At 38.6% G+C, this 576,716-nt stretch overlaps 10 protein-coding genes, 1 long non-coding RNA gene, 2 other non-coding genes and 1 pseudogene across 18 annotated transcripts; 6 read left to right on the top strand and 8 right to left on the bottom strand.

Annotated features, from left to right (window-relative positions):
* Positions 1-1,587: 1,587 nt before the first annotated feature.
* On the bottom strand, positions 1,588-96,037 carry ZMYM2 (zinc finger MYM-type containing 2). Of its 5 annotated transcripts, none has more exons than XM_033104767.1 (25): positions 95,260-95,425; positions 94,141-94,210; positions 70,864-71,702; positions 66,423-66,708; positions 64,983-65,148; positions 63,023-63,235; positions 49,914-49,985; positions 44,017-44,167; positions 43,455-43,570; positions 40,558-40,674; positions 38,168-38,318; positions 33,916-34,088; positions 27,323-27,488; positions 26,639-26,673; positions 20,435-20,564; positions 19,617-19,732; positions 18,878-19,046; positions 17,447-17,572; positions 16,527-16,621; positions 14,560-14,728; positions 14,136-14,287; positions 5,500-5,614; positions 4,365-4,616; positions 3,921-4,041; positions 1,588-2,455 (listed from the first exon to the last, which is right to left on the bottom strand). In XM_033104767.1, exons 3-25 carry the CDS (start codon positions 71,690-71,692, stop codon positions 2,263-2,265), a joined length of 4,113 nt encoding a protein of 1,370 aa, XP_032960658.1. In that variant the 5' UTR covers positions 71,693-71,702; positions 94,141-94,210; positions 95,260-95,425; the 3' UTR covers positions 1,588-2,262. The 5 variants fall into 5 exon arrangements, 4 of the variants coding, with proteins under 4 accessions (XP_032960658.1, XP_032960657.1, XP_032960659.1 ...); XM_033104766.1 differs by lacking the exon at positions 94,141-94,210 and having other exon boundaries at positions 1,589-2,455; positions 70,864-70,957; positions 71,198-71,702; positions 95,260-95,577; XM_033104768.1 differs by having other exon boundaries at positions 1,589-2,455; positions 95,143-95,267.
* TRNAS-GCU (transfer RNA serine (anticodon GCU)) lies at positions 28,075-28,148 on the bottom strand. Its single transcript has one exon. It is a non-coding gene; the product is annotated as a tRNA-Ser (tRNA).
* On the bottom strand, positions 64,580-64,704 carry LOC117021870 (U6atac minor spliceosomal RNA). The gene has a single exon (XR_004422955.1). It is a non-coding gene; the product is annotated as a U6atac minor spliceosomal RNA (small nuclear RNA).
* A 30,083-nt stretch (positions 96,038-126,120) lies between the features above and the next one.
* ZMYM5 (zinc finger MYM-type containing 5) lies at positions 126,121-157,497 on the top strand. The gene is made up of 10 exons (XM_033104176.1): positions 126,121-126,284; positions 127,221-127,289; positions 127,568-127,626; positions 130,850-130,922; positions 136,560-137,052; positions 137,292-137,385; positions 146,877-147,162; positions 148,156-148,321; positions 149,260-149,472; positions 156,122-157,497. Exons 5-10 carry the CDS (start codon positions 136,570-136,572, stop codon positions 156,857-156,859), a joined length of 1,980 nt encoding a protein of 659 aa, XP_032960067.1. The 5' UTR covers positions 126,121-126,284; positions 127,221-127,289; positions 127,568-127,626; positions 130,850-130,922; positions 136,560-136,569; the 3' UTR covers positions 156,860-157,497.
* Positions 157,498-171,813: 14,316 nt separating this feature from the next.
* Positions 171,814-229,964, top strand: PSPC1 (paraspeckle component 1). Its single transcript, XM_033104536.1, has 9 exons — positions 171,814-172,422; positions 178,991-179,292; positions 188,700-188,795; positions 192,524-192,720; positions 199,087-199,171; positions 206,004-206,109; positions 223,291-223,348; positions 226,949-227,118; positions 229,108-229,964. Exons 1-9 carry the CDS (start codon positions 172,051-172,053, stop codon positions 229,291-229,293), a joined length of 1,572 nt encoding a protein of 523 aa, XP_032960427.1. The 5' UTR covers positions 171,814-172,050; the 3' UTR covers positions 229,294-229,964.
* Positions 229,965-258,551: 28,587 nt separating this feature from the next.
* Positions 258,552-265,130, top strand: LOC117021418 (uncharacterized). Its single transcript, XR_004422858.1, has 3 exons — positions 258,552-258,630; positions 258,753-258,871; positions 264,009-265,130. It is a non-coding gene; the product is annotated as an uncharacterized LOC117021418 (long non-coding RNA).
* MPHOSPH8 (M-phase phosphoprotein 8) lies at positions 258,868-299,108 on the bottom strand. The gene is made up of 14 exons (XM_033104537.1): positions 298,771-299,108; positions 288,753-288,908; positions 277,908-278,765; positions 276,727-276,826; positions 274,946-275,203; positions 270,470-270,595; positions 270,119-270,207; positions 267,267-267,407; positions 266,536-266,622; positions 265,137-265,291; positions 263,073-263,227; positions 261,535-261,662; positions 260,613-260,696; positions 258,868-260,150 (listed from the first exon to the last, which is right to left on the bottom strand). The coding sequence occupies exons 1-14, from the start codon at positions 299,008-299,010 to the stop codon at positions 260,109-260,111; spliced, it is 2,619 nt and encodes an 872-aa protein (XP_032960428.1). The 5' UTR covers positions 299,011-299,108; the 3' UTR covers positions 258,868-260,108.
* Positions 299,109-302,393: 3,285 nt separating this feature from the next.
* On the bottom strand, positions 302,394-377,481 carry PARP4 (poly(ADP-ribose) polymerase family member 4). Its single transcript, XM_033104268.1, is given in 35 exon segments — positions 302,394-302,775; positions 307,636-307,768; positions 313,789-313,888; positions 315,439-316,554; positions 323,294-323,416; positions 323,990-324,085; positions 325,105-325,185; positions 326,500-326,580; positions 326,854-327,024; positions 328,387-328,486; positions 331,050-331,176; positions 331,179-331,239; positions 331,800-331,867; positions 332,827-333,022; positions 335,550-335,687; positions 338,801-338,879; positions 339,028-339,074; positions 339,726-339,890; positions 343,642-343,728; positions 345,023-345,154; positions 347,979-348,103; positions 349,337-349,493; positions 349,812-349,995; positions 352,860-352,955; positions 355,011-355,148; positions 358,400-358,560; positions 361,172-361,345; positions 362,281-362,418; positions 362,969-363,115; positions 365,579-365,692; positions 366,825-366,900; positions 367,855-367,921; positions 369,257-369,455; positions 371,119-371,251; positions 377,120-377,481. Coding segments are annotated over 34 exon segments (5,223 nt in total). The 5' UTR covers position 371,251; positions 377,120-377,481; the 3' UTR covers positions 302,394-302,561.
* On the bottom strand, positions 304,321-305,097 carry LOC117021312 (Y-box-binding protein 1-like). Its single transcript, XM_033104267.1, has one exon. It carries the CDS (start codon positions 305,009-305,011, stop codon positions 304,670-304,672), a length of 342 nt encoding a protein of 113 aa, XP_032960158.1. The 5' UTR covers positions 305,012-305,097; the 3' UTR covers positions 304,321-304,669.
* On the top strand, positions 340,530-343,635 carry LOC117021579 (sorting nexin-5-like; annotated as a pseudogene).
* Positions 377,482-385,029: 7,548 nt separating the features above from the next.
* On the top strand, positions 385,030-427,354 carry CENPJ (centromere protein J). Its single transcript, XM_033103802.1, is given in 18 exon segments — positions 385,030-385,126; positions 391,026-391,535; positions 392,069-392,192; positions 395,998-396,282; positions 397,894-398,005; positions 398,821-398,923; positions 399,048-400,677; positions 402,958-403,090; positions 406,413-406,578; positions 410,083-410,334; positions 413,785-413,869; positions 422,962-423,026; positions 423,275-423,340; positions 423,343-423,390; positions 424,840-424,980; positions 425,057-425,141; positions 425,225-425,345; positions 427,045-427,354. Coding segments are annotated over 17 exon segments (4,053 nt in total). The 5' UTR covers positions 385,030-385,126; positions 391,026-391,091; the 3' UTR covers positions 427,238-427,354.
* A 1,698-nt stretch (positions 427,355-429,052) lies between these two features.
* Positions 429,053-529,231, bottom strand: RNF17 (ring finger protein 17). Its single transcript, XM_033104050.1, has 36 exons — positions 529,108-529,231; positions 526,976-527,070; positions 522,066-522,157; positions 519,672-519,783; positions 518,648-518,728; positions 517,339-517,439; positions 509,224-509,395; positions 507,922-507,998; positions 507,574-507,648; positions 504,533-504,840; positions 501,705-501,863; positions 492,379-492,565; positions 491,407-491,575; positions 489,927-490,117; positions 488,886-489,027; positions 478,210-478,363; positions 475,380-475,495; positions 470,432-470,552; positions 465,744-465,864; positions 464,236-464,463; positions 463,389-463,539; positions 463,116-463,234; positions 454,241-454,331; positions 453,168-453,283; positions 451,238-451,524; positions 449,731-449,894; positions 447,735-447,854; positions 446,747-446,827; positions 444,294-444,419; positions 443,099-443,155; positions 436,590-436,706; positions 435,289-435,457; positions 432,866-433,001; positions 430,879-431,068; positions 429,466-429,565; positions 429,053-429,156 (listed from the first exon to the last, which is right to left on the bottom strand). The coding sequence occupies exons 1-35, from the start codon at positions 529,229-529,231 to the stop codon at positions 429,467-429,469; spliced, it is 4,848 nt and encodes a 1,615-aa protein (XP_032959941.1). The 3' UTR covers positions 429,053-429,156; position 429,466.
* Positions 465,959-466,927, top strand: LOC117021455 (protein Mdm4-like). The gene has a single exon (XM_033104597.1). The coding sequence runs from the start codon at positions 466,028-466,030 to the stop codon at positions 466,460-466,462; it is 435 nt and encodes a 144-aa protein (XP_032960488.1). The 5' UTR covers positions 465,959-466,027; the 3' UTR covers positions 466,463-466,927.
* A 15,978-nt stretch (positions 529,232-545,209) lies between the features above and the next one.
* On the bottom strand, positions 545,210-572,475 carry ATP12A (ATPase H+/K+ transporting non-gastric alpha2 subunit). Of its 2 annotated transcripts, XM_033105107.1 has the most exons (23): positions 572,345-572,475; positions 571,606-571,764; positions 568,822-568,881; positions 566,249-566,452; positions 565,396-565,509; positions 564,370-564,504; positions 563,947-564,064; positions 563,416-563,684; positions 562,221-562,419; positions 561,975-562,084; positions 560,341-560,475; positions 557,325-557,517; positions 555,278-555,453; positions 554,446-554,582; positions 552,273-552,423; positions 551,240-551,408; positions 550,993-551,147; positions 549,133-549,256; positions 548,869-549,014; positions 548,341-548,474; positions 548,079-548,180; positions 547,575-547,666; positions 545,210-547,491 (listed from the first exon to the last, which is right to left on the bottom strand). In XM_033105107.1, the coding sequence occupies exons 1-23, from the start codon at positions 572,351-572,353 to the stop codon at positions 547,463-547,465; spliced, it is 3,120 nt and encodes a 1,039-aa protein (XP_032960998.1). In that variant the 5' UTR covers positions 572,354-572,475; the 3' UTR covers positions 545,210-547,462. The 2 variants fall into 2 exon arrangements, with proteins under 2 accessions (XP_032960998.1, XP_032960999.1); XM_033105108.1 differs by lacking the exons at positions 545,210-547,491; positions 547,575-547,666; positions 548,079-548,180; ... (1 more) ...; positions 548,869-549,014; positions 549,133-549,256 and adding an exon at positions 549,931-550,106.
* Positions 572,476-576,716: the final 4,241 nt, after the last annotated feature.

Raw genomic sequence — 576,716 nt, 5'->3', positions numbered from 1 at the left:
GGATGTTTTTTCTTTTCCCCTGAGAGTCAAGTAAATCAATCCTTGGATTGCAATCAAGACAAAGACAAGAGCTCTAAATCCTTAATTCATGTCAAGATCAAAATTCTGAAGACATTTCTGTTTAGAAAAGCTAAAACGTACAATAAAGGGAATGTAAATAGCAAGACAAGGTGCTTAATATTAAGTAGTACCACGGCAGAAGTGTATGGTATTTGGTAAAATATCCATTAACATTTGGGAAAAGTTTATTGCTCTTGATGGAATAGCACCACTTTCAAGAATAAAAGACAGTTAGGATTAACCACCTTTTTATCAACAACATGCGCCTATAGTAAAAGTGCTTAAAGTAGTAGTTCTGGGAAAAGGTAAGTATGAGGACATTTTTGCACTATATATTTTAAATATGTTACCCATTTTTCTTCATTAAATAGACAATGAGCAATCTATTTTTAGTAAAGTATTATCAGATTTGCTATTGTCAGTCTGATTACCAAATCAACAATATAAAATTAAGGGACAGAAACGTTATTCAAACTTATAAAACAAGTTAGAACATTATAATTTTTATGCCAAAAATATTTCTGCTAATTATTGCTTAAATATACAGTGATTACACTTGTGAAATTTTCCAAATCATGATTGAGAAAATTTCTTCTGAATGCTAACAACAGTTATCCTAAGGAAGAGAGCAGTATCTAAGGGATGGGTAGACATAGCCTAAGCACTGTGGAAAGAGACCAATTCCCCCCACCCCAACAATTTTAGAAAACTAATGTCACCATGGTGATTGAGAAAGTGGAAACAGGCAAACATGATTACACACATGCCATATGAAGTCAGCCAAAGGATTTCTTTATGATAATCTGCAGCGAGCACTTTGCTCAGTCTCTAGAAGGTAGGATCATAAGTAAACGTCCTTGTTCTAAAAGAAAAGATCTGAACAGATAAATTGCTATGCAGAAGCACAAAGTCTTTTAATGCAATCTTCTATAAGAAGTAATTAAAATTTAAAAGCCAAACAATCTAACAGCAAATGTGACTTCCTTTGAGATGTACTCTATCCATCAGTTTCTTCCTTTGTTCTTCAATCGTCTGATACATCAGAATTACTAGACTGGTCATCTTCATAGTAACATGTGATACCATCTTATTTCAACTAAGCGTGACTTTCTATAACAACTATTTCAGGAGTGGCATTTCTAAAAATAATTTTATCCAATGTATGCATCAGTCATATTTGAGGTCAGGCACAAGAATTCTAATAAAATTGGTGAAGTTTTAGAGTACTACGTAGGTATTCCAACAAGATCTGTATCCTTAAGGAGGAAAAAAGAAAAATCAAACTTCTATAAATGAAAGGAATTTTGGATACTTATGGGTAGCATATAAAACAATTATATACTTTCATCGGACATTTTTACAAAGAAAATGTCTCGATCATGTTTTCAACGTCATTCTTCATATATATATATATATATATATATATATACACACATACATATACACACACATATATATATATATATATACATATATATGTATTTTTTAAAAGTATTGATTGGGGTGATGCAGAAAGCCACAAGTGAGAAAAAGACACTAAGGTTTTAATAAGGGGAACAAAAGGCTGTTTTCACCAGCATAGATTCACATTACAGTACACCAATATTGACAGCATTCTTTTGTCTATTTTTGGTACAGAAGATGGTATCCCTCTACATAACCTCGTAAGGCTTCAGTAACTAAAAACGTAAAACAAACAAACAAAACCCCCCAAAACAAAACAAAAAACCCAGCCTATTAGTTTACAGTTTATTTTAAAAATTCTGAAAGACACTGCAAGTCCTAAACTTTTCGTAGTGCTGCCCATCCACAACCGTCTGGTCAAGAACCCAGTAACAGAGCCCCCTTTCAAGGAAGCTTTGCAACAGTAGAATTGTGCAATATGGATGTTTCTTACTACAAGAAAAAAATTATACATGGCACATTCTCATTCATATTTTGTAATGTAAAAAGTTACAAACATACCTAATCAAATAAATAATAATAAAAAAGAATTTGAATGTATTTGTTAAGTATCCTAAAACCACTACATAGAATAATGGCCACTTTCACTCACAGATTATTTACATGGTACCCAGTGTGGGTACACTGCTACAAAACTCAAAACAGAAGGAGTAAACTTGAAATGTTTTCCATAATAAAGATCTAGCAGCATGACTATCTAATGCTGTTTTATCCCGACTGCTTCTGAAACATTCCTTTTCAGTCTGTGTCTTCATCCAGTTCATAATAGTCTTTATCATAAATATCTTTTACTAAAAGAACCCGTACGAGCATATTTTCCAAGGTGTTTCGGTCCAGTGAAGTAGATGTGTACCAGACAGGGCTATCTGTAGAGCTAGAGCACTCTGGTTGCAAATAAAAAACATCCATTCTCTGATTAAGATTCTGTGGACTTTGGGAGAAAGGAGAAAGTCAATTTTACTATATATATATATATATATATATATATATATATATATATATACACAAAATTACCCACAATTTTCTTTTTTTCTTCCAAGAATAATTCCATTACCAGTACTCACATTCCATGGTCAGACCATAAGTTTCATTACCTACATTAAGTATTCTGTCATTCAGATATTTTGAAATTAATTTGAACTTAATTTCTGTGATAAAAGATTATTTTCCCGTAATTTAAATCCTGTATTTCACTGAATTCATTAATAGAAACATTATTCTAATCATTATTTTAATAATGCCACTAAACAAGTAAAACACTGCCAATTATATGATACATTAATTATAACATGCATCCCAGCTTCAGAGATTGTAAAATATGAAAAATATATCTTAGAATTGATGAAATATGGTAGCACATAAAATAAAAATACTCAACAGCATCACCCAATAGAGACTTAATTTGTAAAATACCAACAAAATACTGAGATAGGGATTTCCAACTAACAAATAGTTGCTACCACTGGAAGATCCCACTTCTGTTGAGGCCAAATAGGGCCACCCCAAAAGTATCAGCAGAAACATCACTATCATCCTGGAGGCGACATTACTGTTTTTATGAGTTCTTGAGAACTAACTTGGGGACCTAACTAAAATTTATAAAACTGTTTATCTAAGAAAATATATTCTGAGTTCATGTTAACCTTTTAAAAATTGGAGAGTGCATACTTAAAATAATGGACAAGCATACAATAATTTGTGGTTTCTAAACACTTTCACTGGTTTAAAATTTTCTTAAATGTCTGTTGGTATCAGATTGGGGGAATAAGCAGTGGTATAAGCGGAAAAGTATAGTACTTTCAGAACACTTAATATCTTTCAGACCTTCTTAAAGGGCTATCTACTCTTAAAGGTAAGTACTTCATTTTCATCTCCACCTATCTATCCTACCTTTGAAAATACTTTTTCACCAGGAGGTGGCAAATTATATAGTTCATCACTTGGTTGTGTAAAGTTTTATTACAACACAGTCATGATTATTATTTATATACAGTATATGGCTGCTTCCTGGCTAAAAAGTAGAATTTAGAAGCTGCAATAGAGACTCTATAGCCCAAAAAGCCTAACATATTTACTATCTGACTCTTCACAAAAAATATTTGTGGCCCCTGCTTTACAGTCACTAGAGCTGTTATAATTTAAAAGATGACAACAGTAGTAATTTCACCAGTAGAGAGCGATTTCTTAACATGTGCTTGAATCCTAAAGTATGACGTACAAGCTGGGTATTTTATATTAATGGGACTAATGTTATAATTGAATAGACATAGATAAAAGTGAGAAGAGAGAGAAATCTAAAAAAGGATCAGTGAAAAACTGCCACCTCTTGGTAATGTTAAATTCAAGGCAACTAACTTGTATCACTTTTGTAAAAATTAAGTATCATTCATACTTACCTTTTAGACAAGTAGCATTCAAACATTTTCACAGGACATCTAGAAGGATTGGCTGTATTTTCAATTTGTTCAAATACTGGCTCATCATCTTCATGTTTTCTTTTTCCAGTAGTAATTTTATCTTAAAAAATAAAAATTACAGAAACTTCCTAAGCCCAATCCTGAAGAAAGAGAGTACTATCCACTCTATTCAGTCCTAGGATCTATCTATCTGTTATACCAAAGAATGGGACTAAGTATCCTTCGGAGTGCTAAGTTGTAGCTTCTGGATCATAGTTTTTCAAGACAAAATGGACTGAGATGTTTTGAGAAGACATAGGCTATCTCATTTTATGAAAATGACAGTCCTCAGGTTCTTGTTAAGTGACCTAGGTGGTCTTTAGTAAGGCGAGGTTTAGCTAGCCCTGCCACAGATAATCCCCAAATAAAAATCTGTCATGCTACCTTCGTTGTCTGTCCCACATAAGGAAGACACTTGGTATCGGAGGCATGCTCTGTTTTCCATTGTTAAAGGATTTTTCTTCCAATGCCTAAACACAGTGCCAAAGGAAAGCCTTAAGTGTTGTTCCACTGTCTTCAGGCCAAAATATTTAGTGTTGAAGTAGAAGAGGGTATTCAGAAGGGCTACTGGGGAGTGTGAGCCGAGCTGTTTTATCCTCCACAGATAATCTTCTTCAACTCGAGAAAAGATTGACCCTGAAATAGATAGAAAGATTTTAAAAGAATGATAATAAAGAAAACAGTTCTCTCTGTGTGTGTGTGTGTGTGTGTGTGTGTGTGTGTGTGTGTGTCTAGTTACAAGAAGCGGAGTACAGCATTAGGAATAGAGACAGCGGAAATGTAATGGCTGTGTGCGCTGTCAGAGGGATAGTGGATGGGCGGAGGGGGGTTGACACAGTGTGAGGGATATAAATGATAAATGTCTAACTATTACATTGTTTTGTACACCTGAAACTAATAAAATAAAAAAAAGAAAAAAGAAAAAGAAAACAGTTCTCATTTACCATCTGGAAATAAAGTGAATTCAAGAACAAGCCTATTGCCATCTTCCATTCACCAGGTCAACTGGAATGACTGTCAGTCAGAATAATCTATGTAGCTCGTTAACAATTTGGAGGCTAGGGGACACTCCAGACTATGGAACTAGCATTTCTGGAGTAAGGGACTAGATGTTTACTTCTGTTCCATAGGATAAGCAGACAATCAGAATTCCTGAAAAAAATAGGTGATTTCCATTCACAAACATGTTTACATCACACATCTGAAACAGAGGTTTCTTAGATATATTTCAGATATATCTAAGATATATATCAGAATCTCTGCTGGAGGCTTCAGAAATAAACATCCAGTTCCTTACTCCAGAGAAAGGAGGTCACATTTATTACCAAGTTCTTCAGAAGCACTAATTATCAACTACATTCACTTCTAATTCAACAAAAGATGAACAGATGAGTTCATAAATAAGGACTCTAAAAAACATGCTAATTTAAATTATTTCTTAATTATTTTAAATATACTTTCTGTAAAAATAAAAATCCCAGTAGCAAGTCAGAAACAGTTTTACTTAAAAGAGCATTACCATCTGGAAGTATGCTTGGTTGCCAAGTTCGGAGTATTTTATTCAATTCTTGCTCAAATGTCTGGTATCCTGGATCAATAAATATGTTGTCTTTCCGATTACTACCACACAAGTACTACAAAAAAAGAAAAATCTCTTGAAGCAAAACCAGCTAATTATAAATAGTTAACATATTACTTATATTCTGTATTACTTAAGAAAAAATAAACAAAGCTTATGTCTAAGAAAAATAAGCATACTAATAAAATATGAGAGATTATTGGCATTATCTATATATCTAGAAATCATAAAGAATCATAAGTTACCAATTACTCTGTTGCTTAAACTCAAAGCTGAAATACACACCCAAGAATCCAGAATGTAAGAACTGGATGACAATCTTCAGTCTGTCAGATAAAAAACAGAATATCTGGCTCCAGTGTTCATTATACAGTACATGGAGAAAACAAAATTAAATCTTAAGTAAGAGAAATTAAATTATTAACAAATAAAGAAAATTCTCAATGGTAAGGGTGGGATGAAATGTTATTCTGCAGCTGTGTTAGGCTGATGCTTGCTTGTTTTACTGCCTCCCTATACTTAACTCTTCTGTGAGTCAGTACAAATTTATGAATCTTATAACTTACTGTGACAAACCTGAACAGTGAGGGTTGTTAAAGGATGAGTTAAACACTGAAGTTTGCCAAGTCTATCTCCAATGGGATTTAAAAATGAATAATGTAAAAGTAAAATGGGAGGCACAAAGAATGGGAGGCAGGAATTAGGAATACGTTGTTGTCAGGTTCGTACATTACACATGAAATGGGCCAATATTTGAAGGTAGATTAATAATTAATTGGAGATGCATATTGTAAATCCTAGAACAACCACTAAAAACAAATTTAGGTGGCATAAATAATAAAACAATAGTGAAGATAAAGTAGAATTACAAAAAAATAAATAATTCAAAAGAAAAAGACAAAAAACAGATATAACAAATACAAAACAATCTGCAGGACAATAGTTTTAATCTAATGACAGAGGTAATTACATTAAATGTAAAAGGTCTAAACTAGGGTCAGCAAACTAGTTCTTGCGCCAAATCCCACCCATTGTCTATCTTTGTAAACAAAGTTTCCTTGAAACACAGACCAACTATCGCAGGCTGCTTTCACGCTTCAGTGGCAGAGCTGAATGGTTGCACAACACCACTGGCCTGCAAAGCCTGAAACAATCACTATCTGGTCCTTTATTTACAAAAAGTTTGTTGGTCTAAACACACCAAGACAAATACTACCAGATTGGATTTAAAAAAAATAAAAGCAAGGTCCAACAATATGTTGCCTACGAGACACCTACTTTAAATATGGAGACTCAGATAAGCAAAAAGTAAAAGGATGAAAAAATATATACCATGTATACACTAATCAAAAATTAGATTACAGTATCATCATCTGAGTTGACTGCTATTCCTACTAGTCAGAAGGAAGATTAACCAGCGTAATTTTAAAAAGGTAGAACAAAAATTCCTAACTAATACCTCTCAAAAAGGATGTCGGTTAGACCAATTAATTGCCTGGCAACCAAAGAAGTGACAATATCAGGTCACTCTCCTGCTTTGGGTTAGTCCGAGAGCAGTTCTAAAAATGCCATTTCCTAAACTATGTGGAAAGCCTCAATGTTATAATTATAGCAGTGATTGGTTAAAATACAATATCATGATCCAATCTACTCAATGGGACTACAAATAATTTTTTTAAAGTAGGGTTCCTAGATTTTTAAAAATGTAAACTTAGTGTACATTATATAAAATAATTACAAAAGTGAAGCCCACATACTTAGAACAGCAATTTATACTTTTGTTCTTACCATAAAGCAACATACATAATAAAAAATGAGGGAAATGACCCTGAAATAATTTTCAGCTATGAATCTAGCAACAAGGAGAAAATTTCTATGTACAGTCGGAATCTTAACAGTAACAAGCCAATAGCCAAAACTACTAAGCTCCCAACTCCACTCTGCAAAGGCTTCTTCTGGCAGTCTGCGGTAAGTTCAAAGGTCTGCTGCCCTTACTGTCAGTGATGACAACATGCTTTATCAGTCATCATTGTGGTTGGGGGAGCAATACTGTCTCATTATTGTGGTTGTCATTCTCCATTAAAAGCAGTCCCACTTACAAGCACCTCATCTGCCCCATCACTGAAGCCCAGCAAGCAATGGGAACCTGGTGAAGAAAAGTGAAGCTGTGGTTCCAGAAGCAAAGCAAGGAAGCAGCTGCCAAGCCAGGACCTTTCAGGCAGGAGCCCAGAGGAAACGCCCTGACAGCACAGGCCTGTCTGAACAAGAGTGACCTGGATTCCAGTTATCTTCCCTGGAAGTCTTCAATCACAGAATTATCTGAATTAATCAGTATTCTCTTTCAAAATACAATTCCTTTATAAAGGTTCTGGTCTCTCATTTTACTTATATTGTTTTGGAAAAATACTTGACAGAATTAGAAATCTATAGGTAATTTCAGAATCACTGTACAAAGCAGCGTTAAAAAATATAGTATAATCCACACATGTAATTTTAAATTTTCTAGTAGTCATGTTAAAAAAAAAGGTATAGTTAAATATTTTATTTAACCCAATATATCTAAATCATGTAATTTCAACATATAATAATATAAAAATTGAGATAGTTCACATTTTAAAAGTATAAATTTTTAGAAATCTTGTATTTTATACTCCGAGCACTTCTTATTTCAGACTAGGTAAGTTTCAAGAGCCCTGTTTTCTTATGGATTAAAAACGCAAAGTACAAATTCTGGTACTGGTACTCGAGAAATAGAATGAAAGTCCCATACAACAAAGTTTATAGGCAGTTGAAAATCATGCATTTTAGAGAATATGTTCAGATAATTAACATGTTTGTTTAGACATGTATTGTCAGTAAAATGGGAACTGTGTACTGTCAAAGGATGTTTTAGAAAGCTAAGCAAGAAATCTATTATGTGTAAGAATATGTATAATAATTTATGAAATAGAAGTTGAGATTATAAGACACTCATAATTTGAGGGCCACCAGATACATTTAAGAGATTCTACTTAAAAGTCTGTAATTGGTTGTCTTATTAAATGCTATTTGCGTAAAGCTTCACTAAGAAGAATGTAAACTAACCCACCATTAATTTAGCTACACATCAATAGTTCCTCACAATAATCTGTGTTTCAATGATAATGTTCCAGCTGCAGCTGCCTACTTCCAAGAAAACAGATACCAAGGGTGATATCTTAAAACTGCTTAAAACCTTTTTATGTTTCATCCTGGATAAAAGATGAAGTCTACACATTTTATCAAGGAATACAAGTCCTTTGTGACATGACTTACCCACTTCATACATCACCCACCCTACATTCCAGCCATGCCAAGCCGTTCCTGGAAAACTGTGCCCTTGTACCTATTTCTCTCTTCTTGGAATACCATTGTCCTTCCCTCATCCTGCCTACCTACTGAATTTCTACACATACGTCAAAACACAGTTTAAAAGGTCTTCTCCACTGTTTTATCTTCTCCAATTATATCCTTTGGTAGAATCAAGTAGTCCCAGTTCTATGCCACCAACATACCAACCCATAAGCTTGTCTGTATATTTCAAATCCTTGGGGAGCACATTAATAGTGACTTCTAAGTCGGAATGTTTAACAGATTCAAAACTTATGAGCTGTGTATCCTCGGGAATCTGTTTAACTCTACTTCCTCTTCCAAAAATGGTGGCAATAATAGTAAGGTTGTTGAGAGAATTAAATGACATGCCAAGCACTTAGCAAATACATGGGACGCAGTAAATAATCCAAAAAAGTATCCTCCCAAGTCTGCCCCAATGTGCAGTGTTTAGCAGAAAATAAGCACATAATTAATGTTTCCTAAATGAACCAACAAATGTAGGATTAGCAAAACTGAATCCACCATATCATTGCAGTGAAAAATAAGGCAAATTCTTAGGCGTTCTGAGTCAAAGAAAGATTAAATAAGTTAAAAGATGTTATATGCATTTTAATAGAATTTAACTATTAGAAAGCCATCTATTTACATAGAATTCAAATTAACAGGCCATGTGAGTTTTTACTATATTTTTTAAATTTAGTAAATGGAGTTCACTCTTCTTAAAAAAAAAAACAAGAAAATTCCTCCAGATAAAAGACTTAGCATGTAAAAAATAAAAAATATTGAAAAAATTTGGGGAAAATGACAAATGAAAATTCTACTATCTAGAATAAACAAGGAACTCTCACAAACTGAAAGGGATAAACAACCTAACAGACAAAGAAACAATTCACAGAAAAGTAAATCCAAACAGCCAATAAACATAAAAAGATCCTCAATCCTTTAGTAAAGTGATCTGGTGATATCTTTTAAAATAAAAAGTATCCTTTTCTTATGATCCAATAATATCCTTTCAGAAATCTTATAGAAATAAAAGCACCAATTCTTTAGGATAATTACCGTGTTTCCCTGAAAATAAGCCCCAGTTAAGATCTCAGCCAGACGGACGCATTTAGTATGTTATGACGATGTTCCAGAAGAAGATGACAAGACTGTATTTGAATAAATGTAGACTGCTGTACATGAAAAAATAAGACATCCCCTGAAAATAAGCCCTAATGGAACAAAAATTAATATAAGACCCAGTCTTATTTTTGGGGAAACACAGTATGTGAGATTTGAGAGAGAAGCGGAAGGAGGTGTACACTGTTTATCTATAACAACAAAATTTTATGAAACTAAGGGAATGCTCATCATTGTTGAAATGACGAAACTGTGTTATGAATTATTATACATACAGTTAAAAGTCTGTTCCAGCTGACAGAGAGACTGCCACAATGCAATGGGAAATGGAGGGAGGAAAGTAAGATGCAAAAGTGTATACCATGGTTCCAAGTACTTAGGTGACAAAACTTCTGTATCTTTCGCCATGTTCATAGAAAACAGAGCAATGTACACATGTAGCTAAACATGATGGTTTGAGGACACTATGATAAGGGCAATAAGCCAGTCACAAAGAGAAATACTGTATGATCTCACTTACATGAGGCACCCAGAGCAGTCAAACTTACAGAGACTGAAAGTAGAATGGTGGTTACCAGGCAGAAGGGGGAGAATTAGGAGTTACTGTCTAATGGATATAGTTTCAGTTTTATATGATGAAAAGAGTTACAGGGATGGATACAGATGGTGGTGATGTTTGCACAAGATTATGAATGTACTTAAAACCACTGAACTGTACACTTAAAATAGTTAAAATGGTAAATTTTATGTTATGTGTATTTTACAATAAAAAAATGGGGAAAAAAACCTACTTAAAGACATACTTTATAATCATTCATTATTCAATTCAGTTAGCTCTCAAACCTCTAATAATATTTGGAGATCTAATACTTAAATAATCCATTAAATAAAAAGCAATCCAGAAAGAGACTCAACTTTCCATAATAAGATTATGAGACCAGCCAATTCCCTTTTCTTAAGGACAATGAAAATACAACATAAAAATCTGTGGAATGCAGGTAAACCAGTTCATACAAGAAAATTTATCACTTTAAATGCTTTACTAGGAAAAAGAAAAGGTCTAAAACAAACATCAATGATGTTAAGTAGATATACAAAAGAACAAATTAAGAAAGGAAGTAAGAGATCAGAGACTCAATAAGAAAAAAGGAAACAGGAAAACAGAAAAATCAATGAAACCAATAGCTGGTTCTCGAGTCCTAGCCTCTTCCTGTTCTCCTCTCATTCAACCATAGGATTCTGGTACTTTTTTGCTGGACTTCTGGACTCCACACTTCCACAAAGGAGACAACAATGAATTTAACCAGTATAAGTAACTTCTTGATGTGAAAATGCATGCTTCAAGTCAATATAATTTACATTGGAGTATTATTTGACTGAGTGTACTAGTGGAAAGACACATATTATAAAAATATATGAAGTGAAGGTGACGTCAAAAGCATGGTGAAATGAGGAGTCCCCTTGGTATCTCCCTTTGAAGTTACAGTAAGTTGAACAGCTATAATTCAACAAAGGATTCCCTGTAACACACAAACACATCTGGGAGATCCGCACATCAAAACATTTGAAGATGGGAGAATCGGGATGACCGGGGAGTAGGGAAAGGAGAAGGGCAGAGATGGGGGCCAGTGACGTGCAGCCCAGAAGCAGCCTGCATCCGGGAGGGGGATGGACTGAGACTACAGGTGCATTCTCTGTGGCCCCAGCATCACTGCCTGAGTGATCAGCATATAATAGCTCAGTGATGGGGACAAAGACAGTTGTGGTCTAGCAGCCCTAACTGTCTCCCCACACCCTCCCAGAGCTAGCAGGAGGCCCCAGAAGAAAGTGCAGCAGTGACGATCTGGTTACAAAGCACAGTATCTGCAGCCCTGAGAACCAGAGAGACGGTTACTGAGAAGTAGATGCATACTGTAGCTAATCCCAGTGACAAGATGGACATACAGAGGCGAGGCAGCTGAGGTCTGGCAGTAGCCATTACTGAGAGGAGAACAAAGCCAGACACACACCTGGTGGCATCCCCCAGCTCACCCAGCCTCCACACTGGGGGCACCTGAGACATCTCAAGCAGCACAGCCCTGAATCTCACTTCTGGGGCAGCACTGGGATTTCAGGGGCTCAGAACCCCATCACCCACCACACTCTCCCAGACAGGTGGTGCCCTGAGACTGAGGGAACCTGAGCCCACCTCCCCAGCAAATACAAGGTATCTTCCACTGCCTAGCAGAGAGATCCGAGAAGCCAGCCAGAGCAGTGCGCAAGAAAAATAAAATGCTCCAGCGCCACCCGCTGGAAAACAAAAGAAAGACCTCTTCTTATAGACCTGCTGCAGAATTCACTCCCATAAAGTGAATTATTGGGAGACAGTTTTTATAGAAATTTTCTTTGCAGTAATTCAGTTTTACAAAACTACCATGTTTCCCCAAAAATAAGACCTAACCGGAAAATAAGCCCCAGCATGATTTTTCAGGATGACATCCCCTGAACATAAGCCCTAATGCGTCTTTTGGAGCAAAAATTAATAGAAGACCCGGTCTTATTTTCGGAGAAACATGATAAGTTAATCTTCTAGCACTTAATTATATATCATCATATTGTATTCAGAATTCAAGCAACATAAATGTATTAGTTCCCTTAGGGCTGCCATAGCAAAGTACCATAAATTGGGTGGATAAAAGAACAGAAATTTATTCACTGAGTTCTGGAAGCTAGAAGTTTTAAATAAAGATGTCAGCAGAGCTACACTCCCTCGAAGTCTCGAGGGACGAATACTCCTTGCCTCTTCCAGTTTCTGGCGGTTGCTGACAATCCTTGGTATTCCCTGGCTCATGGGCAGCAGGGTTCAAATCTTTTCTTCTGTCACCACATAGCCATCTCCCCTCAGGGATGTCTGTGTCCACATTTCTGTCTTCTTATGGAGGTGCCACTCATTGGATCAGGGGTACTGTACTCCAGGGTGACCACATGTTAACTTATCACATCTGCAGAGACCCCACCCACTTCCACATAAGGTCATGTTCACAACCACTCCCACAAGTGAACATGAATTTTGGAGAGGACACTGTTCCACCCAATACAGTAACCTATAGTAATTCATTCATGCAAGGGCCAAAATATGTGATGGCCCTTGAACACGGTAAATTACATCCACGTGCTACTTCCCCATTACCACTTTCATAATATTAGGCAAATTTCTATCCTGAAGAGAATGGAAATAAAATATAAAGTAAGAAAATGCTAGTTTCCTTCAGTAATTTAAAGCAGCATAATATTAAATTTTAGGCCCATAAACAAAAATTTAAAAACACATAGGATGTGAAGCTAGAATCCTTTCTGATCTCTGGGCTCAAACCTACAAAATTTTTTCAAAGCCAGAAGTCATTACCTAAAGTTAATCTTCGTGTTTATTATGGAAAACAGACTCATTAAAGATTCACAGACATGTGGTTGAAGTTTACGTAAAAAACCCTAAAGAACGAATGATCTCCTTTTATAAGATGAACGAATGATCTCCTTTTATAAGATAACTCCAAATAACTAATGAGAGTTACTTTGTTTCACAGGTAAGTAGTTTATAATGAAACAGACCTGCTATGTGAGAAGGAAGACATTTCCTGTTCATATGTGCATTGGCATGGACCAACACACGCACATACACATCAAACCTCAGGATGTTGACTCATTTACTTGCATTTGTAAGGAGGGAATAATGTCATCCTGATTGTCATACATAGGGTAACAAACATATAACTTTGTTAGGCCTGTAAGATATATGAGTTCTGAGTGGCCTGTCCCTAACTATTTCTCACATAAATTCTTTCTGGTTTGGGTACACAATTTTGGAGAACTTAAGAACTCTCAGGAACACATCTTATTATAGCAGAAACATCTATATACAAAGCAGCTAAGAAAATCCTTTATAATATCCTAGTATTTTTGAATGGATTAAATTCTTTTTTGTCTTTCTTGGTAAGGCAATAAATCATCATGTTCCATAAGGCTATCCTTAGTATTCTTGAAGCCTAAAATTTTGCGTTCCAAGAACTAACACAACAACCTTTCTTATTAACATTATATTTAAAAGTAGCGATCAAATTACTAACCTCCTGTATTCCAAGGCAAAGATAGTAGATGCTGTCAGGTGCATAATTCTCTCCATTCGGCCTGCGAATTTCATTGACAAAATGGGCTAACCCATAGTTAAGCTCAGCCGTTGTATGAGAGAGTAGATCCTCTTTTAACTTTACTGATTTAGCTAAAAAGAAATAAAACAAAAAATTAGTAATTGTATGAGAAAGTAGATCCTCTTTTAACATTACTGATTTAGCTAAAAAGAAATGAAACAAAAAATTAGTAATTGTTATTATTTACTGTTTTAAGATTAAGAAACTCCCTGCAATTAATTTATTCTATATAAGAAGTTAAATGTAAAATAAAAGCTACATTTATGTTTTTTAAAATTAAAGGTATTTAACAAAAATCTTGATTTTAAATAGCATGTAGGGGAAACAAAATCAGAACACTTACAAGACTTTAGTTCATCTAATACCAGAAGATCTTCATCAAGTTGCCTAGTTTTGACCCAGTGTTTCCATGCGTTTACACCATACGTGTATTTGAAAGGAAAGCTGCATTCTGAGTTGTCAGAACTATCATCATGAGACTGGTATCCTGATACAGCTTTTCTCTTGGCTCCCTATTATTAGTAAAACACCATTGTAAAATCTTTTTTTAAAGCCTATATTATTTCATGACTTTATGTAAGCCATAACTCAAATAATGCAAATTAAAAAGAAATACATTTATACGCTTAGAACTGACTGGTATTCCTGAATTTGAGAATAGTTACCTATAACATTACTTGAAACATATCTCCAAGAGTGCCATATTTGTACACAAACCACTTTGCACAATAAAATCATATTAACTTCTGCTGTGAGTCACTGATGAGAAAATAAATCCCATTATTTTGCCATGTGCCATGTGCTCCCATGTATAATGCGCACCCACATTTTGGGCCCAAACTTTCAGGGGAAAAAAATCTTTTGTTTTAATTTTGTATTTGTTTACATTTAGTTACTTGTTTTTTTATTATAAAGGAATTTTAGCATTTATTTTTTAACATATTGTGGTATAAGAAATTTTATGTAACAAATAATTACAAAACACAAGAACAGATACAAGGTACAAGAAATTTTATGTACCGGAAACAAATTTATGCTATTTACACATCATAGAAGGCCAAGAACTCTTGTCGTTGCAAGTTCATCGTAAGTTCAATAAAACCAATTATCGTATTCCAGGGCATTATTTTGCATACAGATATCATTATTTCTAGAGTTACACTTTTAACTCATAGGTATAAATAAAAGAATTAAAAACATTTATACAGACACAGAATTAGTACTACCCATGTATAATGCACATCCTTATTTTTCGCTCACAAATTTGGACAAAAAGTGTGCATTCATACATGGCAAAATGTGGTATATGAATAATAAACTAGTAATCTGAAATAAAAGGATTCTAAATATTAATGTAAGAGAGAAACTGGAGAACTTTTCAACAATTCTACCTTATAGGGAATGACCACTCAACTATTCTTCACCTTCCTCACGGCACTGTTTGCTGTACAAAAGTTTTAAATTTTGATGTAGTCCAATTCATCTATTTTTTCCTTTCGTTCCTTGTGCTTTTGGTGTCATATCTAAGAAACTATGGGTAACCCAAGGTAATGAAGGTTGAAGCCTATGTTTTCTTCTAAGTGTTCTATAGTTTTAGTTCTTCCATTTAGTCTACAACCCCTTTTGAGTTAGTTTTTGTAATGATGGGTAAGAGCCCAACTTTATCCTACTGCAGGGTGCTCACTCCTTTTTCATTCAGTTTCTTTCTTTTGGGGAAAATTTGTGAGTCACTTTTTTTTTTTTCCTTTTGATCTTTATGTTGGAAATCAGAAATACAGAAAGTTGTTGATGAAATATTTAAAACAATTAAATCTGTTAATACATTTAAATTTGGTTTACCTTAACAACTATTAAAGTGCCCGGCATGTCTTCCTATGTGTCGGCATGCTTAAAAGCGACCAGATATACTATGTACCTCAACCTCACTGATTACTCTCATCAAAAATAATGGTGGAAAAAACTGCTCTCTAGAAAACAGTCTCAATTATTCTTGTCAAATAATTGAATTTACTTTTTAAGCAACTATGTCAACCTTTTATCAAGATAAAATTGAAAAGAAGTACTAAGTGGCAGTAATATTCACTCTTCTCCTTCATTATGAAGTTGCAATTAAATCTGAGACATTTTTATTACTGAGAAATGAAGTAATAAAAACTTTACCTCTTAAAGTCTTTTTAAATCTAAAACACAAAATATCTTCCCATATTCACAGACACAACTAAAGACCACTGTATCTTTACTCTATACCTATATAGAGATATTACTATACAGAGATATTAAGCAAATGCAAGAATACTATTAATTTTATACCTTTTTTTTAGATCGAGGTCTAGGCTGTTCCTCATATTCTTCTCCAAAAACAGGTGGTAATAAAAATTCATTTTCCATGTCAAGCTCCTCAGCAGCTGAAATTAAATTAGAAGAATTTTTATTTCAAATTTAATACTACAGGCTTATGTTACATAAACACAGCCAACAAAGAAATAACCACATCATATAAACAGGCACCCATGGGGACAACCTATGCTGGGTGGAGAGTGAATTATCTCCTGTACCTAACGTGGCCTGTGAGTTCTGATAAACCCTGTTCAGACTATTAAAGACATGTATAATGAATATCAACACCGACTTTTCATGGAAATGATATCAGAAAAATTATTACAACCTGAAATTCAATTATAAGATCTAAACGTTCTTAGTACAAATCTGTTTCAATTTATTAGATCTTTTCCAAAACAAAATGCTTTAGCTTCTACTCAGTGTGCTTATTTGCCATTGACAGATTAAGAAAATAATGAAAAATAATTCCTTTTACAACAAAATACCAGAATATAATTGTTTCTCTTTGAAGATCAACTTAATTTTCAAAAAGGTCTTAAGAAAAATACTACCTATGTTTTAAATTTTTTAAAAAGACGAACACTTCATTATTCTGTTCCCTATCTTCAAAATTTTCTATCATGAATTGCTTTGAGAAAGTTTCTTTTTAAGGCTCTAAGAAATTCTTTTTAAGTCCCTACAAGTTTCTTTTTAAGGCTCTAAGAAATTCTTTTTAAGTCCCTACAATTCAATCCTATGCCTCATTTCAGAAGTTAAACGTTGAGTTCTATTTGGGTACAAAAGAAAAGACAAATATGAACAGTAAATGGCTAATGTTCATAACCATTTATGACTTCATCACTGAATTCCATAACCATAGTTCACACTGAAAGAATAAAATAGCATTGTACCTCTGGGAAAATCTATTTCGATATCCAAATCTGGTTCATATGGTACATCAGGCATGGTGGACTGGGCCTCTGGGTCAGAGTTCTTCAAGAGATCTGAACCAATTATGTCTGTTTCAATAATTACACCTGTAATCAATCCATACTATCACTAGAAATCAAAATAGAAAACCTCAGCAGTACCTCTATCTGACAAAAGGAAGTCACTTAATTGTAAATGCAAAACAAGAATACTTATACTAATATGTCACAAATGGAAAAGCTATATAGATATCCTGAAAGGTAAACTACTATAAACTTTATAATCATCAGATAATCATGAATACATGAAAATTTTAATCCTGTAAGTTTTTGACCGCCTCTCTTCAAAAGTTGATAGCTGTGCTTTGATTAAAAAAAAATGATTCTGATATTAGAGTATTTCTAAAAGCCATGTCTTGTCAAAAATAAAGTGATACGGGGGGATAACCGCAATTTTCAACATTCTTTTTGACTTGTGATCCCAGTTTTCCACATTATTCAATAAATGCTTATTTACAACTGCCTTCTAATGTTTTGATCAGCTGCTTTCAAAGCACAGCTATTGCTAAGAAATGCATTTTCTCCAGTTCAGGGTGGTGGGAGACACACAAGCATAGATGCGAGCTTATGTACAACACACACACACACACACACACACACACACACACAGAGGGAACAAAGGTTTCACAAAACAGTACTCTTTCTATAAGGGATGCATGGTGACATTTTTTTTTCCTGTTCCACTTCATTTAAAAAAAACAAAAACACCAGTTTCAACCCACTGAATTAATCCTACAACTCCCCAACAAAGGCTTCAGCAACACTATCACATTATGAAATACAGAGAATTTGTTGTGTTTCTATTGTACTACAGGGTAAACAGAATTAGGGAGCTCATGGTTGAAACAGAACTCTGAGTGTCACCAGAGGACTAAGGGTTGGAATAAACATCCTGAGACAGAATCATCCACACCACACTCAAAATGTTACAACATTTGGCAAACACTGCCCTGACAGAAGTTAGGATAAACCTTGGTTTAGATCATCCAAATGAATTATTAGTATAATTAATAAAACAAAATTGGGGAGAACCATTACAAAATAAGAGATTGGATTATTATTCAAGCCTACTACAAGTTTGTTTTGTATCTGAGCTAGTCCATTAAAACAAGAACAATTTTGAGTTGATTTCACAAGTCAAATCCTATTACAATGAAAACAGCGACTGTACAAATTCCTGTGGTATAAGGGAGCACCTGGCTAGATAACGGCGCGGGCCACTTAATGTGAAATAACTTGTTTTTTTGATTCAATGCTTCCTCCACTGCTATATCAAGCTCAAACACAATGACATGCTCTGGAACATGCTATGACGACACACTTATTCACAAAGTGCACTGCATTGCAGCTTACTGTTGATGTTGGCAGCTTCTGCTTTGCCCTCATCCTCAGTCATCATGTCTGTCATTGTAAGCAACTCGGTATCAAGAGGGTCTGAAGCAACTTTGCTTTTTAGCTCCTCAGCTGCTGGGCTCTTCTCGCTGCTGTCCAATGGGGCCGGCAGAAAAACAGGGACTGGTACCTAATTAACCAAAGCATTTACTGTTAGGTTTCTTCAACGTTAAAAGGTTATGTTTCCAAAGTAATAATTACTCTGATACATAAACTCCTTTATAATTTCATATTGGATAAAAACTTTGGAAAGAACACACATAAAAACTAAGATGTCAACTGTGACAAAGAAAAGTCCAGGATAGAAGCAGCTACTTTTGAAATAAAACAAAAATAACTGGAGGTATTTCTGGGACAACAATAGACAAACCCTGACAGAGTCCAAAGTACTATAAATAAAATTTTGTACAAAACTTTATTCCATGTTTCAGTTCTAAACCTTACAGCTTTACAAATCTTTCTTTCCAAAATGAATTCAAATATAAGACAATGTGTGTCAAGCAGACACAGATATCTGCTGAACTTCAGTGTCAAGGATGAACACATCCCTGATTAAACACAAAGCCATCACTGACAGAGGCCACCAAGCCTAAGCTGACAGCTGAGGAAAGGCACACAACCCGGCTCTCTGGCTCCCCGGGGCTGTCCCACCCACGCCCGGCAAACCTCACAATGGAGGACAACATGGAGTCTGACTCACAGGAACAGGAACTGTGGCAGGGACAGGAACATTCTGGCTGTACATGTGCATAGGCACCGGCACGTACACAGGCACAGGGATAGGCACTGGGACATACTCTGTCTTCCAACTGTCATCTGCAGACAGAACGTGGGTAAGGAGCTCGGCAACTAGCACTCATGTACAACAAGCGCTCAGTGTTGAAATCATGTGTTAACAAAGAAAAAGTTTAGTGCCTTGGTACCCATTTATAAATTTCCGGTTTTCACAAATTAGGTAACTTCAGAACAACAAAACTCAGTGAAGGAGCTGTTCCAACTTACAGAGCACACGTAGAATTTAGGCCTTTTTATAATAGAAAGAAAACATCCTTTAACAATGTTATATAGCTCCTGACATCCTACCAGATTCCCTTCACACCCCCCACAAAAAGGTTTATCAAATAATTAGAATACAGCTAAAATTGAAATTTGATGAAAATACATATTTGAATTATGTCATCTCATTCTGACAAGGAAACAGAATTGCTAATATTACAGAGCACAGTTACGGGTGATTTGCCAGAGGGAACACTGGAACTTCAGGGGGTCTTAACCCCAAGAAACTGCTACAGCGTTATTTCATTTGGGGCATCAATTTGTATTCTAGGTCTTCGTCAGAGATTGATTTTCTTTAGTGATTTTAAATGCTGTATTCTCAAGGTAATGTCTAAAATTAGACAAGCAAAGTCAACAAAAAATGATAAAGTGACCTGTAGCCTAATAATTGAAAGAACATGACATTTCATTAAGTGAAGTATAAGAATAGAGAAATATACAAGTCAAATTCCCCAAAGTTACCTGTCTGACAAGATTTGGTCTGCATGTGAGGTTTACAGTAAGTAGCTTTTGTCATTGTTAAAGGTTTGCAAAGAACTGCTTTGTTCTTCATCTCTTTGTTAGGTGTTGGAGAAGGGGGTGGCGCTGAACCCTATAGAGAGGCAAAGAGAAATATTTTATTTTTACCTCTAATTTTTATTATTTCTTGGTGGTAATGAATATCTGGTTTCTAGGGCCTGTGGAGGGAACACACAAAAGTAAGAGTATAACCAAACTATGCTGTTATTATGTTTACCATAGTCTTAATCTGGAAGGATCAGAATCAGGATAGAACGAATCTATCCTATTGGCAAAGCAATAGTAATCGGTCATTCTACAGATCTCTGTTACCTTCAAAGGACACCATCAGCTTATCTTTTAAAATATATATGTCAATTCTCACTGTTAAGTACAAAAGCAAGGTTGTAAACCTGAATTTTTAAAATAATTAGGTTCTTTTAAATTTATTTGAGAAAGAAAAAAGTTCTTGCAGTTATTATGGCTATCCAATACTCTAGCTCCCTCTATTGGATAAACAGCTTATATATGTTACTAAATTTGAAAAGACAAATGATGAAAAAAATTACCAACAATATTACCAAACTTTAAGTTGGGTATTTCCTGTGCCCCAGCAATTGAAATTTTAGAAACTTATCTTAGAGATACAGTCTCTTAGATGTTTTCACCATGTTCACTGTAGCATTATTTGCGATTGGAAACACACACATACACACATACACACATACGCGCGCACACACACACGGCTGAAGATCTGTCCCTAAAGGACTAGAGACAAGGTGCTCTCCACACCACCTACTGATACGGGCAAAAGGTACAGAATACTAACACACTCGATTCTTATTAGTTGGGTAGTTAAGTTCTAGACAGACGCCATGAACACGGAACCATTGCTCTAGAAGGAAATACAGGGATAGGTTCCTGTCAGCCTCTGCTCACATTTTCATCAACAGATCAATACATAACCTTGTTGCTGTTGAAACACACTTTATTTAATACGTGTATTTCCTACAAATAATTATACGCAGTATTTCCTTTTAATACAACAGTACGATCACAGCATTTATGTGTTACGCACTCTTCCACTCAAACGTGTACACACACGCACACACATACTTGGTACTGGGAACACATACTGCATACTGCATAGTAATGCAAATCAAGTCCTGAAAACACACAGATCAAGCAGTTAAAGTTTTATAAGAACACTAACGTCTTACTGTTGGTGGAGCTGCAGGATGTACGACGGGGCAGTGCACGTGTGGTTACACCTCTCAACCTTGGCACGCCCCACGAAAACCAAGGGAGAGGCTGATGGAGCTTATTCTGCAGAAGAGGAAGACATCGATGAGGGTGGCATGGTGACATCTGGCAGTTCTACCTCAGGAGTTTGGCTCTTGCAACTTGCTGACACTGTCAGCAATTTTCCCTCCCAAACTGGCTTCAAAAATTAATCAGCCTTGTCTGCTTGGCTTTTCACCTCAAATCTTTTTCACATCAAATCTTGATGTAAGGTGCAAACACAGCGGTGCTTCAGTGTGAGGCTCTGCTCAGACTCAGGGCCACATTCTTCCACGTCACTGACAACTCTTCCTAAGGCAGAATTCCATCGCGTTATTTGGGCTGCTGTTAGAGGGACAGCACTTGGGAGTCTTCAGCTGACTTTCATCACTGAATCTGATGCCTTGTTTGGTCATCTGTCCAGGTCTCCATCAGGGGTCTCGACTGCCTTCTCTGCCACAGCTTCCTCCACATCTTCCTTCACGTCCCCAGAGCCTTCTCCACTTATTTGTGTATGGTAGGTGTTATGTTTTTATCACCATTCTTTTTTTTTCTGTAACACCGTCATAGACTTTGAAATTTTTCATGCAGTCTGGTCAAACATTTCCCAACAGTTTTTCACAGGAGCCTGCTGGATGCTGCCCTGGACTGCGCCAACATAAACAATTGTGTCACGTATACTGACTGACTTCCAGGAATCCATCATGGTGTTTCCTTCATGTGGAGAGTCTCGCAAGCTCTCATGAAGTGAGCCTTGAAAGCTTTCATTTTGCCCTGATCAAATGGTTGGATGAGAGACAGTGTTTGGGGGCATAAAAAGAACTACATTCAGATGGGCACATTTGAGTTCTTCACAGCAATAGATATTCAGGTTTTCATTCTGGAGATGGTGTTCAACTTCTAGGATAAAGCAGTTGTGGAACCAATCCCAGACACCCAGACAATATTTCAAACACCATTCATGCTTTTTTGGTCCAACCTTCAATAAATGGCATATGGTTCAGTTTTCTCCCTTTAAATGCTCATGAACTGCGGACTCTGTACACTCTGAGGGGTTTGGACTTAAAATTACCCTTGGCACTGGCACACAATAGCATGGCTGCACGGTCTCTGAACGGTTTCAAGTCAGAGGTTTGTAGACCACTTGAATTATATAGGTTCATTTGTCAATGACCTTGTAAGAACAAGCCAGTCTCATCAGCGTAGAAAACCTGCTTGTCCATATTAACACCGCTTTTCCTCCATAACACAGAGTAGGTATTGTCCCATAGAATCCACCTTGCCCATAAGTTTAACATTTCCACACCACAGAGCCCTAGAATGTGTGAGCCAGACAGCACCGAGCAGTCCAGATGTAACATCTTCCTGCCCTAGGGTAATACGTTCTGAGCTAAAGTCTCACAGCGATGCTATTCACTATGCTTTTTAAATCAGGCATAAGCTCATGAACCCACAAACTCAGTCACTGTTCCATCTCTTCCAGAGCTTCACCACACACTATAGATTTGACTTTAACACTTGGAAGTGTTTCCTTTTTTATAGATCGGTGAATTTCTTATTCCTTTTGTGCCATGTTGTTGATTCTTGAACACTGAACTCATAGCCAAATGAATGGTGCTCACTAACAGGCATTTCCTCCATAAGGCACATCACAGCCTTCTTGTGCTTAGGACAAATAGACAGCACTTAAGTGCTACACTTGGGGGTCATTGTAAACAGCAAAATCACAAAATATATGTGCAAAACCATGAAAAACATGACACTAATTAGACTGTGAAAAGGGACACTGGCTTACAGTAGCATGAGTGTGACAAGAGGTAAAGCCACGCCACAGGCAGGTGTGCCTCCGGCGACTCCCAGGTTCACCAGTCTGCAGAGGTCTACAAGTGACCTTGAAAGTGCCATGGGCATGGTGTTGGGTTTACAAATACACTTTAGACAGCAGTCAAATTCGCAGACTGAATAATGAGGATCAACTGTACTTAAATAAAGCGCTTACTGTTTAATACTTTTTTTGTCCATATGTAAAGGTCTGGAAAGGTATAAATTAAAAAAAGGCTATCTCACAAGTTACAAATAATACGTATGCCTCATTCTAGATTCATCAGGATATCAAACCACTTAATCAGCTATGAGACAGAGTAGTGAACAAGGGCCTAGGGAACATGATCTAACACTACTGCTGTATAACGAAGCCATGTCACTCAATCTTTTGTGCCTCAACTTCCTCAACTATAAAATGGGAATAATAATCTAGCAATCAGTTATTGACTACTACATACCAAGCACTGGGTAAGTTGGGTCTAGAATCCCCACTTAAGAACAAGGGGTCTAAAATCATAGATGTCCTAGATTAATCAATGTTTTGCTTCCTGTCATTCTACAAATATTACATCATTTCAAGTAAACTATGCCACCTGGTGAAAGCCTACACTTAATGCTTCTTACTCTGCTGATAGTCAACAGGCAGATCTGTACCTATTTATAATGAATACTGAAGAAGGACCAATAATGAAAATTATAATAACAAAAGCCACCATCTGTTGAATATTTGCTATATGCCAGGGACTATGTGCTCTAGACAATGTTTGTATCCCCTAAAATTCATGTTAAAAGCTAATCCTTAATATGATAGTATTTGAAAGTGTGGCCTTTAGGTGGTGATTAGGTCATGAGAGCAGAACCCTCATGAATGGGATTAATGCCCTTATGAAAAAGACCCCAAAGAAATCCCTCACCCCTCCCACTGTGAGGGGAAAGCGGAAAGATGGCCATCCATGAACCAGGAAGCAGGCCCTCTCCAGATGGCGCCTGGATTTCAGACTTCCCAGCCTCCAGAACTGTGAGAATTAATGTCTGCTGTTTGTGAGCGACCTTGTCTATGGCATTCTGTTACAGAAGCTCAAATGGACAAAACACCATGTAAATCACCAAAGTTACATAATTCCTAAAATGCGTAATCCTCCAAACACCTCAAGAGCTTGGTCTCTTTTTTTAGCACTCCCATCTTACAGATGAGAAAACTGGGGCTCCAAAGTTACACATCCTGGTAAGGTGACAGAGCTAAAAGTTCTGAAGTCAGGATTCAAGTAGATTCATCTGAGGCCAAAGCCCATGTTCTTAACTATACTGGACAGGCTGCCTCTGCAACATCTGGAGCGATTACAGCCAGCATGCGCTTGGTGCTTACTATGTGATAACCCCGAGGCTGGTACTCTCTTCATGCCCGTTTTATAAATAAGGAAATTTACACAAAGAACAGTGAAGTGATCTGCCCAAAACCACACAACTAAGCTTTCATACTTTGAAGTTTATGGGTGGGAAATTAAAATATTCCAAAAGCTTACAAGGCAAAGATGGGAGAGGACTTTACAAGACAAAAAGTGGCCCACTGACTTGACCCTCCCCCCCTCCCCCCCCCCGCTAGTAATGCTCCTCGTCTGTCACATACTGGAGCTCAAGTGCTGGGAAAGAAAAGCATGTAATACTATGCTAGTAGGAGGGGTTCCTAAAGCCTTGGTCAAAAGCTTATATACTGAAATAGGTTGGGGAGAGGCCTGCTGGCCGCACAAAGAACAAAACAGGGAGTGATCATCTTTACGTTCCTTGGCGTAAGTCAAAGTGCCCGGTATTAAAATCAGATGATTCAGCTGAACACTTTTATGTACTTCTGAATTGTCTGGCTTAAAAGTGTATTTCCACAGGGAGAAAAGCAAAGGAAAAGGCACTCTTACTTTGCTAGAATTCTGTAAACTATGAAAATAAAAAACAAAAATTGAATGGAATAATATAAAAACAATGTTTTTATATTAGTATCAGTGATCAGTACCAATAATCCTGAACTGTGGTTACATATTAAAATCACCTGAAAATGTTTTCAAAAACACAGAATCTCTGAGTTGGAGTGCAGGCATTGGAAGGTTTTCTAGCCAGTGATTTAGTCTTTCTTACCAGGACAACAACTAGCCCAGCTACTTATCACGATACCAAATATGACTCCTGCAGAGCTGCCCTTGAAAAGGATGCCAGAAATACCCTTATTTCAGCACTGGTGACCGCTGTTTGACTCAGCACACAGAGGGCAGACCCGCTGCTCTTCAGTGTGGCAAAGCACTGCTTCTTCCCTTCACTCATTACACATAAATAGCCACTGTCAACCTACAAAAGTCTTAGAATTTTAGAACACAAAAAGCAGAATTGATTTACACCAAAAGACTGAAGGAGAAAAAAAAAGAAGCAGAAGAAAAGAAACCCCAAGGGACACATTATGGAAGTATTTCTCAAATTTAAAAATTCACAGGTCCGAGCCCCAACCCTGATCCTCAGACCCCTATTTCAGAAATAAATGCACAAAGTCTTCAACAGTCTGGCCCAGACCACTCGTTCACCCTCATTTCCCATGATCCCACCACAGGTGCCCTTTAAGCTTGGCTCAAATAGTTTTGCCAAATATGCATGCCCTATGCACATTATTATTCCTCCGACTTTTCATCCCTCTCTTCCTGGCAACCTTCTACTCAATTGTACAGAAGCTTTTTCACAACTGCCAGGAACAGATACAGTCAATCATTTGAAACATTCTATGGCTACTGTCTTAAAAACTATCTATTACAAGTGGTACTGATCACTACAACTCAAATACCATTTATATGTCTATCTCCCCCAGTGTGGGTAGAGGCCATAATTAATTCACCTTTATATTCCTTAGTTAGCATGCATAAAATGACCTGCTTTTATATCAGGTAATTCAGCTGACTACTTCAACTGTCTCAACAGAGGAAAGTAAAAAATCTTTTATCATTATGATCAAATTAAATTAGACTGATTATTTTTTTAACCCCACATTATAAAAATCAGTATTTAGCTCTCCACTTAAGCAATACTTACTGTCATTTTGGTTCGGGACGTCTGACAACCCTGATCTAAAAACATAAACAAATTTAAATAATATGAGACAAATATCACACTCCTCAGAATTTTCTAAATCTGTATTTCTCATTAAATTTTATTGATATTTTAAAATAATTACTAAAGAAAATATTTTAAGCTGTTTTAAGTCAAGGATATCAAATTTAAAAGCTGAAATACAGAGCTAAAGAAGTGGAATTAACTCTTCCCATTTTGTTCCCTCAGAAAGCACACATTGCTTTGGGGGTAATTCTATGTTCTTAGATTTTACTCTTCAATAAGTCACAACTTCTAAAAGGTTTTTGTTTTCCTCCCAACCTATCCCAGGTACGTATCATTTGCTAAAAATGTATTATATTTAAAATTGTCGATGACATGATAGGTAAGTGAATTTTTTAGAATTTTTATTGTAATTCTGTTTGGCTCCTCTCCACCCCCAACTAGACGCTATTTCTTCAACTAGTATTAACTTTTTTAAACAAAATAAAGAGCAACAGACTTATAGAAACTTCATACAGGGCACTTCCACCCAGAGAAACTATGAAAGTTGCTGTTAAACTATCTCCAAAATCAACTGTTCATTATCATTACTTGGAATTGTGATCTAAGAAACTAAAGACTGCTGCACAGGTTTTGCAAGTTGCTACCTACTTTGTGACATACCATAATGCAAGTTTTCAGGTCCTTTCTGAGTCGTCATGTTGGGCTCATTCTGCTGGCAATAGAAGCGCAATAAGCAGTGCTGGTCACAGAAATGTTTCATTTCCCCGCGCCACTGCACACGCTCTTTAAGAGTTCCTTGAGATTTACAACAGTCACACCTTGCAGCCTTAATAAAAAAAAAGGAAGGTACCAGACATTTCAAATGACAAGGTTTAAGGAGTCAGATATATATTTATAAAGATTTCTAAAATTTTGTCAGTGATTATTGCTAAATGTGATAAAACAATGTCAGATCAAGAAAAAATAAAATTACAATATAAATCATAAACACACAGTAAAACCCACTGTAAAAGTGGGGGGAAAAATGTAGCCATTTCCTAATTGTCAAAATCCCTTTCTATACTTACCAGAAGTTAAAGACCAGTATTACAAAGATATGATAAGCAAAAAGAGTGAACATTGATAAACCAAATTGGTACAATATATTTTAGTATTTTAAAATAATTTTGAGGGCTTTAATCATATACTGGTAGAAGTCTCCTATAATCATATTACATTGAAATCTCTGATTAATGAACAGATTTCCCAGGTTCAAGTGACAGCTCATAATAAATCAATTTATAGAAGTTGTAGCAGACCAGAATGATTTTGAAGCAAGCTCTTATGAGAAAATCATGAAGTATAGAAGTATTTTTCTTTCTCAACAGTTTAATATAATAATTTTTCCCCCCTAAGGAGGGCGCAGCTCACACTAGCCCATGCGGGGATTGAACTGGCAACCTTGGTGTTAGCAGCACCACACTCTAACCAACTGAGCTAACCGGCCACCCCCTAATATAATAAATTGAAGAGCTTTAATAAATACACTGATTTAATTTTAACAAGAACATCATGTTTTAAAGCACTCAATATTTAATTAATTTAGAAACAATTATATTTTAAGACAACAAATTTGACCTACAAATAAGAATACAGCCCTAACTGGTCTATAATTTTATACGCAAAATAAAACCAATTAAAATTCATATATAAAAAGTTATACTTTTATGATGGTGAATCAATAAAGTATGGGACAGATTTTTATTTTTCAGAGATCCCATTTTCCCTAGATTGTTCTCATTTTCACTTTTTCTTAACATCTTGATCAATGAGTGGACCAAAAGATAAAAATGATTAATTTCAAATAGCTCTTTTCATAATTAAGAACTTAATTTCTGATCTAGTTAGAGTAGAAATAAATTACTATAATTTTTTAGATTACCCTTTGATTTAATTTACTTAGAAGTTTGATAAGCAATAAAAATTAAGTATTTTATAGTTTACAATAATGGCTGTAGCTTTTCCTCACTATAAATTATCTAAAGTTTTACACTGTGCATTTTCAATTTCTCACTTTATGTCTCAACAGGAGTTCTATGAATAAATACTATGTCAAAATTCCTAGTCAGGAATATAACAAATGATTGTGTTGGTAAACAGGTTTTATATAACAAACATACCCCAAGGTTAGAACACAGGCTCTTTTTTGTCTCCAGGTCTGGTATTTCTCCTGCTGAATAAATGTTAAATGAATGAAGACTTGTAGTATAAATTATGACTATTAAGTGATGACTATCATATTGCTTGTCCAAAAATTTGTCAGCTCCAATTTCATGTTGCTGGTAATATTATGTGGTAATTTCAAGATCAACAGTACTTTTTATCGACCAGGTCAGATTTTACTCAATAGTGAAAAAAAGTCCCTATGTAAAATTCTCACCAGCCAAAGACTGTTCTTTAAAACCACCATTAAAGTGTTCCAGGTTTCATTCCCCACCCCTTTTTATATTTTATACTCAAAGAAAAGACAAAGGAAGGAACTGAAAGCCTAACATTCTATTCGTTGAATCTAAACACTGCAAGAAAGTGGCAAGGGTGAAGTTGGAGCCAACTAGCTCAATTCATTGAGAACCTGAGAAGTAAAAGTCCAGCATGTTATAGCTACTCTCTATAATCTTTACAATAGTACTGGAAACTAAGGTCCGGCTAGGTGAAGTGACTAGCCTAAGGCCAAATATCAAAAATGCAGGACTCAGAGTAGACAATCCAAGTCAAAATCTGGGCATTATTTAGCACACCAAGTAATAAAGACAAGGGAAAGACAAAACGAGTTAATATGAATAACCAGAGAATCAAGATCCTAATAGATGTTAAAATGCTCCAAGAAGGTTCTCAATGTAATATCCAAAACCCAAATCACTTGGTATAAAACTTACTCAAATCATTCCATGTACTATGCTGACCTAGTATACAGTAATATTGCCATTTAGAAGGCCCGGGGCATAAAACCAAGTACATGCCACCCAAAGAATCTGAACAATAAAATCACTTCATTATTTTGTTGATTATATTGTATTTTGTAGAAACAATACTTGAAGCTCCTTTCTTCCAGAAGGTTCAAAACAAATTTAGGTGCTATCTCTCTATCTGAAGAAAAAGGAGCAAGATTAATGTCAATTTGCAAATGCAAACAAAATATGTATATATTTTTCAGGATGAGAATAATAACAGAACTCAGTACTTCAAAGTTTAATGCCATAATCAAAAATTTTAAGATTGTGAACCTCTTTTTGTTTGTCTGTTTTACAGCCACTCACACCACTTCCTGGTGAAGTGGTTGGAATTAAACTACAGACAGGATGGCTAATCTGCAAACATCATTAATGGCCATCATTCCTTACTGACACGGACACCACCATTCCCTGCCAACCACAAGGGAGCTCTTAGGAAAGCCTGACACTGCTATAGCTCAAAAACTGAAGTGTGGCTCAAGTCACTGGTTTAAAAACACTACACCATCATCTACTTAGTGGTTTTCCTGTCACTGTGGAAAATCAAGGATTATTTATTATGGGGGGGAAAAACAGGCACGGATTTAAACAATCTAAGTAACAGACAGGTACTAAATTCTTAATTCAAAATCCTTAATCCAATCTCTGAACAAATACAGGAATCTCTTCTTCAATAACTGACGAACCATCACCCAGCCTATACTGATGAAATACCTTACATTTATTGCACAGCTTCAATGTATCTATTGGGTGATATATATACATCCTTGTAACTTTCCCATCTACTTGCTCCCCATTACACCAATTGAACCTAATTTTGCAGAGGGGCGAGGGAGGGCAGACTATGAACATAAATGAAGTAGGGAACTTCTACAGTCATTTTAAAAAGGAATTCTTTATGACTCCCCAATATATCTTTCTGAGTACAACAGAGTGATTCACTTTTTAAAACTGTACTGATAAAAGAATAGGTGATTGGATACTATGCAAAGCATTAAGTGACAGGAATTATTCAGTTACCCAAAAAGCACAACATTAAAGCAAGAATATTAGATTATTCCCTTTCTAAAATTAATTTCAAAAACAAAGAATAATTTTTGTGGGGGAAAAAATCAATATTTTTAGCAGTTTAGATAAAAAAAGGAAAAAATTTAAAAGCCCAATATTTTTCATTCACTTGGATAACTAAAACATTAAGTATTAACTTGATTAAAGCCCGTAAAGTCATACTGTTAAAGACTATTACAGGACCTTTGCATTAAAGAATTTAATATTGCCACTATTCACGACTAGTTTGTAAAACAAAGCAAAACCTGTGTTAAAAAATTGTAATTTGAAGTAATAAAGTTTAAGAAAAGCTTATTAGCTCTCTTAAGAAGTATTGTGTAGTATTCTTGGAAAACAGTGGGCCTTCTGACACCTGGCTATTATTCAATTACAATATTAAATCCTTTTTCTCCAAAACTTAAGAGATCAAAAAACTATCCTCCCACCTGGTTTCATATAATGCCTGGAAACACTTACTTTGAGGAAAAGTAAAATCTACTTCCTTCTAAAGAGTAATCTGGGAGAAGACACATTAATTTTATTCTCAGCATTTTTTGATTACATGATTCAACAGATTTTGTATTCCAATTTAGAAAAGACAGTATTTAATAAACCACTATTTTAATCCCAAAGAAAATCATTATAAACACCAGAAAACAAAGACCATTCAAAATGTCTTGTTAGTAAAAGACACACAAGCAGAAGTTTTAAAAGCATAATATTAAATATTTAAATTAAAATAAATGAAAATGTAGTTATCTATACTCTAGGTAGTCTGTCAGACTGAAGCACAAAGGTAAGAGGTGAAAATACAATGTGTGTGTTCCTCTGTTTAGGCAGCAAATGCTCAGAACTAAAGGTGAGCTCACCCCTGGAGTGGTTCCCTGCTAATTTCAAAGATTCCTTAATGAGGCACTTTTTTGGGAGATTATTTTTCTAATAAAAGTTGGACTGACTAGTAAGGGTCACGTTTTTAATGGACTAAGATCTAAATTTTTGAGTTCCTAAATTTAAAAAGTAGAAGGGGAAAGAAGGTCAAAAAAAAAAAAAATCACAATTTGTTTGGGACTCAGTTCCATTTTCAAGATAATAGGATGGCAGCGGTGAACAGAAGGGGCTCAGGAGAGGTGTAAGGAAACAGTGTGATTCTAGAAGCACGTGGTTACTGCACTGGCCTCCCAAAAGGCCAACCAGGAGACAGGAGGGACAACTCACTTCCTCATTTCCAACATGGTGATCCTACTGATTGTATACAAAAATCATCATTTTTACTTGCTTTACAAATTGCTGCCATCGGTTAAAATGCTCTTACCTTTATTCCTCAGATTAGTACAGCATGCAGTAATGCTATTGTGTATATTATACAAAAACGTGTTGGGTTTATAATAAGATAAGGAATAATCATAAAAGTGTTTTTAATGTATAGAATACTGACATTAAACACAAACAGATAATTATAACTGGTTATTTAAGTAACATTCTCATATATTCTGAAATGCACTGCCTCACTGAAATTTCATCATTGAACATTACATAAGAAGTAAAAACATTAGATACAATTATCCTTTAAAATAAATGGCAAAAAGGAACAAATGCCAACAAATAGTGTCGTCTTTTGCCAAAGAATACTTTTCTTCCCAAAAGAGAAGGAAAAAAAAAGATTTCTCTATGTGAATTGTAAGTAATAAAGAAAACAGGAAGAATTCATTCAAAGAAGCCAAACAGAGAAACACATTCAGTGTGCTGTGAACAAAAAGCAAAAGCCTCCAAGAAAGATTATTTTAAAAAATTAAAGTTTTGGATTCAGAATTACATAATTAAGCAGAAATTTGTATATTAAAATAATGACAGAGAAATCATCATTATCACATGGCAATAACTGTCTCAAACAATAACACAAATGATGAAAAGGTTAACAGTAAGAATAAAAGGGTATTTCCACATTGTAACCTACTAAATACCTTTACTGTTTGAGATTATCCAAAACAAATTTTCAAAAATAAAACCTTCTGAACGGTGGAGAAAAGGTGTATTTGTGTGTGCTAAACTAAAATTGAGCATTTAAAGCCATTAAAATAACATTTTTTGAGTGTTTTCTCAAAATTGCTACTGTCTATAATAGAACAAGACAACTAAAAGGAATACACGTAAGAGGGTGTTAGTATGTTTGTCCTATGTTGCTGAAATTTGAACCTTAATTCTAAGGCTCAAATTAGTCACAAGCAACAGTAAAATAATGAAGTAACTTAAAAAGTGCACCAAAACTCTTAGCCTCGACAACCTCTGACAACCTCTAGTTACTTGGAAAGTATCTTCCTTTTTATTTAAAAAATATTAGTTCATATTTTGAGCTGTAGATATTCAAGAAGTTCACAAAAAATTCCTGCAAGTCTCCTAAGTAATGCCATTTAACACTAGTCACTTTCATTAAGTGAACTAAATAATTATCTATGTATTTCAACCATTCTACTGCTTGTTTCTTTAGCAGTATTTCACAATTCTGAACTTAGGATGACGTCTGTCTTCTCATGCTTTAAAGGCACTGCATCATCCATAGTGAAGCTTTTGCATGGAGATGGTTTTCCATGTTACAAAGAACTAATAACTTTTTCTTCAGTAATATCTAACCAAAGCCCAAATTTACACTCATTTTCTTATCTAGAAAGAAACCAATGCAATGGACAAAAAGGACTTCACTTTTTTACATATAGATTTTAATCACACACACACACACACACACAGTTTCAAATTAAATGTTTTTGGTCTCTATTGTTCTCTAGTGTCTTTTCAATTTGAAACTCTCCAAAGACCCACAATTAAAAAGGCAAAAAAGAACAAGGTGGCTTTAAAGCACACCCTAAGTATCCAAAACAATTACCTGTGAATGTCCAACACTGATTAAGTAATCATCAAAAATATTTCTATTTAGTGAAATAAAGACACACAAATTTTATAGAAATAATCCACTCTGTTAAGCTATATTGCTGAAAATACAGGTATATCCTAGTTTGGGGTTAATACTTAAGCTATAAAACAAGTAAAAATGCTACTGTAAGTTATAAAGAACAAACTGAAATGACAAAAATTTTAATGAATTGTATAATCTGGGCTAGGCCTCATGCGTGTACATTTTTTAAATAAATAAGCTACCATATTTGTTAATGGCTTTTTAAAGATTGGTTAAAATAGTCACTGTGATAAACCTGAGTTACTTGCCTTGTAGTACCAGTCCTGGAACTTTTTACAGCAGTCTTCACTGCAGAAGTCCCTCACAACGCCATCCAGTTCTTTAGTTGCTCCCTTCTTACATAGTTGAGAGCAATAGTTGCAAGTAACACACCGCAAGCCTAAACGTCTTGCAAAATCCTGTTTGTACAATAGTTTGCAGCCTGAAAAATTTAAAGTTTTAATATTAAAACAAAAAAACATGTCAAAAGCTCATTTTTGAGATGAAAGAGAACTTAAGACTAATAAACAGATCATTAGCTTCAGAAAGTGTCTATAAATTCACATATAAAGTTCGCTTCCTCTCCTGATCAAAACTGTGATTAACACTAACCTACAAAAATTCAAACAGGACATAGAATATTATGTTAGATATCATGTCAGTTCAAATAATTAATGTTCTAAGACATTCAAATCTAGTAATGTCTCAGAACTATTTTATTTGCTTTATTTAAATATAACCTTGCTTAGGTATCATAAACACACCACAAAAAAAATAGGCATTTTAGTAAATGGATTAGTGTAGACCAGGGGTGTCAAAACTGTGGCCCACGGGCCAACTGCAGTCCGCAATCCATTGTTAATTGGCCCGCAGCAAATTCCAAAAATATACTAAGTTTACTTAAATAAACCAGGTGAAGCAATACGTACTTTACCTCGAGTGAGTGGCCCGGCTGTTTGTGTATTTTACTTCATATGGCCCTTGGTGAAAAACGTTGAAAAAAGTTTGGACACCCTTGGTGTAGACCATTGAGAGGCACAAAGTAAATATAGAGATCTATTCAGCTAAGTGGGAATTTCAGCTGAATTTTCTAGTCTTTTGGTCTCTGTCACCCTACATGGACCTTCAGGGAAGTAAAACTGGTCTACTGACTTGTGCAGAGAAAATGTTTTGTTACTCTATTCGTTTAGTAAAATATTTCTTTTACCTACTATGTAATTGCATTATTTTAAATGTTTTTACATATCAATCTTATCTATTCCCTATAATTATCTCTATGAGGATTAAATAATCGTGCATCCTTTCACTCACTCCTATCCACTGAAACCCTACCTACCCTTTCACAAGGAGCTCAAGTTACACCTCCCCCACGGACTGCCCTCATCAACCTAGTCTGCAATGGCCTTTCCCATGTGTGAACTCGAACTACAACTGTTTTATATATAATTTCTCTGGCAAATAATTATTTTTATATAATTTATTTGGCATTTAATCTATGACTTGATACCTGGAACCATATTTAAAAATACTTTTAGTATTTTTACCTTGATTAGTTTTATTTTTCTAACTAGATTTTGATGGTAGTACCAGGTATTATGTTTTATTTCTGACAGGTTACGGGCAGAGAACTAGGTGCAGTTAGAGAAAGCACAAAATACATTATTAAACAAAAAAAAAGACACATCTTTTTGAACCTTTGATTGCCCATCTAAAGTTATCAGTGCCCCCCTTCTGTCGTGGGCACAGCTGAGCAAGCGTCGTTACAGTCTCCCCTTCTGCCGTCGTCAGGTCTAAGTCAGAGTCTCCCAAAGAGCCCAACTGCTGCGGACACTCTTCATCAAAGGACTGTGCTTCGAAACAACCGATGAGTCTGAGGAGCCATTCTGAGCAATGGGGAACCCTCCCAGACTGTGTGTTGACAAGCGACCCAAACCCACGCGCTCCAGAAGCTTTGGGTTTGTCACCTATGTCACTGTGGAGGGGGCTGGGTACAGCCATGCAGGCAACGCCACACAAGGTGGATGAAGAGCTGTGGGACCAAAGAGGGCTGTCTCAAGAGAAGATTCTCAAAGACTTGGTGCCCACTTCACTGTGAAAATGATTTTTGTTGGTGGTATTGAAGACGACGTTGAAGATCATCACCTAAGAAATGATTTTGAACAGTATGGGGACATTGAAGTAACTGAAATCATGACTGACTGAGGCAGTGGCGAGAAGAGGCTTTGCTTTTGTGACCTTTGATGACCATAACTCTGTAGACAAGACTGCCATTCAGAAATACCATACTGTGAATGGCCACAACTGTGACGTAAGGAAAGCCTTATCTAAGCAAGAGATGGCTAGTGCTTCGTCCAGCCAAAGGGATCGAGTGGTTCTGGAAACTTCAGTGGTGGTCGAGGAGGTGGTTTTGGTGGAAATGACAACTTTGGTCATGGAGGAAGCTTCAGTGGTCGAGGTGGCTTTGGTGGCAGTCATGGTGGTGAGAATATGGTGAGTGTGGGGATGGCTATAATGGATTTGGTAATGATGGTGATTATGGAGGAGGTGGCCTGGGTATCCTGGAGGAAGCAGAGATTCTGGAAATGGTGGACAGAGTGATGGAAACCAGGGCAGTGGGTATGGCAGGAGTGGCAGCTATGACAGCAGTTAACAACAGAGGAGGCGGTGGCAGCTTTGGCAGTGGTAGTGGAAGCAATTTTGGCGGTGGCGGAAGCTATAATGATTGTGGCAATTACAACAATCAGTCTTCAAATTTTGGACTCATGAAAGGAGGAAACTTTGGAAACAGAAGCTCTGGCCCCTACTGAGGTAGAGGTCCGTTCTTTCATGAAACCAAGGTGACTATGGTGGTTCCAGCAGCAGCAGTAGCTATGGCAGTGGCAGATGGTTTTAATTACTGCCAGGAAACAAAGCTTAGCAGAAGAGTCAGAGAAGTGACAGGGAAGCTATAGGTTACAGCAGATTTGTGAACTTGGCCAAGCACAGTGGTGGCAGGGCCTAGCTGCTACAAAGAAGACATGTTTTAGACAATATTCATTTGTATGGGCAAAAAACTCGAGGACTGTATTTGTGACTAATTGTATAATATAACTGGTTATTTTAGTTTCTATTCTGTAGAAAGTATAAAACATTCCAACAAAGGGTTTTAATGTAGACTTTTTTTTTGCACCCATGCTGTTGATTGCTAAATATAATAGTCTGATCATGGCACTGAATAAATGTCTTGTGAATGAATGAATGAATGAATAAGGTTAAAAGTCCCTCTGACTGAAACTATACTCTTAAACATCAGTTATCTATTTGCTGCTACTTGTCTATTCATTTTAGTAAAATCCACATAATCCAAATGGTAACAAGGTCACTGATATATATGTTAGCTGTCAACCAATAGATTCAGACTTATTAATCAGTAAGAATGTCACTGCACAAAAATTCAGGTGTCAAAAGAGTTAAATTAACTCAGAATCAATCTTTTCAATGAAACACTATGTCACTTTTCATTAGAGCTGTGATCACAAGAGTAAACATGGTTACCTTTCATTCCAGGTAAAACATACCAATTAAACTATAAAACTGGAATGCCCTGTTTTATAAGCAGCCCCCTCTTAAATATATAACTTTTATGTAAAATGTATAATGCATAAACAAAAGCGCTAGCTGAATGGACTGGTAATCTTTTGGTATTGCTATCATTCCTACTGCTGGCATTTAGGATTTTTCAATCTTTTTCTTGCCCATAACCAGCAGTAGAAATCCATAGAAAAAGTGGATACAGGGGGGGAAAAAACTAACTGAAAAGTAATAGATAAGGATAGCAGACAGGAAAGCTGGGAGTTTAGTGCCTGGGGCCAAAGAAAGAATAGAAAGTGAAAGCCAGCTTAGAGCAATAATGTGACATTTGGGGAAAAGTAGTAACAAGAGCCCAAAACCCACAGCTACAATCCTGGTTCCTACCTCTGGAGAATTAGAATGAGGACTGGAGTTCATTTCTATAATCTGCTGCCTGGCACCAAAGCAGCAAAAGTGTAAACGAGAGGTAAGATAATTCTTGAATGTACTACAACAAAAGGCATGTTTTTCTGGCATCCTAAAATGAACACCTAAAAGTATTTTCCCATTATAGTAATGCCACGTGTAATTTTCTTTCTGGTATACTGGAAACCTCTAGGTTAGGCAGTACACTGGGCAGCGAAGTAGATCCAATGGAAAAGAATTCTAGTCCACTTGGAAAATCATGTTTAGAAATGGTATGGTGTAATAATACTTTTATTTTATTCTCAAAACTTCCTTGTAATGAAAAACAGGTTACCAAACTTTTAGAGATAAAACACCTTGAGGCTCAGAAGTCTACAAATATATACAAGAAAACAAGTCAGTAGAAAAGCAAACTCCATTTTCTTGTTCAGCTACAGTAACATTGTACAGCTCCTCCGGACACATGGAGTTATATAGTTGGAAAATATATTGGCAAAATAGCATTAAGTATTAGTAAGTTATGAACACCATTGTATATACACTTGCCTTCACTACAGAAGGGTCTCTTAACACCAGAGAAATTCACTGTTTCATGAAGAGTCTTCTCCTCTTGGCAGTACTCACAGTACGTAACTATGCAGTGCAGCTTCTTATAGTCGTCTGAACAGGTCCTGCTGCAGAACTGGTGCACTTTGTTCTAGATGCACAGTAGGAACCTCGGTGAGTATAGGACAAAGACCTCGAAAACAAGTGTAAGAAATAAAAAGCCACGTTTACAGAAACTAAGTTAACTCATTCCCCTACTTAATGTTATAATACTTAGGGCTACATCTCCGATACAAGACACCTAGTTTAACTAATTTGCTGCTATATTTCAAATAGCTCCACAAAATTCAGTACCATTAACTATCTGAAAATCACAGTGAAAGAGTACAAGTATCACTAAAATAAGATGGCAGTCTGGTGTTGCTAACAGAACTGGTGAAATGGGAAGAAAACAATAAAAGCTACAACATGGGTAAACTACAGAATATGAGAATTATGACATTAATAACATTTTCACTTAAAAAAAAGTATTCTTTATTGAGTGTGTAGTCAGGTAGGCTCAATCCCATTCCTGTCACACAGAAGAGTGACAGACCTATTGTGGGGAAGGAATTCAGTCTGCAGCCATCACACAGTGCGCTGCTGAGCTCGAGACTGAGTTGGTTCCCTTGAACAGAGCACGGTTAGTAATTACTTAGTTATTCCTGGCCCCAAACAAGAGTCAGAGATACTTTTCAAATATGCAGCCAAATAAGAGCAAGTTAAAACGTTCAGGGCAGCAGCATTTCCTGTTATTGTGGAGGACACAGACTAGGTCTTAAACCACCTACCTAACAGTAGCAAAGATACCTGAAGACCAAGATGAGGAAGGTAAGAGAGTCCAGGAAGCAACTCAAGCAGTAAGGTGATCAACAGTGGAAAGGTGCCCTACCATGAGCATACAATATACAAGACGCAATGGGCCCCTGAATTCTGTCACTTGAGGTACGGGTTCAGCTCTCACTCAGTTTGATGGTGTTTCTTAACTCCTTCCAACACTTTTGCGCCATGTAAATAAAAGCCACACACCAAAAAGACTGCAAAAGGAGGGCAGTGCTAACATGGAGATGGTGGAAAGGACCTCATTTTCATCTGCTATTTCCAGAATTCAGTTTGTGCAGGGTCTTCATTTCCTAGAAGATACCACTCTATGTACTTGTTTGTGGGTTTCTTTCCTACTGGGCCTTCAACATTATTCCTGCTATGACTTAAGGAAGGTTTTAATCACTAAAAATCATCCCTGGGGGCCAACATCAGTCTCAAAGAATGATTGGTTTAGATGTTCTTGAGACTCTACCAAACAAAACAACAAACTAAACAATTTTCTAGGGACTAAAGTGTTAAAATAATGAAGTTTCAGATTTCCAAAGCACTTTAGGTAGCACGCAGTCTGGTTCCGGGGATCATTTTTGCCTAAGACTGCCAATAGTCACTAATAAGTTGTGGCTCACGAGCAATCTGTTGTTGGTTCTACACCTTGTACACCGTTTTTACCTCCTCCAGGCCCTCAAAAAAGGTGGAAGGAAGAAAGGCCAAAGATGAACACTGCTCAAGGAAGCAATGTTCAGACAGGGCCACCTTATGCATGCATCTATCTACCTATTACTTCCCCCTTTATTGACATAAAAATTAATGATCAGAGTTTTTGTTAATGGGAAAAAGATATGGCAAAGTAAATTAATTAACTGGTGAAGGCAAAGTGATGAGGAAAAATAAAATCAATTTATATTAGGTTTATTAAGTACAACATAGGAAATATATTCAATAATATGGTAATAACTATGTATAGTGCCAGGTGGGTGATAGACTAATTGGAGGATCACTTCGTAAATTATATAAATGTCTAACCACTATGCTGTTCACCCGAAAATAATAAAAAATATTAAATGTCCACTGTAATTGAAAAAAATTGTATTAGGATTCTTTTATTAAAACACAATTATAAAAGATTAAATGACAACACAGTAAATGACTACCAAATTCTGTTTTACAGGTAGCAGGCCATACAAGATACTAAGAGTTCACAGAAAATATTTATAAGGACAGGAGGAAATGAGGAAAATGCTGTACAAACAGATGCTTCAGGTATGTAGCTAACCAAAGTGACACTCCATACACTATTATGAGCATAATATATAGTAAATGTACTTTCAATAATTTTTTTTTACCTAAAAAGAAACAGATCCTTTGTTGATGCCACTCCCACATAAGTAAATAATCCAGTCATCACAAAATCTGAAAAACTAATCCTTCTTCACTCAGAAAACAGATTCTCGGATGGAAATGCCATAGTTATCTTACTAGACTTTCATTTGAGTGCTAGACAATATACATAACAAAATATGACTTGCCTCCCATTCCAAGATTTCTGGCTTTGAACAAAAGGAATTTTTGCAATAGTTGCATTTCAATTGAATATCACTTGGGGCTACAAACTGGCCATTTGGAGATGACTGCATACTTAGAGCCTAAAACAAACAAACAAAAAGAAAACATACTGACTCTGACATGGATTTTAGAATGTTTATTTGTGACAACTGTCAAGTATCGACTATATCCAGAAAACAGGATGTGTTTTGCTTAAATATTTCTTCAACACATAAAAGTCCATCCTGAATTTTGTTTTTAAAAAGTATACTAGTACATTCAGTAAATTTTATGAAATTGAAATTCATTTTTACCACAGGATTACTACTACTAATTTTAAAAATACATGCAAGCGGGGGAATCATACCAATCACGATTCTTTTCTCTTTAAGAAAATGTAAGCCAATAATAGTGAGGTTGTTTAACCAAGTTCTGAAGCAGTAAATAAACATTTTAAAAATCTAGCTCCCAGCTCCTTTAATAGCTAACTCACAGTGGGGACTTGTCCCCTCCTTGCATTGTCGCATCATTTCCATTCCAAGTCCATCAGTGAAAACAGCCTACATGACTTTTTAAATTGATCATTTCTTACACAAGGTTGGGGAAAAAAAAAATTTATAGACTGGTACCGACACCAGGAATTTATTGCAATTTTATTACATTTTTAAAAGTTAAAACAATTTACAGAATAAAAAAGGCTATAAGCATACGTGGGCTTTAAAAAGTTTTGTTCTAATCTGAGCAAGTCCAGTGATATTTAATTTTCATTCTTTAATCTATATTATATATAACATATAATCTTCTGAATGTATGAAATAGTTAATAAAACTTTTTCCAATGTAGCAGTGGAGGGAGGAAAAAAACCTTTATCATTTTTAAAACTTCTACATATTGTTCAACACAATTAAAATTTTTGAAAAAATAAAACATGCAGATTTAAAACAGTAACCATCCTATCAGGTTAATAAATTTTTAAAATAAAAACCACCAACACTAACCACCTTTAGTGTTTCCAAAAAAATTGAAGTCCATTAAAGTTGATTATTTTTTCAAAACAAATGAAAAACTATCCTATTATCTTACTTTGAAATGGAAAACATCTAATGAACACAAAGTATAAAATCTATGGTTTGCTTTAAGATAAAGAGAAAGGAAAAATGCTGCTTTTCTATTTGTCAACCTTGTATTACTTTTATACAGAATCACAAAGTGATGAGGCTGCCTATAGGTTTATCTGAACACAGTCCTCAGAAGCAAGAGTCTAAATTAAGTGTTTCTTTAAAATATACAATATACACATACAATTGTCTCATCAAATCATGGGCAATACGAGTTTCGATTAAAAGAAAAAGGCAGTTAAAATATTTTCAATTAATATTTCAGTTTACCCACCATCAAAAAGGAACAGTTATAGCCTGACAAGCAGCACGCCAAAGACACTTCACTCATCTACTTACTCCTTATTCCTTGATTTCTGGTAATAAAAAGCCAACAAGTCAGAAGCTGCATTTATCACTCTAACGATGTATCAGTGGCCATGATCCTAACTCCCAAAATAAAAGTTTAGTCTTGAATGTATCACCTAAGCTCAGTCGAGGATAAAACTATGAACACTGAGCTGGCTGAATTCAAAACCACCTCAGCTGAAATGCTAATAACTGTTGCAACTACTGCAGCCTAATTAAGAGACTGTGTTTTCATTTAAATAAATTCACATAGAGCGCAGTGCCTGCAACACAGAATTGTTGGTCGAATTAACTCATGAAACATGGCTTTGTGCACTAGTTTGAACCTTTGCCTAATAGACTGAAATGTTCACACACAGCAGCTAAACCTACTCTTACCACTTAACTAATGCCAAATCCCCTCTAAAATTTTCTTCCTAGTGGTCAACGAGCTTAATGTTTGAACACCTCCTGTAATGCTATCTTCTCAAACTATCCATATGCCACCTCTGAGGAATGAAAAATGTCTACTTGAAACTGATCTTGTATTAAATTAGGTGCTACTTACCATAGCAAGTCCAATCCTCTTTTTACCCAGTGTATTTCTAACATCTGAAGAAAACATTTATACTTATCACTTCCAGGCTAAATATACCTACACCCTTCATAAAACAGAATTCTCCTTAAGAATCACATGATGTTATTCAAACCACCTAAGAAAATACACATCAGGCACTGAGCTCAATTTAATTTCCTTCCTATATCATAAGTATAATTAAAAAGTCAATTAGGGACCGGGCCTGGTGGCTCAGGCAGTTAGAGCTCCATGTTCCTAACTCCGAAGGCTGCCGGTTTGATTCCCACATGGGCCAGTGGGCTCTCAACCAGAAGGTTGCCAGTTCAATTCCTCGAGTCCCGCAAGGGATGGTGGTCTCCACCCCTTGCAACTAAGATTGAACATGGCACCTGAGCTGAGCTGCCACTGAGCTCCCAGATGGCTCAGTTGGTTGGAGCGCATACGCTCAACCAAAAGGTTGCCGGTTCAACTCCCACAAGGGATGGTGGGCTGCGCCCCTGCAACTAGCAACGGCAACTGGACCTGGAGCTGACCTGCGCCCTCCACAACTAAGACTGAAAGGACAACAACTTGACTTGGAAAAAAAGTCCTGGAAGTACACAGTGTTTTCCTTCCCCAATAAAATCTTTAAAAAAAAAAAAAAAAAGTCAATTAGATTACCTGGGATAAGTAGATAGCTGACGCAGCTATGTCTACTGTGACTCTAAAATCTCCACCTACCAATCTGACCCTCAACAAGCTGTAAAAATTAGCACCTTAAGTAAAAACAAAACATACAACACTGTTTATTTTCTATGTATGTATATTTTATGTATGTATATTTTACTGAAGGGAGGGATATGCAAAATAAGTAACACACCTGAAATTTAGCCACACAATTGGAATTGCAGAAGTTATACAGTTTTCCATCAGGCATTGTGGCTTGATATTGAGGTAAAGAGTTTCGCTTACAAAAATGGCAAATAATTCCCAAACCTAGGAGAGAAAAGGTACATATTTGATTTGTTTATAAAATAACAAAAGTTTTTTAAAAAACATCTTAATTGACCTCAGAATAGTTTATTAATGGAACTTTCTGTAAATTATCCTTTTATTAATTTCCAAGATTATTTACACCTTAACAAATACTGTCACAAAAGAGTCTGATATTATGGTCTCTAAAACACACAAAGATACACAAAACAATCTCAGAGTTAGATTATGTTTGGAATGAAAAAAACAGTTTTAGCTAATAACATAGATATGGAAAGAACTTCATCAATAATTTAAAAATTAAAAGAAATATGGAATGACCAAAACCATTAAAAAAGTAAGTTCATGCAGTTAAAACAAGCATAAAAATGAAGTTAAAAGAGAGAGAATACTTAGGAAATTAGTCATGTTATTAAAGTTTTTTAACTTCCCAAATCCCTGAAACTTACTTTGTGATTTTGCATATTTTGTCTTGTGACTGTTCATGCAAGCAGTTGAACAGTATGGCTCCATATATCCATTAGGACCTATACACTGGGTCATATCAAAAAACCTGCACTGTGTTCGGCAACCAGTACAAGTGGTCAGTTTTCCGTATTTCTAAAATTTGAAACATAAAAAGATATTAAGAAAACCATAATTTAACTAGAAAAAAATTATCACATTTTTCATTACACCTCTTCTCTCTGCAAAACAATTCTGTTAATCTTGAATCAGATTTAGTGAGTGAGAAGTCTGCGTCTGGATGCAGAACTGTTAAGTGCAATGCAGCTGAATCAGGTTCAAACAAAAAGTAATGATCTCAGCTAACTCTCAAAAAGTGTACGTTCTCTATTTAGTTTAACGGAATCCCTTACATATAGGTAAGTAAAAACTGAATATTAAAGAAAGGCAGTGTTTTCTGTTTACAATAATGATACTTCTTTGACATTTGACAGAAGAAATTAAATGTACCTAAAATGTAAGTCTTAATAATCAAGTGAATACAGTCCTTCAGAGAAATAATTTGAAGCTGTCAAATACTTATCACATTGAGCTGCTGTTGCTTCAAGCACTTCTGGAACATCTCTTAAAACTAATTTATCATCTATTTACTACATATAGAACCTTATTCAACCACAAAATACAAAAAATAATTAGTATTTTTAATTTCAAAAAACCTCATTCAAAATGATTTTTTGGCTATTAACTAAAGTTAATAATTAGTCAATAGATAATAATGAAGTCAATTCTTCTACCAAGGGTAAAATTTGCAAACACTGACATAATTCAAAGAAATGAGATAAAATATATGAAGGTAAGACAAAGAGGTACACTTTGAAAATTACTAGACAAAAGCAATATCACTGAACACATAGTCTTACAAAAATACAGTTCAAATGAACTGGTATGTTTGTATTAAAAAATTTACTTGATAGTCACAAGTAGAAATCAAACAAGGAAAGGCAAGCTTTATAGAGCAACTTTTATTTGATCGCTCTTCTGAGCAATTACAAAACTGTCATCACCAGTTAAATCAAATATCACGTATATTGTTGCAAAATAACTGTATCCATCTTTCCACCTGATGCTGAGATCATTTTATTTAGTCACCTGCATCTAATATAATATGATGATATAAGAAGGCCTCAAAATGTTCCATGGATGGATGAATAACAGATGTCAGGAAGATGACAATCAGGCCAAAAATAACAAAATGGGTAAACTGTGTGGATAAATTTCACGAACACCAAAGGATTTTAGACAATAAAGGTAATAAATTGAAGGTAAAAACAATAACCATAAACAAATAAGTAACATCATAAAATAAAAAAATCAACTTTCTAAGCATACAACAAATAGAACAGGTATGAGAAAACCCAGCTATTTATGTGCCAGAAAGGAATGCTATATTCATCTGGTAGCACAGAAAATAACCCATGCTGTCTATTTCTCATTTACTCAAATAACATTTAATGGAAGCCGTAGTGTTTTATTTTCAAAGTGGAAATCAACTGATCTTCAATTTCTAGTAGCTTCCAGAAAGAAATACCTATCAATAGCCAAAGAATGGTAACAAAGAAGAAGAATAGGCCTGTTAAGTTGAATTTGAGTCTTCCAGTGTTACCAGGACTGTAGAGGCGAATGCTCTGGTTTTAGTTTAGAATGACAATACGTTTTCCTAAGGCCTATGTTATAATTTAAATTTTTATATTGGGAAAAGATCAAAGAAAACACATCAATAAAACAATGGAAGATAAAAAGAATGTTTAAAATCTGACACCACCATACAAATTAGGAATACTAAAAATATCAGGACACCTGCCATTGTATATATAACAGGATTACAGAGAGAAAAACAAAGCCGCTCCCAGTAGATGTATGCATAAAATTTCCACTAGCAGCACCTATAAAGCTTTTTTTTTCTAAAGATTTTATTGGGGAAGGGGAACAGGACTTTATTGGGAACAGTACTTCCAGGATTTTTTTCCAAGTCAAGCTGTTGTCCTTTCAATCGTAGTTGTGGAAGGTGCCGTTCAGCTCCAGGTCCAGTTGCCATTGTTAGCTGCAGGGGGTGCAGCCCACCATCCCTTATAGGAGTCGAAATGGCAACCTTGTGGTTGAGAGGATGCGCTCCAACCAACTGAGCCATCCAGGAGCTCAGTGGCAGCTCAGTTCAAGGTGCCGTGTTCACTCTTAGGTGCAGGGGGCCAAGCCCACCATCCCTTGTGGGAGTTGAACCGGCAACCTTGTGGTTGAGAGCCCACTGGCCCATGTGGGAATCGAACTGGCAGCCTTTGGCGTTAGGTGCACGGAGCTCCAACCGCCTGAACCACCGCGCCAGCCACCTATAAAGAATTCTTTTACCAGTAATTCATAAATGAAGTCCAACCATCTAATCTAATCTTGGACTAGATTTTTTAAATTTATTACAAACATCCTTCAAGATGACAATGATTTTATTGGCAGAATGGTTAAGTAATTAGTAAATTTTAAGATGTACTAATAAAAAGTAGACCAGTTGAACTGAGTCAAGTAAAACAAGGAGCTAAATTAGCAACTGGTCCACACTGACAAATACTTTTATCTGAAGAGAATGAGAAAGTACTACCAGAAAGATAGAATCATTAATATTGAAAATATTTGAACACAGCTACTTTCATAGCTGCTACCACCACTTCAAAAACAAAAGGACCCATTTAATGGAAGAACATTAGCAAAAAGAGAAATAAATGTTAGTGCCATGTTTTCTCTGCTTCATAAGTAAACAATCAGAATAATATTTAAATTTCATGCATCCTATAAATATGCATTGTGTGATTTAAAGGAATGTAACTAACTGTGTAAATTCACAATTAATATATTCCTCATTCAGGCATGGGGGAAAACAAACCTACTTTCAAATTCGGTGCAAAAAAATGAGGTAGAACTGATCGAAACAAGATACTGGTAAGGTAAAAGGTAAATATAATGTGAGTTTAGGGCAAATTCAGTCTACTCATTGAAAAGAGGTGCCTTACATTTTAGTCAATTCCACATGGATATCAAAATTGACCGTAGGTCTGGAAGGTGCCGTTCAGCACCTTAAATCATATGATTTAAAAACTTTCCTCTAATTTTTCCTTTTACATGTGAGTAATACATGTCATTTAGTACATTTTGACCAAGTGAGTGGACAACATGAGTAGGGGCTCCAGAGATAAAAGTTTCATGTCCTTGCTGCTGCAAATATAATCTAGGAAATGGGCACCAAGCTCTAGCCAGCATGGATCCTACTTCCCAGCTGCAAATACAACATAAACTAACTTGGGTCCATGGCATTGCGTGGAAAAAATATTTCCTTTATATTCATCAACATCTAACTGAAATGTGGCATTTTCTTTGCTTCAGATTGAAGGCAACAAACCACACTAGTTTTAGCAGAATCTGTGACTTTGTCAAAAATAAAAATCCCCAGCTTTTTATATCAGACTGGCAGATAGCTCAATATATCATTATGTTCAACATTACTTCAGAAAAGATTGTAGTTATTAACCATACTATCTTATTACTTAGTGAATTCATAAAGTAGATACATTACATTTGAAAAAAATTTTTAAAGTTTTACCATTTTGATTGATTCTAGTTGTAATCATAGGTATTTTATTTTCTGCATTAAACAACATTCTGAGAACTGATCTACCCATGTTACCAAGGGAGTCAAAAGCACAAAAACAGTAAAGAATCCTGATTAGGGGAAGTGGTCATAAAACTTCAACAATGACATGATATTGTACTAATTTTACACTAAGTGAAGATTAAAAGATAAATTCAAGTAAAACTTCATTTATTCAATAAAACCCTAACAGTGTCTCTTTATGTTACAAGATGTTTATGCAGAGAAAAAGTCTGAAAAATTTACACACTATTGTTTTACTTTTCTTCATTATTGTATAGTTTATAATTTTTCTTTTAACATACATCTACTACCTCTAATTTTTAAAAATTTTCTGACAATGGATGCTAAAAATAGTGGGTAAAAAGTCTGCAAAGCAACAGGATATTTACATAGCATAATATATCCCCCCCAAAAAAAATCTTAATAAATACAGAGGGAAAAAGACAATCTGACAGACACCTCCTTAACCATGTGAGCCAGCTTATCAAACAGTTATGAGACAAAAAGACATCATGTGCCTCCTGGTGGGTGCACGAAACAGAAACAATATCACTCATGAGGTACTCATGCCAACAAATGCACTCCCTCAGTCTCATCCTGAGAAAACATCAGACAAGCCCAAGCTGAGGACACTCTACCAAATGTCCTGTAGTATTCAAAACGTCAAGGTCATGAAAGATAAAGAAATGGGGAACTGTTTCACATTAAAGCAGACAGGACTTCCACCCCCAGCCATGATGGAGTAACAGAGACTAGATAGATTTAATCTCCCACCTTTCACAACCAAAACACTAAACAAAAGACATGAAACAATGGCTTTTAAACATTGCACAAAACACAATACAACACGTTATATAGAAATAAAAACCCAAGCTGCAGAAAAAGATCTAGAAATGATGGATATGAAAGTAGTAAACAAAGATGTTAAAAGACCTATGATAAATATGCTGATATATTCAAGAAATCCATAAAGGAAAACATGAATATAATGAGGCAAGGAATAGAAGATATAAAAAAGACCCAGATGGAACTTCGAGAGATGACAAATACAAGACCTGCAATAAAAGAAAAATATACCCCATTTTATTTGATGAGGTTTATTTGATAAGAAAAGATTAGTAAAATTAAAGATTCAACAATAGAAATTCTCCAACAGGAAGCAAAAAGGAAAACAAGACAAAAAACAAACACCAATAAATAATAGACGCACAGTGATTATAGGACAAGAGCAGGAAGTCTAACATATCTGCAATTGGAGTCTCAAAAGAAGGGGGTAAGGAGAAGACCAAAAAAATTTTAATGAAATAATGACCTATGATCCTGGATTACATGGGTCCCAGATAAGTTGTAAATTTTTTTCCATTTGCTGTAAGGGATATTAATGGACAAAATGTGAATAAGGTCTGTAGATTAATCAGATAACATTATTATTATATCAAAATAAAATTCCTTATATTGATCATTGTACTGTATTTACAATTATTCCTAACTGTATTCATGTATTATTCATCTATATTAATGGGAATATAGATTTGGAAATGATTTTGAAACAAAGGATTTTTTTTATCTTTCAAGTAGGCACAGAAGAGAGGCACTTTTATATCCTATAATTAAGTGCCCACTGTGGACAAAGTACTGTGCATTAAAAAATTGTATCTGAAAATAATTGTTTAACAACATAAAAACCTAAAAGCAAATGAGCTTATCACAAGAAAATACATGTAAAGTTTAGTGAAATAAGAAAGATTGTGTATGTTATAGAAGTAAGAAAATAATTATTTGACATTTTTTAAGTTCACAAATTTTAATATACAGGCATATCTCATTTTATTGCGATGCGCAGATACTGAGTTCTTTACCAATTGAAGACCCTCCACCAGTGAAAAGATCACTGAAAGCTCAGATGATGGTTAGCATTTTTTTAGCAATAAATATTTAATTAAGGTATGTACTTTTTTTAGATATAGCGCTGTTGCACACTTAATAGACTACAGTACATTGTAAACATAACCTTTACATGCCCTGGGAAGCCAAAAAATTCTGTGACATAGTTTATTGCGATATTCGCTTTACTGCAGTGGTCTGGAACCTAACCCGCAGTGTCTCCAAGGCGTGCCTGTACTTCAAAATGCACATGACTTTTCAGATACATAATAAAAACAGTAGCAGTGCATGAAATTACTTAACCCCAGCTACATTCCTGCTTACCTCAGGCTGCATTAAGAAAGAGTCCTGCATGTGATCTCGAACCTCCTTCAGGAAGCTTGGATGGCTACCTACCTAAAAAGAGATTTTCAAATACTTTATAAACACATATTAAGAAAGGCTGCTAGACTGAAAGGCAAATAAGCAATCTGTAAAAGTTGATTCTTAATTACCTGTTTGTGAATTACAAACTCATTCCAACTTTAAAAAATGCCTATCTGTCCTATCCCCAGGGCCCAACTTACAGAAGAATTATTAAATATCCTATAGAAAACATCATTTAATGATAAAACAATAATGGGGCAAGGAATTAAAAATACACCCTTAGATATGACTCATTTATAAGTAGGCCTTGCAAAACCATTTATTTCTCTTAGATGACAATGTACTCTAAGATCTCATTAAAGTCTATTAATACTTATAATGATAACTCAAAGCATTCTAACTTAAGTGATTTGGACGTTATGCAGTTACAATTTTCATCTGCAAATGGGTTGTTTTGGAAACTCATTTTAAAGAATTCATGATAGCTTCCAGTACATATGAATTTACATCCTTACTCCTTGTAGAAAGCATCCTGCTTTCCATGAAAGTCAACACTATGCAAGAAAATAAAAAATAATTGAAAGGATTAGTCTCCACTGCCAGGAACTCGACTATTAATGACCTGTATCAGTATACTCCAGAAACTAATTGAGCAATGGCAGAGACAAAGGTCAAAAGGGGAGGGGAAAGGCAGGGAAGAAAAGATTACCATATGATTTAGTTCCCAGGCTACAGGAAAAAAAGACATTCAGTAGAGCGTCTTGTGTAGTGGTCTCCAAACATGTCCCTTTATCAGTAACAATATATGCATGGATTCCCATTTATTTACTTATAAATTATGAAAATATAGTATATAAATTATGAAACATGAAAATATTTTTAAATGAAAAGATGAAACTATTTTAAAATAATTTTTATTCATAAAAGAACAAAGAAAACTTTTGATATCCACTAGAGTGGAATCATTTGGTGTCAGCGGAGGCTATGTGGGGAACAGTAAGAAGGTACCTTACTCCTCCTGCTCAGAGTGGAATCAGCCACAGCTCAGAGAGGAACCAGAACTCCTATCCCCACCCACCCAGCAGTAACAAGGAGCGACTCCTCCTTCCACGGGTGTCAACAGAGGCCATGTAGAGAGCCTGAACTTCTATCTCTAATGGGCAAAAGAGAGGTGGCGCCTGCCTTTCCCTGCCAGAGCAATGTCAAATAAAACCAGCTATAGCAGAAGGTTTAAATAACATTCGGAATATTATAACAAAATACCGAAAATGTCCAGGCTGCAATAAAAAAAAGAAATCACTTATCCTATGAAAAACAAGGAAAACAACAATTTAAACAGAAAGAGACAATCAACAGATGCTAACACTGAAAGTACAGAGATGTTAGAATTAACTGACAAAGATTTTTAAAGCAGCTATAATAAAAACACTTCAACAAAAAACAAAATCCACTTAATAAGGAAAAAATAGAGTTTCTAATCAAAGAAACAGAAGATATAAGAAGAACCAAATGGAAATTCTACAACTGAAAAAAATCTGTAACAGAAAAAAAGAAAAATCAATGGAAGAGGTATGTCAAACGAACACAGGAGCCAAGTCAAAGTGCTCCCAATGACCAAAGGTAAAAAATTGCGAGCAAAAAAATTAAATAAAGCACAACTGAATTATAAGCCAAAGTATAAAATAAATATCCATGAGTCCCTACTGATATTAATTAATGACTGAATAAATTAATTAATGTAGAAGAGACAAATTGCCTATGCAGAAAATCCCAGGTATCTACATATAATTTCCTCACTAAACAAGAATGACGTCATTCCCAAGAGTATAATATGTGAATGGGGAGAGGAAAGGGAGACTTCATAATGGAAAATACTGAAAAATACTACTTCAGCAAGGTGATCAACATTAACAGTCATAAATCATGCTGACAGAAAATGGCAAAAGTGTAAAAGGTAAACACCTCTGTGATCTTCCTTCTAAGAACCCACAGCCTCAGTATGTCTAATGACGAGAAAAACATCAGACATTCTAATAGTGGGGCATCTTACAATATACCTGATTCCTAACAACTGTCAAGGTCAAAGAAAAAAAAAGGGGAGGAGTGAGGAATGGGTAAAAAAAAAAAAAGAGTCACAACCAAGAGCCTAAGGTAACATCAATACTAAATATAACGTGACAATCTGGATGGAATCCTAAAACAGAAAAGGGACCTTATGTAAAAAGTAAGGAAATCTGAATGAACTATTATTATTATTTACATAATAATAATTATATATCAGTAGCACTTCATTAACAGTAACAAATGTATCATACTAATTTAAGGTGTCACCCAAAGGGAGAACTGAGGGGAGGGGGCTATAACATGAAAACTCTATGCTACCTGCTCAATTTTTTTGTAACACTGAAACTATTCTTAAAAAAAAAAAAAAAATCAAGCATTAATAAAAATTAACAACAACAAAAACCCCAATGGGTGGTACTAATAGCACAATGGAGAAGGCAAAGGGAAGAATCAGTGAAGGGAAAAACAGAAATTATCCAATCTGAACAACAGAAACAAAATAAAGTTGGAGGGAAAAACTTTTTAAAAATAGAGCCTCAGGGATCTGTAGGACTGTAACAAAAGATGTAACTCTCATGTCACTAGAGTCCCAGAGGCAGAGGAAAGAGGACAGCGATGAAAAATCACTCAAAGAAACGTGTGAAAACATTACAAATTAGTCAAAAGACAGAAACCTACAAATAGAAGAAGCTGAGCAAATCCTACAAAGGATAAACTGAAAGAATCACCATAACGCATCACAGTCAAATTTCTGAAAAAATTTTAATAATTTGAATAAAAATAAAGACAAAAACATCTTGAAACCAGCAAAGTTAATGGAGAAATAGAATTGGAATAATAGCCTAAGAAGACAAAAAACTTTTAGACAATAGCCCCTCCACACCATCCAAACACCACAGAAAAAAATCTGGCACTAATCCTACCCACACCAGCAAAGGCCAAGTGGAGAGCTTAGACTTGCACCTTGGACTGGTTTCCAGGCGATGCCGGGCCCCAGCAACCCAGTCAGGGTGTTGTTAGAAAACGCCAAGTAGAAAGCCTAAACTAGAGCTACCCCATCACCCCCTAGGTGATACCCCCTCGAGATGAGAACTAGTTGAAAGAGTCAGGACTTTCACCAACAACCAGCAATAACAAAATTACAATTACAGAGTCTGAGGAGCAAAAAGAAAAAAAAGAATGAAGAAAAGTGAACAAAGCCTAAGAGACCTGTGAAACCAATCAAGGGGGCCAACATGTGTATTGAGAGTCCCAGAAGAAACACTGAGAACAGGCAGAAAGATTATTTGAAAAAATAGTGGCTGAAAACTTCACAGATTTGATAATGGACACAAATGTAAAAAAATAAGAAACATAACAAGTTACAAGCAGGATAAACTCAAAGAGACACACAACAGGACACATTAAGGTCAAACTATTTAAAGACAGAGAATCTTGAGCAGCAAGTACAAGGAATCCTCAGTAAGATTTTCCACCAATGTCTCATCAGAAAGCATGGAGACCAAAAGGCAGTGAGATGACATTATGTAAAAATGCTAAAGAAAAAACCTTTCAAACAAGACAGCAAAACTATTATCCAAACATGAAGAAGAAATAAAGACATACCCAAATAAAAGCTGAGGGAATTCACTACCACTAAACCTACCCTATTAAAAATGCCGAAGAGTCAAAGATATATGCTGAAATGAATAGGAACTAGACAGTAACTTCAGCAGAATGAAGGAATAAAGATCTTTACTGTAAGTAACTTAACTATATGGACAAACATAAAATGCAGTATTATTATATTTTTAGTTTGTAAGTCCATTTTTAATTTCCTACATGATTTTAAAACAAATTCACAAAAAATAACTGTAAATCTCTGTTATTAGGCACACAATGTTTAGATGTAATTTATTACAATATAAGGAGAATGGGGCTATATAAGAACAGAGTTTTAAAATGCCAATTAAAATAAGTTATCAAGTCACATTAGACAGATATAAACTTAGGATGTTAAATGTTAAATGTAATCCCCATGGTAACCACAAAGACAACATCTAAAATTTATACACAAGAGGAAATGAGAAAAGAATCAAACAAGTCACTACAAAAAATCTACTGAATACAAAAGAAGGCATTAATGGAGGGAATGAGTTACAGAAAAGGTATTAGACATACAGAAAAACAAAACAAAAAGTCAGAAAAAAGATCCTTTCTTATCAGGAATAACAAACTATAAGTAGATTAAATTTTCCAATCAAAAGGCAGACATTGATAGACTGGAAATAATCCAACTATATGTGGTCTACAAGTGAATTGCTTTACATACAAGTTCACAAATAGATCAAAAGTGAAATAATGGAAAAAGATATTCCATGCAAGTAACTAAAAGAAAGTGGAAGCAGGAGTTGCTATACTGATACCAAACAAAATAAACTTTTAAAAACTTTATCAAAAACTGATATGAGACAAAGAAAAACAATATATACTGGGGTAAGAAGATAAATTCATCAAGAAGATATAACAATTATAAACATATATGTACCAAATATCAGAGTCCCAAAATATATTAAGCAAACATTGACAAACCTGAAGGGACAAATAGACAATTCTACAATAACAGTTGGAGAATTCAATAAATACACCACTTTTAATAATGCATAGACCATCCAGACAGAATTTCAATAATTACAGGATTTGAAAAACACTGTAAAACTGGAACTAACAGACATATAGAGTACTCCACCCAACAATAGCAGAATAAATATTCTTCTCAAGTGCACATGGAACACTCACCAGGACAGACCATACATTAGGCCATGAAAAAGTCTCAATAAATTTATAAAGACTGAAATCACACAGAGTATCTTTTTCAGTCTTAACAGAATGAAACTACAAATGAACAAGAAGAAGGAAAATTGGAACATTCACAAATAGAGAGATTAAACTACACACTCTTAACCAGTGGGTCAAAGAACTCACAAGGGAAATTTAAAAATACTTAACAGATGACTGAAAGCCAAACCTCAAAATACCAAAAGTAATGGGATGCAGAATAATCAGTGATCAGAGCAAAATTTATAATTGTACATATGTGTTTTTTAAAAGTTCTCAAATTAGTAACGTAATTTAAACCTTAAAGAAGTAGAAAAAAAGAGAAAACTAAAACCAAAGCCAGCAAAAGGAAATAATAAAGATTAAAGTGGAAATAGAGAATAGAAAAAGAGTCAACAAAACCAGAAGTTAATCATTTGAAGAAAGCTGACAAACCTTAGACTAAGACAAACAAAAGATGCAAAGAACAAACCAGAGAAACAAAAGAAGGGATGATACTGTGGACGTTCCCATCTCCCTCAGAAACAACTGATTAAATACCATGAACAATTACACACCAACAACTTGGATAACATAAACAACATAGACAAATTCCTTCAAACACACAAACCACCAAAACCAACTCAAGGAGAAATAGAAAATATCAACAGACCTGTAAGAAGTAGAGATTAAATCAGTCATTACAAACCTTCCAATAATGAAAAGCCCAGGACCAAATGACTTCACTGGTGAATTCTATCAAACATTTAAAGAACTAACACAAAATCTTCTCAAACTATTCCAAAAATCAAAGTAGAATGGAACATTTCCCATCCCTATTCTATTAGACCATTCTATTAGACCCTGATTCCAAAGACTGATAAAGATATCACAACAAAGAATATCACAGACCAGTATCCCTTGTGAATATACATATAACAATCCAGAATAAAATATTATTAAACCAAATTCAGCAACATATTAAAAGTATTAAACACCATAACCAAGTGGGATTTATCTCAGTAATGCAAAAGTGGTTTAGTGTAAGAATAATTAATGTAATATGGCACATGAATAGAATGAAGGTAAAAACCACATGATAATCTCAAATGATGGGAAGAAAAAGTTTGACATAATCCAACATCCTTTCATTATGTTAAAAAAAAAAAAAAACCACTCAACAGGCAAAGACTAGAAAAATCTACCTCAACGTATTAAATGCCATATATGAACAACCCACAGCTAGCATCATATTCAATAGTGAAAGACAAAGCTTTTCCTCTAACACAAGGGTGCCTACTTTGGCCACTTCTATTCAACATAATGGTCAAAATTCTAGCCAGAATAATTTGGAAAAAAATAATAAAAGGCATCCAAATAGGAAAGGAACTATAATTATGGCCATTTGAAGATGACATGAGTCTCCATAGAAAAAAATCCCGAGGGATCCACAACAAAGCTACTAAAGCTAACAAATGATTAACACAGTTGCAGGATACAAGATCAACCATCAAATATCAGTTACATTTCTAAACAATAACAATATACAATCTGAAAATAAAATTAATGAAGCAAATTTATTAACAACAGTACCTAAAAAAAATAAAATACCTAGAAATAAATATAACTGATGATTGAAGACTTATACACTGAAAACTACAAAAGATCGCTGAAAGAAACTAAGGAAGCCCTAAATAAATGACAAGGCATTCCCAAGTTCATAGATAGGAAGATTTAACAAAGTCAACACTACCCAAAACAATCAATGCAATCATTATCAAAATTCTAATAGCCTTTTCTGCAGAAATGGAAAAGCCAATCCTCAAATTCATATAAAATTGGAATGGGTCTAAAATATCCAAACAATCTTGAAAAAGAAAAACAAATGTGGAGGACTCATTTCCTGATTGCAGCATTGAGAGTCCCGAAATAAACCCACTCATCTATGGCCAATTAGTATTTGTCAAGTATGGCAAGTCCATTCCATTGGGAAATCAGTCTCTTTAACATATGGTGCTGGGACAACTGGATCTCCACAGACAAAAGAATGAAGTCATAAACAAAGATTAATTCAAAATGGACTAAAGACCTAATATAAAAGTTAAAACCATAAAAGTGTTAAAAGAAAATATAGGGATAAAGCATCTAGACCTTTGATTTGGCAACAAACTCTTAGATATGGCACCAAAAACATGATCAACAAAAGAAAAATAGAGGTAAACTGGCCTTCATTAAAATTAAAAACTTTTCTGCATGAAATGACTATCAAGAAAATAAAAAGACAGTCTACATATGGTAGACAGTAATTATCAGGTATCAGAAAAGGGATTATCATTCACAATATATAAAGAATTCCTACAACTCAAGAAAAGGAAAAACAACACAATTCAAACATGGGCAAAGGACTTCCATAGATACTTCTCCAAAGAAGATACACAAATGGTCAACAAGCACATGAATACCTGCTCAACATCGGTAGTCATTAGGGAAATGCAAAACACAACCACAAAGCAATAGCACTTCACACCTACTAAGAAGAACTATAATAAAAAAACAAATTTTTAAAATGGAAAATAAGTACAGTAAAAGGCAAAGATGTACACACAGTAAATGGAATCCTCATATATTGCTGGTAGAAATGTAAAATGATATAGTTGTTGTGGAAAACAGTTTGACAGTTTCTCAAAAATCTAAATGTAGAATTACCCTATAACTCAGGAATTCCACTCCTAAGTATATACCCGTAAGAACTGAAAACAGGGACTCAAACTGATACTCATATGCCAATGCTTGTTGCACCATGATTCACAAAGGCCAAAAGGAGGAAGGAACCCAAATATCCATCAACAGATGAATGGATAAACAAAATGTGATATATAAATACAGTGAATATTACTCAGCCATAAAAAGTAATGCTATGACATGGATGAAACTGAAAACATTATGCTAAGTGAAATAAAGCAGACACAAAAGGATACTGTATGGCTCCACTTATATGAAATATCCAGAATGGGCAAATTCACAGAGACAGAAAGTAGGCTAGGGATTACCAGGAACTAGGGGTAGAAGAAAATGAAGAGTTATTGGCTTAATTGTCACTGTTGGGGTCATGAAATAGTTCTGAAAATAGAGATGATGGTTGCGGTTGCACAACATTATGAATATAATGCCCCTCAACTGTATACTTAAAAATGTTTAAAATTGGAAATTTTATGTTATACATTACCTATTTAGCACAGTGAAAATTATATTATATACATACACACACTCATATATATGTATACATATAATTTTCACTGTGCTAAATAAGTATATATAACATAAAATTTCATGTATATGTGTGTGTGTGTATATGCATGTATATGAATACACACACACACATATATATATATGTTATTTTCCTACCTTTTTATGCTCTGGAATGGTTGAAATAGCATTGAGATTACCTACCTGGTTTAGATTGGGTGGAATTTGAGCCCAATTTCTTTTTGTGAGGTAGTTCTTTAATAATCTCTGTTTCTTCTATGGAAATTTCTCTGCTTTATTGTATCTGCTCTGGAGTCAATTTAAGAAAATTATATTTTCATAGAAACTTACTCATTTAATCTACCTAGGTTTTCACAATTTTTACATAGGTTTATACAACGTAGTCTCTTATGATTGATTTTAGCTTTCTGTTTTGATGTGTTAAGTCTAACTTGTCATTTCTTATTTTGTGAATTTGTGCATTTTAAAGCCTCTTCTCTTGATTAGATAAACTATTGGTATTTTTTTCCTTCTAGTTTTTAAAAGACCTGATTTTTCATAGAAGCAGACTTTTGAATTCTTTTAGTACTGTTTTTATTTCCTAACACAGTAAATTCTACCTTTATATATTTCTTTTCTTCCTTTTGTTTTAGTTTATTTTGGTTTCTATTTCTTTTTGAGTTGAATATTTAATTCATTTATTTTCACTTTTACTGTTTTAATTAAGCATATAAGAATGTTAATTTTCCTAAGCATTTTTATAATACAACGATATCACTGACATCTTAAAGATTGTGCCAAAAAGGAACTAAAGACCAATATCACTTATGAGTACCAATGGAAAAGTACTAATAAAATATTAATAAATAGAAGTAGACATTTAAAATACAATAATAACCTAGGATAGTTTATTCTAGTAATACAGAATGGTCAAGTGGATTAGAAAATCCATTAAAATCTATTAATAGATTTAAAGGGAGAAATCATATAATCACCTCCACAGACACTGAAAATATCTTCAAAACTTGACACTCATTTCTGGTAAAAACACTTCTGGATAACTCTTTAATATGATAAAATATATTTACCTCAACCCTAAAGCCAGCATCTAATTTAATGAGGAAATACCAAAGGCATTCTCACGGGAAAAAGAAAAAGATATTTACTAATTCCACTATTTAAAACTGTATTGGAGTTATTAGGAAACACTGTCAAGCAGGACAAAATACTGGAAATGAGAATTGGAAAGGCAGATCTTAAATCTTCCCTATTTGCAGATAAGACGATGGTTGAGTTACCAAAAATAAATCCCAGAATCAATTAATAATGATGACTTAGTTAGGTAACAGGTATTTAAAAATTAATTAAAACTGCATATACGGGCCTGGCTCCATATACCGGCCCAGATCTGTGGCTCAGGTGGTTGGAGCGCCGTGCTCCTAACACCGAGGTCGCCGGTTGGATTCCCACATGGGCCAGTGAGCAGCGCCCTCTACAGCTAAGATTGTGAACTACGGCTCTCCCTGGAGCAGGGCTGCATCTGTAGGTTGGCGTGCGCTGCCCTGGGCTGCTGTGTGCTTCCATTAGTGGCCAGTGGCCAGCGTGAGTGGCTGGGGATAGCTGCTGTGAGCTGCTGTGAACAGCTGACTGATGACGGGAGACCAACTGATGCCTTAGCCAGGGGGAGTGCAAAGCTCATAATACCAGCTTGGGCCAGGGAGCTGGGTCCTACACAACCAGACTGAGAAAAAACGACTTGAACCGGAATGGGGGGGAAGGGCAGAAAAAAGGGGGAAGAAAAAAAAAAAGGTATTTCAAAAACAATGCATATACACGTATGTATACATACACACACCAAATAATGGAAGAGAGAAACCTCATTTAAAGTAACAAAAAGAAAATATTTATGAATAAAATTAACACGAACACTGATGTAACAAGCAGAGTGAAATCCTTTGGTCTATGATAGGACACTATGACATCATAAAGATGACGATTCTCAAGGTCAGTCATTTGGAAGCAGATAATATTTGGCCCATAACTCAACTGTGTACCAGAATAAATTCCAAATGGGTTAAAGATCTAAAATTTATATGAAGCCTTACAAACATTAGAAGAAAACATTAAAAAGTATTCCTTTGCAGCCTAGGAGTGAGGAAAGTATATGAAACAAAATCCAGAAGCAATAAAACTGTAAATTTGACAATATTAAAAACTTTACATGACAAAAACTTAAATAAGCATCCAATCAGTTTTATGTAACATGGATGAACCTCAATACATACTAATGCCATTTACATAAAGTTTATAAGCAAGTCAAACCCTGATGTCAGAAGTCAAAATTAGTAGTTACCTTTGAGGAAGCGGAAGAAGATAGCAATTAGGAGAGAGCACAAAGGGGTTGGTGGAGAACTGGTAGTGTTCAGTTTCTTGCACTAAGATCTTAAAAATCAAGGTAAAAGACTTAGATTTGATTTTTTTTAAGAATACTATGAGACAGGGATTACTATCCCACAACTTCACAAATGATGAAACAAGGGACAAGGGATGTTAGGTAGTTTGCGTGGGAAAGAGGTGCTAAGTGGTGGGGCCAGAATTTTAACCCAGGCCAACTAAAGCCAGCACTCTTACAGACCTTCTAGGTTATCAGAAGACAACAAAGATAGCAACGTCATCAACATCAAACACTATACTGCGTCCTGGAGATTATAATTAGTCTGAACCTTTCCATCACCAGGTAGCCCTCCTTATATTAACGGATTTGAAGTACACCACCCCAATGCAAATCCTATGAAAGCAGGAACTCAGTCTACTGTACTTTCCATGGTACTATTCCCAGCAACTAGCACAGTACCTGCACATAGTAGGTGGTAAATAATTGTTTTATGAACAAATTACCGACACATTTTGCTCATTAAATGTTCAATTTAATGTGAAAAAATTTTGATATGATCACAGCTCAAACAAAAAACCTGAGTAAAAGATGTAAACAAATAGCTCACAGAAAAGACAATTAGGTCTGAAATAGGAAAAACTGTTCATCATCATTCCTAATAAAAGGCATACAAATTACGTAAAACTATACTTATACATATAACATGCCATTTTTACCAACTGGAATGATGTGTTAATATTCTCTGTTGGAGAGGCTATTGTGAAATAGGCACTTCCAAAATATTACTAAAAGGAATGCAAACTGGTACAACTCTAACACACAGGGGAACTAAATAATATCTAACAAACTAACACGTGTTTACCTTTGGCCAAACAATCCTGCTTCTAAGAATCTATCCTGAAACCATACCTCTGCAAATACAATTAAGCATCTATGTACCAGAGTATTTGTAATAGCAAAAGACTGGAAATAATCCAAATACCATCACCAGCAGTAATCAAACTACCATACAGACAAGTGTTATCTTGTACGTGGTTAACCACTAGCTCTTGGGAGGTAGGGGGATCCACCACAATTTGTAGCATCTGCCATGAAAATATTCCCACTATAGATAATTTCAGGCTAACAACAGAAAACTGAATATGAAATTGGGAAAAGATGCACAGAAGTACACCATTATGGATAATATCTCCATCATACAAATACAGTAGATGGAAATAATCTTAAGAGCACACATAATACAATAAATGTAATAAAATATTTAGGAAGTGATAAGTTTTGAATATTTTCTTTGTTTTCAATATTATTATGGTCTGAATTGTGTTCCCCCCAAAATTCATATCTTGAAGCCCAACCCCGAATGAGACTATATTTAGAATAGAGCCTTTTGGGACACAGTTAAGGTTAAATGAAGTCCTAAGGGTGGGACCCTAATCAGACAGCACTAATGTCTTCTTATAGAAGAGGAAGATACCAGAGATCAATATATCTATCTTTCTCCCTCTCTGTCTCCTTTTGTGCAGCAGACAGACCCTGTGAGGACACAGCAAGAAGGAAGCTATCTGCAAGCCTGAAAGAGCAGCCTCACCAGAAACAAATCCGAAAAACACCTTGACCTAGGACTTCTAGCTTCCAGAACTGTGAGAAAATAGCTTTCTATTGTTTGAGCCTTTGGTCTTTATTGTTTGAGCCTTTGGTCTTTATTGTTTGAGCCTTTATTGTGTGAGCCTTTGGTCTTTGGTATTTTATTATGGCAGGCCTAGCAGATTAATACAAATATAATTTACCTATAAGTTTCTATCATTTAATTTTTAATAATGGGTGTTTTTAACAACCAGCTCACAAAAATCATGAAAATGTATTTTTTGCAGCCAGACCATAAAAAGGAGGAAGGTCTATAGATAGTGATAGAGAATAATTTCCAAGATACACTGTGAGGTGAAAATTGGAAGGTGCAGTATGGTATATACAATATGCTATCTTTTGCACAGAAAAACAAGGAACTAAAATTAATTATGTATTTCCTTAATTTTTCAGAAAGAACAGAAAACATAAAATAGTAAGAACTGAATAGTGACACTATAAAAGATGAATAGGATCCAAAAGAAGACAGAAATGGGAGCGGGACTTCTCTGAGTATATCTTTTTATGTACATTTTACTTTTGAACCATATGTATAAATTCAAAAATAAACTAAATCAAAAAGACCTTGAAAATGAAATTAATCTTAAAATCGAAAAATAAATGAGATAATCAGTCCTAACCTAAGCTTTAACAATTTAAAAAATCGTATTTGCAACCCCTCCATCATCCAAAAAGGAAAATTCAAAAGAGGAATCATTTTGGTAGCATTTACCCTTGTGTGTAAAAGCAAAAGTTTATTTCTAATAATCTACATATATTTCAGTATTCACTTGAAATAGGTCATTTCCAAGATGTAAAGACAACGATGAAATTAAATGAGATTCCAAGATAAATCTAGTTAACAAATGCTGTTAGAGTAAAACTACTGCAGCAATTCGAAATATTCAAACGAAAGGGAGGTTTTGATTAGATCATGAATTACCTGTTTGTATTCGCTGACACAACTCTGGCAGCAGAATCGCTTCTGCTGACCATCAACCACCAGGACACTGTTCCCGGCACCTTTGCTGGGCAGGTACTCTCCACACTGTTCACAGCAATTCATTATCAGACCATTGGCCATTCTGTATCTATTAAAGCAGTGGTCACTGCACAGCTTATGAGTCATATTTTTAAAGCTAACTTCATGGCGAATCTAAAAAACAAAATTTTTTAAAAAACAAACGAGTATGTCAAGTAGACAAATAATGAGGTATTCCAATTAAAAGAAAATGCCCCAATCTTTCTATAGAAGGCTTATTTCAGGGAAGAGGAAAGACAAAGTTCATTTCATTATTCTTTGAACCGTATTTATATACACAAGGAATACATGTGTGGTGGGGGGACCCATTGATATCACTACAAATTTCTCTGGAGGCATCTAAAAATGAAACAATCCAGTTTGGATAGTGTTAGTATAAAACTTCTGGAAATCTGTAGACAAATTCAAAAGGAACTATAAATAGGTGCACTACTTTAGAAAATGGAGAAGAGAGAACCAATCTTATAAATAATTCAAATGAGGTATGTATACACAGGTTTCTTTTTTTTTCATCAAATGCAAACACTTTTAATACCATATTAATAATGTGAAGTTGCCAAAAAATATTCCCTCCACTTGTTCTACTTCGTGTGTGCGCGCTTTATTTTTTACCTTTGTTTTGTTTTGTTTTGTTTTTTTAAGGGGAACAGGACTTTTATTGGGGAACAGTGTGTACTTCCAGGCCTTTTTTCCAAGTCAAGTTGTTGTCCTTTCAATCTTAGTTGTGGAGGGTGCCGTTCAGCTTCAAGTTGTTGTCCTTTCAGTCTTAGCTGTGGAGGGCGCAGCTCAGCTGCAGGTCCAGTTGCCATTGCTAATTGCAGGGGGCGCAGCCCACCATCCCTTGCGGGAGTCGAACTGGCAACCTTGTGGTTGAGAGGACAGGCTCCAACCAACTGAGCCATCTGGGAGCTCAGCAGCAGCTCAGCTCAAGGTGCCGTGTTCAATCTTAGTTGCAGGGGGTGCTGCCCACCATCCCTTGCGGGACTCAAGGAATCAAACTGGCAACCTTGTGGTTGAGAGCTCACTGGCCCATGTGGGAATCGAACCGGCAGCCTTCGGAGTTAAGAGCATGGAGCTCCAACCGCCTGCGCCACCAGGCCGGCCCCTATTTTTCACTTTTTATATTAGTTTCAGATATACAAAACAACACAATGATTTACACCCCTCACAAAGTGATAAGCCCCCCAAGTTTACTACCCCTGACATCATTACAATATCATTAACTATATTCCCTATGCTGCTATACTTTACATCCCATGACTATATATATATATATTTAACTATAGTTGACATCAGCTCCAGGTGTATAGAGCAGTGGTCAGACATCTACACAGTCTACGAAGTGATCCACCTGGTAAGTCCAGTACCCATCTGGCGCCCTACATAATCTATACAACATTACTGCTTATATTCCCCATACTGTATTTCACATTCCCGTGACTATTTTGTGACTACCAATAAAAACGATGGTTAGATGCCACAAAACAGGTGGTAATACCTTAACCATATGCACGTTGTTAGGCCAGAGGGTCTCTTCCATCCTTGTCAATGGGAATGCTAACCTTCCCTCTTTTCATACACACTGTTCTACTTCTTAAGAAAGACTGTCTTCCTTATGTAGTCAGCCTATTTGTTTAAACACTGGTTTTGTCTGTGAGTACACCTAACCTCAGGAAAAAATAGTCAATTCATATCATTTTTCAATTTTTCCTAAATCATTCTCCCTAAAGAAGAATGAGATTACATAATGGGATACTTATCAGATCGAGTTTATATATCCTCACTGATAACAGTATGTTAATAAAGTTGAAAATATTTCCAATAGTTGGAACTAAGTGATAAAAAGCACAAAAGTACAAACCTCTGTTAGTTTACCACAAATTGTACATCTTGACTTATTGAGCGCTCCTTTAGTAGGATTCTGTTTGTCTTCATAGAGAGACAAACAAGACGTGCTACAGAATTCCTGGAACGACTCGCTTGAATCCACTTGGGCAACAATAGTTCCTTTCATTGTAGTTATATCTCTGAAAATAAGAGGAAAAACTTAAAGTAAAATTCTATTAAAAAAAAGCAAACATAAGAATAATAACTGATATTTTTAATTTCCATCGAAGCAAAACTATTTTATACTATTAAATCCACTATCTAATATGCCCTCAAATTCCTTAACAAGGCTTTCAAATATTGGAAACACATTAAAAACAAAAAAGCTGTTAATATTTATATTATTTATATAGAGTTTAATGCCAAGGTCCAATTTACTGAAGTATAAATTTACAATACCTATTCAATTTCCCTCTCTTGGGTTAGTAGAAAGCATGAGATATCTAGATCACAGGAACATGATGTACATTCTAAAGAGGAAAACTGAACTTGAAGACACTCCCACAGACCAAAATAACCCCAATACCATTCTACACAGCTCTCTAATTGTAATTAGAAATGTTAGGAAATGACAATACTGATAACCTTTGAAGCATTTCCTTTAATTCTGAATTTTGAGATCCTATATTGCAGTATGCAAGTCTACTACTGTAAAGCAATCTAAAAAATGTACAATTGTTCTAATATTTGAATGTACTAAACTTGTACAGAGCACTAAGCCATTTCCAAAGTTGTAAGATCAAAAACATCTTCACAAACTTGGGCTGTTCCAAGAGATATACACACAAATCCTCCTGGTTTGACCTTACACATAATATACCAGATTCCTCTTATTTTTAACTAGTGAAGCCAGACCTAAAAATTTGCAAAAGAGAGCATCCCGTCTCTCCAAGGTTTTCAAAAAACTGGTATCTGTCTTGAATCAGTGAGTATTCTAACGACTTAGAATACTCAAAACACACATAAAACCATGTAAAATGCAAAGACTTGTCATTTAAATAATCTTAATATGAAGGCAGTGTAAAAGTCAATCTATTTTAATGCAGAACTAGTCATATAAATTGCTTAACAATTTTATCTGGTTAGAACTAAATTCTTATAATTAATAAGTATTTGTGTTTTTACAAATTCAAGGCGTCTAATGGAGATTACAGATAAACTTAATTGCAAGGGCCTAGTATTTCAGTCAACCAAAAGCCTATCCAAATAGGAAACCTTTCAGTCCTAAGCCACCTGGGCTTGATAGAGAAACCTACAAAGTCATTACAAGTTTGAGTTTGTCTTTAAGATTCAACCAACTAGCTTACCAATTTTTAAAACACAGTGATTCACTTCTAAGACTCTAATAATTTTCCTAAAATTTTATGCCACCAATATTCAACTATATGCAATTATGTTAAAAAGTAAACCTTACTTTTTACACATAACACAGAGTTTCTTTGGAGCAGGTTTGTGAGAGAAGGAGGAAAGGCAGCTGGTAGAACAAAAGAGGTGAGCCGATCCTTTTCGTTGATAAGCTGTCTGTCCCTTCTGTAAAGGCTTTTTGCAGTTTGCACAAGTGACTTTAACTGGTTTAGTGGGTTGCTGTTGGGCTGAAGGCTGGCAAATCTGTTTAGGAAGCGAGGCCACTGGTGATAAAGAATCCACCCCTGGCTGTTTCTGATTACGGGGAAATGATGCTGACTGGGAGATCCAAGAATCTTAAAAACAAAATGCACAAGAAAAAGTAATGAAACAGATTTTTACACACACTAAAATTACATCAGAGAAACAGTTTTAACTTCCCATTCTGTACACGTTGAAAATATTAATAAGCAGCAGCACAGCAGAGAGGTAAAGGACACAAGTTTTGGAGTAAGAATGGCTGGTTGGCATTCAGGCTCCATCACTTACTAGACCTGGAAGTTACTTAAACTCTGTGCCTAACTCTTCTCTAAACTGGAAATGGTACCAACATCACATGAATGATAACATTAAATGAAATAATACATGTAATAAACCATAGTGACTAGTGCACAGGAAGCATTAAAAAATATTAGCCATTAGTTATTAAAGGAATTAATTTGCAGAATATCACTTTAAGTGAGGAACACATACATCAACATAAAAATATAAAACCTTAACAAAGCAGAAACTTTGACAGATATAATACAGGTCTGTTAAAAGTTGTATACAATTATATTCAAAACACCTTTTTAAGAACAGCTTTTCTTAAATACATATAGTTCCGTAGCTTCTAAATATGCCACGTAACACCAGGAATTTGGAATGTCCCACAGAAATGACGGTAAGCCGGCATGTAGTAACCAATCCCACGCACTGCTGTAGCCGCACCGCCAGTGCCAGCGTCGCACCGCATCGAAGGCACCAAGTAGCATGGACGCAGTCCTCAGCTTTTCTCTAACAATGAGCTTCTTTGGTTCTCAGCTGCAGTCCCCAACTTATCGCGTCGTCACTGTCCCACAGACCTCACTACACCACCAATACCATAAGCTTTTTTCATTTTGCAACTTTTCAGGCCACTGCTTCTAATTTCTACCATTTTGATCTCTTGTAATTTTTTTCCATTTGAGTTTTTTCTCAATTTTGAACTTGCATATATAAGAACTGCCCTTCCACATTATGAATGCTTTTTATTCCTTCCACAGTAAGTACAAAGAGATTCAGAGCTCAGGGAAACTTCTTTACTACAAAAACCTGAAGAGGGCACCTTCCTAGTTCTGACCCAGACCACAACCTAAAGGTCTCAACAGGCTATATCCACTGCTATTCAGATTTTACCTTACTCCACAACCGCCTCCCCAAATATATATAGAGAGAGTAAACAGAGTGCATTCTGGAATCCTCTTTCCTGCTATCATCAGGGTAACTGAACAGTTTTAATAAATCGGTAACGATACTAATGAAGAGGAAGAAAGAAAATCACTGAAAGAACAAGCAATCCATTTTCTGAAGGGCCTGCAATCAAAAATTATATTTGAACATATGCTAGATGTAATAGCTTTTTGCAACACAAATACTGGCTCCTTAGGACTTTCAATTTTGTAGGCTTATCATTTACATACATACTTAAAGGAACCTATTTAAACTTAAGAGCATCAATTAACCTGATTTAGAAAAAAATGACATTTTTCAATTTAGTTTTAGGCTCTGTAGAAATAATGTAATCACTCCCTTTATACATATCTCAGGCCTTACATTTCTCCTACTTTCAAATTTTCACCTCCTCCAACACCAAAATAATTTTAGAAATAGAATTTTATCTAAACCCTCTATTTTACATAAGGGACATCAAAGTGCAGCAGCTTAATCAATCCAAGAGCCAGTACAAATAGCCAAGATTTTATAACTATTACAAATAAAGACAGCACATAAACACAGGAGCTAATTCACAAAACACAAGAGCAGCAGGTATGTCTGTTTAATTTTTCTCATGAGTACTTCACATTCCCTCGTATAAGAGTTTGAGTAAACAAGAACACAATTCTTATGATCATATGTTCCTTTGACCCAACGACATTCTTACAGAAATAAGCATCCCAAGACACATTCGTAAGCATATTCTTAAGAGTTATTTGAATAGTAAAACCTGGAACCGAGCTAAATAGAGACTTAACAAAATCAAACATATATCCTTGATACAGTCAAAAATTTAATATCGACCACTAGGTATTTAAAGGGGTAGTTGGAGGGAAGAGTTTGCAAAACTACACCTATCCTATGATCTCAGGTTAGAATTAAATGCACCGTTCTCAATGATGAGACTGAATGTTATTTTCTGTTTCATACTCTTATTTTTTTTTAACTTTTTTAAAAATTCATTTTAAGTGTGTTTTTCCAGGACCCATCAGCTCCAAGTCAAGTAGTTGTTTCAGTCTAGTTGTGGAGGGTGCAGCTCACAGTGGCCCATGCGGGGATCGAACCGGCAACCTTGTTGTTAAGAGCACTGCACTCTAACCAACTGAGCTAACCAGCCGCCCCATACTTTTATATTTTTAATACATTTATAATTACAAGAAAGACAAAATAGCCATTTTAAAACTGATTTGAGGATTATCATATCTCAAACATTAATGTGAGCTAGAAGGTTACAATGAAAGACTAATACACAGCTGGTAGTAATATAAATTGGCAAAAACTTTCTGGAAGGCATATGACAATATTATTTCCACAACCTAAAAACACTCATACATAAAATCTCTCTCTCTCTCTCTCTCTCTCTCTCTCTCTCTCTCTCTCTCTCTCTCTCACACACACACACACACACACACACACACACACACACACGGAAAAGGTCCCGGGAGGCATGAAAAATTTTCAAAACTGAGTAAAATAAGGAACACTTTTCTTTCAGAATCACTATAAACTAAATTTAGTTTTTATAACAAAAATCTTTAGGGGGATGGGGTAGTGATATCCTTTAGCCCAGTAACGTCACTTCTAGGACTATATCTAAAGAAATAATCAGGGCAGCCAAATGCTCAGTTGGTTGGAGCGTGATCTCTGAACAACAGGGTTGCCGGTTCAATTCCCGCATGGGATGGTGGGCTGTGACCCCTGAAACTAAAGACTGAAAACGGAGACTGGACTTGGAGCTGAGCTGCACCCTCCATAACTAGACTGAAGGACAATGACTTGGAGTTGATGGGCCCTGGAGAAACACACTGTTCCCCAATATTCCCCAGTAAAATTTAAATAAATAAATAATCAGAAATTTGAACAAAGATGTTTATCATAGACCTACAATAGCAAAATATAGGAAAAGCCAATTATGGGAGTGGTATATTCACACTCATTGTACAGCCATTAAGACTTTTGTGTATAAATAATGTTAATGGTATTAATACAATGTAATAATAAATGGGGGGGAAATGGGAAGCAAAATTATAAAGAGCTGCATTTCCACCAAGTTAAAAAACAAAAAGGAAAAAGACTGAAAGACAACCACTCAAAGCATTAATCTTTAGCTAATAATAGGGGACTTTTTCCCTCATTTTTTAATTATGGATTTTCCAAACTTTCTTTAATATTAGACATAACTCTCATAACCAAAAAGAGAATAAGAAAAAAAGAAAAATGACTATCATTTCACAGGGCAGTCTACACTGCCTAGGTTTTAGTCATTTCTTATTATTCTCCACAATTCCCAGGCTGATAAAGTTGCTAATGAGCCTGAAATGATGAAAGAATGAGACAGACACAGAGAGTGGTATATGAGGCACAGGCAGACACAAATACTTGGGAGCAGGTGAAGGAGAAAGGGACATATACAGACATGGTGATGAGAAAGCCAGGGTTCTTATGTGCCCACAGAGCAAAGCTGCCTACAGAAAAAATTTTCAAACAGTCAAAAAATTTACCAAGCTTCAAATGTAAAAAATATAATAAAATGCTAATAAGTAAAAATTAAAATCAGATAGAAGTCAAAATTAAACAGATAGTAAAAACAAATCAAATGCAATTATTATACATTATATTGCTCCTTAAGAGTGTTCTTTATCTTTTTCTTCTCTATTTACACATTAAAACAATACAACTAAAAATATATTAGCAAAAAGTGAGTACATGACACATAAGGTGCTAAATTGTTAGATTTTAGTGGTGGTAAATATAAGGAGTATTTTTTTTTAATCCTTTAGACATAAATTTCTGTGACTAATTTTCTAGTAATTGTGGAAAAATACTATACATGGTTTTACATCTCTTATTAGCTAAGATTTCAAACTCAGAAGTCAACAGAATTAACACATCTTACATAAATAAACTAACGAAAGTGGCACCAATTACTACAATGAAAAACAAACCAGCCAAAGTTTAATTCATTTACTTGGGGTAGAAGACCACTCACAGCTTACCAGGATTATGATGAGTTGCAGATTCTCCATTCTGAAATACATCTCCTGCCACATTCATTCTACCAGGATTAAAAGGTCCTACTCCAGTCTTGGTCTGTGAAGTTAAAGATGGGGTGTATGTTTGTATATTAACACCAAAATTACTTGACTGCAGTCCGTTAGAGACATCTCCCAAGCTGGTATTCTGCAGTGATGTTACATGAGTAATCATTAAGTTCATATCTCGCCCATCATTCACAGAGCTCACACCTGTCTCTAAGGTGGTAACATTAGCAATCTGAATTTCAGAGTCTGGTTCTGTGGTGATACCACTATTACCCATTCCTGCATTTACCTTACTTCTTGAAAGACTGGAAGTGGAGAAATCCACATCATTGGTTCTGTTTTTAGTCTCAGGAGGTCTCCGAGATTCAATAAAATTGGAGGAATTTTTCTCCTGCCCTTGATTTGTTTCTATGTCCTCTTCATCATCAATAACAATTGTCTCACTTACACTCCCCTTCTGAGAAGCCAACTCTTTTGAGGAAGAAAGAACTGTGGAATCATTTCCTTGGAGTTCCTCGTGTTTTGAAGATGTGAGTGTTATGGTTCTGTGATCAGCTACCACCGGAGCAGAAGGTGGGGGAGGCTGTACAGGTTCAATAAAAACAACATCATCATCGTCTTCCACCGATGAGTTCTGAAATTTATTAGATCTGGAAACTAAAGGCGTAGGTGGACCACTGAATGAATTCCCGACATTTGTGAGACTAGCTGCCATCGCCGTGCTCCCTAACACAACAGGAGTCTGATCAGTCAGTTCCAATCCTCCCACTGCACCTGTGTCCATGCCCAGCAACCTACGAAGGAGACAGAAAAAAGGAAAAACACCAGTGTCAGCACATGACTTTTTACGTTACTCTAATTCAAAGAATCTTTAAGTACTCTTTCTTTCTTTTTTATTCTAAATGTGAATGATTCTTATCCGATATCCAGGAAAATTTTGGTATCCATTCTGTGATCTTCTCTCATTCATTAACCGTTTCTTATAGTTTACATGGGAACTTCTTGCAATATAAAAAGCTAATTATTCAATTTTCAGTAGTAACATGCAGTATATTTCCACCTCCACCACCCTACTTACACTATAAACACTGAAAACAGATAAATCTTCCTACACACATTTCAACAGGAAAAATAACCAAAATCTGACAACAAAAATCCCTTGTCTGCATCTTTATCCCATATAATAAAATGATATGGTCTAATCCTTAATTTCCCTTACCTTTCCTTTTAAATCCCTTCTTCTCATCCTCCTTGGCTCCCATGTAACTGTAGCTTAAATTCGTCTAAAAATCTGAATCTTTCCTGACCCACCCAGAACCCTTAAATCCTTATTTGCCAGGCACTACACAGTGCACCTTCTATCGATGTATCAGTCTAATAATGACCCCAAAGACATCAAATCCTGGAGCCTGTAACCATTACCTTACATGGAAAAGGGGTCTTTGCAGATATGATTAAGGTTAAGGATTTAAACAGGAGGTGACCTGGGTGGGCCCTAAATGCAATCATAAGAGCCTTTATCAAAGGGAGGGGGGAGGAGATTATAAGCCTAAAACGTGTGACAGAGTGGAGGAGAGCGAGGCAGCCAAGGAATGCCGCAGTCACCAGAAGGGAAGAGGCGAGAACAGATTCTCCCCAGAGCCTCCAGAGTGAGCATGGCCCTGCTGACACCCTGATTTGAGCTCAGCGTCACTGACTTCCAACTTCTGACCTCCAGAACTGAGAGAATAAATCTGTTGCTTTAAGAAAACTTGTTTACCACCAAGTTTGTGGTAATTTGCTGCAATACCACAGGAAATAAATACAATCAACTTTTCAGTTACATCTTCAAAACAGCCCTTAATATAGCTACAATATTTGCCCCAATTTAATGATTAAGAAATTGTGGCTTAAAGATACCAACTAACACGCCCAAGTCACACAGCTAGAATGCACACCCAGGTCTTTATAACTCAATAATTCAAACGCTTCATCGCTCTGCTATATTCACCTAGTATTTTCTGAGTACCTACTATGCACGCAGGGCTGTGCTGAAGCCGAAGGCAGCAGAGAGCTAGCAGTGAAGAGTCAAAAAGAAATCAAGTTCCTGAGCAGATGGAGAGGACAAGGTCACCGCATGGACGGTAGTAGAACTAGTCCTGAACATGAATCACTTTAGTCTCAGAGTCTAAATATGAGAAAAACTAGAAGAGAAAAAAAAAAAAGGAAGGGTGAGTCTAGATTGTAGGTAATCTGTAGATGGGATGGGTGGGAATCTGAAGTGGTTTATACATGGTAGCCTCATTTTCAGAGCAGGTAACCTGAGAATGTGAGGAAAGAGTGGTTGTATAGGTCTTAAAGGTTTAAGGGCCCCAGTGCCAATTCTTACACCCTTTGTAATCCTCTTTCTCTAATAAAGCTACTTAGCCGTTTTTTGTTTTTTTTTAAAGAGTAGTTTAAGAACACTTACTACTTCATATATGTTGTCATTTGCTTGTACTGCTATGAAGAGCCTCTGGAAGGTGAATATACTAACGTAAGTATCACTTTGGTGGGTGATAGGGAAGAATTTCTCACTTATTTTTAAATTTTAAAGCTAAATTAAATTTTTTTAAAAATAGAGTGATAACAGTGATAAAGAGATAACTACTTTGGTGACTAGAGAAGACCTCTTTGAGGGCAGGTGACAATTACAGTGAAATCTGAAAGATCCAGCTGTGGGAAAACTGGATGAAGGACATTCCAGTTCCTCCAAAAAGAAGCCTAAAGAGACTGAGGTTGGTGTATTCAAGCAACAGAATAAAGCCAATGTGGCTGGAACAAGTAGGCGAGGAATAATAGCATGAGATATAAAAACAGGCACAGAACAACTCACCAAAGCCAACAAGTTCACTCATTAATTGCATTCAACAGATTTACAGAGCACCTAGCATGCACAAGACACTTGGGTAAAATCAACAAACAAAACAAGTAAACAGCCTTGCTATCAAAAATCATGAATTACAAAATAGGTGAGAGTTTGGATTTTATCGTAACAGGAAAGACTGCAGCATTTTCACCAAAAAGTTAACAACATAATCTCACCTATGTTTGGAATAGACCACTCTGGTTGTGTGGGAAATGGATTATAAGAGGAAGACTGGAAGCAAAGAAACCAACTAGAGGGTGAGACATGATACCCGAAATAAGGGCGGTGACAGATGAAAAAAAAGAAACAGATTAGGGTTAGGTTTTTTTAAACATGAAAGGATCTACAGATATACAGTTAACTGAAAAATAGTTACAGAACACAGAGCATTACCACTATATTATGTGTTCCCGAAACCCCACCTAACCACACACACACAAATATTTTTCCCAAAGTACATTTTTACGTAAATTCATGAAAACTTCTGGAAGGATCACACCGTACTGACAGAGTAATTTGCTGGAAGAATCAGGGAGGTTTCAACAAGTTGCACTTTAGATTCCACATTGATTTACAAAGAATTTTAGGCAGCTAAGCAGCTGAATAAATAATGGGCAAAACAGAAGATCATAGGAAGTTGACAAAGCACTCTCCGGATGCAAGAGGGATACAGGATAAGCACTTTTCACAGGTATTAAATGGGGGGATACCAACTTTATATGAAACACTGTGGGTAGACCATAAGTAACTTGCCTTCTCATCGACTGTTTAGCGCCTAAAACAGTGCCTGGGCAGAGAAGACACTCAATTGTCCCAAATACTGATGGAAAAGCCAAAAAGCAAAACTCAGTATGTTCACTTTAACTACCAGAATCATTTTAAAGTAACATCGTTATTTAATTATCAAGGTTTGTAATCTAGTTCCTTATTTTATGTATACTGTGTCATTCTCTGAACATTAAACACCCTGGTTAAACCAAGTTCTAGTGGCCAGAGGGTACCATATCCCCTTCATTTCAAAATGAAATGTATTCAAATAACTTATACAGTATTTTATAGGAAACTTTTATTTTCACTTAACTGTGACAGTGACCCCTTTGAGTTAAATACAATAGATATTAACTTTTTTCTATAATAAAACAGTAGCTCAGACACGTTAATTAAAACTACCCAAGGTTCAGGATCCAAACACTATGTACAAAGCTTGATTCCAAAACGAATCTTCATTCCTCTTAGAACAGAAGCTGTGCTGGTGTTGGGATGGAAGACATGCTAATATTGGAAAATGGGAAAAGATAACATCTGTATCTGCTTTAAAGAAAATGGATAATTCTATTTAAAAATTTAAAGGGTGACGTGACTATTTGCTTTAGCAAAGATCCAGCTACCAATTACTATTCCATATGTTAAGACACTTTAAGTATATTTACAAAAATTAAAATATGTACACATTACCCTAAAATAGCTCCTCAATAAGGAAGATTTCTTTATGGTAAAACAATAGCATATGCTAGGAGAAATCTTCATATAAGGTCTTCACTTAATTTTAAGAAAACATGAAAAACATTTTAACAGCACAGCTACAGAAGGTTTTAAAAGCGGAAATATGCTGCATAACATTTGATTCAAAATTTTTACAACTAACTCAATTTTTTAAAAAAAATACAAGTACATTCTTCCAGTCATAGTGAGCATTTGTTTAATGCTTATTATGAGCCAAATATTCATGTCAGCTAAACATTAAAGCAACACCATGATGTAAAAGCATTATCTCCCTTAAAACCAATCCTCAAAAGCAAGCGGCCCAAGACCAGAGCCAGGAAGTGCTGTGTGGGTAACATGCCAGTCAGCTTCAGCTCCGGGCTCTGCTATAGGGATGGGGGATGTCCAGTGTCCTTTCCTCAGCCCTGCTCAGCTCCTGTGGACTTGTGCCCATGGCTTCTTTTATGGAGTCAATCCATCTCTGATTTGGTCTTCCTCTTTTCCTGGTGCTTTCTATTTTCCCAGCATTCTTGTCTTTTCCAAAGATCCCTGCCTTCTCATGATGTGCGCAAAGTAGAACAGCTTCAGTTTTGTCATTTTTGCCTCCAGGGTCATTTCAGGCTTAATTTGCTCTAGGACACACTGGTTCCTCTTTCTGGTGCCCAGGGTATCCGTAGAGCTCTCCTCTAATACCATATTTCAAATGAATCAAGTGATTTCAAATGAATGATGTTGTAGAGGTCAGGATTTGCACATTCATGACTACTATGTAATATGTAATTTAAGTATTGAACAATAAAATATAGCAAAGCTCTTAATTAAAAACAGACCACAGTCATTCAATAAAATAACCAAATCAATATTCAAAATACACATGTACCAAAAGGAAGAAATATCAAGCCCAAAGTGCCAAATTAAAGGGGGATTTAAAAAACAAAATGAAGTTGAACTTGTAGTTAATATTTACGTGCCACACAAGGTAAGAAGTATCCTCATCAATTTAATTTTCAGAGGAATGAGATATAAATCTACCAATGTTATGAAACGCATAGGCTTTTAATGCTTAGTTCTCTGAATCCTTTCTATGTTTTAGCTTAACTAAAGCAGAATACAACAATTTCCGGGACAAGAAAAGCTAGAAACTTCACAGTACCCTCTGGTGGCTGCTAGGTATCAAATCATCATTCTCAGAAGAAAACAGTGGAGCAGTGAATAGGACTTTCCTTATCACACAGTTAGTTGTCCACAGTAATCCACTTCTCAAAACAGAATAACTCCTCAATCATAACAGCTACTTTCAAATCCTAGACTAGAAATAAATTTGGTCACTTCTACGTATCATTGAGAATATATTTCTACCACCAAACTCTTTAGTCCCATAAAGAAAAGACAATCCAGTTAAAGGATGACCACTTCTACATTATCCAAATAAAATCTATTCTATTTAGCCACTTTTCTACATCAAGCCAATTCTAATTAGCTATTTAACACTAAGCAAATAACTTCACTGCTCTGAGCTTCAATTTTCCCTAGAGTAAATGGCATAAAAAGTTCCCCAAGGGTTTTTCTTAGAATTCCTGACAACTGGATGTGAAATCAATTAATACACTATTAACTTCTAAACTATTACCAGGCAATTTTTACCTATACACCAAGAGTTCAGCAAGTTTCTAATGAACTTTTAAGTTTCCTTGCGATACTCCATCATTGTTATGGACCAAATGTCTATGGACTCCTAAAATTCATCTGTTGAAATTCTGACCTCCAATGAGATCCTATTAGGAGGCAGGCCTGTGGAAGGTGGTAAGGTCATGACATTGGCGCCCTCGTGAATGGGATTAGTGCCCTTTTTATAAGACACAGCCCAGAGAGCTCCTTTCCCCCTCCCACCACAAGGACACAGCAAGAAGTTGACAAGCAGACCCTCATCAGACACCTGAGCTTTGATCTTGGACTTCCCTGTATCTAGAACTGTGAGAAACGAATGTTTGTTGTCTATGCTATTTTTGTCATAGCAGCCCAGAAGAACTAAGACAATCATTATAAATTACAAATGCTTTCTTTTATTTGGTCTTTATTTTGATTCAATGAGAAGCAATTAACACAATACTTGTTCTCATGAAAAAAACAAAGAAAAGGTGTTACATAAAATATAAATATTGACACTTATAACAAGAAAGTACCAGTACTTGGTAAGAAAAGTTTATGCACATTCAAAGAAAATCACAAAGAAAGCATTTCAAAGTGAATCAAGAAAAACATTCATCATTCTCTCACTGATAAGCCTAATAGCTTACTAGGTACCATAAGAGTTACAAAGAAAGCCAAAGTGAATTCTTCTCTACAATATATGTTCATGGCACTTTTAATAGTTCTGAGTCAAAATGACAAATTAAAAATTTTAAGAATAAAAATTCTCTATACAATAGGTATAGATGAATTTATACATATAAATAATATATAACACCAAACCAAAAGATATCACTGAACTTAATGGGAAATATTAAAAGCATTATCATTAAAATAAAAAATAAGATAAGAATATACTTTATTATTACCATATAATACTGTTCTGGAAGTACCAGCCAATGAAATTATATGAAAAATAAATGATATAAAAATTTGAAAACAGGAAAATTATAATTATTTGCAAATTATATTAGTCTTTAATTCAACATAGTACCAGAAGTCTGGCCAGAGCAATTAGGTAAGAAAAAGACTAAAAGGCAACCAAACAGCAAACGGAAAAAGTAAAATTATCTCTGCAGATGACATGACATTATACAGAAAACATATAAGCAAATTTTCCAAATACAAAAACAACATGCAAAAATCAGTTACATTTCTATATACTAACGAACCCTCCAAAAAAATTATGAAAACCCATTTACTATAACATTAAAAAGAATAAAATACATAGAAATAAATTTAACCAGAGGTTGAAAGACTTGTACAATTAAAACAACAAAACATTGCTGAAAGAAATTAAAGACATAAAAAAATGGAATGATATCCCATGTTCATGGATGGGAAGATTAATATTAAGATGACAACAGTACCCCTAATGCAATCTGTAGATTCAATGTAATCCTTCTTAAGACCCAAAGGGTGTTTTTGGCAGAGAGAAAAACTTATCCTAAAATCCATTTAGACTCTCAAGGGATGAAAGTCTTGAAAAAGAAAAACAAAGCTGGAGGGGTTTTATGTTTCCTCATTTCAAAACTTACTACAAAGCTACAGTAAATCGAAACAGCATGGTACTGGCATAAAGACAGATATACAGACCAATGGCTCAGAATACAGAGCCCAGACAGAAATCCTCTGATGTTTGCTCAAATGATTTGACATGGGTTCCAAGACAGTTAAATGAGTAAAGGACAGTTATTTCAAAAAAAGAATTCAGTTGGTCCTTTACCTTACACTATACACAAAAATTAACTCAAAATGGATCAAAGACCTACATTTAAGAACTTAAACTATAAATATCTTAGAAGAAAACAGAGGAAAAGTGTCATGACATTGGACTTGGCAAGGATTTCTTGGATATCACCTCAAAAGCACAAAAGAAAAAAGAAATAAACTGGATTTCACCAAAATAAAAAACTTTTGTGCTGAAAGAAAAATATTGCCAACTAAGAATACTCTACCCAGCAAAGTTTTCCTTCAGAATTAAAGAAGGTAAGAGTTTTCCAGAAAACAAAAGTTGAAGGGGTTCATCAACACTAGTCCAGCCTTACAAGACATGTTAAAGGGAGTTGTTGAAGCTGAAACAAAGGACACTAATTGGTAGTAACAGGAAAACATATTAAAGTATAAAACTCACCAGTAAAGCTGAAAAAAAATTTAACTTTTGTGCAAAGAACACTGTATCAAGAGAATGAAAACACCACCCACAGAATAGGACAAAATATTTGCAAATCATATATCTGGTAAGAGACTAATATCCAGAATATATAAAGAATTGTTACATTTCAACAACAAAAACACAACAAAATATAGACAAAGTTCTTAAATAGATAATTCCCCAATCCCAAAGAAGATATACAAATGACCATAGGCACATGAGAAGATGCTCAACATCATTAGTCATTAGGGAAATGAAAATCAAAACCAAAAAATATCATCTCACATCCAGTAGGGCGGCAACTGTCAAAACGAACAGACAAAAGTAACAAGTGTTGGTGAGGAGAAATTGGTTGGTTGGTTGGCTGGAAAAACTTGACCCCTTGTACACTGTTGGTCGGGATACATAAAAAGGTGCAGCAGCTATAGAAAACAGTACGCAGGCTTCTCAAAAAATTAAAAATTGAATTACTATATGATCCAGCAATCCCACTTCTGGGTATTTATCCAAAAGAATTGAAAGCAGAGTCTCAAAGAGGTATCTGTACATTTATGTTCACAGCAGCATTATTCACAATGGCCAAGAGGCAGATGAAACCAAAATGTCCAAGGGCAAATGAATGGATAAACAAAATGTGGCATACACATATGATGGAATGTTACTCAGTCATAAAAAGGAAGGAAATCCTATTACATGCTACACCATGGATGAACCTTGAGGACATTGTGCTAAGTAAAAAACCACAATATTGTATGATCACACTTAGGAGGTATCTAAAGAAATCAAATTCATCTAAACAAAAAGTAGAAATGGTGGTTATCAGGGGCTGAGGAGAGGAGTAAATGGGGAATTGTTATTTAATGGGTAGAGTTTGTTTCTCAAGATGAAAAAGTTCTAGAGATCTGTTATATGATAATATTTAAAAATGGTTAAAATGGCAAACTTCATGGTATGTGGGGATTTTTTTTTACAACTGAAGATAAAAAATGAGATACCACTTCACAGCAATTAGGACGAATGTTATTTTATTTTTTTTAAGAAAAATGCCAAGTACTGGTGAGGATGTACAAAAATCCGAATACATCTGCGCTGCTGGTCAGAATGTAAAATGGTACAGGCCCTGGGGAGAATAGTATGGGGGTTCCTCAAAAAGTTGTATGTAGAATTAACATGATCGGTCAATTCTACTTCTAGGTATATACCCAAAAGAACTGAAAGCAGGGACTCAAATGAATACTTGTGTGCCAATGTTCATAGCAGCATTATTCACAATGGTCAAGGGGTGGAAACAGCCCAAGTGTCCATCAACACATAAATGGATAAACAAAACGTAGATATATGTGTGTGTGTGTGTGTATATATATATATATATATATATATATATATATATATATATTCATACATACATACATACAATGGAATATTACTCAGGCCTAAAAAGGAAATTCTGAAACATGCTACAACATAGATGAGACTTGAAAACACTATGCTATGTGAAATAAGCCAGACACAAAAGGGTAAATATTTTATGGTTCTAATTATTTAAGATACTTAGAATACGTAAATTCATCGAGATAAAAGATAGAATAGAGGTCACTGGGAACTGGGGGTAAAGGCTCTTGGGCATTAGTGTTTCACGGGAACAGAGTTTCAGTTCGGGATGATGAAAATGTTCTGGAGATGGACGGTGGTGTTTTTGCAAAACATTTGTGAATGTACTTCATGCCACTGAACTGTATACTTAAAACAGTAAAACATGGTAAATTTTACAATAGTGTATTTTATCAGAATTTAAAAACATAGAAGAGTATGGTGATGGAAGGGAAGCTGACTCTGGGTGGTGAACACACAGTGTGATTTATGGATGATGTGATACAGAATTGCACACCTGAAATCTATGTAATTTTACTAACAATTGTCACCCCAATAAATTTAAAAAATAAAATTAAAAAAAAAAAAACCATAGAAGATATAAGGGCGGCTCGGTGGCTCAGGCGGTTGGAGCACGGTGTTCCTAATGCTGAAGACCGCCAGTCTGATTCCCACATGGGCCAGTGAGATGCGCCCTATACAGCTAAGATTGTGAACAGCAGTTCTCCCTGGAGCTGGGCTGCTGTGAGCAACCACGGGCTGCTGCATGCTGCTGTGGGCTGCCTTGTGCCGCCATGAGTGGTCGGTGGCCAGTGTGAATGGCCGGCAGCAAACAAGAGCTGACAAGAGCTGCCATGAGCTGCCATGAGCTGCCATGAGCTGCCGTGAGCTGCCGTGAGCGGCCGACCAACGACTGGTGACCGACTGCCTCAGCCGGGGGAGCGCAAGGCTCATAACACCAGCATGGGCCAGGGAGCTGTGTCCTACACAACTAGACTGAGAAACAACGGCTTGAACTGGAGGGGGTGGAGGAAAGTGGAAGAAAGGGTGGGCGAAATAGAAGATATTTACATGAGGGAAAATATCACAAACCAATGAATAACTACAAAGAAAATATTTGCAACTCATATCCTAAAAACCTGAAGACAAAGGTCCTACAATCAATGAGATAAACCAACAACCAGAGAATAAAGGACAAAAAAAGAAAAAAGGAACACAGTTCACAAGAAAACACAATTGGCTCTAAAATATGTGAAATAATTAAGAGAAATCCATATTTAAACTCTAAAGAACCACCAATTTTCTCTTACCACACTGACAAAGATCAAAAGGTTTAACTGTATAGTAAGAGTCTCATACTGCTAATCAGTTTGAATTAGTACAACTTCTCTGAAAGGCAACTCAAAAAATATTTCTTGGGCCGGCCCGGTGGCTCAGGCGGTTCGAGCTCCATGCTCCTAACTCCAAAGGCTGCCAGTTCGATTCCCACATGGGACAGTGTGCACACAATCACAAGGTTGCTGGTTCAACTCCTGGAGTCCTGCAAGGGATGGTGGGCAGCGCCCCCTGCAACTAAAAATAAATTGAACACGGCACCTTGAGCTGAGCTGCCTCCCGGATGACTCAGTTGGTTGGAGCGCGTCCTCTCAACCACAAGGTTGCCGGTTCGACTCCCGCAAGGGATGGTGGGCTGCACCCCCTGCAACTAGCAACGGCAACTGGACCTGGAGCTGAGCTGCGCCCTCCACAACTAAGACTGAAAGGACAACAACTTGAAGCTAAACGGCGCCCTCCACAACTAAGATTGAAAGGACAACAACTTGACTTGGAAAAATGTTCTGGAAGTATACACTGTTCCCCAATAAAGTCCTGTTCACCTTCCCCAATAAAATGTTTAAAAAAAAGATATTTTTTGACCAAGTAATTCTACTTGTAGGCATCCTTCCTACAAATATATTATCTCATGATTTTAAGAACAAAATGTAAAAGGATATTTATTGTAAAGCTAAAAGACTGAAACACCCTAAATATCTCTCAATAGACAACTGATAAAATGAATGAGGATAAAGAAATACAGTGAAAAACTATGCAGTCTTTGAAACAATGAAGCATCGCTAAAAGCACTAACATATTAATATGAAACCACCTCCACTCAAGTGCAAAAAGTGCAAACAAGGTACAGAACAATTGACAAACACAAAGAGAAACATACACACAACACATACATACACACACACAGGCATACACAGACTCTAGAAAATGACAACAGTGGTTTGCTTTTGGGAGGAGAACTGTGTGGATGGGAAGTGGAAAGAGTCCTCCTTCTCACTGTTTACCGTTTTACCTTTTAAATTTGGTCCCATATGCATGCATACACACTGGAATTTGATTGGGATTTTACTGAATTTAGAGATTTGGAGACAAAAAAAAATACCACTTTTACATTATTAAAGTCTTCCCATCCAGACATATGTGTATCTTTCCATTCTGGTTTTCTTGTATGTCTTGTGGTTATTATTTTACAACAATAGCCATCATAAAAGTCTTGGATATTTGTTACAGCTATTCCTATTTCTTGCAAGAATGAAATGGTTTTTCCCATGACATTATAAAATGTTTACATAGCAAAGAAAAAACCGTAAATAAGGTGTAAAATAAGGTGTTTCATTTTTGCAAAATGAAAAATATATTATACGTACATAGTTGTAACAGACAGAAAAACTGATACCCATCCTTTAGAAATAACACAAATTAAACTATTTGGTACCATGTTTCCCCGAAAATAAGACCTAGACAATCAGCTCTAATGCATCTTTTGAAGCAAAAATTAATATAAGACCCAGTATATATAATATATAATATAATATATATATAATATAATATTATATTATATATTATATATTATGTTATACATTGCATTATAAAGACCCAGTCTTATAGTAAAATAAGACCGGGTCTTATATTAATTTTTGCTCCAAAAGACGCATTAGAGCTGATTGTCCAGCTAGGTCTTATTTTCGAGGAAACACGGTTGTATCCAGCATTGGCAAGAATGTGAAGAAATAGTGGAAATGCAGTCAGTCTAGTGGATCCAGTGGAAGGCAGTTTGGCAGTACTGATTATACCATACAATATGCATACACTGACTCAAAAATTCTATTCTCAGAATCTCTCCTAAAGAAAACATATGAACCCAAAGAAATTACTACATAATACATGCTGTGCTGCATGATCTAAAATAAAAAAACTGAAAAAACTAAATGTCCATCAATTGAAGGTCTAATCTGTGTTAAATCCATGCCATGAACTATCACCCAACAGTTAAAAAAGAGGTAGAGCTTTACATACTCAGAAAAATATCTAAGACATACAGCTAAGTGAAAAAAAGCAAGTTGCAGAAAGATACACATACGATATCAGACAATTAAGTTCGCGAACTCATCCTACAAAAAGTGCAACCTACCTCACTGCTGAATATCACTACAGTCACCTCTGAAGTACTCCCCTTGGGAAGCTATGCACCGACGCTAGTGCCTAGTCCACCCTTCAAAGCTATTCTGAAACTCTTTTTCTGGAATGGCCATCAGAGCTGTTGTCGTATTACCGTTGATGTCCTGAATGTCATCAAAATGTCTTCCTTTCAATATTTCCTTTATCTTCAGGTAAAGAAAGAAGTCACTGGGCGCCAGATCAGGTGTAGGGAGGGTGTTTCAATACAGTTATGTTTCCTGACTAAAAACTCCCCCACAGACAGCACCGTGGGAGCTGGTGCGTTGTCATGATACAAGAGCCATGAATTGTTGGCAAAAAGTTCAGGTCATCTAATTTTTTCACGCAGCCTTTTCAGCACTTCCAAAAAGTAAACTCGGTTAACTGTTTGTCCAGAAGGTACAAAATCATAATGAATAAACCCTCTGATATCAAAAAAGGTTAGCAACATCGTTGCAACAAGTTTGCGAACGTAACTGTCAGACCTCGTAGTATACATGTTTTTAAAATGCACACACAAACTTACTATATAATTTTTATGGGTACATGATTGTATTTGCACAGAAAAGGATTTGCAGTAGTACACACTAAATTGATACTATTAATCTCTGCCAACATGAGGAAAAGGACCAGGGATCAATGACAGATGAGACGTAAGAGAGATTATGCCTCATGTTGCTTACAATCTAGCCACAAAATTTTCTTAATATATTATAAGATATCTAAAACAATGCTACTCTGGCTTTAGAAGCTGATAGGAATCAATTAATATACTAAAAATTTATTTAAGGGTTACGATAGTCTAAAGAAAAATCCCTTTTGATCTAACAAATAAATGAATAAATCAATTAATTCATTCAGGTTATCTTTAGGGCACAGAATTTCTAGGGGTAAGGAATAATTCCTTCTTTCCCATCGGACCAAAATTTAATGTAAGGTACTCTCAAGTGATTTTAACTTCCTTTGGGGATCTCACCCACCCCCATGATTTTAAGTAACATCTCGATATATTAGACTCCATAATATTTCTCAATCAAGCTGTTTCTAAGGCCCCAAACCGCCTATTCCAAGTGATTATAACTACTCTTTCACTCTGTTTCTGTACCTTCTCCAGTCTTTGCCATCTGGGGTGTTATGTGTCTAGCTACTGATACTAGAAATCTAGAGCTCATCCTTAATTCCTTCTCCTTTCTTTACCTACAGCTATGCTATCCCCAAATCCTATTCTACTTCCAAAATAAATCTTAAAACTGCCCATTTTTATCCATCTCTTCTGACATCCCTCTAACCCTGAAAGTAACCATCATTTTCCTGGTGAATTACTAACATTCCCCACTAGATTCCCCAGAACATGTAAAGATCTTTTTTCAGATCACCCATCACTTGACTTTCCAGAAAACCTAAGGAGAAAACCTTTCTGCTGACTGAGGAGAAAACGTAACACTCTCCCGGCCAGTAAGATTCTGGCCCGCTTTGATCCCCGCTCCATGTCAGCACTGCTGCCCCGCCCTACTCCTTAGGCTTCTGCACTGAGCAGCAGCTTTCCCTCAGGTCACGAAAGGCTCCCAGGGCCTCCTCATCTCAGGCGCCCTTTGTACGTGCTCTTCCTCTGCCTGAAAGGTTCTTTTCTGAAAGTCTTTCTATTTTTGCCTAAGTGTCACTCCCTCAAGATCCTCCCAAACACTTTACTAACTCACCCATCCATGCTCTCAATTAGATCTCCTTTGTTACACCCTGATAATGATAGACATTATCACACACGTTTCCTCAGCTGCATTTACCTGATTTGTAGGTATGTTTACCTGTAATCTGTATCCTCCAGTAGACTGTATGTTCCATGAGGGCAAAGACCTATGTTCTTATTGCCTATCACCGTATCCCCTGAACATAACATAGTTCCTGGCCAATAAATATTTACTGAATGATATTTTTCCCTAATAAAGGGAGATAATAAATAACTTTTCTGGGTTTTGGGGATTTTTCACAGTTAACTCCACTACCACAACTGAGTTCAAGCTCTCTCTCTCCCTCCCTTCCAGTGTGCCGAAGAACAATCACACCTGAGCCTCAGTTTCCCCATTATAAAACAGGAAATTAGGATATTTTCCTCAAAATATAAAACAAGAAAAATATCTCTGCCCTATGTCTTTGGTCATGATTTTTTATTACTTCTATATTCAATCTATATAATCAGTAACATGGCCTGACCCCAGACCCTAATGAAAGGTTACCATACCCGATCCTTTTTAACCCTTAACCAAGCAAGTTAAATGAATCCACACTTCCTTCTCCAAACATAGTTTAAAAACTTATGAGCACAAGTAAACTTCAACGATATACGTTAATTTGGAAACATTCATTTATTCTTATGATAGTTGGTATTCAAATCTATAACCTAGTTTAATGACTGTTTTTGATCCAAATTCTCCCTGGTGTTTAAAGATAGAGTAGAGGGCTTTAAAAACAACAGTACCCTCCTTACATGAGTTCAATAATTCCACGATTAAGACCTCACCTAACCTAATGAAACAATACTTGCATCAATAAACCAATGAGACCACAGATTCAAACACGCTAAACTTCAGGTATTAAGAATATATTTCTCCAATATAGATTATTACTAAATAAAAATCTATTGCCTCTGTTTCATAAAACTCGAAACTCATGACAATTTTCACCAGAATTCTTTCACAGATATATGTTCTTCAGATGTTCAATGATTGGTCTTAAAAATCAAAGGAACACAAAAAGAATATGGAATATACCAAAGAAAATCTGTGGGTTTTTTCTCCCTTAATAGACAAATTTCAGAAAGTAAATAGATAATCCTATCACTTACAATTCAATGAAGTTTTTTAAATTATCTAATAAATAAGCTCTGAAGCAAAGGCACTCAGGGTCTTATTTCTCCCCTTTATTCATCCCCTTCATGACTTGAGTTCTATTTTTTTGTCTCTCAGTTTCACCACACATCTAATACAATAACTACCATTTATAAAAGACAAACTTGGTACCACACTCTTCAAAACTACCTTAAAATGTATCTTAAAATAGTTATCTTAAATATACTATTACCTCACTTTGCAGACAAATAAACTACTATGTTATCAAGCAGCTTTCCTATGGCATACAGCTGGCAAAACCAAATTTATACCTAAACTCCACGTACCTTTCATAATAACACATTATCTCTGAGTCATATAGAACTGAGAGTTGTGAAATGGTCTGATACATTGACCATTAGAATTCAAACATTAATCAGCAAAAGACTTTTACAACATACAAAGGTAGGGAAGGGATTAGAAAAGTATCAAATTTGTGTCAAAAATGTCAATTGTTGATAACAATCTATATGCAAAATATTATTAGTATGATAATCATTGGACCTGAGCACCTACTACTGGCTTGTCACATACCCTGTATTATTTTTCACCCTTATCTCATAGCAATCTCAGGTAGGCAGGCATTACTACACTCATTTATCCAATGAGTAAACTAAGGCTTACAGGTTAAATGACTTACCAGAGATCACAAACTGGTAAACAGTAGAGAAAAATTGGGTTTTAACAATTTTATTGAGGCATAATTTGCATACAATAAAATTTACTGATTTTAAGTGAGAAATTTAATAAATTTTAGTAAATTTATACACTTGAGCAGTCATCAACACAACCTAGTTTTAGAGCACTTTCATCACCCCCAAAGTTCCTTCATGGGCAGGGCAGATCTGAACCACAACCTGACTGCAAATCCCCTAGCAACACTCAAGTGACAAAAATGCCTTTTTCTTTTTCTTTTTTTGCCTAAAAGGTGCAAAATTAAGCCCCACTAGTTCCTTTTCCGTGTGAGGTCTCAACATACCACTAGAATCAAACTCACATGCCATCTCACCAAATTCAAGTTTACTAAAATTTGGATATGCCTCATGTAAATGCAGCAGTTAGAACATAGAATGCTATTACAAATATTGTGTGATACTTTTTTAAATGCAAAAGGAGTTAGGAATGGGAAAGACAAATGAACGCATAAATCCAGGAGGAACACAGCTGGGCAGGGTCATCAAGGATGGAAACGTGATATACGAGTGAAGAGAACAGGACTTAGAAGTCAAGAATTTGTGTCATGAAAGACAAAGACTAACTTGAACAAAAGCTTCTCTTTGATAAGCAACATAAAACTGTTTGGCGATATAGAATGGAATGACTTCCTAGGCAGGAGTTAAAACTTACTTGAGTAAGAAACAGCACTATACAATATTAAAACAGACAAACAAAAACAAAAATAGAAAGTGAGACAATATTCATAGTAATGATAGGTGGAAAGCTAAACCCAGTTGACTTTTATAGTAATAATTTTATATAACTAATTTAAAAAGGGCCAAATCTGTTACTTCAAAACAAACACAGAACCATGAACGTGTAAGAACTCTGATACCATGTTAGGACCAGAGATAATTAAAATAAAATATGACACGCTTCAAAGAAAAAAACACAAATCTAAAACAAAAAGATAATATAAAATTTTCATTTAACCTAAATTTTCAGTGACAGTATAACACTTTCCTAGATGTACAGGACCAAAAGCAAATTCACTAATCTAATAATCACTGGGCCTAACCAAAAATTTACCAATTCCAAATTAGGGTCCTAGAGTGCAGCATTGGAAGTCTACACAAAATGCTCATGTGAACATAGTACCAAAAAACTGCTAGCCAACTATTAAGAGAACACATCTTTTATGACTCCATGATCCACAGATGTTATAACATACAGTTGTTGAATAAGTGACTTTCAACACTGATTAGCCTGAACAATTCTCAGTCTGGTTCAAGAGACACCCTTCTTCCCAGGCAAAAAACATGCCTCAGAAATGAATGATTATAAAACTGTTCCACCATTACAAGAAAGTTTCTTTAGTGTTTTTAAGTTAGAAAACCATAATTTCAGTTCTAAATTCTTACAAAAATAAATCCAGACAAGGTATGTAGGTAACTACAGTAGTACCTCGGTTTTCGAACATCTCCATTGACGAACATTTCGGTTTATGAACGCCATAAATTTTACGGATCTATGGTATGATTAGATAGTAAAATTCATGGTAAATTTGCAGTATTAGGGGTTGATTTTAAAAGTCTGGAATGGATTAATCCATTTTGCATTACTTTCTATGGGGAAACTGCGCCTTGGTTTTCGAACATTTCAGAACTCGAACGGTCTTCTGGAAGGGATTACGTTTGAAAACCAAGGTACATCAAAAGTTATAGCAAAAGTAACATACAAATGGCATTGCTATAAAATAAAAATACTGAATAATTTCTCATTGAATTAGTCACACTTTATAAACTGTCTTCAGTCTGAAACCTCTAACTGTCCATCACATTTTTACTTAAAATAGCCATTTAAGTATTTATCCCATCCAATCTAAGTGGTTAGAAAGAAGTTTACTGCAAGAATTACAACAGATCTTGCACAGAAGTTGCAACAATTAATACTATTCCTAGTAAATTTATCTTAAATTACAATTTCACATTAACTTCTAATATCAGAATACTACTAAAATATTTTAAAAAGTTTAAATTGATATACAATAATTAACACTGTATTATATATCAGTGTTATATATATAACACTGATATATAATACTGTATTAATTTTAGGTGTATTTTTTAAACCTTTAAACTATAAATTCTCAAAAACAAATTTGACGTCAAATTCACTAGGAACTCTATAGGGAAAAAAATCTAGAACCTCTGGAGAAGAGAAACTTAATCCCTGGCAGCCTATATTAAGGAAATGGTTGAAATTCTCTAACAATAATATGGTAACTCTTCAATGAAACCACAGTATAACATGTAACAATGAAACAAATATACAAGCTTTTATAAACCAGATCTACCAACTATGCATTACCTATTTATCCTAAAATCCAGTTTACTCTTAAATCATCTCTTCAAACAGTAAACATCAGTACTTACAGGACATTGATCAAATCAGTAAAAATAAAACCCACAACAGTCATAACCTCTTTCAAATTAAAGACCATAAATTATCCTTAAATTTTATTACTTCTGATTTTCAGTGGACTGCTTTGAAATTAAAGCAGAACTAGGACAAATCCCAAATAGTCATGTGATCAAGAGATTTTGCAAACCCCTCTACACATCATTTTTTAAACTCTAAAATTGATTTTTCAATGGTTTACAAATTCAATTCCAATTTCTCACAAAAATAAATCCAGACAAGGTATGCAGGTAACTACAGCAAAAGTAATATACACATGGCATTGCTATAAAGTAAAAAAACAGTAATTTATCTCACTGAAAAAGAAATAAGCACACACATTCCAAAGTGCTTCAAGTGTTGTGTAAAACTTAATCCAAAAAATTAATACATTTTAAAATTCACAATAAAACAGCAAATGTGCTCAAATGTGTCGCAACGCAAATTTTAACACACTTTAAGATGACCACCTTATCTTGTTACAAAGTAAGTGTTTGGTGCTGGCCTTCATAACTCTTTTCCCAGCTCTACTTTAATAAGATTACAAAGTGACTTTTTTAAAAACAGGTTGCAAATACAGAAACTTGCAATTCCAACTATGTAAAACTTTTTTTCTTACTGTTATACAACTAAAATTGAACAAAAATAAACTACAACTGTTACCCCACTGTTCAGTTATGGATTTATCCAACAGCAATTTTTCTCACTGACAACTGTATAGATCTTTACATATTGCAATTTACATAAGAACTTTTTACATTTGCATAGTTGAAAAGTCCTGTTCAATTCTAAAATCCCAATTCTATGCTCTGACAGAAATAGAAGAAAATTAACAAAAAAATGAAAAAAAAAAATTAAACAATTGAAATAAAAAGTGGAAAATGCATGGAGTCAAAGCAATCTCTGTGTACTTGTTTCCTAACTTAAAATGCCCTACATAAAATACTGTTAGACAATCCAATATGAGAAAACACTTGTGTTTGGGCTCACTGGCATTCCCAAACACACATGCAAGTTGAACATGTCAAAATCTTATAACAAATGTTATTCAGTATAATCATATACATGTTAATAATATTGTTAAATGGGGCAGAGACAGATGTCAATGCCTAGAAAGATAAAAAACATAAAATTTCTAATTAGAAATTCCACACCTTTTGACAACAAAGATAGAGCTCCAGATCTCATACATATTCTTTCCATTACAGTAATACTATAGCATCTGACTAAAGATTCACTTTGTCTCAAACAAGGGCAAAATATAATAAAACTTTAAGAATATGAACACTGTTGTACAAAGATGGCATGTCAAGCTCCATATCCATGCAAAAAATGAAACACTCATATGTCAGCATCCGTGTGATATCTGAGTGATTCAGGGTTGTCTCACCAAACAAGGTACAAAAGTCCAGCCCATGAGATTATATAAAAGTAGAAAATGGAAAAGTAGAGACTATCCTGCTTCCCCCCCCCCCCCAAATGTCTAAAAGGATAGGTGGGAGGGGAGGATGATACATACTATTAACAATGCGTTAAAGAAAGACACATGAATATGAAAAGTATTTTTAACTGCTAAAACAGTTACTAAGTACATCTAGTAGCACCTAACTCATATTAAGTACCCAATAAATGTAAGTATAATAAAGAACTTATTTAGTCAAGGTCAATTAAAAAATTGTCAGGTTATCTTCATCTTACTGTCGGTCACATTAAAACACCACTAACTGGTGTTTTTAAGTAACGGAATCTGTAATTCTGAGTTAAAGCATTAAGCAAATCAAGAAGCACTTTTTGGGGGCAGCCAGATGGCTCAGCTGGTTACAGCGAGAGCTCTGAACAGCAGGGTTGCTGGTTCAATTCCCATATGGGCCAGTGAGCTGCACCCTCCACAACTAGATTGAAGACAATGATCTGCAGCTCAGCTGCCAGACGGGCAGCCGGATAGCTCAGCTTGTTAGAGCACGAGCTCTCAACAAGGTTGCCGGTTCAATTCCCTCATGGGATGGTGGGCTGTGCCCCTGCAACTAAAGACTGAAAACGGTAACTGGACTTGGAGCTGAGTTGTGCCCTCCACAACTAGATTGAAGGACAATGACTTGACTTGGAGCTGATGGGTCCTGGAGAAACACACTGCTCCCCAATATTCCCCAATTAAAAAAATTTTTTTAAAGTAAAAAAAGAAGAAGCACTTTTTGGTATTATTTGAAAGACCCATGGCTTTCTTCAGTATACATGTGTTGACATTACAGAAAAGTCCTGATTACACATTTTGTATTGTCATCTTCAAATGTCTACCAACGATAACCAATCATAAACTGTCCTCCTATCAATACCACAACTAAGAACCAAGAAAAAAAATCTGATAAAGGTCAATTTTTTCTGAAAATATGTGGTGATAAAATAAGTATTGCCCATCTATTTGAAAGATCTGATCCTTGATCCATTATATCTGAATGATCTAATGCTTCAAAGGAGCTTTAAACCTATTAGAGAAATCACAGTCATTCAAGTTGCAGTATACAGGAAATAACTCGACTCTAAATTGTAGAAAGACACATTGAAAAAGAGAATATAGTATTTCTAATTCAAATAGAGCCTGTTAGTTTTGAAATAAGCAGTAAAATGATCTAATTGATACCTATGGTTCTATTATATTTTAAAAAGGTACTCTGTAAGATTCAAACATTATATATTTGTTTACACACTGTTCTCTAGGAAAAGAACAGACTGAAAAGATTCTATCCTTGGATTTTTTCCACTGTTTCAATTTCTACATTTGTAAAACAAGCATATTCTTTTTTTTTTTTTTAACTTTTATTTATTTTAAGTGTGTTTTTCCAGGACCCATCAGCTCCAAGTCAAGTAGTTGTTTCAATCTAGATATGGAGGGAACATCTCACACTGGTCCATGCGGGGATCAAACCGGCAACCTTGTGTTACGAGCATCACGCTCTAACCAACTGAGCTATCCAACAGCCCCTACACAAGCATATTCTTAAAGCAAGATAGCACAGTTGCTGAACTTAAACACTGTAATCAAACTACTTAAGCTCAAATCCTTGCTTCACCAAATCAGCCTATGCCTGTTTCTTCCTCTACAAATTAGGACTAAAAACAGTACCCATATCACTGGGTTTTCATGAGGATTACTTAACACATGTTAATTAGTTTGGACATGTGTTAATAATTACAGAACGCAAATGATAAGTACACATAGGATACTGAACCTCTTCTCACTCATAAATTTGAAAGTTTCTAAATAAACTTAAAAAAAATACTTAGCTTAGAATTGTGCTGGCATACAATAGGGGCTCAATACGTGCCATTTTTATTACCCTGCGGTCTACTTGCTATGATTAAAGGAAATAATACATAAAAGTGTCCTGCAATGGGCCTAGAATGCTATCTATTTAATATAAGCTGCCATCTTCACAAAATCCTTCACAATCAATATTCAGCAAATAATTCACAATCAATTAATTGTCTTTTGACCCATTTGGTAATTAATATTTAAGTATAAGCAACTATCCTTATGATTCACCTCTGGCAGAGATCTAAAAGTTACAATGTCAACTGTCAATAGACTCGAGATACAATGTGTCCAGAGTGGACTCGAGAGATAGAATGTATTCAGAGTGTTAACTTCACTGATATTTTGTAACTAGTTTCAATTGATGGCAATTTTGACTGGTAATGTTTTCTTATTGCCTAAGCATATCACCAGACTGCCTTAAAACCAACAAATTACAAGCACTAAACTCAACTGTAAAGGGAGAAAAAAATGTTAAAGATGGTTGCTTGCATAGTATTTAAAACGAGGTAACTTCAATTCCCACTGTGGAACTCTAGAGGGCACCAGAAATATGCCCTCCTCTCCAGCACCCCTCCTCCCGGGTAACGTGAGCAGCTGCAGGAGCCCGTCGTCTGGTTGCTGAGGTTGGTATTGCAGCAGCAGGAGCGATGTCTGCAGCGGTGCAAACAGCAGCGCCCACTCCCAGCTGTCTCCCAGCCATTACCCAGGCTTCGCCCCGGGGGCAGCTGCCACCCAAGGGAAAGCCCCTCCCCCTCAAAACAACGGGGACAGACTAGTCCCATGGCTGAACCCTACACACAACCTGACAACGTCTCTACCAACAACAAATTAGGGGCAAAGGACTCACAATGGGGATGTTTTTCCTCCTCACTTTCTGTCAAAGATGTACCAGACAGGGTTGAAGGCGATTCCTGACCCTGGGGTAAGAAGAAAAATGAGAAATGGATCAAGAACAACCTATCCAGGTGGGAGAACCAAGCCCTTACCACCAGGAGGAGGCAGAGAAGGGAATAAGAGGTCAAGAAGGTTCGGCCCTTCTATTATCACTGCCCAGCCCAAGACCAACAACCACACGTACGTAAAGCGGAGCAAAAAGGCATAAGATATGTATTTGGGACCAAAACCCACGTGAAATGCGAAATCTGGAGGGAGGAGGCGGAGGACACCAAGCCTGCTCCCGGGAAGGAGGCGGGGGAAGGGCGAACGTTGCCTCGACGCCAGCAAGCGAATGGTATTCCCTCCCAAACTGGCCCACCGGGCGTCACCCCCATCACTCCGGTCACCAGTTCAAAGGTAGGGGTGGCTCACGTCACCGCTGGGCTGAAATCTCCCATATTTGCCCCAAGCATTTGCCCTGGGCCCAAGACTTGTCCCCCCCTGCAGTCGGAGACCGGCAGCGCTGCCTCCCCGTCCGCCATTAGAGACCGAGCCAAACAATACGTGAGGAGCTAGGGCCGCGCAGCGCGATGCCGGGGAAGAGAACGCACAGGAGGGGCCCGGGGCAGAGGCAGACCCTCGCCCCCCAACACCTGGGGGACTCGGGTTCCGGCGCAGCCGAGGGAGCCCGACCACGACCGTGCGCCCCTCCCCCACGGCCCCCCTGCACAGAAAGGGAAACACCCGCGACCCCCCCCGGCCGGCGCCCCCCGCCCCAGGCGCCCCACGCCGCGTCCTCACCCGGCCCTCCCGACCTCGCCCGCACGCCCGCAGCCCTCGGGCCGCACGCGCCGGCGCCCGTGACATGAGCGGAGCCCGGAGCAGCCCCCGAGGCCCGACGCGCAGCGGCGACGGCGGCCGCGCCGCGGGGGTTAGTCCCGGGCCGGGGGGAGGCTCCGGAGGCCGCCCTCACCCATCTCCGCCTCTCCGGCCGCCTCCGCCTCCGCCTCCGCCTCCCGAGGCTGCGCTGCGCCAGCCACCCCCACCATCGGCGGACCCGAACTGCGAAGACAGCGGGGACGAGCCTCACCCGGTTCTGGCTGCGGCTCCGCGGAACGAACCTCCCCTCCCCCGACCCACCCCCTTCGGCAACGCGCACAACTCCGCTCGGTCCAGTCCCGGGTTTAGCGCTGGTGAGCAGGAGGAGGCGGAGAAGGCGGCGGCGCGGCCGAGCCCGGGAAGGCCCCGCCCGCCGCAGCCCCATTGGCTAGCGTGGAGGGCGGGGCGAGGCGCCCGGGGCACGTCCATTGGCTCCGTCGGCCTTCCTTCAGGACCCCCTCGAGGGGGTGGTCCGGAAGGCTGTCCATCAGGCGCAGGGCACACCCCCGACGTTTCCAGTCCCCTCGCCCCTCCGCCAGCCCGAGCCCTCGGCCGCGTCCCCTCCCTCCTTGCCCCCGCCTCCCGTCCCGCCCCCACCCGGTCCGTCAGGTCAGGCGGCCCGACTTTCGTTGCCGCCGCGGCGGCCGCGGGCTCCGTCCCTTGGGGACGGGACAGCCTGAGACGCTGAGCCCGGACGCCTGCCCTCGCTCGGGCCGGGGCGCCCAGGCCCCCGCGGCGGCTCTCCACGGCCCTGCCCGGGGAGGGACGCGGCCTCGATGTCCCCAGCGCCCTCCCTGTCCAGCTCCTTGAGGCCCTGTGCGGGCCGCAGAGCAGGGGGTGCTGCGGGGCCAAGTGAAAGACCGGCGGCGGGCGAAGGCGTCCCCGAGTGTTCCTGGGGCGGACGCACGTCCACCCGCGCCTCGCCCCGTGGGGAGCAGTCGCCCCACCGCCCGTCATGGCTGCTGGAGGAGACGACGTCCTCCATCTTGTCGGGGCCGCGGTGGTGGGGGGGAACTTGGGACCCACTCGGAACCAGGCCCGTGGGGCTGGGCGACGTATCCCGGGAAGTTCCCGCTGGGCTGCGCCATTGGGCCGAGGGGACAACCCCGCTGTCGGCGTCGGCGCCCGGAGACAGGCGCGACGGGGTTGGCGACCCAGACGCCGCTCCCCGCCCCACCGGGCAAGATGGAGACGCTGCGGGCGCCCCTGGAGCCGGGCCCCGGCGGGTGGACGGGCCCGGGCCGCACGCGAGTCCTGAGCGCCGTCCCCCACCGCCCTCCACCGTCTGGTGCTTCACTGGTGATGGACCACTGTCCCCCCCAATCGCCGCGGTGAGCAGCCCACCGGCCGCGAGCCTCTCTTTTGTTCCCCGTCCACCCCGACGTCTCGGGCGCACGCACGGCGGGTGCGATTCCAGGACTCAGCGGAAGGAGGAGCGGGGCCTCCTGTCCCGCCCTAGCGGCAGTTGGCCTGTTGACAACGATGGAGTTGGGGAAATGGATGGACAATTTAGACTTCTGAGTTCCACCATTACCCACCACTGCCTACTAATAAATAGACGTGTGATGTTATCACTGAACGTACAACAAGATGATAATGGGCGTGAAGTTTGCAATGAAGTTAATCATCCATGAATGTCTCAGTAAAGACTGAAGTTAAACGCCATATACGCCACTTACAGAGCATAATCTAGGAGAAATTGAGAATTAAAAATATCAAGTAATCCTTACACCTATGGCAAAATGCAATAAATATACTCTTTAAGTTGAAGAATATCCAGCATGTATTTCAACCAGCATTCTCAAAATAGTATCACTGTTTCTTTTAGCAGACTTTATTTCATAATTTAATTTCAGTTCTCAACACAATGAAATATCCTTGTGACTTTATAATACACAGTTCTGTTTTACAATGACATTCTTGATGCCGCTATCTTCACAACAGAAATGCCCTCTACTACCAGATGCAGGGTAACAGTAATAATTCCCTGAAAACTTGCACTATCCCCTTTCTGTTGCCATGTACCAAGGCAACAGCTTTTCATTGAGCTTATAGTTAAAAAATACTATAATATCATTTATTGGAATTAGAAATCTTCCAAATGAGCTCTGTCATAGACTTAATCCATTAAATGATGGATTGTGTTACCGCATGCTGTTCAATTTGAGGAAGCACTATACTGCAGCTAACTCCTTGGAATTATTGCTGTTTTTAACAAAATAATTGCAGTTGTATATGTTATTCGTATTTTGTATTCCTTCATTAAAATCCATTTGTCTGTGAAGATGTCTCGGTAGCCTGCAGAATATTACGGAGGATTTTATTTGAAAGTTTGGAACTGGAAAAAAATTTTTGTGTCGTAGTTTTTGCAAACTACACTTAATTTATATAAAAACATTTTTAAATAAATATTTGAATGTTCATAACTGTTATTCATAATTTCCAAAAGGTAGGAATAACCCAAATGTCCCTTAACTGATGAATGCATAAAAAAATGTGGTCTCTCCATACAATGGAAGATTACTCAGCCATAACAAGGAATGAAGTTCTGGTACATTCTACAACATGGATGGACCTTGATGACGTAAAGCTGCATGAAATAAGCCAGACACAAAAGACCACACGCTGCATCATTTCATTTATGTGAATTGTACAGACTACGCAAATCTATAGAGACAGAAAGTTGATTAGTGGTTGCCTAGACTTGGGGAGGTGGGGAGTGATAACTAAAATGTATTGGGTTTATTTCTGGAGCAATGAAAATGTTCTAAAATTGATTGCAGTGATGTTGGACAATTCTGAATATACTAAAAATCCATTGACTTGTTCACTTAAAGTGGATGCATTGGGTTAGAGCTCCATGCTCCTAACTCCGAAGGCTGCCGGTTCAATTCCCACATGGGCCAGTGGGCTCTCGACCACAAGGTTGCCAGTTCAATTCCTTGAGTCCTGCAAAGGATAGTGGGCTCCGCCCTCTACAACTAAGAGTGAACACGGCTCCTTGAGCTGAGCTGCCTCCCGGATGACTCAGTTGGTTGGAGCGCGGGCTCTCAACCACAAGATTGCCAGTTCAATTCCTTGAGCCCCACAAAGGATTGTGGGCAGCGCCCCCTGCAACTGGGATTGAACATGGCACTTTGAGCTGACGTGCTGCTGAGCTCCTGGATGGCTCAGTTTGTTGGAGCGGGTCCTCTCAACCACAAGGTTGCCAGTTCGACTCCCACAAGGGATGGTGGGCTGCGCCCCCTGCAACTAGCAAAGGCAACTGGACCTGCAGCTGAGCTGCGCTCTCCACAACTAAGACTGAAAGGACAACAACTTGAAGCTGAACGGCACCCTCCACAACTAAGATTGAAAGGACAACAACTTGCCTTGGAAAAAAGTCCTGGAAGTACACACTGGTTCCCCAATAAAAGTCCTGTACCCCTTCCCCAATAAAAAAAAAGTGGATGCATTGTATGGGATGGAATTATAACACTCAATAAAGCTGTTAATAAAAATGTGTGTGTGTGTGTGTGTGTGTGTGTGTGTGTGTAGTTATTTTGTACTAATCGCAAAAGCATACTAAGTGCTACAGGAAGGCAACACGAAAACTTGAGCAGAAGACTTGCATTTCAAATTCTTATTTGGCCACTCAAAACCTTGAGCAAGTTACCTTTCTCTCTGAGCCTCAGTTTAGTCATTTAAAAAAATAAAGTAATACAGCATTGTTTAAAGAACCAAATAACTTCTGTGAAATAGATATAAAAATGTTAGAAGTTGCTAAGAGAGTAGATCTTAAAACGTTCTCACCACAAGAAAAGAAATTGTAACTGTGCAGTCATGGATGTTAACTAAACTTATTTTGGTGATCATTTCCCAATTTATGCATATATCGAATCATTTATTGTACACCTAAAAATAATGTAATGTTATATGTCAATTACATCTCAGTTTTTAAATGTTAGGTATAACTGTATTTTTAGAAACCAAGAGTTCACCAGTAATTGAGATGTAATACGTGTATAGCAGTTATTGTGATAACAATTAGGAACCAGACTGCCCAAGTTTGAATTCTGGCTTTACCTACAACTAGCTGGGTGATTTTAGGTATGTGTTAACTTTCTAAGCCTTCATTTTAACTTGTGTAAAATGTAGATAATAATTCTTCTCTTAGAGTTTTAGGGCAGATTAAATGAGCATACACATATAAAACTTGCACCCCGCACTTGTTAGATGTTTAGAAAAATTCTTTATAATAGTTTGTGAGGAAAAGAAATACTGATATCTCTGCTGTAAATACTGAGTTAGTGCATGAGCCAAAAAACCATAGTAATAATCACAATAAACAGGTCAAAACTTGGAAGAAATCTACTTCAAATCAAAGTTTGTTTTCTTTTTTCTTAGAAGGGAGCTTAGTATAATCTATGTCATCCTCCTAGTATGAATGCTAAGAGACTAGAAGTTCAGATGAAAGAATTGTTTGGAGCTGGGGATTGTAGAGCTAACATAGACTAGCATTTTAACTTTTGCCATTGTAAAGAAAAAAAGGCAATATTTTAACCATTGAAATACTGAGGAGGATTTTCTATGAGAGAAGGAAATTGTTCTGTATTCGTTGTGAATAATGTCATTAACCTCTTAACTACTTTATGAAGTAGTTAATGTCACTGTCCCACTTTTATAGATGAGAAAACCGAGGCAAAGAAAGATTAAGGAACTTATCCAAGGTCACATAGCTAGTGAGTTGTAGAGAGGGACTCCTGGACCTAGAATTCTTTTCTCCAGAGTCCATACTCTTAACCAGCTCATCATGCTGCCTCTCCAGGATACTCTTCTCCTAATTCTTAAAATTTAACTGTTAAATATATCATCTTAGATAGTTTAAAACACCACATAAAATAATGCATTCCAGAGCAGTGAACTCTTTTTGACCATGACAACCGCTAGGATATGTATTATACATGGAGACGCAGTACAAACCCACCCATATGCAAACTATATAACTGAAATAAAAATTACATTGGAGAATTATTTCCTTTACTAACTTAGGTAGATTTTAATATTTTCTATTCTAGTCTATTTAAATTTAGTCTGTACTGTTTTCCTCCATTTTGTTGTTATTGATGTTTTTAATAAACAGTGGTTCCAACCCACCAAACTGATTTCATAGCTTACAAATGTAGTTTGAAAAACACGATTCTAGAGAAAACAAATCATGGATAAATTGAAATTCTAAAACAGAAGTAAAAACATGATGATATCAGAAACTGAGAGTAATCCAGAATGAGCTATAGGTAGGAAAAACTCATTTAATAAAACAGAGATTTCAGTTGCCATTCTTCCTAAATATATGAAATACTCGTTCCCTCCTAGAACATACTTTTTACATTTTATGAAACTAATGCCGCTGATCAGCAATGTCTCTGGAAAAACCATGCTATGATTTGGAGGAGAATCACAGAGTTGACATTGACACTAATTCCACTATCTGTTAGCTTTGTGACCCAAGACCTTTATGAGCCCAGTTTCTTCTTAACTGAAATGAGGGAATTGTATATAAGACACTCTTGATGGAAAATCCCCTTCTCTCTCCTTATAGTCTTCTCATCCCTTGGGATCCCAATGTTTTCAAATGACACTTTCTCACTTTTCCAGCTTATTATGAACATTCCCTTCCTCTCACTTCCTGTGGCTTTTTTATTAAATAGGAAAACATGTTTGCCACTAGAGTCTTAACAAAGATTGTTCTTCACTCTTCATTCCTGGTTCACACTGGAATGTGGGGACCCATCGTGCTCCTCATTTTATCTCCCAGGCAGCAATGTCCACCCAAGTGCCTTCTAACCTTTAGATGTACTCATTGGAAAGTAAAAGCAAATATTAAAAGAGAAAATTATATTAGGTGATTACAGAGGTCCTTCCCAGCGATTAAATTCTATGACCTCATAAAATCATTAGCTGAAAATAAGGACTTAAGTCTTAATTTTTGCCAATTTAAGGATTTCTTATAAACTTTTGTTTTTTGAGTTTCTGTACTAGGTAGCTATTATCTAAGAGATTAGAACCTAAAATAAAGCAGGTTTAACAGTTTTGAATTTAGCATACTTAAATGTTTCAATATATTTTCTACTTTCATAGGTAATAAATACACTCAGTGACAAACAAAAAACAACAAACAAACCTTGGAAAACCTGAAAAGTGCAAAGGAAAAAAATAACAATAATCCTTGCACACAAGGATGACTATTGTTAACATTTTTTTTAACAGGCCTTATTTTTTAGAGCATTTTTAGGTTCACAGCAAAATTGAGCAGAAAGTACAGAGATTTCCCATACACACTGCTCCCCATGCACAGCCTCCCCCACTGCTGATATAGTTGAGGTCATACATTATATAGCCTCTTCAGATTGGCTTCTTTCACTTAACAATAAGCATTTACATTTCCTCCATGCCATTTTGACTTACTTGATAGGTCATTTATTTTACCAACAATAATATTCTATTGTCTGGATGGATCACAGTTTACCCATTTACCTACTGAAGGACTTCTTGGTTGCTTCCAAGTTTTAGCAATTGTGACTGAAGCTACTATAAACATTCATGTGCAGGTTTTTGTGTGGACATGTTTTCAATTCATGTGGATAAATACCAAGGAGTAACGATTGCTTGATCTTATGAGAAGAATGTTTAGTTTTGTAAGAAACTGCCAAATTGTCTTCCACAGTGAAATTTTGCATTCCCACCAGGAATGAATGAGAGTTCCTGTTGTTCCCTGTCCTCACCAGCATTTAGTGTTGTGAGTGGTTTAGATTTTCACCCTTATAATAGGTGTGTAATGGTATCTCTTTGTTTTTTTACATTGTTAATATTTTGATGTATCAATATTTTTTCCACAGAATAATTTTAAAACATTTAATCACCCACAAGAACTATGTCTTGCTTATTTTTTTATAACATAGAAATGAAGAAGAGATTCTGGAAATAACGGATGATATCTATAAAACTGTGGCTGAGAATAGGGTCATCATCTTCATTTTGCTATTGTCAGATTGGTAAAAAGAGTTTAAGAAGAAATGCATACAGTGGAGGCTAATATGTAGCTATGATAAGAATTGTACTTTGGCTTCCTTTTATCCCTAAAACATGGGTAAGAAATCACAGTCTAAGGAATTATCAAGTTTGATAAGTAGGAAAAGCTTTATCAATTAATGCTTAGCGGTGGAAACAAAAATTAGTCACTGTTAGCAGAGTGTGGAACTTTTATTTAGATCTTTGTTGTTTATTCACTCCACAAATAGTAACTGAGTGTCTTTGTAATCCCAGATACTAGGATAAATACTAGGGATAACCGTAAATAAGACAGACGCGATGTCTGCCATCATGATTGAATATATATTCTGGACTAGGCTAGAAAGAGCCAACAAACAGGGAGTCCACCAAATGCATAAAATAATTACTTAAGTTGTAAGAAGGAAGTAAACAGAGCTTCCATATAGAGAATAACAATAAGACCTATGCTAATGATCATGGAAGACCCCTCTGAGGAAGTAACATGTAAAATGAGATCCGCCTAAGGAGCGCCCATTAGAATAACCAGGGGGAGGTTGTTCTAGACAGAAGGAAAAGCAAGAATTAAACTTATGCTGGGAATTGGAAGATCAATGCGATAGAGTACTAGCTGGAGGAAAGAGTGACTCCAGATGAAGGTGAAGACCTAGGCAGGAGTAGATTCAAGTGGAGCCTTGCAGGCCGTGCTAAGAAATTTGAATTTTATTCTAGTGCATGCAGAAGCCATAAATAGGATTTTAAGTGAAAAAGTGACACAATATGATGTAAATTTTAAGCAGATAACTACTCCCACTTTGTGGAGAATGGCTGGAAGGTAGCAGGTATTGACTTCAAACAGAAGTCAGCCAGGTATTCCTTCAGCAAAAAAGGATTTATTTGGGGGTTGGGCGCGGGGGGAGACAGTTACCCGGTATTTGCTACCACGTCAAGCCTCGCGCAAGTCTGAGGAAAACAAAGGAGAAGTTCTTTTATAGAGGGGAGGAGGAAGTGGAGGGAGAGAGGGCGGAGGGACTGTTATAATACCGAGTTCTTCCTGTAGGGCTTTCAACCGACATTGGGCGTGAGAGCACCCCCTACAGGCCCTCTCTATTCCTGTCTTAGTTAAATCCTGTCATTAATTTTGACTCGAGTAGTATTGGGGAAACTGTTTAGGAAAGAATTGATGTTGGTAACCTCAGCAATGGAGGTGGGAGAAGTAAATAAATTGGATTTAACTATTGAATTAAAGTGGCTGAAGAAAAGAGGGTCACAAAATGCACAGTGAAAGTCATATTTCTAAGAGTTAGAGGCTAGTTTAAAACTTAGACAAAAATCTTTCTGATAATATTAGCAAATCTGATCAGTGCAGTTAAGAAAAGATAGGAAAATCAAAAATATGGAGACTGTCTATCAAGAGGGAAGCTGATAGGAGGTATCCTAAATAGGATAATAAATCAATCTTAATGTGAATTGACTGAATTATTGCAAGAAATACAGTCTAAAATTGGAGTAAAACATTACTGAACGTTTACTTATGAATGCTTTTTACACAAACCTGGAAAAACTAGCTGATAAGAATACATTAATGTTCTGAATACAAATAAATAAGTTGACTATTTGTAACTAATTTCAAAGCTGTCTAAGTTCTATGTTTCTAATTTAATTATTCTCATATAATACCATAGTAGTTCTTTTTTTTTTTTTTTTTTTTTTGTCTACAGCATTTTTTTATTTATCAAGAGAAACTATCCCTTAGCCCAAATATCCATGTTTCATAGTTCAGGAACACAGGTTAGTGACAAACTTCCATGGAAGTCAACTCAAAGAAATTCTTTACACGCCGAAATCACTTTGCACTCTGAAATATTCCAGCCTTCCGCATCTCCTCAAAATCTTCCATGGAATTATAATTTCTGTAGAAATCTGTATATGCCTTCTTCCTTGGTTCAGCCACAGCAAACTTATAGAAGCTGGAACCCCCAGAGAAACAATGACTGCTCCAACAATATGAAATTGCAGATGCTTGGCCAAAGGCCACGCATCTGAGGTTTTCCCCAAAGCACTGGAAGACATGGTAGCTATTTTCTCCCTTAATACCAACGTCCTTCCGGATGGAGAAATGGACCATAGTAGTTCTTTATAACGTTACTTATAACCTTTGAGAGTGTCTTCTTTTATTTTGTTCTTGTTTTATGTGTTCATACACCAGCGAAATCACCTAAGGACAAAGGACACATTTCTCAGAATGTGTCCTGTGCTTAAGTGTGCATGATTGGAACCAGTTTCCAGATCCTCAATTGCACTCATTACTAAAACTGACCTGCCTGAGAACTCCTTAGTGTAAAGCTGCTACTTTCACATCCACCCTTCTCTCACTTTAAAACAATAAGCAGGCATGGTGCTCATCAAAAGGACAATTTGAAATACTGGTGCCAGTTTTAATGTAAATGAATGACTCTTATGATTGAATAATGCTAACTTAAAAGTAAAAAGCCTTTCAAAGTGAGAGGCAACAAGCATTTCTTTGAGATCAAAGAATAGCTATTGGGATGCACTGATTCAGGCAGAAGGCCAAATAGTGTTCTGATTAAGAGACAAAGATGATGATATTTATGAGAAGGGGAAAAGGAACAATTATATCAATAGAAGGAAGGTATTGCTATTGGTGTATATTATGTGAGAATGATGTTAATTGCAAACAATGTCTTTAATTTTCAGTCTAGTAGTTATCAATCCAGTAGTCATAATTACCGCTTTCGTGTTATGTTTGAAAATAGTTCTTTGAGATGTGATATTGCCTTAGGCCCAGTCAAAGGTTGTTTTGCCTGGGTTTTTTTTGTTCGTTTTGTTGTTTTTATTGGGAAATATTGGGGAACAGTGTGTTTTTCCAGGACCCATCAGCTCCATGTCAAGTCGCTGTTTTTCAATCTAGATGTGGAGAGTGCAGCTCACTGGCCCATGTGGGAGTCACACCGGTGTTGTTGGTGTTATGAGCACCATGCTCTAGCCACTGAGACAACCAGCTGCCCTATTTTGCCCTGTTTTAACATCCAAAGTTTCAGGCATAAGATGTGGCAGGCCGTTCTTCTAGCATGGCAGCTCCAGCACCATTTTAAAGTGTCTCCATTTATATTATGGTTTACAATAGTATCTATTTTCAATTCTTTGTTTTCAACAAAATTGAAGAAAGACTCAATTAGGATGTCAGCTGATAGGTCCTTAAAATAATTTTTGATGATAAATGATGTTGTGAGTTGAAATGTGTCCACCCAAAATATGTATTTTAAAATCTTAATCCACAGTACCTTAACTGTGACTTTATTTGGAAATCAGGTCTTTACTTTACAGAGGTCATCAAGTTAAAAGAGGCCATTAGGGTGAGTCCCAATCCAACCAGACTGGTCTCCTTATCAAAGGGGAAATTTGGGCATAGACACAGACACACACAGAGAAAACAACAGCACTCCTCCAGAAGATGACCATGTGACTGGAATAGTGCATCTACAAGACAGGGAACGCCAAGGCTTGCCAGCAAACGACAAAAGCTGGAAGAGGCAAGGAAAGATTATCCTGTAGAGCCCTCAGAGAGAGCTTGGCTCAACTGCCAACTTAATTTCAGACTCCTCACCTCCAGAATGGTAGGACAAAAAGAATTTGTGTTGATTTAAAGCACCCATTCTGCAGTGCTTTCTTACAGCAGCCCTAGGAAACAAATACAGACCGATTTCTACATAACTTTTAGTATGGAATTCCCATAGAGTTCATAATAGTGGAGAGATAGCATTAAACAAAACTCCTCCTACTTTCATCTATTTATTTATGTTAACCAGTTTTCTCTATATTTACATCTATAAAACAAAAAGAGAGAAACAGGATCCGGCCCATTCCGGCAAAAAAGAGAGAAACAGGATCCGGCCCATCCTAAGATTCATGAACTGTTTTTACAGTTACTTTCTATTCCATCAAGTGAAATAGCTCTATAAGATTCCACTTGTCATAAATTGTTAATTAGAATGTGTAATACATTGTGTTGGTTTAATTAAAGAGTTTATAATTTAATCAATTTTTATTGATAAGAAATGTTTAACACAGGTTTATGGGCATAGAAAAGTTTCAATTTAAAATTTTGATTTATTTACATATTTTTGTTGCACAATAATGTCATCAGATGATCATTAAAAGACTTTTAAGGGGGTGGCAGGTTAGCTCAGTTGGTTAGAGCAAGATGCCCTTAACAACAAGGTTGCCCGTTCCATCCCCACGTGAGCCACTGTGAGCTGCGCCCTCCACAACTAGATTGAAACAACGACTTGACTTGGAGCCGATGGTTCTTGGAAAAACACAATAAATAAATAAATAAGATTTTAAAAAAAGACCTTTAAGAATAAATATACGTTACACTAGGGTAAAATCATATGGAGGAAGTGGAATGGAAAAGAAGTTCAAATGAGAAAAAGGAATCATGTAAAATTTCCTATTACTGAAGAATTTTTTATTCATGTACTTTTTGAAAGAATGATGGTAAGTGCCAAATCAATATAGTATTTAGATGCCAATGACTACATTAAATAAAAATGATTTAAGATTTTTATTTTTAAATGTACATATTTGCCTTAAACAGAAATTATGTCACTTTACATTGTGTAAATGGGTTTATAGTTAATCAAAATCTTTCTAGAGAGTATGTGAGCACAAGATGTTTGAAGACCGTGGTTTTAAGGTCTATCTAAAACACTACTTCCTTTGTAAAGCCTCCTCTGTTCTTCCTCAGAACTCTTTACAGTTTGCTACAGCACATAAAATACTATAATACAGGCTTAAAGTTTAGTTGTTTATAACTCTTCTCCCTGTTCTCTTGGAGTGCAGAAATAATATGTTTTTATCTTTATACTCCCATGCCTGGCATAACTATAGATGCATAATATCTATGTACTTACTAATTTCTATTATATACTTCATAAAAATTTTCTCTATATAGGTCATGTCCTAGAGTTTACAAGGGGAATAGGTTATAGTATTCCTCTAGAAAAATATACAATTTAATCCCAAAATGCACTGAGAAAGTATCTGGTTCTACCTAGAGAAATTTATTGAAGCCAAATAAATGGCCCCAAACCATTTAAAATATAGTCTAGTGGGTCTCTCTTACAGAAACACCAGAAAAGCTAAGTAAAGATGTTAGAGAGTTATTTGGGACTAATTGATTCAAGAAACAAATCTTTTGCTGTTGTTTTCAGGAAAAAAACTCAAAAAACTGGAGGCTAGTATTCCAAATAGATAACGGAAAAGTTGGAGTGATAGTTACCAATGGAATGATTGCACAACAGTGTGGATATACTTAATATCCCTGAACTGGACACTTAGAAATGATTAAAATGGTAAGTTTTATGTTGTTTATTTTACCACAATAAAAAATATAATAATAGAAATAAAAAATTTCTGCCTTCAGGGTATTTATATTCCATTGAAGAAAATTTTGGATTTGATTCTAAGAGCAATGAAAAGCCATTTCTGTGTTCTAAGTAAATAGATTATCAAATCTGATTTAAAATACATACATGTATATTATATATGATTATATTTTTGTATAATATTATATACATTATATAATGAAATTATATAATGTATATAATATTATATATAGATATAATCAATTAATTTCATTATATAATGCATATAATATTATATAAAATATAATTATATGTAATGAAAAATATATAATATAATTATATATTATATATTATATCAGGATGTTTTTGTAGAGAACTATTTGTAAGGGAGCAAGAATAGAAGCAGGGTGTGAGAGAAACCTGGCTTCACCTAGGAGGGCAACAGTGGTGATGGACAAAGTGGGTATATTGGGGATTTTAGAGAAATGGAGCAGACCTACATTACTCTCAGGGGGGAAATCTCAAAGATGTACTGTTAAAGGAAAAAAAAAACAGTTGCAGAACAATACAAGGAGTATGATACCAGTTATGTCCGAAAGAAATGTACATGTGCTAAAGATTTCTTATAAGTACATATATACAGAGGCGCGAAAAAAATTTATACACATTTTAAGAAAGGAAAACTGTATTAAAATTGTAGTACTCAATATATACCGATAACAAAAGATGAATACAAGCCACATTTGACTTCTGCAATTACAAGAGGTGCTCAAAGTGGTTGCTGTCAGCGTCCAGACACTTCTGATTACGGCGAACACTGTTTGGTAGATTTTTGTGGCAAGCGTGTAAACTGCTCCAACACCACAGCAGAAGCTGCAGGACTTGTTGCTGTGCGCGGCCTCCTGGATCTTCCCTTGTGCATGTCACACACTGCACCATGCATCTCAAACTTATCACGAATGCAGTTGTTAGGCGTGTTGAAGATTCTGTTGCACACTCACTCCTCCATTGTTGTTGTACTTCCACAACGTTCTCGAATTTCAAATACCACTTCAAAATGGTCTTGAGCCGCTCAAACGACGACCATGATTCTGCCATTTTCTTTGACTGTCCTGCCTGTCACATGGTGACACTAGCATTCATTTGATTAACACCATCTTTTGAGTGAACGTCATACCACACATTGCTACCATAATTCAATTCAACTTCAAAAAGTAATACATAGATAACATCTCTTAAAATGTGTGTACATTTTTTTGGCAACCTTGGTAATGCACTGGAAATTATTTGGTGTTCTAGGAGGAAATACATAAACTAATCACCTAAAGTATATGGTAGGATTAGGAAGGTGTTCCAAAGTACTTTATCTTTATGCGTAAAAGCATTTTTTAACAAAGAAAATAATTAATATAATGAATGTATAAGTAAATTAAAGAAAACTTCAGAAACATTTTTGAGAAACTGATGCCAATGGTGGTATACGTTTTTTATTCTGTCTATGTCCCCCTTAAAACCACACACAGCGTTTGAAAGAATGAGACAAGTCACAGACTTAGAGAAAATATTTGCAAAAAGACATACCTGATAAAGGACTGTTATCCAACTATACCCCCAAAAAACTCTTAAAACTGAATTTTAAAAATGAACAAACCAAGTTAAAAGTGGGCAAAAGCAGTAAACAAACATTGCACTGTGGAAAGAACAAAACTGAATTATTGCTAAGTGAGAATGGGGTTTCTGTTTGGAATGATAAAAAAACTTGGAATTGAATATTGTTAATGGTGGGACAACATTGTGAATGTAATTACTGCCACTCAACTGCACACTTTAAAATGATTAAAATGGCAAATTTTAAGTTAAATAATTTTACCACAATTTTTAAAGGGTTAAAAGAACACCTAGTCCTCAAATTAATGAAAACAAAATTCCTACACAAGTGGTACTGAGCATATGTCAAAAATGTATTTGAATCATTAATGTGGAAACCAGCAGAATGACCACACTGATTCACTTTGAATGTACAATGAAACCTGGGTTTATATAAACAGAGAAAAAAAGAATGCTGTAATGTGACTACTGGATTAAATACCTATAAAATTGGTCAATGTCCCAAAAAGAAATAAAATCCTAACATTTAAGGTTATAGTCTTTACCAAACAAAAAAACAAACAAACAAAAACAAGCATCACATTGTATTATTCAGCTTGGGCTGTCAAAACAGAAAATCACAGACTGGGGGCTTAAACAAAAGAAATTTATTTGTTCATAGGTCTCGAAGCTGGTAATCCAAGACAAAGGTGCCATAAGGATTGGTGTCTGGTGAGGTCTTTTCCTGGCTTGCAGACAGCTTCCTTCTCACTGTATCCTCAGCTGGTCTCTCTGTGCCTGGGGGGGCGGGGGGGGGGGTTGGGGACTCTCATGTCTTTTTCTCTTCTTATAATGACACCAGTTGCATTGAATTAATGCCCTACCCAATGACCTCACTTAATTATTACCTCCTAAGGCCCTTATCTCCAAATAGAGTCATATTGGGGGTAAGGGTTTCAAAATATGAATTTGGTTGTGGCGGGTTGGGGGAGTGGGGGAGTGGGGGGGGGTATGTGTGTGTGTCACAATTCAGTCCACAGCACACATCTTACTGGTTTTTTACAAATTAACTTTTAATATTACAATAATGTATGTAAAATGCCTGGGCCGTAATCATTTGTAAACAGTAAGTCAAGTTATATATCTGGGAGACACACAGGCTAGGAAAGTGCTATAGCAGGATATAAAATCATGTGATCCTCTTTTTTTTGTTTCCAAAATTTGGAAATTTTCCCTAAACAAAATGAATTATGGATATCCCTCAGAAAGACCGCCCCAAAAATTCTCAAAACTAACCAGCTAAATCTCTCTTGCCAGGAGTGTTAAAGATTTAAGCAGGTCATGAACACAGGACACAAAGGAAAAGGGGGTCCAGGTAAAACAGGGTCCAGTGCAGAGACTGGGTCAAAAGATCTCAGAAAGCAAGCATACATCTCTTTTAACTTTTCATAAAAACAACAGAAGGTGGCACTATAGAGCTGTAAAATTAGAAAAATAGTACAGTATTAAATGACACCTCCCTTCTTAAGCCTTGGAAACTAATTTAATGTAATGTAAAAAACAACAACAGAAACGATCTTATACAATGTTAATATTTTTTTAAAAAATAGAGAATAAGAAACCAGGTAAGTTCCCTAAAGAAAATAAAAGGACACCAGGAAGACATACTTACAAAACAGATGGAAACAACAGCCTAATATTCCAATAATTAAAAGACATTAATAATTATAAAGAATTGATAAAACAACATAAATAAGAACCAGAATAAGTTAGAAAAGAGGGAACAGAATTCAGAAAAGAATCACTTCAGAAACGAAAAAAAAAAAAAACTAGAAGAAATAAAAGTGAATAAGCACTGTAAAATGTCCTAAGAAGAAAAGGAGAAAAATCAAACTAATGAAGAAAGAGATAAAAAAATATTCAAGAAAAAGAGCAAATAGAGAAGACAGGCAAGGAAGAATGTATACATATAAATAAAATAAGAGTCACCAAGGAAGGAATCAAAGCAAGGAAATAAAGTAAATATTTAAAAATATAATTCAAGAAAATTTTATAGCAAAATTTGAAAATGACAAGGTCAGGGCGGATGGATGTCTCAGTTGGTTAGAACACCAACTCTGAGCAACAGGATTGCCAGTTTGATTCCCACATGGGCCTGTGAGCTACACCTTCCACAATTAGATTGAACACAGCAAGCTGCTGCTGAGCTGCCAGAAGGGTGGCCTAATGGCTCAGTTGGTTAGAGCACAAGCTCTAAACAACAAGGTCGCCGGTTCAACTCCCACATGGGATGGTAGGCTGCTCCCCCTGCAACTAAGATTGAAGGACAATGACTTGGAACTAATGGGCCCTGGAGAAACACACTGTTCCTGATTATTTCCCCCGCAAAATAAATAAATACATAAATAAATAAATAAATAAATAAATAAATAATAAAATAAAGGAAAGGTCACACTGAATTTCTGGGAAAATTGGCCCTAAATGACAAGCACGGCAACATTTATTAAATATGTTGCTATAAAGCCTTATTTCCAAATCTACTAGAGAATTATTTTGGGGCAACCACAATGGCTGGAATGACGTTGATTGACATAAAGACAGATGGTGAGCACCGAATTTACATGTAGAACTAAGAATATATTTAGGATACAAGGAAGAGAGGGTAGTATTTAATGAATATAAGTCCTAACAAATTAAATACAAGAAAACTATAGAAACAATGGTTAAAGGAGGACATAAGCAAACATATTTTTTTTAAATTGCTTTCAGTAATTACGTTGGTATCAGTGCTGTTATTGTTATTCTGAGTCTATTTTACTCATAATATGGGATACACCGTAGGAGGAATTATATCCTAATTATATCACTCATGGTGCCCTTGAGAATAAATATTTTTAGTGTGAGGAAAAGAAGACACAGATCTAAGACAGAATAGGTGAAGTAGACACCATTACTACTGAATTTGAATTGATAAGTATGAACTCATGAAATTTGGGAGAGGAGGTTGTTTTCTTTCATTTTTTAATTTAAAAAATTTTATTTTTTTAATTACAGTTGACCATATTATAAAACCCATGAAGCAGTTCATCTTTGCAGGGGAGGAAGTACAGACAGAGACAGAGATTTTTTTTAGCTCTGGCCACTGAAGAGAGAGGACTTGATGACTGATTCCAGGAAATGGGCAGGAAATGTCCAGCATGAGCCTGGAACATTCGTCACCCGAGACAGTGAGGACTTTATCTAACACTATTGAGGTTATGTTTAAAGTACTTCAAAGCCAAATTCAAGAGGATCCCACTTGACAAAAATAAGGCAATTTGAGCAATAAATAATTCCAATAGACTGAAACCCATTGGATGTGTTTAAAACCATGAGCTCATTATGATATTTCTTATAAAAAGAATTGCTCACCTATGGTAGATACGAGGCACTTCTAGTCATCAAATTGTAAGAGTTCTTCATGTAGTCTGCATACTAGACTTTATTAGAGGTATGATTTCCAAATATTGTAGGTTGTCTTTTTCTTGATAATTCCCTTTGATACACAAATGCATTTAATTTTGATGAAGTTCAAGTTGTTTGTTTAATCTTTTATTGCTCAGGTTTTGGTGTTGTATCGAAGAAAACATTAGCAAACCCAAGGCTATGAAGATTTACCTTCGGTTTAGTTTTAGCTCTTTTACTTAGATAATTAATCCATTTTGAGTTAATTTTTGTATAGTAATTATTTGTAAAAGTGTACGAATTTCATTTCTTTCCATATAGATACCCAGTTGTCCCAGAATCACATGTGGAAGAAACTGTTCTTTACCCAATTTGCCAGAGAAATTAGGCAAGAAAAAGTTGTTCTCGTTTTTAAAGAGAGGCCTGGATGAACCTTGAGGACATATGCTAGGTGAAATAAGTGAGAAAAATACTGCATATTTCCACTTATATGTCAAAATCATAAAGACAAAAAGTAGAATGGGGTTTGCCAGGGGCTGGGGAATGGGAGGTATGGAAAGTTATTGTTTAATGGGTGCAGAGTTTCAGTTTTACAACATGACATATGGAGATGGATGGTAATGATGGTTGCATTATGATGCAACTGTATTTAATACAATTGGACTATACACTTTTAAACATGGAAAATTTTATATTATGTGTATTTTACCACAATAAAAAATAGAAAAAAGAGAGAATTTTAAGATTTAGGAGTTCCAAAGGAAAAATTAGAGAGAATTTGTGTGAGGCAATATTTTTAAAAATATCAGTGAGATTTTCCAGTATTAAAGAAAGATATGCACCTCCAAAATGAAAAAAATGCACACTTAGTTCTGAACAAGATAATTAAAACAAATCCTCACCTAGACAATCATGGTAAAATGGCAGAATATCTGAGACAAAGAAAAAATTTAAGACAGAAATTGAAGTGTTTATACAAAAATCAAAATAGAATAATTATGAAACTCATTCAGTACAATCCATACCTGAATATGATGCAATAGTGTATTTAATGTGCTAAGGGAAAATAATTGGCCAACTTAGAATTTCTATACCTACTTGAAAGATCCTTCAAGAGTAAGAGCAGAGGCGGACGGGTGGCTCAGTTGGTTAGAGCACGAGACTCTAGGCACCTGGCTGCAGTTCGATTCCCACATGGGCCCGGTGGTCATGGGCTCAGTTGGTTGCAGCAACGGGCTCTCAACCACAAGGTTGCCAGGCTCGATTGCTCAACTCCCCAAGGGATGGTGGGCTGCCCTCCCCGCAACTAACAACGGCAACTGGACCTGGAGACTGAGCTGCGCCCTCCACAACTAAGACTGAAAGGACAACAAACTTGACTTGGAAAAAGTTCCAGAGTACGCATTGTTCCCCAATAAAGTCCTGTTTCCCCTTCCCAATGTAAATAAAAAATAAATAAATAAAAATACTTGGAAAAAAAAAAGAGTGAGAACAGATAAACACTTCTATGACAGAGACTGAGGAGTTTACTTTTCATTGAAAGAAGTAATAAATGAGAATTTCAATAAGCAGGGACTTTAAACAAGAATCAAAGAGTGGAATTCGGGAAGCAATAGATAAACAACATCTGTATATATGTTGGAAAATGTAAGTAATCATGTAGTATATAAATGAAAGAATAATAAGAATCATGTTAATTCCAGGACAGTTTATTGCCCTGTGCAGTAAAGGCTCTAGGCAATGACCTAGTCATTTAGCATCAACATGATAAAGGCACTAGGTAAATGTAGATGGAAGCATTTCTAATGGATGGACCAGCCTGATAGTATCTATGTTGGTTATCAGTTTATTACCTCTCAGCTCTAAATTCTCCCTTTTTGCCTACTCTGTGAAATGGGTTTGGATCCTTTAAATGTTTTTCCTTTTCCAGCTGGTGTAATGTTAAGTGTAGTCAGGAGAGAGTCTGAAGAGTACACTGCAGGAAGAGAAGTTTCTGCATCTTGGTCCAGATGTTTCTTCAGCAGGCTCCCACAGTGTTCACAACTGCAGGGCCTGTGTCCTGCAGGTAATGGTGGCCTGAACACCCAGCAGATGGTAGCTTCCCTTGGAGCCTCTTCCCTCAGGAGGCTTTGTAGTGGAGTGACTTTGGTGAGGCATTCCCCTGTTGACAACTTTCCCCAGCACCCTGAAAAGTGAATCTTAGCAAGTTCCAGAGTGTGGATTTCAGTCAGTTACACTGGCACAACACCAGGAATTCCAGTAACTTCCAGTAGGCAGATTTCCAGAAAGTTCCACTGGGGCAGCAACATAGTGCATGCTCTGCCAGTCTGTGAGTTATGGTCCTGTGCCATCCAACAAGATCTGAATCTTACGTCTCCCAGGGTAAGGGAGGTGTCTTCCTGTTTGCCCTAAAGGAGCTGCTCCTTCTATCTGTTGTTCCTGTATTTTCTAGAGTTCTTTTCACTTCCCATTAGCCAATCCCTGTTACTCCAATGTCCCTGTAGTGAGGAGTAAGCCAAACTGGAAGGTCTGAGGAAACAGTTCCAATAAGAAACGTTCTGACACCAGTTGTCAGGGGGTTCCCCAAACAAACCTTCAGCTTTCATAATTGCTGAAGGACTCACAGACTAACAGAATGTTAATCTATTCACCATTTATTATAGGCAAAGGATACAGCTTAAACTCCACCAAGGGAAGAGATGCATGGGGCACTTTGGGAAGAGTCCAAACGCAGATATTCTGGTTGTTCTCTCCACATAGAAACATGAAGAACATAATTTTCCTTGGCCATGATTTGTGCACAGAGTATTGCCCACCAGGAAAGCTCACCAAATTTTGGTATCCACAGTTTTTATTAGCAATCAATCACATACTTCCCATGTGACTGACTTTTAGTCTCCAGCCCCTTCCAGGGGTCAGGCTCATACCTTAAGTCTACATGTCCTCCAGAGGTTGGAGCTGATAATGGCATAGCCAAAGCTCCCATTATAAGCCACACTGTTAATGTTTCCAGTGACCAAAGCCTAGGCTGACAAAGATACTCCCATCAAGTAGTACTGAAGGCAAAGGCAAAATTTCTCCTCACTATATACCTGTTATACGAGATGGGACCAAACAGTATGGTGAATGTTTAAATTAAAAAAATTATTACAGTAAAAGACACATTGCTACTAATGCCCCTCAAAATATTCCCCTCGTTTTGAACCCACTTATCCCATTGTTCTTGCCACTTTCTGAAGCACTTCTGGAAATCCTCTTTCAGCAGTGTCTTTAGTTGCTCTGTCATGGCTGCTTCCATGTCCTAAATCATTTTGACTTTGGGGAAGAGCCAGAAGTCACATGGTGCCAGATCCAGTGAACAAGATGGATGAGGACACATTGTAATGTTTTTATTTGACAGAAATTGCTGTATACCAGAAACGATGTGTGACATGGAGTGTTGTCATGATGGAAGATAATTCACGACACACTTTGAACTTTTTTTGGTGGGGGGAATATTGGGAAACAGTGTGTTTCTCCAGGGCCCATCAGCTCCAAGTCTTTGTCCTTCAATCTAGTTGTGGAGGGCACAACTCAGCTCCAAGTCCAGTCACTGGACTTTAGTTGCAGGGGGCTCAGTACACCATCCTATACAGGAATTGAACCGGCAACCTTGTTGTTGAGAACTCGTGCTCTAACCAACTGAGCCATCCAGCCACCCCTCTGGAAGCTCAGTGGCAGCTCGTGGTCTTTAATCTAGTTGTGGAGCGCGCAGCTCACTGGCCCATGTGGGAATTGAACCTGCAACCTTGTTGTTCAGAGCTTGCGCTCTAAGCAACTGAGCCACATGTCCACCCCAGGACACACTTTAAAATACACCTTCTCTCAACCATAGCTTATACCCGACTGACTGCACTGAACAAGTTGAAACTTGTCACACACTGTTACTAAGGTTCGACGCACCACTTTCCATATTGAAGATCACTGCCTTTCCATTGGGTGGTACTCAGCAGGGGCATTCACTGGATTGTTTGATCACCATGGAAAGTCTCCGTGTCACACATTGCTTCTGGTAGGCAATTTGTCAAATAAAAACATTACAGTGTGTCCTCATCTACCTTATTCACCGAATCTGGCACTGTGCAACTTCTGGGTCTTCCCCAAAGTCAAAATGACCATGAAAGGTAAATGTTTTGAATCGATTCAGGTCATCAAGGCAGCCACGACAGCACAAGTAGACATTCATGAAACAGGACTTCCAGAAGTACTTCAGAAAGAGGCAAGAATGGTGGGATAAGTGTGTTCAAAGTGAGGGGGAGTATTTTGAGGGTATTAATGGTAATGTGTCTTTTACTGTAATAATTTTTATTTAAACACTCACCATCTCGTTTGATCATACTCGTATTTATTATTTTACATTTTCTTTTCTTTTTTTAAAGGTTACAAACATGGGGCAGACGGGTGGCTCAGTTGGTTGGAGCGTGAGCTCTGGGCAGTGGCGCAGCCAGTTCAATTCCTGATTCCCGCATGGGCCAGCAAGCTGCGCCCTCCGCAACTAGAATGAAGTCAGTGAGTTGCCACTCAGCTCCCAGGTGGCCAGATGGCTCAGTTGGTTGGAGCTTGGGCTCTCAACCACAAGGTTGCTGGTTTGACTCCCGCAAGGGATGGTGGGCTGTGCCCCCTGCAACTAACAATGGGGACTGGATCTGGAGCTGAGCTGTGCCTGCCACCACTAAGATTTGAAAGACAACAACTTGACTTGGGAAAGTCCCGGAAGTACGCACTCTTCCCCAATAAATTCCTGTTCCTCTTCCCCAAATATAAAAAAAGAGATTACAAACAGTATCTATAGCATGATCACCTTTTGGGTTTTTTGGGGGTTTTTTAAGATTTTTTTTTTAATTTTTATTGGGGAACAGTGTGTTTTTTCAGGACCCATCAGTCATTGTCCTTCAACCTAGTTGTGGAGGGCGCAGCTCAGATCCAAGTCTAGTCGCCGTTTTCAATCTTTAGCTGCAGGGGGCACAGCCCACCATCCCATGCGGGAATTGAACCTGCAACCTTGTTGTTAAGAGCTTGCATTCTAACCAACTGAGCCATCTGGCCACCCCTTTTATCTCACATTTTCTTTGAGTCAGCAATTCAAAACAAGTCCAACTGCATGGATCTGACTTCCAGGTCCTTTATTAGGTTGCAGTCCACATGTAGGCCATTGCCACGGTCATCTGAAGGCTTGATGGGGGCTGGCAGATATGCTCTGAGGCCCAGTAATGTGACAGCATGAGGCCTCAGTTCTTCACTAGCAGTCCCCAAATTTGCACCCTGTCATTTCCACTTTTTTTGATTCATCAGAAGCAAGAACCTAAGTACATGCTCAAGGAGAGGGGAACTAGGCATCACAAATTAAGTGGAAGCATAGCGAGAATTTGTGAACGTGTGTTAAAACCATCACAATCAGAAAGAAGGAAAACACATAAGCAAAAACTTAGTAACTAGGAAACAAAAAATGAATACTAAAATATGAATAATTTCAGTGAATGTGAATAGATTTATAATGCTTGCCTATTAAGATAAATACTTAATGACTGAATTTTTTAAGAAGGCATCAATGTGCTGCTTATGTAATACTCCAAATCATAATAATACAGAATGTAAAGAGTTTAAAAAATGAATACTAACAAATATTAAGCAAAAGAAAGTTAGTGAAGCAATAATATCATATAAAATAGACCTTACTGCAAAATGCACTAATAGGCAAACAAAACAAAAAACCCAACTTATTGATAAAAGGAGCACTAACCAGAAAAGTCTAAGAGTTCTGATGCTTTATGCACCTTATATACAAAATCAATCATTACCATACAGAGACATTTGAAAATCCACTTATGCCACATTTTCATAAAATCAAGCAGGAAAAAAAAATTGTTTAGCTTATGGATGGTTTTAATTTACAATAAATTTAAAAGGTTGAATTTCACTCAATAATTAGAAAATGAATATTCTTTTCAATCAAAGGTGGGACATTTGCAAAAACTGACCACCGAGTAGGTCATATGGGACTTCTCAACAAATCTGAAAGAATAGATCTTTGTCAGACTGCAGTGCATAAAAATAAAATTAATAAAAAACAGAATAATACTTCATGAAATTTTAAAATGCAGGCTTACATTATAAATGTACTCATGTTTACAAATTTTAAAATCCACTTCAAAACAATCATGGTCAAAGGAGAAATTATAATGAAAATTATGAAAATTTAGAACAAAACAAAAATGGAAGTAGTTTTTAAATGTAGTATGAAGCTAAAGCGGTCTGTGTCAAGAAATGTGAACATGGGCCGGCCGGGTGGCTCAGGCGGTTAGAGCTCCATGCTCCTAACTCCAAAGGCTGCCGGTTCGATTCCCACATGGGCCAGTGGGCTCTCAACCACAAGGTTGCCAGTTCAATTCCTCGAGTCCCGCAAGGGATTGGTGGGCTCTGCCCCCTGCAACTAAGATTGAACACGGCACCTTGAGCTGAGCTGCCACGGAGCTCCAGGATGGCTCAGTTGGTTGGAGCATGGGCTCTCAACCACAAGGTTGCCAGTTCGACTCCCGCAAGGGATGGTGGGCTGTGCCCCCTGCAACTAGCAACGGCAACTGGACCTGGAGCTGAGCTGTGCCCTCCAAAACTAAGACTGAAAGAACAACTTAAAGCTGAACTAAGATTGAAAGAACAACAACTTGACTTGGAAAAAAGTCCTGGAAGTACACACTGTTCCCCAATAAAGTCCTGTTCCCCTTCCCCCCCCCCAAAAAAAAAGTACTTTAAAAAAAAAAAAAAAAAAGAAATGTGAACACTATTACCCTTTCTGGACAAAATGTAAAACAAAATTAGTGAATTACATACTGGACTCAGAGTTGGAAAAAGAACAACATAACAAATCTAAAAAAAGGAAGATGAAAATATAAATATCAAAGCAATAATAATATATTCAATGACAAGCAAATATAGAAGATAAAAGTAACCAAAAACTTAATTTGAAACGACTAATAAAGTAGACCACTGACACCATAGCGAGTACATGTATAGTATAAACAGTAGTCAGAATAATAAATAGGACATAACTGTAACTCAGTTTCTATAAAGAAAGCTCCGTGAATAATTTTATGTCAACAAATTTGAAATCTTAGATTAAATGGACTATTACCAAGAAAAATTAAAATTACCAAAATTAACCCAGGAAGAAATAGGAAATAGGAATATTTTTTAAACTATTAAAGAAATTAACGTAATAATCAAAATGCTCCAAAAGTAACAAATCCAGATGTTTTTAAGAGAAAAATATTTATTTTGAAATTATTTGAAACCTAGATAATTGTATTTAAATAGTACAAAAGTTCCTATACACGCTTTCACTCAGATTCACTGATTGCTCACATTTTGCAACATCTGCTTTGTGACTCCCTTTCACTTTCTATATGCACATTTGGTTTTTTTCCAGAATGATTTAGGTTAGTTGCAAACATAATGCCTCTTTGCCCTTAAATTCTTCATAACGAGAGTATTCTCTTTCATAAGTATACAAGTATGGAATTCTATTGATACAATACTATCATGCAGTATTCAGATTTTATCAATTGTCCTAATATTTTCCATCATGGCAACTCCCCCTCCCTCACCCTAATCCAGGATCTGGTCCAGGAAAAAGTGTTGCATTTAGTTGCCATGTCTCTTTAGTGTCCTTCAGTCTCGGATGGCCTGGATGGCCCCTTGGCCTTTCTGTCTTTTGTGACCCTGACAGTTTTGAAAAATCCCAGGACAGTGATTGTGCAGACAGAGCCTGAATTTTTAATGTTACCTGGGTGATTCTGGCCAATAGCTTAATTGCAAGCTTGTGAGACCCTGAAGCAGAGGGAAGACCCTGAAGCTATACCTGGATTTTTAACTCACAGAAACTGGGAGATAATAACTGTATTAAAAAGAAAGAAATGTATTCTTTCACAGTTCTGGAGGACAGAAAGTCCAAAATCGGTTTAACTGGGCCAAAAGCAAGGTGTTGGTAGGGTTGTGGTCCCTCTGGAGGCTCTCACAAAAAATCCATTCCTTACTATTTCCAACTTTGGGTGGCTACCACATACCCTAACGTGTAGCCACATCATTTAAATATTTACACCCATGGTCACATTGTTTTCTTGTTGTCTGTGTGTCAGGTCTGATAAAGATTCCTCTTATAAGGATACATGTAAATGCATTGAGGACCCATATTGATTATCCCATACTCTTCCTCAAGATCCTTAACTTCATTGTAAATCTTTGCCATATAAACAAACACAGATTTCAAAGATTAGGAACTGATATTTTTGAGGGACATTATTCAATTTATTACAGCTAGTGAGAGCCATTTAAAGCCGGCTCATGTGTACTTTGATTTTTACTTTTTATTCAAGTTTTTAAAAAATTATACGGTATTCAGATTTTCAATTTCTTCTTTGAATGTTGGCAGATTGTATCTTTCAAGGCATTGAGACACAAAACAAAGTTTTGGCACCTGGAGTGAGGTGATGTTGCTATATATGACAAAAAATGTGGGAGTTGCTTTGCAAATGGGCAGTGTGTGGAGCTGGAAGATTTTAAAGAGGGAAAATTTCCTGATTATTATATAATATTTTAAGTTACAACTTCTTTCTAAGTTCTGTTTTGGGCCTTTCCCATGTATTTCGACATTTTGTGTTATTATCATTTCATTTTTAAGTATTTCTTCCTTTCCTTGATGGTTTCCTTTTACCCCAAGTTATTTAGTAATCATTTAGGAGGTTGTCAAACATCTATCATTTATTAATTTTGTTATTAATCCTAAATTGTATTGGATTACAGTTAGAGAACATGGTCTGTATGATATTGATTTTTAGAGTTCATTAAAGATTACTTTATGGTTAAATCTGATCTATTATAAATTTTTTATTGTGAAAAGAATGTCTATTTGCTAATTGTGTAATTCTCCCTCTCTCTGCATCTATATCTATATATCTATATATATATATACACACACACACACATATATATGCATATACATGTATATGTGTAGTAACTTAATTGTTTGTTCAGACCTTTAGCCTCTCAATTTTTAATATCCTTGATCTATGAATTTCTGAGAATGAATATGTTAAAAATCTTCATATAAAACTGTTTATCATTTCTTTATTTTGCTTTACAGCTATATTGTAGTGTTATATTTGTTTCTTAAGGCTGCCATAACAAACTACCACAAATGTGGTGGCTGAAAACAACGGAATTTTATTCTCTCACAGTTTTGGAGGCCAGAATTCTGAAATCAAGTTGTTAGCAGGGCCATGTCCCCTCCAAAACTCTAGAGAATTGTCCCTTGCTTCTCCCAACTTCTGGTTTCTCCAGGCATTCCTCGGCATGTGGCTGTATCACTCTAATCTCTGCTTCTGTGTGCACGTGCACTTTTCCTTTGTGTATTCCCTTCTAGTATTATACGGACACTTGTCACTGTACTTAGGGCCCACCCTAATCCACGCTGAAATCATCTCAAGATCCTTAAGTATATGTACAAAAACATTTTTTCCAAATAAGATCACTTTCACATGTTCTGGGTGAACATTTTTTGAGGAGGGCAGTCTTCAATCCACTATAAGTGGCACATATTAAGTGCACATATGAATGTCACGGTTATACCTTCTTGTTTGGCTGATTATAATATACTCCTTACTTTACATATACATATACACACATTAACATATGTAAATATATACAGAGATACACATATGTATATATCCTGTGTCATGCCATGGGTAAATTAGGTGGCTTAGGGAAGTTGTTGATTAAAAGTTGCATTGTCTGTTGGGAAATTAAAGATGATAAAATCTGCTAAGAATTAGTATGTGGTTTATTATTATATCACTATGTGCAGGTCGTTTTAAATAATGTCAGTGGTAAAATACTTCTTAAAATTATCTTGTGTCAGTCTATGTACTAAAGAATAACTAAACAGGTACTGTTGAACAGTTAGAATAATCCTGAAACTCCTAGTTAAAATATTTTACTGCTTATCATTTGATAAACATTGTTTTTTCCATAGAATTAGGAAAACTCCCAATACTCTTATCACCCTCAGTACACTCAGTTAAACACCTTTATATTGAGAGTAAGTTTCTAACTCTAAATCATTAGAGATTGCTTCATAGGCAGTTTAGGTCTCCAGTTTAGGTCTCCATATTACTTCATTTAAACCAATAGATTAGAAATAAATAATGATAGCACTGTCATAGTAGAGATGAACAAACAGAATTTGAGTAATCTTATTTTTGTTACTGTATGTGAGTACTAGGGTTTTTCTGTGTTTAATGACTGTTTAACAACAACAACAACAACAAGGGAATGTTAATTAACATTGATCTTTTGATAATTTAAGACTTACTGCTAGTGAAAGGCAGAGAAATATTGTGACTAAGAGTACCCTTTCTGGAGCCAGATCGCCTGCATTTGATCTTAATTCTATCATCAGCTAGCTGTGTGATCATAGGTAAATTACTTCAACTCTTTTTTTTTTTTAAAGCAAATGTATTTTTTTAAAGGTTTTTTTTTTTTTTTTTCAAGATTTTTTATTGGGGAAGGGGTACAGGACTTTATTGGGGGAACAGTGTACTTCCAGGACTTTTTTCCAAGTCAAGTTGTTGTCCTTTCAGTCTTAGTTGTGGAGGGCGCAGCTCAGCTCCAGGTCCAGTTGCCGTTAGTTGCAGGGGGCGCAGCCCACCATCCCTTGTGGGACTCGAGGAATTGAACTGGCAACCTTGTGGTTGAGAGCCCGCTGGCCCATGTGGGAATCGAACCGGCAGCCTTCGGAATTAGGAGCATGGAGCTCTAACCGCCTGAGCCACCGGGCCAGCCCAACTTCAACTCTTTCAGTCTCAGTTTCGTCATCTTGAACATGTGGGTAATAGTAAAATGTGGACAACAAAAATACTTGATAGGAGTATTTTTAGTATGTAATGCATTATCATACATATGACACTTAGAATTGCACCTGACACATAGTAGGTGCTTGATAAATTTTATATTTTATTATTAATTCCCAATTTTCTCAGTGGTACATTAAGAAAAAAATTCTTTACAATACCTCATGAATCAAAAAAATCTTCAATGCAAAATTAGCACATCATTGTAATACAAAAAGAAAAGATGTAATGCTTGAAATCAATATACAAAATGAATAAGCCTTGGAGAAAACGTACTTGGAACCAAAATTTATTGTTGGACAGTGGCTTGGTATAATATTCTGAAATCATGATCCAATATTATACGGGATATCATAAGCATAGATCAAAACATTTGTAGGAGTGGAGGATTAGAGAGAAAAGAGACTAAGGGTATTAATGATTATCTTAGAACAAAAGAAGTATTTTAAACAATAAAATAATGAAGAAAACTTATTAGGAGAGAAAGAACAAAGATTGAAAAGCTTAAGATGACTGATTGGTTTTTCGATCTTTCTTTCCTCTCTCCTAATAATAAGATGAATACAGTGACTTCCTATAAGGTTCTCGGAAATGATGGAAATATTCAGTGTCTGATATGTTACCTGCTAAGAGTGAGAGAGTTTAAGTAACTTGACAGCTGGTGAGAAAGTTAAGATTCAAAGGCAGGCAATCTGGCTCCAGAAAGTGTACTTAGTCACAATGCTTCTCTGCCTTTCCACAAATGGTGAGTCCTTAATTATCACAAGATCCGAAATAAATTAACATTGTCTTATTACCAGTTTCACAAATTATTTTTATTTGGTTCTTACAACATCCTGTATTATTCTATTACAAAATAGCAAGTGAGGCTGAGGGAGAATAAGAGACGGTCAAGGATTTGTAATTAGTGGTGGACCAGACAAGAATTTGAATGCAAGTCTTCTGCCTTCTGAAGTTCAATGTCATTCAGCTTTATCATATTGCCTCTTTAGTTTGCTCTTGTGGTCTGTACAGAAACCATTGTGACTACCTTTACTAAAGAAAAATTTAGAAAATGAATTTTATATGACATTAAATTTATTAAAGTATATTATCATCACCATGAAGACTTTTCCTTGTTCTAAATTTTCAACATTCCCTGAAATCATGGCAGCATATAAAGGTAAGAGTTTTCGTTGGAAAAATGGACCTGGTACTCCAGTGATTATCAGGGGAAATAAATGTTATCAATTTTTCCTCTTTGAAGAGTTTATCACTGTCAGACAATGGTGAGCAAGACAGTGCTTGGGCAAATATATGACATGGGGCTACTGAATCTAACATTTAACTCTGATAGACTTTAAATTGTCTCTACAGAGCATTATTAACTCAACTTATCTATGGCTTTGCTTAACAGTAAAGGGAAGATTATAACCTATGACAGTTATGAAAATGTTGCCAGTATGTTTGTTACTTCGTTTACTTCCAACCAACAATTGAAGACTGAAAAATTAAAAATCTTGGTGGCATTACGAATGTCCACGAAATACATCACTATGTAGGAAAGATGATCCAGGACTCTCATCAATCTACGAAGATGCTTTTGTCTTACATGATTTGCGTCTGTCACTCAATAAAGCTGTGCCTTTATCGCACCCCAGAAGTAATGAAAGAGGGCTCAACCTCTTTTGTAAAAAATCATGTTATCTGTATTTCCGGATATAATGGACGAACAACGAACTTCTATTAAACCCAACTCCATTACTGTAATACCACTCACAGCCGCTAGAGTGAGACGCAGGAGGACCGCGGAATCACCCAGGGACACGCGTGCGCCCCCGGCCCGTCCACCCGCCGGGGCCCGGCTCCAGGAACGCCCGCAGCGTCTCCATCTTGCCGGGTGGGGCGGGCAGCGGTGTCTGGGTCGTCACCCCCGTCGCGCCTGTTTCCGGGCGCCGACGCCGACAGCGGGGTTGTCCCTTCGGCCGAATGGCGCAGCCCAGCGGGAACTTCCCGGGATACCTCGCCCAGCCCCACGGGCCTGGTTCCAAGTGGGTCCCAAGTTCCGCCCCCCCGCCACCGCGGCCCCGACAAGATGGAGAACGTCGTCTCCTCCCGCAGCCATAACGGCGGTGGGGCCACTGCTCCCCACCGGGCTAGGCGCGGATGGACGTGCGTCCGCCCCAGGAACACTCGGGGACGCCTTCGCCCGCCGCCCGCTCTCCGCTTGGCCCCGCAGCACCCCCTGCTCGGCGGCCCACACGGGACATGAAGGAGTTGGACAGGGAGGACGTTGGGGACACCGAGGACACTTCCCTCCCCATGCAGGGCCGTTGGGAGCCGCCATAGAGGCCTGGGCATACCCGCCTTAGAGTCTCGGGCTGTCCCGGCCCCGGGGGAGGCCCCCGTCCCCAAGGGACGGAGTCCACAGCCAGTACCCCGGCCACAAAAGTCGGGCCGCCTAACCTGACGGACCGGGTGGGGGCGGGACGGGAGGCGGGGGCAAGGAGGGAGGGGACGCGGCCGAGGGCTCGGTCGGGCGGAGAGGGGTGCCAAGAGACTGAAAGCGCCGGGATATGTCCTGCGCCTGATGGACAGCCTCCCGGGCCATCCCCTCGAGGGGGTCCTGAAGGAAGGCCGACGGAGCCAATGGACGTGCCCCGGGCGCCTCGCCCCGCCCTCCACACCAGCCAATGGGGCTGCGGCGGGCGGGGCCTTCCCGGGCTCGGCCGCGCCGCCGCCTTCTCCGCCTCCTCCTGCTCACCAGCGCTAAACCCGGGACAGGACCGAGCGGAGTTGTGCGCGTTGCCGAAGGGGGTGGGTCGGGGGAGGGGAGATTCGTTCCGCGGAGCCGCAGCCAGAACCGGGTGAGGCTCGTTCCCGCTGTCTTCGCAGTTCGGGTCCGCCGATGGTGGGGGTGGCTGGCGCAGCGCAGCCACGGGAGGCGGAGGCGGCCGGAGAGGCGGAGATGGATGAGGGCGGCCTCGGAACCTCCCCCCGGCCCGGGACTAACCCCCGCGGCGCGGCCGCCGTCGCCGCTGCGCGTCGAGCCTCTGGAGCTGCTTCGGGCTCCACTCATGTCATGGGCGCCGGCGTGTGCGGCCCGAGGGCTGCGGGCGTGCGGGCGAGGTCGGGAGGGCCGGGTGAGGACGCGGCGTGGGGCGCCTGGGGCGGGGGGCGCCGGGCGAGGGGTTCGCGGGTGTTTCCCTTTCAGTGCGGGGAGGGAGGCAGGGGGAGGGGCGCGCGGGGCTGCGCTGGAGCCGCAGGCCTCCAGGTGTTGGGGGACGAGAGTCTGTGTCTGCTCCGGGACCCTCCTGCGCGCTCCTCCTCGGATCTTATTGGGGAGAGTCTGTAATGGCGGACGGGGGGGGGGGCAAGTCTCAGGCCCAGCGCCACTGCTGGGGCAGCTGTGGGAGAGTCAGCCCAGCCGTGACGTGAGCCGCCCCTACCTTCGAATTGGTGCCCGCAGTGACGGGGGTGACGCCCGGTGGGCCAGTTTGCAAGGGAATACCATTCCGTGGCCTGGAGGTAACGTTTGTCTCCCCGCACCTTTCTCAGAGCAGGCTTGGTGCGGTCCGCCTCCCGTTCTGTGGTTTGAAAAAACAGCCTCAGCTTTGTCTAGTGTTTGCGGTTCCTGTAGTTTTTTTAACCTGGTTTCTGCACCGCGGCGGGGTGGGGAAGGGCAGAAGAGCGCTGAAACTGCTTGACTGCTTGTCCCTTTGCTTCCTCCCTCTGGTGGTTGGGATTCGTGCTGCCTCCGGGTTGGCTGTAAGTAAACCATTTTCCATCTCCTGTCATTCTAGGACCAGGAATCACCTTTAGGCCAGCCTGGTGAAACTTTGGCAGAAATTAAGGACGCAGACATCGCTTTTGTGAGTAATTTCATCCCGCTTTTCTGTTGACTACGTTGAGTAGGATCGTAGCATGTTCTTCTGTGGGATTTACTTCCCTATCTTGATGGCCAAGAGCTAATTGCTTGGGTGGACCCTGTCCCCAGAGCCAAGCCAGGGCAATCACTGGGAAAGCACTGGGAGTGGGTGCTTATATTTACACCATGAGTATTTTCTGGAGTGCCAAAATAGGTGTTAAAGTTAGTTCCATTTTACATGCTTTGCATTTAACAATTTTTTTCTTCCTTTCCAATGGATAGAATTTTCTCTTTGCTGTTGGGTTCTGAAAAAAATCTACTGACTCTTCTGTTGTTTTAAGGTTAGTGGAGAATTTTTTTTGTATGTTTCTATCTTATATTTGAGGGAGATTTATGTTTATGTACGCTGACAGCTCTCCAGCTAGCATCACATCAAGAGATAAATAATCTAGTTCTCACACCACTCGTGATTCTGAGATTGATAGTGACTGCATGATCCTCCCATTAGGAAGTTAATTTGTTTTTTTCCTTGTTATCAGAAAGTAATCTATTTGGTGTTCATTTTAGTACAATAAAATGCCCAGTTCTCTGTTAGCTAGTTAATGGTTTTAACACCAATCTTTGCCTGAATCAGTAATTGTATTAGGAGTGTCAAAATGGTGGCTTAAAAGAAAAAAATCTGATTTTACATTGTCTGGGATCCTGTAAAGTGTTTGGTCTGCCTATTTTGTCCTGTCAAGCTGATCGAACAGTTTTCCCTTGATCATCACAAAGAAACTTGTGATTAGTTTATCTCCTACCGTAGTATTCATGTCTTCCCTTTGCCCTTGTTGCTTCTTGCCAAACTTGGCTTTGCACCTACTGTGTTATGCTTCACAGCACCCCTCTTCGGTAATTAGACTTAGGACAAGGTGTCAGGATAGGGAGTGCTATTCTAGCTTTTCGGAGTGGACGTTGTTCAACTGGGTAATTTTCCTAGGGTATCTGAAGTGGTGATAGTTAACATTCCCTATAGTTTGGGGAGATGGGGGTGTGGGTATGGTTCTAGACATGTGATGGGCCTTCATAGGGAAAGGGGACTAGTTGGGACAGATGGACAAGGTAACAAGTCCCTGACCCAGTTATCACTTAGAAAAGCCATTTTTCTCTGCAGTGTTCTTAGGGAATTTGCAGCATGGTGTGTTACAAAGGATCAGGCTTTAGTCCCAGCCCAATTGGGGTACACATCTGCTCTCTTACTTTGGTGAGTGCAAACTAAGTAACGGTCAATAAGTGAAACTTTATTATGCACATCTTACTCAATTAAATGCACTCTTATTATGAATATTTTATAAATGAGTAAATTATATTTTTCTTTCCAAGATTGCTGTGAAGATTGAAATGAGGGCTAAACTTAGTAAAGTGCCTGGCCCATAAGTTAAGGGACACGCGCGCGCGCGCACTTTGTTAATGGTAGCTATAATTCTTATGCTCTGGTTTTTTTTTGTTTTGTTTTTTTGCTTTATTTCCTCAGCTTTTATCTTTTAACCCTTTTACTGAGTTTTCCATTTCTGCTAAACTTTTATTTTCCGGAAGCTCTTTTTTGTACTAGAAAGGATAATTTTTTATGGTCTTCTGCTCATCACTTATCTAGAGTATTAATAGTTTTGTGGTTTTTCATTTTACATTTTCTTTTTCCTGCATTCTGTCTTTGCTTTGTTTTTATTACTTTTAGCTATTTTTTTTATTGGAAACTTTCCTCATGTATTTCATAATTCTTAGCTGGCCAGCCTCATGATCAAGAATTGGGAAATAGAAAGTACTTTGGAAGAGTGAGTGGGGCTTTCAACTTGGAGCTTCACTGTTGGATGATTCTTTTGGCCTTTTGATGGGGAACCTCTTGAGTCATTATTTTTAGGTCTTTCCTTTTTGCTGGTTTCTAATCCCATAGAGAAAAGTGTTTCTGAGGAAGAAGTCTTTCAGGAAAGAGTCTGCTGCCTGGAAGATAGGAGTGTGGATATAGCTCTCTGGGAATCAGTGGGAGAGTAGGCATTTCATATGCATGGTACTGAAGCATTCACCCATGCTTGGTGAGCCCAAGACAAAGGTTCTATCCTCTAAAAACAGTAAAAGTCTGGGCTTGTGCCAGGGTGGGGAAAGACCTGTTGACATCAATATGGAGGGAGGGAAAGGATGTAGAGGTTTCCCTACCTCATTTTAGCTACTCACCTCCTATTCCAGGGACATCTGCAGCTACAGGTGTCTGAGCTTTCTGAGGATTCAGCAGCCTAAATCGAGAAGTTTCTCAGTCTTTTCCATCACTATTTTGGAGTTTGGCAAACTTAGGTCAGCAGAGTTAGTTAACTACTCATGCATGTGCTCTTCAGCTTGTAAAATTTTGCTGCTTTTGTCTCTTCTTTTTTTTCCTGTGTGCTATTTATAGAGGTTTAAGAAAGAAGTATAGTTGTGTGTGATCAGTCTACCAACTTAATCTCTATTGATTTTCTAGAGGCAGTAATTTTTTACTTAGGCACTTCAGTAATTCTCTTGCTATTCGTGGTAGTTGTTCATTTGATTCTTTGTTTTCCTGTCTCATTACAGGTGTCAGTACCTCCAGAATCACGGTACACCTTTATTTTGTTTATGATTTTAACCAAATAAAGGTTGTTTTGTTTATGGGAATGCTTGTAATACATACTCAATAAACATGCAGGTGGCTTTGGAGTTGAGATTATTTTTATCTAAATATACAAATGTTTTTATATTAAGAAAGATCTGTTCTGTGACGATGTAAGTGCATAGAGGTGCCATACAACTAATTTGTGATCAAAAGCAGTTCTGGAGCATACATCCTAATTATCTTTTCTAGAGCCTAGAAAATATAGGTGTGCTTGTAGATTGCCAAAAATGAACCTTTGAAATAATAATTCAGTATTTTAAAATACTTTTCTGGTGATTTTAATTTTTTGTAGGTTCGTAAGCAGGTTAGTTTACCTTTCTTATCACATGCTGATCTTGTCATATAAATATCAGCATTTCTATTTTAGCTTGTTTTTAAGTGGACTCTTTAATATGTAAGTTCTTACTTGTACATAAATATACATAAATATAATTGAATATTCAATGGATACTAAATTATTCAACTTAATGGAAGATGATCTCAAGAAAATTAGTAATACTCAGTTATAACTTACTCTGCAAAAAAATTTTTGCAACTTCTAAAAAGCATATTTTAAAAATTATGACACCAAACTGTTCATTTAAAAATGGTTAAATGGGGCGGTGCATTAGCTCAGTTGGTTAGAGCGCGGTGCTCTCAATAAGGTTCCCAGTTCCATCCCCACGTAGGCCACTGTGAGCTGCGCCCTCCACAACTAGATTAAAACAACTACTTGACTTGGAGCTGATGGGTCCTGGGAAGAAACACTTAAATAAATAAAAGTTTTAAAAAAAAAAAAAGGTTAAATGGCAGTTTTATGTTATATGTATATTTCACCACAGTTTTTTTAAAAAGTAAATCTAGCAACCTTCAGGAAATACTGGTATAGCTCGTTTTATTGCACTTCGCTTTATTATACTTCACAGATACTGCGTTTTCAACAATGTCGAGACAAGACCGACCCTCCACCAACAAAAAGATGACTTGCTGAAGGCTCAGGTGATAGCATTTTTTAGCAATGAAGTAGTTTTACATTGCGATGTACTTTTTTTAGACACAACACTGTCGTACACTTAATAGACTACAGTATGGTGTAACATAAGCTTCATGCACACCAGGAAATCCAAGTTTGTGTGACCCCTTATTGCCACCTTCGCTTTACTGTGGTGGTCTGGACCCAAACCCATAATGTCTCCGAGGTGTGCCTATAAAAACAACTATGAGATGTTACTAAAAGTAACTCAATGCAATAGGGCAAAGTACTCTTATTTATATGTTTGTTTTAATGTTAACTTATCTTTACCCCTAATTAAATACCCTATTGACTTGGCAAGGTTGTTAACCGTTACATAGAGATAGTTTGCGTTTAAATAAGAGTCCTGCTTGGGTTTTAGCCTAAGGTTTTGTATAGTGGTCAGGTAATTTTGTATCTATCTTTTGTGTGCAGATTTTCCTTTGATTTTACATTACTTGATTTTCCATTTTCGTTGTATCATACAAAATGAAAATGAATTAAATACTAAATAGTTATAATTCGTATATGAATGATACGCCACAAGAACACCAGGTAAGTGTTTAAGATTAGATGCTTGTTGAAATGTTAGAATGTAGGCAGAACATTTGCCTGAATACCATCTCATGGGCAGGGATGTAACATTTTTTGCACTCTTTATTATGGTCCAGGAAGACTAGGGACTTACATGTCCAGTTGTCTCAGTAGGAACCTTGGAGTCATATATTTACAGTTTACAGTTTAGAAAACTAAAACTCATTGAGGTGAAGTAATTTGCTAGTGCCACACAGCTAATTAACTAAGACATAAATTTTTCTCTCTGTTTTTGAACAATATAGAAATAGTAAAAACTTTTCTGTACTCTTGTGTTTATGGAATTAAGAAAGTGTTTGATGGATAAATTGAATGTACAATGGCTTTTAGTAGTGGTTTCACTGTTTTGTAATCTGGGTCATCTTTTTTCAGAGGTAGATGACTACAATGAGGTGAGCATACAGAGTACCCTTTGTATTATTTTCTTAGAGAAGATTCAGACGGACCTAGCAGCTACCCCCAGAGAATACTGTGGAGTCAGCTGTAGCTGTCTTCCAGAGATTGTTCTTTTCTGTTTTAGGCAGATATAGAAAGGACTGAGAGTTCGTGTATAACAGCTCTTACATTTCATAAGTCAGTTTAGGCTAAATTATTGCCTCTTTCCTTTGAAAAACAACCACATAATACGCTTACTGAATTAGTGTTATCCATGATCTCAAGTTTTGTGTTTATAAGCCTTTTAATTAAACTGGTCCTGGAGATTTGTTATTTATCTTTGAAATCCACTTACTTGAATGTTGATTTTGTTTTAATTAGTTCATTGTAATAAAAGAAATGTAAGTTTTAAAAATTCTTTTACCCATTAGTCACATAGTGGCTATGAAATAGATCCTGGAGTCCAGTTTCCTGGATTTGAATCCTGACTCTGGCCTTGCCAGCAAGGGCGACTTGGGCAGCCCAGGCAGATTCCTTATCTTCTGAGTCTTGGTTTTTAATGAGTAAAGAGGGTAAAGGAATAGTTCCTACCCTCATGTAAGCGTTAACTGAATTAATATACGAGTATCTAATGGCGCACAGCATCTATTACGAATAAATGTTACCTAGTACATGATTATAATTATTATCAATTAAAATTACTTGGAAAGATTTTAGAAGAAAAATGTTACTTGATCGTATTTCAATATGAGGTGTTTAAAATGGAATGACTGCCATGGGAAATGAGTTGGGGTTTTTTTTGTTTTTTTTTTTTAATCATTCGACACCCATATGGTTCCCACCTGCTTCACTCTTGAGTTTCTAAGAAAATTGGGTCCGGCATGTATGAACTTACCTCAGCTTTCCAGATAGAGGAGATTTCAAATTCATGATCGGTTTCACTACCACCTGTGCTCATCTTTCACCTGCTTATTAGGCTTGCTTTATTGATTATTCACTTCTCCAGATTCTTCAACTGTGTCTCTGTGTTGGGTCCTTTCCTTTGTTATACTCTGGTGCACAGAGGGTACACAGAAGTGTTTGCTGAATAAAACAGTGGTTAAGAATTTGGAGCCTAGAGTTACACCCCTGAGTTTTAGTCCTGCTTGGGCTTACCCGGAACAATTTAGTTAGCTTCTCTTTCCTGATCTGTAAAGTGGATTAAATTATACCTATGTCATGGGGTTGTTTTAGAATTTTACATAGAAAACACGGCATCTATGTCTGGCAATTCCTGGACAAGGACAAAAAAGATTCGGAAAAATTTAATCGCATAGTTTTGTTGGAAGCAGAGAATTTGAAAAACTGACCAAAAGACTAGGAAAAAAGGGATTGGACAATAACAGTCATTTTACTAGCTAGAAGTTTATGTGTAGTATAGTGATTATTTGGACTCTGGGTTATTGGTACTTGATAGACTTTTGTTACTGTTTTCTGTTTCAAAGGAAGACTTAGGTATTTTCCCCCTATAAAGGGTGAGGAGGTTAAATTGAGTACAGCAGATCCTTGAATAATGTTTCGTTTTAACATCGATGAGATGCTATAGGAACTTAACTCTTGTTTATATCAGTTAGCTGATGGTAAAATGGTTTCATTCTATGTCATTTTGCTTGAAGTCACAGAACCTTTTTTTATTAAGATATTTTATTTATTTATTATTAGCTTCAGGTGTACAAAACAACATTATGATTAGACATTTACACCCCTCACACAGTGATAACCCCACCAAGTCTACTACCCATCTAACACCGTACATCGCTATTAAAGTATCATTGACTATATTCCCTATGCTGTACTTTACATGCCACGACTATATTTTTAAAATTATACTTGATATTTGATATTATTTTATTTAGTTTCAGATGTACCATGCAGTGGTTAGGCATTTATGTAACATATGAAGTGATCCCTCCGATAAGTCTAGTACCTATCTGATAACTTACATAGTTTTTGTAATATTGTTTACTGTATTTCCCATACTGTATTTCACATCCCTGTGACTATTTTATAACCACTAATTTGTGCTTCCCTTCACCTTCCTCACCCATCCCCCCAACCCCCCTCCCAATTAGCAACCATCAGTTTGTTCTTGTATCTATTAGTCTATTTCTGTTTGTTTATTCTGTTCTTTAGATTCTACATATAAGTGAAATCACTTGGTACTTTTCTCAGTCTGACTTATTTCGCTTAGCAGAATATCCTCTAGGTCCATCCATGTATTGCAAGTGAGAAGATTTCATTCTTTTTTATGGCAGAGTAATGCTCCCTTTTATAAATGTACCACAATTTCTTTATCTAATCATCTATTGATCATCATTTCTGTAGTTTCCATATCTTGGCTATTGTGGATAGCGCTGCAGTAAACATAGGGGTGCATATATATATATATTTTGAATTAGTGGTTTGGATTTCTTTGGATAAATACCCAGGAGTGGAATTGCTGGGTCATAAAGTTGTTCTATTTTTCATTTTTTGAGGCTTGTTTGTTTTTTTTGGTGTTGAGTTTTATGAGTTTTTTTATAAATTTTGGATATTAACCCCTTATCAGATACATCATTTGCAAATACCATCTTTCCCCGAAAATAAGATCGGGTCTTACATTTTTTGCTCCAAAACATGCATTGGGTCTTTTTTTCAGGGGGGTGTCTTATTAAAAATCATGCTAGGGCTCATTTTCCGGTTAGGTCTTATTTTGGGGGAAACACGGTGCCTTCTCTCATTCAGTAGGATGTCTTTTTGTTTTGTTGATGGTTTCCTTTGCTGTGAAAAATCTTTTTAGTTTGATGTAGTCTCATTTCTTTATGTTTTCTTTTGTTTCCCTTTCCCGAGGAGATATATTGGTAAAAATATTACCAAGGGTAATGTCTGAGAATTTACTTTCTATATTTTCTTCTAGGAGTTTTATGGTTTTGAGTCTTACATTTAAGTCTTTAATCCATTTTGAGTTTATTCTTGTATATGGCGTAAGCAGGTGGTCCAATTGCATTTTTTTGCGTGTATCTGTCCAGGTTTCCCAGCACCATTTTTTGAACAGATTGTCTTTACTCTAATGTAAATTGTTGCTTTCTTTGTCATAGATTAAATGACCATATAGGCATGGATTTATTTCTGGGCTCTCTATTCTGTTCCATTGATCTGTGTCTGTTGTTATGCCAATACCATGCTGTTTTTATTACTATAGCCTGTAGTATAATTTAATATCAAGTAATGTGATACACGTATCTCCAGCTTTGTTCTTTCTCAGGATTTCCATGGCTATTTGGAGTCTTTTCATGGTTCCATATACATTTTAGGATCATTTGTTCTAGTTATGTGGAAAATGCCATTGGTATTTTGATAGGGATTGCATCGAATCTATAAATTGCTTTGGGTAGTATATGGACATTTAAACTATTTTTTCTATTCATGAGCATGGTATATATTTCCATTTATTTTTATCTTCTTTAATTTCTCTCTTTGAGGTCTTATAATTTCTGAGTATAGGTCTTTTACTTCCTTGGTTAAATTTATTCCTAAGTATTTTATTTTATTTTTTTGATGCTATTGTAAATGGGATTGTTTTCTTAATTTTTCTCTCTGTTAGTTCATTATCGGTGTATAAAAATGCAGCTGATTACTGAATATTAATTTTGTATTGTGCTACTTTATCAGTTCTAATAGTTTTTTGGTGGAATCTTTTGGGTTCTCTAATATCATGTCACCTGCAAATAATGACAGTTTTACTTCCTTTCCCATTTGGATGCCTTTTATTTCTTCTTCTTGTCTGATTGCTGTGGCTAGAACTTCCAGTACTATGTTGAATAAAATTGGTAAAAATAGACATCCTTGTCATGTTCCTGATCTTAATGAGAATGCTTTTAGCTTTTCTCCATTGAGTATGATATTTGCGGTGGTTTGTCATCTATGGCCTTTATTATGTTGAGGTATGTTCACTCTATTCCCACTTTGCTGAGAGTTTTTATCATAAATGGATGCTGGACCTTGTCAAATGTGTTTTCTGCATCTGTTGATATAACAGTACGATTTTTTTTTTCATTTTGTTTATGTGGTGTGTCATGTTGATTGATTTTTGGATATTGAACCAATCTTGCATACCAGGAATCAATCCCACTTGACTGTGGTGTATGATATTTTTAATGCATTGGTGAATTCAGGTTGCTAATATTTTGTTGAGGATTTTCGTATCTATGTTCATTAGGGATATCGGCCTATAGTTTTCTTTTTTTATAATGTCTTTGTCTGGTTTTGGAATCAGGGTAATAGTGGCCTTGTAAAAGGAGCTTGGGAGCTCTTAGATATTTTGGAATAGTTTGAGGAGAACAAGTTGTTTTTTTTGTTGTTTTTTTTTTTTTTTTTTTTTAATGTTTGGTAAAATTCACCTGTGAATCCATCTGGTTCAGAACTTTTGTTTGTTTGGAAGTTGTTGATTACTGATTGGATTTTGTTGGTAGTCATCGGTCTGTGCAGATTTTCTGTTTCTTCTTGATTCAGCCTTGGAAGATTGTATGCTTCTAGGAATTTGTCCATTTCTTCCCGATTGTCCAATTTGTTGGCATGCAGAACCTATTGACAATGTTAAGTGAGGGCTTTTTTTCCCTGTTCTCTGTCTCTTACAGGTGCTCTGGCATGGATAAATGCTCAATGGGAGGATTACACTTGACTGAACAGACTCCTGTTTTATTAGAGAGTAAAATGATGGCAGCTAGTCTCATGGACGTAGGAAATTCATTTGGTGGCTCAACTAGTCCTTTAGTCAGTAGATCTAGAAACTCATCGGTGGAGGAGGATGACGATGATGTTGTATTTATTGAATCTATACAACCTCCAATTTCTGCTCCAGCAATAGCTGATCAAAGAAATTTTACATATACTTCATCAAGAAATGAAAAGCTACAAGGAAACTATTCCACAATTCTTCCTTCCACAAGAGATTTGGCTTCTCAGAACGGAAATATAAGTGAGACAATTGTTATTGATGATGAAGAGGACATAGAAACAAATGGAGAGGAAAAGAAAAATTCTTCCAGTTTTAATGAATGTGGACTTCCTGAAACTAAAAACAGAACCAAAGATTTGGATTTCTCCACTTCCAGTCTTTCAAGAAGTAAGGTAAATGCAGGAATGGGTAATAGTGGTATCACTACAGAATCGACTCTGACATTCAGATTGCTAATGTTACAACCTTAGAGACAGGTGTGAGCTCTGTGAATGATGGGCGAGATATGAACTTAATGATTACTCATGTAACATCACTGTAGAATACCAGCTTGGGAGATGTCGCTAAAGGACTTCAGTCAAGTAATTTTGGTGTTAATATACAAACATACACCCCATCTTTAACTTCACAGACCAAGACTGGAGTAGGACCTTTTAATCCTGGTAGAATGAATGTGGCAGGAGATGAATTTCAGAATGGAGGACTTGCAACTCACCATAGTCCTGGTAAGCTGTGAGTGGTCTTCTACCCCATGTAAATAAATTTTTGGCTGCTGTTTAGTACGCGTATCTATTTTATTTATGTTCTGTATGTGAAATATTTTATTTCTCTTGACTCTTAGATTAAGATAGAATATTTTACTTAATAAAACTGTAGTTTACTTGGTCTCTGAATTTTCAGGAATTTAATCTATTTTGCCCAATGTGACTTACATCTAAAGTGTTTTAATTGAAAAACTCCATAACCATTACCATCACCCTTGTCTATTTTAATGTAAAAATCAGAATTAAAAGATGGATGATAAACTGAAGGAGAATATAAAGTAAATTTACATAGTAATTGAATTGAATTTATAATTACTAACTTGAAATTTCAAGTTTTCCTTTACAAGTGTTTACCTTTGGACTGCTTGTCTGTGATTTTCGTTTTTAAATCAACATTTTATTAGTTACTTCATTTTAAAAGTTTCTTGCCTTTAAATCAGAGACCTGTATTTTAAAAACCTTTTATGTGGACGGTCTTCTGATAAAATTAAAATATAGTAAAAGTCATTGAAAACTTAGACATTTTTTTTGTGGCTTTTTCATGACACATTTGAGGTTGGGGGAGCATTTTGTTTTTTTGTGGGGGAGTTGTTGATTTTGGTTTTTTGGCCATTTTAGTGTTTTTAACTATTGACCAACTCAGAATTTTGGGAAAGGGCTGAAATGTAACTAGAGCTCAGAACCTAATCACTATTGCTTTAATGAAGTGCTAGTTTCTTTTTTTCCTTATTTTATTAATCTTTTACTCTGGTCATGAAAATACTACGTAGTTACTAGAGAATATTTGGAAGCAAGCACAGTTAGACATAAGTAAATAACATCTGTTACTATACCCCACTAACTAGGAGTGACCTCTGTTAAAATTTGGGTTTGTTTGCTTTCAGTCTTTTGCCTCTGTGGTTTTAAAAAATGATTTTACTTATTCTAAATATTAGTATGTTATGTCATTAAAAATATAAGTTTCATGGCTATGATATATTTGTTTGTCTGAGATACCTGTTCCTCTACTTTGTTTTAGCATTTATATGGTTTCCCATTTTTTACTGTTGATTTTTTGTTTGTTTGTTTGTTTGGGGAGGCGGGGCTTTTGCACTTGGCACCAAAACTTGACAAGTGGTAATTTCTTAAAGGTTTTCACACTGAAGAGTTTTAAACTGTATAATGAACTTTTCATCCTCTATTACATTAAAATCCATTGATCTTTGAATGGATCTTTACTTTTGTATAATTTTGTAATATTGTGCTTTGGTTATTTGCAAAATTTGGATTCACTGATTTATCCAGATTTTCTAAATGTTGACACTAGAAGGCTGTCAAGCTCACAGTGGTGGTTATAAGTTTTCAAAGGTTCTAATTTTCACTTGAGAGCTCAAATTTTCTTATTGGCATCAAATACTGTCATTATTCTTGAAGTGACAGGCTCATTTGATTTATTATATTTTTAAGAAAATATCTGTTGATAACCAGTTTGTCAGTCATTCTTTCAAGTAAAAAGGTATTTCATGAAAAAAGGCTAGGTCAGCTTGCAATGCAACAGTTTTGTAAGTGCTCTTCCACTTTTCCTTAAGACAACCATTGTACTTTGGAATGAAAACAGAAGTGGTTTATGCATATTTCCCTCTTCATCATAGAATATTAAGATGTAATCAAAGTGTGAAATTTAGTAAAATTAATACTAATTTTTACTGTTTGATCAAGGACATCTGTTGTATACTAAATAATTTAAGTGGCTTTTGTCCTCGGGTCTTCGCAGAAAGACTAAATCCTTGGAATTTCCCGAGTAATAGGAATGTCTTTTCTATTGATGAGCCCTTTGGATCACACCTAAATTTGTGCTGAGAGATGATACGGCAAAGGCTGAGGAAGGGTTATTAGAAAGACCAACCATGTGATTAGAGTGTTGGGGCTTTGAGCAGGACAGGGCGGCAGGAGTTGAGTTCAATCACATGCGGTGAATAATTCTACCAGTCATACCTATACAATGAAACACCAGTATAAACTCTACATTGAAGCTCAGTGCAGCCTCCTGGTGGGTGAACTCTTTGGCGTGCCAGGTGGGGGATCTCACCTGATTCCATGGAAAGTGGACACAGAAGCTCTGCATTTGGGATCCTTCCAGACCTCATCCTATATGTCTCTTCATTTGACTGGTCCTCATTCGTGTCCTTTGTCATAAAACTGATCGTAAGTATACAATTTTCCTGAGTTGTGTGAGTCATTCTAGCAAATTATCAAACCTGAGGGGTGTCTAAGAACCTACCAGAAGTCCGGGTGGCATCTGAAGTGAGGGCAGTCTTGTTGGGGACTGTGCTTTTAAACCTCTGGGGTCTGATGCTATAACTGCATGTGGTTGGTTAGCATCAGAATTCTATTGACCGCTGGTGTTGCAATAACAGCTGTAAGTGAGATTTCACTTTTTCTTTTTTTTTTCTGCAAGTGTGAGATAGTGAAGAAAACTTAACTAGTACAGTTTGGTTCCACTGTCAGCACTTTTACCCATTGTTGCCTTTGCATCAGTAGTGTAAATGCCAACATAGTGAGAAGGGCAAATAATCTTAGTATTATTATGGAAATATTTTGGCCTCACAGATCGCACTTTTATTTCTTTTTCTAATACAGTCTTGAACAGAAGTGGTAGGAATTTAAAGCCTAATCTTGTTCTTGACTTGGGGTTGGGGGAAGCATTTGACAATTAATCTTTATATAGTAGTATATGAGTTATATGTGTTACATATACATCATATTAAAATTAGCTCATGTCAAATATAATTAACTATGTTTATATTGTATTTATTAATTGCTTGGTTGAGGTTTTTCTAGTTTTTGTAATTGTAAACAAGTTTCTCTGAAATTTGGCATACTTGTCTTCTTTTCTTGAGAATAGTTTCTATAGGTGGAATTGCTAAATCAATATGTCAATGTATTTTTAAAGCTTTTGATGGTTAATGAAAAATTGCCCCCTTCAGAAAACTGTATTACTTTCCTAACAACACAAGAGTTTTTGTTTCCATGTTGGAAGCTTTCCTCAGGGATATGAGTGTTATTTAAAGTTTGCTAAAGTGATCACTAAAATGTGGTATCTTAATTTAATTTATATATCATTGAGCTTGTAAAATATATTTGCAAACTTTTAATGAATTTGTTCATTCATGTTTGTCATCCATTTACTATTATGTACATCTTTTGTTTATTGATTAAGAGTTAAGCCTGAGAGATCTCTATATTGAATAAACTTGCCATCTCTATATTAAAAGCGGTGTTAAACTTAAAAGCAATTAAAGAAGATAAGATGTTGAAGACTTGTAATAATGTCCATTGAAAGTCATTCTTTTAGATCTGTTTCTTTCTTTCACTCTTTTTTTTTTTGTTTTGTAATTATTCCCTAAATTTTATGTAAGACTGAATTCCATCTTATGTACATACAAGCTTTTAATTGGAGTTAAAACCAGAAGACTTGCCATGTATTTCTTTTATATTTCAGTATTAACCATTTTTCACCTTCTAGAGTAAATTGAAATTTGGTGTTTAATGTTGAATATGGTTAAATAAGATGTTTGTCAATTTAAAAGCATAGCATAGACTGATATTATACAAAAGCATTCTGTTGTTAGATGTTATACTATCATTTTACTCAAATTGTGGGCATAATTGAGACTTGGGAATGTTATTTGAAAATAGTTTTGATTACTCCTGGATTTTTAAATTCTTGTCAACCCTTTATCTCATTAATCCAAAACTATTTTATGTTTTTGTTACTTTCTCATCATGTAAAGAAAGTATCAGTGATTTTAAAATGTAACAAAGCAAAAAGGCACAAATGACTCACTTGATACTCATAAATGAAAACGTTTTTGTTCATAACTATGTTCAAGCTATTTTGTTTACGGTATATGGTACAAATTTCTATTATCAATGAAGTATGGATGAATTTACAATGTTCCTGAGTTCTCAAAAGTTTCATTTTGTGGGACAAAAGTTACAGAACCAAATCCTTTGAAGAATAACATTTAGTTTAGAATTCTAAAAACAATGTTCACCCAGTTGTCAGGTGAAGAGTAATGTTAAAGATACATTTGCAACTTTCTTAAAGGTTAAATCACTCATGGAAAGGACAGCCTTTCTGTTGTTCTTGTTGCTGTTTTTCACTCTTTGTTTACTTGAATGTAGCATAGTAAAAGCTGTCTCATTTTAGTATTGTCTAGATTTTGTTTTTGCTTGCTGTCAGCATTAGTAAAACTAACCAATTTTTACCAGAAGACTAATAGAATAAGATGGCAGCAATTATATTATTATTGTTATTATTTAGAGTCAAAGCTACTCCAGAGTGTCTTACTCTAGTTGCCATATGCTTCCCACTTGTATAAATTGAAGGTTTTCCAGCATAGGAAAAAGAAAAAAATAAGAGCAAGATGAGTATTTCTAGAGTTGAGTTATTTAAATCTAGGGTTTATAGGTTGAAATTTCACATAAAATTAATGCCTCTGCATGACGTGTACATAAAACTAGGCATTCTGTTTTAGGATTATGTCCATTAGTGTGGATCTTTGAATCATTTAATCCTTTCATTAAGATTTAGGATAGATATTTTTCAGTGAAAGTTCTCCGCTCATCACATACCTTTTATATCAACAGCAAAAAACTCAACCTGGAAAATACCTAAACTTAGAAATTTTTCTTGCATCTATGTTGTATTTTTATTGTGTTTTACACATTTCTGATCATGATACTGATTTTGGGGAGTTCTGTTTGTGATGATAATAGAGTAGGTAATTCCTGTCTGTCCTGCAGAGAGTACCTAGGGGGAAGAAAACACAAAATATACAAAGTGTCTATTGAAAGCATCACAGAGCTACAAAGACAGTGAAGAAAATTAGGGTTCTAAGATTTAAGAGATGAAGCCTTGGAGAAGTAATATGTTAGATGGGTCTGCTTTTCTCTTATGGGTATGTGTTCAATTCCAGAAAAGGCTGCTGAGAAGGCTGAGAATCTTTAGAGGAGCTTTCAACAGACTCACGGGCCCAAAAACAGGGATACTGGTTAAAAAAAAAAAAGAGAGAGAGAAAAGAAACAAACACAAAAACCTCTTGACCTTTGGATTGGGATGCTAACATAATCCAGAGCCTCAAATTTTGTAAGTTTTTCATGTAAAAACAATAAAAAGCAATCAGGGATATATGAAAAGACCATATGACAGAAAATCAAGAGAGAAAACGCAGACAGTAGACATGAGCCCAGATAATTGGGTCATCAGACACAGGTTTTAAGAAACTATGTTTTAACTGTAGCTTGGGTACAGCTGAAGAGAGTATGAGTGAGCTGGAAGATATATCAGAATATTATCCAGACTAAATCATAGAGAACCAAAAGGGTGGAAAACACAGAAAGGAACGTGAAAGACCTACGACACTTGATGAAGAGGACATGTAATTAATGTCCCAGAAAGAGGAGTAAAGAAATGAGGTAGAAGAGGTGCACCTGAGAGTTCTCTAAAATCGAGATAAAACATAAACCTACAAATTCAAGAACATTTGCGAATCCCAAGTAGGATAAATACCAAAGAAACCATTAAAAGACAAGTACAGAAATCATAGTCAAAAATTGGAAGTAATCCACTTGTGCATTGACAGTAGAATGAATAAGTAGTATTAGCTACACATTGGAATACTTTAAACAATGAAAAAGAATGAACTAGTACATGCAATTGTTGAATGAATCTTACAGACAAGATGTTGAGTTAAGGAAACTAGACACACAAGAGTACATACTATATAATTTCATGTATGTGAAGTTCAAAATAAGATGAAACCAATCTTTGAAATCAGAATAGGGATGACTTGTGTGAAAGGAAGTTATTGAGTGGGAAAATACCTAAGATAGGCTTTTGGGATATTGGAAATTTTCTGTATATTTATGTGGGTATAGTCATTGTAAGAAATTTCATTGAACTCTGCACTTAAAATTTATAAACTTTATGTGTATGTTATTTATTGTAACAACAAACCCGACAAAAAACCCACTGAAATACTGAAAGAACTTTTTACCTACAGACCCAACACTAAAGAAACACTACCATTTTTCCCCAAAAATAAGACCTAGCTGGACAGTCAGTTCTAATGCGTCTTTTGGAGCAAAAATTGTTATAAGACTCGATATTATTATATTATAATATATTATAAGACCCGGTCTTATAGTAAAATAAGACCGGGTCATATTAATTTTTGCTTCAAGAGACTCACTAGAACTGTCTGGCTAGGTTTTATTTTTGGGGAAACACGGTAAAAGGCTGTTCTTTAGGCAGAAGAATTTAGTTGCAAGAAGAAATGAAGAACACCTAAAAATCAAATAGTGGATATAATACTTACTGGACTTCTGGGCAAATCACCTAACTTTAGGTCTTAATTTTCCTTGCATATAATTATGAATTTGGATTAAAGAATGTAAGCCCCTTATCTCTCTGTTTTTTTTTTTTAGCAAGAGAAATTAACCCCACATACATGAGAGAATCTGAGACCCCCCCCCACATGTAAGAAAGGTTCAGAGATAGAAAGGGAAAGTGGGTGTATAAGACATACTGAGCTAGGAATGAAATAAGGTGTATTGGGGGCTTTCAGGGTCACTGCAACATGATAAGAACAGACGTTTAGTAAACAAGTTTGCCCTGTCATATAGGTGGGTTAACAAGAGGATATTGCTGATAATCTCTTATGGACAAGGCACCTAATTCAAGTTCTTCCAGGTAGTTAAAGCAAGTGGTAGAAGTTTCTCTTGAGCCCGAAGCTAAAATTGCCCTTAGCTGAACATAATCTGCATATCACATAAGCACATCTTTGGGCGACTATCTCTGAACCCCCACACTGTAGGAAAGGCCCAAGCAGGTTCACAGGTTACTTAACACACATTACCTAGGGCTTCAAAGGCAGGCCCTCGAAGTAGTACTATCTGGCGCCTTGCCAGCAAACAGTTCCCCAGCAACTCCAAAGAGGTACCTGACAAGCCCAGCCCTACTGGGACACTGAAGTCCCTACTGGGACACTGCAGGGCCTGGCTGACCTGCACCAAACCACGAGATCACGTAGTTGTGTGTTACAGACATGGGCCAAAAAGTGGCCCGTTAACTCCCAGAGTCTTTTGTTCCTTAACTGGCACTGCGCCTTTTAGGAGCCTACCTTCCTCATGGGTAAAATGGAAGGAAATAACCTTGCAACACCTAGTTTTTGGAAGAGAATGAATGAGGCTCAGGTAGGCAGCAGCTCTGGTTGAGCTTAAAGCAAGCAGCCTGAGTTTGCAAACTCCAGAACCACACCTCCCACACTTCGTTCCTCTTGTACCTCCAAGGAGCTCCTGCCTCCTTTCACCAACTCTTCCGTACCTTCCTATTAGACCTCTTCTAGTAAAATTTATTCCAGGGATAGGGCGTGGAAGAATTTGAGAGTCCTTTAAATTTAACCTGGAGACACTAATACCAAAAATTGATGAAATAAGAAACTTAAAGGAACCATTTGCTTCATGTATTCACCAAAGCTAAAGTGAAAAAAATTTCAGAATCCAGTTAGTCTTCAGCAGTATAGGTGATATCTCACTTTCCAGAATTTTATATAAATATGCCCCCTTTATGCAAGGATAAGTCCATAAAATTACAAGGCCTAATGTTTTTGTGTTCAAGGTTCTTATTTCTCCCATATTAATGGTAATGACAACTCTTGTAATGGTTGACTGTCCTTTATTTCTATTTATTAAATTGACTTCATTATCCAGGTAATATGCAGAGAAGTTTGATCCTGGAATGCCATCTGTGTTTATTCTATAGATGAGTATGTAATTTCTGTTTTCTTTGAAATGGTTCAGAATGATGATGTTTTCTAAAGGAATGGCTTAGAAGTGAAGAAACTTCTGAGTACTAGGTGATAAAAAATTTTATTGGCACATACTTCATATTTGCCAGCATGTCATCCTGTAGAATGAAATAATTCTTTTTTGTTACTTGCTGTTTTGTTTTTGCCTATAAGGTAAAAGATACCTAGAAATAGGACAAAGAAAATTAGAAGCCGTGGGTGGGAATTTAGAAATGAAAATGGAATTGTTAGTGTTGGTAATACTGAGAGAGGTCTTTGGAGCTGTTATAGGTGGAGGGGCAATAGATAGGCCTCTTCCTAATGACAAAAGCTATTTTTGAAGAGAGATGACAGAATAATTCAGTCTTCTAGGGCCTTGTTTCTCAAAGCTTCACCATTACCCGAGAAGTTAGTTAGAAATACGGAATCTCAGGCCCCTCCCAAGCCCTACTAATTTAGAATCTCCATGTAAACAAGATTCCCAAGATATCTGATGCATGTTGAAGTTTGAGAAGCACTATTTCTTGTACATAATAGTGTACCATTTTGAAGCTAACACTAATACTTGTATATGGTGGCGGAGGCCCTGTGTGAAGTTGGGAAAGCTGTTTCCTGAGTAATCCACTACACTTAACATTAATGCCTGTGAAATAATATTTTGGAAGGCTGGGAAGTAATTGTAGAAAGAGTTGCTTTAAAATGTTATGTTTAAATTATGTATATTTCAAAGTATTTTAGAAGTATGTTGATGTCTACATATTACTTGAAATACGTAAAAATTGATTGATTGTTCAGAGGGCTGAATGATAGAAAAATAGTAAAGTAAAAATAGTATAAAATTAGGGCGAGGCAGGATGAAGAAGGTAAATGGGGTCAAATATATGGTGACGGAGTCTAGACTTTGGGGGTGCACACAGTGTGGAGTACACAGATGTCATAGTATAAAATTGTACACCTGAAATTTATATAATGTTATTAACCAATATTACAGCCAATAAATTTAAAAAGTAGTAAAATAGCGTAGAATCTATTTGGTGGATGTTCACTTTAAAATTCTTTCGGCTTCTCTATATGCTTTAAATTTTTCAGAGTAAAATGTTAGATGGGGAGCTGTTAGGAAAATGGATATCATATACCATACTCAATAGTTATCTTTGTATTTACATATTTTCTAATATTCTTAGAGAAGAAAAAGTGGCTAATGTTTTTGGCAAGTGCCGTAATTCCAAACATAATACTTTACTATAGCAGTTTGATGAGTTAGGTATCATTGCCAGCCTGTAGCTGAGAAAACCAGGACAGGTTAATACTATATACTTGCACAATCAGCTCAGAAACATGCCTTTTGACCTGGGGAGTCTGACTTAGGAGATGATGGCTACCTCATTGCACAATCCCAGGGCCGCCATTTACATTGTTGGCACAATAGAGTTTTCACTCACTTAGAATGCTAAGTGTACAGTTGCCCTGGGATTGTGCAGCAGGGCTGCCGTGCCTTAACCACTTGTTACATGGCTGCCTCACTATTCTGCTAAACTTGTGCAAAATGAAAATTTAAAATATTTTTCTGATGTGAATTTTGAATTGTTCCATGACTTTTTCTTGTGTTTTATTTTTAAGATTCTTGGATCTCCCAGTCAGCATCATTTCCCCGTAATCAGAAACAGCCAGGGGTGGATTCTTTATCACCAGTGGCCTCGCTTCCTAAACAGATTTACCAGCCTTCAGCCCAACAGCAACCCACCAAACCAGTTAAAATCACTTGTGCAAACTGCAAAAAGCCTTTACAGAAAGGACAGACAGCTTATCAACGAAAAGGATCGGCTCACCTCTTTTGTTCTACCAGCTGCCTTTCCTCCTTCTCTCACAAGCGTCCTCCAAAGAAACGCAATGTACTGTGTAAAAAGTAAGCTGTACTTCTCACATGGCTCCATCTGGCCTATAGTGGCAGTGTAAATGTGCCTTCTGCATGTGATTGGAGAGCTGCATACATTCATGGGGAGGATTGTTGCAGGGCATCTTCAGGTTGATTGAGCTTGAGTTATTGTGGAGCTTATCAGAGATGTGGACTCATTTGTACTGTACCTGCTCTTGGCAGGAAAGTGGGATATGGCTGTGGGGATAGGTTGGTCCTCTCCTGCCTCTGCCCCGCCTCACCCCCTGCCCCATCTTCTGCCTTAGAAACCAAGTTGCTACCCCCCTTTTTGAATGCTTCTAGAAATCATAAGAACCTGTGTGTGTTGGGGCTGGCCCGGTGGCTCAGGCGGTTGGAGCTCCGTGCTCCTAACTCCGAAGGCTGCCGGTTCAATTCCCACATGGGCCAGTGGGCTCTCAACCACAAGGTTGCCAGTTCAACTCCTTGAGTCCTGCAAGGGGTGGTGGGCAGCGCCCCCTGCAACTAAAATAGAACATGGCACCTTGAGCTGAGCTGCCTCCCGGATGGCTCAGTTGGTTGGAGCGGTCCTCTCAACCACAAGGTTGCCGGTTCGACTCCCACAAGGGATGGTGGGCTGCTCCCTCTGCAACTAGAAAGGGCAACTGGACCTGGAGCTGATCTGCGCCTCCACAACTAAGACTGAAAGGACAACAACTTGACTTGGAAAAAAAAAAACAGTCCTGGAAGTACACACTGTTCCCCAATATTCTCCTTCCCCAATTAAAAAAAAAAAAAAAAAAAAAAGAACCTGTGTCAAGGTTCTTGTGCTACAAATTTTACTTCCAGATTGTCTTTTCCAGTATAACTTAAGACTCTTGGCAGTGAAACAAAACAGAGGATTTTTCTAAATTGAGAAATTATAGTTGATTCCTAGTATCATGAGAAAATGAAAAATGTCCATTATTGTTTATTTATTTGACACTAAAATGCAATGTCCTTAAATTGTCTATCTCTGTGTTTCAGAGATGCACCTACAAAAAAGGCTTCTGTTGTTCCTCCAGTGGGCTGGAGCGAGTCCTTCCAAGAACTCCGTAGCATGTCCTGTGTGTCCCCCTATGAGAACAGCCAGAATACCAGAAAAAGAGTTCTGAACAAGTCAAGATGTACCATCTGTAGTAAATTAACAGAGGTGTGGGTTTTTATATCTCGTTTAAGTTCTTATCTAGGTTAACAGGAATGGCTTTAAGTGCTGCCCTGTGTTCTGCCATCTACATAATGCACATCCTGAATCTGCACACTGAAGTTAAAGGGAACTGTCTTATAAGCAAATGTCCCATTTGTGTAGTATGGAGCGTACACGTTGTTTCTCTGGAGTGCCTGTAGTCATGCACAGCAATAGTTGTATGGTGGGTTTCGTTTTCACCAGCCACACTAAATAAAAGTGTAGGTTCAGGACATGAAGGAAGTAGCCAATCCTGGTACGAGACCATGTGGGACATGTGGAGTGAAAGTATGTTGAAAACTTCACATTTCTTATGTGGCTGCCATCTTTACAGATGCTGAAAGAGGAAGTGAGCATGCACATGGGTCTCACTTGGCCCAGTCATTGGTAACTGCATTTGGAGTTGGTTGTCCTGATCCATGCAAATCGAGGACATGCTTTTATCTCAGTTACCACGAAGCTGAGCAAAGCATGTGTATACAGACAGCATCCAGAGTATGGGTGGTGCTGATCCTTTTGGCCCCTCCCATGGTTTTCTAGGGAGGTGAACTTTAGAACACGAAAAAGTACCCATCCATTTCTTTTAAACAGGTCATATCAAAAATCTTCCAAACCCGTTCATTTTCTGGACTTCTTAAATGTCTCTGGGGAAGTTATTACTGATTTTATTGTTTTTTTTGTTCTATTAATCTTATTTTTCCTCTTTTGTAAAATTGAAAAATGATTTTACCAAGAAGTCAAAGATAAAAATGAAAGAATAACCAAATGGGCTTTTTAGTCTTTTCCTGAATATTTCTTCCATTGAGAAATTACTAGAGTTTCTTTTTTTCTGTTGAAAAAACTACTTACCTCATTCCTTACTGCGCTAACTTGGCTCATTTAATAAATTCTGCTTTTTCTTCTAGATTCGCCATGAAGTCAGCGTTAATAATGTAACTCATAAGCTGTGCAGTAACCACTGCTTTAATAGATACCGAATGGCCAATGGTCTGATAATGAATTGCTGTGAACAGTGTGGAGAGTACCTGCCCAGCAAAGGTGCCGGGAACAGTGTCCTGGTGGTTGATGGTCCGCAGAAGCAATTCTGCTGCCAGAGTTGTGTTAATGAATATACACAGGTAATTCTTGTAGTGCGTTGTAGATGGTCGGGTGGACAAGGACTTGTTCCAGCGAGCGTACAGCAACCAGATTGATCTCAGAATCTCATTTAGTTCCATTTTGGTCAATCGGTCATTGAGTTGTCCCATCCCAAATGAGTACTGAAATCAGATTGCTTGTTAGAAGTAACCTTGTTTTAAGTCTTCACTCATTGCGGATGTTACAAGTAATTCTTTTCTCTGCCATTTTGCACTCCCACTGACGACTCAGTAGTTCGTTGCTCCACATTCTTAACCAAAATTTGGTATTGTCTGCATTGATTGAAGCTATTCTAGTGGACATGAAATGATTGTCTCATTGTGGCTTTAATTTGCATTTCCCGGATAACTAATATTCTCCTTTCATCACTTATATTCTAGGTATGATCAAACAATACAGTGAATGTTTAAATAAAAGAAATTTATTACAGTAAAAGACATTGCCACTAACCCCCTTCAAAATACTCCCCCTTGCTTCGAGCACACTTATCCCATCGTTCTTGCTACTTTCTGAAGTAGTTCTGGAAATCCTTCTGTTGTGGGTGCCTCAATGTCCTGAATCATTTTGACTTTGGGGAGGAGCCAGAAGTTACACAGTGCCAGATCCAGTGAACAGGGTGGATGAGGACACACCATAACGTTTTTATTTGACAGAAATTGCCATACTGGAGGCGATGTTTGACACGGAGTGTTGTCGTGATGGAGAATGATTTACAGCACACTTTAAAACACACCTTCTCTTAACTGTAGCTCACACCCGACTGACTGCTCCAAACAAGTTGAAACTTGTCACACACTGTTACTAAGGTTCAGCGCGCCGCTTCCCGTGTTGAAGATCCCTGCCTTTCCATTGGATGGCACTTGGCAGCAGCATTCACTGTATTTTGTGGTCACAGTGGGAAAGGCTCTGTGTCACACATTGCTTCTGTTATGGCAATTTCTGTTGGATAAAAACATTGTGGTGTTTCCTCATCCACCTTATTCACCAAATCTGGCACCATGTGACTTCTGGCTCTTCCCCAAAGTCAAAATGACCGTGAGAGGTAAACGTTTTGAATTGATACAGGACATCAAGGCAGCCACAACAGCACAACTAAAGACTCTCACAAAAGAGGTCTTCCAGAACTACTTCAGAAAGTAGCAAGAATGATGGAATAAATATGTTTGAAGTGAGGGGGAGTGAGTATCTTGGGAATTAATAGCAATGTGTCTTTTACTGTAATAACTTTTTTTAATTTCAATAGTCATATTGTTTGATCACACTTCGTATCTTATTTTTTAAAGTCTCTCTGCAGGTCTTTAGCTCATTTTTTTAATTGGGTTGTCCTTTTATTGAGTTACAGGAATTTATATATTCTGGATACATGTCTTTTGTAAAATGTATTCAGAAGATTTTCCTCTGGACAATTGTGGGGACAGAGCCCCAGAGAGCAGTTTCCAGGCTGTCGGCCTCATGTGGAAGGTGCTGGCTTGGGTAGTAGATGGCCATCAGCTGTGGCTGGTTGGCCGTCGGCTGTGGCCGGATAGCCAATTAGCCACTGATATAACTGCCGCGGCTGCGTTGGAGAGTTGAGTCAATCGGTTGGCAGGCAGAGAAGCGGACAGAAGGTTGCAGGTCGTGTGACTCCAGCCTCCAGTGAGACTATAGTGGTGTGACTCCCCTATCTATGGCTCCGTGGGTGTTCTTTTGGTGTAGCCACATCCTGCGTTCTTATGTGGGGAGCGGGACTAGAGGCCCTGCAGGCCGCCTCGCATGACAAATGGCGTAGCGAGCAGGGTCTGCCACATGACAACAATGTTTTGTCTTTTTATTTTCTTGATGTTTTTGAAAAGCCCAAGTTTTTAATTTTGATAAAGCCCACTGATTGCTTTTCTGATTAATACTTTTTGTGTCTTGTTTTAAGGAATCTTTGCCTACAAAGATTATGAATATATTTGACTATGTTTTCATCTAAAAGCTTTTAAATTTTGGATTTCATGTTTATGTCTGGTATCCATTTCAAGTTAATTTTGTGTATGGTATGAGGTAGAGGTAAAGGAATTATCTACCTGACTTGAAGACATTAAAAACCTCAAAACATTGCATTGGACATCGTAAATATATTTAATTTTTATTTACCAATTGTACCTCAGTAAAGCTGGAAAAAAAGACATTAAGGAACTACATTAAGGAATCAAGGTAGTGTGGCATATAAAAATAAATAAATAGGTCAACGGAATAGATAGTCCAGAAAGAGAATCACACCTGTATAGTCAGTTGATTTTAGAAGAAGGTACCAAATCATTTTGATGGAAAAGCAAGGTCTTTCTAACAGATGGTGCTGGGACAATTTCCCCGCCAGTCCTCAACTCGGTTCAAGCCATTGTTTCTCAGTCTAGTTGTGTAGGACACAGCTCCCTGGCCCATGTTGGTATTATGAGCCTTGCGCTTCTCCCGGCTGAGGCAGTTGGTTGCCAGCTGATGGCCGCTCACGGCATCTATCCCCGGCTGCCAGCTGCTCACGCTGGCTGCCGGCCCCTCACACCGGCTGCCGGCCCCTCACACTGGCCACCGGCTGCTCACGGTAGCCCCCGGCAGCACACAGCATCACTCAGCAACCTGCGGCAACTCATGCGTTCTCCAGCTGCTCATGGCAGCCCAGCTCCAGGGAGAGCAGAGCCGTTGTTCACAATCTTAATTGTAGAGGGTGCAGCTCACTGGCCTGTATGGGAATCGAACCCATGACCTCTGCGTTAGGAGCACGGCATTCCAACCGTGCATTCCAATCTGAGCCACCAGGCTCCCCTGGGACAATTTTTTTGTTTGTATGGAAATAAATGAGCTTTAACTTCCTTTTTTCCCCCATACACAAAAACTAGTTCAAGATGGATCTTAAACGTAAAACCAGGAACATTCTTAACCCCCATTTCACTAGATAAGGATTTAAATGGTTAGCTTTCAGAGAAAAGTAACTGAAGTGCAAGGCTTATTGAACAAGAGAGGAAACAGTAGATACCTGTAGTGCAGGGGATCCTGCCGACTACGCCATGTGTCGTGCGGGAGATCCGGCAGGGTCTCTGGTTTCGCTCCCCACATAAGAACACAGGACATGGTGAGGCCAAAAAGGAACACCCACGGAGCCATAGGTAGGGGAGTCATACCACTATACTCTCACTGGCGGCTGGGTTGGAGACACAGGAAGCAGGAGCAACACAATTCTCAACCCTCACTGTGCCGCTTGCAGGCTCAGCCACCATCTTCTTGCTAGGCCCCATTTGCTGCTAGCGTAGCCATGGCAGTTATATTAGTGTCCAATGGCTCACAGGTTACAGCTGACGGCCAACTAGCCACAGCTGATGGCCATTTGATCACAGTCGACAGCCATTTACTACCTGAGCCAGCACCTTTCTATGTGAGGCTGAGAGCCTGGAAACTGCTTTTTGGGGCTCTGTCCCCACACTACCCACAGTTGACTTTTAAGTTTTTGCAAGAAAGGCTAATTTATGTTCATTATTTCTTTATATATACTACACTTCTTATATAAAATGTATAGACTGAATCTTGATCTTACCTTGAGGACATTTGGCAATGTCTTAAACATTTTTTATTACAACAGCTTGTGAGTGGGAGGTGCTGCTGGCATTTATTAAATAGGGGGGCCAGGATGCTGCTAAACATCCTGAAATGCACAGGACAGTCCCCACCACAGAGTTACTTGGCCCAAAATGTCACTAGTGCCAAAGTTAAGAAATCCTGTAACAAAAGGATAAATAGGTAGCTGGAATGTGAGTGTGTGTGGTAAGCATAGTAAGAAGGACAAGAACTAAATTTCCATCTTCCTCATTGAGAAATCAATTGATGATACGTAAAACTAGGAGGAAAAATCAGTAAATAGTGATACAAACGTGTTACTTTGACATTTGGAAACAAATACCAAAAGAATCAGCTCTGTGTGTTCAAAGTAGTTAACTTCTGGGAAAGGGGAAATGGGTGAAGGTTAGTTTGTTGTAATTAACCATGTTTAACTAGTTGATGCACTATACTAAATGTATATTCAATTTTGATTAAATAAAACTTTAAAATATGTTAAAGATACTGAAGTTCAGAGACAGTGTCTTACCCAGAGTCACACAGCTAGATTTGACCTCACATCAGAAATCTTCATTAGTACATGATATAAACATTTAATTATACATGTGCCTTTTTTCCCCGAATAAGCCATAAGTTCTCTGAGGCCAGGATCTACCGGGCATGCCAAAAAAAATGTGTACACAGGACTTGTATTCATCTTTTGTTATTGGTGTGTGTTGATTTTTACAATTTTAATGCAGTTTTTTCCTTTCTTAAAATGTGTATACTTTTTTTTGGCACCCTCTCTATATATCATTCAGTTTAGGAATCTGCAGAGTAACCAGCCTTATATGTGGCATGACCAAACCATCTTACTGGGACACCTAGAGAGTGAAATGACATTCTGCTAATAAGCGCAGTGCTCCCATCATGGTCCCTCTCTTTCCAGTGATTTCTCCCCCCTTTTTCTAGAGGCTTCAGTTAATTGGTGTGTACCTCACCTGCCTTTTATTTTACTTCAGTTTTCATCCAGATCATCAGTAAAAATGTTCATGTGACAGAAGGATATAGCATTGCCCTGAAGTATTTTTGAACTTCATTTTCAAAGAGTCTCAGATGAATGTTCCCGGAGAGAGTGCCTGTGACATGGATGAGAAAAGACGTCAGCAATTCGACCTCGGAGCCTAGAGCACAGGCAGAAAATTCATGAGCCTTTCCAGTGCTTTGCTGTTAGACCGTATTCAGTAATTGTCACAGAGTTATGAGTATCCTCATTGGAGTGCATGCCAGTAATGACAGCTAACATGAGTTTACTGTGGTGCCAGACACAGCTTTACTGTATTTTTACATTTAATCATGTAAACAGTCTCCCTAGTTAGGTGCAATTGACGTCCTCATTTTATTTTATTTTATTTTATTTTATTTTATATTTTATGTTCTTAAAGATTTTAATGTATTTCAACTACTCTGCCATCTTGACTGGACCTCCATGTTCTCATTTTATTGCCGAGGAAACTGAAGCTTAGGTGGTTAAGTGACTTGCCCAAGGTCGTATAGCTGGAAAGTGGAACATCCACCGAGAGTAACAACTTGACTACCTGTTCATTACCAGGAAACTCAGGAAGGAAAGAGATAAGACCAGAGTTTGGATTTGGTTGTGTAATAAATACACTAGTGTAGTCCTTGGCTTTCTGTTTATGTGTGATCTTCTACTACAGTCTTATCCACTCCCATAGTTTCAGCTATGATGACTTCCAAAATATATCTGCAGATTATATTTCTTCAGTTTCAGACCAATATATCCACCTTTAATCTCCATTGAAATGTTTCACAGATCCCTCAGACTGTATCTAAAATGGAAATTCCAAACCTGCTTTCCTTCTTTGTTTCCCTTGTCAGTAAATCTCACCATCCAGTCAGGTGCCCAAACAAAAACAGCGTCATTCTTTTTTATTGTGGTGGATGGTGTCACTATTTAAGACCCTTTCCAGTCAGCAGTCTTTGAGACCATTATGTCGGCCTTGGCCAGCGGGAGAATGGAGTTATCTGACTTGCCTGTCTTAGGGTCATTCTTTACGCCTCCCTGTTCCTCTGCCCCTGTAGCCACTCAATTACCAACTAATCGAGATTCTACTTCCTAAATTTCTCTCAACTATCCTCTCTCTGCCATACCCTAGACATAGCCTCCATCCTTTGTTGCCAGCTTCCTATCTCTGTGCCCTCAGTCTTCCTTAGAGTTGGAAATCTATAATACAATCAGCAGTTTTTCTAAAGCACAGGTTTGATCATGTCACTCCTGCTTTTTTTTACTTGAGTGCTGCCACCTTGCTTTCAGGATTAAATCAGAACATAGCTCTTAGTTTCTTAAGAGCCATACAGTGTTCCGCTGTGCTGTGCACAAAACTTACAGCAGATGAGCTGCCATTCATATTGTGCACATCTGTTACTGTTAGTCTCTTGTTTGCATTTGTATTTTTATTGACTTAAAAATAGGTAATATGTGTCTTACATGGAATCATACAATATGTGGTACTTTGTGGCTGGCTTCCACATACTACACTGTTTTCTGGGTGCATCTGTGTTGTAGCATATATCTTTGTTTCACTTGTTTTTATTGCTGAAGAACAGTCCATTGTGTGGATAATACTGTGTTTTATTTATCCATCAGTAAGGGGCATTTGAATTGTTTCTACTTTATGGCTATTATGAATAATGTTGCTATGAACATTTTGTACAAGTATTTGTGTGGACATATATTTTCATTCTGGCATTGCTAAAATGGTGGTAACTCTGTTTAACTTTTGAGGAATTGTAGACTGTTTTCCAAGGCAGCTATACCATTTTACATTCCCTCCATCATCTTAGGTAGATTCTAGTTTTTCCACATCTTTGCCAACACTTGTCTTTTTATTGTAGTCATCCTAGTGGGTGTGAAGTGGTATGTGGTGGTTTTGATTCGTACTTTTTGATGACTAATGAGTATCTTTTCATGTGCTTACTGGGCATTTGTACATACATTCATTTTTTTTTTTTTTTAGTGTTAATGATTCTAAGATAAAACTGTAATCTCTTTCTCCCCAGATGCTGGAAAAAAAATCAAAAAAATTATTAGTGTCAGAAAACAGAAAAAGGAATGCTGTTAGGAGAGAAAATGAAAGATTGTTGAATACACTTTTGGAAAAAATGGAGGGAATACCAGAAAAACAGGAAAAGACTTCAGCGCTACAGGTTTCAGCAGAATGTAGCACAGATTCATCACTGATGGAACAGGATGTGAATGGACCTTCTGTGTCCACCATAGCTGATACATTTCAAGAGCAATTGGAAGAGAAAACGTCAGAAGACTCCACTAGAGCAGTTATACTTTCTGCAGATCCAGGTACATGGCCCCGAATTTTGAATATAAAACAACGGGACATTCTTGTCAAAAATGATCCACCTCAAGTAAGAAATTTTAACTTTCCAAAAGACAATACAGGAAGGAAGTTTTCAGAAACCTATTATACACGAATTCTTCCAAATGGTGAAAAAAACCCTAGATCTTGGTTACTTTATTCGACCTCAAAAGATTCTGTGTTTTGTCTATATTGCAAACTCTTTGGGGAAGGAAAAAATCAACTGCGGAATGAGAATGGGTGCAAAGATTGGCAGCATTTATCACATATTCTTAGCAAACATGAAGAAAGTGAAATGCACATTAACAATGGTGTTAAGTATTCAAAATTAAAATCTGACTTGAAAACAAACGAAATTGTTGGAGCAGCAGAACACAGATTACAGGAGAATGAGAAAAGTGGTAGTGTGCTGTTGTACACATGATACACCTGGCAGGGTCCTACGTTTCCTCGGGGACCTGTATCCTGACAGACAGTCAGTACCATTTGTGTCGTGAGGGTCCTCTACAGAGTAACGCTCAACAGTTCACTGGCAATTAAGTATTATATCATCGCAAATAAATCGTAAAGAATATTTTTGTTCCAAATTCTAAAGCTGGTTGGAGTTCATAGTGGTTAGCACAGGTTTCAATAGAGGCAATTGTTAATTTTTTTCAGTCTGTCAATTCGTATCTTTTGAAATTGGCTTTTGACAGCTTCGCTTAATTTTCTGTTCTGATTACCTTGAACGAGGAAGAGAAAGGCTTAAATTTATCAATACCACTTTGAACAAGATACTTATGTGAAGAAGTATTCTCATCATTATTAAAGTAAAAACATTCAGAAACAGTTTAAGAACAAAATGGGATATGAAACTGCAGCTTTTTGCTATTAAACCAAATACTTGTGATGTATTTCTTTCGGGCAGAACATCACTATTTGAGCAAAACAGCATCATTTATTAAATAAATTTTTAAGGTGGCTAGTTTGCATTTTATTGGTTTTGTTTTAATCTGTAAATGTTTTAGCTTTTATTGTTATGTGAAAATTATGAGCATAAAGTGTATACCTATTTTCATGTTGGTACAAATATAAGAAATATGAAAATAAAAATATATTAAGTTAACCTTTAGGCATTGTGGCATATTTTTTTCTCTGAAGGAGACTACTTGCTTGAAATTTGAGAAATACCCTAATGAAAATTAAGGATCTTTTCTCAGATGATTAATAGAACTAAGTATTTAGTAATTCTCCCTTTGTTTCTGGTTTCTCATACCAGTTTTATCAGATGTTAAATTCTTACATATACTTGGGCTTGTCTCAAGGCTTTTCCTATGAAACATAATGGCATCTGAGCAATGACTAGAGCAAAACATGGTACATTCTTCTTGGTAGGGCTGACACTTAGAGCACTTGTTGGCTGTCAGTGAGGCCTGTGCAGAAAATTATTTTTGGAACACCCAGGAAAATCATTCTCATTAATTTATAACCATTTTGGTTTTTGACAAAAATCATTTCAGTCTTTCAGACTTGGATCTGAATAAGCCATTGGGATGTTTCCAAAAATCCAGTTTATTCTCAGAGACCTAAGAGGATACTCTAGAGCAGGGGTATCCAAACTGCGGCCCGCAATCCATTTTTAATTGGCCCGCAGCAAATTCCAAAAATATATTTAGTTTATTTAAATAAACCAGGTGAGGCAATACGTACTTCACCTCGAGTGAGTGGCCCAGCTGTTTGTGTATTTTACCACATATGGCCCTTGGTGAAAAACGTTGAAAAAGGTTTGGAAACACCTGCTCTAGAGAATATAACAGGTTGTTCTGAAGTTCCTTTGCAAATGGTTAATGTGCCCATTATTTCATTGAAGCTTACCCATTAATCAACAGATTTGCTATATGATTAGATAGATTGAACAAACTAGTGAAATAAACCAGAGTCCACTTGAGATAATTTGGTAAGAACATCAAATTTATCCATTGAGAAAACAAAATTCGATACCTTAAAATTCTTTCATTTCTTCAACATGCTGCACACCTATAAGGTACCATAAACCCTTCACTTAGTAATGAGTTAAATGTGAAAAATTCAAAAGATGTAGGTGCTGGGTTTATCTGTGTTCACTGTAAACGTCTTTCAACTTTTTGGTATGTATGAAACTTCATAATGAAATGTTGAAGGAAAAAACAACTAAATTCAGAAGATAAAGTAACTGTCTCTAGGCATGTGAATAACTTAGTTTTGTTTTTTTCCTTATCTAGCTTTTTTCCCTCCGCTTTAAAATTAGAATTTGCTTGCTGTACAGAAGGAAGAACAAAATGAAGTGCAAGTCCTGTTTCTCATCCCCCACTCTCCCTGCTGCAGGTCTGGTCATCAGTGAGCTGGACTATATACCCAGGATTTGTTTCTAAAACATCCTTTTAATTTCACTGAGAAAAGGCATTAGAAAACATTATCTCCTTCCCCTAATGTAATACCAAAAATTAGGAAGGGCAATAAGTACCATATGATCTCACTTATTTGCAGAATCTAAAGAAAAGAATAAGTGAATGAACTAATCAGAAACAGTTTTGGAGACAAAGAGGAAAAACTGAGGGTTGCTAGATGGGCGGGGTGGGGTGGGGGGGAGGGTGAGGGGATTGGAGGGCAGTCGGTGACCACAGGATGGCCACGGGGTTTGAAAATTAATCTGGGGAACGTAATTTAGTGGTTACCAGAGGGTAAGGGGGTTGGGGGGTGGGAGATGAGGGTAAGGGGGATCAAATATATGGTGATGGAAGGAGAACTGACTGGGTGGTGAACACACAATGTAATTTATAGATGATGTGATACAGAATTGCACACCTGAAATCTATGTAATTTTACTAACAACTGTCACCCCAATAAGTTTAAAAAATAAAAAATAAAAATTAGGAAGGGCAATTCAAAATGACAGTCCTCAGGAAATGCAACTTACTGGTTTTCTCACAGAGGACAAGTGAAATTTTTTTCATATGTCTCACATTTTCAAAATTGTAAGACAGTATATTGAGCTGTTTTCTTCCTGTGATCCCTTGGCCCTCCCCTACCTCGTGCTGAAAGCCAGTAAGAGTTGCTAATAGCCACTTTATAAAGAAAAGGTACAATTTGCTACATAGTCTGTAAAAGTGAACAATGATTGAAGTAAAGAGCTCAATCAAGTTTGGAGAAAGAATAGCGCTGTATCATTTTGCTAGTCATATCACTCTTCTGTTTCAAAGCTTTGAAGTTCCCCCATTGCTTCAAGTTTAAAACTCCAACTCCTTACCACAACATAAGATAGATAGCTGCAGTCATCAGTGGCAGATTATAGGGAAAGAGGTAGACAAAGCGAATGTGAAGTACAAAAGCTTAGATGTGGAATAGTCCTCTATAATGTTGAATTATATAATGTGATCATCTTAGGATGAGATCAAGAATGTGAGAATTTAACTAGAGCTGACAAAAAAATCTGAGCCATGTACCCACGTCAGTTTATGAGAAAGTAAGAAGTTAGTTTGGGGAGATAGTGCTGTAATACTGAGGACTAAAGGTTTTCAAAAACTTGTATCTGATTTATCTTTTAAGGCAGCAGTGATTTTAAATGTGACGAGTAGATGACTATGAACTAATGTCCTGGATGTCACAGTTAGAGTGAAGAGCAATTAATCCAGTTTGCTTCTACTGATAAATAAAGCAAGGGAAACCTATAACCTGGCAAAAACCTATAACCTCACTTATATGGCTGTTAAAAACACTTTCATAAATCATCTGTTTACAAATAAATAAAATTGTAAACCTCCAGCAAAACTGATTAAGGGATTAGAGAAGAGAAAAACAGCCATTATCAAGAATCACTGGAGATCGTATGGACATTAAAAACAAAAATATGAACTACTTGGTCAAAGAGTTTGACGAATTTGATGTAATAGACAAATCACTTGAAAAAACAATTTATCAAATCAGCTCAGCAAATTAAGAATGAAGGGAAATTATTAGGAAAAAGGGAATCTACAAAAAAACCCATAATTAAGATCACACATAAAAATGAAATAACACTTCTCCCTGAGTTAAGGAACAAGACAAAGACGTTCACTAGTACCATTTCTATTCAACGTTGCTTTAGGTTCTATTCAGTTTATAAGGCATGTAAATAAAAGGTATAATGATTGGACAGGAAGAAGAAAACTCATTTGCATTTGACATATGACATGTCTAAATGTTTTAGAAAAACGAAATCTTTGGCAAACTATTAGAATTAGTAAGGGAATTTAATGGGGAAGTTAGCTGCAAGGCCAATATATTTAAAAAATTAATTGTACTTCTATAAGTAATAAATAATTAGAAAATGAAGTTAAATGCTGTTTACAGTAATAGCAAAAAATTAAATACATAGAAATAATGTAGTAAAAGAGATATACTATCTCTACACAGTAGCTTGTAAAATGTTAAAACCTGAATAACCATTTTAGATTAAGAGACTTGATGTTAACATAAGGATGTCAGTTCTGATACTGATCTAGATTCAACACAGTCCCAGTCAAAAGCTCATCTTGTTTTTTCAGTGTTGGGGAAAATTGGTAAACTGATTCTAAAGTTTACAGGAAATATAATGTCATAGAATAACAGCCAAAATATTCTTAAAACAATGAATTTGGAGGATCTACCCTACCCTGCCCTATTAAAATTGTATCATAAAATTACAGTTAAGTCTGATATAGTTGCAAGGATAGGCAAATAGATCCATTAAGTAGAGTAGAGCACCCAGAAACAAAATTACTCATATATAATCACTTGGTTTACAGCAAAGGCACCACTGCAATTCAGGGAAGAAGGATGGTCTTGTCAGTAAATGGTGCTAGGTAAACCGGATATCCATACCAAAAAGTGAACCTTGACCCCTATGTCACACTATGCAGAAATACAGAGGGTGCCAAAAATATGTATACACATGCTAAGGAAAACTATTAAAATTGTAGTAATATATACAGATAAAAGATGGATATAAGTCATGTTCAACTTCTGCAGTTACAAGAGGTGTTCAAAGTGGTTCCCATCGGCGTCCAGACACTTCTGATAACGGCAAACTACTGCCTGAGCAACGCTGACCAAAGTGTCTACATGTATACATTTTTCTGGCACCCCTGGTATGTATTTGAGATTGATCATAGACTTAAATATGCGAAGTATAACAAAACTTATAAGTAAACATAGGAAAATATTTTCATGACCTTTGGAGAGGAAAGAATTTCTTAAGCAGGACCCAAAATGCAGTAACCATAACAATTAAAAATAGATTGGCATGTTTGCCTTCGATAGGAAGATGGGAAATGGCAGCAGGCATGGCAACTTAGTTTTTTTATTTTTCCTAATCACCAATAAGAATAAAGCAATTAACACCACCAAAAATCCATGAAAAATATTTCCTACAACAAGTAACAGGATGTCTTCACAAACTTCAAAATACAAGTGGATGAGGATGAATTCTGAGTGTTATCTGAATGGGAGAAAGCAAAGCAAGGGGCATGATGGATCTAAGAATAAAAGAACCCTCCAGAGAGCCAACAGGTATTGACTGAAAGATACAGCAGGCCGATCTCAGCACACCTGGACTGGAAGGCATTTTCCTAATTCAGTGACTGATAAAATTTGAGGAGCCCATAGGAGGACCCTCTAACTCTAAGCTTCTGAAATTGAAATAGCTAGTGTTGTCACGCAGCAGCCTACCCGTCTGTCCCCTCGTACCTACCCCTAAAGAAAGGAGAGTCTGTGAGACTGATCCTTTCAGGGACTTTGCTTCACCTTTGTGCTTACACCGTATGTCTCCCTGTTTGGTCCCAAAGGATGGCTGGTTAGTCAATGACGGGTAAGATTTCTCAAAGAAGGAACAACCTAAGCCAGCCAGGCACAGTCACATAGGGGCCATCAGGAGAACTCATGAGGTTGATAGAGGTAGGCATAGACCCCCCACCGTCCCCAGGCTGAGGAGAGCTTCTGCCTCTGTGGCTATATTCCTTCCCACAACCTGCTTGAAGAGATTCAATGATGTGATGACATCAGTTCTCCATCTATTCATATCAGTAAGTTTCAGCATAAAGTTTTTGTCCCTTAGGGAGGTACACACATCCTGTGACTTCAGTTTAAACCAATTTCAGTTCAGATTTAATTGGTTTAAATCTGTTTTCTAGTATAATGTATGAAATTCACAGACCATGGAGAAAACAAGGCTACTTCCTTGGGTGTATATCAATAAAAGCCACAAGGTGGCCCGATTCAGAGCTCTCAGTCCTTAGAGGCTGGGAGACCCTTGGCCCCTAGTGCATAAATCTCTTGACTTCTGTTTCTTTCTTAACCCTACGCTGCCCCTTCTCGTTCTCTCACTGCCTGTGTTGCACTGGATGCGACAAGCTAGGACAAGGCCCAACACGGAGAAATCACAATTGAGCAGGTTAGGGACAATAGAGGACCAGAACCAAGCAATGAGAGGACTGGATAAATGTGTAAAGCGGAACAGAACCAGGTTATCTCAGAAAGCAGGTTGATGTCGTTTTTTTTTAACACTACACAGAAGCAACAGATGGAAGAGATCTCTGAAGTACAAAAGCTACCCTGAACTACACTTCATACAGTGTTTCCCCGAAAATAAGACCTAGCTGGACCATCAGCTCTGATGTGTCTTTTGGAGCAAAAATTAATGTAAGACCCGGTCTTATTTTAATATAATATAGACCAGGTCTTATATAATAATATAATATATAATATAATATAATGTAATATAATACCAGGTATAATACCAGGTATAATATAATATAATACAATATAATACTGGGTCTTATATTAATTTTTGCTCCAAAAGACACATTAGAGCCGATGGTCCGGTTAGACCTTATTTTCGGGGAAACAGTAATGATTCAGAAAAAACTAAATTCAAGATACAAAGAAGCAATAAAAACATCACGGCTAAATCCCAAACAAAATTACTATAAGAAAAAAGAGTGAGGAACGGAAATCTAAAGAGATAATGAAAACACGCCAGAAAGACATGCTCAGAAAACATTGCAAGTGCAACATAGTTCTTTGAAAACAAGATGAAAAAAACCCAAAAACTCCAAGAAATTGATTCATGACTTGATAGAACAACATTAATCAAAAATAGAAAAACTCAGGGTGGCTGGTTAGCTCAGTTGGTTAGAGCATGGTGCTGATAACACCAAAGTTGTCAGTTCGATCCCTGCATGGGCCATTGTGAGCTGTGCCCTAATTAAAAGAAGGAAGGACGGGAGGGAGGGACAGAGGGAGGGAAAGAAGGAAGGAAGGCTCAGAAATGAAGTTACAGACCTCAAGAAGGAATTAGAAAAAAAATCAATTTCAGGCTAGAGGGAAAACTAGAAGGAATAAACACAATAGATAGTGCCTTAAAAGAAAAAAAGCGAAATGGAGGACATTTTTAAATATCAAAAAGAATTGGAGACCACACCCTGAGGCCCATCACCCTAGGAGCATCCTGTGCCCATGTCCCATGGTGATAAAGGACTTAGAATTTGGAGAATATTCTTTCCACCCATGGGGACATAGTTACCAGAACTGTTTTGAGAAAATGCCTTAGTAATAATGGAAGTAGATGTGTTGGAGTGGAATAGTAATTCGCCAGCAAGCTTCACAGTCACCAAACCCTCATGACTAAGTGGGGTTTGCACATTCTTGCAAGACTGTTGAACCCTCAGATTTGGGGAACTAGTGCGACTTTGACATACATCAAAGAACATCACACTCACAAGTTGAGTGTCAGTTGATGAAAGGTTGGTGTACTCTTCTCATCCACGGACCCCTGGAATGACCATGCTTACACGAGAAGCCATTATTACAGACAGTGAAACAAATTAGCCAGGCGTTTTATGAAAGTTTAAGGACAAACTTCAACTTTGTCCTTAAGGACAAACTTCATCCAACGAAAAGAATGGTCAAGGTGTCTTGGAATGGGTGATCAGCAGACACTGCAGAGTTTGAAGACCAAGCAGCATGACCCAACCTGTCAAAAAAAAGAAAACCAGAAGAAAAAACAAAAAAAGGAGCCACTTTAAAATGGAACTGGACCTGCCATTCCAGAGGAACTACCTTGCATGTTTCAGGCCTCAAAGCTTGGAATGTTAAAATGGCAAAATAACCTTTGCACTCAGCCTAAGACAACATTATGTTCCAAAAAAATGTTTGCAAAGATAACAAGAAAGCATATCTTATGACTACTGGACTGGTGACTACCAGACTGAAATGAAAACCATTGTTTAGACTTGACATCACTGTGTTATGATGTCTTTGTCCCCCTTCTCCTTCTCATAAATACCATCACCTTTGCCTCCTAATTGGAACATATGTGAGATTCTGCCTGATCCAGTGCCTCCCAGTAGCTGTTCTTTGATCTCAAATAAAGGCTTGGTTTTTGAAGGGCCTGATTTTTAGGTTAATAAACCTATGGGAGCCTGTGAGACGTACTAATGCATATCCAGAGTCAAGAACATGGAAAACACAGAAGAAACAGCAGTGTCTACAGGTGTCCATTATTCACCCCCCTTCATTCTACATTTTGTTTGTCAGAAAGAACATGCCTGTAAAGAAATTGACTTGATTTAGGAAAGAAATAGTAGAACAAGAAACAAATTTGTTATATTTTGGGCCTTTTTTTCTTACATTTCTAGTGGGGAAGAAGTACTTCATTCTGGGAAAGACTTTTTCTTTACTAAACAAGTAAATTTAAATTTTTTATATTCCTTCCTCAAAGCCCAAAATGTTAATGACTTCCTTAAACTCTATAATCCAGAACATTCAAATATGTTCTTGTGGGTTTTGATCCTTTATTTGCAGCTATCACAGACAGAAATATTTCCCATGGCTTTTCCTCAGAAGATCAGTGCTGTTTTCAGAGATTTGGAGAAGTGTTTTACAACGTTAGAGAACCTAAGAAAGACCCGGGGGCTTGTGTAAACTACAGATTTCTGACATGTGCCCCTGGAATCTGTACCTGTCACACACTACAGAGGGTTCTGAGGCAGGCTGTTGCCAGGTCACACTTAGAGAAATACTGGACCAGAGGAACTGATTACCTACTACTGAATTCTGCGTATATGTGCGTGTAGAGCATTAATTATGAACACAAAATGGACTAATTCTGATAGCTATGTCAGTCACAAAGTGACCGCGTGCCAGAGCATCACGTGAAAGGCGTACCCAGTGAATATGCCCTAACCAGATAACTCCAGGGTGCGGGGTGGAGTGTGACCATCTGATGGCTTTATAGGACTGCAGATGGGCGTACCGCACCCAGTCTTGAGCATACACTCAGAGCTCTCTGATGGCTCCTTGATCAGGCCTCACCCGACGAGCTGACAGCCGCACCTGCACTCGTCCCAGATGGAGCGCTTGAAGTTTCATTTCCTGACCATCTCACCAGCCTGGCCTGATGCCCAACGCTATGCTACACACCCCGGCACTGAAGGGACTCTCACTGAACACCAGTCTCTCTCTCTCTCCCTCTCTCTCTCTCTTCCTTCTTTCATAAGACTCTGTTCGCCTCGCCTATTCTATTGCATGCAAACATGTGTGACCCTTTTGTATGAAACTGTCCACCTCGACTATTGGAGCTATACTCTGGCCGGAGCCTTGGTTAATACCGTGGTAAACTGAGTCAGTAGGACTAGATCCATGGCTTTATTTTAATAAAGTCTGACACTGTGGAAAGACACAAACGTGTGAGACTGCTCCTTTGACAGCCACGTCCTGCTCACCACAGTGTGGTTCCTCTCTACTATGACTACATCGCTATCTGAACGGCCAAAATCCAGAGCGCTGACAGCACCAAATGCTGGCGGGAATGTGGAGCAGCAGGAACTCTCACTGCTGGTGGGGGCGCAAATGGTGCAGCCACTTAGGAAGACAGTTTGGCGGTTTCTCAAACACTAAACATACTCTTACCTATGATCTGGCAATCTCGCTGGTAGGTATTGACCCAAAGGAGCTGAAAACTGAGGTCCACACAAAAACCTCGCACACAGATCTTTATAGCAGCTTTATTCATGTTCTCCACTCTTGGAAGCAACCAAACGTCCTTCAGTTAGTTAAACTGTGGTCCATCCAGACAACAAAATATTATTCGGTACTAAAAAGAAATGAGCTATTGAGCCATGAAAAGAATTGTAGGAACTTTAAATGCATGTTGCTAAGTGAAAGAAATCAGTCTGAAGAGTCTACACACTGTATTATTCCAAGTATATAACATTCTGGAAAATATAAAACTATGGACACAGGAAAAAGGTCAGTGGTTGTTACGAGTTAGTGGGCAGGGAGGGATGACCAGGTGGAGCACAGAGGCTTTTTTAGGGCAGTGGAAACACCCTGTATGATAGTACAATGATGGGTATATGTCATACATTTTCCTAGACCCATAGAATGTGCGACACCAAGAGTGAACCCTAATGTAAACTGGACTGTGGGTGATAATGATGTGTGAATGTAGGTTCATTAACTGTAACAAATGTCCCACTCTGGTGGGGGGATGTTGATAATGGGGGAGGCTCTGCATGTGTGGGGTCAGTGAGTATATGAGAAATCTCTGTACCTTCCTCTTGATTTTCTTGTGAACATAAAAGTGCTTGTAGGGAAGCTGTTGAAGAAAATTTGTCGTCATTGGTTGATGTGAGCTTTTGTCTATTAGCTTTGATCTGTTCCTGTATGTGAGGTGATTTCTGTGCTATGATCAGGGGTTGGGTAAATTCCCCCTTTGGTCTCATTCTCCCGAGCAGCGAAGATACGAGATGATGTTGCTTTCTGCATGAGATGAGGTTTTCTGTTTGGTCTCATTCTCTCAAGTAGGGGAGATATGAGATGATGTTTGTTGTTCTGTCCGTGTTGTGAGGTGATGGCTAGCTTAGGGTTAAAGAAATTCTTGATCAGGGATTGAGAGAATTAATTCCCTCTTTGTTCTGTCTGTTTCGCCCACATCAGCAGATGAAGTGAAGAAGTAGCTAAGTTATATCAAGACGAGTGACAGGCACGTTGCCAGGCTTCGGAAGACCTTGGGCTGATGGTCCCAAGCAAGAACAGCAGATATTGCTTATCTGGATGAATTGTCCCTTTGGCCAGATGGGCAGTATTCATATCAGTAACTGCCGGACCCTTCCGGAACTGGCCATTCCCGGAGGCGGAGGCGGGAACAAGAAACTTGGCTCTAAGGTGCATCTGAGAAAATATATAAGACAGACCTCAGTTGGCAGTACTAATTAATTATTATTTCATCATTTGGTCATTTGTCATTGGTGATTTCTCATCATTCTAACATTCTGAAGACTTCCAGCAACATGCAACTTACGACACCAGGGGAGGTCCTGACTTCCAGCCACGAACCTGGTGAGGGCTGGCTGGTTCCCGGCCTCTCCAGTGTTGTTCCCCACGGTTAGCCTTCTTGAGAACTTGTTAGCATCTAGAAAACTTGTATGCAGCTTGCAGCTTACAACATCAGAAGACGTCCTAACTTATAACAACAACAACAACAACGACAACAACAGTAACATTCTTCAGATTGTTAACACCTTGAAAATCTATATGCAGCTTGCAGCTTATAGCATCAGAAGACGCCTTGACTTCTAAGAACAAAGACAACAGCAGCAGCATTCTTGGAAACTAGCAAGCAGTGGTGTGGGGGACGCCTGAGTTTCTCTCAGCTGCAGTCTGGCAAGGTTTTGGTTTATGACTTTTTCAGTGTTGTTTTCCCCCAGTTTGGTGAGCTTTTGACAGTTACTGTCCTATAGAGCTTATTACTGCTTTTGGATACTCCTTACTGATATTATTTGTGTATTTAACCAAGTGATTTTTGATCAATAGTAAACATATGTTGGGATCTCTTAATCTTATATGTATGTATACTCCTTTGACATGTTATCCATATATATAGCTCAGTCTTAACCACCTTTACTTTCTGTTATTAGCACATTCTATCAATTGCCTTCGTCTTTTGCTATTGCATATTGCTAAATAAATTAATTGGCCGCATTCTAGCCTGTGTCCGTCCCCCTCCTTTTCCCCACTCATCATTACAGTGCTCTACAAACTAAAGTCTGACAAAAGAGATGACAGTAGTAGTACCTACCTTCAAAGATTGTGACGATTAATGAGTTAATAAGTGTAAGGCTATTAGAACACTTCCTGACAGACTTTGGTTAGTCACAACTGGGTGTGGGGTGCTACTGGCATCTAGTGGGTAGAAGCCAGTGATGCTGCTAAACATTCCCTCAGAACAAATATTTGGTCCCAAATGTCAATAGTGTTGAAATGTAGAAAACCTTTTCTAATGCTTCAGAGGTGCCCTGGTGTGGACAGTCTGCCCTAGGGGACGAGTATAGGTAGCAAAGAAAGGAGGGCTTAGACCCAGGGTTCTCCAACATACTGAAGTGAAGATTCCCAAGAAGACACAGAGAATGCGGCATGGCTGGTGAGGTGTGAGGACAGCAGGAGAATATGATGGTATGTGGGGAGTGGGCTGTGAGCTGACAAAGGCCTTGCACCTGCAAGGTCATTCCCATGGGAGCCCTCGCCTCAGCAATCTTCAATGTAGGGAGCAGGCTATAAGCTGATAAGGGCCTTGCAGCTACAAGGTCATCCCCATGGGAAGCCTGCTTGTTCTGCTTATACTTGTTTATATAGATAACTATTCTAAGACTGTATAAAAACTGTGTGTGAAATAAAGACTGCGCCACTGCTCCTCCATCCATGGACTGTGGACCTCCCGATCCCAGCTTTCCTGTCTCTGTGTCTTTTCTCAATCTCCTCACCCTTCCCCCTCAGGCCAAGCCCTCCTGGTCGCGTGGGCCGCGACAATGGTATAGAAGATGGAATGGTGCTTCAGGAAGGTCAGATCAATAATAATAATACTGACTAATATTTATGGTGCCAGAGTATTTTCCAAAGACTATAATGAATTCATTTAATATGCACAATAACTCTCTGAAGTAGGTATTATTCCTATATTATGCATGACGAAACTCAGGCACAGATCTACAAAGTCACATATTGCTGACAGATCTGAGATTTGACTGTAGCATCTGGTAAAGTGGAGGCTGTTGCCCACTGTTCAAGACAGATTTCAGAGGAATGGAATGTGGGGCTAGACATCTGATTGTGTGGCTTAAGGAGAATCAAGAGATGAGCAAGTGGAGACAGAAAATATAGACCACCCCTTCTCTCTTCTTCCCTCCCTCGCTCCTTTCCTTCCTTCCCTCCTTTTTTTCCATAGAGAAACAAGGACAACATGTGGTCTGGGAAGGGTTTTTTTTTCTTTTCTTTTCTTTTTTTTTAAGATGATAGTTACATCAGCAGTTTGTTTTGCAGATGGGCATAATTCAGTACTCATCACCTGGGGAGGTGCTGGATAAATGCAGAAGCAAGGTACTTGGGAAGATATGCTATCCAGTGTGTTGGCAATAGAGATTGTTGGCAATTCCTTCATTCTAACAGAAGGGAAGGCAGTGTATATGGCTACATATGAAATTAGGTTGGTAGATTTGGTGCTGATAGAATAAGGCAATTTTATTCTGATTGTGTCTTTTTCTTCAGTGAAATTAATACAAGTTGACAATATCAGTTACCAGTGAGGTGGGGAGGAGTGTTGGTCTGAGGAGAGAGAAAATAGTGTGAAATTGTTGTATAGGAAACTAGGCGAGAGAAATAACTAGGGGCTGAGATCCTACCTGATATTTGTGGTCATAAATTTAAAGAGTGTTCAAAAAGTTGTTACAGGGGGAGAGAGAGAGGGTGAAGAGAGAGAGAGAGAGAGAGAGAGAGAGAGAGAGAGAGAGAGAGAGAGAGAGAAAGAGAGAAAGAGCAAAGGGAGTTTATGAGCTTTTTGGAGCTGGCGTTTTTGTTGAGAGAGGGTAAGTGGTCTCCAAGTTGTGAGGGATCAAGGAGAATGTCGTGTATCCCATCCTCAAGTTCAGTGATACATGGGATATAGGAAAAAAATACATCCATTCTAGAGATGACTGCAGGGTTAAAGCAGGGTTAAAGCAGGAAGGTGGAAGGGACGCTCAGAGAAAAAAAATAAGAGTAGAGGATTTTGCTGATGACAGTGAGTTTCTAAGCACTCAATAGAAGGCTTTGGAGCAACTGAGAGGGGTGAGGGGAATTGGGTCAGACTGAGGAATTTACAGAGCAGAATAGGATTTAGAGTTTGCGTGATTAGAATTTTGGTTGTAATGGGTAATGGGGATTAGTCCTGATGGTGTTTTATTTGATTTCTTTGGATAATTAAAATTTTTTTGTTTAAGGTATAATTTAAATACATAACATTGACCCTTTTAGTGCACACTTCTACCAAGTTTAGACAAATACATACAGTTGTGTAGCCACCACCACCATCAAGATAGACTAATTCCATCATTCCAAAACTTTCCTGTGTCCCTATGTAGCCAACCCCTTCCTACCTACCAGCTCCTGGCAAGCACTGTTCTGTTTTCTGTAGCTACAGCTTTGCCCTTTCCAGATGTTATATATACAGTATGTAGCCTTTCAGTAGATTACTTTTTTATTCCTTAATGTATTCTATTTTATGAATGTACCCCTATTTATCCATTCACCAGTTGGACATTAGGGTTGTTTCCAGTTTTTTGCTGATTGCAAATAATTCCCCTATAAACATTTGCTTATAGGTTTTTGTGAACACAAGTTTCCATTTTACTTGGCTAAATAGTTAGGAGAGGGATTGCTCTTCTGAAGTCATCATATATCTAACTTCATGAGAAACTGTTGAACTGTTTTGCAGAGTGACTGTGAATTCATTTCTTTTTAACACTCATTTAAGACTTACCATGTGTCAGGAGCAGTACTGTGAAGAATTGGCGATTTTGGTAAACACTGTATGGCTCTCAAATCTTAAAACATTTGCAGTTTGGCCTTTTACAGAAAACGTTTGTGGGTCCTTATCATAGAGTATGGTCCACAGGAGTCCAGGGTCTGGTTGTACTACTTTCATAAGCACACTTATTTGAGTGTTTCATTAGGTAATATAATAAAAACCTTGTTCTTGAAACGGGCAGAAATAAATGTGTTTTTACTTGTTTCAATTACTTGGGAAATAATACCTTATTAGTCAATGCTGTGTATAAAATATTCATTTTATTTTCCTGTAGTCCCTGAAAATTGAGCTGAATATTTATAAGAATATAGATGTTTTCCAAATCATTGTATTTCGCACACATCGCATAATTCTTCCCATAAGTACAACCAAGAGTCTCCGCTATTTTAAGATCTTGGGAAACTGCATTTCTCTAAGGTACGAGAAGGTCTGGAACCATAACGCTGGCAAGGTTTTGCGCATGCGCGCGCTCGCTCAGGTGCCGTTGGCGCCAAGACTGTGCAGGCGCGTTGCGTAGGGGCGGGGCTTGCGGTCGGCATCTCTTCCAACTGCGGCTGGAGGCAGCGCCATTTTGAACGTGCAGCGGCCGCTGGTGTGAGTGGGAACCGGCAGGTTTGCGGCCTAGCGACCTCCTTGTCTTTTCTGGCTTTCTCCTTCCCAATCGCGTCTCCGTAGGGAGATAGGGAGACACAGACATAGCTTTAGGGTTGGCTCCAGGGACCGAGGCGAAGCCCTAAGCTAGGATGATGTTGAGAGGAAACCTGAAGCAAGTCCGCATTGAGAAAAACCCGGCCCGCCTGCGCGCTCTTGAGTCGGGGGCGGGCGAGAACGAGCCGGCGGCTGCCATGGCGCTCGCGCTGGCCGGGGAGACGGCGCCATCCGCGCCCGTGCCCGCGCCCGGGGAGGAGCGCCCTGACGAGGAGGTGGGCTTCACCATCGACATCAAGAGCTTCCTCAAGCCGGGCGAGAAGACGTACACGCAGCGATGTCGCCTCTTCGTGGGCAACCTGCCCACCGACATCACGGAGGAGGACTTCAAGAGGCTCTTCGAGCGCTACGGCGAGCCCAGCGAGGTCTTCATCAACCGGGACCGAGGCTTCGGCTTCATCCGCTTGGTGAGTGTGGGGCGGGCCGCGGGGGCGGGCGGCGCGTGTCTTGGTCGCTGTCCTGCCGGCCTGGTGCGTGGTTCTCTCCCGGCCGGCGTGGAGCCGGTGTTTCCGAGAGGCCTGCCTGGCTGACGGTGAACCCTGCGCAGCCGGTCGTGGTTACCGAAAAGGCTCGGGGTGAGAGCTCCTCCAAGCGAAATGGGGTTGGAAGGGAACTGAATTGCTTAGGAATTGGGAACGGGAGCTTGGGTCTCATCGGAAGCCTCACTGAGCACGAAGGCCCACCCAGCACACTTTTCTCACAAAATCAGTCCAAATCATCCCTTTGGCTTCCCTCAGACCTGCATGTGTTTAAACGGCGAATCCCGTTATTTCTCACCGCACCTCGCCCCGCAGCGCAGCCCGCCGTTTATCCTGCACTCTGCAGTATTGGGATAGTGTGGAATTGTTACCTAGTATATAATGTGTCCCAACCCACCAACATTTCCACGTTTTGGAATTATGTACTATTTTACTTAAACATTTTAACACTAGATTACTATATTATATCCCTTTTTGATCCAAATCTTAAAAAGTTTTCCAGTGGTATGCACAATTTGTGCATTCTTTTAAAAAAGTTTGAACACTTGCAGGTTTACACTTACAGGACAAAGTATCTAGTTTATTAGGTTTTCCTGTGTGCTTTCTGGTGAGTTCCGTCAGTTTCAATTATACAGCATTGTAATTCATATTTAGATGCTGGTTTTTTTCCCCAACAAAATATTTCTGGGAGAGATTTTTACACAAATAAGTATGTGTGCTGTTTAGTTTGACCCTCAAATTTTATGTTCATTAGTTTGTGGAAGCTTTGTTATTGGAACTTTAGCTTTCAAAACTCGGTTTTCTCAATGAGTGGACAAGGCAAAATTTTAATAGGTAGAGAAAATTGATTGTAATTAAATGACACTTTTTAGGGAGAACATTTGAAACTAAATGGCTTCAGAGAAGGGTAATTCTTCATAGGGTATTAATGAGACATGGAAATTTTCTTAAAATTCAAGTTAAATAAACTGCATTTTGAACATAAAATTATAAGTGCACTTAATTATCTTTTGGACATTAGAGAAACAGTATTGTTTTTAATATAAATTCAAGTTTTCTTAAAGGAAAGTAGGTTTCTACAATAAAGTATTATAGACAACTTTCAGTAAACTTTCCAAAAGGATGGTATTAAAATTTTCGTAATCCTTGAAAACGGCCACTGGACTTGGAGCTGAGCTGCGCCCTCCACAGCTAGATTGAAGCTGGTGGGCCCTGGAGAAGCACACTGTTCCCCAGTATTCCCCAATTAAAAAAAAAAGAAAGAAAAAAATGTAAAAAAAATTTTTTTCCCCCATAATCTTTACCTCCGGCATCATCTTGATTTATCCTGAAGTTGACATTCTGGAAGAATGGTAGGGCTGCATTTCCCTTTGTTTTGGAAGCTTTACATGTAAAAATAAGCCAGTAAATATTTTATTGACATGGGAAAACTTTTTCCTTCCTATCTTTAAAGCTACTAATAATCCTTTCTCCTCTAGTGTATTAGTGCTGTGCAATAGAACTTCCTGCAATGGTGGTGTATCTGTACTGTCCAATAGTGCCACTGGCCATATGTGATTGTTGAGTATTTGAAATGTTGCTATTGCAGCTAAGGAGTTGAATTTTACATTTTATTTTTAATTTAAGTAGCCACATGTGGTTAGTGGCTACTATACTTGGACAGCGCAGATAATTGCTTTTCTTAAAAAAAATATATATATATATATGTGTGTGTGTATATATATATACACACACATATATATATATGATATTATGAAATGGGGGGAAGGGCTGCTGTTGTCTTGCTCCTTTGGAATGTGCTCCTCTAAACCTATCACCCTAAATTTTTGTGTAAAAATACTAAAAATTTGTCAGTTGGGAATTAGAGTTTAGTTTACAAAATTTCACTTTATGGGTAACTTTACCGTTTAATCTGAGCTCTATGATTAACAGGTAAACTTAAAAGTCTTAAATATTTATGAGCTATTCTGTATTTTTTTTCTATGTAGGAAAATCATATAGTGTATACGTAATCTGAATATAAGTAATGGTATAGTGGCTATCTATAGCGTATAGTGGTGGTGTAGTGGCTCTAAAATAGTGGTGTAATTTTGTCTGATTTATGTTTTTAGAAATACTTTTTACTTATTCAGTAATTAATCTTTAAAGTGCAAACATCTGGTAGTTGTAGTTTTCCAGTTAACTGATGAGGTGACACAACACTTTTGAGATGGTATAGGGTCAGCATTGCTAGTATGTAATGGTGGGGGAAAGGTACTTCCTTGTTAGGTCCTAATCCATATTGTGAGCCCGTGGTACATTAGGGGTGAAATAGATTGTGTATTTTGGACACATTGTTTTGGAATTTTAGACCGAAAAGTTTTTTAGGTTTTGAGTGTTTATTGACAATTTAGATTGGATAAATTAACTGAAAAGTTGTCCATTTTAAAGCTAGTTTAATGTAGTTAAAACTGGTATTAGTTTCACCTGAACGTGGTTTCCGCTTTATATATAGATATCTCACACACTTTCAGCTTTAGTAAATCAGATTTCTGGAGCAGTGATTCATAGAAGTGTTGTCCCTGTCCAACAGCTTCATACTCTTTCTAGTGTAGCGGAAGGCCACTTAAGTGATTTTTCCTACCATTCATGCTAGCAATGCCAACCCTATACTATCTCAAAAATTATCTCAGTTAAACTGGTAATTTGTTAGAAATGAAAATTCTAGGGGCTGGCCCGGTGGCTCAGGCGGTTGGAGCTCCATGCTCCTAACTCCGAAGGCTGCCGGTTCAATTCCTCGAGTCCTGCAAGGGATGGTGGGCTGCGCCCCCTGCAACTAGAAACAGCAACTGGACCTGGAGCTGAGCTGCGCCCTCCACAACTAAGACTGAAAGTACAACAACTTGACTGGAGAAAAGTCCTGGAAGTACACACTGTTCCACAATAAAGTCCTGTTAAAAAAAAAAAAAAAAAGAAAAAAAGAAAATTCTAGGATCCCTCTCTAGACCTACTGAATCAGAAACTTTGGGGTGAGGGCCCAGCATTCTCGGGTTTTAACCAGCCCTCCATGTTACTCTGGTGCTTGGTAAAATTTGAGAACCATTGCTCTAATAAAATAGTTAGAAATCAACTGAACCTGAAATCTGTGTAACTTGACTAGCAATTGTCATCCCAATAAACTTAATCAAACAAAAAAAGAAATCAACTGAATTTACTTTTATTTAGTCATTGGGGACTAAACTCCCTTCACTTGTACTTTTTTACTTTTAATTATGAAATAATATATGCTTCTTCTAGAGTACTGTTCAGATAATAGAGAAGACATTGCAAAATGTACTTAGTGGGCCTGTCCAGCATATCATTTCAAGTCATCTTTTATTTCAAGGAAGTGCTCTTAATTACAAATTTACACTAGTGAAAGGTCTTCCCTCCCCTGATAACACTTCCTAAACATGATCACTGTTAACCTTTGTATAATTTTTTCCCATAAAAATCAAACCATACTATACACGTTGTAATATGATTTGAGTTTTCATTTAATATATCTTCGACATCTTTTCGTGTCATTAGATTCTTTTTTCATGACCATATTGTATTTCACAGTATGAGTGTATTGTAAGTTACTTAATCAACTTTCTATTGACTCAAGGCACAATTGCATTGTGCATCAGTGGATTTCCTTGTACTCTTGTAGTGGGGAATTTTAACCACTAGTAAACAGTGAGAGAAAAGATCATGTGCTTTGGAAAAGGTCCAGTGGAAATCATTAGACCCTAGTTCAAGCAATCTATCTTGGGGTAGTCACTTAGTTTTTCTTGTTATTTTTGTTTTAATTTTTGTATTCTTTTCAGAAAGTTAATCAATAGTTTTACTTTTTATGGAGAGTGATGCAGGGACATCAGCTTCAAGGTGGGATTTATGGTGTATTGGTAGTGATTGTGAATTCTGTATAGATTCAAATCAGCATTTGCAGTGGGATCTTGGGCAAGTTACCTTAATGTTTCTAGGCCTATTTCCACATAGGTGAAGTGGGGATAGTAACAAAACCTACTTCATAGGACTGTTGGTGAGGATAATGAAAGAGAAGGCTATCTGTGTCTCTCTTTCTCTCTATATGCACATATATAATAAGGAATGGCTGACATATAGTAACTAGGTAAAAATTATTTTGAGGCATGAAGTAAAAAAATCTTTGGTTTTATTTCAAATACATATTTTTGACTTTACAGGTTCTTCAGTACACATTTAAAGCAGTGGTTATCAAAACGGGTGGTGTTGCTTCCCGCTGGATGTTTGACAACGTCTGAAGACTAATTATTGGTTGTCAAAACAGGATAATTCTACTGGCATAAATATCCTGCAATGCACAGGACAGCCCCCCACAAGAATTGTCTTGTCTTGCCCATAATGTCAGTGGTGCTCATGTGGAAAACCCTGATGTAGAACCATTTAAAACCATGAACAGTATAAACTTTGAAAAAGTATTATGGCATTGAAAATTCCTGACAGCATAAACATTTTCCTTAGGCCAGAAAGTACTAAAAATTGAATTTATTGCCAACAGTAAAATTTACTGGATTTAAAATTGAGATTTCTTGCTTCACCTGAAAAAAATCAAAATATGTGCCATTGTGAATGAATCTAAAGAGGAGACTCCCTCTGGAAACACTGCAGTTTGACAAAGTCCTCACCTGGCGCTCTACCCCTCCCCCCCCCAAACATTTCATTATGTGAGACACGGAAATAACATGCATACACCCACCATCTAGATTCTAACAGTTAAATTTTGCTGTATATATATATATATATATATATGTATACACATATATATGTGTATACATATATATACACATATATATACACACATATATATACATACATACACACATATATACATATATACGTATATATACGTATATATATATATACATACATATATACGTATATATGTATATTAACTTTTATTTGTTTTAAGTGTGTTTTTCTAGGACCCATTAGCTCCAAGTCAAGTAGTTATTTCAATCTAGTTGTGGAGGGTGCCCCTCACACTGTCCCACGCAGGGATTGAACCAGAAACCTTGGTGTTAAAAGCATTGTGCTCTAACCAACTGAGCTAACTGGCCGCCCCTCTGTATGTTTTTTCACATATCTGTTCATCTCTCTCCATTCATCAGTCTATAACTCTTAAACATAGCAGCATGCTTATCATTAACTAGAGTCCAATATTATTTCTTTAAGGTATTTGCAATCTATATACAAAAAAAAGTTGTGAAACGCACAACTTTGTATGATTTGGTGATTTTAGACAATTATGTCCATCTGTTTAACTCAGACTCCTATCAAGATATAGAACATTATCATCCCATGAAATTTCCTCATGTCCCTTCCCATTCCCAGTTATACCTGACAGCATTTCAACTGGAGCTGTTGGATTATGTGACGCATTAGGTACATAGTACCTGTCCCTTGTTCTATATTCATTAAATGTTTGCTGGTAATACTTCTATTAAGAGTAAAAAACAGTGACTATTTTGAGTATTTGTAAAAAGGTTAGATTCATTTGTCTTTGTAATATTCTGTAGGTACATTTTTGCGTAAGCAGTAGTTTAAAGCTGTTGTGAACATTTTAGGGATCAAATAAAGAACATTTTAGGGATTGTGATACTAAGACTTTTTTCATAAGACAGTGTGTTTGTACTCTTCTTACAAATAAATGCATATAAAGCCCCTTTCAATTCTCCCTGGAGAGTTCTCACAACACGAAGAAAAACATACCTGTATTACTATATTTGTCAGTTTGATTATTGTTTTAAATGCCTATATTCTATACTAGTTTTGATATCAAGAAGGAACATCTCTTGTTTCAGCAGTGAATATATTATTTTCTAGTTAATAATAAGTGCATGTGCACTTGCTTTTCTATAAAATGGAGAGAACTCTTAGAGCCCATGAGTGTATGTGTTTGCTTCTCTCAGTATAATGGTGAGAATTGTGTAGCCCATGAAAGTATTTCTGGAGAAGTGATTAACAACACCTGATAATAGTTTTCACAGATAAAAGACAAGTGGAAATAGGAAAGGGAGTTTGGAGAGATGGGATGTTTTATTAAGATATAAATATCAAAAACATGGCTTGTGTAGAGAATTCTGTTTTCAGCAGTAGTTTCTAGTAACTGGTACTTGGTCTCGAATATAAGTTTTTCTTTTAATATATGTATGAGATTATAAAAGATTACTTGGAGTATTTAATAGCTTATAACTTGTTGATAAGAATCTTTATAAGGTTATTTATAAGACAGTCTTTAAGTGATGGCTTTTAATAGGACATTGGGGTTTTATTTAAAATTACCTTTGAATAATTAACAAAATGCATGTGATACCAAAATTGAAAGACACAAAAACAAAGTGACCCTAGCTTTCATTTCGTAAAACTACCCAGCTATCCTCCCTAGAAACCACTATTTAAAATTTTAGTGTTGTTATCATCCTTAAAAAGTGATTTTTCCTCCTAAAAATAGGAATCAAGAACACTGGCTGAAATTGCAAAAGCAGAGCTGGATGGCACCATTTTGAAGAGCAGACCTCTCCGAATTCGTTTTGCAACCCATGGAGCAGCCCTAACTGTCAAGAATCTTTCTCCAGTTGTTTCCAATGAGCTTCTAGAGCAAGCTTTTTCCCAGTTTGGTCCAGTAGAGAAAGCTGTGGTGGTTGTGGATGATCGCGGTAGAGCTACGGGAAAAGGTTTTGTAGAATTTGCAGCAAAACCTCCTGCACGCAAGGCTCTGGAAAGATGTGGTGATGGGGCGTTCTTGCTAACAACGTAAGTTTTAAACAACTTATTCTTTTACGCCGTTATATATGGGTTTCTCTCTGTTCTGCATTTCTGTCTTTCCTTGTAGTTCATACTGTCTTGCCATGTGGTAGGTAGGTGTTGAGTAAATACTCAGTATAAATAAGGAATTTTTGTATATTTCTAGGAATCAGGGTCTTACTTTTTTTCAGACTCAAGTGTAGTGATTCACACTTGAATCTCAGAAATGTTTTGTATTTTGATTCTCATTCAACTTACTGAACATCTATTATATGCAAGCAAAATTTTATACAGGCACGCCTCACATATTGGGTTAGGTTCCAGACCACTGCAGTAAACCGAATATAGCAATAAAAGAAGTCACACATTTTTTTGGTTTCCCATTGCATATGAAAGTTATGTTTATACTATGTTGTAGTTTATTAAGTGTGCAATAAGCATTATGTTTTTAAAAAATGTATACCCTGATTAAAAATACTTTATTGATTTTAAAAAAAGCAAATACTGTTGGAAAAATGGCACCGATAGTCTTTGCTTGACACAGGTTTGCCATTAACCTTCAATTTGTAAAAAACACAGTATCTGTAAAGTGCAATAAAACAAGGTATGTCTGTATTTAAATAATGAATGAATGACATTTTAATCAACTTTATTGAGGGATAATTTACCTACATTAAAATGCACCCAATTTTAAATCAATGAGTTTTAACAGATGTATGTATAGTTAAGTATATGGAGTGAAGGAAACTCAGTGAGTTTTAACAGATGAATGTAGTCAATCAAGATATAGAACATTTCCATCATCGAGCAGAAATTCCTTTGTACCCCTTTGCTTTTATTCCCCGCCCGTCCATGTCCTAGACATCTATTGATCTTTCTGTTACTGTAAATTAGTTTTGTCTTTTCTAATATTTCATATCAATGAAATCATATAGGATGTACTCTTTTGTATCTGATTTATTTTGCTTAGCATAATGTTTATGAGATTTCATCCATATCATTGTATCAATATTTTGTTCCTTTTTATGGCTGAATTTGTATTCCATCATATGGACATAAGCATAGTTTGTGCAGTGACTTGTGGGTGGATGTTCCAAGTTGCTTCCGATTGTTGGCCATTGTGAATAAAGCTATGATGTACATTTGTGTACCAGGCTTCTTGTGAACGTTATGCTTTTATATGGCTTGGGTAATATTTAGGAGTAAATGACTGTATATTCAACTTTTAGAAACGGCCAAACTGTTTTCCAAAATGGTTGTACCATTTTACATTCCCACCGAGTGGGAGAATTCTAATTGCTCCTTATGCTCACCAGCCCTCTATAGTCTCAATCTGTTAGATACTCTAATGAGTGTAGGCGTGTCTCATTGTAGTTTAAATTTTACTTTCCTAATGACTAACGATGAGCATCTTTTCATGTGCTTTTGGCTATTTTTATAGCTTTGTGATGTGTCTTGAAAAGTTTCTGCCAGTTTTTTACTTGGGTGGTTTGTCTTAATGAATTAACAAATCTGGGTACAGGTATGTATTATAAGTATTTCTCTGTGGCTTCTTAATTTTCTCAACAGTGTTCTTCAAAGAGCAGTTTTTATACTTTGTGAAGTCTAATTTATCAATTTTTGTTTCTTTTATGGTTTGTGCTTTTTGTATCTTTGTATTAAATCTTTGCTTTTCTTAAGGTAGCAAAGCATTTCTCATGTTTTCTTGAGAAATTTTATAGCTTTTTTAATAGTTCCTGTGATTCATTTTAAGTATGATATAAAGTAACAAATCTATTTTTTTATACAGCTATCCAGTTGTTCCAGTAAGCTCATAATAATTATTTAATGAATGAATGAACTAAAGCAGTAGGCAAGGCATTAGTGATTAGTATTTTTTCCCAATGATAACTTTGATTAATTGGTGTTTTTTAAAGTCATAGTAATTATTTCTTACAGAGCTGACTTTTAGAATAATTTACAAATAATTTTGAGAAAATGGGCAAGGTGTTGAATATTTTATTATCTGTCAGATACTTCATAATCATGATCTCTTGGATTTCCACAACACTGGTTAGATTTATCCCATTTTTCAGATGAGAAAATTGGCCCAGAGATGTTAAGTAGTTTGCTTAAGATTGCCCAGCTTCTAAATGATGAAGTGTAGTCTGATGCTAAATCCTTGCTTTTTATTATATTTTATGCTACAGGTAGAGTGGTTTATTCTTTCTGTAGACTACGTGCTCAGGAACTGTTTTAACTGATAGTTAAACCCTCTCATGGAACTCAGGATTAGTGGGTCTCAGGTGACATGTCATTTCCTAGAGAGGATTTTCTTGACTTATCTAAAATGGGCTTCCCCTATTATTCTTTCTGATATCTCTTAAAATGATTATTTACTTTCTTGCAGTCTTAAAAGATTTTAGGGATTATTTTGTTTACCCTTGTATCACTAGCCCCAAGTACAGTCTTTGTATATATTGGGTAATCAAATGTCTTTTGGTGGGCTGACTGAATCTCAGAATATCTGAGATTATGAAAGTGATTTATAGGAATGGTATCATTGGAATTTAGTTTCTAACTGTAGACATCTTGTGCAATCAAAATTTTTCTTGAAAATACCTTTAAGTTGTCATGAAGTGCTGTATGCATAAATATGTAATTTGCATATACTTTTGCATATTATACATGATTTTAGGTAAATAAAATAGCCTTGTACAGTATATATAATGATTAATAGGCAAAAGTATGTGCAAATTACATATTTATGAAATTGCAAGAAGCAGAAAAATGGGGAAAAAGGAAAATTAAAATCTTTACCTTTGGTAATAATGGTATGTCCACATTGTTAAACATTAGAATCACACCTAGACCATTCGGTGCTCGTGCTCTAGGGCTACACAGGAATGATCAGCGCTTACTGGTTAAATTTTTCTCTCTAGTGTTTTTCTTTTTTGTTTTTTAAAGATTCTTGCAAGTTAAGTTGAATGAAAATACAGTGGTCTATTTTTATTGTTTTCCAACTGATACCTTAAAAATAATGTTGGAGTTGCTTTCGTAAAAGCAGAAAAATGTATTTATTTCAATTTCAGCTCGAAAATATTTCCTTTAGTACAACCCTTTAAAATTAATATAAATGATACCTGCATTCACTATTTGTTAGCATTTTGCCCCCCTTCCTCCCCCTCTGCATCACAGATTTTTGCGCATTCATTTGAGAATCAATTACAGGTATCATATTTAACCCCTGAATACGTTAATCGGTATGTTTCTTCTGAGAATATTTTTCTCTTGTAAAGCCACAATATAATTGTCACACTGAGGAAATTTGACACTTATTCATTAGGATTCATTATTGTTATCTAATATACAGTCCATATTTAAACTCCCCCCATTTCCTTGTATTGTCCTTTATAACTTAATTTTTCAATCTAGTAGTCAGCCAGAGATCACACCTTGAATTTAGTTGTCGTGTCTATAATTTTCTTTTATCTGTAAGTTTCCCAAATGACAAAAATGTCAGTGTCATGACATTGGCATTTTTGAAGCATCCAGGACAGTTTTCAGAATGTGCTTCAGTTTGTATTTGTTTCTTAGGCTTTTGAGGGTTTGTACTGTTACTCTCTTAGTTTTGTAGGAGAGAAGATTTCAAGGCATTTTAGACTTTCTCCTTTACATCACCACCTGTTTTATACTTTTGGGATTTATTTATTTATGATACACCCAAGAATTTCTTATTAGTAAGCATCCTCTTTTTATAAAGTTTTTCTTACTGGTATGTTGTGAGTTTTTTGGGTTTTTTTCCCATGAAAAATGCTGCATAGTATTTCATTGTAACTGTCAGACTTAGCTATTCCTTTAGTGGACATCAGACATTCAATTATTAGACATCAGGTTGTTTCCCTTTTTTGTTTTAATAACTGACCTTGTGACAAACACTATAGTACATAAATGTTTCGTCACTCTTAGTTCCCTGGGTATAGATTTTAATGGGGCAAATTTATTCCAGAATTTCCTTGGTAAAAGTTTAAATGTTTTCTTTTTAAAATAATTGAACATTGGTAACCTAATCTTACTAGAAAGTCAAGGATGCAGAATGCATGCTGAATTGTACAGCCTTTAACTTAGAAGAAAACTCTTGACTTGCATTGTGTGAGGAGTAATCTTTTCTGTTACAACTATTGATGTGATTCAGATCTTTGTTATTTTAGCATTACTCTATTTGCTAATTATCTGTCCCTTTTCTTTTCAAGAGCAAAATAATTAGTTTTTTTATACCAGTCCTCTTCCAATTCTGTTACATTTCTGTGCTTTCTTTTGACTCAGGTGAGAGATTTTGTGACTTTGGTAATGATTTTTAAGATTGACTGGCTAGAAACTTAAATCACTTCTTATTAGTAATCAAAGAAAGGCAAACTAAAACTTTTGTCTTTTTAATCTATTGGTAAAGATTTTAAAATACCCAGTGAGTAAAAGTGAAATCACATGAGTGTTTTTGGAACTAATGGTGCTAATGGAAATTGGTCATTTTGTTTCTGGAAGGGTTTTAGGTACTGGGTGTAAAAACTTGAAGGTTCTTTTGCCTCACGAATACAATAGAGTTTATTTTAAATAAATATCTTGGCTCAAAGGTTTGGTGTATAGCACTTTATGTATGGTTTATCACTTTCTAATAACAAAATATTGGACAAATCTAAATTTCTTAATAAAGAACTGGTCAAGTAGATTATACTTACAGTAGATTAGTACATAGTTAATTTGGTAAGAATTTTTCATGACACCGGAAACGCAACATTCATGCAAAGACTTGTTTTAAAGGTAGTATATACCATAGTGATTAGTAGTTGCCAGAGACTCAGGGGAAGGGGAATGGGGAGTTGATGGCTAATGAGTTTGTGGTTTCTTTTTGGGGTGATGAAAGTGTCGGATTAGATTGTGGTGATGGTTGCACATACTAAAAACCACTGAACTGTACACTTTAAAGGGGTGAATTTTATGGTATGTGAATTGTATCTCAATAAATACAAACAAAACTAAAATTATGAACTCCACATTTGTTTATGGCAGAGCATTTAGCTATGCACATATGTTATCTAACAACTGCTCTAAATCTTTTTTTCTCCTATAAATAAAACATTCATTTAGCAAGTAAAAAGAGAAAGGACATAAAACTAGAATGTGTACTGTGATCCAAATTTGTGTTAGTAAACTGATTAGAAAAAAGACTGGAAGTAAAAATGTGAATATGTTAGCAGAAGTTATTATATTTGATTATAATGTGCTCACAAGTGTATCTTGGGGGGTCTCCAAGACCATCTCTGGGTTTGGTGGTTTACTAGAAGGACTCAGGCCTCAACATATAGCCTAACGACCAACATTTATTACAGTGAAGGAATACAGATCAAAATCAGCAAAGGAAAAATGTACGTGGGGTGAAGTCTGGAAGAAACTAGGTGTAAGCTTCTAAGTCCTTTCTGTTGAGGGACTGTCTTAACTCCTCTAGCAGTTAGTTAAGATAACACAATGAAGTGTTAAAACTACTAGGGGAACTTGAACTGACCTTAAGAGTGTAGGGGTGGAGGTGGAGGGTAGAGTGTCAGTTTTGTGAGTTCCCTTATATCTGGCAAATACTAAAATTTCAGACTCCCGGAAAGAAACAAACTTAGAAGGTTTATGCTCAACATAAACCAATTGGACAGTTTTGGCACAGAAAACCAACCTTATCAGTTAGGGTGATGGAATAGCAATTTGAGGCTTGCTTTGGTAACTCTTTTCTGCACACAAGTGATTGTTCCATTAATAATTTTTAATACTTTTCCTATTTTATACTCATGCTTAACTGTACATTTTCCAATGTTTTATTTGCTTCATCATATACCTTTCCATTAAACAGGGTTACTTTTAGATTCATAAAAAACATTTCTTTAATAAAAACAACAATGTAATATTTCTTTGTTTATATATTGGAAACATAAGAGTTTTCTAGTCATACCTGCTAGTGGTGGAAGTATATGTTTGGTATAACATTAGTATCAGTTGGGTCCAATTTCAGGTTTTTACTTTCTTTTTTGAGCAGTCCTAATTTGTAAGGGTTGATATTTTAGTACTTATTTCTAGAGGTCGTCAAAAGAACAAAAAGAAAATTTAAAAAATAGAATAAATTCATTGTCCCCCCACCCATGCCCCTTTTCTTCCGCCTCCCCCTACTCCGGTTCAAGCTGTTGTTTCTCAGTCTAGTTGTGTAGGACACAGCTCCCTGGCCCATGCTGGTATTATGAGCCTTGCGCTCCCCAGCTGAGGCAGCCGGTCGCCAGTGGTCGGTCGGCCACTCACAGCAGCTCACGGAATTGCTCTTGCCTGCTGCCGGCCATTCACGCTGGCCACCGGGCACTCATGGCAGCACATGGCAGCCCACGGCAACACACAGCAGCTCACACCAACCTCCTCCCGCTGCTGGCAGCCCAGCTCCAGGGAGAGCCATTGTTCACAATCTTAGCTGTAGAGGGAGCAGCTCACTGGCCCATGTGGGAATCGAACTGACGACCTCGGTGTTAGGAGCACGGTACTCCAACCACCTGAGCCACCGGCCGGCCCTTTTATTTTCTTAAAATTACCATGTGGCTCCCTAGAATCATTTTATAAGTCGGAGATAACGTTATCAGGTTCTAGTGATTTTCCATTTTTCCTCCATCATAAAACCTTTCATCATCCTAGGAATTATTTTATCGTTACTCTTTAATTATCAAATATGCTAAAAAAAAGACATGATAAAACCCCCACAAAACAGTACATGTTTGCAACAATGATTTAGTAGTGAAACAAATTTTTGGTATGTAATCCTTTTTTTTTAATTGCATGCGCAAAATGTTGCATCATCTTTCAAGTGACAATTTTTTTATTACTGTGTTCTCACAGTTCTAAAGAGATACTTGAAAAAGTGAGGAAAGATCAATCACACATATATATTCATCATATAACGTATCATTACAGAAAAAACATGGAGACCTTAAATGTACACGAATTGGTATGGTACATACCTACATCTGTAATGGTACCATTTTATATTGTCATACAGGATTTCTAAAGAAAGCACATATACGTGATTCTACAGAAAATTATACCTAGCAGAAAGGAAAATCTGAAGAGATGTTCATGAAATTGATTAGAGGTTCTCTCCAGTGATGGGATTTCACAGAACTTCTATGCAATTTACTATGTTGTTTAAATTTTTCTGCAATGTAACATTTATCAATTTTACAACAAAACTATAATTCAGAGGCAAGGAAAAGAGGAAAAAAAGCCCACAGATGATAGTAACTCCAGATTTAACATTATGGTTGATCACTTGGATTTATTTCCTTTTGATCTGTTTTTTTCTATATAATATTTACCTACATTTGTAAAAAAAAATGTAAATTTAGTAATTACACCTATAAATTAAAGTTATTTAGGTTTGTAAAAAAACTTGTTAACACCTAAAGATTGAAGTGAAATAAACAAGAGGGGTGAGATAATGGACAAAGGGAGTGCCTACAGGGAGTGACCCGTACAATGAAAACATAAATGTTCACATTTTAGCATATATTATCTCAATAAATAAAAAGTAAGACATAGTCCCTTAAGGACATCCCTGTATACCACACATTGTTTTTTTCTTTGTATTATGTTATGTGAGTGTAGTTGTGACTGATCTTTCCTCACTTATTTATCACTTTGGAAATGGAATTGCAGGAATAAGGCATAAATGTATAACATTTGTATGTATTGGTCAAGTTCTCTCCCAGAGGGCTGTACTCCCCCTAGCCCCCTAGTGTATAAGAGTGTCTCATCGGCCATATTCACATGTTGAAAATTGCAATTTTATAGTTAACGACATTTGACATTGATAGTATAGTACTCCTTGTGTTCTCTAATTTTGTTCACTATTTCCTGAACTCATCAAATCAGTCTTGTCAATTCCAAATAATTGTCATGTTCTGAGTGATAAGTGATCTTAGTACATTTTTCTTCTTGAGTTTCCTTTTCTGATTTTTCTCTTTGAGTGGCGGTGTCCACGTGATATTGAAGTTTCTGTCTTTGTTGGTCTCTACTCAGGTGGTGTTCTTATTTGGCCCTAGTAGTATTCTGATGTTTGTGCTCCTGCTATGGCTTCCAGTGGCTAAGTGCTGCATAGTCTTCATTTTGTCCCTGGGCCCCTTTGGGTCCTCTTAGAAGTACCACATGCTCCTGTTGGTTGGATGGGCTCAGGACCTTTCAGCTTTCTCATACCTTATTGGGGTGCCTGTACTCTTTGATGTTGTTTTTACTCATTCTTCATTATGTTTCTCTTCCTACATGTTGGGTATGAGGTCTCACCCTGGAAATTGGGGCCTAGAAATCCCTTTTCATTTGGGTTCCCACTCAATTTATGTGAGGTTTCTATAATTTCATTGTCTCCATCACCCCAAAATATTTGCTATCTGCTTTTAATTCTCCCTCTAAAATGTCTCCAGTAGCCCAGGAATTGTTTTTAAAAAATCATTTTGTATCTTTCCTTTCCCTGTATTTTAGGATTTAAAGTCTCTGTTAATCTCTGGATCTTTATTTATTTGTAAAGGGTTGTTTTTGGCATCCAGAAAGCCCCTTCACTTCCTTAGCTTTTCTGTTAACATTTTAAAGGTTAACAGTGACTTGTTTCTCTCTGAAGCATCTCTGTTCAGAACGCAGTGTAAGTAGGTTTTACTATTGCTTGCATGATGAGAGACAGATAGCAAGGAAAAATGTAATATCAGTATATCATCCACTCCACTCATTCTCCTTTTTTGTCTGTCCCCATTGACTTCTCCCTTCATCCTATTTTACTTAGGAAGATAGTAAAGAAGGAGGGTTTCCAAGTCATATCTTTCATCTTCCACTCTTGTCTCCCTCTTCCCTCAACTTCCTCCTTGAATATGTTGTGTCTTACGACTCCCCCTGCTTCCATTTTGCTTGATTGGTATCTTTTAGGTCTGATTTTAGACTTTAGAAAGACTTCACTGAAGAGCACTGGTTAGCCACAGAGAGGCTAGGGGTGCATGGCGTTGGAAGATTGAGGTGTGGAACATGGGAAGGCGACACCACATACATAAAACATGAGTTAGATACTCTTCTTTTTCATTGTACTTTGTAGACGTTAACTGCAGAGGTTGCACAGGTTCATAGTTATTGGTTTACTTTTCTGTCGTCTTGCACTCTATGCTCTAAAAACAAGCATTCATCTTTGTCGGCTTTGATGTTCACCTGTGTCTGGTGCAGCAAATAGTTATCGACAGATTGTGTGAGTATTTATGATCACTTCTGAGACATTTTTCTTGAGAGACATTTTCCAAGTATATATCTTGGAATTATAAAAAATTTCTAGGAGGATAATAATTCTAGACACTATATTAATTCTTAATTAATTCTTTTCACCTCTCCAGGACCCCACGTCCAGTCATTGTAGAGCCTATGGAGCAGTTTGATGATGAAGATGGCTTGCCAGAGAAGCTAATGCAGAAAACTCAACAATATCATAAGTAAGATTTTATTGATAAAGATATTTTAGATATGTGCTATCAAGGGTATTTATTACATTTGTTTTCAGGTATTGTTGGATTATAAGGTGTTCTGTTAATTGGCCTGGTCTACATGGCTAAAACATTACCTTAGAAAAGTCTCTACTTTTATAAGTACAGCAGGGGTGGGTAGGTAGGAGGCGACTGTCAGTAATATTTATGCCAGAGAAACAATGAAATCTAGATATCATTTAATTAGTATACTTCAGGTATATATTCAAAGGAGACTTTTTTGGGAGGTAAGGTGGAGGATACAAAAACATGTAACATTTGCAAGCATGAATTCAACAAATGGTGGAATGCCTTTGTTCCTGGCACTGTTCTAGGTGCTACCAGCGCAACTTTGAATTCTTTCTGCCCTTGTGATGCTTACATTTCTGGTGGTGGAGATATAAAAAAACTAACGAACAAAGATTTTAAAACATATATAAAGTAGTGAGAAGTACTATTTTAAAAAACCCCACTAAAGTGAGGTGTAAAGGCTTAGATCACAGATCATGCATATTTAAAGTGGTTCATACTGGCAAATGGTTCTCTAGAAATAGTATACCAATTAATACTCATTAGTGTATGAATAAAAGTATTTTTTCTTCATCCTGACAAAGAAGGGGATGTTGTGATTTTAAGGTTTGGTAGTCTGTGTTCAAAATGGTATTTTATGCATAGTTTTTTAATTAGCATTCTTTGATTTTAGTGCAGTTGAATGTTTTTTTCCTTTTACGTAGTTGTGTCAAATGACAGATAGGAGTGCTTGCTGTGTGCCTGGTTCTGGAGATGCATGGGTGAAACAAAACTTACTAGAAATTCATGCTGTGGGGTTGGGAAGGTGGCTAAACAATAAAACATGGTGAAAAGATGGGGGAAAGGGGGTGCTAGGGACCAGGGGAGTGTGGCTGTTTTATACAGAGGGTTAGAAAAGCCTACCTGAGAGGGTGACATTTGATTAACTGCATGAAGTAGGACAAAGCTAGCCATGTAGCTGCCAGAAGGGGATGGAGTAGAGGACAGTGATCTCAGCAGAGGGAATAGGAACTGTCAAGGCCCTGAGGGAGGAGGACTCTGTCCTGCATGTTCCAGTCACAGAAGCAGGTCAGCTGGAGCTCATGAGTGACTGCGAGTAGCAGGGGGGAGGCAGAGATAGGGCGCATTGGGGGGAGTGCAGGATGTGAGGCATTGGAGGCTGGTGAGCTGACTTGGGCTTTTGCATTTGATGAGAAAGGAAGAAGCAGAGTTGTGACTTAAGCTTAACAGGAGCTTTCTGGCTGTTTTAAGGTAGATTATAAAGAGCTAAGGGTGGAATTGGGGAGATAAGTTTAGGAGCCTGTTGACATGGAGTAGTAGTCACAATGTGATGCTGAGAAATGGTCAGGTTATGGGTACAGTTTGAAAATAGACTTGGGATTTGGCTGATGCGTTATGGGCATGTGGGAGAAAGAGTTAAAAGGTTGATTACAAGGTTTTTAGCCTAAGTAACTGGAAGTATGGAAGTTGCTGGTGACTGATTGGGAGAATCCTGTAGGAGTTGCAGATTGGGAAAGGAAGATCAGGAATCCTGTTTTGGACAGGGTTAGGCTTGAGATGACTTCTGAATATCCAGGTGGAGATGTCAAGTCAGTAGTTGGAGTTTCATCTGATTTTAGGTGAGCTGTCCGGGCTAGACTTAACCTCATGTGATAGAAAACTGTGTCAAAGGGGTGAACCATGGAATACTCCAGTTTCATAGAGGTTAGGAAGATCAAGAGGAATGAGGCAAAGACAGAGCAGTCATTTCTGCAGCAGGCAACCAGCAGTGTGTGTCCTGGAAATGAGGGAGGAAATTAGTACAGGGAAGAAGTATCAGTAGTAATCAGTTGTGATTCATAACCATTTTAATCTCTCTTATTGTGCTATTTTTCAAAGGCTGATTTCCTGTTCTCTCGACACTTTTTTCTGGTTATAGCTAATCATTACAAATGTGAACTAGAGTACAGTGGTACCTCGATTTTCGAACATAATCTGTTCCGGAAGACCGTTGAGTTCTGAAATACTCAAAAACTGAGGCACATTTTCCCCATAGAAAGTAATGTAAAATGGATTAATCCGTTCCGACCTTTAAAATCAACCCCTAAAACTGCAAATTTAGCATGAATTTTACTATCTGATGATGCCAATAAAATTTATGGCATTTGTAAACCAAAATGTTCGTCCACGGAGACGTTCGAAAACTGACGTACCATTGTATATTTTTGGTTTTAGTAGAGAACTGGAATTATAAGGGTGTGTTATACAAGAAATGGAATGTATAGACAATATTTGTTTATAGAATGATTAATTTGTTTAATTATCCCAGCAAACCTTGTAAGATACCATTATAGTCCCAATTTTGTTATAATACTAAAGAGTTATGCTCAGAAGGAAATGTACACAAAGCATAAGAGCCACAATTTAAATTAATTTCTTTCTTTCTTTTTTTTTTAAAAATTCCTTTTTAACTCCCCAGATCCATATTGTTTTAGAGTGTTTCCCTTGGAGGAAAAAGAATTGTTAATATTTATTTTTGTAGTCAATGTCTGAAGTAGGAAGGACTGGCTAATAAACAATTCTTTCAGAAAAATTAGTGGGTGGTGGATTACCCCCATTCCTTACCCTTTCCCAGTCAGTGCTTAAAAAAGAACAAAATCAAAGTCTTTTTTTAGGGATAGACTATTTGGATCATGGTTAACTTTGTGATTTTCCTTAAATACCTTTGGAGATATTTGAAGCTCTTTCTTGATAAAAGGACATCTTTCCTCTGTGGCTGACAGCCTCTTGTTTATCTCCCAGATTTGTCCCACGCATTAATCTTTCCCTCCCCAACCCGAAATAAAAGTTAAATTTATGAATACAAGGCATCTATACTTTTATTGGTGGAGTGGGGTTAGTGTTATCAGTACTTGTTAGTAGAAGCTATGATAGGCAATTGTAATTAATTGAAGAATTTCTTTGAATTTCGGGTATATTCGTAGGTCTTTATTTTTTTAAAAAAATTTTGGTCATTTGCTCATAGTTTTTTTATTCAAGAAATATTCAATTATACAGTGTGTCAGGTACTGTCTAGGTACTTGAGGTACAGCAGTTAACAGACATTACATGTCCCTACCAAGTTTACAGTCTAGCAAGAGAAACAAGTATTGAACAAATAACTACAACTGTAGTAAATTAGGCCTTTATTTTATTTTTTTTATTAATTTTTTTAAGTCCTTTAGTTTTTGGCCTAGCCAATTAGCCTGGCACATAGCATTTAATAAACTCTATCTGCTTTTACTACGATCCCTAAAAGTTTGAGAAAAAAAAAATCTGATTCCAGACATTTAGCTTAGGGCACATTTAATTCATATGTTGAAGACTGCCGAATGTGAAATTGTTTGCTGAATGAATACCAGAAAGTCCTTTTTGGAGGTGATAATTAGGGGAGTATAGGTTATAGCATCTGATTGCTTGGGTTTGAAGCCTGGCTTCATTACTTCTAAGTTGGGCATCCTTGGTCCATTTTTCAAACTCTGGCTTGTTAAAACCTGCATTACAATATTGCCATGAGGCAGTTTGTGTAGAGTACCTGCCTGATACAGTGCCATGAACATTGTAAGTGCTCAGTAAATGGTAGTTCTTGTTAGCTTTGTTGTTTTACCTTTTAAACATACATTTCTATATCTTTTAAAATGTAAACTTAGGGAAAGAGAGCAGCCACCACGTTTTGCTCAGCCTGGGACATTTGAATTTGAGTATGCATCTCGATGGAAGGCTCTTGACGAAATGGAAAAGCAGCAGCGTGAGCAGGTTGATAGAAACATCAGAGAAGCCAAAGAGAAACTGGAGGCAGAAATGGAAGCAGCCAGGCATGAACACCAGTTAATGCTAATGAGGCAAGGTAAAAATGGGTTTTCATGTAGATGTTCCGATTTTTTTCTTGATGTTCATTTATATTTCTTATTGGTACCTATTATTGTTTAAGTAGCCAGTTAGGAGTCTAGAGAGACAGTTGCAACTCAGCGCATTAAAAACAAAAACCTCCCTTTTCCGAGAGAAGTTCCTTTAAAAGAAGTATTTAAAATCACTTTTTACCTTACATGAGTAGTATTATTGGAGGTAATTAATGTTATTAAATTTCGCCAGTAGCAAATACATGATTCTGCTTGCAAAAAAAGAAGCACAGTGGGTAATTCTTGCTAGGTAGTTAGGACATAAAGTCTCATATCAAGATTTTCTTCGGTGGAAAGAATTAGGACAAATGCTGGCTGTGTAAGATTATTATTACATGTCAGGTTACAAATGGATATTCTTTGGCAGAGATAAAGGTTCATGTGTGCTGGTGGATATGGGGATTTGGGGAGAATAATTTCTTAGTAATTGGCAAGAACATGTTAAACATTTGAGACTGCGCTAACTGAATTTCTAAGAGTAGTCATAGAGGGTAATAGTTTACTCTCATATTTACTGAGCAAATACCTAATAACATGACAAGATGTTTAAATATATATCAGAAGCTCATTTCTTGTCCCTTTTCTTCTTTCTAGGTTTTTTTTTTTATTCCTATCTTTATTATTTCTCCTTTTTTTCTGTTCTTTAATTCTCCAAATAATTTTTCCTAGTTCTTCCTATCACTCATTTTTCCCACTATCTGTAATAGTTTTGTATTCTTTTTAAAAATTTGTTTTGTATTTTTAAAGATTTCTATTAAAATATAGCTAACATAAAATATTATATTAGTTTCAGGTGTACACCATAGTTATTCAGTATCCATAAGCCTAAAGAAGTGGTCAACAACTATAAACCTAAAGAAGTGATCACCATAAGTCCAGCAGCCATGTGACACAGTCCCACCCTATCACAATATTACTGACTGTATTCCCCATGCTATACAGTATACCCATGACTTGTTTTATACCTGGAAATTGGGACCTCTTATTCCTCTTTACCTCCCCCCCGCTTTTGAAAATTTTTAAGTTACAGCTGACATTCAGTATTATTTCATATCAGTTTCAGGTGTACAGGCGAGTGGTTATAGACATTTATGTAGTTTACTAGTTTTGTACTTTTTTTTTTTTAATTAAAAAAATTTTTATATTGGGGAACAGTGTGTTTCTCCAGGGCCCATCAGCTCCTTCAGTCTAGTTGACGGCACAGCTCAGCTCCAAGTCCAGTCGCCGTTTTCAGTCTTAGTTGCGGGGGCACAGCCCACCATCCCATGTGGGAATTGAACCACCAACCTGTTGAGAGCTCATGCTCTAACCAACTGAGCCATCTGGCCGCCCCTAGTTTTGTATTTCTTAAATTAAGCACCTAATTTTTTTCTATTATTTTTCTCTTAAATATTTTGTTTTAGTTTTTCTAATAAGGCCTTTCAGGAAATGTTGATCTACCTTCTCTTGGCTGCCCTAGACGTCAAGACACCACAGATGCCTGTCTGGATTTCTGCAGTAGCTTTCTTATTGGACTTCCTGCCATCCTCCTCTAAGCCATTCTTTATATTAGAGCCAGTATTGCTTTGAAAGATAAAAATTTGATCATCATTCAATCTCTGAATCCTTTTGGTAGATTCTTATTTCCTTTAGAACAAAATCTCGTTTTTTTACACCCCCCCGCCCGCCCTGTTCAGTAAATGTTTATTGAGCAATTATGATGAAGTCACTGAATAACTGCTGATGCCATGTAGGGAGTTTACAAAACAAAATTCAATTCAACGAACAGTAGAAACTAGTCATATATTTTTGGTTTATTTGGATCCTAAACCTAGCAGTTCTGTAAGTTTACTCTTCTAATAAAACTGAAATCATTCATATCATGTAGTATTTTTAAAGATAGTCTCGCATAAAATTTGAAAATTGTTGTTGATGAGAGTCAAGAATCAGTAGCTGCTTAGAGCTGGAAGAGAGAGCTTCAAGTTTATCCAGTCTGGTGGTTTTGTGGCTTTAAAATTTGGTTACACACCAGAACCAATTGGGACATTTAAAACATTTCAGTTTCCTGGGCCCCATGATTGCTCTTGCGTTTCTGTCCAATGTGAATTGTTCTTTGCTCATTGCCTGCCAGGCACTTTGCTGCTTGGTTTCCCCATTATCTACATTCGTGCCATGGTTAGGAAATAACATTGATTAGAAGTGAAAGCATTCACATATATTTATTGCTGCTACTGACAGACAGTAGTATAACACTGATTGCTTCAGCACAGATTTACTGTTAGTTGTAGGAGACACTGTCTGAGGTACTGAGGATACAGTGATGACAGAGCATCTCTTTAGGCCTCAGAGCTCTGTGAGCGCTCAGAAACTGCCTTACCCCGAGGGCATTTCGACATTCAAAGCAGAGTAATTTTTTGTTTTTTTGTGTGTGGTTATAATCCCTGTTAACAATACTTCATTTTACAATATGAGGAAAGCACATTGCTACTGGGTTTACTTCTGCTGAAGTACATCTTGTATTTATTTCAAAAGGTCTGCAGGTGATAAATTCATTTCAGTGTTCAATAAAAATTTTAAAATTTTCTATTTTGTTCTGCAATTATGTATTTCACCCATCATTTGTGAAGATGTGTTCAAGTGGGGGAGGGACTTGAGTTATTCTTAGTCCTGTGGGTCTGCAGAAATGAATGGCTCTCAAGTTGACCTACCATGAAAGTAGAAAACTCAGGCGGTACAGAAAAGGTCCCTCACCCCTGTCCCGCCTCTGCTTTCTTTGGAAATCACTGTTCTGTATTTTGTTTCTTTTGTGCCTTTTAATGAAAAAAAATCATGCATGTCCAGGGTAGATGTGTGTGTATTTATTTTTAACAAAAAAGTCCTGTTTTTCTGCACCTTGCTATTTTACTTTTTCCACAAGTACATAAATAAAAGTCTGCTTCATCTTTTAAATATTTGCACAATATTCTCTTAAGTGGCTGTAATTAACTTAGTTCCTTCTTTACTGGTTGGTATCTAGTTCTCTTTCTAGTTTGTTAGATAAAATAATGCTGCAATGAATATGCAGTGAATATTTATGTATATATCTTAGCACATTTTTATAAGTGTTGATTTTTATTGGACACACCAGTGCCTTTTAATAATTGCTTCATTTATACTTTACTGATGTCATTTCTATATCCAAGTCCCTTTACACTTATTACAGGTTATGTTTTTCCTGTTCTTTCTGTTTTTGATCTGAAGTATATTAGGCAGTTCCTGAATTTCCTTCATGGTTATTTTTGTGTTACTTTTGTAATTGTAATTCTATAACTCTGAATGGATAATATTAACTCTGCCTTTCATTTTGCTGTTACTCTCCATTGTTCCACCACTGGATTTTTCTTGACTATATTATCATTCTTTATGTATGCCTTTCTACTGATAAATAATAGAAGTATATTTCCTTTAAACAATATCTTTTGATTCCTGATTACCAAAGAAAATACAAGGAAATAGGCATATTCAGCTGCTCCTCCTTTCTCTTTTCCCCTCAACTTTTATGTATTTGTTTCTGATTTGTCTGGATGTACGACACTGACTTAATTTTTTTTTCTTGAAGTATTAAAGCTGGCTTTATTTTGGTGAGAATATTTAAGTTTTCTCTCAAGCAACTGTCAGTTATAATAGTGTTATCAACTATATTCACCAGGTTATATTATACATAGATCCCCAGACTTTACTCATCTTAAAACTGAAAGTTTGTACCCTTTTACTACCTTCTCCCTATTTCTCCCACTTTCCCAGCCCCCGATAACCACTTTTCTACTTGCTTGTTTCTATGAATTTAAATTTTTTTTTGTGTTTGTTTTTTTCTTCTTTCTGACTTATTTCACTGAGCAGCCTGCAAGGTCCATCCATGTTGTCTCAAACGACAGGATAGCAACACTTAGAAAAATTTGCTAACATACATGTGTTTCTCATGGCTGAATATTCCATTGTGTATGTGCATGTGTATCTTTTTGTATGTCCACTGTGTATGTATATGTGTGCACACAGGTGTGTGTATTTATGCACACCCCGTTGGATATTACAAACACTGTATCTTCTTGATCCATTCTTCCCTTGACAGGAACACTTAGGTTGCTTCCATATCTTGGCTAGTGTGAATAATTATGCAGTGAACAATGGGGGTGCAGCTAGCTCTTCAGTGTTCTCTTTTCATTTTCTTTAACCATAATCTTCATGTGTTTAAATCTTAACCTTATTTTAAATAGGTTGAGTCATGATTTTTCTTTTTATCACTTGATTGTCTGATGTTTATCTTCATGGCTTCTTTAAGAAGCGTTCATAGAAACAACAGTCCTGGACTTCTTACATGTTTTAAAATACTCTCTGATCCTTGTACTTGAAACTGGTGCTTGAATGGTAAAAATTCATGGATTCCCCCCACCCCCCATTCCTTTCTGAAGTACTTGATAGCATGTTTCATTGTCTTCCAGCATTGAATGTTCCTGTGAACATTCTGAACAGTCTGAAGTAAGCCTGGGTTTTTTTCCCCCCATGTAAGTGACTTGATTCTTTTACCAGGCTTCCATAAGAATTTTTTCTTTTAAAAATCTAGTAACTTAACCAGGATATGTTTTCCCCCCAACATTTTGTTACGAGAAATTTTAAACATAAAATACTTGAAAGAATTTTAAGGTGTTCACTACTTAGATTCTGTTAACATTTTACCATACTTGCTTTATTACATCTTTCCATCTGTCCGTTCTGTATTCAAGATAATATCTTGTTGTACATCATGATGTTTCAACCTTTCCTTGGGACTAGATAATGTCTTTTCAATCTGTAGATTCGATTTTTGTATTTCTAGAAAGTTGACTTGTTAGATCACAGCATACATTCAGTTTTCATAATTTGAAGGTTATTAAATTGAGAAAACACTTTCTTCTAGTAAATCAGACTTTAAATTTGTCTATATCCCCCTCTGTTCCCTTTTGATGTGTACCTATATTTATGATATATATTGAAATTATAGTATAGATAAATTTTTTTTGTTCTTTTATTAAATTTGTTAGGTAAGCATTTAAAAATGTTATTAGGTCTAGTAAGTGCTTCATATTTATGGATACCTTTGGATTATATTTTTAAGAAAAATTCCTATGAATGTGGTTTATTGTATCAAAGGGTAAAAACATATCTAGTTATATATATTTTTGGCAATTTCCCCCCAAAAGGATATTATTATGGCATTGTACAGATATATACACTTTAGTGAGCTTTCAGGAACTTTGGCTACTAACAACTTAAAAAATAATTTAGTAAATGTAAAATGGTAGTTTTGTTTTAAGTTGATAGTGCTCCTATTTAGTTTCGGATAAGTTCTTATCTGATGATTTGGTTGTCCGATCCTTTGAGCTAATTACTCTACCAGTGTTACAGGTAAGGAAATATCTGAGAGGTTAAAGCAGCTTTCTCAATTGGTACAGCTTATTAAAAGGAGAAGAAGATCCAGTTGTCAGAAAAAAAGAATTCTTGTTCTTTTTTTCATTAATTTTCATGGAAGAAATTTAATACATATTTTTACATTTATAATTATATATATGGCTAGTCTCTGTTAAGAGCAGCTAACCTATAAAACTGGTAAAATTGTTACAGGACATACTGGATTGACTTTCTTGGACAATTAATGATCGTAGGACATTTTCCATACTTCGGCTAATTGAAGAATTTCCTCTTAGTAATATAAGTAGATTATATATTGTTGGCCTTAGTAGGTTTCTCTTGCTAAAGTTAATTATTGTGATAGTTGTGTGGCTCTCATTGTTGGTCGCACAGTGGAGTCATTTATGCTGATTGTGTTGGGAGAGAGAGGTTCTTTGGGCAGTGTGCAGTGTCCTGCCTCACCACTCCTACTGTTTGTCTGGTCTGGTTCTTATGTGCCCTTTGATGTCTCCCAAGGTGCCTTTTTGGGCTTTGCACTTGCTGCTGGAAAATTTCTCATTTGTATAAAAGGATGTAAGTGAAAATATAGCCACTGTTTATTCTGTTTTTAGTATGTTCTAGGTCCTATATTAAAAAAAAATTAGTACATATTTTGATTTCGGAACAAAAGGATAAGTTTTATTATTTTCTTCGTACAAATGAAGAAATAGGCCCAGAAAGGGTGTTAATTTGATTAATCACACAGCTTATAATCTTTCAGTATCAGATGATAAGTAGACAGAAGAGAAGCTAGGTGCATGAATATGAATAAGTTACTAAATATATTGCCGGTAAAACAGAATCTGTATGCTTATCTATATAAAAACACAAAGAGAAGCTAAAAATATTAATATGCAATCAATATTTTATAGATTTAATGAGGCGTCAGGAAGAACTCAGGCGCTTGGAAGAACTCAGAAACCAAGAGCTGCAAAAACGGAAGCAAATACAACTGAGGTAAAAAGAACATCATTGCAACATATGTGAGCACTCATAGTTCTCATGTGTTATTTATTACTAACACACCACTCTGCCTATTATGAACAAGTTGGACAAGCTGGAAAATACAAAAAAAAGGTCCAGTTTGAATATGGGAATTACTTCACAAACTAGCATAATTCTTTGTTATTCTTACAATAATAACAAATATTAACAAATATTTTTTAGCTGGTAATGGACTTTGCATACATACATTGTGAACTTAACATAAGGAGCTTAGGTTTTATTGTGTGTAATTTATTGTAAAAGGCACTATGATTTACTGGACCATTTTTCCCGAGATGGATGTATTTGAATTTCTCTTAGTTCTAATTTTTTTCTTGTGTGTATCACTACTACGAAGCCCTTTATGCATATTTGTGCTTCTGATAATTTGTTTAAAAAAGGTTTCTGAAAATGGAATCCATGGTAAAAAGGGTTTGGGCATTTAACTTTTGAGTACATAATAGATGGATGGTTTAAAGATGATTTCAAGATGGTTCAACTTAAAATCTGTTAGGTTAAATAAGGAAATTTGGGAGAATGGTTGATCCAAGATGTGTAAACAAAAATTAACAGGTTTCTTTGTACCTGCAATATTTAATTGTGACATTTAATGAGATAAATGTTACTTTTATAAGTTTCAAAAACGTAATAGTTAATACTAAAACATAAATATAATAATTAGGAAATATCATAAATAAAACTATGATAGATTAAAGCAGACTTAAAATGTTTGAAAGTGCTATAAAAGTAGTAAGTGCTTGCGCTAGGCAGTAAGTTGCTCATAGGAAATAAAAAATAAGAAAGCAAAAAAAGTCAATGAGTGAACTGTCTTTGCTATCTGGGGATAGGTAGTATTCCGTATATTTTGAGTTTTTCCAACTTTGTACTGGTTTGCCAGTGTACATGTGTTTCTGTCTTTTAGTCTAACCTATTTCTCAAATTACGGCATTTGTACAGGCATCAGTCTTCTAACCTGCAAACTGTCCGAAAGTCTTAAACCTAACCCCAGAAATTGTAGGGGGTGGAGCTTTAACAAACCCTCAGCTGATTCCGATGCATCCTAAAGTCTCAGATTCACTATTGTATGCACCTTCCTGCATGAACTCCTTACATGAGGGACCTTTTTTCAGTGGCTTTCTTATTGCTTCTTTCCTTTTTATGTAAATATGTTTGAGTCTCTCCTATTTTTACTAAGAAAAGGAAACCTCCAGTCTTGTGACATAATACTCTTATCTGTAACCAGCTTTGTCCTCTTACATTTATGCTTGACAACTGGGCTTTTAAAATTAGTACCCCACCATTTGTGTACTGAAAAAAATATTTAAAACCAAACAGAATATGGAAGAACCCAAAGTAGGATACAAGTTTAACAAATGTACCTAACTTTATATTATAAGTGGATAACGTTATCACACCAAAAGCATATGGGGAAGAAAATAAGGAGCCTAAATAACTTTGGAAGGTAGTATCTTAACTGGATACTATAGGACAGTAACAAAAAGAATAATATATAAATTCTGTAATCTAGTTAGTAAATTTTTTCCTCACAGAAATCTGGGTTAGGAATTCTGAAACTACTTTGTGTATATGCTTTTGTTTTCCCTTTGATCAGGTCTTTATTGAGAATTTTATATATATGTATGTATGTATGTATGTGTATGTATGTGTGTGTGTGTGTGTGTGTGTGTGTGTATATACTATTTTATGTGAACAAATTAGTGAGTCTCAGTAGTAAGACCCTGGTTTCTCATTGTTGGAGAAAGAAAGAAAAGAGAAAGATTAAAATTAAAATGATTTCTGTGGTGTTGAATGAACTGTGGTGTCAGTATGAACTGTGGCATTTAATTTAGACAGATTTAGAAATAGAGATGTGTGTATATGTGTGGGTTCATACATACATACATTTTATAGCACTCTGCCCCTAGAAGCCGTGGTGCACATCTGTAGTGCCCAGGTTTTTGTTTAGAAACACCATTCTCTAGCAAAAGAAACCAGGTTAATTCCAGGACTGAAAATGAATAAATATCTTGTATGAGACAGTAAGAATGTATTCAAAAAAGGACATGTTAAAAGGACATAGGGGCCCAGCTGAAGCAGCTCCAAAATGCCAAAGTTGGAACAATTTTAACAATAAAATAAAAAATGATAGTACTAGATTTTAATCTAAGATAAATTTCCATGAGTCCATACTAATAGAAGTAAATAATTGAATGAATGAATAAAGAAAGAAATGGAAATCGGGCAGCCCATCCTTATGGTGGAATTCCAATGAATAAATTCAGAAGGAATGAGAGAATCACCAACGCGCAAACACTACAGTGATAATTGTTACAGACAGTTGTCTACTGATGGGTGCTAAAGTTGTTGTGCCAAAATTTGAGAAACAGGATTTGCATAGTCTCCAATCTCTAAGATTCCATTAGGCACAAATGGAAAACTAGTAAAGTTGAGATAGCCAGCAGACACCATTACTAAGCGTTAAGGTTTATGTCACCTGTAATAAAGACTGACACAGGGAGTCCCTTGATATGATGAATTTAGAAGGATACAGTGTCACTTCTGTGGTTTTCTTGCCAAACATAACTTCATGCTAGTCATGAGAAAACTTCAAGACAAACGCAAATTGAAGGACATTCTACAAAATAATCAGTTCTCTCTAAAAGTGTCAAGTTCATGAAACACCAAGAAAAACAACTGTTAACACACTGGAGGAAACTAAGAGGAAGTAATAATTAAATGCCATGTGGGATTCTGGATAAGGTCCTGGAACAGAAGGACATTAGTGGGGAAACTGGTGAAATTTGAATAAGATCTGTAGTTTAACTCATACTATACCAGTGTTAATTCTTGGTTTTCATAATTGTACTATAGTTATGCAACATGTTAAGATTAGGGGATGCTGCCTGAGGGATATATAGAAACTACTATTTTTGCAACTTTTCTGTAAATTTTAAATTCATTTAAAAGAAGGAAAAACAAGAAAAGTATCTTGGGTATTGGGGATATAGTGGGGAACAAAAGATAAAAGTTCTGCCACTGTGGAACTTAGTCATATAGGAGGGAGGCAGACATTAATTGGAATGATCAGATTATTAAAAGAAAGTGAAGTGCACAAAAATAGTATGGCGTACTTATTGGAATTTTTAATAGGTTACCTAGTCTCACAGGGAGTTGCTTTACGTGGTAAGTATTCTGGGTAATTTTTCATTGATTTTTCATTGACCTTTATATGCAGGGGTATATCAGATTTAATTTGAAATTCAGGTAACTGTACTAATAGTAAAAATATCTCAACACTTAGGTGATAATTTCATGAGTAACCTTTATGCTTGGTTATGTTCTAGCAGATACAGTTACAATTCTTACCCTGTGCCTGGTGGCTGGGGAGTTTCTTTTGAAATTTCTGTAAGAATCTTGATTTAAGAAATGTGAACAAGTTATCTTACAATTGAGTAGTTTTTGCAGCATGTTTCAGGAAAGGGAAAAATTGTTTCAGGAAACTTTATTTCATACTATTAATACTTGCAAGACAAAGCAAATAAATAAAACTATAGTAGTTAAACTGAAGGATTTATCTGACTGAGGCTGCTACTATATAAGACAGGTTTAGTTGTTTACAAGCCAGACTGGACTTTGTCTTTGTTTTACCTTAGTTGGAGCATTGAAAAAACTGGCTTAAGAAAGTGTATTTTGAGAGAAATTAAATAATTTATTTGTAGTATATAAGTGTGTGATTTTCCTTTCAGTGCTACAAATAAATTAGTTTTTCATGGGTCATTTTATTCTTCGGAGGCTGTGGCAGTAAGAAGGAACACCAGGGCAAGGAGTTAGATGAGCTGGTTCAAGCTGTGACTCGACCACTTAGTTGTTCATTTATTCCTTCTTTCCTTCTCTGACCACCCTCCTACTCGCTCACCTACCCATCAACCCATCCTTACCCCTTTTATGTCATTTGACATAAAGAGCCTGCGGTGGGCAGAGCATTGGGAAGGGTGTGGAGGGCAGAATGCTGAACGGGAGTAAAGAGGAACAAGATTTTTCTCATGAGTCAGGTGGGAGCTTAGTGCTTAGAGCCTTTTAGTTTTTCAAAGTCCTACAAAAAGATACAAGACCTGAAAGCAGTCAGTGAGCTTCAAGTTAAAATACATTGTGAATTGGAGGTTTTTATCGGTTTCCAATTAAGTGTAGCATGAAGGGTGTTCAAATGTGTCACACTTCTTTACTTACCATGTTTCCCCGAAAGTAAGACCTAGCGGACAATCAGCTCTAATGCGTCTTTTGGAGCAAAAATTAATATAAGACCCGGTCTTATTTTACTATAATATGAGACTGGGTCTTACATTAATTTTTGCTCAGAAAGACACATTAGAGCTGATTGTCTAGCTACGTCTTATTTTGGGGGAAACACGGTACTAGTCCCATTTGTGAATATAACCTAGAAAGTTATCCTTGACCTAAAGAGACTTTAAACATAAATCTAAAGATGATCATTAAAGCATCTTGTGGAGTAGAAAAACTGAAAAGCAAATATGTACAATAGGGAATGTTCCTGTATGCTGTCTTTAAATTTAAATTATGAAATTGTCAGTGTGGTATAAGCACGACTTAGTTCAAAATAAAGAAGAAAATTTGGAATTTATGAGCAAAGGAAAGGAAAATAGAAAATGTTTGAAGTGATTTTACCCTTTTACTACATTTTTTCCTCCTGATTTGTAAATCTATCTTCACATTTTACCAGAAAAAAAAATTGCTTTAACAGTGGGAGAAGTGCATTGTAAATTTTGTTTAAAATACTTTATTTGAATTTTCTTTAAAAATGTTACAGTAGTACATGTTACAAAATACACATGATACATACGTGTATAAAATTTTAATTAAAGGGTAAAGCTGTTCTGAAGATTATTGCCACTGTGATGCAAACTTTTTCATACCCTCTTCTGTACTCACACAAATTATTTTTAAAAGCAGTAATAGGAGTACCATTCTTGTGCTTGCCTTTTTTCTGGAACTGTACCTTAGACATTCTTGCTTGTCTTTTTTGTAGCCGTTGAATTGTATTCCTTGGCACCAGGGAACCATAATTGTCCCCCATTTATAATCGTTTCTTCAACCTTTTACCTTTTGTCCCAGTATATATCTATGTGTAGAGATATCCTTGCACACTTGTGGAGTTATTTCTATTTAGTTTACAGGAAATGGACTTGAACATTGAAAATTATCTTATGTACTACAAATTGGCCCTGAACAAGGTCCTTGTTGCAATTCCAAAGACCAAAATGTTAGAAAATGAAAGCTTTTTCATGTATCATTTGAGCATATTTGTTGACGACATCTGACCTGCCCTTATGTTGTCATCATGTCAAACCTTTATTTCCACAGAATGTGAATGTTCATCTTACTGTGGAAATATTAATGTGATTGATTATTGGGTCCTGCCTCAGATCCCATTGGGGATGTACTAATAATATATTGACCCTTTTTAAAATTGGAAAAACTCAATTTCAAAACATGTGGCCTTAAGAATTTTTGAATAAGGGAATTTTTACCTGTACTTATATATATACATTGTCAGCAGTGTATGAATATGAAAGTATTTTCTTAACAGTAAAATTTATGAGTGTGTTAACGTCCAAGAAATCAATTGACCAGTTTACTTAAATATTTAATTTGAGTAGATATATATGTTGGGAATGTAGATAGGAATTCTCAAAATCGTCCAGGTTTTGCTTGAAATTCCATAGGAACATTGTCTTGTTACTTGCAGTGATCTGACATAAAGTCCTAACAGCCAATTATTTCTTCTGGCTGTGGGAGACATCACCATTTCTTTTAGTTCATGGACTTGGATTTAAGGGGAGTGATGTACAAGAAACAACAACTAGTATCTTGAATTTTGAGTATTACAGTAGAAGGATGCTTGTAAGAGTAACCTGGAAAATTAAACCTACTGATGAGATATCAGCATTATATAATCTTCACTATTTAAATTACGTTTTTGTTTTTGTGTGGAGGGCATTAATGTTTTAGTTTGATTTAAATGCCAATATAATGTGAGTCTATTCAATATCATTTTATAGTTTTCCCCTCCTAATAATGTAACTAATTACTGATTTATTAGTAATCCTGCACATACATATAATTTGATTTTCTTAATAAATACATCTAGGACAGAGGCTAACAAATTTTTCTCTGGTAAAGGGCTAGCTAGTAAATATTTTAGGCTTTGCAGGTCATAATGATCTCTGTCTCAACTATTCAGCACTGCTCTAGCCCAAAGGTAGCCATAAAACTTAATTGACAAAATCAGGTGGTAGGCTGAAACCTTCTCCAGGGGATTTCCTCAGTGGATTGATGAAATAGGGATGACAAGTTATTTTAAGACTTCCTTCTATACATAATGTAATAGAATTTTTGTCTAGGCAGTGTGGTTCTTTACAGTGGCTTACATAGCGATAGGTTCTGAGTGTCTTCAAGAACTCTGCTATGGCAATGATAGATCCAGGATTTTCTCTTTATACAGTAATGGACTACATGTTTGAGCTTTTGGACTGTGAATTTTTTAATTGTAAGCATATAACTACCCTGGTTATATGTTGTTTGATTTAATCTAGTTTCTTTCTTTGGTTTATTTGATTGATTAAAAGTTTAGAGCAAAATAAAAGAAGGTAAATCTGTTAAGGCAGTCACTGTTGAGAAATTTGACATAATGTAACTTGTATAAACGGTTTTGTGTAACCTGAAATAAAATACCCAGTTATGGCTTACATATCAGTCATGCTAAAATTTTTATTTAAAAATCCTTTAGACATGAAGAAGAGCATCGTCGACGTGAGGAAGAAATGATCCGACACAGAGAGCAGGAGGAACTGAGGCGACAGCAAGAGGGCTTTAAGCCAAATTATATGGAAAATGTAAGTAAAATATTAGTTAACTAAAACTACTTTGTTGTCAGGTGGACGATGTGTTTTTAGAATTCTTTAGATACTGCTTTATATAGTAGTATGTTTTCTAATCATTCTGAATTTGTCATTTTTGTTTATTAAGCTAATGATTTTTAAAAACCTCCTTTAAGTAGTAAATTAAAATTTGTTTCTGAAGGTAATATCCATGTTTTATGAATGGATATTAAACTCTTTCTTCCATTTTACTTTGTCTTTTCAAATATATGCTACCAAATTAGAAATCTTGCTAAATCCATCATCTCCACTTGACTGATTTTCACTATTTACTGATACTGAAAGTTCTTTATTTTGAAGATTTTAGACATAGAAAAGTAAACTCTAGTGTATATGCTCATCACACAACCTTAACAGTTATCTGCACACGGCTGATCATGTTCATTTTTAAGTGTACCTACTTTCCTGAATTACGTTGTGTGAAATCCCTGACTTCATGATTTTATTCATAAGTATTTTAATATGTATCTCTTAAAAGATAAGGACTTTATCATATCTTAAAAATTGTCAATTCTGTATGTTAACTAGTAAAAGCCCAAATTTGCCCAGGTCTTGTAAATGTATGTTTATTTTTACAATTGGTTACTTCAAATTGGCTGATAAATCCAGTCTATTTAGTCCTTAGGTTTTCTCTCCTTTTTTATTTTTTTCTTATTTTTTTAAGAAATAGTCTCTTCGTGTAGAGTATCTCACATGGTGGATTTTGCTGATTGTATTCTTGTGGTGATGTTTAACTAGTTTCTTTATCCCTGAATGTCTTTCTCATAAGCTTGAGTTTAGTTCTGAAGATGTGATCTGACTCAGGTTTTTGTTTGGGGGAGGTAAAATGGTAGGGCAAACAAGGAAACTTCAAATATGTTAAAATCCACCATTTCTTAATGATAACAAAGAAAGAGTCTCATTGTTTCTGGATGAATGCCGGTTTAACAACTCATTATTCTGAAAAATATTTACTAGTATTTTTTTCTCCGGATATTCAAAACCATAATTCTTTTTCATTAAGTTTCAACTGTACAAAATAACATAGAGATTAGATATTCATATACCTCAAAAGCCATGATTCTTTAATGTTCTGAATCTAAAAGTATTCAAGTCATTGATGCCTTTTTTCTGACCTTCTCTTTACCCATTCTTCTGTCCCTAGAAAAGTTTTAAACTTTTATTAGGAAGAATGTCCACACAGTAAAATAAGTGCTAACTTGTATAGCAGCAAGAAATTTTACTTATCTCCTATAAAGTAAATGTCCTTTGAATGAAAATTATGAGCCATTTAAATTCAATTAGAAAAGTTTCTTATTTATGTGTCATAAGAAAGGTTTAACTTAATTGATTTTTAAATTTTATTACCAAATTAGTTGAGTAGTTTTTTTAAGTATTATAAATTTTTTTTGAGTAATTTCTAGCTAATTTTGCAATTCTCTTTTCCTTCTTGGGTGCACAGTACTTGTTTAGTGACAAGTTTTAAACTGTGGTTTTAGGTTCTTTGGTTGTTACATTTGAACATAAATCTGTTGGATTTTTCAATGTGAGGATATTTTATGATGTTATAAAAGAAACTGGAATTAAAAAAAAATTTCAAGGTCATATTTTGAAAACTAGTTACTAGTGTTTTTCTCTTCAAATATCATCAAGATGTAAACCACGTGATATTTCTTAGGGAAATGTTACTTCGTTCATTGAGGATTAGGAAGTTCTTCCTGGTCCTTTTATGAACCGGAACATTTCTTTTACTAAAGTGCTTGCTTACAGTAAAGTTGGTGGAATTAGCTTTCTTAATATTTTTCTGGCCTAAAATTTACATTCTTGGAGCAAAATGTGTAGCTATTTGTAATAACACCATATAGATAAATCATGTAGGGGACTAGAACGAAATTAAGGAAAATGTATTCTGTTAAACTTGATTAAATTGACTGTCACAAACTTGATTGCAGTCTTTATTCTTTAAAATAATTTCAGTTTTTAAAAACACATTTTTAAAATATGCTCAGTGGCATTTAATAAGAGTATAATTAATGAAGAACAGATTGTTTTAATTTTACTTTTTTATTAAACTATTTGGAAATGTTGCTATAATTTGAAATTGAAATACTGCAAGTTCTTAATTTAAAAACATTTTAAACATGTTTGAAATTAACAATGGGTACACGTTTACAAATATTTAATGGAGAATAAATTAGATATTTAATAAATACTCTTGGTGGATTTATTGGCATTTCAAAAATAGATCATTTATTCCACAAGATTGTACTCTTAGAAAACTTAAATGATTATATATTTTAATATTACCATACTTTGTTTTCAAATAGTTAAAGTATGTGTTGCATATTTGAAGCATCATACGATCAATTTGGCTGGAGCAGAGGTCTGCAAAGTAGCTTGGGACCACTGCCCAGTTTCATATCATCCTACTGCAGAGCTAAGAATGCTTCCATTTTTAAAGGACTGATGGGTGGAGAAAAAGAATGTTAGACCGAGAGTATTTGTGACTCTCAAAACCTAAAATACTTATTACTCTTTGACCCTTTACAGAAAAAGTTTGCTGAACCCTGGGCTGGAGTGTTGATTTTTTTTTTTTTTTTTTGGATACTCAGAATTAAACCACAAAGTTACTCTGTTCTTAATTGTTTGAAGAGGACCCATATTTAAAATAGTAGGTAACAACGAAATTACAAATTTAGGGGATATATAGTCTTTGTTCTATTTTTAGATCTGAGATTAGAAATTACAAATAAGACAAGTTTTTCATCATTGTGTTGTCAGTTTTATTTGGTTCCTAGATTCATGGTGTTTGTTTTAATATACACTAATCAATATACACTAAAGAAATATTAAGAAAAGCTCTTTATAGGTCTTGATTATTTTGTGTTAATGGAAAAATACTGAGGTAATGGTTGTATCAGTTATTTTTAATTTACTTTGAACACTGTCTTGGAAAAAATTGTCGAACAATTTTAACGTTTATTTTTGTCCTTAAGCCTTGAAATTAGGCCCCCTTATGTGCTTTCTCTTTTTTCACTGTTCACTTTAAAGGGAGGAATCATATGGTAAGTGTTCAGCTTGCTCACGTAATACGAGTAGATTTACTTGGTTTGTTATAAGCTGTCACCTCTCGTTTCTTTCCAGTATTCCTGTTAGAAATATTCCAGTATCACTAATAGTATGGGCTTTGAAGCATAAAATAAGTACTGATTTTCCTATTTTATGTCTTTGAATAATAATTTTTTGAATGTAAAAAAGATGTGGGAAAACACAAATCATGTCTAGTCATGCTTTCGTTGTTAGCCTTCAACTTTATCATAATTTTATGACATAAAACGTGAATATATTTTTAAAAGTTTCAAGTATGTGTCAGTACTTCATCAATTAGGAATTGTCTTTTTTCGCCCTATACTTTATTTCTCATTAAAGAAAGTAAGGCTCTTTGATAATAGTTCTGGTAATTATAATTAAACATGTTATTTTTCACTCCTCTAGCATAATGTATTTTTGACTACCATTAACGATGTGTATGTTTTTATGCTGTGCCTTTATTACATTTAGATTTATCTTTACTGTAGTATAGAATGTATTTGAACCATATTCTACATAGTATTTATTAGGTTGAAATTTTCTTACTACAGTTTTATAGCTTTTGGACGCATTACAAGAAATTCTGTTAACAGTAAGAATTTATGAGATCATCTTTTATGATTGTCTTGTGATTGTTTTCATATTAGTTTGCTCCACTTACTGTAGATTAAAGTAGTTTAAACATTTAAGTACTGTGATTGTACCAGCCATTTCTGGATGCAGTTTGGGTTGGAGTAAAGGGGAGATTTTAATTAGAATTATTTTAATGCAGTTTCTAGAATAAACTTTTCTTGGGAAAATGATAATGTCATAAAATATCTAAATGTCCTTCTAGCTGTAGTAGTTATAAAATTGTTTAGGAAAATTAGGGCATACTTAGATTGGATGCTACTTTGTTAGGAGTTTCTTTTTCTGGTGTGCTGAATATTAATGTTTGGTTTTTAATGAAGAAAAGTATAGACCTTCAGATTTGTTTCAAAATACACACATGAATTGATATTGAAGAATTTTTATTCCTATTTGGATAGGTGGGAATAGCCCTGGATATTTGAACACGTGCATAATAAACCTGAAAATAAATGTATATTACATACTAAAGCAGTAATTTGACCTAGTTATGTTACTCTGTCAGAGGTGTTCATTTCACTTCCTGGGATTATTAAATAATACAGAAGCTTTAAGGAGATGTAGCCAAGAGGCTAAGGGTAGAGTTCCTTTTTCATGGCATTGTTCTTCAAGTAGCACATAAACACGCAGGGAGCTTTTAAAAAGTACGGGTTCTTAGGTCTTCAACCTACAAATTGATTCATTCTGTGGTACCAGTAGATTCTGATACATTATTTATTAATCACATTTTTGGCTAAACCCTAGCAGCACATCTATGGGACCTAAAAAAGAAAAATGCCTGAGATCCAATCCACCAAATACTTTGATACAGTTGGTCTAAGTTGGAGCCATGGGATCTGCATTTTAAAAAGCTCTTCATCCTATTTATTTTCATTAGCAAAGATAGAAAACTGCAGGCCATATGTTGAAATGAGAATAGTAGTAGTTGAATATTTATGGGACCTGGAGAACTGGAGTGAAGGGGGGGCTCTGAGTCCTTCCGCATGGGGTGTAACTAGCACCACATTCTATGAATAGTGCTCTGTGGGGATTGGTGTGACAATTTGTAATTGGGCTTTCAGCCTATGTATGGAAGGGGTATTGTCTCAAATTATGCGCTCATTTTTAGTTTTTTAAATGTTTCATCTAGACCAGTGGTCAACAGACTAGGGGAGGCCAGGCCAAATCTGAACACTGGCTGTTTTTTGAACAGTTTTATTGGAACACAGATGTGTTTATATTTTGTTTATGGCTGCTTTGCCCTAAAGTGGCAGAGTTGACTAGTTGTGACACAGCTATAATGAAATTCTATGACATGCATAGCCAGAAATATTTACAGTCTGGCTCTTAGCCAAAAAAGTTTGCTGACCCCTGGTCTAGGCCTAATCTGGTAATTGGGGGTAATCTATAGAAAGTGGTTTATTGTTAAACAAACTCATGAAGAGTTTGTGAATTAAAATGCAAATTTATTAATTTGTATGTTCTTTTCCAGTGTTTTTAGAAGGCTCATTGAGCAGAGCACCTCATATCCTAAAACCAAGTTTCCTGAAGAATCCAAATTAGTGTCCAGAAGGTTCATTGGTAGTAATGGTTATAAGTCAGAGCAAAAGCTATGGGAAGAACTGATAAAGTGTCGCTACCCTGCCCCACAGCTGACATTGGAGTTTTCAAATCTTTGTTTTAGATTACAGACATAAAGCATTGTTCTTTCAGATGTTAACCTCCTCTTCATTGGTATTGCCAAATTTGGCCCGTTGTTTAATCAGTTACTTCTTCATGTTAATCTCCCTTTTTGCTTCTTAAGTAGGCATTGTTTCTCTTATCATTACCCTTTGACTTATTTATAACCTAACTTCCCCTGATATGCCATGTGCAAAACTCAAAACAGAAACTCCAGCCAATAATAAAATTTCATTAATAGGTGCTGGCAGAGAGAACTCATCCTGATTATTGCTTACTGATGAGTACAAATGGATTTTCTGAAATAGTTTGTGAATTTTTAAGAGAGATTGCCATTTTTGTGCTTTCCACATGGCCGTCACTCCTCTTTTTCTAGAAATTGTTTAGCTCTAAGAAATGATTTGATTATTGCAGTAGAAGATTTTTTTTTTTGAAGTCTGTAACACCTGAAGCGTTCAAAGGATGTATCTCACAAAGATTTTTATACCCTCTTCATCATCCCGTGGAAAATCGCTGAAGAATTTTGTTGTAGGGTTTGGTGTTAGATTTAGGTGTGACCTGCCCTGAGCAGGTTATTTACCTATTACTGGTATCATGACAACCCCGTTCCTATGGTTTAGACATGATGGTGAAAATTACAATGGATAAAAACAGTTATATTGCAGTGGTCTCAAATATAATGCTCTAGTTGTGACCAATCTTACTTTAATATGTTAAATAATTGAATTGATTTCCTATAACGAGCTAAGAACTTTTTCATTTATTAAAATAATTGAATTGATTTCCTATAACGAGCTAAGAACTTTTCTGAATATTTAGAATGGTATATAATTGGAACTTAAACTTTTGTAGTCATGATAACAAAGATAAATGTTCATAATGTTCATGTATACTCTTGGAGGTAATCTTTAGGATTTTGCCTGTTTGGGTTGAAGATATAGGTCAGTTTTAACCAGCTGTTGAAATCTGTGATCACTTCTCAAAAGGATTATTTAATAGATTTAATAATACCTAATCATGTAGGGAAAACTTAAAAAGTTTCATTCAACCTGAGAGAAGTGACTGTGGGTGCTATTTAAAATTATTTTTTTTACAGCATGCATAAAATGGCCTGACTCAGGCAAACTAGGATGTATGGTCACCCTATCATAGGTTACGATTATAGTAGTGTTTTGTTTTCTCTGTTTTATCATTTCTATTTCAAAATCTTCTGAATGAGTCCAGATGGAAATGATTACTGAGTCCCTAACACCCTGTACACACAGTATCAGAAGACACTTTATGGTACTTAATTATCTCTAAGTCGTATTAGATGACTGATGTCTCCTTTTGGCTTAACCTTCCAATTAGAGTTCCAGAGGCTCATAACCCAGAAAAATTCTCCTTTTTCTTCCACGGAAAGTCTAGGTACACTCAGCACATACATAATCTCCTCTGACTACTTACTTACCCCAACTGTGATCCTGTATCATTTTTAATAGGATTCCTTTTTTATCATCACATTGCTTTCTAATTTTCTGACTTTGTTGTCCACTAATTGAGCTCTCTGAATTCTTTCAGATCACGAATCTTTGTCGTACTGTAGTTATTTAGATGTAAGCTAGGAGAATTAAATAAATATTTGATGTCTGATTTTTCATATGCCAATGCAGCCCAGTCAGGTAGTTTTCAGTGTATTTTATGGGCCGCCATAGCTCAGTATTTATTCAGTACTAATGTGTCAGATGTTAAACATCAGTAGTTTTGAAACGTAGGTGGCATTGAGATGGATTTCATAATGGAATCACATAATGCAGAGTAAATTTTTAAAAAGTCAAATAACCAACAATTTTTTGTGCTTGGTTTTCAGCATACCTAACTTTTCAATACGTGGATCCCACCTGAATATCCCTTCAGAAAGTTAGACTTACAGGAAGACTGGGAGGTTTTCATTTAGTGAGAAAATTTTGTTCAGCTTTCTTTCTTTTTTTTATTGGAGGAGGGGAACAGGACTTTATTGGGGAACAGTGTGTACTTCCAGAACTTTTCCAAGTCTAGTTGTTGTCCTTTCAGTCTTAGATGTGGAGGGCGCAGCTCAGCTCCCGGTCCAGTTGCCATTGTTAGTTGCAGGGGGCGCAGCCCACCGTCCATTGCAGGAGTCGAACTTGCAACCTTGTGGTTGAGAGCCAGCGCTCCAACCAACTGAGCCATGTGGCCACCGGGAGCTGAGTGGCAGCTCATTGATTTCATTCTAGTTGCTGAGGGCACAGCTCGGTGGCCCATGTGGGAATCCAGCCACAGCCCCGTTGCCCAGAGCTCGCACTCTAACCAATCAAGCCACCCGTTTACCCTTGTTCAGCTTTCTTGTGTTCAAAACATAGTGCTGGGTTCATAAAGGATACAGGAATGAATCAAGCCCAGGGTCATGTCTGAGGATATCGGTGTTTTGGGTGAAGAATGCCTTTGGGGGGTATGAGAGGAGGGACAGCTGATAAGTTCAGTTCAGAGAAAGATTCTCTGCTAGGGAGTGTCAAGAGTGTCATGGAGTAGTCTCAGTGCTAGTGTGGAACTTATGTGGGTTGTTTTTTTCTTAAACGGTACGATTGGTTTATTATTCTACCTCATGTCTTTTCCTTTGAAATGGTAAGTTCTAAACTTACTTAGTTCAGAATGGTTAGCTCTCTTAGCTAACATTTACCTTATTTGAGGGGTTGGAGGCGAGTCAAGATTGGAGAATAGAAATTTTCAACTGAAGTAAACAAGGTTTTTGAAATGTCCAATATGTGTAATATAAATAATAGGAATTTTGTTTAATTACTTAATAGTTGGAATTGATAGCAAAAAATTCAGTTGAACTTGTTACTTCTGCTTTGTGACTTCTTAATGTAATATTTAGAGCCCTCCTACAGGAGTTGTCCTACATGGTGATTATGTAGAAACCTTTTTTTAGGCCAATCAACATTTAGTGTTTTCTGTACCTGATACTGGGGGCATGAAGCTCTGAAGTATAACCCGAAATGTCAGGAGTTTGCCAGTATCCATGTGTAATTGTTAAGTAACCGCTAGTGGTATAGGGGGAGGAACTCAGGTTTGTGAGCATACTCTGCTGATGAAATGCATTTAGTTCTGCTTAAAATTTAAAACAATTGAAAGTATGTGGGTAAGTTTACCTCTTTGTCTTAAGAGATTCTCCATATATATTGTGCACCACATTTCAAATTCTGTTTCTGATTGTAAATTTAACCTGTTTAGCACAAGATAACTTCTTCGTTTGGCATATTATTGCCTCTTCTACATCCTGCTTTTAAACAATGGATATGCTTATTGTAGTTCTCTTATAATTGTAAATTTTAAATAACTTTTTGCTTTCAGTTATCTACTTAGAAAAAATATATAATTTGTCAAAGTTTCAAAGCTTCAGTAGACTACTAATTTGCTTAATGCCTAGTATTGAAAACAGAAAAAGATATTCTCCTATTAAATACCTACCTAATTCCTCATGCATTGGAACACGTGTGCTTTGTTTGCTTCTTCCACTGATTTCTTCTGTTGGTGGGACCAAACTGGAATAGCTTCTTGTGCAGTTTATATTTGTTCTTTGGTTTCATCTTTCATATCTTAATCTGGCCAGTCGTGGTAGTTGTTTTGACGTTGATAAGGAAAGGTACTGGGTAAAAGGTTATGGATAAAGAAATGCAAACTAGCCACTAGTATTATGTGAGCTTTGGTAAGATACCACTTAAAGTATTGTGTTTGTGTTAGAGCTGTGATATTATTGCTGACTTCTTTGAGTTTGGCATAAAATAACTAAATTTGAAGAATAAATAGTTCTTAATTTCAGTTTTTAAAAGCACCTTTTCAGAATTTGCCATGATAGTTGAAAATGATAATCTTGGAAATGTCCCTTGGTTATATAGATTAAAAATAAGTCTCAGCAGAACATAAATTTTTTTAAAAAATTAATTTGTTTAAAATCTTTATTCCCCTCTTGATGCATGCTGTATTATATGTAATTACAGTTAATTCACATTTTGTTAGTAAGCTACTCTGCATATTATAAAAAGCAGCATTTAATTTTGCTACATAGTTAGTTGAATTTGACAGTGACATTAAAATAATCTGTTTAGTAAGTTATCTGAACCAGGCTTTAAAAACGTTGTTGAGTAAATTTAGTTTAAGATGTACTTATCATTTAGGTTAATGAGTACGGTGAGCTAAGAATAAACCTCCCTTAGTTAAATTTGTTGTTTCTTCTATTTCTGATCTGAAAATTAACAAGTAACAACTATTATTTCATAATTAAAACTCAGATAAATTGAGATTATTGATTATTCAAAAACATTAAAAATTTTTTTTAATATAAACCATATTTTTTAAAGTAGTTTTAAGTTCACAGCAAAATTGAACAGAAGGTACAGAGATTTTTCAGACACCTCCAACACAGACTCCTTCACTATCAAATTAGCATAACAAGAGTGGCACATTTGTAATAATTGACACGTCCATAGTGTATAATTTACATTAGGGTTCACAGTTGGTGTTCCACATTCTCTAGGTTTTGACAAACGTATAATGTCATGGATCCACCATTATTGTATAACACAGTGTTTTCACTGCCCTATAATCCTCTGTGCTCTGCCTATTCATTCCTCTCTCCCCCCAGCCCCTGGCAACCGCTGTTTCTTTTACTGTCTCCATATTTTGCCTTTTTCAGAAAGTCATATAATTGGAATCATATAATCTCAAGCCTTTTGCTGTTGGCTTTTTAGTAATATGTATTTAAGTTTCCTCTGTGTGTTTCCGTTGCTTAATAGCTCATTTACTTTTAATGCTGAATAATACTCCACTGTATGCATGTACTACAGTTTATTTATTCATAACTTACTGAAGGACGTCTTGTTGCTTCCTAGTTTTGACAATTATGAATAAAGCTGCTGTAAACATCCCTGTGCAGGTTTTTGTGAGGACGTAAGTTTTCAACTCCTTTGGGTAAATACTAAGGAGCATGAATGCTGGATTATATGGTAAGAGTATATCTAGTTTTGTGAGAAACTGCAAACTATCTTTCTAAGTGGCTGCACCATTTGCATCCCCACCAGCAATGAGGGAGAGTTCCCGCTGCTCCACGTCCTTGCCTGCATTTCATGTTGCCAGTGTTTAGGATTTGGGCTGTTCTAATAGGGGTGTTGTGATAACTTGTTTTAATTTGTGGTTCCCTGATGATGTAGGATGTAAAGTTTCGTTTTAACAATGGTTCAGTTTCATTTTAACTGAGGGTCGTTTCCCCAGTATTGATGGGTGCAGACATTTTGGTATGCATGTATTCAAATTGAGGGGAAACCACCATAGATTGTATGTATTAAAGATTGTCTAATGTTAACTGAAAATATTTCCCCCTTCCCTGTCTGGGGGAGGGGAGAGCATGAGAGAGAGAGAGAGAGAGAGAGAGAGAGAGAGAGAGAGGGAGAGGGAGGGTGGGGGGAAGAGAGAGAGAAGATATGATTTGGAAGTTATTGTTTTTAATTGCCTCAATTAGAAATGTCAAGTCTTCCATGCATTCCCTGTTGGTTATGTTAGAAAGTTTGCATGCTATTATTTGAGTTGTATCAATGAGAACATGTCTTATTTCTCTTTTTAGTTTAAAATTATTTTATTTACTTTTATTAGGAAAATATTACTATGTTGATGCATACCTTTTAATATCTTAACACTTTTTAAATGAGTCAGTAATTTCTTGGCAAAGAGACCTATTGTTTTCAGATATTTTTATTTATACCTACTTCCTTTTCTTAATAATGTCATGTAATTGATTTTTGTCTCGTTCTTCAAAATATGTTGTGTTTGTTACCTAGTATTTCTGAGTACTAACGTTATCTATTTAATTTCTCCCATGACAGCTTGACTAGCTGTCTAATAACCTTATTATTCTTCTACTTCTCTAGTGAAGAAAAAGATATATTACCAAGTGGTAAATGTAATTTATTTTTAGAAAAAAGTTGGAGTATTTAATGATAAAAAGATTGAATCTTGTTACTTGCCAGAACTTGACACATTCCTGTAGAATTACGAGGTGTGATCTCGTAAACAAACAATACAGTGAATGTTTAAATGAAAAAAATTTTATTACAATAAAAGACACATTGCCATTAATCCCCCTCACTTTGAACACACTTATCCCATCATTCTTGCCACTTTCTGAAGCACTTCTGGAAGTCTTCTTCCCTGAGTGTCTTTAGTTGCGCTGTCGTGGCTGCTTCGATGTCCTGATTCAATTCAAAACGTTTACCTTTCATGGTCATTTTGATTTTGGGGAAGCGTCAGAAGTCACACGGTGTCAGATTTGGTGAATAAGGAGGTTGAGGACACACTGTAATGTTTTTATTTGACAGAATTTGCCTTATCAGAAGCGATGTGTGACATGGGGCATTGTCATGATGGAGGATGATTTAAGATACACTTTAAAACATACCTCTCAACCATAGCTCACACTCAAATGACTGCACCAAACAAGTTGAAACTTGGAACACACTGTCACTAAGGTTCCACATGTCGCTTCCCCTATTGAAGATCCCTACCTTTCTGTTGGATGGAACTCAGCAGTGGCATTCACCATAATTTTTTTTTATCACAACGGAAAGGCTCCGTGTCACACATCGTTTCTGGTATGGCATTTCTGTCAAATAAAAACATTATGGTGTGTCCTCATCGACCTTATTCACTGGTTCTGGCACTGTGTGACGTTTGGCTCCTCCCCAGAGTCAAAATGACCATGAAAGGTAAACATTCTGAATCAATTCAGGACATCAAGGCAGCCACGACAGCGCAGCACGAACGAAGACTTCCAGAACTGCTTCATAAAGTGGCAAGAACGATGGGACAAGTGTGTTCGAAGGGAGGGGAACTATTTTGAAGGGGATTAAAATTACTGTATAAATTTTTTAATCTAAATATTCACCATATATTTTGATCATACCTCATATATTTCCTTTAGTCGATTTAAATAAATTCTATGTCAGTATTTTTACAGCAGGATTTTTAGCATTTTCTTTACTAAGACCTGGATCCTAAAGGGCTCATACTGGTCTCTAGATAGTCTTTAGAAGCTTTTTAGAGACATAAATGAGGTGTCTTTATGAATTAAAGAGGAGTAAAGATTGAGGCAGTTAACTGAGTTCACTCAAACAAGAATTTAGATTGATCACAGTGTTAGATGAACATACTTTCTTATTGATCGCAAAATGTTCCAGTTGATAATATGTTGTCAGTATTTATTTAGTTCACTGTTTCCCAAACTGTAGGCATTCGTATTATACTTTATTATTTTAGCCTTAATTTTGTACCATGTAATTCCTTTAAGTTAGTTTACCTAAAAGAAAAATACAATATCTTTTAAATCACAGATTGATATCTAAGTATTAAAGGAAAAACATCCATATCCTACACAGAATAACGTCAAGTTCTGTACTTTGGGGTATACTGCGTTAGTTAATTTACATTCGTGTAAATTTTCTGCTGCTTTTATATTTTCATGAACTGGAGAGTATTGACTGGAACAGTGGCTCTCAAACGTTTTGCTTTGGAAATCCTTTTACACTATTTAAAATTATTGAAGACCCCAAAGAGCTTTTGTTTAGCTTTTATCAATATTAACCATATTACAAATTGAAAAAGAAATCTGAAAGAAAGTGGGTTGTAGTTGGAAGAATGGCTTTATTTTACAATTTTTGCAAATGTTTTTAATGTTCAACTTTAATGTAGTGGGAAAAGTGATATTGTTGTACTGTTTTGTAAATTTGTGAAATGTTTGGCTTTGTGGAAAATGGCTGGCTTCCCATATTTGCTTCTGCATTCCACCTGTTGCAAAATGCTCTTGGTTACAGTACGTGAAAAGATCTGGCTTCACCCTGGCAACAGGTATATTTTAACCTTTTCACAATTGTGGATATTCTTGTTTGATAGTATAATAAAACTAGACAAGCCGTAGTTTCTTAAAAGTACTCTTTTTGCATTACAATCTGTTGGTCTACTTTGAAATTTGAATGGATGACTTAGGCATGATTTTGTAATGTCATGTATCCAACATTAGAAAAATACTGATTTATCGAGTTAAAAAAAATTTCAAATTTTAATGTATTTTATTACACAAAATTAAAAACTACATCTTAATACCAACCATTGATGTCATCAGAAAATGTCTGCCAAACACACAAGTCAGTAAGTAATCATAGTTTGTCCAGTGCTGTCTCAGGTAAAATTCTTGTTCCAAGAAAAAGTGTCTCACTCAGCTTGCCACCCAATCACAGGAATTGTTTTTCTTGAAATAACCACTCTACTTCAGAATGCAGAAGGGCTTTATGTATATATCCTGTTTTGCATAGATTAAAAAAAGACGTGTACCCACGGATAGCAATTTAATAAAATTAATAATATTTTATGCTTCCATCCATGTATTCATATTTGAAAAATTTAAACTGCTATTGTGTGCATGTAAAGAATACAGTAATTTCTAGTAAAAATCGAACACAGGCTCCTTGATTTGTGTCAAAACACCAGGTATTTTTGCCCCACCGTTGCTTTTGCACCATCCACGAATGTTGATAAGAGTAAAAGCCAAATTAGATCATAATATTATAACTATGTTCTAGTGGTAATAAGACATGAAATAGTTTTGAATCTGTGCACTTGCTGAAAGGGCACAGGGCCTGGCCTCTCAGTCCGTACTCCATGACCTACATTTTGAGAATTGCTGTCTTAATGGAATGTCGCTTTGATACGTGGTTCTGGAAATCAGTCATACTTCGCTTACTTTTTTGGTCAGCTATGAATTTAAGCATACTTCAGTGACAATCTTTCAGTAATACCTATGCGCATTTCTTTTAATGAAAAGGCATGCCTTTTAAACATTGTAAGAATACATTTAAAAATGGTGTCATTTGTTAGTTTTTTTTTGGAATTCTTGAAAAACGAAGGTGTTTTGGTGAAAATTGATGAACTCTATTTTGGCAGAATTTTGTAGGTCAGCTTAACTGCTTACTATATGTATGACCTTGAGTAAGTTATTTAACAGTTCTGGGCTTGTTTTATGATCTCTAAAATAGAATAAGAAACCTACTTCATAGGGTTCCATGAGGATTATTTGAATTAAACAGTTTTCACCATAGCTTTATTATTTCATTGCACTGCAGTCTTTTGAGATTTTGTTTACATATAGGTTGTTTTGTGTTGAACTATAACTCTTAATTTCTGCTAAAGTAATAAAGCATCATTCAGGTTTGTATTAAAAATATCACGTAGCATGTGCCCATTGTAATTTAAAATGTATTTGAAGTAATTTATAGGAGAAGTAAAGGCCTTGTGTATTGCTTCTTGGATGAGTACCCAGTTATAGTGAACTTCGTCAAGTAGTTCTCCTCGGTATTTGATATATGACGTTGTAATGAGAAGTACTGTCGATTTTCATTTCACACTACCCTTAAAATCTGTGCCTCTTTCATTTTACTAGAAGTATATAGCAGTGGATTTATAGAAAAAACAGTAACTTGGATGACACTTTTTGGCTCCTTATGAAATAGTTAAGAAATGATCTGTCACTTAATTGTACTGTCTTTTTTTTGTGTTAATCTTACGATTGAAGCTGTATAAAATAGTACTGAATGGTTTTTTAAGGAAATGTCAACGTCAATAAATTGAGTATATATTTAGTGAAAAATGCTGTAGAACGTGAACTGGCATTTTAACATAGTGATGTGCTACATTATAAGCATGGATTATTGTAAGACATTCTGATTATTTCTTTAAAAGAAATATTTTAGAACTGGAACCAGTTTATAATAGAGCATCAGGAAGGGAATGTTATGGCCACTGTTGAATGGTTGGCTTAAAATCATAGATCTCTTTAGTATTTTAATACGTTTTCCACAAAATTGTGTTAATGAAGAAAAGGCAATGCTAGAAGAATTTAAGAATTTTTATAAAGCTAAACATTGTCATTTCAGAAAGTGATAGGTAAAGCTGAAGTTATAAAAAGACAATAAAAATGGTAGTCTTCCCCCTTACCCCCAACAGTGAATCATAGACAAGGGTGTTATGGTATATAAGAGGAATTTGAAAATTGAAGTCTCAGTGAGACTATAATTATCTTTTGTTAAATGGTTAGATACTGCATTTCTAATCTTTCACAGGTAAGGCAAATCCAAAAGTAAAAATAAAAATTAAGTCCTTCTCCCCCTAAAATGTCATGATTATAAAATCCATGTATTTTACTATGTATTGCTAGAGTGAAATCAACATTTTAGTAACAAATATCTGCCGTAAATAATACCTCGCAGCCTTTGGGTAGTATGCTGATGCACTGTACACTTTTATCAGTAGGTTCGGAAATGACAGCATGGTTTGATTGATTGATGGTCATGCTAAGTGTGATTATAAAATAGTACTTTCCATATAATTGGAAAATTATATGGCTTCATCAGTTGTCAGTTTTATAAATAAAATAGTTTTTTCTTGGTCAATAATAGTATCCAGTAGTCAAAAGTTTCATGAGAAATTTATTTTTATGAAAATTCAAAAAATAGTTTTGAGAAGCATTTGGCATTTAACTTTGCAAATACCGTGACAAAACATTTCTTCACGGTACTACTGGGTAAGTTGGTGTTTTTCTAGTACTAGTGCTTCATTAAAGATTACCTTTGGAGGAATCTCCATTAAGTTAGATGGGTGGTTGATGTGCTGCTTAGTTGCATTCATCCATCATAGGCTTTTATTTCCTTTATTTCTAGCTATATCCTGGTAGGTGCGATTCACCAGTATCTTGTATTAAATAAAAATTTAAAAACATTTTAATAATATGGGTTTTAAAATAGAAAAATTATGCTTTCTTTAGATTCAGGCATTGTTACTTTGGTCTCAGGTGGTTTTTATGATTGCTACATTTAAACACTTGTCTGATACTGGGAAAGATTATCAAATAGTAGTGCAAATTTCACCTATAATATGTTGATTTCACTGAAGTTAATTCTGTGGCTTTTGTTACTAGTTTCTAGGAAGCAGTTTCTGTACTGAAATTTAGGATACTTTCAACATTTGTATGACCCTTTGTGTCGTCATTAAACTCAAGAGCATTTTGTTTCAAAACTTGCCAACTGTGTAATAACACTTTTATTTAGGTTTCCAAGTAAAACCCTTGTTCTAATAAAGGAAGCAATGCTATATTGAGCTTTTGGTAATTAACTTGTGTGTAGTTGAGACTTTTATGGTATCTATAGGTCCTGGGTGAAATAATGCTTGAGTACGTGAATAAAAATGCAAAGATGAATTACAATATTTCAAATGTGAAAATTGTCTCTGTCTTTAGCTTAGTGCTCCACAGCTGTTTATGTTTATGTTTGAGTGCATTTGCATATAAAAGTGGTAACATTCATTTCTGTTTTAAGAGTTTAGTGACCTGGGAGGAAAACTAATTGGCCCAGGTGGTTATTATTACTAGATTTTTCTTTTCTTGGAATCTAGGCATGTGTCTTTGATCTACTGCAATAAAAAAATAAATGGTCTGTGGTAAACTTTATGTAATCTGACTCACTGGTAATCTTTTCAGTATAAACTGGGTGCTTTAAGCATTTGTACTACATTAAGCCTTGGAGACTGAAATTTCAATGTTCTTACCAAGTAAAAGGTGTTGGAAAAATTAAAAAATTTTTTAATGGAAAGTGATGACCCAATTTATTCTTTTCTTTTTGATTTTAGATGGGAAATGTAATATCATAAGATCGATAGGTTGACTGTGACAACTATGTTTACTTACAGAGAGAACAGGAAATGAGAATGGGTGATATGGGTCCCCGTGGAGCAATAAACATGGGAGGTAGGGATTTGAAGCAAAAGTCTTCTGTAACTTTACTTGTCATTTTTTGGGGAACTGTACATGCTGTTTGTGATATCTGTATATCAGTAACAAACTAAATTTTGGTACCAACATTTGTGATGGTGAAATCTCATACATTTATAAAGTTGCAAAGAAATATATTGAAAATATATCCACAGGAAGAACATTCTCATGTTTTTTTTATTTGAAGGCTAAGATATGTTATATATATATTAAGGTATATAAAAGACAGATATACTATCTTTTCATAGATTTGATGAAAGAAACCTGTAACCAGGTTTTGATACAACCTGAAACTTGTTCAGTAATTGCATAGTGTAATACAGCTATGTTGTTATTTTAAAAACCAAATTTCATTCCTTCAAATTGGCTTTTTTACTTTGGAAATTTGGTAGTTTTTGAGTTGTAGTGTTTCTAAACCTTTTGAGAGTGTTTTATAAATTCCTACTAAGGTAACCTTTTTTGTAGCTATTTATATTCATTTTACTGAATGTCTAACATAATTTTGCTCTAACCTACAGTATTATGCACAGAAATGCACTGTTTGGAGACATTTATGACTTGTCAAGGAAGTGAGATGTGTCTTGCACATTTAGGCCAATGCACATCTTTAGAGTTGATATAAAGTTTTTAAGAAAAATGCCTGTATTATTAGCATCTTTAATATTGATTGATTGGCTATAAACCAGGTTGTCAGGGAAACAGTATCAAGTAAATAAGCTAGGGAAAAATAAGTGTGGAATGTTTTTGTGTTACTAAATTTGAAATGTCATACATTTAAAAAATTAGATAAATTTTATATATTCATTTTACATTTCCCACAGAAGCTGTCATCAGGTTAAAATCTTTACATAACTCAAATGTACGTGTTGTTGTAAAGATTGCATTATCTTAACATTCCAATATGCATAACATGCATACCCACTGAGAGAATCCAAATTGTCCTTAGGTTATGTAGTGTGTGGAATAAAAAACCTTAAAGCTTATCTAATATGTGGAACAAGCGTTTTCCACGATCAGCTTTCTTCTTACCTTTCATGGCAGTTTCTTTGCCACTGCCAGTCAGATGATTTAAAATCATTTATTGCTGTTTATTTGGTTACTTTTCTTATCTAGCAAAGTAGTTACTGAGCATCTCTGGTATGCAGTGTAAGCAAGAAACCTGGTCCTTAGCCATAAAGAGCTTAATTGTGAGTTAACACGACGGATACAAAGAGTACATAAAAAGTTGTAAATTATGAAGCAGAGTTGCATATAATAAATACCAGTAGTTCAGTATTTGCCTTTTTTCAAAGTAAATTGTGGGATGGTGCACAACAATCTAGGTGATTTTAAGGATGTGTGAGGTTATTACAGATTGTAGATAGCTTGAAATGCTATTGTAATTATTGGGTTGTCATTAACATCAGAACTAAACTTGATATATTTCTGATGTTGTAGAGACCCCCCAGAAAGATTCTTACTGACTGACTAGCAGCTTTCTCAGGAGAAATAGAATATGCCTTCAGATTTCTTAGTTAGGAATTAAAATTTGTATGGCATTTTATTTACCAGAGAACCATACTTATATTTGAGTCTGTACTCAACTCCCCTAAAGTCTAGTCCATTTAATTTTCTCTTTACATTTTATTCAACGTGAGACTTGATCCTAATGGTTTACTGGAGTTAATGTATCATCATGCAGTTGGAATTGTTGAGGCTGTAAATTGTCATATCCTATAAAGTTACTTTGATGGAATGTGTCAGTAGATTTTTTTGGTGTATTACCAGTGTACATACCGACGGAAACATAGGATATAAAACTGGTTTTCAGGGAACCAGATAGTTCTAACATTTCTTAGATCTTTAAGTTTAATTTAATTGCAGCTGTGTGGTGGAAGATGTAATTCCTAAAAATAAGACTGTCTTTCAACTACTGATAGTTGGAAAGATTATTTATTTATTTTTATTATACCTATAGTTGTATAATTATGTTTGAATCCCACAAGTTAGGTGTTAACAATTATGTTCTATTAAAAAAAAAAAAAACCTAATTCTTGATGTATTATTTTTGGGTAAAGTTGAGGTAAGATTCGTCCTAGATTTCATCTCCACCTTTTCTCATTTCCATCGTGAGATATGGTATGGAAGTTTACTAAAGCTTTTTTTTTAATAGCTATCCCAGGGGAATAAATTTTTGTGTAAAGTATAGATTTATGAGCGAGGACATTATTTAGGGATGAAGGAAGTAATTCCTTCCTAGTGAAGTTGCTAGGTTCCTAGGGATTAGTTTCAGAAAGAGCAGTAGCATGTTGCCAGGGACTGCTAAAGATGGTGTAGAGTTGTGGGTTTGAATGAAAACCTCAACTCCTGTTATGTGCTTTGGAGAAATTGAGTTCAGAATGTCAGAAAATTGACCTACATAGTGGAATGTGGAAGAAAACGAATCAGTCTTTGTTAGGAATTTTTAATGAGCAAGTATATGAGTACTTTAAAAGTGGAAAATATTTGAAGAAGATACCTAAAAATGCTGTCCTGCAGTATTAAGCCCAAACACTAGTGCAATTAACATGAGGCAGGGGTGTATCTTTCTGATGAAAAAATTTGAAGTGTAACCAGTTCGCATTTGCAGAATTTTAGCATGTCGATAAAATTCAAAATGCTGTATTAATATTTTATCTGTGTTTGGTTGTAGTTGCTTTTAAAAATAGGTTTTTTCATGACATTTCTACATAAAGTAAAAAAGCCTCTACTTTTGGGAGATGTTCAGTAACTATAAAGTCAAGAGGTTAGTTACAGTGAACTTTATATACTGGCGGTGCCAAAAAAATGTATACACATGACTTATATTCATCTTTTGTTATCGGTATATATTGAGCACAGTAGTACCTCGGTTTTCGAACATCTCCGTTGATGAACATTTCGGTTGACAAATACCGTAAACTTTGGTTTTCGAACACGCCTCAGAAGTAGTAAGTCAAACATGTCACGCGGCTTCGTTAGAGTGCAAGATCCTGAGGCCTAGCTGTTGGCTGTTTTCGAACGTTTCAGATCTGAAACAGTCTTCGGAACAGATTACGTTCGAAAACCGAGGTACCATTTTACAATTTTAATACAGTTTTTTCCTTTCTTAAAATGTGTATACATTTTTGGGGCACCATTTGTGTATATTGGAGGAAATGGATTCTCCTACAACCTAATGCAATTTACATGCTAGTATTTTTAGTCTTTATCTAAGTGCTAATTCCTGGCTGTTTGTTTAAACAGGTAGAGTTTAGTCACCACTGTAAGGGACTATTTGGTTGGAAAGCAAACTATAGCAAATAATACTGATTTTTTAAAAACTCAAGCTTTTACAGTTTCATATGTCCTAAAATAATTGATTGTTGTCTCATTTGTTTTATATACTTACATTTTGGGGGATGAAAGTTATACTAGTGTAGGTATTGCTCTGTTAAATAGTAGATAATTGGGTGTCCCATTCTCAAGGAAGGACAATGGTTTTGCTAGTCTTCTATATAGATTGCATAAGTGTTGTTACATTTTTAATGTTTACTGAACTAAGATAGGACAGCTCTAAGTATAGATTGTTTTGCGTAGATGCGTTTAGCCCAGCACCTGCTGGTAACCAAGGTCCTCCTCCAATGATGGGTATGAATATGAACAACAGAGGAACTATACCTGGCCCACCAATGGGTCCTGGTCCTGCCATGGGACCAGAAGGAGCTGCAAATATGGGAACTCCAATGATGCCAGATAATGGAGCAGTGGTAATGTATCACAAACATTATTTTGATTATATTCAATAATATATACTTTTGCCCCAAAGGTAACTTCACACTTAACATAATTTGGCATCATTTGTTTTGGCATGAAGATCAATATCCAATGATGAAAAAGTAACTTTGTGAAGTTATATGTTGATCTATGAAAGGCGATTTTTAAGTATCCTGAGAGTTATGATTACCACATCCATGGTATGCTTTGCACTTAAGTATGTAGCAAACACACATTAATTACAGTTCTTTTTTTTTATAGTGCTTTTAATTTGTGTCCACCTCTTATCAGCATTCAATGTAATGGTCAGGTATTTTATGATTGTGTTCTTTTCCTGTGTGGACTCCTTTATCTTTGGTGGGGGACAAAACCAATACTTAACAAAAACAGTTTTTAGTAAACATTTCTAAGAAAAAGATCACTTATGATTAATTTCAGATAATTTATTTTAACAAATAATTTACATTAAAGTTAAAAATTTTAAACTTACATTGTAGAATTACTAATTACATTTTTGTTACTAAATTTGAAGTAGACGGTTTTAGTCTTATTTTGAGAGTGTGAAGATATCTTTGTGTGCGTTATTATGAAAGCATTTTTCAGTTGTAAATTAATATATTGAATATCAGTAGCAAGACATACCTGTTTTCATTTCTTTCCAAGTCTATCACTGTTTAAATGAGGCTTTATATTTTCTCATTTTATTTTTTTTTTTTATGGTTGTTCTAAATACCATTTAGAAAAGGAAAATTGGTTGACACCGTTTTGAAAAGGTGGTTTAGTTTTGGAACTGCCACAAAAATCTTACGGCGCCACTGCTGCTAAGAAAGAAAAAACAATACAAGTTAAACTCAGACATTCCATCAGCTGAAATCCTTCCTGATCTCAGAGATGTTAACAAGTGAATGTGCGTCTTAGAATTGATGGGTGCAGTGATTTACCATTTGAAAATTTGTTTACTTTAAATGCAATCTTTAATGAATTTGGAAAAATTGGACGTGCTAACAGTTTTGTTTAATGTGTGTTTGTACAGGGAGATAGAAGAGGTTGTGCCATCATGTCTACTATGACCAGATGGCACGTAACATAAAGTGTACTTGTTTCTTCAGTGGAGGCTTTATTTTATAGTAAAATGTCTGAAAGCTAGTGAAAACTTGTACCATTTTGGTTAAGTTTTTGTGTAGCAATATAATGAATAGTAGTAACTTAGAAGTAATATTAAGTGGCCCATTTTCCCAATCTTCCTCTGAAATTGTAAATTTTATTTAGGTGTCATCTCTGGTCTTTTTCACACCAGTGTTTTACTACTGCCCATAGGGAGTTCTCTTCAGCCTTGGAGATTAATATATGTGGTTATTAGTGTGAAGTTTTTCAAAGGATATGATTCAGATGTTTAATTGTGCTAGTAGTGCATGTTAATAAATTGTTGGTTTTTAAAACAATCTATTTTCCCGATAATAGTCTTTCCAGGAAAACATCTCAAAAGATTTCATAATGATAACTCTGTGTGTTTGTACTAGTACTTTCTATGTTACAAGCATTAGTGTTGAAATATTTTGAGTGTTTACTTTCTTAATGTGATGCTGCTCCCCAGTTTTATCTCTGATTTTTCAAAAAGTGTTTTTATTATACAGCACAATTACATGCAATATAAACTTAAAAAAATAAGATCAGAATAGTCTTGTAATACTGATTAGATTTAAGATGGCATTTACTTCATAAAATCAGTTCTTTTTAAATGAAATTGGGGCATAGCATTAGCAATATGTAACACTTCAGATGCTTTTTTTTTTTTTTTTTTTTTTTTTAAACACAGTAACTAATTAAATTGCTCCTTTCTTCCTTCTATGTGTGATCCTGATTCTGCTGGACTTTCTGCTGAACTTCATGACACCACCACTTGGGATTTTGCCAATTTTTCTTGTCACTTATATTTGGCGTGTTCCAAATGGACTTCACATTTTTTATGTGGTATTATATAGCACAATGATAGATTTCCGCAAGGACCACCTTCTCAGATGGGATCACCTATGGGTAGTAGGACAGGTTCTGAAACCCCTCAAACCCCAATGAGTGGTGTAGGTCCTGTTAGTGGTGGTCCTGGTGGTTTTGGTAGAGGAAGCCAAGGGGGCAACTTTGAAGGCCCTAATAAGCGTCGGAGATATTAAATATTCTTTCATTCCTGGCTATTTAGAGAGAAAAAATTCAGTGGTATGCCTTTACACTTTAACCTGTGACCTGGAAGAAATGGTTTTTTTTGTTAATGTCTGTAGACTTTAAAGTTGTTTTTTTTGTAAAACTTGAGGTTTTTGTATTTTTCTTCCTTCATGAGCTTTGTAGATTAGAACGGTAATGATGATGCTCATCATTGTGAATGTTAAACTGTGTTTGTGACCTTAGCTAAATCTAAGTATGCCATAGTACTGTGAATCTGTGTCGTTACTTAATCTCAATAAAGAAATCATTTTGGATAATTTAAAAAATGTTATTAGTGGAATTCTCTTATAGTTTTAATAAACTTTGCTGTAACAGTAATACTTTGGTTGCTTTAACTAATCCCAGCCATTTAAAAATGAAAATAATTTTCTGCTTTTTAGTTTGTGCAAGTAGCACTGAAGACAGAAGCTTAGAGAAAGCTTATGTTAATAAGGGGTGATAGAATAGTACATTGGGGGGTATGGGACTTTACATTTGTGTAAACCATTGATGTTCTGTGAAACCACAGTTGCTGTCTACATTTCATATAGATTCTGAATATTCAAATATTCCGAGAAGGAATATTAGGGATATCTGTCCTGTGCTGATTTTTCCAAATAAATCTTTTCAATCTTGAAAAAAAAACTGTTTGAAGGCAAATCTCTTTGGCTTATAAAATAATGTCTATTTTTAATTTCATCTGCCATTATTTGGTGTTGCTATCTAGATCTTACCCTTTAAATTTTCTTTAAAATCAAACAGTACTGTTAGGTTGGATGTTAAGTGAGGATTGCTGTATGATTTAGAAGAAATTAGGCATTTATTGAGAAGGTTGGTTTCTAGCAGTATTAAAGATGGGCTGACTGTGCAATGTTGTAAATATTATCCTATAGTTGGTAAGTCTCTCCAGTAACTTGTCTGACAGGCTAGGTGTGTTTTACTCTGAGGAATACAGTTCAAGAGGTAATTTTGAAAAACAGGTCGTTGGAATCATCTTAGATTCCTCTACTATCAGATGTGAATTTTGAAGTTTGAATTTTAATACCAAGGAAAAATTGATTTTATCACATTATAATTTTTGTTCCAAAATGGAGTTCTTCCTGTATTTAAAATTTTGTGTGTTAGCCATGTTTAATTTAAAATTACATTTTAGGAATCATTTTTAAGCTAGACCACAAATCTACTGCATCAGCCATTGATCATACTGGTTATTTCTCACATAATACAGTGTTAATATATTAGGCTTTTAGCATTTTTCTGAAGAATAACATGCTATTTAAAAATGAACAGTGTGTAAATTTTTGCATCGTTTCTGTTTTTTGCTGGAAAGCATACTTTGGAAAGAAAGAAATTTGGTTTATTAAAAATCTTGCATAAAAGCAATTGGGTGTAAAGCATAATTGAGATAACTTGTATCAGTTAAATTTTTATGTACTATTTCATATTTTTTTTAGACACAACAGTACGGATGGAATCATTTTCTGAAATTTGCAAAATTCACAGGCTTTGCTTTTGGCAATCTTGGGGATTGTAAAAGAAGAGTTAGAGACTATTCTCATAATATTTTCCATGAGTATGAGTTGCTGGGGTGGGATTTGTTTTAATTTGGACATAAATTTCAATGTGGGGAGTTTTAACATTAGCTATAAATTTTAAGTAATACATATATGGCGCCTAAATATACCTTTTTCATCTACATTTTTATTCATACAGCCTTCATTAGTTTTTAGCTTTGTATTTTGCTTCAAAGCTGAAATGAGATTGGGAGAAACTTTATCCTTTGTTGTTAATACCAAAGTATCTTTGGCCAAGGCTATGAAATTCTGTAAGATTCATTCAAGAATATTTGAAAGCCAGTGCACAAAGAGTTGTCCTAATGTCCTGAACATTCTAGTGTCCGGCTCAACTCTGGCTCCAGGAACAGAGTTCTACACAGCCTTTTCCCTGCATCAAGAAAATCTTTGTTCCAGTACTTACAAGTCAGCTTCTGAGACAGTCAAGTGGAGCATCTGTGAACTCCTAGCTACCCAGTTTGGAGTGTCCTTGTAGTTAACCAACTCTGGCTGGTTCAGTCAGTATTTTTTCTTGTGAATTAGTATACTGAGGAAAATATTTGAATGTCATTTGCTTAGAAATGGTAGATATAAAAATAAAGAACTTAGCTTTTCTAAATAAGTGTACATTTGTCATATATGCCACCATAATTCTTTACATAAAAAAGTAATATGAAACAATTTTAGTATTATAATATCAATATTATGTTTTTTTGTGTGTCATGATTTGAAACACTGAGTTTAAAATATGCAGAATTTAGGTTTCGTATGCTATTAATGTGTTATTAATACGTATAAAATAAAGGACTATTTTCCTAATTGTTTTATTTTTTAGCAGTGTATGTTGTCAGAATTTCCCTGGTTTTGTTTATTTTGAAAATAAATGCATTAATTTTCTTCTTGACAGATCCAGTTTTCATTTAAAGAACTTTTGGCTCATTTGTATTTCATAAAGCTCAATTTATTATTCTTCCTTGAGTTTTGGAATTTTCTATTTAAAATCAGTGTTGAGCATTCATTGGAAGAGGTAAAATATTTTTGAACTCTACCTACATTATCAGTAATATTAGGGAAGAAATATCCATTTTAGTTGGAATCATGATTTAATAGAAATGGAAGTTATCAATAAGGACAGTAACTGAAACATTGGATCTTGTTTTTCAAATACTAATTGAAATTATACCTTTGCGTTTTATTCAGAAACATACTTATTTGAATATTTCAGTAACTTGCTATTTTAAAGCCTATAATACTAAATATCAGTGTGAATGTTAAATAGCCACTAATTAATAAACGGAAGTTAGGTTGAAAATTACAACCTAGATTTTGAATGAGAAAAAGAAAATAACTGTGGTTGAAAGGAAATGTCTTGTGAAACAATGCAATCAAATGTATGTTTAAACCTTTTAAAAAGGTTGAAATTTAGTGTCTAATGGGACTAGTGAGAAATGAAAGTAACTTTTTTTTTTCAGTAATAGAGGAAATTTCTTGGGAAGTACGGTGGTATTTAAAAATTAGTTTCTGGTGGTGTGGTTAAATGAGTTTTGTTACAATATCTAATAACGTTAAAATATGTTCCTAAAATTTGAGAGGGTAGCGATGATATAAAAAGTCAGACTTCTTCCAAGAATAAGGTGGTGAACACCCACATACCTAACTCCCATATACCTAACTTCAACATTTATAAATGTTTTCCTGTCAGATGGATGTTTACAGACATGGACTTATGTTTGCAGGGGGAGGGGGAGGGGGAGGGTGGGGGGGTGGGGACTACATCAAAGTAAGTCTCAAGCTTTATAGCCCAGTATGGGTTTATTTCATGGTAAACAGTTCATGACTAAATAAATTAAGGGTAGTTTCCTACTTAACAAGAGCATTATTTGCTTTACAGCACCCTTTATTACTAAAATTTTTAAAAACAGGAAACCATTGTCATGTGCTCACTTTCCATTTTGTTTTTACCAGATGTGTAAAATGAAGTGTGCATAGCATACAGTTTCCCAGTTGAATGAGGTCAAATAATTTCTGGAATAGCACTCCGGGGAAATAGGAAGAATTGCACTATTTTCATAGTATCTGATCTTTAAAATCTGGATTTATGCAGTATAATATTTTACTACCTCTTTTTTTATATTAAAAGCACTACCCTCTCCATGTAGTAAAAACATTGAAAAATTTTTGTTTCCATGATTACTGAATAACAGTATTAATGATTGAAGTTTGAATCTTACCAGACTGGATATTTAAAGGCCCAATCAGAGTGCTGTGTTATTTTGGGAATGTTATTTGACCGCTTATCTTTTTCTATAAAACCATGTTTAGATTACAGATATTTCTTAAGGGTTCTTTCTGATGGAAACTTACTGTATTTTTATTTACCTGGCAGAATTAGCAGTCTGTTCAGTAAGAGAAGCCTATATTTTCTTGATGGAGGATACTGCATTCCTTAAAGTAATTTAGCTAGAGTTAATTTCCATTAAAAACTGTTTTTCAAGTATATTGGTTTATGGCTTGAATTACTGTTATTGCTACCATCTCCTCTCTCCTCTACAACAGATACTATATTTTCTTGACTATGTTTATTTAAAAATATTAAGCTAGCATTTCTGTTTAATTTGTCCCTCTGATTTAAATATTAGAAGAAATGGTATTCAGTTCTGTTTTATAGAATATAGTCACCCAAATTTCATTTAAGGTATTTCTGTCTCAAAATTAAGACTCAAAATAGTAGGAGTAGGTAGAATTAAATACTGTACTTAGTTTGAATACATGACTTTTTTTCTATTTAATTGTCCTTACTCTTTAAAAAGTATAGTTAATAAGGAAAATGTTTTAGTTGATTACATACATGGGTCCTGCATTGTATCAGTAGTAGACCTTTCTTACATAAGCAAATGCGTCGTCCATAGTGTTGAAGACTTTGGAATTTGATATTTATATCTAAGATTTGTTTCTAGCTCTGAAATTGTCATTACAGAATCAGCTTCACATTGTTATGATATATTATACATCTCAGTTTAAGGTAGGAAATAAATGTATTTGAGTGTAGTATCAAACACTTCAATGAGCAGCCACAGTAATTCATTGTTTTATAGACATAGTAGTCTTCCTTGTTCTACCTTTTATGTAAAACATCAACTAGCCAGATTTTTGTGAATGGGAGTTAGATTTTTGCATCTGTTTTTGAAGAGCTATGTAAATGTAATTCTATCACTATGAGTGTCCTACATTTTTATTTTGTATGCTTATTTAAATTTATTTTCTGCAAATTATTCATATTATCTCGTGAAAATAGAGGACATCTTATTTTAGTGTACATTTTGCCAGAATAATTGTAATTAATTTTTCCTCAGTATTTTCAGATTATTATGTAATGTAAATCTGTATCAATTGCTTGGATTTACAGATGTTGTCTGGTCTTTTTATGTAATGAGAAAAACTAAGTCTCACACATACCGCTACCGGTAGTGATTATCCTGTAATAATTTTTGGCTTTTTTAGCGTTAGAGGCGGTAGTGACTTGCTCCTTGGTTAGTGTATAATGTTAATCCTTTGATTGGTTAAAATATTTACATGTTCATGGACTTGGTTAGGGTATTTTAAACATTAGGATCACTACGGAGCCAGCAGTTCACTAAACAGCATAATAACTGGAGTGATTGTGTACAAAGTGTTATTTTCTTAGTCACATAGAATCGATAGGAGAGCCATGTCATTCAGAACTTTACCATATGCATTTATTCATTGCTTCAGTATGTACCATCAGGGGTCCTGTTGTGTACTGGGCCCTTTCCCAGGCTGAGGTACAGCGGTGAGAACACGAGACCCTTGCTCTAAAAAGACAGCCTTGGCCATCTCTAACTCATTTCTTCTCACTTTAGTGAGAATCACCTGGGGGCTCATTAACAGATTTCTGGGCTCAACCACGGAGTTCCCAGGGGAACAACCATGCTGGGTTTGGGGGCCCCACTCTGATAATCTGTGTTCTAAAGTGTCCCTCAAAAGAGGCACAGAGCATTTTTTATTTTTTTTTGTTGGTGGTGGCACAGTGACTGTCCTGGTACATTGTATGTTGTCTAGGATCCCTGGCCAATCATTGAGGCAGTCCGCAACAACCACCTCCCACCCCCCACACACTTCCTGTTACTGCCAACTGGCGTATTGCCCAAGTCCAGTATTTTTGACTAGGCAATGTCATTGCCATTGAGCGCTAAGTATTATGCGTAATATGTGTTTATTATGCTTTTTTGAACTAGAATTTTGTGTTCACAAGCCTAGTTAATTCAGGTGAAGAGGTAATATAGAAAAGTATGTTTTGGTAAAGGTTTTTTAAATGAACCGATTTTCAGCTATCCATACCAGTCGGAAAAATGAAACGATATAATTGTTTTTGTATCAGTATATTTGAACATGCTTATGCCTGCAGGGTGAAGATGCTAGAAAACTCTTGGTCTTTGCTTACCTTCCTGGTAAATAGGAATAGGATGACATCATTTTGATGGATTAAAATGACTTACCTATTTTTGTTCTGAGCTTGTCTGCTTTTCTAGATTGAAGATGAAGATTTGATAAATGTATTTTCTAAGACGATGCATATATTTATTAATCATAATTTTCTTTGCAGCTTCAGTTTTTGGTAGTCACTTTAGAAAGTAATGCCCACCAAGGAGTTCAATAAATAGGAGTTAAGTAATTTTATGGTAAAAATGTATAGCCTGCTTTGTGAGACCTTAAAAAGACTTAATGTTACGTATGTATGTGATTCAAAATCTATTTAAAATTATGCACTGTTAAAACAAATTGGTTAATAATGACATCACATATTAACAAGTTTCTTCCAAAAAAATTGTGACTATATAGTGCAAAAAACAAAACAAAACAAAACAAAAAAAAACCCACGAAAACCCAGTCACCTTGTTTGCAGTCTTCTAAATATAGAGACTTGTTTCTAATTGTAATCCATATATGTCACCTGGGCACCTCTCTGTCCTCTGCCCAAAAACTGCCAGTTTCCCAGGAAATCTACCTGACCAAGTATTTTGTGTTTTTTGTGAACTAGAAATGGGTTTGGCTTTGGGAGGGTATGTTATTTGATCAAGGAAGTCATCTACCCTTTTGTCTTTTAACATTGCATCAACGCACCCCTCCATTTCTTTTCATTTTCCTTATCCACTGCAAATTTTAATTGCCTATTAGTCAGTGTTTTACATGCCATATTGAAAATCATATATATGTGTGTATGTATGTGTATATATATACACACGTGTGTGTGTATGTATGTGTGTGTGTGTGTATATATATATATATATGTTTCCAGTCTTCATGTGGCTTCTATCTTTAGTATAGGACTTCTGTTCAGCTAATCTTCAGATGGTTCTCCAGGTTGACTGCCCTATAATATAGTCCTCATGGGAGGAAGCGAGCACAGTGTTTACCTATACCGCCATCTTTACCAGAGCTCCCCCCCTCCCTCATTTTTAAAATGAGGAGTCAAATCCTTCGCTTCTTGGAAGCCCAGGACTTTAGAGACTTGGGTTCTACCCTAAGGTGGCTTATTAACCTATTTTCCACCTGAGGAATTCTCATGCATGCTAATGAGAGTAAACTATTCCATGTATCTACTAAAAAAATTTATGTGGATAGATTTCTTCATACATTTGTTTTTTCTGTTAAGGTGTTCCTAGTTTTCTTCAACCAAGAAATTATTTTAATTCCTGTGACTAATGAGTTACATCTCTGCAGAAGTCAGTCCTTAACTTTAATTTGTATGCACACAAATGCAGAAAAATACAACTTTTAAAACAGGAAACTGTCTTGGGTTTCTGTGTTTCCCAATCTATACATTACTGGTTTTTCATTCAGATTGTGGTTTCCCTTACTCCCTGCAGTGCCCCCCCCCATGTTAAACAGCCCCACTTTTACCCTTCTAGAAAGACATAAAAGTTGTAGATTTACACGTGAAATATTGCTACTGTTTAGATTTATGCATCATGATTGATTTGGAAAATTAAGACCTTGGGTTTTTGGTTCTGTTTTGTTTCTTAGCTATGTATTTTGCTACATTGACCTTTACATGGAGCCATTAAGTCTTTTCAAATATGAGAGGAAGATCAGAAGTTTTGGGAAAATGACATGCTCCTAAATTTGGAGGCGGGAAGTACAAAATAGAAAATACATATTCAGATTCTTAATTTCTGCCTTGCACTGTGCTTATATTTTAGGAAGAGGAAGTATAATCTACATCCTAGTAGATTGCTACACGTGTTAGAGGTAAGGTAAACTAAGGGAGAGTGGTTCATATTATGATTTACACCTATGAAGGAACGATGTATTCCTACTAGGTTCACTGAAACTACAGATCGCATAATTTGAATTATTTCTCAGTTACTTGAACAATATGGAAGAAAGTTAACCTGTCACAACCACTTTCTAGTCATTTTTTTACAGGTTGTAAGTGTGACATCCGTGTTAATAATCGAGCACTCTTAGAACAAAGCTGGTTTTTACTGACAGTTTCTTGGCGTCTGGGCACTGCAGAAGCAGCTGTGCCCAAAGGAGATCAACCCTCAGCTCCCATGACGCTTGTGTTCTGGAGTGGAGGGACAGTGGAGTGGCAAACAGAGTTGAAATAACTTATGTCACGGTAGAGAAAATGGCAGCCACTATTTTAGATAAGGGGACTAGCAAGTGCCTGCCTCAGGAGATGAAGGGACAGCATCCTGTTTGACTTAGTCTGTGCTGGCAAAGCAAAGTGATGAAGTGAGTGGCTGCCGTCCGTGTGCTGTTGGAGCGGTGCTGTCCAGTGCAGGTGCCTCGATGGCTGTGGAGTCTGGAACGGGACCAGTGAGACCCACTAAAATTCAGTTATCAGGACAGTGTTAAGCGTATTTGGAACAACGTGGGGGTGTGCATCCACTTTTGTGTCTGAATTTAATGAACTCTAAATACGCATAAGTATTGAAGACAATGTACCACTTGAATTAGATGGTAAAATATACACAGAACTGCAAAGACTTTAGTGTGAAGAAATGAATAAATTATCTCAATTTTTTTATATGTTTGCATGTTGAAATAATATTTTGGGTATATTGGGTTAAATAAAATACACTTAAGCTAATTTTATCTCCTCTCTTTTTCCACTTCTACTAGCTTCTAAGAAATTTAAAACTTCTTATGTTTGTATTTTTGTTCTGGGCAGTGCTGGTCTAGACTATAACTCAGATTTTTATCTTTTCCTTGATTGTAATCCCAGAGTTTCATCACGTGATCGAATTATGTATTTTTACTTTTTGAAATGAATAATTGGAGGTTAAACCTTTAAGTACATACTCACCATTATGTATCAGGGTGAGTTTAATTTCCTGTGGCATAATTAATTGGTGTTTGAGCACAGCAGTTCTCAGGAAATAAGTTGTACACATTAAAGTTACATTTTATTCCTTTCACTTTTGTTACTTTTTCATTATGTTTGTCATCTACTTGATACTCTGTCCATAAAATATTTAAGCAAATATCGTAGGTCCTGAAAAATGTAGTCAATCAAGATTTCTTTTAAAACCTTTGAAGTTTTTGTTCATTTATTCGTTTACTTCATTCCTTCCAGGATGTCAGCTTTAAGAGTAGGGATCTTATGATCTAATGATTTATTCTCATTTCCTAGCAGATCCTTATTAAATGTTCAGTGAGGGAATTACAGTAACTGTACAACAGACGGTATTTACTAATTAGAATATAAAAATGAACAAAATGTGATCCTTGCCCTCTTGGGATTTGATTTTAATGGGTGTATGTAGAGCTTGAAGCAAACTCTTAGACCACTTGATAGTAATGAAGGGAATTGCAAATGTTCTCACAACCTAGAAGCAAATATCCACTTATGTTGGGAAGACTTCACTAAGATAACTTCTGAGCAGTTATTAAAGGTGAGTAAGGACTTGCCAGTTGTTGGTTTCTTTTGTAGGGAGAGGTAGGCAGGGTTGAGGGATTTGAGATGGTGTTTTCAGAAGGGCTCTTAAGAAAGTCCCTGAACAGAGACCCTGAGCAGTTCACAAGGCGCTGTCTAGGGGAAGGGGGAGGTAAGAGTGAGAAGGCAAGAGGTAGAGTGTAAATAAAATTGTGATTGATCTAATTAAGGAGTTTTGATCTTTACCTTTTAGGTGACTGGGAGGACAGTTAAGTACAGAAGTGACTGGATCAGAAACAGACCACATAGGTCATTGACCCCCGACCTCCTCCCCACTACATGATAATTTGAAAGGATCTTAAGTGTCAGGTTTGCTCCAATTCCAGATAGGAGTCTTTTAGAAGTAGAGTGAATTTAACTGACTTGTGTGTTGGTGGGGGAGAGGGAGATGCAGAGCTATCTGGGAGTTTCTGATTTGAGTGATGGAGTGATGACGAATGACACCATTAACTGAGTCTCACTGAGTCTCGGAAGGTAAGTGTGTTCAGGATTGGGAGTGGGGGGGGTTGAGCTGCCTGAGGGTGAGGAAGACAATCCATTGGATTTAAATTGTTTGGGTGGGTGGGTGAGATTTTAAAAACTAGAAAACCTGTCTGCCTGGTTAATAGGTTCTCCCGAGGTACTACCGTCTTACCGAAGGTCACTCCAGGGCCCTCCTCACCTATCCTGCGTGTACTGTTGCTCTTGAGTTTACTTGCCACAGAATATCTGGTACATCCTTTTAAACTGTGAATTAGATCGTGGTCTTTCTCCATCAAATGCAGTAGCATTCCATCTGAATTAAAACCCAGCTGTATTGTAGGCACAGGGCTTTGTTTGATCTGCTCTCAGTGGACCTTCCACCCTTTGTTCACTGAATACTAAGGGGCTTCCTCTCTCCGTAGGTACTTTTGTAGGTCTCTTAAGAAAGAGGCTTTTCCCAGTAGGATGTGACATCACCTCTTGTCACTCCTGCCACTTGGTCGATATACGATGGTATTTACTTATGCCTGTATTTTATTCCTGTTTATAGACATACCCTGTATCATAGCACAATATTTGACCCTCAGTATTTCATGAACCAGTTTGAGGGAACATCCAAAAGAAAAATACGGAGTCATGGCACAAATTTAAGAGTAGAGTTTTCACTACCAGTCATAGTGAGCGGATTGAGAATCACAGATGGCTTATTCATTCAATAGTTACTGAGCTTTTTTGTCTCAGCCTGTGCGTATAGTAGTGAAGAAAATGGAATTGCTCCCCACCTTTGAGCTTGAAGTCTGGTGGGTGGCAGGAGAAATCACGGAAAGAAATGATAAATTCTGACAGCTCCACCTTTGTATTGGAGGGCCAGAGCAAGAAGAGCAGGTAGAGAAGGAGCAGCCCGGTTTTCCATAGGATTTGGGATAATGTGTACTCCTACCTATGTTTGGATAGAAATGTGTGTAAAAAGTATTCAGAGAAAGGGAGAAGAATGTGAAAAGGGAGCATTATAATTTGGGATGATGGGTGGGAGACCACACCTTTCTCAGAGGCTGGAGAGTGGACAGATGGTGGTTTGGAAGAAGAGAAGTTCTTAACGATAGGAACAGGACTCTCAGGTTCTGAAAACTTTAAAGCTGAAAACCACAGTGTATGTTTTGTGTGTCGGCTATACAAGACAGTGTGTGGTGTTGGTGGAACCCCATGCAAGGAGAGCAGAGGAATGGGAGTGAGTATAAAAGGCCTGAAGTGGACGAATGCTTGTCCTAGTTCTCTCTAGGAAAGTAATTTTTTTTCTTTGTGTAAAATGAAGGCTACTCATCTTAAAAGTCTACATGTGTATTTTCTTGCATCTTCCATTGGTGTACGTTGAAGAGGATGTTAGGAGCAGCAAAAAGGCCAGTTGGCAGCCAAGAGCAACTCATCCGGAAGTACTCAGAAGGGTCTCCCATTAAAAGGCAGCAGCTTCTGCTCACTGTCGTGGCTGTCCACGCACACTTCATGTAGTTTTCACATGCACCTACAGAGACACTGAAGGTCTCAGTAACTCAATAATTGAGTTAGCTTGAACAATGACAAAGTGGTTAAGATATCCAACAGAAATAATTCAGTAAAACCTGTATGTTATGGCACACCTAATCCTCTCGAGGCTTTGGTAAATAAGTTGGGTGTTGTACCAAAAGAGTGAAAAACTATTTTGTACAAATACTGGGAGGAGAAAAAGCATATAATACCTAGTTTGAAAAAAATGTTTCTCTGACTTCATCTTTTGTGTCAGTAGTTCCTATTTAAGAGTGGGTAATTGTTCTACTCCTCCAAGGGGTTCTTAAAGGTGACTGGTGCCCTATCACCCCATCCTGATTTCACTTGTTCCTTATGGACGCCCTGGAGTTTCTCCAGGGCCCATCAGCTCCAACCTGTCCTTCATTCTAGTTGTGGAGGGCGCAGCTCAGCTCTAAGTCTAGTCGCTGGTTTCAGTCTATACTTGCCGGGGGCACAGCCCACCATCTATTTTTAGCATCTTCTTTCCTTTTTTTTTTTTTAGTATTTTATTGGGGAATAGTATGTACTTCCAGGACTTTTTTTCAAGTCAAGTTGTTACTTCAGTGTTAGTTGTGGAGTTGTGGAGGGTGCCATTCATCTCAAGGTCCAGTTGCCGTAGCTAGTTGCAGGGGACACAGCCCACCATCTCTTGCGGGAGTCAAAATGGCAACTTTGTAGTTGAGAGCCGGCACTCCAACCGAGCCATCTGGGAGGCAGTTCAGCTCAAGGTGCCGTGTTCAATCTTAGTTGCAGGGGCCAGAGCCCACCATCCCTTGCGGGACTCGAGGAGTTAAACTGGCATCCTTGTGGTTGAGAGCCCAATGGCCCACGTGGGAATCGAACCAGCAGCCTTCGGAGTTAGGAGCATGGAGCTCTAACCACCTGAGCCACTGGGCCGGACCAGCCCACCATCTATTTTTATTAATGCTCAGTTGGATGGATTATAGGGGTTTTTAAACATTACCTGTAAAATAGTCATTGCTTGCTTTTCAGGACTGCCTTTAAAACGATTTGAAATGTTTCTAAGAAGAAAGATTAACATTTTTTTGTTACATAGTAGACATTAAGTTTTTGCAATTTAGTTTTTGTCTTTCATTTATTTGGTAAGTATATTGTAAGTATCATAGGCTATATATTTTTTAGTAAATGGAAATTAATATGTGCAAGTTAGGAAGAATGGGAATGCCACCAAGTCTGTGGACTTGCAGGAAACAGTGTACTATTTTGCCGTTTCTTCTCTCCTTGACCACAGAGCTGATAAGTGGGGAGATAAATGTATATATAGTGATGTTTGGAAAGGACTTAATTTTGTAGTTTACATTATGGTGTAATTTTGGTTAAGCAGCATGTTACGATCTAACTTCTAACTTCTTTTGGAGGACAAATGGAATCAAGTCAAGTTGGCCAAAGAAAGTTCTAATGTAATTTTTTCTATATAGCTAATACATAGTGTGGGAAATACATATTTGATATACATTTACTTGAACTATTAAGTTTCCTATCTTTATATTAATAATAGGATGGAAAGAGAATTGGTTTTTAAGACCATTAATTAGCTGTTTGAACTCTTTTGTATAAGTTTTTCATAAATTTACCCAGCATTGAATGCCTTTACCATTTCCTTCATTTTAATTTTAATTTTCCGTACTCTTCATCCTGTCTTTATTTGGCTGCCCTCCTCACCCCTGACCTCCCTCTGGAGGCCTGCCTTTTCCTGCTGCAGTCTCAGCTGTGGCAGCCTAGAATAGTAGCAAAACCAAACCCCTTAGGACTCCTGTGTTCCTGGCTGGATTATCTTTGAATGAATACTTGAGAATTCATTTTGACAGTTTGAACTATAGTTTTTCCTGTTTGCCTTTTATTTTTTTAATTGTATTGGGGGAATATTGCGGAACAGTGTTTCTCCAGGGCGCAGCTCAGTTCCAAGTCCAGTTGCCATTTTCAATCTTTAGTTGCCAGGGTTGCAGCCCACCATCCCATGCGGGAATTAAACTGGCAGTCTTGTTGAGAGCTTGTGCTGCAACCCACTCAGCCATCTGGCCGCCCCTCTGGAAGCTCAGCTTGTTGTCTTCAATCTAGTTGTGGAGGGTGCAGCTCACTGGCCCATGTGGGAATCGAACCGGCAACCCTGTTAAGAGCTCCTGCTCTAACCAACTGGGCCATCCAACTGCCCCCGTTTGCCTTTTAATAGTTAATTTTCTTTTGTGTAGTGTGTAAACGTGCATGTGCACACGCATGCGCAATAGCATGGGTGCTAGTACTACAGTGAGTTTTGCTATTTTTTTGAAGAATTTTATTACATCATTAAAAGTAACTTAGGTATTAAAATACTAATTTAATGTACATGTTTTGCTCTACATTACCAAATGATACTTGGATATATACTAAACACTGTATTTGGTTAATAAAATAAATTTTTAAAAATGTATAGGGCCCGAGAATGAATTGTAACTGATGATGTTATATTTGGAAATAGCATAGGTTAATATACTTGAAGTGGTCATAGGTTATGAATGACTAAGTCTGTAGTAGGTATGGGTGACATGGAGTGTCAGCTCCGTTCAGCAAGGGTTTGCTTCATTTCAGACTAAGGCAGCCAGTGTGGGGTAGGTGCAAGGTCCTTTTGTTAAAAAATTCCATACTCAGTGGTAGAGGTTAGAATGTAGCACAGTAATTATAATACAATGCAGAGAAGGCTTAAGGGAAAACAAAAGGATGGTCAGCACCTTTTAATAGTTGGAGACTTGCACTGCATTAGCATGAATTAGGAGGCAGACAGAAGAAAGAATTCAAGAAAAGACATGGGAATACAAAGTAAGTGTTGAGATCCTGTTATTAACAAAGAAGGCATTTTGCTGATTGCCTTGTTAGAGATCACGTGTGGTCAGTCATCTAGTACCCATCTATGGTTTCCAGCTGGAAATTCCCACCTGTTCTGAGGAATTTTTTTTCGCTTTCCTGTTCCCAAGTCCTGACAAAAGTTGGTCGGAAAATTGGGAAAATCAACTCCTTGAACCTAGTAATACCCACAATAGGAAATAAACGTACTATTCATAATGTATCTCTTAGACATTTTTCCTATTTATCACTAGGGTTTCTGGGCGGGAATTCCCGCCCGTTCTTGGGAATTTTTTTTCGCTTTTCCATTCGCCAATCCTGAGAAAAGTTGGTCGGGAAATTAGGAAAATCCGCTCCTTGAAACCAGATAGTTGGTAGTATTGGCAGTCACTTTGTGGAAGCGATTCATCGTAGAGAACAGAAAACAGTTTGTATCTTGGAATTCGGGAACGAGAAAGCGAAAAGAATTTCTGAGAACGGGCGGGAATTCCCGCCTGGAAACCCTACCCATGAGCCAGTAAAAAACATGCTGTGTACTGTGCAGTACAGTGCTGGCTTTCCTTGGGTGACTCCACACATGAAGTCTGTTGTCCAGAATCGAGGGTTACAGGGACTATGGAGAAAAACAGCACAAGGTAAACTAATTGGGAAGGATTAGTGTATGGTGAGTGAATGTTTTTGCTCAGGGGTGGGGAAGGTCAGAGGCACATTTAGAACAAAAGGGTCAGAATTCAGCGCACCCCAGGATTTGGCGAGGTAGAAATGCCCGAATATCACCTTCAAGATGAGTTCAAGCTTGTTTTGGGAGCAGGTGCTATCAGAGAGGGCCCATTTCAGACAAAACTGGGAGCTGATCAGTGTGCATGAAGCTGGTGGTTACCCAACATGAGACTGGGAAAAGAATCCGATCTTACTGCGTGGTAAGGAGCCAATAGGAGTTTTTTGGCAAGGGGGTGATGGTAGTCAGTTTTGTGTTTCAGGAAGGTTAGCTAGATTGTGGGAGGGACGCATTGGTGGGAACTCACACTGCAGGCTGTGCAGTTGAGACCTGGGAGTAGGATTGGAGAGGAAAAGGAGCGATCAGGACGTACCGATTAATTATGAAAGTGTCGGGATTTGGTGGTTAAGTGGATGTGGGGCAGGTTATGTGGAAGAAGGAAAGCCAGGATGATAGGTGTTGAATGAAATGACTACTTTTGGCGCCACCGACTTCCAAGAATAGTTAGGGCGGCAAGGTCAGGATGGAGGGCTTCAGATCCTTGGGATGTGTTTACTGTAAAATCATGATGCTTAGTAAAAGGTCTTGGCTTAAGAATTTCAATTGTCATTAGTAGGCAACAATTGATAAATGAAAATATAAGATGTAAATAGTACACCAGTGCAAAATTGATACAGGTTAGGGGGCCGAGACAATTGCTCAAACACCGATAGATGGGGCTGTGTAGACGGACCTGGAAGGGCCTGGTGGACAGTCGCATGCTGGAACAATCTAAGCCTTTTGCTCCCTCAGCAGATCAGTGCACCCACAGTCAGCCATTAGAGAAGCATGCGTGCTGAAGAAGTGGGCCTCTGCTGAAGTGGACTCATTTTTTTCATGCCCGGCCAATGACCAGCATGGAGAAATGTGGAAACCAGAAGTGGACTAACCTCACTATTCTTACTCCTCAAACTTACAATCACCTAAATAGGCCCTATTTTGTAGCCATCATTCCAGTCCTTTGAGAGCTAGAAATATATCACACCCTGTACTTTAGAAAGCATGAACATATAATAAAAATCAACTACCTTCAAACACTATTGCGTAAACTAGATACAGTTTTGAATTCTTTGAATAATACACATCTGGTACAAAAACATGGAAATACAAAATGGTACGTAGTGAAAGTAAATTTCTCCTTGCATCTACCAGTCACCCACCTCTCTTTAGGAGCAACCATGTGACTGATTTCTTGTGTTTCCTCCCAGAAGTTTCTGTGGATCACAGGAATGTGCAATTTGCTACATGTGCAGGTGCACTGTACGTGGTGTTTTACCACTTACTTCCTCACAGTGTTCTATTTGGGAGATTGTTTCAAATAAATTTGTATGAGAGAGAGTCCTAATTCTTTTTACACCAATTGGTGGGCACTGTTAGGTGTGTACCATATCTTTTTTGGTTGGTGGTTATGTTTCCTTTAAAAAGAGTCCTTTAAATACTCTGTAGTATCTTTGGATGTGTTATGGAGCATGTGTGAAAGTGTAGTGCAGAATTTCTACTTATTGCTGGGTCACTGGGTGTGTATATTTTAAAGGTTTCTTAGGTGCTGCCTATCCTAATTATGGGCAATGAGAACTTTATTCCTTACAATTCCCAACCCAATGCATAAAGTCAGTAAAGATCAGATGTTGGTACCAGGTTGTTGCATGTAACAGTAAAAGTTGACGAATTGAAATTATATGATTGAACTTGGGAGAGCTTTGAAATCCAAAGTTTCCAGTGAGAATTCCAGGAATTAGAAACCTGAAATTTTGTGCTTTAAATATTAGATTACATTAAGTAGATGTGTATTTTATTAAATTATTAATATCTCAGTTAACATGTTTAGGTGTTTGACCTGATAAATATTAACAATTTGCCTCATGAGGTATTTCACTGAGTTTCATAATGGCTTAGTTTATTTTGTGATAGAAGAGGGCATTAGACTCAAATTCAGAAATCATTCATTAAAAAAAAGTCTACACTTCTCCAGCCATGGGAAATGGGCATTATTAACATTGGTATGGCCGGATAGCTATTTTGAATTTTATTCCTATAGTATCAAGAATAGAAAGACCCACAAAGCCTTTCTTCTAGAAGAATTCCCATCTTTGGTGTTCATATTACAATTCCTCAAGATTATTTGGAAATACTGGAGGGGGCAGTTAAACACTGGTCCCCCCTTGTCGACAGGGCATATGTTCCAAGATCCCCAGTGGATGCCTACCGCTGTGGATAGTACCAAACCTTATATATAGGCTACGTTTATTCCTACACGTATATTTCTATGATAAAGTTTAGCGTATAAATTAGGCACAGTAAGAGATTAACAATAGTAACAGAACAATTGTAACACCTGTAATAAAAGTTATGTGAGCGAGGTCTCGGTATCTTACTGTACTCACCTTTCCACTTACAGGAAGCACTTTACGGCTTCCCTTTGGCGTATCTGAATTACCTGAGTCACTACTTCTGTGCTTTGGGGCCATTATGAAGTAAAATACAGGTGGCTTGAACACAAATACTGTGATGCTATGACAGTTGACCTGATAACCGACCGGGTGACTAAGTGACTAACAGGCGGGGAGTGCCTACAGCATGGACAGAGGGTCGGAGCAGATGGCATGAGATTTCATCACGCTCCTCAGAATGGTGCACAATTTAAAACTTATGAATTGTTCTTACGGAATTTTCCATTTAATATTTTCGGCCCACGGTTAACTGGGCAACAGATCTGGAAGCGAAACCTCAGGCAAAGGGGTTCTGTACTTCATTTACAAATCAAAAAAGGATGGAGGCTCTAAGCTATCTGTTAGATTACCTTTCTCTAGAAATAATAAACACTTGTTTTCATCCCCAAAGAATTGTTTATTTTTTAATGAATTACTAACATAAATTTGAAGACTTCATAGCAAAAGTGATTTTTTTTTTAATTAAAAATTTGTGTCTTAGGATAGTAACTTTAAATGGTTGTGTATACATATATACCCAAGTACTTAAGTGAGTGCAGTTTCCTATTTGAAAACGGAAAGCTTGGTTGGGGTCATTTATTCCTTTGTGAGAGATTGTCTCTCCCTGTCGTGACAGAGAACAAACATTGTTTTGTTTTCATCATGTGTTGTAGTTACAGACATAGAGATACTCTGAGCGTGTGCTATGGCAGTACTAGGGAATGTTCTACGCACTGGGGGTACAGCTGGGAAAATATAGAGGGTGCCAACAAAATATATACATTTTAAGAAAGGAAAACTAGAATTGTAATTATACCAATAACAAATGATACAGACAACTCACATTTGACTTATGCAGTTACAAGAGGTGCTCAAAGTGGTTACTATGAGCGTCCAAACACTTCTGATTATGGTGAATTACTGCTTGAGCAAGGTTGACCAAAGTGTCCACTTGTATACATTTTTTTGGCACCCCCAGTGTGTATGTGGGTTGGGGAAACCTGTCCATTTCAGGATGGTCAGGGAAGGCTTCTCTGAGGAGACATTTGCGCTGATACCTGATCAGGAAGGGGCTTGCAAAGTTGGAGGTTTTGAGGTGAGCACAGTTCAACGTGAAGGGATTACGTTTAAAGTAAGGAAGAGGGAAATGTCTGTTGTAGCTGGTATTGAGTGAAGGAAGTAAGACTGTTTCAGGAACTCTAATTGATTCCACCCTGTAATGAAATTTGAGCACCACAGGTAGCTGTTTGTGTACTCTAAGTACGTCTTTTATCTGTGCTTTATACCTTCCCCTACTTCCACCTCCCAACTAATTTCGTGCCTGTTGGGGGCGATATTGCTGGAGGAGGAGAGGATGTGGACCACGTGGGTGGTCGTGAATAGTTCAGACTTTTCTGTATGAAATGAGCAGTCTCGGAAAAAGGGTTTGGCCACGTGGCAATGTGATCTAGTTTTGTTTTAGAAAAGAGTATTAACTACTCATGGAGACCGAGGAGAGCCAGAATAGAAGCAGGCAACAAACTGGGCCAGTAAGGTAATGGTGTGGACTGCAAAGACTTGATAATATAGATGAGGAAGAGGGGAGAGAATGAATGGATGTGGCAGTAACGGTCATGAGTGAAGTATGTGACACAGGTTGTCCTGTGCAACCCACTGAATGGTGGGAAGGAAATAGCCCTTGGGGATTGAGAACCTCCAGTCTGATTTTTAACCTTGATATCATTTTGTTTCCTATTTTTTGGTCTTTTGAATATAATTAGATGGTCATATACACACAAAAAATCCCTCAATAATTTAGAATTGTTAAAACTCCAGATTTATTTCAACTTTTAATTTTGTCTCAGGAATGTGCACCCACCCCTGTATTTTGTGCCTTCCATACACTCCAGACTTTTTCCTGGGGAATCGGTTTAACAGCCTGCCTGGTCTTGTTCTGCAAAAGAAGTAGTGATTATGCATTAGTATGTGAGCATTTTCAGTGACATTCTGATTGTTAGAACTCCATCTCTCTACAGTCCTTGGACCCTCCGTGAGATCTGTGCGGCAGAGACTCATTCTCGTGGTTACTGCATTTTTGTTGAATCAGTGAACAGGCGATTCTTCCAGGGTCACACTGGAGTTTAAATCAGAGTCAAAATGAGATTTCTTTATACCACACAGTTTGGTCTCAAAGTTGAGCGTAATTGATGCAAAATTATTAGAATATCTTAATAAGCCTTGATGGTGACTGAAAATGGGAAAAGTATATGTGGTGTAAAAAGGGCTGCAGGGACCGCTAAGGTTCACATATTTAGGAGACCCCATCGTGTCTCGCCAGGGAAGGCCTGACGTCCTCTTCGGCTCTGATGACAGTGCAGTCTTGTTCCGAGCTTTTGATGATGGGTTTGTTCATTTACAGATGCTGTGGAGGCACAGAAAGTTTGAGAAGTGAAATATATGGCTATTCTATGTTATTTTATGCCTTTTTTTCTGTTTTCTGTTAATCTAGATTGTACAGTCCAAGTCTCTCGCAACTCAGTGGTAATCAGTAAGGAAATTTTGTGCTTTTTAAAATGTGACAAAAAGTTTTCTTTTTAACTCTCCCTTTTGTTTATCTTTAAAAAAATATGTTGGCATCTTGTGTTCAGGACAAAGCATTAAAACACGTAACCATGTTGATGTTTCATATAAGTACAGTGTAGGGATCCATTTCTAATGAAAAGTACGATCCCCTGGGAGGACTTGCTGCATGAAGCAGCAATAAAGGAGGGTCCCCGACTGGCCTTGTCATTTTGCCTCATCACTGATTAAGTTTAGCACCTGTTTTCCACCCTAGTTTAAAATAGATTTACAACGATGACAGTGCCGATTATACTTGTTTATTGTTTGGGTAATTTCTCCCTGGTAAAACATTGTGATATACTCACTGCTTATAAATCCAGTTAATGGATTCTGCAAGAAATAATTTTCCTAGGAATTTGATTTCCATGGTAGCTTCAAAGTGAGTAATAGTAGGTACCATTTTTAAGAGATTTTAAGTACATGTTGAAAAATAAACTTGAGTATCGTTTGATAATCGTTCCCAGTGCCTTTTCATTATATATGAACATAGTTGATATATTACATAACTAACGGGGATTCTTTGATGTGGCAGTAATTTCCTTGAGATACTGAACTTTTAAAAAAATAGTGGAGGCTGTACAGGTGAGTTCATAAAAACCATCTGTTCTTGAGTTAAAATTGTTCCTGTGGTCCAACTTGTTTTATAAAAACTTAATCCTGATTATGCAGTGATCGAGGATAGGTTTTCTTTGACTTTTTAGGGAGAGGTGCTTGAGAAGTCTTAGGTATTTACAAGAGGACAATGCTGTTTTATTTTTAAAATTGAAATGACTTTGTAGGAATTTGAGGACAAAATTAAGTGTGAAAATTTTCAGTGGTGTCTTTCACTCTGAAGCCTTTGCTTACCTCATCACAGTTGCATTCCAAATATAGCACATACATACAGGTCTGGGCCCTTGAAACTGAGTTAATACTAACTTTTCTTTAGAAGTCAATTATGTTTGATAAAATCATCAATTTATTAGATTTCATATGAATCTTTGCTGAACTTCACTTTTTTTTCCCCATATTGCGGAAGGGGTACAGGACTTTATTGGGGAACAGTGTGTACTTCCAGGACTTTATTCCAAGTCAAGTTGTTGTCCTTTCAGTCTTAGATGTGGAGGGCGCAGCTCAGCTCCAGGTCCAGTTGCCGTTGCTAGTTGCAGGGGGAGCAGCCCACCATCCCTTGCGGGAGTCGAACCGGCAACCTTGCAGTTGAGAGGACGCGCTCCAACCGAGCCATCCGGGAGCTCAGCGGCAGCTCAGCTCAAGGTGCCGTGTTCAATCTTAGTTGCAGGGGTCGCTGCCCACCATCCCTTGTGGGACTGGAGGAATTGAACTGGCAACCTTGTGGTTGAGAGCCCACTGGCCCATGTGGGAATCGAACCGGCAGCCTTCGGAGTTAGGAGCGTGAAGCTCTAACCGCCTGAGCCACCGGGTCGGCCCTGAACTTGACTTTCTTTTGTAACTACCGTAAATGTTACTCAAGACCTTTGGAGAAAAAAGATATATAGATTATAGATATATAGATGTATATATCAATAAATTATTGAAAAATCTAGTTGCCCTCAATAAAGCTGAAAAAAATGTCCCTTGTGTGTGTCTAAAAAAAAATTGCAATTTTCATTTTTTTCTCCAGTATTTTAGATTTCAGTGTTAAATAATATTTATAAATGATGATTCTTATCTATTTACTTGAACATGACTTGAAGTACTTACCGTGTTTCTCCAAAAATAAGACCTAGCTGGACAATCAGCTCTAATGTATCTTTTGGAGCAAAAATTAATATAAGACCGGGTCTTGCAGTAAAATAATATAACACCAGGTCTTATATTAAGTTTTTGCTCCAAAGGATGCATTAGAGCTGATAGTCCAGCTAGGTCTTATTTTCGGGGAAACATGGAATTTCTTAGTTTTGAGTTGCTACATGAACTTTAAAATAATTTTTATTGTGATTCATTTATTTCTTAAAATTCTGCTTTTTAAAAATTTGAACTAGTCTGTCACTCAAAATTTGTGAGTTTTGTTTGACAGCCTCAGTTTTCATATATTTCAGATGTTACAAGCTTTTCAGTCAGTCCATCCTACATCACAGGCAACTACTCTTCTGTTTTGATCACTATAGATTAGTTTTGCCTGTGTTTGATCTTCATATAAATGGAATATCACAAGGTATACTGTTGCCTCTTGCTCCTTTCAGGCAGCGTAGTGTTTCGGGGGCTCATCTGTTTTTGCACATAGCAGTGGTTGTGTCTGATCACTGCATGGGACACTGTTCCGTGAACACGACACATTTTGTTGGTCGGGTCTCCTACAGATGCAATCCTGCGGGTTAGGAACATTCTTGTACAAGTTATTTACACATTTCCTTTTTCGTGGGAAAAAATCTAGGAGTGGAATTGCTGAGTATAGGGTGTATGACATTTCTCAGAACATGTCTGTTCCCACTTTACATCCCCTGGAGCAGAGCACTGTTGCTCTGCCTTGTCAACACTGTTGGTCAGACTCATTGTAGCCATTCGAGTCGTGCGTGGATGGTGATGGTGATGGTGGTGTGGCGGTAGTGTACGTTTCCCTAGTAACTTCTTGTCTTGACTACATTTTCATATGCTTTTTGGCCATTCAGATACCGTTTTCTTGTTAAGTACTTTCACTTTTCCCTACTCACCATGAATACCCTCATTGCTATTTATAACTAGGTTGTGTGGTTTGATTGCTATTTGATGTAAAACATCAATCTATGTATAACCAATGATGTGGGGAAAAAATCAATAGCTTTAATAGAATTCTGAAAAGCCAGATGATGTTACGAATCCAGAATTGAATGTTCCTATTATGGATTTTTGCTTTTTGCAAAGTATCAGCTGAAAGATGGAAGTTATTCGTTATATAATTGAATTTTTATTATGATATCTGACGTGAACTTCGGTGGAAGATCCACAGATTTGACAGAAAATCAAAATCTTAGTTTGCTTCTTTGTTTTATTGCAAATTTTGAATCCAAAAGAGTCATGTTAAAATTAAACATGTTGAGAAAACTTTTGTTTTTAATTTCTGATTAACTGTTAATTGAAATTGCAGTCTGTTAATATCATTTATTCACTAGTTGAAATTATATTACATCAAAAAGGAGGATGAACTCACAGGTGTGTCAAGTGTTTTACAGATTTGCTACTGTCGTGAGCATTTTCTCAAGTTTCCTTGGGAAATGATGGCTTTTGAATTTTTGGCCTTTATCTTTTTGATGTTATTATTCTCTTAATCACACACTATTTCCCTATGCTCTTTGAAGATAAATTATTTGCTGCTTAAAGAGAATCTGTTAGTTACCATTGGAATAAGATTATTTCACTCCAGAGTATACTCCATATTTTGCCTGTTGTGACTTGCATATAATAATAGCCTTTGGCTTACTTATTTTTTTATTCTGTGTCTGTCATGGCAAAGGAACAAATTCAGTTGTGAACACTGCTCTGTAGTTGTGATGGTCCGGTTTGGTAACGCAGAACCCCTTTCCGACCAACTTCAGAACTCGTTTATCAGAAGGGAAAGCCCGGTTCTTGAGCATGCTGATGAAAAATGAGATTCCTTTGTGTTCGCTACCATGGGAGTCCACTTCAGAGAAAATCCACTTTTTACGTGATTTCTGGCAAGGTGATTTTCAACATGAGCCATTCTTCAAGTCCTATTTCTTTGGTTTTTACCATTCATGTGTTATAATTTGAACAGCTTTGTAGAGCACTGCTCAGCCTCTGTTGAATTATATATCTATATTTTCAACATTCCTTTTTTAGAATGTATCCCTATTAATACAGTTTATGTATTACATAATATAAACTATATGTAATATGAAGGATAGTAGACTCCCATACTTAGTGGAAAAGGATACCTTCTTTAACTCAGGTGGAAGGGGACAGTGTTAGGTGCATTGTTACATAGTTGACTATTAAGAATGGACCTTTGTATCTTCGATGTTTTATTTCTTAAGAAAAGTATATGGTGTTGGCTGTTAACATTTCTGACTATGAAAAATCTTAGGGTGTGGTTACAGAAGCCCTTTTCACTCTTAACAATTCAAGTGTTTTGGCATAGGAGGATTAAATCCAACACGAACTTGCTTGTGATTCTTATTGACCAAGTTATATCCTAAAATTAATTAAAAACACTTTTGTCCAATGTGATGTTACAGTTATGCTTTAAGATTTCAGTTAAGAGAGAGCCTTTAATGCAATTATTGGTTGGCTTTTTTTTTTTTTTTTTTTTTTTGGCCAGTGTCACCAATGGAAAGAGCTATTTTTCAGGAGCAGAAATATTAAAGTCCTTCTATCTTTGTGTATGAACCTTCTGGGCATTCAGATTTTAAAATCCAAATTATGAGTGTCATTGAGTGGATGTCAGAGTGCCATTCCCCGTAATTGTTTTACCAGTGTTGTCTATGCTCCAATATACAGTACACCTGGTCACAGAACTGGTGATTGTCTCTGAGTATTGAATGCAAGTATTAAGATGATCCATCCTTTTAAAGACTAAAAAAAGCTAGAACTTGGCTCAATTCTAGAGATGACCTTTTTAGGATTCATTATATTTAATGCTTTGTAAATTGCACATTCACTTTCTTGAAAAGTTAAGACTTAAAATTTTTAGTCCTGGTATCATTGTATCATTAAGAATTAAGTAATCCACTTCAGCTTGGTTTATGGTTCCATTTATTCTTGTCAATCTTAACTTGACCAAAGGCAATATATATAGAAGTCAGAATTTTATAAAACCAACCTAAGAATGCTAATGACTCGAGGAGCAGACACCTAACAAGTATCACATGCAGTGAAATGCTAGTTGCTAGTTGTAAAAGGTAATTTTTTGTATGACAATGCCTTTTTTGAAAAAAAATACTGAAGGTTTTATAACTGGGGCCATGGATCCTGTTGGATCATTGAGGTATTAGGGTACTCTATGTATTTCCCTTAAATTACATGCATAATTTTATATACACATTTTTTACTTTCATATTTTTTGAATTCATACTTTACATACTTTACGTACTCTACTTTTGGATTCATTTTTTACATTCATACTTTATCCAATTCTCAGGTCAATTTGAGACTCAAATGGGTTTTGAAAATAATACTGATCGGGGTAATTAATTACAGTATTTTGGGGTCATGTACCCCTAAGAATTTAAAAAAATTGAGCACAAATTTGTTGTGGTGGTGGTGTACTACTGTACTAATATTTCAGTTACTTTATAAAACACATTTGATAAGGATGAGATAACATAAACTTATTCTTCAATAAAATATCTGGGGTACATGCTCTCTAAAGAACATTGGTGCAAGGTGTTAGGGTAGGTAAGAGAATTTTCTGATGGAGCACAGCAGACTGTGTGCCGTGCCTTGGATCGAGTAGAATAAAATTTTGTAGATACAGTAGGAATGATTGCAGGATTTTTGATTATAAGGTTCCAAGCTTTCAGGAGGACCCACCTATGGACATAGAAAAAGGGATTTAGCAAACTAGACGCAATATTTTAAAATCATTGAATATTTATTTGAGGATTTAATAGTGTTAAATGCCAAAACATAAAATTGAGCTGAATTTTAAATGAGTTCTTTGAGGAAATGAATTAAAGGAAAATCTTACTGAATGGAAATAAATGAGGTAAAGACTAAATAGCATCTTAATGGAAACTGATTACTGTTAAGAACTTTAAGAAATGAGTGAGCACTTTTAAAAAAATTATTTAAACTGGGTTATAAAAGGCTAAATCTGATTTGTATCCTAGGATAAAAGAACACATGGATGAAGCTACCTGAAATTTGACTTCCAGCACGAATCAGAAGTTAGGGACGAGAAGGGCTGGAGCCATGTTTCCTTTCAGGTATTCAGGTAGGTCCTTCCTAGTTTTAGTCATTCTTCCTGATGCTGCCTGTTGACTCGGTGGACATTTGTAATGGTACCTGTGCTGAGTTACGGAACGTGAGCGAATAGTTTATGGTGCGAAGTGGAACCTCAACTTGTCTGCCTGTTGTCTACTGGTCCCCAAGTCACTGACCTTCTCTCTGAGCAAGGCTGGGCGTTGTTTTAGCTCCAACTTGCCCTTATCTTTCCTTACTGGTGGTAATGTGTCTATCAATTTGTAGGTGAAAAGGGACTGAGAATAGAAATGACATTAAACGTCTTATTTACTGAAGGAGAAAGTATTACTTTTTTGTGTTTCATGATCTGAAGCTTAAAATGTTAGTCTTAGGTTCCTTTGGTAAGTCTGTAATCTTAAAAATGGTTGAAAACCCAACCCATGCCAGGGATAGTAGCTCCATTTCTCCCTTGCTGCTTTCCTCCCTATTATTGCTTTAAGTCAGACAAAAAAATTGTATGGAACATTTACATTCTGTGATCTTGATGACAGAATTCCAGTAGTGGTGTACTATCATCCTGATAGGGCCAGTGTCACCTTTGTCCTTTCCTGGTGATGACAGACACTCCATTTGTATCGCTACTGAGAGTGGTCTGGGGAACAGCAGCGTCAGTGTCTCAGCTCCTTGGATGTACAGAACCTCAGGACACGGGCCACCGAGCCAGGCTGCCCCGCGCAATGAGGCGCACAATGCACGCGTCCTGACCTTTGAGAAACAACCTTGAGAATGATCTGACCCCTCATGCCACACAAAAGTGGGGCAGCGGTTATGTGTAGTTATCCAGCTCTAGAAAATTCACGCTGGACGGTGACTCAGAGGTGGTCCCTTGTCATCCCCTGGAACTTAAGAATGCACATTCTCAGGTCTATGCTTGTCCTGCTAAACGGGATGGGACCTAACTGTGTTTTTAAAAGCCCGCCAGGAAATTCTGGTTTGTACTAGAGAGCCACTGACATGGGTTAAGAAAAGGACTCTAATGTCCATCAGCACCAAAGCTGTGGCCTTAGGTGGCCTCAGAGGGCGCTCGTCAAGGGGCTGTCACCGCAACTTTAGGATTTTGGTTCAAAAGTAAATAAAGGATTGAATACTGTTCATTTACAGTAACTGCTTTACGTTAGATTTGTATTTTCTAGTCAGTGAAAAGAAAGTGGTCCATTCCCAGAAGATACTCTAGTTTATTAATTTTCTGAATGTTAAATTAGTAAAATTTAGCAAATACGCATTTAATTCTAGTGGAGGGAAGTGACATGGCATTTTCCTCCTTCAGAAATCTTGTTAAAGACATCAACTGTCTTCAGGTGACCCCAGGCTGCGGTTCTCACGCCTGGAGGTGCAGAAGCCCCTGGCCGGCTCATGAGCCCATAGCAGGCCTAGCCATGTGGCGCTCAGGCCTGAATTCTTGTGTGTAGTGGGGTGCTACGGCTCTGGTCTGGGAACCAGTTTTTTGGCATTCATGTAATTACCTCTGTAGAGAGTTGATCTCTATATGAGCAAGTGCACAACAAAATACATTATAGAAGTGATGGATTACTGAAGAACATTTTATAGGGCAAATGTAGTAATTCAGTTCTTGAATATTTTTTGACTATAGTCCAGTTTATTTTCTGTATAACGGAATGCTTGTAATGACATGGGACAAAGCCAGAAAAATTGTTTCATTTGTGAGTTTATTATACCATATAACCAGTGTATGGATGTATGAGCAATAACATTTGACATCTAAAAAATTAGGCCTCATAGACACATTTTCTATGGTTAAAATGATATTTGGAATCGTGCAAACTACATTTTCATTCAGGTTTTGTTTTAGAGGTGTTGACCTACTCCCTGGTGTAGTCTGGCTGGTTAATGTTGGAAAGTTTTATGGTAGCAGCCCACAAACACAGAATGACCCCCCCCTTTCCCACCCCTACAAACAGGAACCACTAGATCCTGCGATTTTGGGTCAGTCCCCAAGATAAGGAACTACTCAGGAAAATGTGGCATTTTTCTGAGAAAATCGTATTTTCACTAAAGTATGTAACTTGGCCCAAGTAAAGTAAATAATGGGCAGTATGAATAAGACAGGGATTATGTCGTGGAGTAATGGAAATTACTTTCTTCCAAATTAAACTGATGTGAAATACTAGGTTTAGATTCCAACTGGGAGCTCAAGGTGACAGATGACTATTTTCTGATTTTGTTTTGATTTGGTCCCAATTGAATTGTGAACCCTCATTGTCATTACAATTTCCAGCTTACCAGTAAAGTTCTAGGTACGCAGAGGGACAAGTCAGGCTTAGATACCAGATTTGGTGTGAAAGGAGCATTATCTGCGAGTCAGCACAGGACAGAGGAAGCAGCAGTGTGGATTCCTTCCATCAGCCATCCTCAGAACTGAGCAAAGAGTTTAAACTTTTAAAACGTTAATTTTAGGGGTTTACACAGTATTATGCTATGAAACGTAGGTTCTCGTTTCATCAGTGCCCGCTCTTCGCTTACCAGCCTCCGTGCACTTTTCTTTCTCCGTTTTATGCTCAGTAACTGAAAGCTGAGTAGAATTCTAAAAGCAGCACCTGAGTTTCAGACTGCAACCTCCTGACATTCCACTGAATAAATACTACAAACTTAAGAATTCAGATGGCAATGACTTGAGAAGACAGTGTATGAAATTGAGTAATTTCACATTCCTGGACCAAAGTCAAACTCACCATGTACCATATTTCCCTGAAAATAAGACCTGGTCTTATATTAATTTTTGCTCCATTAGGGCGTATTTTCAGGGGATGTCTTATTTTCTCATGTACAACAATCTACATTTATTCAAATACAGTCATATCATCTTCTGGAACATCATCATAATGTACTAAATGCATCCGTCTGGCTGACGATCTTAACGGGCTTATTTTCGGGATAGGTCTTATTTTCGGGGAAACACGGTAATTGTAGTAGTTCAACATTTAAGGAGTGCTATTAGGTACTTCTCTTTGTACTAGGTGTTACAGATAAAAGAATGTGCAGTGTGCCTTCTGTAGCCAGATTCATCACAGTAGACCAGATCTGAATGGTGTAGTTAGTAAATTAATTGAATACCCCAATTACTCATCCTTACATCAGTCTACACTAGACAGGAGTAATTGCTGAGCAGTGTTTTTGGTTTTTTTTCCTTCTCTAAGATAAAATTAAAGTAAAAAGCTGTGTATTGAACTGCTTTTCAGGGAACTTGCATCCCGTTTGTGATGACCTGCTGAGTCCTGAGGTTGCCAGGGCTGAGACGAACAGCTCAGGTATGTGTTGTGTGTCACACACACTTTGACCACACGAGGAGGTTGCTCTGTTTTCTTCTGTAGTCCTGAGGATGTGTGTACAGCTTGTGGTAAGGTCTGCGTACAATTGCTTTGTTTTCCAGAGAAATCGCTGCCCACTTTGTACACGTAAGAAACCCGAACTTCCCATAATCTCCAGGACTCAAGGACAAGTGCGCGTCTCACCTGCTATAGAGAAGCTACAGTTTAGAGCAGAACACCTGTATGTGGCTCTTGTTCTCTTCCTAGTAGACACACTGCTCAGAATGTCCCAGCACATTGTGGCACACAGGCAGGGCGGTGTACTCCAAGCTACCTCACACTTTCATGTTCCGACTTTCGGCCCTATAGCATCATGCATGCCTCCTTGATAAATAGCATATCCTTGTTTAGTGTGTTCTTATAAGTTATTAGGCAACATTCTGAGATAAAATTTCTTTCATGTAGTAAACTAAGGTACTCAAATCTCACTTTTCAGAAAGCTATGAAATCAGATACAGTACTAGAATACAGTTCAATGTAGTTAGAAAAGTCCAATCCCAGCCATCACTCTGCTAAAAAACTAAAAGAAAATACACCAATATTGTGTTTTTTATTGAGAAAACTGTAGGAAAAGGCAGTTTTAGTATGTGAAGTAAAAAATTGCTCTTAAATGTCATCACAATGTCTGGGGTGTAATATGTGACATTATGAAAGTTTTTCATTAAAATTGTAACTTAGACAATTAAAAACCTGATCAGGAACTAAATAATTTTACACATTTCTATACTCTAGACTAAGCCTGATTTATTAGTTTCCCAAATATTTCTTAAAAGAATGTAAGAGTTAGACCTGTGTAAAATCTACAGGAACTCTGGCTCCTCACGTGAGGCCTGGTGTGGCAAAGCTCACTGCCCTTTCCCGTGTTCAAAATAAGGGCACAGGGCCTGGCTTTGAGTAAGGAGAAAAGTTTGCAGGTAATAGCCTTTTTGGCCTCATAATGTCCTGGTTTACATTTTTTTGCTGTATCTCAGACTCTGATTTATTATCTTTTCAAATAAAGGATAATTGGAAATCTACAAAGTTGTCACCTCCAACTGTATATCAGAAATAGACCTGATCTCCCCTTTACACTTCAAGGGAGGTAAATTCAGGCTTTACTTAGTGCTTAGGTAACAAATTTACCCAGGGTAGTAGAAAATTAAAAAGAAAAATGACTTCCTTTTTCTTAAATGATCCCTATATACACCATTCCACATTGTGGAAAAGCTGGACACGACCCCAACGTGAGCACGCTCTCCGTAATGGACTGGAACGCCGTGGCCCACGTCTGAGACCAGAACAGACAGGCCTTAAACTGCATGAGGTTACAGACAAGACTTTACATGTGGAAGGGTTGGCTGTGCCACCATTCCCAGCTGCGTAGAACAGAGGAGTTAGGAAGGTCCAACAGGAAGTCCATGTCCACCCCACGTCTTTGGTCACTGCAGCTGCACTCTGTACGCGCCTATCAGCAGCTTCACCTATAGGGAGAGAAAACACACACGGATCAGCACAGAGGTGGCTCCCCTTTCTTAGCGGGGAGAACACGCATGGCTAAGACTGGTTTGTAATATTGTCAGATTGGTTATTAATTTAAGTAGCAGTTTTAATAAAAAAAATCCAAGTGCTTATAATTTCATTTTTAGTTATTAAATGTTGTCTAGTCCACTTTCATTTTACAAGGAGAGGTTAGTGACCCACCCAGAGACACACAGATGGCAATCCAATAGCAAAGCCTGGAACACACCCAGGCTGCTAGGTATAGAGGTATTATGTCAGACACATCTGACGTTGAGGCAGGTGCACCTAGCACTCCACCCTGGGGAGCACATGTCTCTAGGACAGGACCAGGAATACAGCGTTCTTGAAAATGTTGTCTAAATGACAATCATCTAGAGTAATAATCTGAGTAGGAACACTGAATATGAAGAGAGGGTATTCACCTTGGCAGAGGGCGCTTCCGTCAACCTTATAAAGAGTTTGTTGAGGCCTGCAAGAGGGCTGAACGAGTAAACAAAATGACTATCCTAGGGAGAGAGACCAAAAACTGTCAGTATTTCTTCCATCTTCTACATCTAGAGACAACTAGACCATATCTAACAATATAACCTCATCTTAAGAGCTCAGAAACCTTTAAGACTCCAGCAATAACGAATACAACTTTTGTACGTGAACTCACACAAGGAAATAACCTGTGATTGCTTTACTTTTCCCTTGACTTATTAAAAAGATACAAATAAACAATATCCAGATAAATCTTTGGGATTAGAATGTATCCAGCCATATATAGCATGAGTATTAAAAATCTTCATAAATCTTCATAACTACTCAATTGCTTAATTCAGCCTAAGAAATCTAAATGTGGCAAAAGAATCATGCAAAAAGATTCTTCAAGAGCATTTTTTATATTGAAAATGAATTTACACAGGCACAAATTATATATTTTTAAATGTTTATAAAATCAAAGTTATAGCATAATGATTATCTAAAATTAAGCATTAAAACTAAGTAAAAGTTAAGCATTAAAATTAAGTATAAATACAACCAATGTTACAAAGTGACTGAAGCATGAACAGGTATAAACAGGTATACTTTTCTTTCTTTTACAATTTCCTTATGTTTTTTGTACCATTTCTAAGACATGGTAAATAAACATAATGTAAGGCTGAAATAGCAAATATTTAGAAAGATTTTGGACAAAATTTAGGATACTTTTACTTTATGATTACCGGTTATTGACTCATTTCCAACAAACGGTTTACAGAATTATAATTAACATATTTTATTAAAACACCAATTTAGAAGTCACCTGTACATTTGATTATCAGAATCTACTTTTCATTAATGAACTACAGAAAATCTTACCAGAAAAATAGGAAGTTGAAATTTATCGTTTAAAACTACAGCTTGTACACTACACGGTCCACAGAGTCGGGCAATAACATCTTTACCCAGAAAGTTTGCGTGGAAAATAAACAACAGGATACCAGAGCCTGAATAGGGGAGATGTAAACACAGGTGTTACACCCATCTGGCCACGCCCCCATGCAGGGCCCTGCCCCTGGGGGAGGAGCGGCCACACAGTCAGGCCAGGGCAACTCACACATCTGACAAGGAGCCCTCCAATGCCCAAACTTGGGGCTCTTACTATTTTTCAAATCACAACTTTTTTTGGTCCATGTATTCCCTATTGATGGCTCATGGAAGAGACTTAAAAATATGCTTTTCTACATTAAAGTTATTTTAGTTTTTTAAAAAAGTCATATTTAAAAATTGCTATTGAATGCATAAAAATGTCCATGAAAGCAAACCGCTTAGACATTTCTATGGTGGTTGTGTTTAGGTTTGAATGCTTTTCCATTTTCTTCCACATCCTGTTTTGTCTTTTCCAAATTTACTGATTAACAGCCAGAAATCTGAGTTTTTTAAAAAAAGCATGAGATTTGAAGTTTTCGCTGAATATCCAAATTTTTGCAACATTCCTTTTTTTTTTCGTTTGAAGAAAAAGCTGTAGTTTTAATATGATCTCTATGACTTTTATGGTAAACTATTTTTAACATGATAAAATACTGATCCAGGCCAGTTATAAACAAGAGGAGACTTTATAAATGACCCCAAAGAACCATTTGCTTTGTTTGTTTTGGGCCCGCGGAAAAGGGGAACCCAGGGCCCTTGGCTTCTCGTACCTGTCCCGCCGAGCTATTTAAGGCTTGACCCAGTGATTTTGCTCTCCAGCATTACAATGTCAACTGTCCACCTGAATAGTCAAAACTACAAAATATGACTCTTCAATTCCAAGTTCACCAAACACTATGGTGTTATGAATGGCTGTCTTTAATTGGTAGAACTATATATGTTCTTGAATACACTTGTTTTCTTAAAGGGTGGAGGGTTTTGTTTTGTGTTTTTTTTTAAAGCCAGAGCCCAGCTTACCTCCACTTCCTATGTGTAGCATCCGTGTCCTAAAGAAGGCATGGCGTGGCCATGGTCCTGCTTTTGTTAAGGAGAGGCCAGGAAACAGAACCGACGTTTCCATCTCTTGCTACTAAACTTTATTAAGGGGCAAGACTATTAGCAATAATAAAATTGAGGAAAAAATATTGATTCTGGGCTTAGAATGTTAAAGGTAAATTTTAATAAAATTCAATTTAAATAAAAACTGGTATAATTAACTAAGGCCCAGTTTCCATACTTATTTAAAAAGTGCTAACACCATGTTCTGTGGACCCCTCAAAGTCACCTGGGATGGTGGATATCAGTGGGGTCTCTTTTTTTCTGCCAGAGTAGCTCTGCTATTTTACCTAATTATACATAACGGAATTTTCTTAAGGTCTGTTCAAAGAAAGAATTCTAAAATAATCAGTTATAGTGTCACATTTCTAAAACAGAAAACACAGGCTTACCTTCTGGTATATTCTGTAGAGGTTTGTAATTGAAATCCATTGAAAAGTCTGGCCCCTCACAGAGACGGTGACATGCTATCGGGAAAACTGGTTCTAGGAGAGCAAGACGTGCTTCAAAGTAATCCTTTATGGTTTCTTCCGCTACTCTAGAGAGTCTGCTCAGAAGTATGTAGTAAGAATTGTTAATATTAACGTAGAAAAGAATCATGAGCCATACACTGATTAAACTATTGAGTATTGGTGAGGCCTTCCCAGATCACATCCTGCTCCCCACTCTCAGCTTCTGATGTGCTACCTATTTGTCCACGTCCTCTCCCAGGAATGCAGGGTCCAGAGGCCAGTCTCCCCTAATGCTGTCTCAGTGTCCAGCCGTCTGAACACTGCCTGGCACACAGGTAGTGCTCAACACATAACCTGTCTAATGATGACCAATTTGGAGGACCAGCGATGAGAATTCTATCCAAAAATTCAAGAATAGCCAAATTGCCACACACACACACACACACATACACACACACACGTTGTCACAGTGAGTTTAGGAAGCAAATAAAATGATTAGTATTCATTCAAAAAATATTTTTAAGCTATTTCATCTGGTTTGCCCAGGATATGGGATATTCTAGTTTTAGGAGGTTAAGTCCAAAGTCCCAGAAAACCCTTTAGTCAGCTTTAAAACAAAGTCCAGCAGCCCAGGAACCCCTCTGTCTCATGAGGCTGGCGGCTCTACCTGCACTAACTATTACCACCAGGGCAGACAGACGAGCTGGCTTCCTGGGAGGCCTGGCAGTCAGGTGCCGCGGCCACAGGTACACGCAGAAATGATGGGCTGGGGGAGGAGGGAGCTCCCCACAAAGGCGGTCATGGGGCATGTGCCCTCGCTTTGGCCTTGGCCTTATTTTTGTCTCTTGTCTGAAATTTACTTTTCTTTGTTCTTAGAACATAGATCCTACACCTGGTCTTGCAGGTATGAAGACCCAAGTCATACTCTAAGTGTTCAAGAAGAGGGAGGGGACAATGGCCATTCCTACCCAAGGCTGCCTGCTATTGTGACAATAATCTACTTGTATGAACTTCAATAAAATAAAATGGTTTAGAAGTCATTTGAAAAAGAAGGAACTTGAATGGATAAACTGATGCATCCAGAAAGTGGGATGATTATTTGGCACTAAAAGGAAATGTACTACCAGCCATGAAAAGACATGGAGGACCCTTAAATGCAGTATCAACAAGTAAAAGAAGCCAATCTGAAAAGGCTACATAGTGTGTTGGAACTCTATGACATCCTGGAAAAGGTGAGACTGGAGACAGTAAAATGATCAGGAGTTGCCAGGGTTTAGGGATGGATAGGCAGAGCACGGGATTGTCAGGGCAGTTCTGTGTGACGCTGTGAAGGTGGATGCGTGTCATTATACATTTGTTCAAACCCACAGAAGGCAGAACAGCAAGGTGAATCCTAAAAGAACTATGGATTTTGGATAACTGTCCTCGTGGGTTTGTTAACTGCACTGTTTTGGTAGGATGGTGATAGTGGGGAGGCAGGGGCGTACAGAAAATCTCTACTTTCTACCCTGTCACTGGGAATCTAAAAGTACTCAAAAAGTGTCTCTTAAAAAAGAACAGAGGGGCGGCTGGTTAGCTCAGTTGGTTAGAGCGTGATGCTCATAACACCAGGGCTGCCGGGTCGATCCCAATGGGCCAGTGTGAGCTGCACCCTCCACAACTAGACTGAAACAACTACTTGGCCTGGAGCTGATGGGTCCTGGAAAAACACACTTAAATAAAAGTTAAAAAAAAAAAAAAGACTAAAATTTAAATGGTTTTAAAATGTGAGCCAGTTAAGAACATAGTATTTTAAGGATACTCCTAGATAATACAGTGTTAAGTTTGGAAGTTTCTAAGACCTCAGTAACATGCAGAAAACAATTCACATGCCATTAAATTCATGATTTTTTGAGAACAGAATTCTGTCAGGACCTCTACTTGTCAATCTTTCTCTGAGCAGTTACATGCAGACCATTCCAGTTTTGATGTGTGGTAACCATGGCACGTTCCCATCACACTTACGTGTCTAAGTGATTCTTCAGCAAGTCATACACCAACCCGTTGTTACACTGCTTTGCAAAATACATTGCGTTATTTTGGTGCTTTGACAAAATATTGCAGTCGGCTCCACATTCAATTACAAGTCGGACAATGTCCGAATTTCCTCTTTTGCAGGCCTACGTCCAAAGGGGAAACAAAAAACAGTAATAATTACTTAAGTGCAAAATGAGGTAACTACCAGTCACTGTCTGTCCCTTTCTCCACACAGGAGCTTGGGAGTTCTTTATGAAGAGGGCAGAGATGGTTGGATTGGGGAGAACACCTGGAGTCAGGTCTCCCCAAGTGTCAGAAACTTACATAAATGGAAGAGCAAACCAGACAGAAATCTGTGCTGCATTCAATTAATTCCTGACCTGACTTGATTCCTTGGGAAATGGGTAACTTTGAAAGATACTTCTGTCTCAAGACAAACACCAGCCTTTCCAAGGTCTGTTGTGTTCCTCGTTTCACCTGTTTCGGCACAGGCACCTGGTGGCCCTGCCCAAGAGCGGTCAGCACTACCTAGCATCACAAAATAATTTCAAAATTTTCCTATAAGCTGCCCTAAAGGACATTAATAAATAAGCATAGACACTAATTTGAATTGAATAAATCTAAGATTGAACTGTGACAGTTTAAAGACCATTTCTGGAGTATCTGTTTAAAACACACCTGGTGATTTTTCAATAAGATAGTTTTAAACTCCTGTTTTGAGTGCCACCTTTGTTCTAAGCATATGGCAATAGTAGCAAGTCAAAATTCAAAAGCAGGGCTCCTGAACAAAAGCGTTTCCGTGAGCCAGCAGTGAGCCAGGTTTAAAGCCCAGGTGTGGGAGGGCTCGGCTCCCTCCCTGACCACCGGGCAGCACCCCACACAGAGGCGTTCTGCACGCAGGGAGCTAAGGCACTCAGTGTCCTGCCGGGGCTGTTGTGTCCTAACAGCATCCTAGCCACAGCAACAGGCCAGGACATGCTGATTTTGCCCCTGTGGACCCAGATCAAAACTGCTAACCGGAGGCGGGTAACAAAAAGGGTGCCTGGGGAGCCTTTAACAGCTTTCACCTCAAAAGTAGCTGCAAACCACAATCCCAAACACAGGAAGGAACCCGAGGCTAAGAAGATGGATTCACAACCATAAAATGGCAATGGGAGGACAGCCTGCGCTTCTCCAACCCCAGGGCTGCACGTGTCCTATTCCAGGTCCTGTTTTCAAACAGCTTGGCCAGCTGTCACCCATCTGAGGCTTCTGTGCTCCCCCACCACATCTCATCACCCCCGGTGGCACTGCTCCCACTCCATACGGTGTTCCCAGGCCACGTCCCCAGCAGGGCCTGGCGGCCTGACGCCCCAACAGGACACCTGAGGAGCGGAGGCGCGATTACCTTCATGAGAGCCGTCTCACCATTGCTCTGCTGGACATTTACAAAAGCTCCTGCTTCCAAAAGAATAGCCACTGTCGTTAAAAAGTTCTATTAAGGAAGAAGAAAAGCAAATTTAACTCCCAAAATTCTTTGGAAGATAGATAGATATATTCAGTTGTTTTGAAACTTAGCCATTAGGAAAGATACTGGGTCACCCCAAGCAGGTAGGTGAGCAGCTTCCTGGCTCCATACTGTGCAGGGTCCCCTGAGTGGGTGGAGATGTAGGGGGATCCCCGCCCCGCCCCGGCACCAAGCACAACTTCAGTCAGTTTTGCCAACAACTTCAATCTGAAGTTTAAACACTGGTTTCAACATAAAAACCCATGCATAGCAATCCTTTAGAAAGATAATATATGGGAACATTTTAAAGTATTAATCAAAAGCAACACTTAATTTCAAATGATAAGATTTTCAAAAGACCTAAGATTGAAATTGGTATTAGTACCTTAATTACAGGTCCTTTTTAAATATAACACTTCCAACTAGCTAATCACGTTATGAACATTCAATGGCAAATACCACTGTTGATTAGAAAACACCCATTCATGACACATTAGAGATGCGCTGGAATATACGACTTTAAAGTTACTTGACTGTATGACCGTTACAGTTCACTACAGAGATGGATTCTGTGTCGTCCCATGAGCAGGAATTCCCGTGAGCCCATGAAAGGGCTGCCTGTGATGACCGACCTTCTCGGCTGCATGAATGAGAGCGGTGGTCCCGTTTTTCTGTCTGCCATTCACTTTGGCTCCTTTTCTGATGAGGAGCCTCAGCAGGTCGTCCTGCCCTCCCGCCGCGGCCAGCATCACCAGTGTCATCCCACTTGAATCCTTTATTAAAGGTTTTGTTTAAGAAAAAATGTTAATGTTTAATCAAAAATTTTAGAACTAAGTTTTTTCACCTAGATTGTTTCAGTGTGAAATCAATGAAATGCACTGATTTAAGTATCTACCTAGCTTTACTTAGCTTTTTTACTAAAATATCCTAATAATCAAAACTAATAAGCTTTAGAATTTTTTATATATAAATGTTACCGTCAAGTTTTACCACCTCCATGTATTAAGTTCTAAAGGCACATCAATACTTTGCATGATGTGAAATGAACAGTGAAAAGTACTTATTTATCTCAAATTTCAGGTTCAGGGCGGACGGGTGGCTCAGTTGGTTAGAGCGCGAGCTCTGTACAATGAGGCTGCCGGTTTGATTCCCACATAGGCCAGCAAGCTGCGCCCTCTGCAACTAGAATGAAGTCAATGAGCTGCCACTGAGCTTGGGTGGCCAGATGGCTCGGTTGGGGTGTGCCAAGGTTGCCAATTCAACTCCTCCAAGGGATGGTGGGCTGCACCCCCTGCAACTAAAGATTGAACTCGATACCTGGGGCTGAGCTGCCGCCGAGCTCCCGGATGGCTCAGTTGGTTGGAGCGCAGGCTCTCAACCACAAGGTTGCCGGTTCGACTCCCGCAAGGGATAGTGGGCTGCGCCCCCTGCAACTGACAACGGCGACTGGACCTGGAGCTGAGCTGCGCCCTCCACAGCTAAGACTGAAAGGACAACTTGACTTGGATGGAGCTGATGAGTCCTGGGAAAAACACTACTGTTCCCTAATAAAAAGTCCTGGAAATACACACTTCCCCAATAAAGTACTGTTCTCCTTCCCCAGTAAAATCTTTAAAAAAAAAAAAAAATTTCAGGTCCAAAGTTCCACTGTGCTCTAGGTAAAACTCATACATTCATTAGATTCATTTAGTGGCCCAAAGATGGGAGGCTAGAAATAACCTCAAGAAGTCACATGAGCCCACTGTATGATGACAAGCTAAAATAAGTGCTATCTGGATTAGACAAATGCTAGCCTGTGTAAATCTAACAGTGGGGAATTGAGTTTTATTGTTCTAAGGATAAAGAAGAAATAGGACGCTGATATGATAAAACTAAGTCGTTAAAGAACTGCTAAAACAGATGTGAAATTACATGAAGTTGATGAAAACTAAAAAGGTAACTATTAGCTAAAATATTTCCAATCACTAGTTGAAACAAACCATGAGGAAACCAAACCAATTAAATACCGTTTGATAAAACCAAATTCCAATAGTTTTGAGTTCATTTGGTTATTATAATCTGATAGTGTAGCAAAATTGGCCGGTATGAGTAATCTGAGGGAACACAAATTAAGAAAAAGTATTGCTAGCAGTAGCACGTTAGATAGACAGACTCAAGAGGTTCCACTAAAACTGAAATGAGACACTGGAACCACTTCCTCTCATTTGTAAAAACCTTCCTAACTTTAGAAAATTCCCTGTTGTTACTATGCTTTTAATAAAGACCAAGCTACGTGAGGATTAACGTGGGGAAAAAAAGCATCTGATAAAATCCAACATCCATCCCTGATAAAAACTTAACCAGTTAAAAAGAGCAGAAGTGTAGGAAGGTGAAGGCTGCCACACAGGACAGGCAAGACAGCTGACACCTAGACCCAGGGGAGACCCCTCAGGTCAGGGACAGGCAGGCCGCTGCCATCATCACCATTACTCAATGGCACTGGTTTCACAAGACTGAGAAAGAAAGATTGTTGGAAAAAAGGAAAACAAAAGTTATTTTGGCAGATGATCAAATTCTCTACCTAGAAAATCCAAGGCAAGTAACTTAAAAATTATGAGTACGAGAATTTTATAAAGTGTCCGGAGACAACACCGCCCCTCCCCGCCCCGACAGCTTTACCATACACATGTAATAACCAGTTAGAAAAAAACGTGTGTGTGTGTGGGGTGATATCCTAATGATCACACTAAGATAATTAATTATAAAACATTTAGGAATAAATCTAAATTGTGCAATAACTATATGAAGGAAAAATCCAAACAACTTTGGGAATGAATGAAGAGCTGAATGTATAGTTATGCTCTTAGATGGAAAATTCAAAATGTAAAAATGTAAATTCTCAGTCAAATTATGTATTTCATGCAATTTTAATCAAAATCCCTATAATTTTTTGAACTGTAATCCCAAAGTATTAAACCTAAAAAAGTCTGCACCAAGAAAACTAAAGAAGAAAATATAAAAATCTTTTCTAAGCAAGACAAGAAACCAAAAGCAACAAGGGAATAAGATCAATACATGTGACTACCTAAAAATAAAAACCCTCTAAGCAACATAAGACTGAAAAAAAACAAAACCTAAAAACAAGAACAAAAGGGTTAATATGCTTCCATATAAAAAATCCTTATAAATCAGTATAAAAACCCGCAGCAACAGTACAGTCGGGCAGTTGCTGTAAACAGACCACTCTCAAAGAAATAGTGACCTGAGAACCAGGAGCCGGTTCCCACGCTCACCCCTCAAAGCGGCAGAGGTTAAACCAGATGACCACGGCTGAACCAAGGGGTTGGAAATAACAGGGACTATAATTTCTACATTCCTACAACGTTTGAATTTTATAAATTGAACATGCATTACTTTCACAGCTGAAAAATGAAAAGTAAAACTAAATTTTAAGAGAGCTACTTTCCATCTTCCTTTCATGAGATTTTACAGATATATTTACTACCTCTTGGTCCAGGTTATATTCTTCATTTGAACTAAGTGCAACCTTCACGGTAATATAATCCCCATTTTTCACAGCATCTCTCAATAAATCTAAAATGAAAGAAAAGATAACTTAGGTTTTCTGTATCTAGATTCATGGTTATTATAATCTGATAGTGTAGCAAAATTGGCTGGTGTGAGTAATCTGAAGGAACACAAATGTAAGAAAAAGTATTTCTAGCAGTAGCACGTTAGATAGACAGACTCAAGAGGTTCCACTAAAACTGAAATGAGACACTGGAACCACTTCCTCTCATAGTTCCCAAGGACCCCCATAGTTCCCAAGGACCCCCATAGTTCCCAAAGGACTCACGACTTGGGATGGCATCTGCTGTAGTAAAATTCTCATTTTTCCCAGCAAGATGCTTCTGAAAATCTTCTAATTTCATCCATTCCAGCTGCAGATCCATGCCCAAACTCAGAATCTGCTGTCTGCCGTCTGGAACACAGAAGAGCCATAAGATACATTTTTCTGGGCTATACAAAAATAAAATACAAATTTATTCAATTTGTGGTGTCTTAACCAAAACTACATCGTCTTTAATGAAATTTCTATTTTTTTTAGGAAGTAACATGAACTATCCATATTTAGAAGTCACAGTACTTCAAAGGCATGAAGATAAACCGGTAACATATTAACTATAAAATAATGAAATATGAATTTTAGGTACATGATTAAGTATCTCAAAGGAAGAGAGGAGTCAGTAAGAGGCATCACTAACATTTCTTTCTTTGGCCATGCTTCCTGGACATACACTGTTTTCAATCATTAAAGCAGGTAAGATCATTCGAAATGTGTAAACCAGACCTGTGCTTAAACAAAAGTACTTGTCCATTGCTCCTTCCAGAGTCGGCTCATGCTCCTCCTCTTGGAAGCCCTCCCTGTTGAGCCCCCTTCACACCATAAAGCAAGTGCTGGTCTCCTCCCTCACGTCTGACCCACAGGCTGATCAGCGCTAGGACGGACATGCTCGTCCCCTATCGGCAGTGCAGTGCGACTGGGGCCTAACTCACGTGGGGTAATTCAAAACAACTGAACAGCACAAATATTTGCTGATAAGAGTTAAAGGATTTTCACCGAAAACCGACTGCTCAAACCACACAGATGTTAGGCAGATAACCTTGCCATAGAACTGGAGACTACAAAAGACATGCAAACAAACGCACTGTCCCCCAAGCTCTCAACTGGAACCAGCACTGCCCCTTGCGGCCCCGACTGACACACGTGCATCTGGTCCCAGCCCCACGTTCGCTGTGTGCTTTGATCAGTCACAGAAGCTTGCTGTACCTCCCGAGTGATAGTAGTGATAACAGTAAAAACAGCTAGCACTCAGTAAGAAGTGTTCAATTATTTACATGAATCAATGCAGGTAGTCCAGAGTGACCTGTGAGGGGACACACGTCACAGCCGAGGAGAGCCAAGGGCACTCTCAGCGAGTCGCAACTGAGCCCACAGGAAGCAGTGGGAAGGACAGATGACAGGTCACATAAATCAAGACAGTAGTGTCTTCCCAGGGCTGTCTGGAGTAACAGAACCCAGAGCTCCAAATGCAGCAGAGCTCACCCTACATGGACCTGCCCCTCGTCACCTATCCATCCGGTTTTCAGGCCTGAAGGGTCTGATGCTGAGATCTCTGCTGAACAGCCCGGGCCTCCCGGTGCCGACAGGTCCTAGTCTCCTGGGGGTGGAAACGGGGGAAGCTTCGGCTGACGCCGGCCGGTACGGGTGGTCTCGTCGGGGCCACCTTCCTTCCACACGGACCCCAGCCACCATTCAGTCCAGCACCAGCACCATCTGAATGGACTTGGGAAGGGCCTAGGGCAGCTGGGGGGCTGGACTCGGTGTGGGTGATGATCACTCGGGAGCCCCGACAGCTGGGCTCTTCTGAAGGGACTGACGGCCTAGACAGGGAAGCCCAGGGTGGGTGACCATGTGGAAGGACATTTGGGTTCACCCTTAGGAGCCACGTCCCAGCTCGAGGCACCGACACCGGCCAGCGACCTGGGAGGTGACACCCTAGCCGGGCACGAGCCCTGGCCACGGGACAAAGGAAGAACAGCTGCCGCACTGCCTGGCATGTTGCCCCTGAAACAGTGACTTGTTAATGCAGTGACAGCGTGTCCTATTCTAAACAAAGCCCAAGACAACTGCCAAAGGACTCTGGGGCCATGTGCCGGAGTGCCCAACTAGCGGCGGACTGGCAAATTCGTTCTGTCGGCCCGCCCCCTCGGAGTGACGCTCTAAATGTGCCTTGGTTTGTGTGGCGCCACATCTGGCTTGACCCAAGCTTTTCCAGTTGTCTCCATGCCAACCAGGCTGCCACCACTAAAGGATTGCAGAAGGCATGGACCATCTACAGACACCGTCCTTGACTAGACAGTGATTGGGAGTCCCACTGCAGAGGCCACGACGTGCTAGACAGCACAGGAACGTGAGAGTGGAGGTCCATCGCCCCGTAACCCGCAGCAGCACAGTTGTAGAAAGGAAGGAGGCAACCTTGGGCAGCAGCTGAAACGACTAACAGTTACACCAGCTGGGCCAGGTGGACTCCAGTACTGTTCCAGGCTTTGGTACGTTTGAATTGCTGACTAGTAGATCCTGCTGCCCCATATGCCAGACTGGGGTCACCTGCTGAGGCACTTACTGCCATAAAGGTATGGAAGTCTTGAGGGACAGCCACTGCCCCGACTCACTGTGCACAACGTTCTGTGTTGCTGGGGACACCCGAGCCCCGTCACACCTGGGAGAGGCGCCATCTACTGGAATTTGCAGTGGGATGTCCCGATGGGATGGGTGTCACTTGGCGCCCTAAGTGAGGGGAACTAGACTATCTTCACTGGGACCCCACTGTCCTGCTACAAGCCACACCTGCGGACACACCTGGAACAGAGCACGCAGCCCTGAGAGAGGGGAAGGATGGGGTCGTGGGCTGGCACCCCCTGGTCCGTCTCCTCACATCTGCAGTGCTATCTCCCCTGGCCAGCAGGAGTGGTACGGACAACCCGCACAGGTTCCTAAAGCTGCCAACCCACGCAAGGCCAGGCGGGCACGCTGTTTCCCACTGGCCCATCACGTGGCTGCCTTCCTTGTTCCTCTACTGGCCTGGAGGCTGTTATAGCACGAGACGCCCGTACTAGTCACCCAGCAAGCCTACAGGAGGGCCGACAAAGCATCTCTCCCGAACTCTGAAATGTCCCCAACGACAAAGCTGTCCTCCAGAACACAGTGGCTTTGGCATTATTACTGCCTCCTAAGGGGGCACCTGTGCCGTTTCCCAAACAATGTGCTCACCCCTGATGAGTCTGTAATGTATCATCTTCATTAAGTCACGAGAACAAAAGCGAACGTCCCGAGGAGTCTGACCCCCAGCCTAGCTGACTTAATAAATCAGTGGCTCAGATCTTGGAGCTCTTAGTGGAATACAGTATTCCTTATTTTGGGAATCATTATCTTGACCTGTGTTTTCTCTGGCGCTTGTCTGCCTCCAATGTGCCCTGACAGCTGCCAAATGAGCCACTTCCATGCTAGTAAGACTCCCTACTAACCGCCCAGGGCACACTGCAGAACGGGGGCATGTGAGAGGGTGAGAGCCGGTCACAAGGGGTGGGATGCTGGAGGCCCTCGCGAGGACTTAACTCCTGGTTGACCAGGAAGCAGGCTCCTTGGGGTTCCCCTTCCCTGGAGTATGCACCCCGTCCACCATTTCCACAGGGAGCCACCTCAAGAACGGAGCCCTGAGAGGTGTTGAGACCATCTGGACTGAATACGTGACTGAACCCAGTGAAGGCCTCTACAGAAACTTAAGATTTGGTGGGCGGGTGTGGAAAGCGACTGGTCTCGCTGCCACCTGAGACCAGCCTCGTTCTGTAAGTCCTCTGCTTATCACACCTGCCACCTACCAATCCAGACAGGCGCCTCTTTCTTCACTCTCTCCCTGCCCTCTAGATACAGGTCAGTTTCAGATTTCACACGGGGACACCCGAGGGTGCAAACTGACTGCCTCTGTTCATCACTGAAGGGCAGTGCTGCTACTTGGCACCGGGCCTTGGGGCAGCCCACTTCCGCCATGCCTTATCTACGGGGCCTAAAAATTGTCTCGATTTCCTGCAAGCTCAGCAATGCACCAGAAAGCAAGATTTACCTGGTACCCAGGGTCTCGTTGTTTTGTAGTAACAAGGCCACCCACACTATCCACTCTGCCATGTATTCTGAAACATTTAAAACGTCCTGTTTACCTGTTTCTCCAGATTCACAGATGCCAGTCCTGTCAGATTACCCTGTCCTAGCTACAGTGCGCAGGTATGCACTTTCTGTGCCCCCACAGCTAGTGTGGCCTGCATTCCACACGAGGCCCCCCTCCATAGCCGATCCCAATACCCCTCGCGAAAGCACAGACAGCACTGTCATATTTAGGAAGTGCCATTTACTGCAAGGTTAAAAGGACAGAATACAAATAAGTCTGCATTTGGTAATTTTCTGAAAGAAATCTAATGTAATCAGGCTACTTGGCAAAAGTGAGAAATGTAGAAAACTAGAAAGCTTTATAATTTCTAAATGTGCAGAGCACATTATAGGGACTCAGAAAATATTTGTGTGATCAATTCAGAAGTCACAGAATGACCTAGGTCTTCAATATAAAAAGTTACTTATTCAGGAGATTGAAGTAAAATCTTCTATGGCATTCTTTTCTGATCTTGAGATCAGAATTACAGTGGGAGAGGAGTCAGGAGAGTGAAACAATACAGTGTACTACTCTAAAAAGATCTGCAAAATGATCCAAACACTCACCAGCATTCTCATCTGCTTGGCACACGCTGTCCATGGTGTCCTGCCCGCCTTCCGCGGCTATGTACGCCCAGGTATCAGTCTCATCGCGTGTATTTCTCCTTTCTTTAATTACCTGCTTGTTTCCCTGGGATTTGGGATCTTCTGCGATCTTATTTTCCAGTGGTATTTCTTCTCTTTTCTGATTATTCTCAGGAAAATCATTTTTTTCTTCTGGAGTTAATTTAAATAAATCAAACGCACTTCTGATTTCCTTTAATGCTAGTGAAAAAAATCAAATTGATAAACAGGAATCACAAATTTGTTGCAATCAAAATAAAATCTGGGTTCGTGTTAAAGAAACAGGTATTTTCTTACTTTTCATTAGTGTCTTGTTTGGTAAAGAATGCTCAGATTCATTATCAAACATGAAGCTGTCTCAATGGGCCTTCCTACTGGCTGCTTGGTATTCAGGAAGGGTATGCAAAGTGCTGGCTGCTCACTGGTGCTCTGAATCACTCCCAGTTGTGACAAAGGCCTTCTGAAGATAGTGAGCCTCAGGATAATCCTAGTTATAACACCAGCTATCCTTCTGCTAAGACTGCTACCTGCGACTGTAACCTGAAGCTAAGCTCATACAAAAGTGGTTTCTGGTGGCAAGCGGGGGATGAGAGGGCGCCATGCCAGCAAACTGACTGGGAACCTGGTAAAACCACCTGACATCTGTGGAAATCCACTCAGTTGTTAACTGAAGATAAAGCTGAAAAGAAAACTGCAAAGCACTAGATCTGACATCATAACCCCAAAAAGGAGTAGAACAGAAAAAAATTAGGAAGAATTCTATTATATAAACTCTGGATACATAGCAGGTCGGTTTTATTAGCAGGGGATATTGAAAATCAGACACCCAGTAAGTACTACTATGAATGGAATGAACAGTAGTTGAAGACATTACACATAACAGTAAGAATGTACCTGAAACTGACATACAAGATAGGAGAAAAAAAGTTAACCAGCTCCAATTACATAATATTTTGAATCTCCAATCACTCTATGAACAATAGATGGTTAAAATTGTTGTATTGCTTTAAGTAGATTTAGTCTTGAGTTACTTTATGCATGATCCATGGAAACAACAATTGCTCCTTCCTGCTCCCATTTCCCTGCTACTTATCTCTTAAGTCCCGGCCGAGGCAGAGAGCTGAAATGTACTTCTCTTACTACCTCAGTTACAACTTTTGGGAGAAAACCCAAGGGAACTATCTATGCCTTAGAATCACCACTTCCATAAGAACTTTTGGGTCTTATTCAAACACTGTAATGGGGGATGTTTTATAAAGTACTGTTGCATGTGTTATGCATTCTCAATTATGGTCTATATTAACGTGACCCAAAATGTACAGTCAATATTATGTTTATATAAATGGCACAGAGCTAAATACAATAAATGCTAAACAGCAGTTTGTCTCATTTAGCATCCACGATAAAAGGGACATTTACATTTTTTCTGCCATAGCTAATGTCCTGTCATTGTAACTCTAATACACTCCATCATCATACTCAAAAGGAGAAAAAAAAACAAGGTGAACAGAGGGAAAAAATTAATGTTAGAAACAAAACTGTTATATAATAAACTAAGGTAATGGGTTAAACAAAAGTAGCATAAGTTTCTAAATTGCCCAGTGGATGAAATTTTCCAGTTCTATGACACTTAGGTTAGAAAAGAGAGACTGTCTCACAGTAGATTAAATTCTTTAGATAGAAGATGGCAGTGAGAAATGGTAAATGTTAGTATTCACACTCACTCTTTAATCCCTTTGGCTCTTTGCGGCCTTTTTCTTCCTTGTCCAAATCATGCCCTTTCTGGTATTTTTCTTTGGGTTCATTTTTTTTGGTCTCTTTCTCCTGAAAGAGATATATGTAAGACCCAAAAGAGGAACAAGTAAGAGCTGCCATGTATCTGAAACCTGGAAAACATGGGCCCCTGGCCTGGGCGATGCGTGTGCACCGTGGCGCCCGGCCGGCCGCTGCGGAGCAACTCTTCTCATCAACCGCTTCCTCAACCGTAACGTACAAACCACCAAATTCAAAACCCAACACCAGTTTCTTCAACTCTCTTTTAAGAATTTATTAAAAATAAAGAAAATTCCCCCCCAAAATTTTACCCTACAGTCCTACTAACCAAACATGACTATTTTTCATTTCTGCACATTTTGACTTCTAATCTTTATAATTTTGCATAATTTTGTTTAAAATTCATTTTTCTTTATTCATATTGCGTATTTTTACATGACTTTTCATATGTACTGGTTTTCTTCACCATAAAATTTTGTAAACTCTTATTTTTGCTGCACTGACCTCATAATTCATATTTCAATGGATAAATAGTTCCCAAGTTGGTACATTTCCTTAACCATTTCCCTCATGCCCAGACTGGTATTAATTTTAGTGATAACACTATCATAAATATTTTTGTATACATAGCTCTTTCTCCCTTTAAAATGATTTCCTTAAGATAAATCTACAAAACTGGGACTAACAGATGAAAAAAACTTACCGTTTTTCTAGCCCTTGATAAATACTGCATATAGGAATACTTTCATAATGTGGAAAATATTTCCATTTTGAAAAACCATATAAAATACTTTTTATAAGGGGGTAAACTCTATTAAATATATTTTTGTAAGCATTAAAAGACTTACAGTGTTAGTGTATTCTACATATTATTATTTAAGTAAAAAGTGGTATATTTTTAAGACAACAGAGGCAAATGCCGCAGGATGTGAGCGGCTAATAAAAGCAGCTGGTGAAGTGCTAAGCTTTACTACACAATGCTGTCTGTGGTCATGGTGCGAAGGAATTCCCTGACGACGGAAAAACTATTCTGATAGCTTCGCCATTTCCTAATTGTTTGTGAAACTTCTTGACACTCAAAAGAGTGGTAGCTGGACTGGAATATTCTGTAAGATTGTAACACAGCACTCACTTCCTCAGTCAAGTCAGTGGTCTGGATGCCTCTCTCTTCCCAGGCCGACCTTGAGTTCCTCTGGGTCTGGGCGGGTGCAGGCATCAGCTTATCTAACTCTGGGGTACTTTTGCCTTTGTCCTGATTCTTTTGCTTTCTACATGTGTTTTTCTTCTCTAAACAAAGGTTCTTGTTTTCTAGCTTTTTCCTGTCCTTGAGTTCCTCAGCCTTTCTGGACTTCTTTCTGTTTCTCTTTCCTCTGACATCCGCACCCTCATCGGCACTCCCTGTGCTGGTGTCATCCAGCTGTTTATCTAAAACAGTATCGTCAGCTACGTCTTGTCCTGCTTTATCTTTTGCACATTTAATCGTTTGTCTCTCTTCTCTGTTGTCACCTTGTAGATCGTCACTGTCCCCCTCTTGAAAAGGGGACTCATTAAGTACACTTGATTCAGATTCCAACTGAGATTCAACACATTTCTCTTTTTTTGTTTTTCTGTTTTCTTTGGAATCTTCTCTTATTTTAGTCTTTAAATCTCTTATTTCACCCTTTTTAACTTTCTTTAATTCCTTAGTTTCTTTTATATCATCTTTTTTGGGCTTTTTGGATTCCTTTAGCTCTTCTTTAGCTTCTGAAACCCTTTTCTTTGTCTTTAAATCAAACACTGAACTCTCAGAGGAGGCGCTGTCCAGGTCCGGGGCAGACTTCTCTTTCAGTTTCCCAGCCTTGGCCTTCTTCTTCTTCAGATCATCCGGGCTCTTCTCTTCTCTCTGCCTCAGTTTCTTCTTTTTCTTCTTTGGAGAAGTATCTTCTTTTGTCTCACTTTGCTGATCGCTGTCAGAGTTTGCCTCAAATATGTCATTATTTAAGGACAGTCTCTATAAAAAAAAAGATTGAAATACTCATTAACATAGTAATTTAAAAGGTTCTGAAAAGTGGTACTAATGAAATCTGGTAGAAACGTGTTTTTTCCCAAGCAGTTTGTCAACTCCTTAAAATTACGTACCTAAACGGAGGAGAGCGTTACTTGTATCTCATCTAGCAACTAGGTCTTGGTAGTGCTGACTAGCTCACCGTGCAAAAGCAGAAAACGCACAGAGGGACAGGGACTGGTGCTGCTGACGGCCCCCAGCTAAAGTGGAGTGAACAGAACAGCCATATGTATGGTGGCTGCGTTGTACATGATTTGAACCTCAGAATTTCCAAAATCACCAAAGAAGTAATTTGTACACTTTCTTGGTTGCCAAAAAAGTAGTTACATTCAAACACAAAGGTTGTTTTAAGACTTTGGGTACTTAAACTTGCGGATACAGTTCACTGTTTCTATGGAATGAGCGAAGACGGCACCCAAACCACACTCATGTGGTAAATACAGCTGACCCGAGCAATGCCAGGGATGGGGCGCCCACCCTGCAGTAGGAAATCCGGGTATAACTGACTTCCCGAAATTGAATGGTGTGCCTTGGTACCCACAGGGGACACAGGCTCTGCGGATGCTCAAGTCCCGTCTACAAAGGGTCAGAACGATGCAGTCGGCCCTCTGCGTCCACGGACCCCAGGGCTGGACTGGGAATGAGGAAGCTGAGAATAAACAGGGCCGACTGCTCATTGAAAAATATCCATGTATAACCTATGCAGGACCTGTGCAGTTCAAACCTGTGTTGTTCAAGGGCCGACTGTACTTCAAATTAGATATGGAGAGAGAGAAGGCAGGGAGAAAACAGACACTAATGAACAAATAAAGGAATCCATTTATCAAATTGATAATACAACCACAAAGAAGAAAAGTAAAATAATCCAAGTAACTTTAACACTAAACACCCTCAGTGAATCAACTGTAAGTACAAAAATCCTGCAAATAAATTTGAAATTTTACAGTAGAATGGGTGTGGCCAATCTGAAACGAACTTCTAATCACTATAGGATTGAGTAAAACACAGACAATGCTGATGGGAAGCAGTGTCCCCATGACATCATAAATTCGTATGAAGACAAATCCAAACCCAGCAAGGCCCCGGCCCCATTTAGTGGCTGTCAGAGCTGTCATTACAACAGGATGGCAGGGTCACCTGTACGCTCTAATCCTTCTAATTCTTCCTCAGTCATCTGGGAAGAGCTTTACTGCTGGCTCCTTAGCAAATAACTCTTTAAAAGACTTTTTCTTTGATCATTAGACTATTCCAATGACCTATAGTTAAAACCTGTAGATTTAAAATATAAAATGGGTTGATTTCAACTATGTTATAAATGAAGCAGTTTGAAATGATCACTTAGCCATATTTTAAATGAATCGGTAGATTCGTTGTACCTTGGTGACCCAGCCCTGGAATCCTTGGCCAGATTCAGTGAAGTCAGGACATAAAGATTAGCTGCCACCTGATGACAGTTACTGTCTGACCTCAGACAACAAGTATCAGATAGAAAGGAATCCAGTGTTAACTTTCAAAATAACTATAAAATAACCACCACAAAGATTTAAAATCGCATACAACAAGTCTGAGCACTTATAGTACACTAGCAACCTGTCGTCTTACTCCGCTTAAGTCCCACAGGTAAAATGAACAGTATTTATTATCCAAATCAGGACAACTCTAAAAGTGAAATGGCTCTATTAAGGATTATACCAAGTCAACAGGCATAAACGGGCTGACCAGGCGAATCTGTCCCTCTATTCACGTGACAGCCTGTCTGTGGGAATGTTCAGCTGTCTAGTATACGAAGTGTGAGGACCGAGTGACTTACGCCACACGTCAGAAAGGTACAGCACAGGCAGCCCCGTCATCTGCATCCAGGTAACCACCTTGGGAAACCATGAGTGTTTCAATAGTACAACCACTGCTCAAAACACTTCCGGATGTGCACTCCTACACTCTTAGAGCCTGTACCCACCTTTTTTAAAGAACTATTTTGAGTAAAACAAGGTGTCACTAGAAATTATTTTCTTGCATGACATCATAAATTCTTATGAAGACAAAGCCAAAAGAAAAAATTTAAAATCATGTTGGGCCATGGCTAAATGTTTACTTCACAAAATGTATACTCCCAAAAATAATGCTTATTTAGATGTGCAAATTCTATCTCACACTCTTAACAAACAGAACCATTTCAAAAAGCTCTCCCCCCGACCCTCAAAAGGTATCCTCAAATTTTAAAATAAAGGCAAAACTAATCTCTTTACTTAATAGGTACACAGGTGATTGTTTCATAATTAAGTAAAACAAATTTGTTTGCTGGTTAGTATACTGATAAAATATTTTAAGAAAAGCAGAAGGCAAAATCCTCAGTATATGGTACAACCCTTAAAAAATCATGTATATAGAACGTGCAAAGCACCTCAAGAGCAAAAAAGCTGGATCTTACTGATCTTTCTGTAACTATTACAATTTAAAGGTCCTAGTCTTTAAAATGCTATGCCTAAAAAAGGGAAAAAATACCCCCAAACCCAGAAAGGTAAAAATTGCAAAATGTTGCTGTAAGAGTAGAGGCCCACCTGTGTCATATAACATCCGCCATCACAGCGCAAGGCAGGCCAGTGCCTGCCTTACTTACATTTTCAGTCCATCAAAAATGAAAGACTGGGCCATATCACATACATGAATATTAAAAAACACCTCAATTTTTTTTCTTTTTTTTTAGATTGAAACACTTGATGGTCAGCAAAAAGATAAAAAACAAGTATCCAAATGCTAAAAGATAAAAGGTAGTTTAATTTAACAACTATTATTTCTGCATCATGTCTATTTTCTGGTAAATAGCATTAGCAACAATTTTTTTTGTTTTTTTTAGGAACCATTTCTAACTTCCTGTGATGCTTACTAAGTCCTAAGCAAGCAGTGCTCCCAGAATTAAGTAGAAGACATGAAAAAGCAAATATTCTTATGGATGCTACTGTGATAAAACTTTTCCATAAGACAAAAATTTTGGTTATTTGGAAATACAACAATTTTCACAGGCAGCACATCTGCTCGAACGAACACAGATGAAGGGATGAACAAAGTAATTTTCTCATACTGACTATATTTCTGTTTACCACCAAAGAATCACAAAAGCTTATAAATGGCAAAACTATTTTTGCTAAAGGGGAAGCAGCTCAGCGAGCAGCTGTATTTTTGCCATATTCCTGTCCACTGACACCACCTTAATGATTACGCCAATGGGTCAGAGGAATATAAATACTGGAATACTTTAGAAACAAGAGAATACCTGACAAAGCTGACCTGATACAGGAAATAGAGATTTCAGTCTTATTATAAAGATTCAAAATGTTATTAGAGCCTGGAGGTTTAAATTATTTACGAAATAGTAAGAGTAGCTTAAAAAAGACAATTTAAAGTAGAGAAGTACCTTTCTAAAATAAGGACAAGAATTTTTAAGCTTAAGAATATTTTAGGTATTTCCAGTCACGATGTCACAGCAGGTAAACACTGTGTTTACCTTCTCTCACAACCACATCAAAATTACAACTAAACTACAAAACAACCATCATTGAGAATTGCCTAAAATCTTACTGAACCAAACCTCTACAACCAAAGACATACAGAAGAAGCCACCTGAGACTGTTAGGAAGGGAAGAGATGTGGTACGGGCTGGTCCCACACCCACGTGTGAGCATAGCACGTGTGACCATTAAAAATCAGGCTGCAGAGATCCTTCTGGAGGAGCGAGGGGGTCTGAGCCCCACCCCAGCCCAAAGTTCCAGTGCTGATGAGACAAGTCCCCACAATGAAAACCAGTGGAGGTTGTGACTGACGCAGAGGGCGGGTGGAGTCCCAGACGCTCCTCTGAAAGGGCCCATGTATGGACTTACCTACCAACGGAATCCCTGGCTCTGAACTCAAGTGCTGGGGCAGCAGCTCGAAAGGCACCAGGGACATATGGTGGGGAACTGAGTTGTGTGGGTTAGGAAGAGGCTAGAGAGGCAGCTTTCTTCTGGACGGAGGAGCTGGCAAAAGCCATTGTTTCTTTGTTAAGCCCTCCCCCTTCCTGGTGTGCAGATGCAGGCACCCAGGCACATTATCTGAGTCTCCATCAAGCTGGCTAAAGCCCTTTGCTCACCATGCGCTCTGGTGATTCCAGACCCCACCCCACCCAACTTTCAGGCACACCCAAGACACTTCCAGTGGCTTTTTCATACAAACCGCCTGCCTGGGCTCATGATACAGACTTTCCTAGGGTCTCTCAAAGGTTTGCAGAACCCAAACAAGCAGCATCTGGCTTGAGCGTGTCCTGTAGCTCTAACTGAGCACTCCTAAGCCCGGCACTAACAGGAGCCTGCCTTGGTTCACAGCGTAGCCACTCAAGGCAATTCCAAGCACAGCACAGGCAGCGGCCATCTGCAGATTGCTTTGTGGCTCCTGCTGGGTGGCCCAGGTGGGGCACGGGCTGTGGCTGAAAATGACCTGCAGTGGGTCTCTTCCCAGGTGGCCCAGGGACTGGCACGCCCAGTGGCCAGCTTCAAAACAAGCTGGAGCATCGCCCAGCAGCCTCCAAATAAGAGACACCCATGGGATGCACTGGGCAGGCACCCGAATCCTGCTGAGGCAGATTCTGCTCCATAGCGTCAGCCTGTGCACCACAACTCCTCCACTGTAGTCACAGCCAGTCCTCACAACCAATGAGCCTGAGGGTCAATCCTTCCCACTGAAGTACAAATAGCAACCAAGGCTCAACTACAATAGGATGGCACACACAACCCACACAAGGGACACACCTGGAGTGAGTGGCTCAAGTAACCAAGGAGGCTGCATCACTGAATCCCACAGCACACCTGCTACATAAGACTGCTCTACTAAGACCAGGAGACATAGCATCCCTACCTAATACATAGAAACAAACATAGAAAGGCAGCCAAAATGGGGAGACAGAGAAACATGTCCCAAATAAAAGAACAAAACAAAGCTCCAGAAAAAGAACTAAACAAAATGGAGGCAAGCAATCTACTAGACGCAGAGTTCCAAACACTGGTTATGAGGATGCTCAATGATCTCAGGAAGAACTTCAACAAAGAGATAGGAAACATAAAAATGGAGATAGAAAACATTAAAAAAAAAAACAGTCAGAAATAAAAACTATAATAATAGACACAAAGAATATATTATAGGGAATCAACAGCAGATTAGATAAAGCAGAGGATTGAATCAACAACTTAGAAGATAGTAGAAAACACCCAATCAGAACAGAAAAAGGAAAAAAAGAATCTAAAAAAAAAGAAATGAGGATAATTTAAGGGGACTCTGGGACAACATAAAGTATACCAACACATCATAGGGGTACCAGAAGGAGAAGAGAGCAAGGAATTGAAAACCTGGCGAAGCTATGAAATACATACAAGCCCAGGAAACACAGAGAGTCCCAAACAAGATGAACCCAAAGAGGCCCACACCAGGACACATCATAATTAAAAATGCCAAAGGTTAAAGAAAAAGAGGGAATCTTAAAAGCAGCAAGAGAAAAGCAGTTAGTTATCTACAAGGGAGATCCCATAAGACTGTTGTCAATTGATCTCTCAACAGAAACTCTGCAGGCCAGAAGGGATTGGCATGAAATATTCAAAGTGATGAAAAACAACGATCTACAACCAAGATTACTGTATCCAGCAAAGCTCTCATTTAGAATTAAAGGATAAAAAGTTTCCCAGACAAGAAAAAGCTAAAGGAGTTCATCACCACCAAACCAGTATTACAAGGAATCTTAAAGGGACTTCTTTAAGGCAAAAAACAAAAATATGATTAATAAAATGGCAATAACTATATACCTAACAACAATTACTTTCAATGGAAATGGATTAAATGCTCCAATTACAAGATAGGGGGGGTGAAATGGATAAGAAAACAAGTCCCTTACATATGCTGCCTACAAGAGACCCACTTCAGAGCAAAAGACACACACCGACTGAAAGTAAAGGGATGGAGAAAGATATTTCATGAAAATGGAAACAAACAAAAAGGTGGGGTAGCGACACTTATACCAGACAGAAAAGACTTTAAAAGAAAGACTATAAAAAGAGACAAAGAAGGACTAAGTAATCCCACTTCTGGGTAATTATCCCAATAAACCCAAAATGTTACTTCAAGGGATGTGCTCATCCATATGTTCATTGTTTACAATGGCCAAGATGTGGAGGCAGCCTGGGTGCCCATCAATGGATGAATGAAGAAGAGGTGGTACATACATGCAATGGAATATTATTACTCAGATATCAAAAAAGGAGGAAATCTTACCATCTGCGACAACATGGATGGACCTGGAGGGTACTGTGCTGAGTATAGTAATTCAGACAGCGAAAGACAAATCTCCTATGATTTCACTTATAAATGGAATCTAAAGAACAAAATAAACAAACAAAATAGAAACAAACTCATAGATACGGAGAACATTTTGATGGTTGCCAGATTGGAGGGGGTTTGGGGATAGGTGAAAAGGGGAAGGGATTAAGAAGGACAAATTGGTTGTTACACAGTAGTCATGGGGATGGAGAGTATAGGTTAAGAAATACAGTCAATAATATTGGAATAACTATGTATGGTGTTAGATGGGTACTAGATCTTTTGGGGTGATAGATGGGAGGGAGGTTGGGGGCAGGATCAAAAAAAGTGAAGGGATTAAGAAATATAAATTGGTAGTTAAAAAGTAGTCATGGGGATGTAAAGGATAGGGAATATAATCAGTAATATGGTAATAACTATGTATAGAGTCAGGGGGATCATTTCCTAAATTATATAAATGTCTAACCACTATGCTGTACACCTGAAACTAATATAAAATACTGTATGTCAATTCTAATTGCAAAATTAAAAAGGGGAGGAAGATAAAGAAGAATAAGAGTTTCAAAATTCCAGACATAAACAAATAAGTCATGGGGATGTAATATGCAGCCCAGAAATAGGCATTAATACTGTGATAACGTGGTACAGTGTCAGATGGTTGCAGAACTTATCATGGTGATCACTTTTTTAGCATAAGGAATATCCAATAATATGGTAATAACTCTGTATAGTGCCAGGTGGGTAGTATTGAATAACTATGATGTACACTTGAAACTAATGTAATATTTATGTTAGCTATATTTTAATAGAAATCTTAAAGAGAAAGAGAGTATAATTTTAAATCGAGAGAGAGAATTGCAAGCTGGGTTTAATCAGAAGCTTGGTAAAGTGAAATAAAGGGACAAAAAAGCCAGAGTTCTCTAAGACAAGACTTCTTGGGAAAAGTTTCAGTAAATGCATCTCAATTAATAAGGCAGGAAACTGAGAAACTGAGAAATAGACTTTAGTAAGACCTCCATCACAAAGTCCAAGTTTTGAGAATAACATGAACCAATCACTTAGTAAAACGTGCATTTGTGCTCGTGTGAGTGTATTTAGGGAAAGAAATAAGGAAGGGGAAGTAGGCACCCATTCAAGAAAAGTGAAGTATAATTATAATTTAAAAAAAAAACTAAGGGAAAAAAAGTCTCTACCTTAATCTGAACTCATTTTATAAAGGGTTTCCTTTACAAAAAAAAGCACTGAGCATTTTGTTTAGTAATTTAAAAACTGTATTTTTTAAAGGCCTGCCATGATAACATAATTTTTTAAAACTGGTAATTCTACTCCTTTAAATAGATTGAAAGCTACAGCCCCAATCAAAAGGCAACCTACCAATATCTGATGGACACTTGTCTTATTAGGGAGACCACTTCATGGACAGTATAGATGCCTGACCATTGCGCTGTACATCTGAAGTTGAATAATAAGTATCAACTATAATTTAATATGTACATAGTCACAGGATGTAGAGTACAGCACAGGGAATAGAGTCAGTGGAATTGTAACAGCTATACAAGATGTCAGAGGGGTACATCTTAATATATGTCAATTGCTACACCAGTGTCTGGCACATACATGTCTGGCTCAGTAAATGAAAACGGCCTCTGTTATTGCAATTATTATTATGAACAACACTACACAGAGTAAAAACTGGGTCCTAATATTGTTTTGGTCATTTAGAAGAATACTAAGTACTTTTAAAAGTGTGGTTGAAACTCAAATAGTAGGGAGAGTAGGGATCAATATTCAGTGCTTAAAATAAAGACTTCAATAGTAAGAATTCGTTTCTTGTGAGAAATTTTCACTTTACGAGTGCAAGTAATTTTCACTATATAGTTTTAAGTTCAACAACTTCTGCCACTATTCAAAAAAAACCACACACATTATTTTTAACAAACAAACAAACCTCTAAAGTCAAAAGCAAGAAGTTGAGTAAGAATTGATTCAATTTATAAACAGAGCTATAAATAAAATTTACACTGTAAAGCAAAATAGGAAATTCTTCTAAAATTTATAAATAAAGCCAATTCAGTTATTTGTGGAATAAGAGAATGAAGACTAAAACAATGCACAAATCCATAGAAGAAAACCCTTAAACCAAACTTGTGTGTTACTTTAACATTATCCCTATCTAGCCCACTGTCCAAACTTTTTCCAAATTGCTGATGAAAGAAGTTTAACTTACGTTGAGTTCCTTTGATGTCTTTATCCTTCCTTACCATCACAAAGAGCTACTAATAGCAATAAAGTAGCTAAAAATTGAAGTGGAAACAGAAGAAAAAAAAACAAAAGACCTAGATAATCAGACCTTGAATAATCTGAAATGGATTAAAATTTATAGCTTTGTAAAGTGATCTAAAAAATTTTTAATTTTTATTAGCAGAAAAATCAGAAACATTAATAATGTAGATTAAATATAAAAGTATGCATTATATCTATAGTAGTAATGTGAACAGCACAAAAAGAATATTTCTCAGGGATTTCTGGTCAAGATGGTGGTAGATAAACGCTTGCCTCCACTCAAGAACACATCAAAATTCAACTAGTGTACGGAAAAACTATCATGAGAATCACCTGAAGTCTACCTGAACATAAGTCCTATAACTAAGGACATACAGAGGAAGCCACCTCCAGATTTGTAGAGATACAGAATGGGCTGGTCCCATACCCGCATGTACACACCCACATGTGACCATTAAAAATCAGAACGGGTATCTCGGCTGCAGAGATCCTTCCAGAGGAATCAGGGGTCCCTGCCCCTCCCCAGCACAGGGTTCCAGTTCTGGGGAGAGAAGTCCCCATACTTCTGGTTGTGAAAACCAGCAGAGATGGTGGCTGAGTGAGACAAGAGGGTAGCTGGAGTCCCATGCATTGAATGTCAACTATAATTGAAAAATTAAAAGGGGCGGAATGAAGGAGAGTAAGAGGTTCAAATTTCCAGGTTAAGACAAATAAGTCATGGGGATGTACTGTACAGCATAGGGAATACAGTCAACAATACTGTGATAGCATTGTACGGTGTCAGATGGTTGCTGGACTTATCATGGTGATACCAAGTGTAGTCTCCTTCTGTCACCATATATTTGACCCTATTTACTGGTGTATAGATATATATACTGTTTTCGGTATATAAATGTTGAATAACTATGGTGTACACCTGAAATTAATAACATTGTATGTTAGATATATCTTTCAAAACATCTTAAAAAAAATATTCCTCTGGTATACCAAAATGGGAGGCTCACATCATAAACAAAATAGCAATGTGTCTTCCCCATCCTTCTTCATCTTACCCTTAACTTAAAGGAAATCATTAATTAACATGTCCAAACTATATTTGTTCATCAACTGCAATCACAGGTTGGCTACAGAAAGAAGAATTTAGCAAAACTCAATGAAAGCATTTGGTGAGAACTAATTGGCTATATAGAATTTGAAATAGGAATATTGTATATTTTATTATTATTTGTAAATTCTTTACTGCATTCATTTTTATCACTATAATTTATAATAAATGTAGTATATTAAAGGAAAGAATTTGAGATAAAGACACAATACCTGAATATCTTTCTTAACTGGTTTAGCTTTGTTATCTGCAACCTTCTTCCTAAATTCAAGAAGAACTTCTTTACAGTCTTCAAGGTGAACCTCAGGCTCCCAGGTGTCATCATCTGATGTGTATCCTTTCCATCGAACTTTGTAAAGTACTTTACCCTGTTATATAAATGAAAAACAGGCAAATAAAGGACATTATTGACTTGATCAAATTTCCAAAAATATACAATTGCTGAGAATATAAGAACAAACTTGAAATGGATTAATATCACTATAAAGTATGTCCATCTCCTGAAGTGGCTTAAGAAAAAAAGCCAGATCACATTAAATGCAAAGGCAACAAAAACAAAATTAAACAAGTGGGACTTCGTCAAACTAAAAAGCTCCTGCATAACAAAGGAAACCATCAATACAATGAAAAGACCACCTAGTGAATGGGAGAAAAACATTCTCAAATCATGTATGTGCTAAGGGGCTAATAACCAATATATATAAAGAACTCAATAGCAAAAAACTCAATAGCAAAAACCCCAAACAATCCAATTAAAAAATGGGCTGATCTAAATACACATTTTTGCAAAGAAGACATACAGATGTCCAATAGGCACATGAAAAGATGCTCAACATCAGTAATCACCAAGGAAAATGCAAATCAAACCCACAATGAGATATCACTTCACGCATATCAGAATGGCTATCATCAATAAATCAACAAACAAGTGCTGGCGAGAATGTGGAGAAAAGGGAACCCTTGTGCACTGTTGGTGGGAATATAAAAGGGTGCAGCCACTATGGAAAACAGTGTGGAGGTTCTTCAAAAAATTAAAAATAGAACTATCTTATGACCCACCAATTCCACCTGTGGGTATTTATCTGAAGAAAATGAAAACACTAACTTGAAAAGATATATGGATTCCTATGTTCTTTACAGCATTATTCATGGTGGCCAAGGCGTGGAAACAAGCTAAGTGTGTTTCGATAGATGATGGAATGAAGAAGATGTGGTACATATACCACAATGGAACACTACGCAGTCATAAGAAAAGACGAAATACTGCCATTTATGACAGCATGGATGAATGTTGAGAGTATCATGCTAAGCGAAGTAAGACAGACAGAAAAGGACAAGAACCGTATGACTTCACTCATATGTGGGATATAAAACAGAAAGCAACAAACTCAAAGACACAGACAATAGTATGGTGGTTACCAGAGGGGAACAGGAGTAGGGGGAGGATGAAGAGGGTAAACAGGGTCAAACATATGGTGACAGAAGGAGACTGGGCTTGGGTGATGAGCACACCATATAAATAATGTACAGAAAATGTGTTATAAAACGGTATACCTGAAACTTAATATAATGTTATTAACCAATGTTACTGCGGTAAATTTAATTTTTAAAAAAGTTAAAATCATAAAATTTTCCAAAGAAAACAAAGGTATTAAACTTCAGGACCCTGGATTTGACAGTGGATTCTAGATATAAGACCAAGAGCCATACACTAAAAATAGGCATAAAGACTATCAAAATTATAAACTTTTGTGCAGCAAGGACATTATCAACAAAATGAAAAGGGAACCCAAAGGAGAAAATATTTGCAAATCACATGTAATAAGGAATTAATATCCAGAATACATAAACAACTCCTACAACTTAAAAAAAAAAAAAGGCAAAATAACTTACTTAAAAATGGGTAAAGGACTTGCCTGGACATTTCTCCAAAGACATACAAATGGCCTATAAGTACATGAGAAGATGCTCAACACCATTAGTCCTTAGGGAAATGCAAATCAAAACCATGATACTACCTCACACCAAGGAGACTACCGTCATCTACAAAAACACGGACAGTAACAAGTGTCGGTGAGAACATGGAGACATTAGAACTTCCTTACATTAGTGGTGGGAATGTAAAATGGAGCTGCTGTGGAAAACAGTTTGGCAGTTCCTCAAAAAATTAAACAGAATTACTTCATGACCCAGCAATTTCACTTTTTCCCAAAGAATTGAAAGCAGGGGCTCAAACAGATACCTGTACACTCATGTTTAGTGCAGCACTGTTCACAACAGCCAAAAAGTAGAAACAACCCAAGTGTCCATCAACAGGTGAATGGATAAACAAAATGTGGTATAATCTCACAATGGATATTATTCAGCCTTAAAAGGGAGAAAATTCTGAAACATGCTACAAAATGGATGAACCTTAAAGACATTATGTTAGAAGAAATAAGCCAGTTACAGAAGAACAAATGTTTTATGAGTCGTTATATGAAGTACCTTTAATAGCTAATCATAGAGACAAAGAGCAGAATTATGGCTGCCAGGGGCTGAGGGAAGGAGGAAATGGGGAGTTACTGTTCAATCGGGTCAGTTTCAGTTTGGGAAGATAAAAAAGTTCTGGAGATGGACAGTGGTAATGGCTGCACATCCGTGTGAATGGACTTAACACCATTGAACTATACACTTAAAAATGATTAAAATGGCAAATTTTAAGATACATATATAAAAAACATAAAACTGCAATAATTTTTTTTTTTAGTTACCTGTTGTGCCTTTTGCCCATTTCTTTGCTCATTTGTAAGATTTTTTCTTTTAAATTCTTTATAGCTATTCAATCTTTGTCATATATATTCCAAATTTTTGGTTCTCCAGATTTCTGGTTTATTTTTTTCTGCTCAATACCCAATCTCACTAAGAAGCAAGAACATACTCAGGAGAGTTGTCCATGTGAACTGCAGAGGGCTACTCTAGCTACACTTCACATCTGCTGGTTTCATTCATACAAACACCGACTTGCCACAGTGAGTGCCAGCACTGCTCCCTCCCATTTTACCCTTCAATCATGCCTTCGTTATGCCAACTGTAGAAGAACAAGCATTAGTATCTAGTAGGATCAAAAACAGATATAACGGAAAAAGAGTAGACTTCAACTCTTAACTTTTAAAGATAATCCCAAAAACCCTTATAACTTTAAATTAATAATTAAGAGTCGATATACGGTTTTGAGGTCGGCTACATAACTGGGTTGGGGGACAGTGATTATATCAGCCGAGAATGTATACACATTCTTTTTAGCAAAACGTGTACAAAAAGACACCTAGTATTATATGACTATACAAATTTGTAAGAGCGTCTATGAAGGTGGGGTTAAAACTGAAGATAAACAAAGCACAGTTGTTTTAAGAAGCTGGTATAAATGAGGAGAAAGAAATCTCAGTAGTACACGTTGTGGCCTAAACAAAAGCAGTATGCCTGGTCTTGGTAGAAACATATGAACAGTTACATCGTTATAGTGGGGTGCAGGACTATGCTAATTTATTCAATAACAGGGCATGCAAACAAATGATCTTTATTTGTGGGCCACATTATTTTAATGTGTGCAAAATAATAGTGGTAAATTTGTAGCTTTTAAAAAACACTATTTACTTTCAAGTAGGCCAAAAAAATGTATCGAGTAAAAAGATAAAGCCAGTATTAACAACCGGGGATCTGGGTGAAGATAACATGAAGATTAACAACCGGGGGATCTGGGTGAAGATATAAGGGAGAGTCTAGATAATTCTATTAACTTTTCTCATGATTAAAAAAAGCAGTTAAAACACCAGTAAACTTTACTTCTGTATTTAACAGTTATAAATGTAATGCTAGTTACCAATTAAATTTGATCTAGTCAATGAGAATGAGGGTATTAACAACCATTCTCAAGTATTAAGAGCACATCGCAATTCTAGCTCCAGATTTAATTTACTGGTAATTGTTATCAGTCTCTATTTTGGCAGTTTTGTTTTATTCATTCAACAAATATTGTATCAGCAACCTTTTGAGTCTTAGTGGTATAGCAGTAAAAACAGATAAAATCCCTAAATTGTATGTTGTTTTACAGGAGTCCAGGAGATCTAAATATTGCCCAGGGCTTTACCACATAGTAAGAAATTTCATGATGGACCTGGGATTTATAAACTTATCTTCAAAATTCTGGAAATAGTCTATATTCTTAGTAACCAAGTTTTCTTTTAGTTTAATCAGCGAGCCAAACTAAAAGGCAGCAGATGGTCCTCCTAGATTGTATACACTAATCAGTTAAAAATTTTTGTTAAAAAAGAAAAAATTCAAGGCTGGAGAGTTCAAGTGTGTTATAAACATGAAATGATTTTTGTTGTTTTTTTCCTAAAACAAGTGCAACTGTATTTAAGCATTTTAATGGACTTCACTTACCTCAATAGTAGTAAAAATACTTGCTGTTTTAGTACTGCTTTAAACTCAACAAAAAACACGTCACAAAAAATGAGTTACAAAAATCAGTATTAGGAATATGAAGTAGATAATGGCCTCTTCCAAATCATTCTCAAATCACTTTCCCATATTCCTGCAGCTTCAAGTTCTAAGTAATGGCTGATTTGCTTGCTAGCAGCTGTAATATAGATTCTAAGTAACACAGTCAAGCAAATATTTAATGTAAAACAATATACGTCAGGGCCGGCCCGGTGGCTCAGGTGATTGGAGCTCCGTGCTCCTAATGCCAAAGGCTGCCGGTTCGATTCCCACGTGGGACAGTGGGCTCTTAACCACAACGTTGCTGGTTCAACTCCTCGAGTCCCGCAAGGGATGGTGGGCTCTGGCCCCTGCAACTAAGATTGAACACGGCATCTTGAGCTGAGCTGCCGCTGATCTCCCAGATGGCTCGGTTGGAGCGTGTCCTCTTAACCACAAGGTTGCTGGTTCGACTCCCGCAAGGGATGGTGGGCTGCGCCCCTGCAAGTATGATTGAACATGGCACCTTGAGCTGAGCTGCCGCTGAGCTCCCATATGGCTCAGTTGGTTGGAGCGCGTACTCTCTACCACAAGGTTGCTGGTTCGACTTCCCCAAGGGATGGTGGGCTGTGCCCCCTGCAACTAACAATGGCAACTGGACCTGGAGCTGAGCTGCGCCGTCTACAACTAAGCTTGAAAGGACAACAACTTGACTTGGAAAAAGTCCTGGAAGTACACACTGTTCCCCAATAAAGTCGTGTTCCACCTCCCCAATAAAAAAAAAAATCTTAAAAAAAATTACTACAGTAAAAGACATATTGTCATTAATCCCCCTCAAAATACTCCCCCCTCACTTTGAACACACTTATCCCATCATTTTTGCCACTTTCTGAAGCACTTCTAGAAGTTCTCTGCTGTGAGTGTCTTTAGTTGTGCTGTTGTGTCTGCCTCAATGTCCTGAATCAATTCAAAATGTTTACTTTCATGGTCATTTTGACTTTGAAGAAGATTCATAAGTCACACGGTACCAGAACTGGTGAATAAGATTGATGAGGACACACCATAATGTTCTTATTTGACAGAAATTGCTGTACCAGAAGCCATGTGTGACATGGAGCCTTTCTGTTGTGATCACAAACTAACGGTGAATGCTGCTGCCGAGTGCCATCCAATGGAGAGGCAGGGATCTTCAATATGGGAAGCGACGTATCGAACTTTCGTAACAGTGTGTGACAAGTCTCAACTTGTTTGGTGCAGTCAGTCAGGTGTGAGCTACAGTTGAGTGGTGTTTCAAAGTGTGCCTGCTGTAAATCATCCCCCATCATGTCAATGCTCCATGTCACACATCACTTCTGGTATGGCGATTTCAGTCAAATAAAAACATTACGGTGTGTCCTCATCCACCTTATTCACCGGATCTGGCACCATGCGACTTCTGGCTCTTCGCAAAGTCAAAATGACCATGAGAGCTAAATGTTTTGAATCAATTCAGGACATCGAAGCAACCATGACAGCGAAACTAAAGACACTCACAAAAGAAGACTTCCAGAACTGCTTCAGAAAGTGACAAGAATGATGGAATTAAGTGTGTTCGAAGTGAGGGGGAGTATTTTGAGGGGGGTTAATGGCAATATGATTTTTACTGTAGTACTTTTAAATGTAAACATTCACTATATTTTGTGGTCACACCTTTTATGAGCCCAGGAAGCACAGAAGAGTCCCCAACAAGATGAACCTAAAGAGGCCTACACTAAGACACGTCACAATTAAAATGCTGAAGCTTGAAGTCAAAGAATCTTAAAAGCAGCAAGAGAAAAGTAGTCAGTTACCTACAAAGGAGCTCCCATAAGACTGTCAACTGATTTCTCCACAAAAACTTTGCAGGTCAGAAGAGACTGGCAAGTATTTTTCAAAGTGATAAAAAAGTGAGCAGCTACCAACAAGATTACTATATCCAGCAAATCTATCATTTAGAATCAAAGGATGGATAAAGAACTTCCCAGACAAGAAGAAGCTGAAGGGGTTCACCTCTACCAAACCAGTATTACAAGAAATGTTAAAGGGACTTTTTAAGAAGGAAAAAAAGATAAAAAGTATGAATAAAATGGCAATAACTATATACCGTGTTTCCCTGAAAACAAGACCTACCCGGACAATCAGCTCTAATGCGTCTTTTGGAGCAAAAATTAATATTAAGACCCGATATGATATGATATGATCTAAGACTGGGTCTTATATTATAGTAAAATAAGACCAGATTTTACATTAATTTTTGCTTCAAAAGATACATTAGAGCTGATTGTCTGGCTAGGTCTTATTTTTGTGGAAACACGGTATCTATCAACAATTACTAAGTACTCCTATCAAGACACAGGGTGGCTGAATGGATACAAAAACATGACCCTTGCACATGCTCCCTAACAGAGACTCACTTCAAATTGAAAGACACACACAGACTGAAAGTAAAGGGACGGAAAAAGATATTTCATGAAAATGGGGGAAAAAAAAAAAAGACTGGGGTAGCAACACTTATACCAGACAAAATAGACTTTAAAACAAAGGCTATAACAAAGCAAACAAGAACCCAGTAATCCCACTTATGGGTATTTATCTGAAGAAACCCAAAACGCTACTTCCAAGAGACATGTGTATCCGTATGTTCACTGCAGTATTGTTTACAATGGCCAAGATGTGGAAGCAGCCTGGGTGTCCATCAATGGATGAATGGCTAAAGAAGAAGTGATACATATATACAATGGAATATTACTCAGCCATAAAAGGAATGAAATCTTGCTATTTGCAACAACATGGATGGACACAGAGGGTGTTGTGCTGAGTGGATAAGTCAGACAGAGAAAGAGAAACACCATATGATTTCACTTACATGTGGAATCTAAAGGACGAAATAAACCAAAAAAAACAGAAACAGACTCATAGCTACAGAGAGCATTTTAATGGTTGCCAGATGGGAGGGAATGGGATCAGGGTGAAAAAGGGGAAAGGATTAAGAGATACAAAGTGGTAGTTACAAAATAGTCACTGGGATGTGAAATACAGCATAAGGAATATAGTCAATAATATTGGAATAATTATGGTGTCAAATGAGTACTAGATTTATTGGGGTGATAACTTCATAAATTATATAAATGCCTAATCACTATCTTGTACACCTGAAACCAATGTAATACTGTATGTCAACTGCAATTGAAAAATAAAACTTAAAAAAACCTGAAGATATATGCATCCCTTATGTCTGAACAATTCCACTCTCCGGGGTATATAATCAAGAGAAACGTACATGCACAATGCACCAGGAGACATGTTCAATAAAGTTCACACAAGTGTTACTTACACTAGCCTTTGGGCTACTGTAAACAACTCAAATACCCATCAACAACAGTAAAAAAGATAGACTGTAATATATTCACACAACTGAATACTATACAGCAAAATGAAAATCAAAGAAACTACAGCCCCACACAACATGGATTAAATCTCACAAAGATATTGTTGAGCAATAAAAGCACACACAAAACAAATATTGTGAGGTTCCATTTAAATGAAGGAAAAAATAAGGAAAACTAAAACGTTGAGGAATGCATATTTAGGTGGAAAAATTACAAAGGAAAGAAAGTAATTACCATGTAACAATTCAGGATAGTTACTGTGGGGGACTGGAGGAGGCACTGAGTGGAAGGGGATCCAAAAGGGATTTCTAGGGGCTGCCAGTTAGCTCAGTTGGTTAGAGTGCGATGCTCATAACATCAGGGCTGCCGGTTCGATTCCCGCATGGGCCACTGTGACCTGCGCCCTCCACAACTAGATTGAAACAACTACTTGAGTACTTGACTTGGAGCTGATGGGTCCTGAAAAAACACACTTAAAGTTTTTTTAAAAAGGGGATTTCTAGGGCTTCAGTCTAATATTTCCCAACTTGGGTGGGGTTACACAGGTGTTGGCTTTGTGATAAAGAAAGCATTTATTTATACACTAAATAATCGAATCAAATGGCCACAAATATTAGAAAAAAGTGCCAGTTTTTTACTATGTAAAAATGACTCCATTCCAAAATTGAAGCCCAAACCCCAAGATTCTGTGAGATTCATTTAATTTTTCTGAAAACACAGAAAGTTTACATTTAGCAATAAACTTAAACAAAGAACATGGCCAATATATAAACTTAGCATTAACCACAGTGGCTTAGTCTGTAACAGAATACCACAAACTGGTGGCTTATGAACAATGGAAATGCCACAGACTGGGTGTTTTAAACTCTTAGACTACAGGGAGGCCTAACAAACCATTATCAGGACCCTGTGTTGGTCAAGTAGCTGGCTCACTCAGCAGGATTTCCAAAGTAACTGCCATAGTCCTGTTCATCTTATAAATCACTCATTCACAAGAGCATCTACAAATCCAGGACCATAGCAACTAGAATTTTCACACAACTTATATCACTAAGTCTAATCCTCCTTTACTGTCTTAAACATTTAAGTTTCTTAGTTTTAACCACTTTTGACTAGAATACTAGGCTTTAGGTATACTAACTACAATTCTTTGGGACGAGCAAAACTAGACCTGTATAAACAGGTGAATCCTCTTAATTCTAAAGATACTACCCTCCTAACCAAATATTTTCTAAATACCTTTTATGTGCCAAGCACTGTGTTAAATGAACGTGATACAAAACAGATCGGCTCCACTTCTCACCTCAAGGTGCCCGCAATATATTTGGGGAAAATTATATTTAAAAATGTTCCTATCTTTACTGCACTGCCCTGTAATGGCATTGGGACTTCAATTACTTATTTACTTACTGGACAGGGGAACTTTTCAATGTCAGCAGGTGTGTACACTGCAATTCATCTCTATATACTCAGGACCCAACACAGCACCTCGCTCGCACTTGCTGATTAAAAATGTTTGCTGAATGGACAAAAAAAATTAACACAAGGTAGCACACAATGAATGGGAAATTAACAGACGATAAAAAGAATACATTATAAAGATTTGATCACCATATGGGGTCTTTGGTCATCTCACACCAACAACCTAATATACACTAAGCACTTACTGCATGCTGGGCACTGCATTAAGTACCAGTGAGACAAAGATTAATGCAGTCATAGTCCCTGTATTCAAGGAGCCTCCAATCTAGCAGAAGAGGCCCACACACAAAGAACCACGATGCTTTAAATACTAAAATAGAGGTCCATCAAAAGCGTTAGAAGAGTGCAGAGGGGAACGCACCTCATTCTTGCAGGGATCATGGTCAAAAGAGGCTCTGAGAAAGAAATGGATTGAGGCCTTGAAAAGGGGAACAGTGAGCGCCGTGGCAGTGAGGAGTATCAGGCATCTCTGAATGGCTGTCATCAGAGGAAGCACAGGGAAGACCTTTAAGGGCACCGTACCCTCTGGGGTGAGATGCTGAGGATGAATGGGGATTCCTTCAGGTTTACAATTTTCTTTTTCTTTTTCAATTGTAGTTGATGCCTGACGATTTCACACCAGAAATTGGTCACGGCTTCGGAAAACACTGAAACGACGGCATGGACGTGGACTCTGAAGAACAGACTAATTTCAATGTCACCCCTTTCCAGCAGAGCACTGGCCCCAACCAGGTATGTCAACACCGAGCACCGCATAAACCCTTCACCCATCCTCACACATTGCACCCCAAACCGCTTCTGGTGACACAACCCTTTCCCGCGTCCTGAGACGCGTCCCCGCCGCCGCCGCCTCGGGCCCGCGCCCAGCCCGCTCACGCACCCCCTCGGTCTTCATGTCCAGGATCTTCTCCACCTCGAACACATCTTCCCCGTCCTCTTCGCTGTCCCCCATGGCCTCCGCTCCTTTAGTGGCTCCGTCATTCTCTTCGCCCACTGCTCCAGCTCCCTCGCTTTCGCCTTCAGGAGGCTCACTGGGGCTGTGGGCGCCAGAAACGGGAGCCGCTGCCACGCTCGCCCCCTCAGTAACGGCTACCACCGCCGCAGCCGCCGCCGCCGCCATAGCAGGAGTCTGCAAACCGCACAGCAAAAGCGCCTGCGACGCACGCCAGGCGCTCCTCGCGCTCCACGATCGGCCCTTATCCGCTAAGGCAGCGTGACGCCACCGCGAGGGAATCCGCCAATGACGGGCACGGGGCCCCGGAGCGACACTCATACCGACCAATCACGTCGAGGTAGGCACGCCAGAGCCCTGCGGGACCCACGGGAAGTGGGTGGGCGGGCCGAGGGGCGCCCGGGCCAAAGGGCGGGCGGCCGCGGCGAGCGAGGAGCCGGGTGGGGACGCTAGGGGGGCAAAGGGGCCGGGGGATGAGGAGGGTGGGGCTTGTCACGGCGTGCCGGGGTTCAGAGGGCGCGAGCTGACGGGGGTGGGGTCAGGCGGTCCTGAGGGTAGCGCCGGCGCGGGAGGGGACTGGCCCAATGTGGGGCCTCTTCTGCGGTGGACTTGCGGGCGATTCGCGCCGGAGGCGTTCTAAGAAAAGTGCCAGCAGGCTGCCTAGATGCAGAGTGTCGGAACAGAGCGCTCAGCAATCCTTGAATTCAATTGTGATGCATTTAACGCGTGCGAACGATCTAAACAACTCTTACTGCTATTACACTTTAGCGAATACTGTTTAAAGATAAGGCCCTTTTTTAATTATCAAGCTAAAATACATTGATTTTCCAAGTTCTAGTTTTTTTTTTCATTGAAAATATCAGAGGACGTGTTAAAAGTGTTTTCTCCAGGTACGAATGATTGACAAAGATAGTCACCCAGAGTTGCGTAAATATTTTTCTCATTTTGAATTGTAAATAAAGTCTTTCTGGCAGCTAACATTTTATTTTTGTTTCTTTGAACGGTAGACCTAATTTACAAGATTAACTTTTAAAAATTAACTCTCTAAGGTTAACTAAAGAATAGTCTATAACCGGACAGATCCCTTTGGAGAGGATCACCAGATCTTTGAGTTGGCTCATTGATTTGTTATTTGTTTAGCTTACTGAATGCATCCTATGTACCATGACCCTAGTAGGCATTAGAGATACAACGAACATAGCCTGCCTTCCAGGGACTCAGTCTGTAAAAGGAAGACACACAATTCTAATTGGATACATTTTAAAAAATACGTTTTTAAAAATAATATAACCAAATCACATTTGTTGATGGGGGAACGCTCTTTTTTTTTCAGCAGCATTCCAAATAATAAATGTAGAAGAAAAGAGAATCACAATATTTCATGAAAATGATTCAAGCAACAAAACTATTAGGTGAAAGATGGATGAGGAAGTGGATACCAAAGTATTTCCACAGTTGTCAGTTGTAGGTGAAACACGTCACCATGGAAACCCATTGATCAATGTGAACATTACGGAAAGTAGAATAACCAGACTGTACAGCTTCTGTGGACAAAAATGTTGATCCTTAATCTACTCAGGCCTTTAGATATAATTTCCAGCATACAAGAAATACGGGGAAAGGGAAAGGGAAACAATTGAACAAATCCACAATGTGGGAGACATCCTATTGGACAACTGACCCTATTTCTTCAACAAGTCAACAGCAAAAGAAGAGGAAAGAGAAGATGGTTCTAAATTTATAAAAAACTTGGCAAAATATTTTAAACCTTGAAATAATAAAATTTTAAGTGTGTCTGTTCATTGTAATACTTTTTAAATTAACCCCAAAAATATAAGATGGAAATAAAGTTCCTATTCCTCAAAGGTAAGCAGTTTGGAGTATGACATGACAGATTTTTATAATACATATATAATACATACATATATATATATAATACATATATATACATATATATAATACATATATAAACACCCATTTATATAATTTTTAAAATGAGCTCTATTTCATTGTTCTGTACCTGCACTATACAGAGGGTGCAAAAAATGTATACACATTTTAAAAAAGGAAAACTTAAAATTGTGATAATATATACGGATAACAAGATGGATACAAGTCACGTTCAATGTCTGCAATTACATGAGGTGCTCGAAGTGGTTACCATCAGCGTCCAGACACTTGCATCCATTTTTTTGGCGCCCCCGGTATATGTGCATATATAACATACGTATATGTGTGTGTCCATTTTTCTGTAAGATGAATTTGTAGAAGTCCTTTAGTGAAATTTACAGGTCAAGGAGGGTTGTGATTTAAATTGTGATAAATACCTATACTACAAAATTTTTTTTACTAGTATGTTTCTAGTAACAATGCAAGGAAGTATCTGTTTACCCACATTCTGCTACTGGGTATTATCAGTCTTTCAAATCCATTAATCGAACAAACCAAGAAAAGACGATGTATCTTCTGTGATTATGTCAAGCAAACAGCAGGCAAGGCCAAGACTTGACTGATTCGGCCAGTAAAGATAGAGCAAGCTGTCTTAGTTTATTTAAACAGCAAGAGGAAGAGTAGTCAGATGCCAGCTTCCCTTGGTCCTTGTCTCACACCCCAAAAGGAGCTAGATAATGGCAACATGAGTTATGGGACACATCACTGTTGAGCCAGTTCTGGACACAGGGGTTTTTTTTAGTTTGCAGCTGTATCCTAAGCCTCATACCTCATCTGAACTGGGAGGTGATGAGAACTGGTTTCATGACAGCCTCCCAGGGAGACAGTGAGGCGGGTGGGAGAAGGCCTCATGGCAGTTCTTCACAAGCCCCCCATCCTTCGGGTACCAGGATGATCACAAGGTGTTCTGCCAAGACTCAATTAGCTGTGGTTCAGGCGTAGGGAGTTAGGATGGGTCACGCATCAGGATGTCACTCAAGAGGAAGGCAGGACTAGCAGTAGAAAGGGAAATCCTGAACCACATGAATGAGGGGAGGTGCTGGGCAGCCAACAGGATGTATTTCAAAGAAAGTGGAGTTTTACATAACTAGAGAGGTAATGGCCTAGAAGGGGTAGTATGGAGGAAGGTAGACAGTGACCTTATTACACCTTTCACAAAAAATAACTCAAGACGGATCATAGACCTAAACATAAGGTGCAAAACTATAAAACTTCTAGAAGATAACATAGGTGAAAATCTAGACAATCTTGGGTTTGGTGATGAGATTTCAGTTCGAACCCAAAAAGCAAGAGCCATAAAAGCATTGCTTGGGACACCTAGTTTTTCTAAAACAAGAAATGTATCAAGGGATCTGCAGACTAGGACCCACGCCAGGGGGTATGCATGCTGGAGGTTAAGGTCTGGGTACCCAGTGCCCTGCACAGGCTTGCATGCCAGGAATGCCGACATCGGCCATAGACCCTGTTTCTTCCCAGCTTGCTCAGTCCAACTGGGCCAGATGTCTACCAGACTCCTGAAAGGGGAGAAGGCAACGAACTTCCAGGATCACCCAGATGTGTCTCTCATCACCTTGAAACATTTAAACACAAAATATCTGTAATATTGTAATTTTTATTTTATTACTGCTTCTTAGTTCGTTAAAATAATAAATTCTGCTTTCATTTATTTTAAAGCGACTTACTGCTACATTCAATAAAATCATAATTAAATTTCATTATAGGTATCTATTAATATTTGATTATTTTATAGATAGAAGCATGAAAAAAGTTTAAAATACAACTTCATTTCGTTCAGCCATGACCATAATTAAGAACTCTGGAGGAGAAGTGGTATTTATGGGTTGGATTCCCAGTAGCTGTTTAGTGGCTGAGTCCCAATCTTTACCCAACTCAAGCCGTTGGCAGATAGATGGATACTGTCCTTCAGTTCTTCTTACCCATTCACTTGCTTTCTTTATTTTCTCAAAAGCCCAGTGAATATTCCTAGATAAAAAAAAAAAAAAATTCCATCAATTTCAGAATATAACTGCGTATGAAATGTAACATGGTACCAAATCTACGACATTGTATCAGACAAAATAATTATGTTAAAAATTAAGATATTTAATAAAAGCAGTTCTCTTTGACATTTTATTAAAATTATTCTACCGGCCTGACAATGGTGCTTTTAACTTATTCAGTACATTTTAAAGTATATTTTACCCATCACTTCCCAGCTTCCACTTTGCTTCAGACTTCCTTGCTGCCTCGGTCAACTTGAGCATCTTTTAGCCTTTGTATACATGTCTATTGTCATTCTTTTCCATTCTTCTCCGTTAAATCCTATCCATTCTTCAAGAACAAACTCAATCCTGTTTTACAAGCTAGGCTTCCATTTCTCTCTCCTTTTTACAGTACCATGAATTCTCAACTTGATTAGTTATTTGCAACGTACCTCAGACTCACCCATGAAACTGGCATATATTTAATTCTATCATATAAACCAGGAACAACTTACTAGTAAAATGTGCAGATCATAAAAACTGCAAGTTTGTGTCCATAAATGCTGTTGAATAGTCAAGACTGTCAAATATTCAAGTCTATGCAAGACAGAAAAATTCTGGGATTTTTCACTATTAGTGAACACTGGTTGTGTCATCTGCTGCAACTTGTTAGCAAACAAGTGGTAACATATACTAAAGTTTTAAAGAAAGATCTATGGCGGGACCGTGGGGGGGGGTGCTAAAAAGTTGAAAAATTCTCTCCATCTTCCTGATTTTTTCCCCTTGAACTGGGAAAGGGCCAGTGTGGTGGTTAAGAGGTGGGTTCAAATCCGGTCTCTGCAATCACACACTATTGCCTGTGTGATATATGTGTAGTGTACCTTTCATTCAACATTGGCAGTCTCTGTTTCCTCAGTTATAGTAATAATTCGAGATCCTGTGGGTTTGTTGTGGGGATTAAAATGCATGTTTAACGGTCCCTGGCACAGAGTAGGCAATCAATAAATATTTGCTGAATATCATGATGACATGAGCATACCAAACAGGCCCAAAGTGGTTAAAAGACCTATGTTTCCCAATAATTATTAGTCTCCTTATAAACTACTGAAAGCAACAAAACTGATTTTAAATATTTTAATTCAACTGGCCTTTCTTTAATCCAGGTGGCCTCTGAACTTTTGACTGACCCTCTCACTAGTATGAAAATTTTGTACATACATCTCCATGCATTGCGCTATGGCATTAATGTTATGTACACCATGAAGCAGGAAAAATAGGAAGAAAAATTTTAAATAGGCAATAAACAGGAAATAAAAATTATTCAAATACCTTTATTTATTAAAGTGCTGACAAACCCTTTTGCTCTCACAGTAACAATATAGTAAGAGCAATGTGATGAAATATTCTTATTTTTTTAAATCTTGCTTTTTTTTCCCTTTTTAACACAAAGGCAATTATTTAAGACTTTATTAAAAGGTTTTGCAGATTGTTGACTTTTTTGAAAAAATCAAATTGTAAACTTTTGTTACAAATAAAAATGAAGTTCTTAAAAATCTCAGCTTGACCAGATATGAAACAATTTAAAAACTTTTCAAGGTATATTGAAAGAAAAACAGACTTTAAATTATTTAAAAACACGTTTGTCATTACCAAAAGGAGAGGTCTTTAGATAAAAATAATAAAAACCCCGTGCTACATAAATAACACAGATAGTGCTAGTGATCCGGTCAATGGGCAAAAAGCAAGCACTTAAGGTCTTTAGCTCCAATCTTTTGTTGATTTCTTATCGCTGGAATTTCATATTCATTTCTTGTTGGATGACTAAACCCGATGGTAGTAGAGGGTTAAGCCGGCCTTTACTCAGCCCCGGAGTGGACGAATTCTCAGAGGGTGGGTCAGAGGGCCCCTGCAGAATCCCGGTCGATAGCCCGATGCATATTCTGTCTCATTGGTCTACCTTGTTCTCCAGCACCCTGGTTGTTAGCACCCTCCATTGCTTCTCCCTGCACAGGAGGGTTGGAATATTGTGGTCGTCGCCCATAGGGTCTCCGCATGGTGCGAACCGCCGCCTGCGGTAGGGCCAGCGCGGTTGGGCTTGGCCTTAGGCTCTCACTGTTCTGGTCATTCTGCTGGTAATTGCGTGGAGGAGCCCTGCGACGTGGATGGCATCTGTCACGGTTCGGGGTCTGCTGCGTATTGACTACTTTGCACCGGAACTCCACCAGGGCCTGTGACATCTGCCCCCGCACCCTTTTCTCCTTCAACAATATCCAACTGCACAGTCTCTCCACCTCCTACACTGTGAAGGCACTTCCTGGGGTTACTCTTCTTTATGGCAGTCGGCTATACAAAGGCGTATTTTATTCGTGTCATTCCTGTTGATGAAACCATATCCGTTTCTTACAGTGAACCACTTCACAGTTCCCAAAACCTTCATTGTGATAACCTTGTCCCCGCCAGCAGGCGCCGCCTAAGCAAGGCTGCCGCTCCCTGCACCGCTGCCTGTGGTGCGGGGCTTGGTGTCAGCCGCGCTGAGGGCGGAGGCAGCTGCTGGGTCTCGGCCTCGCTGCTCAGGGCTGCTGGGATGGCGTCTGGAGCCTGGGGCGTCGGGCCGGCTGCCGCAGCTGCGGCCTCTGCTGGGGTGCGATGGCAACCAGGCCGGCGGCGGCGGCGGCGGTGGGGCTGCTCAGGGCTCTAGGGTCCGCTCTCCGCTCCCGCTACCGAGCGAACTCTAAAATCTTGCTTTAATACTTTGTGATTTGCAATTCAAAAGTAGGTTCAAAGTTATTAATACTTGTTGTAGTGACTACCATAGGTGGAAAAGATCTAAATAGATTAAGTAAGTGCCTTTTTGGTTTTGCCTATTAAATAAAATACTAACTTTCCAGTCCCGTCTACTAGTTCTCTGAAGGTTTTTTTTCTTGATATTCATTTAGTAATTTCCATCTTTCTCAAGGAGTTATTTTGGCAAACTAATGAGAAGGTGTTGCTTCTTTTAAAAAAAATGGAGGTATAATTTACATATAGTAAAATGATCAATTATTTTCTGAGTACCTATTTTGTGTTTGATGCTGTTGGGAATACAGAATATAATCAGCCTTCGTGAGAGGGTAAAAATAGGTCTACTTATTTTAATTTCATCTGTAAATATGTATCTCTAAGGGATAAGAACCTTTTCTTAAACATGACACTTAAAAAGAGTTATAAATAATTGTTTAATATCACAAAATATCCAGGTAATGTTTGTTTTCCCTAATTGTCTTTTTAAAATATACAATGGATTTTGTTCAAATCAGGATCCAAAGAAAGTCTGCCACATTGCTTGGTTCATATACCCTTTATTGTATGAGTCTGGCCTCTCCCCATTTTGTCTGGCGATCTACTTGCTGGTATCCCAGACACTGCTGAGTGCACCCCATGGATAATTAACATGTGTGACCTCTATTCTCTGACATCTGACCTTTAGTATGTAACATATTTACAGTTTCTAAGTCAAACCGTAAAATGAGGTATATTAGGAGAAACCTAGCTTTCATCCACATCTCCTCCTCTATAAATAATAGTTTTATTAGCTTTCCCCGTCTTAAAAAAAAAGCATAAGCAAGTTGCACATGTGCGTGTGCGTGTGTGTGTGTGTGTGTGTGTGTGTACAGAAGGTGGCCATTTGCATGGGGTATGGATGGAGTTTTGATGAGTAAGGGGTACTCATAGGTGCACATGAGGCCTTCTGCGGTACCATGATCAGCCAAGGGCTAGTGGCCAGGGCCCCAGAACTGGCTCTCTCTCCACATGGCCACATTTTGGCATAAAACTTCAAGTGAGGGGCCGGCCCGGTGACTCAGGCGGTTAGAGCTCCATGCTCCTGGCTCCGAAGGCTGCCGGTTCGATTCCCACATGGGCCAGTGAGCTCTCAACCACAAGGTTGCCAGTTCAATCCCTCGAGTCCCGCAAGGGATGGTGGGCAGCACCCCCTGCAACTAAGATTGAACACGGCACCTTGAGCTGAGCTGTCCCTGAGCTCCCAGATGGCTCAGTTGGTTGGAGTGTGTCCTCTCAACTGCAAGGTTGCTGGTTCGACTCCCATGGGCTGAAACCCCCGTAACTAGCAACAACTGGACCTGGAGCTGAGCTGCGCCCTCCACAACTAAGACTGAAAGGACAACAACTTGACTTGGAAAAAAGTCCTGGAAGTACACACTGTTCCCCAATAAAGTCCTGTTCCCCTTCCCCAGTAAAATCTTAAAAAACAAAAAACAAAAAACAAAACCTTCAAGTGATTCCAGAATTCTAAATTTGAACCTGGACTAGGTGGTTATGAGTTGGATTTGTCAAGGTAAAACTTTAGAACATATTTTATTTAACAATGTGCTAGTTTGATTTATAACTTTTAAATACTTAGACTTATAGTAGGTGGGTTTCCATTTGTCCCAGGCACTGCAATTGTTGGGAACAGGCCTGGTCCCAACAATCTTATTGCGGATTTTCCAAAAGCACATAGAATCCACATACTATAGTGAAAAGAATACTAAGCCAGGAGCCAAAGTTCTGGACTCCAGTGTAAGTTACATTTCAACTCTAGCTCCATCCAGTTTCCTGTGTAACTGAAGAGGCAAAAATACTGTGTGTGCCCTGCTGGTGGCAGAAGAGTGCAGCTGAGCCATTCTCTTTGTACTTACAATTCCATGTAGCCTCTTACAAGGTTTAGGTCAGAAATGGTTGAAAATGTAAGTAAGTTGCTTACTGCTATAGCTAAATGGAAAAAATAGGTAAATATTACATTTTATATATATTATATATATATATATATATATATATACACACACACATAATTTTTTTTTAATGGAAAAAAGTGAGAAAAAACCTGGGAATGGGGGCATCATCCAATTTCATCAGGGATTTGAAGACTATTCCCTCTTGTTCCAACTTGGTGCGAAGAAGCTGTAGTACCAGAAGTGTGGCGATCAGGTCCAGAAGGCATTCTTTTCCTTTTATACCTGAAAGTGGAAAACTCTTTTATGTCTGTTGGAAACTCTGCACCTCAAACTGTGCCAAATTATAAAAGTTCTATTAAAGAATTACAATAGCATTAAACCACAACACATTAGCAGATTGTAAAACTGTCATACTTTTCATGGTCCTTCATTAGCCTACTACTGAAATAAAAAATGAGGACGACTGGAACATGTGCCTGTCATATTATCCTGATGGTTGTTAGGAAACTGAATGAGATCAGAGCCCCTCTCCTTGCCATTTTGAACAATCAGATATGTGAGGACTATGCAGAAGGAATTCAGCTTCTAGGTTCCGGCTACAAATAGCTAAGAAGAGAAAACCTAAATATACAACAGATAAACAATTGATATGGCTGCTAAGACCAGTGTATCGAATTATTTCAAGCCAACTGGGCTCTATACTTATTTCTTTGTCCCTTGATCTTTTTAAATAAGTTCATATGCAACCCCAGCCGATCGACTTAAACCCAGTACTTCTTCCTTGTTTCCTGTTTGCCTCTTTCTATAAAAAGCTTGGAGCCTTTTCCCCTTTGTAGTTCTCTGCACTCAAGAGTGGAGACTGTCCTCTTTGTGAAGTATGAAATAAATTTTTTTAGACCAATTAAATTGTTCTCCTCAATTATTTTAATAGTACCTATAGGTAACCAGTGTTATTTATCCAAATCAAGATATTTTACTACATCACGAAAAAAACAAAATTGAAAATGAATGTTTACGTATACTGAATCCAGAAATTGATAACTGGCTTTTATTTTTTAAAATGCAAGTCATATATTTGAAATCACTTTATATAAAAAATTAGATTTCAAATATTATTTTTCCAATCTCAAATTTCATGAGGGTTTTTTTTTTTTAGGGTTGTCATGAAAACTAAACTTTCCACATCTATCTTGGAGGGTGGGGTTCAGAATAAGCCACCCTAGAATGTATACTTTGGCTTGTGGATAATTTTGAGCTGAAGGCTATCAAGACCCAGCAGAGTCAGAAAAAGCTTTTTAACCCCTACTCCCCTTAATTGCCTAAAAGAAATTAGAAAGGGGCCTGTCAGACCAGGAAGAGCACTATTCCAGAGATAACTTTTTCATCTGAGAGACATATCTGCATGGCAGGGCAAATATCTGTTTACTGGTAAACAGACATCGCCCCATCTCACCTTCCTGTGAATTACCTCCCCATCTTTGAGGTCCCAGACCCCTACCTCTACCCCCTTCCTAAGCTCATTTGCCTGGCTGCCTTTCATCTATCTTTTTTGGGGTTCCCATTTGTAGGTAATTAAAATCGCTTGTATTTCTCTTGTTCATCTGTCTTTTATTATGGGGGTGGGGGTGAGGGTAGGGTCTCAGCCAAGAACCTAGCAGGGTAGAGGAGGGAAAGTTAGTTTTCCTCCCCTACAATCTTCACCATCATTACGACACACTGAGTCATCTGATGGTTTCCCAGGTAAATCATCATTATTTCCATCTAAGATGTTTGAAATGTAGCAGCACTGTCTGCATCACAAGACAGCCACTTAATGTTTTTGATTATGAAATATTTTAAGCATGCAGAAAAGTAAAGAGAATAATATGAATATCCCTATCACTACATCGCAGGTCAACTTTTAACAGTTTCCCACATCTGCTTCAAATTTCTCTCTTTTAAAAGAAAAAATATACCATGAAGTTGAAGCCCCCCCTTGTCCTCCAACTCATCCCCCAGCTCTTCACAGGTGAACACTATTCTGACCTTGGGATCTCCATTCCCACGAAGGACATTGCTTTTCAAAGTTATCTTCAATAGGTACCTTAAACAGCACTTAGCGCTTGCAATTTTCAGTTCATTTTCTAAGAAATACTTAATAAACCTGTGTTAAAGTTTTACTTCCTTTTTTATGATTTCTGGGAGATAATTTCTCTAAGTATCCAAAATCAGCACTAATTCAGGCCATTTCGAGCTGAGTGCTCTCAACTGACACTTTGTTATTCAAAATAAAGTAATTAAGAGAACACCTTACAACACAAAATATCTGTAGAAGACTCAAATATGTCTCCTTTTCTGGGTGACAGTGGTTTTGACAAAACCTTGTCTTATATTTAATAATATACAACTTTGGGATTAAAGACAAAAGGATATGTACGTATCTGCACATACAGTTTTAAATCAATGAGAGCCAAAACTACTTATAAAATGGTATCATTTTCTCAATACGGAAAAATGGAATTGATTAAAATTTTAAAAATCATACAAAGCAACAAAACCAACCCACTATCCTAAAGAAAATCAACAGAGACAAAAGAAAAAATGGAGGCAGTTTAATTTAGTTGCGTTCTTTTGGAGTAGTACATGTGAAATCTTAGACTAATTTTTAAGTGATATTAATAATAAGCAAATATTGAACTGACAACATAAAGAATAATAAACAACATATAAATCTATTCAACAATATCATAAATAATAAAATTACAAAATACCTAAATGTTATATCAGTCATTTAAAAAATAAATTCAGAAATTCAGAAGGAGAAGGAAAAATAAAAGAGAAACAAAGATGAAGATAAAAGAGAAAGCCGCATAGAGAGATATAAAAACAAGTCATAGGAAACAAATCAGACATCTTGAAACTACATATAGAGGAAAAAGGCAGAAAAGCACACACATACAGAAAAATACCATGGATAATCTGGAGATATACAAAGCAACAGTGGGAAAACCCATAAGGAAATTTTACGTCTTGGCACCTGGTAACACCCTACTCTCTAGCTTCCATCTTACTTCTCTGCCATTCCTGCTCAGTCTCTTTGCTAGCTGCTGTTCTGTATGACCACTAGATAGTGGTGTGCCCAAGGATGGCCCTACATCCTCTCCTCTGTTCTAGGTGACCCTCTTTCTTTAGGTGACCTTATAAAAGCCGATGGGCCACGGCTTCAAATACTGATACTCCCCCAAAGTCTCTACCTGAGCTCTAGTCTCCTATCACCAACTATGGCTTTCTTTCCAATGTGTACCAGGTATGTCAGACTTTAAATGTCCAAACCATAATTCTATTAGCATTTATCCAGGCTCAGTCCACAGTTGATGTTTTCCCTTCCCACGCTCAAACCTCCTCTCTCTCAACTGCCCACATCCAACCCATCAAAGCCTGACATTTCTTTTTCAAAAATATATCTCAAATCTTCCCAAGTATACACTTAAATTAAAAAATGTTAAATACTGAGTAGATACAACTGATAATATATTTATAGGGTATAAATAATATAACAAACACCCAAATATAAACTAGCCATTTATAATTTTTTTAAATCGTAGTAAAATAAACATAACATAAAAGTTACCATTTTAACCATCGTTAAATGTACATCAGTGCTATTAATTACATTCACATTCATGCTACCATCATCACCATCCATTTCTAGAACTTTTTCATCTTGAAAAACTGAAATCTGTCCCCATTGAACACTATCTCCCCATTCCCACCTCCTCCCAGCCACTGGCAACCACCATCTGCTTTGTCTCTAGGAACTTGACTACTCTAGGTCCCTCACATAAGTGGGATCGTCCAGTATTTGTCCTTTTGTGTCTGGCTAATTTCACTTAGCATAATGTTGTATCACGTCTCAAAATTTCCTTCCCGTTTAAGGCTGATTACTATTCCATTATATGTACATATCACATTTTCTTTATCCAGTCATCAATGGACATTTGGGTCACTTCTACTTTTTTGGCTATTGTGAATAATGCTGCTATGAACATGTCTGTGCAAATATCTCTTTGAGCCTTGCTTTCAATTCTTTGGGGTATGTGCCCAGAAATGAAACTGCTGAATCATATAGTAGCTCAAGTTTTAATTTTTTGATGAGCCGCCATATTGTTTCTCATAGCAGCTGCACATTTTATATTCCGACCCACTGAGGGTTCCAACTGCTCTACATCCTCACCAATACTTGTTATTTTCTGTTTTTGTTTTTGATAGTAGCCATCCTAAGGGGTGTGAGGTGGTATCCAGCTACCCTTTTTAAGAAACAGAACAGAAACAGTACCTTCGGTGTGTCTGTGAGCTGTGCCCCAGTCCTATTCGCCTCTGCTCCCTCTTAGAAACAACCACTTAGCTGACATTTGTGCTCATCACTCAGTTCTACCAAGGTTTGTACTTTGTTTATACATTGTTTATCTGTGTTGCCAATGTTATTCCTGTGTGTATGTCTTTTTCGTGTTTTAAATTTTATTTATTTTTAATGAAAAGGCATTTCTAATGTTAATGCAGTCTACTTTAATAATTTTTTCCTTTATGGTTTGTGCATATTTTTTGCATTAAGAAATTCCTCTCTGAATGATAAATCAAATGTTTCCAAATGTTAATGTCTGGGGAATTTGGGTGAAGGGTATATGGGAATTCTTTGTACTATATTTGCAACTTTTCGTCTAGATTAAAATTATTTCAAAACAAAAAGTTTTAAAAAATCTTTCCTATCCTAAAATCACAAAGATACTTTCCCATATTTTCTCCTAAAAGTTTTATGGTTTCCCTTTTACACCTAAGTCTTCAAGCTATTTGGAATTGATTTTTGAGTATGTATGAGGTAAAGAGTCAAAGTGTACTTTCCCCTTATTGTCTGGTTGTCCCAGCACCACTGATTAAAAAGTACATCTGGGTATAGTGCTCAGTCATTAGACGTGGTACCACCCTTATATGGTCCTTTTGGGTTTTAGTGGAATGCTTGAGATGTATTATCAAGCCTCCCTATTTTGCGGTAATTTGAAAACCAAACTCTGTCTCCCCAGCACTTGGCAGAGGATGAAACCTTTGCTCAGCTCTTGCTCTTTACTGGATTCCTTGAGGTCACGCCCTGACTTCAAGGTCAGGGGACAGCCAAGGACTGATGGAACTTGTGTGCAGATTTCAGAGCTCCCCTCTTTCTAGGATTTTCGCCCTTAACTTCCAGCCACTCTGGCAGCTGGAACTCTGACCCCTATGCCGTCATCCCATTGAGACCTTCTGTTTCAGTTCTAACCCCCTTGTGCCTCAGGAACTGAGAAGCGCCTTCAAGTGAAAAACCGGATCAACGTGGTTACTTCCCTTCTTTCAAGGACCGTGTCCCCTCCAGTTTCTGCCTGCTTTCTTAATTGTATTCCAGACCTTCAGAGAGCAGCTTTCAAATAGTTTGTCCAGGGCTAGTAAATGTTACTGGCAGGACCGTTAGTCAGGTACAAGCTCTTCTGTCATTCTAAAACTCTCTCCTTATGTACATTTTAATAAACCCTTTTTTAGTCTAGTGCAAGTCAAACAGGCGAAGAGTTGCTGACCCTGGAACATGCCTGGATCCTGAAAACCCTGACACTACAGAGGCAATGGCGGAGTAGATAGACAACTGCTGTTCAATGAATACTGGCTAGTTGTTTAATAATCTTTATTTTCTTTTAGAAAAATCTCTTAACCTAGGGCCAGCACTTGCCCTTCAAACCACTTGCTTTTTGAGGATGGCTAGGACCTCCTTGTCCATCCCGTTCGTTGACATAAAAAGAAACAGGTCCAGAGAGCTTGAACAACTAGTGCTGGGGAGACTGAACCGTGCGCTCCCCAAAGCTCTTCTCTCTTCCTGGCACATTTCCCGGCCCCTTGCCTCTGGGTGGGACTCTTGACTAGTTCTTGCTACATTTTCTCTCTCTCCCTCCTGTCTACCAGGTAGATGATGCCAGAGTCATCTTTTTTTCTTCTTCTTTTTCCACCAGAGTAATTTTAAAGACACACGTTGGTGACGGCAGAGCCCCATATGGTCTGGAAATGACCATGTTGAGTGGCACTTCCCTACTGGCCAATACTGACTTGTCATATGGGCGAGAGTAATCTTTGTTTAAGCTGCTTAAGATTTTAGATCTTACTAGTCATCTGTTTCCTTTGATGATTAACAAATATAATTCCATTCCTATGTAACTTACATAATTATTATATGTATTACTATACTAGTTTAAAAAAATTTATAACAATTAAGAGCATGTCATTTAATGAGTAGAAAAACAGTGACTTACCTAGAGATCGAATGCCTTTTTGATTAAGAAAGCTGTTTAAAATATTTGTGTTAAGTTTCAATATAAATCCCAATTCTGGTGTAAGTTTCCAGAAGCCATCCTATGAAGTTAAGAAAACAAGTTTAAGCCACATTCTTGAAATTTTATCCTGTAAGAAGTTATGGGATGAAAAAGTTTCCAATTAGTTCAATTCAGTTTAAAACACTTCTAAAATTTTTATTACTGTAAACTCAAAGTTCTTCAAATACTAGTGACACAGTGTTGCTGGGAATCTCATAGATACTATGGACACTAAGCATCTGGTGGCATTTATAAAAAGTCTGAAAAGAGGCTCATGTGTAGAGATTTTTAACAATGGTATTATGTTTTTTTCTTATTGCAATGCTTTGAAGCAATGTTTCTCAGACTTTTAAATAGCACCAATCCTTTCGTTCAACATTAAAAATGTGCCCTTACCATGTCTGAAACATGCAAATGACAATTTTTTACTAAATATAAAATTATGTTGAACATGCGCTTCAAAACTACCTTCTTTGTGCTCACTGTCCCCCACCCACTGCAGCTAAGAGTCACTGCTTGAAGTAGACAGACTCTGGGCGCCAGGGTGATACCATAGGCAGGTGGGCATGTGAAAGGATCTATGGCAATAATTTGAAAATAACTGCAGTGACAATATGTGCCAACCAGCATTGAACTAGAGCCAGGTGCTGTTCTATCTTTTCAGCCACTCCTGTGGAGTTATTATTATACCCACTTTGCAGATTGTGGACACTGAGGAACAGAGAGGTTAAGGAACTTGTCCAAAGTCACACAGCCAACAAGCAGCAGAGTCAAGACTTAAGCCCCAGCAGTCTGGCTCCAGGGTCCACAGATAGTAGTGGTTGCTCCCTGCTTCCTACACTGCTTTCACATACATTCCTTCAGTTAAGGGAGCTGGGCAGCTGTTACTATCTTGTTTAGACCTCAAGGTAGACACTGTTATTCCCATTATATGGATGAGAAACTGAGACTAGGATCTGACTTGCCCCAAATCACAAAGTGACAGGGCTGGGATTCAAACCTAGTCTTATACTAAATCACGTGGCTTTTGCTACTAAACTACAGCAAAATAAATAATTACAGGTGTGACAGTGGGTCTTGGTGCCTGTGCAGGAGCTAAATTCAAGGGGTATTTGTTTATTAACTTTACAAATGGAACGATTAGCTCTAACACAATCTTACATGTTGACTAACATTCCCAAGACCGTTTGTGAAAATACTTGGAGTACACTCACAGCACCTGTGCTCTACCTCACACTGGGGCGTTTATGGGACTTGCAATTCTTCAGTTCTAGAACCTAGGGAATTAAGGTCTTACCCGCTGACCCATTCTGGGAGGCTAATTTTCAACTGAGGAATATTAACATTCACAAGCCTGTTATTCTGGCCTAAAGGTTGTAAATAGATAAACAACAATCATCGAGCACACAGTATTGTTCAATTGCTGCCCCGCCATCCCCCCTCTTTTTAAGCAAGATTTTCTCAGTGAAGGAAGCAATGTGTTGATTTACATTCTGGCACAACACAGTTTGATAACCAGCTACTTTGAGTAGCACTGTTCTAAACGATGAAGCAAATTAACCACAGACGCAGGAGAAATAAGACTAATACCTCAGTCTGCAGACTGAAGAGGTCAGTCCAAGGCACAGAATTCCTCCAGCTTTGTTTGCAGACTGTGTCGTCCTCGTCCTTTAGTGCCCGAAAGCTTGCAGGAAAATCTCTTCTTGTTCTATCAGATTTTGCCAGCCCTTTAAAAAGCCTCCTTTCCAGAAATCCTAGTGTTTCATCACTTTCTATTTCAAAAGAATTTTCATTTTCTGTTTCAGAAGAACACAAAAATGCATATTGGGAAGAATAAAACAAACTTTCATCACTTGCTGTGTCAGAACAACTGGAGGCAGCCAGACCTACATGTTGGGGAGAATCTGATGAAGCAATTCTGGCTTCAGTATCAAGCTCCATTAAACATACTGGCTGCTTGTGACTGGTGCTCAAGGGAGCTGGGAAATTTGGGAAATGAAGAGAGGAATGAGGAAGAGGATGAAAGGTAACCTCTGCCGGTAGAGAAAGGGAAGGAGGGGGAGGAGGCATAGGAGACAACAAAAGATTCTGCTGTGGAGGAGAGTCCAACTCATGGGAAATGTCAGCAAAACTGTAGCGGTCAAGGTCATCATCAATTTTAGGTAGCTCAAACTGTCTGGAGCTAAGTGAGGCAGCTGAAAGAGCCAAACTAGGAGAAGATTCAAAAGGCGGCAGTCTGGGAGGAGAGCCCCACACAAGGGAAGTGTCAGTACGACGGCCAGTCTTAAGGCCTTGGTAATTCTTAGATGGACCACACTGTTTGGGACGAGCAACAGAACCAAAAAGAGAGCTCTGAGGAAGCAAGTTGGGAGGACGGGGGCAAGAAAATCCAGTAGAGGGGGCAGCTAGCAAACGGGCTGAACCAGGAGCACCAAAAAACTTGGGAACAGTCATTTTTGGTGAAATGGCTTCTGCAGGCCGTGCTTCAATTAGTTTGGGTTTAAGTGAATCCATCTGACTTAAATCCAATGGCTTTTCCACATCTCTACGTTCAAAATGAAGTGTTAAAGATTCTTCTGGTTGTTGGGAACCTAAGCCAGGAACTTCCAAATCTTCAAAAACTTCCACTCTAGGTGACTTAAGTTTTCTTTTAGTCAAACGTTTACATTGCAATTCTTCGTGCCATGCAGAGGATGATGAAGGAGGCTGCCCAGAAGAAAAAAGTGTGATGTCAGGGAAAACACAGGATAAAATGAACAACCAAGCAACTGTCTTTGCTCATAGCTGCCTTCCCAATAGTCAAGCTATTACCTATCCCAGGGCGTTGAAAAGAGGAGCTAGTCAAGATCATTTAAGTGAAACGCCCTCATTAAACACATACGGAATCTAAGATCTGGAGAGAATATCAACAGTAAATCTGTCACAGATCTTACTCTCTCCTGGTTCTCACAATCACAGAATTTTAACACCCTTCATTTTAACTGAGGACCCTAGAAGTGCCTTACCCAAGATTTGCAACTAGCAATATCATCGTATATGAATTAGCCCTAAAATAAGCTGATAATTTGAAATAAATTATTCCAGTCCTTTACTGTATTCTAGCTATATTAAGAAAATGAGAACACGGAAAAAAAATTTTTCAAAAGCTTTAACTAAATGAATATATCTTTATACCAGGATATGAACAAAATATACAACAAAAAAGAATGAAGGGTGCTATTACTACTTGTTTGCATACAATTTAAATATTCCTTAAAAAGTTGCATGCAAATAAAATCCAGTTTTATATGAATTACAGGTCCTTAAGGTATTTTGGAATTGGCTAGCCTCTAATTTTACCAATTAAATGAGCTATTTAAAAAAAGTAGTCCTTTCCCAACTCAGTCAAGTTTCAAGTATACATTTAAATAATCAACCCTGCAGAACATATGACAACACACACATTTCAGAGTAATAGTTAAAAATAATATTTATCTGGTAAAAAATGTTATTAATTAGATAAGCAAACTGAAAAAGAACAATGGTGATGGGCTAGATCTATTAGAGCATTTGTGAAATTACAATAATTATAACAGATCAACAGAACAGAATATATGGTCCAGCAACGATCCTAAAACATGTAGGAATTTAGTAGATGTTAAAGATGGCATTTCAAGTCAATGGGAGGAAAGAAGGATTACTCAATAAACGGGAAAAGTGGGCAGCCATCTCCAAAAGAATGAAGTTGGTTCTATACTTCCTATTATATAGGAGACTCCAATTGGGTGAAAAATTAAATGTAAACATGAAACAATAAATCTATTTAAAGAAATAAATAAAAGGAAATTTTTAAACAGCATAATCTCTGAGCAGGAAGGTATTTCTATGCATGACAAAAAAATAAAAAAAAGATACAAAACAGAACCAAGAAATGCAAAGATTAAAAAACATGACTACAGGGGCGGCCAGATGACTCAGTAGGTTAGAGCTCGAGCTCTCAACAACAAGGCTGCCGGTTCAATTCCCCCATGGGATGGTTAGTGGGCTGCGCCCCCTGCAACTAAGATTGAAAACTGGGGACTGGACTTGGAGCTGAGCTGCGCCCTCCACAACTAGATTGAAGGACAACGACTTGGAGCTGATGGGCCCTGGAGAAGTACACTATTCCCCAATAAAATTTTAAAAAACCAACAAAAAAAATGTGACTCTGTTAAAAACCTGTATGACAAAAAGATAAGTAGTATCAAAATATAAAAGGCAAGTCAAGATGGTTTTATATAAAATTTCCAGGAAGGTTACTTCCCAAAGCATGTGTATTGTATCTGTAGCATTCTCCCTATTTCCACAATATTTAATACGAAAGCTACTCTGTTCTCGAGGATGAATCATATAAATTGATATCCACCAATTAAGAGATTGACTCGGAACCTCAAAAGTCTTGGAATGTGACTTGGCTTGAACACCTCATCCTGGAGGTCATCTGTATTCTCATCACACCAGTTTATGCTTCGAGTCTTTAGTGCCAGATCGCTGAAGCATTTCATAAGATGACTTTTTTCTTCTGTGCTATATCTGAGGTCAATTAATTTTAAGTGTAGTTTCTGCTTTTTCAAAAGTGTATTTTAAAATCTGCATACAAATTGCTCACCCCACTTAAAAACTCAATGCAAAGTCATATAAAAGCAAAGCACATTTAAATAGCTATCCGTTTTTGTATTTTTAATGTTCGAAATGCTTCCTTTGGAATCTGAAAGGAATGCCATGTCTTGTGTATTCTACAAGGTGCTATTTGACTAGGATGTTTTTTAAATCTCTATTTTTTTTTTCCTCCACTCTCTTTCTGAAGGTAGCTTGAATTTTAAGTAAGGAAAAATCATGAAATCATTGATGCTTGGAATTGTTTTTGGTAAACTTAAGCTAACAATAAAAATAAGCCTAAAGAAAAAAAAAACGCAGAAGACAAACTGGGAAACAAATTTTGCAGCTCACATCACGAAGGACTTCTGTAGTGCCCAAACTGCTGTGTGTCACATCTGGTATATTTTATCTCAGATACAGTATTTTTCATCTTTAGAAATTCAATTTGGATCTGTTTTTATCTTCCATATCTCTGGTTAAAATGCTCAGTCCTCCCTCTGTCTTTTTGAACATAGAGTATATTTATAATAGCTGTTTTAATACCCGTTCTACTACCTCTATTATAACTTTGTTTTATAACTTTATCTTATAACTTTGTCTGTTTTTATTGATTGTTTTTTCTCCTCACTATGGATCATCTTTCTACTTCTTTGCCTGCCTGGTAATTTTTAAATGGATGCTAGACATGTCAATTTTACACTGTTAAGGTGCTGAAATTTTGAAAAATCCATTTACACAGTCTAGAGCTTGGTTCTGGGACATGGTTCGTTTACTTGGAAATAGTTTGACACTTTTGAGTCTTGCATTTCAGGTGGGATGGGAATAGTTTTTAGTCTGGATCCTTTGTTTTGGCCTTTGGTCTGGAGCAGTTGCCTCCTGGACTCTCTGTTAGATCTTCCCATGCTGGTGGTGGGCGTACAAACTATTCCCAGCCTGTATGGGCTGCGGGGATGATGGTCCTGCCCACTTGTCTGGTGCTGCTTTCACTGCCTCAGTTGTTCCCTCTCACATACACTGATCAGGACTCAGCCGAGGACTAGAAAGGGATCCCCCTGAAGGTGTTGGGGGCTCAGTCTGTGCCGTTCTCGCCTCTCTGTACTTTGCCTAACTCTAGCCATCCTGCCTGCCTGATCCCCATTCTGTCCCCCTAACTCAGAGACACTACCAGGCTCTGAGCTACTGCCATCCTTGGGCTACTGTCTGGGGACTCTTCCCAGGCAATGAGCTGACAATCTCAGGACTAGCCTTATTCATGTTCACCTCTGAGGGAGCACGGTCCTGCTCTGTCTGAAAACCAGTTTCATATATTTTGTCCAGTCAAATATGCTTGTCACATATTTTTTAGTTGTTTAAGGTGGGAGAATACAGCCAGTTCCTAAATGCATGATATTACTCCATCACGGTCACTAACGGAGTTTCCCTAGCTATTTAAAACTTAAAATGCACATGTGCTCTGGCTTTTGAAGTTGGCTTGTAAACTCCTACAAATACACTACAACACGTGGAAAATAACACCTGTGCAAGGTTATTCCCATAGCAGTGTTTGTTACAGACAGGAAACAAACTTAATGCCCCTTGATAAAGGACGTGGCTTAATCAATTCTAGTACATCCATATGACACAACGCTATTCAGCCATAAAAATAAGGAAGGCGCTCTTCCATGTATCTCCAAGATACAGATTAAAAACGATGTATAGAACAGTGTGTGCAGTATACACTGTATATAGTATATACCTGTAAACAGATGGGAAAGTTCATATTTAGCTCATATATGCATGTGCCATCATGGAAAGAAATCACGAGGAGCCGATAAGCCTGGGAGCTTGTGGGGAGGGGCACTGGGGGAATGAGTAAGTTCGGAAGGATTCACAGTCTCCCTTTTTGTACTGTTTGGATTTTGAACCATGTGAGAAATAATTTTATCAAATAAACAAGAATAGCTTGTACTTCCCAGCATGATGCTTCCATTTACCAAAATTGCTCACTTTCCTCCTCTCTCCCTTCAAGTTCACGGTCTTCAATTATGTTTACCACCACCATCTACAAGGGACAAGGCAGGCCCTCGAGAGAGAATAGTGAAATAGAGGGCTATAATTTTAGTGGGAGCACTCAATTTGTTGCTAATAGTTAAAATATTGAACTTTTAAAATAACTGCCTTTAAAAATTAGATTGGAAGTTATTTTTGTAAAGTCTCTGCCTCTTCCTTGGCCGGGGCTCTTCCAGGGCCTGCTCTCTGGCTGCCCATCATGGACGGGACCTGACACCACTCCAAGTGGAATTCTTGTCACATTTTGGTAAGGAAAATAAATCACGTGGGAGTCACAGCGGCTTTAATATTTTGGCTACATTAGATGATGGTTCATTCAGAAAAATTATTAGTTAAAATGACAAACTATCAAGTCCTCAATTTAATCTGTAATTTTGTAATTTAAAATTTTTCATCTTATAGGTTTAGATCATGGAAGTATTAAGGTCCAGAGCATTTACAAAATTAGTATGAAATAATTCATTATCACTATAGTAAAATAAAATGCAAATGAATGTAGAGCCAATTTTTGAAAATAAATTTAAAGATTTTATAAACAATACACATACATGCCCTATGAGAAAATTAGAAAACACAGGTAGACATAAAGAAGGATAGGAAAATCTCACACAGAATCTCATCCCCAGTCTCTGTTTGGCATACATCTCCCCAGACCTTTTTTCTGTGTGTTTGACACACATTTAAAATAAAAATACATTTTCAAGGGCCCATTTTGACAATAAGGCTGCACGATTTCAAGGCCAGCAGCTGATTATGAGTTGTGCATCAATGTTTTCCAAATTATGGCACTCCAATGGCCCCTTGTGGGAGTGACAGCGAGAACACAGGTCCCAGTCCCTCAGTGTGGTCCCTTTCTTTTCCTTTAACGATCCCTGAGCCACATTCCCTGACTGTGGGGTCTGGAAGTCCTCAGGCCAACGCTGCCAACACACATACTGCCCTGAGCCTGGCTAAACAATGTGATAAGCATACACACACCTCCCACTCTTCCCACACTCCCCCAAACTCTTTTGTTTATTTGTAGTTTTCTTAATGTTTATTCATATTGTGAGTGGGCAATCCCTGCCCATGGTACAAGATTCAAAACACACGGAAGGGTACACTGTAGCAATTAAGCCCTCAAAACCTCCTGGTCACCCAGCGGACCTCCTTGAGACAAGCTCTCTCACTAGCTCTTAGTGTCTCTCTCCAAAAAGTGGAAAAGTACAGAAATATGAAATTAAGGAAATGAACAAATAAGCCAAGTCCAAACAAATAAGGAATGTCCATTCTTTAATTTTTATCTTTCCAAAGAGTAGCATGTACTGACACTTCCCCATACTGCTTTCCTCACCAGTGCACTGGGAAACCTTGCCATAGCAGCACACACAGGCGCTGATTCACTCTGAGAGCTGCACAGAGGCTGTGCTGACCTACTAGGCCATCGGCTTGTGGGTAGGTGCCAGTGATGATGGCTACTGTTTACGTGCATTGAGTCCTCCTGCACTTTCCACGTCAACCATGTAGGGCAGGTTTTCTTACTACCCCATTCTAGGACACGGCCCGGAGCACTGAGGAGGGCACATGTGAGTGAAGTCGGCCCCAGCCGCTGTGTTCTTACCACTACATTTTACTGACTTTCAATCATCTCCCATGTTTGATCTTTGCCAACCTGACAGATAAAAGAATAGATCTCACTGAAGGTTGAATCTGCATTTCTCTTAGCAACAATGAGGCTGAGCAGCTTTTCCTGCATTCAAGAGCCACATTATTTCCTTATTTATGATCAAGCCCTTTGCCTGTTGTTCGCTTAGATGACTGATCTTTTTCTTAATTCATGGGAGTTCTTTATGTATTAAGAAAATCTGTCTCTATTGGAAATTTTTTTTGTTTGTTTATCACTGTCTTTGGATTTCACCTAGCATATGCCTAAGTCTCTTTCACTTTTTGGAAACACCATTCAAAGACCTCCTCGATTTTAGATTTTCAGAACAGTGTTGGTTTATTCACACCCTGGGTCATGCATGTAAACATTTGTGGTTTTATTTTGTTGATGTTGTATTGTTATTTACCATCTTAAAACAAACTAAACATGATTTTATGAACAAAGCAAATGATCTCTAATGTGTTTTTTTATTCTTAATTCACATCATAACTTTAAAATGGATCCAAGAAAATGAAAGGTGCATATATTTTCCCAAAACTTGTCCCCTCATAATTTTTTCCTTAGCTTCTAAATTCCTGAGATTTAGCAATTTTACTTCTCTAACCTGGACACCTAAGAGCAAGAACACTGTTTTGTTTCTTTGCTTTTGAATATGCCTTTCAATTTTTATTAAAGTCACATTTCTCAATTTCTATTATGTTTCTGGCTGTAAAGGCCACAGTATGAAGCCCTATAAACCACACATTGGTGGTCAGTGTCTCTCTTACCCGTATTGTGGTAACCCTTACCACATATTGGGGGTAAGTTTAGATTATTAGCTAGGACTTTTATCACTACTTTCAGGACGAACCTTTATATGACTGAGAGCAAATGACTTGAACTTCCTGGTGACAGCTGGTCTCTGAATGAAGCAGAACCACGCTTGTTCTTTTTGTACTTTACATTTATATATGGTGACTTTCTCAGTCATGTGACAGCCTTTTTATAAATGTGCAAATATTTTCCATCGTCAGAGACAATATATGTATATTTCTGCATATACAAGTATAAGGGTGCTATTTTAGCAAAGGGTTCCCCCCACCATCATAAGAATACAAAAGCATAGTATCAGTGTATGTGGTAATCAACACCTACCTGTGTCATGATGGCATCTGGCTGCTCCTCCTGCCAACTCATGTATGGCAGGAAATCCACATCTTCTTTGGCAATAAGTTCCAAAATATTTGGAGTATCAGGTAAAGGTGACTCATTACCACCCTATATTGTATCACAGTTAGGTAAAAAATAAAACAGGCATTATCAAAGGAAATGACGCTTTAGCATTTGAAAGCTCTGTGACAGTTTGGTTTCGAATAGGTCAGGTGTCAGATTGGATCACGTGTCCCGGGCCACTAGTGAGGGAGAGAGGCGGAGACCGGTTTTCCTCTTTACTGAGCTCCTGCTGGATGTGGGTGCTCTGCGAAGTGCCTTAAACTGATGAAGGACGAAGAGCTTTTTGGTGGGTAAGGGAAGCCCCGGCCTTTTCTATTTTTCGAAGGTCTTGGATTAATAAAAAATGAAAACTGCCAAAATCATAACAAAATTGTAGTAAATCTTAAAAGTACACATGTAACTAATAATTATAACATTAAAAATAATAACACATGTATCTCACTGAGAGGTCACCATGAGCCCTCACGCTGAGGCCTGCGGCCTGACGACCCTGCCGCTGTGCCCCTGCCTGCTCTTCAAGGCCAAGGATGTGGATAGTGTCAGCGACAGTCAGAGCGAGAGTAATTTTGTTAATATGTAAATATAAATAAAATAACATGAATTAACTACAATACATACCCTTTTCTCAACTGCCACAAAGCTTGTAAACTGTGTGATGAGAGAGTTTTCTTTACTGAGTTGAATAATCAGAGACTTTAAGGTCTGCTTCTTCATCTAGGATAGAATAAAACACATGCAATTATGCCCTGTTTTATTTTTCACTATTTAGCTATGTATGACCAATTAAATGAGTACTAAGTCATCCAAAAGGTGTTTTTCTAGAGAAAGTAAATCATTTCATATATAGAATTTCAAACTAAATGTTGAGTCCATGGTCCTATCTCAATATCTCAAGTAGATGACTCAACGTTCTCTGCAAAATAGGATCAACTGCAGAAAGAATAATTCTATTTCCAGAGCCCTTTGTAGTTTACAAAGAACTCTCACTCTAGAGTATGCTGAGCTTCCAACGTCTTTGACAGACAGTCTGTGCCTCTCATTTTCATGACAGGGGCTCCAAGGCGTGGAGAGGTGAAGTGACTTGTTTAGGACCCTCTGGTGGCAGAGCTGGTCAGTTGCCCTGAGATAAAGGCCACAAGCAAACAGAACACAAGGCTGCTCATGGAAGGGCAGCAAAGGAGCAGTGAAGGCACAGGCCATGTACCGTATCACAAGCTACGACTATTTGCAAAATGGTGGCCCGGTGTGGCACGCTGGTACCTCCTTTTTGGGATGGCATTGAGTTCGAAGGCTCCTAACCTCATTAAAGATCACAACCTAGAGGGCCCAGCAGGGTTGCCGTCGTGGCCAAGAGGGACCAACGTGGGCTCCGCTGTGTGTCCTGAGGCATGCTGCCCACCCATCCTGCACCTGGGCTTTTCATCAGGAAAAGGGGATACGAGCACCGCCAGCATACGAGATCTGCAGTGAGGTATATTATAGGCACTCAGTGGGCGCTCTCTGAGCCCTCCTCTGGCCGATCTCTGATAGGTACAGTTATCATAGAGTTCTCAGGAAGCCCACTGACATCTGTTCTTTTGTTAATTCATTCAACAAACAGCTACTGAGCGCCCAGCAACCCCCGAAATCCTGTGCATCTCCGTCCAACTGTCCTCATGCTACATGCTGATAGATAATCAATTTAAGAAGAAACAAAAATAATGCATAATGGTTTTTCCTATAAAGGAGCGAACCTCATGATTCGTTTCATTTTCGTGGAGAATGCCATCTTCATAATCTCGGATCAGAGCTCGTGCTGTCAGCTTGTGAATCATCTGTTTAAGCAGCAAAGAAAAAAAAGATTCAAATGGCTTATAATTGAAGTCATACACAGAAAACCATTTTTAAAACTGAGGTTTGATTTACACACACTAAAATTCACCCTTTTGAGGTGCACAGTTTGATGCATTTTAATGAACGTATACAGTAGTATGATCACCACTGAAATAAAGACACAGAGCCTTGAAAGTCCCCCACCTTAAAAGACCCTTGTGTCCCATGCTGTCACCTCCAACCCCTGGCAACAACTCATCTGTTTTCTGTGCCTTTTCTATAAAAGGCCATTTTGCTAATTCAATTTATTTCAAAAATTTTAAACTGTTCTTCTACTGTAGGAAGAAGAGCCAGTTTAGTGCCATGCTGCCCAAGCCTGGCTGTGGTCTCCACGATGAAGGGCAGGCAGGGTACTTTCCTCCTCCTGCTCCCAGGTGATTGCGGGACAGAACTGAGCTCCAACGGCCACGTCTGCTGTGCATGAGAATTCCTACTTTTGTGCTTGTGTTACTGCTCAGAGCACTATACAGAGAGGAAGCGCAACTATAAAAACTGTGATTTTTATGAAAAGTGACCTCTTCCCAGGTAAAATCCTTTTACTTTATTTCCACGTTACATTCAATTTTTAAAACAATATGAAAATTCCCTTCAGTTCTATACATCAATCACTAGCAAGTCATAAGTTTTAATTATAGGCTCAGTGCCAAAAAATAAGTTGTATTTTATTTAAAAAAAAAAAAAATCTAACTAGCAAAGTCTGGGGATAGTTTTTCTGGCTATGCAAATACTCCTATGAATAGCAAACTACGTATACAGCATAGATGAGTTAGGAATTTTCCAGGTCTAACTATAGTAGAGTCAGTACTACGTCAACTACTACAAACTTTTTGGTGTTAATGCATTTGCTTTTAATCCAAAAGTAGAAAAAACAAACCCAGCCTCAATAGATATGTTTTACTCTTGGTCTAGCACTGTTATACTTAACATTTTAAAAGAACATAGGTGGACCAGTGGCACTGAACTTTTACTGAGTCACGGACATCTTTGAGAACCTCCTTAAAAAATTTTCATACACAATGTACCAAATTTACTTGCAGTTATTCACACCTACTGAAGCCCATACGGACATGACTAGACCCAAGGACCCTAGATGACCAACTGCTGCATTGGAAACTGAGGGAATGTATCGTCGTTTGTACTGAAATATCAACACAGACAAACAACAACAAAGGAGGCACACAGTGCATTCGACACGAAAAGATAAAATTTTTGTAACTTTCAAACACTGGGTCCACAGTTTAAGTTTTGAATCTTACAGTTCCAGTTGTCTTCTGGAGTTCAGTTGTTGACACCATTGTAGAAAATTCTTTCTCTTGAATCAATGCACACAGAGTTGCCTGGAATGGGGAAAAAAATTCTTTATTACCTTTTCTACTCCAGAGTGTATTCACTAGTTAAACAGTGATTCCTTCAGCGATTTCCTCCCTCCTTTCAAGGGAAATTTAAAGGCTCTCTAGGGCCCCTGGTTAACCACTCACTCTGTTCCCAGGAGAAAATTTGCCAGCATAATGATTTGGGGGAGGGGAAGAGGAAAGAAAAGGTGAAGGAAAGGAAATTCTTAGTAAAGCACATTGCTGCTCCCACAGCACACACATTGGGTGCCTCCTTACCTGTGTGCAGTGAGGAATAAAGCCGTAGACCAGGAGCCGGTCGCCGTCGAACAAGGCCTGCACCTGGGCGGGGGCCTGCAGGGGCTCTGGAGCCCGCGGACTGAGCTGTTGCCAAGTCACAGAGACAGAGTGGCAGCTCGGAGAACGGGACCGAGTCAGCTGGTCCTCTATCTATTTGTACAAGAGAGATGGTTTCTCTTTTAGTATTAAATCCAGAAGATGGTTACTGAACACTTAAATTTTACATTCTGTCCCTTGGGACTTGTAGCTCTTTGTTTTTTTTTCCCCTCCTTCCTGATACAGGGTACTTTTCCAAAAAGATTTTAAGTAGAATTTTTAATAATAGCACAAGCACATAATTTCAATGTACAAAACATCTGAAAATTACTCCATTAGTTAATTACTAATATACTACTCTGACATGGACTAGATTCCAGTTATAAAAATTAATTCTACAAAGGACTTAAATAGACATTTCTCCAAAGAAGATACACAAATGGCCAATAAGCATATGGAAAGTTGTTCAACATCAAAACCCCAATGAAATACAACTGCACACCCATTAGAATGGTTATTATAAAAACAAAAACAAAACATGGAAAATAAATATTGGCGAGGATGTGGAAAAACTGGAACCCTGTATGTTGCTTGTGGGAATGTAAAATGGTGCGGCCACTGTGTAGACAAGAGTATGGCGGTTCCTAAAAGAACTACACGTAGAATTAGCACGTGATCCAGCAATTCCCCTTTCGAGTATTTACCTAAAATTGAAATCAGGGTCTCGAACACATGCTTGGACGTCAATATTCATAGCAGCTAAAAGGTGAAAACAACTCAAGTGTCTATCAACAAGTGAATGGATAAACAAAATGTGGTCTATGCAGACAACAAATATTATTTAGCCTTTAAAAGGAAGAATACTCTGACACCTGCTACAATGTGGATAGACCTTGAGGACATTATGACACATGAAAAAAGTCAGGCACAAAAGGACAAACTCTGTGTGAGTCAACTTACAGGAGGTCCCTAGAGTGGTCAAATTCATAGTGACAGGAAGTAGAGGGTGGGTGCCAGGGGCTGGGGGAGGGGGACTTAGTGTTTAATGGGGACAGAGTTTCTGTTTGGGATGATGAAAAAGTTCTGGAGACGGACGGCTGTGAAGGCTGCACATCAATGTGAGTGTACTCAATGCCACTGAGCTGGACACAAATATGGTTAAAATGGCAAATTTTATGGATATTTTGCCATAATAAAATTAATTTTAACAAAATACTTAAAGTGAATTTAAAATTCACTTTAAAAAATCAATCCATGACACTTTATAAAACAGAAATCAAACTACTAGCTAAGCGAATGACCCAATTCCGTATTCACTGTGCTCCTGCCAGGTGGGGCCCACACCTTGGTAGCTGTGCCTCCTTCCAGCTCTCCTTTCCACTAATGAAAACGCCGAAGTTACTGTCACTACATTTGTAAGAAGACTATTTCCACATGTAAACATAAGACTAGAAATAAGATGTTTGAGAAACATACCTGTTTTTTCCAACTATGTTTGGATTTTGAGTTAAAATATTCAAATACTCCAGCACCACACTGGGACAGAGTCCTCAAAACATGACGATTTGCTGTAGAACTGATCACATTTGACATGTGTTAGTTTGTGAGAAATTTTAGAAATGTTTATGAAGTCCATGCAGTTAACAACATGGATACAGCTCAAAACTCAATAGGAGAGATGCTACGTGCAGAAGTACTCTTCTGTAGGTAAGGTTAAATAAAACATATGACAGGCGCTATGAAACATCAGAAGGTCTGGGTAACTTACACTCCCAGACATCAGAGCACTTACTTCTCTCTCAAAATAGAAAAAAATCAGAAATTTCTTGACTTCCAATTTACTGAAGGAGGGAGATGATTCTGAAAACCCCTAAAAGCCACTAGAATGCGGATATTCAGTCCACTTTCAAGGGATGTCAAAGCTACGCAAATCTGATCCCAAAGACCAAGAACTGGCAAAGGGTTAATAAAGTCTACATCTTCAACTGTGATCCACATGTAGAGAGGAAAAGGTATAAAGAAGTAACTTTCGTTATTTGTTGATTTATTGATGAAATAAGTCATGGGGATGTAATGTACAGCAAGGGGAATACAATCGATAATATTGTGATAGCATGGTACGGTGTCAGATGGTTCCTGGACTTATCATGGTGATCACTTCTTTAAGCATATAAATGTTGAATAACTATGGTGTGTACCTGAAACTAAAATTGTATGTTAATTATGTTTTAATAAATATCTTTTTTTTTAAATAACTCTCATTCTAGCAAAGACAATCTTTGATATTTAAATGACAATGTCCTACCAAATTTCTCTCAGTAATAATTCTACACCTATTAGAATGACTTCTTAGTGAGTTTCCTCCTGAAATATGAAAGAAATGATGGATAACTTTTCAGAAAAAGAGCTTAGGAAAGTTATTTCTGCAATATTTTTTAGCATATTAATAAAGATTAGAGTTGCTTTCAGTCCTCAAAATTAACTGGTGGTGATTACAACACTGACTAGAAAACAGTTTGGCTGGAGTGTGCCCAGATTTTATAAATCCCATCAGTCAGTGAGGCTTCTGGGGACCTTTCCTGTGCTGCCGTCTGGACTCAGGACAACTTGTTATAACTGGCAGGGCGGCATTCTCTACTCCTGGAGAACTCACAAAGTCTTGCTAGCGTTTTTGAACACAAATGAGTGTGTGTAAAATGAGGCAAAAACATTTAGAAAGATTCTAAAAACTGGACAGAAAATCAGTAACAATTCCAGCTCCCTCAGGCTGGGTCCTGTCACTTGGCACAAAGTCACCCCATCACAGCATCCCTTTTTCTTCCTTCCTAGCACTCACGATCCCATCTCCCTTTGACGGTACTGGATTGCTGTCTGTCTGTCTGTCTCCCACACACAGTACTCGGCCCAGGCTGAGCAGTGTCTGTCCCATGGTAGGCCCTCAGCAAAGAAGGGATCAACAGGACACAGTGCATTCTGCACCGAGGTGTCTGAGGCGGGAACCCCGTCACAGCGGGCCCCTAACATGCTGTTGGGAAGCAGGCAGGTGTTGCTGTGATCAGGAAGATGGAACAGGGTGCTGATTCAGGCAGGAAGGGGACACATCCTGTAGCAGGTTCAGGGCTGGCCACCCCATGTCCAGGAACAGTTCCTGAGGGGTGCCGCTGTGGGGTGGACACATTTCCTGGCTGGTCTGTGATGCCGTTAGGCCTTAGATTACAGAGAACAGGACTAGGAGGTGTGACTGAGGAGAAGAGACAGGAAAGTAGCTTTCTGGGCAGGCAGGGAGGGCCATCCAGGGGTGTCAAGGGCCCCAACTCCCACAGTCCACTGCCCAGGCCTGAGGAGGCCAGGGGCCCAGGAAAGCATGGCAGGAGGTGGGGGGCACACTCGCCCATCAACAAGGGGGGGGGGGGAGGCCTGCTGACAGCTTGCCAGGATAGTGACCACAGGGAACGAGCAGAGGCAGGCGCAGGCCAGGAATGCTGTGCAAACACCAGTCTGGCCCCTTGGGTTTGATGTTTTCCTTATATTTACGCCATATGGCTCAGTTCAATCTGAAAAGCTAACTATAATAGGGAGGGAGTTACTTCCAACAACATGGTGTCTAGCCTCCTCAGAGAAAGATTCTTGTACACCTCAGGGTCTGACAACGCAAACCTCACAGAAAGCTCACCAGAAAGGTGTCGTGAGCACAGCAGATGGTGGGCCCCCCTGGGCAGCGGACCCCCCAGTCTGTCAGAACCTACCACCAGAAGGTATGCCTGGCACTGCCTGGTCTTCAGGCTTCTCAGGATAGGCTGGAAATCAGATTTTTATACAAAACAACAGCACTAACATTGATCTGGTGCCTGCCATGGGCAGGCTCTGTTCTAAGTGCTTTCTACATGGAGGTGATGTCATCATCAGAGCAAACCTATGAGGGAGGGTGTTGGCATAACTGTCTGCATTTACAGAGATGAAGCAACCTGCCAAGGTCACAGCTGTGAAGTGGTCGGCTCGGCTGCTGAGACCCCGGCAGTCTGGCCCAGTGCTCAGGACTCCACCTCTTCCCTAAGCAGCTACACACAAGCATGAGCCTCCCAGCTGCCAAACCCTGTGGGGCCTGTCAGCGGGGGGCCTCCTGGACGGGACCTCCACACTCACCTGACACGCAGGAGAAGAGCCTGGTGTGCCGACTGTGCCTCTTCCACAGCTGCAACGTCAGGCCCTCGTTCTGCAGATGCCCGTCGGATATGAGCAGGATGTTCCGTAGCCCTCGAGAAGGGGCAGTAAACCCAATACCGGAAGCGTTTTCCAGAAGTCCGTGTTTCCATGGTAGGCGAGGGCAGACTGCAGGGGTAAAGAGAAAGATTACCCTTTTCGGGGGATATTCACCGTTGACTGGTATCATTTACTGAGCATGTCTCTCAATGAGGATTTAAAGATACTGCCATGAAAAGGTATGTTTTCCTAATCACACATTTGTGGGACTATATTTATAGCCTTGTCACATGTCACATTATTACCAATTGGCACTTATCTGCTTTTTTAGGGTTTTCAAAGAACTATTACATCAAACACCCTGGGATCTGCCAGCCTCGACTGAGAAGGCAACTGGCCATCCTGAGCTTGCTCATTGCACAAAAAAGAAAAAAGGGACAGAAAACATGCAAAACTGATAATGCTACTTGTATTTGGGTGGTGGGACTGTGGGTGATTTTTTTTCTTTCTACCCTTTTAATTCCAAATTTTTTCAATGAATTCATATTGTTTTAATCAACGAAAGAAAAGAACCCACCATCATACCACAACAGAAAGACTGGGGGCGTTCTGATGGTAGTGGAGGGGGCAGTATCACTAAAACTGGGCAGAAGAACAGACTCAGAAGACACAGGAAGGTTCTCACTCACCGTAATGAACTCGGTCGGCATGGTATTGTTTGTGATGCACTTAGGATAGGAAAACAACTCCTTGTAACCTATGCGATAAGATGGGCATAAGGTGTCACCACTCAATATTCACTTTATTGACCACTAACAAACAAGAATGTTTGATAATTTTAACATATAAACAAATCACCACAGTATTTCTTTAAATAATAATTCCAGTACAAACTATATACTTTCCTGTGCAAAAGGTTTCTGAATCAAATTATATCTAGAGACCTCCATTCTATAGCAGATTGCTGATGCAGTCAGATGTGGGGTGTTGTGACCAAAACAGGCCGCCTGGCCACCAGAGGGACATTTTCCTTCCATGACCTTGCACTCCCAGGTTATGTGACCTCTGCCCCCAGCAGCAGACCCTGGCTCCTTCATAATTGGGCTGGGCCTTCTGCTAAATGGCACAGAAGATAAGAACCAATAGGATGTGATGTCCCCTCACTCCACTCTGGTCCTTCTCTCATTCCTGAAGTGCCTTCTTGGTGGCTGAGATGGCCCTGGACCCCCCCTGGAGGATGGCATTACTTTTCTTCTCACAGGGCTGATCTGATGCTTCCTGAGACCATTCCTTAGAGACTTTCTACCACAGTGCTGATTTCAAACATTCTATCCACATCCTTGGGACCCTCATACTCATCAGACCAAGGGTCTTGCTTTTGGTTCAGCCGGTGGTAACGACAGTAATGTTTATATAGCACTTGCTATGAACGAGGCCGTTTTAAACCCTTTACATACATCAGCTCCTCACAAGACTGTGAGGTAGGGACTTTCATGAAAAGTTCAAGTAACTTGCCCAAGGTGACATGTACAGCTAGTAAGTGGCTGAGCTGGGACTTGAACCCAGGCACCTGGCTCCAGAGTTCTTGAACTTGGTGCAGTGCTACCTCTCACTCCAAAAATGAGGTCAGGGGCACCGACAGCTGTCAGCTCTGCTCACGAATGACCTGCTCTCAGGGAGGAAGCACACTTTGCACTGGAGTCACAGAGCACTCACCTGAGCCGAACTTGACAACGTTCACCTTCTGCTTCTTACCCACCAAGGACAGTGCGTATAAGGCGATCTGCTGGGCTTGCAAGAATGTCACACCCTCCATGGAATTGGAGCAGTCCAGACAAATAATCACTTCACTCTCCTCGGCTATATCAGGGAGGGTGACGCCGAATTCTGGTTGGAAAACGAGCATGCAGGCCTAACAGGGAGAAGAAGGCACTGGAGTCAGATGCTTCTCACAGGTGAAACTGGTCTGGCTCGTTCATATGGACACTACTGATCCCCAAACCCACTCATACAATCTCTCTAAACAATGGACATGTAATTGGGATAGAGCAACAGAGAATAAAAAGTGGCCCCCTAAAAACCGGTGAAGACCCCTGGGGCTGAGGCACAGTGCTTCTCACCAGACCTTACACTCTATAGAGGGCCTTCCCTGCTATAGAGTGGAAATAGCTGGCACAAAAATCCTGAGCCTCAAAGGGAGAGACAGAAACACACCAATGAACGTATGTGTGTGTGTGTTTCATTTACAGCTCACCCAATGTACAAAAACTCGTGTTTATAGAAAAGATGAATTAAAATGTGCTTATTCCTGTAACTAAAGGGATCATCACTTTACCATGCTCTTTTACACTACCATCCTCAGCTGTGGCATGAAAAAGGATTTAGTTTATATACCACTAATATTTCAATCATTCGTTTAAGGTACAAAGCTACACATATAGCTAAAAGTTACAGAATTTGGCATAAATGTGTCATTTCTATTGGAAAATATCTACTTGAAAAATTTGAAAACCTTCCAGTCAGGTAAAATAATACTATAAAAAACAAAAAGAGTTAAGATTTTTTCAATAATAGTTTAGATAAAAAGCAGAATGTCACATCTCCTTGCTGATTAGTGATCACGTTGAGCATCTTTTCAAGCACCTGTTAGCCAGCCGTGTCATCTTGGGGAAAATGTCCATGCAAGTCGCTTGCCTATTTTTTAATCAGATTATTAATGCTTTGGCTATTAAGTTGCATGAGTTCCTTACATTATTGCATGCAATCTTCTGGTACTCGCCACTTGATTTTCACATGATCATCTTATTCCGATCAGATGTATGGTTTGCAAATATTTTCTCCCATTCCATAGATTGTCTCCTCATTTTGTTGATTGTTTCTTTTGCTGTGCTGAAGATTTTTAGTTTGGTGTAGTCCCACTTACTATTTTGCTTTTGGTGCTTGTGCTTTGGGTGTTATTATCCACCAATTAGTCTTGGCAAGACTAATGCCGAGAAGCTTTTTCCCTACATTTTTCTCTAGGAGTTTTATAGTTTCAGAAATTATATTTAAATCTTTAATCCATTTTGAGTTATATCTGTAAGTGGTATAAGATAGGGTCCAATTTCAAAAAGCATGTGGATACCCAAATTTCCCAAAACCATATATTAAAATGACTATTCTTTCCCCACAGGGTGTTCTTGGCTCCCTTGTCAAATATTTGTTGACCATATGTGCAAGGGTTTATTTCTGGGCTAATGATTCTGTTCCATTAATCTGTGTGTCTGATCTTATGCTAGTACCAGACTCTGTAGTATAGCTTTGTAATGTAATTTGAAATCAGGAAATCAAGAGCCTCCAGTTTTGCTCTTCTTTCTCAAGACTGCTCTGGCTATTCGTGGTATTTTTGTGGTTCTACCACGGAATATATTTCCAATTCTTTGTCTGTTTCATTTCTTTCACCAATGTTTTATAATTTTCAGTGTACAGATCTTCCATCTCCTTGATTAAATTTATTCCTAAGTATTTTACTGTTTTTGATGCTATTGTAAATGGACTGTTTTATTTCTGTTTCAGACAGCTCATTGTTTGTGTACAGAAATACAGTCGATTTTTACATGTTGACTGGCTTTGATGGGCTCACCTTCAGGGGCTCCCAGACCACGGCTGAGGACGCCAGAGCCACTTCCTCAGTCACTTCAGGGTCCACAGCTGGGACCGAGTTTTGTACACCTATTACCTGGTGCAGGGGTGAGCCTCACTCCTCCTGGGTCCCTTGGCGTAGGGTGTTGACGACAGGACTAAGCCGAGTGGGGCTGCGGTGAAGTTCTCAGGGGCACAAACTTCAGCAGCTGGACCATCAACAGGAAGTCAGCTGCCTGTGCTCCAAATGACTCTCCTTGGTCTTGGACGGCACTGGGGTTTCATAGTCTCCTAACTGGACCCCAAAGCCCCTACAAGGGCACTTTTGCTGGTGGATGATGCCAAATAATTGTTGTTGGGGATACAAATGAGGGACGTCTTATTCAGTCACCTTGCTGATGTCACTCTCAATTTTTATTTTAATTAAGAAGATTCTTTGTCACAAGCTACACAAAATAGTCTTACGGCCATAAATAAATAATTTTGTATCTCTTTTTATAGCATCAATACTTAAAAACTATAAAAAGAATACAGAGTAATCAACGTAATGTCTGAAAGCATATTTTCTTTTTGGTAGGGATTAAGGTAAAAATTACAACCTTTATAAGGAAATTTGCCACATGAGGATTTTGGCTGAAACCTCAGAAGTTTGTCACGCTTGGTATCATAAGTGGTTTTAGTTGTAGAATCTTGGGGTGGTGAGAGCTTATTTTCTAATGCTAGTTTTCAAGACTCGCAATACTTACCAAATTTAAATAATCTAGTTATTCTGAAATATTTTTTCAATAGTGTCTCCTACTTTTAAGTAAGGACTATACCTCGCTTTCTTTTTCTGGATGTTTTTCAACCCACATTCTTGGGAGATATGCATCAGATAAACCGATTTGAAGAGAAAATCCACTGCTGTCTAAGGAGCTCCCTTCCACGGTGCTAATCACAGCTTTGCAGTCTGTGCTCTACAAACAAACAACCATGATGACAAAGTGAATAATGGACTAATACCATATTACCAACTTGCAGTAACCTGTCAAGTAGCACACCCTTGGATAGTTTACATAACTTTACTAAGAATCAACAATGTAGCAATAAACTCTACAATTATGAACTGTAGGTTTTAGAAACATGACTGGTATCTAATTACCCTCCTAAAATGCCAAGGGTGATATAAACAGTGAAATTTAGGTGAGTTTGAGACAGTGTCGATCCCTGGAGCCAAAGATGATAGATCTGTGTACTCAGACTTCTCTGGAGGCAGCAGAAAGGACACCAGAAAATTCAACAGAAATCTAAGAATTATACATTTCTTTTAAAATTATAATTTTATAAACATAAAATAACTTTAAAAATGAATGTGATAAACTTTAAAACAACAAAGTAAACGTGGCAAATTATGAAATGGCCACAGTCCTCCCATTCCGGTGTGCTGGCCCCTCTGCAATGTGACTGCAGCTCCTGCTGTCCGAAGGTGGCATCTCTGTCTGCCCTTGAGTTTGGAGTTGGCCATGTGACTTGCTTTGGCCAATGGGAAATTGGCAGATGTGAGGCAAGCAGAGGCTTGAAAAGTGTTTGTGCAATGGGGCCTGCCCGCACCTATTGCTACAGAGAACCGTCTGTCACTATAACCAGGAACTTGGGCTACCTACTGGATGATGAGAGACATGTGGCCATCATCGCAGCTGACACCAGGCCAAGAGCCAGATATATAGTGAGACCATTCTAGACCATCTTTTTCCAGCCCAGCCCAGAACTGCCCAGCCAACCCACACACTGTGAGAAATAACACATGCTTGTGGTTTTAAGTCACAAAGTTTTGGGATTTGCTCATTATCCAGCAAAAGCTATCTGATGCAAAGGGCTTCTTGTTCAGATTAAATCTATGTGGTTGCCTCCACTCCCGAGCAAAATCCTAAAACTCCCTACAATAAAAGGGAAACAATTAGAAGGGTGTAAAGCCATGAAGATATTGAGAACAGGAACAAAGAAAACAGCAGCCGAGAGATGCCCACAAATGTACAAACACGGAAAGCGGACAGAGGCACAGTAAGTGACCTAGCCAGACTGAACGAAGCTGCCACCTGAGTCCTGCAGAGGGCACGGACCTGGCAGTGGGCTCAGTGGCCCTGCAGCTCTGGGGGGCTCACACACTGGAGGCACCAGGCACTGAAGGAAACAGCGGTCCTAGTGAACACACTACATACTAAGCTGTCTGACACACAGGCCCTTTCTGCGCCACAAGTAGCCAAGTAGCTAGCACCAATACATAGTACGTCATTCTTTCATAAAAGAAATTGGAGATTTATTACTCCGAGAAATTCAACCAAATGAAATCCAGACTCTGGAAATCTAGGCATAAAGAAGCACAGGAGCAGAGGGCAGAGAACAGGACAGGTGACAGTTGGCATCTCACACCACGGGGCCCTCAGTCGCCCTCCCTGTTACGCTCTGTGAACAACCTAGAGGTGCTCTGAGTAACAGAACAGAAGCAGCTAAAACAATACCATGAGACAAACCACCAAACAGACAGCTTGAGCCACGTTTGGGGCAGGTCTTTTTGGTCCACTCACCCCACTCACCTCAGAGCATTTAACTGGCTTCCTCACGTCTCAATTGAAGATGAACACACACGGGTCACCCAGACATTTGAGGAAAAACCTCTAACATGATATGTGGACACCAAACAAACAAAAAGCCAGAAAGAAAAAAAGGAACTCAAAGAAAGGAGACACAACACAGGGAACAGAAGAAAAAGTATATTATGAATGTTTTCAGAGAGACAATAATGCATCCATGAAACACACAAAGATCCTACAAAAGAGGAATACAGAACAGAAAAGAGCTCTTACAAACAAAAAAATCTGAGATCTAAAACAAAAATTTTAGTTGAATGGTTGGAATTTAAAATTGAGAAAATCACCCAGAAAGAAAAAAAAGACAATAAAGCGGGAAATAGGAGAGAAAATGTAAGAAAATAAGGAGCTCAATCCAGGGGACATCTGACTGAGCCGCACTGCAGAATGGTGAAAGAGAGAGGAACAACTTAGTTCTTAAAAATCTACCAAAATTTCTCAGAACATAAGTCCATGAGCTACATACTTGAATGAATATCACACTATCATGAAATTTCAGAATACCAGGGATAAAGAGAATATCTGAAATTCCTGCAGAATTTAAAAAAACACACACATTAAAGAAATTTTTTTAAAAAGACAATGTTTTTATTACTCAGAGAAGGTGATTTCCAACCCAGGATTGAGACCCTCACCGAGTGTTAAAGGGCAGCGGGTGGATAACGACACCTTCCAACATGGCCGCCCATCACTCTTACTCAGGAAGGTAAAGAGATTGTGCTCTGACAAGTGGCGGGAACAAAACCAGAAAGAGAGTGAAGATGAAAGTTCTGCAAAGAAGAATCAAGGGAGGCCTCACAGTAGCCAAGCTGGGAGGACAGTCTTGAGGGGAAAACACAAATTAGCAGATTATCTGAAGCACTCAACAGTGTGAAAATAGTACAGAGAGGGATTTTAATCTAGATGTTGAGCACATGAGAAGAACTGTCCTAGAACACAAAGCAAATTAAAAAGGCTTTTCTTTTTCCCTCCAGAAAATACTACATAAAGAGGTTAAAAAGAAAGAGTAAAAGAAAATGTAATCATAACACATTTTTTGGCTCAATAGTAAACATCATTTACATAGTCATAATAATGCAAACATTGACTGTTAATGTAACAAAGAATTGTGATAAAACTTTTGGAATGAAGGGGAGAGAAAAAGTGGGGAGTAAGGTGAGCAGAGGGGGCAATTTTCATCTACCATAATAGGAAATCAAAACAAAATTTCTGAAACAGGTGAATGAAGAACAAACAGTAAAAAATTATTATATAAAACTATGGGGCCACCAGAAAAGAACTAAAATATTTAAAGGGGTTCACTGTCTCAGGACTGCTACTGCTTGTAAGAAGCTACTCTTAGTATCATTTCACTTTTTAAACCATGTGTGCGTCTTGCTTTGATAACATAAAATTAATGTTAAAATAAGAGCTCTTAGGAAATAAAGCAAAGCTTTACTAACCTTTTTTTTCAGTTCATGTGTATCACTATAAACAAATCCAATCACGTACGGCATCTCAATAGACATGCTCAAAGAGAAGCTACCGAAAAGGAAGAGAAAATTGTCTTAGACTAATATCTTAAATATTATACAATACCTGTAATTGTTTCATTAATTTAAATAAAAATGTAAGCCATAAAACTAATGCCCAATGAATGACTGTCAGTTTTTATATCGTAGGTACTAACCTTTGCTCTGTTCCTATTTTCTTTATACAAATCTTCTCCACCGTATCCTGTTTAAAGAAAAATATATTAGTAAGTATCTATTAGGTTTCACAATGAGACTCTAAGCTGAATGTAATGTCATCAAGGCCACAACCTACAGCAGCAACAAGACACCTGGTCTCACTTTGTAGTGATACAGAGCATTTGTTTAGGGAATGACAGTGACTTGTATGACAGTAAATGTAACTAATGTCAGGGTAACTTATGACCTTTTCAACTACACGTACGTATGTGTGTAAACCCTCACACATCCATATCTATACACATACACACACACGATTTATATAAACACATACAAAGTAGGAAGTCTTGAAAGATCTACACCATGGTGTTAATCTCTGGTGATGGAATTAAGCATGGTTTAAATTCTCCTCTCGGGCTTATGAGCATTCTTTATGCTTATCTGAATTCTTCACGATGAACATGTAACACAGACACAAACATCTTTAAATGACTGAATAATTCAGAATAAAAATACTATGCCCATTGAGCATATCTGTCTTTATTCTTATTTTACCAACATTACAAGTGTCTAAATGCATAGATGTCAGTAACATTGACTTTATGCCAAAAAGATTAGATTCTTTGGGTATTTTTTTTCCCTATGCATAAATCACACCAAAAAGAACTTCCTTAAATCTTATCTTAGGCACACAGACCTGGATGTTTTCGTTCAAAGCTTTGTTCTGTTGCCAGGGGGCGACCGTGGCGGGTATGAAGAAGATAGCCATGGTGCCCTCGATGCTGAGTTCTGTGATGTAGGTAATCTTGATAAGGACCTTAGCCTTGGGAGGTAAGTTTCCAACGCTTACAGTAAAAACATCCTGAAACAGAAACATGACTTAGCTTGCGACTCACAGCATGTACATTTTATGCTGGTTAACCCCACCTATTACACAAACCAGCTGGATTACAGTCAGCCAGATTCTGCCTCAGAAAACAAGAACAGTGCCTACAAGACAAGCACTGATGGTGATGAAGGAGCCCCTTGGAGCCACTGCCCAGTGGTGGGGACAGTGTGACATCTGCCGGGGGCACAGGGAGAGGAGGCCCCTTGGCAGCAGAGCCCTGGCCTGCCTGAGGAGCAGCACCCAGTGGCCTCTCCCCACCAGAGGCCCCACATGCAGGGCTCTGTGCAGGGACCCCATCCATGCTGCCCCTGCTGGGAGAACGGGGGCCTCTCTGGCCCCTGCAGCCTCCAGCACCTGCTCCTCCCACAGCTGCATAGCCAGAGGTTGTCACTGAGCTTGGCCCTCACTTAATTCTTTTAACTGCAGTAAATTCATCACTTCACTTTTCAGAAAACATATTTCGTTTTCTTTCAATGAGGCATTGATAACCACTGCGTAGAGAGACAGCCTCATGACTAGTGAGGACAGAAAAAAGGGCTAGATGTATTTTTTCTGATAGCTGCACAGAGAACCTCTGAGCCTCCCCAACCACTGCCCCCATGCCACGTGACCATGCAGCAGGTTTAGGTCAGGAGCGTATGACATTAATGATTAGCACAGATTTAAGGCACAGAGTATGACTTCTGACATCAAGGAGATTCCTTTGCAGGATGGGAATAAACAATGAAGACATGATTATTAAACAGTCTTACTAGTTTAGATTATTACTAGTCTGTCCTTAAAAGAAGTGTATGAAAGCCTGGGGTTCATGTGAGAGATCACCACTTAATTGTGTGGGGTTGTCATGCTGTCTCTGGGTAGGATGTAAAATGGAAGGAAGATGTCACTTCTGTTACAAGCTGGATAATCCACAAAATTGTATACACATATAAAATAATATTGTTCAGCTGCTTGGGGACATATATATCACATATAATATATACCACTATATTATCATATATAATATTATATACAATGTTATATATTACATAGAATACATACTCATATTCTATATATAACACATACACATATGTACATATTCTATATAATACATACACACATATGTATATATAATATATAACATGCATATATTATATAAACACATACGTAATATATATGTATAATGTTCCCAGCTCTCAGAGACTAGCAAATAAATAATACATTTTATATAATGTATTGAACATATAATAATACATATACAGTTGACCCTTGAACAATTCGAGCATTAGGGACACCAAACCCCCATCAGTCAGAAACCCACGTATAACTTTTGACTCCCCCAAAACTTAACTACTAATGATGATAACATACACAGTCGATGAACATACATTTTGTATGCTGCATGTATTACATAGTGTATTCTTACAACAAAGTAAGCTAGAGAAAAGAAAATATTACTAAGGAAACCGCGAGCCGTGCCTTGCTGGGAGTTCCTACACAGCCCTGTGGTTAGTGGTCTCTGCGTGGCTGTGGTCCCGGGGTTGCGACAGCAGCAGGACCACAGCAAGCTGAGATCTCTATCTGTGGACCTGAGTGTTGATCCCTCACTTCAGACTGACATACCTAACGCACTCGATGAGAGAGCAGGTCAAGTCTACAGTGCATACCAAGACCATGCTGCCTGCGTTTGAGTCCAGAGTTTTCTGGTGCAAAGCGGCACTAGGACTGTGTGGCTACGTGACCCTTGCTGAACGGCCAGCTATGCTGGGCTCATTGCTCCACCTGCTCCTACAAGCCCGACTTTCGTGAGCCCTCAAGAGAAGATGCAGAAACTGGGAGAGGGTGAAGGGACTATAAGCAAAGAGAATTCGCCAAGATGAAGCAAGAGCAGGAAGTGGACTGCCTCGCTGTTTGTAAGAAGATTGTGCCCTCCCATGAAATCTTTCTTCAGTGGCTCTCTTCTCACCCTGTTCTCAATGTAAATGGAACTGTCATGTTTTCCTGGAATTCCATCAGGATCTGAGTGTTAGGCACAAAAATACCAAGAGATGTTTGGTGGCTTTTTCAAAAGTGTGCTGAAAAGTGCTGGTGAAGTCCTTTTTTCTGGAGTTAAGGAGGCAGAGGACTTCTTTGAACAAGGTAAGAATTTCCTCACTAGCTACCTGGGTTCTGGGTGGCCAGGGACATTGTCCAATATCAAAAGAACTTAAAAGGCAGTCCCTTATGGGCCAAAACGTATGTCCTGAGACAAAGCATAGGTGGAACCAACCCAGGAAAAGGGTTTTCACTGTCCAGGCCCTTCTTGTACAACCAAGACGGGCAGCTGGTGTTTATCTTTTCCCTTCAAAGCTCTGGGATGAGCTTTATAGATTAAGGGCCATCCTGCTCATAAGCCCGACTGCATTCACACAATGCCATAGGGTTAGACCATCCCTTCCTCCTTCTCTTCCTTATCTACATATACTTTATGCATTTGTGATATACCTAACTTTTAATTTTTTTTATGTTATTTCTAGGCTATGTAGTTCATCTGTGAGTTTTTTCAAATTGTCACAAATCTCCAAAATTTTTCCAGTACATTTAATTTAAAAAATCCACGTATAAGTGGACCTACACAGTTCAAACCTGTGTTGTTCAAGAGCCAACTGTATAATAATATATACTATTTACATAATACACTATGTTATTATATATTATTAATATAGTATGAAAACATTATAGTCACCAATGGCAAAACACATTCTAGAGGATGGAAAGGCTTGAGTTAGCAATGGTTCTGACCAGACTACCCATAGATAATGTCCTTTGTGAAGACTTTTGTCTTGTGGCTCATATTCCTAGGAAATATGTCAGCATGAAGAGAGAAACGTGAAGGCCAACTCGTTTATGACAATAACCCCACATTGCTAAGTGGCAGCGTGTGAATTGAATGCAGCCTTTTTTTATACATACCCTTCAGAGGGGGAGGGGGTGGGCATTATGAACTGGTTAACAGTTACCTCGTCCTTCCACACTCGTATTCTGCAAATGGATGTATCAGATGTCAAAAGTAATCATTTATCCCTTAAGTCACTATTAATCTTAGTAACTCCCCTTCCAAACATCAAATTTTCACAGAACTACAGCAAAGTGTCATCCTCAGAGATGACACCTGAAGCATGTGGCCTGTGTTTAAAAACAACTAAATATCTACACTGGAGATGCTGGTTAGAAACTTAGCGCATGCAGCCTGCCATTTAAAACATCTTATATTTAAGAAATCTAGTGGATGTGATAGTTGTTCCTTCTTCCAGATTCCCCACATCCTATCCCTGTTAAAGCAAATAATCACAAGGAAAAGAACCTGGACCTGTCTCAGGACCTACAGAAATTCCTCCCTGAGTTAGGATTTGGTAAAAAAAAAAAGAATAAATTGCTAGGTGAGCTTAGTTCTAGGAAACATGTAAATACATTACACCTTTTAATCAGAAGATGAAAATTGTATGTCCCAAATGTTTTTGTTGTCACTTCTGGGAAACTCAGTTCCCAATGATAGAAATAGCCCTTCTTGTTTGGTCATATTATTTAGGGTTGGTCCAATGGGTCTGACCAATCGGACCTCCCCTTGTTAACAGCAAGTGAAATTCTAGGGCCTAAAATAGTGTAAATTATCCTAGTTCTTAGTATGAACTTCATATTTCAAATAATTTCCAACTCCTTTTCCCTTTCTAGTGAGTATGCTAGACTGATGGATACTCAGCCTCACAGGTGCATCCTGGTCCATCAGGTAAGCGCCATGACCTTCACTGATGGCTTTGCGGTATTCTCGGTGGGCGGCTTCCTTCTCTTTAATCTGGAAAAAATGATTTTTATACCAGTCATAATATGAATAGTGATTTTAGACTTTACTAAGGAAAACTTCATCAATGTTTATTAAAACCTAGGCAAAAACAGAAAACTTAAGAGTCTGTCGAAGATGAGTGGAAATATATAAAATGATCATCAATGATCATTCTTATCTGATAAGAATTTGAATTAGAGAAGGCCAACTAAAGAGAATTGTCTTTAAGTTGGAACCAAAATATTTCAGAGTCAATAGTGGAAAAAACAACAACAAAAGTTTGATTGGGACTTTATGTTGAACAAAAAAATAAGAAATTGAGTTTATCTTAAATTTAATGAAATGTCACTTATTATTGCAACTGTGAGCTAATCCTTAGAATAAACAAAGGAAGAAACAACTGTTACTTCTATTAGCACATTTTTTCTTAAAAACTGAGAACAATAGCTTTCACTTCAGTTTGACTTTCATAGCAGGCTACAGAGGATTTGGCTCTTAAAAACATATGTAAGGGGCTGGCCCGGTGGCTCAGGCGGTTAGAGCTCCATGCTCCTAACTCCAAAGGCTGCCGGTTCGATTCCCACATGGGCCAGTGGGCTCTCAACCACAAGGTTGCCAGTTCAACTCCTCGAGTCCCGCAAGGAATGGTGGGCTCCGTCCCCTGCAACTAAGATTGAACACGGCTCCTTGATCCCGGATGGCTCGGTTGGAGCGCGTCCTCTCAACCACAAGGTTGCCGGTTCGACTCCCGCAAGGGATGGTGGGCTGCGCCCCCTGCAACTAGAAACAGCATCTGGACCTGGAGCTGAGCTGCACCCTCCACAACTAAGACTGAAAGGACAACAACTTGAAGCTGAACGGCACCCTCCACAACTAAGATTGAAAGGACAACAACTTGACTTGGAAAAAAGGCCTGGAAGTACACACTGTTCCCCAATAAAGTCCTGTTCCCCTTCCCCAATAAAATCTTTAAAAAAAAAAAGTATGTAAGGGCTTCACAATTTTCCAATGTGCCTCTCTTAAACTTTTGATAATTGAAGTCACTCTTTTTTGAAGTGCCCAGGCAAAGAATTTGCAAGGCACTGACTGGTGAATACTAGACAGGTAGGAACAGAAACCTACCAGGAACAGAAGTGTGAGTGGAGGCTAATTAAGTATGTGCTTGTTTCTTCAAAGAATACTTCTGTTTTCTGGTAAGGCGGCTCCTCAACCGCACAGCTGTGGGGACTCAGATAATGAAGATTTGGGCAAGTGGAAAACTGACTTTGGAACCACAGAGCAGTCACAATGCATCTTCACCCCTTACCTCTCCCACTATGTGCTTCCCATTGATGAATGCTTCGAAACCACACACAGCTGCCTTATCATCCAAAGGGAAAATATATTTTGCCTCAATGGGCACATGACTCTGATTTGTGTATGTCTGAAAAACAACGACCTGAAGAAGAAAAAACATCCATAAACTTGATGAAACCATATGGAACAACATTTTCTTTGTATGATTGGGAGCTCAAAAAGTAAATAATTTTAAATAACGATGACAAAAAGTATTTCTACTAGGACTTAGAATAGAAACTAATAATTGGATAAACTTTTCACATCTTAATTTTCCTTCTTGAGGCGAAACCATTATATAACTAAACTAAAAACACTGAACTCATTTCAAGAACAATCAAATGTGTGAGCCGTGAATATATTAATACAAGGTCTCTGCTGCTGGGCCTGCCTGGAGACTCAAGGTCAACCGACAGGCCAGCTGCCTCATCACAAATTAGTGAAAAAGTCACTGCTGAAACATGAGTGAATTTTTTAGGCAAATTTTCCCATGGAAGAAGACTCATGAGGTTTGAAGTAGCAAATGGTCCAAGTTGTCTAATCCAAAGTGGCCTGAAGGACACATTAGCATTCATCCTTCCCTACCTACAAAAGCATGTGTCTCCAGCCATGCCCTATTTTCATAGATCAGTTTTTCTCTTTTGCACTGGCTGACACACATGCTATGATTTCTTACACCTTAAAAGAAAAAAGAAACACTCTCACCTCACTTCTCTTTAGCTACTGTCCCATTTTCTGTCTCTAAATTCTTGCCTCCCATCTCTCCTGAACTCACTCTAATTTGGCTTTCACCCCCATCACTCCATCTAAAAGGTGATTTGTCAAGGTCACCAATGACCTCCTCATTGCTGCACCTGGTGGTCAAGTCTCAGTCCTTATTTTACTTGACCTGTCAGCAGCCATCCACAGCCTTCAGCTTTGCAGGGAACTTGGTCTCCCTCCCAGCTCACTGGCCGCCCCTCAGTCTCCTTTGCTGGCTCAGCCTCCTCCCCAACCCCGAATGCTGACCTTCTCTCTCCACAGTGATTCTATTGGTGGAGATCTAATGTGGTCTCATGGTTTTAAATAGTATCCAAATGCTGGTGACTCCCCAACTTATAACTGTCACCTGGGTCTCTTGCCTGAACACTAGACTCAAATATCTGGCTGCCTACTCGACTTTTCCACCTGGACATCTAGGCAGCATCTTACATTGATGGTCAAAGATGACCAGATAGTCCCCCTCCAATGGGAAGCTCTCTGCCCGCCTTCCCCACTGCACAGCAAACACAGTCAATCCTCCCAGATTCTCAGGCCCAACACCTTGGAATCATTCTTGACTCCTGTCTTTTTCTCATGTTCCATATCCACCAGCAAATCTGGTTCTACTGTCAACCCTTTGAAGAAGACGCAATCACTTCTTACAGGCCCCACTGCTAACATTTTGGTCCAGGTCACCATTACCCTTGAATGAATTACTTCAATAGTCACCTACAATTGATGCTGTGGTGTGCCCCCAGATGTCCCCATCAGGACCAAGGCTGCTGGGAATGTCACCTGCTGAGTCCCTCCCCAGACAATGTCCTCAGACAAAGACAAACTGCCTCACCTAAGGTTATGACTCCTCCCCAAGGGCAGCCATATCCAATGACTGGTCCCCACGGGGCACCAGTAGGGGCCCCTTGCCTCAATTCAGAACATCTCTGAAGGGCCACCTTGGCTTCAGAACTCCCTGAGACTGTCTGAGGACTCTAGATTGCCTATGTCACAGTTCCATGTTGTCTTCTGCCAGGTCCTGCCTCCCATGCTCTCTTACAGGTGTTGCTCCAGAGAGCACTTCCCAACAAGCTTCCTGAAAACAAATTTCCATCTAGAGTCTACTTTCCAAGGAACTTGACTAGATGTCTCCTAACTGGTCCTCTTCAAACTGCTCTCAGCATGGCAGCCAGAGTGATCCCACTAAAACACAAGGCCTCTGCCAAACATCTTCAAAAGGCTTCCATTTTACTCAGTTAAGGACAGTATGTCCTGTGTCCTTATGTGAGCTGCCCTCCCCACCACCTCTCTGTCCCCGCCCCCCACCTCCAGCCATAGTGGCCTTCTTGGTGTCTCCTGACCACATCAGTCTCGCTCCCACCTCAGGACCTTTGCATGTGCTGCCTCCTTGCCTGGAATGAGCACCCTGCAGATGTCCACATGGTTCAGTCCGCACTCCCTATACATCTGCACTCAGGTTCACCTTCTCAGTGAGGTCTTCTGTCATGCAGGGACTCAGCTCCCGCTCCCCGCACAAGAATGCAAAATATGGTGAGGCCAAAAAAAATACCAATGGAGCCATTGATAGGGGGTTCATACCACTATATTCTCGCTGGCAGCTGGGTTGGAGATACAGGAAGCAGGAGCCGCAATCTGCCGTCCACTTCTCTGCCAACTAACCAACCCCCTAGCGTAGCCATGGCAGTTAAATTAGTGGCCAATGGCTAACCGGTCACCCAGCCACAGCTGATGGCCATCTAATAACCAAGCCAGCACCTTTCCATGTGAGGCCGAGAGCCTGGAAACAGCTCTCTGGGACTCTGTCCCCACACCTTCCTTGGCCATCCTGCTTCCAAGTTGAAACCCCTCCCTCCTACGTAGCTACTGTCCCTTCCTGTTTTGATTTCTGTCTCTAGCACCTGCCACCACCTAACACAGCCTGGATTTTATTTACGTATCCTGTTTATTGTTTAGTCCCCAATGCAACGTAGGTGCTGTGAGGGCTGAGTTTTCACACTGTCTGATGCCGTATTCCCAGGGCCTAGAATACTCCCCAGCATGTGGTAGGTGTTCAATGAATAAATGAATTTTAGAAATGTACATGTTTTGTTGAGTTCAAGCAACTGTAATCTAACTCCCATTTATGACTTACCTCCATTTGGTTTAAGTATATAAAACCACGCACAGCATACCTGGGCTATAAAGTCTATTATTTTCCCCTTGATGTGCACGTCCTCAAGAGGAACTGAATTCCCAGAGATGTCCTGGAGGCCGGCCTTGATGCTGCTGAAAGGTCTGCTGTCTGGTAACTGGTAATCTACACATTACAAATATTAATGTTAGCTTTGAAAACCATCCCTGCACTCCCTGTTTTTGTTTTCTGGATCTTTATTCCTCCTCTTCCCTTTCATACATGATGTAAAATGGACAAATAGCATTTTATGGTTTTTCTATAGCCAATTCTGAAGTGTAAGTGACCCCACAGGAAAAGAATGGGGCAGTGTTCTCAGCAGACACTCTGCCTTTTTAATCTACAGACTCTGGGGAGTCACCCTGAAAACTCAGAGTCATGCTGTACACACGGACACAAAGGTCTTAAGAATATCTGAATAAGAGTAGCTTAAGCTGAATCTAGGTATCTGCCCTGCCTGGCTTGTAATTTTGAACTGGTCAGTCACTATTACTTACTGTGCTACAAAAGCATGTTGGAGAAGTATGAAATTCCCTAGACTTTAGATCTGAAAAAGACTAAATCAAACTCTTTATATAGTACATCAAAAAAATGTTCACATACTATATAAGGTAGTACAAATATACAGGTATGGTTAGATATATATACTCCTTCCAAGACATGTCATTTAATGACTCCCACAGAAAAATCGGGAGTCTTCTTCTTGAACATACGTGAAGTCACACATTTCTGATAAAAAAATACTTGGATCACAGTTAAAAATGTTAGTGTTTTTACAATGCTAATAATTAATATTATAGTAGTTCGGACTTATGATTTTCTGAGAAGCTATCATCCCCTCCTTTATTTGTACTACTAACATATAAGCTGCACATTGTAATTTTGGGGTACCTTCACTTATCCCACTTAGTCCTCATAGCTACACTGTGACGTGGATATTGGTCTCATTCCTGTGGGAGAAGCTGACGCCTGGAGAGGTGATGCGCTGTGTCGCAGATCCCAAGTAAGTGGCCAGCTGACACATGAACCCAAGCTTTCTGATTCTGAAGCGGTGTCTTCTGTCTATTCTACCAGCTCCCATTACAATGTTTGCACACTGACATCATAAATTGGTCAGTGGGTTTTAGTGGCTACCCCGAGGGTGACAAGCTCGACTCTGGAGTTTAGTGAAGTAACGTAATTTTGAGATCACTTAAACCCCCTCCAGCATCCTGGTTTTCATTTTTACAAAAAAGAAATAAAATATTTATGTATAAGGTCATAAGTATAGTTACCAAACGTGAATATAAATTCCATTGAAAATATAATATTGAGTTTTGTAAATATCACATAAAACAGCATCCAAGAAAATTGTCTCACCTTCAACCTTTGAAAAATTTGAAACCTCGGGTGCGTATTCCTCTAATTCAGCATTATTACAAGGATGGAAATCCTTTATTTCATCTCCAGGTAAACAAAACTTAATAACATATTTCATTTTAACCTGATTGGTTTTATATACAACAAATTCATCGTCCTAGAACAAACAGAAATAGGTGAAAAAAAACCCTTTATTGGCACGTTTTCACAGAAGCAGAATTTCATGTTTGCTAATTTAGAAAAAATTGAATTCAGACGGTAGATATAAAATAATTATTTACTTTTTTCGTTTTGTTTTTTTTTTTTTAAGGAGGGCACAGCTCACAGTGGCCCATACAGGGATTGAACCAGCAACTTTGGTGTTATTAGCACCATGCTCTAACCAACTGAGCTAACTGGTTACCCCTAAAATAATTAAAGTTAAGCATATTTAGTACAAACAGGAGTGTCTTTGCCTGTTTCTTGATGCAAATACCTCGAAGTCCGTAGTGACAGTGGCTGTTCCTGGAACCCCGTGGACACTGTCATAGCCTGGCGGTGCTTCCGTTAAGGAGAAGTCTTTCTGGTGTAAGTCAGCACACTTCCCAAGGGCTACATCACAGATGGCCAAGAGCCGGGTGCCATCTGTCTCTCCCGGATGTGAGTACTTGATACTGGTGCTGCAGATGAAAGGAAGTAAGTACACATTTATAAATCACAGTTACATAGCAATGACCTTTTATTACATATAGGAGACGTTGTTTATAAGACTTTGTTGGTAGAATGTTCCAAATTTTACTATTACTGAAGTATCTCTGAAGATTCAATTTAGAACTTTATTATTCATTGAAATTTTGATGTAACAACCACAAAGATGGCTATTCTGTTGTGCCAGGCAGCTCCTAGTCCCTTACTCCCAGGGAGGGAAGACTCCCACTATTCCCCAAATCTTTATTAGCTACTGAAATACATGCATTTTGGTCTAGTAAACACGAGAGTGTTAAGTCTCTAAAACAATTTGAACAAAAACTCACCTTATTAAGAAAAATAGATTAGCTCTCTGCACTTAAGCTCAGAAAGAACACTAAACACCAAGTAAGAACTGGTCAGTGGGAAGACAGGCACTGGTCTCATGAACCTTCTGAATCCAAATGGAAAAACAAAAATTTCAATGACACTCACATGAGAGATTTTGTTTAACCTTCTTCAGGAACCAGCAGTTTTAATAAAGCAACTTTGGCTATTAGGAGAACAGCTGGGGTGCCTTTGGGAGTAACTTGTTGGGGATATACTTCTAATTTTACAAAGTTCAAGACCAACATGTAAAAGTGTTGCCTGACGACCCTTTGTTCCATCGCATCTAAGACTTGCACTTTAAAAAAAAAAAAAGTCGATTTCCCCCATTCCTCCTAGAAACCTCTCCCTTCTGTGGGCTCTTTCCCTATAACTACAAACATGCTAAACTCCTTCCCATCCAGCCTGGACCTTGACTTTGCCCTCCAGCTCTCTCCTGGTCTCCTCCCTCTCTGTCTCCAACCTCCATGGAGTCAGGGACCTTCTCCGCTGGCTTGTTTGCTGATTACTGGCTTGTTTGCCTCAGTCCCACTGCAGTTTGGCTCTCTTCATACTTCTTCATTGAAAAAAACTGTCAAAGGTCTCAAAGGACCTCAATTTGGTTCAACTCAACTGAATGCTAACTAATTAAAAGAAATATTTAAATACATAAAAATTTCTACTTTGAAATATTTTATACCTAGAAAAGAGCATTTATAATATAAATGTTAAGTTTCAATAACAATAAGACAAATGCACACACAACTACCACCTGGGTTAAGAAGTATAACATCATCAATATTTACTGCCCAACGAGATCACCTTCCCTGCTACCCAGATGTGATGTAATCACTCTCTTGATTTTCGTGTATATTATTTTCTTTCTTTTACAGTATTGGCACATAGGTCCCTCAACAACTTAAAGTTTAGTTTTGCTTGTTTTGAACTTTGTACACATAGAGTCATGTAATCATTTCTGCTCCATGCTGTTGTTGCGGCTCATCCATCTGATAGGTGTAACTGTAGGTAACTTGTTAAAAGAGCCATGTAGGACTCCACATAGGACCACACCAAAATATATAGATTCATTCCACTGTCAGTGGGCGTGTGCAGCATTTCCAGGGTTCTGTGACGAGTGATCTTAGGCATTCTTATACATGTCTCCTGGTCTATGAATAAGAGAGTTTTTCTAGGGTAGTGATTCTTGACCCGGGCTGCATATTACAATCATCCCAGAAGCTGAAAACTATTGATCCCCAAGCCTCACGCCTAGAGATACAGACTGAACTGCTCTGCGGTGAGAGCAGCACCACAGTGTTTGCACCAGTGCACAGCCAGGGCGCACTAAAAGCAACCCGCAGTGATCCTGGCAGGCAGCCAGGTTGAGAAGCACTGCTTCCTGGTTCATAGGTCAACCTATAGCCTTCCTGAGTCATACCATCAACTCTGTTCTTCAATTACACCAGACAATGGCAAAACTTTTTCAGGAGGGTTTATCACTTATACTCTTACTGGCGGCATTGGAGAGTTCAAATTGTTTTAGAGACTTACCAACACCTAGAATAGTAAACTAGTTTTTTTTGTCAATAAGATAGGTGTAAAATCATGTCGTTATGGTTTACTTTTCATGTTCTTAATTACTTACCTTTTCAAATGTTGTTTTCCACACGCTTCCTCCTCTGTTAGGTTCCTATTCATGTCTTTTGCCCATTTGTTTATTGGATTATTTATCTTTTTCTCATTGATTTGTAGAAACTCTTTACATATCTTGGATAATTAAACATCCTAGATAATTATCTTTAAATATCCTGGATAATTATCTTTTATCCCAGGTTCCGTGTTGAACTAGCTCTGTGACCTAACGCAAGTTACTTAACTTCCATGAGTCTGTTTCCTTTCCATAAAAATGATGTGATGATACCAATTGTGAGATTTACAGACAATGTACATGAAGCACGGAGCCTGGTGCCTTAGCACAGGGCAGCTGTGCAATATGCTATGGCTATTATGAGGACAGATTTAAATATCAACAAGGACACTGAAGATGAAATATGATTCCAAGCATGTAGATTTCATAGACAATAGATAAACTGTTTGTAAGAGAGGTCATGTGCTATGGAAGTTAAGATTGCTGGCTCTGGAGAAAGACAAAACGCTGCGTGACCTTGGACAAGATACCCTCAGCTGCCCCTCAGTGTTCTCATCTGTGATGTGGGAATAACCACGGGACTGGCCTTAGGAGGTTGTTTAAGGATTAAGTGGGTACATATATGTAAAAGTCACTAAGAGGATTTCAAATACAATTTTCCAAATATCCACCACAAAAGACATGCTTCTACAGTATACTGAGAAAACTTTGCTTTCAGGTACCCGTTTCCTGGGTGAGAAATCCCTCCTCAGGGAAAGACAGAGGAAAACACACAGCAAGTACTCAGCCATGATTCCTTGGTAATGGGTGTGAGTAACATGATTAAGGATATAATGTACTAACCTGAGTGAATCACTGAAATATATTCCACTGCCAAGATTTCCAATGTCTGTTCTTTTCACGCCACGATCTTCAACTACTTTGGGCAAAAGCAACCCACTAAAAAGAAAAGGGCATTATAAGGTTTACTAGAAAAAAAGCATTTTTTATTATAGCCTCATAATTCTAGCAAAGGCAGATGCTATTTAAGGACATTATGCTAAGTGAAATAAGCCAGACACAGAAAGACAAATACCACGTGATCTCCCTTATATGTGGAATAAAAAAATCGAATTCATAGAACCAGAGAGTAGAATGGTGGTTTCCAGGGGGTGAGGGTTGGAGGGAAATGGAGAAATGTTGGTTAAAGGGTACAAACTTTCAGTTGTAAGATGAATAAATTCTGGAGAGCTAATGTGCAGTATGGTATAATAGTTAATAATATTGTACTGTACACTTGAATTTGGCTAAGAGAGTAGATCTTGTGTTTTCATCACAAGAAAAAAAAAGTAATTATGTGAGATAATGGCTGTGTTAGTTAACTTGACTGTGGTAATAATTTTAAAGTTGTACTTATATTAAATCATCAATCACATTGTATACCTTTAAAAAGCACACTGTACAACCTAAATATATATAATTTTTATTGGTCCATCATATCTCAATAAAGTTATAAAAAATAAATACACCAATTAAAAGACAATAAATAAATAAATAGCATTAAATGGAAAGAAAAATGCATTTCCAAGTCCCCCCACAGAAGGAGTCCCAGGTGCCAGGGAATGGCCCAGGCTGTGGCCTGCTTATCTCCGACTGGAGCAACCCTGGGCTGCGGGCCATCTCTCCTGTCCCCGAGCTCTGCCTCCTTCAGGCGCAGGTCCCCCCAGTGCTCAGGGAACAATGTGCAAGCCCAGCACTGACTGCATTTCTCTCCTGCTCAAGAACAGATAGAGGTCCCTGCGGAGCTTGTGGCACTCAGAGAACTCTGCAATCAAAGTTAAACCACGGTTCTATGGGAAGCGAGTAAAGGAGATGCCTGCCTTTTATCACACAAACATCTACTGTTTGAATTTTGTATTAAGAGATGGAATTAATTTTGTAAAATGGCTTTTGAGTTTTGGTCCTACTTAGAAAGGCCATTTCCACTCAAAGATTATCTATCATTTTTCATCTAGTACATTTATAAATTTTATTTTTAATATTTAAATCTTTGCTCCGTGTGGAGCTTATTTAAGTGTGACAAATGAAGTAAGGGTCCAACTTTATATTTTTTCCAGGTGGTTATTTATTTATCCCAATATAAAATAATGCAAAAATAATCTTTCTTCCGCAGAGATAAAAGCTACTTTGATCATATACTAAATCCTCTGCTTTTGCATTTATTTGTGGACTTTTTATTCTGTTATTTCATGTATTTGTACACTACCTCACCATTTTAATTAATATAGCTTTATATAATAGGTTTTTAATGTTTAAGTGATTAATCCTCTCTCATTGCTCTTATTTTTTAGAATTACCCTGGTAATGTCAATTTTTAAAAAATACATGCTATAGAATCAGCTTTTTATTTCTTAAAAAAAAATCTTGTTAGTACTTTTATTGTAATACCACTAAATTTATAGGTTAATTCAAGGAAAACTGGCATCCTGCGGATTAGTGAAAGTGTCTTTTGAGTCCCTCAACAGCTGTTGAATGTTTTTTCCAGATAGATCTTGTATGTTTCTTTTTAAGTTTCTTATTAGGTATTTAATTAAAGACACAGATTTAATCGTATTTTCCCCTGCTCCCTATAACTTCAGTTTTAGCCCTAATATTAAGTGGTTATTCAAACAGAAAACTATAGTTATGTATTGAATAGATAACTCAGTATCTGGACACTCTAATTTCTAGGTCTTTCTCTTTAAGTTTTGGACTAAGCCTCATTTTGATACACATGGTAGACTCATAAAATAATCACCTTTCTTTATATGATACCGTCTTCAAGAAGCAATTCACATTCACGCATGACACAATTTAAAATATGTACCTATAATTTAAAGTGTTCCATTTACTCTGGAATACAATTAGCTGGCTGATTTTAACTGAAGAGACTCATATAGTATAGAAAAACGAAAAGTAAGACACTTCACACCGTGAAGCTGACAGACTCGGGAGGTAGAGCTGGCGTCCTCTTACCGGGACAAGATGCCTACGAAGCTCCGCACGGGAGATCCGTGCAACAGCGGCTTCACGTTGCCAAGCTGGCTCACGAATTCTATGGTTTCATTCACTCGGCCCACTCTGAATATCTGCAAGATGTCCACTGGACTTTGACTGTAAGAATTAGAAGGAAAACCTTGAGATGACATAATTAAAAGCAAAATGAAACATCACTGTTAGCAGCAGAAAACACAAAAGAGTCTAAATGCCCATTATTAGGGAGCTGATACAATGACTCACGACACTATCTTGGAAATGCAATGCAGCCATTAAAAAATCACAATAAATAAATAAGGATATGAGGTAAAAATTATAGTAAAATATAAATTTCAAAAGGTCAAAAAACTTTATGCATAATATGATCCCAAATTTTGTCAAATATAAATTACATAAAACACACAGATTGAATGAGCTCATTTAGTCACCACGCATTCATTCAATGAACAGACTGTGCGGAGTATTCTGCCAAGCACTGCAAGTTAGACAACATGGTCTCTGGCTTCATGGAGCTTACATTCTAATGAGAGACCAAAATCAAGAAGTTAACAAAATGTCTGGTTTTAAGTGCTAAGGAAAACCACCAGACTGCGAGAGGTGGTCAAGAAAGGCCTCTCTTTGGTGGTGACATTTATTGGAACATGGCCTAATACAGTATGTATTTTCAGATTTAACTGGTTGTTGTGGGAAAAGATATTGGATGGGGCAGGGGTGGAAACGTCAGGAAGGACGCTGCTGCAGTGGTGTAGACGATGCAACGGTCTGCACTAAAGATGGCGGCAGTGTAAATGGAAGCCAGTGGATTGAATACATTTGGGAGAGAGATGCGACAGAATACGTGATGTGGGAATGAGCGAGCTAACACGGGGAAGCAGAGGAAAGACTGGGGGTACAAGTAGGGGCTGCGAGGGGTTATGAAAGCCTGTGGAGCTCGTCGTCCCAACCTCACGTTCAGTGACGTCACGCAGGTAGCTTGACATGGACTACGGCAGGAGTATTTACACCGCAATCAGCAAATTTTACAAATCAGGACCTTTATTCCAGAGAGCTAGCTTCCTAGCACACCAGTGGGTGAGAACAGAATCAACAATTCCGTTTGGGATATGCTCTGTACCAAAATGTTAAGAATGATTATAATCTCCAGTTAAGAGTGGATATAATCTCCAGCTGTCTCTGTGTGGTGAGATTTTGGGTGATCTTTAATTCTCTTTATGTTTTTCCGGTTTTTAAACTTTCAGCAAAGAATATAAATTTTACAACAAGAAAAAAATTAATAAGAAAAAATCATTATTAGTGAAATGAAATGGAGAAAATCTCATTTTTCCCAGCAGCAGAATCTCCCCTAGGAAGAGGTCCAATTTTGCTGTATGAATACTCAGGTGGAGGGGTGAGGTCTCCAAGGGCTTGAGTTACATTAGGTGGTTTAACTGCACCCCCATCTCAGGGCTCCAGGATGTAGCTCTTCCTTCCCTTTGACTCCTGGAGAAAGCTGTCACTCCCCTCCTGATTCTACCTTTATTGTTACTAGTCTCTGCATTAGTATTAGATCCTAGCAGAGACGGAGTCAAATCAAAAGAAATCAAAATAATTTGATTATATATAAAAGCAAAATCTGGAATCGATCTACAGAATGGGTTTTTTCTGATGTACAATTCACATCAGATAAAATAATTTTGATGTGTACAGTTCAGTGGTATTTAGTTGTGCAACCACAACTCTATTCAGTTCCAAAACATTTCATCCCCAAAAGAACACTGCATACCCATTAGCAGTCAGTCTCCATTCCTATCCCCTTGGCACCAGGCAATTTGCATCTGTCTCCACAGATTTGATTTATCTATTCTAGATCGTTCATATGAATGGAATCTTATATTATGTGATCCTTTGTGTCTGGCTTCTTTCACTAAGCACAGTGTTTTTGAGGTCCACCCATGTTGTAGCATGTTTCAGTGCTTCATTCCTTTTCATGGCTGAATAATATTCCATTATGTGGATAGACCATATTTTGCTAATCCAATCATCCACTGATAGACATTTGGGCTATTCCTACATTTTGGCTATTTAAAGAGTGCTGCTATGAACACTCATGTACAAGTATCTGTTTGAGTCCATCTTTTTAGTTCTTTTGGGTATGTAACGAGGTGTGGACTTGCTGGGGCATATGATAATTCTGTGTTTCGTTTGTTGAGGAATCGCCCAATAGCAGCTGTACCACTGTAAATTTCCATGAGCCATGTATGAGGGTTCCAGGTTCTCCAAATCCTCAATAACACTTAACCATCATCATGGGTGTGAAGTGGTACTGGGAGCAGAACTGAGCATGACTGCCCAAGGAAGGCAGGATGTATGCTGAGATATGCCAGAACTAGTCTAGGGCGGTGTGGCTGGATCTGGTTCTTGAATGGCGCCAGAAAACCAACTGTGAACAGAGCAAGCCCACACATGGCCCTTTCCTGTAGCATTTGATTTCCTCAGTATGTAAATTCTCCCACCATAGCTGATTTCACGTTACAGGTGGTTTAACATCAGTTAACAAAATGACTAAAAATTTAACAACGAGGCCGCACAAGCTGGTATGAGCAGTTGCGAATTGACACCATTGGCTCTAAGGAATGTGCAAGACTGCTGCAGGTTCACCTGAGCATACTTGAGAACCGAGCTGCCAGAAGTGCCCAGGAGAGAGACTGCTGGTAGACCTGCCGTGGGAGGGGTGGCCAAGCCAATGAAAGTCGGGCCAGCCTTGAGAATAATCAACACAACTGGCTTCTGAACCTTGATGCCGGGTCCAGGCTCTTAGCCAAGGTGATCCCACAGAGGCATAACACCACTGAGGGCTTGTCTGAGCAGCTTACTGACCATCTATCTGCTGGTATTGCTGCTGTCCCAGGTTGCAGGATACATATCAGCACGAGAGAGGAACATGCATGGTCAACGAGCAAACAAATGTGACTGATGTCTAGGGGCCATAGCTCTCGACAAGTTCTCCAGGTTTTTGTGCCACAGGGTGGCTAGCTTAGAAGCTGCCACACATGTATTTCTGCATTTTAAAATCTTAATTTAAGTGCATTTTCCTATGTAATACCCTTCAAAATACAAACTTAAATATGTTTTGACTTAAAAATTTTAAACGCAATTTCATCACGATTTGGTAACCTTAAAATCCACGTGGAAGAGTAGGGAGTGTTTTCAAGTGTAGCATACTGCCCCACACCCCATTACAAACACAGAAGAAAGTAAGTGGTCATTACAACACAGTTACCTTGTTACTGAGGAAGAACAGTATCCAGGTAATTGTGACGATCAGTTCTGTATGAGAACCTGAAATAGTGTTACAAGAAGAACAGAGCCTGGTCATTTCTGGTGCTTACCTGCGATTACTCTGCAGTACCTCTTTTCTAACTCTGAAAAATTCTTCCGTGTTCTGTTCAACATGCTCAATTTTGCATCTCAAAGCTCGGTACTTGGCAAGAGATGGCGGGTTGGGTTTGGACAAATTAGTTTCACAGACATTAACCATGTCCCTTATTAGCTGTAGATGGAAATGATACACAGACGTTAGAATCACCACATATCAAAATACTTGTATCATGTTATGGTTTCTCAAAAAGATTGGAAAATAAGCTTTTTTTCCTCCAAAGCTTTTGATCAGTATCTGCCTGTACTGTATGTAGGTGACACATTAAAGTGATACAGTTGCCTCAATGATATATATACATATATATAATAATAGAGCAACATATAATAATAATAGTGTACATTAGGATAGCACATACTAATTGTTTTCAAGTGTATTATTCCTTTAGTCTACACCACAACACTGGTCTTACTGGATCTTATTAGCTTCGCTGTATAGATGGGGAACGTGAGGCTCTGTGAAGTTAAATTAATTGCTCAAGAGTAATTAATTGCTCAAGTGAAGAGGGAACAGTGACAAAGCAGGAGCGCTGATCACCAGACTTCGAATTCAATTCTGCTTAACAAAAATTCATTAAGTGAATGAATTTTTATACCAATCCAGGCATGGTATTGGATTTGAAAGACACAGACATGTATAATACAGGTTCCTTCCCTGACAGCGTATTTTCTATACTCATAGGTCATGGAGCTTGAGGAGAGACTGTACCTCCTGAATAACGTGAATTATGTTTAATACAGGGATGTGCTACTTTCACATTTTTGAGACTAAAGAGATACTGAAGGGGAGCACCAGGCATTCGGCTGCCATGCATCTTTATTACCTTAGAGTGGGGAGAGGCTTTCTAACTCTATCAAATCTACCAGCCATAAAAGATCAATGCATTTTCCGATATACAAGTAAAACATTTCTGTATGGTGAAAGAAAACAAGTTCATCACCACCAACAAATTCATCATAAGCTAAGTAAAATAACCAAATAAATGGCAGAAAATATTTGCAATTCATTTGCAACAGTCTAAGCTTCCTAACTTAGAAAGAACTCCTGAAGTCCTAAAGGAAGTGTCAGGACTCAGAAGAAAAAGAGGCAAAGAACATGAGTAGACAGTTCACAGAAAAAGAAACACAAGCATCCCTTCACCATCTGGAAAGGTGCTCAGGCTCACCACTGAGAGGCCACTGCTCATACACAGACTGGACAAATACGCTGTTGTTGGTAAGGTAAGGAAGCAGACTCATTTATTGGAAGTGCAACCCTTGTGAGGTATCAGACAGAGGCTTTCACAACCACAGATGCATGCATCCTTTAGGCCAGCACCTCTCCTGCTGGGGCCATATCCACAGACACCCCTGTACAAGCAGGAAACAACAGACACACAGGGTTGTTCACTTGGGCACTGTCTGTAACAGTTCGTCGAAAGGTCAGTGACAGTGGGTGCCCGGAGATGTGCACAGTCCGTCGTGGGACACAGAAAAAACCGGGGAGGAGTAAATATTATTACTAAATCATTAGTAGTAAAGAGTATTCCCCCCTCCATTTTTACATAACAAGCAGTATACTATGTTCCCATTCATATTGGTCTGCATAAAGAAACTGCAGAGACAAACAAGAAACTAGTAGAAATGGTTATTAATCAGGGTGGGGAGCTGGCATGGGGTGGAGGGGACAGGACAGAAACTGTGTTGAGTGTACCTTTTTAGTATAATTTTGACTTCTAAATCATGCAGATCTACTACCTATTGAAAATGTAAAATTTAAATGAGAAAGATCTTGGATGGGCAGCATACGTATCCTCTCAGTAACAAAATTGAAGACTAAGGTCTTACGATGGGTGATAGGCAAATCATGGAATTGACATTCGGGAGGGTCCTTCATCATCTCATTCAATGGTTCATCTCTTTTGTTGATTCTTCACTTATTATAGATTTTAGACTCCTCTGAGAACTCACTGAAAGCTAAATTTCCCCCCAACATGCAAAATTTCCCAACTACAAATTCCTCTGAAGTCTAGGCCACGCATCTCTGACCTTGTCCCAGTGCCTTCCTGCAGGGATGAGGCAGCACAGAACCAGAGAGTCATGTGGGTGTCATCCAAGGCTCGGTGGACACTGTGGCTGCCTTCCTGCCTTCCTCTTTGCTAACTGAGCCCTGGTCCTCCTCTCACAGCTCGAGGGGGACAGTCCATTTCCAAGCAGTCACAGGAAGATGCCAAAAAAATATATTGTGAATGGGATGCTATGAACTATTGTAACTGTAAGCTGATGGTAAGGGGGACCAGGCTGAGAGGGCAGCTGTCACTTCACAGGAAGGCCAGAAATGGATGAAGCGGCAACCTCAGAGCGAACTGGACCAGCTGTACCCCACATCCAACCTATTACATGGGGTGATAAATGTCCTCCTTGCTCAAGTCAGTTGCAGCTTTCGGTTTCTTCTGCAGGGAGAACCCTAACTTATCTCCTGACCTGGTAAATTATCTTACAGTGTAGTAATTCTAAACCGACTTGCGTTTGTACTACTATTCCAATACATTCATGTTTGGGAATATGGTTCAGATAACTTCTGTGAGGACCCAAAGCATTCTAAAATGGCTCAACAACTTATTTTCAAGCAAACTCTAGAGACAACTTTTGTGATTCAGTGTTGTTACCTTCCTTATTCATCAGATTTGAAAGGAAAGACCCCTCCCCCAACATATTTTAAATTGAATTCTGTATTTCAGAGTTACCTGGCAGAGGTCCTCTTTCTTGGCTAATAGTCTCAGGTTAACTTCTTCAGTTGCTGTACCTCTGTGAGGTATTAATCTGTAGAACTCACTCATCATCTTTTGCAACTGCTCTTTTGTTTCTCCATTTTTCAGTGCCGCCTTTACTCGGAGGAGAATTCCCTCTGCCTTGCTCACCTTTAAATAGATAACAAATGCTTAGTAAAATGAGATCTTGATAATCATAGAAAAAGTGAGGGAACATGTGTAAAAGTATATAAAACCGCTCTTAGATATGGCGCAGCTACTGGCTTCCTACTAGATACCTTCTGTAAAACAAACGCTACGTTCACTGGAGATGCACCTTGTGGTGATGACAGTGCCGTGAGTTTCCCCAAACCAGGCTTGGCTTAACTAGAGGAAAGAACCAGAGTCTTCGATATCTGTGTCTATATATGTTTTTATATCTATATCACAGAGAGAGGAATACTCATGCAACTGTAGGAGACTTGCTTTTCTTTCTTTTCCTAGTGAGGATTATTTTCACTCATGTCTTAGCATACCTAACAAAATTGTTTCTTAATATCATTTCATAATTAGAGACTTGCTTTTCACGTAAGACATTTAGAAAGATATCACAATCAAACTAGAAACAAAAGAAATGTTTCGAATTACACAAGTACTTTTCAGACTGTACCCCAGGAAACCTTTTTCGCCCTGAAATAAATTAAGAAGAACAGGTTCTGGAGGGCTGGAGGCCTGCCTGCCCTTCCCTGGGATGGTAAGACAGTGCAGGACTCTGCAGCGGTTGCTATGGAGGAGGTGAGGAACACAGCATCCGCACCCTCGGGCCTGCTGCAGGCCTCTTGGCTCAGCGGAGCAGGCCTCCTCATGAGCCGACACCAAAAGCCACTCAGCTCTCATGTCTGACATTTTACAGGTGGGAATGTCTGGGTTTCCTGGAAGCTCATTTCCCCTCAGCGCTCTCGGTGTTCCCCTTCTCCAGGGTAAGAAAGAAAGCACCCACAAACAACTGGACCAGCACGCAAACAGAATCGGTATCACTGAGGCCAAGACACCAGGAAACCAACTTTGTCATGTTAGAGGCTGATTCAAGGACACACGTGACTTACGTCGTTAAGACTGATCCGGTTCACAGATGTGAGGAGCATGTACTCCAGGTGACCGAGAGCCTCTGCCCAAATCATCTCCACCAAATCGTTCACCTCTTGGCTCAGAGTGCTTGAATGTATTACTTCCTCTAAAAGCAACTGTAACAACAAAATGGCAAAAGAAAAAAATCCACCAACAGAAAATGTTCATGAGTAGGTTTGTTTAAACCAAGAAATGAGAGGCGTGAGAAGTAATCACAGCCAAGGAGAGCCCGCGGCCAAGTATGTGACAGCTCGGGACCCCTTCCACTCCGTTCTCCCTCCACCTTCTGCCGTCTTATTTCCCCCCACTTCTCTCTTTTGCTTCCATTTTATTTTTCCTTTTGCCTTTTTCTTCACCCTGTAAGCTTGAGGCATGCCGCTAGCATTACAGATTAAATACTATTAAGGGTTAAGGAGCCCTGACACCCAGCCTGGGTTAGAATGAAACCTCTGGAAAGCTGTGAGGTCTTCTTGCTGAAATAAGCCCTAAGCTTTGTGGCTTACCCTGGAAGTCACCCCTGCTCAGCTTCCGTGCCTTTCTGTGGATTTACTTCCTTTTGTTAATGCCCCCTCCTCTCTCCTGCCAGTTTTTTTATTTGTCACGGAGGAAACACGTTTTTAAAAATATTCAATCGCTAACAAAATAATATGGATAAATCAATCTTACTGCTTGCAGTTTTTCAGATGCCAATTGGGTGGCTTCGGGAGTAAAACGTTCTCTCAGCAGAAATCCTTGCTTCTTCAGCTCTTCGATGTAATTTTCGTAGCACTCAATTGCATCTGCAGAGGTCTTCACAGAGAACTGACTTCTGGTCTGTGAATTACAGTACGTGGTGAAGTGTTAGGATGTGAGGGTACAGTCACTTAGCACCAGTCTTTATTGAGCACCTACTACACACAGAGGGACAGGAACACAGATAAGGTATTAGAGCTTTGCCATGAAGGAGCTGAGAAACTAGTTTTTCCAATTAGAGCTCCAATTCTTCACAAAACAGCCTAAAACCTGAAAGGAGGAAATCCTTTAGCAGAAAAGACACAACTGGCGGAAAAGACACATTTGATTCACTGGACAGTCACTCCAACACTCATTCAGAGACTACAGTCTTACTTTACATACTATCTAATTAGCTTTCAAGTCTGGCCTTTTAGCTTTCTGGGAATGAGAAAAATAAATTGGGGGAGGGTAAGAAATGAAAAATACCTCAGAAATGAGGTACCATAGAGATAGCTGCACAGTCAGGATGAGATGGTAGCTACTGGTCAGGAGAAAAGGCAGGAAAGCTCTTAGGTCATGCAAACCATGTCAGAGTTAAAGTGAGGGGTCCTCTGCAAAGGCACCAATGCTCCCTCGCTCCAGCCTGCCTGCCATGGGGCATTTTCTGCTCTTCTTGGAAATCCCTGCCGCGTGATGAGCAGTTATCCCAACATTAACCTCAGAGGACAGGGAGGACTGTCCTTTGGGTGCTGGGGTGTCCTTGCGGGTGTTACCAAGCCCCTAGCTCTGGGTGCAGAGCCCCAGGGGAGCTATTGTCCAGCTACTGGCCTGTATCCCTGAAAATAAGACCTAGCCGGACAATCAGCTCTAATGCGTCTTTTGGAGCAAAAATTAATATAAGACCTGGTATTATATTACATTACATTATATAAGACCGGGTCTTATATTAATTTCTGCTCCAAAAGATGCATTAGAGCTGATTGTCCGGCTAAGTCTTATTTTCTGGGAAACACAGTATGACACTGATAAACCGCCTCAGACTGGTGGCTACAGGATGCCTCTAGAGTTGGTGAGAAGAAATATGTCACGTTCAAGTCATTCCATTGATGAAGGAAGAGTTTATCATAATTTTGGAAGGTTTCCATCAAAATGGTTAGGTAAAGGGGAAGGTGAGCTACAGGAGCCTCCTGTGCAGGGCAGCTTGTCCCTGCGGGTGCAGTTGAGGGCCATTTCTGTGGGGGTGGACAGACTCACCACCACAAGCGCACCCAGGATCCTGGACAGCGCCTGGATTCAGGCCTGCGAGGGACGAAGGCACCCAAGTACAGCTCTCTGCATAGAAAGCAGGAAGGAACAGGGTGGCCTAGGCAGCGGCATTCTTTCTCAATGAAGAAAAAAATTTATAACATATTTTATCGTGGTTTTCAACTTCACTTTTACTTACTTTTTTACCCACACAACTAAATTCTCTGGAAAAAAAGAGTCTACATTTTTGGGTAAAAGATAAACAAATTCTTTTCCCCTTCTTGGACACATTTGATCTTGGATTAACTTTTTATATCTGTTCCCATGGAAACCTGGTAAGGGGTGCGTGTTGGCTGTCATATTGGGCAAAATTGCTTGCATAACAGTGACCTGTCACTAATCAATCGCATTGGGACTGGGAGTTCAATGCATGAACCATACGTAGCGGCAGAAACCAGAGCCTTGGGCGGCATCCCTGAGAGCAGGGACTCCAACTAAGGCCTGTTACAAGAGGTCTGGTTCCTGTGGGTGGGCTTCTCAGTCAGGTGGGTCCTGCACCCACTTGATGTGAGTCTCCCTTGTCGCAACCTGACACATGGAGTGGGCAAAGCAAGCCATATCCAGAGCCTGGGTGAACTGCCGGGGGACCACCCACCCCACTGAGCGGTGCCTCTGTGCCTCGGTTTCCTGACTGGAAGCTGAATGTCTGGGCAGAGCACAGCCCAGTGGGTTTTGCTGCATGTTCTTTGAACTTTAGGTGTTCATTCTGAACTCATTTTTGTTTCATAATTGTTTTAGGTTGGAATCACGCCCTTGACTTGACACTGACCTAGGCAAAGGTCACGGCCTCTGCAAAGCCTTCCTTGCTGTGGGAGCCAACAATACTCCATACACATTTCACTCTCAGTTCTGTCACAGCGGGGCTCAATCATGAATGTGGTGTTTCCTCCCAGGTGGTGATTTCTGAGGGGCAGGTATGAGCACTTTTTATCTTTGGGTCCCACCCTCTAGTACACTGCTTGGTACATAGTAGATGCTTATTGAGGTGTGTGAATGGATTGCTTGTACAGGTGTGTATGTTTGGAAAGTTCCCATAAGTGACTCAGAACAGGAGTGGGAACCGTTATATAGTGAGTGCCTTTCCCTGATGAGGCCCCTGGCTGCCACTTTCCAAAAGGGGACACATTTTCACTTTTCAAAACTGTTTACCAGGTAGAAAGAAGGTGAACAGGTTGGCTGGTTCACTGGCCAATTTTAAGGGAACATGTTAGGAAGAAGGGTGGATAAACACATAGGAATCAGCATAAAGGTCGTTACCTCAGTGCCCCCGGCCGTGAGGAAGTGTGCGGATATGAGGAAGGCGGGGTCCCCGGGGTCCTGAGAGCACTGCAACTCCACCACGGCTGTCTCCTGACGCCCCTCCAACCCCACCTGGAAAAGAGCTTGTTCTTTCATAAGCTGCATTCAGTAAATAACAAACCACACACACCATTTAAAAATACTGATTATAAAACGAATACGTGCTTATTTGGAGACACAGTGTAAAAAAAATAAAATAAACGTCACCTGAAATCATACTACAGATATATAATCACTATTAATATTTTGGTATATTTCCCTCCTGTATTTTCACTATCGATGTATCTATATATGTTTAAATGGTTCCACTTTTCATATCTTCTTTATCATAGAGAGAATGTTATTTTCAAGTTACATTTTGTTAAAATACCTAAAAAATACAAATGCAAATATATGGTGATGGAAGGAGAACTGACTCCAGGTGGTGAACACACAATAGGATTTATAGATGATGTAATACAGAATTGTACACCTAAAATCTATGTAATTTTACTAACAATTGTCACCCCAATAAATTAAAAAAAAAAAGAAAAGAAAGAAAGAAAAGGCTCGGGGAAGTTACACACTTGGCCTGAGGTCCAGTCCACTTCTCCCCGTCTCCATTACTGCCTCCCTAGCCCAAGCCATCATCCTTGTTCTCTCAACCTCAGAGCTGCTGTCTATTTCATAACCTGACAATCTATGTCCCAAAGAGCATCTAGAATCGTCTTAACAAAAACAAATAATAAATCAGATCATCATCCCCTTCTTAAAATTTAAAAAAAAAAATACAAATGGAGCATCATTTTGAATGCTAAAACTAGTATGCATTTCTATGATGTTGGAGAAAAGTTTTTTGTTTTTCTTTTTAATCAAAAGTAATTGTAATTCAACAAGCTATAAATACTGGGTATCAAATGTACTCTTAAAATACAAAAATTGTCAATAATAGGGAAGAGGACTTTTACTTTTAATGTCATATTAATATTTTGTACTGTTTACATTTTTATTATGAGCATGTATTACTCTTACAATAAAAACGCTAAAAAATTAAACATTAAATTTTAAATAAAAATTTTCCTATTAAAAATAAACTCATACATTAAGGAATATTATTCAGGATATGCACAATTTTTCAAAACAACAAGGAAATTATCAAACAGGAAAAATAATCAGAAGACATTCAAACAGTTATTTTTTTCTAAAATAGAAATCAGACTCTTACTTTTTCCAAGTTGCTGTATTTTGCAACTTCAAAATCTTGAGGAAAATGAGGAATTTCAACATTCTCCATGTAAAACCTGAAATATGTACAATTAAAATTTTAACATTAAAATCAACTTTTAGACTAAACAGAATTTTCATAAAATCCTTCTTGTAGCTTTTCTAATTCCATACAAAATGCATATAAGTGTCTAATGCCACCTCAGATATTCTAAAGATAGTTAAAAGGTCTTGTGGAATGAGCTGGATTCCTTCTTTACGTAATTCTAGAGCTCTGATGCTGAATACCGTGAGTATCTGTGTTGGACAGCGAGGAAGGCATATAGAAGAAGCAGAGGCATACAAGAAACAGGCCATTGTGTTGGAGAAAACAGCTCCTTGTTTTCTCCAGACGGCCTGCGTTCATGCTGTGACAGACCCTCAGGTGCCGCATCACCACAGACAGGCCCACACCTCTTTGAACTATAATCAACTCCTTTTTAAAATAGAGCTGTCACACTTCTTGTAATCTGCACTTTTAATTTTGGTATTTGTTCTCTCTTTTAGCACTACTGTTAATGAATGAAATAAGATGAAATCCGACGCCTTATGAATATTGCAGCCTTGGGTACACTTTAAGAAGCCATGTGTAACTTCAGACTCACTCCATTTTGGAAGGTTGTTATTATTTCCATTTTTAAGAATATCAGGTAGAGAGTAAGAAATGTCTTCACTCTAAAGGCTATTCAATAAGGTAACAGAGTGAGCAAACTGCCCAAATTTCATCTCCAATGGTTTTCTTTTTTCAAATCAACAACACAATTACATTCAATCTTGTATAATACTGAGAAGATAAAAATAATGATCACTACACTAGTTGAAGAAAGTCTTAAATAAATAAAAACTCAATAAAGAGTTAGATCAATAAAGAGTTTGATAAGCAAGATGAAACAATACAAAAATATTGATGTACTAATAGCATTTTAATACTGTGCTTGAGGTTTATAAAACATTTTGCAAACTTTGTCAAGGCTTAAAGATCAGAAGATTACTTAGTGAGTTCCACAGTGTTTTCCGTCTCTGTGGAACTGTCCAGGCATAGGTCATCTGTTTTCACTTCTAGAATCAAAACAAACAAAATACTTGTTTACTACCCAAAGACTTACTAAAATTGGTTAACAATAAATACTGGAATTGTTACAACTCTTGAATATGGATCATATTTGCCATGCTATCTTGTTTTTTTCAAGGTGTCCATAAATTAGCTAGAGTTATTGGCAATCTAAGGACAATACAGGTGGAAAAGGAGGAAGATAGATTAAAAGATGGTGAGAACATATCATTATAATTCTATTTATTAGGCATGTGAAAACTCTAATGTAATCTGTACTATTTGAAACTCATTTTCAGGCAGACAGTTTCGAATGGCATTCTTCTCTTCTGAAGATTATGGTGAACATAGTTATGAAATGAATTTCTCATACTACAGGATCAGAATGAGCTCCCGAGTGCCCGCAGGCCACACACGTGTTCTAGTTGAAAGGGAAATTCAGGATTCCTATGTGAGGCTGCACACTTTCTGCTTCATATTTTTCTTACAGAGGAATAGTACAGCATTATTATATATAGGAATACCTCTTTGAATGCAAGGATTTCTTTCCAGTTTTAATTATACTATCAAGATTTCAAAAGTCATCAGTGTATTTGTAGTAATTCTGAATCTGACTGTGTAATTCTGGATGTTGAAAAATATTTTAAATACAAAAGGAGTTTATCATCCTGACTTTTTGTTTCAGCTACCATTTTATGAAGGAAGAAAGAAAGTCTGATGACAGCATTTCTGCACCATACCAAAAAACTTAGATGTCTACAACTTTTATAAATAACACAGTTGATATCATGCAAGAGTTTATCTAACATATATCATGTGCTTACTATAAGTGAATATTTAACAAAACTGCTGGACTTTCAATGTATCTCATGAAGAGTACATTTCTTTATGTCCAAAGGCTTTCTTCTTAGACAGATTCCAAAATAAAATCTGGGTTTATAAAGGAGATATATTTCTTGTGGAGATATCATCTATTGGAAAGAACTTCTTTAGCAAAATGCTGGTCATAAAATTTCCAGTCATTAAGTTGTGACGATGACTTTTTAACACAAATGTTCTTCCCCTTCCCAGTTAAAATTACACATCATGTTTTCTGATATTATCTGTGTTTTTTGTAATCATTTTGAATCTGTCCACATTAGACTGGATATTGAGAAATCTATTTCTGTTGCTAAAGTAGTCTTTTGTCCTTCACTTTTTTGCTGCCCATTTTTTGAGGTAACAAGAAGCCTACTTATTTTTGTAGTATTTCTGGACCATTTTTGTCTATAATATCTTTGAACAAACCAGAATTGTTACTATAGCATCAATAATACACGAAGTGTCTGGTGTGAGATACTTACCAGAACTGCTTGCCTCTGGACAAGGTGGTGTGCTGTCCGGTGACTTGTTAGGATCGTAATTCCTTACGTCCAAGAGTCTCCTCTCTTTGATAGATTCCCATATAAAATCTGGGCTTGCAATATGGATGTGTTTCTTTTGGAGAGAGTTCAGTTGGTACTGGCTCAGAGCATCAACACTGTCTATGATTATGTGTGTGCACTAAGAAAAAAGAATCAATTCTTTACGCATTAGTAAAAATAAAATTCAAAGAAATTATTTGTATATGCGGTTTTCACCCTTGAAGTCTTATTTAAAGGTAATTTGTAATAATTTTTCTCTGATTTCTAAAACTTATAAATAATACAATTTGTTAAATAAAAGTTTATAAAATCAACAGTTTTTAAAGAGTATGGATGTACCCCAATTGACTAACCAATCCTAGAGGTTCTTTCCAAATTTTCACCCTGTACCCAATGCTGAGCTGAAGGTACACTCGTTTTTGTTGTTTTATCTTTGTACACTTGTTTTCCTTAGGAGTGGGATAGAAGGTTCAGACTATTTATTATTATCTATTTTAATTTGTTAATTTGTAATTTTATTAACTTATAATAGTGTATGCACATTGTAGAATATCTGAAAAGGAAAACAATACCACCTGAGGCACCTGTTGTACCCTGTTCTTTGGGGAACCTCCGAGAGCTGTTCTATGTAGACAGGACACATACAAGCACACAGTCCCCTTTGAAGCCACAGATGGCAGCACACTAACACACTCTTCTGTACTTGGCTTTTCCACTTGACAATTTATGTTAGAGATGATTCCTTCTCATTAGTATCATATGGTGCTGTCTCCTTTGTTGCACATTTGTAACATTTATATACACTGGCAAAACAATTTCCAACAAGGCTGCACTCCCAGTACATATCTAAAAATGGGAGACCAGGCTGGCATTCTCTATGCCGAGGGTAAACTGAGAGGCATGAATTATTTATCATCCACAGAAATGGTGAGACAGAAAAGCCGTACAAGGGAAGTGAATACAATTCTGCTGGAACTGGAGGTAAACAGGGGCCTTCCGTCTCTGATACCCACAGGCAAACTACCAAATGCCAGAGAGGCGCCCAGCATCCAGCTGGAGTTGAATGTGCATCGCAGAGCAGCCCGGGCTCCCTGCCAGCAAGCTCAGTTCAGGGCTGAGGTCCAGGAATGGGAGGCTGAGGCAGCCCCATCCGCCACTGATACAGCGAAGAGCAGAGGACCCGGCAGGCTCTGCATTTGCAGGCCTGGGACCTACCGACTTCAAACTTCAGTGTCTACTTCTTGTGATTAGCTGGTTAAAAAAGAGGGTAGCCTTCATTATTTCCAAGATTTCTTCTCGCTGTGAAATTCTATATCTAAACTGTCAGACCTACAATTCATTTCAAGAGGGAGAAGGTAGCTTCCTTCCGCCTTTAAGTAAACAAACAGTACAAAGATCAGTTTACACTGCATGTTTTTCTTTCTGTCCCCAATGATACAGGTGTCCCTTCAGTGGTGACACACTGGTGACTGTATAGTGTGCTTTTTGCAAACGCTGCACATTCTAACTTTTCTCCTTCAAGAACAGACTTGGCTGGTTGGAAATTATTTCTATTTATATCCACGGCTGTGCTATAATAATATCAGATTCACAGGGCACGTGGGATTGTGCTACAGCTCACAAGAACGGGAAAAGATGGGACTGGGTGGTCTTCCTGCCTCTGCCTCTGTCCAGCCCAACTTCCCTGTTGGCAGTGTCACTTCTGCCTTCGCTGACTTTCATGCTGCAAATTTGCTGCTTACTCTTCCCACTGCGACCTCTGCTCCCTTCTATGACACATTTCTCAGGAAATTTGCAAATACCTGGGGATTTAATAAAAAGGAAACATTTCCACCATTTTCCTTAATGTCAGTTTGCAGCTTTATCTTCTGTTGTCGAGGTAAGTGCTTGACTTTCAAACAAAAGGTACAACTTGCAAAGACTCCCACCGTCATCCTGTAGGAAAAAGAAGTTTCAAGTCATAGTTTTTAAGGATTCTCTTTTCAGTGAATATAAATGACAGTGACTTTAGGATCGTTCTACATGCAAACTGTGGGAAAATTGGGTGTTTTTTTAAAAAAAGATGTTGAAATCATATTATAATCACAGAAGTTGAATACTATCCAAGTTTGTAATGCGTGTGTTGATTTTAGAATCATTTCCAGCTTTATGGCTGATATTACGACACCCAAAAATCCTTTAGTGTAGACTCATAATACCCATCTTAATGAAAACATGACAGATGTTAGTTACAGATCAAGTGTAGTTTAAGAATATAACAGCATTAATTTCTAAGTTAAAAATTAACATTATATGATAGTGAAACCATGGATTTTTATATATAAGTCTCCTGTAAATTCAAAGAAACTTGTAAGTTATGTGGGTTTCTGTTAAGCCATTCTAGAGATAAGTTGAACAATTAGTAAAAAAATATACAACTTATGTTTAAACGGGAAGATATATAGAGACACATTTGAAGTTAATTTAATTTCTTTTACATTCTTACATATAGAAAAAGTTACTTCTAAAAAAATAAGCATATTTTGAATTGAAAGAAATTTTATGTGTATCTTACAATAAACTAATAAATGATGAGATATTGGGTTTACTTCACAGTAGCTATTTGTCAGTTTTGAAAAACTGAATTCATCTTTAACAGACTGCCCAAAGTCAGCTAGGGTTTGGTGAAAAGCGGTTCCTGGGTGTAACGTTTGTTTAAGGAGAGTTAGTCAGCAGATTCCTTGCAGGCTCTTGCAGCAGATTCCTAGGATGGCTGGGCGCTGCCAGTCTCCGAGGGTGCCCACCCAGCAGTCCTGAGAACGCGATCAGGGGTCTGCATTGCTCCTGCCCCATCCTGAACGTCCAGTTTTCCCAGGCCAGCTGACGTCCCCACTCTAATTCCTACCTGAGCAATGGTGCCCATTCCTCGGGGCCCTAAATTCCGTCTGTATGCAGACAACCCCCAATTTAGGACAAAATGCCCACTACTTCCCCAACACCCATACCTCACACATGGCAAGTTCCCAGGCTAGGCCTCCCCGTTTCCCTCTTGGCAGGTGGCTGCTGTGTCCAGCTGGCTGCTCAAGCCACTCGGTACTAGCCCTATTTCTCCCCATTATCTCTGTCATCAGCATCTGCCATCATCACTGTTCCTAAATAAAGCCAGAAACTATACACATTCTTCATCTCCACTCCCACCCTTCCCCATGCTCCATCAGTAGAGTCCTGACTCCGCTCCCCACTTCTGCTCCTGTCTCTAATCTCTTCTCCACACTACAGCCTCAGTAACTTTTTTTTTGAAAATTACATTTCAAATGAAATTCAAATTTCTTATGGTTCAAGGCCTGGCCTGTCTCCCCAGCTTCAGCCAACACATCTCTCTCCCTGGCCACAGTGGCTTTTTCTTCAGGTTGGGGGAAAAAAAACCTAAGCTTGGTCCTCCAGGCCTTCACACATGCTGTTCCTTCTTGCTGGGCCCTCTCCCCTACCTCCCACCTCAAACTTATATATCCCACACAGGACCTAGTAGGATCTGTTCAACAAAGGAACATATTAGGGGTTCACAATTTTTTTATCATGAGATCTTAAAGATCTTAAAGTCCCGTGATTTAACTCTGCCTTTCTATAGCTTAATATTTACTAATTTCATATGTGTTCACTGTTTTTTATACTCTAATTGATTCATAATTATCATTGTTTGTAGATGGGCAAGATGATGGTGAATACTGTGAAAGATAGTAAAATGCACTACTTAGGTTAATCCAGCTTACTCTTAATCTCTGACAGTTAAAAACAAACAACAAAAAAAGAAAACATTAAAACTCTCTAATGAACCTTTAACAATTTTCAGGACAGTCTCTATGCACTGTATAGCTGCCTAAGCTGGACTAGGCAGGTTGACGTGGACGTGGCTGCTGAGCTCTGCCCCCCAGATCGGTCCTTGGCCAGTTCTCAAGTCCTCGCTGACCTGGCCTTGAAAAAAAAGTTTTCTAATAGAAATGTAATACGTGCTCACCTTAGAAAATATGGAAAATGCAAAACTGCCTAACAGCAGCAAAACAATCTCAAAACCTAGGGGCCATGTTAATTAACAGCATTATATTTTTTCTTATGAGGTGTATTTTACTGTAATAAATGTTTTTTAATTTAAACATTCATCGTATTGTTTGATCGCACCTCATACAGGCTTTTTTCCAGGTATATGTACTGTAATGGACTATATTATTATCAAAATTGAAATCATACTATATTCACAGTACCTATATTGCCTTTTATGGCAGCATCTTATCATTAAATATTCTTAGAAAAAATTTTTAATAGAGGCTATCTTAGATATGCACCATACATGAACTATTTCTATATTATTGGACAATTAAATTATTTTTAAGTTTTGGTATCAGAAACAAAAGCTGAGGGCGGCCGGATGGCTCAGTTGGTTAGAGCGCGAGCTCTCAACAACAGGTTTGCTGGTTCAATTCCCGCATGGGATGGTGGGCTGCGCCCCCTGCAACTAAGATTGAAAACGGTGACTGGACTTGGAGCTGACCTGTGCCCTCCAGAACTAGATTGAAGGACGACTGATGGGTCCTGGAAAAACACACTGTTCCCCAATATTCCCCAACAAAAATTTAAAAAAACAAACAAAAAAACAAAGCTGGGATGTATATCTTTAGATGTAAATCTTTGTTCGCAACTCCCATGACGTCTTAGAAAACAGTCCTAAAGTCCTTAAAAGCTCTGAGTCAGAGTTTAAATAATTTTACTCTTACTAAATTATGTTACTTTTCAGTTTTATCTTAAATTATATTACTTTTCAGTTTTTCTTAAATTTCCTATTAGGAAATTACTATGTATTTGTCTTTCTAAAAATACCCCCCCCATAAGTTAATCACTATGAAGAAAACTTAAATGCACTCACAGTGATGGAAATGCTCTAAACTAGATTGTGGCGATGGTGTACAACATGATAAATTTTAAAAAAATCTTTGAATCGTACAATTACTAAAATGAGTGGATTTAATGGTATGTAAATTATACCTCAATAATGATGCTTTTGGAAAAAAGCACCTGTGATCCCTCCATCCAGAAATAACCACACTGTTGATATTTCTTTCTGAGATTATTCTTGACTGTATCATATTTTACAAATTATTTTTATAAAAATGTTATTCATTAATATTAATTTTATAGCCGAATTCTCCTACCTAACTTTTAAGAAGAATTTTCCCATGTCTCTAAATATTCTTTGAAATTATTTGTAGTGGCTACATAAGCTTTGGGTCATTTAACTCTTCCTCAAGTCATCTGATATTTGGTTATTTAAAATTGTTCATTATGATAAATACTTTGAGGAAAATGTTTGTCCCTGCATTTTTGGCCAGTTCCCTGTCAGTTTCTTTAAAACAGGTGGCCAGAGTGGAACCACTGGATTAAACAGCACAGATAAAATGTTAGCCTTTCTTTTGCATTATAATGTACCTCACATAAAGTTTATCATTTTGACCACTTTTGAGTGTACAGCTCAGTGACATTAAGTACATTCATTATGTTGTGAAACCAGAATGTAAACATTTAAAACATAAACCCCTGGCCCATCACCAGCAGCCGAGAAACTAACACTGTAGGACTTGTGAAATTTCAAGTCTGAACCTTGACTTATAGTTCCTACGTGTTCTGTGGAGTCCCTCTTAGCTATCGTGTTTCCCCCAAAATAAGACCTAGCCGGACCATCAGCTCTAATGCGTCTTTTGGAGCAAAAATTAATATAAGACCTGGTATTATATTATATTATATTATATTATATTAGACTCAGTATTATATTATTTTAGACCCAGTCTTATGTTGTATTATGTAAGACCCAGTATTATATTATATCGTATTATATTATATTATATTATACCTGGTCTTATGTTAAAATAAGACCAAGTCTTATATTAACTTTTGCTCTAAAAGACACATTAGAGCTGATGGTCTGGCTCAGTCTTATTTTCAGGGAAACACGGTAGCAGCTTCCTCACAGACGTGGGCCACAAGTCAGCCTCTTCCTCCCTTCCAAGGTTTCTCCAAACACCCATCGGCTGCTTTCACCGGACCTTGTTCTGTCTGTGAGGTCAGCCTTCAGGCATGGGGCCTAGGGATACAGCCCCAGCTCCTGATAGACCCTCAGCCTCCCCCTCACAAATTCTGGCCACTCTATACAGAAACCGTGGGTGTAGTTAGGAGTTTCTCTGGAACCCTCCAGCTCTGATCCAGACAGGCCCCAAACGGCCTCCCTGCCAACCCCAGCGGGCAGCTGTAGTCACTCACACATCCCTATAACCACTGGCTATTCTCTTCACATTGTCAGTTTCTCCAGGGGGGCAGATCCCTTGAGAGAGCTCTGCCTTGTTGATCTCTATATCCCTAGAACGTAGGGAACACACAGTAGGCATTCTATAATGCAGTAGGCTTACAAAAACTCACGCGTCCATTAAAGCCTAGGATTACAGAAGAGCCTTCTGACACTATTTGGCATCCGCAATATCTCCAGTATGCCTATAGTAGAGTCCAGAACCATAACTTTTCTACATCTTTTCTATTCTCATTTTATTCAGTATCTGGGGAATTTTAGTCTTTCCCATTATCTTCTATTCACTGAATCTCCAACCCCCACTCCCGTGCTGGAATGGCACACGTGTACTTCTACTGTGTTTCTCTCCGAAAATAAGACCGGGTCTTATATTAATTTTTACTCCATTAGGGCTTATTTTTAGGGAGATGTCTTATTTTTTCATGTACAACAATCTACGTTTATTCAAATACAGTTATTTTATCTTCTTCTGGAACATCGTCATAACGTACTAACTGCGTCCGTCTGGATGATGACCTTAACTGGGGCTTGTTTTGGGGGTAGGTCTTATTTTGGGGGAAATATAGTAACTACTTAGGATCACTACCAGGAACTTCAAACTCAGGAAGTCTTAAACTAAATTCTTTATCTTACCTTCCTGCCACCCCAATCCCAAACCCTTCAAAAATTTGCTTCTTTCCAGCTCCCAGGAATTCCCCTCATTTCTCAGTTAAATGGCATCAATTCCACACCTCCCTAATGGGACTACTGAACCCCTGAAAAGAAGGCCACCTACCCTGATGCTGCACCAAGGCGGGTGGCGTGTTAACAGGGCTCTGAGCACACAGACGGGACCTAGTAAGTGCTCACTGAATGCACGATCAAGTCAGCGCACCGAAAGGACCCGAATCAATTTCTCTTTGTTATCGTGCCACATTTTACAGGTTTTCATGTTTACAGACTTCCCAGAGTGGAAAGGATGAACACTGGGCAACGCCCTGTTTTTCTAGAACCTGCGATTTTACAACTCAGCACCCGCAGGAATTATTTAACTCATTTACGTTTCGACTTTGGACTTCAACACAACATTAAGCGTTCTGTCACGGTGTTCCCCATTACTAACGAGATCAGGTGACATGCCCTGATTATTCACCAAAATCCTGGACTTTTCGCAAAAGTTTGCTTTGAAACCTAACTTTAAGAGGACAGGCCGTTTGGCACGTCGGAAACGAGAAACACGGAGTCCTAGGGCGATCTGCTCCTTTCCGGGAGACCCGGGCGTGAGAGCCGGCGCCCCGGGCAGCCCGACCCACGTCCCCTGCCCAAGAGCGTACGAAGGTCCCTGCAGAAGCACCGGGGCCAACACCGGAGGATGACACGCCTGGGTCAGCAAAGGCGCAGCGCCCCACCGAGACCGCGACTCCCGCAGCACTCCCGGGCCGCGGGGCGGGACCCGCCTGGGCTCCAGTGGCCTCCGCTAAACGGCGCCCACGCACCTGCCAGAGGATCCCGCCTCTCCCGACGCCGCGCCTCCAGACTTCGGGTTCTCTGGCTCCAGGTGTCCCGCTCCAAGCGCTCCCGGTTCCGGGTACTTCCGGGCTCGGGCTCTCTCCGGCTCCTGCGCTGACCTCGGAAGAAGTCAGTGGGAGGCCGCCTGCGCCCAGCCCTCGCTGTTTCCAGCCACGCCCTCACCGCGCCCCGAATCCTCCTAGCGGGTGTGGCAGGGTTTAGGGGGCCGCTGGGCAGGCTTTCTCTTTCTGCATCAGCGCCAGGGGTAGGATGTTTTCGATGGGATTTGGCCAACGAGGGTGACTCCCAAGTTGGAGTTTGGAAAAATGTGGGTGGATGGTGCTGCTCTTTAACTGAGAAATGTGGGGAATTCCTGGGATCTGGAAAGAAGTAAAATTCCGGAAGGTTTCGGATTGGGGTGGCAGGAAAGTAAGATAAAGAATTTAGTTTAGGACTTCCTGAGTTTGAAGTTCCTGGTAGTGATCCTAAGTAGTTAGAAGTACAAATGTGCCATTCTGGAAGGGGGGGTGAGGGTGGGTGGTGGGGGGAGGGAGGAAGGGTTGGAGATTCATTAAGGAGAAGGAATGGGAAAGACTAAAATTCTCCAGATACTGAATAAAATGAGAAAAGAAAAGATGTAGAAAGATTATGGATCTGGACTCTACTACAGGCATACTTGAGATACTGCAGTTCTGTTCCAGAACAGGCAATAAAGCAAATATGGCAATAGAGCCAGTCACATGAATTTTTTGGTTTCCCAGTGCATATAAAAGTTGCGTTACACTATAGTGTTAGATAAGACAAATGTCTCAAGGTTTGGACAGTTACTACTAAATGCCATTATTGTCAAATGTTCAAATGTAGCACAGTATTTTGCAGAGGCAGCTGAAACTGGATGAATTTGAACTCAAACCAACCTCATAAGCTTAGCCAAGTTCAAAGAAGAAATCAACATGTAATTAATCTTCCAGGAAACAGCTTCGGATGTGAATCCCATCTCCTTTACTTGCTGCAAGTAAATAAAATTACCTAATGACAGCCACATCTCCTTCTTGAAGAGAACACTCCAATTGGTTAACCCCTTGAGTTCTGTAACAATACTGTAGTCTATTAAGTGTGTAACAGCATTCTGGCTAAACAACAAAAAAATGTACATACCTTCATTTAAAAATACATTTGTGGGGTGGCCGGTTAGCTCAGTTGGTTAGAGCATGATGCTAATAACCTGGTTTAATCCCCGCATGGACCACTGTGAGCTGTGCCCTACTTAAAAAAAAGAAGTAAAAAAATAAAATATATGTAGAAAATAAAAATACATTTGCTAAAAAATGTTTGTAAGTTTGTTAAAAAAAATTGCTAAAAAATTCTTACTATCATCCAAGCCTTAGGTGAGTGTAATCTTTTTGCTGGTGGAGGGTCTGCCTTGACATTTATGGCTGCTGACTGATCAGGGTGGTGTGTGCCGCAAGTTGGGGTGGTTGTGGCAATATCTTAAAATAAGACAACAATGAAATTTGCCTCATGGATTGACTCTTCCTTTCACAAACAATTTATCTGTAGCATACGATGCTGTTTGATAGCATTTTACCCACAGAACTTCTTTAAATGTTATGGCTGGCTTGATTTTCTAGCCAGACCGCTAACACTTTCTCTATACCAGCAATAAGGCTGTCTCATTTTCTTATCATTCATGTGTTCATTGGAGTAGCACCTTTAATTTCCTTCAAGAACTTTCCCTTTGCACTCTCTACTTGGCTAACTATTTGATGCAAGAGGCCTAGCTTTTGGCCTATCTTGGCTTCAACACGCCTTCCTCATTGAGCTTAATCATTTCTAGTTCTGATTTAAAGTGATAGATGTATAACTTCCTTTTACTTAAAAAAAAAACACCAACAACCATGATTTCCCTGTGTTGTCTAAAAGAAATTCACTTTAGATGCAAAGACACAAATAGCTTCAAAGTGAAAGGATGGAAAAGAGACATTCCATGCAAATAGTAACCAAAAGACTGCAGGGAAGGCTATACTAATATCAGACAAAATAGATTTTAAATAAAAAATTGTTACAAGAGACAAAGAACATTATATTTTAATAAGAATCAATACATCAAGAAGATAGAACAATTATAATTATAAATATATACACATCTAAAAAAAGAGAGCCCCAAAATACAAACGGCAGAAATTGACAGAATTGAAAGGAGACACAGACAGTTCTACAATAATAATTGGAGACTTCAAAACCTAACTTTCAATATTCGATAGAACTAGAAAGATTAATAAGGAAGTAGACCATATAAATCAATGATACCTAAAAGACATATACAGAACACTTCACACAACACCAGCAGAATTCATATTATTTAAATGCACAGGGAGCATACTCTAGTATAGACTGTATGTTATGTTTCAAAGCAATTTTCAGTAAATTTAAAATAATTGAAATCATACAGAGTACCTTCTCCAAACTCAATGGAAGGAAGCTAGAAATCAGTAACAGGAGAAAACCTGGTAAAATAGCAAACATGTGGAAATTAAAACACATCTAAACATCCCATTGGTCAAAGAATGCACAAGTGTATTTAGAAAATACTTTGAAATGAATGAAAACAAAAACTTATGGCCTGCAGGACGGCCGGATGGCTCAGTTAGTTAGAGCGTGAGCTCTCAACAACAAGGTTGCCGGTTCGGTTCAATTCCCACATGGGATGGTGAGCTGTGCCCCCCACACCCCTGCAACTAAAGACTGAAAACGGTAACTAGACTTGAAGCTGAGCTGTGCCCTCCACAACTAGATTGAAGGACAACAACTTGGAACTGATGGGCCCTGGAGAGGCACACTGTTCCCCAATATTCCCCAATAAAATTAAAAAAAAAACTTATGCGGTGCAGTGATAGTGTTCAGAGGGAAATTTATAGCTGTAAATGCCTATATTTTTTAAAAAAAGATCCTAAATCACAACCCAACTCTACACCTTAAAAAACTAGAAAAAGAGCAAATTAAACCAAAGCTTAAAAACCAAAGCTTAAACCAAAACAGAAAAAAGGAAATGATTACAGCAGAGACATATAAAATAGAGAATAGAAAAACAGAATTAATGAAATCAAAGTTGGTTTCAGAAAATACAAACAAAATTGACAACATTTTAGCCAGACTAAGAAAAAAGAGACTCAAATTATTAAAATCAGAAATGAAAGTGGAAACATTATTACTGATCTTACAGACATAAAAAGGATTATAAGAGAATCTATGAACAACAGTTAAATCAATAAATTAGGTAACCTAGATGAAATGCAGAAATTCCTAGAAACACACAAACTACCACAACTTACTTAGGAAGAATAGAAAATCTGAATAGATCTATGACAACATATTGTTCAAATTAGTAATCAAAAACCACACAACAAAGAAAAGTCCAGGATCAGGTGGCTTCACTGGTGAATTCTACCAAACATTCAAGGAATGTGCCTGACACAGAGGAATCACTTAGTATTTTAAGGAATGGGTAGTGGAACACATGTGAAAGTTTTTTGAACAGTTCTATGCCTTGCAGTTTATGTATTTTTAGGATACAAAAATCACTGGTAATTTCCACAATTGTGGAAAGTAAATGTGCTGCCTTAAACATGTTCAATATAGGGATGTATAAGGTGTGATAAAAAAAATACACTGAATATTTAAACAAAAAATATTATTACACTAAAAGACTATGGGGACAGAGTCCCAGAGAGCAGTTTCCAGGCTCTTGGCCTCACGTGGAAAGGTGCTGGTTTGGTTATTAGATGGCCATCAACTGTAATAAGATGGCCATCCACTATGGCTGGGTGGCCATCAGCTGTTGCCGGTTAGCCATTGGCCACTAATATAACTGCCATGGCTATGTTGGGAGGTTGGTTGGTTGGTTGATAGGCAGAGAAGCGGATGGCAGATTGCGGCTCCTGCTTCCTGTATCTCCAACCCAGCCACCAACGAGAATATAATGGTATGAACCCCCTATCCATGGCTCCATTGGTGTTCCTTTTTGGCCTCACCATATCCTGCGTTCTTGTGCAGGGAGCAGGAGCTGAGTCCCTGCATTACAAAGACACATTGCCATTAACCCTCCTCAAAATACTCCCCCTTGCTTTGAACACAGTTATCCCATCATTCTTGCCACTTTCTGAAGCAGTTCTGGAAGTCCTCTTTTGTGAGTGTCTTTAGTTGCACTGTCATGGCTGCCTCAATGTCCTGAATCATTTTGACTTTGGGGAAGAGCCAGAAGTCGCATGGTGCCAGATCTGGTGAATAAGGTAGATGAAGACAAACCATAATGTTTTTATTTGACAGAAATTTCCATACCAGAAGTGATGTGTGACACAGAGCCTTTCCATTGTGATCAAAAAGTATGGTGACTGTTGCTGCAAAGTGCCATCCAACAGAAAGGCAGGGATCTTTAATATGGGAACTGATGCGTCGAACCTTAGAAACAATGTGTGACAAGTTTCATCTTGTTCAGTGCAGTCAGTCTAGTGTGAGCTACAGTTGAGAGAAGGTGTGTTTCTTTGTTTTAAACTAAAGTTTATTGGGGTGTTTTAAAATGAGCCATAAATCATCCTCCATCATGACAACGCTCTGTGTCATACATCGCTTCTGGTACACGGCAATGTCTGTCAAATGAAAACATTATAGTGTGTCCTCATCTGCCTTATTCACCGGATCTGGCACTGTGCGACTTCTTCCCCAAAGTCAAAATTATTCAGGACATTGAGACAGCCATGACAGTGCCACTAAAGACATTCATGAAAGAGGACTTCCAGAACTGTTCCAGGAAGTGGCAAGAATGATGGGATAACTGTGCTTGAAGCGAGGGGGAGTATTTTGAGGGGGATTAATGACAATGTGTCTTTTACAATAAGAATTTTTGTTTTATTTAAACATTCACCGTACTGTTTGATCACACCTCATAAAGTACAACATAGGGAATATAGTCAATAATTGTAATAACTAGGTATGCTGTCAGGTGGGTACTAGACTTATCAGGGGGATCAGTTCACAAATTATATAATGTCTAATAAGTATAGTGTACACCTGAAACTAATATAATATTGTATGTCAGCTGTAATTGAAAAAAATTAAAAATAAAAATGCAAAAACCTATAGAATGCTTCAAGAGCTGAGACAATTACATAAAAATCTCAATTACTGTTATTTTAAAAAAGAAAGTAAAAATATAGGTGTGACAACTATCATCATATTGCTGTGCTGTGATCAGAGCAAAGATTCAGGCTGGAATTCTCCTTTCTATTCAACATTATTGCTTAGACATTCTAGAATGAAGTGGATGTGATAATCCCTTCGTTGTTTAGACTCACAGGTTTCCATGAACTTTTGCTGCAGGTCCAATGCACCAGCAATAGTTCTATCTATATTGAAATTACAAGATTTTCTTTTTTAAAGATGTCTTTTAGTATCTGACATTGTTAAAAACTTCTGTACTGAGATAAAATTCTAGAAATCTGAGATTTGGGGCCTTAGTGAAGAACTCTTTTCCCCACAGGTGAAGTGGGCTGTGAGTTTTCTTGCCTTTGCCGAGTCCTGGGACTTGCATTTCTGTGTTATCTCCCTGTCCTGCTAGAATCACCCTTTCTGGTCTGAATGATATAGGCATGGGGATCATCCTTCAGCCAGGCCTGCAATTCTGTCCTCTCTTGACAGAGCAATCACTGATATCACTAGTCCAGCAATGAAAAATTCTCAACAATCAGAACTTTCATCCCAGATCAACAGCATTAAAATATTATTACCAAATAATTTGAGAATAACAGTATTATTTTGTATATTGCAAAACCTGTGGAGCTGGGCTTTGGCAGACAAAGTGAGTTCATCAACCCCTCAAGTGATGATAAAGATGAAAGCATCCTGGTGGATGTTTATGGTACAGATTGTGGTGATGGTTTCATGGGTGAATACTTATTTCCAAACTCATCAAGTAATATACATTAAATATTACTTTGTAAATTTCTTTGTGTCAATCATACCTCAATAAAGTGGCTTAAAAAAATGAAAACACCCCCTAGTCATTACATTTTTACTACATGGTATGTATTATGCTAAGGTTTTCTGTTTTGTTTTTCTTTTGAGCCCAGCACCCTATTTCCCATGAAGTGTGGTATCCAGAGCTCTGGGTTGGGAGTGGGGCAGGGGCCATCGAGCTTGGTCTGCCCCAGCTGTGGTAAGGCTGGAAGGCTATGCTGTTTTTACATATATTTTTTCTTTTAATCTTCTTGACAATCCATTGAGGTATTATCATTCCCACTTTGCAGATGAGAAGACTGAGTTTCTAAGACGTGGAGCACTGAAGACTACAAAGCTCTTTGTAAGGTAAGATTTGATCCCAGGCCTGCTTGACTCCAAAGCACGGGCTCTTAACCATTACATTATAGTGACCTTCTGCCTATGATGACACAAAGGATTTTATCAGAATGGACAGTTTGTGGTTAAAACCTCTGCAGGAGCGCCTGGTCTGATTTTCCTCTACAGCAATACTTGAAGATGCAACAAGAATAGGAGCAGCTGATGAGGTTGGACCTTTCCTTGTCTGGCAGAATAGAGGTTGGAAGTTCCTCCTCTCTACCCCCTCCACTTTGTAATGGATTTTGAGGACCCTTCAAGTTTAGTGGGCAGTTTTGAGAATTACCTGGGCGACAAGGGAACACACCTATTAGAACCTTAATTTAACAACCAATTAAGACTTGAGTGTGGTAAAAGACCCATTTACTCTACCAACAAGCAAACGTGGTAGTATGAAGTATGTTAAAAAAGAAAAAAAAGAAATATAGGCACAAAAAGTGAGGATGTTGTTACTATCTTAAAAGATACATATTTTAAGAAAAATGATCAGTCTTTCTGGGGATGCTTTCAAGCCAAAGGACTATCACAAATGAAGATGATTTGGGTCCTCGTAAGGCATCTTAATTAGCTGTGACCTTGAAAGGCTTGGGCTTTGGTTTCCTCACCCACAGTGAAAATTAAAAGAAAAAATAAACAAAACCAAAACCTCGCTTTAGGAAAGAGGAGCTATTTTTGAAGTAGATAGCAAAGCAATTTTTTTTTTGGGGGGGGGCAAATTTCTGTGAAAGCGTTTTGTAATTATCTTTAACCAGTGGTAGTTTGTTTCAGCTATAATACCGGTTGTTATAAATGGTACTTCACTTGACTAAAAATTTTACTCGGCTTACTATTAACAGACACGAAGCCCGGGCATGCGCACTATGGTGCAGGGCCGCGTCTGCATCTACGCAGCACTCTGTGGTGGCAATCAGCGGAACACTGAATTTTGCACTTTCAATATTCAAAATAAATACTTTTAATATGTAATGTGACACAATGCCAAACCAAGCATTAGCCATACGAGAAAAGCGGTGACTGCTTTGGGAGTGAATTCTCTCCTGGTTACTTTTGCATTATGAAATAGTGTGGCCCAATGCCCTTTTATTCTCCTTTACTAAGTTACACCCAGCCAAAGGGGAAACAAAGACAAAAAGCGAAAACCGCCCAAATACACTGACCGTGAAAAAAAGAACCCTTCCCCCACGGTCTCTAAAAACGGTAGGTCTCTGGGTGCTTAGTTCCCTCTCCGCGTTCCCGGAACTTCCTATCCGCGGCGGCGCTCTCCTAGTTTTCAAAGGGGAGGGGTGCCGCTTTACCCCGAAAGTTCACTCTAGGAACCGTTTTTGTCCTTCCCGCCCTGCTGCGCCCGGAGCGGAGGATGCCTTGCCTGGAGTCCTCTAGGTAACGTCCTCCCTGTGACTTCGCTGGGAGTGGTAGTTTGCGAGGGTCGGGCGGTGCCCGCGCGCAAGCCCAGAGCGGGCCGGTGGGCACTACATTTCCCAGGAGCCCTCGATTCAGGGGCGGAGCTCCGGCCGGAGGCGGTGATTGTGGCGGCTCTTTCGTAAAGGCGGCGGCGACTCCAACTCTAGTTTGAGTGGACTGAGAGACCAGAGGACTGTGGATCGGTAATTCCTGGGCAAAGGGAGCGGGGTAGCTGGAGTGTTCGCCGCCCTGCATCTGAGAGGGCCGGCGGGGCGCCGGAGAAACGGCTTCGGGCCTCAGAGCGGGCGCGGTGGGCGCTGGGTGACGTCGGGCGGTGGCCAACGGGGTTCCAGGTTAACGGGGTTTTGTGGGTAGTCTGCGTTTCTCACCGCCGAGATTTTGGCCATACTTTCTGTTGCTGTTGAGAAGCGCAGGGGACGCAGGCTGCTCGAGAAGAGAGTGTAAAGTTGCGTTGCTTTCTGTCATCCGGTAAGGGCCGGTCTCCTTAACCCTGGTCAGGAGCTTGTCTTTAAAGCTCTGCTATGGAGTCGTTGCTTTCAAGGAAGTGCAGTTTGGGGGACCGATAAGTCACCTCTCAGACCAGCTAGTTACTTCCTCATGGTCTGAGGATAGCTTTGAATTAACTGCTTGTGCCCACTTTGCCCCCTCACGATGCAGCGACCCCAACTGCTTTAAAGAATGTTTACGTAGCACTATGGAGGTTTCAAAGCTATCGGTTTGTTTCAGAGAGATTTTGATATAGGGAAAATCTGAGTCCACATACTGTTATAATTCTTTCTAGGCGTTTTGCTATATATGCTCCCTTTACCAAGGTCTTAGTGTCAGTAATAAGTAACAGATTAAGGTGAAACAGCATTTTTATACTTCACGCTGACAGTAAATATACTTTGCAAATCATAGTCATGAAATTGAAATGAAGGAATAGAGGGGTTTTTGTTTATTTTGTTTTTTTAAGTGTCCAAGTGCTGCATCAATAGCGGCACTTACATCTGTCAATCTAGTAGGGAACTTTTCTAGATTTTGATGTTGCAAAATGTCCTTGTAGGTTGTCTACTTTCTAAATTTGGTTTCAAAAATTTCCTGCTAAGGTTATTTAAATTTGACCAAGGTTATTTGGTTGATTTTGTTAAAAAGTTGTTATCTTTATAGATAGGCTTCCAACTCAAAAATAATTAGAAGTAGTTTGCTTAGAACAGATTTTTAAAAATTATTAAAGAATAACCAATATCCAGTAAAGTACCCTAATCTCAAGTGTACAGCTCAAATGTGTACACCAGTGTAATCACCACCCAGATAAAGAGCACTGTCTATGATCCCTGAAGGCAAAGCCTCTTCCCAGTCAATAATACCACCCCCAGCTCTCTAGATAATCATAATTCCAACTTCGGTACCTATAGATTTATTTTGCCTATTCTTGAACTTCACATTAAATGGAAACATACAGTATGTGTGTTTCATCCTTACTTCTCCATGTTTTTGCCTGTAGCAGCAGTTTTATGTTTTTTTTTTAAAAATGCCTGAATAGCTGTGGTTCTTAATGTGTATCAGTGAGGAAACAAATCACACTGCTATTTTTGTCTTTGGTTATTGAATAGTTTACAGGCATTCCTTTTGTTCCTAGAAAAGTCTTTAGTTGGAGTTCACAGTACGGTAAGCCTTTGTAAAACTCTTCCACAGCTCAACCAGGGCATTAAGTTCACTGTCTTCTACCGTGTTTCCCTGAAAATAAGAGTTAGTCGGACAATCAGCTCTAATGTGTCTTTTGGAGCAAAAATTAATATAAGATCCTGTCTTATTTTACTATATTTTTACTTATTTTACTTGTAGTAAAATAAGACCGGATTTTATATAATATAATAATATAATACTAGGTCTTATATTAATTTTTGCTCCAAAAGACACATTAGAGCTGATGGTCCAGCTAGGTCTTATTTATGGGGAAACACGTTTCCTTCAACAGTTCTGTAAATTGGTGATGTATAGCATGTACCCATAATAGCTGGGACCATGACAGATCTAGGATCTGCTTCAGAAAACAGAGCACAAGGATTTTCAGCATGTGTTGCACAGTGCAGTGATGCAGGGAAACAGAATTCTCTGGCTTTGAAAGTCCAAAAAATCCAGAGCTTTGACCTAATAAAATGACACCATCTGCCTTTTAGTTCTTTATGCACATTAGCCACATTTCAAGTGTTCAATAGCCTTGTGACTAGTGGCTACCATATTGGACAGCACAGGTCTATGTAATTGTACTTTTTTGTCTTCAGTTAACTATATCTTGGATGTATATTCAGTACTTCAATATCAGCACTTCATGAACTTACTTATTCTCTTTAATAGTTGCCTAACATGCATACCATAATTAGCTGGTCCCATGTTAACAGACATTTGAGTTAATTTCAGTTTACTACAAAGGTGAACTTATACCAATATAGCGCAAAATGCCTAGATGTGAAATTGCCGAGTCAAAGTTTCTGTGCATTTACAGTTTGGATAGATGTAGTCAAATTCCCCTCCAAAAGGTTGTACCAGTTTACAATCCTGAGTAATAGTTAATGAAACAGTTCCCTTTTACCACACTGGGTGTTATCAAGAGTTTAGTCTTTGCCAACCGAGTATGTGAAAAATGGTGTGTCGTTACTGTTTTAATTTCTATTGAATTGATTGAGGATGAGCATATTTTAATGTTTGGGCATCTGTATTTCTTATGTGAAAAATGGTGTGTCGTTACTGTTTTAATTTCTATTGAATTGATTGAGGATGAGCATATTTTAATGTTTGGGCATCTGTATTTCTTTTTCTGTTTGTCTTTTGTGTATTTATGTCTTTTAGACACTAACTAGGTATGAAGCTAAATACATGTCTGTTTGCCTCCAGATTACCATTTTTCATTTCCCTTTGGTTATCTGTATTTTTGTTGTATTATATTGATAAAGTCCAGAATTCTGTCAGAAAAATAGTGTGAGATGTCACTCCACTTTGGTGTTTCTCATCAAACTAGATTTCTCATCTCAAAGACATGGCTATAGCAGTTCTTTCTCCCGTCTCCATCCTTATCAGCCTACAAATATGTTTTTATTTCTTATATCTTAAAAAAAAAAATCTCTGTACTTTGCTTTCCTGCGCAGCTACTGTTCTATTAATTTCCTTCTTTTTATAACAAAACTGGACAGAGTTAGCTATCCTTATTGTCTCCAATTTCTTCTTCTTTCATGTATCCCCTCCATTCAAGCTCTTGCCTCCCTCCCCAAGATGCTCTCATTGAAGTTAAGACCTTTGCTTTGCTAAATTCTAAGGTTAGTTCTCAGTTCTCCTTGTCCGCCATCTATTAACAGCATTAACACAGCCCTTTATTCCTTGAAACACTTCCTTCACTTGGTTTCAAAGACACTACACTTTTTACATCTTTTTTTTTTTTTTTGTCTACCCTCAATCCCTTAGTGATCTCATCTGATGTGTTTAGATACCATTTGTATGCTGAGGAGACCCACATTTATGCTTTACAGCCTTGGCCTCGGCTATGAATTACATTCTTGGGAGTCCAGCTGCCTACATGATGTCTATACTAGGATGTCTGATAGGCATCTTAAAATGTCCTAAATTCAACTCTTGATCTCACACTCCCCCAAACCTGTTCCACCCCCAGTTTTCCCCATTTCAGTTAATGGCAACTCTCTTCTTCCAGTTGCTCAGCCAGAAAATTTTAAGGAATAAAGGGGAGGATCCCAGTGACCTTTGAGGTTTTATAGACAGTAAAGGAGGGTTATATAGTTAGGTTATATAGTCTGATCATATGAGGTTCAAAATTGCGTGCTTTTTATGGTGGAGGGAGGGAGAATAGCCAAGAAGCAAAAAAGAACAAGAAGGAAACACATATTCTACTTTCAGGATCAGTGGTACAGGGTGTGGGCTGCATAGGAAGAAGTGTTCTTGGGAAGATGAGAGAGGAGGTTAAGGATAATAGAGAATTTGCTGGTGATGGAAAGTGGGTGTATTGGCACTGGGGATGCTTGGGAGACAGAATAAGGCATGTGCGTGGAGATTAAGAGAGAGGGTGGCTTGGGAGCCAGGCCTTCTTATGGTGACTGATGTAAATAGATTTAAACACACAGAGATTAATCCTGGAGAGCTCAAGGTAGGTGCTGGTGATGGGACTGGTGGGTTTCTGGAGGAATGGGGCATTGGTGAGGCAGCCTGCAGATGGAGGTTCCCAAGTCTGGGTGTTGGGGTCTTACTTCGCACCTCATAGCTGCACCACTTGCTCTCTTCTTCTCCACCAAATTCTTACTTTTATCCTCTAAAGCAGGGGTGTCCAAACTGCGGCCCGTAGGCCAACTGAGGCCCGCAATCCATTTTTTATTGGCCCGCAGCAAATTCCAAAAATATATTTAGTTTACTTAAATAAACCAGGTGAGGCAATACGTACTTCACCTCGAGTGAGTGGCCCGGCTGTTTGTGTATTTTACCGCATATGGCCCTTGGTGAAAAACGTTTAAAAAAGTTTGGACACCCCTGCTTTAAAGGAAGACTCCCTGTTCGCCCTATCTACACTTGCAGTCTCCTTCTCCCATATGGCTTTTATTTTTCTCCTTAGCACTTATTACTATTCAACAAACATATTGTATAATTTGCTCTTGTGTTGTGTTTTTTCCCCACTAGACCGATTTATTAACTGCCGTATACCGAGTGCTTACAATCGTATTGGAAAAACAAAACAAAACATCGTATCTGGCACAGAGTAAGAAGTCAGTAATTGTTGAGTAAAATGAGACATACAAAGGAGGAAGAGATTATGTTCTTTGTGATTTCCCATTTAGGTTTCCATGTTCCACAGTGACAGAGTTACACTAGGAAATTCGTCATTTTAGAATGTTTTAAAATAGAATGTAGCTGTCCTATGGGATGAGCCAGTGTAATTTTTGTCGAACACTGAATTCCCACATAATACTGAATTTATTTTCAATAACGTAATTAAAAAAAATAAGTATAGGTCATTTTTTTAAAAATATTTTTTATTGGGGAATATTGGGGAACAGTGTGTTTCTCTAGGGCCCATTGGCTCCAAGTCGTTGTCCTTCAATCTAATTGTGGAGGACGCAGCTCAGCTCCAAGTCCAGTCACCGTTTTCAATCTTTAGTTGCAGGGAGTGCAGCCCACCATCCCATGCAGGAATTGAATCGGCAACCTTGTTGAGAGCTCGCGCTCTAACCAACTGAGCCATCCGGCCGCCCCTCTGGACGCTCAGCAGCAGCTCGTTGTCTTCAATCTAGTTGTGGAGGGCACAGCTCACTGGCCCATGTGGGAATCTAACCAGCAACCCTGTTATTCAGAGCTTGCGCTCTAACCAACTGAGCCATCCAGCCACCCACGATAATGTAATCTCAGTTGTGATTTAATTTTAACTTAATTTTTGCAAACATTTATCATGTTTCTCCCATCTGTCAGGAATGGATGGTGCTAGGCAGTGGTGAATATACAGATATTTTCAAGGACTCACAGCGCATAGATTATGCACACGGAAGTAAAATACTACTAATTATGGGATGAGTGCCAAAATATTGATGTCAGATCTCCAGGAATACAGATGAGGGACTGCCTGGTGGGCGAGCGGTTAGAAGGGTGATGAGGGAGAAAGGGACACCAGGAAACAGTGCCAAGTAAAGGTGGAGACTTTTGTCTTGGAACTAGGGAGAACAATGGGTTCCCCAGTTGAGCAAAGAAGCAATGTAGATTAGGGTCAGAAGCATGAAAGTGCTTAATGTGGGTAATATTTGATATTGATAGTCTTTTTTCCTTTGGTAGTTGAGTAACTTTAAGGTGCTTCGGCTCCCATAGTTTTAGGTCAACTGATCTAGCACTTGTATAAAATCATCAGTAATTGAATGATTAGATCAGAAGGGAACTTAAGTGTTTGATCCACTGAATTTGGATATTTAAGACTTAAAAAACATGTTGCTTAACACCCAGTTGCTTTGCTAGTTAATGTCTTTTGCATCTGAAATATTCAGTAGATTTTTGTGCTGGGCCCACGTTTGGGTAGAATAGCTTTAATACTTTTTGTTGGCTGTCTTCTTTCTACAGGTGTGGGAAATTAATACCTCTTGTAGCTTTTACATTATTTAAAAACAGTTGTGTGATTGGACTAAAATGTTCCTGATGCCAACCTCTTCAGAGTTAAACAGTGGGCAGAACTTCTTAACCCCGTGGATGACCAATTCTTCTCGGGCTGGAGTCATATTAAATCGTGGATTTCCTGTTTTGGAAGCAGAGGAAGAGAAGCGAGCAAATGTGAACATTTCCACCAGCTCTCCTGTTAAAGCCACACATTTTTCAAATAGCTTCAGCTTTAGAAGTGAAGAAGATTCGCTTCATGAAGAACAGAAGTCGGGGTCTCACAGCCCTTATCAACTACAATCAGATAAATCGGAAACATATGCAGGCCTTCCTTTAACTGAAGAGGGACCACAATTAGTGCCATGTCAAGATGCTCCTGGACACGGGGAAGATAACAAAAGTGACTTTATCTCATGTCTTGCAAGTGAATTAAAAGAAGTGGCTTATAAAGACCCACTTTTTAAAAAGCTTGAACAGGTACAACAGGATTTGGCCTAATACGTATTTGTGTTATTGCAGGGTTTTGTTTATGATGCAAAGTCACCAGTTTCAGGTCCTCTTGTTTTTTCCCCCTTTATTGTGAAATCCTTAAAATACCAAATTTTGCTTTTTGCTTAATGTGAAACATTAAAACACATTTAATGTGTAAGAAATATAATCACCTAAGATAATATCTTTAAGTTTCTACCTCATTTGGTAAGAACTAAATTAGAAATAGTTGATCAGATATTAGGGATAAAAGTTGGTCATAAATGTGCTGATACCTATCCTATTTTAAGAATCAAAGGATTTATATCACTTATTCTGTTTCTTAGTTGAGATAGTCGATATGAAAACTTGAATTTTGGAGTTTTGGTGGCAGGTTTAGTTACTTAGAGATCCCTCTTTGAAGCTCTTTATTAGGGAACATATGAGAAGGGAGGTGGGAGGGATTAAGATAAATGTAAGGTGCAAAGGTCCATAGAGAGATGTAAAGTTAGTTTAATAAAATTAATTTTATGTTTAAAAAGCTGAAAGAAGTACAACAGAAGAAGCAGGAGCAACTGAAGAGGCAACAGTTAGAGCAACTGCAAAGACTCATGGAAGAACAAGAGAAGCTGCTCACTATGGTGTCTGGACAACACACACTCCCAGGTATTGTTTTGCTCACATAGGGACTTCAGTTAGTACAGTGATAGACAGTGACATACATTTCTTACCTTGAGTTGTTTGACAGGTTGTTTTTACCACTTCTCTATCATATGTTACAAACTCTAATTTGTTTAGGAGCCAGGCAGATAACTGTGAAAAGGTGGTGGTGTCATGTAATTGGGACACGTGGGGGCTGTGCCATTCTGGGGCATTCATGTCCTACTTAAAGGCATTCACATTTATTTATAAAATAAAATTTTAAAGAGACCTAGCTGAATAAAAGATCTAGAGCCAAAATTGGCCTAGGGCTACTGGTTTACAACCCCTGCCTGATGAATGAAAAGCTGGTCTGTAGCATAGAGGTGAAAACAGGTGTGGAAGCAGTCTACTCAGCTAACCAAAAATATTTTCTGTGGTCGTAGGTAACAGTTCTTTTGTTGCATGTTAGATCAGTTAATAGCATGATGTGCTTATCAGGGGGTGAAAAAAAACCTGTTGAGATGTGACTTAGAGCAGTGATTTTAAAGTTTTTTGACCACACTGCATAGTAAAAAAAATATTTTATTTTTTATTTTTTTTATTGGGGAAGGGGAACAGGACTTTATTGGGGAACAGTGTGTACTTCCAGGATTTTTTCCAAGTCAAGTTGTCCTTTCAGTCTTAGTTGTGGAGGGCGCAGCTCAGCTCCAGGTCCAGTTGCCGTTGCTAGTTGCAGGGGGCGCAGCCCACCATCCCTTGCAGGAGTTGAACAGGCAACCTTGTGGTTGAGAGCCCACTGGCCCATGTGGGAATTTAATATTTCACAGTAAGCAGCCTTCGGCGTTAGGAGCACGGAGCTCCAACCTCCTGAGCCACTAGGCTGGCCCAACAAAAGCGTTTTAAATTGTGACTCATAATTTCAAAGAAATTTCATAAATCAGTCTTTATTGGTGTGCCTGGCATATAACAAAGATATTTTCTATTTTGTTTATTCTTTGTTAAAAAAAAAAAGGCAGTCATGACTTACTGTATCTGATGATAAAATTACTGATGGATTGTGTATCAGAGTTTGGAAAACAGTGATCTGGAGCAATGTGTGTGCTGCTTGCTGCTGCTGCCTTTGAAGAGACAGACTTTACGGATTCCGGGAAGTACCTGATGTGTTCAGATGTTGCATGGGGCATTGAATACAAACAAGAAAAGAAACTGGCAAATGAGTGTGTGAAGTGTGCCTGGATGGGTGGGACTCAGGGAGTGGTGAGGGTGAGAAACGTAGCAAGTGAAGAATGGGAGCAAGTGGTTTAGGGCGTTTGGATGTTTATCTTAGAGAGTATAGAGCACATGCTGTGTATCTTAAAATAGTTGAATGGTTCATGATTTTTTTATGGAATCCATAAAAAGAATAATCAAGATCACTTAAATAACAGCCTGTGATACTTCTTAATGTAGAAGTCACACTTGTGTTAAAGCAATAGGGAACAGATTTCAAAGTTGCTAGTATAATAACTAGCCCTATTCAGTATGGAACAGGTGCTTTAGGAAAGTGGTTTTCACCCTTTTTGGTCTCAAAACCTCTTAACACTCTTAAATTATTGAGTACCCCAAGAGCTTTTGTTATGTGGGATATACCTATTGATATTTACTGTATTAGACATTAAAACTGAGAAATTCAAAAATTAATTGATTTAAAATGACCAATTACATGTTATAAATAACGCTTTTTTAATTAAAACCTTCTATAAAACTAGTGAGAAGAATGGTACTGTTTTATATTTTTGAAAATTACTAACTTCTGGCTTGAAAGAACTCAGCTGATTCTCATATTTACTTCTGCATTCAGTCTCTTGAGTTATGTTGTTTTGGTTGAAGTATGTGGGAAAAAAATCCAGCCTCACATTGATACGTAATTGGAAAAAGGAGAGAGGAATATTTTAGTAGCCTTTTCAAATAATTGTGGTTGTTTCTTTGATAATTGCACCCAAACTCAACAAGTGGTCATTTCTTAGCGGTTATTCACAGTATGAAATCTGAAATATTAATGAATTTTTTTGTACTCTATTATATTAAAATATATTGGAATACTGGCATTTTGAATGGATCTTTCATCATGCATGATTTGGTAAAATATTGCATGGTTATTTGGAAAGTAGTGGCTCACTGAGTCATGTAGGTCTTTAAAAAAACTGACATATTTCATTATATAATATCAAAAATCATATCCACTAATACACTACAGAGCTCATCATAAAAGTCTTGAGATAATTATAAAGCTGTCAGGGTCATCGTGGTGGACATATTTTCCAAAATTCTGATCTTTATTTGAAAGTTCAAATTTTATCATTGGCAATAAATGCTGTCAGTTATTTTATTTGAAGTGACTGGCTCACTTGTTTCATTTTTGAGAAAATGTTTGCCAAGTACTGAGGTTTAAATTGTCATAGTTTGTCATTTATTCCTTCAAGTAAAAACGACGTTCCTTGAAAGATGTGGCTAGCTGAGCTTACAACTCAAAAAATTACACAGCATGTCTTTGTTTGCAGAAGTGATGTATGCATTTTGTCCTATAGAATGTGTAAAAGACACGTGTAAAAGGTACTCAAGAGTTGAGATTTAATTAAAAATTGATCATTTTTGCTCTTTTAGGATACTGTTAAGTAAAACTGTTTTTTTTTTTTTTAACTGTTGAGTGCATGGTAAGGACGAGGACGGTGCCTGCCAGCACACTTGAGTCCTGCTGTCCGACCTTTGAGTGAAGGCACCAGGAGTCTCCATTTTGCTTTTGCACTATCAGTGCATATGTCAGCACAGTGAAAAAGGCATATACTATCTTAATATTTTATGAAAATAGTTTTGACCTGGTGCTTGATGCCCTGAGTCTCGGAGACCTCCAGCTGTTTACAGACCACACTTTGAGAACTGCTGCTTGGGGACATCACTCTTTTATCAAAGGTGTGTTCAGGCTGAAGTGGGAATTCAAAAATGTGTCGATGGGGAGAGTATTGTTATAAAGTGAAGGGAGGTCAAACCTGATATTCAGTGAGGATCTGCCTGAGTTCCGGTTTTATTTGTTGGTTAGGAGTAAGGTAGATGTGTATAAGAGATAGGTGGCACGGCTCTTTATGAAACACTTCCCACTGTGTCCTCACTTCTCAGTTTAGTTGAGATAATCAAGAAGAACAGAGGGATAGTTGCAGGATTTCAAGGGGCTGGTACAGTAGGTAGGATGGCTACTACTGCCATCTACCCTCAAGAATTGTATCTTGGAGATATGTAGAAGGGGATCTTCTCTCTGTTTATTGGATTATTTCAAAAGCAGAGATTTAAGAAACAAAACAGGCAAAGAATACAGGAAATTTATAAACTATAGAAAAGTCTCCTATAATACCACCACCTGAGGATACCAAAATGTCAACAGTAATTTAAAGGGACAATACTTCTGTATGCTGTGACACAGAACATGATCATTAGGGAACAGTTGAGACCGTTGGTAACGGTCTGTGTTGGTGCTACTGTGTTTGTCACAGGCTGCAGGGTTGACAATGCCTGCCAGCAGAGCTGCTCACAGTTGGTGCATGAGTGGCGTCTTCCAGTGTTCAGCGATGCCACACTATCTGCACGTGAATCGTGGTCTAAATTTGCTCTTCATTAAAATTATTCACGGGTCACTTTGGACTTTTAATATTTCATGATTTTGTTAAACATAGTTTCCTAATAAGGAGGAAAAATACTTTTATCACTTTGGAGAAAACTCTGTGGTAGGAGTCACTAACAGGCAGGAGAGAAGATGTTATAGAGAGACATCAGCTCTGTTGATTTTCTTAATTGCAAGGTTTAACTCTACTGCCTGCTGAGCAGAGCCAGAAGCACAGAACTCCGGGAAGCTCAGCCACTGCAGAGAAGACCACGCCCTTCCGACCATCATGTTTCTATCAGAATCAAACCCAAGAAAAAACTCACATGTCCAACATTTTGTCCAATGAACTAAACAACTTGTGTAGGACTGCTCATCAAGATTTTGTCTCAACTTCAAAAAGTGGTGCTTCTCCCAATTTGTTTCCAGAAGAACTTGTGAAAAAAAATGATTTGAAGGAAGAAAACTATAACTGCCCTGTAGGTGAGTTACTTACATTTCTCTCTTCTGTGCTTAACCAAGAGTGTTGCCAAAAGTCCTTTCTGCATTGATTTCCTGTCCCCTCGGCTTTGCTTATGAGGCCCTACATGCTGCACAGCCACTGAGCCTGGATTGGATGAAGAACTGGACACAGAATTGGACTTTCCAAGAACTGCCGCCGTCCTTGTGCTGACTTCAAACCCTGCGTGGTAGCACGGGGGTCTTCAAAAAGGAGAGGCAATGAGTGCTGTGTGTACCATTTTTCTTTGAGAGCCTAGGAATAGTTGGAGGGTGACTTAAAATTTGTGTGGCAGTAGTGGGTACTTGATAGAAAATGTGAAATGTGAGACGTAGATTGGTGATGGGAGTTAAAACATCCCTAACCCAGACGCTCGCTTTGTCTTCACCATCCCTCTGTGTACCTGCCCCAGAACTGGCACTCAGTATCTGGTGGTCTGAACTCATGGGACTGTCGTGCCATTTCTGGTCTATTCTTTTTTCTGCATATTCTTTGTTTTTCTGTCTTGCCCCTCCTTTCTTTTCCATATTTTGTAATCATAGAGTATTGTATAATATTGTGTTCTTTGCTACTCAACATGGAAGATGCTTATGGTACATTCTGTAGTCTTTATAACCATAATTTTAATGATTGTCATTATGCTAGTCAAGTAATATGTCAATATTTAATGTTCTTTGTTAAAGTACTAAGTTAATTTTCAATTTTAATGGTGAATGTATTCTTATGAGTTAAATTATAGAAAAATGCAAATAATATGAAGAAAGGTGTCAATGTTTACTACTTAGGATTGGGCAACTTTGTGTATAGTATCTTATTCCTAATTTAAAGTGATTCCTTAGTATAGGAAGGTCAAATGTCTATTTTTTAAACAATACATTCCCCTAACCTTTTATTTTGGAAAACTTAAAACATCTGGAGAAGTTGAAAGACCACTACAATGATTGCCAGTATACCCACCACCTAGATTTAACAGTTAATATTTTGCCATATTTACTTTGTCTATGTATATTTGTATGTGTGTGTGTATGTGTATATAATTTATGTGGCTACCTATAGCTATATATCTACATCTATATATAGTTTGCTGAGTCATTTCATTGCAAGTAGTATGCAGACATTATATTACATCATTTCAAATATTTTAGCATGCATCAAGTAAAAATTAGGACATTCTTTTATATAACCACAATACTATTATTATACCTATGGACGTTAACAATAATTCTTTAATATTCAAATCCATTTTAGAATTCACCCTATTATCCCAAAATGCCTTTTAAAGTTTGTTGTTTTTTAAAAACCCAGGATCCAATCAAGTTCATGTATTACATTCAGTTATTTTAACTCCTTAGTCTTTTTTAATTTAGAAAAGTCTACCCTTTTTTCTCCATAACATTACCTTTTGAAGAATGTCTGTTTTAATTAGGGTTTTGTAGTTTTTCTTTATTATATTAAAGAAATCCTTGAGAGTTCTGAAATATGCATACCTTACTTTTAACCAATTTTTCTTTTTTAGCATATTAACGTAAAATTCTCAAATTTGAACAGTTTAATCTACTTTTTTTGAACTAAATTATTCCTAATTTTTATTCTAGGTGAAGGTATTTTACCATGTTGGGAGAAAATGACGGAACAGATTCAGGAAGGGAATGATGTAAACTTAGAAAAAAATGGTGATTCCTCAAAAGTGGTTAATACTGAAGAAAGGTATCATCCGTGTTAAAAGTAATAAGAAATGGGATAATATAATAGCCAGTTATTATTTTTGAGCACTTTCTTTGTTTGAAAGATCCATATTTTTCTCGTTTTTGTTTGAATATACTTTTATGTATAAGGTTGAAGATAGAGCTTATCACATTCTGTCAGCAACAAAAAGAGATTGGGGAGATATATTAACTACCTTTGACATTGTATTGGAAGAACTGAACGGTTTTCTCACCTAAGAGAAATATCTGTATAAAATTAATCTTCTTTCAGACAGTTAGGTAAATCCTGTTTTGGAGAAGAGAAAAACAAATTAAATATTGGAGTCTCACATTTAGTGTTGCTTATAAATTATAATTGTGTCAGTCTGTTACAGAATTTAAAATTTTTATGACAAAGGTAAAAGACCAATATTGAAGTCGTTTATTATTTTCTTAAATATTTGAAATATTTTAATATATGTTGAGGATGGGCAAATGATTTTTTTGATTATTGCTCTATTTACATCGTTAAGGATCTTTCTTAATTAAAGAATGTGTATTTAATGAACTATTTTTGAAATACATTTTAAAGTTATATAATCTGACGTCAATAGATGGACTTCAGTAGGATTTTTTTCAAGTCGTGTAGAGTATTGTATATTTCTGTATTTTGGGAGATGGAGCAGGATTGTACCTTTAATTAGATTCTCAAAGAGGGTCTGTGATTTTTGGAAAGGTTAGTTTTTAATGTAGTCTGGAGTCTTCCTAAGGCATACTGAGTGTAAATATTCACCACATCATGATTGACATGTAAAATAGCTTTATTTTTATTACAAGGCCTATTAAAGCTGCTATTAGAGAAAGAAAACAGACATTTGAAGACTACTTAGAAGAACAAATTCGGTTGGAAGAACAAGAACTGAAACAAAAACAGCTAAGGGTTAGCATTTCCACTATTTTGATTAAATTATCTAAGACTTTAGAGAGTCATAATTTGTTTTAAAAGTAACTTTGAAATTCCTTGGATATACCAGTATTAATTCAAATATTGTTCTTTATTTTAGGTAGCAGAAGGATCATTGCTAATCAGAGCAAAGCCAAAACAACCATTCTTAAAACGAGGAGAAGGTTTAGCTAGATTTACTAATGCTAAATTTAAGTTCCAAAAAGGGAGAGAAAGTAAACTAGGGAGTAATCAGAGCATTTCAGAGGACCAACCTGTGTTTAAAATAGATAAACAACAATTACAGCGGAAAACTGCTCTTATAAATAAAGATCCATGTACAGAGAACCCTCCTGCTAAAAAGAACAATAAAGTTAGAACCAAGAGTAGTTCTGTCACATGCAGTCAGAAGCCAAAAGTGCTTAAGGGGAATAATGGGAAAAGTCTCTCTCCATTGGGACTGAAAATACTGGCAGGGAAGAAATGTGATGGGCAACTTAGAGACCAGATCAAATTAGAAAAACAAGTAGAATCTAATAAGAAAGAAAATGTACCTGAGTGCCCCAGTCCTTGTAATACTGGCTGCAAAGTCTGGAGCAGGACACAAGGTAAAGATAGACTTCCCCTTCCGACCGGGCTGGTCAGCTGCATGGCTTCTAGGAGCCCGGTAAGGGAGACCTTGAGAGAGTCAGGATCTTCTCTTGACATTTCTCTTCACAAAAAGTTAGAGAATTGGGAACGAGAGAAGGAAAAGGAAAATTTGGAACTAGATGAGTTTTTGTTTTTAGAACAAGCTGCTGATGAAATATCATTTTCCAGTAATTCCTCATTTGTACTGAAGATCTTAGAGAGGGACCAACAGGTCTGTAAAGGTCACCGGCTGTCTTCTACCCCTGTCAAAGCAGTGCAGCAGCAAAAGATGATGACACTGTGTCCCATGAGTCAGTGTAACCAAAATGAGGGTCCAGATCATACTGAACGTGAAAATGCGGGTGAATGTGAGCCCATACCCAAACAACTAAATTCAGGGTCCTCACCTGAAGAATTGGGGGAACAGTCTTGTAAAGTCAGTAGGAAAGCATTCCAAATGAGCACTTCTGAAAATCAAATGAGGTGGAACGCAAGCGATGATGAAGGTGTCATGGACAGTGACAGTAGCACTGACTCTGAGGAGCAACTGGACGTTACCATGAAACCGTCCACTGAGGAAAGCGCAAGGGGTTTCAGCAGCAGAGCTGATAGTCCACAAGTCTGTGATGGGAAGGGACCTTTTGGGGACGCTGGGACTCAAGAAGATAAAAGGAGAGATGTTGATTTAGACTTGTCTGATAAAGATTATGGTAGTGATGAGTCTATCGTAACTGAAAGCTTGAAAAATGAAGGTTCTCAGTCCTCAAGAAGACCTTCATCTGTAAGTACGAGTAAAATTGACTTTGATGATGAAAGAACTTGGACCGACCTTGAAGAGACTTCATTTAAACATGATGTTATTCTTGGGAGTGAAGCTATTTATCGGACTCCCCAGACAGCCTACCCTAATAAGAGTGAAATATGTGTACTGGACAAAACAATAAAAAGGAAGGTTGCACCAGTGAAGAAGGAAGACATGAGCCAGCTCAGTAGGGGCAAGAGTCCTCCAACATCAGATCTGATGATGAAATTCTTCCCTTCTTTGAGACCAAAACCAAAATCAAAATCGGATTCACACTTGGGAAATGAACCCAAGTTAAACAATTACGACCAAACCCCTGGTAAGTCTGAGCATTATAGGTGTCAGAATGTTACAAATTTAACATTTAGTTCATTGGTATATTGTCTGAATGCTTAAAATCCCAACTTTGGTAGTTGCTCAATGGAAGTCTAATTAGTAGGTAATTTGTTAAAATTTGATTTGTCGGTCTAAATAATGGAATAGTCACTAGGATAAGAGATTTGGATGAATTGTGATTTCAGAGTTTTCAAATTTAAGCCAGTGTCTTATTCCCAAGGTTTTAATATTAATTACTTTATTATAAAATTAGATGACATTTAAATTTCTTTTACAGCCAGGGAATACCCAATTTATGGTTTGTGTTACTGTGGAGTAAACTGTATGTGCACACGTTTTTAATGACTGTTTTTTTACTTATCTTTTTTTTTTTTTAGTAACTCATATATTAACTCACTAAATATGACTGGGAATAAATACAGTATAATCCAAGTTTCTTTCATTCCACAGACCTGGGCTCCGGGCTCCTAGTCCCTTTCCTAGAAGCACCGCATTCCCATTTCATTTGTATGTTCTAAAAACATTCCGTGCATAAGGAAAGCATACGTGTGAGTGGGTAATCTGCTCGCTACACAAATAAAAACATGCTTTTTAAATAATACTCTGCACCTTGCTTATTATATTTTGAAGATTTTTTAACACACACATCTGCCTCATTCTGTTTAATAGCCATATAGGATTCAGTTGATGTGATAGACTTTTTACCTTATATTGGAAAACTCTTTTCTATTGTAGATCATGTTATATTATAAACTCTGAATGCCTAACAAAGCTTAGATGCTTTGAAAATATTAATTATCACAAGCTATTTCAAAAATACTCTGAATTTAAAAGTAGTACTTTTTGCAGAAAGTTTGGAAGTTCAAAAAGTATAGAAGCAAAAATGTTTATAACTGAACTACCCAAAGACAACTGTGATATCATTTGGGGATATTTCCTTCCAGCCATTTTTCCTATGTATTTTTAATATTGTGGAGATATATAACTTGTCTTATCCTTTTTTTTTTTTTTAAAGATTTTATTGGGGAAGGGAAACAGGACTTTATTGGGGAACAGTGTGTGTGTACTTCCAGGCCTTTTTTCCAAGTCAAGTTGTTGTCCTTTCAGTCTTAATTGTGGAGGGCTCAGCTCAGCTCCAGGTCCAGTGGCCCTTGCTAGTTGCGGGGAGTGCAGCCAAGGGAGTCGAACCGGCAACCTTATGGTTGAGAGGATGCGCTCCAACCAACTGAGCCATCCGGGAGCTCAGAGGCAGCTCAGCTCAAGGTGTCGTGTTCAATCTTAGTTGTGGGGAGGCGGAGCCGACCATCCCTTGTGGGAGTTGAGGAGTCAAACCAGCAACCTTGTAGTTGAGAGCCCGTGCTCCAACCAACTGAGCCATCTGGCCACCCAGGAGGTGAGCGGCCCATCACTGACTTCATTCTAGTTGCGGAGGGTGCATTGGCCCATGTGGGAATCGAACCGGCAGCCCTGTTGCCCAGAGCTTGCGCTCTAACCAACTGAGCCACCCGTCTGCCCCCAGTAATTTTTCTTAATGTTGGACACTTAAATTATTTTTCACTATTGGAAATAACCACTACAATTCATATTTTTGTGCAAAACTATTTGTATGATTTTTACAAATTTGTTTTTTAACTACATTTTTAGAAGTAGCATAACTGGGTCAATGCTACTTAGTTTCTAAACTAAGATTTAGTTTCTAAAAGGGTAAAGAACTTTTAGTCTCTTACATTCCTTGAGTTGCAGCTGGACATTTGTGTTGTTTCTGCCTTGTGGTTATTGTGAATAATGCTGTTATCATTAGTGTACAATTATTTGTTCAAGTCTCTGCCTTTAATTCTTCTACACATAGTAGCAAATTTGATATGGAAAGAAGGTCTTAATTTGTATTTCTTTGATTAGTGGGGGTTAAACTTTGATTTTGGTGTTGGTTAATGCTTTAGATCTTGTGTGACTTTTTCATGTTCTTAAGCTATTTTTACATATTGGCCTTTTAAACTTTTTATTTGAATAGTTTCTTGAATAGTTTCATTGTCACATTGATACTCTTGGGGTACAATTATTTGATTCTTAAATTTAGACTGGTTTCATCTGGAGAGTTAGGTCAATACATTTTTTTAAAGAAATTTTGTTATTAAAAGTATTGTTTCTAATGCATTTTAGTAGGGTATTTACCATATTTTTGGCTCTTAGTGTTAATAGCTATCTAGTGTTTTTGCTGCTAAACCCCTTTTGTGAAATTCAATATTTATGGTCTATTTTATAGGTGACAGTGCTCGATCTCAAGTTTTGAGAGAGAAAATTATTGAATTGGAAACTGAAATAGAAAAATTTAAAGCTGAGAACACATCTTTAGCTAAACTTCGCATTGAACGAGAACGTGCGTTGGAAAAACTAAGGTAAGTTTGCATCTATAAGTTGGGAAAAAATACAGTGATTCAGTTATATCTTAAGATTATATCTAAAATTCTTTAACAATTTTGATCAATCCAACAATATAAATGGAAAGGAAGTGAAATCTATACCACATATGAATTTTTTAGTTAAATAAAGTGACTCATTGTGGTAAAAAATGTGTTAAAAGGGGAATCTCTTAGTGATGAGATCATAAATTGAATTTGAAAAGCAGTTTTGGAGTTATGAATTCGAGTGCTACCTTGGCCAGTGTATTAATTTCCCAGGACTACTGCAACGAAGTACACACACACAAACTGGGAGGCTTAAAACAGCAGGAATTTATTTTCTCACAGTTCTGGAGACTTAGAAATCCAGAGTCAAGGTGTCAGCAGAGCCATGTTTTCTCGCCTCTTTTAGTGGTTGCTGGCGACTGTTGGCCTCCCTTGGCTTGCAGCTGGACATTTGTGTTGTTTTTACCTTGTGGTTATTGTGAATAATGCTGCTATTATCATTGGTGTACAAATAACCTGTTCAAGTCTCTGCCTTTAATTCTTCTAGACATATACCCAGGGTGGGATTGCTGGATTATGTAGTAATTACTGGATTTTCTGAGAAACCACCGTACTGTTTTTCCACAGTGGCTGCACAGATTTACATCACATTAATTGATTTGCATATATGAGCCCACCTTGCATTCAGGGATGAATTCCCCCTGGTCATGCTGTAGAATCCTTTTAATGTGCAGTTGAATTTGGTTTGCTAGTATTTTATTGAGGACTTCTACATCTGTGTTCATCAGGGGTATTGGCCTGTAGTTTTCTTGTGGTGTCTTTCTCTGGCTTTGGTATTAGTGATATTAGCTTCATAAAATGAGTTTGGAAGTGTTCCTTTTTCTTTTTTTGGAAGAGTTTAAGAAGTATTGGTATTAAGTTTTGAATGTTTGGTAGAATTTACCTGTGAAGGCATCTGGTGCTAGATTTGTCTTTGTTGGGAGATTTTTGGTTACAGATTGTATCTATTTGTTATTGGTCTATTCAGGCTTTCTATTTCTTCTAGATTCAGTTTTGGTAGGTTGTATGTTTTTAGAAATTTATCCATTTCTTCTAGGTTATCGAATTTTTTGGATTATAATTGTTCATAATACAATCTTTTTTTTATTTTTCAGGCATCTGTTGTAATATCTCCTCTTTCGTTTTTTATTTTATTTATTTGAGTTTTCCCTTTTTTAGTCTAGCTAAAGGTTTGTTGATTTTGTGTGTTTTTTCCCTCTGAGACTCCCATAATGCTTATATTGGCTCATTGTTTGGTGTCTTATAAATGCTTTAGGCTTGCTTCACTTTTTTCATTCTTTTTTCTTTTTTCTCCTCTGACTGTAACTTCAAATTACCTGTCCTCAAGTTTACAGATTCTTTCTTCTGCTTGATTGAGTCTGCTGTTGAAGGTCTCTTGTATTTTTTACTTCATCCATTATATTCTCAGCCCCAGAATTTCTGTTTCGTTCTTTTATGATTTCTCTTTGTTGAACTTTTCATTTTGTTTCGTGTATTGTTTTCCTGATTTTGTTGAATTATTTATCTGTGTTCTCTTATGGCTTGGTGAGCTTCCTTAATTATTTTTAATTCTAGGTCAGGCAACTTGTAGATTTCTTTGGGATTGGTTACTGTAGCTTTATCTGTTGCCTTTGGTGGTGTCACATTTGCCTTATTTTTCATGATCTGTGTAGCCTTGTGTTGGCATCTTTGCATTTGAAAGAGCAAACACCTCTTCCTGTCTTTATAGACTGGTTTTGGCAAGTCTTTACTTTCTCCTGCTGGATCCCTGGTCTGATGAGTCTACCTCGGATCACAGTCAAGTGGGGTTGTAGCCAGATCATGTGGCAGCTTCTGGGTCCACAGTGGGGTGCAAGGTTGCAGGTCTGTTACCCAGGTTGCAGGTGGACATGGTTTATGCCAGATCTCCGGTTCGACAGGACTGCTTCTGGGATCATGGTCAAGCAGGGCTGGAGCTAGGTTACGGGGCTACTTTTGGGTCCACTGTTGAGTATGCAGGCAGTGGGTCTATTACCAGGGGTGAGGATGGATGTGGTTCCTGCCATGTTCCTGAGTATCCTCCTGCTGGACCCCAGGGGACCCTCCCGCTGTCCCTGGGTGGTCAGGACTGCCTCTAGTACCACAGCAGCTCAGGCTGGAGCCAGGTCACAGGGTTGTTGCAGGATCCACAGTTGGGACTGAGGTCTGTGGGCCTGTTAACTGAGCACAAATCAGATGAGCATGGCTCTTCTCAAGTCCTTTGGTAGATGGGGCTGGAGCTGAGTCCATCGGGGGCCTGGACTTTTTTCCATCTGCAGTCAGGACCGTGTTTAGTAAGCTTGCCCCAGGGCACTCGCCTGCTTTCTCAAAGTGGCTTCCTCAATCTTCGGCTTCACCAGGGTTTCTCAACCTCCTTCCTGGGTCCTAAAACTTCCACAAAAGCACTTTTGTCCACTTATGGCTGTCAGATTGTTTTTTATTTGGGGGCACGTGAGCCAAGGACATATTCCACCATCTTGCTGATGTCATTCTCCCTATGCTCTTAACACAGCACCCAGAGTGAGCCTGGGGTGTGACAGTCCCTCTGATCACTATTCTCCTAAGCTTAATACCAGGGTGTTCACAGCGGTCTGCATGACCCCAGTTAATTTGGCCCTCTTTTTTTTTTTTTTTTTAACATTATCTACTGTTCTGTCTCTTGCTTACTCTCCTTTAGCCACAGTGGCCTCTTGGCTGTTCTTTGAACACATCAAGCATATATTCCTGCCTCAGGGTTTTTGCATGTGGCGTTCCCTCTGCCTGAACTGTTTTATCCAAATATCCTCATGGCCATTCTCTCACTATCTTCAGGTTTACTTCAAATATTATCTCAGCAAGATGACCTCATCCGTAGTTTTAATCTTCTATCCTGATATTTCCTAACCTCATTCCTTGCTTTATTTTTCTCTTTAACACTTCTAAAATTCCATATATTTTACTTTTTTATCTTCTCATCACCTCTCTCTCCCATTAGAATGTAAGAGGCTTCATGGGAGTCAGGATGTTTATTTTCTTCACTGTGCGTCGTCCAGTACTTAGTAGTGCTTGACTCATAGTAGGTGCCCAGTGGATGCTTATTGGAGGACTGCTTTATTGAATTAATTGACTTATCTCACGGTTATGGATTGAAGACAGATTCATCAAGACCAGCAGCTCCTCAATTCCATGCTGTCATTCATGTTACATTTTGGTACCACATGTGGATTACTATGTTGAGATGGTCCCCTTAGACAATAATATGGTTTTGTCATTTTAGGAAAGAAATTGCAGACTTTGAACAACAGAAAGCAAAGGAATTGACTCGAATAGAAGAGTTTAAAAAAGAGGAAATGAGGAAGCTACAAAAGGAACGCAAAGTTTTTGAAAAGTATACTACAGTTGCAAGAACTTTTCCAGATAAAAAGGAACGTGAAGAAATACAGGTATGCCAGTTCTTTACATTATACTCATATACGTTAGTAAAGATGACCGTCTTGTAAGAATCTCAGAGTTACTTGATGCGTCAAAGAGAAATCGGGTATCAGTGTAATCATCCATTGACTCACAAATACTCTGTCTGAGACACTGCCTCAGGAACATCTTTTGTACTCTGACTTAAAGAGTAAGGTATGTTTTTTCACTAAAGGCTTCCAAGAAAAAAAAGAAAGACTACGATAATGACATGAATGAATTAATAAGCCAGGAGTTGGAAATTCACGAGTGTAATGTTGTGTTAATCTGTTTGACCCACCACGCAACAAATACTGTTTGTTTTGTTTATTTATAATCATTTAAACCCATATACCAACTAGAGGTTTAAATCTAAAACTTACAAACTGATACGCCAAATTATCAGTCCTGTTTATTTCAAAGTTAGACATGGACATGATCAGAGAAATGTAGTATTTAAAAAGAATTAATGCATTTCTAGCTAAAATTATTTTAAAAAATGTAGGTGAATATATTCATGACATTGGCATATGCAAAGATTTCCGAGAAGACACAAAGAACTAAGTATAAAAGAAAAAACGGATATAATGGACTTCATCAAATGTTAAAACTTCAATTTACCAAGAAAAATATTTTAAGTGGCTGTCCATTACTTACAGCATAAAATTTAAACTCATCTTCCACTTCTATATTTAAAGTACCAGTATTTTTTTTTTTAAAGATTTATTGGGGAAGAGGAACAAGAATTTTATTGGGGAACAGTGTGTACTTCCAGGATTTTTTTCCAAGTCAAGTTGTCCTTTCAGTCTTAGTTGTGGAGAGCACAGCTCAACTCCAGGTCCAGTTGCCGTTGCTAGTTGCAGGGGGCGCAGCCCACCATCCCTTGTGGGAGTCAAGGAATCAAACCAGCAGCCTTGTGGTTGAGAGCCCACTGGCCCATGTGGGAATCGAACCGGCAGCCTTCGGAGTTAGGAGCACGGAGCTCCAACAGCCTGAGCCACCGGGCCGGCCCCTACAGTGTAATGATTTGATCAAGATAATTTTAACACATCCATCACCTCACATAGTTAACCGTGTGTGTGTGTGTCTGTGTGTGTGTGTGTGTGTGTACATGTGTGTTGACAGTGCTTACGATCTACTCAGCAACTTTCAAGGACAGTGTCCTCTCATTCAGGCGGTGCTTTCCGAGACCCTCAGTAGATTCCTGAGCCCGCAGCTGTACCACACCCCGTATGTGCTAGTTTTTTCCGGTGTGGACATAAGCTTTACATCTTCTCTGTGGCACATGTAATGCCAGCATCACGACTCTTATGCTTTAGGGCCATTATGAAGTAGAATAAGGGTCACTTGAACACAGGCACCGCGATATAGCCACAGCTGATCTAATGACCCAGACAGCTACTAAGTGACTAATGTCGACAGCTTGAATAAACTGGACAAAGGGAGGATTCCTGTCCGGGCGGGACAGAGTGGGACTGTGCGAGATTTCATCACATACTCAGGATGGTGTGCAACTTAAAACTTAGGAATTGTTTATTTCTGGGATTTTCCATTTAATATATTTGGACTGCTGTTGACCATGATTAACTGAGATTGCGGATAAGGGGGGAGTACCATACCGTGTTACTAACTGCAGTCACTGTGCTTGCATCAGCTTCACAGAATGGATGGATGTCAGTTGTGATGCGTGTTAAAGAGGCCTGGGATTCCCGCTGCCTTCAGCGTCACATCTGAGGTGCTCCCAAGTGGAGAAGACTTCGTCTGTCTTCCCCTCAGCTCTTGGTCACTCCTCGTAACTTGCGCCTACAGACTGTAGGTGACAGTCTCCTTGGTTCTGATGTCAATCTTGATTTCTGTCTGTACAGTTGCAAATTGCTTCTAGACATTTCCAGGAGTTGCTTCACTTAGGTCATTTAGTCCATCTAAAACTCATTTTTTTAAAACCTGTTTTTTCTCATAAATTCCAAATAGAATCAATTTTCAGGGCCGGTAGGAATCTTTTATTCTTCCCTTTACCTCAACTCTTCTTCCTTCAATTACTAATGAATTCCTATTAATTTTTAAAAATTTTTTTATTTGGGCAGCTGGATGGCTCAATTGGAGTGTGAGCTCTGAACAGCAGGGTTGCTGGTTCGATTCCCACATGGTATGGTGGGCTGTGCCCTCCATGGCTGGATTAGGGGCGGTGAGCTGCCACTGAGCTTCCAGAGGGGCGGCCGGATGGCTCAGTTGGTTGGAGCACAAGCTCTCGGCAGCAAGGTTGCTGGTTCAATTCCTGCATAGGATGGTGGGCTGCGCCCCCTGCAACTAAAGATTGAAAACAGTAACTGGACTTGGAGCTGAGCTGTGCCCTCCATGGCTAGATTGAGGGGTGGCAACTTGGAGCCAGTGGGCCCTAGAGAGGTACACTATTCCTCAATAAAAATTTTAAAAAATAAACAAAATAAAAAATAAATTTATTGGGATGACATTGTTTAGTAAAATTATATAGGTTTCAAGTGTACAATTCTATAATACATCATCTATGTATCACATTGTGTGTTCACCACCAGAGTCGGTTCTCCTTCTACCACCATATATTTGACCCCCTTTGCCCTCTTCTACCACCCCCTACCACCCTTACCCTCTGGTAACCACTAAACTGTTGTTTGTGTCTATGAGGTTTTGTTTCTTTGTCTTGTTCGTTTGTTGCTTTCAGTTTTATATCCCACATATGAGTGAAATCATGGTTCTTGTCTATTTCCATCTGACTTATTTCGCTTAGCATGGTGATCTCAAGATCCATCCATGTTGTCACAAATGGCAGTATTTCATCTTTTCTTATGGTGGAGTAATATTCCATTGTATACATGTACCATATTTTCTTTATCCATTCATCTATCAAGTGACACTTTGTTTCCATGTCTTGGCCACCAGTGAATAATGCTGCAGTGAACATATGGGTACATATATTTTTACAGATAAATGTTGTCAGATTTTTTGGGTACATACCCAGGACAGGGATTGCTGGGTCATATGGTAATTTTATTCCTAATTTTTTGAGGAACCTTCACACTGTTTTCTATAGTGGCTGTATAAATTTACATTCCCACTGACAGCATCTGAGGGTTCCTTTTTCTCCACAACCTCTCCAACACTTACTATTACATGTCTTGATAATAATTGCCATTCTAACAGGTATGAGGTGGTTTCTCATTGTGGTGAATTCCTATTTTTTTTCTTTACCACCTCTCCCCCATTTGTCTCTTCTATTTCAATTAATATCTTAGTTCAGACCTTTATTACCTCATGGCCATGTTATTGTGGTGAACTACCGTGCTTCCCCGAAAATAAGACCTAGCCGGACTATCAGCTCTAATGCGTCTTTTGGAGCAAAAATTAATATAAGACCCGGTCTTGCCAGGTTAGCTATTGTTTCGTTGATGCATCTATTGTCTTCGATTGCATTGGTTTAATTCTAGTAATGCCTTTTTTTTTTTTTTTTTTTTTTTGGAGAGGCTTTGAAACAGCAGGTAGCAGATTTACAGGAAGATTTGAAAAGAAAGGAAGCAAAATGGTCAAGTACACATGGCCGTCTTAGAAGCCAGATAGAAATGTTGGTCAAAGAGAACACAGACCTCCGGGAAGAAATAAAAGTGATGGAAAGATTCCGACTAGACGCCTGGAAGAAAGCAGAAGCCACTGAGAGCAGCACCAAGATGAGTCAGTGTGGGACTGCCACGAAGAAAGAGAAGAAAGAGGGGTCCACGGTAGGTTTGGAGGCCAGTGGCTTTGTCAGGCCAGGGGAGATGTTATTAGGTTGGTGCAAAAGCAATTGCAGTTTAAAAAGTTAAAAACAATTGCAAAAACCGCAATTACTTTTGCACCAACCTAATAAAAATATTGGAGCAAGCAAATTCTTAGGGACAGAAGGTAGAAGGGTGGGTGCCAGGGCTGTGGGGAGGGAGAAGGAGGGCCTAGTGTTTGATGGGGAAAGAGTTTCAGTTTTGAAGATGAATAGAGTTCTTCATCTTCATCTTCATGGACGGACGGTGGTGAAGGCCGCACATACTGAATGTGCTTAATACCGCTGACCTGCGCACTGAAAATGGTTAAGATGGCAAATGTTACATATAGGTTGCCACAATTAAAAATTTTTTTTGAGTATTGCTATACAGATAGTTTTCAAAGTAATTTTATAATTTTTATAAAGGAATTATAGCACAGTAGGCAGACAATCTCAGTTAAAACAGGCCAAGGGGAGTTTTTGCAGGGTATTACGTGTGTGACCCTTGGGAATCACATAAGTGGTGGTTCACTCATCTCTGTTCACAACTCTGATTTGCCAGGCAGTGCTTTTAGGCACTGCGGATGTAACAATGAACAAAACACAAATGCTGTTTCCCTCGTGGAACTTAAATACTGCAGTGGTGGGAGGAAGACCATAAATAAAATACACGGTGTGTGACACAGTGATAGAAACTAAGGAGAAAAAGCGAGGAAGGGGAATACGTGTCAGGGAGAGGGCTGTTGCCGTTATGGGCAGGACGCTCAGAGAGCCTCACTGAGAACGTGACATTTGAATAATGGCCTAAGAGGACCGAGTGCGCAGGGCTGAGACCTGGTTGACGAGCCCCAGGCCTGGAGGCTGGAGGAACTTAACTCTTCTTCATATCAATTAGCCTGTGGTGAAACTGCTGTCATTGCACCTCATCTTGGACCCTCTGTGAGCACTTACTGTGAAGCTGGAGCAGAGGACCTGGGGGCAGTGCTGGGGATGAGCTCAGACATGTGACGGAGGGTGGCGGGTGCGGATTTCCTCAGGCGCAGCAGTGTGTGTCAGCGCTGGCTTTTCCTGTGGGGACCTGGGCAGCCCTTGGAGGGCTCTGGAAGGGGCGGCCTAGGCCTTTACCTTAGCACTGTCTCTGCGACAGACCTTATAGACTCGGGAGGGGGTGTGCGTGGGCAGAGTCAGGAACACCAGGGGGGACTTGCAGTAATTCAGACCCAAGCGGGGGTGGCGCTGGAGCGTTGAGAAGTGGATGGGGTCATGGTGCCCTGGTATGTGTGACAGCAAGAAAGGAGTCAGGAATGGCCCCCAAGTGTAGTGTAGTGTTTCTGCCGGATAGTCTCCATTTGTCTGGGAGAACACAGGAGACAGCATGTATTTCTCGGGCATGGACATGAGGAGCTCAGGTGCAGACAAGGTGAGTCTGAAATGCCTGTGCGGCATCAGGTGGACATGTTAACCGGGCAGTGTGCGTATCTCAGGAGGCGGTCAGGATGGAGCAGGAAATTCGGGGTCATCAGAATGTGCAGTGGGTGAAGCTTCGGGCTGGGAGGGAGGGATGGCCGAGGCTGAAAGTCCACGGACTGAGCTGACTGAGGAGCTGGGTGCGAGGATGAACAGCCAGGAGGAGGAAGGAGAGGGGGCCAGTGTGACGTCCCAAAAGCCATGTCCCGGAGGTCCCTCGAGGGGTGGGGCCCACGGCGTCAGGGCTGCTGCCAAGTAAGATGAGGACTGAAGGTTGTCATGGGATTTACCAGTTAGAGGTGCTGAAGACAAAAGCATGGATGAGAGAGAAGGAGGACAACAGTGTAAGAGCTTCATGGAGAGGTTTTGCAGTAAGTGGGAAGAGAAGTGTGGCTGGAGGGGAAGTTGTTTCTGTTTGTTTTAAGATGGGACAGTAAACACTGAGTGCCTGTTTCCCGGTGGGGTTGGCTCAGTGGGACGAAAGGTCTAATGGGGGTGAAGCGGGACTGTTGACGTGGCCCGTGAACCAGGGGAGATGGGATTCGGGAAGAAGGCAGGGCTGCCCGTCAGAAGGTCCGAGGTCTGTACCCAGGCTGGGGGTGTGGTGCCCTGTGGTAGGACGTCCCTCCTGATGCTCTGAAGCACGAGAGTGAGGGAGCAGAAGGGGCTGTGGGAGGGGTGAGCACACGGGAGAACGCGCAGTGGCTGTGAGGGCTGCGGGCACTGCTGAAGTTCCTGAGCCCGCGGCCGTTAGAGGGCGTTTCAAGTGAGCACGGATCCATTATTTTGTCTCGTTCAGCTTTTTGGGTGTAGGGTGGCGGAGAGTTGTTATTTTCGAAGAGGAGTGGTCATGGGGGGAATCCCACAAAGTGGGGGGGTTGGAAGTTGACGGATGTACGATGAGAGTGAGTGCAACGCCCCGTGAATGTAAGCTGCCCGAGGGCACAGGCTCCGCGTGGGGACTGTGAAACCTGGGTCAGTGACTAGGACGCAGAGGCTGTGGGGTCGGGACCGGAGGAAGGCGCTACAGGCTCAGCCGTGACAGTCAGAAAGTGGGTTCTCCTCCTCAGACACCCCTTATGGCGGCGGCTTCCCACATAGCGATTTCCCTGGTGTGGTTGGCCCTGGAATACTCGCCAGGACTCCAGCACTGTTAGCATTTGCAGTGTTTGTGTGTGTCCTTTGCTGGGCCATTTGAAGGTAGTTGCAGAAATCATGGCACCTCACCCCTAAATACTTGAGCATTAAATGGCATTGGTTTTTTGAGTAGGCCAGGCTGCCCTGCATTCTGGATTTGAATGCTTTGAAATTGAGAGTTTTGCGGTTATTTTGTACATGTTGCTAGTGACTAGTTCTAGAGCTTGCCCGTTGGAGTGCACGGCTGAGATTGCTCAGCGCACGCAAGCCCCGGCCTTGGCTTGTCCTCTGCTGGCAAGGACAGTGGGGTACGTGGTATGGGTACGCGCCGTGGGGTTCAGAGCTGGGCGGGGACAAGACAGATTTGGTTGGAAGCGGTGAGTGGGGGAGCAAGAAGGACATCTCCCCTACTTCTATTATAAATCTAAATGTAGGGTGGGAGCTCTGAGGGTGACAGACTTCCATCCCCACGAGGGGACAGTGGTGAGCAGGCTTCTGAGCGGGAGCAGAGCTCAGAGCAAGATGGCAAGGGTGCTGATGTGGGCCATGACTCCGTCCTCTGCTCTGGCTGCCTGCCACCAGTCGTCTCTCTCACGCCCTCACGTGAGGAGTGAGTACATTTCCAGGGGTGGGCTGTGTGTATATGTGTGTGCGCACGCGTGTGCACAGACACAATCCTAGACAATAGCTGGTTCACTGGTCTAGAGTGATGAAAACAACATAAATGAACAGACTTAAAACGTTCTCTTTGCACGCCGAGTTCTGTTTCTTTCGTTATACTAATACGTAGACGAACACTACTTTTTTATTCAATTTTCTCCACCTCTAGAACTCATCAGTTCGAATGCAAAAGAGTCAGAATTCTTCAGGGGCCCAGCTAGAAAAACACAAGAAAAATACTTTGCCCACACAAGGTAAGAAGTCATACGATCTTTTCAGAAAACATTTCAGGAGTTTAAAGAATAGAAACTTCACACCAAACTTAAGACATAAAACATCGTAAGTGTAATTGAAGCCCATGTCCCGACTCTCCGACCTGATTCCCGCCAACTGCATTCCCACACTGGTTTCTCATTCCTCTGCTACATCGTGCCTACGAATCAGCACAGTACGACTGTCTCATCTTTATGTGTCCCTCTGCAATTTGCTGTTTTCTCTCTATATTTTGAGACTCACCACAGTAATACACACAAACTGTAGCTTATTGATTTAATAGCTATATCCAGATTCCATGTATATCTGTGCCAAGTCTCCCTGTCTTCAGGATTTCTCAGTTTGTCAGTGCGATGAATATGGCTGCACGATGTCTTGATCACATGTCTCTGGGACACTTGTCCAGAGTGGGATGCTGGGTCACAGCAAGTTTGTGTGAGTGTAGGTCTTCTCTGCGCTCCCCAAGGTTGTTACCGGTTGTTTTTTGCCATCAGCAGAATGTGCTGTGTATGCTTTCTAACCCTTGATCTGGTCAGACTGCAATTTTGGCCATTCGGGTGGGTGTGAAATGGCAGGTCAGTGTAATTTTAATATGCACTTCCCTAATTACTGGTAAGGCATGTGAGCATTTGGCTTTCCTATTTTGTGACTTGCCTGTTCATAGTGGGGTGGGGGGTGTTTCTCTTTATTGAAGTTAATTATTCTGTGTACTAATCCTTTGTCAGTTACAAATACTACCAACATCTTCTCCCAATCTGGGTTTAGCTTTTTGGTTTGTATTTTTCACACACGTTTTTCCTTTTTTAATACTGAGGGTGCTAAAAAAAACAGTACGAGGTATGACAGTTAAATTCACGAACTCATCCTAGAAAAAGTGCTACATACCTCATTGCTGAATATCACTATGGTCACCTTCAAAGTACTCCCCTTGGGAAACTGCACTGACGCCAGTGCCTAGTCCACCCTTCAAAGCTATTTTGGAACTCTTTTTCTGGAATGGCCATCAGAGCTGTCATCTTGATGTCCTGAATGCCATTAAAATGTCTTCCTTTCAGTATTTCCTTTATCTTCGGGTAAAGAAAGAAGTCATTGGGGACCAGATCAGGTGAGTATGGAGGGTGTTCCAATACAGTTATTTGTTTACTGGCTGAAAACTCCCTCACAGACAGTGCCGTGTGAGCTGGTGCATTATCGTGATGCAAGAGCCATGAATTGTTGGCCAAAAGTTCAGGTCGTCTAACTTTTTTACTCAGCCTTTTCAGCACTTCCAAATAGTAAACTGGGTTATCTGTTTGTTCAGTTGGTACAAATTAATAATGAATAATTCCTGTGATATCAAAAAAGGTTAGCAACATAGTTGCAACAAATTCGTGAACTTAATTGTCAGACTTGTATACAAGTGGACACTTTGGTCAGTGTTGCTCAAGCAGTAGTTCTCCGTAATCAGAAGTGTCTGGACGCTGATGGTAACCACTTGGAGCACCTCTTGTAATTGCAGAAATTGAACGTGACTTGTGTTCATCTTTTGTTATCGGTATATATTGAGTATTACAATTTTAAAAGTTTTCCTTTCTTAAAATGTGTATACATTTTTGTGGCACCCTCTGTATTGATTTTATCAATCTTTATTTATGACTTTAAGAAATTCTTCTCAATCCTCAGTCATAAATATACCATTTTCTCCTATGAACTTTTGTTTTCATAATTGGGTCTTTATTCTACCTGGAATTGTCAGAAATTATTTTTGTGAATTAAATTTAGAAAGTGGATATAGTATATGCAATTTGACAATTACAGAAGAAAAGCTTGGATGACAACCAGCTAAAGAAATAGATTAGAAGCACCCCAGAACTGTCCCCTCCATGACCATATTACATTGCTTTTCCTTGTAGTTTCTACTTCCATAGATGCAGCCCTAAAAAGTGTTTTACTTTTTCTGATCTTTCTGAATACAGTCAAACCCTGTGTGTTCTGTCATTTTTCACTGTACATTGTTTTTGAGATTCAGTCACGTTAATCTGAAGCTCTAGTTCACTCATTTTCATTCCATTTATATATACTTATAATTTATTATTCTGTTGATGGTTCATTTTTTAAAAGTTTTGGAATGTTCAGCAGTGATGCCATGAACACTTTTACTCATGTCTGGTACACACGTTCATTTCTCTAGGGCATATTTCTAGGGACGGGTTTACGGTAATTGGTAGGAATAGCTTTCACACCAATAGATTTTGCTAAAACATCTTCCAAAGTGATTTTACTTTCTGACCAGCACTGTAGGTGTGTGCTTTGCTCCACACCTTGTTCATACTTGGTGTTGTCACTTACATTTTTGCCAGTTAGTAGGAAGGAGTATAACAGTATCTCATTAGAGTTTTAATTTGCTGAATCACCCAGAGTACTAAATATGCTAAACACTTTTGCCTGTGTTTATTCCTTTAACGTATTACAAATATCTTCTCCCAGTCTGTGCCTTTTTACTTTTTACAATGTATTGAACCACAATTCTTCATCTTTTTTTAAATTACAATATATTTGACATATAACATTGTGTAAATTTAAGGTTTACACATTGATTTGATACATTCATATATTGTAATATGATTGCCATTGTGGCAATAATTAGCACCTGTCACATCACATAATTATCATTTCGTTTTAGTGGTTGAAATAGTTAAGATCTAATCTCTGAGTAAGTCTGATGATTATAATACTGCTGTTGTCCGTACTCACTATGTTAGATCACTAGGACTTATTTACTACTTGTTGCAAGTTTGAGCCCTTCCACACCATTTTTCCTATCCCCCTACCTCGCAATCCTTGGTAATCACCATTTCACACTGTTTTTATGAGTTCGGCTTTTTTAGATTCCACGTATAAGTGAGAGCATACGGTAGTTATCTGTCTCTGTCTGACTTATTTCACTTAGCATAATGTCTTCAAGGTCAATCCATGTTGTCACAAATGGCAGGATTTTCTTTTTTCTTGGCTATTGTATATGTGTACCACACCTTCTTTATCCAGCATCCACTGATGGACACGTTGGCTGTTTCCATACTTGACTATTGTGAATAACGCAGCAATAAACATGGGGTGCAGATACCTCTCCAAGATGCTGTTTACATTTCCTTAGGATAAATATCCAGAAGTGGAATTGCTGGGTCATAAGGTAGTTCTATTTTTAATTTTTTGAGGAACCTCAATCCTGTTCTCCATACTGGCTGCACCAATTTGCAATCCCCCCAACAGGGCACGAGGGTTCCCTTTTCTCCACAGCCTCGCCAACACTTCATCTTGATAATAGCCATTCTGACAGGTGTGAGGTGATATCTTGTGGGTTTGACTTGCATTTCCCTGATGATTAGTGATGTTGGACACCTTTTTATATACCTGTTGCCCATCTGTATGTCTTTGGAAAAATGCCTATTCAGTTCCTCTGCCATTTAATTGTATTTTGTTGTTATTGAGTCCTATGAGTTCTTTATCTATTTGGATGGATATTAACCCTGTATCTGACATATGGTTTGCAAAAATGTTCTCCCATTCTGTAGGCTGCCTTTTCATTTTCTTGATTGTTTCTTTTGCTGTGCAGCTTTTTAATTTGATGATTTTTGCTTTTGTTGTATGTGCCTTTGGTGTCATACCCAAGAAATCATTGCTAAGACTAATGTTCAGGAGCTTCTTCTCTACATTTTTTCTAGAAATTTTAATGGCATCAGCTCTTATGATTAAATCTTTGATCCATTTCAAATTAATTTTTGTGAGTGGTGTAAGCTAGGGGTCCAGTTTCATTTCTCTGCTGGTGGTTATCCAGTTTTCGCAGCGCCATGTGTTGCAGAGACTATGCTTTCCTTATTGAGTGTTCTTAGCTCCCTGGCTGAATATTAGTTGACTGTATATGTGGGGGCTTTCTGTTCTGTTCCATGGGTCTGTATGTCTGTTTTTATGACAGTACCGTACTGCTTTAGTTATTATAGCTTAAAACAGTATGATATTCCTTGAAATCAGGATTGTGATGACTCTGGCTTTCTTTTTTCTCAGGATTGCTTTGGCTATTCGGAGTGTTTTGTGGTTCTGTACAAAGTTTAGGATTGTTTTTTCTATTTCCGTTGGAATTTTCATAGGGATCACATTGAATTTATAGATGGATTTGGGTAGTATGGATATTTTAACAATATTAACTTTTCTGATCCATGAACACAAGGTGTTTTACCATTTGTTTGTGCCTCTTTGAGGCACTAGTTTTATAGTTTTCATCATAAAGATCTTTTACTTCCTTGGCTAAATGTATTTCTAGGTAGTTTTTGTTTTTCATGGTATTGTGAATGGGATAGTTTTCTTGAATTTTTTCAAATTTTAGTGCGTATAGAAGTGCAACTGATGTCTGTATGTTGATTTTATATCCGGCAACTTTACTGAATTCATTGACTAGTTCTAACAGTTTTTTGATTGAGTCTTTGGGATTTTCTATATACAAAATAATATTATCTGTAAATAATGACAATTTGACTTCTTCCTTTCCAATCTGGTTGCTTTTTATTTCTTTGCCTTGCCTAACTGCTCTGGCTGTAAATATTTTACAATTATTGATTGGTGTATGTCGTCTATCCTTGCATTCAGGGATAAATCCCACTTGGTCATAGTGTATGATCTTTTTCATGTGTTTTTAAATTTGGTTTGCTAATATTTACTTAAGAATTTTTGCATCTGTGTTCATCAAGGATATTGGTCTATTGTTATCTTGTGCCCTTATTTGGCTTTGGTATCGGTGTTGCTGGCCTTGTTGACTGTATTTGGAAATACTCTTCCTTTTCAATTTTTTGGAAGATCTTGAGGACTTGCATTAGTTCTTTAAATGTTTGGTAGAATTCACCAAGTAAAGATGTCAGGTCCTGGGGTTTTCTATGTTGGGAGGTTTTTGGTTACTGATTCAATCACATTTGAATCACTCATTATTGGTCTGTTCAGATTTCTGTTTCTTTCTGGCAGATTGTGTGTTTCTAGGAATGTATCCATTTTTTTCTATGCTATCTAGTTTGTTGGTATATAATTAATTGTTCATAGGAGTCACTTATGATCCTATTTATTTGTGGAGTATCAGTTGTAATATCTCCCCTTTCAATGCTAATTTTATATATTTGAGTCTTCTTAGTTTAGTGAAAGGTTTGTCAATTCTATCTTTTCAGAAAACAAGCTTAGTTTTGTTGATCCTTTCTGTTGTTTTTCTGATCTCTATTTATTTCCACTCTGCTCTTTATTATTTCTGCACTTCTGCTAATTGTGGGCTTAATCTCTTCTTTTTCTAGTCCATTGAGGTGTAAAGTTAGGTTGAGATCTTTCTGATTTCTTACTATATGCATTTATCATTGTAAACTTTTACAACTGCTTTTTTTGCAGCATCCCATAGGTTGGTGCGTTGTGTTTAAATTTTCCTTTGTTTCAAGATTTTGAAAAATTTCCCTTTTGAATTCTTTGATACAGTGACTTTTCAGAAGTGTGTTGTTTACTTCCCACATATTTGTAGATTTTCCAGCTTCCCTCTTACTGTTGATTACTAATTCCACACCACTGTGGTCAGAAAAGATGGTATGATTTCAGTCTTTTAAATTTGCTAAGACTTGTTTTGTGTCCTGACATATGATCTATGCTGGAGAATATTCCATATGCACTTGAGAAGAATATATTCTGTTACCGTTGGATGGAATGTTCTGTATATAACTCTTGTATGTTCATTTGGTTTAAAGTATATAGTTCAGTTCCATTTTTTTCCTTGTTGATTTTTTTGTCTGGATGGTCTGTCCATTGCAAGGTGGGGTATTACAGTCCCATACTATTACAGTAGTTTCCTCTTATCTATGGTTTTGATTTGCACGTTTTTATTTTGTTTTATCCATCAGCCATTCTGTGCCTTTTGATATGATTGATGAATTCATCCATTTACACTAGCTGATGATTCATATGAAAGGACTTACTACTGCTGTCTTATTGATTGCTTTCTGGTTATTTTGTATTTCCATTGTTTCTTTTTTCCTTTGTAGATTTGTGGTTTTCTGTGGTCGTATGCTCTGTTTCCCTTTTTTTTTTTGGTGGTTGTTTTTTTTTGGGGGGGGGGGGAAGGTGACAGGACTTTTTTATTGGGGAACAGTGTGTACTTCCAGGACTTTTTCCAAGTCAAGTTTTTTTGTTCTTTCAATCTTAGTTGTAGAGGGCGCAGCTCAGCTCCAGGTCCAGTTGCCATTGTTAGTTGCAGGGGGCGCAGCCCACCATCCCTTGCGGGAGTCGAGGAGTCGAACCAGCAACCTTGTGGTTGAGAGCCCTGTGCTCCAACCAACTGAGCCATCTGGCACTGGCCCATGTGGGAATCGAACCGGCAGCCTTCAGCGTTAGGAGCACAGAGCTCCAACCACCTGAGCTACCGGGCCGGCCCCCGTTTTTTTAAATTAAATTTTATTGGGGTGACAGTTGTTAGTAAAGTTACATCGGTTTCAGGTGTACAATTCTGTAATACATCATCTATATATCACATTGTGTGTTCACCACCCAGAGTCATTTCTCCTTTTATCCCATATATTTGATTCCTTTTACCCTCATCTACCACCCACCTCCCCCCTTACCCTCTGGTAATCACTAAACTATTGTACACAATGGAATACTATTCTGCCATAAGAAAAGATGAAATAGTGCTATTTGCGACAACATGGTTGGATCTTGAGGTTATTATGCTAAGCAAAATAAATCAGACAGCAAAAGTCGAGAACCATATGATTTCACTGATAAGTGGTATATAAAACTGAAAACAACAAAAGAACAAGACAGACAAATGAAGAAACAAAAACTCATAGACGCAGACAATAGTTTAGTGGTTACCATTTTTTTATGTTTCATGGATCTACTCCAGATTTTCGCTTGTGGTTACCATGAGGGTTACATAAGACAAGATAAAACAGTCCATTTTATGCTGATAGCCACTTAGCTTCCTTCACCCATAAAGCCGCCACCCTTTTACTCCTCCCCTTTCATAGTTTTGATACCATGATTTACCTTTATATGCTGTGTATTTGTTAACATATCTTAGTAGCTATAATTATTTTTAATACTTTTTCTTTAACCTCTGTACTATAAGTGATTAATACATCATCCTGTTATAGAACAGAGTTTCTATCTGACTAAATTTTCACTTTTACCAGTGTTGTGTACTTTTGTGTATTTTTACGTTATTCATTAGCGTCTCTGTTTCAGCTTGAAGAACTCCTTTCAGCATTTCTTGCAAGATAGGTCGAGTGGTAATGAACTCACTTATCGAGTGGAAAGCCTTTATTTCTCCTTAATATCTGAAGAATAACTTTGTCAGGCAAATATTCTTGGCTGGCAGTTTTATCTTACAGCACTTTAAATGTCAGTCTATTCTCTCTTGGCCTTCAGAGTTTCTGCTGAGTGCTAGCCTAAGGGAGTTCTCTTTCTAGGTTACTTCTTTTCTTCCCTAGATGCCTTTAACAGTCTTTCATTATCACTAATTTTTGACAGTTTCATAATAATGTCTTGGAGACAGTATTTTGCATTGAGATAATAGGTGTTCCATTAGCTTTGTGGACTTGTATACCCAAGCCCTACCCAAGCTTTGGGAAGTTCTCAGCTATTATTTTTTAAAATTAAATATTAACTTTAATTTCTTTAGAGAAATTTTCTTCTCCCTCTCTTCTGGAATACCAATTATTCAAATATTTGCCGTTCTAATGAAACCTGATAGCTCTCGTTGGCTTTATTTTTAAATCTTAGTTCCCCCTTCTCTTCTAACTGTATTATTTCTGTAGAGTTGACCCTTGAACAACATGGAGGTTAGGGGTGCTGACTCCCCACGGAGTCCAAAATTCATGTGTAACTTAAGTCAGCCCTCCACATGTGTGGATTGAACATACAGTTGACCCTTGAACAAGTTGGGTTTGAACTGCATGGGTCCTGGTTCTGCCTTTTATTAGTTGACAACCTTGTCAACTTACGACGAGTATTTGACCTTTCAGCCTTGATTTTCTCACCTGTAAAATGGGGATATTAGTCTTTCCTATGGAAGATGGGTATAAGATTTAGAGATGATGTGACATAAAACTCAAATTGTGTAGTCACTTTGCCCGTCAGGTGGAGGAAGCATTCTTTATCAAATCCAAAACAGAAAACTCCTCTTACCCCAGCACTGCCTACCAGCCACCTGCCCGCTCAAGCCAAACCTGTGTGTACTCCTTGACTCCTTTCTTTTTTCCTTACCCCCTGTTCCCATCAACCCCTAAAGTAACCCTTCTGATGTTGATATGTTCTAAATCAGTTCAGGAGGGTGAACCATGGGACATGCCGACACTTGGCAATTTGGGGCTGGTGCATCAGAGACTGGACACAGCGCAGGTGGGCTGTTTCCGTACCGCTGCTCACCAGGCACCGCTGCACTTGCTACCCTGTTCTCCTCTAGTCTGTTCTCCCCACAACACCCCGCATCCGTTCTAGCCTTTAACGTGTACATCAGAGCCTGGAACTTGGGAGTGTTTATAATATGACCTGTTGGCATATAGGAAGAAAATATTAGAACTTCACTATATTTAAAAAAATTAACTTCCTTTATTTGGTGTTGGTGGTGGTATTACTAATACAGTGTACGATCGGTGTGCATCATGACTTAAAAACTTGAGACCACAGCCATCAGCTCTAGACTTTAAATACCCAGTTCATTTTTCAAGCCAAATTCTGTATGTGTTATTCTTGGATGCCTCTATTACCTGTGCGTCTCCACAACACACACGGGCCCACCTGTGACGCTAGTGGAATACCTGGGCCTTCTTCCGGATTGTAAACCCTCAGAGGACAAGAATATGTCTTTGTCGCTTTGGACTCAAGTACCTGAATATTTAAACTTATGTAACGAACTCCTATGAATTAGCAAAAAAAATATATTAAGTCTTAATTAATGGGTAAAGGTCAGCAGTTCACCTGAGGATATGAACTAAGGAAATGTTTGACTGTAATATTAAGTAAATTTAAAACTTTCAATTAAATATTAATACTAACTCTGACAATTATATTCTGACAGGCAATCCATCTCGAAGATGCAAGCCTGTGCCTCCTCATGGCTCATGCAGTTTGGATAAGGAACAAGTAAATCTCTTTATATTCTTATACATTCAAACAAATTATTCAGGCTTGAAGTGGATTAGTTAACTGACTTAAGTTTCTAAGCCATTTATAAAGGAGGGTTTTTACTAAATATTGTAAATGTTTAATACGTAACACCAAACAGTAGTCGTAGAATCCTGTAATAGTAAAATTGGGTTTTTGGAAATAAGTGTAAATTTCAGCCACTTGGTATGTCCTTTAGGACAGCTGAGAGCCTCTTGTCCTTACAGATTGCCTCACCCAGGGAGCTCCCTGAACCAGTGGACCTGCCAGATCCTGAATATAAACAGGAGGAAAAGAGGAAAAGGAAGAAATTCAAGGAGAAATCAGTCATCCTGATGGAAAGGTTGGAATTTTTAAAAATAAGGAGTACTATAAAAACTAAGCATCGGTTAAAATAGAGTGAAACCCCCCACATTCTAAAACAATTGACCTTTAAGGCTGTTGATGGGGCCTGCGAATGTTAGTTAGTGCTTTGGCGCGTGACCTTGGTTTGTCTGGACCTGCTCCGTACATGCATGACATGCACTTAGAGACCCGCAGAAGGGGGATACGGAACCCTCTGTTCTTCCTCCATACACCCCTAAAAGGCCCGTTTGGAAACCTCAGGTGATGAAGAAAGGCTCACCCTCTCCATAGCGCCTTACGTCACCCTGGGTCGGGGCCTCTCCATCTCAGCCTGCAGTCTTCTCCTCGCGCCCAGAAAGGTTGTGGGTGGGAGTGCTGCCTGGCGGGTGGTCAGCTTGCAGGAGGAACGAACAGGGAGGGACATAAACGAGCTTTGTTGCTGGGGAGGGAATTTTTCCTTGGGTTTTCCAAATACCCTAATCTCATCCATTTTAATTGAAATTAAAAGGCCAGAGTTCACTGCTAGTGATGAAGACAGCTTTTCTTGTTTAGAAGAATTCCAGCTAATAAATGGAAATGAAGAGAATTAGGGAATCACCAGATTGCCACCTCTAATGAAATAAAGGATCTAGGCAGGAGACACCAGTGATTCCTGACACCGTAAATGAAAGATTGATGGGGCTTCATGGCACATCTGACTGACGTGACACAGTCAGTCCTGGAGTTAGGACCCTATACTGTATTTCTGAACATGTGGCCATAAGAAGCTCACGGGCACCTAGAAAGTACTCGTGTCAGAATAACCCAACTGCAAGTTAATCAAGCCTCTAGATCTAACTACTGGTCTTTACTAGGAAATATAGGGGCTATGAGAACATGTTAAATGATACCATAATGGGAAAGCGATCAGACAAATCCAGAATGTGGGAAATTTTATATGTTCAATGACCCAGTTCCTTCAACAATCGGCATTAAAAAGGGGGACATGAGGTGACTGTTAAAAAATGAGTCATATTAACCAAGTGTCTGGACCTCGTTTTGATCCTGATTTAAATGAACTGTAAAAAGGTGTTTTTTGTGAATTTAGGGAAAACAGTATGGATGGTTATAATAAGATGAAGGTACTACAGTTTGTTAGGGACAATAAGGGTTTGGTTAATAAAAATTCTTTCTTACCGATACCTATTGAAGTATTCACAGGTGATGTTTACAGTTTGCTTTAAAAAGAACGCCACCAAAATGTTTAGGGGGAATAAGTGACATGAGAATGGTGATGTTTTGATACCTGAAATTGTTATGAATTTATTAACTTTTTTCTCCTTTTGAGAGAATTATTTTATTATGAAAAATTTCAAAGTGGGTAATTAGGAAGAGAATTAGGGATATTTTTGTCAGGTGGTCTCAGGAAGAACTCATACATACTGATAATCGTTTTTCCTTTGTGTAGATAGAAAAGGTTTATAAGAATGGATGCCGTGTCATAATGTTCCCAAATGGGACTCAAAAAGAAGTGAGTGCGGACGGGAAGACTGTCACTGTCACCTTCTTCAATGGGGATGTGAAGCAGGTCATGCCAGATGAGAGAGTGGTAGGTTTCCTCAGCGCTGGTTCTCCCTGCAGCTCCACACCTGAGGGACAGGCCTAGTGACCTTGTGTCGTTACAGATGTACTACTACGCGGCAGCGCAGGCCACTCACATGACTTACCCAGACGGACTAGAAGTCTTACATTTCTCAAGCGGACAGATAGGTGAAAACTTGCTCTGCCCTCTCCTTACTCAATTCTTCCCTTCCTCTAAAAATAAAACATTTACAGTAACCTTTTTCAAACAGAAAAGTATTTCCCAGATGGAAGAAAAGAAATCACATTTCCTGACCAGACTATCAAAAACTTACTTGCTGATGGAGAAGAAGAAAGCATTTTCCCAGATGGTACAGTTGTCAGAGTACAACGGTATGGTGTCTGTTAAAATTGTTTCTCGATTTTCCAGTTTTCATGGTTCAACTCTGATTACCAATTGAAGTTTTAAAATCTTAAAACATCTGTGTAAGTCATTCACAATTTCAGGGAGTTTAGAAGTGAGCAAAAGACAGACACTTTCAGAGCAGGTCAGAGTTTTCAGCATTTTGGAGTTAGAACTCATTTGAGATAAACAGACTGTAATCTATAGTCTTTAGCCTTGAGATTTAAAGGGTGTCTGTATACCGTGTTTCCCCGAAAATAAGACCTAGCCGGACAATCAGCTCTAATGTGTGTTTTGGAGCAAAAATTAGTAATAAGACCCGGTCTTATTTTACTGTAAGACCCGGTCTTATATAAGACCAGGTATAATATAATAATGTAAAATATAATAATCATATAATACCAGGTCTTATATTAATTTTTGCTCCAAAAGACGCATTAGAACAGATTGTCCAGCTAGGTCTTATTTTGGGGGAAACAGGGTAGCACTTCGGGAAAGGAGAGTGGCAAGTATTTGCCTAGAAATAAAGTTGGTGAAATTGGAAAACAGTGAAGGAGACACAAAGAAGGAAAAGCTGCACTATCCATTTTTAAAACGAATCAAACAATGGCAGCAGGGTTTGAATTAGATTCTCGCTCTCCCTTCCTGTCCCAGCCTGATAAACACTTTAGTTCTCTGGCCACCTTTAAAACGAACAACCTTTCTTTATCCTTCTGATTGTCATATTTCTAGAAATTATAGACTTCTTTAAGTCTTCAATCCACAATGAACATCTTGTATCACCATTTTCATTAAAACCATGGTGAAGGTTTGGCAAATCCAGTGTCCTTTTCTTCGTTTGCGGCTTCTTCAAGAGCATGAGTGTTAAACATCCGTTAACTTGATAGGACACATCATAGTTGCCTTCAGCTTAAATTCTAACTTGCCCCCCTCCAACAAGAAGTAAAAACACTAATTCGAATAACATAGGAATGTCTTATGGTCATGATAGTGTTTTTCCCTCAACATGTCTGAAACTGTGTGGTGCTCATTAAATAAACAGCAATTTGTTCTAAACTTTGAGTAAAATCTTACGTGTACATTATACTTTGAATGTTTGACATTTTCTACAATAAAAAGAGAAAAGAACATGAAAAACTCCATGCACTCATCTCTCCATCTTCACGTATTAACTTGGAGATGCTCAACCTTTTTCATCTCTGCTCCTCCCTATATTAGGGGTTCAGTGTGAACATCCCAGACACACACCCAGGCTGGCAGCTGGGTACTATTTTCCACACTCCACTTCATAGCAGGTCTCGGGTCTCATCACGCCCCCTCCTCCAGCCTGATGCAGACTGAGCAAGGGCTGTGTGACGAGAATAAGGGTCAAAACCGAGAGCTTCGTGTTAATACAGTGCCCAACTTTTTTAGAGGCAGAACACATGTAAAGTTAAAAAACAAAGAAACCTAAGCATTTTGTGGTGAAAGCATAAATATATTTTTAAAAAGCCTTTTATGGGGACATGTAAGTGCTAATCTGATCATTGGAACTATCAGCCTGCAGCAGAAACACATGCAAAGAAGGTACCGTGTAGTGAAAAGGACCTCGGGGTGCTCTAGAAGAAATAACTGCCAGAATCAAAAGGCTACTTTTAAATAATTTTCCTTTTAAAATATTTTAAAAGAAATTCTATTTTAAATTGACAGAGATGGTAACAAAATCATCGAGTTTCATAATGGCCAGAGAGAACTACATACCGCCGAGTTCAAGAGACGGGAGTACCCAGACGGCACAGTTAAAACTGTCTATGCAAATGGCCATCAGGAAACAAAATACACCTCTGGGCGCGTAAGAGTTAAAGACAAAGATGGTAATGTTCTCATGGACACGAAAGTGTAATGATGCTTGTGTGAGACTAATCATGAAATAACACTAGCTTGATTGTCTTGTTAAAAATGTACATTTCTTGTGGACTGTGGTTTAATTTATACATACTGTGTGTCTGTGTGTGTGTAAATGGAGAAGATTATGTTTGGAATAGAAAATGTATAGCTTTTCATAATCTTTGAAATGCACGTTTCATTTTTAACTCACCTACTCTGTCTTTCTACAGTTAAACACAGAGTAAAGAAAGCATTATTAAAGCACTTTGTTACAAGCTTTAAAAATATAAGTGGGCACTTTAATTGGTTGGACATCCTTATAAAAAACAAATACAAGAAACACAGTATTGCACAGATTTTCCACCAGACATCAGCCATAAAACAAGGACTCGCACAGAAAGTTTACTCAAGGAGTAAGAGAGTTTCTCCAGTCAAAATATCACTAGGTTTAATTTAGTACTAAAATTAAAGCATCTTACCTACCTCAGAGGTTCTTTAATTGTAACAGAATGGGAAGTTAATGAATGAATATAAAAAGTCTAAAAAGAGTTCATTCTATGAGTACAGAAAACTCATAATGAGGAGAAAGCAGTTACAATGAGGGTGACGATATAACTGGTCAAAATTTAACACTTGACATTGGGAGGGCATAAAAATAGTTGGTGTTAACCGATGGGCCACAGGTACCTTAATGTTATGACCTATAAGATGGTTAGCTGAGTCACCTACATGTAAATTTATATAATTATAGGTGGGCCCATTCATTTCGTTCAATATGACAATAGTGTTGGCAAAGATTCAATTTCTAAAAAAAGCTAAATATTAATTTCAGGTGATTTAAAAAAATATGAAAAAAGTTTAAAACTTTACAAAGAAAATAGTTATATACATTACCTCAGGATAAGAGGTATACAAAGAACATACAAAGAACAAATGAGACATACAAAGAACAAACCTTAAAAAGCTGGCAAATGAGGAAAGTTTGTTTGTTCAAAGATACCACTAAAAGAGAAATAAGCCACAGACTAGGAAAATATATATATACATGACACAGGGTTAATGCCCAGAATCCTACAAGTCAGTACAATGATTATGAACTCGACAGAAAAATGGACTAAGGGTAGGAACAAGTAATACACAAGTGACGACTACACCAGTGAGTACGTAAAATAATGAGGCACCTTCTTACACTGGTGTCACCTACTACAAACTGGTCTGGCCACACCATGTGTTGGCAAGGGACTCAGACTACTGGTGGTGGAGTCAACTGGGGCAACCACCTTTTGGAAAACAATTACCAGGACCTGGCACTACTAAGTGTATATATTAGAAAACACCTCACAAGGGCTTCTGCAAAAGAATACTTGTAACTGAGAAAAAATGGTAATCTAAGTATCTAGCAACAGAATAAATTATGTGCAATAGATATCACAGGGAAACTAAACTAGAGCTATGCATACCAATATGGATAGTGAAAAGAAAAAAGGTAATTGTGTGACACTGCACATGCTTAAAAATATCAGCAACACATCTTGTTTATGGATGCATTCAGAGACAGTAAAATTACCGACACATAACAGTGAGAAACACCAGCTTCACTATGTTCACCTCTGGGGAACGGGGGTACTGGAGCCTACAACTGCACTGATAATGTTCTATTTCTTAAGCTGACAGATGTACATTAGTTTTCAAATGAACTAAAATGGTTATTTTTATGGGTCTACAATACTTGATTTCAAAATTACAGTGAAACAAGAAAGTATCTGAAAGCAAATATTTATTAACTATTTTTCAAACAATTCCTAACAGTTCAACATGCAAGGAAAAAAAGGGGGCCAGCATTATTGCAGAACAAGTCGAGAAAAATCAGCCTGAAAGGGTCTTACATACAACAGAAAACATGCTTCTGGCCTTCTAGATGCCAAACTGGACACACTGAAAAACAAAAAGTGTTATTTTAAATTTCTGTTTAATGTTAATGTTCAAATCTAGTTAGTGAAGCCTGTTACTTGATGTGAGTGGACAAAGACAGTGAGCTGGTTACCAAGTAACTGATTAGGACACCGACCCTGCAGCTGGCTCTGCGCGCCTCTGGCCCTGGTGCCGCCCTCTACTCTCCTATCCCCATGGCCACCTGTACTACCTACAGTCGTGAGCCAGGCCAAGAATTCTCACACACAGGGGCCGTCTATTAGTCACGTGCCTTATACTGACTCTAAAGGTGACCCAAGAAGTCATACTTACATCACTCGTCTCGGTCTGCAAGCCCCATTTCTATTAACGACATATGAACTGGATACTGTTCATCTTCATATAATGTCACTATTTGTTCTGGTGCTTGAGCCTAAAATTAAGATACAGTCGTCAAGATAACACAGTAACGTCCGGGCTGCCTTTTCCCTCCTGCCTCTGGCATTCTCCAAGTTTATAATTTCATACTCTGTACTTTCAAAAGGCATGTGAGGATTTCCTGCTAAATCCCATTCTTTCCATCCTTCTACTTTAAAATGTAACTCCTCCAGAGTTTTCCTAGATTGAGCCAGCTGAGTGTTCACTCTACTATAGCTGTTAAAATTTATTTACATGCTACACATAAAGGATACTTTACGCGGAAACTGACCAAATTTTGCATGTTCTTCACAGAAGTGAAAAAACGTGTATCTCTACGAACACTTCCTTGCCCCATCTATTTTAACGGGCTTCCTGAGAAACCTTGCACAAGCCATTTACACCACTCTGCACACACAGGAGTATACTGCTCAGTACGGATTTTCAATACACACTTATTAACAGCATTTTTTTGTCACAGCCAAATCCATCCATCGGGAATCCCGAAATCTTGGGTTCCCCAAGTCAGGGCAGGTTGGGTGGAAACAGTGAGGAAGACTCAGGTGAACCTTAAAGTCAAGTTTCTGTGTACAGGGGTTGTTGCCACATCTCCAGCTGACTGGCTATCAGAAGGGAGATCCAGGATTCCTATATTTTATAACTGACCAGAAGTCAGACGTACAGACTGGGCAAAATTTTCCAGTTTTAAAACACTGCAGTCTATAGAACGTGGGTGCAGCCGGATTCTGCCTGTGGGCTCCCCTTTGTGACATGCCAGCCTCTAAGGAAGAAGGTGTATTTACACTAAACTTCTGAGGTTTTGTATTTTGATGCAGGTTCTACTGCAATAAAGTCAAAATGAGTAGAGTTACGATACCATTGTAATTCCAGCTTTTCTACAGCTCTGACCAGAACTCCATCTGGTCTCCCCTACTCCCCTTCGAGGATGCCTGTCCCACTTCCTCACTCCTTCACTGGAAGTACTGAGTGCCTACTAAGGAGCAGCTCGAAAACCACATCCTGACCTCTAGAAAGAAAGGGTCACTCAGTGCTGCTTCTTCCCCCGCCCCTCCCCAGGTCACCTATCCCTCTCTTACAGACTGACTTCATTCTACCTCTGTAATGAGTGGTTTACATGTTCCCCTCATTGACTTACAAGTTCTTTGATTAAAGGACACTCATTTTGATCACTCTGATCTCAGTTATGACATCAGTGATTTTTCATCACTGTTAAATATACTCATAAACTAAGACATTTAAACAAGCCTTACAATTATCCCTGCATACTCACAGCTTTGTGTGCTGCAGCGAGCACCCTGACAGACTCACCATGGTGGAAGCGTAGAGCTGCTTCCCCTGCAGACAGTCGATCAGCGCCCACAGAGCTTCCATGCTCCACTCGGGGCAGTACGGTATCCTCGTCTTCCCGCAGTCTCGTAAGGGGGGTTTGAACCCCGCCAACAGAACCTTTATGGCTCGGGATGGATATTGCATAAGGTGAAGAGGAATTTGACGCAGTCTGTCAAAAAGAAATTCTTAAAATGTTCAGAATGCCACAATTAAAATTATCTAATAGTGAAAACTATATAACATGGGAAAAGTCTATGACATTGGATTTGGCAATGATTTTTTAGATATGACACCAAAAGTACAAGCAACAAGAGAAAAAAATTGGGACTACATCAAATTAAAAACTGCAAAGGACACAACAGAGTGATGAAAAGTCAATCTACAGAATGAAAGTATACATTAAAAAATAGACATTTCTCCAAAGAAGATGAAGTGGCCAACAGGTACATGAAAAGATTCTCAGCATCACTACTCATCAGGGAAATGCAAATCAAAGGCACAATGAGGTACCACCTCACACCACCCATTAGGATGGCCACTCTCACACAGAAAGTAAGTGTTGAGGATATAGAGCGAAACTAGAACCCCTGGACCCTTGGTGGAAATCTAAAATGGTACAGCTGGTATGAAAAAGTGGTGATTCTTCCAAATACTAAAAACAGAATGAACACATGATCAAGCAATTCCACCTCTACGTATATACCCAAAGGAACTGAAAGGTACCTGTACCCCAAGATCACAGCAGCATTACCAACAATCGCCAAAAGGTGGAAACAACCCAAGTGTCCATTGATGGATGAACAGATACACAAAATGTGGTCTATCCAGACAATGGAATTCCACTCAGCCTTAAAAAGGAAGGGAATTCTGACACGTGCTACAACATGGATGAACCTTGAGAACATTATGCTAACTGAAATAAGCCAGTCACAAAAAGCAAATACTTATTGGATACCTCTAATAGTCAAATTCAGAGAGAGAAAAATAGAACGGTGATTGCCAGAGGGTGGATGAGAAGGGAATGGGTATTTTGTTTAATGGCTATAGTTTCAGTTTTGCAAAATGAAAACATTTTTGGAGATTAGTTGCACAGCAATGTGAGTATGGTTAACACAACTATCCATGTTAAGATGGTAAATTTTATGACGTGTATTTTACCACAATTAAAAAAAATATTACAAACAACAACAAAAGAGGAAAAAGTGTTGGCAAGATATGGAGAAACTGGAACCCTTGTGCACTGCTGGTGGGAATGTAGAATGGTGTAAGTGCTACGGAAGTTTGGCAGGTCCCCAAAAAGTTAAACAGAATTACCCAGTGCCAGCAATTCCACTCCTGAGTATATCCCCCAAACAAGTGAAAGCAGAGACTCAAACAGCTACTTGTGCCCCCATGTTCAGTGCAGCACGGTTCACAACAGCCACAGATGAAAGAAAACACCCAAAGGGCCCATCAACAAATGAATAAACAAAATGGGGTGTATACATACGATGGCATATTAGCATAAAAATAATGGAATCCTGATAGATGTAACAAGTGGGTGAATCCAGAAAATATTATTCTAAGTAAAATAAGCCAGACGCGAAAGGACAAATATTGTATAATAATACTTATATGAGGTAGAATAAGAGCTGGGGGAAAGGGAATGGAAGATTATAGTTTAATGGGTACAGAGTTTCTATTTGGGATTTATGAAAAAGTCCTGGAAATGGAGAGTGGTGATGGGTGCACAGTACTGTGAACATACTTAATACCAATTAACTGTATACATAAAAAAGACTAAAATTGGAAGTTTTATGTTTATGTATATTTTACCCAATAAAAAAAACTTAGATTGAAAAACTCCCAATATATGAACAGCTTTAAAATATTTTCTTTTAAAGGAAGAGGCAAAATCTTCCCAATAATTATTAAAACAAAAGAAAGCTAAGATTCCTAATTCAAGTAAGTTGATTTTTTTTCTCACCTATTTATTGTCAGCTTTTCAGTCGATCCGTAATCAACAAATTGTACAAGGACAGCTAAAGGACTGAATTCTTTAATGGAGACAATCTTTGCTCTGTACCATAAGCCATCATCATATTCTGCAAGGCAAGGCATTTCTGGAAAGACAGAAAAAGGGAAAAGTCACACTGCCTTTTATTTTAATTTTAAATAGTAAAGTACAAAGCAAATAATGCACTCACCACATCCCCACTGTTCAGAAACAGACACTCAGCATGTGGCCACGTTGGCGGTGCTCTCCTCTGGACTTTGCAAACCTGGGAAAGGCATCCCCACGCCCACTGTCCCCCATGCAGCCGCTGCCCAGGGCTTAGATCACCCCACAGCCCCCATTTCTGTACTTCCAAGTCTCTTCACTGGGGCCATCATCTTCTACAAAGGATAACAACACTTTCTGCTATTCCTGCTTTCAAGTTTGTCCTCCTCTAACCCATTCAATGTGATTGAAATCAATTCAATCACATTGCTCTCTTGTTGAAAACCCTTCAATGGCATCTTAAGCACCCGCAATATCAAATCCTCAGAAGTGCCATTTCCAGGATTTGCAAAATCTACTCCCAACCAGCTCCGGCCACATATCCTCCATGTGTCACCCCAACACAATTCAGCACATTGCTGTCCCCATATCTAGAATGTTCCTGTGCCCTTCTTTTTATGATCAGTTCCAGCCTTTAAGTCCGGGCTCCTAGCCATGCTTGCTGTGATCCGATGGCATCACGCACACTTGAATGGGAGCTGTTATTCTCATCCTGGACTTGGGTTACACATCCCTTCTTTGCTATCGCACTGGCTCTTCCGTATTCCCACCACGGTACATGGAACAAGCATTTGCTCAGTAAAAAGTCTGCTCGTGAATGCTAGGCTTGAGTAAAATCGTGGGGAAATGAGTATAATACTACATGTTTCCTTTCCCTTCGTACACTTTTAGATTTCAGTATCTTCTCTACTTCCACCCCTCCCTTTATCATATTCTCTTCTACAAAATTTCCATAAAGAAAAGTAGTTGTGCGCAAGTGTCATTTAAATACTACATGACTCTAATGCAGAGATTTTTATTTCAAATGGTTTTTATTGGAGTTGTAAATAATTTGCGTATATAGAGGTGATCCAGAGAGCAAGAATCTCATCTAGATGAGATTCTCATCTACATGAGAACAGCCTGTATAGCAAACGACTGACCGAACCACTGCTGCCAGCCCCTTCCGACTTTACCATTCCAGCCTCAGAACCATGGCTGGAGTTTCACCTCAAAATGGAACTTTAGAAACCGACCTAGCTGTCATATTATTTTAAACCCACCAAGCAACTCCTTCCATGTAAATTCCTTATTCAAATGTTCATCTTTAATGGGCACTTGCCTATGAATTGACTGGTACATATGTATACTTAAAGAAGCTTTTATTGAAGAATAAAGTATCTACAGCAAAATACACAAATAGTATGTCCAATGAGTTACCACATTACACAGACTGTGTGACTTTCCCTGAGACAAGAACACAATGAGGAAAGAACTGTTTCTTCCAGATGGTAAGTCTAGAGTTTACAAAAGGAAAAAATCTTAATGAGTTTATTCTTTCACTTATTTAACAAATATTTACGAGCACCTACTTACACACGGTGCCCTAATTGCTGCTGACACAGCAGTACAGGTCCCCGGCCAACCAAGGAGAGGAGACGGGTGGCTGACTGTGCTATTTCACGTAGGGTAGGGTCGGGGAAGACCTGCAGCGGGTTAGCTGTGCGGAGACCTGAACTGCGCTTCAGCCTGGGGAAGGGAACCGCCATGGCTGTCAGCCAAACATGGGTCACGACTGATGAAAAGCTCACTGAGTAAAATCAGGTCCATTAGGCTGTTTTCCTCTGCTTTAGCACATCCTCTGTTATGTATAAAACACCCCAAATAAACACATCTGTCTATATCACATACACCAACCAATCTTGGCATTTGGGAATTGTCGACACCAGTAACAAGATGTACTTTGCTCACAGGAGAATCACATATATTTCATCAAGACAGTTAAGAATAAATCATAAAGAAAAAAGAACAGGATTTGTCTTAGCCTGATGCCATCGGAATTCCCCTGCCTGCTGTCTAAAATTATCAGTTTAAGTAGCTTGTAATTAAAGTTATTGCCATTTAGGTCTGAATAACAACTTTCACAATTTAAGCCAGTGGCAAAACCTCAAGGTGAGAAAAATCACTTTAGGCAATTTCCAATGAGCCAGGACTTCTGGAAAGGGGAAGTGCCCCGAGGCAGTTACTTCCCTTCTGTTAGTTCCCAGAGAAAAGGGAAGGGCCTGCCAGGGGCTCAGGGACTCCGGACCGCGCACCTACACCAGAAGTAACGTAATCACATCAGCCCATCCAAACCGAACCGCAGGTACCTGTTCTAAAGTCCGTCAGGGGCGGGAAGGTCTTCACGTTCGTACTGAACCTCCGCAGGGCTTCGTTGAGGCTCTCGGACTCAGACTCCCAGCTGACTCCACTGTCATCTGTGTCACTATGCTGGTTACACAGGTTACTATTTTCTACAGAATCCAGGCAAATATACACCTACGTGGGGGGAAGGGAAGGAGAAAACTTTCAAATTCTGTAATTTTTAGTATCAACTGATACGGAACAATCATTACAGTGCAAGCCTCCAACAATGGCCCCAACGAGCCCTTGTAGAGCTCCTCTCCCACGTCACACCAGAGTTGATCTTTGTGGCCAAAAAGACAACAAAGTGAGGCACGTGCCTGCATCGGTGGTGGTGCTCTTCCACTGACTACTCTCTCAGGGGCCCACGGAGAGGCCCACAGGACAAGGGACAGCCTCCCAGGCAGCACCGAGTCAGTCTTTCCAGAAGCAGACCCTGCAGTGCCCCCTCCCCACCCGAACATCTTGACTGTGACCTTATGAGAGACCCTGAGCCTGTACTTAATAAGCAGCTCCTGGATTCCTGACCCTCAGTGGCTAAATTTGGGGTAATTTGTTAGGCACAAAAAAATCATTATAAAGACCCAAAAGAGTGGTACAACTACTATGCCCTCTGATGAAATTACAGAGCAGATTCTGCCCTTTCCTGTGAAAGAATGGTTTACTGTATAAAATGGCTGAAGGAACTCTTGGGCTACTTAATTTCTCATGTCTTTATTTCTTGTTAGCCAAGGACTTTTTCTTTAGCGTGCTTCATTATTTATTGAGTGCCTGCTATATATCAGGCAGCATTCTAGGTTCTAAGGACATATTGGTTACAAAAACAGACAAAAATCCCTGTCTTCATGGAGTGACATTTTAGTGGGGAAAAGCACATAAACATCCTAAGAAAGTGGCAGTGTGTGTAAGGTGATCAGTGGCGTGGAAAAATACAGAGCAGGGTCAAGAGCATCCAGCGTGCACTTAGGAGGACAGGGGAATGACGTGTTGAAAATGTCATAGGCGGGACTAGGTCCAGTTTAAACATCTAAATATTTGACATAAACATAACTAAAGCAACAAATTGCTGGGAAAACTAGCAAGTGCTTAGGAAATACTTGCCTTATAGTATAAACAAATGTCTGAACAGGGGATTGTAGGGCAGACAAACCAGAGGTCACTAATTTTCAATTACTTAAAATCAGTAAGATGGAAATGTGAAGTCAGTCCTAGGGTTTAGGACCAAGATTGCTTGTTATGTTTCTAACCAATCATGTAAATCACACACCTCATTAGGTGAGACCACGTGCTTAACTTGAACAGCATAGAGTTCTTCTGGGGGAGGCAGAGATGAAGACAAATATGGTGGCAAAATAGGGGTCTCTGTTTCAGACAAAAGCAATTCCTAAAACACCACAAATAGATTCAAATTTCAGAATGGTTATTGCAGAAATCGAGTACATTATCCAAATTCATTACAGTGCAATTTACTCTCAATTAGCAGAAATCAAGCTTTCTTGGACACTGAACACCGCTGGGTATTTTATTGTAGGACCAAAATGTGATGAGTAAACAAAAGATCTTTAGAATTCTTGTCACCCCAATTAAAAAAAAAAAGATTGTGTGTAAAAAAGCCCCACAGGAATGTTTATTTATGTGTACATATTTACACATTTTACACAAAGTTCTGGAAAAATGGTCAACAAATAGTTAACGTAATGCCACTGCCTAGTGGGACTGGGCATTTGGACTTTTTTCCTTTTCACATTTCTATAGTATTTAGTTTTAGAATAAGTACATATTTTATAATAAAAACTAAAATGACACATGAAATCCCAAAAGACTTAATTAAGTTAAAATACTCAAAAAAAGATGCTCTCCTAAAGTCTATAAAAGCATAAGGATTAATAAAAAGTTACGTGATTCTGAGAAGGATCATGGCAGTTAGCAGTTATTAAAAGCACATATATATAAGTGTCGGTGGTTTTCTTTTTTGAAAGTTTTAAGAAATTCTTGAATACAGTAATTAGCATAAGAAGTGAAATCATCACATTCAAATTATAGATTTATTACTACTTAACATCAAAACTGGTGACAAAACGAAACCTCAGAACCACTCAGTAGAGTTCAGAAAAACTGACTGCCCCACTGTTGAATTTTAGTGATTTGTTACAAAGCACCAGACAACAAGCATATGATATTATTATAATCATAGGAATGAAATACCATTTATAAATGATAAAATGTTTACTTATTAAAATTATTTCTCTACCAAAAAGCACAAGTGTCCAGATAAATTGGACAATTACAACTCAATGAAAACGCAACCTACCTAAAAATGGACAGAGCATTTTATCATTCTTTTTTTTTATTTTCTATGTTTTCCAGTTTTACTGAGATATTTGATATATAACACTGCATTAGTCCCAGGTAATTTGATATATATACATACTGTGAAATAATCACTATAATAAGTTTAATTAACATCAATTGCCTTACATTTAGAAAAACTGTTTTTCTTCTGATGAAACATTTAAGATTTATTCCCTTAGCAACGTTCAAATATACAATACAGAATTGTTAACTATAGTTACCATATTGTACATCTCCAAGACTTAATTATCTTGTAACTTTAAGTTTGTACCTTTGATCACCTTCCCCAATTTCCCCCACCTCCAACCTCCCCACTTCTGGCAACCACCAATCTGTTCTCTCTGAGTTCAGTTTCTTTAGATTCCACGTGTGAGATTGTACAGTATTTGTCTTTTTCTGTCTGACTTACTTCACAGCATGCCTTCAAGGTCCAACCATGTTGTCATAACAAATAGTAGGATTTCCTTTTTTATGGCTGAATTAATATTGCATTGTGTGTGTGTGTGTGTACAATTTCTTTATCCATTCAGCTGTTGATGGACACTTAGGTTGTTTCCATATCTTGCCTGTTGTAAACAACGCTGCAATGAACACGGGGATGCAGGTATCTTTTCAATACAGTGCTTTTTACCTTTGGATATATGTCCAGAAGGATCACATTACAGGATCATATGGTAGTTCTATCTTTAATTTTCTGAGGAACACCCACACTGTTCTCCATACTGGCTGCACCAATTTGCAGTCCCACCAACAGCGCACAAGGGTTCCCTTTTCTCCACATCCTTGCCAACACTTACCTCTTGCCTTTTTGATGACAGCCATTGTGACACATGTGAGAAGATACCTCATGGTGGTTTTGGTTTGCATTTCCCTGATGATTACTGATGTTGAGCACCTTTTCACGTAGCTATTGGCCATCTGTATGTCTTATTTTAAAAAATGTCTATTCAGTTCCTCTGCCCATTTTTGTTATTGAGTTTTTTTGCTATTGAATTATATGAGTTCTTTATGTATTTTGGATATCAGTTCCTTATCAGATATATGATTTGCGAATATTTTCTCCCATTCAGTAGGCTGCCTTTTCATTTTGTTGATGGTTTGTTTCCTTTGCTGTGCAGAAGCTTTTTAGGTTGATGTAGTCCCACTTGTTTAATTTTGTTTTTGTTGCCTTTGCTTTTGGTGTGAAACCCTAAGTAGAGGATTTGAACAGAGATTTCGCCAAAGAAAATATACAAACTGCCAAAGAACACATGAAAAGACACTCACTATTGATACATCCCCCCCCCCGAGCAAGGGAAGAGAAAAAATAAACATATGGGATTACATCATATGAAGAAGTTATTTCATAGCAAAGGAAACCATCAAAAAAACAAAAAGGCCACCTACTGAATGGGAGAAGATATTTGCCAATGATAATTCTGATTAAGGGGTTAATATCCAAAATTTATTAAAAAACACCAAAAAAACAAACAACCCAATTGAAAAATGGTTAGAGGATATAAAGAGACACTTTTCTAAAGAGGACACACAGATGGCCAACAGACATGAAAAAATGCTCAACCTAAATAATCATTAGAGAAATGCAAATAAAAACCACAATGAGATACCACCTCACTCCGGTCAGAATGGCTATCATCAATAAATCAACAAAAAAGTGCTGGCGAGGATGTGGAGAAAAGGGAATCCTGGCGCACTGTTGGTGGGATTGCAGACTGGTGCAGCTGCTATGGAAATCAGTATGGAGGTTTCTCATAAAACTGGAAACGGAACTACCTTATGACCCAGCAATTCCACTCTTACCTTATTTTCCCCAAAATAAGACCAAGTCTTATATTAATTTCTGCTCCAAAAGACGCATTAGGGTTTATTTTCAGGGGATGTCTTATTTTTTCATGTACAACAATCTACATTTATTCATGTACAACAACCTACATTTATTCAAATACAGTCATGTCATCTTCTTCTGGAACATCGTCATAACTCTCCAAACCCTGAATTCCGGCTTGAATTTCTTGCGACTCCATTTCCTGTAGAATCATTGGCCTCATTCTCTCATGTCCAGCAATAGAGCTCTCCTTAAATGAGCACTTCTTGTCCATGTGGCCTGCTCGTAGTGCACTGGCCACACAGCTGTCAGTGATTTTATCCCATGAATTCTTCGCCCAAGTCACGACCTCTTGCAGGCTAGGCTTCACAAAGTTTCCACGCTGATTTCTCTCCATTCTATTTTCAATGTAGTCATTGATTTCCATGCGTGAATGGTCCTTGAATGCCTTGTTTATTGCAACATCAAGAATCTGGAGACAGGCAGTCATTCCTGCGGGAATCATTATTTGATCTATTCTTCTCTCTGCAAGGAAGTTCTTCATGTCTTTAGCGCGGTGAGTGCTGGCTGAATTCCAGACCAGCAGACCTCTTTGACCACCTCGCTAAACAAGTGGCAGCATTAAATGGACCCACTTCCTTATAACTGCTTACGGCTTTTTCGGTTTTAAGAGCATAAATGCCTGAAACGCATTCAAACTTATCTTTCTTGCCCTTAGTGATGATTAGAGGTGGGGCTTTCTTTCCATCCAAACGAATTGCCAAAATACAGGCAACACGTGCCCTTTCATAACCAGTGGAGGGAATGTAAATTGATGAGGCACCCTTCTGATCAATTGTCGTTTGACATCCTTGGCCCATAAACACTGCAGTTTCATCCATAGCAATCATGTTGGAGAGTTGATATTTAGAAAAGTCGATGCCATCAACAAAGGACTTGAATGCAAGTGCACATTTAATAACTTCAGTATCTTCCAGCTTGAACAGTGTTGTCGATGTTAGAGACCGTTTATATCGCTGAAGGAAGCCATCCAGCCAGTGCTGTGATGCTTTGAATTCTTCTGGGGATATTTCTAACTGTGGGGCCATTGCAAGGGCAAATGCTTGAATATCAGCCCTGCACACAACCAAAGGCTTTGCTCTCCTGTCAGCAATCCATTCATAGATGATGTTTTCCAGCTCAGGAAATAATGGTTGCCGCCCTGTTCCACATTTGTGCTTCGTAGTATTTCCCACGTCCACCTGTTGACTGAGGTTATTGTACTCTGCTCGTCATTTTCCGACCACTTGGAGATCCAACTTTGCAGAAAGCCGTAAGATTCTTGCCCTGGGAGTCCTCCACGATTCCTTTCTTGTACTCAACGGAATAGCTCCTTCTTTTTGCACTCATCTTGTCTGCGGGTCAAAATATTATTCCCTTTCAATCTACCATTAAATCAAGTGTTAACTGAAGACTTATGAGACAGGAGTGGCAGCAAAAATGATGACAGTTAAGAATGATGGTCCACACAGAAGCGACAAAAAATTGCAGGCACCAAAATTCAGAAAACGTTTCTTTATTTCACACAAGTGCATTAAGTACGTCCATTACAACACACAATGTGTTGAATTATGAAGATTCATATTAGACACAACCACGTCTGATCGTTATCAAATGCACACGTTATTCGTGTGTTGTGTCTGTACTCCAATTGGTCATTTGGCAATAAGTCTCTAGTTCATCTGTTTACATAGGCGTTTACCTCTCACCCAAAGGCGCCCGCTTGGCTATTTACAACTACTTAATTATAATTTACATTATCATTTATTTTAAGTATTAATGTCAATATTATTTATTTCTGTTTAATTTACATATTAGTATTATTATTTTACAATTCAATACGTCCATCGTGTGTTGCAACGGACGTACTAAATGCATCCCTCTGGCTGACAATCTTAACTGGGGCTGATTTTGGGGGTAGGGCTTATATTACCAGCATCCTGAAAAATCATGCCAGGGCTTATTTTCCAGTTAGGTCTTATTTTTGGGGAAATACGGTAGGTATCTTTATTGCAGTGCTATTCACAAAAACTGAGACGTGGAAATAACCAAAATGCCCATCGGTAGGTGACTGGATAAAGAAACTGTGGTACACTTATACAATGGAGTATTACTCGGTCATAAATAAGAATGAAATCTTAACATTTGCAACTATATGGATGAATCTAGAGAATATTATGCTAAGCGAAATAAGTCAGACGGAGAAAGACACATACCATATGATCTCACTTATGTGTGGAATCTAAAGAAAAGAATAAATGAACAAACTAATCAGAAACAGCCTCAGAGATACAGAGAAAAACTGAGGGTTGCTAAATGGGAAGGTGGTGGGGATGAGGGAGAAGGTGAGGGGATTAGGAAGCACAAACTGGTAACCACAAGATTGCCACGGGGATATGAAAGACAGCCTGGGGAATATAATCAATAATGTTGTAAAGATTTTGTAGCGTGTCAGATGTAGGGTATCTTATTAGGGAGACCACTTCATGGACGGTGTAGATGCCTGACCACTGCACTGTACACCTGAGGCTAAAGCTGAATAACAATGAATGTCAACTATAATTTAATATATATATGGTCACAGGATGTGGAGTACAATTAGGGAATAGTCAATGGAATTGTAACAGCTCTGTTACAAGATGTCAGAGGGGTAGCAGATTGGGGGAAAGGGGCTTATCACTTTGTGAGGGGTGTAAATGTCTAACCATTACATTGTTTTGTAATAGTTACTGAAACTAAAAAGACACGCACCATCATCAATCACCAGGTAAATGCAAATCAAAACCACAATGAGATACCACACTTTACACCTAACCTAGGATGGCTAGGAAAAAAGTCAGGTAACAAGTGTTGGTATGGATATGGAAAAAATGGAATCCTTATACAATCCTAGTACAGAAGTAAAATGGTGAGGCCCCTTTGAAAAACAGTCTTCCTTACTATGGTAACAGAGTCACCATATGACTCAATAATTCTACTCCTAAGTCCATACCCAACACAAGTGAAAACAGATGTCTACTAAAAAAAGTGAACATGAATGTTCACAGTAGCTTTACTCACAACCTCAAAAAGGTGGAAATAACCCAAGTGTCCATCAACAGCTGAATAGACAAACAAAATGTGGTCTATTCATACACTGAAATATAAATAGAAAGGACACATACTACATCATAAATGAACATTGAAAACATTATGCTGAGTGAAAGAGGCCATTTACAAAAGGCGGTGTATTGTATGAGTCCACTTACATGAAATGTCCACAGACGTAGGAGGTTAGTGGTCTCCAGGAAACTGGGGCAGGGAGAAGTGGAAGTGAGTGCTGTTGGTAGGAGGTTTCTTGTGGGCTGATGCAATGTGGAATTAGTCATGATGATTGCACAACAGTGTGAATATAATGAAAAACACTGAATTGTATTCTTTAAAAGTTAAATTTTATGGTATGTAAATTGTATCTCAATAAAGCTGTTATAAAAGAAAACACTTCCTTCCTGATTTTGGATCAGATCTTTTGCACTGATGAAGTATCCAAAAGTTTCCAAAATACTTGAATTGAAACTTACCTCAAACCTTATTTCCCATCTTTCCTCCTCATACTTGTTACTGTATTCTGTTGGTTTCTGAAATACAGTATTCTCAATGAACAAAACCATTGTTAACTATATTAATATTGTCTTAAGGTACTTTCATACTTCATCTCCACAAAAACTGGGTGCGTATCCTTATTGGCATTCACTTAGTTATTTCAGGTTAACTATGGGAAAATCTAATGTCCTGAGTAATCTTAATATCTTAATACCATGACAGTAAAAATCCTCAAAATTATGTTAAACATACATCAATTATAATTAGTTTAATAGAAGAGAGTGGGAGCTCTCACCTCCCCTTTTAAATGTTACACTGAGAAGCACAACTGGAAGAGAGACTAGTAATCTTTATAAAACCTGTCTAATAGACAAAACACCTTTTACACAAGCACACGGGCACAAATGCACGCACACACACCCACCTTCTTAAAAGAAAAAGCTGGCAGTGAGGATGACATGTACAAAGTAGTATGAGTTTCTATCTCAGAGAAGAAAGCAGTTTTCTATATTAAACTGAACACCCAATGTTTGGTTTTGGACTATTACTAAAATGAATATTCAAAAACATAACAAGTGAACTGTAAGTAATGAAAATATCTTGCCATGTAAAATGTTATTATTTATGATGCATACCCTCTTTCTATAACGTACTTATGGCAGCTTGCAATGTAAAACCATATATATAAAAGGGTAATTATGTTTTTTAAAATATTAAAAACAGAAGCACCAGGCAACTGGACTGGGCTATTTATTGAAGTTAAGCTTAAAATCTGGCATTGAGTTTCTTGTAAGAAGGCAAAGTAAGGGAAATGTTATAATATCAAATAAATGCAAAAAACTTTTTATCTGGGGAGAGAGTCCTTTTCTGGCAATGAATTCTGTTAAGATTTTATTCCTTACATCTCTATATTCAAACAACACTGGATAACAAGGGCTTCTCACTAGGTCTGAAGGTACAGAAACAACTGAATCTTAATGCAATTAAAGTCTTTTTTAGAACACATATAAAGTATTGCTTTTCAATACAGAATTTACAATTTCTTTAGGCTCTCTTAACATATCAGACATGTAGAAGCATACTGAATACTTGAGATGTAAGACAAAATAGGACATTTTAAGCAGAATTTGTTTTTCTGTAATTTAGATTTTTATAGAAAAAGAGTTCACTTACTTCTTTCAATATCTCCTCAGAATGTTCAAAAGTACAGTATTTATGGTGTGCCATAAAATAGGAAAGTGACATTCCATCAAAATAGAGATGAACAGATAATTTCCCCCATGGATTTTCAGGTAATTTCTATTTAAGTTCAATAAAGAAGATTATTAGTATAAAAATAAAGTCTGTTTGAAGATTAAAATTTTGTAGTCTGCAAAAATGAAAACAGATTTTTCTGAAAATAAAGTATTACCAGTTTCATCAATGACTCTTTCATAGTATTTTCTTCCTGATATTTTGGCAGGTTATGAGGCACTAATACTGTTACTCTTGTTTATGTATATTTACATGTCAATAAAAGTATATTTACATGTCAATAACGTAGAATTTTATACTTATTTACTTATTAGAAAATAATTTGCTGCACATAATTTACTATACCTCATCTTTAGATGATACTAATAATGTATCTATTTAGAAGTAGAAAGAACAAGTATGTTTAGGGGTAAAACAATGAAGTTTAGTTGAAATGTCAAAAATGGCAGGAATCAGAAGAGATTAATGATGACAGCTCAGAAGGAGTCAGGACAGTTTGGCCCTAGTCTATGCCCATGATTCGGTACTGGGCGTACACACTGGCCAGCTGGTCGTTTCTCATCAGCTTCTCTTTTATCCCCTTCACCCAAACTCTGGTCTCTACTGAGTTATTGTAACTGCCTTCCAGCAGATCTCCCTGTTTCTACCTTTTTCTACTATCCAGTTTTTGTCAGTGCAGAGTCAAAATACTAGAAGAGAAGGTCAGATCATGTCACTCTTTTGTTCACATGCTCAAATGGCCCCTCAGGGCAGCTGACAGCAGCAGCTCTCACAGGTCCCCTCCCAGGTCCAACTCTGTCTTGCTCCTGGCCGTTCCTTGACCACTCCAGGCACGCTCCTGCCTCAGCCTTCTGCACTGCTCTCTTGGTATCTGCATGGTTTGTCCTGTGATCATTTTAAAGTCTTGACCTAACTCACCTTTGCAGTGATGTCTTCTCTGACACTACATTTAAAAGGTTACCTCCTCGCCTGCCCCATCTCTCCCTATCTTTCTTTCTACTTTATTTTTCTGCCTAGCACTTACCACTATCTAATATACCTTATATTTTATGTTGTTAATTTTGTTTCCCACCACTAAAATGGAAGCTCCACAATGGCAGGAATTTTTGAGTATTCAGTTCACTGCTGTACCTCCAGGTCTAGGGCAGCCCAGCAGGTACGAACACTTGCTCAGTATCTGTTATCAGTATGTGAGATCACTCGAGCAGATCTGGGGAAGGTCTGGCTCGGCAGCAAGGGCTGCAAGCCACGCAGGTTCTTGTTTCTGAGACACTGAGCAGCCTCTGGAACAGCAGGTCCTCCTTTAGTTATAACCCCAATAAGATGCCTAGAAACTTAATTAACTCGTTTGGTTTTGTTACACATCGCTTTACTTAAAGTCACAGAACCTATCTGTACTACAAATTGTTCTCCTGTGATAAGCTAAGCAGCAAAGAAAGCTACCTTGATTAACTAAAACATTTTAATGTCTACCTTACCTGTGACCTCCTACAGGGGCTGTGAGTAACCAGAGGGAACTCTGGGTACTTACACCAGCAACATTAAAGCGTCTCTACTTTCTTATTTAAGTGCGTCTCTGGCTCTTTTTAAGTCTTTGTCACCCTACCATCACACCTTTCATACAGAAATACTTTCCTTACAGTTTTTGTGTCTTTCTACTCAAACCCTCAAGCATAGCTGCAGCATGATCTTCTTACCTCATTGCTCAGAAACCTCCAGTGGGGCCCCACCGAATGACCTCTACTTCTCTAATTCCTATTCACTACTTCTTCTCACAAAACCTCTCAAGTTCTAGCCGAACAGTTGTACTATTTCTTAAACACGTGCTATGCCCATTTCCGCCCCTGTGTCTCCTGGTCGGGAAAACTTTCCTGTCTTTTCTTCAAGGCTCCCTCAGTACTCACTGTCTGTAAGTTCCCACTGCACTGACTCGTCCCAGCCACCTGGCTCCCAGCAGGTGGCCTTGCAGTGCTGAGCTCTCAGGTTTACAACGGGCGTCCACATGCTTCACTGACTAGAGAAGGTCTCCAAGGACAGGCTACCCTGTACTTAACGTCCTGAAAGCTACTACCTGTACTTTTAAACACCTCTCTTTCTTTGATACTGCTCCATTATCAAAATAAGCTGTTAATAAAGAATCTTGCAATTTATGGACTTTAATGCTTATGCAAGTTCTCGGGAACTTGCTCAAAATCAGGTTTACTTAAAATGAACCCAGGAAATCAAGTGGTAACTTCTTTTTTATATTAATGAGTAATTTACATTCACACTGGAACACTGCTCATCATAAAAAATATCCTCCACATTGTGTTAGCTGTAACACTTTATGGCAAATAACTTAAATCAATGACATAGGTTTTAAGTACAATTACCATAACGTGAATTTCCACGTCTCTCTTCGAAAGCAGCTCCTGAAGGAGTTCTACGGCATCTGCTTGCCAGACATTCCCAACCTATTTGGGATTAATAAACTCAGATTCTTTCACACATTCACAAAATAAGAGCAGGAAGCAAATGAGGACACACAAAGTAGTCATAAAACAGATAACATCAGACAGCAGTACAAAATATACCCGTACTTTTCAGAGAATATCATGTGTGTATGATAAAATGATCGTAAGATACTATTCATTTCTCTGAGCTTCCCCCCCATCACACTCTCTTAAAGCATTTTAAGCTTTAAAAATATAAACCTACATGAAAAACAAAGCATCCTAACAGTTTTTTAACAAGGCCAACATGCCACCTCAGTGCTTGTACACTGTGTATTATAAAATGCCTATAATATGTACTTATTGAGCAGCAGTGATGGTTGTTTCACGTGTTACGAGGTTCACACGGCAAGAACTGGGGCCTCCTGCCAAAAGCCAACGAGGAGCCTCAGCCTGTCATGACTGCACCATCACGAGGAGCCCTGAGCCCAAACCATCCAGCTAAACTGCTCCTAATCCCTGAGCGACACAAACTGTATGAGATTTTAAAAAGTTGACTGTTAATTTAGATCACTAAGTTTTAGCTTATTTGTTATACAGCAAGAAATAATTTATATATCACTCCTTTATCTGATTTCCAGGTTCAAATCTGTGAGGATTTTATTTGATAAAGGAATAAATTAATTTTTACAATTTTATGCCTTCCCCTCTGTGAAGATATTATGTCTCTTCATTTATTCAGATGTTTTTATATCCTTCAGTATAATTCTGTAGTTTAATTTAGCAGTCATATTAAACTTATTTCTAAGTATTTTATTATTTTTCTTGCAACTAAAAGGGATTTCATTTTATATTCTAATTTCTAGAAAATTATTAACAAAAAAACAATATTTAAAATTAACCATCTTACAAATTACTGTTTACTCACAGGTACAGTGTTATAGAGCTCACAGGGAATACAAAACTGGGGTGTATCAGGATATAGCAAAATAGGGTAAAGATGACACTGTGGAATCTTCTCGGTGAATCCATGATCTAAATATTGTACCTGAAACAGGACAAAAAGAATTTATAGTTAAAATTTACTATTAAAAACTAGGGAACAGAAGGGACTCCCAGATCTTAAAAAAAGGAAAAAAGACGTCTTACGGAGATATCTAAATCTGGATTTGAAAAATCTCCAGAAGAAAGCAACTCTGTATTCTCTCATCCCATAGTATATCAAACCTCATTGTCAAAAGGTTTTCTTACATATAAACCAGAGTTTTGTTTTTTTTAAATAAACTGAGAATTATTAGATTTACAAATTGCCTGCGAATAATCCATTTTTTAAGATGATTTAAAAATTTTTTTTTCAAGTATTTTATAAGCACTGATTTACATTTGGTAAAGAAGCATTTCTCAGATTTTCAGTATTTCTCAAACAGTTCCACACTTTGGGAAACTATGTGCAATACTTCCTTCTTGGATTGTCTTGGCAGTCAGCATTTTAAAAAACGAAATAGATCATAGAGATGTAAAAGTACAGCACAGGGAATATAGTCAATAATATTATAATAACTATGTATGGTGTTAGGTGGGTACTAGATCTTTCAAGGTGATCACTTCATAAGTATTTAAAGAAAAAAAAAGTATATAAAGGTCTCATAACTATGTTGTACACCTGAAACTAATAAATATTGTATGTCAACTGCAAATGAAATTTTTTAAAATTAAATAGAATTGAATGAAAAACATGAGTATATCACATGTAGATAGGATGAGTACAGTTTCATGTAATGTTTATTTCTTTGTGGACCATAGGATAAACTTTGAAAGTATCAGATTAAAGAATGAAAAATTTATTGCGTATACTTGAAATGTCAAATGACCACAGGAAAAATAAAACAATGATAAAAATATCAAAATACTTTTAAATAAATTTTTCAAAAGAGCTATTAGACTGTGTGAGAGAAAATAAAGTTCACCACCGTTTTATTTATTTGGATTCCACGTATGTCAAGTTCACGAATTATGATAACTTAATGAAAGTGAATTCCAGTTCATTTTTATACTAAAAAGGGGTTATCTAAACAATTCAAATGTGAAATGGACTCATTTGCATATAAACACATAAATCTGTAAGTATCCATATGCTTAAATGTTCATCCAGAATTTGAAACCATTTTATTTCTATTAAAACCATTTAAAGCTTGTAGTCCAGTAGAAAAAGCACAAAACTTAGATCAGAAATTTAGCAATCAGATGCTAAATTTCAATTTTCTTATTAGTAAAATGAAAATAATTATCTACATCTATGATAGTTAGAAAAAAATTTAAAAACCAAATGCACATTTGTGAAAGAAGCTTAAAAACCAGAAGTGCTATTCTTATTGTTAGGTAGCATCATCAAATAGACCATAAACCCCTGTACAAGTAGAAACAAAAGATTATTTCCTTAATTTGTCCTTCCCACCTAACTAAAATTCTTAAGTGCTGAATGTCTCATGATTTCATTGCTTTACTTAGTAAATACATTATAAATGGCGGTCTTTTAATGTGTATTTTTATGTGCTCATTTTTTTTTTCAAAGTATGCAGATCTCTCTGAAGATCATGCATAAAACGCAAGTACTAGCTCAGTATTCTGAAGAGGTAAATTAACTGATACCCTGATAGGGTAAATTAGCTGGTGTACCATTGAGGTACCAGAGGCCAAACCTTTACCGGGAAATAATTTTTGGTTATTCAGGTTAATAAATATACTTGAAAATAAACCAAAAATTATTATGACAAATAAATGTGCAATGTATCTGACTGGTCTTCCTACAGGATTGAAGTTATTAAAAGATATTTTAATCAAACTTTCATGTATTTAGATTCAGAAGACCACTTACTGTTATAGCAGTTAGCCTTACAACGGTCACCAAGGAATATAAGACTCACCCTGATGGTGCCGCCGCCGAGTTCCATTACCTTGCCTCTATACCACATAGTATCTGATCCTCTTACTGCACAGGCTTCTCCCTTTTTCCAGAAATAAGGCTCCAAAAGACCAAGGCATTTTAAATTACTTTGAATTTCATTCATCATTTTTATTAGCTCAAATTCTGAAAAAGTTATTAAAGATAGAAAGCATTTAGGAAAAATTCCCATTTTCAAAGTAAATCACCAAATTTTAATAATTTCATCACTTAGATAATATTATAAATAATTAAAAATCAGTTCTCACATAATAGAGCCTTAATAAAATCTAATTCAGTCAGTAGCTTCTATGTTTCAAAACATACAACTAACAGCATGTAAATAATTATTCTGATCTCTGGCTATAAGTGCGAGCATTCTTCTGGGAGTGCAGGAATCATTAAAAGCTCTGAGCACATACAAGATAGCCTAATATAAGAGAACTACCACTTTAAGATAAGGTCATTTTGATAGCACACCTAAGTAAAACAGAACTCAAGTTATGTGTTACTTACTTAATGCTTAGACATAGCATAATGCTGGCATATAAAACCAAAATTCAAACATTGCTAATTACTGCTAACGGTCCCATTACTGATACCACAGAAGACAAGCTCTGGAGTCAGGGCCCGTAACAGTTCTACCACTTCAGTTGAGTGATCTTGGGTAGTTCCTTTACCCCCATCAGCCTCAGTTCGTTCTGTAAACTGGGGCCCGCACTGTCAGTCTCATGGGGATCAGATGTAAAGCATCTAGCACATTGCCTGGCACTAGCAGTCAGTTTTAGCCATGACTATACATGTCAAGCAAAGCTTCTGGATTAAGTACTAGTGCTAGAGTTCTCAAACACTGTTCACTTGTTCTAGAATAGCCAACTATACAGATTTACTCAGTTTTTCAAATTAAAAAATAGTATTTAGGTGATCAATAAATGAGACAAACATTTCGACATCTTCATAGTCACCATGCCCTTACCCATAGGCGGACTAAGGGAGCTTACGTCCTGTGAGTGTAGAGCTGCTCAGTTACAGAGCACTCTGCACACACCCACGCTGTAGAAAGGAAGAATTTGTACATAAGCCTAGAGAGATCTCAGGAAAGACCTGAATATTTTCAAATCTCTAGTCATTTGTTGTGATCTTTTCTCATTCTAAATTAATATAAACTTCTGTATTCTTTTTTCCTAGACAGCCTCCAAACTTGTGTAAGTTTCTAATATAAAAGAACTACCATCTCAAGATATGTGGAACCTGGAACCACCACCATGCTTATGGCCCAATGTCTCAATAAATGGTTTTTACGAGCTAGGCATTGTGAAAAGCACCACGTGTGTTATTTCATTCAACCTTCACGACAACCTAGTGAAAATGAGGTCCAAAGAGGTTAAATACTTGTCCAAAGTATTTCCTTCCACGTCTGTCTTATTAGAGAGTAAGCTGCTAAGCTACTACTTATAATGACTAATCCTATATACTGTAAAAGATCTTACCTGCTAATTTAGGTACCACAAATACAGTTCCATCATCACCAACGCAGCTGACGATTGCCTCAAATTCTTTCATGTTAGGAATAATTGGTGGTTTATAGCAGCCAGTGGTTCTTGGTTCTAGAACTTTCTCCTTAAATTCAGACACCCTGTGCTCACTGATACCAGCAGCTTTTTTGTCAGGGTTAAAATTAATTTTAGTACACTTAGTAACCACTGAATCTTCTTGTTCCAGGGGGATTTCCCGAAACTTCTCAGATAATGAATGGCTGTTATATAATTTATTAATTCTGTAACACCCAAAAAAGAATACATCTAAATAAGCAAATAAAACATTCTGGAGAAAACAATATAAAAGCAATCCCTCCAATATATTTAAAATTAAAAATATATATATATATTTGCTCTAATCTAGGATATATTAGTCTAATTTGTTACGTGAAAATGAGCATAATTTAAGTTATAATGAAAATTATTTTAAATGATGAGCTTGATAAAAAAAGGAATATAATTTCACTTAAATGCTTTAAATTACAATCTCATATTTACATGCTATTTTCTCTTAAAATCTGATAAGAATACCTCAAGTATTAGACAATCAACCAGATATTATAGGAAACACAACACCTTCATGTTGATTCGAATTTAGTCCACAGACAGAACACATACATGTGGCTAGTTATCAACATTCATAAAATAACACAATGATATTATGAATCCCCTAAAAAATATGGTACTATTCAGATACGAAGTGTTACTGGTAATACGCTATATTCACTCATAATTTCTTTTACCTTTTGTTATTCTCTTATAATTAATTTCCCTTCCTTCTAGGATATGCCTACCAAAAATATCCTAGAAGGAAATTAGCATTACTTATTTTAGCAGAATTACAGCAGATTTTTGTTTCTTCTACTTTCCTGTATTTTCCTTTAAAAGGAAATAAGCATTGAAGAAGTAGGTCCATAATTCCTCAACTCCCACCACTCCCTCAGGCCCCAGCCTTGAGCGAGCTGGTGGTTTTGGTGCCGTCCAAGCAGTGAAGAGCATCACCAGTGGCAGGTGTTGTAACATTAACTTGCGTAGCATTTCCTCCTTTAACATTTTTTTATCAATGAATTGCTCTAGTCTACAGCCAGTGAACCCGAAGAGACACTCGGGACTAAAGATGCAGAACGTGGTGACAGGCCAGTGCCCAGCATTAGGTCAGCACCCACCAGGCCTGGCCAACCACCTCAGGACCCATTCTACTTCAGATGTCTCCTTCTCTGGCCATTTCATCAGGACTGGGGTCCGGGCCCATATAAGGTAAGCTATAGTAATATAAGAGAGATCTGGTCACACGTGGTACCACGTGGCTACCTGAAACATGTGTCTGCAATGCCCATAGACTTCCACATCTAGGAGAAAGAGAACCAGGAAGCTAGGGCTGGTGCAATGTCCTGATGCTTCTCCCCTTGGCCAAAGGTACTTGAACTCTGTAGGACCAGGAAGGGTCTTTAAATGCAAATCTTGTTCAGTTATGTCTTTTGTCACCCATTTCTGTTTCACATAAACATGTTGGTGTATACCTATGAGAATTGCCAACATAAAGCTTAAACATTTGTGTCTAAGCAAATGAGGCCAAAGGTACCCACTGTACCATTCTCCTTTCCTGTGGTTTAGTGTGTCAATGCCAAAGCAAAGGGAAAAGCAGAAAAGCAAACAAGTCAGTAAGGCTTTAAATATGCAAGAGCTGATGGGCCTGAATAAAGAAATTAGCAATACTGAAGGAATGTATTTCTGAGCTGGCTCCTCAGGGTTATTTTATAAATCATTTTTACGAGCAAACAAGATGCAATTCAGGTTTGAAGGCACACAGACATGAAGACTTACACAGGCAAATAAGAAGCCTCCTCCTAAACTGATGTGGAAAACAAAAAAAAGTCCATACCTCCTTTCTCTCAAAGCCAAACCCTTTTTAATCAAATATTTAGAGACATCAACACGCTCTCCTTTTTCATCTCTGCAGAAAATTTTCACAGGTAGAGGCCACGCTGTGGTGTTTTCCTGAAGTGGTTTCAGAACAAAGTATGAGACACAAAAATGAAATGTTATACACACTTCTCACCGGCATTTCCTCCAACATTTCTCCAAGCCAGAAAAAAATTCCCAGCCAAGTAATTTTGATATATGAACATATCAGAGAGAAAACAGCCTGGAAGAGAGTCAAAGGGGACAGACAGTGTCTTGTGAAATGTAGCAGGAAGGTCTCACTATCAAGGTAAAATGTGTGGGGGTGGGGGGCGGGAGGGATGAGGAGGGTAAGTCAACTGAAAAACTTGTTTTTCCCAGAACGGGGAAGGGAGTGGGGGGATACACCATCAGTTACAAGTTTCTCTATTCTCCTACTAAACTCTGCACATTATAGATTGAAATCTATTTTCCCAGGTGTGCCTTTTTTCCCTTACAAATAAGCAAAAGAATGAACTACAAAACATTCTGCTTCATGTAGAATTACAAAAATGGAGAAAGTATACATACAAAGAAAAAAGTAACATGGAAAAATTACTTATATAATAAAATTCTAATCACTAATGTGATGTTATCAAATTAGAAAAAAAAGGAGGCAAAGAATATTTTTAAATGTTCTGGAAAGATATATCCTATATATATCCTCTTTTCAAGTCCATACTCATACACACTTTTTATGACATAGTTAATATTTCATTAGAAGCTCAAATAGTTTTCCAGTTTGCATATATGCAGAAATGCACTCCAACATACATAAATATAACATGCAAATTATCAATACAAAAATATTACTTTAGAAATGTTTTAATTCATGCGATCATTTATAGTGACATGTATTATCAAACAGCTGTTATAACTTAGAACAAGACCAAAAAGGGTTGCAAAAAAAAGAAAAATCCAAATACTTTGCCATTTTTTTCTCAACAATACATGGAACTGTAGAAAACATCAATGAAATAATCAGTACATATCTATTATAACCCCATCACACACCTGTAAGATTATAGTTGCTACAGCTCCAGTTAGGTACAACGAAAGACAGTCACAAGCTGTCGCTGTCCACTTGTCACTCCCACCAGTTGGTCTAAAACAAAAAATAATGACAACTTGTTTTATAACCAACAGCACAGGATACAGAAATATAAAATAACCACCACATACACATATATTTGAATCAACTACATGTGTAGCGAGAAATCAATTTAAACATGACTTTGTGTTACTTTCACAATTTTCTCCCGTTTTCATATTTTCATAGCCTTTTGTTCTTCTCTCTAATGATGAGGTCCTTGTGGATAAGATTAAAAACAGACTAGATAAACCTGTCATTTTAAATGATTCATTCAAGTTTTTATAACAATGTTGAAAGGGTCTCTGGCATCTTTTAGCTTTATTTTTGAACAGATCTGTAATATTCCTATTTGTGCCCATGTCTGAAAAATGTACACACATATATATGTATGTATATATCTTTTGGCCAAATAAAAGCAATTGGCTAGATGGAAATTGTTTCAAATCAAGAAAGAAATCAGACAATCCCAAACTACAAGCTTCCTGCATGATTTGGAGAACTGTGGGTGGCACACCAAAGCACCAGGAAATTATCCTCCCATAGGCTTTCATTAATGATAGAGCTACTTCCCACTTGTAAAACTTACATCCCGGTACTCCAAGGGGAAATAGTAGCTAAGACTTATTTACCAAGTTAATGACTTGGACCTCTGGAGGGAAGGCCAATTTTTGGCAACACTGTTACTTCAGTGACTAGATATTCTGATTTTTGTCAATGGACGCTAGAAATTCAAATATTTATGTGGCACCGGTGGTTTTAAGAAAAGTTGAAAATTTTAAAAACTTTCTGGAGTCTGACCTATTTCACTTAGCATAATATTCTCAAGGTCCATCCATGTTGTTGCAAATAATAAGACTTCATTATTTTTAACGGCCAAGTAATACTCCATTGTATAAATGTATCAGCTTCTTTATGCAATCATCTATCTATCGATGGCCATTTCTGTTGTTTCCGTATCTTGGCTATTGTGAATAGTGCTGCATATATTTTTTCGAATTAGTGTTTTGGCTTTCTTTGGATACCCTGGAGTGGAACTGCTGGGTCATAAGGTACTTCCATACTTCCATAGTGGCTGCACCAACCTGCAATCCCACATTCAGTGCACCAGGGTTCCCTTTTCTCCACATCCTTGTCAACACTGGTTGTTTGTTGACTTACTGATGATAGCCATTCTGACAGGAGTGAGGGGATATCTCATTGTGGTTTGTATTTGCACTTCTCCAATGATTAGTGACTTTGAGCATTTTTTGATGTCTGTTGGTCATCAGTATGTCCTCTTTAGAGAAATGTCTCTTCATGTCCTCTGCCCAGTTTTTAATAAGGCTGTATTTTTTCAGTATTGAGTTTTATGATTTTTTTAAAAATAAAATTTGGATATTAACCCTTTATCAGATGTGTCATTGGCAAATAGCTTCTCCCACACAGTAGGATGCTTTTTTGTTTTACTGATAGTTTCCTTTGCTGTGAAAAAACTTTTTAGTTTGATGTACTCCGTTTTTTTCTTGTTTCCCTTGGCCGAAGAGATGTATCAGTAAAAATGTTACTAAGAGTAAATGTCTGCAAATTTACTTCCTTTTTGTCTAGGAGTTTTATGGTTACAAGTCTTACATTTAAGTCTTTAATCCATTTTGAATTTATTCTTGTATATGGCGTAAGAAGGTGGTCTCATTTTCCCAGCACCATTTATTAAATAGACTGCCTATTCCAATGTAAATTCTTGCTTCCACTGTCATAGATTAAATTATCATATAGGCATGGATTTATTTCTGGGCTCTCTATTCTGTTCCGTTGATCTATGTGTCTGTTTTTATACCAATACCAGGCTGTTTTGATCACTATAGCCTTGCAGTATGATTTGATGTCAGATAGCATACCTCTCACTTTGTTCTTATTTCTCAAGATTGCCCTGGCTATTCAGGGTCTTTTATGGTTCCATATAAATTTTAGGATTATTTGTTCTAGTTCTGTTGAAAAATGTCATTGGTAATTTGATAGGGATTGCACTGAATTTAGTATTGCCTTAATACGGACATTTTAACTATATTAATTCTTCCTATCCACCATATGATCTCACTTATATGCGGAATCTAAAGGTCAGAATAAATGAGCAAACAAAACAAACAGACTCACAGATATAGAAAAAGAAAACTGTTGCTTGCTAGATGGGAGGGGGTGAGGATGGGGGAGAAGATGAAGGGATTAGAAAGAGCAAATTAGTAGATACAATACATGGAGATATGAAATACAGTAGGAGGAATACAATCAACAATGTTGTAAAGATCATATAAGGTGCCAGATGGGCGCTGGACTTATCAGGGGGATCACTTCATAGACTGTGTAGATGCCTGACCACTGCGCTGTACACCTGAAGCTGAAGTAGAATAATATTGTATGTCAACTATAATTAGATAGATAGATAGATAGATAGATAGATAGATAGATAGATAGATAGATAGATAGAGGTGGATAGATGATAGATACATAGTCATGGAAGGTGGAGTATAGCATAAGGACGATAGCCAATGGAATTTTAACAGTTACATGTCAGAAGGGTAGTAGCTTGGGGGATGGAAGGGGGGTTATCACTTTTTGAGGGGTGTAAATGTCTGTTATGTTGCTTTGTACACCTGAAACTTTAAAAAAAAAAGTGGAGACAAAAACAAAACTTTCTGGAGGCAAAACTTACAGTTCATGTTAGCTGGATTCGGCGCACAGACTGTAAACTACATATAGTCTCTGACATAGAAATAAGCTTTCAAATTTACAGACAATACATTAGGAAGGACAGCCTAGACGATGAGCAACAACATTTGAATTTCAAAACGATTTAAATGAAATCTGACAGGAATAAATGTAAAATTCTATGTTTTGGTGAAAAAAATCAATGATTTAAGTATATAAAAAGCAATAGTTTCCTAATAAGTTGATCGAAGAAGAGCAAGTGCCACTCCTACGAAGCCCTTCTAAGTAGAAAGCCCTTGTAGGGACATCAGGGCATGTCCTGCCCTCCAGGGCAGTGCTGGGTCTTTGGCTGTAAAGCCTGATGTTTTGGCTGGTGATACCTTTGTCTTCGGGGAAGACGGAACATGATAATCCTGGTTCAGTCAACAAATGGATACAGAGTGACGTGCTTGGGAGCTTTTATACAGTTGTTGTTTAGTAAAACTGAAAGTCGAATGGAGTGACAGCTAAGAGCACCACTTTTGACTAATAGTCACAAGCTCAATGCAAATTCAATGAAAACTGCTTAAGAAATTCAACCCAATTCACCACCCCCCAAAAAAATTTGAGTATGCTGCATGAAACAAAATGTAATGAACAGAATCCCACGTTTCTAATTTTAGTGAGATCTGCTCAGAAAATACCTGAAATAATTCTTCCAACTTAAACCAGAAAACATTTAGAGAACACAACCAGGAAAATCTGGAAATCATGTTATTTTAGGATTCTTTGACAAAACTGTAATAGCCCGGAATTAAAAAAAAGTCCCGGTGGAACAAGATATCTACCTTTCCATATCTGATGGCTGGAAGAGTCAAGAAGTTTGTTCTGAGGGAAGATGAGGATGTGTGGGAGCTATGGGGAGACTAGCTTTAATGCGACATAAAGACACTAGCAACTGGAGCTGCCTGATAAACGAGCTCCCTGGACAAGTATGCTGCGCAGCACTGGAAGTTTTCAAGCAGGTCTTGGCTGTCCTTTTATTATTTGGACTGGTATAAAAGAAATTACTGTCACTATGCCACTAACGTGTTTGGATTCCAACTTTAAGAAATAATTCTTGTTACAAAGACACTATGGCTTTTTTGGCACAGATTTTACGATGAAGGAAGGTCCCCTAGAAGCAGGAATTTGCCACATCTTAATTTTTCAAAATGAAGCCTGAGGATAATATATACCCATGCTAATGATGCTGTGACTCCCTTCCATCTGGGAGAACCATGAAATGAAATTCCACACAGATATGTGAAGAGCTTCTTGGGTTTTACCAAACAACATTTCCCTCTTAAATTACCATTCAGAACAGACTGAATTTTCCTATATTCCTTTAAGCTATATCTTATATACAAAATTTTCTTCTTATTTACAGAGTTTTCTTAATAGCTGAAGCGTATCTGAATAACTTCTTAAAAATCTAGTGAATTCAACTTTAAAATATTATTATGGTGGGCCGGCCCGGTGGCTCAGGCGGTTGGAGCTCCGTGCTCCTAACTCCGAAAGCTGCCGGTTCGATTCCCACATGGGCCAGTGGGCTCTCAACCACAAGGCTGCTGGTTTGATTCCTTGACTCCCGCAAGGGATGGTGGGCTCCACCCCTGCAACTAACGATTGAACACGGCACCATGAGCTGAGCTGCCGCTGAGCTCCCGGATGGCTCAGTTGGTTGGAGAGCGTCCTCTCAACCATAAGGTTGTCGGTTCAACTCCTGCAAGGGATGGTGGGCTGTGCCCCCTGCAACTAGCAACGGCAACTGGACCTGGAGATGAGCTGCGCCCTCCACAGCTAAGACTGAAAGGACAACAACTTGATTTGGGAAAAAAGTCCTGGAAGTACACACTGTTCCCCAATAAAGTCCTGTTCCTCTTCCCCAATAAAACCTTAAAAAATAAATAAATAGAAATAAAATACTATGGTAATTTTCAAACACATTCAAAAACAGAGAATATAATACATCTGACGTATCTGTCACTCTTGACAATTATCAATACGTGAGCAATTTTATTTCATTTATACTCCTATACTCGTCCCATCCCTGATTATTTTTAAGCAAGTCCCAGATATCACACTATTTCATTTGGAAAGATTGTATTTCCGTAAGATTATGTTTTTAAACAAACATAACCTAACCATGTACCGTTATGACATCTAAACAATTTAATACCATGTTTCCCCAAAAATAAGACCAGGTCTTGTAATTTTTACTCCATTAGGGCTTATTTTCAGGGGATGTCTTATTTTCTCATGTACAACAATCTACATTTATTCAAATACAGTCATATCATCTTCTGGAACATCGTCATAATGTACTAAATGCATCTGTCTGGCTGACGATCTTAACTGGGGCTTATTTTCAGTGTAGGTCTTTTTTGGGGGAAACACGATAGTTCCTCAATATTGACCATTCAGATGGTGTTCATTTTTTCCTCATGTTGCACAACAGTTTGAATTGGTAAACAAAGTGCACACGTGGTGAATGGCTGACGTTTCCCGTGTGCCCTTCCATCGCTTTCCCTCGCACTTTTCGGTTGAAGAAACTGAGTTGTGTGGTCTGCAGTTTCCGTGGTTTGGATTTAGCTGGTGCATTGCCATGGTGTTGGCCATGTTCCTGCCCCCTGAATGTCCTCTAAATTCAGGAAGGTCTAGAGTCCTGATCAGATTCAGGCTTGCACTTTCCTTTTTTCAGCCACACTATTCATCGGTGGTGCTGTGTGCTCCCATCAGGAAGGGTACAATGTCTGATTCTCTTTTTGTGATGTTAGCAGCCACTGACACTCATCGTCTAGATCTCCAAGTTTATTAGGGTTATAAAATGGTGCCATTTTAATGACATCATTCTTCCTTTGTTAGTCGGAATAGTTATAAAGGACAACATTCCCTAATTAACTATTTGATTATCCTGAAATATAGATCACAAGGAAAAGCAAAGCAAAAACTCATTTCCCTTATTCACCAGTTTTCAGAATAATGAGGTGGATTCCTAGAATCCTCTATAAGTAACCAATGAGGGTTTTTTGTTTTTTTTAAAAAATCACTTTATAAACATAAAGATTTAAACATAGCAAATGCTTTAATACATTACAATTATCCTACTGGTGCTCGAGCTGTGCCATCTTTGGTCAGTGGAAGTTTACTCGAGTTGGCTACTGAGTCCTTTTGTTATCATCCCAATAATTCTTTACAGATTTCTTGCTTTTTGCTATGATAAGATATTCTAGGCTCTTATTACCCGAGACCTGAATCAGCCATTTTCTTTTTAAAGAGCACGAATTTCTTTTAGTGGGAAATGGCATGTGGAGGCCACAATTTGCATACCAGCACAGCTCACTGCTACTGGGTCCTTCATATTACAAGGCTAAAAAATATGTTTTTTTTACAATTAAGACACCTCATGAGTTTCTACTGATACTTCTAATCCAAAATCAGGAGTACAAGCTAACCCTAACCTTACACCTTTATCATCTATCCACATCAGTTCTTAGTGACATGTACATAATGACTATTTTGACTTATCCTACCATACACACACAGTAAGTATTTCCTGTGACACTACAACCTACTTTGGGAGTAATGAAAACAACTGCTGATGGAGGGGGGCAGTTATTTTTTTGTCCTTAGGATGTATTCTGGTTAGAATGTACATTCCACGTACGGTGTTTTAAAGCCACTGAAGAAGTTCCTCTCTGAGAGGCTATACTACCACTATATACAGTCAGTTAATTTCACTTTCCTTACCATCTTACTGATTTCTTTATATAAAATATTAGCATAGTTCCAATACTAAATCAGTATTGTTAGGAACCTCCTTCTGCTTTTCCCCAACATCTTATTTGAAGTAATGTTCACCACCAGTCCTTATGTCAAAATCTCTCATGCTTATCATCTAAAGCTTGTTTCTCCTACAGATTCCTCAGGAAGGGTTCCTTGAAACAATGTTCCCTGAGTGGTCATATCAGTTTGTCTATGGGCTTTATCCTGAAGGTCAGTTGGGCTGGGCATAAAACTCATAGCTTGCCATTTTCGACTATTTTTTAAATGTTACTGCATTACCTTCTGGCATAAAGTGTGATTTTTATTCCTCTTATAAGTCAATAATTTTACTAGATAATCTCTCAGTGTTGGCATTCCTGATTTTTAATATACACTTTTAAGCAGGCTTTTATTTTAGGAACACTTTCTTGAACCAGGTTCTTACTATTTGGTCTATTTCTTTTAGTTTTCTTTGCAATTCATATCACATGTATGTGCATGCTGGGTCTTTCTTGGTCTATTTTAGGTATCTTTTGTTTTCTTTTGAATCCTTTGGATTAATTTCAAAAATTTGTCTTCCTTTCTATTTCACTTCCTTTCTATTTCATTGTCTTTCTATTAAGATATTACTTATTGTGTAATTGTTTTTGCATTTTCTCTAGTCTACATTTCTGATAGGATTTTATTTTATTTCTAATTCTTTCTGAGTATTATCACTTATTTCTAATTCTTTCTGAGGGCTATCATTTTTTCAAATCTTCCTTTTTCTGTAATAAATCTTATTTTTGAGTTTTTCTAATTGTTTGTGTTCTTCACAGTGTCCATCATTTTAAAAGTTTTTAGTCCATTCTGAAATATTAGATTACAGTTTATTATTTTGTAAGCATGTCTTTTTGGTGGATTTCCATTGCCTCTAGAGATGTTATTTGGCTTCATTCTTTTTTCTCTTAATAATTTGCACGGAGTTCAACTGTAATCCTTTCTTTTGCTCATGTTTTAAGTGACATAAAATTTCCTGTGCTCTTAGGAGGAAAGGGTAGATCACACTGCTTTTCTCACTTAATGACTCTAGAACTCTCTCTTGTGTTGTTTTCCCAAAGTGACAGAAAAGGTGGCATTATACTTTGATATTCTGTTTCTCTCCCCTGCTCTGATCTGCATCTTTTCTTTGCTTTCTCCCATTGTCTGGCTTGCTCGAACCAGGCTCTATTCTCAGCAGTTCCCCTCAGTGTGGGGTCATGGAAGAGAGCTTAGATAGCTAAGATGTGATACGGCTAGAAAGGCTCCAGCATCACAAAACTGACACACAACAGGTCTATTACATTCAACTATGGATGGTCTCCAGCATTACTCTGTTCTCAGTCTGGGCTGCTCTTCTCATATTGCTCTGCCTGCTCCAGTGAACCACTATTGCTGATTTCTTATCTTCAGAGCTGTCAGAAGCCCAGTCAGCTTTCCCACCACATCTTCCCACACAAATGCTGACCCCACAGGGGTCATGTTGGCGACACCTGCTTGTATTTGAGGACTCTCAGGGGGAAGCCTTGTTGCCTACTTTCATTGTAGATGTTTACTGTGCAGTCTTTACTTTTGCTATCAAAGCAGCTTTTGGTTTATGGTAGGATTTTAGTAGATTCCTCTCTAATTCAGTATTTTTGGTAATTTACACATTTTTAGTTTTCTATGCAATCCTCAGCTTATGAAATACATTTTATTTCTGCCTTTGTTCAAGTTTTTTTTATTTATTTAACACTTTAAATTCTACCGTGTTTCCCCGAAAATAAGACCTAGCCGGACAATCAGCTCTAATGCATCTTTTGGAGCAAAAATTAATGTAAGACCTGGTATTATATTGTATTGTATTATACCCAGTCTTATTTTACTATAAAATTAATATAAGACCCGATCTTATTTTACTCTTATAGTAAAATGGCTTCATTCTTTTTTGAAACCATTTCAAAATGGCATACATTACTCTTATAGTAAAATAAGACCGGGTATAATACAATACAATACAATACCGGGTCTTACATTAATTTTTGTTTCAAAAGATGCATTAGAGCTGATTGTCTGACTAGATCTTATTTTTGCGGAAAAAGGGTATCTAGAATCCTGTCATACTCACCTATCTCTAGTTCCTTAATACCACTAAAATATATGTGCTCCAAATTTTTATCTTTTCCTCTTCTTTAAAACCTTAAAATTAACTAGATTTTGTAAATATTTCAGAATATGTTAGCAAAATTAATACTGACAAGAATCTATCCAGAAAGAAAAATATTTAAAATTGCATTGAAAGGTAAGAAAATTTACTCAGTTAAAAACTACCTTATGTCAACAAGAGAGCATTCCAAAGATAATCTTCCCATTGTCTTTAGGTTTTCTTGAAGTTCTCGTAAACAGTTAATATTCACTACTACTTCAGTACCCACGTCATACAGCAAGACCTATGAAAACAATAACTTTAAGTCTATGGAAAGACAGTATTCCCAAATATCTTTTGCAAACTGAAAAGCAGAATAAAAACTGGATTAAATAACTCCAGTCTAAAAATATGAAACGCGTTCACTTTCATGATAATGCCTTTCACTTTGCATTTACCTCTACCAGTGTGTCTGTCACCGTCCTGATGATCTGGCCTCTTCGCCACTCATTGTTGTCTGGCATCTTCACAGCACAGTGCATATCATTCTCCCATTTAACAGGTTCCCATTTGGAGTTTTCATAAGCAGCTACCATGTTTTCTTGTAAACTATGTAAAGAAAACGTATTTTAGCTTTTTAAACCTTTTCTTATAACATGTAATTCTCTGACCATATGCCTTCTACTGGCCTCCCTTACTCATCCTACTCCAGCCAAACGGTAACTTTGTCCTTCCTTGACCACCCAAGCTTCTGCCACTGCAGGGCCTTCACACTGGCACTTCCCTCTACCTGAGATGAACTTCCCCCAGATAGCTTCATGGCTTACTCCCCCTCCTCCTTCAGGATCCATTTTAAATGTCACTGTCTCTGTGAGGTCTTCCTTGATCATCCTAAAATTGTCTTCCTCCCCAGCTGCTATATTTTTCTCCACTGTCTTTATTACCATCTGCTACACTAAATACTTTATTTGTTCATTGTCTCTCCCTCTACTAGAATTTAAGCACCATGACAGCAAAGACTTTTCCATGTTTTTACCACTGTATCCCCACTACCTAGAACTGTCAAATTATAAGCTGTCAAATAATGGGTGCTCAATAAGAATTTGTGGAATGAATAAATTCTCATACAGTGAAAATAACCAGTAAAGATACACTTGTATGCATTTAACTATTGTTTAGTGAGTACTTAGCTGAAATAATTTTGCTACTTTTAAAATTCTATATTTATGACTTCTAGATCTTTGAAACAAAGTATAGGAAAAAAATAAAACTATATACAATATATATTTTCTTTATATATTATACCTATTAAGTAAGTTTTCTGTTAATAACCACTGAACATAAATCTTCTCAGGAGATACTACATTACAGATATGCACAGGCAGTTCCCTATTGTAAAGTGATTGGAGATTCTCATTAGGTAGAGATTTTGCAGACACAGAATTTAAGTTGTTTACTTCATTTGAAATAATTTCTTCTGGAGAAGGATCCCATACTTCAACATGCTTTTTGGAATTGTCTTTGATGGTATATCTGAAAAATAACGAAACCCATTAGCAAAACCAGTAGTTTGCAAAGCATTTGTTTGCATTTGCTTAGATCTAGAAATGAACAAGTTTTAGCTATGACTCATTGCTTCCCAGTTTTGATATCAATAGCAATTTTAGTCTTTTTTTTAAAAAAAAAAAACAGAGTTCTTAACTACCACCAAAGCAAGCACAAAAAAGCCTAAAAGTCCAACTTTCTATTTTAAAAAGTTAAAAATACCAATTTCGCTAATTTCACCATTTCCCACTGATATTTTGCACTCCCAAGGGAGAATTATTCAGCTTTTTTTGATAACTTGACTATTTCTCCATGATTAAAAAAATATCAACCTGTTCTCCAATGAGCATACAAGTGGAAAACAACTGCTAATAAAGGGTGTGAAGGAGCAAAATTATTAAATGAAGTCATCAAAACATTTAATAAATCAGATTAGTTCACACTCTAACCACAGATGATTACACGTCATTTTTTATTTCCATAAAGGAAAAACTTGATTTCTTTCGTAAGTTTGCAATTTAACTAATCAAAATGACAAATTTTTGCTATAAATCTAATGGGCAATTTTCAGTCCTCAGTTGACATAAACTCTGATCACTAGCTACTCTTCCCTTGCAATGCTCTCTTTCTTTGGTTCCTGGTTTTCCCTCAGTCTCAGTTTCCTGATCTACCATTTCTTTTTGGACTTTTCTTTCTTATATCACTTATAAGTGACTTCCTATAAGTGATAGTCCTCAGAGTTCCATCTTCATCAAGGGAGACTGAGATGAATGATGACAGTGATCATTTCATTCACTCTCCTGGACTCGTTTATCATATACATGCTGCTAACTCCCATCTCAATCACCTAACCAGGTCTGTCTTCAACTTGCCTGAACCCATGAAAAATTCACATATCTCCAAATGGGAATGTAGGCTACTCCACCACTCCACTTACTCTCTATCCTGCCATTTCTCTTTTTAATTCTCCTGTCAAACAGGTACAAGAGGCTACCTAAGCAGACGTTCCACCTAGAAGATGTCAGTATCCTTTTCTTGACTCACTTTCAATTTCTAGGAGCCATTCTCAGGATTCAGGGTTCCTTAGAGATGGTGGGAAAGCCACTCTACTCCCCCATTAAACTAATGACTTCCATTATTTTTCCTGACCCATGAATAAGGAAAAACTCCCATCTATAACCTAAGTAGGGGAACAATATGACAGTTTCTCTTCTTGTGAACAAAGTGTTACATATGAACTAAAAATAAAAGTTTACAGGTCTACTTACCCTGCTTCATAAGATGCTAGGCCTTCTTTGACTAGCTGGTAATTAATACTGGTAGGAATCATTCCAGGAGCACCAAGAGAATCAAAAAGCTCAATTAAGAGCACATTATCTTCCAGAATTTCTGTAAAATCATTAAGACTAGTTTGGGGAAAGAAATAAGTATGTCCCAAAATATACTAAACGAAGCAATTAAAAAAACAACTGGAGCTCTTTCACCCGCGTTAAGTGTGGGAGCCACTTGTGGAGCGGCAATTCATCAACAGACTAATTTCTTCACTGCCAAAATGGCGTCATTTTCTACCTCTGCCCAGTGTTCAACATCTGACAGTGCTTGCAGGATCTCTCCAAGACAAATCAAGCAGGTACGACCAAAAGTGCCACTTTTGAAGATTTTGCAGGCAGCAGGTGCACAAGGTGAAATCTTCACTGTTACAGAGGTCATGCACTATCTAGGCCAGTACATAACAATGAAGCAGCTTTATGATCCGCGGGAGCAGCATATGGTATATTGTGGGGGAGATCTTTTGGGAGAACTACTAGGATGTCAGAGCTTCTCTGTGAAAGATCCAAGCCCTCTCTATGCTATGCTAAGAAGGAATCTTGTTGCTTTAACCATTGCTACTACAGGGTTTAACATGCCATATATTAAAATGAACATTTCTATAACAAGCATTTCAATTGATCCTCACAACAACCCTGTGAAGAAAGTCTGGAGATGAAGAAACTAAGGATTTTTTAATTGAGTGATTTGTCCAAGATCAGATACCACTGGTTAAGTGGTAGAGGAGATATTTCTGATTGGCCAGCCCTTGTTTTTTTTCATTGTGCCATCTCCTTAACCCTTGCTTGTAACAGAATTTGCCCCTATTAATTTTTTAAACACTTTTTAATTCTCTGAACAGTAAAATTTTAAAACATTTTGTTCTTCAACTTCTCACTTGGAAATAATTTCACCCACAAAAATTGCAAATTTCCTTAAAAAGAGTTCCTTCAACTCTTTACCTAGGTTCCCCCAATGGTAACACCTCACATAACCATAGTACAATGACCAAAACCAGGAAATTGCCCCACAGTAACTTGATTGTCTGCTCTGACTTGCGCCTGGATTGGTACTTGATGGCCATCTCTGTTGGTCTTCATAAAATGGGTTGCCTGTGATTTATTTGAAGGGACAAATGAGAAAAGTATTTTGCATATCACCTATTTATACCTTGGCAAGAGGTGAACCTTTTATTTTAATGGTTGCATAAAATGCCATTATTTAATGTGAGGGTGGTTCTTTATAAACCATTTCTCCAAATTTCCACATGCATGCTAATAAAATGAAATACATATATGAAAAAAAAACAACCTGGAAACTTAACCCCCCTTCATTTTGCATCCATGAGGTTTCTTGCTAATGTCATAGTTTCTCTGTAGGGACTTTGCAGACATTAAAGAACTACCAATGTTACCTACAGCATTTACAAATTAATGAAATGTTCCTTTTAGGTTATTGTGTGCTGTTCTATAATGAACCAAAAGCAGTTTAAATCTTTTAGACTCAGAAAAGTATAAATTGACATATAGTCATTGAAGAATTCTTCTTTTATGTTTTTATACTATTTTATTGGTTTTAGCCAAGTCCCATAGGACAAAAGTAATGAATGAAAGTTAATTCAGGTCAGTAATTATTTGCGAAGGTTTATAGTTTTTATAAGAATGGCACAAAGTTTAACAGAAACTCGATTTAGAACCGTTAACTGGAATTTTTCCCCATCCCTCTGATCTCAGGACAAACCATCTAACTTAATTTCTTTTAGAAACTAAACTGGTTGCTGGTTCATTAGCTCAATTTCTTTAAATTAGGAGTTAGCTGAGGGCAATGCTTATATCTCATGTGCCTATTTACTTATTTATGGTACACAGCACAGAGAACCTGCTCAATAAGTATATATGGGTAAATGACAGAGGAATTTCTCTAGGTGACACACACTTCCATGCACTGAGATCAGTTTATACCTACACCTTCTGACAGCTGCTAGTCAGAATGATGATTCCAAATAAAAAGATAAATTGTTATCAGCAGTAATATCATGTACCAATTAGTCATAAGAATACATATTAGAAAACTTTTTTCAAGAACTTAAAAATCATTCCTGATTAGTTTTCAATGGACCAGATATGTTATCTAAAAACAAAAGCTGAGCCTCAATAAACTTTTATCTCCTTTCTTTCTGTCTCTTCTGTTCCCTTTGGTTCTTTGATTTCATACTTCCCATACATCAAGTTCTTTATTCCATCAAGGCCAACTTTCCCTGTGTTCAGTATCTCTACCATCTCCCTGCTCCGCTTCTAATTAAAATTTAAATGTCCCTTGTTTTATAAGGTGTATATTAATGGGAGGCTCCCATTCTCTTCTGTGGTAGTTCACTTACTATAAATGTCCTGAACTTTCAAGCTCAACATTGTGCAAATTAATGGAGAAAGTTATTTTTAGGTTCAGCAGGGCCTTCTGGCACTCCTTACATCAAATTATGTAGGTTAATAACTATGGTTTGACTAGTGTTTGAAAGTTGATGGCATAACAAATAACTGAGAAAGAAAAAGGAGGAGTCAAGAAAGAAACCCAGGGAATCAGGTCTTAATGGGTTGTTTACGGCAGAGAAACATTCAAGGGAGGAGCTAAAAACCAACAGAATAAAGTACCAAAACCAAAGTTGGGAAGCAGAATTATCTAGGTTAAAGTCAGCTAAAAAATCAGTGAGGTTACTTCAGGACTAAGTGGCCCTTACTTTACTGCTCGTATCAGAAAAGACAAATATAAAAATTCGATAGATTAAGGATACAATTTCTATAATCATATTCTTCCTCAATGGAACTATTTCAGAACAATTTCTTTTCTTTTTTTTTAATTTTATTTTTAAATTTATTGGGGTGACAATTGCTAGTAAAATTACATAGATTTCAGGTGTGCAATTCTGTATCACATCATCCATAAATTACAGTGTGTGTTCACCACCCAGAGTCAGTTCCCCTTCCATCACCATATATTTGATCCCCCTTACCCTCATCTCCCACCCCCCAACCCCCTTACCCTCTGGTAACCACTAAATTACGTTCCCCAGATTAATTTTCAAACCCGTGGCCATCCTGTGGTCACCGACTGCCCTCCAATCCCCTCACCCTCCCCCCCACCCCCCACCCCTCCCACCCATCTAGCAACCCTCAGTTTTTCCTCTTTGTCTCCAAAACTGTTTCTGATTAGTTCATTCACTTATTCTTTTCTTTAGATTCCGCAAATAAGTGAGATCATACAATGGAGTATTACGCAGCCATAAAGAAGAAAGAAATCTTACCATTTGCAACAACATGGATGGACCTAGAGAACATTATGTTAAGTGAAATAAGTCAGACAGAGAAAGATAAGTACCATATGATCTCAGAACAATTTCTTATATCAAACTGAGTAAATGATCCCAGATATGTCATCACTTCTAGGTTACCTGCCCTTGAGCAGTTGATCTCTAAGCTTCAGTTTCCTCATTGTAAAACAAGCTAATGATCTTACGGTTAGGTTCATTTAATGGAAGTATGATAAAAGTGAAAAAAAATGGATATAGTAAAAATTACCCTTGAAAGTCCCACAAATCAACCACAAAAAAACATGGTGTTGTGTATCCTGTACTAGTACTCATTAAAACCAACACAGCCAATGTGGGTTGTAGCTTTGGCACATATCAAAACCCCAGATAAATAACAGATTCCCAATCCCCCTATCCAAATCCCCTGGAACCAGATGTATTTCAGAATTCTGAAAACTGAGAAAAGTTGCAAATTTTCTAATACCCCTACCAGGTTTTGAGGCAGCATCCCATAAAGAAGCATTACTATCCTGAAGTGGAATATCCAGCATGTCCCTGAATAATGTTATTTTGTTATAACATTGATGAGCTGCCATGGGAACCTAACTCTTGTTTATGTCAATTAATAAGCTGCAGTAAAATTGGTTTCCTTATACGTTGTTTCTCTTAAAGTCATAGAACCTATCGATGATGTTAAAAGAGGACCTACTTTCTAAATATTCATTGTAAAGAAGCTAAAGAATATATCCTCATGTCGAGGTTTTGCATTAAACTTTTGATTTTCGTAACTTGTTGGGTTACAAAATTGTTGGCCAGTTTCAGCCTATGTCTCAGACCCAAACTATTCCAAAAAAAGAAGCAAGTTTCTTCAAAATATGCTGAGAGCCTACTGTTGAATTCACTTCAGTCGAATGAAATGATACCAAACAAACAAAAACTATTTACCAGTTATGTCCCATCTCCTCTCACTTTCCTGAAAATTAAATGTTGGCATCCATCATTACAAAATCAGGTACAGAGCCCTCTCAAAAATGCAAACGGAAACAAGAGAAGCTAATTCCTGGCTTTAGGGCTTTCAAGAGGCCATATTAAGGGTGACCTGATCTTTAATAGTAATTTTTGCCTCGTGCTGATTTTAGACTCTAGAGCCTGGAGAAGATATTATTCCGTTTTACCTAATTTCAATTAACGTTATCTCTCTCTACTCTTATTGATGACACACTGAATTTATTATAAGATCTGGAGAATGTTATTTCTCCAAATGTTTCTCTATAATGTTATTCTCATTTAAAATTATGTATGAACACATACCAAAAAAAAAAGCAAAAACAGAAAATAACTTACTAATGACTGAACATGTCATAAATTTATCTTGAGTCTTCTCTTCAAATTTTTCTTTAGCTTTTTTTGACCATTGCATTGTCCTTTTACATGGCTCAATATAGGCCAGCTTACATTTAATTGCCTGTGTCAAACAAAATTGTACCATTAAGAAAGTAGACTTAATTTTCAGTTATTTTAGAATTAAAATAAATTTTATGTGTGTTCAAACTAAATTTTGGGTTTGAATTTAATACATATTCAGAAAACAAATGTGCAAAGATGTCTATAGTAGTACTTTAAAAATGCAAATAACTGGAATCAACAAAGTATTTGGTTGAATGAATTACTGTATTCAGGTATTGTCAAAACAAGCATTCATTAAAAGAATTACAGACACTTACAGTATATTGTTAAATGAGAAAAGCATTTATGGGTTATAGGGCTACAGTCTAATCACATAATTGTTAAAAACACAGAAGATGCATCTTAGAAGTACATATTTCAAAAATATTGAGTAATTCTGAGTGATTCCCCTAGTTTTGTGCATCTGTATTTTCAAGTTGTTTCTAAAACATTCCACCCATTTTAAAAATGAAAAATATTGTTCAATAACTATTCAAATACCACAGGAGTATATGAATTAGAAAATAAGCCCCTTCACCTTGTTAATCTCTGGGGAGGAGGATTCCAGGAGAAGGATAAGTTTTCTTCTCTCTTTCTCTTGCACAAGTTATATAAAATAGAAATGGAATCACAGTAAAAGTACTCTTGTAATAAGCTTTGTTCACATGTCATACTCTTACCATATTATATAGGTATTTCAAAATACCTTTAAAAGCTGCAGACTGGGAAGTACTTATAAAGACACAAATGGAGGACAACCAAGATGACACAGTAGGTAAATGCTGTGTTTACCTTCTCTCACAACCACATCAAAATTACAACTAATCTACAAAACAACCATTACTGAGAATCACCTAAAATCAAGCTGACCTGAAGCCTTTCAACTAAGGACTTGCAGAAAAAGCCACCTCCAGACTGGTAGGAAGGTCAGAGATGCAGAACAGGCTAGACCCACACACGTGTGTAACCATTAAAGATCGGGAAGGCTATTTCGGCTGTGGGGGTCCCCTCCACCCCCTAAAAGCGAGAGATTCCAGCCCCACTGCAGCCCAGGGTTCCAGTGCCTGGGAGAGAAGTCCCCATAATTTCTGGCTGTGAAAACCAGTGGAAATTGTGACTGAGACTGAGGGCGGCTGCACTCACAGATGCTCCTCTTAAAGGGACAGCACACGGACTTACCCACCAACGGAATCACTCGCTCTGAGCTCCAGGGCTGGGGCAGCAGCTGGAAAGGCGGCAGGGACATGTGGGGAATTGAGTTGTCTGGCTTGGGACGGGGGCTGGAGAGGCAGCTTTCTCCTGAACAGGGGCGCTGGTGGAGGCCATTATTTCTTTGTTGAGACCAACCCTTCCCGGTATGTGAACACAGGCGGCCGCCATATCTGAGTCTCCCCAGTTCGCTCACCACGCCCTGGCGATTTGAGACCTGGTCCTGCCCAACTTTCAGGCAAACCCAGGCTGCTTTCAGTGGCTTTTTCATGCAGACCGTCTGCCTTGGCTCAAGCTGCAGGCTTTTCCGAACTCTCAAAGATTTGCAGAACCCAGACAAGCAGCATCTGGCTTGAGCGTGCCCTGTACCTCTGGCTGAACAGCCCTAAGCCGGCACTAGCAGCAGCCAACCTTGGTTCGCGGCTTGGCCTCTCAAGGCGTTTCCAAGCACAGCATGTGCAGCAGCCATCTGCTGATTTCTTTGTGGCTCCCGCTGGGTGGCCCCAAGTGGGGCTTTAAAATGAGCTAGGGCATCACCCAGCTGCCTCCAAGTACGACACACCCAAGGGACAGATTGGGCAGGCACCAGAGTCCTGCTGAGACAGATCCTGCTCGGTAGGTTCAGCCCTGCACAACTCGTCCAGTATAGTCAAGGCCATTCCTCACAACCCGTGAGCCCAGGGGTCAGTCCCTCACATTGATGTGTAATTATCAACCAAGGCTCAATTACAAGAGGAGGGCACACACAACCCACACAATAGACACACCTGGAGCACGTGGCTCAGGTGACCAGAAAGACTGTGCCACTGAACCCCACAGCACACCTACTACATAAGGTCACTCTACTAAGACTGGGAGACATAGCAGCTCTGCCTAATACATAGAAACAAACATAGGGAGGCAGCCAAAATGGGGAGACAAAGAAACATGTCCAAATAAAACAACAGAACAAAGCTCCTGAAAAAGAACTAAACAAAATGGAAACAAGCTATCTACCAGATGCAGAGTTCCAAACACTGGTTATGAGGATGCTCAGTGCTCTCAAGAAGAATTTCAACAAAGAGGTAGGAAACATAAAAATGGAGATGGAAACCATAAGAACGAATGAATCAGAATAATGGATACAATAATGGAAACGAAGAATATATTACAGGGAATCAACAGTAGATTAGATGAAGCAGAGGATCCAACTAGCGATGTAGAAGATAAGGTAGCAGAAAACACCCAACCAGAACAACAAAAAGAAAAAAGAATCCAGGGCAGCCAGATGGCTCAGTTGGTTAGAGTACGAGCGCTGAACAACAAGGTTACTGGTTCAATTACCACATGCGCCAGTAAGCTATACCCTCCACAACTAGATTGAAGACAATGAGCTGCCACTGAGCTTCCAGAGGGGCAGCTGGATGGCTCCGTTGGTTAGAGCGTGAGCTATCTACAAGGTTGCCGGTTCAATTCCTGCATGGGATGGTGGGCTGCGCCTCCTGCAACTAAAGATTGAAAACAGCGACTGGACTTGGAGATGAGGTGCGCCCTCCACAGCTAGATTCAAGGACAATGACTTGGAGCTGATGGACCCTGGTGAAACATACTGTTCCCCAATATTCCCCAATAAAATTAAAAAAAAAAAAGAGAAAAGAACCCAAAAAACTGAGTAGAGTTTAAGGGGCCTCCGAGACAATGTCAAGGGTACCAACATTCGCATTATAGGGATACCAGGAGAAGAGAGAGAACAAGGAATTGAAAACCTATTTGAAAAAATGACAGAAAACTTCTCTAACCTGGTAAAGGAAATGGACATACAAGACCAGGAAGCAGATAGAGTCCCAAACAAGATAAACGCAAGGAGGCCAACACTAAGACACATCATAATTAAAATGACAAAGGTTAAATACAAAGAGAGAAGCTTAAAACAGTAAGAGAAAAGCAGTTAGTTACCTACAAGGGAGCCCCCATAAGACTATCAGCTGATTTCTCAACCGAAGCTTTTTCAGACAAGAAGGGAGTGGCAGAAAATATTCCAAACGATGATGAAAAGCAATGACATACAACCAAGATTGCTCTACCCAGCAAGCTGTCACTTAGAATTGAAGGACAGATAAGGAGCTTCTCCAACAAGAAAAAGCTGAAGAAGTTCATCACCACCAAACCAGTGTTACAAGGAATCATAGAGGGACTTCTTTAAGATGGGAGGGGGGTTAAGGATGGGTGAAAGGGGAAGGGATTAAGAAGTACAAATTGGTTGTTACACAGTAGTCATGGGGATGTAGGGTATAGCATAAGGAATAGAGTCAATAATATTGTAATTACTAGGTATGGTGCCAGATAAGTACTAGATCTATTGGGGTGATGGATGGGAATGGGGTTAGGGGCAGGGTGAAAAAGGTGAAGGCATTAAGAAATACAAATTGACAGTTAAGACAGTATGTGGAATATAATCAACAATGTTGTAAAGATCATGTACTAGATGGGCACTGGACTTATCAGGGGGATCATGTCACAGACTGTTTAGATGCCTGACCAATGCGCTATACACCTGAAGAGCTGAAGTATAATAATACTGAATGTCAACTATAACTAAACATATAGGTATATATAGTCACAGGATATAGAGTACAACATAGGGAAGATAGTCGATGGTATTATAACAACTATATAAGATGTCAGTGGGAGTAGTTTGGGGAGTGGGTTATCACTTTATGAGGGGTTTAAATGTCTATTACATTGCTTTGTAAACCTGAAACTAAAAAAAATTTTAAAAATTAAAAATTAAAAAAAAATTATCATACAACCCAGCAATTCCATGTTTGGGTATTTATCCAAAGAAAACAAAAATAATAATTTGAAAACACATATGCACACTTATGTTCATTGCAGCATCATTTACAATAGCCAATATAAGGAAGCAACCTAAGTGTCCTCCGATAGACGAATGGATAAAGAAGGTTTGGTACATATATCCAATGGAATATTGCACAGCCATACAAAGAATGAAATCTTGCCATTTGCAACAGTATGGAAGAAACTTGAGGGCATTATTTAGGTGGAAAGTCAGGAAAAGACAGACAAATACCAAATGATTTTACTTATCTGTTGAACCTAAAAAACAAAACAAATGGACAAAATATACCAGAAATGGACTGACAGATAAGAGAATAAACTCGTGGTTGCCAAAGGGACGGCGGGGAGGGGATGGGTGAAACAGGTGAAAGAGATTAGGGGGTACAAATTTCCAGGTATAAAACAAGTAAGTCACAGGAATGTAACAAACAGCAAAGAGAATATAGTCAGTAATACTGTAATAACTTTGTATGTTGACAGAGGTAACTACACTTTATGGTAGTGATCGCTTTGTAGTACTGAATGACTACACTGTACACCAGAAAATAATATAATATTGTAAGTCACTTATACTTCAATAAAAAAGACAAATGTATATACATGTTTATAATTAATGCTTATTTGCTAAGATATACATATTATTTCTTAAATAGCATCTCTTCTATAGTCCATGTAACAGAAATTATTTATAGACAAAAATGGTAGTTAACAGAACATTTATATGGTGAAAATAACTTCTAAAACTACTTTCATATATGTGCTAAAATTCTAATCCTATGATTCACAGTAAGTAGATTACCTTCTCTGGGGGCTTTAGAAACTCATCCTTTATTTTACGCATTTCTTTAAGTGTTATTTTTGCAGTATTGCCAAAGTCCACATATTTAACTTCAACTTCACGATGTCCAGGCAATCCTTCAAAAATTACAAAATTAGCAATCACAAATGTGGAAAGAATAGAGAGAACTATCTAGTAAAATTTATATCGATCTGATCTATAGTTAACAAGATCAGAATGCTTTTAGGTTCAACATACAAACTTAGTATTTTTTAAAATGTAAAAAATATTCCTAATATGTGAACTTAAAGAAATCAACCATAATGCACAGTTGTTCAGAGTTGGTGAATGAGAAACTAACAAGATATCCAAAGGACAACCAAAATCAGGATAACAAAATGACAATCAAATGTCCAGTGCTATGGTCTGAAAATTAAGAATTAGGCTTTCAGTTAGATCGAATGGGCTAGAACCCTAGCACAATCACTTGAATGACATGTGGCTCTAAGCAAGCTAGTTAATATCTTTAAGATATTACCCTGAGCAAGTTGCTTTTTCTCTCCAACCGTCATTACCCATCACTATTTCATTTGTAAAATCGGTATACCCATTTTTATTTTTTGAGGATTCATCTATTTAAAATACTTTGCAGGGGCCGGCCCGTGGCTCAGGTGGTTGGAGTGCCGTGCTCCTAACACTGAGGTTGCCAGTTCGATTCCCACATGGGCTGGTGAGCTGCGCCCTCTACAGCTAAGATTGTGAACAATGGCTCTCCCTGGAGCTGGACTGCCGTGAGCTGCCGAGGGCTGCTGTGGGCTACCGTACGCTGCCATAAGCAACTGGTGGCCAGCATGAGTGGCCGGTAGCCAGGGTGAGCGGCCGGCAGCGGCAAGAACTGCCATGAGAGGCGACCGATGACTGGTGACCAACTGCCTCAGCAGGGGGGGGGGTGCGGCGAGGGGAAGCAAGGGGCTCCTAATACCAGCATGGGCCAGGGAGCTATGTCCCAGTCAACAAGACTGAGTGAGAAACCACGGCTTGAACCGGAGTGGGGGTGGAGGCGGAAGAAGAGGAAAAAAAAAAACTTTGCAAAGCACAAGCACAAAGCAAGCACTTAATGTTTACTGTTATTGCTTCTTAGTTTATTGTTAGATCAACATAGGTAATCAAACAAGGCAAACAATTTAACAATCAAACTAAAGATTCATTCATATAATAATATCTAACTACGACATTTAAAAAATTTTCATTTTGGGGGATATTGTGAAATATTAGCATAGATAGATCTCTATGTCAATCTAATCTCTGTATTTTAAGGATACCAAAGAAACCTCTGGAAGTTCAAAAACACCGAAGTTTGAATAAAGACCTATCCCAAACTGACCTTTTTATAAACACTGAAAACATCCAGCTGACTTTAGCTGCTCTCAGAATATGTATGTAAGATGCTGCTAAACCTGTTGCCATCGTTTTCAAATTTAAGGATTAACACAGTGCATATGATTTCAATATAGGAAAAATACAGGCATTCTTTGCTCCTTGACAGACATGGACCCAGGTGGGAGCAACACTGATAGTCAAGATAACACTACAAAGAACTTAGGCCTTGCGGTAGTAAGCATCTGTGGTGACTGAGAAGACACTTGTCACTGTAAGTGTAGGTAAGAAGGTGAGGGACCTCTCCCCACTTCCACTGGAATTTTCATGCTAGAAGGACATTCTCAACTGTACCAACGCCATTAGATCCTTTCCATTCCTCAAGTCTCTGATGAAGATGCAGTTTTAAACAAAATAGATACGGGGTGGAATTTAAAGAACATTTTTGTACCCAAATTATCAATCATGCATGAGAGGAGAGTCAGGAGACATGGAAGGTCTCAAAATTTACCTACTATTTATTCTCTATGAGGAAACAATCAGAAAACGCTCCATCAAAATAAGGGAGTAAACCAAAGAAGTAAACATGGGATCCAGAAAACAAAGGGTCCCATACAGGAGAACAATGAAGTGCATTGCCAAGTGAAATAAATTTCCAGAATAACAAAAGTGTAGTAAGCCTAGAGGACAAGCAGTCTAATTGGAGCAGAAGACAGACAGATGTTTCCACTGTTAAAAAAAAAATTATCTGAAAGTCTAATTGTGTGGAAAACTGTTTTGAAGTATTAAGAAGCTGTAGCCATAAATTAAAAGATAATAAAGTGAAAAGTTGACGCAATTATTAACTCAGAATTAAAGTATATTTTATAGTTTACCAGTGAAAATATTTACACAGGCTATTAATTTAACTAAAAATTGTCAACTATGGGGGCTAAGAAGGGTACAAGAGAGCTGTAAGAGATCTAAAACTTATCTAATGTAATGATAATATTTAAGACTGAAGTATGAACAAAGTATTATATATTATTTACAAGAAATAACACAGGTAAACACCAAAATAAACAGCTAAAACAACTTAAAAATATTTGCCTTTTAGGAGGAGGGTGGAATGTTTAGGATTATTTAACTTTTTAAATAAGGCAGACATTAGAAAACATTAAGTCCTAGTCAAATCAAATGAAATCTAAGGAGTCAGAGATTCATCTCCCAACATTTTTAAATCATATTCCTCAGATACCTTAAGTATCCTTCCAGATATTTTTCCGCACACACTTTCCATACTTTTGTTTTTATCAAAAATGAGAACATGACATTCATACAATTATTTAATTGATACAAGTTTGTAAACACAGATGACAGAGAAAAATGGTAAGATCAAATAATATCACTTCCATGATTTAATTTGTACCAACTCAAATGGTAGCAGTTTTTAAGCATAACATTTCCCTGTAGAAATAGTGTGTAATTTCCTTACCAATGACTTTCGCTCGGTACCAAACTCCATCTTCAAATTTAGCTACACAGGCTTGATCTTGAACAGGACAGAGGATGTCCAGATTTTCCCCATCTTTACTTTTATAGAAATCATCAATTGTCTTTAATAGAAATAAAAAATCCAGGCTCTCTATCTAAGGAAAAAAGGGATTAAAACACTGTAGTTTCATAGACACTTAAAATCTAAATGTTGCATGTATAATAGGCACTGTTCATAAAATTTTGAAATGTCAGAATTGGAATCAGACATAAATCATTATGTAATTTATATTTGAAATATTTTATTTCAGAAGAATTAGATAAAATTAGCACATATAGACATAAAATTTTTTTAATCATATTCCTCAGATACCTTAAGTATCCTTCTAGATATTTTTCTGCACACACTTTCCATACTTTTGTTTTTATCAAAAATGAGAACATACCATTCATACAATTTGATAACATGCATTTTTTTGTCAATTCTCACTTTTTCTATTTCAGTAAGTGTTCCTACTAGTACTTCTAGACCATATTTCGATTTTCCCAACTGACCAAAACCAGTATCCAATCCAAGACTACACATTATATCTGGCTATCTCAGTAAATCTAGGGCAGCGTTCCTTTTTTTTTTTTTTTTTAAATGTTCCTGTCTTGTTGAAGAGTCTGCTATTTTTCTACAGAATGCCCCATCCTTTGGATTTATGTGGCTATGTCCTCGTGATGTTATTTAACTTGTTCCTTCAATGAGTACGGTCAATTCCCTGAATTTCCCAAAAGTTACATCTACAGATTTGACGGATTTAAGTCAACCCTTTTTGGCTAGAATACATCATAACTTAATCTGTTGCCACATCAAAAGACAGTATTACTGAATCACTGTGAATATGGTAAGGTTCACCTAGGGACTAGAAAGCTGATTCTGATCCCTCCATTGCACTGTCATGTTTCCCCCTGGTGGCCACTAAGCAATTCATGTAATTCAACTAATTCATGGCATTATATGAATATTCGGTTTCCTATCAACCGTCTAGCTAATGGTTTTAAAGTGAATTGATAAAATATGTTAGTCAATAATTTCAATAGTTTGTGAAATGGCTGCATTATTGATTAATTTAGAGCTATTATTATATGAGACTTTTGGTTACTTTAAAACATAGTTCCTATAGTACCTAAAACATAGTTCTTAAAACAAAATAAAATCAAAGATAAATGTTTGAACTCAACACCAAAAAAACAAACAATTCAATTAAAAATTGGGCAGAGGATCTGAATAGATATTTCTCCAAAGCGGACATAGATATGGCCAATAGACATATGAGAAGACGTTCAATGTCATCACAGAAATGCAAATTAAAACCACAACAAGATACCACCTCACACCTGTCAGGATGGTTGTCATCAATAAATCAACAAATAACAAGTACTGGTGAGAATGTGGAGAAAGGGAACCCTTGTGCACTGTTTGTGAGATTATAAATTGGTGCAGCCACTATGGAAAACAGTGTGGAGACCCCTCAAGACATTAAAAATAGAACTACCTATGACCCAGCAATTCCACTTCTGGGTATCTATCCAGATAAATCCAAAACATTAACTCAAAAAGACATGTACACCCTTATGGTTACTGCAGCGCTATTTACAATAGCCAAGATATGGAAGCAACCCAAGTGACCACCAACAGACTACTGGATAAAGAAATAGTGGTACATTAATACAATGGAATATTACTCAGCTATAAAGAAAATAAAACCTTACCATTTGTGATCACATGGATGACCCTAGAGGGTATTATGCTAAGTGAAATAGGTCAGAGAAAGACAAATACTGTATCATCTTACTTATATGTAGAATCTAAAGAACAAAATAAGCAAACAGAAACAGACTCATAGATACAGAGAACAAACTAATGGTTGCCAGAGGGGAGCGGTGTTGGGGTAGCTGGGTGAATAAGGTGAAGGGATTAAGAAATACATATTGGTAGTTACAAAGTAGTCATGGAGATGTAAAGTTCAACACAGAGAATATAGTCCATAATGTTGCACCAATTATGCATAGTGCCAGGGGGGTACTAGACTTATCTAGGGGGATCACTACATAAATTATATAAATGTCTAACCACTATGCTATACACCTGAAACGAATGTAAAATAATGCTGAATGTCAACTGTAGCTGAAAAATTTTTTAAAAGATAAATGTTTGATTATTTCTCCAAATGCCAATCCTTAAGGTTAAAACGTATTTAAAATCCACCTAAAATGGCAAAGAAAATTAGGTTTTTCTCTTTTGTGAGAACAATGCAAGTGGAAATTTCCTGATATCTCTTTTCTTGTTATTTCATTTAAATTACTTTAAAACCTACTTTAAACTTTCTGAACTTTTATTTCTAAGTATGTGTTTTTCACATTCTTCCATTAATGGTTATCCAAAGAACAATAAAAAATTCAACAGAGGAATGACAATCAGCAAAATAGATAAGTAGGAAGCTCTAAGCTATCATTCTACACCAAACTTATTGGGGGAAAAAAAAAAACAAGAAATCATCTGAACCAACTTTGTCAGAGCTCTGGAACAGCCAAAAGTTTACAGCAACCAACCAAATGCCCAATCAAGCGCTTGGCATTCAAGGAAATCTCTTGTCAAAACATTTGCTGAACACAAGCTAAAGGAACAGAGACTAGTGATCTCACACAAGCAATAGTCTTTGCAAAACTAGTTTGGAAAAGTTTCAAAACAAACCAACAACTACAGTCTTCAACAACTGAAAAAAATCCAGCAAACCCAGGTGGGGGGGAATCTGATTTTCAGAAAGCACACAAACAAACAGGAAAACATGGTTCATTCAAAGGAACGAAACAGACAGAAACTGCCCCTGAGGGACCCGAGACAGTGGACTTACTAGATACAAACTTAAGAACAAATGTCTTAAATATGCTCAAAGAGCTAAAGAAAAACATGAACAAAAAACTGGAAGAAACCAGGAAAACAATAGAAGACAAAAATGAAAATATCAACAAAGAAGTAGAAATTATGAAAAGGAATCAAACAGAAATTGTGAAGCTGAACTGTACAATAGCTGAAATGAAAAATGCACTAGAGGTTCAAGAACAGATTTGAGCAGCCATTATAATCAATGAAGTTGAAGACAAGACAACTGAAATCACTCAGGAAGGAGCAAAAAGGAATGAAGTGGACAAGAGACTAAGGGACTTGTGGGACACCATTAAACACATCAAATATGCATTACAGGGGTCCCAGAAGGAGACGAGAGAAAGCAGCAGAAAGATTATTTGAATAATGCCCCAAACTTCCCAAATCTGATGAAAGATATCAGTCTACAAATCCAAGCAGCTCAATGTTATGAGTTAAACCATGTCTCCCCCAAAAATATATGGTGGAGTCATGAACCCCAGTAGCTCAGAATGTGACCTTAGAGATAGTCTTTTCAGAGATAACCAAGTTAAAATAAGATCTTATGGTAGGACTTAATTCAATATGATTGGTGTCCTTATTAAAAGGTGTAAATTTGGGCACAGAGACAAACACACAGAATACATGCCAAGATGAAGGCAGAGACTGGGGTGCCCAAAATTTCCAGCTAACCACCAAAAGCTAGGAGAAAAGCTAGCTTTCTAGAAAGGAATAGATTCTCACTCACAGCCCTCAGAAGGATCCAACCCTACTGATAACTTGATCTTATATTTCTAGATCCAGAACTGTGAGACAGTAAATGTTTGTTGTTTAAGCCACTTAACTTGTGGAACTTTTTATGGCAGTCCTAGGAAATGAATGCAGATCTTGGTAGTGGAAAGTACGTTGTTGTAAGAAATACCTAAAATGTGGGACTGGCTTTGGAATTGGGTAATGGGTTGAGAAGGAAGAATTGTGAGATGACTGAATGAAAACGCCCAGATTTCCTTGAAAAGACTGTTGGTAGAAATCTGAACATTAAAAATGCTTCTGGTGAGCTCTCAGACAGAAGTGAGGAACATATTATAAGCGGGAGGAAAGGCCATCCTTGTTATAAAGTGGTAGAGAACTGGGATGAACTGTGTTGTTGGATGGAAAGTAAACTTGGATATTTAGCTGAGGAGATCTGTAAGCAAAGTGCTGAAGGTGCAGCCTGCTTTCTCCTTGCTGCTGACAATAAAATGTGAGGGGACAGAGATAAATTGAAAAAATAATTGTTAAAGGAACCAGAACTTGAAGAGTTAGAAAATTCTCAGACTATCCATACTGCAAAATGTAAGAAAGTGTGCTCTGGAGAAAACACCAAAGGTGTGTCTGGACACTGTTTGCTCAAGAGATTACAGGTGTGCGCGTTGTGGATCCAATCAATCACCTCAGCAGAAACACTGCGAGTCTGAACTGCAGAGGATAGAGATGGGAGTAAATGGAGGGCTTTTGGACTTGTGGGATTCTGTAGGCAGAAAGTGAGCTGATACAGCGTTTGGCCATGAATGTGTGTTATCTTTCAAGAAACAGGATGAATGACCCTGAAGGTGGTTCAGAGGCTGGTGTGTCTGCCACCGCCACCACAGGCTCAGAGGGCACAGGCCTGAGAGGCAGGCCTATGTACATCTCTGTTCCTTCTGGGTTCCAGAGGGTGAGAACGACTTCTCAATTCCAATGGGTGAGGTTACTGCCAGGGCTAAGGGGGCAGGGCCACCACCCCAGTTGGACTAAAGGACAGGAATATCCAGTCAATGAGGATTATTTTCCAGTCATAAGAATCTACTAGAACTTGCCCTGCTAGGTTTTAGACTTGTTGTCTGGTCTCAGAGATGTAGAGATGGAGAAGAGTTTTGCCCCAGTTTGAGTGATACCCAAGTCTTACCTATACCTGATTTAGATGAGAAGACTTGAGACTTTGAGTTGAGTTAATGCTGGAATGATTAAGACTTTTGGAATGTTGTGATGAGATGAATGTATTTTGCATGTAGGAAGGAAATTAATTTTTGATAGAACAGAGGGTAGACTGTTATGGGTTGAATTGTGTCCTCCCCTGAAAACATGTTGGAGTTCTAATCGCCCAGTACTTCAGAATGTGACACGAGACACCTATTTGGAGGCAGGGTTTTTACAGAGGTTATCAAGTTAAAATAAGCTCTTATGTGGGAACTAATTCAGTCTGACTGGTGTCCTTATTAAAGAACAGAAACAAGTACACAGAAAGAATGCTATGTGAAGAAGGCAGAGAGATTGCAATGATCATCAGTGAGCAGTCGTCAGTGAGCGCTAACAATTGCCAGCACACCACCAAAATCTAGCGGAGAGGCATTGAACAGATTTTCCCTCTCAGACCTCAGAAGGGACCAACCTTGCCAACACCTTGATCTTAACTAGACTCCAGGACTATGAGACAATAAAGTTTTGTTGTTTAAACCATCCAGTTTGTGGTACTTTGTTACAGCAGCCCTGGGGAATTAACACATTCAACAAACCCTAAGTAGGATAAACCCAAAGAGAGATGCACTGAGATGCATTACAATCAATCTGTCAATAGCCAAAAACAAAGGGAGAAACTTGAAAGCAGCAAGAAGTGGCTTGTCATGTATAAGGGATCAGCAATAATATTATCAGCTGATTTCTCAACTGAGACCTTGGGAGACCAGAACACAACGGGAAGATATATTTAAAGTGCCGAAAGATATAAACCGTCTTTCAATGAGGGCGAAATTAAGCCATTCACAGATGAGGGAGTTCACTATCACTAGACCTGCCCTGTAAGAAATACTAACAGGTGTGCAGCCAGTGGTGTGGCTCAGTGGTTAGAGCGCAGTGCTCATAACACCAAGGTTGCCGTTCAATTCCCACATGGGCCAGTGAACTGCACCCTCCATAACTAGACTGAAAAACGATGACTTGACCTGGAGCTGAGCTGCACCCCCCACAACTAGATTGAAAACAACGACTTGACATGGAGCTGATGGGTCCTGGAAAAACACACAGTTCCCCAACAGTCCCCAATTAAAAAAAAAAAAATTAACGGGAGTCCTTCTGGTAGAAATGAACGGATGTAATTTAGAGCCACATGAAGATACGTTAGGCCACAAAACAAGTCTTAATAAATTTTAGAAGACTGAAATTATACAAAGTATTGTTCCCAATCATAATGGAAGGAAACCAGAAATAACAAGGAATACTGGAAAATTCACAAATGTGTGGAAATTAAACATATTCTTAAACAACCAATGAGTCAAAGAAGAAATCACAAGAGAAATAAGAAAATATCTTCAGACAAATAATAATGAAAACATGACATACCAAACTTATGGGATGCAGCAAAAGCAGGGCTAAGAGAGAACTTACAGTTGTAAATGCATATCATAAAAAAAAGAAAGATCACAAACAAGCTAACTATACACTTTAAAGAAATAGAAAGAACAAATTAAACCCAAAACTAACAGAGGAAGAAAATAATAAAAACTTGAGCATTGGTATAAATAGAGAATACATAATAGAAAAAAATCAACAAAACCAAGTTGGTGTTTGAGAAGATCAACAAAATTGGGAGACCTTTAACTAGCTTAAAAAAAAGGGAAAAGACTGAAATTATGAAAATCAGAAGAAAGTGGGCACACTACTGCTAATTTTAAGAAATGAAATGATGATTAAGAATCTACTATGACTAGGAACAGACACCTATCAAGACTGAATCATGAAGAAATAGAAAGTTTGAGTAGACTTACACCTAATAAGGAGATTGAATCAGTAATCGAAAACCTCCCAACAAAGAAAAGCCCTGGAAAAAAAAAAATTAAAAAAAAAAAGAAAAAGAAAAAAAAAGAAAAGCCCTGGACCAGGTGGCTTCACAAATGAATTATATTCAAAATTGAACGAATTAACAACATTCCTTCTCAAACTCTTCCAAAAAATTAGAAGAAAGAGAAACTCATCCTAACTCGTTTTAAGAGGCCAACGTTACCTGATACCAAAGCCATATAAAGATATTGTAAGAAAAGAAAACTAAGACAGTCTCACTTATGAACACTTATACAAAAAATACACGATAAAATACTAACAACCACATTCAGCAGCTTATTAAAAGGATTATATGTCATGATCTAGGGGGATTTATTCCTGGAATGCAATGATGGTTCAAAATACAAAAAAATAAAATAAAAATGCAATACCCCATATTAACAGAATAAAGAAAAAATAAAAACCACGATCATCTTAATTGATGTAGAAAAAGTATTTGACAAAATTGAACATCCTTTCATGATTAAAAAAATTCAGTAAATGTAGGAATTGAAGAAAATTTCCTCAACATGATAAAGGCCATATGTGAAAAACCCACAGATGATAATATACTCAGTGGAGAAAGACAAATGCTCTTCCCCTAAGAATAAGACAAGAATGCCTGCTTTTTCCAGAGCCACCAGGCAAGAAAAAGAAACAAAAGGCATTCCAATTGGAAAAGAAGAAATAATCTCTCTTTGTAGATGAACTTATGTGTAGAAAACCCTAAGAATCTCAATCTCAACCTCTCTCTTTCTCTCTCTTTCACACACACACACATACACACAGTATTAGAATAAACAAACTCAGCAAACTGGCAGGATATAAAATCAAGACATTATTAAAAAATCACGTTTCTATACAATAGTAATGTGCAATCTGAAGAGGAAATTAAGAAAACAATTCCTTTAAAATAAAAAGGATATATTTAGGAATAAACTTAACCAAGGAGGCAGCAGACTTCTACATTTATTGTACACTACACATGCTGCTGAAAGAAATTAAAGAAGACAAAATAAAGGGAAAGATATCCACGTTCATGAAACTGAAGACATATTCTTAAGATGTCAATACCACCCAAAGCGATCTACAATTCAATGCAATCCTCATCAGAATCCCAATGACATTTCATGCAGAATAGAAAAACCCATCCTGATCAAATACATGGTGATGGAAAGAGAACTGACTCTGGGTGGTGAACACGCAGTGTGATATATATGTATGTATAGATGATGTATTACAGAACTGTACACCTAAAATCTATGTAACTTTACTAACAACTGTTACCCCAACAAGCATTAATTAAAAAAAAAAGAAAAGAAAGAAAAACCCATCCTGAAAGTCATATGGAATCTCAAGGGACCCCAAACTGACCAAACAATCTTGAAAAAGAACAAAGTTGGAGGACTTACACATCCTGATTTCAAAACTTGCCAAAGCTATAGTAATCAAAACAGTGTGCTACTGGCATAAGCAAAGATAGACCAATGGAATAGAGAGCCCAGAAATAAACCTTCACATATACAGCCAGCTGAGTTTTGACAAGCATTACAAGACCATTCAACGGAGAAAAGACTGTCTTTTCAACAAATGGTGCTAGGAAAATTGGATATTCACATGGTAAAGAATGAAGTTGGACCCTTCCCTTATACCACATACAAAAAATAACTTAAAATGAATCAAAGACCTACATATAAGAGCTAAAACTATAAAACTCTTAGAAGCTAACAGGCGAAAAACTTCATGATGTTAGATTTGGCAATGATTTCTTAGATATGACACCAAAAGCACAGGCAACAGAAGAAAAATAAACTGTACTTTATCAAATTAAAAAAGTTTGTGGATCAAGTAATGCTATCAAGAGAGTGAAAAGGCAACACACAGAAGGGGAGACAATATCTGAAAATGATGAATCTGATAGAAGATTAATATCCACAATGTATAAAGAACTCCTAAAACCCAACAAAAAATAATCCAATTAAAAATGAGCAAAGAACTGGAATAGGTATTTCTCCAGAGAAAATAGTCAAATGGCCAATAAATGTACATGAAAATATGTTCTCAACTATACCAGGGAAATGCAAATCAAATCCACAATGAGCTACCACGTCACACCCTTAAAATGGCTATTATTTTTAAAAAATAAAATAACAAGTGTTGGTGAGGATGTGGAGAAATTGGAACCTTTATCATCGTTATAATAGGAACGTAAAATGATGCAGCTGCCCCAGGAAAGTCTGGCAGTTTTTCGAAAAGTTAAATAGAATTAGTATAATACAATCCAGCAATTCCACTCCTCCTTATATACCCAAAAGAATTGAAAGCAGAGACCCAAACAGATACTGTATACCACGTTCATAATAGCATTATTCCCAATAACCAAAAGGTTGAAACAATCCACTGTTCATCACCAGATGGATAAAGAAATGTGGATACACACACACACACACACATACACAAACACACACACACAATGGATATTAATCAGCCATGAAAAGAAATGAAATTCTGATACATGTTACATGTAAACATTATGCTAAGTGAAATAAGGCAGACACAAAAGGAAAAAGAATTGCTTATTTTCTACTTAGGAGGTACCTAGCATAGGCAGATTCATAGAGAAAGAAAGTAGAATAAAGGTTGTCAGACACTGGGGGAGGAGAAATGGGAGTTACTATTTAAGGGGTACAGAGCTTCTGTTTGGGATGATGAAAGAGTTCTAGAGATGGACAGTGGTGATGGCTGCACAACATGGGGAATATACATAATGACACTGAACTCTATACTTACTGGTTAAAATGGTGAATTTTGTTATATGTTTTACCTCAATTTAAAGACACTAAAAACAATTCAACAAAAGGAATACATGCAAGTTCTACTCTAAGGCTGAATAAGCAGATTTCCCCAACTCATTTGGGGAGGCAGCATAGCACGAGCAGGCTCTGAGTACAGCTGCATCGCCCAGGTCAGTCCTGACTCTACTTTCTCAGGCAAGTTGCTTCATCCCTTTGGTTAGAATCTTCACATCTAAATGAAGGTAACGGTAGCTTTCTCACATGATTGTTGTGAAAATTAATGAGTTCTTTCACATAAAGCATTACGGCCCTTAGAATGAATTAATTCATATAAAGAAATGACGCAAAGAAATCTATGAGGATGAACTCAGTGGCTATCTAACCCCATCAGTCACATATCCAAAATGTAATATGAAATGCCTTTAATCTGAATCTATTTTGGTGTTCAAATTCAGAAAATTACCTAATGATAATCAGTCCATTCTCAGATACACATGATCAGAAACAGGTTTTATCATTTTATTTTGATCTGTCAGCTCTATATGCTTTCCTAGTCTCTACAGCTGACCCTTGAACAACATGGGTTTTAATAGCGTGGGTCTACTTATATGTAGATTTTTTAATACTATCAAACGTGTTTTCTCTTTATGATTTTCTTAACATTTTTTTCTCTAGCTTATTTTACTGCAAGACTACAGTATATAATACATATAACATATGAAATATGTTAATTGACTGTTTATGTTATTGGTAAGGCTTCTGGTCAACAGTACGCTCTTAGTAAGTTTTTGGAGAATCAAAAGTTATACAGGAATTACAGGATTTTCAACTGCGTGGTAGGGGGTGAGGAGATTGGCACCCCGTGTTGTTCAAAGGTCAGCTATAGATTTCTGAAGGTAGCGAGAAACATTATATATCCTTCACTGTCCTTTCCCTCCACATATCCCTAACTTGCCTTCAATTTACTATGAATCATGTGAATTTCTTATTTAAAGTTGCAGCTACTAAGAAACCTAAATTTACAGACAGCTCATAGTGGCTTGTTTGCTCTAAAATTCATACTGGGAACTCATTTCTGTTACACATTTCTATTTAAAATTTGCAAAAATATTGTCTCAAGGAATATTATATACTTACCAACTGAAGATAGAAATCAGTAGGACTATTTATATGACAAACCATAACTGAAACATCTGTCATTTCTTTAGGCAAAATAGGTGGGTTATAGTGTAAGGTCATATTTTTTCCAGAGTGACTTCTTGGTGATTGTGACCTAAACCTAATTAAAAGCATAATCAAAACATAAGCAAGAGCCATTTTCTTAGTCTCTCTATTCTCAGGACTTGATCTGAAGAAAGGACTTGGACATACACTGATTTATCTGCCAAAAGTATTTATTTTCCAATTTCTCTCTTCTAACTTATAACACTTCTTGGTATTATCTCCAATTATCAAATCAAGTTAAATAAGATGCCAAGTCTCAAAACTCAATAATTAACCTTCAAATTTGTGTTGGAACATTTTTGAGCTGGATTTGTAGGTTCTACTCAAAGTTTCTAACCATTCGATGCACTTGATAACCACAGTGTGTGTTAGCACTCACTAAGGACAGCTGAGAGGTCTTTGTGGCCTCTCCCAGCTCCAAGACCACTTTTATTTTTCCAGAACGGAACCTACTTGGTTCACTTTCAGAGTTGTGTAATTACTCAGGACAGAAAGTTAGTATCTTCCACAATCTCTATAGTTAGTCAGCTTTGTTCATCAGAGATGAGGGAGGAAAGAACTTTTAAGTATCTATTCTAGATTCATATATTAAATAGAATGGTTAGAAAATTTAAATCAGGAACTGTTAAACTACAATCTTTGAAATACTAGTGGAGCTGCTTTGAAGTTATCAAGAGTCTAAAAAAATATTCAGTATGCACAAATAGTTTCTATTTTGAGCTACCTTAACTTCTTGATTTCCTTAAACCAAATGATCTGAATGCAGTTTTCAGAGACAACTGTAATTAGAAAACTCTGATAGCAATATTTTCAACCTCTTGGAGTATGTTGAGCTTCACTTTAGAGCCCACAGTTTTTAAAGGTAAAATCTGCTATTCCAATTTATAGCTATTATCTCAAAAATATTTAAGGTTTAGTACCTTATAAATATAACTTAATATTTAAGTTACCTACCTTGCCAGTTCCATAAACACTAATGCATCTCTAAGAGACACAGGCATGTCACTGCTTATTTTATTTGTTGGTGGTTTCTGCAGGTCTACAATAAGCACACCATCTTCTTCTCTAAAAACTTTCATTAAAACAGCCTTGTTATTTACCATTTTCAAAAATTCTACTTTAGCTTCTTCTCCCCAGCCTTCATTCTGTGGAAAAAGTTGAATTCCAAGGTACTTAGTAAAGATAATTAGTTCTAATGGTACAATGCTCTGGATTTAACTTTATACCAACCAAAGTCTGCAAATTTGAGCAAAGGCATGGAACCAACCATAGATACTAAGCAGCAGCTGGGGCCACAAACTCAGGACAGTCTTATATATGCATGATGTATGGATTATACTGTGATTTTATAAATATAGCCTCAAGGTGTCCATACACTGTTCCACTTTAGAATTTAGTTTCACTTCTGGATATTAGTATGAAGATTATAAATAAAGACTTTAAAGTAAAACAAGTATTAGATAAGAATTTTCCGTTGAAATGATGAGGATTCAAAAGGCAAATCGGAAAGTATAATGGAAGCCATGTAATACAATCAAGATATTTATAATCATCATCAGTTAAATGAGTTCTCATTACTAGCAATATATGCAGTATACGCTACTTAAAGAAAAATATTCACCTGTTGAAAAACAATTTTTTAAGTTGATCTTTGAAACTCTGAGTTTCCGATACCTAAAATAAATTTCAAGGATCAAAACTACACATTCCTTAAAAACAAAAATATAAAATATCTTTCTAAAGATGAGTATGAGTATAAAAGTAAAGCCTACTCAGAATAAGAGACAAAATTAAACAATTTTACCATTTTGAGGAAAACACCAGGTGCTAGTATTTTTGTGTTTTTTTAATTCGTTTATTCCTTCTTTCAAATATCTGTTGAATATCTACTATGTGCTACACCTAGCTAAGTGCTGGAAATACAATGATGAGCAAAGACAGACTCCTACTTTCACAGATTTTATAATAATATAACTGTTTAACATACATTCTTAAACACAATTCCTGTCTCCCAGGAGTTTTCAATATTGCTGGGGAATATCTAGATGGTAATAAATAATACAAAGGAATACAATATGGGCTATAAGTAATGAACAAAGTGTCATGGAACTACTGAAGAAATGTATAGAAACACAAACATGCCATATTTTAATTTCTGTATATTTATTTGACTCCAAAATTTAGTGGTATATTTGGATATTTCACCTATTATTATGTTACATAAGCTTATTCTACTCAATTTCCCATTAAGAACATTTCCAATTGTGGAAACTGAAGTTCATTTTCTTTTTTATTGGCACCTATTGGCTTATTATGCAAAACGTAGTCACCAAAACTGGTACCTTGAAACTACACTCAGCAATCTGATTTGCAATACCTAGCTAAAATTGGCATATTTAGCCCCAGAAGAAGAAATAATTTAAGTTTCACTTACTGAATTCTGTGGAACAATGTCCTTCAATGAGCATGGCTGTGCTAATGGCTGGATGTCTTCCAGCAGCCTTTCAATATATGGTTCAGACTTCCTCAGAACCAGACCTAAGTCACGCAGTACTATACGCTGCTCAGTACTACGTTCTGCTCTCACATGGGTATCACCAACTCTAGGAAGAATTCAAGTGACATTTATTGAAAATAATGCTTCAAACCCAAACTTTCCCCTAAAAGGTATGCATTTCTAAGGATACTCTCAAGTTAAATCTTCTAGAAAGTTATATTCTAATTCATATTTCCTTATATAAATTTAATCTACCTTTTAGAAGTACAGATATTGTTTCTATGTATAGAACTGAATCTCAATTGCCTTTATCTGAATTGTCTTTCCTGTACTTATTTAGTTTAAACTTAAAGGGGATAACAATGCCCCCAAACAGAAATCTGTTTGTTTATAAAGCTGTGACCATTAAATAATTAGTGACCAGGCTATAGTTAATACTGGTCCTTATCACAGAATCATTTTCAGTTTGTTTTCTTTTCTAAAACACTAAGGAAAACATTTTTTAATATCAAGAGTAAGCTAGACACTGTGCCACTTTCACATGCAATGAAATTACAGAAATCTGACTAAAAATTTTACTCAATACTAACTGTAACACTGTATGTAAAAGAACTTTTTTGTGCATCATCATTCCCTGCTTTGAAGTAACAAAGAGGAGTACTTAAGTTTGGATACATCAAAAAGCTCCCTTTTTAAGTTCCCCATCTAGTAACATTGCTAAATAACACTTTACTAATTTAGCAATTTTTAAGACAAATTATAGAGCAAAACTATTTGCCTTGTAAATGAAGAATGATAAATTACTGCTCTCTACCTTTTCCCAATTTCCTTTATTTGTTAGGATCCACCCTACACCCATCACAAATGTTTCTAAGCAGGCCAAGGACACATAATTTTAAAATATCATACCCCTCAACAATTAGCACTTCAGAGTTTCCAAAATCTACCATGAATATTTGTATTAGTGAAACTTCATGGACAGAGAATTTAGTTGGACAACGTTTCTTAATATTTTCAGTTTCTATTGGAATTAATTTAGTGATAATTCCTCGACACCATATTCCATTTTCAACACTGCTGACAAATATTGCTGCACCTAAATAAGGGAGACAAATCATTATCAATGTTTATGGAGAAAGAATACTTAATAAACTCTAATTTACGAATACTTAATAAGCTCTAACTTCCACTACTAAGAAATCTTAATTCATTTATCTACTGATAAATGATAATAGTACTATGTCAAGTGCTATGAGAAGGATCAAGGTAGTGTATTATGATAGCTCCTGTCCCGCAGAAACTTATCAGCTGTAAGGGGAGGTAACAAAGAATATTCAGTTAGCAGTCACTTATTGAAAACCTATGTTTTATGAAGTATAACAAAAATGAATGAGACGATCCTGCCATCAAGATACTCAAGAAAGAAAGAGACAGGCAAATAAAGGACTTTAATAACAGCAACAAAGACCCTCTATCCTTATGCATGTACACACATGCATTGTACATATACACGTACTAAAATTTGTAAAATATTTTGGTAACATAAAGGAAGAAATAATGACCTTCTCTTGGTTAAAGGGAGTGAAAATAAACAATGAAAAGCAGAATGTGAAATGCCAAAATTAAATTAATACACAGTGCAGTTCAGAGAAGGGGAAGATGAACCAAGGACCTAGAAGCAGAGGAAGGTCTTACGGAGGGATCAGATGCATTATAAATAACCAGGAAAACAGAAGAGGCCTGAATTTGAATGCTTACTATGAGCTCAGCAATGTTTTCAGTATTCTATGTTTGAGTTCATTTACTCCCACAACAAACCTATGGAAATGGTGCTCCCATCACATAAGTGAGGAAACTAGGCAAAGAGACCCCGGAAACCTAGCCCAAGCTACAGAGCTACTTAGAAGAGGTACGAGGAGAACTTAGTGTTAGAGCCCATCCTCTTAAAAACTGAGCTACACAGCAGAGATAATTTAATAAGATCTGATCACTGATTATACACAGAAGGATGCTCTATAATCCCCTCTGTACATGCTAATAAAATCAAGATAGTTGAGAGGCACATCAGGGGGGCCTTTTAAGTTCTACTAAAACATTTGTTTGTCCTTGAGATTGTTGTTGACCCTTCTCATATGTTGATATACCACATAACCAATATTCTTAGTTTTAAACTACATGCTATTAAACCATTCTTTCTTGCAATAGATAAAAGCCTGCTGAAGCCATTTTTGTTCTTTATAACGAAGAACAGGTAAAGTGAACAAGAGGATACCCTCCTAAAGCATCCTATCACATTTCTTCCCTTACCACTAATTTCTCAACATATAAGTATTTAAATCATACTCGTATATACTTATCTTGAAATAATAATTATCCTTAATTTAAAACAAAGGGCGACTTTCTGGCTTTCTTAGTACATTTTCTAAATCTAAGCTGAGCTCTTTTGCGTATGTATTAAATTTCGGAGAATTATTTGCAAAAAAAATTAACACTACACTTCCCTCCTCTTAAATACTTGTGTTATTTTTTTTTTAACATGATAATTTTTTTTAATTTAAATTTATTGGGGTGACAATTGTTATCAAAATCACATAGATTTCAGGTGTGCAATTCTATATCACATCATCCATAAATTACATCGTGTGTTCACCACCCAGAGTCAGCTCTCCTTCCATCACCATATACCTGATCCCCCTTACCCTCATCACCCACCCCCAACCCCTTTACCCTCTGGTAACCGCTAAATTACGTTCCCCAGATTAATTTTCAAACCCCGTGGCCATCCTGTGGTCACCGACTGCCCTTCAATCCCTTCACCCGCCCCCCCCCCGCCCCTCTAGCAATCCTCAGTTTTTCCTCTTTGTCTCCAACACTGTTTCTGGTTAGTTCATTCACTTATTCTTTTCTTTAGATTCCGCAAATAAGTGAGATCATATGGTACTTATCTTTCTCTGTCTGACTTATTTCACTTAACATAATGTTCTCTAGGTCCATCCATGTTGTTGCAAATGGTAAGATTTCTTTCTTCTTTATGGCTGCGTAATACTCCATTGTATAAATGTACCACAGTTTCTTAATCCAGTCATCTACCGATGGGCATTTTGGTTGTTTCCATGTCTTGGCTATTGTGTATAGTGCTGCAATAAACATAGGAGTGCATAAAGATTTTTGAATTGGAGTTTTGGATTTCTCCGGATAGATACCTAGGAGTGGGATTACTGGATCATAGGGTAGTTCCATTTTCAGATTTTTGAGATACCTCCATACTGTTTTCCATAGTGGCTGCACCAATCTGCAATCCCACCAACAGTGCACAAGCGTTCCCTTTTCTCCACATCTGCGCCAGCACTTGTTTGTTGATTTATTGATGATAGCCATTTTGACTGGGGTGAGGTGGTATCTCATTGTGGTTTTTATTTGCATTTCTCTGATAGTTAGTGAGGTTGAGCATTTCTTCATATGTCTGTTTGCCATCTGTATGTCCTTTTTAGAAAAATGTCTCTTTAAGTCCTCTGCCCATTTTTTAATTGGGTCGTTTGTTTTTTTTGGAGTTGAGTTGAGTGAGTTTTTCATAGATTTGTGATATTAATCCCTTATCAGATATATCATTGGCAAATATCTTTTCCCATTCAGTAGGATCCCTTTTTGTTTTATTGATGGTTTCCTTTGCTGTGAAAAAACTTTTTAGTTTGATATAATCCCACATGTTTATTTTTTCTCTTACTTCCCTCGAGCGAGGGTATATATCAGTAAAAATCTTACTCCGGGTAATGTCTGAGAAGTTTCTTCCTATGTTTTCTTCTAGGTATTTTATGGTTTCAGATCTTACATTTAAGTCTTTCATCCATTTTGAATTTATTTTTGTATATGGTGTAAGGAGGTGGTCCAGCTTCATTTTTTTGCATGTGTCTGTCCAGGTTTCCCAGCACCATTTATTGAATAGACTGTCTTTACTCCATCGTACATTCTTGCTTCCATTGTCGTAGATTAAATGGCCATATAGGCGTGGATTTATTTCTGGACTCTCTATTCTGTTCCATTGATCTATGTGTCTGTTTTTATGCCAGTACCATGCTGTTTTGATTACTGTAGCCTTGTAGTATAATTTGAAGTCAGGTATTGTTATACCTCCCACTTTGTTCTTATTTCTCAAGATTGCCTTTGCTATTCGGGGTCTTTTATGGCCCCATATAAATTTTAGGATTATATGTTCTATTTCTGTGAAAAACGACGTTGGTAGTTTGATAGGAATTGCATTGAATATGTATATTGCCTTAGGCAGTATGGACATTTTAACTATATTAATTCTTCCTATCCATGAACATGATATGTGTTTCCATCTATTTATATCTTCCTTCATTCCTTTCTTCAGTGTCTTATAATTTTCTGAGTACAGATCTTTTACTTCTTTGGTTAAATTTATTCCCAGGTATTTTATAGTCTTTGGAACGATTGTAAATGGGATTGTTTTTTTAATTTCTCCTTCTGATGTTTTATTATTGGTATATACAAATGCAACTGATTTCTGAATATTAATTTTGTATCCTGCTACTTTACTAAATTCATCTATCAGCTCTAATAGTTTCTTAGTGGAGTCTTTAGGGTTCTCTATATATAGTATCATATCATCTGCATACAATGATAATTTTACTTCCTCCTTACCAATTTGAATGCCTTTTATTTCTTTTTCTTGTCTGATTGCTGTGGCCAGAACTTCCAGCACTATGTTGAATAGAAGCGGAGATAGTGGGCAACCTTGCCTTGTTCCTGATCTTAGGGGGAATGGTTTTAGCTTTTCCCCATTGAGTATGATGTTAGCTGTGGGTTTGTCATATATGGCCTTTATTATGTTGAGATATGATCCCTCTATTCCCACTTTCTTAAGGGTTTTTATCAGAAATGGCTGTTGGATTTTATCAAATGCTTTTTCTGCATCTATTGATATGATCATGTGATTTTTATTTTTCATTTTGTTAATGTGGTGTATCACATTAATTGATTTACGGATGTTGAACCACCCTTGCATATCAGGGATGAATCCCACTTGATCATGGTGTATGATCTTTTTAATGTATTGCTGAATTCTGTTCGCTAATATTTTGTTAAGGATTTTTGCATCTATGTTCATTAGAGATATCGGCCTGTAGTTTTCTTTTTTTGTGGTGTCTTTGTCTGATTTTGGGATCAGGGTGATAGTGGCTTCGTAAAAAGTGTTTGGGAGTCTTCCTTCCTTCTGGATTTTTTGGAAGAGCTTGAGGAGAATAGGTGATAATTCTTTTTGGAACGTTTTGTAAAATTCACCTGTAAAGCCATCTGGTCCAGGGCTTTTGTTTGTTGGGAGATTGTTGATTACTGATTCAATTTCCGTGGTGGTAATCAATCTATTCAGGTTTTCTGTTTCTTCTTGAATTAGCCGTGGAAGGTTGTGCGCCTCTAGAAAATTGTCCATTTCTTCCAAATTGTCAAATTTGTTGGCATATAGTTGCTCATAGTAGCTTCTTAAAACTTTTTGTATTTCTGCAGTGTCCGTTGTCACTTCCCCTCTTTCATTTCTGATTTTATTAATTTGGGTCCTCTCTCTCTTTTTTTTAATGAGTCTGGCTAAAGGTTTGTCGATTTTGTTTATCTTCTCTAAGAACCAACTCTTGGATTCATTGATCTTTTGTATTGTTTTTCTGGTTTCTATTTCATTTATTTCTGCTCTGATCTTTATTATCTCCTTCCTTGTGCTCCCTTTGGGCTTATTTTGCTGTTCTTTTTCCAAATCCCTTAAATGTGAAGATAAACTGTTGATTAGTGATGTTTCTTGTTTCTTTAGGTAGGCCTGCAAAGCTATGAATTTCCCTCTTAGGACTGCTTTCGCGGCATCCCATAAATTTTGGGTTGTCGTGTTTTCATTCTCGTTTGTCTCGAGATATCTTTTGACTTCTTCCTTGATCTCCTGCTTAACCCATTCATTATTTAGTAAAAAGTTATTCAGCCTCCATGAATTGGTGTGTCTTCCAGTTTTTTTCCTGTAGTTCATTTCTAATTTCATAGCATTGTGATCAGAGAAGACAATTGGTATGATTTCAATTTTCTTAAATTTATCAAGACTTGTTTTGTGGCCTAACATGTGGTCTATCTTGGAAAATATTCCATGTGCGCTTGAGAAAAACGTGTATTTTGCAGCATTGGGGTGAAATGTTCTGAAAATATCGATTAAATCCAAGTGGTCCAATGTATCATTTAAGGCTGTTGTTTCCATATTGATTTTCTGTCTGGAAGACCTGTCCCTTGTTGTCAGAGGTGTGTTGAAGTCTCCTACAATAATAGTGTTACTGTTGATCTCTGTCTTTATGTCAGTCAGTACCTGTTTTATATACTTAGGTGCTCCAATGTTGGGTGCATAGATGTTTACTAGGGTTATGTCCTCTTGTCGGATCGATCCCTTTATTATTATATAGTGTCCATCTTTATCTTTTAGTATGTTCTTCATTTTAAAGTCTATTTTGTCAGATATAAGTATAGCAACTCCAGCTTTTTTCTCGTTTCCATTTGCATGAAATATCTTACTCCAACCCTTCACTTTCAGCCTGTGTGTGTCTTTTGTTCTGAGGTGAGTCTCTTGTATACAGCATATACAAGGGTCTTGCTTTCTTATCCAGTCAGCCACCCTATGTCTCTTGATTGGAGCATTTAATCCATTTACATTTAAAGTGATTATTGATAGGTACATAGTTATTGTCATTTTTAAATTTGTAGTTAGGTTGTTTTGATCTTTCTTCTATTTACAGAAGTCCTTTTAGTATTTCTTGCAATGCTGACTTGGTTGTAATAAATTCCTTTAGCTTATTTTTTTCTGGAAAGCTCTTTATCTCTCCATCAACTTTAAGTGATAGCCTTGCTGGATAAAGCAATCTAGGTTGTAGGCCTTTGTTTTCCATCACTTTGAGTATCTCCTGCCACTCCCTCCTGGCCTTCAATGTTTCTGTAGAAAAATCATTTGATAGTCTTATGGGAGTTCCCTTGTATGTAACCCTCCGTCTTTCTCTTGCTGCTTTTAGGATTCTCTCTTTGTCTTTAAGCTTTGCCATTTTAACTATAATGAGTCTTGGTGTGGACCTGTTTGGGTTAATCTTGGTTGGAACTCTCTGCACTTCCTGGGCTTGTATGTTGGTTTCCTTCATCAGGTTGGGAAGTTTTCAGACATTATTATTTCGAATATGTTCTCAATCCCTTGCTTACTCTCTTCACCTTCTGGTATTCCTATGATGCGCATGTTGTTGCGCTTGATGTTATCCCAGAGGTCTCTTAAGCCATCCTCATTGTTTTTTATTCTTTTTTCTTTCTGTTGTTTCGTTTGGGTGATCTCTGCTACCTTGTCTTCTAAGTCGCTGATTCGATCCTCTGCTTCATCTAGCCTGCTGGTAATTCCTTCAAGTGAGTTCTTAATTTCGGTAATTGTGTTCTTTAGTTCTAACTGGTTGTTCGTTATGATTTCTACATCCTTCTTTATGTTTTCTCTAAGCTCGTTCGTTATGATTTCTACATCCTTCTTTATGTCTTCTCTAAGCTCCTTAAACATTCTTATCACCAGTGTTCTGAACTCTGTCTCTGAAAGGTTGGTTACGTCTGCTTCATTTGGTTCCAGATGTGGAGGCTTCTTCTGTTCTTTTATTTGGGACGTGTATCTTTGTTTCCCCATTCTGGCTGACTGTGTTTGATATATTAGGTAGATCCCCTAGAGTTCTTAGTTCTTGCTAGGTTATCTTATGTAGTATGTGTCCTTTATATTTGACTCGCACAGTGTCGTCCTCCTCTGCGTGTGCTCCAAAGGTGACTCTTGTGTTGTGTACACTGTCCCGTTCAAGAAGATCTTTAATTGCTTTTTGCTTGTGAGTAGGTGGGGTTAACTCCTGGGCTGACCCGTTGTGAGACTTGGCTCTGCCCCCTGCAGGGCGCTCTGCTGCGTGAGGGTTGACCACCCAAATGTGGTTTGGCCTCTATGGGTTCCAGTGCCTGCGGAGAACCCCCTCTGGGTGTGTGACCTGGAGGTCAAACCCGGCAGAACTCCGGTTTGGTCTGGAGTTGGCCCCTGGATATGCTGAATCCCGTGCCTCTCAAGCTGGGCCCCAGCAGGGCAGTTTCAGCACAAAGCAAATCACCAAGCACAACAGCAACGACAACAGCAAAGAAAAAAATCAAATACATTCACATGCAAAAAACAGCCGATAACCCCCACTCGTCACAGGCAAAGATATCAAAGATATAAAGACAAAGCAAAACAACACAAAACAAAGCAAAACAAAAAGCAGCGACAGTCTCGGCCTGAGCCCACCAAGCAATGTCCAGGTTGTCCTCTGCTGTACCAAAGAGCCCCCTGCTTATTGTGCAGGCAGAGCCGGTCACCTGGTGCCCAGAGTGACTTTGGGACTGCAGACTTAAATGCGTGGGCCTGAGGGGTCTGGATGATAGTTTTTACAAAGTCAGTGCCGTTTCTGCCCTTGTCTGCACGTAGGCACACTGAGAGTAGCCCCACCAGCCCCTTGTCCAGTACACCTGAGTCTCAGAGCACTTCTTCAGTGTGTGTGTATGGGTGCGGGCGGGAGATTTCCGATCTGCTGACCGTGCCTCACAAGCTGAGCCCCGGCAGGGCAGTTTCAGAACAAAGCAAATCACCAAGCACAACAGCAACGACAACAACAAAGAAAAAAAATCAAATACATTCACATGCAAAACCACCTGATAACCCCTACTCGTCACAGGCAAAGATATCGAAGATATAAAGACAAAGCAAAACAAAACAAAACAAAGCAAAACAAGCAGCAGCGACAGTCCAGGCCTGAGCCCACCAAGCAATGTCCAGGTTGTCCTCTGCTGTACCAAAGAGCCCCCTGCTTATTGCGCAGGCAGAGCCGGTCACCTGGTGCCCAGAGAGACTTTGGGACTGCAGACTTAAATGCGTGGGCCCGAGGGGTCTGGATGATAGTTTTTACAAAATCAGTGCAGTTTCTGCCCTTGCCTGTACATATGCAAACTGAGAGTGGCACCACCGGCCCCGTGTCCAGAACTCCTGAGACTTAAGGCACTTCTTCCGTGTGTGTGTGTGTGTGTGTGTGTGTGTGTGTGTGTGTGTGTGAGTGCGGGCGGGAGATTTCTGGTCTGCTGAAAACCCAGAGTTGCGCCTGCCTCACTGCTGATCTCCGGGTGTGTCTCTGCAGCTGCACCCGCCCCACCCTAGGCAGGCCAGAAAGGGTGGGGACTGGGGATGGAGGGGTCTTCACTCTCCCAACCCAGCTGCCCGTCGCCCTCTTCCCGCGGGCCAGAAAAGGTTGTGGTTGGGGGTGGAAGAGTCTCTTCTCTCCCAGCGCAGCCAAAATCACACACACTTCCCAGTCTCCCTGGACCAGGGCTGCCCGCCAGGCCTCCCAGAGTTTGAGCTTCACGGCTCCTCTGCAATCTGCCGCCACTCCCTTGTGTTATTTTTTAAGTTTGAAAATTATTATTAATTTTTGTCAGAAGTATGTGATGATCCTAGGCTTCTGATACTCTGTTAAGCTCCACAGATATGCTGAGAGTTAATCACAGTTTTAAAGAACTACTACACAAGACTAAACAGATTACACTTTTTGGGTATTAGTTATATATAGACATTGACTGCTATTAACAGAATTAGAAAAATGCTGTATTAGTAAATCAAACAAATCATAGCTTCATCTTATTACAGAGTATAACCAAAATTTAGTCAAAAGAGTTACAAGGAAAATATTTTTAATGAAAGCCCCAATTATGACAAATTACACATATCCTTAGAATTAAGATGGTCTAGTTAAGTTTTCCAACTACCCTTTGTGTGGCCCTAGGAAACGGATGCCACTATCCTCCAGCATCTCATCAAGTGTTTAAGTACATCCTCAGCATTACATGTGGACATCAAGGGACTGGAGTCACATTATAAGTAATCATCTTAGAGGAACAGTTTGCCTTGGAGACCAAGGGGCAAACTACGTAACAGGCGCTGGGTTTTGTCATTTATAAAACTCATCTCACTCTATAGTGGAGTTTTTGTGTTATCTCACTCAGTGGTCAATTTGGAGTATTTAGCTAACTTACCTAAATAAAATTTAACTTATGTTAAATGATTCCAAAACTTTTATGCTTGGAGTACAAATCCTACTATAAAAAGTTTATATGAGCTGGCCAACAATATTTATATACACTTGATATTTTAACCTGTAGTAATATTTCATTACCTAGCTCCAAAATGTCTGAAGGATGAAGGTGGACACTTTCACTGCAAAACTGATTCACCTTCTTTTCTAAGACTGTTGCATTTTTTCTTTGTGAATATCTCCGGATGTAGAAGTGACAAGGATGTATTACATGACTTACAAACACTAGCTCTGGAGGACCTGGATAAGAATATTTAAACCACATTAATAAACCATAAGTTAGGAAAGAATTCGCAAAACCTGAATGCAATACCCTCTAAAAGAATAAGTATCTTGTGGCATTGCAAACTCTAGAATACGGAGGTCCCACAAAAAGAGTCCAATGCCAAAATAGTAACTAGACTAGTGGAACAAAAAGATTAGCAAACTGAAATGCAAATATTTTATTTACTTGCAAAATATGTTAAATTAAGTGGAATTGCAGTTCATGTGGTAGTCAGACTGTAAAGTCAGTAATATTAAGTCCCTTGTATTACAACAAAACTTCAGTTTATTTGTGAACATATTTGGAACTCATAAACCCATTGGTAATGATTAGGTTTCTAATATAGCCACCTAAAATCCTATGTAATCTATAGTATTCCCAATAATTAGCTCATAGTCACTCTGAATCCCAAATCTTATCAGGTTAGAGAGGCATGAAAAAATGAATGGGGAAAGCCAACATACTGAGCAGCATTTAGGGGAAGATGGGTGTTTAGATGGAGATAGAGTTGGGGTAGAGTAAAAGATGGTAAGACATTTTTTGTATATAATACTAATTAAGCCAAGTGTTGCATCTGATATGAAAAGATCTCCAGAGTATAATATTAAGAAAAGAATTAAAAGAACAGAATAGTGTTATTTTAATTCTTTGTATAGGTATTCATAGGTATGCTATGTTTTGTGTAAAACAACAAAAAGTTAGAAAAGTAATATATGTATGTGTGTTTGTATATGCATAGAGAAGCTCTGGAAGGGAGGGACAGGCTGGATGGAATGGCAATAGGTTAGGGGAAAAGTTTCATAGGGTATTTTAACGTACATATATTACATTTTCACATATACTACATAATATATATTAAATATTTAAATTTTGAGCAATGTAGATGTTTAATATAGTAAAAATGTTTTTAAAAGACTAGGAGTACTAGAATTGGAGATAGCCAAGTACAGATGATAAAAATTGAGCAAATGGATAATTAAAATTATCCAATATAGATCACAAAGAATAATACCCATATTGAGGATGGGGTAAGGAGATAAATATATGTAACTGGAGAGACACCTGAGAGAAGTGTTACAAATTTTAGAAATGTTTTTGCCAATAACAGCCAAACTTTTAGCGTTAAAAAGGAAGAAGTTTTAGTTATCAGTAAAATTCATTTTTTTCTTCATTGCTTCACTCTACCTAAGGGCTATTATACATAAAGCAAACTCCACAATATCAAGTTCAGAGTTGTTCAAGTACCTGCTTTTGAGCCAAAAGGAAGAGATGGCTTTTCCTGAAGAGGCTTGTTTGGATATCTGGGTGTCTCCATAAGATAACCTGTGAGGCATGCGACAGCAAAATAGGAAGTAAAAGCAACTGCACTAATTTTATTAAGTTGACAATGGCATACTATTGTTTAAAACACTGTATTTGAATTGAAAAATACTGAAATGGCAAGACCCCCTGTATCAGTAGGTAGTCATGAGCGGTTTCTTAGCTGAGATATCAGTGATGATAATGCAGTGAAATGGAGAGAAAACAGCATATCTCTTTTTTGTATTCGTGTCATTCTGGAGAGTTGACCAATGGAACAGACGATAGGGGGAAGGAAGAGAACCAAGTGGATCTTGCAAATGGCCCTAAAGAAAACCAGTAGTATAACTACACACACTAGTATTTCATGCTTGTTTAATGGGGAGAATACCAATATTGGCAATCTAATCAAATAATTATGATACATGTAAATGCTACAAAAGAGATGCTATTATATTCACAATAGTTCATTTTATAACAGATTCTATCCCAGAACAATGATTTAAGAGAAGCTGTTCTTAAATGCAAGGACGGTCATGAGATTGCTTCTACAAATCTCATTTACATTTTCACCTTTTATACGAGGTTTATATGTGGAACACTAAAAAGTCAAAACCCTATTTGAATCAAATATTAAATTTATATCTCAGAGCTTAGCTATATTATTTCATTAAAAATAAAAATGGGGCCGGCCCGGTAGCTCAGGCGGTTAGAGCTCCATGCTCCTAACTCCGAAGGCTGCCAGTTCGATTCCCACATGGGCCAGTAGGCTCTCAACCACAAGGTTGCCAGTTCAATTCCTCGAGTCCCGCAAGGGATGGTGGGCTCCGCCCCCTGCAACTAAGATTGCACACGGCACCTTGAGCTGAGCTGCCTCCCGGATGACTCAGTTGGTTGGAGCGCGTCCTCTCAACAACAAGGTTGCCGGTTCAACTCTCGCAAGGGATGGTGGGCTGCACCCCCTGCAACTAGCAACGGCAACTGGACCTGGAGCTGAGCTGTGCCCGACACAACTAAGACTGAAAGGATAACAACTTGGAGGTGAGTGGCACCCTCCACAACTAAGATTGAAAGGATAACAACTTGACTTGGAAAACAGGCCTGGAAGTGCACACTGTTCCCCAATAAAAGTCCTGTTCCCCTTCCCCAATAAAAATCTTTAAAAAAAAATAAAATAAAAATAAAAATAATAAAAATGATCCTAATTTTAGAAAATGTGAAAGTAGGGGAATGGTATAAGCTAAGAGCAATATGTTTCTGTTAAGTACAGTGACAGAAAGGTACTAATTTTGTTTCTAATTACAGACACAATATATTGTCTCTTTGCTTTTCTATTTTCACTCACTTTCCAGGTTTTCTTCAATAATTTCTTCAATGATCACATCAGGGCTAGAACCCATCTGAGGCAGAGCAGCAACGGTTTTGGAGGATGTTGTTGCAGCAACCTCTTTCAGTGGCTGGAAGTTTTTTACTTCTAAATGCACATCTTTGGCTTCCAGTTGCAAAGAAGGAGGTGGGGCTTCATTAGTTAGCAAAGATATGTCAACCTTTTTCTTTTCTGGTGAGAGGTATGTATCAGGACAAGAAAATTCCTTTCCATGATTGTATTTCCTTTGAACATTCTGGCCAATTTCACTTTTGGAGGGATCACATCTGTTTAAAAATACAGAGCCATATGGCCACTTTAAATCATTTCATAAAATTTTTATATCTACCTTCAATCATTTCCTTTCCACATGACACTTAATATTGTGACACACACCAAGGGGTAAAGTTACACAGGTGTTCAGGGGTATTTTTTAAACAGCTTTATGAATATGTAATTCACACACCGTAAGATTCACTGATTTTTTACTAAAGTTACAGAGTTGTGCAACCATCACCACATCTAATTTTAGAACATTTCTATTACCCAAAGAGAAATTTTTGCCCAGTCCCAGCTCCAAGCAAGCCCAAGGGCTTGAAAAGGGCAACAGAGGTATAATCAATGAGCAGATGAAGAATTTGATACAGTCATGCCACAATGATCTAGTCCTAAAAGAACGCTGGATATAAGTTTTCAAACAAAGTCATTTTTATTTGGCTTAGGTGTTTGATTTTAAATTATGTTAAGATTATTTATTCTTTTAATTCATTGGCTTAAAAATAAAGTGCAAAAAAACAGTGAAGGGGACCGGACTGGTGTCTCAGGCATTTGGAGCTCCGTGCTCCTAACTCCGAAGGCTGCCGGTTCGATTCCCACAAGGGCCAGCAGGCTCTCAACCACAAGATTACCAGTTCAATTCCTCGAGTCCCGCAAGGGATGGTGGGCAGCACCCCCTGCAATTAAGATTAAACACGGCACCTTGAGCTGAGCTGTCGCTGAGCTCCCGGATGGCTCAGTTGGTTGGAGCGCATCCTCTCAACCACAAGGTTGCCAGTTCGACTCCCGCAAGGGATGGTGGGCTGTGCCCCCTGCAACTAGAAACGGCAACTGGACCTGGAGCTGAGCTGCACCCTCCACAACTAAGACTGAAAGGACAACAACTTGACTTGGGGGGAAAAAAAAAGTCCTAGAAGTACACACTGTTCCCCAATAAAGTCCTCTTCCCCTTCCCCAATAAAATTGTTAAAAAACAAACAAACAAAAACAGTGAAGGGTAGAATCCTGAGAAAATTATTAGAAGCCTCCACCATGGTTAGAAATCATGATTAATCTGAATCCTTTGGGTATCACTATTCAAGAACCACTAACCCACAGCGGATTATTTATTCTGTTTACTCCATATTTTTCTATCTTCTTCACATATTCACACAGATTTAGGCTATGAAATCCACAAGTACAGAAATGAGCTTGTATTTTAGTTAACCCATGATAGAGTTAGCTCCATCACAGATCATTTAAGAAGCATTTCAGAAATAAGAACCAAAAAAGTCAATTAAAAGCAGTGACACATCTGTCTCTTCCAACAGAAGGTATGCACTTAATGCAAGAAAAATCAGTACGTGTTGAATAAAGGTCTGAGGATACATATATGCACGCAACTTTGCAATCTAAATGTTTCTTTTTATAACAACTCTTGTCTAGCTTTATTAAGACATTTAACACTGTCAACCACCTTCAGTCTCATAAACCCCTTCTTGACTTCTAGACCACCACTCTGTCTTTCAGCCTCTGCCTGCTCCTTCGCCGTTTTGCTTGGTTTCTGTTTGTTTTTTTGCAAGCTACCTTTTCCCTACCCTACAATTTCTTATTTTTCTGGAGTACTGTCCTTAACCTTCTTCACTGGGCTGCTCTAATACCTGCTCTCACTGGGCAAACGCAATGTTTAATTACCACCTGTAATTACTAGATGCAGGTACACTGATACTTTCCCTAGAAACTAGGAAAAAATTTAAATGACTACTGAGTTAAATTTAAAGTCAAGGGGCAGCCGGATAGCTCAGTTGGTTAGAACACAGTGCTCCTCACAACAAGGTTGCCGGTTCGATCCCCACATGGCCCACTGTGAGCTGCGCCCTCCACAACTAGACTGAAACAACTACTTGACTTGGAGCTGATGGGTCCTGGAAAAACATACTTAAATAAGTAAAAGTTTAAAAAAAAATTTTTAAGTCAAGACAAGATCAATACAGATTCTTAAAAAGACACAATAGCTTTTGGTATTAAAAATATTTGACAGTAAAAAAATATATATTTGACAGTAACCATATTCAAGTTATCAAAATGTCTGAAATAACGTACTGATTGGAAAAATGATGATTATCCTCTGGAGCACAAAAAGTCAAGTCACAGGGGCAAGTATGGGGCAGGGCTCCACACTGGGGGAAGTGGCTCGAGTCAAGGGACCGATACTCCAGGGCTTTGGGAAGGTGTTCCTTGTGGTGGCAAGGAATGGAAAGCTATCTGGGCCTAATGCTGTTAAGCTCTTTAATTAATCTTATTCCCTCTACTGCAAACAAGACTGCAAACAAAGCAGCTTCTAACAATTTGGCTTCTCATGTCTATCTGGATATTGGAAAAGAAAGCCAACCTAAGTATTCTATTCCCCGCCTACTAAATTCTGCATATATAACTACAATAGCAATTATGCCGTGCTCTACTTATTGGAACTTCTCTGATCAACATCTAGGGTGTTAATGCCTGGCACAAAATCAGTGTTCAATGTTGGCTACATGAATGAATCTCAAAAATAACTTTGCCACATATCTCATTGAATACTGATCCCTTGGCTAGGTCTTTTAATTCTTAAATATTTTACATAGACTATAACTGATAGAAACTATTTTGCCCTTTATATTGTTTTTCAACTTTTGATTCATACATACTACACCAAACATCACTTTTTCTGTCTCTTAGGCCCTGTCAGACACTAATGGTACATTGTCATTCTTATAAATACTTACTTTGTTGAGTCCTCAGATTTAATCTTTACCATACTGTTAAACATACAGATGATCTCACTGCAATTCATATTCAACCTAAAATAAAACACTAGCATGTAAGTAAATGTTCTAATACAACTTTATTACTTTCTCTAAATAAAAATCAGTTGAGGACATAAAAACTCTAAAAGACATTTAAATAACTTTCTTATTTATCATAAATTACACTTATTTTAATTTGGTTGCTAACTTGGAAAACACTTGTGACCCAAATTTTCATTTTATAATTGCTTGCTATTTTAGTAAGACTAGACTCTAATACATTTTTATATTTAATTGTTATGTTCTCCTGAATTATAACTTATTTACCTGGGAGAGTTCCTTAGTTTTAGAGTGCTAACTTGTGACAATTCACTCTCAAATGTTAACTTCAAAGTCCGGATAATCTGGAATCAAAAGAAAAGTGTCACTCACATGTGAATTTTATTTTTTTTATAAATATTGTTGAAACAGAATAAGATTTATGAAGAAAAACTATACCTTTTATGCATTTCACTAATTAAAGTATTCATGTTTGATTTTAGGCACTCAAAGGAAGGGATACAAATAAGTTTTTATGACCTTTTTCCCCATAAAAGGAAATTCAGTATCTTTTGGAGACATGTATAACAGGTAACAACAAAAGACACAGGTAACAAATGAGATATAGTTACTACATGATCGGAAGAAATTCTGACCAGATTCATTTTGCACCTGCATCGCTGTCCTCAAATGTTTCTCTCTTTTTTTTTGCCACATCTTCCTAACAAGGCTAACTAAAGACCAAATTTACCACTTTTTTCCACCTCCTAATGCCTCATGTGGAACACACAAGAAATGACTATTATCCTTTTTAGAACTACTGTTGGAAGGAGGTCTGGCCAAGTAATACAGCGGCAAACTCTTCTTTCATTTAAAGTTAGAGACTTTGGAAGCAGGTAAACCAATGGCTTTTATTTCATACCTCAGTTCAGTCCAAACATCTGATTACCTGTGGAAAATGAAGCCCTGAGGATTCAAAGACAGAGTACGATCTATTCCCCAAGGGAGCAAGGTAGAAATTAGCAAAGAGGATCCATGGTTAACCCTACCCTGCCAAATGATCTCAAAAGAAATATGTTTCTTCATTTTTACCCAACTCTACTCCCTGAGCACATGATTGGGACATAGCTAAAGCACCTTGTCTCTTGACCTGGAGAGGCAGGCGGAGAAAGGAAAAAACTTGAATGGGATCTTGAATTAAGTTTTTAAGTCAAGAGTTGAAAGTCATAACTAAATTTCTTACGAAAACAAGAGTCCCCTTTAGTTTGCTACTCTTATTTGTCCTGATTTTTTATTCAAGTGTCCTAGAAACATCAACTTTCAACTCAATGTCATCCTACTTGTTCGCAGATCATGTGTTATAAAAACCTTATTATACCATTACCCGAAATGGTAAATAATTTAATAATAAGAGGCTAAACAAATTTATTGATGTTTGTCTTAGAATTCAAACAGCTTAAGAATTCTAAATTGATGCCAATACAAGATAATCTGAAAAACATTTTTATTATAACTCTTAAACATCATATTCAAAAACATGTACAATAAGCTACCTCAGAAATAATTCACATTATGAACTATTAAAATTACCTGATTCAAGTCACAATAAGTCCTTAGAGAAGGTGCTGATTTTAACTCTCTTGCAATCTTCATAGCTGCATCCAGATCTTTTTTTTTCTCTTCAAGGTAGTTTTTAGCCATTATTACATTTGATAAATAATCATCTGTATTTTTTACTACTTCTTCACACAAGTTCTTTTTCCTTCATATAAGATCACAAAGTTATTTGAAGAATTTTGTAAGCATTTACATGAAAGTGGATTTACATTAATAACAGTATCAAAAGGGTAATTTCACTGGTTAATGAACTTAACATGGTTAAATGAAACATTCATTTGAACTGAAATGCATTATAATTGTAAGCTATATATGTGTAAGTAGAGAAAAAGTCAATTTTGTAGGTTATAGTTATATCCTAGATACAGCTGTCACAGAATTACAAGGTTAAGACAGACCCTAGACGATTCCTCTCTAATTGCAGTCACCTGTGCCATTACATTGACATATCTGTACTCATTGCTTAACAGGATCTACCTGTATATTTTTAAATTTCCATCAATAGACACAAATTATATGAATATGAAATGATATTTAAAAAGAGACTTCACCAAACCAGAACTTAGGTGTCAATTAACTATAACCTTCAAAGTAATCACTTAGGAAGGCTATATAATTATTCCTTCATTACTTCTACCTCATTACTTTAAATCTTTTCTGAACTTATGGTGGAATCACACCCTATGATGGCAATTAAAAAATTTTGTACCAAAAATTGTAGCGTCTAACTCACTCATTTTATTCATCAAATGTCTTTCATTATTTCCTCAAAGTCAAATCTGGCCTCAAAAAAGATTTTGCCACACTAAAAAGGTATCACAAATACCTTTTAGTAATTGTTCATATAACCTCTGAAAGTCATTTCTTTAGGGTAAAAAACTGATCATTTTGACAAGTTCTAGTATGGTTCCTAAAAACTCATGCTTATTTGGTGATGTCAGCAAAATGGCAGACCAGAAAATTTTAAGCTCTTGTTCCCCAACAGAGATGTCAAAAACATGCAAAAAAAAAAAAAATGGTTTAAATAATCTTATAAGAACTCTGGAAAATAGACAAAGAGATACAGCAACCAAACAAAGGCCCAATCAATAAAAAGCCACACTCAAAACAGTAGGAAATGTTATGGGTTTTACTTCTCCTTGCCTAGCCCCCTCCTTGGCGTGGCACAGTACGGGTCTGAAGGCAGTAGGGCACAGTTCCCAATTCTTTCTCTCAAACCAGAGGAAGGACAGCAGACTTTATTTTCAATGTTCTAATTTGCCTGGGGGCTGCTTAAAGAACGAGTCTGTTTCACCTAATTTGGAGCTCAGGCAGTGAGAAGCAATGGGCACAGCTTGAGAAGGCTGAAAATAGACCAACAGCTGTAGACACCTGGGCAAGAGATTGCAGGCAGTGACATACAACAGACCATTTGAGGCTCAGAGGAGAAGCTTAGAAGACTCTTAGGGAAAATAAGACATTTACAAGCAGCCATATATACAAGAGAATCCAAAAAGCCACACTCAGACCCAGGTATAACATATGCTCACAAGACCTGGGAATTCTGTAAGCTTTCACCTCAGGCTGTCCCAAGGCTCAGAGCATGCTCAGCTACTCAGTGAAGGGCTGCCTCAGCAAAGAGCCAGTTTGCAATGACTAGGGGCTGGGGGTGGGGGTGCCCAATTTTCAACAAAGCATACAAAGAAAATCAGGAAAACGAGGGACCAAAATGTGAATATCAACAGAGTCAGAAATTATAAAAAGGAACCAACAGAAAATCCAGTGCTCAAGAGTACAATAACTGAAATAAATTCATTACAGGGTTTCAACTACAGATTTGAGCACCAATAAAAATCAGTAAACTTGAGGATAGGACAAATGAAGTTACTGAGTCTGAGGAACAAAAAGAACAAAGAATCAAGAGGAGTACACAGAACCTAAGGGACTTCAGGGATACCCTTCAAGAGGACCAACATATGCACTATGGGAGTCCCAAAAGGAAAAGAGAGAGATACAGAATGATTATCTGAAGAAATAACTGCTAAAAACTTCCAAAATCAGATAAAATACATGAATTTACAAATCCAAGAACTCAAAGAAATCTAAGTAGAATAAACCCAGATGCTCCACATTGAGACACAATATAATCAAACTGTCAAAAGACACAGAGAATCTTGAAAGTGCCAAGAGAAACGCAATTTGTCACATAAAAGGGATCCTCAGTAAGATTATCAGTTGATTTCTCACCAGAAACTTTGGAGGCCAGAAGGCAGTGGGGTGACATAGTTCAAGTGTTGAAAGGAAAAAACCTTTTCCTAATGCATTCTATGAAGCCAGCATTACCTAAGAATTCTGTACCCAGCAAAACCATCCTTCAAAAAAATTGAGGGAACAATTAAAACATTCTCAGGTAAAAGCTAAAGGAAGGTCATCACCAACATACGTGTTCTACAAGAAATGCCAAATAGAGTCCTTTAGGTTAGAATAAAAGAAAGCTCAGTAACTCAGAGCCATACAAAATAAATATCTATGGTAAAGGTAAATACCTTGAGGTAAATGGGCAAATATAAAATCTAGTGTGATTGTAATTTTGGTTTACAACTCCACTTTTTCTCCTTTATAGGATTTAAAGGACAAATACATAAAATGACTATAAATCTATGTTAATATATACACAATGAATAAAGATGCAATTGTATCAGCAAAATAAAGTGGATGGAGATGTAAAGGAGTAGACTTTTTATACGCAATTCAGTTAAATTAGTATCAATTTGAAATACAGTGCTATTACTGTATGTAATACCTGTAATACCCATGATAACACAAAGAAACTCTAGAATATGCAAAAAAGAAATGAAAAGAGAATCAAAATTTGTCACTACAAAAAAAAAAAGGAAGGAGGATAGTAATACAGGAAATAAATGGCAGAAAAAGCTGTAAGACAATGAAAACAGCATGGAAAAAGTAGGTAAGTCCTTCTTTATCAGTAATTACTTTAAATGTAAATGGATTAAACTTCTGAATCAAAAGACAGAGTACAAAAACAGATTAAAAAAATGATAGCATATATTCGGGTCTACAAGAAATTTACTTTAGATCTAAAGACATACATAAAAGAACGTATGAAAGAATGGAAAAATATATTCCATGCAGATAGTAACCAAAAGAGAGCTAGGGTGGCAATATTAATAATCACACAAAATAGACTTTAAGTCAAAAACTGTTACAAGAGACAAAGAAGGATGTTATATTGATAAAGGGTCAATTCACCAGAAAGATATAACAGTTACAACACATACATATGCACCAAATATAAGAGTTCCAAAATATATAAAGCAAACACTGACAGAATTAAAGCGAAGCAAACACTGCCAGAATTAAAGGGTTCTACAGAACCCTTTAATAGAGTTCTAGAGTTAATAGAGTTCTACAATAATAGGTGAGACTTCAATATCCTACTTCCAATAATGGATAGGAAAACCATACAGAATATCAATCATGAAATAAATACTTAAACAATATTATAAACCAATTGGACCTAACAGACATATAGAGAACACTCCACCCAACAGTGAAGACACATTTTCCTCAAGCATACGTGGAACATCTCCAGATTAGACCATGTGTTAGGTCAAACAAGTCTTAATAAATTTTAAAAGACAGAAAGCATACAAATTATCTTTTCTGGTCACAATGGAATGAAACTAGAAATCAGTAACAGAAGAAAACTAGAAAATTTGTAAATATGTGGAAATTAACATACTCCTAAACACAGATAGGTAAAAAAAAAAAAATCACTAGGAAAATACCTTGAAACAAATTAAAACAAAAAAAACCCAAAATATTAAAATTTATGGGAAGCAATGAAAGCAGAGCTAAAAGGTTAATATGTAACTGTAAACTCTATTAAAAAAGAGATGGCAAACCAACAACCAAACTTTACATCCTAGGAACTAGAAAAAGAACAACCTAAATCCAAAGTTAGAAGGGAGGTATAATAAATATCAGAGTGAAGATAGGATATAGAGAATAGAAAAAAATAGAGAAAAATCAATGAAACCAAAAGTTGATTCTATGAAAATATCGAAATGGACAGCCCTTTAGGTACATTGACTGAGAAAGAAAAAAAAAGAGAAGAATCAATTTAGTAAGTCAGAAAGAAAATGGGCACATGATAACCAATTTTACAGAAATGAAAAAGATTAGAAGAGAATACTATGAACAACTGTATGCCAAGAAATAGGATAAACTAGTTGAAATGGACAAATTTCTAGAAACGCACCACCTACCAAAGCTGAATCAGGAAGAAATAGAAAATCTGAACAGACCAATAACAAGTAAGGAGATTGAATAGGTATAAAAAAAACATCTCCCAACAAAGAAAAGCCTTGAACTAGACGGCTTCCACTGGTGAATTCTACCAAATGTTTAATAAAAAATTAATACCAATCTTCCACAAACCCTTCCAAAAACTGAAGGGGCAGAAATACTTCCTAATGCATTCTATGAGGCCAGCATTACCACAGCTGCATGAAGATACTACAAAAGAAAAAAAAAAGAAAACTACAGACCAATATCTGAATACTGAGGCAAAATCCTCAACAAAATTCTACCAAACTGAATTCCGCAGCAAATTAACAGGATAACACATCACGACCAAGTTGGATTTATTCCTGGAATACAAGGATGATTCAATATACAAACATCAACTAATGTTATACACGTTAAAGAAAGAAGTAAAAACCCCCCACGATCCTCTCAAAAGATGCAGGAAAAGGATCTGACATATTTCAACATACTTTCATAATAAAAAATATTCAATAAACTAGGAATTGAAGGCAACTACATTAACATAATAAAGGCTATATATGAAAAACTCACAGGTAACATTATACTAGATGGTACACTAACAGCTTTTAAGATCAGGAATAAGATGAGGATGTGTACTTTTGACATTGCTCTTTAACATATTATTGTAAGTTCTAGCCACAGAAATTAGACAACAAAAAGAAAAAGCACCCAAATTGGAAAAGAAGTAAAATTATATTTTTGCAGATGACATGATCTTATATGTAGAAAACCCTAAAAGTGCCATAAAAATATCAGTAGATCTAATAAAGGAATTCAGCAAAGATGTAGGATATGAAATCAATACAGAAATCAGACACATTTCTATACACCAACAACAAACACTCTAAAAAGGAAATTAAGAAAACAATTCCTTTAAAATAGAAAAGGATTATAATTAGGAATAAATTTAACCAAGGAGGCAGCAGACTTATACTCTTACTGTAAACTATACAACCTTGCTGAAAGAAATAAAAGGAAAAATATCCCATGTTCATGGGTCAATACCACCCAAAGCGATCTACAATTCAATGCAATCCCTATCAAAATCCCAATGACATTTCATGCAAAACAGAAAAACCCATCCTGATCAAATACATGGTGATGGAAAGAGAACTGACTCTGGGTGGTGAACACACAACGTGATATATATAGATGATGTATTATAGAAGTATACACCTGAAATCTATGTAACTTTACTAACAATTGTCACCCCAATAAGCTTTAATTAAAAAAAAAAAAAGAAAGAAAAACCCATCCTGAAAGTCATATGGAATCTCAAGGGACCCCAAACTGACCAAACAATCTTGAAAAAGAACAGAGTTGGAGGACTTACACATCCTGATTTCAAAACTTGCTACAAAGCTATAGTAATCAAAACAGTGTGCTACTGGCATAAGGACAGATAGACCAATGGAACAAAATAGAGAGCCCAGAAATAAACCTTCACATATACTGTCAACTGAGTTTTGATAAGCGTACCAAGACCATTCAATGGAGAAAAGACTGTCTTTTCAACAAATGGTGCTGGAAAATTGGACATCTAAATGGAAAAAAATGAAGTTGGACCCTTCCCTTATACCACATACAAAAACTAACTCAAAATGAATCAAAGACCTAAATATAAGAGCCAAAACTATAAAACTCTTTTTAAAAATAGGGGGAAAGCTTCATATTAGATTTGGCAATGATTTCTTAGATATGACACAAAAGCATAGGCAACAAAAGGTAAGTTGGATTTTATCAGTAACTTCTGTGAATCAAATACTGCTATCAAGAGAGTGAAAAGGCAGTCATAGAAGAGGGAAAATATCTGAAAGTGATGTATCTGATACAAGATTAGTACCAATAATATATAAAGAACACCTACAATCCAAGAACAAAATAAATAATGCAATTCAAAAATGGGCACTCATACAACTTAACACCAATAAAACCAAACACTCCAATTAAAAAATGGACAGACGATCTGAATAGACATTTTTCTCAAGAGGACATACAGATGGCCAACAGATATGTAAAAAGATGCTCAACATCACTCATCACCAGGGAAAAGCAAATAAAAACCAGTGAGATACCACTTCACACCTATCAGAATGGCTATTATCAATTAACTCAACAAACAAGTGCTGGCAAGGATTTGGAAAAACCTTGTACAGTAGGTGGGACTGCAAATTGGTGCAGCCACTATGGAAAACAGTATGGGGATTCCTCAAAAAATTAAAAATACAGCTGCCATACAATCCAGCAATTCCACTTCTGGGTGTTTATCTGAAGAAAACAAAAACACTAATTTGAAAAGATATATGCACCTCCATGTTCACTGCACCAAGATATGATGTAACCTAGACATCCATCAATAGATGAATGGATAAAAGAGATGTGGTACACACACACACACACACACACACACACACACAAAATAGAATGTAATTCAGCCATAAAAAAAGAATGAAATCTTGCCACTTGCGGGTAACATTATGCTAAGTGAAATAAGTCAGAGAAAGACAAATTGAGATCAAATACCTTATGATCTCACTTACATGTAGAATCTAAAAATACAAAGTAAATGAATAACCAAAACAGAAACAGATCCATAGCTACAGAGAACAAGCTGATGGTGGCCAAAGAGGAGGGGTGGAGTGATGGGAATAAAAATAGTAAAAATTAAAAACAAACAAACAAAAAAATAGGCAAATACACATTCCCCCAAAGAAGTATACAAATGGCCTTGACTACACATTCTCCCAAAGAAGTATACAGATGGCCAGTAAATAAGCACATGGAAAGATACTCAACATAACCAGTCATTAGGAAAATGCAAATCAAAATCACAATGAGATACTACTTCATTCCCATTAGAGTGTGATTATCAAAAAGAAAAGAAAAAATCAGAAAATAACACTGCTGGGGAGGATGTGGAGAAAGTGGAACAACCCTATACACTGCTGGTGGGAAAGTAAATGTGCAGCAACAGTAGACAACAACTTGGTGTTTCTTCAGAAAGTTAAAGTTACCATATAAAAATGGTAAACTTTGTTATATATGTTTTACCACTGTAAAAACTGTAAAATAAATGCATGCACGTTACCCATCACTTAAATATTATAAAGACCACATGTGAGATTGCATCAACATGTAAGAGTAAAGAATATCAACTGATTCACTGATAGTGTATTGTGCCTACAAGCACTAGGAGTCAAAAGAACAATTATCACTCACTACTAATATATTCTTTGGGCATGTCAGAACTTTTACGATCCTATTTCTTCAAGTGTAGAATGTGATTAAAATCATTACAGATCATATATATCAAAGAGTTTTTTAACAAGTGATAAATATATAACTGTATGGTATTTGTTTAGAAATAAGTAGTAGAAAGTATCAGAGTATTATTTGCTCTGATGCAAATAAATTTACGAAAAAAATGATGGAACTACATATAAGAACATGTTTGCGTTTTCCCAAGTAAGCTAAATTCTACAACACAGATTCAGAGTTTGCAAATAATTTTCTGTGCTGCTTTAAGAAAGAAGCCTGTTCATTTTAACAGTTAGCTTTGGGACGAGAAAGCAAATAGACTGAATAATAAAAAAATACACAAATTGTTCCTTATTTTGAAGCTGTAAACATCAGCCTGTAGAGACCACCCATTATCTTCCAAACTTGTTTAAAAATTACTCATTACTTCAATCTATACAAAGAAATAAAATGACATGTTAATGTTAGAACTTCAGTTTCATTGAGTCTATTTTTTATTACCTGGAATCAAGAGAAGTAAAAAGTTGATCAAACTGTTTCTCCAGAACCTCTAAAAGACTGACTGACTCCACTTGTGTTTGATCGTGTATGTGTTCAAGCCTCTGGGAAGAACATAATACTAATTTTGCATTTTTATTTTGTAGAAATTGTATTATTCAACATAATTTTCAAAATAAAAGGTACTTTTTGGACTTTTCAAAATAATAGCACAAGAGGAGATTAGATGATAAAAATGAAGTAAATCACAAGGTTCAACTTTAAATCCTGGTACTTGTCAGCAAGGTCACACCTCTGTGGGCACTGTCTACGGATAAATTGGCAAAAAGGCCTAGAAAGTCTAACAAGTTTTCCAGACTTCTTTCTTATCCCTTTTTATTATTACAGCAAACAAGTCATTTTAAATAGCTGAATTTTCTTTGGCAGCATTCCTTAAATTTAAAAAGTAGCATTTTAAGTATTTTTTTTAATATTAAGTATTCCATATACTTCTTTGCATTTCTAAACAAAGAATTGTTGCTTGAGATCTGTGAGCCCTTTTTTCCTTTCCATTTCTCCCTTCTGGAATGGGAATGTCTATCCTATCCCTGCCCAATGTATTTTAGAAGCAAATAATTTATTACCTTGTTTCACAGATTTCACTGTTAAAGAGGGATTTGGCCCAGGATGAATCATACCCTGAGTTTCACCCATACCTGATTTAGAAAATATTTAGATATGATTTTAGACTTAGAGTTGATGCTGAAATAGGTTAAGACTAAGTTGAGATGGGGTGAATGTATTTTGCATGAATCTGGGATGGGGGTGGTGCTGCCGAAGGACATATTGTTATGGGTTCAATTTTGTTTCCCCCTCCCAAATTCTTATGTTGAACTCTTAACTCCCTTATCAGCTATAACCTTTTGACCGCGTAGGTTGTAAATTTGTTGTTGCTTGTTGTTTGTCACCAAATCAGTGATTCTCTCTTTTGGGAGATGGGGTACAGGAGAAAAGAGTTAAGACTCTTTGTGTAAAGGATATACAGCCAAATAATGAGCAATGTTAGAAGATCTGCAATGCTTCTGAGACAAAATTCAGCTCAGAGCAAGAAGAAATCATGGTTCCTTAATAGAGCTCCAATGTTACTAGGCTGCTAGCTCCATGCTACAAGACCATGGGGGTTTTCCACTCTGTTGTATGTTTCTGTCATTAGATTACCATGCTTAATAACTCAGTGCTTAGCTCTAACTTCAGTGATAATACATCCAAATATACACATTTAAAGAGAACATGCCCTAATTCATGAAAGAATTTAATCATTAAAAATGCTTACTTTCACAGCAATACTTAATTGTTCAAAATTATTGCCTGCTATCTTCAATGCTTCATCAATTTCTTCTGCAGTTTTAGTCTCCTATGAAGGGGAAGGGGATCATATACAAATATAAAATATAAAAATAGATGCTTAGATATATTAGTCGCAAAAACATCAAGCTATCAGTTTGGTTACAAAAGCAACGTAGACCCACTATAGAAATCTGAAAAGAAGGGAGAAAAATAACACTGTTAATCCTTCTTACCTAGAGATTAAAAATAATTAACATTTTAGAGTTTTGGTTATAGCATTCCAGATTTTAGATATCTTTTTGAAAAAATGAGATTATGTCCTGTAACCATTTTGAAATTTAAAAGTATCTTGAAAAATTTATCGTGGTAATAAAAAATGTACACAGGCAAAAATTAACAGTTGAAGGAAAAAAATGTAATTTGGCTGTTAAGATTAAAACTTGAAGTAAAAGATAGCAATATTAAGTGCTCTCTCTCCTCCCTTAGCCCACTAAAGATCTCCTTAACAAGATATTTCACTTATCAGCATTTTAGAGTTCGTTCTATTTCTAATCTTAAACTTTAAAACACATTATTTAAAGTTATCAGATGTAGTAAGAGATAAAATTGACTCTTTCAACAACAATATCATCATCATCAACAACAAACGCTATTAGGCCTTTTGGATGGAAAAATCACACTTAGAATTAGAAACTTGTACTTTATACAAGTTTCATGTAATTCAGACTCAAAACTAGGTTCAAAGAGAAGAAACCACATATAAATAAATATCAAGAACACTAAGAGAGTTGGTCCAAGGTAGAATGGGCTGCCTTGGGAAGAAAAGACAATTGTTCAATCATAGTTTAGAAATGAAAAAAGAGGTTCAAGTAAGAAATGTAGTTTACCTCTTACCTTTAAGCTTTGAAAAGAATCTATAATTATAGGAGCCTTGAAAGGAAAGTTAAGCTACCAGAGACAAAATATAAAAGTTTGGCTTCATGTTACTTTATAAATAACAATTTTCATACCGCCATTACAGCTGATGAGTTCAAAACAGTCCTGTGTGTGGATGGTGAATGTTCTAAACCAGTAGTTTGCTGATCAGCAGTCTTTTTCAAGTCTTGAGAACAATTCTTTATCCTGAAAAATGTCAAGTACATTATTTGAAATACCACCATTAACAGCTTTAACCTTCTATTCTGATTTTTTTACCCTCTATCAAAAATAATTCATATATGGGACGGCCCGGTGGCTCAGGAGCGCCATAAGGTGGTTGGAGCACCGTGCTCCTAACGCGGAGGTCGCCAGTTTGATTCCCAGATGGGCCAGTGAGCTGCGCCCTCTACAGCTAAGACTGTGAACATGGCTCTTCCTGGAGCTGGGTTGCAGTGAGCCGCCAGCAGAGCAGTTGCCATGGGCAGCTCTGAGCGGCCCACCGACGAGCCAGGGAGCTGAGTCCTACACAACTAGACTGAGAAACAACGGCTTGAATTGGAGTGGGGGTTGGGGGGAGGCAGAAGGGGGAAAAAATAAATAAAGCCAATAATTCATATGATGACTTGTAAGAACACATACACTGAGCTCTCAATCACCTATGATAAGCAAAGAGTGGGAAACCATGACTAAATATGCTTTCATATAAAACTTAATTTTAATCAACTTAACAAATCTCTACAAATAGCGTACAGTAAAAATTGTACTTTTCCTAATCACCTAATCACCTCTCCTTACCTGACAGTTTTTGGTAGAGATGTTGATATCATCACTGAATTGTCTTAAGCTCAATTAAAGTAAGTACTTACACACTTAAATGTCAACTATTAAAAAAATGTACTTACAGGTCTGGATCATTTACAAAAAGGTAATAAATTTATTACATAAATTAATTTGCAAGGGAAAAGTTCCATTTTGTGTCTATAGATACTCGAGTTTTTGCCTGTTTTTATCTTTCTATCCCAATATTGGCTAGCACACAGTAAGCACTTAGTGTTTGCTGAATAAGTTAATCGTAAGCCTATAACAATTTATAGAAGAAACTATGATGTTTAACTGTTACTCTCATAGACACAGGAGACTAATTTTTAAACATTCACTGACTTTGAAAAGTGAACATTCACATTCTTAAAAACATACGTGAGTGCATTAACCCTGAGGGGTCCATATTCAATTCTTACTTCAACATATTAAAGATAAATCAGGAAGGAAATATATATCAAGGGATACTTCCATTTAAAATTTACAACTATTTTAAACAAAACTCTGCTGAAATTAGGGAACAGAAATTCCTAACATAAGAATCCTTGACATGGAAAATTTAATTTAAAAAATGGTTAACTTGGAAAAATTTGGGGTGTTAAAAATGGACTCATGTACTTCTGAAAGCGGTATTTCACTGTGTAGCCATACCAGGTATTGTACATATCTAGACAAGAGTACAATCAGATTTGATTTGCATGATGGTTAAAAAGTCAGAAAATTTCACATAGAAGTTCAGATCTCTATTTTCTCTTGAGGAAAAAAAAAGGAGATCAGGCAACGATGGATCCGTCTTAACGGCCACAACTGGCTGGAGCCAGTAGGGGCTGTCTCCTTTGGAGGGGGTGAACCTTCTTCCAACTGCCATAATCCTTACCATTGCTAAACTTCGTCTACTTATCTCACCCACTATGTCATCTGCTAGACTCCTCTATCAGTTTCAAATTTGCATGGCCACTGACTCACATGGAGTCAGAAAGATTACTAAAGATTTATTCTAATCACTCTACACAGAGCTTGTGGAGGAAATGACTTGGTAGATTACAAATATAGAAGTTGGGAGAAATACTGGCGTTCAATAAACCTGAGTTCTACTTCTGGTTGTGTCAGTAACCGGCCGCCAGACTTTAGCTAAGTGGTTTTACTATCCAAAGAAATAACTATAACTATTCTTTGTGTTTCTAGGCACACATTTAAGTCTGGACAGAGAAGCTGCAGCAGTCATGTGAAAAGCCACGAACGCTAGTCTAAAGAATTTTGGATTTTATTTGGATAGGCAATGAAGAACCACAGAGCAGAGAAGAGTCTGAAAGTGCTAAGAAGGTAGGCAAAAGAGAATTAAATAGGGTAGTACAAATAGAAGATACATTATGAACACAGGAGACACTGGGAAGTTAGAATCTGCAGGAGGTAAAATGAATGAGAGATGAAGAACTAAGGTGATCTATAGATGCTTGGAGCCATTAACAGAACTGAAAAGTTCCAAATGAGACTGCTTCTTGAGGGTATCCTATGTTTCTTTTAATTCCTACATAATTTACTATCATATTAAGTATTTTTAAAATGTTAAGTCATACAAAATTGTAATCGCCCTCTGAGTCGGGTCCCAGTGAATTAATAAGAAGGTTCTTTAACCCTTAAAAAGTTGCAAAATACACAGAACATACTTTTTAGGCTGTGGTTTTTCCATAAAGGAATCTTCTTGAATACATCCATCAACTGGGTAGTATCCTTGTCTCGTATTTATAGTTGTTGCAACCTTAGGACAAAATAAGATTAAAAACAAAAACAGAAAGTCATTCATAAATTCTGTTTATCGAGAATTCAAACAACTAGTGTGCAATTCATAAAGTTGATAATAGCCTTAAAAATCCTTAAATCCTCTTTAAATCAAAGAAAAATTGTACATCGATCATGTTTTATTTTATTGTTATTTGTAAAGAAATTGGTAATTTGGCAACTATTAATTAAACAGAACATTAAATTAACTAAAACTTGAAAAGAAAAATTGTACATCGATCATGTTTTATTTTATTGTTATTTGTAAAGAAATTGGTAATTTGGCAACTATTAATTAAACAGAACATTAAATTAACTAAAACTTGATTCTACCATAAGGTACATTCAAAACTCTAGTAAAATACTTAGGAATAAATTTAATAAGAAAAATACAAACTCTAAGAAAAGAAAACCAAATAATTTATTGGGGATCATAAAACAAGAACTGAATAAATGGAGAATCGTGTCAGGTTCCTGGATACAAATATTTAATATCCTAAAATACATCTAATATAAAATACAATTCTAAAGTTCACATAGAAAATATACAAGAATTACTAAAATTTTAACAAATCATTCAGTAGAGATTTATCCCACCAGATAATAAAGCTACTGTAATTAAAATGCTACGGTACCAGTACAATAGAGGAATAGAATAGAGCCCTGAAACAGATCCATATATATATATATGGGAACTTGACACAGAATATAAGTGACATTTCAATTAAACAGAGGAAGGATTATTCAATAAAGAGTATGACACCCATCTTACATCACATGTGAATATTATAAAAGGATTAAATACATACCTTTTTCTGAAAAACACGATGTAAGTATTTAAATACACACACACACACACCCACACACACACATATAACTCTGAGATGAGAAGGTCTGCCTAATCAAAGAAAACATAGAAACCTAAAAAAGGGGGGGAAAGACTAAAGAAGGAAAATATTTCTAAATGGTTACATGTAACAAAAAAAATTAAAAGTGAAAGGTTGGGAGAAAACAGTAGAGATACACAAGACAAAGTGTTAACATCCCTATCACATGAAATATTCCTACAAGTTAGGAAAAGACAATTCCAAAGGAAAATATGCAAAGCATCTCAAAGGATCTGTTCAAGAGCTTCCCAGAAAGGGAGCTAAGAAGTCAACATGTGAAAAGTTGCTCAATTTCACTAGTCAGGGAAATTCAGTTTAAAACAAGGAGATACCCATTTTTTGCCCATCAAACATTAAAATAAATACGACAAATTGAAATATGGATTTGTTTTGGAGCTAGAAATTAACAGAACTTGCTGATGGAGTTATTTTGGTAGGGGCAGGTTTGAAGAATTGTGTAAAAATATAGTGAAAATTTTTGAAAACCACCTAAATGTTTATAATGAAGGGATTGGTTCAGAATTACAGCACTTATGTACAAGGGCTTATTATGCAGCCATTAAAAGTAATGGAGGAGGGCGGGCCCGATGGCTCAGGTCGGTTGGAGCTCCGTGTTCCTAACGCCGAAGGCTGCCGGTTCGATTCCCACATGGGCCAGGGGGCTCTCAACCACGAGGTTGCCAGTTTGACTCCTCGACTCCCACTAGGGATGTTGGGCTGCGCCCCCTGCAACTAACAGCAACTGGACCTGGAGCTGAACTGTGCCCTCTACCACTACAATTGAAAGGACAACTTGACTTGGAAAAAATCCTGGAAGTACACACTGTTCCCCAATAAAGTCCTGTTCCCCTTCCCCAATAAAATCTTTTTTAAAAAAGTAATGGAGGAGACTCTCATGAGAATAAGTTAGTGTTGCTAAGAGAAATAAAGCAGACAACTAAATGCTATGGTCTTCCACTTAAATATACATCTTGGGTAGGGAAGAGGATGCTCTGTCAAGTGTGATGTACCAAAGACAGCCATGTCTTACTAAATAATTAGGGGCAAAGTGTTACTTTTAACAAATCACACTGGACCAAATGTTATTTTAAGACACCCCCTCCAAATTAAGGACTGAAACCTTGATTTCTATATGCCTCATTTATCACCCTTTGGTTTGCCATTTCAGAGTAAAGCTTTCTTCTGCCACCCACCCCCAGTTTGTCATTTAAGGTTTATTTATGGTGGTGTGTTTATTTGTTTTTGTTACTTGTAAATGAAAAAAATTTGGTCAAATTTAACCAGAATTTTTTCTTTGGTTTCTGACTTCATTGATTTGTTTAACAAGACTTCCCTATCTAAGATTATACAATTACCTATATTTTCTATCAGTTTACATTTTCAATTTGTATGTTAACATTTCGAATCCACATGGGATTTTAATACATATTAATTATCTGTTAACTGGATAACTTCTCTTTTCCTCATGCATAATGTATTTTTGGTCCAAAAGATCAATAAGAGGTCAGTATTTCTGAATGATACTTAAATATGATCCTATTTGGAACAAAATCCCCCATCTTGCTGTGCAAAATTATAGAATGGTTATTATTTAAAAAAAAAACACAAAACGTTAATATCCATCAAAAGCAGTGAAGGGATGTTATTAAAAAAAAACAAACCACACAACTATGAAAGATAAAAGCTGACAGATAAGTCCAGAGTATTCACCCAAACTCAGAAATAAACAAAAGCATACCCTTAATCCCAAATGGAATCATTTTAGGCTTAAGTGTAAAATAAACAGAATTATCCAGGCCTTCAACATTATAAATTATAAATATGTTTAACGCAAATACAGGTACTTAAATCTTACTTCACTGAGCACATACTTTTTAGAGAATATACATAAATTAAAAGTAATAAACTACATTCCTCAAGTATTCTATAAATTCAGACTTTTCACTAATTTATATTAATTCTTCCAATCTCCCTTATAAACTTTAAAAATTAGTACAAGTGATAATTTCAGAAAGGTTTCTTGAAGGACTCCTTTATATAGCCACCAGCTTAGTGTCTGAAGAATCTGAATATAATTCCTTGTCAATTACCTGAGAAGATGGGGAAAGAGAAAAGATGAGGAGGATGGGGCAAATCATCCATATGCCAAAGAAAGAGTCAGAAATAGTCAAAATGATATTTATCACAAAATAGATTTATCACAACCTTAAAATCAAAACCAGTATGTGTAAACACACACTAAACATTTGTACAGATATTATCCAAAATAATACAAGTATAATGATTTAAGACTAAACAAAATCGTTTGCCAAAAAAAGGCAAAAGTTACTGTTCTAATAAATCTGTCTGTTTTTGAATGTTAGAACAGGATGGGCATGGGCAGAAACAGTTCCAGCTCCTTCCATCCCCTTCTTCTTTACCCATCACAAGATGAAATCTGCCAGGGACCGTCCCTCCATTACAAACACAGAGTTAGGCTCCCCATTGGTCGTAACTATGCAGCCAGCCAACATCTGAGGAATCTACTGTCAGGAAAGGAACGGAAAAGAATTCCCCACCATGAAGGACACAATTGGTAAAGTATGTGATTCCAAAACAGACCTCTTCTAATATGTAAATGTTTCTGCTACGATTAAAACTTTCACACATTTATACACTATATATGCATATATACACACATATATATGTATATATGTATACATATATACACACATATGTACATATACGTGTATATGTGTGTATATATGTATACATATGTATACATATACGGGGGGTGTCAAAAATGTATACATGTGACTCATATTCGTCTTTTGTTATCAATATATATTATTACAATTCTAATAGTTTTTTCCTTTCTTAAAATGTGTATACATTTTTTTTGGCACCCTATGTACATATATACAGATATGTGTGTATACACATATATATGTATGTATCTATGTATTTTTACCATGTTTAACCTGCAAACCAGTTAATCCACACCTGAATAATCAAGGGTCAACGATGAGACATATTTTAGGTCTTTAAGCTTGTAGAGAACTTTTACATAATTCAGATTTGACTCTTACAATCCCATGAGATAAGAAAAGCAGGTGTTATTTCCATCTGACAAATGAAGAAACTCAATCTTAGTGTGACAGAATTAGGACTGCATTCCAGGTCTCCTGCCTCCATAGTGTCTGCCACACTACCATAGAAAACAATAAATACAAGTCCTCATCATCTGATCTCTCAAGTGGAACATTAAGAATTTTGAGATTAAGACAACTTTCCAGAAAAATACTATGTTTAGCTACATTTGTATTTGTAGTAAATGCAAATGATGTTCATTAACTTTTATTTTAAATCCTTTGTCCTCATTATTAGCGGTCCATAGATTTTAGTCCTAGTGCAACTGTACTATTTTTAGTGCTTCTGAAATTAACATTAACTTTAGGCCACTGTGTTGCTTCTCTTTTTATACTATGGCATCTCTAAAAATGTAATTTAGTAACACACAAAGGTTGAGGGGAGGGTGGAGTTCAAAATTTGCTTGCGAGGTATTGGTGTAGGAAAGAAGGGCAGGGACTTGAAAGGAATATACTTTATTTAAAAAGAAGTAAATAAAAAGAGGCAATTTCCTATGGATGTTTCCAAAAAGTCAAAATATGTATGTAGGCTATTACAAGGTATGTAACTATAACCTTGTATTCTTTGGGTTTTTTTTTAACCATGTATTCTTCTTGATCATTTTGAACAATTATTAAATGGATGGGAAAGTCTTCATCTTTTGTTAGGCTTCTTGGCTTAAAGACTCAGCAACAAAAATACAACTCTAAAGTTTCTAACTAGAATTATGTTTTACTTTGCTAACATTTTTACTGTTAACATTAGGTTGTAATGTATTCGATATGAAAAATGATAAAACTTACCTCACAAGCAGGGCATATAATTTTGCTGTATTCTTCGGTTACTAATAAGCACAGTTCACAAAAATCATGCCCACATTGAAGTTCATGGTGTTGACCTATTGATAAAATTGTGAATTAACTTTCTCACAGTTTGTTAATATTGAATGTGCAGCATTAATTAGAGGGAAAAATTAAAGAAGATTCTATTGTACAGGAAAAGATACCAAGTTTAGTTAGAAATGGATGACCTATTAAACAAAAGTCAGGAGAATCTATACAAGTCAGAACTAGGGAGAAAAATCTGAAAAACCAGGCAGAGCTATATAATATATAGCTATATAATATTGTTTATAATATTGTTTGCATTAATTTAGATTGTTTTCGGTACCTACAAAGTATTGCAGTTTCCAACTGCAATGTTCTTTCTACTTGATCACAATGCCCTCTATTAATTTATATTTCCCATCCTGTGAAGCGGACAGGGAGGGCAGATATGAGACACTGGCGAAACCCCCCCTTACAAGGCTCTAAGTAAGACACTGTAAAGTACAGAAGCCAGATGCTACTACTGTCACACACGCAAACAACCTAAAGATCATTTTCACAAACCTAGCATTTAAGAGGAAATACCGTAATCTTCATTGTAAACCTAATAACAGGATTTTAACGCTCTAAGTAGAATATGAGGCATAATAAACATATTTGTTTTAGCTCTGTAACTTCAAAAGGATGTTATTTTAAAAGACACTTTGCAAGAAAAAAAGGGGAAAAAAACTAGATAAAACCAGTCAGCTTCCACTAGCAAAAAAGTAATGTTCTTGCTGATTTATATATGATAATTGCATTCTTTTGATAAAAAAAAGCTTTACAGTTTCTCTTCCAACTGAAATACCTGAAACTTGCTTACAACCAACCTACATTTTAAAGCTTTATTTAAATTTCAGAGATGATATTACCAGTGAAATAAAAACCGTTTAACTGCTTTATCTTTATAAAATGTCTTATATTGTACAAGTCAAAACAATTTTTGGTGTGTTAACAGCTCACAAAACAGAGAATTCATAACCACCATCTTTCCAATTGACTATTTCTAAGTATCGCAACACAAACGCATGGAAAAACCAGTTATTATAAAAAGTCTTGTTCTAAAACTATTTTGTAACACTTATTTCCTTCAAACAGTGTAGATTTTCTATGTAACATGTAACAGGAACAGTCAAAACCCAAAACCCAGAGTCTCGGCTCTCCACCAGGAAACACAACCAACCAACTTTCGCTACACACGTTCATGTCTCCTAAACGGAGTCCATCTAGAAGGGACTATGAAAACTGACTGAATGACTCACTTTGAAAGTACAAACATTAAACAGTTACGCAGGGTAATAAAAAGACTTTTCAGCACTCTGAGGCATTTTAAATTACATTAAATGTTTTCACTTGAGGAGAATCTAAGCAGATCAATGTGAATCTAAGCAGATCAATGTGAATCTAAAACTGCTCTAAAATATAAAGTCTAAGATACATAGTAAAATAAAGATCTTGTATACAGAAAAAAAATGAAGTAAATTAGCAGATCAATACTAAGAGGGCGGGGTATTTTTTTTCCCTTGACGTACAGAAAAACAAGATGCATAAAAGTATCGTTTTCCAAACAATGTTTTACACGAAACTGAGCAATAATTTTCCTCCCTCCACCAAATAAACTCCCTAGTATCTGTTTAATTCAGGAACATTTCAGGGGTCTACTTGTCGCTTCTACAACAAAACTACAAAAGAAAATCAAGTGTCATTACTTCCTGACCACAAGAAAATGGGCTAAATTTTTACAGCGATTCTTTCGTGAACCTGGGGACGTTTCGAACCGGTGCTCAGGAGAGCTCACACACCGTCGGGTCGGAGACTAGGTGAGACGAGGGGAGAAACGGGGCGCAGGCTGAGACCGCGACGGGAGGCGCGACGTCCCCTTCAACTGACCACCGGGCGGCGCCGCAGCCCTCTGGGGGCGGGCTGCCGGCGACGAGGGGCCTGTGGGACGGTTTCACGTCAGCCCTGGCCCCGACCACCCCAGATGACTCCCACCTTCCTCCGGCCTCATTCTGTCTACGCTTTCGCCTCGGCCGCGGGGCCGCGGAGCTGACCCTCGGACTGCTCACCGGAGGCTCTGGTCACCCTTCTTCCACACCGAATGCACTGAATCTCAGCAGCTTCCCAGGGCCGACCCTTCCTCCCCGTTGAGGAAGAATGGGAGAGCCAAGCCGTCGACGCTTCTGCCTCCATCGCCGCCGCCTTTTGGAGCCGATGGCCGGTACCGCGTGCCAGTCCCGGCAGCCCTCGCGCCAGCGACCAATCATCGGAGGCAGCCGCTGCAGGTAGCCAATCAGCAGGCAAAGAAGTTAAAGCCCGCCCCCTCCGTTTGGCCTTGCGGGCGGCAGTGCAGGTGAGGGGAGGTTGTTTTCAGTTTTAGTATGGGGCCGCTCCATTCCAAGGAAGGGCGCCGCGAGGTCGTGAAGGACCATTTACTTTCAAATCTTGAGCACTATTTCACTTACACTGTTATTGACCTCACAGGCAGCAAACAATCCCCCATATTGAAAGGAATCCCCCTTCCCTAGTATCTATCAGGGCCAGAAATCCCAAACCTGTAAAAACTATATACATATATACATATATACATATATATGTATATATATACACACATATATACATATATACAAAATTATATATTTTTTATCACATCTTTAAATTATCTGCAAGGGATTTGAGGGCTTGACTACTAGTAGCCTCAGTGGAGAACCTATCAGTGGCTACCGGTGGGGAAATTCAATTAATTTCAAACTAAAGGGTGATCATCATTACTAACAGTTGTTGAGCTGGGAGCAGTTGGGGATGCTAAGAATTTAAAAAGAACAGGATTATAACCTCTACCTAAAACAGTAACTTCTGCTAAGGTAGCTTGTGGTAAGTGCCACAAGAGACACTAAAGAGTAAGAGAGTAAGAGACACTAAAAATCACTGCATTCTGGAGCGTTGATGTCAATATGGCCCATAGTGGTATGAAAAACCTTCCTAGAGGACACAGGGTTTGCATTAGACCTGAAAACCTGTGTAGTATTTAAAGGAGTAAACAGAAAATGAGGCATTCCAGGGAGAAGGAACAGCATAAGCAGGGGAAAGTAGGTGGGAGATGAGTGGCCTTCTCGGATTTATATAGACCGTTTGGCCAGAGTATTTGTGGGGACAGACCCAGGAGTGCGGTTTCCAGGCTCTCGGCCTCACATGGAAAGGTGCTGGCTTGGGTAGTGAATGGCCATCAACTGTGATTAGATGGCCATCAGCTGTGGCTGGTTGACCGTCAGCTGTAACCAGTGAGCCATTGGCCACTAATCTGCTATGCTAGCAGCAGATTGTGGCTGGCAAGCGCGGATTGCGGATGGAGGATTACAGCTAGCAAGTGGGGTTGGTTGGTTGGCAGGCAGAGAAGTGGACGGCAGTTTGCGGATTGTGTGGCTCCTGCTTCCTGTGTCTCCAACCCAGCCACCAGCGAGACTATAGTGGTGTGACTCCCCTATCTATGGCTCCGTGAGTGTTCCTTTTTGGCCTCCTCATATCCTGCGTTCTTATGTGGGGAACGGGAGCTGAGACCCCGCATGACAGTATTAATTTGCTTAAAGTGAGCTTTATGGAGAGGTATGTTGGGGTCAAATTTTGGAGAGTCTTGAATATTGGGGTAAAGAGTTTGGACTTTACTCTTCAAGTAGTAGAGTGCTGGCTAAGTGTGACCAGGAGATGAAGTTGTCTGGTGGCAATGTGGCAGTTGTATTGTAAAGGAAGCACCTGGAGATGGCAAGTGCCTTCAGTGGTGAAAAATAAAAGTCACATATACTTCTTATTTTCCGTCTACATTTTTTTGAAATAGAAACAGAAGTATGCTGTTCAAAAGCTCGTGCCTGCTCAAAAATCTTTATACTTTGTTGCCTTCAGGAAAAAGTACTAATCTTAATCTGTCCTCATCCAGTAGTTTCTGCTACTAATCCAGAATGGAACTCATAGTACTAATCAAGCCAATATTCCCATGTAACATGCTGATTCCTCTACAGTTTTATGAGTGGGATTCCCTGTTTCCCTTACCTGGAATGCCCACTCCTTCCTCTTCATCTTGGGTTCTCCTTATCCTTTATGGCTCAGCTTTAGAACCACCTACTCCTTCTTGAAATCTTCACATTTCTCCCTGTACTCAGTAATGCTCTAGCATGTAGCGACAATCTCCTTTTCCACTAGGAGTTCTGTACTGTAATTTGAATAATGACAATCTCATTGCATCAGTGTTCTTCTTGGGTCATAATTCAAATGTGATGCAGCACAGAGGAGCCATCTCTGAAAACCATCAGGCACACTGGAGAGAATTATATGCCTTTGGTAATCCCAGAAGTTAAATAAATCTTGAATAAAGCAGGGCCAGTGAAAAATGCAATAATAAATGTTTAGACCCCCTCTATCAGGTCTTAGTATTTACGGGGAACTCTCAAATAGAGCAACCAGAATTATCATCTTAACATTTAATTTAGATTATTTAAATCTTTTGTTTGGAATCCTTTAATTGCTTCCCGTGGACTGTGACAAATCCTTAAAAAGGGCTTCAAGGCTTTTTGATTTGGCTTCGGGTTAACTCTCTAGCTTAATTTTGCACCACTTCTCCTCACTATGTTCCAGGTACAGTAGCCTTTTTCAGTTCTGTAATGGTCAAGCTCTTTCCAACCTCAGGACCTACACCTGGAACTCTCTTCCCTGTGCCATTAAAATACAATTATCATGAAATATTTTAGCTCAATAAAAAGGAATCAAGAGTAAAATTATGAATGCCCATGTACCCTCCAAACAGTATAAGAAATAATCTAATTTTTATCCAGATAATCTAGTTTTATTATGTCTGTTTGGCTATTCACTCACATGTTGGCCAATCCTTTATTCCTCCTTGGGTCTCATACCTTCGTTCTAACATAATTTTTCTACTTCAAGAACACCCTGAAGAAATGTCTTTGGTGAGGATATGTTAATGGCGAGTGCTCTCGGGTTATTTGGCTATAAATGTATTTTTACCTCATCTTCATTCTTGAACGATCATTTAATAACCTGAAATTCTAAGCTGACAGTTCTCAGACTTTATATTTTTCTCAGACTTTGGAGATAACATTAGAGATTTCTGACTTCTATTGTTGCTATTGAGAAGTTCATGATAAATGTGGTTGTCATTCTTTATAGGTAAGTTGTTTTATTTTTGGCATTCTATATATTCATTATAATATCAAGGTATAGATATTTTTTTTATTTTGCTTGGGATGGATTTCATTTCCTTGATCTGAGTATTCTTGTCTTACTGGTCTAGAAAATTGTCATATTTTGTTTTTGCTTTTTGTAAGCGCCCCAAGCCACTATGAATCTAGAACCACTTTAATTTTTTGGATTCTGTTTTCCTAGACTACTCCAACAACACATTTAGAATCCCAAGCCCACCTGAAGGCAGATGTGTATTCTACATTACCTGGGGAGATATTTTCCCTACCCGAAGGTGTACAAGATACATATTTTTTTTACCTTTTATCCTACGGTACCTATTCACTCTCACCAGCAGTGCGTGAACTTTCTATGTAAATGCTTAGATTAGCAGCTGTTTTATTTTTTGCTAATTCAAGGGCTGTACCCTGATATCTCCTTGTGGCTTTAATTTGCATTTCTCTAATGTCTAATGAGACTGGCATCTTTTCCTGTTTATCGGTCTTTAGGCTTTCATATTCTTTTTTTTTTCTTTTGGGTTGTTTCTTATTGATTTGTAAGAATTCTTTATTCTAGATTCTATTGCAAATATCCTTTTCTAGGCTATATCTTGTTTTTCACTTTGTTCATGATATCTATTATTATCCAAAGGTATTTTATTTTACTATGGTATTTTCATTAAAATTTGCAATTTTTGTGTATTGTCTCAGAAATCGTTTCCCAAGCTAAACATTAATTTTATTCGCTATCTTCCGTAAGCTTTATTACCTTCTCTTCTACTTTAAAATACAGCTTTACTGTTGTTGGTATTTGTAGGAGTGAGAGGAAGAGGGGTGTAATGGAAACATGAGAGCACAGTAATTTGGATGGATAGGGTCATGAACCTGGATTTACCCTTTACATGTGTCTCCACATACACACCATTGGCATAGTAACATCTCAGAACATAGATAGGTATTCCACAAATGGCATTTTATTATGATTTTTTTTAAAAAAGATTAAGTATATTTTAACTTTAATCAGCTTTTGTTTCAATAAAACTTTGGACCGACCATATTTTTTTTTAGACTAGCTAAAAGTATCAGGTTGTCATTAAAATGAGTCATTATACAACATTCGCAGAGTTTCGTACACACTATATGCTCCACAGAAATGTAGTAGTAAGTGCTCATGTGGTGTCAGAACACAAGACCGCCCATAGGGAGGACACACCAACATAGCACCAACCAGCATGACATCATCTCAAAATGCACCAGATGGCGCCAGACCCATAACAACAGCATTTGCAATTTGGTTCTTTCCTTACTTTTTGGAGGTAGTTTTAAGGTCTTCTGCTACTCCATATGACCTTTCAGTCCTGTCATTGGCTAGGAGAGGTGTGCAATGAAAAGGTATAAGCTCTCTTCCATATCTTCTAGAAGAGACAGAATACCCAGCTCTTTCAGGAAGTGACTCTGGCTTTTTTTCTTAGATCTTACAGGGCAGTGAAGCAGGAAGGATCTTTGGAAATCACTAAATCCTACCTCCTCATTTAGGATGGGGAAGCCCAGACTCAGAACCACTCTGACTTTCACGGGTTGAGCTAGGGTCCTGGTGTTCTGATTTCTGGACCATAGTACACCAGTTTCCACGTCCACTTCCAGCAAACTACTTTGGGGAACTATAACAGAGATGGACCGCGCAGATATGATATTTGGGATTAATGGAGAGATGACAATTGCTGCTCTTAGCCAGATTTGGAGGTCTTTTGTAGGGATCAGCAAACTTCAACCTTGCTGCTATGAAGAGTTAGGGGACACGATGGGGACTGCAGTGTCCTTTCTTGAGAAATAGCTCCAGGAAGAGCTCTAGGGTCCTAAAAGTTGGGGAAGGGCCCAATGAAATGAACCCCTGTGAGCCTGCCTGACTGAGTTGGGTGTGGGCACTAGGTGGCAGAGCTCAAGCCACCACTTGCCTGAACTCAGCCCACAGAGGTTTCACTTGTGGACCCCAGACTTGGGTGTGCTTGAGAATCCCCGGCGGAGGCTCTGATTCCAGAAGTCGGGTTGGAGCCCAGGCGTGTGCCACTGAACAGCTGCCCTGGAGCGGGATGTAGTTGGCCTGAGTCCCACCCTGAGGGACAGAGTGCCTTATTCATACATTGCTGAGGTTCCTTCCGACTCCTCAGTCGTTCCCGTACATTTCTCTAGTTATTACCATTCCAAGATGTTCATGCACTGCTACTCTACATTTGGCTTTCTTTTTTTGGAAACACAAAGCTGTAGACACTGAGGGAGAAACAACACCCAGGTTTTCAGCGATTTTATTTGTTTGCATAGAAGAAAGTCATCAGGATTAGGAACTCTCCAGGAAGCAGAGTGCATCCAAGTTCAGGCTCTGAATTTACTCTGTGGTGAGGCAGCCGAAGGGAAGTGCATTTGGGGTTACCTTCTAATAGAAAAATACAACCTGTTGGTTCAGACTCTCATAGTCACTGGTCATGCCGGCTATGCTGTGAGCTGTAAGGCATTCCTGCCCCACGGGACTTTTCCCAGGATCCTTTCACCAGACACCTGGCCAGCGGGGTAGGTAGGTACATAGCTGCAGCCCTCTGTTCCTGACGTTTCCAAACTCTCACCTGCTTTTTCTCATAAGCAGAAGGCTCTCTGTTTCATCTCAGATGCTGTAAAAGAGTAAAAACATTTCCTGCAAAGCTCAAGAAGCAGAGTCATTTCTCTAGTCTCATGGTGTCTTGTGGTGTTTTTCTGGCTGCCATTTTTGGCTCTAAATGCCATTTTTACTTCCCATACTCTAGGAAGAGGTGCAATTAAATGAGGTTCACAAACCCTGGTACGATTCTAACAGAGATGGCATCAATTTTGATCATGGCTTCAGGGAGACAATGAAGAAATTAATGAAGGAAGATTTGAGAATTAAAGGTAAAGTAGGATTTGAGAACTACAGAAGAATGCCGCCTGAGGGGGTGGTGCAGACATCACATGATCACTAGGGTCACATGATCACATTTACCACTCTTTTCTCACCAGAGAAATTCAATTCTTGGCCTTTCCCTCCCTCGCTGAGGTTCTCCTCTACTCTCTTCCCACCACCCTCTCACTTTTCATCTTAAAGGCAAATAAACTCACATCTGAATTGACAGGAGTTTTCTGGAAACCAATAGATCATTCCTGTATTCACTGGCTTATCTCATTTTAGTGAAGACAGTATGTTCAATGTCACGTTTCACCACTGCATTCATACATAGAGCTGCTTTCACATCCCCAGTGCCTCCTTCAAACCTCCCTGCCCAGGGCTCAACCCCATGGTGGGTTCCCACCAAGCACTCTTCAGATTTCTGTGGTTGTCTAGCATCTATGTTAGCACCCAACTCTGCTCTTTCGTATTGAACTTTAATTGTTTCACATGGACTAGTCTTGCTGTTTGAGGCAGATTGTATTTTTCTAAAAATGGCCCCCATGGTGTCCCCTGCAAGGTGCTGTTGACAATCTTGGTGGGGTTGGTGGGTGAGGGAGACAGTGGGCCCAAATGAAGCTGGAGCGGTGGGCAAAGACAGATGATGAAGAGCACCGTGGGGTGTGCTAAAACTGGATTTTATGAAGCAGGGGAATGACAGGCTCTCTCTCTTTCATGTTGGCAGCAGTGAGTAGAAGAGCTTCAGTTGTTGTAATGGTGGCACTAAATCTATTTTGAGATTCAGACCTCTTGTATATACTTTTGAGACAGTTTAGTTAGTATGATTGTTAGGTAGATAGGTAGGTCCCTGGTAAGATAAAGAAAAGACAGCCATATCCTAAAACTTCAGGTTTTGAAACCACTCTTTTGCTCCAGGACATAATGTAACAAGGCCTTGAGGTGAATCATAAAATTCATTTTGGCCTGACAAATGGAGCAGATCTGATAGATAAGAGTGGGTTGCTTTGCCAATTCCTTCAGGATGGGCAAACAGAACAAACCTGGTAGACGAATTTCATGAAAAGGTGCCAGTTCCCTTCTTCAAACAGTTCCCTTCTCCAAAACCGCTCCCCTTCCCCAAACAGACAAAGGAAAGGTATAAAGGTAGGAGCTTTTGCCTCAGTCATGGGGCACCCCTCATTCGGGACCCCCTCCCGCTCGGGAGCTACAACCGCCTCTCCTGCCTCTAATAAACTATCCTCTTTTTAAAACTTTTTGCCTCGCCCTGATCCGTGTTTCCATTCTTCGGCTTCACGAGACAAGATCCCGGCCCACACTCAGAAACTGCTAGCAGATCCAACATCCCTACATCAATTTGACTTAACAAGTGTAATTTAGCTTGCGACTTTCAGAAAGTTTTTTTTTTCTCTTTTCTTTGCCTCCCTCCAGCCAAACCTTAATGACTCTGTTTATTATACATTTACTATGATACCAGTTTCAATGGTTTTGTTTACTTATGCCAGACAGACCATGTGACTTAGGAGAGATTTTGCATCTGTAAGGGATCCACTCCTGGCTCCAACTTAAATCTACATAACATATGCAAGGGTTCTGATGACCAGTTTAAGGGCACCTTCTCCCACCCCAATGGGAACAAAGCTGAACTCAATAGAAAATTCCACTACAGGCCAAAGCAATTTACATCCTGTTTAGAAAATATAAAACTTCGGAAGACAGACTGGGGCCAGGAGTTTCCAGCAGACTCTGTCCAGCCAACCTTTCTCTTACTTGAATAAATCTTCCTTCTGTATTTCTACCTGCCTCGTGACAACCCACGAGTAAGCAGCCAGAACAGTTGTGTTATTGTTGTTTTTAGCTCCAGATTAAGGAAATACTATCCTCATGGCCTCCTACTGAGGATGTTGCTTACCAAGTAAATGAGGGACGTGGGCCTGTGTACCACAGAGACAGGGCAGTGAAGTAGAAAGGCTTAGGTTGGACAAACTTGGCTCTATGGGCACTTCGTACCTATGTCACATTGGAGCAAGTAATGTTACCTTTCTGACCCTTTTTTCCTCATCTGCAAAATGGGCATGATAATAGTCCCTGCCTTCCAGAGCTGCTCTCGGGGCTCACTGAGATGCAGATGGCTCCCATGGCGTAGCCTGACACACAGCAGGATCTGTGAACAAAGATGGAAGCTCATTGACTCCCACTCTGCTCAGTTTCTGTTTCAATTTGTTCATCTTTAAAGATGGGGTCATAAAATATACTCTGTACCAGGAGGCAGATAAACTCAGGTAAATTCTGTCACTGATTATCTGTGTGACTTTAGTGTTGTGGCTGCTCAATTGCGGGTCGTGAAAGAATTCACGAGTCAGGTAGAAATATAGGAGGAAGATTTATTAAAGATGATGGTCCGTTGGACAGAGTCTGCTGGAATCTACTGCCCCTGTTGTGGAAAAGCAGCTAGGACCCAGAGACTCAAGCGGCATGCAGAGATCAGGGAGAACACAGCTTTATTACGCTGGCGGGCTCAGCGGGATTGTTCCCAAAGACTGAGCACTGACTGGGGTTGGGCGCTTTGTTTTATAGGGTTAGGCCTCCGGGTTTGGGGGGAATTCGCACTATTGCTATTGCAACACTAGGGATTGGTTAAATCTGGCCGGGGTGCCGGGAGGTCCGTCCCTAACAGCTGTGATCATTCAACATTATTTTGACGGGGAGGCTCTAACTATGGTGCCCGCTGGAGACAACTCCGATTAGTATTGGGGGGGTATGGAGCTCCTAGTCGTGCCCGCAGGAAAAAACCATCCCGACTCCCCAAGTCTTTGTTTAGTCTCAAGCTTCATATTTTCTAACCAGGATGTAAATTGCTTCCACCTGTAGTGGAATTTTCTATTGAGTTCGGCTTTGTCCGTTGGGGTGGGGGAAGGCGTAGTTAAACTGGTTTTTGTAACCTTTGTGTATGTTATGTAGATTTAAGTTGGAGCCAGAAGTGGATCCCACACAGATGCAAAACCTTTCCCAAGTCACAGGGCAGCACTGGGCTGAAGTAAATGCAAACATTGAAGCTGGGATCGTGTCTCGTGAAACCAAAGAATGGAAGCACGGACCAAGGAGAGGTGAGGAATTGTGATGTAGGTGATGTTGGATCTGCTAGCAGTTTCTGGGTGTGGGCTGGGATCTTGTCTCGTGAAGCCAAAGAATGGAAACACGGACTAGGGAGAGGCAAAAAGTTTTAAAAAGAGGATAGTTTATTAGAGGCAGGAGAAGAGGTTTCAGCTCCCGAGTAGGAGGGGGTCTCGAATAGGGGGGGTGCCCCATGACTGAGGAGAAAGCTCTTACTTTTATACCTTCCCTTGCCTGCTTGGGGAAGGGGAGCTGTTTGAAGAAGGGAACTGGTGCCTTCTAATGAAATTTGTCTACCAGGTTTGTTCTGTTGCAGAATCCGAGACCGGAAAGAACCCAAGCGGCACTCAGAGAGTTAGGAGAGTCAGCTTTATTACGCCAGTGGGCTAAGCGGGATCCTTCCCTAAAGACTGAGCCCCTAGCAAGGTTTTGAGCAGGTTTTTATGGGTTGGGGACTTACTTGAGTCAGGGAAGGGGTAGGTGTCGTCTGGTGATTGGCTCAAGGTGTGGCTTGGAGGGGGTTATGTGGAAGTGGGCTGGGGCTTAGGCTGGGGACCTCTCTCTCCACTCGGGCCACCATTTTAAGTCAGTTCCATGTGGCAGGAAACCATTTTAAAGTCAGTTTCCCCATCAGTTCTGCTTGCCCATCCTAAAGGAATTAGCAAAGCAACCCACTCTTATCTATCAGATCACCTCCATTTGTCAGGCCAAAATGAATTTTATGATTAACCTCAAGGCCTTGTTACATTATGTCCTAGAGTGAAGGAGTGATTTCAAAACTTGAAGTTTTAGCATATGACTGTTTTTGTTATTCCACCAGGGACCTCCCTGTCTACCTAGGGACATGCTGACTCTCCTGGATCAGTTGCAAAAGAGGATAGTTTATTAAAAGCAAAGAGTTACAGCTCCTGAGCTGGAAGGGGGTCCCAAATTGAATGCTTCCTGACTGAGGCAAAAGCTCTTACTTTTGTACCTTCCCTTGCCTGCTTGGGGAAGGGGAGCTGGCGCCTTCTCATGGAATCCATCTGTCATGTTCGCTCTGTTTGCCCATCCTGAAGGGATTAGCAAAATAACCCATTCCTACCTCTCAGGTCTGCTCCATTTGTTAGGTCAAAAGGGATTTATGAGACAATTTATTAGCCTCAAGGTGCCGTTACATTTTGTTCTGGAGTGGAATGAGCTATCTCAAGTTTTAGGATATGGCTGTCTTTTGTTTATTCCACCAGGGACCTTCCTGTCTGCCTAACAACATGCTAACTAACCCGGCTCAAATGTATAGGAAGGAAAATCATTAACATTTGGCGGAAAGGAAGCAAAGGAAGAAAAGAAAGCTTTCGAAAAGTCCCAAGCTAAATTACACTTGTTAATTCGAATTATACCAGAGGTCTAAATCTCAAAATAGAAGATTTAGTGCCACCATTACAATACCCCTTAGGATCACTTAGGTAAATCCATCTATTTAGGATGTACTTGCGTCATCTGTAAAGATCCCAGATCATTTCTCAGGTTTATCATGAGGAGTGTGAAAGGGCTTTGTAAACAGTCCACTGTTAACAAGTATGAGGTATTCATGCCATTTTAAGTGAACTTTGACCTCCCATGTTCCTGAAGATGTTAATGAGTGGAAAGAATCTGGGGCTGTGGCCTGGGCAGCCTTTTACGCTTGTAAAGATGAATAGTGTGATGGAAAACGGTGGGTGGCACCCTACTCATTACACTCTGTTTTCTAAAATCCCATAGCCAGACTGCATCAGCATTCACACTGTGTGAGTGAGACATGGAAAATTAACTCCACTAATTCATAATTTCGCCAGCTCTGCTCTTTAGTTGAACCCGAAATCAACCTTCAGAGGTTGGTCCAGGGGAAGCATGAGGGATCCTGGTAAGGTCTGGCTGCTGTGCTTTCTAATGCAGACCTCACTTGTCAGAGCCTCTGTGTTCCTTCCTACAAAATGCAAGTATGGTAGTAGTAAGCCTATTCCCCCATTTAATTCCCATGGATGCTGTCAAACTAAGTGGAATTTTCAAAATTGCAGAAGACCGTTCAAACACTTTCAAGGTTTTCTTTTTTTTTCCCCCTTTTCTTCCACCTCCCCCCACCCCCACTCCGGTTCAAGCAGTGTTTCTCAGTCTAGTTGTGTAGGATCGGCGTTAGGAGCACGGCACTCCAACCACCTGAACCACCGGGCTGGCCCGAGGTTTTCTTTTTAATGTTCATATGTATGTTAGGTAGAAGTTAGAAAATGTAAGAGAAGGAGGAGGGGTTGGAGGAAGTCCACAATACTTACAGAAAAAGCTCATAAATAGTTTTGATTAACTGCTTCCAGCCACGTATCTGTTTTTACAATAATAGATGACAAGAGAGGGTCTGGAGCAAGATAAGGATCTGGGTCAACAGACCTCCACCCATCTTAGGAAGAGCATGCACCACTTTTTCCACCAAATCAATATGTAACTCCTTCACCCCACCCAGCAAACCTTAAGTCCTCGGTCGGGACAAGGGGACTGGGGCCTAGGTCCCCCTTTCCCACCTCGGCTAGGCCTGTTCTCTTCCCTGAGAATATGTCACTAATAAACCCTGCTTGCATACTAATCAGCTTGCTGACCTTTGATTCTTCACTGTGTCAGCAAGAAGAACCAAGACTCCCAGACTCCTGTAACACATAAAAATCACGATGGAAAGTCTTCTTGGAGAGTGTGCTCTCTTCAAGTGGAAGAGACTGAAATAAATAGCTTTTGGATTTCATGAGAGACAGTATCATCCAGTGGTAAGAGCACAGACTTTGGAGTCACTGATTGGGTCTGATTCCTGGCTCTGTGACTTATAGTTAATTTTGTGTGCCTGTGCAATGTACATGTGGTATATATACCATTTGTATATATACCACATATATACACATGGCTCTGATATAGGATTCTGGTGTCTGGTGCCCAGAGTTCATGGTCACACGTACTCAAAGAATGAGAACACGGACTTGGAGAGGTAAATTGAAGCAGTATACAGTTTTATTGCAAAAGTTAAAAGCACAAGAGGAAAGCTCTCCGAAGAGAGGGGGGATCCAAATGGAATGCCCCTCAGGCTAAGCTGTGCCAGAGACTATATGTCCTTGAGTCTCTAATCTTTAAGTTGTTTACCAGGAGCACACACACTCGCGCCACCCAATGGGCTAATGTTTTGTCTGCCTCTGCAGTCTGATGGGATAACCCCTCCCGTGTAGGTTCCTTCTCTACATTTCTTTTCTGTCAACTACTGTTCTCTTTGGCCTTGAGGTCCTCCGCCGCATGTCCCTGACTGCCCATGATTTTCTCATCTCACTTTGAGACTGTTTGTCTGGGCCTGGATGCCCTCCACCACAGTCCTGTCCCTAACTGCCTATGACTTTTCTATCTCAGCTCCATTTGTATTATATACCACATCTTCTTGATCCATTGGAGCATCAATGAAACAAAAGTGAGAACCAGAAGGTAGGCCTTTGGGCACGGGTGGCTGGCTGGGCAAGGCGAGCGGGGGTCGGTAGCGCAGTTTCTCACTCATGGGCAGCTGGACTTGGCTGACGTCTAACTTGGCCGTCGTGCCAGGGCTGAGTGCCCCTGAAAGGAGTGAATAGTGGGTTTCTTCCCCTTTTCATTGTGAATGGATAATTTTTCAAAGAAAAGGTAAAATCATGACTCTCCTACAGATACAAAATGAACATATGTTAAAGAATTTATTTAGCTCATTTAGGTGAGGGAACTAGGCAGTTGTTGGAACGGGTTCAAAGGAGCAAAGCAGCACACATTTATCTGGACTCAAGGAATGTTCCATGATTGTGCAAAGGGAGCAGAACTGGCTTTTCTGGAGGAAGGAGCATCAGTTCCTCACCAGACAGGATCATTTGCATATCTGTAGACAAGGAATACACTGAATTGCTGTCTGTTCTCAATAACCTTAGAGCTGGAAAGGGTGTGCCCTGGACAGCATGTAGTTTTCCACGGAAGCACAAATTCTCTCCATACCACCTCACAGATTCTAAAGTTGAGCCACCTAGTGGAGGAGAAATCAACAGTGCTGGGCAAGTCACTTGACCTCTAAGCCTCTGTTTCCCTATTTGTAATGCAAGACTGAGGTTACTAACTAATGGGGTTGTGAGCATTCACCTAAAATTAAAGGGAACGTCAGAAGCAACACACATTTACTTGAGATCCCGAAGAATACCTATGTGGGAACTGCTGATTCAGGCAGAAACCCAAATGGTGCCCTGATGAGGGGTGGAAAGCAAGGGATTTTTATGAGAAAGTGAAAGGGATTAATTACATGAATAGAAGGAAGGCATTTCTATCGGTGTTAATAAGTCAAGGAAGGAATTTCTACAGGCACAAATAAGCTAAGTTATTCTCTAACTATACATGATATTGCTAATTCTAAATAATGTCTTTCATTCTCAGTCCGGTACTCTGACTGTCTGCTTTCCTGTTAGCTTTGCAAACAGTTGTTTGGGATACAGTACTACTTCAGGCCCAGCCCAAAGGTTATTTTGCCCAGTTTAAACATTGAAAGAGTTTGGGGAGTAAGATGTGCAAGGTGGTTCCTCTGGGATGGCAGCTCCAACTCCATTTTAAAGTGGTTCCATTTGCATTATTTTTCACATGAGTATTTATGAGATGCTTTTAGGTTATCACAGTGCCCAAGACATAATAGGTATTTAATGAATATCAGTTATTGTTATTGCCTTGTTGAAAGACATTAAGCTTGTCAATGAAAAAAATATCCAGCCTAAGAGAAACCTTTTAACAGTTTATTTGAGCCAAACTGATGACAATTGCCAGGAAAAAGAATCTCAACGGATTGAGAAAATGTTCTGCAAAATGGTGGTTTGCAGCTTATTTTATACATAGAATCAACGGAGGAGGGTTACATGAAATCCATTGGTGGTAGATTAAGGGAGTGGGAGAAAGCAAAACGAGGAAATCTCTGGGATTGGATAAATGTAAATTGGAGAGACAGGTACTTTCACATAGATGGGTACAGGACAGTTAATAGTTCACGTTTTACGGCACATGGTAATCAGGAAACAAGAATAATAATGAGGGATTCTATAGTTTCCTGCTCTGGTCCGCAAAAAGGGATGACTGACATTCCAAGGATGTCATCTTAGTTGCAAAAAGACAATAGACAGGCTCACTTAAGGTGAAGATTGACTATGAAGGAAGCTTCACGCTAAAGATGTGACTTCCCGCCATGGCCCACCTTAGTTATGAATTTTTTATGTTCACGCCATCTTATGTGGTTATTTTTCAGGTTCCTGAGTTTGTCAGGTTTAACATGTGGCCTCTTTTCTGTCCACAAACTCTACTAGTGGAATGATGGCCAAATGAATGAATGTGGAATCTGACAATCCTCAAAAATATAGAACCAGAAGGAACCAGCCTGTGTACATTCAGACAGATATCGTATTCTATTTTAAGTCTCCTGAGAAGAAGTCCTTGCCTCAGTATCTTTTCTTTGCCCATCTTGATAGTAATGTCATCTGTCAGGGAAGGTGATGGCCTTTGCCCTAGGGCTGATTTGAACACATCCTGATTTGTATCTCTGCAGGTAACCCCCCTTACAAAGGTCTCCAGGGGAGTCTATTTATCCAGGTAAAGGTGTACACACATACACACTGTCACAAGCCAAGTGCTTTGCACGCTAGTCTCATAACTGTCACCACCTGCCTAGTCTAAGTCACAGCTTACCTTGCCTCCTAACTATCTCCTCATGTCCACTCTTCCTGGCAGCCCCTCTATCCTCTGCACAGAATCCGAACTGATCTTACCATATCGCCTGGACCAAGTCACTGCCTTAGCAATAGTGTTCAATGATTCGACATTGTACTGGTGATGAATCCCAACTTCCTTCACTTGGACTGTGAGACCCAAGCTGACAGGACCCTTGCCTGTTTCTCCCCCTGCCCAAGGAAGTGGTTTTCCGGGTGTTGTCCACGTCCTCAGTGTCCTCAGTGTTTGCTTGCCTGTCCCCTCCTCCTGGACTCTCCACTCTTGACCGTGGCTGGCTGCTCCTTCTCATTCACCTCCTCAAAAAGGACTTCCCGGACCACCGTTTGAAGTAGGCTCCCCACACCTCCCCATCCTAGAACTCACTATCTAAGCCTCATTATGTGTTTAGAACCCTGATCAGTTTGTATCTTCTCTGCCCTTCTGCTTAAGAGCCAGCCCGAGTCTGTCTCGTTCCCTGCTGTATTCTCAGTGCATCGTGGGCACCCCACATGTCTTTGCTGAATGAATTAGAATCTTTCCTATCTTAATGACAGACAAGGTAACGTCACTTTATGGTTGCTGGTGGGAATGGTAAATGGTGCAGCTTATCTGAAAATAAATTTGGCAACATGTATCCAGAATACTTTTAAAACGCTCTTAATCCCTAATTCCATTTTGAGGAATTTATTATAGAGCAATCAGAGATTTAGAAGATTTATTGACAAGATACAACCTTTAAAAAAAGAAAAAAGATGGCCAGTTTGAGTGGCTGGCAGCCATCACGAGGGCCGGCAGCTGGCAAGAGCTGCCATGAGCTGCCGTGAGCTGCTGTGAGCGGCCAACCGACGACTGGTGACCGACTGCCTCAGCCGGGGGAGTGCAAGGGCCAGGGAGCTAGCTGTGTCCTACACAACTAGACTGAGAAACAACAGCTTGAACTGGAGTGGGGGGGAGGCGGAAGAAGGGCGGGGGAAGGAGGAATAGTAGGAAATAAATGAACCATCCAAAACTGGGGATATGGTTAAAACACTCTCAATATAGAATACTGTATAGTCATTAAAATCACATCTTCATTATTAAATAAAAAGGCAGAATGGAAAACTTTATATTCCAATTTTGCCTAAAAATAAATATATACATAGAAAACCCCAATGAAATAAATACTCTTTCATTTACGTTTATTACTAGGTAATGAGATTCAGGGTGATTTTAATTTTCTTTTTACCCTTCAAAATTCCAAATTTTATTAAATAATGTGCAATTTTATAATCGGAATAAAACATAGGTTGTTTCAACAACAAAAGACTCTGTAAATCCAGCCTCATCTTTCTCTCTGAGTTACTCTGCCACACCAATTAGATTTAAATTAACTCTTGTTATTCTTCTAAAAAGTATCTAGGCCTTAGTGGGTCCCTGAAGTAGTCCCTCCAAAAAAACACCTCTGATGTGGGACTTGATTGCCTTTTGCTGTTTACAACCTAATGAAGCGACGTGGTATGCACATCTCATTTCTGGGATTCCTTAGTCATTTGTTCATTTTTACAAACATTTGAGTGTCTGCTTTTTGCAAGAGCAGGTATGTACAGTATGAAAGTTTCTGCAGACGAGCTTCCTGCTGTGAAGAGACTTCCATTTCAAATTTAACTCCTTTCAACCTGAATCCAATCCCAGGTGAAACCCCTGGCAGTTTTGTGCTGTATTTACAGTCTCCTCTGCCTGGCTCTGGCAGGACCAAGAGCCTTTCACCGTCACAGCCAGGAGCCACGGCCAGGAACACTCAGACAGCCTGGCAGGAAAAAGGGTGAGCACAGATCCGTTCTAGTCGAAGTTTAGAGGGAATTCCAGCCTTGTTGAGGCTGGAATGAGGCCATGGTGATGCTGCCGGGGAGGGTTTCCAGTTCACTGGAACTACTGAGACGAGATTAGTCCAGGGATAACTGTGATAATTGTGGCTGAAAATAGAGATAAAAAACCACGAGGATAGCAGCATTTTTAAAACTGAAATATACACATACAATATACACTGCACATTATCTATTTACAGTTACAATGCTGCACCCCTGGCTTTTGTCATACTTCTAAATGTGATCCCTAAGAAGAAGGTAGAGAACCGTGGCTCTAAGTCCTCCATTTCCTGTTTGGAGATATTGCCCTCCATCCGTCAGCAGCAGAATGTTTGTGTCTAAATGGAAAATGGTTAACCAAATGTAATTTTCAAGCTCGGTCCATTCAGTTTGTGCTGGAGTGTTGTGGATGGAAAGGCTGTGAACACTAGTCTCCCTAGGGTGCTGCTGATAAAAGCTGTATCCTCCCATAGAAATCCCGACTTAAAAGTGTGGTCCCATCAGAGACCCGGTGGTGTACAGGGCGGGGATGCTGGTGAGGGCAGAGTTCAGAAGGAAAATCCTCTATTTTCAGACGATCCATAGAAAAGTAAAATTACTAAAGGAAACAAAAAAATTGAAATCACATCTCATTTGTGTGCATGTGTGTGACCTACGCTTTACACTCTAGAAAACCTCAAATTAATTAGAACACCACGAGACCTGGTTTTATAAAACACCTTTTACTTAAAAATGAGGCCTCTCTGGGGCTATCAACGTGTGTGTGTCACACATGAACCAACCTAAGTCAAGGCAGGAAACATGATGGACGTAAAATGAGTTCTGGAGAGTGCTTTGTGAGTATTTGACAAGAAATAAGTATTACTGCTTTAAACCACAACAGTTCTCTACTGAGGTTGCATCCTAGGAGATGAAAACCTCTTTGGGTCAGGGGAGCAACTGGAGCAGGACATCCAAGATGGACTTGGAGATCCCTTTTGGAGGAGTTGGTGGTGTGGGTGGAAGGCAATGTGGGAGGGAGGGAGTCCCCCTGGAAGAGGGAGGGCACAAAGGATGCGTGAGGAGTATAGCCAGGTAGCTGAGGACCTTTAAGAAGGATCTCAGAGTCAAAACTGAGGTTGGCCATGTTGCTGTGATGTCACTTCCATCTCTTGCAAACTGTCAGCCGAACCAGCCTTTTCTGAGCAAAGTAACTATGAAAATGTAAGTTCTCGGGGAATTCACAGAAATCTTTGGGAGGTCGTTGGACTTTTAACAGGGTGAATGAGGTCAGAACATTCCTATCTAGGGCTTATGGAGCAGGGAGACCCCAGCAGATGTCTGGAATACCCACGATTATTTCACACGAGTGAGCTTTATGTGCATATAACACGTCATTCTTCCCTACACCATTACCTTGAAATTCACATCTTTTAAAATAAGGAGATAGATATAGAGATGAAAATTATATATACACAGATAAATATCTGCTCTAAAGTACAAAACATCTGGGAGTGTCTTTCACATGGTCTTCTTCCTTCTCCCATGTGCATTCTGATGACACTGCTGCAGTGACGTCAGTCTGGGCGAGCGGCCACACAATGGAGAGGAAGTCCCCAGTTTGCTGGCGGGAGGCTTGGGAAGTGAGGTGGTCTTAATAATACATGTTCTTATCCCACCAGCCTGCAGAGGTAGAAAAAGTATAGTAGAAATGGGCAGCTTGTCAAAGTGGATAAGCAGGGTCTCAAAGATCACCCTACACTTACTTCCAGGGTAAAGTCTGATGAAGAGTTTCCGCATCTCGTCATACACCCAGATGAGAATGGCGTGCGGCACAGCCACAAACCAGTACTGAGGCCTGGAAGCAGAGGGGAAGGTGAGCCCAAATGCATCCAAGGGAGGGCCCAGACCCCACCAAGCACAGAGCCCCCTCCACGTCTCCCAACTCCGGTTCGTGTCCCTGCCTCACTGGAAAGAACAACAGGTCCACTGGGTCACACAACATAAAGCTGGAAAGCTTCTTATTTAACCTGGGTTATGACCACTAGAAGGAACATCTGCCTTTGAGGTGACCTGTTGGATGAGGGTCGAGATGGGATGGTGAGGTGTGGGAAACCCATTTCCTCTTCCTGGGAAATCTAGCAGGTTGCAGCCTCGAACTAATAGAGAACTGACTCGGTTTGCCTCTTCTGAAAGACTTAATGTTTATTTAGGCTGTGACAGCTCACAGCAAGGCTGGCCCTTTCCTCCCTACTGTTGAAGGAACTCACCGGAGCATGGTGAAATTCAGGGCTGTGATACTTCCGAGGCCACAGGAGAGGATGAGGGCGATGATAATTTGTGAGGCAATCCCCACCCAGATGACTTTATTTCTGCAAGAAACACGAAAGCATAAAGATCCTCGGTTCCCATGGCTCAGGGCGACATGCCCCGCGTCCAGGAAAGTTGGTGCCTCAAGTGGTACAGGTGGGGCCCTTGTCACTGGGGCAATGGAGGCCCAGTTAGACCCATGAGGTTGGATGCAGGCAGTACCTGAAGAGACCCTGCTGGAAGATGGAATTCCTCCGGGTTTTCCTGATGATCAGATCTGCTATTTGCTGGACCATGATGCCCACAAAGAAAGCCGTGTAGCCCGTCCATTCTAGGTATTTCCTCTGGTAACGTGTCTGTCAGAAAGGAGACAATGAGACCGTGCAGCGGATAACTGCAGGGAGATTTCCATGAGAAGCTCTACTCTCTTTCCCCACCTCTCTGAGATTGACAGATTCACCGTCTTGTGTTTAGAAAGAAAGAAACATTTTTTTTCTTCTTTAACCAGGTGAGTAGGAAAAGAAGCTAACTTTATTGATTTGGCCCAACCAACTAGGGAAATTGTTGGACTGGTGACTTTCCCCTAAAAAAGTGACCTCTAGGCCAAACTAATGTCTCCCAGGGGCCCACTAGCCCTGTTCACTGAGATAACCCTCACTTTCTCTGGGTCATTAAGGCCGTGCAGGGAAACAAGCTCACATCAGCTCGGGCAGGGCAGTGAGAGGACGTTGAGGCAGAGCCCCTCCTCACCCATTCTTGTCCGTAGCTGTCTTCCAAGTCATTCACAGAGTCCTGCTCCCATTCCACCCGGAGGTTCATGAGAGTACTGGGTCTGAAGCCCTCCTGTGCATACACGGTAAAGTACACAAGGAAAGCTCCCAGGGACTGCATGAGGCCTAGGAGAAGAGGAGGTCAGCACGGCCCTGCCCTCATTGTCCTTCTGTTCCTTCTCCCACCCAGCCCCCCACCCCACAAGGGAAAACCCCGTTTCTGACTGACAGGTAGGAAGCGTACCGATGTGCAGGTAAGAGTACAGGGCGAGTGGCTTGTTCACCAGCCGGTCCTGCTTCTTGTGACGAGGCTTCCTGTTCATGATGTCACTTTCAGCTTTCTCATAAGCCAAGGCAATGGAGGGAACCTAGATGGGGGGCAGAGTCCATGAAGTCCACCCTTGAAACACTGTGCTCTACCCACGGGATGATAACAGGGGTGCAGTCAGGGGTCTCGGGTGGGGGTGGCGTCATGGATGGCAGTGGTGTGCTACGGATCTGGTCTATCCAGGGTGCAGGCAAGCAGGGTGCGTTGCCTGCAGAGAATTTAAGAACAGTCGGCTTTAAAAATCAACCTGCTTCTCATCAGCACGTGCGGGCAGTTCTACACAACGAGGCGAGGTATAAGCCACTTTACCTCTGGGGCGGACTTCTCCTACCAGCCCCGCCCTCTTTAGGCATGTCACTGGATCACAGTGGTTCTCTCTCAGGTCCTCCCAACTGGAGGGCCTGTTAAAAGATAGATTGCAACCCCTTCCCCCTCCAGACTTTTGATTCACAAGGTCCGGGCTGAGGCCAGAGATTCTGCATTTCTAACAAGTTCCCAGGTGATGCCTGAACCACATTTGAAGAACCATGCAGTGGAGAAAAATAAGCAAATTTAAAGGGCCTGGAAACGATCTGACTGTAAACTTTGGGGATCTCACTTCCCCTGTAAGGTAAAGCTACCTCCAGTCTCTCTGCAGCGTGGAGGTCACTTTGATGTTGTACAAGGCAAGAGAGGGAGGCGGCAATTTGCAGGGGCATTCTCCTCACTGAGTTCAGGCTGTTCCCTTTTGCCTGTGTAAGTCAGGGCAGTGAAAAACTGTCACGAAACTTTCTGACATGTGTGCGAGGAGCAGAGGGGAGGGTTTAGGTGACGTCATTGTAGGTCAACATGAGGCTTTATAACTGCAGCGTCTCACCGTGTTGATGCGAGGGGCTTCCAGATCACAGATCCTTTTAAAAGTAAAAGGGAAGGCTGTGGGTTATCGCTTTAGCAACTGAGCCCCTGGTGGCACAAGGGACTATCCTGGTGACAGCTGCATCTTCTCAAAAGAGAAGGGAGGCATGTGAGCTGAACCTGACCAATGGTGTTGTTTTGCCGGGAGGGTGAAGAACTCATGTCTTGAAGTGCTTTTAATTTCCTCACCTTTGACAGATCTCCCTAGTTCTTTGCTTTTTTCCCCCCCTCCTTCTTCCACCCCTCCCCACCAACTCCAGTTCAAGCCGTTGTCTAGTTGTGTAGGACACAGCTCCCTGGCCCATGCTGGTATTGTGAGTCTTATGCTCCCTGGGCTGAGGCAGTCAGTCGCTGATTGCCAGTTGGACGGACACAGCAGCCCACGGCAGCTCTCACTGGCTGCCAGCCACTCACGACAGCTGCTGGCCACTCAGGCTGGCTGCTGGCCACTCATGGCAGCACACAGTAGCCCACGGCCACACAAAGCAGCCCGCAGCAGCACCAGCCTGCAGCAGCTCACGCCAACCTCCGCTGCTCACGGCAGCCCAGCTCCAAGGAGAGCTGTTGTTCATAATCTTAGCTGTAGAAGGCGCAGCTCACTGTCCCAGATGGGAATCGAACCTGTGACCTTGATGTTAGGAGCACTGCGCTCCAACCACCTGAGCCACCGGGCCAGCCCTAGTTCTTTGCTTTGAAGTGTGGTTGGTGGACCAGTGGACTTGGCATCATGTAAGAGCTCATTAGAAATGCAGAATGTCAGGGCCCATCATATTGAAGTTTGAGCACTGATTTAGTCCAACTCCTTGCCCTTGAAGAAAATGACTTTGAAATTTCTGTCACACGGGGCGGTTATCGAACCCTGGTCCATTTAGTGCTACTTACAATGTCTGTGCCCAAGTCGATGAATAGGATCGTGATGGTGCCAATGGGCAGGGGTACCCCAACGATGATGTAGATCAGGAAGGGGCACAGCTCAGCGATGTTCTTGGTCAGGGTGTAGGCGATGGTCTTCTTGAGGTTGTCAAAGATCAGGCGACCTAGGCAAAGATGTTTCTCCTTATAGGACTGGCTTTTGGTCCCCAAGGTGACCCCAGTTCTCAGGAAGACCACTTGGAGGAAGACTACGCACCTTCCTCTACTCCTGTGACTATGGATGCGAAGTTGTCATCCAGCAAGACCATGTCAGCTGCATTTTTGGCGGCATCCGATCCCGCTATCCCCATGGCAATCCCAATGTCTGCCTTCTTTAGAGCCGGAGAGTCATTCACTCCGTCCCCCGTCACAGCGACAACTGCATCCTGTGGGGACACAGTGAGAAAATGGGAGTGAGCAGGACTACCAGGTCACCGGTTGGTCAAGAACACCGTCTCCCTTTCGTCTTGAGGATGTGAGGACGACTGGATAGAGAAGGGTCCATTTTGGGTTTGGGGAAAAGATAAAGAACAATGAGCTCCAAACAAGATGCATTCAAATAACTAAAACCAGTGTGTGTGGCAGACGAGAGGGAAACCATTGGACTTTCATACCCACAGGTTTCCCATCCACAGATTCAACCAACTGCAGATGAAAAGTATTCAGGAACCAAAAAAACAAAACAAAAAAAATAGAAAGTTCAAAAAAGTGAAACTTGAATTTGCCAAGTGCTGAGCACTATGCTGACTCCATGCAAATGAAGTGATGTGTGGACATGGGCTGCTGTCCTCGATGCAAATGTAGGTTATATGCAAATACTACTCCATTTTATATAAGAGACTTGAGCATTGTGGATTTTGGTATTGGGGTGGAGACAGGGGGGTCCTGGAACCAATCCTCTGCAGAAACTAAGGGATAACTGCATATTTTTTATCTTATGTCTTTACATTTTTGTTCTTTTTCTTACATTTTAAATCTTTCTATACCCACACCTATCACAGTACCAGATGCTTCACTGTCAGAAAGTCCTTCAGGAGTGTGCAGCTGCGTGAGGTGGGTGGGTGACAGGAGGGCAGAGGGTCAGCCCCCGAAAGGTGGAGATGTCAGATGACGAGGAAGGAGGGGCAAGAAACTGTCTTGAGAGGTTGAAAAGCACCACGGCCTTGATCTGGGAGCCAAATCTCAGCCCTGCATTTCCCTGCGGGACAGGCAGGAACTGGGAGGTCCTCTGGGCGCTGTTGCCCACCCACCTGCCTCTGGCAGCCCTCCACGATGATCAGCTTCTGCTGGGGGGACGTCCGGGCAAAGACGATCTCCTGGTAGCTGGTTAAGACCTCGTCCAGCTGTTCCGCACTCATGTCCTTTAGCTCCATGCCGGTCACCACTGCGGCTTTAGCGTCCCTGGAAGGCCAGAAGGAACTGGTTGAGGCCAAAGGTCAGGCCTTGGGCTGGAACCCTGTCCTGGGAAAGGCATGGGCTGAAGATTCTTCCAACTTCATCGGGAACCCAATGTCCTTGAAACCCAATACTCTAGTGGGATGACAAGGTTACGAGTACTGGGGGCACTTTGGACTCCATTTCAAGACAGTAAACTGAGGCTAAAAAAGGCCATTTCCTGTTATCACACAACAAACCATAGGAGTAAACCAATGAGCTTTTTCCTGACAGGAATGGGTGAGAAGTGGTACTTCCTGGGCAAAGCTTTACTTACCAAGTAAAAGGAGGGTTAAAAAACAAACAAACAAACAAAAAACCCCACCTGTTTATATGTTTTGGGTCCTAGAATTCAGCTTATGCCAAAATATGGATAACAATTCCTGGTTATTGTTTATTTCAGATTTATAGAGTGTCTACTATGCAGTGAGCTATGTAAGGAAATTTATTGAGATTTTTCTGTGAAGAACACTACTGTCTGCTATGAAAGAAGGTTCTAGAAACTATTGATTATTCAGATCTGCTAAAACTCTTCAGAGGTGGTCCACGGCGCTTATAGCAGATCCCAGAATCCCTAAGTTGATCTGCAAGGCCAGGAGCAGCCCGTGCTGTTGGGCCTCCCCCACCCTCCAGCCCGCTGGACCGCTCAGTCTGAGCCCACACACCTTCCATGGCCCTAAGGCCTTCACAGGTCTTTCTGCCTCGCTTTCCCTTGGCTAAAACTCCACATTTCAGCCTTCAAATCTCAGCCTGAACGCACCAGCTGCAAATCACCGTGGGCCTTTTCTTTACATTTTTTTAAATCATGAGCTTTTTTAGGTCTGTTTTTTCCTGCTGGTGCTAAATATTGGAATTCTAGCACTTGACTCAAACCACAGGTCTTCCTAAGTTCTGGTAAAATATATGTATATAAAAGTAAGATAAGAAGGAAAGGGTGGTTCTGTTTCCCCTACAGCTACAAAAATCTAGTTATCATATGATCATGAAGCCAAGCTGACAAAGTGGATAACTGAAAACATTCACAAAAGTACCCACCGTCTTCTGTACAGTGCGGTAACTTATATGAAAATTGGTTACTTGTTGCCCTGGTGATTATTACCTGACAGCTCTGTATTCCTAAAAGGCATAAATGCTCCAGTAAGCTAGAAGACAGAGGTTCACTGGTCTTTCCCCGATGCCCCCTTCTGCATGAAAGTAAAATAAAGTCGATGACATTTATTTTCACACTGAGACCACAGAGTCTTTGATCATTTAAATTATCAGCAGTCCAGCTAACTCTCCTCCCACTGCCAGTTCCTCTGTCCCTTGTGTGTCTCCTTCATTGCACTCACCACATCACAATCAGTTTTGATTTTTCTGCCCCTCTATCTAGATGGAAAGCTCCCCAAGGGTGGGGACAGGGTCTGGTCTGTTTGCTACTATAGTTCCAGTGTCTAGCATGGTGCCTGGTATACAGCTGGTACTCAACAATTGATTGTGCAAAGAACCGACCCAAAGAAAAACCAACTCTTTCTAAGGAAGCTGCCGTTCTATTCACTATCAAAGAAAAAAGCGTATGTTTATGTAGCTACCCTTAAGAAGCAATCGAGAGAGATACACACCAGGGCAGTGCACAGAACCCAAAGGGTTCTCAACATTCTAGCTTACACGACTGGATCAATGACAAGTCATTTCATATAAACTCTTTGTTTCAGCCTTCCTCACTCTAAATTAGCATCTTTAGTTTTCAGATCTACTTCATTGGGTTTTGAAATTTCATACAAGGAATACATAAAGGGTAATTTCTGTGGTACTAATGCAGTGCCTGGCACTGAATTAGGTGCTCAATAAAATTTTGGGTGCATGAACAGATATATATGAATTATGGAGGAAATCAGCCTCGCATCACCATGATAGAGTGTTTGGCAGAAAAGGGGATTTGCTCCAAATAGCACAGCTCCCACGGAGGAGAACTTGAGATTCTGCCGTGTTGGTTCTGTGCTTCCTTACCGTTTGTTAACTTGTTCCACAGCGATGTTGAGGCGTTTTGCAATGTCTTCCACCGTCTCACTGTTGGCTGAAATGATACCCACACTCTTGGCAATAGCTTTGGCTGTGATTGGATGATCGCCTGTAACCATAATAACCTAGAACACAAACAAGGAGAAAGGCATAGGGATGATGTGGACCCTTGGCTGGCCAGAGTAAGGGCAGTTCAGCATCGCTGGCACCACCTGGTAGAACGTGCTTAGTGATGACTGTGGCGTGCCCTTACGGATAGTTGTTGATCTTTAGGTCAGGGACATGCTGATCCCACTGAATCTATCCTTGCTCCTAAGTTTCTTGCACTTCCTCCTCTGACATTAGAGGGACCCCCTTCCCTTTGACGGGGTGGTATTTATAAAAGGGCTGGTAGCTGGCGACCCAGGACAACCTCATGTTACTTCAACAGTCTTAATATTAACGTGGGAATAGAATGAAGTTTTGGTTTCAATATCGTGAAGGTAAATGGATTATGGAGGCTAGACCTCAAGATTAATAAAACCTTTTATCATGAATCACAATCTAGGGCAAAATATGGCTACTTCATGGCAAAGGGAGATAGCTTTCTTCTCGCTGCTGTTATTATTGTTTATTATTGTTTATTCCACACAGACACAATTATTTTGCTTTCATTGTAGTACTGAAATCTTAGTATAGTGAAAGTAGATATTTTTAAAAAAGGGGAATTATGATATTTACTTGAAGAGCCCTAAATGCTGACTACCTCCTCTGACAAACGTTCGTAGGAAGGGATGCAACATAAATGGAGGGCTTCCTAAGTCAGGGAGATAACTGTCACCTTGATCCCCGCGCTCCGGCATTTGGTGACTGCATCTGGGACAGTGGATCGAGGAGGATCAATCATTGACAACAGCCCAACGAAACAGAGGTTGGACGTGGGAAAGTTCATGGCGTCGACATCAAATGAGTAGGTTTCTGGAAACTCGTCTGCTGGCAGGTAGAGATGACAGAAACCTGGAGTGGGCATGAATTTGGGGGGCAAGGGGGTCAGTGAAACTAGGCTATGAAATGACACAAGAAAGGGAGGAACGTTTTGACACATTCTCAGTCCTTCACTCTTTCACCAATACTTTAGCGTCTACCAGAATTGTTTAATTCCTTCAAGTCCATAATGTATGTTGCTTTTATCAAAGACACAGTTCATCCAAAAATAATTCACTGTGTGCCCATCAGGTTGTAGGGCTATACAGACCGAGTATGGACAGCCTTTACTTCTGAATATGGCCCAGTTGAGTGTGGGGACAGAGACATAAAGAAATAAGCATAACAGAGCATGGAGAGTGTTACTGAGGGGAGCTGCGCTCTGGCCATCTGGGGAATTGGGAAAGACTTCACTGAAGGGGTCACGTGGGAGCTGACTTTGAGAGAGGAGTTTGGGAGGACTGGGGGGTGAGAAGGCCGTTTCATGCAGATGAAACAACACATGCTACTGCACAAACGGGAGAAAGAATCTGGGGAGTCAGGGGAATGGTACAAAGCTCAGTCTCTAATCAAGATTAAGTGTGAGAGAAAAGGCCCCAGGAGTGGAGCAGAACCGCTCATTGCTCAGGTGGCGTCAGGCTCTCACTGGCTAGGTGAAGGAGTTCCTGTGTCTGGTGGGCCTTCCAAGATCGTGTGACTTTTTCATTAGCTCTCAGGTCAATTGTATTCTCAGCATGGCCCACTGTGTGACGCGTTTCGGTAAAGCCCAGACTTTGAGACGTTTCTAGAGTGACTCTAGTCAGATGGGTATCAACCTTGCCCTGACAAGATCACCTGGTGCTGTGGGTTGTTTGAAGCATGCTTAAAGCATTATTCTCTCATTTATAGGTTTTACTTGCTTTACAAACCCAAATATCCTTTAGAAACACACATTCCACAGATTCCATCTCTACTAGCGAGAACTTTCCTGATGTTTAATGAGCCTTAGCATCGACCATGAACTTGTTACTTTGAATTCACCATTCTGTAGTTCAGACGTGCCACTCTGTCAACCCATGATTCTCACAGCAGGACATATTCTGTGATATCAAACCACAGTTCCACTCCTGCCACAGTGGTTGTATTTCTATTGTCCCTTCCACCTCTAACATCCCTGTCTCTCTTACTGACAGTATTTTTTCCCTAATCACTAAGTGGAAAACTTCAACATTTTTTAAACTAACCTTCCTCCCCTAACCAGTTGCTAAGTCTTCCCAATTCTGTCTCCAAGCAGTCTCTTGTATCTGGTCCCTCCTTCACGTCCCAATTGCCTTGGATCAAATACCCACCCTGTCACCTGTCTGAGGGCAGCCACCTGCTCCTGAGACTCTGTCTGCTCCCTGCTCCCACCAAGAATGAGCCATTAGAAACATGGACTCTGATCAGCTCACTTGCTGCAAAGCATCCAGCGTCTCTGCCCTGACCCAGGTCCTCAGCCACATCAAGCACGCCATATGGGGACGGACCTCCAATCTGTCTTTCCAGTCCCATCTCCCATGACGAGTCGTCCCTCTACCATGCAGCAGCACTCCATGCTGACTGCCTCACTGACGACGCACATCCCCCTCTTCTACCTCTGGGGTTTGGCCTGTGTTGTTCCTTCCACCTCCCTTCAAATGTTGTCATTCAAGGCCCAGTTTGACTTCCATAGAATCGTCCCAGGTTTTCCTCACCTGGCAGCAACCTCACCCTCCCCGCTGCTATCATGTAGTATTTATTTTCTTATCTGCCTGCTATTCTGTGAGTCCTGTGAATGCCACAGCTGCTCTGCTAGAGGGTCAGCCTGTCTCAGCTTGTGTCCTGACCTGGCTTACAGCCATGCACCTCACAGGTGACACATAAGGGTTCTGCCACCAAGTACTCACCCAGCACGCGCTCGCCCAGGCCCCCCAGCTCCATGTACGCGGTGTGGAAGGCCTTGGCTATGCTCTCGTCCAGAGGCTGCTCCCGACCATTGAGCATGATGGTGCTGCACTTCTCTAAGACCTTTTCAGGGGCCCCTTTCATTACCAGGAGGAAGCGCTTGTCACTGGGGTCGTCTGTCTCATGTATGGAGAGCTGGCAGGGAAGGAAGTGAGTATAAGCACAGCCTGCAATCAAATCATGATACCGTCTTCACCACCAAGGGCCCGAACTGTACAGGCCTATTAATCAGCAACATTACAAAACGAAAATCAGCCCTTTTTTCCGTTGGGCTGTTTATCCTTGAAATGTCCAAGAGAGGTGCTCTCCACAGCTGAGTTCTCTCCTTTTCATTTCTGGCCAAATGATAAGCAAGAGGTCTAGACTCAGCCATCTAGTCCTGGTCCAGCAGGATACCCTGAGGTCCAGTCCAAACTAAGTGGAGCTCGTCTTTCCAATAGAATCTGGCTGCGTTAGGGGGTCGAATGTGGCTGTCAGCCTGAACAAGTTCTGCAGGGGTGACTGTGGGCTGGAAGGACCTCGTCTCGCCTCCTGCCTCTACCTCCCTATTGCAAACAGCAATTTTTCAGACCAAAGCTGCTCTGAGCTCATGCAGGTGTGAGGGCAGCAGGCCTTCCTGTGCCTCTTCATCTCCATATCAATCCAGTTCTGCTGTCTGGATGTGACAGAAAACGGCAGGGGTGCAAGGAAGTGGGGAGGCTTGTCCAGTTAGGTAATAGGTATCACAGTTTTAACACCAATACCCTTTGACCTAATAATTCTCCTTCTAAACTCATCCTAATGAGATACTTGGGACAAGTATGAAAAATGTATAGACAATAATAAGTGGCTAAGTCTTATGTAGCCCTTATCATATACCAGGTACTCTCCTATGCCCTTGAAAGGAACTTCAGGAAGCTGGAGCATTTGGCAGAGAAAGAGTAAGTTACAGACAAAAATTCTACTATTTTGGGTCTGTCAATTGATTCTAAATCAGTAGTTCTTAGAATTTGGGATATCAGACATCAATACAATTAAAAAAAAAAAAGTAGAGGGCAAACATAGGTTGGCCAGATGTTTTTTATGGCCAAGTAAAGACAAAAGTAACTAACCAAACCAAACCCAAACCAAATCAACCCAAACTAAACTGAAAACCTCCCATCTACTATCACTATCATTTTAACATTTAAAAAGTAGAAATAATGAGCACTTATGCAGTGTGTACTATTCTAAATGCTCACACAACTCCTCATTTTATCCTCAAAACCGCCCTAAGGCTGTGGGTACTCTTACACTTCCTTTTACAAGGCAGGAAACTGAGGTACAGAAAGGCTAAATGGTTCCTGCAAGGTCACACAGTAACAGGTGGCTAAACTAGGGTTGAATTCAGGCAGACAGCTGTGAGAGCCTGCCCTGACCATGTAAGATACAAAGGATAATCTTTTAAGTGGAATACATTTATTTTTACACAAAACATGCATCTTTATATAAAACTTCATAAAGTATGCTCCTAATTTTCCAATTTGCTGTAAACTACTGAAAATATCTTTGTGGACCAGTCTCAGTTTGGGGAATTGCTACTCTTGACATCAGTGACATGAACTTTCCACTTTGTTTCCTTCGGTTGACCACACCCCACAGAGCTTCCAAGTTCACGACATCTGAAGCTCTTCGTTCAGGGCTCAGTGGGGTAGATGGAGCCCCAGCAGGACTCTGCGCCTTGTTCTGGACTGCAAGACCATCCAGCCTAGTTCCTAAGAGCACAGGATTCCTGGGTCTGTGTGAGTCTTGGCTCCAGCCCTTACCAGCTGTGTGATAAAGCTCTGTACCTCACTCTCTACCTTACAGAGCTGTTGTGAGAATCAAGTGACTTAATACATGTAGAAAGGTGCACACAATGGCTGTGATTAGTTGTTATTTTAGAATTATGACTCATTCCATTTTCACTTATGTTTTGAACAAGAGATCTGATTTCCTGGCTTTAGTATTTGACATCACACATTTTTGTAGGCTGTTTATTTGAATAATTGTAGTTCTTTATTGGCCCATTATCCACAAAGATGTTTGCGACAAACAGTTCTTTTCATTCCAAACAAAATGGCTGGATAATCACCAGAAAACTCAACACAAACATGGGTATCCTACTGATATACTTGACTGTTAATGCAAAGACCGAATCATAATGCCTGCTCTCAGCTCTGGAGACTACGGGAAAGCTGACAACAGGACCCTGGGCTATATACTGTCATCTGTCCTAACACAAGGACAATGGGGGTGGTTGGTTGACGGCCACCCCTGAAATGAGGGAAGACAACCAGGGAAGGACGGCCATTATCTTCTTGAGCAATGAGTGAAAAAAGGTCACTATGGGACAGAATTGGAAAGCCACGTGGCTGATCATCTGAGACTCCTCCCGGTTTTGCACAGGGCAAGGCTCCCTCACACAACCCAAGGGAGACTGTTCTGCCTTGGAGCTATGGTAGAAAACACATGGGCTCAGGAGTCAAATAGACGTGTGGAAACTGGTCATGCCACTTCGATGCTGGTGTGAGTCTGGTCACATCAACATACTCAGGGGCCTGTGTCCTCACCTATAAATTGGGATTAACTAGTCCAACCTCATAGGCTGTTGAGAGGATTATTAATGAGACAATGTATGTAAAACACCTGACACAGACTGAGTAAATGTTAGCTCCTCCTTCCCCCACCTTTCATTTACCTTTTAGACTCTGGCTGTTGTGCCTCACTTGTGCAAGTCACCCTGTGGTGTGTGTGTGTGTGTGTGGGTGTGTGTGTGTGTCTGCAATAGAGATCCCACCATGCAAACCTGTTCTGACCTGACCGGAGGCCCAGGCCCTCCACCTCTGAGGGCTGTTTTTTAAATCAAGTATCATTCAAAACCCATAGGAACCTATGGATACTCGCGGGTAGAAACGCCATTCTGGGGATAACAAAGATTCATTTGTGAGAAAAACTCACCTGGAATTTGTTGGTCGAGTTAAAAGGAATTTCTGCTACTTTGCGGTTTCTTTTTCTAATTTCCATCACGTCACCCAAAACCACCTCTGAGAATTTCAAAAGGGCAGTTTCGGAGGCATCTCCAACCACAACTCTCTGAAAATCAGAAAAAATAAAATACATATACATATATATTTTTTCAGCACATAATCTGGTTCTTTTGGGATTATTTTCAATGAACCAACATGTCACCTGAGTTTACTATCTAATTGGAAAGACAATGATGCCACACAATTGTGACAGATTTAAAACCACAATGAAAGTGTTAAAGTGAGTGGTGCTACCTACTGGCATTAGGAAAGCTCAAAAAAATCAGAGCTCTGGGAGGAAAAAAAAAAGCAGCTATCAACTAGATCTTGAAAGACAGTAGTGGGTTACCAAGAGAAGAGCTAAAGAAAACCTTCTAGAAGCTAGAATGCCATGGACAAAGGCAAGAAGTGGAAGACTTCTTTATATCCGGTGGACATGGAAGGCCCTGAAAGGCAGGTGGAGGTGTAGAATTGAGAAGCAGAAAACAGAAGCAAGGAAAGTTTGGGGGCAAAGTTGGGTGAAGTATTTCATCTAACATGGTATCTAAAGAAAATTAGTGCCATGTAAGAAAGACTTAGGAAGGGAAAACTGGAATCGTGTAGGCCAATAAAGAGGCTGGTACAGTTATTTAGATGCAAGTTATTGGTGATAATAGAAATGCAAAGTTACAGATATTTTGAAGCAAGAATGACAGGACTTGGTGAGGAGAAAGTTAACAATGACTTCTAAAAGTTTTGGCCTAGATGACAGGTAAAATGGTGATGTCATAGAAAAGTAGAAACTTTGGGACAAGACCTTGATTTGGAGCCAGGTTGGGTACAGGTGAAAGGTGGCAAGTATAATCTGTAGAGTGTCTAACAGGACAAAAACTACCAAGTGGAAACACACAGCTAGCTGGAGATCCATGGAGTTGGGATGAGAAACTAGAACTGGACATAAGGATTTGAAAGATACTAACAGAGAAGTGATTGATCAAAAAGAATTGATGAGCTGATAAAGAAAAGCAAACAAAAAATAGAAGAAAGGTCAACGAAGGAAACAAATGGCACATAGAAAAGTCAGGAAGACATAGATTCAGTGACTCATTGGGAGTAACAAGAAGAGGGAGAGAGAGGGGGAAAGGTAAGGAGGGAAGGGAAGGGTTAGTTTATTGTATGTTCCAATATTCCAGGACCCCTTATAGCATCTGTTGCCGAGAGGAGTATGTTCTAAGATCAGTCCTATTTCCATCCAATTATATTTTAAACTTCAGTGAATGGCATTTCTGTAATAAAAAAACTTTGATTGTATCTACTTATCTGATCAAGACATTAGGAAAGTAACTTAAAAGCACATTGACTTTCTAGAATGAGACAGAATTTTCCACAGGCAGAGATCAATCTGAGAACTTGCAGACATCTCTGTGATGTCGCAAAGCTCGTTAGAATGAAAGGAAATCTTCGGCAGGTCTTGTGAGCCAAGACTTGTTCTGCTTAGCACAAGCTCTGCTTGGTTGGAGTGATTAAATCCACTTCGGTGACTTCAGACTGGCTGTGATTTCAGATTGGGCAATGCAGACGCTTTACCTTCATGATGGGGACACTTTCCTGTCCTGGTCTGAACTCGGCTCGGTTACACAATGTGATTATCTTTGATAAGGAGGCCCAGGTTCCAGAGCTTTGATCAAAGGTTTGTTCTGGAAAACAGAAAGCACAGTGGATGCTGGGGGTGCAGGGCACGTATTCTGGAACCACACTGTCTGCTGCCTTAGGCTGGGTCCCACCGCTCGAATCTACTGCTTTGGGCCAGACAGAATGCTCCAGGAATCTTACTTGAATGGTCCTCACTGGTGTCTGCCATGAAGATCTGACTGTCGAACCACAGATGGGCCACGGTCATTCTGTTCTGGGTCAGAGTCCCCGTCTTGTCTGAGCAAATGATGGAGGTGGAACCGAGCGTCTCCACTGCCTCCAGGTTCTTCACCAGGCAGTTCTTCTTGGCCATCCGTTTTGCTGTCAGCGACAGAGTCACCTGCACAGAAGAGAGAGGAGTCGTTTTGAGGCAGGTTCAATAACATAGAAACACCTAGAGCTGGACTAGTTTCAAGATAGAGCTATAGTTACAGAGATAGCAGAGCTGACCCAGTAGCTGATAGACCACTACCGAGCCCCATATACCACAAGCCTCTCTTATTAAATATGGCACACTTCTTTTGTCCCTTCACCCCTTGACAAAAATGAGCCTGAGGTACCCACTGGTGGCAAAGCCAGACAAGGTTGCTATAGCCGATACTCGTGTGTAATTATAAAGGAAACTTTGGCCTGGAGTTCAAACAGGTCTTCTGCCTGTCTCTGCTCAGGACAATAGCAGGCCAATGATCACAGAGACCACCTTTCCATGTAATAGGGACCATGAGTCCCCCTTCCCCACCCCACAGCAGAGACTGGGAGGTGGGGTGTTTAAGGATGAATTGGATGGGCCCTTACAAAGGGAGACTCAAAACTGAATTAGGGGGTAGACACAGAAAAGGACTGAATTGTTTTGCAGACAAAAATGGGAGGAATTTTTGTGTCTGTGTTAGAGAAGGAAGAGAAAGAAGTAAAGTAAACGATGGGCCTGAGTTCCTTAGTTGTAGAAACTGCCAAGGAAGTGTGTTTGCTTTCTGTTTAAGAGATGTGGAAATGTGGGGCCGGCATTCGGCTTCTAGAAAATCTGGCAAAGGTGGTGTGAGTCTGTGTAATCTAGATTTAAGGGGCAAAGTAACATATGTGATTTGCAGATAGATCTCCTGAAATGGAAATATAAAGTTTTCAAGGATAGTGCATTCAAATATCAACAATCTTACAGTTAGTTCCTTTTGTCCCTCTAAGAAACTCATTTCAGAATGTCTCCTGCTCACCCCTGATGGGGAGGGAGTGTCGCTCTGAGATAGAGGAGACCTAGTTTGCGATAGGAGCTCAGCCAGCATAGCAGAGGGGCATGTATTAGCAGGGTCAGGGGACGGGCCACCTAGCAGCATGGACTCACAGTGACAGTGGCCAAGAGGCCCTCAGGCACATTGGCCACAATGATGCCAATGAGGAAGATGATGGAGTCCAGGACACGGTACTTCATGGACACCGCGATGATAAAGAAAAGGACGCCGATGGACACGGCCACTCCGGCCACAATGTGCACGAAGTGCTCGATCTCAGTGGCAATGGGTGTCTTCTCATTTCCGACGCCTGAGGCCAGTGCGGCGATCTGACCAATGATGGTGCGGTCCCCCGTGTTGATAACCATGCCCGTTGCTGTGCCTACAGGTGGAGTGGACATTTTATTCCAGGGGTCCTCAGTTGGGAGTGGACCACAGCCTGCTCACAGGACTCTGGGGCTTACAGGATCCATCAGCATGTGACACCACAAAGGCCAAACCTCTGCTCGCTAGGTAGGCCCTACAGTTCTGGGTTTTGCCTTGGACAAGCTTTGTAAAGAGATGGCAAAGAGATATAGACACAGAGCCAAGGGGGAGCGGGGGTGTGGGCGGGGCAGGTGGTCCTGAGGTCCTCGGGGGCATACCTTCCAGACAGGTTGTGGAGTAGAAGCCAATGTTCTTGGTCTCCAGGGGGTTGTCGTGGGTGAACTCGCAGGAGCGGGGCTGGGGCTCCGACTCCCCAGTGAGAGATGAGTTGTCCACCTGGAAGGAATTGTGAAAAAGTCCAAGGGGCAGCCGATTAGCTCAGTGAGTTAGAGCGCGATGCTTGTAACACCAGGATTGCTAGTTCGATCCCCAATGGACCAGTGTGAGCTGCACCCTCCACAACTAGATTGAAACAACTACTTGACTTAGAGCTGATGGGCTCTGGAAAAACACATGTAAAATAAATAAGTTTTTTAAAAAAAAGTTCAGGATGAGGCACCATATCCCCTGCCCCGCTTACACCAAGACCTGGAAAGAGCACCGAATGCCAGCCTGATCTATGGGGTGCCCATGACGCTTACCTTGCACCCCTGAGAGGACAGCAGCCTGATGTCTGCAGGGATTTGGTCCCCTCCTTTAATCTCCACTATGTCTCCAACCACTAGCTGCTCTGCAGGAATTATCTTCTTTTCCGAATCTCGAATGACAAGAGCTTGCTGTGAAAAAAAAACGTGACAGATGCCTTGGATTCTGCAATGATGCTGCCCCTCCTCCATCTCCCCTTCACCAAACCTCAGCAATGAGGCACTGGAGGCCACAGCTGTCAGAATGGCAAAAGATGAAACAAAAGACTTTGATCTGGTCCTGAAGACCCTGGCCATATTCTCGGACCCAGAAAGTGCTGCCATGGGAAGACATAGCACAATGATAGCCCTGGGCCTGACAGAAAGGGATGAGCGCTCCTGGCTGGGATGTCTGGGGAGAATCCTGAGGTTGAACCAAAGGGCTTAATAACCTTGCTCAGGTCAGGAAAACTTTAATGCAGGGAGAGGTGGATCTCCCACTTGTTAGCACAAAAGATCCCCAGAGTCCCCTCCAGCTGGCAACTCTGGGGGGCTGGGGATAACGTGGTTTTCCCACTGTGTTAACCATGGTGCACAGTCTCCCTGGAGGACACCTGCCAGGGGTCCCTGTGGGAAAGGGGGGCAGTGGGCGTCCCGTACTGAGACCATGCTGGGGCAACACTCAGTGAGGCTCAGCCATGGCAGCCAAGATGGTCACAGATAAACGATCACAGGCTGATCTCCTTGGCTCCCAGAACCACCTGAATGACTTCTGTCTAAACAGTTCACCAATGCTTGTGAGCAGTGACAGAAGACGTGCAATGACGAGTATTTCTATTGTACTTGACTCTTGACTAAGCATTTTCCTGTATCTTACCTCATGGGTCATCTCAAAACCCTGAGGAAACGAGAGGTCAGGGAGATTATGCTTCCCAGACAGCAAAGGATGGGGCTGGGCTGAGCATGGACCCTCTGCCTCCAGGGCCCCACTGTCCTTCTCACCTGGAGTTGTGCAGAGACCAGCGAGGGACTGCACTCACTCACCTGTGGAATCATCTTACTGAAGCTGGCCATGATGTTGGTGCTTTTGGCCTCTTGGTAGTATGCAAAGATCCCCGTTAAAATGACGACCAGTGCGAGCACGGTGCCCAAGTACACCTGAGTCAGGAGGAGAGGCACCGATCAGAACGACCAGCCTCAGGAGTGAGCCAGGTCCCAGAGCGATGGCAGCTGTGTTCTGGTGTCATTTACAGGCCACAGAATTCACCCATTGTAAGTATATAATTCAGTGATTTTTGAATAAATTTACGCAGTTGTTTATTAAAGTTGCAACGATCACCACAATCCAGTTTTAGAGCATTTCCATCACTGCAGTAAGACCCCTGGTACCCACTGGCAGTGTCTCTGCTCCCACCCAAACCCTGGCAAACACTGCCTATTCTGTCTCCGGGACATGTCACATCAGTGGAATCATACAATATGTGGCCTTTGTGTCTGGCTTCTTTCTCTTAGCATCATGTTGGACACTTCCGTTTTGTGGTTTTGGTGCAGCAGTCATAGACGCTGCCCGCATTAAAGAGAGTTAGCTTTGGGGACAGAGAACCCCAAAACACGTCACATGGATATAAATTTTTCTTCATTTAGGAACTTACAGTGTGTCTGTCTGTCTGTCTGTCTCTCAAATTCATGCTCATACTGCCCCCAAGACATGAGAAAGTCATGTAGACTCTCTTTTACCGCTGGAAAAGCACTGATCTTTCCCAAACCTGCAGCGATCGGTCAGCGGCAGACTGTGGACCCACCCAGGGCTCTGCACAAGAAAGACCTCACTTTATGGTTCTGTTCTCCCTCATTACTTCAATTGAGCAAAACCAGGCAGGGGACCCCAGTGCCTTACGTTGTCTAGAGACGAGGACTTGTCGTTGGAGTACTGAATCCCAAATGCGATCCAGCAAAGGATGGCTCCCACCCACAGAAGGATGGAGAACCCCCCCACCATCTGCTTCAGGAACTTGATGATCTCTGGTGTTTCCTTGGGAGGGGAGAGGGCGTTGGGCCCATCCCGCGCCAGGAGCTCAGCAGCTTGGGTGCTGGAGAGACCCTGAGAAAGCCGAACAAAGACAGATAGGAATTAGACATTTCTCCTGCCTCGGTTGGACATCATACTTAGGCAGGCTGTCAGGAGGACTTAGCATGTCTAAGGAGGGCCTGGGAAAAGTGGTTGACGCCCCCAGGCCCCACCTTTTTAAAGTAATATTTAACGCTTACTATCAGCCAAACAGTGCTCTCCATATATTTACACATTTATTCTTCAAAATTACACTCTGAAGAAGCAACGATTATTTTCTTCACTCACAGAAGTGGGATTTGAGGCTAAGGGTAGTTACGTCACCTGGCTAGTTAGTGGCAGCACCGGGATTTGACCAGGCACCTGGCCCAGAGTCACTACGCTGTGCTCTGCTAAGGCCAGTGGGTGTCTTAGCGGTTCCCCCAGAGGCAGGAGCGATCTGGCTGAGGAGGACTGGACACAGAGCTGGTCCCCAGGGCTCAGGGCGGTGCAGTTAACCCCCAGAAGTACTTCCGTTCTGGAACTCCGATACAGCGCGTGGCTCATTTTTCATCCTTATGTCTGGTGCTTTTCTGCTTTTCTAGATAGCCACCCTGAGTTCTAAGTTCTTGCTGATCTTGTGAGTCCCGAGTCTTACCAACCTGAGGCCCACAAGACCAGTCATGTCTTGTCAGGTACCTTCCATCCACAGGTGCATGGAGACCCCTGCACCCCGTAGAAATCCTGCACTGTCACTCACAGGGGATTTTCCCCCCACAAACTACTTTTTGTGGAGAAAGTCCAATACACACCTTCTGTTCCTGATTATGTTATAAACCAGTTAAAGGAAAGGAAGGATGCTATCCTTGTCCATTCATTTTTGTGTCCTTTGTAGGGTCCGCTGCTTTTTCCACCTAGAGGCTCAAATAGTTGTTGAATAACTGGATACCCGAGGTCACCAGTCTGCTATCGTCACCCCCCCATTTGTAATTCCTCTTCCAGAACCCCAGACTCATCACCACCCCTCCCTCCCACTGCCTTCTCTAATCCCTGCTCCCACCCCCCACCCTGCCACCTCCACCTGTAACCCAGATTAGGGATTTGTTCAAAAACTTCAGCATAGTCCTATCAATGATTTCTGTGAAATGTCTCTTGAATCTGTCCCCTTCCCTCCAATATTACGGCTGCTGCCCTGTTTCAGATTCTCATTTCAGTCCTGCATTATTGTCCTATTCTTCTAGACCCTTCCATCTCTCACTTAAAAAACACAGATGTAGAGAGATATATAGGTACAATGCACACAGTGGGTATTTTTGTTGACTTGAAAAGGTACCTAAATATCTCTCCATAAATTTATCTTCTACCAGAATTGCCTTTTGAAAACCAATCTCACCAAATCGTTTCCCCATTTAGAAATTGTGCCCCTTTCACAACTAATATAATCCTTATTCCTTAGTTTAATAGGAAAGTGCTAGACAGTTTCACCCAAATTACCAGTCCCCTGGCCTTGTTTTCTACCTCACCTCCCCACTTCCCACACATGCTCCCTCCGAAAAACCCCAGATGGCTGTGCAGGCGCACTCCATCCTTCGTGCCCCCTGAGTACTCTGCCAACTTAAATCCAACGCATTGGGCCATCATCCTTTGTCCCAGTTTCAAACATGGCATCTACTCTGGCCAGAATCCGTCACTCAGTATGTCGTGTGGACCTATCATCTGGCCTCCAAGTGGAACAGAGTGGATGCTATGATACTTTCCTAGCACCTGCCTCCCCTGCTGAACTGCTTATTCCTGAAGACCAGGGGTCCCCATTCATCTTTGCCCCTCTCACTGCTGACCCAGGGCACTGTACACAGTGGGTGCTCTTGCTGACTCCAACAGATGTATCCAAGTCTTCGGATGTCAACACACTTACACTTAGGAAATCTGACTTGAGTTTGAAGTCTCCCCCGCAGTGCTTCTGTGGGGAGAGATCTGGGGGATGCCCGGGAGCATTGCCCTTCCCAGAGGAGGAGGCGGACAAGCAGGGTCTAAGGCTGTTACTCCACACCCTTTCTTCTTAACACTGCTTCTTCCCATTCTTTGATAAGACCATGATACTTCCTGGACACTGGGATTAAAACAACTGTGACAATGAGCAAGCATCTGCCCCTTTCTGGGAAGACTATAGCTTTCCTGCTGCAGTCACAGTCAGAAGAAGTGTATACAGTCAGTGTCCAGTTTAGCCGAGATGACCAGGACCTTGCTTAGGACATGCCAGCTCTCGAGGTCAACCAGCCCTCTCTCACCCACCAGGCATGTGGTGACTGGCATTCCCAGAGTTGCTGCTATAGGGTCGCTCATCCTAAAGGTGCCATCTACTTTCCCACACACCCTTCCCCTTCATAGTCACTTCTTCCAATCGCAGCACCCTGGTGACTTACCATAAGGATGTTTGAACAATATTTATCTTCCAATTCCTTATTGCTGAGCTTGTGGTCATCCTGAAGTCCATGAAACGAAGAAGAGAGTGAATTAGATAATTCCCAAAGACTCAAACCCGAAGCTCTGGCCAGTCTATGGAAGCTGGGGGCCGCAGTGATGGGAGAGGAGCCAGGAAGTGTGTGAGCAGAGAGAGTCCTGCTCAGGTGCCAGGTGGCCCTCACAGGGAGGGGAGGGAAGGAAGGTCTTGCTACAGGAGAGCTTGTCCTTCCAGTTCAGGGGACTCTCTGGCCATCTTGGAAGAGTTCAGACTTAACTTACCATTTACCACATAGTTTTTATGAACAAAGCAATGAATTTCAGCTCAGTCTGAGCTCCAGCACATGCAAATCCGAGCACACCTGGTATCCAGGTGCTAGTGAGCGGGACCCTTAACTCAGACCTGAATGTGGGATTAGTGGAGGGTGATGAGCAATACCAACCAGCCCGCTTTCATGTCCTGACCACTGGGGAGCCATGCAGACCTTGTGGGGAAGAAGTCTCTGGGAAAGGGAAGCATGACTTTCCTTATTCAAGTAGGTTGCTAGTTACAGAAACCCTGCAGTTTAATAACCTGCCAAATAAATACCAGTATGGCCCACACTTCCTAATTTGGTCACAGAATCATTAGACTCAAGCAGCGTTTCTCGACCTGGGCATCATTGACATTTTGGGCTGATAACTCTGTTGTGAGTGTTTCTACCCACAAGGACCTGCTATCATTTGTGATAAGCAAAATGTCTCCAGACATTGCTAGATGCCCCCTTGGACCAAAGCCTCCGAGGACCACTGGGCTAAGGACTAGCCAGCAACCTCTTCCTGTTGCAGAAAGAAAGGCCAGGAGTAAGTCTTCCTCAGCCCACCTGGAAAACCCAGCACTGGGGGTCTTTAAGCGTTGAAGTCCGGAATAAAGATTTATACCGTGCCTGGGACCACAGCCACTCTTTTCTTAAGTATATGCAGAAAAAGTCGTGTTAAGAGATTAGACTTCACGATTAAATAATGTGTTTGCCTCTTCCTCAGCCAGAGTCTACTCTGCTCACTCTTTCATCAATTGAAGCTGACTTTGCTGGGGATGCAGAGGATTAAGACACAGTTCTGTACACTGTACGCTAAGTTCCAGGCAGATGCGAGTAACGGATGAGTAGGGCCACTATTTGCATGGATGGACCTGGATTTTAGGGGGCCTGCTCTGTGAGGCACAGCACCTTTCCTCCTCCCCTGAGCCCTGGCTTTGGGGAGGAGCCTGCGGGAGGGCAAGGAAGGGATGGGGATGGGGCGTCCTCTGCTGGCCAGCGCTGGAATAGCACAGGGCAGGACCTACCGCTGGGGCTTGGGTTTATTCAGAAGCCAGGGTTGCTTTAGCTCTTATCAAGGTGCTAATGTGCTGGACAGGTCAGGACGCAAGAGCAGCCAAGCACAGTCACAAAGTACAGATTCTTGAGAGAAGGCTGCGAAAAAATGATGTACCTCTCTCAGTGAATCCCATTACACATCTTCAGAGAACGCTCAAGAAGGGAGATTCTCATCATAATAAACAGGCATATGACAGAATGGATATATTTTCATGTGGTCACTAGCAATTTCAGAGCCGACAAGCTATGTCTTCAATCTTAAATGCTAGAGACACATAGGCAATAAGGATGACTACCATCTGGTGCTCCTGTAAGTCTTTCTCTTGAGGTGTCTCATTTAAGCTTCTTAATAACTGTAAGAGGCAGGCATCATGTTTCATTCCTGTTCTTCAAAATAGGAAACTGAACTTCAGTCAAAGTGGGATTTGAGTTCAGGACAGTCCAGTTTCAGGACTGTGTTCTTAAATGTCCACCAGAATATATACAGACAAATGCCGCTAAATGCTTAACAAGCTCTCCAGGAGAAAGAAAAAGCTCTGATTTGCTGTGTTTCCCGATTTCTCCCAAAGGCCACATTTTAAGCTACTAACACGATGTCAGTCAGCTTGCCCAATTCCTCAGTATTTAACCGTGGGCTCTCTAGCCCCCATGAGTTTACATCATTACCATCTGCTTTTAGAGCTCTAAAGTCCGCAATGAATTTCAGGGACTATCTAGCAAAACCTCCAGCTGAGTGTAGAAGCATCCCCTTTGGCATTGCTGAGATGAAATGTCACATTTCAGTTCTGAGGCAACCCTTTTCCATGACAGCCAAAATTCTTTCTCAGTCATAATATTGTGCTTCCATAAAGCATTTTGTTTACAAAACACTATTTTCTCACTTTTTCCCCTCACAGACCCATGCAAACTATGTGTTTCCTGTTTCACATAAAGAAAATGGAGCTTCAATGAAGCCGGGTAGTTGTTTCCAATTGCACATCAATCAATCACTTAGAGAAGTGGAAGTTTAATGGGGCGTAAGGTCATCTGAGTCCAAGCCCAACATCTTACCACCTTCTCAGGGGGCACATATACCCAGAAACCTAGCAAATTTCATAGTTTTACCTTATCAGCTACAAACTGGCAAACGGTTACTTATATCCCAATGAAACAGCTGGAAGGAGAGCGGTCTGGGCCAAGCCTGTGAGGACTGGAATCCCAGACCCTTCCGTGAGTCCCACCTGGGACTGCCTGCAACCAGAATGCAAGAATCCTGCAGAGGCTCTCGCTCTCTCTCCTCGACAAGGAAATGATTTTCCTTCTGTAAGAGGCAGCTTATAAGGGCAAGCTCCCAGGGGAAGGGCAACACCCAGCAGGGCCCATTGGGCTTAAGGGCTCAATCAATCCACTGACCAGATCAAGTTCTTTCTTCAGCTCCTCTTTGTGGTGATGCTTTCTGGGTTCCAAGCAGTTACGCTGCAGGCCCCGGTATTTCTCTTTGCCATCCCCCTTGTCTGTTTTCTCGATGTCTTTAGCTCCATTGAGCTCCACAGAGTAAACTCGTGGTGTTTTCTAAAGAAGCAGAGGTGCTTTATTAGCCCCAGATGGGTTTTCTGACCTCCCCTACGAGTCGGGGACCACCCTCCCCGTCATTCTGTCTTCCGTGGGGACAGGAAGGAGGATTGTGGGGAAGATCCCCCTCCTTCAAACAGCAGCTCCAGGCTGGGGGTGGGGGCACGATGATTTACCCACCTCGAGAGAAGACCCTTCCAAGGAGCCACGGGGTCTCCCTATGACCTTGTTCCCTGTTTGTTGGGTGAAGGTTGCCCACCGCTACCCCCTTTCTTAGGTGGGGTTGCCCACTGCTGCCCCGTTTGTTGGATGGAGGGTGTCCCGGGCAGGGCGCACCTTACGCACCGTGGTACATCCGTGTACCTCAGCCTGGCGCCACCCACAGAATCGGGGCTGGCCTGGGACTCCTACCCCTCCCCGCGTCTGGGTTTGGGTCTTCGCACAGCCCGCCCGCGTCTCCGATTGAGGGGCTGGGAGGGGCGGGGAGAGGAGCCGCGCGTTCGCCCGGAGCGCAGTCTGACGCCGGGCCTCCCCATCCCTTCGCCGCCCGCACCCGCCCGGTGCTCGGGGCTGCACGCACCTGGCCCATGACGCGGCGGCGGGCGGGCGTGGGTCGGCACGCGGGTCCGGGCGGTGGAGCAGGGTCCGGGCGGCGGAGCGGGACTGCGCGCACCTTGACGGCCGAGCGCAGCCGCTGGCACAGGGAGGCGACAGCGCCTTAAATGCGCGCGCCCCGCCCACGCCTGCGCGGCGCCGGCCGCCAGCCTCGGGAAAGTGCGATTTGCTTCCTAATAATACCAATGAAGGAATCGATACCCACACACTATCAGCACGGGGGCACACGGCCGTTCTGGCGGCAGCTGCGCTGTAAGGCCGCTCTAGGACCAGGTACACGGGGTCCGTAGATACAAGTGCGTCTCAGAGGGAATTTGGGGACAACCGAGCGACTCTGAGGAGTAGCTGAATTACTTTGCAGGACGCACATAGGGTTTTGAAGTCGGAAACAATTTGAGAGGGAGAGAGCGGAGAGGAGAGATGGGGGATACTGGGCCAACCGAGGGGCGCTGGGGTCTAAGGTCTCGGACCAGGCTCTAGGGGCTCAGAATGAGCTGTAGGCTGCGCACCCCCACCCACCCCGGCGGGGACCGAGCGCTCCCGCTCCCTGGAGCCGCACACTCTCCACCCTCCCTGCCTCGCAGCCTCCCTCCACACCTCCTACCCGTTCCTTTCTCCTTTTCTTTCCAGAATGATAGAATTCAAAGCCTACCCCGCCCCCACCTCCTAGCACAGCGGAGCAACACCAGTGAGTTAGTTACTCCTGATCTAAACTAAGTCGAAAGGGACAGGAAGACTCGGGGTGGGGGTGGGGGTGACTCCTGGTTACAGATACACATCACAGTTTCTTTGTGGGGAGGCATTAAATTCTTGTCCAAACTCAAGCAGCAGTGGCCTTTTGGGGGAGGTCCCGGAAGTCCCTGTAGTGTTTTTCCTCTCTCCGTATTCCCAGGAGAGGGCTCTTCAAGGACAGATTTGAAGACATGGGGCAGGAGATATGAAATGTGTGTGAAACTGATGTTGCCACTGTTTGCTGGGCTACAAGAGAGAGAAGGGGTTTTGCAGGCACCAGTGGCTGCTGCTCACCTTCGCCTGTCCCCAGCCCCTGCTCTACGTTTTTGGACAGATGTGGACGAGACAAGCAAGCTGCCCCTGACGCCAAGTCTAGTCCAAGCTTCAAGAGCAAACCCCCATTCATACTGAATTGATGGGTGTGTGTGTGTGTGGGGGGGGTCTAATGCAGAGGAGATGGCATAGGGTTAAACATTAGGAAATTGTAACAAGCTCCTTGGAGAAGATTGCTGTTTATTCTTGTTGATGTCAAGTTTGGAAAAGTGTTGGTTACGACCAAACTGGACAAAAAAGAACATTGCCAGGTTCTTAGCACCTCTCTGGTTCTGCAGGATTCCTGGCTTCAGCAGGGTGTCAGTCTCAGCCACTGCTGCTGTGAACCATGAGGCAGCTCTGATGCCATCAGGTGTCCTGGAGTACAACCAAAAAGGACAAATGGGGCCACTCCCCCCACACCCACCCAGACTCCAGAATTACTGCTTTGCTGTCACCAGTTATCCTGTCCCAGAGTCTGGACATCCCATTATTTCTTGAAGAGAATGGCCTCCATTGTGACACAGGCACCTGGAGTAGTCCTCACCTACTAGTAGAACTGTGAGTTGGATTTCCCCTCAGACACACAGACTCACCTCTTTTGGCTCCAGAAGCTACTACCATGCTGTTCTGGGCAATGGATACCGAGCTCCACCCAATTCTAATAACCTCTCCTGAGCTGCCCATAAAACCCAGGGTATAGCCGAGGACACCTCCTCGGCCCTCCTACTCCAGCAGTGACTTCTGCTTGAGGCGGGGTTTTCCTGTCTTTCAAAAGAAGCCTATCCATGCCAAGACAGTCTTCTAGAATTGTTCTAGAAGATTTCTATATAATATTTGTAACAGGTTGTTATAGTCCTAGCTCATTTCAATCAGCTCATATACTTAATGTAATCAGTACGGTACTAGACATAGGAGGTGGTGGGGAGAAATGGTACTAAAATTATGTCATTCTCTGACTTCAAGGAAGTTACACTTGATCCCTTAGAGAGGCAAAATTAACAAGTAAACAGTAGGTGACCCAAGACAGAAGAGAAATTGGACACTAAATGGAATAGGCTCTAAGCACTTTAAGAGTTGAAAAGAAAGATGGGGGGAGATGGCAAGACTTTCATTCCTTAGAATTAATTACTGATATTTGTTTCTATCCCATTGCACCCTTGGTGAAAGGTGCAAGAGAGGCAGAAAGAGGGGCTGAGTTAGGGCCTGGTGGCTCTTGATCCTGGTGCCTCCAAAGGCTCCCTGCTGCAGAGTCCTGGGTAAAGGGACATTCACCCGCTGGCTCAGGAGACCTGAATGTGAGGACTCAAATACAGAGAAGGAAGTGGTCCAGGTGACAATGGGAAGAGGAAGGTTCCCTTCCGGCCTCACATCCGGCTCAGCTGGTACCACTCCCCACTGTCCTCTTCCTCTCCCTGGATTCCTCTCCCACGCACACTGGCAGTCCCCACACACCTGTGTCCACTGGTCGTGCCTGGCAATGACTCTAGCAGCATTTCTCCACTGATAAGGGCTGCCTGGAGTTGCAGTCAGGACGAAAAAACAAAAACAAAACTTCAGGCAGGCACATTCTGCACTGTTTCCTCATTGCTTCGTGTGGAACTGAAGAAATGAGGACTGCCAGCTTTCAGACATTAGCACATGTGCTACGGTTAGCCCCTGCCTGGGCCTCATAACCACCATGACCAGAGCAGCTGGTGGTGCTCTCAGAAGCAGGTAAAGTCCTGCAGGGGGCTCAGCCAGGTCATGGGGGCAAGTATGGACCTGTTTTCTCCTCTGTGGATACAGCTCCCCAAAATGTTAGCTCACCACAGCATTTGTTCTCTGTGACTCATTTTGGGTAACAAGTTTATTTTTCAGAAAAATTACAATTTCCCTTTTAATAGGTGATTGAAAAAAAATTAACTGCATTTTTCTGACTTACTTTTTTAATTTTAATTTTCTTATGATTTTTGCTTTTTAATCTTAGATTTTTCCGACTTGAATGATCTTCACCTTTATCATGGAAGTTAAAACATATATGCATATGTGACATATATGACATATAACCTGTATGACATGAAGGATATTAGTCACACCAATACACTTGGTTACCTTTGCAGGAATTTGCCTCTTTGATGAATGAGGTGACATTATCTTGGTTACCAGCTTCCACATGTTTCAGAGTAAGGGAGCCCAAAGCAGACATTCTGGTATTTATTCCTGAAATGTTTATTGGAGGCTATGTGTGTATAGCACCATACCAGGTCTTCTGAAAGAGCTTTCAACCTGGTTAAGGAAATCAGCTACATGATCCAGGTTAGAATATTAACATAAGACATGTCAAAGGCCACATACAGTCCAGCACTCGGTGGGGGCAGATGCCCAAAGGCACCGAAGGAGGCAGAAGCTGTGTGCATTGGGGTAATGGGCACTTCTTGAAATGGGTCAAGTGCAAGTGGAGTTTGATCAAGGGGGAAGGAGGAGCATGGGCTGTGAAACACCTGTGGGGAGGAACATACTGGCGACTGCAAAGACAGGCCCAGGGGACGGGGGAATGACAATGGTGGCATTTCAGGGAGAGCAAAGGGCCTGGTAGCCAGAGAGCACAGATTCATTCAGGTTGGGCAGGAGGCCTGGCTGTCAAGGTGGGACTGTGTAGGGACCAGGCCTTGGGGAGCCCTTGAGGATGAGAGTAGCATAACGGAAACAACATTTGGGAGAACATAAGAGGTTCTCTAGCAAAATCCAAGAAGTCTGTTGACTCTGTGAAGTTGCTGGGTTTGCAGCCGTCCCAACGTGAGACTTGAACCCAGTTCCCTGTATTCTAGTTTCCTGTCAGTGAGCAGGTTGTAAAGGAGGTGACTTGCTGCTTGTGTCACTTATGCTTTAGCACCCCAATACCCTGAGCATGTCTAGTCTCTAAGCAACTGTTAGTTCAGATATCATTGATTTGTTCCATCAAGTGTCTTTGAAACAAAACCAGGGAAAGGGCAAATGGCACTCACCTATCTAAGGCTGATAGTCACAATCTAAGTTAGAGAAGTGTATAGGACTCTCTCCTCTACATAACCCCAATAAATATGTATTTATCCTGTGGTTCCTGGTGAACTGAGCTGTCCTAAGAGCTGAGGGAGGTGGGGGAGGGAGAGGGAAGCGAGGGCTATGGAATGAAAGAATGTCCTAAGACACATGGTCCCTCTCATCCAGAAAGATTGGCTTCAATCTAATAATAGTGGTGGGTGCTGTCATTCCTTACAGTGTCCTAAGTTAATAAAGAAAGTAGAGTCTGACCTTTTCCCAGTGATGTTAAT

Source organism: Rhinolophus ferrumequinum, chromosome 4 (genome assembly GCF_004115265.2).
Source record: "Rhinolophus ferrumequinum isolate MPI-CBG mRhiFer1 chromosome 4, mRhiFer1_v1.p, whole genome shotgun sequence".
Taxonomy (NCBI): Eukaryota; Metazoa; Chordata; class Mammalia; order Chiroptera; family Rhinolophidae; genus Rhinolophus; species Rhinolophus ferrumequinum.
The sequence above is the reverse complement of the archived record's forward strand: the minus strand, read 5'-3'. Positions and strand labels throughout refer to the sequence as shown.

Coding starts and splice junctions, on each gene's coding strand:
- ZMYM2 (XM_033104765.1), bottom strand. CDS start 95,477: ATGGACGTGCCCCGGGCGCCTCGCCCCGCCCTCCACGCTAGCCAATGG. Junction 49,986..63,022: donor GTGTCAGCGAATACAAACAG/GTAATTCATGAT, acceptor ATCTCTTTTTAG/GTAGGTAGCCATCCAAGCTT. Junction 4,042..4,364: donor ATGTGGGACAGACAACGAAG/GTAGCATGACAG, acceptor TTATTTTTTAAG/ATAAAATTACTACTGGAAAA.
- ZMYM5 (XM_033104176.1), top strand. CDS start 136,570: ATGGATAAATGCTCAATGGGAGGATTACACTTGACTGAACAGACTCCT. Junction 137,053..137,291: donor CCAGTCTTTCAAGAAGTAAG/GTAAATGCAGGA, acceptor TTAACTTCACAG/ACCAAGACTGGAGTAGGACC. Junction 147,163..148,155: donor CGCAATGTACTGTGTAAAAA/GTAAGCTGTACT, acceptor TCTGTGTTTCAG/AGATGCACCTACAAAAAAGG.
- PSPC1 (XM_033104536.1), top strand. CDS start 172,051: ATGATGTTGAGAGGAAACCTGAAGCAAGTCCGCATTGAGAAAAACCCG. Junction 172,423..178,990: donor GCTTCGGCTTCATCCGCTTG/GTGAGTGTGGGG, acceptor TCCTAAAAATAG/GAATCAAGAACACTGGCTGA. Junction 223,349..226,948: donor TGGAGCAATAAACATGGGAG/GTAGGGATTTGA, acceptor TGTTTTGCGTAG/ATGCGTTTAGCCCAGCACCT.
- MPHOSPH8 (XM_033104537.1), bottom strand. CDS start 299,010: ATGGCGGCGGCGGCGGCTGCGGCGGTGGTAGCCGTTACTGAGGGGGCG. Junction 267,408..270,118: donor AATATAACCTGGACCAAGAG/GTAGTAAATATA, acceptor CCTTTAATAAAG/GATTCAAGTGGGATGACACT. Junction 263,228..265,136: donor CTGAAGAATCACTTAGACAC/GTAAGTGTGATG, acceptor ACTTCTGAGCAG/ACTCTCTAGAGTAGCGGAAG.
- LOC117021312 (XM_033104267.1), bottom strand. CDS start 305,011: ATGTCACAGGCCCTGGTGGAGTTCCGGTGCAAAGTAGTCAATACGCAG.
- LOC117021455 (XM_033104597.1), top strand. CDS start 466,028: ATGGCGTCATTTTCTACCTCTGCCCAGTGTTCAACATCTGACAGTGCT.
- RNF17 (XM_033104050.1), bottom strand. CDS start 529,231: ATGGAGGCAGAAGCGTCGACGGCTTGGCTCTCCCATTCTTCCTCAACG. Junction 518,729..519,671: donor ACTCATCAGCTGTAATGGCG/GTATGAAAATTG, acceptor TCCCCTTCATAG/GAGACTAAAACTGCAGAAGA. Junction 507,999..509,223: donor CTTATTGTGACTTGAATCAG/GTAATTTTAATA, acceptor TTTTGATTCCAG/ATTATCCGGACTTTGAAGTT.
- ATP12A (XM_033105107.1), bottom strand. Junction 555,454..557,324: donor CCTGGGCGAGCGCGTGCTGG/GTGAGTACTTGG, acceptor TGCCCACTCCAG/GTTTCTGTCATCTCTACCTG. Junction 548,475..548,868: donor ACAGCTACGGACAAGAATGG/GTGAGGAGGGGC, acceptor CCTTTCTGACAG/ACACGTTACCAGAGGAAATA.